The 530760-nt window shown below is 37.5% G+C and overlaps 10 protein-coding genes and 1 pseudogene across 32 annotated transcripts; 7 read left to right on the plus strand and 4 right to left on the minus strand.

The window, feature by feature from the left end:
* The first annotated feature begins 61522 nt into the window (after positions 1 to 61522).
* ank3b (ankyrin 3b) lies at positions 61523 to 196106 on the plus strand. 15 transcript variants are annotated; one of them, XM_073866709.1, is made up of 45 exons: positions 61523 to 61925; positions 97069 to 97170; positions 98831 to 98929; positions 100798 to 100896; positions 101618 to 101716; positions 109370 to 109555; positions 114433 to 114531; positions 118130 to 118228; positions 118656 to 118754; positions 120902 to 121099; positions 125103 to 125201; positions 126665 to 126763; positions 129464 to 129562; positions 130416 to 130613; positions 136568 to 136666; positions 138528 to 138626; positions 142996 to 143191; positions 143702 to 143802; positions 145477 to 145575; positions 145700 to 145798; positions 148309 to 148404; positions 148598 to 148670; positions 148777 to 148836; positions 153067 to 153190; positions 159488 to 159590; positions 160720 to 160826; positions 162730 to 162954; positions 166273 to 166427; positions 166533 to 166744; positions 169525 to 169732; positions 169827 to 169923; positions 170028 to 170256; positions 171704 to 171829; positions 172824 to 172946; positions 174046 to 174127; positions 182749 to 182823; positions 183136 to 183267; positions 183404 to 183547; positions 187519 to 188176; positions 188287 to 188482; positions 190789 to 190875; positions 191945 to 192028; positions 192128 to 192265; positions 192758 to 192842; positions 194995 to 196106. In XM_073866709.1, exons 1-44 carry the CDS (start codon positions 61803 to 61805, stop codon positions 192821 to 192823), a joined length of 5991 nt encoding a protein of 1996 aa, XP_073722810.1. In that variant the 5' UTR covers positions 61523 to 61802; the 3' UTR covers positions 192824 to 192842; positions 194995 to 196106. The 15 variants fall into 15 exon arrangements, with proteins under 15 accessions (XP_073722810.1, XP_073722795.1, XP_073722796.1 ...); XM_073866694.1 differs by lacking the exons at positions 61523 to 61925; positions 97069 to 97170; positions 98831 to 98929; ... (12 more) ...; positions 138528 to 138626; positions 142996 to 143191 and adding exons at positions 160295 to 160339; positions 173348 to 173374; positions 175188 to 180896 and having other exon boundaries at positions 143707 to 143802; XM_073866695.1 differs by lacking the exons at positions 61523 to 61925; positions 97069 to 97170; positions 98831 to 98929; ... (12 more) ...; positions 138528 to 138626; positions 142996 to 143191 and adding exons at positions 160295 to 160339; positions 173348 to 173374; positions 175188 to 180896 and having other exon boundaries at positions 143707 to 143802; positions 190792 to 190875.
* A 7038-nt stretch (positions 196107 to 203144) lies between these two features.
* On the plus strand, positions 203145 to 217659 carry ccdc6b (coiled-coil domain containing 6b). Its single transcript, XM_055176456.2, has 9 exons — positions 203145 to 203424; positions 204664 to 204813; positions 206269 to 206397; positions 206487 to 206590; positions 206746 to 206906; positions 209108 to 209264; positions 212692 to 212792; positions 216081 to 216202; positions 216960 to 217659. The coding sequence occupies exons 1-9, from the start codon at positions 203197 to 203199 to the stop codon at positions 217116 to 217118; spliced, it is 1311 nt and encodes a 436-aa protein (XP_055032431.1). The 5' UTR covers positions 203145 to 203196; the 3' UTR covers positions 217119 to 217659.
* A 16821-nt stretch (positions 217660 to 234480) lies between these two features.
* On the plus strand, positions 234481 to 244941 carry slc16a9b (solute carrier family 16 member 9b). 3 transcript variants are annotated; one of them, XM_055176641.2, is made up of 6 exons: positions 234481 to 234846; positions 235417 to 235766; positions 236237 to 236380; positions 236663 to 236758; positions 239246 to 240055; positions 243781 to 244941. In XM_055176641.2, exons 2-6 carry the CDS (start codon positions 235571 to 235573, stop codon positions 243963 to 243965), a joined length of 1431 nt encoding a protein of 476 aa, XP_055032616.2. In that variant the 5' UTR covers positions 234481 to 234846; positions 235417 to 235570; the 3' UTR covers positions 243966 to 244941. The 3 variants fall into 3 exon arrangements, with proteins under 3 accessions (XP_055032616.2, XP_073722811.1, XP_055032615.2); XM_073866710.1 differs by having other exon boundaries at positions 234481 to 234683; positions 235556 to 235766; XM_055176640.2 differs by having other exon boundaries at positions 234482 to 234846; positions 235556 to 235766.
* Positions 244942 to 254601: 9660 nt separating this feature from the next.
* fam13c (family with sequence similarity 13 member C) lies at positions 254602 to 268588 on the plus strand. 2 transcript variants are annotated; one of them, XM_055176152.2, is made up of 10 exons: positions 254602 to 255971; positions 260919 to 261111; positions 261865 to 262006; positions 263122 to 263203; positions 263339 to 263538; positions 263624 to 263707; positions 263794 to 263889; positions 264207 to 264391; positions 267556 to 267657; positions 267972 to 268588. In XM_055176152.2, the coding sequence occupies exons 1-10, from the start codon at positions 255803 to 255805 to the stop codon at positions 268084 to 268086; spliced, it is 1368 nt and encodes a 455-aa protein (XP_055032127.1). In that variant the 5' UTR covers positions 254602 to 255802; the 3' UTR covers positions 268087 to 268588. The 2 variants fall into 2 exon arrangements, with proteins under 2 accessions (XP_055032127.1, XP_055032128.1); XM_055176153.2 differs by having other exon boundaries at positions 255829 to 256026.
* Positions 268589 to 271135: 2547 nt separating this feature from the next.
* phyhiplb (phytanoyl-CoA 2-hydroxylase interacting protein-like b) lies at positions 271136 to 304848 on the minus strand. 5 transcript variants are annotated; one of them, XM_055176154.2, is made up of 5 exons: positions 304662 to 304848; positions 278163 to 278359; positions 277637 to 277811; positions 277350 to 277467; positions 271136 to 272203 (listed from the first exon to the last, which is right to left on the minus strand). In XM_055176154.2, the coding sequence occupies exons 1-5, from the start codon at positions 304768 to 304770 to the stop codon at positions 271666 to 271668; spliced, it is 1137 nt and encodes a 378-aa protein (XP_055032129.1). In that variant the 5' UTR covers positions 304771 to 304848; the 3' UTR covers positions 271136 to 271665. The 5 variants fall into 5 exon arrangements, with proteins under 5 accessions (XP_055032129.1, XP_055032133.1, XP_055032131.1 ...); XM_055176158.2 differs by lacking the exon at positions 304662 to 304848 and adding an exon at positions 289743 to 290016; XM_055176156.2 differs by lacking the exon at positions 304662 to 304848 and adding an exon at positions 289809 to 290015.
* An 11133-nt stretch (positions 304849 to 315981) lies between these two features.
* On the minus strand, positions 315982 to 437362 carry LOC129420420 (protein bicaudal C homolog 1-B). Of its 2 annotated transcripts, none has more exons than XM_055175319.2 (21): positions 437063 to 437362; positions 411122 to 411168; positions 389619 to 389688; positions 362748 to 362827; positions 361274 to 361432; positions 355993 to 356046; positions 352901 to 353089; positions 349972 to 350223; positions 341443 to 341574; positions 340354 to 340546; positions 337861 to 338019; positions 337377 to 337558; positions 333943 to 334075; positions 333099 to 333252; positions 330010 to 330166; positions 329626 to 329665; positions 326177 to 326331; positions 325915 to 326068; positions 325334 to 325491; positions 320452 to 320551; positions 315982 to 316728 (listed from the first exon to the last, which is right to left on the minus strand). In XM_055175319.2, exons 1-21 carry the CDS (start codon positions 437253 to 437255, stop codon positions 316598 to 316600), a joined length of 2892 nt encoding a protein of 963 aa, XP_055031294.2. In that variant the 5' UTR covers positions 437256 to 437362; the 3' UTR covers positions 315982 to 316597. The 2 variants fall into 2 exon arrangements, with proteins under 2 accessions (XP_055031294.2, XP_055031293.2); XM_055175318.2 differs by having other exon boundaries at positions 333943 to 334078.
* A 359-nt stretch (positions 437363 to 437721) lies between these two features.
* Positions 437722 to 442992, plus strand: LOC129420421 (DNA-directed RNA polymerase III subunit RPC4). Its single transcript, XM_073866714.1, has 10 exons — positions 437722 to 437854; positions 438165 to 438321; positions 438455 to 438501; positions 439130 to 439278; positions 439375 to 439499; positions 441033 to 441135; positions 441264 to 441499; position 441582; positions 441905 to 442056; positions 442555 to 442992. The coding sequence occupies exons 2-10, from the start codon at positions 438166 to 438168 to the stop codon at positions 442699 to 442701; spliced, it is 1116 nt and encodes a 371-aa protein (XP_073722815.1). The 5' UTR covers positions 437722 to 437854; position 438165; the 3' UTR covers positions 442702 to 442992.
* Positions 442993 to 443228: 236 nt separating this feature from the next.
* Positions 443229 to 447925, minus strand: tfam (transcription factor A, mitochondrial). Its single transcript, XM_073866713.1, has 7 exons — positions 447668 to 447925; positions 447194 to 447323; positions 447024 to 447092; positions 446790 to 446939; positions 446390 to 446485; positions 443631 to 443687; positions 443229 to 443533 (listed from the first exon to the last, which is right to left on the minus strand). The coding sequence occupies exons 1-7, from the start codon at positions 447748 to 447750 to the stop codon at positions 443285 to 443287; spliced, it is 834 nt and encodes a 277-aa protein (XP_073722814.1). The 5' UTR covers positions 447751 to 447925; the 3' UTR covers positions 443229 to 443284.
* Positions 447926 to 448715: 790 nt separating this feature from the next.
* On the plus strand, positions 448716 to 461218 carry ube2d1b (ubiquitin-conjugating enzyme E2D 1b). The gene is made up of 7 exons (XM_055175752.2): positions 448716 to 448917; positions 454761 to 454824; positions 454915 to 454946; positions 455101 to 455178; positions 455262 to 455367; positions 457578 to 457671; positions 460724 to 461218. Exons 1-7 carry the CDS (start codon positions 448894 to 448896, stop codon positions 460767 to 460769), a joined length of 444 nt encoding a protein of 147 aa, XP_055031727.1. The 5' UTR covers positions 448716 to 448893; the 3' UTR covers positions 460770 to 461218.
* A 1869-nt stretch (positions 461219 to 463087) lies between these two features.
* On the plus strand, positions 463088 to 484988 carry ipmkb (inositol polyphosphate multikinase b). The gene is made up of 6 exons (XM_055175751.2): positions 463088 to 463619; positions 466695 to 466780; positions 467675 to 467771; positions 470227 to 470399; positions 481541 to 481622; positions 481733 to 484988. The coding sequence occupies exons 1-6, from the start codon at positions 463463 to 463465 to the stop codon at positions 482251 to 482253; spliced, it is 1116 nt and encodes a 371-aa protein (XP_055031726.2). The 5' UTR covers positions 463088 to 463462; the 3' UTR covers positions 482254 to 484988.
* On the minus strand, positions 470059 to 470175 carry LOC129421598 (5S ribosomal RNA; annotated as a pseudogene).
* Positions 484989 to 530760: the final 45772 nt, after the last annotated feature.

A 530760-nucleotide genomic window follows, 5' to 3' on the forward strand; every position in this document is an offset into this window, starting at 1 on the left:
TTTCAGAAAAGCACAACAAAACATTAACAGATTTCCCTAACATTAGTTATTTGTAGTTAATAAATGAGTTTTAACTAAAATAATATGATAATGCATTTCAAAAAGAAACTTTTTTTGAAAGTTTCTTTTATTGTCTCGTGACCAACTTACCATGAACTCACTTAACCGTTGTTCTCTCTGCCCAACTCTGGCTGGATCAGCAGGTTGCAGGATGTGTGACGCGTTATACACGAGTGTTGCCAACAGGGAGGTTATAGAGTGCCCTTTGGTGGACAAACTATACAACAGCAACAATCATGTTTGGTCCGTTTTTAAAAAAAACATTCATTTATCGGCCATTATGAATGCCGATACCGATAGTTTGGAAAATGTCTAATATCGGCCTGCCGATATATCGGTTGGGCTCTAGATCAAACGTATGCTAATGTGTCATCTTGAGTAGCTTATTATATATAATAGGCTACTCGAGATGACACAGCAGCATACGTTTGATCTTTTTCACGTTTCTCCTCATCTTTCCCTTTTATAACATGGGCACCTGATGCCTTTAAGGCAGAGTGCACAATGTTTGAAATGTTGACATTTGAAATCACCTAAACAAACACGCCCCTACCCCCATAGTGTCTGGACCTTCTTTTGATAGACCTGCCCCACACATATGCAACCCTGGCAAGGATGTCGGTAAGTAGACATGCCCCTTACTGCTAATTGGCTACAAGTGTGTTTTGGTAGTCGGCCCGACTCTTTTCAAAAGCGTTTTTTCAAACATTTCAAACATGCCTTTAAGCCTATTTTTATCATCCTTAATGTACTTTGTGTTGCATTACATCTCCCGTTCTCCCTCCCTATATTGTGTCACCATTGGAAGCTGTGACTTCATGCGAACTAACACCGCACCTCCTTCTCATACTTCTGAGTGACAGCTCTTCTCTGGGAAACCCTCCAAAGTCCCGAACAGATTAATTGATCGCATGGTGACAATGATATGATTTGATGAAAGTACATATGAGCGATTAAAGTCCGCATTCAGTTTTCCTCGCCGTCCCGGAGAGCGCGGCTCACGGTTGCTTAGATATTTTGTCATTTTTTATGTAAAAACAATTGGCATTTACTTGTCTTGCCGTCATAAAACCCTGATTGAGAAATCTTGTTTTGGACATACAGTATTGCATGCTGAAACTAAAAATGCAAAGAATCTATAATAAATGTATTGTAGATTGATATTATTTAGTATAATTAAGGACATGTAAAGAAATAAGATTTACACTTTGACCTACACGTTTTGTAAAATCTTACAGTATCTGTTCTTAAATGGGTGATCTTGCGAAATGCATAAAGGAATGGTTTGTATGTCAGATATAACCTCAGTTTATAAGGGCTTGAGGAGTTGGCCGATTGCCACATATAACAAACAGACAAGTTTCATTTTAATTTAAAAGAAGTTTACCGTTTAGCACTGTACGTGTTAGAGTATGTGGAATGTATTTTTGGCTTTTAAAGTGTTCAGTCCTGCTCTTATCCTTCTATCTCACATGTCTTGTCATAGCCTGCTGTAAGGAATTATACTTGAAAACTGACACAGGTTTGATGAACACCTCTGCATGAGAAATGCTGTTGGTGTACCCCACGGCCGTGAACTGGTCCTTTTAAAGTTTGTATTTCAGAGTTTCTCACACTTGTTTTGGTTGTTTCATAGTTGAAATAGTCGTGTGAATATTAAAGAGTAATCAGTATTCCCAAACAGTAGGATGATGTATGTGTGTGGTTGTTTAGTGTGAGCTTTAGTCCTGCTGTAATAAGCTGTATGCATACACTTTTAGCAACGCAAGTTCGTCATTTCATTTTGAAATCTGTCAGTGAAGCGTATAACACACTGCAATGCATATTGAATTACTGGTGCTGGCACAAGAACAAGAGCATAAAATGCCTTCTTTCTGACAGTTTTAAGGGTGGTTGTTAAGTTTGAATTCAGTCTTAAATAGTTAAAGTTTAATGTTAGATGCCAATAAGGACCCTAAGGTCTGTCCTCATACACACTGTTTGTGTTATGAGTTAAAATCCTATTTAACTAATGCACTTATGTCAACTGGCCCTGATGTCTGTTGAGAAATCCCCTAACAGACCCACACACGCTCCTAAAGATGCTGAGGCCAACATTCATCAATTGTCAATGCCTGACTTGTCTGTCTGATCTCATTTTAGTCTCTTTAGCATATTATTCGTAGTGATCAGCTTTTCTGACAGCTCGGACAATTTGGCTTACACAAGAGGTTTGAGACGAGAGTAAATCTGACAGTCAATGTGTCTCTGATGAGATGGGTTCAGTCTAATACAGTCTGCTCATTTGGGTTAAAAATGGGCCTTGTAGCTCTCCGTGTTCTCAAACATGTCCTGATTCTGCTCATTTACAGGTATGACACTTATGGTGGGATACGAGATAAGACAATATCGTCTTTATCTGTATGGTCTGATATGACACCTTTGCAACAGAAGCTTTGCCAGAAATGTACACTGGTGTCAGATGTAAACTTTCCAACCAGCTTTTAAGTCTTCTTTACACAAGCTGTTGGCGTGAAATATTGTGTTGCCGACAAGTCTTTGTGCTATTTATGGCTCCTTCCTATCTATAGATGATATAAAGGTGTTGTTTAGTTGATTGCTGTATTGTATCCATGGTTGGGATTCCATCTGTGTGTATGAATTTCCCACATAAATCATGCACTGTGAGTTATAGCCCGTGCAAATAATTCAAATGTCAGGGATGAGAAATGCATTAAATAAATTCATCAACATAACTGCACTTTACCAAAACCCAACTGGATAAACAGATTAAAGACTGCCTCTGTAGAATCAGGAGTACAGATTGTTTTCAAGTCTTTATAAGACGTCTCAGTTTGTTATGGATTTCAATGTAATATTTGAGTATTAGCAGTGTAGAGATGTGTGTGCTGTTATGTAAGGGAATGTTGGGATAGACAGGTTTCGGCAGGTAGACTGCAGGTTTACTGGCACACCTGTATTAATGACACACATACACCTCACATTCCTGCTGTCACGTCAATTCATAACATTCATATCATTTATTACAAATGTGCTCTTAGGTTTGCATTGTGGATCATCATCAGTGTGCTTGAGGGCTTCAACAACTAATCGATAAAACCGATAATAATCGATAATTATCGGTTATGAAATTTGTTGTCAACAAATTAAGGTCAGGCGCTGTTTCAAAGTCACACTCTGCTGGACATTCAAAGTCAGGCACTTTTTTTATACAACGCGAGTTGCACTTTTATCAGGCGCTTCTTCTTGTCACCGCTTGACCAGTGGACCTGCCTTGCTTTTGGCGGAGTTCTGAATTGGGCAACTTTTTTGCAGGTTGATTTTTTTCTGCGGTTTTGAGATAAAAGGATTTGGTTCATTAGTTGTTGGTATTTGGGTTATGAATAGGACATTAGGATGCTTTTGGACTAATTTTAAATGGCCATTGGGCTGGTTTTGTTAAGCGGATCTGGCAACCCTGAAGGACAAGCAAAAGCGCAAAAGAATGCTGGTTAATAAAGGTTTGGTTTCGTCCTTTAATATAAGTGAGTTTGTAATTGTTTAATTGGGAAATCCAGGGTTTTATTACTGTAACAATGCAACAATGAAGGCTATATCACTTTTTTATATGGCTTATTTATTTTGTTTATAATGAATAATGTTAAAGGAAGGATAGGCAGGAATTATCTAAAAAACTTTTTTACAAATTTGTTTAAACTTCTTAGAAAAGCACTACGTTTTATTTTGTACCACCAAACTTGCTCGTATAACTACTCGTCTTAAATAGGAAAAACGTTGATGTGTTTGGTCACTTCTAACTTTATCTCTAAATGGTACCATTGAATGAATGGGGCTAAGCTAAATGCTATCGAAGTGTCGCAGCGCGCTCCAGCACTTACGTGCACGCACACAGATGATAGAAAGAATGTATCAACAATTCTTAGTTAAGGTAATAACATATTTTAATATTGAAAATGAGTAGACTATTCCTTTAATAATTAGTACTAAAAGCCATCCTATTTGTTTATATTCATAGTGATAAAGTTAGGTGTATTATTACATGTGATTGTGACATGATGTTAATACATGCACCGCGCTCCTTCCTCTCCGCTCATCTCAGGTAAATTCTTCTCCCAGCAGAGCCGGTCAGCTTCGCGCGTTCATGTGTTTTGGGGCGTGGCTGTAGAAGAAACCCAGAAGGGAGGGGGTGGAGTGAATGGAAAAATGAGCTGTGTTTAAAACAGTGGTGAGAGGTCTACAGACACTCGATTTTTATACTCTCTTTTTCAGAGTACTTACATTTTACTTACGTTTTGGTATATAAAGACAGTTTAAAAAAATTTGTAAAATTTTTTTTTTAGATAATTCCTGCCTATCCTGCCTTTAATTCTCATAGATTTTTTTGTTTTTGTTCATGAAACAATTTTAATTTTAATATTAATACACACAACACATTTTTAAAAGTTTTATGAATATATATTTCAAAAACTGCAAAAAAACCCTGTATGTTTTAATTGGCAATTCATACTGCTTACCAAAGTTTTGCATAATTTCTTTAAATGCTGTTTTTTCCACTGTATTAAATGGCTTTGCAATGTATCTGTCACGGTGATCCGTGTCATGTTTTGTTTGTGTCTCCGATTACGTCACCTGGACAATTCACGGACTGATTCATCACACCTGTTCCCTGTTAAGTGTTGTGTATTTATACTGCTGTCTGTTTCTCACCTGTCGCCGGATCATTGTCATTGTCGCCGTTCCTGTTGTTCTCTGTATTGGATGTTCCTGTGTTGCTGTTTTACTCCTCGTGTTTTATTTCTGTTCGTTTTATATTAAATGTTATTTATTTCATGTGAACCCTGCGAGTGCGTCCTGATTCTTGTTCCCAGTCGTGACAGAATGATCCGGCCAGACTGGACGCAGCGGGTTCACGGAGGGCGGCTCCCCCAGGAGTTTCGTCGAGGGGGAGTAGTGACATCAGGGTTCATTACCCATCAGCCCCGATGTCTCTTGGGGACCACCGTGAGCGATCGCTCGCTCCTGCGAGCATGCGGGAGGAGGATCGGCCCAGGCGTTCCCCCAACGGTTGAGTCGTCGTCGACGGTCCCTCGGAGGACCACCATCCTGCTCGCAGGGGGATCCGGAACGGACCACGCCCGATCATTTCCCCGGGGTGGCTACCGAGAGAGGGTCTCCGTTTCCGCGAGGGGATGGGAGATGACTTCCGGGGGCAGCTGATCGTCGGCGATTCCCAGGAGGGGGGTAATTCGTCTGCCTCGGTTCTCGGAGCGATCGCTCCGGTTCTCCTGGCGCAGTCCGGCCTACCGTTCCTGTTGGTCTCATCCCGGCGGCTGCCGGCTTCGCCAGGGTCCCCAAGCCCTCCACCCCTACCTTGGACTCTCGCTACCAGACTTTGTTTTTGTTTTTTGTTTATGTGAGTGTCTGGTAGCCACTCGTAGAGGGGAGGGTTATGTCACGGTGATCCGTGTCATGTTTTGTTTGTGTCTCCGATTACGTCACCTGGACTATTCACGGACTGATTCATCACACCTGTTCCCTGTTAAGTGTTGTGTATTTATACTGCTGTCTGTTTCTCACCTGTCGCCGGATCATTGTCATTGTCGCCGTTCCTGTTGTTCTCTGTATTGGATGTTCCTGTGTTGCTGTTTTACTCCTCGTGTTTTATTTCTGTTCGTTTTATATTAAATGTTATTTATTTCATGTGAACCCTGCGAGTGCGTCCTGATTCTTGTTCCCAGTCGTGACAGTATCTCGTTACACTGTCAGTTAAGGAGCACCATTAGATACTGTCTTGATTACACAGGCACTGCAGCTCCCCCTTGTGTTTTTTAGACAGAAATGCAATCATTGCGGTGATCTGAAATCATCGCAATGAGGTCAAACAATCGCAGTGAGATGATTATTTAATAATTGTGACAGCCCTATCTGTGGCTATAAATTTATTCACCAGCACATTCCTGAAGACTCAATTTGTTTTGTTTATTTATATTTTATATTTTATAATTTAAAGATGTTTAAAGGAACACGGCCACATTTTGGGAATTTAGCTTATTCACCGTATCCCCCAGAGTTAGATAAGTCCATACATACCTCTCTCATCTCCGTGCGTGCTGTAACTCTGTCTGACGCAGCCCCCGCTAGCTTAGCTTAGCACAAAGACTGGAAATGCATGGCTCCAGCTAGTATACTGCTCCCAATAAGTGACAAAATAACGCGATCATTTTCCTATTAATGTGTTGTGATTTGTATAGTCAAACCGTGTACAAATAACAAGGTGATATGAGACACAGCGATCTTTTAACAGTATACATACTGAGAACTATATTCTCTGAAGACGAAGCACTGCCGCATGGGCGGAGTGATCTGCTCGCAGCACACGAGAAGCCCCTGGTGAGGAGCAGAGAGTTCGGTCAGAGTTGTGCAAATCACTCCGCCCATGCGGCAGTGCTTCGTCTTCAGAGAATATAGTTCTCAGTATGTATACTGTTAAAAAATCGCTGTGTCTCATATCACCTTGTTATTTGTACACGGTTTGACTATACAAATCACAACACATAAATAGGAAAATGATCGCGTTATTTTGTCACTTATTGGGAGCAGTATACTAGCTGGAGCCATGCATTTCCAGTCTTTGTGCTAAGCTAAGCTAGCGGGGGCTGCGTCAGACAGAGTTACAGCACGCACGGAGATGAGAGAGGTATGTATGGACTTATCTAACTCTGGGGGATAAGGTGAATAAGCTAAATTCCCAAAATGTGGGCGTGTTCCTTTAACTATTTGAAAGCTGCACAAACATTTTTATTTAATGCTTAAAATATCAAAATCAAAAGATTATTTTAGATTATATTAGTAGAACTCTGTAGTAGTGTGTGTCTTTTACTTTTAAAAGTACACTTCTACACGTGAATACCCTAATTTAGTGCCATATATTTAGCTATAATAAGTGAAAAATCGAATTGCGTAAATACTTATAATTTCCTATTAGAGATTGTGCCATTTCTAAAGCTTTTGTAAGATCATTGTTTAATTTAAGATGCACACGAGAAATATGCACAATACAATAGAATTTTTAGCAAAATTCACATTGGACCCAAAGTTTATTTATTTTTCAAAAGTTTTGTGCTTGCTTGTGAGGTTTTTACACCATAAGCAGTTACACACAGTGACATCACCAGATTAACCAGGATGACATCATCAACCACATTTCAATGTTCTTTTGGTTGCTGTCACCACTGATGTCAGAGGTTACTGTACGCTATGATGTCACGTGCTAAGTAATGCTTGAATGTATGCTCTCAGTATCTCAATACAGTGTCACGTTTAATCTCTTATGTAATAGCTCATTGTGTGGTGTACACTTCAGTGCTGCTTCACACTTAAATATTTTCATTTAAGCTGTGTATTTTTTGATAATATCTGAATGTCACTCTGAATGCACTGTTAACAGATGATGTGTGACTGCTACGCAAGCAGTTTGTATGATCTATGATTCACTTTGACGCCAGACACTGAAATCAAATTATTTTTCCCTCCAGTTTTATCTGATTATATGAGACATGAAATGTCATTTTCTGCTTGTACTGCATACAATCAGACACAGTCTGGATTATAGAAAGATCAGTACAGGGTCATTAGACCGCCAGGTGTCTGCACAAACAGAGACCATGAGGCTAAAAAGGTAGACTATATAACACAAGCAGAGCACCAGAGGCCTTTAATGCACACAGTACATATGGGGCCCATGAGAGAGTCCAGTGCCAATTCTCATGTATTTTTAAGACATGGGAACAGACTCTTTCTCTCTCTTCTACCTTTTTCTCCTAAACCCTTCTGGCTGTCTTAAACACACCTTTAACTCTTGTTTTTTTTACAAACCTTTCATAAAGTTGGCAGGAGAAGTCATCGCCTAAAGATCAGGTGGAGATTCCACAGACCTGCACTGACATTAAACACAATGTAGTGAATATGAAATTCAAGTACATCCAGATCTGTGCAAGTAAATGCTGATGCAGTTTACTATTAATAATAATATACTGCATTTATACGTCCGTTTATAAAAGTTGCCAAAAATGACATACTAAACCCTAGAAATTTGTCAACCGATAGAGATTTTGGACTATAGTCTTTATCAAGGTTACGCGCCCACATGACGTTTCTGTGTGCATGGTCAAGAAAAGTTAACGCTTGTTTAAGCACCGTAGTTTTAAAACAAGTCGCTCTAAGGCAAGCCATTAAAACCAGGGATGCACCGATAGGATTTTTTTGGGCCGATACTGATACCGATTTAAATGGACAACTTCTGACCGATACCGATATTAAACACTTGTGTACAATACTATACAGTTGTTCTATTAGCTAGTTTATTTCTGCATCAAATTATTTTTACTGAACATGGATTGGATTAACATGGATTAACATTCAACTGACCATATAAATATTGCTACTTCAAAAAAAAGTTGGACTTCTTTTCCCCCACTGAAGTGCAGTTTGTTTCTTTTATTGTCCAAGACATTTGAGCCAGCTCACCAGAACATTACATCATTTTAATTGAACAACAGACATTCAACTCATTGCCTTTATGCGGTTAATTAATAAGCAATCGGTATCTGCCTTTCTCGTGCTATTGCCGATATGCCGATGGTTTTAAATTCATCAAAAATCGGCCGATAAATATCGGCGGCCGATACATCAGTGCATCACTAATTAAAACACAATCAACAGATCTAAATGTGCGCGCAGTTTTTGTGTGACAGGAGAGTGCAAGCCGCTCATGCGCTGTTCATGGAACTCGTGAGCGTTTTTGCAGCTTTATTGGCATTAAATACACATATGCGTCAATATTTGCGTCTTTGCAAGTATCCCCATAAACCCAACCATTTAGGTCTTAGAAGAAAGTAAACAGCTGAAAAAAAGGCATGTGTAACAGTATATTGGATGCGGACTTACTGTGCATTCACACTAGACGCAAATCGAATAATCAAGCTATTTGTGCGTAGTTGGGTACTTGAACATTTTGAGTTAACTTGCTTTTTTTGCTTGTGAAATTTGTGTAATTTGTGCGTGACCACTTCACTCACTTTCTTCCAATCAAGATCCCTTTTATTCCTGATTCTATAAAAGTATTAAGATGTGTCGTACAGCTCCGGATGTCCACACAGCAGTGATAATTTTGTCTTAATTTTTTTCCTATTTTCGTCAGCCTGCTACTTCACTACAAGAGCAAGCTTCTGATTGGTTAACGTGTTGCAAATATCTGCCAAAGTTCAGAAACGCTTCATTCGCGTCTGGTGTGAACCCACCATTAAAGTTTTGTCTTTTGTTAGAGATCAGATTCAGAACGATAATCAAAACATTCACAGAGTTTACAATGTTGTTGAATTAGTTGACGCTTCAGGTTTTTATACATTTGGTAAGAGCGCCATCTAGTGGATAATAGGGGAATTATAGATTGCTATAAAAACTTGTCAAGGAAGTGTCATTGGCAGGGAAACGTTTTCTCTTAATTGACGACGTAACTTGTCAGTGGCGGGGAAAGAGTTCAAAGAAAAAGAAAAAACACAGCGAAATAGACAGAAGACGAGCGTGCGTGTTTAGCACTGCAGGTGATATTGTCCATGCAAAACGCAGTGTTCTCTCTCCTGAAAATGTTGATCAGTTGATTCTTTTTAAGAAAAATCTCTCAAAAGAGACCACTGCAGCACTTGTTGATCAAATGCTTAAGCTTTATTTTATTTTATTTTATATAAAAAAAATTCTACAATGCCTCAGTGATTGTCACTATTGCACATTTTGGCACAAAATGACCGCTGCCATCATAACCTTGATTTTATTTGACATTTTGCCCCTCATTATTTTTTTTTTATTATTTAAAAAAGTTTATTTTTTGTTAGTTTGTTCCAATTGGGACAGAGATTGTGCCATTTTCAAAAAGTTTAATTAAACGTTCATGTTATATATTTTGGTTGCATTTGTAAGTGATTAAAAATGTAGCCGCTTAACTAGGCACGTAACACAAAATATCGATAAATTAATCGAACCGAACCATAATTGCATTGAAGAAGCGCTTGATGTATAGACATTTTCATCGGACGCACGTGATACACGTCTGGATCCGAACTTTACTTCCGGTTTCGTTTTTTTAATGGTCTGACTTGCTAAACTGATCTCTTGAACAAATGCCTTGATGAAAATAACAAATGTTTTGTTTTCCTAGGTAATCTATGTGTTGTTTTTTGCTTGTTGTATAAATAAACTACGTTTAAAGTACTTTTTTGTTATTTATTATTAGAAGAGTTTACCGGAAGTTACGTGCGGACCACGACAGCCGCTTGTTTATGTTGTTACTGCTGAAACCGTCTATTGGCAAATATTGCATCGTTAGCGGAGAAAATCGATATTGTATCGCATCGAAATGAAATGTCTGATTTACAGTTGAGAGACTGATTTACTTTGTGTTTTTATCAAAACAATCGCATTCTAATGAAGAAAGCATGCTCGGGCTCAGATCGAACGAAAGACAGTGTGAGTGCAAACTTGTTGGGACAGCAGTATTATAAACTAATTAAAGTTGAATATGTGAAAAGGCATTTAGGACACCTTTAAGGTTAAATATGCAAATATATGAAATATGATGTTTCATTTCAGTTTCATTTCTTACTATCACTTTTACAGTTATCTTCCAATCTGCAAGTCCTTACTAGTACAATGCTGTGTAATATTTGATTTTTTGGTTTTAGTTTCACATTTCTGTAATTTATTTTGTACACAAACTTGTTTAGTTTGTTTTTATGTCATTCTATAAATGCCTAACACAACCATTCAAGGTATAACTCTTCAGTAATCTTCAAAATTTAGACTGTTTTAAACTTTTGGACCAGGCATTGTAAAGGCATTTAAACTATGTGGTTCTGGAATGTGACCTCTCAGAAGCACACATGACTTGTCATGATTGCTATCACCTCTGGGCTGAATGTACACTATATACTATACATCAAAATGTATTAGGTGTGATAGAAAACACAAACAGCTAATAATAGATAGTGGAGACATGTTGACTTGTGCAGACAGGACATAATAGATTTGTTATTATGAATAATTGTGCAGTTTTTCTAGGATAAGGGTTTGTTGTTTAGTTATCTCACCCAAGCAGTTAATGTGATTATCATCACTGTTCATGACTTGATAAGGGCCCTGATGCCAAAAACATAATCGTAAGAATCCAGGCATAAAATCTGAATTTACTTTAAAGTTTGGAATGTCAAAGATTTTGTCAAACTTTGAATGAATCAATCAACATTAGGGCTAAAATCATTGTATATGGACAAACGTCAGCTGCTGTTTAAATATATAATCTTTGTCTCTAAATAAATGAATACTATGGTTAATTGAGCATGAACACTTTACACAATAGTTCTCAAAGTATGATAAAACCATAATAATTGTTGTTTAATAAATATAATCACATCCATGTTTTACTTTCTACCGTAAAGTTTTGCTATGCAAAGTTAGTCAGCGTGAGGCTTATTGTCGTTTTTATAGAGAAAAAATTTAATTATGTTTCCCAGGAAACCTTAGTGCAACCATATAACATAATAACTTATCTATTAACATTTTGTAACATTTTGTCCAGTGGCACCACAAAGGCCGCATTTACACTGCATGTTTGAAGTGACTCAATTCCGATTTTTCCCCCTCAAGTGGCACAGATCGGATATGACCTCATTCATATGGGGAAATAAATTGGATGTGAATCGGATACATGCATTAGCGCCCGCAATGTAAGTGTACGGATCAGATATTTCCATGTCAAGACTTGTTGTAAGTCATTAAAAATGTGCCGCTGGCAAATAACGTTTGTTTCTCAACATGCGTTCTTCAGCGTCCTTGTGTTCTCGCTCAACGTCATCATTAACCATCGAAGTTCAATTCCAATTCTCAAGAACACAAGTACAGAGGACGCATGAAAATACCCGGATGTGTTCTTGATTTTGAGGATGCATCGAGTGCAGACTTGTGTGGCTGAAATCGCGTTACGCCGGAGAAGTCATTGCGGCAAAACAATGGCGGAGGTCAGGTGACCAACAGGAAGATCGCACACATCTCAATTCTCACACAAAAGTGTGTTCTGTGTTCTCGCGACCTTCTGAGTTCATTCCATAGATATGTATAAAGGCTAGATGTGTTATGGCGGAGTCTCTAACGTCATCACCTGGTGGCCATCTTACCAAAGGCAGCTCGCTCACTCGTAGCATTGAGTTTTAGGGTACAGGTACTTTTAAATAACCATAACTTGCTCAATTTTCTACCAATTTTCAAACGGTTTGGTTTTTTACAAACGTTATTACATGGCTATATTTCTGGATGCTTTAACATGTTTCATGAATTTAGTTTTTTTAGTATAAGTATGCAGTGTCAAAGCTATATCTTTGACGTTAACAATAAACCAAACCGTTTGAAAATCTGTAAAAGTACCTGCACCATTAAACTCAATGCTACGAGTGAGCGAACTGCCTGTGGTAAGATGGCCGCCAAATGCGGACGTTCCACTCAATTGGCCAGCAGCGCGGGTGAGACATCTAGCCTTTATACATATCTATGGTTCGTTCTTCCAAGGTCGCCTGGCAAGACCGATTTTTTGCGTTTTTGGAATTGAGAAACAGCCAACGACAGGTGGACATCACCCGCGATCACATGACTCTTATTAACAGCACATCTTTGGGGCGACGGCTCCACTTAGTGAAGTAATGTTAAAGTTTTATGTCTTGTTACAGAAATAAAGCTCTATAATCTTGTAATCACTTTGCGTTTTATATTTTCTGTGGTTTAAGCTGTTCTGGGTCAGTATGTCTATCTTAAATTATTTCGCCAAGTGTTTAATGTAAATGCTGATATTGGATACGAGTCACTTTTAAAAGATGATGTAAACAGTTCAGGTCGTCAAAAAAATCAGATATAGTCAACAAATCGGAATCGGGCATCAAAATCTCCTGTGTAAATCCAGCCAAAATGTTGCAGGCTTAATGCTGCAACTTTTAAAATGGCAATGTTTTTTTTTTAATTGATTGTGCAGAGGTTTTTAGACATGAAAGTGTTCATTCATCCGTCTCATTACACCCTGGAGGTATATGTATCGAAATAACATATCCGCTGATATTAATACAGGGGATTATTGTAAGGCTTTTTAAAGTCATGGTGTGTGAGTGAAAAGAACTCTATAATGCTGTCGAGTGACTTTTATCGTCTTTGTTTGCACGATCAGTCAAATATTTTATTACTGCATGCTAGAAAAATGTAATACCTGGAAAATCAGTCAGAAAAGCTCTCAGTAAAAGTGCTGCATCATTAAGTTTCAGCTTTATTTATTGGATTTTATTTGCTAGTTTCTAGCTAATGAAATAAAACATGTTGCTGATTTAGGAACTGATGTAGTTCAGAATTGTTGACTGAATAGCAGTTTCAGTAATTTTTCTCATGTCAGATGTGAAAAGAAGAAGAAGAATCATGCTAAAATAACATTCCCATTTGGAAACAAATACGTTTTTTTTTGCATTTATTGTATTAGTGTGAATTAACCTACATTATAGATATCTGAATCACAGCTATGTGAGATATACAGACACATTTATCTTGTACATCACAAAAATACTTACTGTAGTTTTTTCACCTTGTGACATTCATTGCTCGCTGACACATAACTGTAATAACAATGTTACTGTATTTGTAATATCTACATTATGTGAGGTCAGGGTAACAGTGGGTATTGTTTATGTTATGCTACTCTTTGTCCAGCAGAGGACAGTTTAGAGTCTTGTCTTTGATGTACCTGTTTTTATTATACTGTAACCTGTACTGGAGACTACACTACAACAGTCCAGTCCAGTACTGATGATGTTTAGGAGCACAGAATGCAGGATTGATGTTATGGGAACACAGTAACTACAGATACTCAGACAGAATCAGTCCATTGTTATTTGTTGTGGTCTTGAATAGTAAATGGCATCGCTTTCACAGAGCCCAGACAGTGATGAGAAGGTAATGGTACAGCATGTGAAGATGATATAGGCATCAAGACCAAAATCGTATTACAGCATTATTAGTTTTGCTGAAACTTCAAAAATGACATATAAATCAGATAACAAGCAATTATGTATTTTTATAGATAAACATACAAAAAATTATACCAAAAGCAAAACAACAAGAGTAATTGAGATCTATTGTTCTTTAACAGCCTAGAGTTTGTTCAGTTGTGATGCTCTTGGAGTTCGTAAAAGTCTTGGTCTTCTTGTCTGTTGCCATTAAAGCATAATCTATTTCTCTGCATCTCTTTCTTTGTAACTTCTCATCACATGTTGTGCAGACTGGAAACACAGGATGTGATTCATAACATTCTTCATTGTGATTTTTCATTGTGCCACTTTTTAGTTTTGTTTTTAAAGCATTCAGAAATTATAGAAAATAGACTGCAGGACTTGCTTGATGTTAAAATAATTATTAAGAGAGATAAAGTTTGGGACCTGATCGATGTTAAACGAGTTATTAAGAGTGACAAGACTCAAAAGGGATGTTTCTGATGCTGACGTCTGAAGCGCATGCACACAAACAAGCGAGTGCGCGAGCCCGATATAGACATCTACACAAAATTACAGTTTTAAAAATATCTATTTTGACAAGAAGTCACGCAGGTATGACCTATAATTAGTTATATCTGAAGTGAATGTTTTGTTAACGGCTGAGGAAAAGTATCTGTTTTGTAACATTATTTTAAACATTTGCATTAGTATCTTAAAGGAGTCTGTCTCAATGTCAAAATTAGTAAAAATAAAAGAAAAACATATATTTAACAAATATTCATATTGTTTTTGCTTTGCGTAAACAGGTGTACTTCTGTCATGTTTTATCAGGTTCCAACAAATCATGCATTGTTTTGAAGTTTTTTAATAGAGAATGTTAAAATATAAATTAACTAATTTTTGAAAATGTGCACATTTTGAAATTTAAATTTAAAAAATTTAGGTAAATTTAGAACAGATAAAAATGTGAGATTAATTTGAGATTAATTGCGAGTTAACTCATGAAATCATGCCATTAATCAAGATTAAATATTTTAATCTATTGACAGCCCTAATAAATATGTATACTTTTTTTCTTGATAACAGTAATATAGTTTCAAAACACATTTTCAATATTACGATATACATTACAGCGTTCCGCAAACATTCACGTCACATCTAAAATCACGTTTTAAACACGGGTCAAGGATCAATGTGCTCCCGTGGCATCTTTCGTAGCTAAGCAACCATGAGTCGCGCTCTCTGGGACGGCGAGGAAAACGGAATTTCCTAATCGGATTTAAACCGTTTATCTGTACCTTGCGTCAAATGATATAATTGCGATCAATTAATCTGGTTGGGACTTTGTGGGCGTGTCTGCTGTCAGCCCTGAAATCACACTCAGTCCTGAGAAAGCTGCGCTCATTCTCAACTTTCTAATACCTCTACAACCTGAATGGATGCTTGGGATTGTGTTGGGGGAAGTGTGTCATCGACCCACCGATTTAGCCCCGCCCAAATAATCCTGAACAAAGAAATGTGAAAAAAGTGTTTCTCCACAATTCAGTGCTACTTTGTAATGTATTTCAGCATTAGGGGTGTGACGAGACACTTAATCTACGAGACGGGACACGAGATTGGGTTCACGAGAACGAGACGAGACGAAATTTTTACATTTTTTAAGAAATCCTCAATAATAATATAAATGAATGGGAAACTAAAATCACATTATTTTTTAAATGTTTTAACTAATCAAGGACTGTCCCTAGGACATTATTTTGCTAATTGATAATGAAGTATTTTGATATTTTTGGTAATAAAAATAGACCCAATTTAGCAATAACCTTTAAAATTACATAATAATGACGATGCAATAATCATTTGTTCAAATAAAGTATCAAAACAAGTAAACACACAGTAGTAGCCTTTGTAATAATCTCAAACAGAAAGCTGCTTCCTTGTTTGAGAAACGGCCAGCATTTCACCTCCCCAAGAAATCTCGTGACATAATTAATTTCGCGATCAGTGTTGGGGGTAACGCATTACAAGTAACAGGCATTACGTAATAATATTATTTTTCTAAAGTAACGATAATACGATAATTAAATGTTCACATTAATATTTGAGTTACTTTTTTAGTTTAATTAATTTGATTAATAAAAATTATGTACTGAATTAAACTAAACGTAGTCACATTATGCACTCTATGCATACACGCCTGTGTGGGAACAGTTTGAGTCAGAAACTGAGATGGCAGGCCAGAGTTCGACATTTTTGTGATGAAATATGCAATTTCTGAATGCAGAACTTTTCAGTCATAAAATACACCTGCAAGTCCTGAAAGAGATCAAGCCTCAGCCAAGAAAAAGTAACGCAAAAGTAACGTAAGCATTACTTTCCATGAAAAGTAACTAAGTAACGCAATTGGTTACTTTTTTTAGGGGTAGCTTAATATTGTAATGGATTACTTTTAAAAGTAACTTTCCCATACACTGTTCGCGATACATATTTAATCTCACAAGATCTCGTCACACGACTATCAGCAATACATTTCATTTCTAACATTTATAATGTGTTTAGGAACAATTCTCTAAATTGACTTTAATGTTTAATTTTACAATGGATACAGCATACGTTATAGACATTGATCAGCAATTTAATATACTAACAATGCCAGCGAAATTAGTTGGTGGTCCTCAGCGGACTCAGTCCAGCTAAAAAGTGTATGAAATGAAAATATCTGTGCTGAACAAAGCAAAATCAGTTCTTGCTCATAAATGACATAAAGCACATAAAGCCATTTCAGCTCAGATCAGATGGGGTGCTTTATAACTCTGTTTAGGAAATGAATGAGTAAAATACTGTCACCTCTGTTGTTTTATCTCTGTGATAAGCCGTGTAGAAAGTGTCTACTGACCACCAACTCCACCCCAACTTCCGTTTCTGGTGCGATCTGATGTTTTTTTGCTAATGGTCATGATCAGATGAGACGGGTGGGTGTGTTTCCCATCTGCAGGCCGTAATCATTAATGAAGCAATTCTTAAAGACTGTGATCAGTCTTATTTGCAGAGGGGGCCTTCACCATGACAATTGCTTTGTTTTCACTCGTTTTCCAGTACGTCACACTCTTAGTATTTCTCACTCCTAACCCCTCCCTCTCATCCTCTCTCTCTCTCTCTCTCTCTCTTTCTCTCTCAATGTTTGGTTGGTGTGGAGCGCATGTCTCCATCAGCACCATTTAGTCTGTAACTAGCATCAGTGAATCAGTAGACCCAACTCTGTTGATCAGGGAGAGAGAGGTGAGATGTTGGGTCAGAACCAGCACCACAGATCTCTCCAATGAAAGCTCCTCTGATCTCTCCTTTCTCTCTGTCTCTCCCGCCTGACGTTGACCTGTGGCGTGTGGAGGAGCTGCTGGGTCCAGACATCTAAAGTACTGTTTGGACTGAGTTCTGTAAGTGTGTGTTGATGCTCAAGAACAAGCGGAGCAGGTATTTGGGCGGCTTGCCGCTTCAGGACTTCTATTCACTTCCGAGCGCTCCTGTATAGGTCTCTAAATGTTGGATTAAAACACTAAAGGATCTTTTATACAAGATGAGCGAAGACGCCAAAGATAAAGGGACTAACAAGCAAGCACAGCGCAAGAAGAAAGGCAAAAAGGTAACGAGAAACCTGCTTTAACAATTGGATCTATTCATGTTTTAATGGTGTTGTTGTGGTTGTAATGAGGAAGAGCTCAAGACAGATGTATGGAGGGAGCTTCTCTTTTGTTCGGGAGCTGAGAAGAAGGGGTGTGTTCAGGCCGGCATGGTTTTGTTTTGAAGCTTATTGACGAAGCACTTTTTTAAGCAAAGAGCATTTCTGGATAGATACTGACTCCAGAACAGGTGCTTCTTTTTGTTTGGGGCGTAGTGTTCACCACATGATCCTTGAAGATGACTTTTGTTAATCTAATGTACTGTAGCTTTAGGTATGAAATTATGTTTAAATTTTTGATCAAATAATTTTTAGGTTACAGAATGTGACAACATAGTTTCATTTTTACTGTATATTATTATAGAGCGATGATTTAACTACTTATAATCTGGACAAAGACTGGTTTGTGTAATGCACATTATTTCAGCTTTTGTTTATTTATCGTGACAGAGATACTGCCGCTCTCTTTCTCTCTCTCTCTCTTTGTGTTTTATAAGTCTCTCTCTCTATTTCTCTCCACCCACTCCATCTATTCTCTACACGAGCAGTGTAATCTACTTAATTGCAGGCGTTTTAATGCATTGGCAGGATCGCTGTATCTGAGTCAGCATTGGGTGCCACTAGACACGAGTCGATTCAAGTGTTTGTTACAAATGATTTGGGGAATTTGAGGAATTCCCTTCGCTTTTGTAACAGAACCAGTGCTTCACATTGTGTTTCACAGGCGTGTGATTTGTTTCTGTGAATTGTAAGCATTAGTTGAATGCTTGTATGTTTATGTTGCGGTGACGGCACAGACTCTCTTAGTCGCTTTGTGACTCTCCAACCTGTTGCTACGCACACTGGCTACCTGTAGCAGCAACAGAGGAAACAAAAATGAATGAGATAATACAACATATTTAAAATATCTAAGATTTTTATTCTATTTTTTCTAAATGCAATAAGTAAAAAAATGATTTCCAATTTGATAGTTTAATTAGCATGCTTGATTTTTATTTTTTTCGAGAGGTTTCTAGGGTGTTGTTAGGTTAGGTGTTTGATCATTTCTATAGATAGACGGTTTCATTGGACGCATGCGTGTTGTCGCAGTTACACGTCTGGACGGAACTTAACTTCTGGTCTCTGTTTGTTTAAAGTGCACTTATTTCATTGCTAAAAACAATGTTATTTTGTGTGTTTGTGTGGTTTATAGTTAAAAAACACATTATTTTCCACATTCCGTACATTTTTGTAGCTCTAGATTTCACTCTCTTCCTGAAACGCACAGATTTGAAAAGCTCTGTGTCCCTGATTGGCCAGCTAATCTGTACATTGTGATTGGCCTGAATACCTCTGACTTCAGAAGGAAATGTGACGCCCCTTACCATGTTTGAAAGATTTGGTTGCTAACAGGAGTTAACTTAAGGGGATCGCACACCGGCCGCGCGGCTGTGCGCATACTTTTCTATGAGTATATGCACACCGGCACCGCCAGGTGGCGCCTGTCCGCGCCGCCCAGCTGTGACTCAGGAAGTTGCTCAAATCCCGGTCACGCCACACAGCGCCACTCACACAGTTTAAATAACAAATCATTAACGATTAACATTGGCTGCTAATGTATATTTTGCATTTTGAAGTAGACGCTATCTGACGAAGCTCGCGCTATTTGATGTGCACTTCCGGTTTACAATACCTCCGAGTTGTCCTAGATGCAACTCGACTAGGGCTGGGCAAAAAAAAAATGATTTTTCGATTAATCGTTTTTTAAAACCTGGTCGATTCAGAATCGATTCTCAAAGAGCAGAATCGATTTTTTCCCCATATTTTTTTCTACAAACACTGAACGTAAGATTAACGTTAATCAAATTACTAGTCTTCTTCACTAGATGTCACTCTCTTTTTTGCCTTGCGCGATGTTACCAAGGAGCCTGTCATTCTTTCATTCAGTGCTTAAAATGACGGTTTCAGGTGCTTCATCGACGTTGATGCCACCTTCACATAAAAAGTAAGAGGTATGGAAGCATTTTAGATTTTGCAAGCAAGACGACAAGGTTAGTGTTGTGGCTTTTAATTTCTTTTGATTAATTACCCACTTGTAAACTTCTGTTCACTGTTATTTTTTATTAATATAGTATTTGTATTAAATCTATATTCATTGAGTTGAATCAAGAATCGAGTATAAAAACAAACCCGAGAATAGAAATCGAAAATTTAATCGAGAATCGAATCGATTTGATAGCTTGTGAATCGAAATTGAATCGATCTGGAACATCTGAATCGATACCCAGCCCTAGACTCGACACGGCCGGTGTGCGACCCCCTTTACAGGCTTAGAGTCCGAAGCGGGAGGAATTATGATAATGTCGGTCTTGTTTACATCACCAATCCCAGGAAGTAAACTGTTGCCTACAGTGTTTGTTGTAGTCCAAAAAAAGAGATTTACGTTGGAGACGATAACTCGCGTCATCGTTTACTACTCTGAACCTTATGTATATCGTTAACATGTACTAACACACACTTATACCCCATTCACACAGACCTTAGGTCCCAGAAAATACCCGTAAAATTGCCAGACAAGCTTCTGTGTGAACGCAAACACCTCCCGTAAATCTTCTGAGATCATTGCCGGAAAGAGGACCTAGTAAGATACACAGAAAACCCTCTGTGTGAACAAGAAGCCGAAACAATTAATGGGCGTGTCGTAATGAGTACGTGCGCGTCATCACAACAAACGTTATGGTTCAGCTCCTTAAAACGAGAGATAACATGCATATTAAACATTCACAACGAGAAATGTCACAAACTAGATTGAAGCAGTTATCAGGAAATTATAGTCAAATATCCACTCTGAAGCGGAGATCATTCACCAGCATAGAACGGCATGTCATGTGCTCCTTTATAGTCTTATTATAAACAAAAATGCACGGGAGTGGTTTCTGGAGAGAGAAATAATAAATAATATGCAAATTTCAGACGCTGCGTAGAGGAGAGGGCAGGACTTTAAACAGGTCACGTGTCTTTCCGGGACCTTGCAGATGCTGGCAAATCATGGCAGTGTGAATGAACAAAAAATCAAATGCTCCCGGAAAATTCCAGGATGCATTTTTCGCGTATTTTCCGGAATGTCTGTGTGAAAAGGCTTTACAAATGAAATGTAAAAACGTGAATCGGACAATAGGTGCTTTTTAAACTATTTTAACTTGATTTTATAAGTTATGTCAACTATTCAAAATCCACAACTTAAAATAGTAGGTTGAATTGACTTGCAAAACCAGGTTGTTTGCTTTACAAGTTTTTTTTACAGTGATTTAACTTTTTTTAAATATTATAATTTTAATAGATTTTATCAACACCAAGCATTATCATTTTGCATATCACATTTTTAGCAAGTTATCACATATTGCATTTTCCTTTAATACCGTGCAGCCTGACCCTGCAAAGTGTATGATAACCTTTGCAAACAGCTAATCGCATGACACATGTAAAGAATCAGAATATCTTACATCTTATGAGAGAGTATTGACTTATATACTGAAAAGCAAACAGTAATAAAATCATCACAAAAATCTGGAGAGGACTACAATAATAGCTGAATATGATATAGCTGATATATCAAGGCTAAGTAAGCTTTGTTAACCTTTGAGAATAAAATTGATTAATTTATAATGTGAAAGCTTTTATGTTATTCTAAATTAAACAATTGAATTGGAACAGTACAGATATCAGAATTATATTCACAGCTGGTCAAATTTGCAATTTCTTACCCTAAATTAAACCTCCTTCTAACCAGGTTAGCTCTGTAGCTTAAGTTAAAATGGCAATAGACACCGCTAAAATTCAGTCTACGCTTTTAAACTCAAACTAAACTCATACTTAACCATTTTAGTTCAAGTCATATATCACTAAAATAACAGCGCACCCATCCCCATCATTCATCTCTGTGACACATTCGGTGCAGGATAAGCAGTACATTAAGTTACAGGAACACTCTGTGCCAAGCTGACACGCTCACCCAGAATTCGCTGCCAAAGATTGAATGGGTATTTAAGGATTAAATGGTCTTCAGAGTCATGACAGGGGACCCGAACCATTGCCGGATTTGTCTTTGTGTGATGGTTGTATTGTTAAAGCACAATAGGGCAGGAAATGCGGCATCATGTGGTGATTTGTCCAAGCTCATTTTCTGGATTGACCTGCACCTGTCAATGAGCATTTGTAACCACCAAGCACTTTCATTTGTTGGAACAAAAGCATGGCAGAAATCATTTTCCTATTCAGTAACTTTGTCCTGTTTGCCATCAAAGCTAAACAGTTTCATACTCGATAATGTATTGAATTATATTTTCTTTGCGTTTCCTTAAATGTAACAGAATTTGCAGAAGTGAAAATGCTAAATTTATCAGAAGTCATATAACTCAAACGTAGGCATATCATTTTTTCATAATTTCAAACAGTCAACATGGCTGGCGGCCCCTCCCCACATGTTGCTGAGGAGAAAATGGCTGTGTGGAGCTGATTCACATCTAATAACATGTGAGAGACAGAGATGGAGACCAAGAAACGGAGAGCGGCAGACGCGCTTCAGGAGTGTGTTAGATCAGATGTTGGTGAACGCTTGAAACAAGAGATGCTTTCATCAGATTGAGACTTTCAGAGCAAAGCTAATACAGGGTGTGATTTCTCATTCACTGCTTGCAAGCCAAGGAAACAGTCTGAGACAGTAAAGACGAGGGGTTTAGGGGTCAGCGGCTGTGAATAAGCATCTCAGAGAGAGAGAGAGAGAGAGAGAGAGAGAGAGAGAGAGAGAGAGAGAGAGAGAGAGAGAGAGAGAGAGAGAGAGAGAGAGACGTCTGGGCACCAGGGAACCTGAATCATCGGCAGGTGTGTGTAATGGGTGTCGCCATGGCAACCGTAGGCCTGCAGCAGAATGGAGGTAGCTGTGCTTGGGAATCCCTGCTGATAAAACAAGAAGCATCTGTTTCTTTTGTAATATATTTAGGGTTTCCGATGCAAATGTTTGAATAAGCTGCTGCCATTCTGTAAGATTAACAACACGTTTTACAGTAGATTTGCTCTTCAACCTGCCTACCATGCTGTCTGTTGCCTAAAAAACAGCTGCTTTATAAGGCCCTGTGTCCAACAAAGCATTTAAGCACATCTGATAGCGCCAGGCGCACTACTTTAACCTCTCGACGCGCAGTAGTTCATGGTCGGGATGATGTCAGTTTTATTAACGCTGCTAACAATATCTATGTAGCCTACTGTCTACAAACATTAATAATATTAACATTACTATACATGGTTTAAAAGGTCTACGTGTTTAGCATCAGTGTATGGTCTCTGTTTTGAGATACAGATGCTCTAGCATCATAAATGTAGTATTTTGTGACAGAAGTCCAGATGACAATATGCAAAATATGAACGTGACTTCTTACCTTTGTGTTGATATAACGATCGCAAATCGAATCCAGTCAGTTTCGGATGTGTGAATAACCCATGAAAACCGTCTAATATAATACATCCAATGACCATTTTTGTCCAGACATGAGTATAATCCGTGAAATATAGATATATATATATATAGTCTGTTGTTTACATCAGATTTCGCATGAACATCTTGTAATAGAATATAATATACATATCTGAGGACTATTTACATTGTAACACTTGTATATGAGATTACACTTTAGGTTCCGCTAAACACATAAATCAGCGGTCAAACTTTGTTTCTAAAAGTAGGTGGGAGTATAATACATAATGTCCAAACTGCGCTGTCAAATATCGTGACGTCATCTGACTCGTTCATTCCTACAATGACTTCATGGGAAAAAATGAAAGAACTAAACTTGTGGCCAATGAGATGACGAATCCAACGATCTTTGTGTGACATTTTATTTTCTGGTGTGGAAACGGCATTTTATACGCTAACATAAGGATAAATAATAATAAGAACGAACGAACGTGTATGCATGTAAACAAAAGACTTTTATTTTGGGGCTGACTGGCACTTAGAAAATGCACTAGTATTACCTTGCAAGAACCTCATTTTTGGGCTTATTAACCTCAAATGTGAAACATAACTTCTTTAGATTTGTGGCTTTGGGATCATTGCATTTCTAGGTTTCACACACATATTTATCATTTAGTTTTTTAGTAATAAAAAAGATGTTGTGCAAAAAAATGTTTTATTCCAGTACTTCAGCCTCTCTAACTTTTTAGACACCAAATGTTAAAACACCAAATCTAGTTTTTGACCTCATGATCACGTTCACCCTAAAGCATGGATGGGCAACTTTGGTCCTGGAAGTCTGATGTCCTGCAGAGTTTAGCTCCAACTTGCCTCAGCACACCTGCCTAAAAGTTTCTATTATGTCTAGTAAGACCTTAATTGGCTGCTTTAGGTGTGTTTAATTATGGTTGGAGCTAAACTCTGCAGGACACCGGCCCACCAGGACCGAAGTTGCCCATCCCTGCCCTAAAGCATGTGGGACATGTCCCCCGCACTTTTGAACTCGTCACCACCATTCCCGCCCATGTATTTTTGTTTGTTACTTAGATTTGAGTGAAGTAGCATTAACCCAAACAAAAGTGAGCAAAGCATCTTTCATGAACACGGGAACAGCGAGCCCAGAACTGACCCTTGCCCGATCAGGGGTGCGTTTTCCGAAAGCATCGTTAGCCAACTACTGTCGTAACTTTCGTTGTTACTGACAAAGTTAAATGATTTGGTGTTTCCCGAAACCATATTTCAAACGAACATTCGCAAGCTGCATCGGAAACTTGTGTGGTTTGAACGACAGCTCTTTACCTGTCGTTAGAAGCGTAGTTCCTTGTTATTATAATATGTAGACTTACGTTTATCATGCTTTTGAACAAAATAAGCAAAAAACACATAGTACAGTCTATATCCATCATTCTAAATATATTCAAATATTATTTTACGTCTTTAAGTTTGTAAACAGAATTAAAGGGCTGCATTTGAAAACTGCACATGTGCGCACAACTACGAGGTTTAAGACCCTGGGGAATCCCTGGGAGGAGTGACGTAAGAGGGAACCTGCGAGTTAATTAAATATCTTGAAAATAAACAACAGATAACTTAATCACGATAACAAAATCATTGTTATCAATATATTGTCTTGCGATGCAATATGTGTTATTTACAGCAGTAATCTGACATTAAATCAATTTGCACAGATTAATTAGTACTTCACCTCCCACGTGACATTATCAACTATGTTGTTAAACCAACATGGTATAATCCAAAAATGTGCGACAAAGTTACTATGCTTTCGGGGAAACAGTCGTGACAAGGTAGTTAGTTTCTCCAACTATGCATCGTACTATGGTGGTTCAGCAGCGAGTTACGACGTTGTTCGGGAAACGCACCCCAGGTCAGTGCTGTGTCATCACAAACAACTTTTTCACATTCTTTTAGGTATTGCCAATTAAAAAAATTAAGCACAAGAAAACACGAAACAGATTTCGTTACATGCTGTTTGAAAATGTTGTGTGTCAAAGTGGTGCCTGGAAACCCGCATCTTAAAGTTGCCATGAAACGGAAGTAGTGATTGTCTTATTTTCCTAGTGGTGACGTATATCTGAGTGAAACGGCTTCTGAAATGATAAAAGGTACGCTGGACTTGAATTCGTCTATCAAGAATTGATTGGAAAATTTGAGGTTGGGTCATGTTGCTAATTGCTAATCGCTGCATTCTTTCCCCGGACCCCGCCCACCTGCCATACCATATGACCGGGAGTAAAGAGAGATCGATTCGAAGAGGGGAAGAGATTTGCATTTTTGATTAAAGATTATGAGGACACATGCATTTTTAGAAAATAATGAAGTGCGAATATAAGGCATTTGTAAAAAAATACAACAAACTTTCAAAAGAAATGAAAGTTTATTATTTAAATTTCATTTTCGAATTTAAATGCTTTAGACGCAAACACTAAGTTCATGTTATCCTGCACATAACTCTTTCCCCGCCAGCGTTTTTTTAAAAAGTTGCCAGCCAGCGCCAGCGTTTTTCATGATTTTCACAAAAGTTTAATGCCTTCCAGAAAATTTTCTTCTTCAAATATACAAACATACAATACACCAAATGAAAGAACAGACCCTCTGCTTTCAAAAAAAAAAAAAAAAACGTTTCATCCTACCTTCAGTAGTTATTTTGTAATCAGCTTTTGAATATGGGTGGATTTCTGCAAGGGCGCCACATTTTGAGCAAAAAGCTGAGATGGTTCCATTTTTGTGACGGACTTTTCATGGAGATCCCATTCGGAGCGATCTTTAAAACAGACACGGACATGCAGCAGCTTGCCATAGGGCAATACTTCCGGATTTAAAAAGTTGCGGAATAATAGTGGATAATAGCGGAAAAAATAACCAAAGAGTTCAAGAGGTCAATATGGCTAGGAACTATACTCTCATATATATATACACCTTCAACATTTTTACTTGCATAACAAATTAATCTTGAATTAAAAAATAAACACGCTAAACCAGGTCAGTTCACAAAATATATTTTTTTATTTGTACTGGTAGACCACTGCATGAAGAATTTGTTGGGTCTAATATGTCACAGTTTACTTTATTTTGCTTTACTATATACATATACAAGTCCCTTTCCCCCTCACTTTTAAAATGCCGGCTACACCCCTGCCCTAAAGTCTTGTTGACAGACGCTCAAACTACCTGTGAATCTCAACATGACCTCATGTGAGGTTGACATTTACAGTGTAGTTAAAAGATAATCTTAATTATTCAGGAAGTGAGACTCAGCAGTGACAGAAGCACAAGAAGTGTTGAACTGCCATACATACCACACATAATTCACTCTTAACATTAAGATTTACCTAGTGGTAAAAACTCTAAATAGCTTCATGGTCGACTACCCGCTTATTTTCATAAAATTCTTGAAAAATTTCAGACTGGGTGATAGCTGTACACGTGATGACAAGTGGACCATGTGCTTTAAGAAAATGAGCGTCTTTATCTTGTGATGGTTTGAGCTGGATTGTGTCTTGCTCATCCTAGAGCTGATAAATCACATTTTAACACCTCAGAAAATAGGTTTCTTAGCTTCATGTTTGATCTGTGTGCCAGGGTTCCCATTTTTACACTGTTTCTTCTGTCTCAGGATGCAGTAGGACATTGATGTTTGGAGGATAACTCCACGTTCATAAAAAAATCCTGATAATCCAAAATGTTTATGTCTTTCTTTGTTCAGTTGAGAAGAAATTAAGTTTCTTGAGGAAAACATTCCATGCAGTTTAAAATTCCAGTTTCAGTTAAGCTTCAGTGCTCTAAATGATCCCAACCAAGGCATAAGGGTTTTATCTAGCAAAACGGTTGTCATTTTTGCAAAAATAACAGCATAACTTTTCTTCTTGCACAAGCCATGTCATGCGGCAGACAGTGCAACCTTACATTTAACCTAATCACTAGTGATGGTCATCTTATAACCCGCGGGCCCTGTGGGTAACCCTGCGAGTTGGGGTGAGGCGGGTAAATAAATTGTGACTATATTTGCAGGGCGGGTTGGGTCATTAAAAACAAAATGTATGCAATTCCCTATAGCTTATATAAAATATTTTGAAATATATATTTTTTATATTTTATTAGGTTCTTCAATAAGGTTAAAATACGTAGGCCTACGTAGCAACGTAAGTTGCGCAACCTAACTTGATGTCTCCAAACCTTTGGCCTCACGTCACGAAAGCGCCAAGCAGCTCGCACTGCCGGCCACAACAACGAATCAAACGGGAAAATAAAAGTGAAGATGAAAGACGAGGTGATAATTAGATAAACGCTGCTTTGTAAATGTTAAAAATGTTTATCATTATCCTATCTTGTTATTAATATGGCCATGCTGGTTTCTGTAATCCTAAAATGGTTTTCTAGAAAATTTATTTTCTTCTCAACTGAACAAAGAAAGACATAAAACCTCCAGAAACTTTGGTTACTTTTAATAAAACGACTCAGTGATCAGAAAGGTAAAATATAAATGTTGTTGATCATTTTATATCTGAGATGTACAGAAAACTACAAAGGCATTAAACTATATGAATATGTGACCTCAGATTAAAGGAACAGTATGTAGGATTGTGGCCACAACTGGAATTGCAATCACAAAACTTGTGGCTAAAACTGGTACTGCAATCACACAACTGGTGGCCAATACACAAAATGACAACATAAACATCAGTTGAGGGCTGCAACTCCACTTTTTAAATGACAATATCCTGGCCAGATCACTGTTTTCAGTGATATAAGTATTTGAAATGAAAATGATTTCTTAATGTCTAGTGACATATTAGGGCCATTTTATGATTAATTGATATACATTTCTTATATACTGTTCCTTTAATGTGTGTGCATGATAATTGACGTGCATGAGGTTTTTTTATTATTAGATTAAAGAGACTTTAACCTGAAATTTACAGTCAGGGTCACATATACTGTAGTAACATGTAAATGTAACAAATAAAATGTACAATAAAGAAGATGAAGAGAAGTTAATGTACCTGCTTGAGAATTTGGCCATTTTTATGGAGTAAATCTGGTGGTCTTTATCTCCAAATTTTTTTCTCTGAGTTTATTATTTTCACATTCATTGAAACAAATGTAAATTATACCCAACAAACAATGTTTTTCCAGATTTTAATCCTGTAATTCAAGTTGGAATGGTCAGCGGCACGCAAAACAAAACCTGGCTTCAGATATTTCCTTTCCCAGGCTCTCTGATGTCCATGAAACCTGATAGCTTCATCTCAGTCCAGAGATCAGTGAGGTCCAGTGTCTGGAGAAGTACTGCAGTGTTTGATGGACTCTGGGTTTCCCAGGCTTCTGAATATGCTGTTTTTATAGCAAAGGTGTAACAGGAGACCTGTAGAAGACCACCTGAGACCTTAAACAGATGTGAAACTGAAACCGCCCAAATCATATTCCCATAAAACTATCATCCCAAAAGTTTGAGACTATTTGATGTCAGTCTTTTAAGAGCAATGTGATTCTTGGATGGATGCTCATATAGTTAATCTAAAAAAGTGCTTAAATAGCAGGTGCAATATATTTATCTTCTGCATGGATTATAGTCACATTGTTCATTTTGTCAAAACATATTGGCTTGTGCTGATGCCAACAGTGTTCCTAATGCAGAATTTGGCCAAGGATCATGAGAACAGAACGGGTCTGCGGTATTTCTCTGGCCTGATCACTGAATTAATCAGCAGGTCCAAAATTCAGAAGAATTCTGCTATAACAGCAGACTTCATTGCCAAAAGACAGTGTTACTCAGATATTGTATAAAGTATTAAAAAATTCACCACATAGTACTTATTTTAAAGAGCTCACACGATGATCAAAACAGTTTAATAAGTTGGGTAAGAGTGCCACTTGGATAAAAAAACATAACACTAAAAGTGAAACAGTGCTGATGTATTACAAAAGTAATAAAACAACAGTACTGAACCATGAAAATAAATAATGCTCAGTGTTTCCCACAAGATTTTGAGAGACTGTTGCGGTGATGACATCACACGCCGATTAGAATATATGTAACGTCATTGCGTCATGTTTTACTCTTTGATCTGTCACATTATATTGCATATTAACATAACTGAATCCTATTTTAGACATATTATCTGTTCTGTTGTCTATAAAATAGTGACTAAACACGACCCAGTTATGACCCACGACCCAGTAACTCCTTGTTTAATCCAATCAGCTCTTTCTTTAAAGCAACACTATGCAGTTTTTTTACCTTTAAATAATGTCTCTAAAATTATTTCAGTGATAGAACAACTTTTAACTGGACGAATTGTACTGTTGCTGCAACCTGAGCAGCCTCCTAGCTGCTACAAGCACACACTGAAAGTGGCGGTGGAGGGTAGGAAACACAGCCCCGCCCCTCCCCCTGCCTGCAGAAGAGTGTCTGATACCAGGCACTGTTGCGCTTTTCAACCACATGGGGGAGCTGTAAGTCATTTTTACATGGAAACTACATAGTGTTGCTTTAACTGATGCTAAAAACGCGACATCGTCTGACAAAATCACCATACATTTACATTGAGGCATACTGATGTTGCTCTTCCCATGAGTGTTGTTGCGTTATGAATGCTTTTTTATTTTAAATACGTGTGATAGTTTTATTGTATATTGCGTATAGCGCAGACAATTCATAAATATGAGATAATACAATGTTGCTGTATAGAATTATAACTACAGAACCCGTGTGCATACTGTATCATAGGTAAGTTAGGGAGAGACACAGACTCACACCAAGAGAACGGGTGTGTGTAGGAAACACTACTGCTAACCTTTCGTGAAGTCATGATGAACTCGATCAGCCGTCTTCTCTGTCAGTAACATCCGTGACTGTTGACGTTTACGCGAAAAAGAAGGACATGGAGGAATGTGAAGTTGAAATACTTTTCACTGTTATGCTGCGTTCACACCAGCCGTGGTAGAGTCTAGCGTGAGTGATTTAAATGTTAAATCAATGTTAAGTCGTTGACGTGTGTCTGGAGGTCTCACGGCGTGAATGAGTCGTTAAGTGCGGCGCGGTACACGCGATTCCACCTCATTTGCGCGTCTACACTGTTAGACATTTTCAAGGATTTTTACAGTAACCTACTGGCAACTAGGGTTGGGTACCGAAACGCGGTGCCATTATGGCACCGAAGCCTATATGGGCGGTACCTACCGGACCGAATCAGAACACAGATTTCGGTGCCTCATTTCGGTGCCTCTTAATGCATGAACGGTTGACTGAAGTATTTTGCTCTCTGTAGCGCAAAAAGCATAATCACACAAGCACAGCACACTCGCTAGTTAAATTATACTGCACTCATATCTGGTGTAAATAATTTCCTCACTTACAAAATTCACGTGAATGGGAAAGTCGGAAAGATTTGATAATACAGAGGATTCAAGTTTGATTTCTTCGCTTATGTGAGTTTGTTCATATTTTACATTATTGTAGTTTTATATTGGTTTCCATTTTTTTATCAATCATTTGTTTTGAAAAATCTAAGGATCTTAGAAGTATTTATGTTATAGGGCGGATGAAATGTTTTCCGTCTATTCGTTTTTGTTAAACGTTTGGTTTAATATAAGCGAGTCATTTTACATTTTTATTGTTGTTCTGTTTTAATAAAAAAAAAGAACAAATAAGCATTCGTAGTAATGAAAATTATGTCAATTAAATCTTTCATTTATTTGTGTTTTAACGCAGATACCATCCCTCAAATTCGTTTTATTAATAAACAAGCAATATAAGCAAGTTTGTCATTGGAGCTACTATTTTATTGGAGTTGAGTTTTTCGTTAAGAGTAATAATGAACAAACATTTTAAAAATTAATTTGATTAATAAATGGAAATATTAAATAATCTAATGTTAAAGATTAAATAGCCAACTTTTAAACTTCTTTGCCAAATATATTTTCATTTAAAATATGCGCTGTGTTTAATAAGTTTAAAATGTGAAAAAATCCTCATCTGCACATCCCTAATAAAACAAATCGAACAAATTTTGTATGAATATATGTCCAGGTTATTTTTATATTCTGACTTAAAAGAACAATTCGGAAAATGAGATCCTCAGAGGAGCGCGTGAATGCCGCAATTGATCTGACGGCAGCTTATTTTATATTTTATATGGTTTATAAAAAAAGGGAATATCCCGCACATTATTAACTTGCATAAAGCATAATTTTGCAACTTAATAGTGTGCGGGATATTCCCTTTTTTATAAATGTTTGGTGGACTTCATTGTCTCTTCATCCAACGCACCTAACCGGAACTAACAGGTGTGCGACATTGTTCTTCTATTAAATATTTTATATGGTAACATTCCTTCAGAGAATTTGCTAAAACGTATTACCTCACTTATGTTTTTATTAGTATGTTTTTTTTTATTAGTATTACACGCATATAAGCTGATATTGGCCTGAGATGGCCCGCGGCAGTCACGAGTGTCAAGTTCATCGGAGACAAGCAGAAAGCGTCAAAACGTGAATGATTTTACAAGCCGAAAAGAAAATATTTTGGGTGAATTCCAAATGCCGTTTTGCGCCATTGAAGGGTACTTCACGAAGAGGATTTCGCATGAGCAGTCAATCCAAATAAAGAGAAAAAGACGCTGTATTTTATTGCTCTATTTGCCAAGTGTGTTTAATTAGCCACACTATGAGACACACAATTGCGCAACTTTCTCTAGAGTTCTCTAGCAGCTGCGCAGGCCTTAACCAATCATTGAACAGATTATTAACAACCAATCTTAGAACATTTTTCTGAGCTCAAAGTGGAGTGTTGAGAAGATTTTATTTAATTCACAAATCAAAAATTTCATAAAAAAGAAATCAAGAATGCAGGTCTTAAAAGATGATGGTGCTTTAGGCAAATCATTAATAAACAAATGACAAACAGAGAAGAATTTTCATTGTGTTTTATGCTGTACTTTCATCTACCATCTTTCTGTGACTCTTTTTTAAAAAGTACCGCTTTAGGCACCGTTTAGGCACCGGAACCGTTTTAAAAGTATCGATTTGGCACCGGTATCGAAAAAAACCCAAACAATACCCATCCCTACTGGCAACACTGTTGCCAGTAGGCTACTGTGAATAAGATTTACAGTACTAATTCCATTTTACAGTATCTAAATGCTACTGTAAATGTGTAATACAGTGTGCTACCGTAAAAACCCCAGGTTTACAGTATACTACTGTATACTATACTTCTATTATTTTTATTTTTTATACATTAATCTTATTATATTTAAATTAGCTATAATTTTTAGATAAAGTTAATTTTTAAATTTTAACCTACAGATACTGCTAAGATTTATTTCAAAGAGACAATTTCAAATATTGAAGCCTTTATTTAAAACAATACAAATACTTTGAGAAGTTGTGTGAAATTACATTTAAAACATACACATTTCAAATCATTTGCAGTAATACATTTAAAATAACACAAATTATAAACATACATACGTATAACACTGATTACAGTTTTAGTTAATCCAAAAATTATAATTTTATAATTTAAACAACGATTTTCTTTGGTTTTCCAGTTACAGTGGGAGTAGACTGTGACCGCATTATAACATGGCTCCACATTATACGTGCTATATATTTCAAGTGTCCTAAAGACATACAAAAAGGCGTAATGAAAATATTATCCATATAATCAATTTTGACCCGTCATTTCTCTAAATGAGTAATGCAAGTAAACAGCTGTACCTGATGGTTCAAGTTTACTGTCAGGTCTGCAACAACCAGGATATACCAACAAAATATACACATCAGGAAGAAAGTGTAAATGCAGTATTTGGAGAGTCTTTGGCATAGGACTTCACACGCAATCACGTCTGCCTTTAGACGACTTTAAATATATGTCAAGTTACATGGAGTTATGCTATAATGATTTGGTGTTATACATTTTGCATTCTACTTTTGAAGCTGGAGAGGTGATCATGATCCACTACCACTGTAACCAGAAAACCCATAACACCACAAAATCAGCATCATAATAGCAAAAAAAAAATTGTGTGACCCTTTTATTTAGTCTAGTTAAATTTTCTTAAAATAGTCCTGGTTTAAAATGAAACAATGACTGTCTGTCTTTACATTTATTTTTACATTTACAGAAAAAGACAAATATAACATAGTGCAATTCAAAGTATAAATTTTTTATCAGCATGTGCATTCCCTGTTCGAACCCATGACGTTTTATGATGCTAACACAATGCTCAACCACAGAGAAGAAACTTTCCTTGAAAGTTCCCAAAGTTCCCAATAACGTTATGAATGTTTTTGCTTGTAATGATAAAAAACATTACATTCTATTATTTAAAAACTGTTGTAAAACAGTTATGTTATGTTAAAATACTGCATATAAACATTCATAAAATATACTAAACAGGTGTTTTAAACATTGTGAGAACATTTAAACATGACATTGTCTGAAAATAAAATGTAACATTCCTCTAACATTCCCACAATCAAGAAACATTCCTAAACAATTTAAAAACTGGACACTTTTATGTTGGCTTAACATTATTGGGACCTTTGGGAACGTTGCTAGAACTTAGAACTAGAGGAGATATACTCTTTAGCCTTTACTTACAGTAAATACAGTAAATGTACTTACCAATTTATAGTACTGAATGCACAGCAAAATGAATTGTCATAAGAAATAATACAGTAGCTTCAAAAAATTCCATACTTCTGGTATAAAATAATCAGTCTTGGTATAAAATAATCCTGTGAGTCCTGTAAGCAAAAGAAAGATGGTCATAATTATTTTGAACCACAGTTTATTACAGTACTGTATGTTAGGTTTGTTACAGCTGTTAGTTAATCAGGGATACCTAACTAGGGATGGGCGATATGGCCTAAAATCCATATTGCGTTATACATTGCAGCCTCTTGCGATAGCGATATGTATTGCGATATAATAATTTAAATAGACTCATTTCAGAACAGGTTACATAGACCCTTAGAAAAGCCAAACTGCTAAAAAAAGTAAGTAAAAGAAAACCGTTATGGCCAGATTTGGTCTTGTTACCTCTCTTAGCTGGAACTTTTGGCTGACACACTCTACAGCAGGGGTGTCCAGACTTTTTTGTGTGGTGATCTACTTTTAAAATGATAATGCCGACAAGATCTATCTGCTAAAAAACACAGTTAATTATTTTTCTAATACTAAACACTTTAAATGCTTGTGAGGACTATACTGCATATATACTGCATGTTTTACAATTACTAGACCATAATGCCAATTTCGCGCGTGGAGCAGCAGTTAACTTATGTGCGATCTACCAGCAATGCCGTATTGGACACCCTCGCTCTACAGAGTATATTTTCCTGCTGCTTGTTGGACGGCTTAAATCCAAATAATAGATGTTGCATCAGTCTTTTTCACAAGCTCCTCTGTTTCGCTGACGCTTTCATCCATGTTTATTCGAATGCAGCTCGTGGCTCTAAAGTTCGCGGGTAGATTGCGTCATCAACACGCGTTATCGCGATAGTGCAATAGATTTAAAATCTCTATCGTATGCCAATTTTGTATCGTTTATATTGCATATCGTTTATATTGCCCATCCCTATACCTAACTAACCCATATATGCAGCATATACTGTATCTTATTGAAAAGTGTCTCACCTAATACAGGTTGTTTCACTCAAACTCTGTAAGGTGGTGAAGAAAGGATGGATATACTCTGTTGTCCTCTTCTTCCTCACTTGTCTCTCATTCCAGTTCTTGCAGAGTATTTTGTTACATCCTTCTTCATTTATCCTCCCAAAGAATTTTAGACGGCAGAATAAATGCAGGGAAAAAATGACACATTTAACACATTTAATACATGATGCTAAACACTCATATTTTTCAGTAAATATTGTTTTGAAATGATAACTAGAGTAGATGTACTGTACTCGAATCACGTGTGTTATGACAGTGGGACATGGTTTTCTGATCGAGGCTGAATATTTACTGTACAGCTACCTTGGCCTCAAAAGCAATTTAATACAAAACAAAAACACATTTTAAAACTTTATTTTATGCAAACGAGGTTTCAGCCTTTATGTTTAAACATATTCACATTTAAAATATAATGTTTTTCCGATTGGCCACCCCACACACATAACATACGCTCATACGTTGAAGTCGTTTGTAAAACTAAATGTAAAGCAAACTCTTATTATGTTCAGACGGGACTTTCTAAATGCTTAACGTAGTTAAACAAATTTGAAAGATAAAATTCAGTTATACATCTTATTAATAACGCATAATTTATGTAACAGGTAAAGCCAAGCGGATGAGAATATAAACACAACGTGGTAACTTACACGTTAAGAGTTTTCCTCCCAGCAACATGTAATTTAGGGTACTTTCTTAAATATGCTTTTATATTAATAAATTATTCTCTCAGGTAACGTTATATAATAAATCTGATCTTTTCATATCATTGACTTATACATTAGGCTACGTTAAGCATTTCTTCATAATAGTTTTATAAAAGGAAAACACTGTTAGCGTGTAATTTAACGCACCGCGCGTGCTCGTAGGCGTGCATACACATAGCATGATTTATTAATAAGGTTTTTACTGACTTTGGTAAACTAATATTACCGTTATAATACGTTAAGCAACGCGTCCGGTTAACAGTTTTAAAATGTCCCATTCGGGTAAACAACCTGACAACCGCGGGTCTGATAATAAATAACTTACATAGATTATTTACCTTGCTGGTCTTTTTTCATTCTCTCCTCTCGGGTATCTCCAACTGAAAAGCGCCGCTGTGCTGTCTCAGTGAAAGTCTTGTTTGAAAACTCTTCTGTTTATGTGCACACCTGAAATCCGTCCTCTGAACACCTGTGCTGCTACATGGTTCCTTAGCTAAAATAAGTCAACGCCTGACGCCTGTGTGTATGCAATTGTCAAATATGATGATTTTGAGAAAAATAAAAAAAGGATTTGTGTGAATAAGGAAAATACCGCCAAAAGACTGTTAGAAAATATACAGTAGCATACAGCAATTTTAAAAAATACAGTTAATTACTGTATATGATGTATGATGTCACAGAAAATTCCCAAAATGCAACGCGAATTAGTTATTTACTGTATAAATAGTTTACAGTATTATACTGGGTGATATACAGTAAATAACTGTAAAAATTACAGAAATGTCTAACAGTGTAGTTCGCGTGAATGGCGCAAATTGAGCATTGCCGCTGGAAACGGGCGAGTTGAAAAATTTGAACTTTGGCGTAAACGCGCTGCGTTAACCAATCAGGAGCTTGCTCTAGTAGTGCCGTGATTACAGGAAGCGAGCGGAGTCGCAGAAGCCCCTCCCATGATGCGAATTTCCACGTGAATGTCTCAATCACTAGAATTTCACGCGCGGCTTTCACATGCAAATGATGCGAGTAAACTCAAAATGTTCAAGCGGCAAACTAGAAGCGGTAGATGCGAATTTGACACCTCAAACGCATCTGGTGTGAACCCACAGTTATGCGAGAGAGGCACGCTGCATGCAACATGAGAGAGAGGGGGGGAGGGAGGCACGCTGAGCGGACGCTACAATAAATTAAGCTGTTTTAAATAGTAAAATAAAAATGGGAATTATGAAAAATCTATTTGTGGGCCGCCACAGATAAATCAATGTATGGGAAACATTGCTAAATGAAATAAATGAATAAATGTATAAAATTTGTATATATTAATATAAAGTATTAAAGTATATACTTTTGTGAAATTCTCCCATCGGAAAAAACGGAAATGACATAAATGTCTATTATATGTGTACTCTTGTACTTTTTTTGGTTTCTGTTTTAACATTTAATGATCATCTAATCAAAATAAGAAAAGATGTATTGCAGTGATGATAAAAAGAACTGAAATCAAATTTTGATTTGTTTGAAAAGTTAAGGTAGCCGACAGCTGCACGTAGTTCGCTTTCTCTCGTTATTATCTTAAAATATGGATAAATCATGGATAAAAGTAACCAGCTGAATATAAACTAATGCAAATAGATGGTTATCATCATGACATTAAACATTTGTGTTGGATTTATCTGCGTGTATTTCTATGTAACTGTTTGAAGTACTACTAATATTGGTCGTCCTGTCAGCCATGACGACAAACTTAGGTTCTTGCAGTTGTTTCTTTACTAATGCAACATCTAGTCAGCAAATGAATTACTTCATAATGATATGAAGCAACGGATGCACTTGGAAAAACATGGATTTTTTGCTGATAGCTGATTGTTCCACCAATAAACAATCAGTTCCGATTAATCGGCAAAACCGATTAATCAGTCTACCTCTACTTAATACTAAGTGTAAACACAGGGGCTTAGACAGTAACAGTTTTATCCTTCATCGAGGTTAAAATGTTAATTTGAGCACACGACTGAAGATGTCCTTCATGTCCTGTGATATACATCAACATTTTAATTTCAGGGCCAGGGGTTTGTTTAAATAAGCAACAACGGTCACTATTTTGTGGTTTTTGGTAAATACCATTATACATGGAGAACAAAATAAGACGGGTTCGCCATGTTGGTTCCTGGCGTCTCACATTTATAGGTTACGGTCTGGTGTAAATGTCAGGGGCTCCTGGAAAGATAAGTGGATACAACTAAATGCTATTTTGAAGACGCTGTCTTGAGAACACACAGTCATTCAGACTGTATCTGTAAGTGTGTAAAGACTAGACCTGTTTTCACCACACGTTTCCATGCAATGCTGTGTCTCTTGGCAGAAAATGAGATGTTTTATTTAGCACATGTGATAAATACAGTAAGCGTTTAATGAATCCAGTGGCAGTTAACAGAGCTTTTCTGCAAATGCTCTCTGGAGAAATGTTTCTTTGCTGACTTCAGGAATACTTAACAGTAGTTTCCCTTGTAAGCTTATGTTGTGTCAAACAAACGTTGAAAAATGTGTGAAATTGAACTTCTTGGGTCAGCAGCATTACTGAGACAAAATTGCCAGCTAAGATAAAGAACATACAAAGCCTTCTGTACCCTACAAAATAAATGGATTTGCACTAATCGACCGGCCAAAAATCAAAACCACTGGTCGAAAAACACACAACAGACATTGAAGCACCAGGGCAACAGAATTAGAAATCTATTTAAACTATTGAAGTCTGCAAATTATCCTTTAAATCAAGTGAATGCCAACTCTCTAGCATTCGTTCAGTGAGCTTTATATCCAGAATAAGATGTGAGAAACTACTTACAGTCTTTACAAGTGCGAGTCAGTGACAGAACGCTTCAATTTTAATCAATGTAGTGGTAGCACGCTGAAAGTCTAGACAGAGTTTATTTCCAGACCAGAGATCAGATTTTCTGTATGCATGATATAACGAAGAAATAATTCAAATGTCATATGCCAAAAAGAGCCTTATTTTGTGTATTTGGTGTAATGCAATGTGTTTACGTGGTTGAAGGTTAAAAACACATTATGTTCCACATACCATATATTATTGCTTTATTTAGGAATGATAGCATCCATCATAAACTTTAGTTTTAGGATTCCCTGCAGTGTGTTGAGATGGGACTGAGTGTCTGGGTGATGATGTATTTTCCACTTCCCTTTTCCCAGATCTGAGATAATGAAAGAGTCCGGATAAGAGCAGTAAGTGTTAGGGGAGATCATTTCAGACCTGAAGAGGTTGAAGTGCACAACTTATCAAATATTATATAATCCTTTTGGCCAGCAGTTGCATTTCAGTAATGTTTTTTTAATTACAATGGCCGAATAGCCAACCCATCCTCACCCCATGTCGTCAATATTTGACGACAGTTGACCATTCGTCAATATGTGACGGGGAGGGTATACCTTTCGCGTCATTTTTTGACGAACTGGGGACTTCAATACTATTACGTCCGTTGCATTCTCTTTCCTATTTTCTTACCCTTTTCGCGTCGGTTTAGGGTTAGATTTACATAATGACATCCCTACCCAAACCTAACTCTAACCCCAACGCCAGGTGACAACTGTTTCTAACCCCAACGCCAGGTGACAACTGTTTAATTTCGCGTACACTGTTTAATTTCGCGTACACTGTTGAATTTTGCGTAATCTAACCCTTAACCGACGCGAAAATGGTAAGAAAATAGGAAAGAGAATGCAACGGACGTAATAGTATTGAAGTCCCCAGTTCGTCAAAAAATGACGCGAAAGGTATACCCTCCCCGTCACATATTGACGAATGGTCAAGTGTCGTCAAATATTGACGACATGGGGTGAGGATGTGTTGGAATAGCCCCTTATGCCCTTAAAGGGGACATATAATGAAAATCTGACTTTTTAATGTTTAAGTGCTATAAATGGGTCCCCAGTGCTTTCTATCAACCTAGAAAATGTGAAAAAGAAAAACCCAGTAACTTAGTTTTAGTAAACCATTCTCTGCAAGCATGTGAAAAAATAGGTAATTGAAATTTGGCTCCCTGTGTGATGTCAGAAGGGGATAATACCACCTCTTAATCTGCATCATCCAACCACAGCGCTGCCATTTAGTGCAGAGATCAGCTCATTTGCATTTCAAAGGACACACCCAAAACGGCACATTTTTGCTCACACCTACAAAGTGGCAATTTTACAATATTGTTATAATAAATTATCTATATGGTATTTTGAGCTAAAACTTTGCATTGTTTTCAGTCATTTATTTGAGTGAACTCTTTTAGTAGACTAATGTAGGGAAGAGTGAATGAGGGTATAGGGAGCTATTCCGGAAATAGCAAATGTGTTTTACAGCAGTATTTGTTGATTTTAACGGCACGTTGAAAAATCTAAATAACAGTTTTGTTGTAAATGCTTCTACAAGGGAAGGGCCAGTGTGAAGTTTAGTTGGCATTGTTAAGACTGGGGCCAATTTTACTAAAAACTACATTGGCAACCATGTTTGGAGGTAGGAGTGATAATATTAGCGGGTTTTTACTAAAAAGAAGACAAATAAATAACATTAATTTACATATTTCCACAATGACCAACGCAGTCCATTAAGATCAGTGCAAATTAGTTCATGGTCGCAAATAAGCAGAGCTGATGGTCTTCAGGTGCAGGTGATCTACTAACGCCTGATGCGCTTGAGTTCAGCACCACGGACATCTCAGCTGAAAATTTGTGTTGTGAAATCCCAGCCAACAAAGCCAAAGTACACTGAAAAGAACTGGAGGACAAAAAGGAAAGTTTACAAGAAGTTTTTTTTAAAAACTTGGTATTGTGTCACGACTTCTGGCGACTCCTCTTTTATTTCCTCCAGCAAATAAAAAACATGGCTTGACAAACATGTTTGAATAATATGGCATTACAAATCAAATGTTATCTTCCTTGTACCACGCGCTCTCTGATCTCTGCGATGCCTCCTCTTATCAGCAACAATTGCAGCCGTTTCAAGCGCATAATGATTTAAGACATGCTTATTTCAGCGTTAAATAATGGCGCAAATACCATTAATATCACACATGCAAACATTAGTAAATAACGTTGCGTAAATCATTTAAATACTCTCCTCCCATAAATTTTGCATCCAAAAGGAAGTCCTAGAAATGCATATGCAATAAGGTCAGTCAAAAAATATATTTTCAGCGCTAATTATCCACTGATAATTATCCACAATTATCCACATCTTTAGTAAATCTGGCCCTTGATTTCAAGATTGAAAAATTTGAGACGTATTCATTTCAGAGTGTAAGAAGATCTGTAAGGGTTAATTAATCAAACAGTGTGATGTGTGTGTGTGTGTGTATGGGTGTGAGATGTGGGTCTCTCTCTCCTCTCCGGGCACTGTTATGAACATCTGTCTCTCTCCTCCCTGAAGTGTCAACATGTTGAGTTGCCATGACAGCAGAGTTGTCATTGGTGTAATTTACATATTCGTAGTGGTTAAACGATAAGTGATGTGAATCTGTGGAGGACATGTGATGTGTTTTGTACTGTAAATATCTTGTCATTTATTTTGCTTGTTATCAGAAATAAACTATTTTAAAAGGACTCTGTTGTTGATTCAATGCAGACGTCTACCAGAAGTTAAGTTTGGTCCACAAAGGCCGTGTGTTTATGTTGTTGCTGCTGAAACCGTCTATAAACCAGTTATATACACATGGACCCTGCAAAAGGTACAAATCCCAAATTATAAAACGTCTCGTTTTGGTTCTTGATTCTGATTGGTTGAAACGCGTTCTAAGCCGTGATAAAATACCCCGGTAAACCCACGGTTCAGACCGCATCACAAGTATCACTGCGCCACTGTTGCTGCGTACTGATTCATGAAAATAAACACCACATTCTTTAATAATTTTTTTATTTTTCTACCTTTGCACAATTATGGCGATATCCAGATAAATGTCAATAAAAATTGTTGAGTCATTTCGTCAATAAAGAGAAAACTTTCTCTCTGAGTTGTTTTTGTCTTATTGATATTTCCGCTATTATCCACTAGATGGCAATCTTACCCAACTTAAACACTGACGCATTCACTCGACACAACAGCGTTGTTGTGGATTTAGCGTGACGTGTAAGTTTCGATAGCTCTGAATCTGATCTCTTACAAAAGTTCTTCACAAAAATGTAATTATCTCCGCTTTTAGCTAAAAAATTTGAGAGGTGATAAGAGAACAAATGAAGGTAGGATGAAACGTTTTGTTGTTTTTGTTGGAAAGCGGATGGACTGTTCTTTCATTTGATATTTTATGTTTATTTAAAGAAGATAATTTTTCTGTAAGGCATTAAACTAAAACTGGGTGGCAACTTAAAAAAAAAACGCTGACGGGGCTTCGCGTCGTGCCTAACAACGCCCCTTAGCTGTTATAAAATGCACTGGTAACCCACTGCTTCTTGGGGTTTTTGCTTTAGTAAATGATGATGCGAGTAATCGTCCCCAACGTAAATCTCTTATCTTGGACTACAACAAACTCAGCCTATAAGTTAACTTCTGTCAGCATTGCATTGTGAGCGAATCTTTCAAAAATGGTAAGGAGCGTCACATTTCCGGCTGATGTCAGAGGTATTCAAACCAATCACAACGTACAGATTAGCTGGCCAATCAATGACACAGCACTTTTCAAATCGATAAGTACAAAATCAGTGCCTTTCAGGAAGATACGCAAAACTAGAGCTACAAAAATGTGGAAAATAATGTGTTTTTTAACCATAAACCTTGTGAACACATTGTATTATACCAAATACACAAAATAACATTGCTTTTTAGCAATGAAATAGGTGCACTTTAAATAAAAGTCACTGCATATGGATGCGCTGCCTCTGCCTGCCTCTGTCCACATTTGTTACAAAATGGGCCAATTTTTATAATTGATGTTTTTAAATCTCTAACCCTACATATGAGCAAAAGTGGTAGTGATGCTTGCTTTATAAAACACTGTAGCATTAATAACAGATATTAGCATTAAAATAGCATTAGGTCTCAGAACATTGACATCAGTGATTATTAGAGACACTGTGTTTCATGGTTTAAGTGTGTGTGTGTGTGTGTGTGTGTGTGTGTGTGTGTGTGCGCGCGTGCGCTGTTCTATTTGTGGCTGCTGTGTGCTCATGTCAGTTGCCTAGGAGATCTTTGGCGGAGTCCCAGCAGGGTAGTGAATCTGACCTCGCCCATGGAGGAGAGATGCAGAGAGAAGCAGGCACATCCAATTTAATGTGTGTGTATGTGTGCTTCCGACACATCCTTCCTCCTCACGGGAGATCCCGGTCTGTGACACACACACACACACACACACACACACACGCAGACGTCTGCTCTGCACAAAGATACAGGTGTGTGCTGACAGCGCCCCCTAGAAGTGTACTATTACAGTCTTAATGCTTGCTTAACTCCACGTTAAGTTGATGATCTTCTTACAGGAAGAGTGTGTCCTGATAATATGTTTAATATCGCTTCAGCTCTCTCTCTCTCTCTTTCTGTGGGTTGTAACTTCTCCTCACTAACCTCAAATGTGAACTGTACTATAATAGCAAACTCAGTTATGTAAACAGCTTGTGATAAGAGATGGTAAGTGTTTTGATATCAGCAGTGGTGGGTCCCGGCTGTGTTTGTGATTTGGATTTTTGTGTGGGATACAGAAATTAAACTGCTTACATCAAAATAACAGATACTTGTATGCACTTGTGTTATGATTCAAACAATACATCTGTTGTTAGTGTACATGCGATATTGCTAAGAAGGAAAGTTTGTTGTTTACTTTTTGGATGTTGATGTTAGTATTAGAGGAGTTCTGACAGCCATGGAAATCTGTGAATTTCAAGGTTAAGGAAAAGGAAGTTAAGGACGGGATGGAAATGCTATTTCACTCACTGTATATCAATGGTCTAGAAAATGCTATATTTTGTACATTCGTGTATAGATGAATGGAGGAGCTCAGATCTACAGGTGAACATTTATGCATTTGGCAGACACTTTAGTCCAAAGTGATTTAATGGCGCGTCATTTTCATGTAATATTTGGGTAATTTGTGTTTAAAATGTGTGTCACTTGTGCATAAGATTTGCGTCACTTGCACATAAAAATTGCGTTATTCACGTGTGAAATGTGCATCATTTGTGCGCAACATTTGCGTAATTTGTGTTTACAACGTGCGTCATTTGCGCGTAAAAATTTGCGTTATACGCGCGTGAAATTTGTGTCATTTGAGCATAAAATTTGCATCATTTGCATGTGAAATTTGCGTTATTTGCGTGGAAATTTTTTGTGCTTGAAATTTGCCTTATTCGCGTGTACATTTTGGGTCATTCTTGCGTGAAATGTGCATAATTTTTGCATGAAATTTGCGTCATTTGTGCGTAACATTTGCAGAATTTGTGCTTGAAATTTGCGTCATTGATGCGTAAAAATTTTGCCATTCTTGCTTGAAATTTGCATAGTTTGTGTTTGGCAATAGCATCATTTGCGCGTGACATGCGTCATTTACGCATAACATTTGCGTCATTTGCGCATAACATTTGCACCATTTGCGCATAACATTTGCGTCATTCACACGTAAAATTTGCGTTATACGCGTGTAAAATGTGTGTCACTTGTGCATAAGATTTGCGTCACTTGCACATAAAAATTGCGTTATTCACGTGTGAAATGTGCATCATTTGTGCGCAACATTTGCGTAATTTGTGTTTACAACGTGCGTCATTTGCGCGTAAAAATTTGCGTTATACGCGCGTGAAATTTGTGTCATTTGAGCATAAAATTTGCATCATTTGCATGTGAAATTTGCGTTATTTGCGTGGAAATTTTTTGTGCTTGAAATTTGCCTTATTCGCGTGTACATTTTGGGTCATTCTTGCGTGAAATGTGCATAATTTTTGCATGAAATTTGCGTCATTTGTGCGTAACATTTGCAGAATTTGTGCTTGAAATTTGCGTCATTGATGCGTAAAAATTTTGCCATTCTTGCTTGAAATTTGCATAGTTTGTGTTTGGCAATAGCATCATTTGCGCGTGACATGCGTCATTTGCGCATAACATTTGCGTCATTTGCGCATAACATTTGCACCATTTGCGCATAACATTTGCGTCATTCACACGTAAAATTTGCGTTATATGCGTGTAAAATTTGTGTCATATGCGCATGAAATTTGTATCATTTGAGCATAAAATTTGCGTCATTTGCATGTAAAATGTGCGTTATTTGCGTGGAACATTGGTGCTTGAAATTAGTTTTTTACAACTTACCAGATTGTCCGACCTCCTTACTCGCCTTCTTCCAAACAAGATCCTTTTTATTCCCGTTTCTATAAAAGTCGCATAGCTCCAGGTGTCCACATAAAACAACGATTATTTCGTCCTCCATTGCTATTTTTTATTTCTGCTTCAGCTTGTCTTAATCATTACACTACTAGAGCAAGCTCCTGATTGGTTAACGCTGCGCGAATATTCGCTGAAGTTCACCTTTTTAACTCATGCCAATCAATTTGTGCCGCAGGATGTCTATTGCGTCTTTGCATTGACTTAACATGTAACGCTTAACACTTCATAAGGTACTGTATGCATTTTATCTGTACTACAGTATGTGTGTTCCCTGGGGAACCTACAACTTTTGCAGTGCTAATGCTGTGCTATACCAATTGAGGTACAGGAACGGTGTAACATTTTTTGCAGAGTTTTTTCGTTTTGCTGTTGCTCATTTACATTAAGGCATTTATCAGACACTTTTATCCATACTAGTGACTTGTGGTGCATTCAAGCAATACATGTTTTATCAGTATGTTTGTTTCCTGGAAATCGAGTATGTGACCTTTGTACTGCTAACACAATGATCTACCGATTGAGCTACAGGAACTTGAACGAGGAAATAAGCACTTATTTCTGTCAAAGCAACACACAGATCCTTTAAATGAACACAAAAACTCATCATGTAATCCTTACTTGTGTTGCAGGAATATTTTAATACCACACTATTCAATAGCATGAATTTTTAATAAAAAGAGAAGATTATCAGTGAATAGTGACATATCTGTCAGTCAAGCTAAACCCATATATATGCCTTCTTCTAAACACATAATGGTTTAATGAATATGGATTAGTTGGATTCATTATATCGACAGTACATCATGACTCACTTTAATCCTTAATAGAGCACCTAAAAGTGCCAGCACACAATTGCATATCATTTTTTAAAAGCTTTGGAGGAAGCAGTTTTACCGTCTGATTTCTGGCAGTCACTTTTGCACAGGGTTTGGTCTGGCATGGGTTGGGTAAAAGTCTCCTTGGGTTCTTTAACAATGTATTTATTTATTTATTATAAAATGTTTATTCTGCAATTTCGTCACTGGTTGACAGCACAATTACATGCTGTTTGATGTTTTATGACATGCGCCCTGGGTTTCGGGATGTATTTGGCAGTGATGTATTTCGCGAGTGAGTGTTAATGGGACAGTAATGTATGCTATCTACGAGGTGTTTAAATAAGATATGAGATCAGAGATGACAGAGGAAAAGAAATTTTGAAAATGACATCATCATCATCATCTACTCTTCATAAGCTTCTTTATAAGATTTACGATCATTTCTTGCACTTAGATTCTGATGAGTTTTTTCTTTCGCTGGTTGTCAGGTCTAACTCAGCCAGATCAGCAGATTAACTGAGGACTTTAATTCATTTTGCTTTTAGCCAGTCTAGCTGTATGGAGTGTTAGCTCAGCACCAACGTGCAGTTCACATTTAATTGCATTACAGCTAGCAATATAAATCTTGGCCTGCGTGGCAGATATACTTTGTTAGCAAGAGCATATATACAGTATATCAACTAGTGTTTGTGAAAACCTGATACACTCTACTCTGTTAGCAAAGCTGCTTTGGTTTGTTTTTTATGTATCAGTTTGGTTTTCATACATAAAGACTACAAATACACGAGGCTGTGCCAATGCATATGCAATGCAGCTGCTTTGGACCGGAAAAATAGTTTCCGGTCCGATGCATTTGCATGCTGTAAAAATAATTTTGTTTAATCAACTCAGATTTACAAGTCAAATTTTCAACTTACTAATATTTTTCTTGATAAAAATATAAGTTGCTACAACTTATAAAATGAAGTTGACATATTTAAACTATATTTTATAGTTATAAATATTTATAGTTATAGTTATATTTTAAGTTATAACAACTCATATGTAGTCAAAATAAATATTAGTAAGTTGAAATTACTTTTTTAACTTCATTAACTTTTTAGTAGGTAGCACTGGCACTCCCCAATTTAAAAGTTAGGAGCACCAGAAAAAAATTCGAAGAATCCATTGAAAATTATAGGAGCACCACAACTTCATCATTCTGAAGTTTAAAAGTTTAAATCAAACTTTATCTTAAAATATTTGCCCCACACTTGACTTGTGCTTGGCCCATTTTTATGCATAAAATATGCTTAAAACATGTAGATTCATGGGACCCTATAAATACCATTTATTTTCAATTATTTATTTTAAATTAATTTTTTTATTTTCATAATTCCCATTTTTTCTGTTAAAATTTTCTGGATTCTGTATTTTTACTTTTCATTTTCTTAAATGATTAATTACATTTACCTTATCAAACAGCATGTTTCATAAATTGAATACATAACATGTAATAATTTATCTTTTTTAAAATAATCAAATAAAAAACTAATAAATTTTCATCAAAACTTTACATTTTTTTGTCAAAGTTCTGCATAACAAAACTATGTTTAAATTAAAAATGAAATTACAAATCTTTTGAGTGTGATTATATTATGGATAAAAATATAAAAATATATTATATTAAATATATTTAAAATAATTTAAAATCATTATTTGTATTATTTTAAAAGTAGATTTTACTATACAATAATAATATATTTCTGTCAACTTTATTACGTTTAACTGACTTTTATTTTGATAGCATTTTTGAATATGAACTTCATGTATTCGTGTCCTCGGATGCTAAAAACAGCACAAAACTGAGTCTTCTGTGTAAAGTCTCATTGGTCTCTATGAGATGTTCGCTCATAATTTCGTAAAGAAATTAAAACAGATCGCACCACAACAATCATTTGCATTTGCACAAATGCTCCAAAATACATTTTAAGGTCACACCAATTAAATTTCAGAAGCATATGCAATTTCAAGCCCTGATTATGACATTTTAAAAGCTTGTTTTTTCCAGTGTTTGAAAACTTTAATAACTTTAAACTGCGGACTGGCTACAAGTGTGTTTTGGCACTCAGCCCGACCCCCTTTTCCAAAGTGATTCTCAAAAATCGTGCACCCCTCCTTTAAATGTGTTAACTACTATAGCACACCGATTATTTATGAAATTCACTTTCTCTACGCCGTCAGTCTCAATAACTGCTTCAGATCTCCTCCGGCATAATTCTGGACATCTGACTCTTTCTTGTTGACAGTCTGGGCTTTAACTGCCTGACAGATAGCAGTTTGGATTTTGTTTTGTGAGGAAACAGGGTCACCTTTGTGAAGACACATCTTTGGAGGGCACATTGTTATGACAATAAATCTACAGCCATGATTTCCCAGCCTGTGTTTGTTTGTCATTGGCACCTTCATTTGTGCTGATGAAGTGAAGTCAGAGATGACAAGGCGCGTCTGAAAAATGAAACATTTTAAAGTGTTGCAGACATATGAAGTGACAGTGGTTATCTGAACAGAGCTGAAGGGGTTTCGCAGTGTCTCGCTGCCGTCTGACGGCTCTATAATAGACTGCTGTCATCAGATTCACAAGTAAATGCAATTTATCTTCTTCATATAGAGATTTTTTTTAATGACAGTGTATTTAGATTATTCATGCTAAACATAGGCAAAGTGTATTTCTGTGTCGAATGCACTTCGCCAAAGTTTTTTCGAACATGAAAGATTCATATGTAATAAATCTTGCTTTAATTCTTTTATGGGCAATTTTAGTGCAGAAAGTACAGTGGAAGTCCTTATATGGGCACTTTTATCGGAATAGTGCGCACACATATCAATTAAGAGCTCACATGAAATCAATGTCACCAGAAAAGTGTGTTGTTGTTTGTAAGGGAAATTTAAGCTTGTTCAGCTTTATGGAAACAATGGATATGGTTTGTTTATCCGGGGTAGCAGAGTTGTGCAAGTGTGTTTGTTTAACGCTGGATTTCGGTAAAATGAGGCGGTCCCAATCGTAAGTAAAACTGCATCAAATGTCTGTGTTTTGTTAGCAATCGTGCATATAATGCAAAGGACACGAACATGTAGTGAATCTCTTCGCCCGTTGTACATCATAAGTATCTTGTGTTTTTTCCAGAAACTATCATTAGGGCTGATTTGTCTTTTATAAATCTGATCAAATCTCTTCGGAGATATAAAGAATGTACGACTATTCTATAGGTACTCAAGACTAACATGATATAAGCAGAAACAGCATGTGTTATGTGACCTTTAACTGTTTACTAGAGCTGCACAATTATGACAAAAATCATAATTGCTGATTATTAACCTTGACATAGTAATTGCGATTACTATTGACAATTATTAGATTTTACATTGAAGTTTTGTAATGTTTTATAACTTTCTGTGAAGCAGCTGCATGGTAAATTCTAAACATCTTAAAATAAATAATATAATGTAAATAACAAATAATTATGGGAGTTATGTTGTTAGTAAAAATCCAAACGAATGGCTAAAAGACACGTCAACTTATCAATTTTAAAATCTCTGATTCACCTGTATTTGGTGCCCAAACATGCTGCAAACGCACAGAAATGAGCACAAATGGACAGCTGTAAGTGAGGCTTTTGGCGATTGTGTAATTCTTTCACCCGTAATTGTAATCATCAATCAATTAATTGTGCAGCCCTACTATTCACAATATTTTAGTAACATTGCTCTAAAACTTTAAAACTCTAACATTTGGTTAATTATTATTCTTGATTAAGTGAACAGAGTCAATGTTGATGTCTTGTTGCCAGCTCTCAAACTGGCACAAACCCAGGGCTGACAATCTACACAACAGCGCACACACACACAATTGGTTTAATGGGCCGGAGGCTTTAAAGAGTCTTTTCTTGCAGGCTGTGCCCTGGTGTTTTCCTTTATTGTGCCAGAATAAAATCCAGTGGATAACTATAATATCGAGGTTAAATTCTGTTATTATTCATAACAACAGCTTTGAAAGTTAAATACTTGACGTTTTGACAACCATTTGTTTGATTTTTGTGCTGTGATAGGATGTTTGCTGCTTTTGACGTTATTTAACATTATTCAGATTATAAAGAGTTAATCGACATCATACTCAGTTTATAGATGCACAGAAGCAAACACTAACCTTTGTTCTGAATAATGCACGTAAAGACATATAATCCCATAAAGATAAGAATCTAAAGCTCCAGTGGTATTTGAACAAGATAACAACAACATAACAGCTTGACACACCTCTTTAACTACACTACATTCAGAAATCACCATTTCTTTAGTGAGTAACCGGATCAGGACTGTTTGGTTCTTCATATTTGCCTTTAAACACAGAAATCCAGAGTTTGCTTTAATAAACAGGGCATATTATCAAGATGTAAAAGGAATATAAAGTAGCCTCAGTTAGTCATACAGTGCTTGTTATTGAGAAATGAAGAACCATGTGACTGTTTCAAGTCATTGAGGACAAACATACAACCATCTAGCAATATTTTAATTTCTCTTTAAAGAAACATCATTTTACATTGAGAAAATGCTTACTTTTGGCCACACTATGCTTAAATCCACTTTATCTTTAATATTTGTCCACTTTTTTTTTCACAATAAAAGTGACACAGCCACTCTAATTCTTGAGAATCAAGCGAGGGTTTATACTGCTGAGACACTTCACATGTTCATGATTAACAGACAAACACAACGCGCCTCACATCGTGTCCTTACTAGACGTGCGGCATCTATTAAAGTTTTGTCCTTATCACTCATGACGCAATACAGCGACATTTCAATTTTAGAAACGATTTCTATTTCTGCATCATCGCGGCTGACAGCTCCGCCTATATAGAATGAAATATTAATCATCAATCATGGACGAGGAGACTCATTAAATGTTTAAAAGCAGAAATATATTACAAATCCCTCAAGTTTCACCATAAAAAGTGGAGGGATGCATCTGTGTGTGCATGCGATCCTTAGCTGCATAGCGAGAGAGCAAATAAAAAAAAACAGAACGCAAATAGAAACAAAATTGTTCTGACTGGCTGTGTTTTGTGATTGACAGCATTTCACCTTTAAAGAAATCTTGTGACGTTTTAGTATCATGCACGAGATCACAGATACAATCACGCTGTTGTATTTAAAGAGGGTGGGACAGATTGATGATATACTCAGTGTGTAAACAACAAGATAAAGGAGTTTCTTTAGAATTGTAGTTTAACACTTTACATTATGGGGCTGTTGAATGCTTTATTTTGATTTGTTGAGAAATGTTTTGTGTGTATGCATTATTTTTCGATAAACGCATACCTGACCTGTCAAACGTTTTAAAATAAAATATTATTATTGACTTCAGTCCTTTGAATTGTTTGAAAATAAATATTTCTTGACTTCGCGTCGTGCCGCATTACCACCTTGGGTGTGCAATATTTTCGAATAACGTCCCGTCGTCAATAATTCCTTACTTGTTGTATCATTTATTATAATATTTATTTCTTTATGTTGGTGTGTGTGGCAGCAAAACATCTGGTTGTAGACTTGACAATGTTCAATCTTAGGGCTGGGAAAAAATAGATTTTTCGATTAATCGTTGTTGTTTTTTACGTGGTCGATTCATTATTGATTCTCAAAGGCCACGAATCGATTTTTTTTATATGTATGTTCGCAAACATCGAATGTAAGATTTACGTTAATCTAATTACTAGTCTTCTCCACTCAACTGTTCTGACTTTTTCAGCATACTTTTTTCATCTTGCATCAAAATTGTATTGTATTTAACATAATTGTATGCATTTGAAAATTAGAGATGGGTTCTGTTTTAATGTACCCAAGTGTACCTAAAATACAAGAGTTTAATATACAGGTTTGTGGCTCTTAAAGGTATAGCGGAAGATTTACGTTTTTTGGGTGGATCACCTATATTGTTGGTCATCCCAGATGTCAATCATTCTGATGATATGTTGACGTATAACCGTCGTACGTGCTCGTCCCTAGGTTCACTTTCTGCACATGCGCACTTTCACGTGTATGTGTGTTGTGCTACGGTTTCAACCATTCATTGAAGCGCGCGTTCTCGCTGTGTTTTTTTTTTCAAAATGTCTGAGGGTCGCAAGAGAAAAAGTGTCTATGAATTGTATGACAAGAAGAGAAAGGACTAAGAAGAAAGAAACAAGACCAGAGTGTTTATGAGAGACTATTTCACACGCTGGCCGGTGGCGTGAGCTAAAAGTACAGGTTGGGCTTCCCACGCGAAGTTTTTACTGGAAAGGTACATTTTGTCATGCTATTTGGAGAAATCCATTTAAAAGCACTGCTAGTAAAAGTTGATGTAAGCTATGATTAGCGATGCTAGCCCTGGCACAAGTCACGAACCGCACAGACACGGTAAACATGCCGACAGCAACTTGTAAACAGAGCAAAGAGAAGAAAGAGAGAGAACCTGCATGCTCTCTCTCTCTCTCTCTCTCTCTGTCTCGTGTACGCGTTTAACAGGCGTTCCCTCTCGGGAGGAGGCAGAGTGTTGCGCGTGTGCATTTTATAAAAAATGTGGAGGGGCAGTTCTTTTAAATAATTCGGGAAAATCTTCCGCTATACCTTTAATTTCTTTTTTGTAAACTTATGTTCACTGTTCTTTTTTTATAAATATAGTATTTGTATTAAGTCTATATTCATTGAGTTGAATCGAGTATAAAAATCTATTTGAGAATTAGAATCAAAAATCGAATCGAGAATCGAAATCGATTTGATAGCTTGCGAATCAAAATTGAATTGATACCCAGCCCTATTCAATCTTCAAGGAACACACCCAGATTTTGGGAATTTAGCTTATTCACCTGAGTTAGATAAGTCCATACATACCTTTCTCATCTCCGTGCGTGCTGCAACTCTGTCTGATGCAGCTCCCGCTAGCTTAGCTTAGCACAAAGACTGGAAGTAAATGGCTCCAGCTAGCAAACTGCGATCTTTTAACAGTATACATACTGGGAACTATATTCTCTGAAGACGAAGCACTGCTACTTGGGCGGAGTGATTTGCTCAAATCACTCCGCCCATGTAGCAGTGCTTCATCTTCAGAGAATATAGTTCCCAGTGAGTGATTTGCTCAAATCACTCCGCCCATGTAGCAGTGCTTCATCTTCAGAGAATATAGTTCCCAGTATGTATACTGTTAAAAGATCACTGTGTCTCATATCACCTTGTTATTTGTACACGGTGTGACTATACAAATCGCAACACGTTAGTGGGAGGATGTTTGCGTTGTTTTGTCGCTTGTTGGGAGCGGATTGCTGGCTGGAGCCATTCGCTTCCGGTCTTTGTGCTGGGCTGGGCTGGCGGGAGCTGCGTCGGACGGAGTTGCAGCGCGCGCGGAGATGAGAAGGGTATGTATGGACTTATCTAACTGGGGGATACGCTGAATAAGCTAAATTCCCAAAATCTGGGCGTGTTCCTTTAACAAGTGCTGATAAACTTTCACCTCTGTGCCCTTTGAAGGAGGCATTTTCCTATAAGTGTATTAATAGTAAAAAAAGTCTTAAATGATGAATGCTCTTTATTGGCTTTACTTACAAATTCCTCTTCCTTAACAATCCTGTTAGTAGTTTTTAGTACTTTTGTAAGTTGATAAACCAGATAAAAACTTTTACTATTTTTGATAACATAACGTTTTAAACTTAAGTATGTGATTTGTAGAAATCTAGCCTTATACTATCATGTATGAGCAGTCATTAAAGTACAGTTTTCAGATTAGCAGTAATGGACACCACATAGTGCTTACTGGTTTAAAAAAAAGATCAAGTGCTGATTGATGGTCCTGTCTGAGATGTCTGTGGTCAAAGCAGCTAATTTGACTTACGTTGATTTAATCCATCCAGATTGAAGCACCAGACATCTAATAGCTGTCAGAATCTGACATGGGCTCATTCATCAAGCATTTCTTTCCATTGCTCTCTGATATATTTAAGACAACAGACCTTATTATCTGAGTATCTCTGTAAACACATCAAAGCCCAACATCCTCTTCATCTTCCTCAGAATTACTGCAGGTGGTGGACACAGATTGGGTTTTGTTTTCTTCCGTTTTGTCTATTTTAAGCCCCTTATTGGCTCTACCTCAGCTCAACGATGACCCCTATTGGTGAAATAGTGCAAGTGCATGTAGTTGTTGTGCGTACACAGCATTATAATGGAAATAATATTTGAAATAAATAAGTTTAGCTGGAACTCTGCAATGAATTGAATGAAAGTTTCTCAGTCAATACTGTTCCTTCTTTGATGAAAGTGTCCACTAAATGTATGCAAATTAAATATGCATTTCCAGACATCCCCTCTTTTAAGAAACTAAACTAAATATGTGTGACTTGAGTAGTTAAATTGTGCGTTTTAATGCTTACAACTGAATATGAATTTGTTGTGTGGTTTTTATTATCATCATTCACAGCATATATAGGCCAAAAATATCTTGTATAAACGTAAGGACCTGTGCAGTATTTAATGGCTATTGTTCGTCGTGTAATGATGTAGTTCTGGAGTTGTCCAAAAGAGGGACCCAGAGATACAGATGAGGTAATGTCTTTGTCTCTGCCTTTATTGTTTTCACCTCAAAACCAGACGATTGTAGAAAGTGTCTATTGAGCAATGCTTATAATGTTTTATAGGTCATACTAGCATCACTTGTGTCTATGCAGAAAAAAGAGAGACAAACGCAGTGTCATTTAAACCATGTGTGCCATCCCTGTATAATTACATCACTCAAAAACGACTGGGCGGAGCTTATGGTGTTATGATGATGTCATCATCATCAGAACGTCTGTTCTCTGATTTCACTGCACACTTTACCATACACAGAGGATTTTATAAAATCATTTTTGGGTATAGGTCAGGTTAGTTTATTTCCACCGAGGCTCAATTACCAGGACACTGTCCCATATAAATTTAACACATGGGGTTTGTGATAATAAGGATGTTAATGCTGTCTTGTATTTTCTATCTGATGGTCTTTTATCAGGTCTGTGTAATGTTATGCAGAAATACTAAAAACTTATTGATGAAGTCAATTTTGCTTTAATGTACAGGATTGGTATAAAAGTACCCACAGCAGTATAAGAATCAAACGTGCTGATGTTTGTGAATGTTAAGTGTTTTGTGTCTGTTACAGTTGTGTCTTTGTTGTATTTGATTTGGCTGATTCAGCAGTCTCTAACATTCACAATAGCAACCAAATAATCAATTTCCAATCAAATTGATGGCTCAATCGGATTGAAAAGCCTTCATGTAAACACCTTAATCAATGCACATTTCATTTGTATTAAAATGGGTGGTGTAGTCCAATCATCAGGAACAAAGTACTCATGTAAATGTGTCAATCTTAGTATTTTCTCAATCGGATGCAAAAATACCTTGTGCACATCCACAGAAGAATTGTGCTTAAGTTCACTAGGTTCACTCTTATATTTACCTCATATTTACGTTTCACATGATTCACAGAGAACATGCAATAGGTAGGCAATGGCAACACACGTTATTATTAAGGTAATGGGGTCACACACTGTACATTCTGCAGCGTTAATGTCTTTCATAACATTACATAAAGCAATAAAATAGTGTTATGCCTTTCGAAAGGTGTGTTTTCTTTGCATATATATGTACATGAAAACTTCTTGCAACTTTATCCAACTCAACTCCAGAGATAAAGTGTGAACTCGTCAAGAGGTGGTGTGCGCAGCGCGGGGTTGCCAAATCTTCTCCTTGGCGAAGTTCAGATTTGGGAAACTTTTAAACTTGTTTCCGCAAGTTTTTTCTTCTGCGTGTTAAATATTGAAGGATTTTGTTCGTAATTTATTCATATTTGGGCTGTGAATAGTCATTGGGATGCTTTTGGGTTAGTTTTGAATGTCCATTGGACTGGTTTTGATTCGTAAATCTGCCAACCTTTGCACAGACTTCTGGATTGAATTATATAGAATGTGCAATGTTTAGGGTGCATGTAAAATGTATTGTCATAACCTGCAATCGGATTAAATTTAGTCGGATTGACAAGATGTTATGCATGTAAACATAGCCAATGTGTGGTTGTAGCAGGTGTGTTTGTGTGTGTAGCAGGTGTTGGATGTGGTGTCATACTGTACTATGAGCAAGAGTGATGGTGAGATTATTTTCAATTTGTGTTGTCATACATGTTTCAGCACTTAGTTGATCTGCTATCAGAGACTTTTGATCGATATTTCATTATGAATTATTGAAACTCTTCAGGTCAACTTTCGAAGACCTTTTGCTACATATATCTAATAACGTTACAGTTACAGTGGATTGAGAGATCTTCTCCTGCAGATTTCAAGTTTTGTCCTTATTTTACTTAGCTCATGTCTTTCCAAATTTGCACAAAGTTGTTTTCTTCAGAACGACACAGAAGCAGATGATTATTCAGTTCATTCACATAATATCTCACTGCTGACGAAAATGTTCATCATCTTTCATTTTGAATTTGCTGTGATTCAAACGTTTACAAATCTGAGTGAGATTTGATAGGAAGATTTGTAGGGCTGCAACAAACGATTATTTTCAGAATCAATTAATCGGACGATTATTTTGTTTTAATTGACTAATCGGATAAAACCATTAATATTTACTCAACTACATTTTTTCACTTATTATAGCCAAATAAGGCACTAAATAAGGGTATTCACGTGTAGAAATTTTCTTTTAAAAGTGTAAAAGCCACACACTACTACAGAGTTTTACTAATATAATCTTTTTGTGCACTGAAAAAAAAAGGATTAATTGAATTTAATACATTTTTTGAGGTAAATGGTTGCAATCAATTTATTTATGCTACATTTAAACAAAAAAGATTAGTAACGTAAAATAAAATATAAAACTTTTGTTTAAATGTAGCTTAAATAAATTGATTGCAACCACTTACCTTAAAAAAATTGTTAAATTCAATTAATCATTTTTTTTCAGTGTGTGCAGTTTTTAAATAGTAAAAAATCTTTCAATGTCAAAATAATAATAAACTAAACGAATTGAGTCAACAAGTATTTGCTGGTGGATCATTTTAGCCACAGAATAATGAACTCGTTTTAATTTTCAACTTTAGACTTTCACAATATTCGTTATTAACAAAATAAATAATCCATAAGATATGAAAGTATACATGCGTTGTTGCGTTGTTACAGTAATAAAACCCTGGATTTCCCCCTTACTTTTAAACAGATAATTACTTTGTGGTTCATTACTATTTTTATGAAAACCCAATAACAATTAAACAAATACAAACTCACTTATATTAAATTACGAAATGAAACCTTTATAAACCAGTGTTCTTTTGCGCCTTTGCTTCCGTTATTCTTCTTTTAGGGTTGCCAGATCCCCATAACAAACCATCCCAATGGTCATTTAAAGAGCACTTATTGTCCGATTCACATTTTTACATTTCCTTTGGTGTGTAAGTGTGTATTAGTACATGTTAACGATATGCAAAAGGTACGAACCCTAAAGTAAACGATCACACGAGTCATCGTCTCCATCATAAATCTTTTTTCTTGGACTACAACAAACTCACGGATTGTAGGCAACAGTTTACTTTTTGGGATTGGTGATGTAGACATGACCGACATTATCATAATTCCTCCCGCTTTGTCTCACAGCCTGTAGTTAACTCCTGTTAGCATTGCATTGTGAGCGAATCTTTCAAACATGGTAGGAAGCGTCACATTTCCTGCTGACGTCAGAGGTATTCAGGCCAATCACAACGTACAGATTAGCTGGCCAATCAGTGACACAGAGCTTTTCAAATCCGTGCGTTTCAGGAAGAGAGTAAAATCTAAGAGAGTAAAAATGTACGGTATGTGGAAAATAATGTGTTTTTAACCATAAACCACGCACACACAATGTATAAATACACAAATACACAAAATAACTTTTTTAGAAATGAAATAGGTGCACTTTAAAATTAGTCCTGACTTAAAATTATAAAGGCACAGCTGGCGCTGTATATAATGTTACGTCACAGACCAACTAATTGATAAAAAAATTCAACAACGAATTTCATTATCAAATAGTTGTTGCAGCCCTAAAGTTTTTTTATTTTATTTCTTACCATAAAGTTATGTTGTGGCTTTAGAAGACTTTGATTATAGTGCAGGAAATATAAATACTTGATAAAGACTATGATGTTTTGTATTTGTTTGGTCCCGTTTTAGGTCTTGATAGCTGTAGTAACTATGAACTGTCAATGCAAATAACATTAATAGAATACCTTCCTTTGTGTTTATAGATAACAGAAAGTCATATAGGTATTCAGAGTTTGTTTGTGACCGCAAATAGACTTAATATCATGATCAATATTATACCATGTTTGGTTTAATATGAATAACTACAGTCTACATGACTTATGGACAGACAGAAACATTTTCTCTGACTGTGAAGTCTACAAACATTTTCTCACAAAAAATGTTTCCTGCACAAGCACACAGCACAGTATTATGAAATATTTTGGTATGAAGTGTGATTGACTGCTGTAAATGTCATTTAGATGCCGGTAGGATGCTGTGGAGTGAACTTGACTTTATGCTTTCTGAAGTATGACTATCTGCTCCAGTTAAAGCATATAAAACCAAGTAACTCCTAACCAGAATTAACCAAACAAACAATTTTTTCTCTGAAAACATGTAAATATGCTTGATAAGATTTATTTAGGAATTTACTATTTTATAACACAATTGCATGTGATCTGAATTGAATCTCTATTTGCTAAGACGCTGTCTGTTATAAGTCTCTCTCTTGATGGAGAAAAATGTGACAAAGATGTCATTTGCCCAGCAACAAACTGGAATTATGCTCTTAAATTTCAAAGGGGTTGAGATAAGAGTCTACTGGTGCATTTCACATCTCTTTCCTCCTCCGTGTTCTCATCGGCCAATGGCAATGCGACTCTTACATATTCATCCAATGAGAATCCTACATCCCACCGTCTGTCACTTCATTAATATTCAGCGACTGCAGTCCCCCATCATGAGCTCAGGTGGTGCACAAAACAGAACAGGAACACGCGAACGGTGACAAAACATAACACACGATGCTATTGTTCATATAAAATCAGCGAGGATTCGATATCACTGAAACTCTGGATAGTGTGTTTCTCCATAAATCTTTTAATGGCACAGTTTCTGTTTTATCTTTGCCTTGTTTCTTCTCATCTCCAACAAGACAAATTTACAACAGAAACAAGACCGCAAGATACAAAGAGAGTATATCTTGAGATAGAGTTGTTTACTGAGCCCATTGGCAAATAGTTTTTCTTGTTGTAAGTGTAAATGTAAGAGAAATGAGTCGGATAGGACCTGGTGATCAATATCTGGGTCAGGATTTATGTTCATATTAAACCGTTATAATTTACTGTGTTATAATTTACGGTGACATTTTCTTTTCTTTTTTGGCTTTACAGTAAATATAGTAAAGACATTTTTTCCTGTCCTGTTTTACACCCTATGTCTGATTGGGTTTAGCATGAATATCAATTGCTTGCTTCCCCATACAGCAAAAAAATATTTTTCACCAATTTTTTTTGTATTTTTTGAAATATATTTGAAAAATAAATATATAAATTTTAACACATTCACATCGCATTTGGAAAAGAAACTTTGTATGTTACAAACATGCAAACATTACAGGTTTGAAAAGATTACATTTAAATATATTTTCAAATGCAAAAATATACTTATAATTTTATATTTTATACATACGTATTAGTGCTGGGCATAGATTAATCTAGGTTAATCTCATACAAAATAAAAGTATTTTTTTGCATAATATATGAGTTTGTGCTGTGTGTAATTAAAAAAATGTATTATAATGTATTAATGTATTATATATATATATATATATATATATATATATATATATTAATAATACATTAATACAATATAATACATTTTTTAAATTACACACAGCACAAACTCATATATTATGCAAAAAATTACTTTTATTTTATATATATATATATATATATATATATATATATATATATATATATATATATATATATATATATATATATATATATATATATATATATATATATATATATATATAAGGGATAATGTAGAGGCAGCCGGTAGTTATCGGGAAATAAGCCCCGACAGTGTGATCAGGACCCGAAGCGGAGGGTCTTGTTTCACACTGAAGGGGCTTATTTCGCGATAACTACCGGCTGCCTCTACATTAACCCGCTTATTACACGGCTACTTGCCACATAAGAAAAAAACTGCACATGAATATGAATTTGAAACATTTTATTGGGATATTTGTTTTAAATTAAAATTTTTATCCTTCCGCGAAACTTTGCACAGATGCATAAAATGATCGTAATACCTTATAAAGATCCTCTGCTTCATACTTGTCTATCTCCATTTTTTTCTCTTTTAGCCAGTCTTTGAGAAGTTTTAATGCCCATTCTGTATTTTTGAGTGTGTTGGCTTCGTAGCTGTCATGCTCTATTTTGTCAAGTTCAGTCTCAGTAAGCTCTCTGTGTCTTGTCGTTGTTCGTTCTTCTATCCACTGTTTAAATGTTTTGTTTTTTTCGTACATGTTAAAATTAATGTCAAAATTTTCCATTGTTAATTGTGGTTGTTCAGTGTTTGTCACAAGATGGCGCCAAACAGTAATCTTTATTGGCGTGGAGCGATTTTAATCGTACAAGTAGTACCGGCTATGCATTATTACTTTGGAGCGGTTATTATTTGAAAAGAACGAACCTGCAAATGTCTCAACTGACCAATCAGAATCAAGCATTCCCGAGAGCCGTGTAATAAATATATATAATGTATTAATATATTATTAATATATCATATTTTTATTTATATATAATATAGAAATTATACAAATATAAATAAATGTATATACACATGTAAATAGTTTCTTAATAATAATAATAATAATTACACACAACACAAACTCATATATTATTCCAAAAAAATATTGTATTTTTTATGAGATTAATCTATGTCCAGGTATACATTTTAGACTTGTACTGTATATTACATTTTATATATATTTTGGCCAGGAAAAATATATTTCTTGCCATATGGGTTACATTTGGAATATATTCTCATATAATAATGGTTAAAAGTACATATATTTTCAAATAAAAAAATATTTAATTAATCGTTACTTAGCATATATTTTAAATATATTTGTGGCTAGAGAAATTATTATTTAATTTTTTTTGCCGTGTGGGTCATGCAACATCCTGAATATCTAAATATCTCAAAATCTAACCTAAGGTTACTTTTTATAATGGTTTGGTTTTCATTTAAAAGTGACTGATTAGGAAAATTATAATTTGCAGTGGCATTGTTAGGACAGAGATCATTTCCAAATGCAACTATTTGCTCTCCACCCTATGAAGACTGTAGATGGTTTAATACAGACGGCTCTCCCCATCCATATACATGTGTGTGTGTGTGTAAGGGTGTGTTAATCCACACACAGAACCCCCCCATTCTTCCTCTTACATAGACACTTCCAGCTGGTGCTTGAAGGATACGCAAGCGAGATCCTCCATCCCTGCCGCCCCCCCTCTCATTTGCTCTCATCCATCCCTCTCTCGTCTGTTCTCCATCCACGGATGGGATGGGTTCAGGTTGGGCTAGGAGATCCTGGAGTAAAGCAGCAATGAAATCACCTTCTCCTTGAGACGTCTGTCCATCTGCTCTCACGCAAATGCAGTTTCCCAGCCTCGGCTCTTCGCAGGAACACAGAGATCCTCCAGAGGGTGAAAGAGAGACTGTTTCTTTGTGAGGAGGCTGCTCAATCTGTCTCGGTCGGGAGACTCTTTACTTTATAAAAGGAGATCTCAATAGAGCTTTGCGTCATGGCACACGCCGCGTCCCAGCTGAAGAAAAAAGCGGATATAGACCTTACAATTGCCGAGGAGGAGAAAGAACAAGAAAGGAAGAGAAAGAGCAGAAAAAGGACCCAGGCGCCGAAGAAAAAGGTACCTGTGGGTCAGACCTCTGGTGTTTTTGTGAAGCTGACACGCACACACGCATGAGCGGGCTGTCTGAAGGATCTGAAGGGTCTGGGGTGGTCCACACACTTTTGTCTGAGGGTCATTGAGGGTTTTTTGCTTACAGTGAAGGTTAAAGGTATTGTTTAGGAAATAATGGAATTGAAGGGGGAGTTTTGTAGTGTGCGGATTGGAAATGATTTTATATAGGACGAACATGTGCCTGATAAAAATGCAAAACACAAACAGGATTTTATCCAGGATAGTTTTACTTGAAATACAGAAGAACATAATGCCATTAAAATCTCATAGTTGTTCAATAACTTGTCAGATAGCGCTCCTGTATTTGTACAGATAAGAATACGAGGTCTTTGTAGATGATGGTGGTGTTGTTTTGAGATGCGTGCGGGGTGTCTGTTTTTGTCTTTGATCCATTCGTTTTCCACATTGATGCGTGACTGTTGTCATTTTTATCGCTGGCTATGGTGCATTCAGACGCCCGGGGGATCGTGATCGCTATCCCGTGGGCTTTCTAAAAGATAACCCCCACCCCCGTCCCAGCCTCAATCCCATTACAGACCCACATCAAATCATCTCATTAGTCACAGCTCAGCATCTCTTCAGCTATCTACATATACGTCTGCTTCTCTCACACACCATGAAGATTAAAATGGACGGATCCAAACCTTTGTCCTGTTCCACCTCGATCCAAGTGTTCTGTTGAACGTTATGGATTTTTTCTTCTCGTTTCATTTATGGCCGTCTTTGATAGATTTGTGAGTGCAGCTGAGACTTTCAGAAGCGCACACGAGTTTGATCGTGCAGATATTAATTGTGGACACGTTCTTGCTTGATTCATGCACATGCTTATTGAGTTGCATTGCATGTAAGGGTTACGTTCATTTTTACGTTTATCCATATGTGTGTTCCCTGGGAATCGAATCTATGACCTTGGCATTTTTGGCACCACTTGAATTGCAAAAGCATGCAGATGCTCTACACATAAACTAATGTGTCATATAATAAACAGAAATATCATGCAAATTGTGACAGATGGCTTGAGTATTATAAGATTACTGGGACTTTATACATGTAGGTATGGGTGGACAAGAGCATGTGCACTTATTTTAAACAAGTACGATTTATTCTGTTCCACACGGGACATGATTGAAAACCTCTCTACATCCTTTTCATTGGTAGTACAGTCTGTGTGTCATTGATGTGTGTGTGTGGCTGTGACCACACGCGAGGACTTTACTCGAATCATTGACTCAGCAGGTCTGATTCACATACTAATGGCTTACAGAGCACATCGACTGCTTCGCTGGGCCATAATGATAACACTTCAAATAATGAAACTGTAATTGTTGTGATCATGTGACATTAACTGTTGAGAACATGCAAGATTCTTAGATTATGCTGATCAACACAGGTTTTGCAAAGACGATTTCTGCTCGAGTTTATGAAAGTAAAAAAGAAATGATCCTACATTTAATCCATTTAAGCTATCTGTACGTTTTCTGGTTACATAAACAGGGTTCAAGACTCTCTCCTTATATTGTGATTTAATATGTTAAGTATAAAAATGAAATATTATTTTTGTTAATAGTAAGTGGGGAAAAGTCATGAAAATCTGACTTTTTCCCTGTTTAAGTGCTATAATTGGGTCCCTAGTGCTTCTATCAACATATACAATGTGAAAAAGATCAACCCAGTAACTTAGTTTTGTGTTAACTATTCTCTGCAAGCAGAATAGGTCATTGAAATGTGGCTCCCCTTGTGATGTCAAAAGGGGACGCTGCAGAGAGAGAGAGAGAGAGAGAGAGAGAGAGAGAGAGAATAATTGAGACAGGGCTCAAAATGAACTTTTTTTTTTTCAGCAAAAATTTAGGCGCTTCCATGAAAAAATTTAAAAGCACCACAACTACAATGTAAATGTTAATAGATTTATTTTATTAAAAATAAAACACCACCGGGCTTTACACGTCCTATGGCCAGCATTTAAAAGTTGGTCTTCTATTTTATTTTATTTTATTTTATTTTTTGCTGCATACATTCCTAAATGAATACCCAAATGCTGTTGAAATAGTATAGCAGCAATAATAATTTAACAATTACAGGTAACATGATTAAGATTACATAGAAAATCTAGCAAACATGTAAAACACTGATTAATTGTGACATTACAAAAGTGACCCTAATATAGAAGGCTAATATATATTGGTATTGATAACTGCATTACCAGGATGCTTTTACTACTAAATAGGCAATGTTTTAAAAAATACAACAAAAATATACCATCAGCATTGTCGTATTCCACAGCAACATGGACCACAAGGATGTTTGTCGGATGTCCATTCACCAGCGCATGCGCACATACACCATCAAACACACTTTGACAGACAGCTCAGTGTCTCCATCAATAATAAACACATTTGTCATGACACGTCTTGTATTTTTGGCACTTTCGCCATGTTTAAGCAAGGTACGTCTGGCACTTAAAATGTTTTGATTCCGCCATTAACGCCGTTTTACAGGATTTACAGTAAACACAGTAAGTTACATTTTCATAGCGGAGACACTCGAAATCTTTAAGCCACTCTCTCTGAAAGGTTTAACGTCAACTTGTATTTTCCGGTGGTGGAGTTACATTTGAATCCGGATCGTCGTCAAAAAATACAGTAATAACCTTGGCTGTAATCGGCTCGCTCTCGTCATGCTCGCGACGCATTCGTCTTTTCACATTTCCGCGCTTCACGGCAACAAGGAATGACTGACGCTCATATTAGCCAATCTGCGGTCTTCATTAAACGCAAGAACTTAATGGTGAAATTTGATTGGGTATGTATCGTTGGAGAGAACACTGAACCTGGGACAGCGCCAGCACGCAGGATCACAATCAACTCGCGTCACAACAAAATGGGCAGTCGCACAAATGCTCCCAAATATATTTTAAGGTCGCACAGATTAAATTTCGGTCGCATATGCGACCAAAATGGTCGCAATTTCGAGCCCTGTTGACAGCACAATTGAGTTTCAATTTCAACAAACCACTATTATGGTGATCGGTGTTTGCATTTCATCAGCTTATTTGCATTTAAAATGACACACGTACAAGTGGCAGTTTTAACATGTTATAATAAATTATCTATATGGTATTTTGAGCTAAAATTTCACAAACGTACTCTGGGGAAACCAAAAATTTATTTTACATCTTAAACAAGTATTGTGAAATGTCCCCTTTAAATCATATTCTAATAAAATGCTGGGTTGTTTCAACATGTGTTTTGGTCAAATACACTTTAAGAAAGGATGTGTACATTTTTTAAACTTTTTTGTGTTATGTTTTTAACGCATTATATGTAATTTTAACACATTATGTGTAATTTTGTGTTGATTTTGTGTTAAAATAAAAGTAACACAAATTGTGTTGTTTCAATAACACAGAGATGTGTGGATGTAGTGTGTTGTCCCTAAACTAACACTGGTTAGACTTTTTGGTAATTTAAGCCAACGGTTGAGTTTGACCATATTTTACCCAACCATATGTTAAAACAATATGTTAAGTTTTTTTAACTCTTCCACCGCCATTGACGAGATATCTCGTCAATCAAGAGAAAACGCTTCCCCGCCAATGACGAGTATTTCCGTCTTTCCGCAATACCGCTATTATCCACTAGGTGACGAAAAGTTGTGGTTTAAAAGTGCATATTTTTTATTTTTCTTGTCAAAAATGACAATCGTTTTGCTAGATAAGACACTTATGCCTCGTGTGGGATTGTTTATAGTCCTTTGAAACTCTGCTGAAAAAAACTGTTAAGTGTTGAGTTAAGTATTAAATGTTGGGCTCTATTAAAGTCCATTAAAATGAGAAAAATACTGCAATGTTTTCCTCAAAAAACATAATTTCTTCTCGACTGAACAAAGAAAGACATCAACATTTTGGATGACATGGTGGTGAGTAAATAATCTGGATTTTTCTTTTAAGAAAATGGAATATTGCTTTAATGTAAAGCTGCTTTGAAACAATTAAACAATTGTGAAAAGCGCTATATAAATAAAATTGAATTGAATTTTTTGAGTGAAAAATGTATGAGTCACGGCTGGCAGGTTGCGACTGAGATGCCCTTGAGCAAGACACCTGTCCCACATTGCCGCTCCTACATCACTTTCACTAAAAGATTCATACTATTTCAGACTGATCTCAGTTTTCATATGTGTTCTTCTTTCATTGGCGTTTACATGTATTTGCTAGTCATGATAGTATTTGGCACAGCAGTATTGAACTTACCTGTTTGTGGTCACGCAACACAAAAACGGTCTGAAACATGATGCTGATGGTGAGCGTTCACTCAGGCCGTTATTACTTCAGAAGCTCCCAGTATAGCTGAGGTCATGGAGAGATTCTGCTGCGCTATTGATTGTGTCCTGATGTGTGAGTCTGAAGCACTAATAAACCACTGGACTTGTGCATCTGTGTCAAGAAACAGCTTCATCTGCCATCAGAAACATTGATTCTTATGGAAACCTAGCCTTCATTTACCAGTTACATACAGATTTTATAGACATTACTGTGCATCACAATGTAAAGGGGTTACAGGTGGATACCATTGCTTTGTGTTTGCTATGTGGTTACAGATTCCCACGGGTCCTTGAAATGCTTGAAAGTTTTGAATCTGGGGGAAAAATTCAAGGCCCTGGGAAGTTTTTGAAAATATACATACATAGATACAGATCATTGAGAGTGCTTGAATCTATTTTATGCAAGAAGTTTTCTGGGGAAAAAAAATCAATATTATTCCTTGTGTAGTGTTGGATAATATCATAAAAAAATTGAGACTTTTTTAAGCACACGTGCTAAACTGTTTGCTTTAAATGCTTCTGTATGCGAATGTTGATTCATACCAAAATGTTTTTTTGCAAAGTTGTGTTTAACACATGAAAACGTTACGTATGTAACTGTTGTTCCCTGAGAAGGGAACGAGACGCTGCGTCTCCCTTGCCATACTTCCTGCTTCCCTGAAACTCCGTCTTTGGCAATATTTCAGATAGCGATATACCTTCTGACTCCCGCGTCACCCTGTCTTTGTCATTAAGCCTCATCATTGGTTGAATTTGATATACACATTCAGACACACTTACCCCTGGAGGCGTCCCCAAAGTGTCACAGCAGTGATGCAGCGCGAGTTCCCTCAAAAGGAACAATGTATCTTAAAAGGTAACACAATCTTGCTCTCACTTGAAATATGTCCCCACATTGAATCCTTGAATTTGAGGGTATTGGACCTGGAAAGTCATTGAAAGGTCCTTGAATTTGAAGTTAACTAAGGGGTGGGAACCCTGTGGTTAGTAGGGTTTTATGAGTAGTTGCTAGGCTGTTCTGGGTAGTTGCTGGGTGGTAGAGCCAACCTTCTAGTGTGCTCCAGAACTTTAGATTGGCATCTGTCTTTCTTTCAATGTCATTGGGAGTATGTTGTATCCGTAATATACTGTAAGCAGTACACAGTGTCCTTATACCCAGTTCAGACTGACGTGGGTCAGGTTATGATGACGTTTTATGCCGGTATTTTTCTGGCAGCGTATCGGGTTGTCCTGCTCAACACAGAACAGAAGCATGCGGTCACTTAAAAGAAGGAAAAATCTATATTTCAGTCTGCTACTTCTGGCCATTGGCAGCACTTCGCTTTAGTGCTTGGCTTAAACAAAGCAAAACAAACACTAAGGCCGCTGGATGACTGCCCGTTTATGTGACATAGACAGTTTGATCCAATCGTTTCCCGTTGTGCTTTTATTATTAGAGGGTGTACGAAGCCCCTAGAAGAACCGATGAGAACCACGTCTCCCTTCAGACAAGCCGACAGTACATTTTGTGTGTTTGTTTGTCCGACAAACATTTCTGTAGGTTTATAAATCATGTTTTGTTCGCAGTTTGGCAGGTGCATGGTAAAACATTATGTAAATGTGTTAAAATTATGAATTTCTCAGTGATGAAAGGTTCAGGGTTCAGTTTAGTGAACGCTTTAGTGACTCCACAGACTACCATTGTAAGTGAAGGTTTTTTATGTACAACAAAATGATTCGATTTTCACAAAGAAAGTCTTTTTAATAGAATGATGCAGTTGAATTGATTGCTGTTAATGAATTTTAATGGGTGTGTCCGATAGGTCTGTCCCACCTCCCCTTGACCTTTCTCTCTTTTTTAATGTTGGTGGGTTGAGTGCAGTATTGTCTCCTGCCATGCGTTACTAAATGCATTTAAAAGGGGGATGGGACGCAAACCCCAAATATACACACACATGCTGCCACCAGCATCATTACCCCCCCCCCCCCCTGTTTTTAAGCAAATATGTGAAGCTGGTACATTTATCCCCCATCACTTATTTAACAACAACCTCATTTTTCACAGTCTTCACCTCTCTCTCTCTCTCTCTCTCTCTCTCTCTCTCTCTCTCTCTCTATTGTTTGAGGAGCGAGGAGTGGTGTCCCTCAGGACCTCTTCCCCCCTTTTCTTTCCTCCGGGGCTGATGGGACACTTTGTCACCAAATACAGATTCTTTCTCAAATACAGATTTCTGTCTCTTTCACCCCTACATTTATTCTGTTACTGGAGATGAAATGATCATTATAGAGAATCTATATCCTCGTGTTTTTAGCATCACATGACTTTTTCACCTGTGCTCTATATTAAATATCTTCTTAAAGGAATATTCAATTTTCTTAAAAGAAAAATACAGATAATTTACTCACCAGAATGTCATCCAAAATGTTGATGTCTTTCTTTGTTCAGTCGAGAAGAAATTATGTTTTTTGAGGAAAACATTGCAGGATTTTTCTCATTTTTATGAACTTTAATAGACACCAACAATTAACACTTAACTTAACAATTAACAGTTTTTTTCAACGGAGTTTCAAAGGACTATAAACAATTCCAAACGAGGCATAAGGGTCTTATCTAGCAAAACGATTGTCATTTTTGACAAGAAAAATAACAAATATACACTTTTAAAGCACAACTTCTCGTCCAGATCTGGTCGTGATGCGTCAGCGTGACCCCACACAATACGCCATGACGTCAAGAGGTCACAGAAGACGAACGCGAAACTCCGCCCCAGTGTTTACAAGTGTGTTGAAAGAGGACCGTTCCTACATTGTTGTATGTCAACTGATACTAATTAATGTCTTTGTGGCAGTTTATTGTTTAAAATGGTCCGCAAATGTGCGTTTTATATATGTAACACGTGACCTCCCTACGTCACTACGCATTTACGTTAGGTCGCGCTGGACCGGACCTAGAAGAAAAGTTGTGGTTTAAAAGAGCATATTTTTTATTTTTCTTGTCAAAAATGTCAATCGTTTCGCTAGATAAGACCCTTATGCCTCGTTTGGGATCGTTTATAGTCATTTGAAACTCCGTTGAAAAAAACTGTTACGTGTTGAGTTAAGTGTTAATTGTTGGTGTCTATTAAAGTCCATTAAAATGAGAAAAATCCTGCAATGTTTTCCTCAAAAAACATAATTTCTTCTTGACTGAACAAAGAAAGACATCAACATTTTGGATGACATGGTGGTGAGTAAATTATCTGGATTTTTCTTTTAAGAAAATTGAATATTCCTTTAAGTTATATGGTGGCTTTGTGTGATTAACAGACTGAAATGTAAGTCCTTTTTCATTTGCAGAAGCAAGTTTAATTAAAAAAAGTCGAAATGAAATTTTTTTGTGGCTGTACTAAATGAAATATACTAAATATACTAAACGACATCGGTTCTCACATATCCTTTAACCGAGGAGGGGATGATTTTTAGTGAATTATGACCAAAATGGCACTTTTATGCTCAGCAAAACCCTCATAAGGCTTTAGATGATATGGTGTAATGACTTTTGAAATGTAAGTGGGTGAAAAATGACTTTATTATATGTTATTATAATAAATTTCTATAATAAATTTCTTTACTTTCTTTGGCCAAGATAAAAATTTTAAGATGAACCATCTTACCAACTCCCTGCTGCTCTGGAGTTTATAAACATGAGATATTTGTTACATAACACATTATATTATACACATTTAACTCCATTTGCTGGATGACACAATAATAAAAATTTCCAACTGAGAATCTCACTTCCTTATGTAAAAGACATAAAGGAAAACACCACTGTTTTTCAAAATCTTACTGTGTTTTTACCTCAACTTAGACGAATTAATACATACCTATTTTTTTTCAATAGATGCACTTAATCTTTGTACAGCGCGTCGTGAATGTGTTAGCATTTAGCCTAGCCCCATTCATCCCTTAGGATCCAAACATGAATGAATTTAGAAGCCACCAAACAATTCCATGTTTTCCCTGTTTAAAGCCTGTTACATGAGTAAGTATGGTGTCATAAAACACCTTGGGTGCATTAATATTGACGGAAGTTTTAGCGAGAGGGGGAGTAGTCTGGAGTGATGATGTACTGCGCTACTACTAAGTGCACTTCCGCCATAAAATATAGTTCTAATTTTTATCTGCTACGTTTTATTTTGTGCCACCATACTTACTCGTGTAACTACTCATGTTACAGTCTTTAAATAGGGACAACATGGAAGTGTTTGGTGGCTTCTAAATTTATCCCTGTTTGGATCCTAAGGAATGAATGGGGCTAGGCTAAATGCTAACACATTTACGACGCGCTGTACAAAGATGAAGTGTACGCATTGAAAAAAGATAGGGATGTATTCATTTGTCTAAGTTGAGGTAAGAACATAGTAAAATATTGAAAAACTGTGATGTTATCCTTTAAGCTGAGTTTAAACTATACTGGGATAAAATACCTGAAAAGAGAGAGAGAGATCTGTTAGCATTCCTATTCATGTAAATTGCTTTTGGTTGCTGAATTTAGAACCTGAGCTATACAGTAAATGACATGTGATTAATTACTGTAAAATCACAGGAAATGATGTCATGACAACACTGATTGGATGCTGACACCATAAGTGAATGCACATGGTCTGAACCAATTTACCAATGACTGAACTCTGACATCAAAGCAACAGTCAGGAAAATCTATTGAAAATCTATTTTAATGATTTTAAGAGCTGTCCAAAACTGGCCTGCAGGTTTAACCTCTACTGTTCCATAATAAAATACATGATACATATACCTATGATATATGAATCAGTACCTATGAATGTAAAAAGATGCTTTTCGAAGATTCTAATAATGATGAAGTTACAACATTTACCAGCAGAGGCTTACTGAGACATCTTCATCAGGTGAACTTTGACCCCTGCTTTAAATGAATGAAATGAAGGGAGAGGCAGAAAAGAAAAAGAGGGCTAATCCTGAAATGGACTTTAGATTTAAGAGGAGATTATTAAACAGAGAGAGAGAGAGAGAGAGAGAGATAGAGAGAGAGAGAGAGAGAGAGAGACTTGCTCCATACTTAAATCATGAAGGAGATAAAGGGAGAGCGAGCTGATGCAGCATAAAACTCAAACACAACAGTAAATCAAACACACAAACACAAAAGGTCAGTGTGTACTCGCAGGTGTTTGTCTATGGAAGTGTTACTGTTGTGTGTTGATGTACACAGTGATGAGGTTTCAAAATGTTATCTGTCTGATTTGACTCATTCTTTCAGTTTCATACACCAGTTTCATATTTTTTAAAAAGTACTGCTGCTCAATTAATCGCATCGCAATCGTGATGTCAGCCTGTGCGATTATATGACAGCAAAATGTTGCAATTATATTAAATAAATAAATGTGTGGACTTGTTAACACAAACTTTCTGATAACAGTTTGATGATTTTCCTTGCTGTTTAAAAAAAGAAAGAAAAACGAACAAAAAAGGCAGTGCACGTGTGGTGTGCGTCGTCACTTATACCAGAGCGAAGATGGATGCAGAGGAGGTTGACAGTGATCTGGTAGCTAAAAAAAACCTCTGTCTGTTGTATGGCGGTATTTTGGATTTAGGATTACTGACACTGAGCAGTTGCTACATCACGTGGCAATACGAAAACATTTCTAGTTTTACAAATACACATTTCAGCTAAACTGTGTGTGGATTTTCCTTAAAACCCATCAAGTTGACTCATGATACCATTTAGTATAATCGCAATCGCACATCGCAATATTAGCATCAATAACCGCAATGGGAAAAATTACCCAAATCGTGCAGCCCTATTTAAAACCCTTTTCTGTAATGTACAGTACGGTGAGGATCTCATTTCAACATACAAAAAAGTCTTTGTAACTGTAACGGTATATTCACACGGGGCTTCAGCATTAACGCTTGACGGAGGTCGTGTTTAAAGCTTGGCCAACAGCCAATCACAGTGGCCGCAACACATGCTCGTCTGTTCTTTGGTCAGAGTAGACAGCACATGCTACATGTGAGACCCCCTTCTCCCTTGCTTTGAAAGGAAGGCAAACACAGGGAAAAAAATGTGTGACAGATCGATCACAAAATTTATAGTGAAAGGGCTGCATGCATTTCCTGTTGTTGTGTCTCCATTTAAAAATCATTTTGAGCTAGCATAGCCATGTTTGTTTAAAAGTTTTGCTGCTCTTTTTTGTGTTCAGTTGTAAGTAATGGCACAAAATAAATATTTTTGATCACATAAGGCTTGAATTTTATTGCGTTTAACTCCATTGGAATCGGAACCAAGAATCATTAGGAATCGGATCCGAAAAGCGAATCGAATTTGGAACTGAAATCGATCAATTTGAAATGATGCCCATCCCCAGTAATAATAGGTGACTATTTTGAAGAAGGTAAAATGAAGAGTTTGGTTCCAAAATGCAAAAAATCTATTTTGACTAATTTAGGTAAAAACGTGTTTTCTATAACAAGAAAAGTGTATATATTTATAGTCTATAAATCTATTGAATCATTATATAAATGTGCATTCATCTTTGCCATGTTATATTCATTTAGTTGACTAGTGCTTTACACTGATTAAAAAATAAACATTAATGGCATTAATCAAAACACTTACTTTGTCATATTAAGTACACTGTCATTGCTGTTTTATCCTTGGGACGTTGTCACTGAACTGTTTTGACAGTGATCAGCTGTAAAATGTTTTGGTCCTGCTCGATTTTCGTTGGCTTTTAGTAAAATAATGGAAAGTTTTTCATAAGATCCTCTGGGGTCAATGTGTTAGCATGAGAAACTTGATGCTGTCGTGTGAGAACAAGCAGCAGCCGGCATTTTTCTGTTTCCCGAGTGCCTCTCGTGTAAATTATAAGATGTTGATGGCTTACGTTTCTTTCCCGTTACAGAAAACCACCAAAGCCATCAAAGTATTATTTTGTTTTTGTTTGTTTGTTGATTACAAAGTACAAGATGAGTAAAACTAGGAGGCTGTTTACACTTGGCATTAACATGCGTTTTCGTCGATCGGATCACAAGTGGACGACGTTAATGCCAGGTGTAAACGGTGTTCAAAACGTTTCGAGCTCGTCACTTTCGACCACTTTCAACCACATTCAGAGGTAGTCGAAACCACTTTCGATCGGATCGCTTTGGATTTGCGGAACGCACATGTGGTTGAATGTGTTCAAACAGCCACACGCGACTGCCTTCTCTCCGCCCATTTATCTAATCTGAGGTATTAAACACAAGTTTTACGTCTTTTTTTACTTCTGGCGTGAACAGCGCTATTTTAAGCCTTTCATTGATACAACTAAAGCGGCTGATCTCCGTAGTTTCATTTTGAAAGCGTGTGAAAGTTGCGCGATTCTATTTCATCAACTGCGCTGAAAATTCAGAGAAAGCTCTTACATACACACGTACAAAACTCGGTGCAGCATGTTTACTTGCTAAACAAGCAGCGGACTCCAACATAATATTAGTTTGCATCCATATAAACTCATAATTACTCCCGCTCGGGTTTGAATGACAGCAGAGAGACTCGCCCACCGTCTCGACAGACCACCCCCTCACAGTATTCAGCACAGAAACGGTCGAAAGTGGACAAAAGAGACGGATTTAAATACCATGTGTAAACGTAATGTGTCTCTCTCGTCCACTTGTGATCCGATCGATGAAAACACATCTTAAGTGTAAACAGCCCCTAGGATTCTGTGTGTATTCAACACACCGCCATTGTTGTTTACAACACGTGGAATGGTGCGCTGTGATTTGTTGAGCGGATTTATTGCATTCTGCAGAATAGAAGGAGTGGCGTTTATTGCGTTTTAGGATAAAGGGAGAAAAGATATATACAGAATAACAGGGCAGATATTGTATTTTGCGTAAAATTAAGAATTTACTTTTAAATACTGACCTGATAAAATACTGATTTTGGCGGCAACTCGTTTTTTTCAAAATGCCGTTTATCGCGTTTTGGAACCAAACGCTTCAAATATAAGTAGTTTGGTGAAAACAGTACATAAGAGGCTGTTTACTTCTGGTATTAAGATGCGTTTTTGTCTATCAGATTACAAATGGATGATGCTAAATACAGGGCAAAATGGGGTGTGAAAAGTTTTGAGGTCATCCACTTTCGACCACATTCAGAGGTAGTTGAAAACGCATTCGACCGGATTGCTTTTGTGGTTTAGACGCACATGTATTCGATACGGTATAAATCCGATAACGGAAAGCCTTGGGATAAACTGCAACGAATCTCTACACCTACAAACTTTTTGTAGGCTATGTAACGTACTAACAGCTTGCAGATGAGCATGATTCAGTATTCAGAAACAATGGCAGTTGTAAATGTGCTTTTAATGTTTGTGATATGAAATCCTAATCCGGTCAGATCATACAGTAGTTTGTTACTAAAGATCATTGTGGTTTTCTGCATGTCTCCAGGGCTCTTGAGATCATCAGTCCACATATTGCTGAGCTTAGACAGTGGGAGAACAAGAGAGATTGGCCTGTTTTATCTTCATCAGCTGACCGGCTATTGGGACCTCCTGAGATATCTTTATCATCTATTTATGACACTTCTCACACTGTACTGACTACTGAGGTTTAACTCTACAGTGTTGCATTACATTAGTGTTTGTTTTTATGTAATGGCTGGCATTATTTTTGTATGCAAATCTTAAAACCATTCTTAAAGCTCAGCCCTGATTGGATCAGGTGGTTTTTCTGTGTGCATGTTCGCGTGGGTTTACTCGGGGTACTCCGGTTTCCTACCAGTCCCAAAACATGCAGTTTAGGTAAATTGGAGATTTATCAATTTGCCCCAACGTGTGTATCGATCAACTTGTGTATGGATTACCCCATAAATATAACCAAAGATGTGGGAATTGTGTTAATAATAAACAAACATCTTTGGACTGGTCTACTGTAATGATGCGTGTACAGTATGGTGTCAGTTTGTCAGGTTGCTTAAAGGGGACATTTCACAAGACTTTTTTAAGATGTCAAATAAATCTTTGGTGTCTCCAGAGTATGTACGTGAAGTTTTAGCTCAAAATACCTTATATATAATTTAGTATAACGTTAATATTTCCACTTTGTAGGTGTGAGCCAACATGTCGTTTTTGGGTGTGTCCTTTAAAATGCAAATAAGCTGATCTTTGCACTAAATGGCAGTGCCGTGGTTGGATAGTGCAGATTAAAGGGTGGTATTATCCCTGTCTGACATCACAAGGGGAGCTAAATTTCAATTACCAATTTTTTTCACCAAAACTTAAGTTACTGAGTTGTTCTTTTTCATATTTTTTAGGTTGATAGAAGCACTGGGGACCCAATTATAGCCCTTAAACATGGAAAAATCAGATTTTCATGATAGGTCCCCGTTAAATTCTATTGTTGAGTGGATTATTTTAGCATTTTAAAACAGAACCATTGTGTTTCCTTGTAAACACATACTTTTTGTTTTCAATTAGTGGAAAGAGGAATTCCCTCTGGAATACTGTAGAGTTCCCAAGAGAAGGAATTATTTTTGGAGAGACACCAGTGGCTGTTCTGGCTCATCTGGTACCCTCAGTACCAAGAAGAAAAGAATCGTCTTGTTTTGGCTGTGAAATGTGTTAGTAATTATTTATTTTTTTATTAAAGTGATGTTTGGGTGGTTTGATGAATTTAAGTTTAAACAAATGATTTGTTAAAGAGAATATGTGACCCGTGCTGGCAAATTGAGTTGGAATGAGCAAATGTAAAAAAAGTAGTTATTTATATTTTGACATTCACTATTAAAAAACTTCAAAATGATGTATGATTTATTGGAATCTAATAAAAAATGACAGAGCTACATCTGTTTGAAGTAGTCAGCAAAGTCAATTTCAAGAAACACAGAGTTTAAGATTTTTGAAGGTTCAAAAACAAAATCACTGCATCCATACCTTAAAATCACTGGTAAAACTAATAGATTTAGTGAACATAAAGTCCAAAACAATATCTATAGGAAAAATATATGTAAAACTTTTTTTATTGTTTGATTGACATTGAGACAGACAGCTTTAAAATCTACTGTAAAGCAAGGATTTAATACATGTTACACATCAGGTATTTATCCCAAAAATGTATTAAACATAACAGATTATATCTGCATCAATTCCTGTCAAAACAGATATTTTTAAAAACTGTAATTGTGTATATATCGGGGTTATGCGCTTGCACGCATCAGATCTGTCAGTAAGCTTGAGAAAGATTTTTTTCATGTCTTATCTCTCTTTAGCATCAAGCGAGTCCTGAACTCTATTTTCTAATTCCTGCATGTTTTCAAACCGAAACCAAAATGTCATGCGCATGTGGATAGAGACGCATCTTTCCATTAGAATTAGCATTTAGGACGGCACACCTCTCAGAAAATGTACAAATAAAGATTTATAGTTTTTGACTTTAAAGGGCACTGGGATTGCTTGATAAAGGCTTAATGTACTTATTTTTATGAAAACCAAAATCAAAATTTTTTGCTTTCTTTTGCTTCTAGCTCAAAATAAGACGGTGTGCGTTGCGACTCATTTTGCCAGCATAGACGTAACATATACACACTTGTGAATAGCTAATGTCTGCTGCAGCATTTTAGACAAACACTTTTTTAAACTTATTTATTTCAACATGATATCAACATGTTCAGGAGAGAGGACAATATTGTGCTAAACAACACACACGCTCGTCTTCTGTCTATTTTGATGTGATTTCGCTGCTACAATGCTTTGTTGCTGCATCACATTCACTTGCTAAATCTAGCAGATGAAAATAAACAAAAATGCGCGCTGTGGCGGAAATACATACGTAGATGGACGTTATGTCAAGGAATGAAGACATGGAGAGTATCAAAATAAAGGTACCTCAAATAGATTTTTATGTGTGGCATCAATGCATCGGATCATTAGAAATAAAATCAATGTATTGATCCATATTGATGTATTGTTACCCTCAGTATAAATAATGTAATAATTTTGTAATGTGTTAGGGTCTCATGGACGACTCTTATGAGCTTACAGCTGTAGCCTAATGGTTAGGAGTTGCTGGTTCGAGTCTCACAACCAGCGGGTTGCAACTGTGGTACACTTGAACAAGGCATCTTACCCCAATTGCTCCCGGGGCACTGGGATAGCTGCCCACTGCTTTGGGTTTGTGTGTGTTCACTACTCACTGGTGAAGGTTAAAAGCAGAGGTCACATTTCGAGTATGCGTTGCATACTTGACAAGCACTTCACTTTTTACTTTCAAGTGTGTCATAAGTTTATCACATGACTGTAGTCATGCAGTATTATGACTTTATTCCTTTACAAAGACTGTATGGTAATCCTGAGCAGTTGGTTTTTTGTCTCATTTTTCATATAGGTATAAGTGTTACTGTTCATTTTAACACCGCTATGGGAAGTGTTGGTTTAATTGAAGAAAACCGTCAGAGATGAATGTATTTGTGTTTAGTTACCGCAGCAATTTTGTATAGTCAGAGTTTTTCTGTGTGTGTTTGTGTGTTTGTTGCAGTTCTCTGGAGATCTGTGAGAGCTTTATTCCGGATGTATATCTGTGTATGCAGACCACACATCTCACACGATCACAGGAGTTTGTGTAGCACAGCTTTAGACATTCACGATGGCCCAACATAACACAAAGACACTAAAGTTGTTTTCCGAAACATGCATGTGTTTGCGTATGCTGTTTAACATGTTTTTATATTGTATTTATAAGAATCATGTCATTTAATCTTATATGAAGTCTCCTAACTTGTACGCTATTACAGAAATCACACAGAAAATCTCTTTAGGCTATAACACAAGAGAAACTTACAGCTTTGACCCCTATCTTGCAGATTCACTAAATGTTTGTGTCACTGTGTGTGTCAGCTGTATTTCTCGGGGTCACTGTGACTAACAGTCTGAGAGTCCTCATCATTTATTCAAACTGATACAAACCTTCTTTCTTAATATTGACTGTTAATTGTCCTAATGGAGAAAATACAGAGAGTGAAAGAGTCCTGGCATGAAACTTTACAGATTGGCAGAGAGCGGGAAAACACTCTTAGCAAATCCCAGAGGAACTTTTATTGCTGTTTCATAGCTCAGCTTTATTGAATTCTCAGCTGTTTCTCATTTAAGTATCAACTCGATGCTTTGCCATAAACATAGACAGAAATTAGTCTATGTTGTTTACATACGGTAAGAGTGTAGAGCTAACGTACACTCACCTAAAGGATTATTAGGAACACCATACTAATACTGTGTTTGACCCCCTTTCGCCTTCAGAACTGCCTTGGCATTGATTCAACAAGTTTCTGAAAGCATTCTTTAGAAATGTTGGCCTATATTGATAGGATAGCATCTTGCAGTTGATGGAGATTTGTGGGATGCACATCCAGGGCACGAAGCTCCCGTTCCACCACATCCTAAAGATGCTCTGTTGGGTTGAGATCTGGTGACTGTGGGGGCCATTTTAGTACAGTGAACTCATTGTCATGTTCAAGAAACCAATTTGAAATGATTCAAGCTTTGTGACATGGTGCATTATCCTGCTGGAAGTAGCCGTCAGAGGATCAGTACATGGTGGTCATAAAGGGATAGACATGGTCAGAAACAATGCTCAGGTAGGATGTGGCATTTAAACGATGCCCAATTGGCACTAAGGGGCCTAAAGTGTGCCAAGAAAACATCCCCCACATTACTACACCACCACCACCAGCCTGTGCAGTGGTAACAAGGCATGATAGAACAATGTTCTCATTCTGTTTACACCAAATTCTGATTCTACCGTCTGAATGTCTCAACAGAAATCGAGACTCATCTGACCAGGCAACATTTTTCCATTTTTCAAATGTCCAATTTTGGTGAGCTCGTGCAAATTATAGCCTCTTTTTCCTATTTGTAGTGGAGATGAGAGGTACCGGGTGGGGTCTTCTGCTGTTGTAGCCCATCCGCCTCAAGGTTGTGCGTGTTGTGGCTTCACAAATGCTTTGCTGCATACCTCGGTTGTAACGAGTGGTTATTTCAGTCAAAGTTGCTCTTCTATCAGCTTGAATCAGTCAGCTCATTCTTCTTTGACCTCTAGCATCAACAAGGCATTTTCGCCCACAGGACTGCCACATACTGGATGTTTCTCCCTTTTCACACCATTCTTTGTAAACCCTAGAAATGGTTGTGCGTGAAAATCCCGGTAACTGAGCAGATTGTGAAATACTCAAACCGGCCCATCTGGCACCAACAACCATGCCGCGCTCAAAATTGCTTAAATCACATTTCTTTCCCATTCTGACATTCAGTTTGGAGTTCAGGAGATTGTCTTGACAGAACCACACCTCTAAATGCATTGAAGCAACTGCCATGTGATTGGTTGATTAGATAATTGCATTAATGAGAAATTGAACAGGTGTTCCTAATAATTCTTTAGGTGAGTGTAGATCAGGTAATTTAGTCTTTAATGTGAAATATTTAGGTTCATATTTAAATATGTGACATTTGATGCAGTCTGGTCTTTCATTATGTTTAACAAGTTTACCTTTAAAGACTATGGTGGAAATTCTAATTACCACAAAGTCTTTAAATAGACACTATAAAACTTAATAAGTACATGCATATACAATATATCTGTAGACAGATTACAGTGATAAGGATTATATGATAATTTCTGTGATGGGTCACAACACCGCATCATGTTGTGGTTATGGGAACTCCATTTCATGCTTGTGATTCCCTCTGCAATAAGAGATGGGTTGCTATGGCAACACAGCATCACCGAGCAGAAGGTGAATGTAGAAATTTTTAATTTGTAACCAGCTGTTTATTTATTCACATGTTTTTAGGTCAATAAACAGAAAATGTATAAGCACATAAGAATTTAGATATGGAGGTATTTGCTTTGTACACTATTGACCAGTCAGAACAAATCCATAGTATCACTTACATTTTTTCTTCTTTAGTGTTTTCAGACTACATGACTTTAAAACTATAGATAAGCAGATTTGTTTAATTGTTGGTAAGGTCTTTATTGAAGTTTCATGAATCTTTAACAGTAAGCCATTATTGAATGGTTTGGTGGTGGTATCAACAGATGGCATTGCTATAGTACATTATTACACTGATAATAAATGTTATGCATGTTTACATACTATGGTATTTACATGGTACATACTTTATTGTATGTAGGTGATTTAAGCAGATGTATCAGGGATTCTGGGATACAGATCTAGGGTTTTAGATCTCATGGTCACTTCAGACTGCTTAAAGAACAAGTTCGGTATTTTACACTTAAAGCCCTGTTTTCAGATTGTTTATGATGAAATAGAACGGTTTTGACTGAAATTTGGACATATGATGCTGGCCCGAGAATTTTCGGGTGTTTCTTGTATCACCTCCAATCCTCTATAATGGGTTTATACACAGGAACAATCCTTCCTAAAATGCATTAAACTTTCTTTTACAAAGACGTGAAACTCACCGAGTGGTCAGGGGCGTTCACCGACACGCTCACACAAAAATCGCTGCAAAAGACGCATTCCAACAGGTTTTATCGTAGTTTTGTCCAACTTCATTGACTTGTATTAGATGTGCTGTGAGATACGGTATTACTCCGCGCTGGGAACTTTGTTTCTATTCTTGCAATTGGCAAAGGTGGATTATCGCCACCAACTGGGCTGGAGTGTCTATTATTTAAGCTCTCAACGGATAATACGGGTGTGAGGCGTTTGGAAAAATAGGTCCACAAGTTTACAACGAATGCTAAAACACCTGTTGGAAAGCATCTTTTGCAGCGATTTTTGTGTGAGCATATCAGTGAACACCCCTGACCACTCGCTGAGTTTCACGTCTTTGTAAACGAAAGTTTAATGCATTTTAGGAAGGATTGTTCCTGTGCACCTATACAGCCATTATAGAGGTGGGAGGTGATCAACACTCGAAAATTGTCGGGGCAACCACATATGTCGAATTTTAATCAAAACCGTTCTATTTCACCATAAACAATCTGAAAACAGGGCTTTAAGTGTAAAATACCGAACTTATCCTTTAACTGTTCAATGAAAGTCAATTTCATATGATAGAAATATGAAGAAGTGAGCTGAAGATGATTAGGTATTTTTGCTAAAGGACACCTATTATGCATACATGTGTTGGCAGTGTGATGAACACAACTACCCAACAATTAAAATATCTTCCATGTCCTTCTATTTTAATTCCCATTAAACCAGTCTCATTAGACATGCTGTTTTGATTCTCTTGTTAATGTGAAGTCACACTGATAAAGTCCCGCCCATGGACACTCATTGACAGTCCTGCATTAACATAGTTTCTGCCCTTAGCGAGTTGTTTCGCCTGTTCGCCATATTTGTCTCAGACTTAGGGCTGTCACGATCCTGAAATTTGGTTATCCTGGCGGTTAATTGTCTCATAAATTGACATTTAATTCTCATAATTTTTGGTTTGTTCATGAAATAATTTCAAACTTTGTCGTGATTATTTAAATTAAATCTTTTGCAAGGTTTACCTGGCAGTAAATATATAAATAAACATATTTAAAAGTAATAATTTAATGAATATATCTTTCAAAACTGAAAAATCTTAAAGGCACACCGCAGAACTTTTTGGCCACTAGAGGCCACAAGCGCCGCAGCACTGTCGCAAAGGAAAAGAACTGGCCAACCTTAAAACTAAACTAAAAACTAAACCTTTAAAACGCTAAACGATCAACATTTTGAGGCATCAGGGAGAAACGCAGTCATGTTACTACTTTCTGATGAGGAACTCGTGGCAGAAGCCATGTCTCAATCTGAAGCTTGCATCCTCCGGATGTCGTATTTCTAAGCTGCATACGTCATCAAGACTGTCTTATTTCAGAATATTAACAATTATTATTATATATATTAGCACTTAGCTGTGAAATGACCGAAAGGTTACTAAGCACTTTGTTACTAAGCACTTTTTTTATTCTGAATGTATGGTATTTTGTTTACTATTTGTACTGTCATGGCAGTGATGGTGCTGTCAGTTTACCTTGTTGTTGCATCTTCAAAAGTGCAGAATAAAATGTGACACTGAATTTGAAACATCACATTTGTAATTTCTGCATCTATTATTAAAGTATTTATTAGTAATACAGTGGAAATTAGTAGATTTGGTTAGATGATGTTGATTTACATTGTGCGCCCCTAAATTTTCTGGTTGTGCCCCTAAAATTTTCAATTGGGGGCTACTGTGCTCCTAGTGAAAAAAGTAAGTCTGGAGCCCTGAATGACCCAGACAGATCCACAATTCAGTTCGGCAACGCATGACGTCACCCATTCAAAGTAAATGAGAAGCGTTAACGGTTATGCCCCGTGTGAATGTACCATTACAGACACATTCTGGGCACACCTGAGACTTATATTACATCTTGTAAAATTAGGCATAATAGGTTCTTTTTAAAATGCTGTCTAAACTTTGTTATCTATTTACCTATCCCTGAAAGTTGAAATATAAACATTGTTATTTTTGATTGGTTGTCCGACCTGCACTGTCAAAAATAAAGGTACGAAGCTGTCACTGGGGCAGTACCCTTTAAAAAAGGTCCTAATATGTACCATTTAGGTACAAATATGTTCCTTTAAAGGTACATTTTGGCAGTTCAAAGTACTAATATGCACTCTTTGGGTACAAAGGTGTACCTTTTTGAAAGGGTACTTAAGACCGGGTGCCAACTCATGGAGTGCATGCTGCCATCAAAAACATCTCAGATTTTTTTAAATATAATGTTTATATTTAATTTTTCACATTTCTGGACACTTTATAGTTTTAAACATTTAGATAATTTATAATCACTTTGAGTGGATGAGGCCATTTTAAAATCTACCATAGCATTGATTTCATTAATGAGATTGGTGACTGGAAGGGCATGAGGTTGAGAATGTGTGTGTGTGATGGATTTTGGGTTCGCTGGTGCCGGTGGTGTAATGTTGCTGATGCGGGCAGAGACTGCTGCACCTCCCAGAGTGAGCAAGCAAAGAGAGAGAGAGAGAAACTAGTCCAATCTAGTCCTGAGGCTCTGAGGTGCCGATTGTCAGAGCCCGGATCAGGGCAACACCGCGACCGCTGATAATACCTGGGGAAATGCCCCTAAATCCCCCTTAAGCCGGGCTGCTGTACTCCAGCATGGCTGACTGGCTCCTAACAGTAGCGGCACACTGAGTTGTGCTGAATCTGGCGGTCAGTGCCGGGTTATTTTTGCGGCGGGAGGGGGCATGTAAAAAGAGCTGATAAGCAGGATGACAATAAGACTTGCGCAGGACGGATTTCAGTCAGGGAGGCCTGCAGCACAGAGGGGCCCGCTGCTATTTTGGACCATCAGATCATGATTACACTGAGTGAAGGGAGAGACCGTTGGTGCCTACAAATATGGTAAGTCAAAGTCATCCCATCGGTCAAGTATGCAGAGCTGGTTGTAGTGGAGACAGCTGGTAAGGAGAGCAGGCTAACAGTGCTAACGTCCTGTACCGGTACTGATGATAAAAGACTTCTGTGCACAGGTGGACTACAGCTAAATTGTGTCTGGGAGCGTATGTCTATTTCTGTCGTCATTGTTGTAGCTTTTGTAGCTTTACCGTAATGCGCCTCTGAAGTTTCCAAGCCAAAGTGTAACTCATTGATTCCCGGGATCATTCAGGACTGCAAAAATGACCATGGAAGACAACGTCAATGTGGAATCAGTAAGTGGTTTTTTAGAGTCTGTTGGGGTTATTGTTGTTCGGGGTTGATCAGAAGGAAGTTTAAATGAGAGCCGGGTATTGTGTGGTTTATATACACAGGGCATGGCTCAACTGTAGTGGTGCATTGCTAGAGAGAGCTCCGGTTTCAGCCAACAGAGTAAAGGGGGAGGCAGTTGACCGGATAACATTGCTTTACAATTTTGACAGAAATCTAAGTTTCATGCTTATAAGTGTAAATCAGATTTAAAGCTGTGTGATGTTGTTATTTAAAGTGATAGTTCACCCAGAAATGAAATTTCTGTCGTCATTTGCTCACCTTCAAGTTGTTACAAACCTATACAAGTTGTTTTGTTGAACTCAAAGGAAGATATTTCTAATTAAGCAGGAAACAGGAGCACCATCGACTTTCGTAGTAGGAAAGAAACATACTATGGAAGTCAATGGTGCCCAAAAACGTTTTGGTTACAAACATTGCTGTAAATGGGTGATTCTCACGAAAACTTGGTTGTAAAAATGTCAAGCATGAAAATGTAAAAATTGCTTAAATTCACCCTTTTTTCCACCAGACATTGAAAAACAAAGTCTGGAGTAAATGGGAACATTTATTTAAAAACTTTTACTTATCATTTAACACTTTTTGTAACATAATTTTAAAAAATTGTCCTAAAAAATCTCATTACCGCAACAGTCAGAAAACATCAACACTGACATATTTTCAAAATGACATGACAAACCTGAAAGAACATAATTTGGAGATTCTGCACATGCATTTAAAATCAAAGTATTATGCTTCTATTAATTAAATTAACATTTAATAAGCATCTGTTGCGGTAATGATAATCAACATGTCGTGTAAGCATTCTGACAAGACAATATTTCAAATGAACTGTAAAAAAAGGATCTTACCTAGTAGCCATCTTGAAGTAACTGGTCCATGTGCTTGGTCACTCAAAATCAAACTTTATTAAAATTCTGTATGTGTGCTTAAACTGTTCTCAAAAAGTGTTGCGGAGGATGAGAACATCAGGCATGGACACATCATTTTCCTAATTTTTCTTCATTATTATTATACATGAATATTCAGTAAATATTTTTTCTGTCATCTAAAGTAGTCTAGCAAAACATCCATTTATTTTTTTTCTTAATATTTTTGTGTTAATTTGATTAAATTACAACATAACGCATGTTCAAACACAGCCGGACACATTTCGGTAATGAGAATTTCAGCAGAAAATGAGATAAAATTTACAATTATAAATTCTTATGTTGAAATCACACATTGTGCAAGGTAGAACACAGTATTGTGTTAATTCTGATGCTTTTTAATGTTACTATATTACACATTTTAAAGCTAAAATCATTAGTGCCGTGGTGTTTCAATGGTTTCGTGAGATTCACCCAAATATCTTCCTGTGTGTTCAAGAAGGTTTCAAACAACATGAAGGTGATGAATAAGTTCAGGTTAATGAATAAGTCCTGCTGTTGCACGTTGTTTATCTGTGTTGTACGGTAGTCAACATATACTCTGTGGTCTGCATAGTTTGGCTCAGTGACAACTTCCACAAAGCATTTCCAGTATGGTTTTGGTCAAGATGAACTATAATAGATCTCCTGCATCTGAAAGTTCTTTCATTGTTCTACCATCATGCCTTCACATACAGTAAAATAACAGCTTACAGTTATCGAAAGTGTGTAAACCCTAGAATAGACAAAATCAGTTGAATGAATGATGAATGATAGGAACAGATTCAGATTTTTTTAAAGGTGCCGTAGAATGTAAAACTGTACATGGTAATGACATATTGTGAGCCTCAAACATGATTGTTTCCTCCTTCGTATGTAAACCTCATGCATGCAAAAGACCGCTGGAAAACAGACCAATCTCAACATAACACAGACTTGGACGTTACAGTCGCGATCTACGTCCCAAAATTAAATTACATTAATTACAAGGTTGTTCCAATGCTAAAAACAAAGTTGTGATGCTAGTTAATGCTATATGCTAGCATTTAGGATAAAGTTCTACTATTGACATTACAGTTAAATTTTGCAGGTCCATACTAAAAAAAAACACAAACTGACCACTCCAAAACGTTCATTTACAATCTCTAAACAATTGATTATTCCTCAAATTCTGTATCTTAATCTGATACAGACTGAAACATAAGATCTGTTTACACTCACAGAGCTACTGAAATGAGCCCCTCCGAGAAACAGCCAATCAGAGCAGAGCTTAACATTATTATTCATGATCTTTTCAAATAAGGTAATAACTAGGGCTGTCAATAGATTAAAAAAATTAATCTAGATTAATCGCATGATTTCATGAGTTAACTCGCGATTAATCGCAAATTAATCGCACATTTTATGTGTTCTTAATTTACCCTATAACACTTTTCAGGTTTTTAATACTCTAATCATATATACATATATAGATGCTTTATGCAAATTATGTTAACAACAGCCTGTTTACATTTTTAACAGACCCATTAAGCCATTGTTTTGTATATGAATTTTCCTTTCAGAAGAATTTTCTTTTTCCATTTTTTGTTTGCTGCTGCATCATTTGTGACCTGTGCTGGCAAGTTGAGTTGGAATTAGCAAATTTTCAAAAAATAGTTGTTCATATTTTGACATTCTCTATTAAAACATAGAACAATGCATGATTTGTTGAAATATAACAAAATATGACAGAACTACACCTGTTTGAAGTTGAAAGAGTCAGCAAAGTTAAATTACCACAAAAATTACCACATCCATACATTAAAATCACTGGTAAAACTAATAGATTTAGCACACACAAAGGAAAAACATCATCAATATATGTTAAACGTTTTTCTTTTGTTTGATTGACATTAAGACAGACTGCTTAAAATCCAAGTAATCTAATATAATGTTACACATCAGATATTTTTACCCAACAGTTAACCAAACATTTACTTAATACATAACAGATTATAGATCCTACCTGCCTGAACTCTTATCAAAACAGATATTTTCAAAACTAAGTTTGTGTAGATGTCTATATATCCGGGTCGCGCACTGGCGCGTCTGTGTGCACGCGCTTCAGATGTCAGTCAGTCAGCGTGAGGGGATCGCTTTTGAGTCTTGTCGCTCTTAATAACTCTTTAACATTAATCAGGTAGCGAACTTTATCTCTCTTAATGACTCTTTTAACATCAAGCAAGTCCTGCAGTCTATTTTCTAAGTCATGCATAAAAGCGAAACCAAAATGAATTGAGACGCATCTTTGTAGATTAAGCATTAGGAGGACGGTAACGTTACACCTCTCAGACGTATAAATAAAGATCATTTCAGATGTCCAACGAGCATTTAGAGCATTGGATTTGCTAGACGATTTGCTTAGTGTTCTTATTTCTATGAAAACCTTTGAATTATTTAAACAATGTCATATTTGTCTGCGTCTCTGTTCATTCAACTATGGGCTGTACCAAGGGTCAAACAGAAATTAGCGGCGTTAAAATGAATTTGCGTTAACGCGTTATTAACGCGTCAATTTTGTAATAACAGACCATTTCATTATAAAGGCAAATCCTAGGGTTGTAAATGGACATGTAAAACAGTCTCTTCATTGCATTCTTTGGCACCTTTAACAAATCCAGGATGTCATGCAATGATGATCTGTCCTCCCAACATAGTTAAAACACTTTCATGTTTACGATACAGATTGGTCTATGGAGTGGATTATCTGAAAATGACAATTTCAGATCTCATTATGCCACAACACAGTTGAAATGCTGCCAATCTCACGCCTCCTCTTTCCTACAAGTTTCGGAAAGTTTTTTTTCCGAACATGGGTACCCGTTATGTATCATTGACCCCATATTCCTTTTATGGGCACTTCCCCCAGCAAAGCACACCCACACGTCAATCACAGTGAGAGCGAGAATGACGAGGATGCTCATTAGCGTTGTTCCTTTGAGTAGAAGTCACAGGCATCACTGCACGCCACAGCTTTGTTTTATATCAAGACATAACAATGGCACGAAAAAAGAAGTGTGTTTTTGGATGTCTTGTTCAGTTAAGCCAGCCTTATGGAAAGAATGGATATAGTTTGTTTATCCAGGGTTGCAGCAGAGTTTTTCATGTGTGTTTGTTTAACGCTAGATTTCGTTGAAATGGGGCGGTCCCAATCGGGTCAAAAGTCGCAGGCAGTAAGTAAAACTGCATCAATGTCTGTTTTGTTGGCAATCGGCGCTTAAGTGCATATAATGGAAACGACACAAACATGAATTGCTTGCTTGTGATTCGCTCTTTCCTCTGGACATTTAAAGCTGATTTGTCTTTAATAAATCTGATAAAACTAAAGACTCTTCGGAGATATGAAGGATGTAATACTACTCTATAGGTACTTAAGATAAACATGAGATGAGCTGAGTCAAGAATAGTCAAGAATACTTCTACTCCACTGTTTGCAACAGGGACTTTTAATTGTGCGTGGTGGGGATAAATAAATGATTGTAAAAAAATATTTATGTGTCATTTAATTATCAGCATAGTAATAGCAGGCTGGGTGCCAAGTAGATACTTTATTATACTTTATAGTGTAGTATGTAGTATGTGATGTACACTTTCTTAACTCTTTCCCCGCCATTGATGAGTTAACTCGTCAATTAAGAGAAAACGCTTCCCTGCCAATGGCGGGTTTTTCAGACAATACTTATTTCCGCTATTATCCACCCGGTGTATAAAACCCGAAGCAACCCCTAAGGGGCAAATAGTTGAAACTCTGTGTATGTTTTGAGGATCGCTCTGAATCTGATCTCTATCAAAAGTCCTTCACCAAAATTTTGTATATCTGAGGAAACCTACCCATATTTGAGAGGTGATAAAAGAGAACAAATAAAGGTAGGATAAAATATTTTTGTTTGTGTGTGTGTGAAAGCAGAGGGTATTTCATTTAATATATTGTATTTTCATATATTTAAAGAAAAATATTTTCTGGAAGGCATTAAACTTTTGTGAAAATCATAAAAAGTGCTGGTGCTGGCAACTTAAAAAAAAAACGCTGGTGGGGAAAGAGTTAAAAATACAACTCATTAAATATAATATAATATAATATAATATAATATAATATAATATAAATTATTTATTTTACTTCCTTCCCTTAAAACACTACATTTTTGGCTGATGTCACCAACCAATCAAATATTATAAAGCTGCAGTCCGTAAATGTTGCCTCTCTATCGCCATCTCTGTTTGAAACATTACATTGCAGGTTACTTTTATGTGCTTAACTTAACGTGTATTGAAAAATAGCTGACATTTCTTGCGAAATCCATCTCGACAGCTTAACTCACTATTACCCAGTAGCGGAGTGGCAATCGGGAGAGTCGGGACTTTTCCCGGTGGGCCGGTAGTGTTTTGAGGGCCGGTCTCACGCAGAAAAACTATTAATCATATTTAATATGCCGCAGCGCCCAAAATTTATCTGGCCGCATCGCTCTATCAAGAAGCCGTCTCCCCTGAGCGGAGTTCCAGTCGAGAGTGCAGCTTAACAGCCAATCAAAAAGAAAGAAAGAGGCTACACGATAGCCAATCAGAAAATAGCACTGTTGTATCTGGGTACATTTTAACGCAACAACCAATAAAAAAGCTTATCCTCGTTCACCCACAGAGAAGACAAAACTCCAGAAATCAACAGGCTATAATGATGCTCATTAAATATAATTTTAAATATTTTTAGTAGAACATATCTGAACATTGGTACATCACTAATAGGGATAATTTACACGTGTGTTCGACTTTATGCTATAACATAGGAACCAACAGGCAGATGACATCAACGTGCCGCGAGAGCGGTTCGAAAGCAAACTCTTCCGATGATCTCTCGACTCACCCTCGCGGTACTTTGATGTCATCAGCCTGTCGTTCCTGCAGCGCAGCTTGAAGTTGAACAGTGGGGTTCCCAAACCTTTCCCTGCAGGAGGTCTCATGATGACCGCTGCTGTTGTAATCTTTATTTTCGCAAGTAAATTCCTTTTTTGTTTTAAAATTCAAACAGACTCGGTTCTCCCCCACACTCGCGCCATGCATATTGCATACATTATTCCAGAAGTAATATGATTTGTTCTCTGTGAATAAATATACATGTTCTCTTTCACCGGGAAATTGTAGCGAAGTCGAAGTGAATTGTATTATTTGCGCGCATTTTTGAATATGGCCACTTGTGGAATGAAAACTGCACGACTACAAAAGGTAAGACTTGTTTTTGCATTTAGCCCTGTTTTACTTACTAGTGTTATAGTTTTAGTTGGTTAACTACGTGTGCTTTATCACATCATTTTAAAGTCTTTATTGTGTGTTTATAAGTGTTTATTGGCGGTTGCAATGACAAGATTTGTGAAGAGATGTCACAGTATGTTTTGTTTTGATATTATCTTGTTTTAGTTTATCTGTAGCTGGAGTTGCACTTAGTTAAGAATTACAACATTTGAAAAGCATTTTAAACAACCATGATTTCTATTTTTGTTTTTCATTTGTATTGCTTCCGTATTGTTGTCAGTAAGTGTACATCCGTGCAGTCAGTATGATTTTGTACAGGTTGATGGAGTACACATATAATGTGGTTTCATAGATTTGTTATTTGAGAATGGCCTTCTTGTACGAAGAATTTTTGCCATAACCTAGGTTTTCGTGAAAACGTTTTTGTTACAGAGTGTCTGCAACTTAGCCAGCATACAGCCTGTTCACTGACAACATGCTCAGAACAAGTAGTCTAGGCCTCGTTATATTTTCGTTATCACACGATGACTGACATTTTGTTACATTAAACATCCCTCTCTCCTAATAGGCTTAATCATTTTATAAGCAACTGCTTGGCAACCAAATTAAACTTTAGCTTACGTAAAACTAGGGACTGTTGTTGACTTAAAGATCTTTTAAAAATAATAATTATTATAACACTTGGTATTTCATGTTGTGCAGTCATTTCCTTCTTTTTTTTCTACCATGGAGGGCTGGTGGTCTACGAAATGTCCCGGTAGATATTTTGGTCCCACTCCGCCCCTGCTATTACCTAATGTTAAACTGTACATAGTGCATTATTGCATAGCATTACTTAAATATGTTTAGTTAGTGCAAATGCAGTTTTAGGCCCTGAGCAGATGGATCAGATTATTGACATGATTTTGGTGAGAAATTCGAGTTCCTCATCATACTGTATGACAGGACACTGTTATATACTGCAGTCACTTCACATTGAGGAGTGTAAGGAATGAGGGCAGATACATCACACACTCAGATCTCATCATACACACACTGTTATCTGCTGTCAGTGTGTGTGTGGGTTTATTTTACTATATGCTGATTTATGTGAATGCAGGGTCACGCATTTTATCAAAGAGAGGAAAGAACAAATAACTTCATTGAACTCTCCTTAACCCCTTTCACACAGAGCACTGATCCCAGAAAATTGCCATCAAATTTCCAGAGTGCCTTTTGTGTGAGCCCAAACCTGTCCTGCAAAAGTGCACGATTACAAATACATGTCAGACGTCCTTACGTGAGCTTTAAGGGATGTGCTTGCACAGTTTGCAGAAAATCACCTGCAGTTTTAATGAGCCAAAATCAAACGATCCCGGGAACAAATCCCGTATGATTATCAGTGTATTTTTTGGAATCTCAGTGAAAAGAGCTCTTGTGTTTAGAGTTTAAAATAATACAGTACATATGTATTTTTAATACAGTATAATGCAACCCTGTATCACGAAATTATAGTCACTAAAATTTTGATTCTTTTATGCGACACTGTCACGTTTTCCGCATTTTTATGTGACCGTATCATGCATTTCTGACGTGTCAATGTCACGTATTGGTTACTTAACTGCTTTTTTCTATTTTCAAACCATTGTTGCTTCGGTTTAGGGTTAGATTTGGTGTTTGCGTTAGGATGCCACTTTAAGTATTGGTTTATACAATTTTTTCGGATTCATTTTTTTATATTTTCAGATTTTTAAACCATCGCTTGGCGTTAGGGTTAGAGTTTGGTGTGGGTGAGGATGTCATTTAATGTAAATCTAACCCTAAACCGAAGCGACAATGGTAAGAAAATAGGACAAAACAGTTGAGTAACGAATTCATGACAATGACACGTAAACAGAAATGCGTGATACGGTCACGTAAAAACGTAAAAAAGAATCAAAAGTGTACGTGACTGACTATAGCTACGTAATTTCGTGATACTGGGTTTGTATAATAACATATTGTCTGAGCTTTTATTATTTCAGGCCATTCAGAAATACTGCTTTGTTGGCAGAATCCGTCAAACGCCACATCGATTTTTCAGCAAAGTCCTTTAAGTGCATGAAAGATTAATTGGGTGAACAACGGCATGTGAAACGACTCTGGATCACATTCAAACACCTTTGTAAATATAACCTGAATGTCACATTGATCACAGTGACCCGTTATGTTCTTCATTTTTTTCATTTTTACATTCTGATTTTTATTATTTGCAATATTTCTAGTTGCATGTTTAATGATTAAGCCTGATGATCAAAAAATGCTCATTTACAAGAAAACATGTCAGATACACAGATAGTTTTGCATCTGAACTCTTCATATATTTATAACCGGCTGCCTGTGTACATTATCCATTAATAGCACACTGCTCCTCAACAAAGTTTATTTCATCAAGGTACTGTAGGGGTTTGTTTGAGGAATTGAAATAGCAATGCATGTCTTACCACTAATTAATTATATTTAAATGCATAAACATAAATACATACATGCAGTAAATTATAGTTTTGAATGACAGTATGTGCATGTTATATTTGTGAATGTGTTTTAAAGAGTGACTGCGTGTGTGTTTGTGTTTCGGGCTGAGCTTCTGTTAATGTTGGCTGATGATGATCATGAGAGATAAACTCACATCCATTAAGCAGTGGACTGTGAGATCGGGACATTACCTCACCATGATCTGTCTGTTATCCATCACCTCTGTGACATCAAAGAGAGGGCTGTGTTTCAGCTTCTGACCCCATAGTCCTGTGAATTTCACATTTCAATCTTATGTAAATCTCGGTGATGTCTTCAAAAGATTGTGGCCTAGCTTCGATCGTGTTTCACATTCTCTGGCCATATCTGTCAGACAGAGAGTTATGTAATTTTTTGCTATTGTATAGACAACAAATGCTATATGACACCCAAGGTAAATCAATGGCCATTGGCTGTGTTTGTCAAGGTTGTTTGGAGGGGTAAACTATGTTTTGAGGAAAGAAAAGAAGCAAAACACTAAAGGTGTGCAGGTCCCTTCACTTAATCCTGAAAGTGAGCGAGAGAGAGAGAGAGAGAGAGAGAGAGAGAGAGAGAGAGAGAGAGAGAGAGATTAAAGGAAACTCCCACACACTGCAGAGGTTGAGCTCGCTCGCTCGCTCTGCATGAAATGAAAAAGACATTTCCATCATGATGATAGGAGTCAAAATGATTCCTGCAGGAGGAGGAGTGTGGAGTGATTCACTTGAGTGAAATATTACACCACAATCATTCATTTGTTTTTGCGCATTTCATGTCCTGTCTCCAAAGACAGTGTTTTAATTAAAAGGTAAAGTTTGTGTGTTTTATAAAACCTGAATTAAAATAAGAAAATATTGGCTTGTTATTTAAACAAAAACCCTTACTTACAATTTCTAATATTAAAAACGATTTACATTGAATACAGAAATTAATCACTTATTACAAAAATTTTATATAATTTCTATTATTCTGTCCACAATCCATTGTGGCCCTGAGAGCCTAAAACAACTGCATCAGAGATTATGCTTCTTCAGAGCAATGTATGCTTTGACTTAACAGTAAATTTCAACTAATTTAAATATGTGTTTTACAGTAAACAAACAAATGATGGGGAAAATATTAAGACTTTTAATCTGATGCCATATTGAGCACTGCAATGCATCTGTAAAAGAGACACTGTACAGCATCTTATAATGTGTTTTTGTTTATTTAGCAAATTGTACAAACTGTTCTTAACATAAAGAATTACCGAATTAAAGAAATAACCGATAGTTTAAATATAAGCATGACATTTTGAGAAATAATCTGCTTTTATAGTTATGTTAAACATTGACCTTCTTTTATGTATCTAAAAGTGAAGGGTGTGAATGCTTGGGAATGCAGATAGCATGTGCTCTGTGTGTGTGTGTGTTTGTGTGTGTTTGTGTGTGTCCATGTGTGTGTTACGGTTTCTTCGGACTACAGCACTGCAGTAACAGTGGACACACCCAGTCTCTCTCTCTCTCTCTCTCTCTCTCTCTCTCTCTCTCTCTCTCTCGCTCTCTCTCTCACTGTCTGTCTGTCTATACTCTGTCTATATAATGTATTACATATATGTACACAGGCAATCAGTCAGTTTGACTAAAGCATGTATGACAGTGACACGTAAGGCACTTATTCAAAGCAACTTACATTGAAGGTGTAAATTATACCATGCTTTGCTTGGAAATCTTACCCATGCATGACTAGGGATGGTACAGCTGGTATGAGAGGTATAACCCCTTATGAAAATTATAGCAGTGATTCTCAAAGTGTGGGGCAGGACACATTACAAGTGAGGCGGGGAGGAAATTTGGTAATTTTTGTGCCCATTTCCATTAATTCGTTTATTTATTGACCATACACTAAAAAATTTAAATATAAGCTTAATTTAAAACTATATCAGACTGTGAAGAAAATGTCACGCAGAACCATAGCATACAAGAATAAATTAATGTCAGAATGTTAAATGAAGCGGAACAAAAAGTTTAATGTGCAGAGGCGGTATAGGCGGTAGCGGGTATAAAAGTTAAAGGAACAGTATGTAAGAAATGTATATCAATTAATCATAAAATGGCCTGATATGTCACTAGACATTAAGAAATCATTTTCATTTCAAATACTTATATTACTGACAACAGTGGTCCGGCCAGGATATTGTCATTTAAAAAGTGGAGTTGCAGCCCTCAACTGATGTTTATGTTGTCATTTTGTGTATTGGCCGCCAGTTGTGTGATTGCAGTACCAGTTTTAGCCACAAGTTTTGTGATTGCAATACCAGTTTTGGCCACAATCCTACTTACTGTTCCTTTAACAACGGATAAATTGTGATACAGAATGAAAAGAAAACTGGAGTTTGGCACCAGCAAAGTAAACCAAGACAGACAGTGAACCTAATCAACCAAAAAGCCAGCCGAAAAAGAAAGTACTGTATGATGACAAAATGCAAATACAGTTGCATTGGGGACGTGTGGGGATTAGAACCCTTCCCTACCTCCAAAGTGGGGAATTACAGAATAGGTTTGAGAAACACTGACTGAGGTATAGTAAGCATTGGTTTTATTTTTAATAAAACAATAGTAACCACAACTGTACTATGGTCTCATTACAGAAACCATAGTTTAAAGGATTAGTCAATTTTCTTAAAAAATCCAGATAATTTACTCACCACCATGTCATCCAGGATGTTGATGTCTTTCTTTGTTCGGTCCAGAGGAAGTTATGTTTTTTGAGGAAAACATTTCAGGATTTTTCTCATGGACTTTAATGGACCCCAACACGTAACAGTTTTAATGCAGTTTAAACTTGCAGTTTCAACAGAGTTTCAAAGGACTCTAAACGATCCCAAACGAGGCATAAGGATCTTATCTTGTGAAACGATTGTCATTTTAAATATGCACTTTTAAACCAGCTTCTCGTCTATCTCCGGTTCTGTGACATGCCAGCACGACCTCATGTGATTGCGTAATGCGGTTAAAAGGTCATGTGTTACATATATGAAACGCACATTTGCGGATCATTTTAAACAATAAACTGACACAAACACATTAATTAGTATCATTCCACGTACAACAACATCGGAACGGTCCTCTTTCTCCACACTTGTAAACACTGGGACATAGTTTCGCATTCGTCATCCGTGACCTCTTGACGTGATGACGTATTGCACGCTGGTGCGTCACAGGACCGGAGGAAGATGAGAAGTTGTGGTTTAAAAGTGCACATTTTTTATTTTTCTTGTCAAAAATGACAAATGTTACGCTAGATAAGACCCTAATGCCTCATTTGGGATCGTTTAGAGTCCTTTGAAACTGAATTTTAAACTGAATTAAAACTGTTACGTGTTGGGGTCCATTAAAGTCCATTAAAATGAGAAAAATCCTGAAATGTTTTCCTCAAAAAACATAATTTCTTCTCGACTGAACAAAGAAAGACATCAACATTTTGGATGACAGGGTGGTGATTAAATTATCTGGATTTTTTTTTAAAGAAAATGGACTAATCCTTTAACCATTTGTGATATACAATTTGTCAAAAATTCATTCAGTTTATAAACTTTTATAATAAACTTATTGATACTTTTCCTGTGGTCTGTCATTACTTAAAGGGTTCACAACTGTTGTTAATCGCATTTCACGCTCATAGTGACTAAACATAAAACATGTTTTGGGTGAACTCTCATAAGCGACTGTACCTGGCCAAAACACTTGCGTGCATGTTTTTGGTCTTAGGCATTTCAGTTCCTCAGGTCCTGTTTTACATAACTAAAGCCAGTTTACTGTATATCCATGTGCCTGCTATTACAAATGTCAGCCTGCCCATTATCAGACACAGAAGATGCCAGAAAGACCCCTGACAATAATTTGAGTTTGCACTTCAGTTCTGTATCATAAAGCAATATTTACATATTTAAAATAAAGATGTTGCATGTCCATGCAAAATATGCTGATGCTAGAGTCTTGTGTTCGGTTGCTAAGGTGTTTCTGTGGTGCTGCTAAGATGCTCCGAGTACTACTGTATGTATTAGCAGGTTGTTGTACAGTATATGGTTGTTAACTGGTTATTGGGGTATTGTTTTAAGGTGGCTACTTAGAAGGTTTCCACAATTTAGGTGTCTGCTTCCATTGCTTCATACAGTGGGAAAAATGACAAGTTTACATTGTTTAAAAAGCAATATTGCACATCTTAACAAGCTGCATATAATCTTGATCATATGATCTTTTGGATTTATTTAGTTTATTAGGGGTTTTAAAGATGAAGATCTGATTCTTGTTTTGTTCTCTCTTGCAGACTGACACCAATGCCAGTTACCTCAGAGCGGCCCGAGCTGGAAATCTAGAAAAAGCCCTCGATTACATAAAGTCTGGTGTGGACATCAACATCTGCAACCAGGTCTGTACTCTCTCTTAAAGGGACAGTGCACCCCAAAATGAAACCCCATATTTTACTCACCCTCAAATACATCGTAGACTTTCTTCTTTCAGCCAAACACAGTCAGTGTTAAGGGCCGTTCACATTATAACGATAACTATAAAAAATATAGTTTAAAAAAATTATATTAAAGAGAATAGCAGAATTCACACCACTACTATAACGATAAAGATACCATGAACGATATTGTTGGGATCACTTTCTGAACGATTTTTTTCCAACTGATGAACTATAAACCATTGACAGCCAATCAAATCTATTTGAACTTTAAGTGCACGTGCATTTGAAAAGATAGATGACTCAGTGGAGAAGCTCATTGCTGAGATCCATAACATAAAATGACCTCAGATATCCAGCGCTGATGCAGTTAATGTGAAATTCACTACGTAATGCTTTTTATTCTACTACATTGACTACGCTAGGGATGCACAATATAACGGCCAACATGTCGTTATCGGCCGATAACTGCTTATTTGTAATATTATCGGTTATCAGTCTGATAGCAAAATTAGGCCGATAAATGAAAGCCGATAAATGATGGATTATTTTGGTTTGTTGAATCACTTCACTTGCTCATTGCTGGCCATGTGGAGTTTTGATTGGTGCTTTCTGTGATATAGCACGAAGATGACACGTGTTGCGGCCTTAAGAAGAGTATGCCAGTCTAACGCAAAGACAAGATGTCCGCGGTCTGGGAGTTTTTCATTGTGAAAATAATATGAATATCTATCGGCCTATATATATATATATATATATATATATATATATATATATATATATATATATATATATATATATATATATATATATATATATATATATATATATATATATATATATATATATATATATATATATATATATATATATATATATATATATATATCGGTTATTGGCCCCCAAATATAAAGAGTTATTGGTTATCGGTATCGGCCAAAATTTCCATATCGGTGCATCCCTAGACTACGCCAAAAGGTAAGATATTAGATTACACAAACTACTAGATTTACTGTTGAGAGATATGCAAACGCAGTGTGTTAAGGACATCTGCTGTTTATAACTGCTGTGTAAATGAAACAAGAACAGCATATTTATATATTTAATGACATGTGAACAATTAGAAGTGTTTTTATGAAAGAAAATATGCAATATTAGTTGATGGCATTGAAGGTAAATGATTTGCGCGTGTATTGGCCTCGCGAGCGAATTAGCATCAAGTTATTGTTATCGTCCTGTGGTGTGGCCACTAATATATTTATCGTTACAATGTGAACAACCCTTTAAACTAAATAACATCCTGGCTCTTCACAACTTTATAAGGGCATTGGATAGTGCCCCATTTTTAAAGCTCAAAAGCGCACATCCATCCATCAAAAACGAATTCATACAGTTAATAAATGTTGACGTGAAGGAAACATTTATATTTCAGACTTTACAAATTACGGTCGTATGCATGTTCACAAGACCGACCTTTGACCCAACATTACAAAAACCCATCTCTTCACCCTTAAAAGATACTTAATAATTTTATGGATTCGTTTTTGATGGATGTGATTTTTATACACTGAAGAATATTTATTCTCTGTTAATAAAGAGATTTGTATTGTTTTCTCTGACACAGAATGGGTTAAATGCTCTACATTTAGCATCTAAAGAAGGTCATGTGGAGGTGGTGGCTGAACTGATTAAACTTGGTGCAACTGTGGACTCCTCAACAAAGGTGAGTGCATCTGAATCTGCATCAGGTGATGATCAAAGACCTGCTGAAGTATATGTGACCCTGTCTGATGAGATTTTGATATTGATTGGGTCATATTGATTTCAGTCATTGGCATGATCTTACTCAGGCAATATTAAATATGAAAATCTGACTTTTTCCATGTTTAAATACTATAATTGGGTCCCCGGTGCTTCTATCAACCTAGAAAATGTGAATAAGAACAACCCAGTAACTTAGTTTTGGTAAACCATTCTCTGCAAATGTGAAAAAATAGGTCATTGAAATTTGTCTCCTCTTGTGATGTCAGAAGGGGATAATTCTGCCCTTTAATCTGCACTAGGGCTGTCACTTTTTATTCGATATTCTAATACGCATTCGAACATGACGTGAACTATCCGTATTCGAACTATAAATAAACCATACGGTTTTTAAAATGCCATGTTTTAACTGTAACACCTCGTAATAGGAAAGAGGCTGAAAGTGACCAATGACGGCAACAGTGCGCAATAGAGGGAAGACGTGGCTTGGGCTTCTGCAGACTTTTTTTTCCTTTTCTGTGAAAATTGTTTGGAAGATTCTGCGGAATGATTTTAAATGTTTTAAAAAATATATTAGAGAATTTAAGCTGTAAATATTACAAAATCGCATCTAAAATAATTATTTTCTTATAATGAAAATTAATACACCAAACCAATGAGTCCTGTGAATCAAATTTGACCAACATGAACCTAATGTGCATGTCAAGATAGAATTATAGTTTGTATATAATTAAGCAATATCGCTCGAGTAGGAGTTTGATATTTGGAGATTTTCTGCCGAAATCTGCGGGCGCGGATTCCGTTTGGTCTTGGTTATATGCCTTACTCCTGCTGCTGTTTAAGTTGTCACGTTATTGTTTGTACCTGTTTTGAATCTGGATTTTTTTCATAAGTTGTTAACCTGCTGTTTCAAACATTAAGTAAAAAAATGTAGTCCAGACAGTCCTGTTTATGACGGTCACTGTTTATAAATTTGTGATTGAATCTCCATTACTGTGTTTTTTTATGTGTGCGGGGGGGACCTAGATATTCGAATATATTCGAATACATTGCATAGATATCCGTTTGAATTAAATTTTTCTCAAAAGTGACAGCCCTAATTTGCACTATCCAACCACGGCACTGCGATTTAGTGCAGAGATCAGCTCATTTGCATTTAAAAGGACACACCCAAAACGGCACATTCTTGCTTAAACCCACAAAGTGGCAATTTTAACATGCTATAATAAATTATCTAGATGATATTTTGAGCTTAAACTTCACATATGTACTCTGGCGACTCCAAAGATTTGTTTGACCTCTTTAAAAAAAGTATTGTGAAATGTCCCCTTTAAGTACATCAAGGATTTACTTTCACAGAATGTTTTTTACATCATGTACAAAAAAAGTAAATCAAAAATAAATGACTTTAGCTGTGCTGCGTTCTGTATATGCAGAAGTGTAGAAGACATGAATTAAAGATAACACATGTCACAACACTGCACATGACTTTATAGACAACTGCAAATCCTCAAAGTCACCGGCACAGTGACGCCTAATGTTACATTTTGACTCTATATGTCTTCCAAGAGGTCAGATCTCATTCATATGAAGAATATTCAAGATTAAGATTTGCGTAAAGGTTTTAGAAATGTTTACCATATTAAAATAGCTTTTTTCTAAATTTGATATTTAATGCTCTATCACATTCTTATGTTTACACATTTGGCAGACGCTTTTATCCAAAGTAGCTTGTGCATTTTAATCTATATGGTTTATCAGTATTTGTTTCCTTTTGGATTGAACCCATGACCTTTTGCAACACTAAGCCAATGCTTTTTCTGTTGGCAGAAAGGAAACACTGCTCTACACATAGCATCACTCGCTGGACAGACAGACGTGGTCAAAGAACTAGTGAACAATGGAGCAAATATCAATGCCCAGTCTCAGGTATGGTCAACAGCTACACTTACAATCACATTCATGGATTTGGCAGACAGTTTTATCCAAAACGACTTGCATTTAAAATATTGATTTTTTATCATTACGTGTGTCCTTTTTGAGCAGTGTGTTTATGCCTTGTCACTGAAACTTAACAGTGGTTCCCAAACTTTTTCAGCGTGTGGCCCCCCTTGTGTATGGTGCATTCCTTCGCGGCCCCCCAAAGAAAATTTGTGACAAAAAACTGTTCTAAAACTCAACATTTTAATAAAAAAAAACATTAAATTAAGCAAATAACTAGTGCTTTTGGTTAGTAGTGTAATTTTTAGGTTTAATTACACAGAATTCATGATAAATTAATGTATTTCATAAAATGTCATAAAACTGGGGCCCCCTGGCACCATCTCGCGGCCCCCAGTTTGAAAACCACTGTGAAACTACATTTAGGGAGTCCAAAATTAAACACGAGAGAGAGAGAGAGAGAGAGAGAGTGAGAGAGAGAGAGAGAGTGTGTGTGTTTTATCTTTAGAGCTTATCAGCCTGGTTCTGCTGTGCTTAAAATAGAGACTCAGACACTTGTACTCGTCAGATAACTTTTATCTCCCTTAAAAGCATGCAATATATTAAAATACCAAAAAATAACAAGTGATTGTCTGCTAGCTTGATATATTGAAAGAGGACCTGAATGAAACATGTTTATATACAGTATGTGCTGTTGTTATACCTACAGAATGGCTTCACGCCCCTCTACATGGCTGCTCAGGAGAACCATCTGGACGTTGTCAAATTCCTCTTGGACAACGGATCCAGCCAGAGCATCGCCACAGAGGTGAGCAACATAACCTTCTGTTTCTATTCATCCATCATATCTATTCCTACAGCATGCCGAATAAAGAAACATCCTTCTAGCAATGTTGTTACTGTCTTTAAATCTGTAGCAGACCTGTAGTGTCTCTAAAACAGTGAATATAAACACCAGATGCTCTGTATTTGATAATGCACATCAATGATGCCTGTTTGTGAGAATGAAAGTCGAAAATTCAGAGCTCAACCATAAGAAAGAATTATGAATGACAGCATTTTGTGATGTAAAGTTGTGCAAATACATAATAATAAATTAAATTTAAATATAAACTTTTTTTTTTTTTTAGATTTATTTTAGTTTTTTTCCTCATTTATGCTAGCTTAATTTTCTTATTGCAACCAATTTGAAAATTCAATTCTTATGTATATGGTTTCCATTTAGTTTGATTCAGTATTTATTAGTTATCAATATTTCATAGAAAATTTTTATATAAATGCTGGTTTTTAAACATTCTCTTTATTGGTTTTTTTGCATTGGCACAAAGAAAAATTTCAACAATATTCACTTTGCAGATACAGTATACAATACTGTTCTTTCATATGTAAGTAAATTATATTTGAGTACAGGTGATAATATAGAGGAAAAAGAAAGAGAGAAGGGAAGAGAAAAAAAAAAAATTGGGATCATGGGATCAGGGTTCAATTATTGCTGTCTTATTAAAGTAATTAATAAATGGTTCCCATACTGCATAAAAGTTATCAGTCTTGTTTTTTAAAGAAAATCTAATCTTTTCGAGCTGAAGGTGGTACATAATATCTTTAACCAGGACAGAGCAACGAGGTGGATTTTTCTGTTTCCAATTAAGCAAAATCAGTCTGCGTGCTAGGAGTGTAATAACACCAAGCACAATACACTGACTTTTAGAGAGCTCCATACTGTCACTACTAGTACCAAAGATAGCCAGAATCGGGTCTGGGTCTATCGGTCTTTCCAACACCTTTGATAGCAATTGAAAAACCGAAATCCAATAATTCTGAATACTAGGGCAATTCCAGAACATATGTCCTAGTGTGGCTGGTGTTTGACAGCATCTGTCGCATAATGGGTCCACCGAAGCGAACATCTTTGAGAGCTTTAGTTTAGATAGATGAAGTCTGTGTAAGATCTTGAACTGTATTAAACCATGCCTGATGCACAAAGAAGAAGAGTGAACCCGTTCTTGGGCTGCTTCCCATTGCCAGTCGGTGATATCTATTCTAAGATCTTCTTGCCAAGCTGCTCTTAAATTTTCTAATGAGACATCGCATTCCAACCGTGATAATTTATTATATATGGTGGATATTCCTCCTTTAATAAATGGATCCGACAAAAACATTGAATCCATCTGAGAAATGAACGGTTCATTAGGGAACGACGGGAAATTCTTTTGAGCAAAACTGCGAGCTTGCAAATATTTAAAAAAGTGTGAATTAGGTAGTTGAAATATTTGTTGTAGCTGCTGAAATGTCGGAAATTTTTTGTTAATAAATAAATTTTGAAAGGAATGAATTCCTTTTTTGAACCAGGTCTGAAATATTGAATCCATTTGGGATGGGGGAAATGTGTGATTGGCAGTTAAAGGACTTAAAATAGAGCCTGTGTGCCATTTAAAATGTCTTCTTATCTGGTTCCAAATTTTGAGTGAGTTGGAAACCACCGGATTGCTTATTCGCGTTAAAGTGGGGGCAGACAAAGCTGAATAAATTAAAGCTGGCCAAGAGGAAGGTGAGCATGCCTCATTTTCCATCTCACACCACTCTATTTGTCTTTCTCGTAGGCCAAACGAAAGTGCTCTTATATTACACGCCCAGTAGTACAACTGGAAATGAGGCAGACCCATCCCGCCCTTTGATTTAATCCTCTGTAAATATACCTTCTTGAGTCTGGGGGTCTTGTTATTCCAAATAAATTGGGTGATCATTTTATCCAGATTTTTAAAAAACGCTTTAGTAATGTAAACTGGGATACACTGAAAGACAAATAAATATTTGGGCAAGATACTCATTTTCACCATATTAATACGACCTGCTAAAGAAATGAAAAGTTTGGACCATTTCTTAAAAGTCTGTTCTGTGTATTCATGTAACTTCAGAATATTTTCTTTATAGAGTTTAGAAAAGCATTTAGTTATGGTAATACCTAGGTATTTAAACGAGTTTACTATTTTAAAAGGAAGGTGGGATAGTGTTTCAAGTTGGTCCTTAGGGTTGATTGGAAATACAACACTTTTTGAAAAATTAATCTTGTACCCTGAGATTTTGCCGAATTTATCTAAGATTGACATAATGATTGGCACTGATTGTGAGGGGTTGGAGATATAGACTAACAGGTCATCAGCATATAATGAAACTTTGTGTTCTTTTCCCCCTCTCATTATTCCACTATAGGCTGTTGATGCACGTAAAGAAATTGCTAAGGGTTCTATTGCTAAAGCAAATAGCAGGGGTGAAAGAGGACAACCCTGTCTTGTGGAGCGATTTAATTGAAAGTAGCTAGAATTATTATTGTTTGTTTGTATAGAAGCTTGAGGGCGAACATATAACAATTTAATAAGTGAGATAAAAGTAGGACCAAATCCAAATTTTTCCAGAGTGGCAAAGAGGTAATCCCACTCAACCCTATCAAACGCTTTTTCAGCATCCATAGATATGAGTACTTCAGGTTGGGTTGGATTGGGTTTAGATGTGTATATTATATTTAGTAATCTTCTAATGTTAAAAAATAGGAGGCGATTTCTGATGAATCCTGTTTGATCTGTGGAGATCACTGTTGGAAGAGCTTTATCGAGACGGGTGGCTAAAACCTTGGCCAGTATTTTGTTGTCCACATCAAGAAGACTAATAGGTCTATATGAACCAGGGTCTAAAGGGTCTTTATCTACCTTGTGTATTAAAGAAATATTTGCCTGATAAAATGTTGGTGGTAAACAGCCTTTCTCAAGTGATTCATTAAAGACCTCTAAAAGTAATGGAGAGATTTGATCACTGAAAGATTTATAAAATTCGACTGTAAAACCGTCCGGACCTGGGGCTTTTGAACTTTGCATATTGGATATCGCTTGTTTTATTTCCATAATAGTTAGTGATTGTTCCAAGATATCCCTGTCTTCCATACTTAAAGATGGAATGTCAAGTGGTTCAAAAAACTGTTCTATACATTTTGGGTCTTTAATAGATTCTGAGGAGTATAGTTTGACATAAAATTTCTTAAAAATATTATTTATTTCCTGTGGGTCAAATGTACTTTGTCCTGTATCTTTCCTAATTTCCGTTATCAGTCTTGATGCAGCAGTTTCTTTAATTTGCCGAGCCAGAAGTTTACCTGCTCTTTCTCCATGCTCATAATATGTGGCTTTCGCCCGTATCAGTCGATCAGTGGTCTCTGAGGTGGAAAGTAACTGAAATTCTGACTGGAGAGAGAGCCTCTTCTTATACAATTCTGGGGAGGGGGAAGTTGCATACTCGTGATCTATTTCTAGTATACTGTCCATTAATTTCTTTTTTTTTTTTCTTTACGCTGCTTCTTGATTAGGATGTTATAAGAAATAATTTGTCCGCGCATATATGCTTTAAATGCCTCCCAGATTGTGGATTTGGAAACATCAGTCGTATTATTTGTCTCTAAATACAGTCCAATTTGGGCTTTGATTTGTTCTACAAATACCTTGTCTGCCAATAAACTATTATCAAACCTCCATTTAAATGTGTCATATTTGGTTTCAAATAATATCTGAAGACTTAGGGGGCTATGGTCTGATAATACCATTGCTTCGTAGTCACAGTTTGAGACCGCTGACAAAAGCTTATAATCAATTAAAAAAAAATCTATCCTAGAATAGGAGTGGTGGACGGGTGAGAAAAAAGAATATTTTCGTCGGTTTGGGAAGGTAAATCTCCATGGATCAATAATTTTAAAGTTTTTCATAAATGTTTGTAGTAGTTTGGCTGATTTAGATAGGGGTATTGTTCTTTTTGAAGATCTGTCCAAGAATGGGTCTAAAACTAAATTAAAGTCACCTCCCATTATCAGTTTATGTGTATCTAGGTTGGGCAAAATGTTTAAAATAGATGATATAAATTGTTCATCGTCTATATTAGGGGCATAGATATTAACTAACAATACTAGTGTGTTGTAGAGTTTTCCTGCTATTATAACATAACGCCCACTGGAGTCAGAAATAACTTTTGTTGCAGTGAATTGAGTGTTTTTCTTTATGAGTATTGCTGTACCTCTAGACTTGAAATTAAAGTTTGAATGAAAGATTTGTCCCACCCACCTTCCTTTTAATCGGCCATGGTCTTGGTTCCTTAAATGCGTTTCTTGTAAAAACGCGATATCTGCCCCCAGTCTTCCAAGGTGAGATAATACATTACCTCGTTTAATAGCCCCGTTAAGCCCCTTACAATTCCAAGAGACAAATTGAACTGAATTTTTCTTGGCAGCATTTACTTTCATTTCAGGCTAAGAGACTCGAAAAGTATTATAAAGAGTTGCTTTTGTAAAGAGGGGATGTGGAAAAAAGAAGAAAAAAAAGGGAAAAAAAAAGTAAAAAAAAAGTGCCAATTCGTTTTCTTTAACAACTTCGAACAACATGAACATTTTGAACAGTAGCTCCTTTCACTTTTCTCTGATTGAGAGTTATACAAAAACGAATAGAGCAGGTTTAGAAATCCCTTTTTAACCATCATTCCAACAAAAAGGTTAGCAATCACACTGACTTACCACTTAGCTCCTTTCTGAAAATAATAAAGAAAAAAAAATGCTCTATAGACCTATTAACACTTGTAATTCTTACACTTTAACATTTGTCAGGTTAAATTACAGTTCTTTTCCTGGTAGATTTGACTATAGATTTAGTCACCATAAGAGTCCAAAGATATGTTTAAATAATATGAGTCTTTGCTTGCGTGCTGTAGTGTAAATGTTAACAAATGCGGTACCTCAGCCTATCATATAGGCTACAGTTCGGCTATCAGGTTTGAAATTTCTTCTCGACAAATTTCTCAGCTTCTCGAGGGTGTTCGAAGGTGTACCTGATTCCTTCCACGATGATTGCCAATTTGGCTGGGTAGAACAGACTATAGTTTATCCCGGCGTTGCGTAGTTTGGCTTTCACTGGATTGAATGCGGCGCGTAGTTTGCCAACCTCTGGACACACATCTGGGAAGATGTGTACCGGGGATCCCTTATAGTAAAGACGGCCTTTATTCCTGGACAGCTTCAGAATTTTTTCCTTGTCAGAATAGTAGTGAAAACGGGCGATTATTGCTCGGGGCCTCTCTCCCGGTTTCGGCTTCGGCGCGAGCGTCCTGTGCGCACGGTCCACAGTCATACTGGAATCCCCCAAGTCATCGGCTCCGAATAGCTCCATCAGCAAGTCTTTAGTGAAACGAATTGGATTTCCCGCCTCCGCTCCTTCTGGAACCCCAACGAATCTTAAATTCTGTCGCCGACTTCGATTCTCCAAATCCATGCATTTTTCACGTATTCTCTTATGTTCTTTGGTCATGACTTCATGGGACTGTTCTATTGCGGTCACCCTGTCCATCGTTTCACTCAGTGCTTTCCCTATCTCCGTGCACTCACTCACCGATTCGGCCTGCGCTTTGTGTAAGGCAGCCAGCTCCTGAAAGATTTCCTCTCGCAGCGCGCGCATGTCTGCTTTCATCTCTTCTCGATTCTTTTGCATTTCCAGATGTAGGTTTTCAATTTGTGATTTAATGTCCTTAATCACAGCTTCTCTGTGTGTGTGCAGTTCTGCTCTAAGTGCACTTAGTGAAATAGGAGAATCATCGTGTTGCACATGTTCGTCCATTTTTCTTTCGCCACTTTCCACCTTCGTATTACGCTGATTCGTCGATGTAACTTTTTTGCACGAACTCGGTTTCATGTCAAAATATACGTAGCAAAGACTCCTTAACAAGACTGATAAAGGTTTGCACGACTGATTAGTCTATTGAGCAATTATTACTTATTTATTTGAGGAGCTCCCTTTCTCTGCTGCTCACTCCATGCGGGCGGAAGCGGAAGTCCTATAAATGCTGGTAACTGAATTCCTCCCAGTTAGCTGTAAAAAAAATCCGTAGAAATTGCAGCTGGGTTGCCAGTAACTTACTGTAGATTTAAATGTATGTTTTTTACTGGCAACATTTTGTTCAAAGTTAAATGAACATTGAACATTTACAAGTCTTTGTCTTTACAGAGTAAAACTAAAAAAACAGCATCAAGCAAAACATTTTGGAAAACAAAATCTGAAGCAAAAACAGAAAAAGGTTGATTATGATTTCTGGTTCCCAGAATGCTTTGCATGAGGCTGTTATTGTATGGTTTTATTCTGTAAAGATAAAGACTTGTTAATATTTAAAATTAATTTAACTTTGAACAAACTCTTGCCAGTAAATAACATACATTTAAATCTGCGGTGGATTACCGGCAACCCCCAGCTGCAATAACATTGTAGTTTCTACTGATTTTTTTACAGTGTATATCACTGAAAAATACCCTATATGGCAAAAAAATAAATATCATAATATTCAAAATATACAAAAAATTGCCCAACAATATATTTTGGATTTTTGTTTGTATATTTTTAAATATATTTTCAATGTAAATAAATTGTAAAGCATTAACAAATATATTTAGCCCACATTTCAATCCGAGGAAATATATTCATGTCATATTGTAAGGAAAAACTTTGTTTATGTTATGAAACTGTTAACATAAGAGTTTTGAAAAGGTTAAAATTAAATATATTTTCAACTTTAAAAATACAGTTTATAAAATTAACTTGTATTTAGCATATATTTAAAATATATATAAATAAATTTTTGCCGGATGGACTGTAAATGTATTTGCTTCTCCTTGAAATACATTTTGAAATATATGTTAACATATGAAGGCTACAACTAAATATATTTCAAAATTCAAAAATATATTCAATTGAGCATTACTTTTTTTACAAAATGTATTTAGCATATATTAATATATATTTCTGGCCAGATAAATTAATTTTTTTGCAGTATGGGACACATTTACATTAACAATAGGCCCACACAATTGTTCAATTACAGTTCACTTTTCCTTTGAGCAACTAACATTGATGATCAAACTGAACAATGCACACACATTGTAATATTGAAAAACAAAAACATTGTAAATGCACGACAATAAAATACATGAACAACTTAAAACAACAGGAACGTTTTGCATTGGACATTGCAGATGCAAAAAAAATCAGGTGGATGCTGCACATTTTAAACACATTAAGTCCTGCAGAAAAATGCTATATAAATGTAACAGATTAATATTATTGTTATCATTGGATTTGAACATGAAATACTTTCACTCATCACATTTTATTTTGTGGGTGAAGACTTCACTTGACCTTTCGGCGTGATCCTCTTCTTTTTTTTTTTTTTTTAAAGTGGAGCAACTAAAAAAAGATGATATACGACATACAAAAAATACAAAGTTTTTTATCCTCTAAAGTTAAACACACATTAGGAAGCAATTGAGGGATTTCCCGAATCAATATTGTTTTGTTCATTTTAAGATGGATTAAAGTCGGAGAATTAGTATTTTTTACACAAACTATATATTTGTAATCCTCATTGATTATTGTCGTGTGTGTGTTTGTAGGATGGTTTTACTCCTCTGGCCGTAGCTCTTCAGCAGGGTCATGATCAGGTTGTGTCTCTGCTCCTTGAGAATGACACTAAGGGTAAGGTACGGTTACCTGCCCTCCACATCGCCGCGCGCAAGGACGACACCAAAGCGGCAGCGCTACTCCTGCAGAACGATCACAATGCAGACATCGAATCCAAGGTACTGTCAGATCTTTCAGCAGACTTTCTATTGGTTTGTGTTCAGAACTCGATGGTGCTTGATGGTGCAGATTTCCACTTAACACACAATCTATGATAATACAGGTCAAATATGGTGGATTTAATTAATTTATCTGAATTTCTTTGTAAATTTTAGTACATTTACACTACACAAAGCGTCGTTCTGTCACATTCGTTGACAAACCACAGAAATATTAACAGTCCACTTTAGATCTCTGGCAGGTGCACCATCCAGTTAAGGCCTTAGTGTCATGTGATTTGTTATTTGGTGTTGCTCTTCACCGCGTGGTCAGCTTGATGCTCCCATTGTGACTTTGTGAACACTAATAAGATCATTCTCTCTCCTGCTCTGATGGTCTCTCTAGATGATGGTGAATAGAACAACAGAGGTATACACAAACAAAACACTGCACACCTGTCACTGCTGCTCCGCCCCCTCCTGCCCCGCCCCGCCCCTGTCTGTTGCTTTTTTATGCCTCAGTAGAATGATGCTTCTGTCACTAACGGGCAGCAGAAAACTAGCATGAAGTGAAAAGACCGGTGGAGGTCTGCAGCTGAGAGAGTTCTAACTTTACCATAATAACAATCAAACCCCACATGTTGTTTAGATGCACTGTTAAAGCGTTGCCTGACTGCTGCACTTTTTGTGCTTATCCAACATATGTCCACATGTCAGATATATGAAGCTCCTCAGCTGCAGAGTGTTGAGCTCATTCTGTCTCTTGCATGACTTTCCCCCCTTCACAGCAGGTGCCAGAAGAAACAGCTACTGATCTTCTCCTTTCATCTTTACTCTGATCATCCTTTTGTGTCTTCTAATCTTGTCTCCGCTGTTTGGTTCTCCTTATAGCTCTCACCTTTGTGTCCAATCTCATCACATCTCTTCTTTTCTTGTCTCCTCTCATCTCAGCCCTTATGTTCTTACCTCGTCTCATCTCAGCTCTTTTGGTCTCTTTACAGCTCTCATCTTTGTGTCTCATCTCATCTCGGCTCTTATGTTCTTACCGCTTAATGTCTCATCTCAGCTCGTTTGGTCTCCTTACAGCTCTCATCTTTGTGTCTCATCACATCTCTTCTTGTCTCATCTCATCTAGGCTCTTATGTTTTACCTCTTATCGTCTCATCTGAGCTCTTTTGGTCTCCTTATAGATCTCATATTTATGTCCCATCTCATCTCATCTAATCTCATCTCATCTCATCTTGGCTCTTATGTTCTTACCGCTTATTGTCTCATCTCAGCTCTTTTTGGTCTCCTTACAGCTCTCATCTTTGTGTCTCATCACATCTCTTCTTGTCTCATCTCATCTAGGCTCTTATGTTTTACCTCTTATCGTCTCATCTGAGCTCTTTTGGTGTCCTTATAGATCTCATATTTATGTCCCATCTCATCTCATCTAATCTCATCTCATCTCATCTTGGCTCTTATGTTCTTACCGCTTATTGTCTCATCTCAGCTCTTTTTGGTCTCCTTACAGCTCTCATCTTTGTGTCTCATCTCATTACATCTAATCTCTTCTTGTCTCATCTCATCTCATCTTGGCTCTTACCTCTTATTGTCTCATCTCATTTCTTTTGGTCTCATTACAGCTCTCATCTTTGTGTCTCATCTCATTACATCTAATCTCTTCTTGTCTCATCTCATCTAATCTCATCTTGGCTCTTATGTTCTTAACTCTTATTGTCTCATCTCAGCTCTTTTGATTTCCTTACAGCTCTCATCTTTGTGTCTCATCTCATCACATCACATCTAGTCTCTTCTTGTCTCATCTCATCTAGGCTCTTATGTTTAAACCTCTTATCATTTCATCATAGCTCTTTTGGTCTCCTTATAGATCTCATCTTTATGTCCCATCTAATCTCTTCTTGTCTTGTCTTATCTCATCTCATCTTGACTCTTATGTTCTTACCGCTTATTGTCTCATCTCAGCTCTTTTTGGTCTCCTTACAGCTCTCATCTTTGTGTCTCATCTCATTACATCTAATCTCTTCTTGTCTTGTCTTATCTCATCTCATCTTGGCTCTTATGTTCTTACCGCTTATTGTCTCATCTCAGCTCTTTTTGGTCTCCTTACAGCTCTCATCTTTGTGTCTCATCTCATTACATCTAATCTCTTGTCTCATCCCATCTCATCTTGGCTCTTACCTCTTATTGTCTCATCTCATTTCTTTTGGTCTCATTACAGCTTTCATCTTTGTGTCTCATCTCATTACATCTAATCTCTTCTTGTCTCATCTCATCTAATCTCATTTTGGCTCTTATGTCTTAACTCTTATTGTCTCATCTCAGCTCTTTTGATTTCCTTACAGCTCTCATCTTTGTGTCTCATCTCATCACATCACATCTAATCTCTTCTTGTCTCATCTCATCTAGGCTCTTATGTTTAAACCTCTTATCATTTCATCATAGCTCTTTTGGTCTCCTTATAGATCTCATCTTTATGTCCCATCTAATCTCTTCTTGTCTTGTCTTATCTCTTCTCATCTTGGCTCTTATATTCTTACCTCTTATTGTCTCAGCTCTTTTAATCTCCTTACAGCTCTCATCTTTTTGTCTCGTCTCATCACATCCAATCTCTTCTCATCTCATCTAGGTTGTTATGTTTTTACCTCTTATTGTCTCATCAAAGCTCTTTTGGTCTCCTTATAGATCTCATCTTTATGTTCCATCTCATCTCTTCTTGTCTTATCTCTTCTCATCTAGGTTCTTATGTTCTTACCTCTTATTGTCTCATCTCAGCTCTTTTGGTCTCCTTACAGCTCTCATCTTCTGTGTCTCATCTCATCTCATCTCATCACATCTAATCTCTTCTTGTCTCATCTCGGCTCTCTTTTTACCTCATAGCATCTCATCATAGCTCTTTTGGTCACCTTACAGCTCTCATCTTTGTGTCGCATCTCATCACATCTCTTCTTGTCTCATCTCATCTCATCTCATCTTGGCTCTTATATTCTTACCTCTTATTGTCTCAGCTCTTTTAATCTCCTTACAACTCTCATCTTTTTGTCTCGTCTCATCACATCGAATCTCTTCTCATCTCATCTAGGTTCTTACGTTTTTACCTCCTTTTTGTCTCATCTCAGCTCTTTTGGTCTCCTTACAGCTCTCCTCTTTGTGTCTCATCTCATCACATCTAATCTCTTCTGGTCTCATCTCGGCTCTTATATTTTTACCTCATAGCATCTCATCATAGCTCTTTTTGTCTCCTTACAGCTCTCATCTTTGTGTCTCATCACATCTCATCTCATCTCATCTCATCTTGGCTCTTATGTTCTTACCTCTTAGTGTCTCAGCTCTTTTAATCTCCTTACAGCTCTCATCTTTTTGTCTCATCTCATCACATCTCTTCTTGTCTCATCTCATCTAGGTTCTTATGTTTTTACCTCTTATTGTCTTATCATAGCTCTTTTGGTCTCCTTATAGATCTCATCTTTGTGTCTCATCTCATCTTTTCTCATCTCATCTAGGCTCTTATGTTTTTACCTCTTATCGTCTCATCTCAGCTCTTTTGGTCTCCTTATAGATCTCATCTTTATGTCTCTTCTTGTCACATCTCTTGTCATCTTGGCTCTTATGTTCTTACCTTTTATCGTCTCATCTCAGCTCTTTTGATCTCCTTACAGCTCTCATCTTTGTGTCTCATCTCATCGCGGATCTTTTGTTTTACCTCTTATCATCTCAGCTCTTTTGGTCTCCTTATATATCTCATCTTAATGTCCCATCTCATCTCATCTTGGCTCTTATGTTCTCCATAATCTGTCTTCTCTTGCTGGCTTTTATATTCTTATTTTGGCTCTCATCTTACTGTTGCCTCTGTTTTGTATTGTTCTCTTCTCAACTCTTCTGATCTCTTCTCATCTGATCTCTTCTCTTTGCCATTTCATCTTGTCTCATCTCAGCTGATTTGGTCTCATTATAGCTATCATCTTTGTGTCTCCTCTCATCACAAATCTTCTGCATTCGTCTTATCTACTTTTTGTTTATTTCTTCTCTCTTTTGGCTCTCATGACAGGTCTTCTCTCATTGTCTTTTCTTCTTATTTTCGCTCTTGTCTCATCATTTTATATTTTATTATCTTTCATTTCTTCTCTTCACATCTGATCTCTCCTCTTGTCATTTCTTTCTCATCTCTTCTCACAGTCCGCATGGCTGCCAGAATTGTTCCAGCTGTCCTGTAACTTGTTAACAGCTCAGATTTGCACTGCATGACATATATCGAGTATTAACCACTGACAGTCTTTAGGCAATAACAGAGTCTGACTTTAATCAAAAGCTAAAACTGGACTCTCAAAACCCCTGAGGTCTGTTTACTTCTGTTAAGATGTGTGTAATATGTAGCTCAATAATATGTACTGACCTTTACTTTTAAATATAAGAAATATTAGAACACTCATTCTAATGATATGGATAAAACTGCACATGCAGTGCATTGTATGCATGTTTGCACAACTGGAATCATGGGTCCATCTAAAGCTTTCTGTCTTTCTGTATGTTAATTCACATTTGCTGAGGGTTTCGGAGGCTATAGGCTTCATTCATCTGAGGAAAGCACATCCTTCCTATAGCTTCATGGCACCATATAAACTAATTGGTTTAACATAATAACATAATGGTTAACATGACATGAAACCCTGAATTGGCTTGATTGGGTTTGGTGCAAAGGATGAAATCAGCTGAAGGATGTGTGCTCCCAACTGTATCTGTGCAGATCTCTCATGATTTACTTCACCACACCTGACCTGATCTCCTATGTTGAGGATGAGGTCAGGTCAGGTGATCAGAGGTCAAGACCCTCAGAGTTCAGCATGTGACATGTTGACCCCTGTGCTTTATTTCTCTTTATCTCTCTCTCTCTTTAGAGTGGTTTTACTCCTCTACACATAGCAGCTCACTATGGAAACATCAATGTAGCGACGCTGCTCCTGAACCGTGGGGCGGCTGTAGATTTCAAAGCACGGGTAAGAAAAGCCAGCTGATGCTCAGTAAAGGAATATGAGGACTTCATGTATGTAGCAGCGATAGTAGAGTCAGGGCACGACTGTTGAAAACACCTCATATGTTTAATCATGGACTGAATTTGATGCCAAGAAGCTTAGTTGTATAAGCTTTGATTTCTGATCATTTTGATGTTTTATCATCATACCATGCTCGTCCCACACATACACATAAATGGGAAATCCATTTTATAAAAAAAAAATTGAAATATATCACAATGTTTTTTTCAAAAATGTAAGCTCAGATATTGACTAAACTCATGTCGTAACAGTACAGATTTAAAGCTAATTAAGCCCTATTATTTTCACTCTGTTGCATGAAATTTTTTGAGGAGCTCCAATGCAATGTTTCTTGTTGCATCCATGGGCGTCGAAAGTCCAAAACATTTACTGGAGTAGATGCTATTTTCCTATATCCTGGTGCCTTTTAATTAAACAATTGCTTTTATAGCCTAAAAGGTTTGTTTCGCGGGTGTTTAAATTATATGGACTCTAAATGAGCAAAGTGGAATGGATTTAAGGAGGCAGCAGTGTGGAAGTCAAGGCTGTAGATAAAATGCGGAACTAAATTTAATATATTAGGGGATTTTGCAATTGTTGTCCAAAGAAGTGGATTTTTTTTCAAAATGAAAGTTTTATGCCACAAAAGCTTGTGTTCACTTAGAAGGTTTTGCAGCAAAAACATGCAAATTTGATGGGGTAAAAGCTTTGTTGTGCACACACCCCTTACAAACTAGTGACATTTTTGTTGCTGTTAAAATGAAATTGCTAAACCTAAACATAAGAGCCTAATTCGGCAAAAACATGTCAGCAATTAGAGGGTTTTGAAACCTTTTATTTTGTAACAGAGCTGAATACACGATTACAATGTAGGATCCATTAGACCAAGGGTGTCAAACTCAAGGCCCGCGGGCCAAATCCGGCCCGCCCCCTCATTTCATCTGGCCCGCGAGAGTTTACAAATTATGTTAATTATGTGGCCAGCGAGAGCTTACAGAACATTTTATTGTTTTATTTTTTGCAGGTTATTTCCTACTTTGAATTTTTTTAGCAGCCACCAAAACAAATTTTTGTCCCACCAAAGTATTTTTGTAATTTAATTATAGTGTTAATGTTGATGATTGCGTGAGAAAGAACGAGCAGTGCTCCGCACGCGCGCACTGCTAGAGTGGCCGTGTCTTAATGAGAAGGCTGCAGTGTCTGGAAGTCGCATTTCCAGGCTGCATACGTCATCAAGACTCAGAATATTAACAATTATAAAGTTAAATATTATTCTTCGTTTATAGTAAATAGTTGTAATATGCGTATGACTTGCTAATGTAATGGTCAGTTAACTTAAATAAACCAGGCTTGATGACGCTGCATATGCGACCTCCGCAGGCTGCAGCCTTTGAATTTAGAAACATACAGTATCTGCTCGTTCTTTCTCTCCCTCTCTCGCGCACGCTCACGCGCATCCAGCGAGAGAATGTTTTCCATCTCGTTTACAGAAATGTTTCGCGATGTCCAGCTGGGATTAGTTTACAACGCGTATTCCGCTAAATACACGAACTATGACTCATCTGAACCAATAACTTTTAATAAACGATTGAAACGATCTCCTACAACACTGAACTCATGAGACGTCAGTCAATCAGACACTTAAAGCCAGGTAAAAAATCACAGCATATTGTGATGGAGATTGTAAAACTCTTTATCTAAAAATGCCTCTCATTTTCTTACCTGCACAATGAAGGATAACAGAACATTTTGAGTGTACTAACATACTGTATACAACATGTGTTTTTGTCACCACAATTATTTTTAAAAATAATCTGTAGAATAGTTGTACTCTATACACTTTGTCATTATTTGCCTGGGCTTCTACTTCAAAGCTAGGTATTAATTTAGTTATTAACAAAACCAATAGTAACCATACTTGTTTGAGGAGTCAAATACGCATCTTCCATGTCTAGTTTGCCGCTTGAACATTTTGAGTTTACTCGCTTCATTCGCGCGAAAAAGTCAGTGTGAAATTCTAGTCATCGAGACATTAATGCGGAAAATTGCGTCATGGGAGGGGCTTCTGCGATTCCACTAGCATCCTGTAATCACGTCACTATTAGAGCAAGCTCCTGATTGGTTAACGCGGCACGTTTTTCCGCCAAAGTTTAAATTTTTCAACTCGCGCGTTTGCTGCGGCAACGCTCAATTTGTGCAACACGCCTCATTCGCGCTGCAAGACCTCCTGACGTGCGTCAACGTGTCTTCACATTGACTTAACATTGAAATCACCCACTCTTGCAGCATTAGAGAGTAGAGGTCTTCTCGGGTCCAAAGAAATGTACCCGACTCGAAATTACCCGAATGCATAAATATATATTTTTAAAGAAAGACCCGACACGAGGCAAACCCGAGAAAAAAATTAGACCTGAGTCCGGCCCGACCCAGTGGCAATTTTTTTAACCCGACTTGACCTAATTGTAAATGGCACCGATGTGTGTGCAGTATATAGCCCAACATGTCATGCACCACCAAAGGACTTGATGCACACACGCGAGGTGTCCATTCGGCAAAAGACATTCATTTTAAAATAAAGGTGAAACCTTTAAAATCCGTGAAACTTTTAGACCCGAACCGGGTCAGGTCTTGGGTCGGACCTCAGGTTTTTGGATCTAAGTGGACCCGTTAAGCCCTTTAATAGAGAATGAGAGGGCACATACAGAGAGAACATGTCTTCATGTGGATGTGTGTTTCTCCACAGCTGTTAGTGTCCCTCCATTATAACACACACACGTAAACATACTGTACTCATAGGCTGTAACTGTACTCCTCCTTGACTCTCAGTCCAAGTGAAATCTAAATCCTCAGATCTGAACTTGTGACTTCATGTTGTGAATAATATACTGTACAAGAATCATTAGGCTACATGCATTAGTGTGCACTGCATCCATCCTGTAAACATAAACACTGGATGATTCAGTAAAAACTCTCCCACCATCGTCCACCAAATTCACTTCAACTGTCCCGAACAGTTGTGGTTCCTCACAACACCTGTTAGGTCATATCTGTCAGATTGTATGGACAATGAATGTGTCCTAGAATAAATAAAAGCTTTGAACACTTTTGCTTTATTGTTTTTACCTCACCACCAGAGGATCACAATTTTGCAACATTAGCCTTCGGGTGGGTACCGATATTAAAAAAAAATGCTAAGCAGTGGTTTACTGTACAGTATGCTGTCTGGTTAAGACTTATGTGAGCTGTCACTAGAGGGCGCTTTAGTTCAGTATGCATATATTAGATCTGTGCTTATGCAGCTCAAATGTGCAACATCATTCAAATAATAAAGGTGGAAAATGTATCACTTAACCATTACCTGATAATATGCTTATATTTAATCAGCAACAAATACAGACACAATAAGACCCAATAAAAAAAGCAGTATGCAATTGAGAAGATATTAGTAACATAACTATTGAACACAGATAAGTACAGTAAAGTAGGCAAAGATCAACTTTGCCAAAATAAAATGAATAAAATAAAAGTTCATGACTTTAGTGTCATTATTTTATTTTTGCAGAATGACATCACACCTCTTCATGTGGCATCGAAACGAGGAAACGCCAACATGGTCAGACTCCTGCTCGAGAGAGGATCCCGAATCGATGCCAGAACCAAGGTCAGTGCACAGTAAATGGTCCGAACACGTGAACTTGTTCTGTTCTAGCTCTATATTTATGTAATCAGAGGAAGTGAGCACATGTTTCCTCACTACTACTATTGCACAATATACTGTGGACATTGTATATAAAAGACCTGCATATCACATTTGATAAGAAAAGCATTACGTTGTTGCTCACAGGATGTATTTTGTAATGTATGTGGAATGTATTGGCAAAAATACGGCAGGGAAACATTGACGTTTGATTTTAATAAATGATAACAGCCGCAGAGCTCATGTTTTGTGTTTGGCACGGGTGTTGAAGAGGAATCAGATGCAGATGTTTTAGTTCATTCAGTTTTGTTCTAGTAGTCTCTTTAGAGTTAAAAAACAACGTGAATGTGAGCTGATGATTTACCATCGTGTGTTTGTCTTTCACCTGCAGGATGGACTGACACCTTTACACTGTGGAGCGAGGAGCGGTCATGAACAAGTAGTTGAGATGTTGCTCGATCGTGGAGCCCCCATCCTTTCCAAGACAAAGGTACTACCATCCCCAACCGGCCTTAAAGGAAAACACCACCTTTTTTCAATATTTTACTATGTTCACACCTCAATTTAGATGAATTAATACATTCCTGTCTTTATTCAATGCGTGCAGTTCATCTTTGCACAGCGCGTCGTGAATGTGTTAGCATTTAGCCTAGCCCCATTCATTCCTTAGGATCTATACAGGGATGAATTTAGAAGCCACCAAACAATTCCATATTTTCCCTATTTAAAGACTGTTGTACACGAGTAAGTATGGTGGCACAAAATAAAACGTAGCGATATTTCAAGCGGATAAAAAAATGCGAACTATATTGTATGGCGGAAGAGCACTTAATTGACCTTTCGCCGGCCCCTCCCCCAAAACGGCCATTGTCCAATCACACATCACAGCAACCGTTACTATGCGAGCACCTCCGACAACCATTCACGCCTGCAGCGTTTGTAAGCGGTGCATTCAATGGATAAAACATTGTGGACTGCCCCATTCAGTTTAATGTTACGAACATTTACGAAGCATAAATACGTCTGCACAAAGGTGAGGCTTATAGCTAACTAGTTACAGTGTGGTCTAGATCTACTAACTAGAGGCAAGAACACAAATTGGACCAAAGTTATGATTTCCATGAATATAATTGCCAGAATGTTAACCTACTCTCTATGCTAAATTAAGTTATTTTGCCAACATTAGTTAACATGTTAGCTAACGCTAGCTACATTAGCTGCTGTTGTGTTGGGACTTTCAGCTCCCCAACTTTATTTTTCGTCAGTTTACGACAAAGTCGAACATATCGCCCTTAACAATCAACTTTAAAAAATTTGTTTTTATCTTTCATGTAGCATTTTATGAACGGAAAACCTACCCCTGAGTTTCCCAATCCCGTAAATGCTGTGCAATTTTATTATATTATACGTTTTATTTATTATATTATCTGTCCTGCAACTTTAAAGACAAAACAATTTCCTATTTGTGAAATCTATCACCATAAATAAAACATTATGATTCTCAAAACGGCTATCCTCAAAACAACAGACAGAGAAATGTTAGTTAACTGTTAGCTTTGAATGGCTTTGAAACACACGTAGGTTTAGCTAGCCAACATACCCTTTTATTTTAACAAAATAGCTACTCGCAATAGACATTAATAGATACCATATGAAAGATAACTTACTCGGCAGTGCAAGAGCATGACTGGTCCACAAGGCTGTGCTGGTTGCATTTGAGTTACCGGTCATGTGGTTTCTCATTTCTTGCGTGAGACCGGTAAGCATAAGCCTCGATAGTAGTCGTGTCTCCTTCATTGCATATTTTTATATTTTGAATATATCCCTCCACTGCATACTGTAACCCCTTTTGCCTCGATCTGGAGGAAATCGCGGCGGTATTGCTCCAAAAAATGTCACTGACACGCACGGGTATATCGCTTTCCGTCATGGCAATCTGTCACGCTGGTCATTTGTTTGTCGGAAGTAGCAACAGTAACTAAGGGGGGCTGGGCTCGGCGAAAGGCTAATTTGCAGCACTTCGACCTCGGCACAGTAATATTGATTAAAGTGCTGCAAACCTAGTGCTCTTCCACCATACAATATAGTTTTATAAATTTTATTAAATTAATAAATTATTTTATTTAGTGCCACCATACTTACTCATGTAACTACTCATGTAACAGTCTTTAAATAGGGAAAACATGGAAGCGTTTGGTGGCTTCTAAATTCATCCCTGTTTGGATCCTAAGGAACAAATGGGGCCAGGCCAAATGCCAACACATCCACGATGCGCTGTACAAAGATTAAGTGCACAGATTAAAAAAAGATATGTATGTATTAATTCGTCTAAGTTGGGGTAAAAACATAGTAAAATATTGAAAAACTGTGGTGTGTTCCTTTAAGTACAAATTCACTTATACTTGATATTTTGGTCTAAAAACTAGACTTATTTTCTTAGATCATTTTGCTCATCAAGAAAATACATCTTAAATTAAGATTTTTTTTTAATTTGTACTGTAAACAAGACAAAAATACCAAGTAAGAAAGGCATTTTGCAGTGTCTATATGATGCAAAGTAAAAATGAAGAAGTGAAAGTTATTCAGACCTAAAGATTTCAACACAACCTAAATCTGTGCATGTTTTTGTTTCAACAGAACGGTCTCTCGCCGCTACACATGGCAACACAAGGAGATCACTTAAACTGTGTTCAGCTCTTGCTCCATCATGACGTGCCCGTGGATGATGTCACCAACGATTATCTGACCGCGCTGCACGTCGCTGCCCACTGTGGACACTACAAAGTTGCCAAGGTCCTTGTGGACAAGAAGGCCAATCCCAACGCCAAAGCACTGGTAAGTGTACGGTTAGATTTAACGCACTTGAACTGTAGGGCAGTATAATGCACCCAGAGCTTTATGTGTTTTCTCAGCATCAGGTCTCACAGCTAGACTGGAACACATACTCAGGCTTAGATTTAATGTGTTATTGTGTTCTTGTTGAGCCTAATTCAAACTGATCTGACAAACACTAACAAACGCCAACAAGCTGGTGGGAGCAGCATGAAACCCCTGTTGCCATTTGTTGCAGTTGGTTTTAAACAGAACAGAACATTGATGCTATTTGTTGGGTGGTCTATGAGTACAGTTTTTAAGTCTACAGTTCTGAATGTTTATTTCAAAATACCCAGACGTGACAGGTGTGCATTGAATCTTGGGATAGCCAAGACTGTGAAGAATCCATCTATGGAGACTTGGAATTGGCACAACCTTCGTCTTGGCTCGGTGACGTCATTGGCCTTTAAATAAGGCCTTCGAAGGATGCAGCCCCTGAATTGGGATGATCATGCACCCTGCCGGCCTATTTCTCCATGTTCCTAGTTCTCATGGACTTAATCTCCCAGAATCCTCCACACTCCCTCACCTGTTCTTTGTCTGTAATCATCCTCACCTGTCAGCCATCTCCCTCATCTATTATTTAAGGTCACTCCGTTTGCCCCTTTGGTGTTCAGTAAACACTGACGCATTCACTCAACACTAAAAACACAGTCATGGCTCTGAATCTGATCTCTTACAAAAGTTCTTCACAAAAATTGAATTAACTCAGCGTTTAGCTGAAAGTTTGAGAGGTGATAAGAGAACAAATGAAGGTAGGATGAAACAGGTTTTTTTTTAAAGCGGAGCATCTTTCATTTGATATATTATGTTTATTTAAAGATCATTTTTCTGTAAGGCATTAAACTAAAACTGGGTGGCAACTTTAAAAGAAATTATTTGTTCCACACTTCAACAGTTGCACAATATAAATGTTAATGTATAAATTAGATGAATGTTGATTTATGAAAATAAACACCACAGTCTTAAATCAATTTCATTGTGTCTTTGCTGCATCTGTGTTGGTTGGGAACTGCGCTCTGTTTTTAGCCACACTTGATTCTGAGGAACTACTTTGTTTGGCGGAAGAGTAATATTTGTACTAATATAATTACATCTTATTTGTGTTTTATTTTATGAAATCCTGCTATGCATATGAAGTACCTGTTTAAAGACACACTATGCAGTTATTTTACCTTAATATAACAGCTTCAAAGTTATTTCAGTCGTAAACAAAGTAATAGTAGGGCGAATCATCCTCCTGTTGAAGCTCGGGGAGGACGCCACTAACAAAACCACCAATGCAAGCTTGAGAGAACCGCCCCTGACAAATCTCGCGAGAATCACGACTTGCTTTACGGCAACAACGTCACACACGTTATGCTTGTTAGACTTCGTGTGGCGCTGCAAGAACCGACCGCCGGATGACGTCAAAGTACCGCGAGAATGATCCGAGACGGCACTTTGAAGTCATCCGGCTGTCGGTTCTTGCAGCGCTGCATGAAGTCGATCAAGCCTATAACAACAACGGCACATGCGAATTTGAGACGTGAGGCTAAACGACTTAAAAGTTAAGAAAGCGTGTCAGAAGTGAGTAGGAAAAGAGAATCTGACCGCGTTAGAAACCGGACAAGAGTCCCACTCGGTCAGGCTTTTACTTGTTGGCGTGAGCTAAAAGACAGCACTGGATGGGATGCTGATCTGTCGATCTTGTTGATGGACTAGTAAGTAAATCTCTCATTTGTAAACTTGTTTGCGGTCTATGTTGTATGTTGTTGCGCTTGCTTGTAGTATGTCATGCGATTATCATGACAACCGTTGTCAATATCTCACATAATTATCAGGACATAAATAAGCCTAGAGGTTGTAAATAGTGTAAACATGCACAATTTGCAAACTATTATGATAAATAGCAATAATCATGTATAGTGACATTATAACGAACAACGTTATGAAATAATGCATTGTACATAATTACCTTTGTCATGGCATTTTGTAATGTTTACTTGTGATTTAGCTGCAATCATGTAAAAATGTTATAAGCTAACAAACGCGGTACTTTATTATTATATGCCTACTCTACACTTGGAATAAACTTCTTATATGGCTATTACCATCATCTGTAGTTTAGTAGACTACGCAGTAGCCTAATATTTGTATGAAATTGTGAAACATTACGTGGTCATTATCTTCGGAGTACTAGAGTGGGAAATTACGACAGTTGCAAGTATTCTCTAGCGACTCTAGGGGTCGCTGTTTGACAAAAACGCCGTAAATGCATAGAGCGGCTTTAATAAAAACAATAAGCCCCGCGAAGCATTGGTGTTAGTGCATTTTATAACAGCCTAAAACTGCTTTAGCTGTTCTAAAATGCACTGGTAACCCACTGCTTCTTGGGGCTTATTGCTTTATTAACTCTTTCCCCGCCATTGAAGAATTATCTCGTCCATAAAGAGAAAACATTTCCCTGCCAATGACGCTTTCCTGACGAATTTTTACGGTAATCTGTATTCTGTTATTATCCACTAGATACCGCTAGACAATTTATAAAAAACTGAAGCAAAAAGTATTTTACAAATTTTAAACTCTGTGTATGTTTGATAATCATTCTGAATCCGATCTATAACAAAATTCCTTTTTGAGCTTTTTGCTCAAAATTTTGTATTTTTGAAGAAACCTACCCATATGTAAGAGGTTATAAAAAAAGAATAAATAAAATGTTTTTTCCTGTTTTTTTAAGCAGAGTGTCTGTTCTTTTATTTGATATATTTGTATGTTTATATATTTTTAGAAGAAGGCATTTTGTGAAACTTTTGTTTAAATCACAAAAAAATGCTGACAGGCAAATAAAAAACAAGGCTGGCGTGGAATGGGTTAAAGGGATAGTTGAAAATTTACACACCCTCAAGTTGTTATAGATCTGTATACATTTCTGTGTCCTGCTGAACACAAATGAAGATATTTTAAGTAATGTTTGTAGCCAAACTGTTTTAAGCACCATTAACTTCCATAGTATTTTTCTTTCCTACTATAGAAGTCAATGGTGCTCCTGTTTTTTGCTTGATTACATATATCCGCATTTGTGTCCAGCAGAATAAAGAAATGTATACAAGTTTGTAACAGTAAGTAAATAATAACAGATTTTTCATTAATGGTAAACTATCCCTATAATTTATTGGAGCGGTTTCCCTGACAGGGATTAGACTAGTGCAAGACTAAAATAAATGTAAGAGCTGTCCAAGCTGAAAACAACTTGCACTGACATATCTTAACATACATAAATGTCTTTTGTTTTGCATCAGCATGAACATAAGTAATGTTTTAAGTAAGGCAAGTTTGTTAAAACTAGTTATATTTTCTAATTAAACTAAAGCCTAGTCCTGGTCTAAGATAATCCCTGTCCAGAAACAACCCTATTATGTTTCTGTAGAGTGTCTAGGCTAATGGGTTAAAAAAGTCACTTAACTTAATCGTCACCATTCTCTACCCCTAAAAACCTAAACATAAAATCCTATTGTTACTTCAGGGCCAGCAAAGATGTTCAACCAAAAACATATTCTGTCCTAATGGATCTGTCCTAAAATTCTTCATTTTTTTCTTTTGCATCCAGCATAGATGATCCAATATTGGTTTTATATGTAAAACATTTGGAGTTGTGTATGAGAAACACATTTTCTTTCTGCACAGCACTGTGGTGATCTGTTAAAAAAAGTCTTTTGGCAAAGTGTGCAGTGCATACTGTCATACTCTGAAGTAATGGTTACAGACCGGGCGTGTCGCTGCAGTTTAGGAGGAAAAAAACGGAAGGAGGAGAGAAAGCTGTAGAAACTTGCCAAGCATTGAGCAGCAACAGCCACGTGTGTTCAAACAAAGCTTTGTTCATTCGCTTAACTTTATGTCGTCAGGTTATGGGGAAAGCCAACTGGATTCTTGTTAGATGAAGTTAAAGACACTTAAATCTTTCATTTTTTCTTTTGCTGTGTAGAATGGTTTCACTCCGCTTCACATCGCTTGCAAGAAGAACAGAATTAAAGTGATGGAGCTTCTGTTGAAACACGGAGCGTCCATACAGGCTGTAACTGAGGTAAGAGAGACATTTCTTTATCTTTATTTTTGTCTTGTTTTCCAGTACAATCAAGTAGATACATTTAGATGCATCTAGGCTAGACATTACTTTTAGGAATGGTAGGAAACTATTTCATATAAAAATGATATATAGTGCAATGCAATATTTGCCTTTGTTATTCGATTTTCTTCTCAATAACAAATCTCTTGTTTTTAGGATGTTTAAAAAAAGTTTGCAGAAGTTAATATCTAATATGTAGGCAATTATCTTTGTCAAATGAGTACATCTGCAGAACAAAAGTGTGTGAGGTTCCAATCAGACACATATACCTGCTAATCAGACTATGCAAGCATGACATCATCTAATTAATATTCATGAGTCAGTGAATGGTGTTTTAAGATACATCCCCTACACTGCAAAAAATGAATGTCTTACCAAGTATTTTTGTCTTAAATATCTAAGAATTCTTAAATTGATATACAGTTTCTTGAAAAGCAAAGTGCCTTAAGATTTTAAGTCTTGTTTACTGAAAAAAATTATGAAATTTTTAAAGGGTTAAAGGAATAGTCTACACATTTTCAATATTAAACTATGTTATTACCTTAACTAAGAAGAGTTGATACATCCCTCTATCATCTGTGTGCGTGCACGTAAGCGCTGGAGCGCGCTGCGACGCTTCGATAGCATTTAGCTTAGCCCCATTCATTCAATGGTACCATTTAGAGATAAAGTTAGAAGTGACCAAACACATCAACGTTTTTCCTATTTAAGACGAGTAGTTATACGAGCAAGTTTGGTGGTACAAAATAAAACGTAGCGCTTTTCTAAGCGGATTTAAAAGAGGAACTATATTTTATGGCGTAATAGCACTTTTGGGAGTACTTCGACTCGGCGCAGTATGACCCTCCCTCTCCCATTATGAGAGGGAGAAGGGGTGCGGACTTTTCAGGCGAGTCGAAGTACTCCCAAAAGTGCTATATAGTTCCTCTTTTAAATCCGCTTAGAAAAGCGCTACGTTTTATTTTGTACCACCAAACTTGCTCGTATAACTACTCGTCTTAAATAGGAAAAACGTTGAAGTGTTTGGTCACTTCTAACTTTATCTCTGATTGGTACCATTGAATGAATGGGGCTAAACTAAATGCTATCAAAGCGTCGCAGCGCGCTCCAGCGCTTACGTGCACGCACACAGATGATAGAGGGATGTATCAACAATTCTTAGTTAAGGTAATAACATAGTTTAATATTGAAAATGAGTAGACTATTCCTTTAAGGCTTAAAACAAGTAAAAATATCCGCCAAAGTAGTCTAAAAATAGTCCACTTATCACATTGTTCCCGAACTCTTGATGCAACCACTTATTGAATGAGATTTTAGTTTTGAGATGCACAGAAAGTGTTTTAATCAAATTCAGGATGTTGTGTTGAAGACAAGCTTGTGTGCTTTTGGAAATGAGGTCATATTTGCTGTTTCTCCGGCAGTCTGGACTTACGCCCATTCATGTGGCTGCTTTTATGGGCCATGAAAACATTGTGACTCAGTTGACGAATCACGGAGCGTCTTCAAACGCCATGAATGTGGTGAGTACAGACGTCCAGCCCTCAGCAGAACCACACAGACGTTCATGAGGTTTCTTTGCGTCCACAACCATTTTTCTCATTCGTTTTCTCTATAGGGAAAGAAAAAAGTTTAAACCTTGTGCAAAATTCCAACAGTTTGGTGCTGTAGAATGTAAAAGTGTATTTATCTAGGCATAGATGAATAATAAGAGCTCTGTACTGTACATGGTAATGACATATTATGAGCCTCAAACGCAATTGTGTTCTCATTCTTATGTAAACTTTGTGCACGCAAAAGACCGCTGGAAAACAGACCAATCTTAACATAACACCGACTGTAAAGTAACAGTCAAGATAAATTATGTACAATGTTGTTGCAATGCTAAAAACAAAGTTGTAACTGCCGAGTTAGCACTATATGCTAGTTAATGCTATTTGCTAGCGTTTAGGCTGAAGTTCTACTATTGACATTACAGTTATTGTAAACTACTTTTTATTCTTCAAAATCTGTATCTTCATCTGATACAGACCCAAAACATAAGATCTGTTTACGAACACACAGAGCTACTGAAGGAGCTGCTCTGTAAAAGAGCCAATCAGAGCACAGCTCAACATTATTATTCATGACCCTTACAAATAAGGTAATAATAGACAGGCTTGTGCACAATTCAGAATTTAAGAATTGGAATTTGAATTGAGTTTACTCTGCCCTACAGGAAGTTGAATTGTAATTGGAATGACAGGAAGTGGAATTAAATTCATGGCAATTCAAAGAAATTCCACAGTCACACAACAAAAAGAATCTCACATTAGGGATCTGCATCGATGCTTCGCGCTCCCATTAAAAAGACCTGTTTAAAATCGATTCGTGAATCGTTAGGCTCCGATACAGTGTTTCATGCACAGCTTGTGCATGTACTACGGCTCCGTGGTCAGTAGGAAGCCCTTATCAATCTAAAATCACTACAAGTTTGGCTCGTTTATAACTTTTTAAAAAAGCAACACTCGTCAAACACAATCGTTTAAAATATTCTTTATTATCATGAAAATACCTGAAACAATCTGAAGAACAGCGATATAAATATTCCTTTAGACATTTCCTGGAATAGTGTTTGGTATGCTACTTCTTCTGTGGCACAAATGGTGATTCTAAGCGAGAGCGCCCCCTGGGTTTGGGATGTGGCTGCATTTCATTGTAATTCATTCAAATTCATTCATTGAGAAAACGCGCATTTGCCCGATTAATTGTCACAACCCTATCTCACATACATTCAGTGTTAGGAAAGTAACTTTGGAAAATGTTTAACTATTTTAAATACTTGGATAAAGTAAAGCATTCTGGGAAATAAAGTCATGTTCAATAGTGCTCCATAAAATTACAATTATAAAAATGTAACTTAATTTCTTGTTGTAACTAGAGTTTTTATACGGAGCCCCTAAGGGGACATGGAGCAAAAATTAAATAGTTTAGTTTTGCGTGCGGACGTGAAACTATCACGTTTAGTTTTGCGTGCGCATGTGAAACTAAACATGTAAAGGAAAAGTTTCATGTACGCACGCGAAAGTTTCACGTACGCACGCGAAAGTTTCACGTGCGCATGCGATAGTTTCACGTGCGCACGCAATAGTTTCACATGCACAAGCAAAACTTTTTCTTTAAAAAAAATTCTGCACATGAAGGTTTCGTGTGAGCATGCGAAAGTTTCACGTGAGCACAGGAAAGTTTTACGTGAGCACATGAAACTAAACTTTTGATTTTTTTACTCCAGTGTCACCTTAGGGGCTCTGTATTTTTAACATTAATTGCTGGGGGAAAACATTTCCTGTTAATGTAATCTGTACAAGTAGTTCAAACTAATATAATTTATAGAATATGTAATGCAATCATATCTGACATATAATACTGAAAGCTTCATTTTTAACACTTCATTTACTGTATAATATGTATATGAATTTCTTTGAATTCCTATTGAATTGCAATTCTGCTTCCTTTAATTCAAATTCGAATTTTTTTTTTTTTAATTTAAATTCAAGAATTAAATTGGAATTCAGGAGTCATTCTTAATTCAATTCTGAATTGTGCACAAGCCTGATAATAGACACTTTCATTCTAAAGGCAAATCCTACGGTTGTAAATGCACATGTAAAACCATTTCTGGATAATTATTTGCACTTAATAAAGCCACATGATATGTAGATATCAGAGAACAATGTAACATATGGCATTCTTTGGCACCTTTAATGTTGTCTATGTGACAAACTTCAAATCACATGAACCATTTCTAAAGTTCACATTGATCAGACTGAAATCCTATACAGATTTATTCATGGAAAAACCCAACTGTTGCGATTGTTAATGGAGATAAGGAGTGAAACATTTAAACAAAGCTCCAGATGTCGGCTATGTTTTGATCTGGATTGTGTCATTGTCTCTTACATTGCTTTTGGTCTCCATCCTTTTGGAGTAATAACAGACTAAAACATGCGACTAGAGCTTCTCACACTACTGTAATTACAGTAAAGCCAGACTGTAATCTGCTGTTTCCTATCGGAGCACAGCGAGCCGTTGTCACCATAGAAACATGCAACTCATCCCAGCAGTCAAAACAAAGACAGCGGGACGGTTTGGGCCGAGCCTGATGAAGCAAAGACTTACTGTCTAAACTCAGTCGTACGTTTTTCCAGAAGTTTCATTTGTGTGTGTGCCTGCGTGTGTTTTAGAGGGGAGAGACGGCGCTCCACATGGCTGCCAGGGCAGGACAGACAACCGTGGTGAAATTCCTGGTGGCGAATGGAGCAGATGTGGACGCAAAGGCCAAGGTGAGAACTACATGCTGCTTTAATAATACAGTACTGTTAGTTAAACATCACTATTACTGAGGTTAAATAACCACACAGCAGTCGTACAGTCGATCCCTGAACGCTTACACGGTCCGTTTTTTCACGATTCTAAGAATTGACCGCATTATATGAAAAGTAGCATCTGTCATATAAGTTTGTGGTTTTCATTTAAAAATACTTTACAAGCACAGACAGTGCAATGAAAGTCCTGTATGGTTTCTACGGCTGGAGTTTAATCTGAAGTGTAACAGCTGTGGAATGTGATGAAGTCAATTCATACTAATAGGAAACATTTGTTTTCATTTACTGTCAAAAGTGTACCGAATGCTCAAAAGTTACCCTGGACCACAAAACCAGTCATAAGGGTCTTTTTTATATTGAGAATAAATTTATATGAATAAATACGCTTTACATTGTTGTATGGTTTGTTACAGTATTTGGCTGAGATACAACTTTTGGAAATCTGTAATCTGAGGGTGCAAAAAAATCTAAATATTGAAAAAAAATCGCCTTTAAAGTTGGCAAATGAAGTACTTAGCAACACATATTACTTATGATAAAACATTTTATATATTTACAGTAGGAAATGTACAAAAATATCTTCATTGAACATGATCTTTACTTTATATCCTAATGATTTTTGGCATTAAAAATTTATAATTTTGACCCATGCAATGTATTGTTGGCTATTGCTTCAATTATACCCGTGTGACTCGTGACTGGTTTTGTGGTCCACAGATAATTTAGGATAAAAGATTTTGAGAGAATTTTAATTTGCTGGCATATAACTGATCTCTATAAGGGAAGATTCACAAGGTGTTTGTGTGTGTAGGACGATCAAACACCGCTTCATATCGCCAGTCGTCTGGGTAAACCAGATATAGTCCAGCAGTTGCTGCAACACGGAGCATCACCGGACGCCACCACCTCATCCGGATACACGCCGCTCCATCTGGCTGCACGTGAAGGCCACAAAGACATCGCATCTATCCTGCTGGACAGCGGAGCCTCTCTTAGTATCACCACCAAGGTCAGTCACTAAAACAAACCTCCAAAAAATACAACAGAAACCATCACGGAAATTCTAATAGATTTAATACAAATAAATACCATTAAAAATCATCAGCTGTTTACCATTAAATCCATTCAAACCAAGCGTGCCGCACAAGCCCTGAAAAGTGAAGCCAAAACGTCTCAATCGCCTTCCAGAGACTGGTCCCAGTATAGGTCACAAACTCCGCCTCCCCATGTTATTCAATGGGACTTGAGACCAACTAAACAATTTAATTACACTTCAATTATCTTTTTTCCGAAGCTGGTTCCTGTCATTTACTGTAGTTTTTATCACGCTTATGTAAATAAAAATGTTTGTTTTTAAAATAAGTTTGTGTTTAGTTAGTTATTTAATGATATAAAAATGGTGGCGTCACGTCATGATTGACAGCTGGATATCGTGTGATATGCACATTCAGCGGGGTCTTGATTTCGCGGCTTTACTTCCTGCTCACTACTGCGCAGGACTGGTCCCGAAATCACTACTGCACAGAGGACCCAAGGACCCAAGATGTCAGTGACACTGCCGGCTTCACTTTTCACTAGGGGTGTGACGAGATCTCGTGCGACGAGATCTCGCGAGATTAAATATGCATCGCGAGATTAAATATGTATCGCGAGATTAAGTGTGTCTCGCGAGATTTCTTGTGTAGGTGAAATTCTGGCCGTTTCTCAAATAAAAGACTGCATCCTTCGGAGGTTGCATTTTTAAACTGCATTTACTTCATAAAGACTGTCTTATTAGAGACTACTAACAATTATAAAGTTTACTAATAATTTAGTTAACCGCAAATTGTTGTAATATGCTCACGACTTGCGAATGTAATGCTCAGTTAATGATCTGAAATAAACCTTAATGACGTATGCAGCCTGCATATGCGACCTCTGGAGGATGCAGCTTTCTGTTTGACCCTTTTAGGCGCCAGTTATACACCAAAAGCGTTTATGGCAGTTGCAGGCGCCTTTTTTAAATGATATTCTATGGGCATGGAGCGTTTGCGCGCTGAGCGCCTTGCGGTTTTTTCCGGCGACCGCAGCATGCGCCTTTTGAAGGAATGCTGAGAGCGGAGAAGCGCACAACGTCATTCGCGTCTTTCCATTGTCCACTCGAATGAGGGGAGAGGCGGGCCTTACGTTGTGGTGAGGGAAGTTTACAGTTGCTTTGAAGAACCGGACTCCACTCGCTCACTCTCTCCTGCGTGTTTGTGCACCTCTCACCCTCAAACAAGGTCAGAGCAAGCGTCATCTTTTTAAAGTTTCTGCTAATATGAAAGTTAACAGCAAAAGAGCGCACGCTTCAATATTTGATTGACAAGACAGCTGACTAGGTGGTTGCCTAGCAATATTAAAAGCCGGGTCGACTCGCACTGCTCTTTTTAAAAAAAGGCAGTGTGTCGCGCCTTGCGTTTCCAAGCGTTTAAAGCGTGGTTGGTGTAATTAGCCTCTTACAGTGCATGCATTATATTCTGTCTTTTACTGCATTTGCTTTTTTGTTTGGGTTTCCAATAATGTTCGTTTGGGAGCTCGTATGAAGTCTGAGACGTGTTGTGTTTGTCTGTTGATCAGTGTCAGAGTTGAAGTCTCAGCAGATTAAACCATCACAGAGTTTACATGATTTAATGTCTGCATGTTCATTTCTATTGTAAAGAAATGGACGTACATTAAATATTCAAATGGATTTAAACATTGTTTGGCTAAAAATTAAGCGTTTCTCTCCGTCTAAAGTGAAAGTGAAGATAGCGTCCGCGAGACGAGTCAACTATCTCCCCCTGCAGGCATTTGTTATAATATAGATACATAATGCTTTTTATTTATAGACCACAAATGTAATGTGTTTGTTAATGTAATGTTGTTTAATGTAACTCGGTTTTAATACTTTATTTGAACCAATTATTATTATTGCATCTTCGTTATTATGTAATTTTAAAGGCTACTGCTCACTTGGGTCTATTTTTATTACCCAAAAATAACAAATTACTTCATTATCAGTTAGTAAAATAATTGTTAGGGCCAGTTCTTGATTAGTTAAAACAATTAAAAATAACATGATTTCAGTTTCTTATTCATTTATTTTATCATTGAGGATTTCTTAAAAAGTGTAAAAATATCGTCTTGTCTCGTTCTCGTGAACCCAATCTCGTGTCTCGTCTTGTCTCATGGATTAAGTGTCTCGTCACACCCCTACTTTTCACCAATGGAAGAGAGCGAACAGGCGTCGTCCATCTTTTTTTACAGTCTATCATTCAAACATTCCTCTGTGTAGTGTGTTTTGGGTTAGATTCCAGTAGGATTTAATGTTGTTCCCATCCTCCACACTGATAAAATCCAACACATTACCAGTAGAGAGACCATTATACGGTACTACAATATAATTCCCATTATAACCATTAAATCCATAAGAATATCTGTGATGGTTTTAATTGGTGGCGTAGAATGTAAACTGAATTTATCTAGGCATAGAGTTCTGTGCATGGTAATGACATATCATGAGCTTCAAACACGATTGTTTCCTCATTTTATGTAAACCTTGTGCATGCAAAAGACAGCTGGAAAACAGACCAATCCCAACGTAACACCGACTGTGACGTTACAGTCGAGATGAACACCCCCAACATTAATTTACACATTGAATTATTTACAATGTGTTACAATGATAAAAACAAAGTTGTGACTGCTAAGATAGCGCTATGCTAGTTAATGCTATATGCTAGCGTTTAGGCTAAAGTTCTACTATTGACGTTACTGTTACGTTTTGCAGGTTCATACTGAAAAAACAAACTTACCACTCAGAAATGTCCATTAACAATCTCAGTATAATTGATTATGCCTCAAAATCTGTATCTTTATCTGATACAGGCTCGAACATATAAGGTCTGTTTACATACACACAGAGCTAAACTACACTGCAAAAATTGACTTTCTTACTTAGTATTTTTGTCTTGTTTTCAGTACAAATATCTAACAATTCAGGATGTATTTTCTTGATGAGCAAAATGACCCAAGAAAATAAGTTTAGTTTTTAGACAAAAAAATATAAAATTTAAGTGAATCTGTGCTTAAAACAAGCAAAAATATCTGCCAATGGGGTAAAAAAAAATCTAAAAATAAGTTTACGTTTTTCTTAAACGCTTAAAGGAACACACCCAGATTTTGGGAGTTTAGCTTATTCACCGTATCCCCCAGAGTTAGATAAGTCCATACATACCTTTCTCATCTCTGTGCATGCTGTAACTCTGTCTGACGCAGCCCCCGCTAGCTTAGCTTAGCACAAAGACTGGAAGTGAATGGCTTCAGCTAGCATACTGCTCCCAATAAGTGACAAAATAACGCGAACATTTTCCTAACTGTTTATTCTCATTTTTATTGTTTTTATCCTGTAGCACTTTGAGATCTGTGATGTAAAGTGCATTATAAATAAAATGTATTATTATTTATTATTATTAATACTGCTACTTGTGGGGAGTGATTTGCTCACAGCACCCGAGAAGCGCCTGATGAGGAGCAGAGAGTTCGGTCAGAGTTGTGCAAATCGCATGCAGAGTTACACAGATTGTATGGCTGCACTCGCTGTTGTCTGTGGTTCAAGTTAAATTGTTTGATGTTCCTCATTGTATACTGTGTGCTGTTTGGCTTCTTCCACTGTCTTACATCTGTTTAGTTTAATGAAGCAAACAAACTCATGAAACTGAATGAATCAAGAAATAAATGTAATTCTGGATCAGTTGAGCGTGTAAGTGGTGGTCTGATGATAAAGTGAACTGTTACATCACTGAGATCCTAACGCAAAAGATTTATTACATTTATTATCAGATACGACAGATCACTTTATGCACACGGTTTCAATTTGATACAATTTACAACAAAACCAAGGTTAAGGTTACCCATGTGAAAATTTATTTTATATGCAACATTGTAACATGACAGCTCCTCATTTTTACAAGTTGCAAAAGTGATGCAACATGTCACAAGTAATATCTGTTATTTTCTACTACCAAATTCCTGATAACAAAATATCTGTCAGAAACCAAACGGTTATGCTGTATACACACCAAATGTGAATTCAACCATTTGTGCGAGTACTGTAGATTACATACACTCACCTAAAGGATTATTAGGAACACTATACTAATACTGTGTTTGACCCCCTTTCACCTTCAGAACTGCTTTAATTCTACATGGCATTGATTCAACAAGGTGCTGAAAGCATTCTTTAGAAATGTTGGCCCATATTGATAGGATAGCATCTTGCAGTCGATGGAGATTTGTGGGATGCACATCCAGGGCACGAAGCTCCCGTTCCACCACATCCCAAAGATGCTCTATTGGGTTAAGATCTTTTAGTACAGTGAACTCATTGTCATGTTCAAGAAACCAATTTGAAATGATTCAAGCTTTGTGACATGGTACATTATCCTGCTGGAAGTAGCCATCAGATGATGAGTACATGGTGGTCATAAAGAGATGGCCATGGTCAGAAACAATGCTCAGGTAGGCCGTGGCATTTAAACGATGCCCAATTGGCACTAAGGGGCCTAAAATGTGCCAAAAAAAACATCCCCCACACCTTTACACCACCACCACCAGCCTGCACAGTGGTAACAAGGCATGATGAATCCATGTTCTCATTCAGTTTATGCCAAATTCTGACTCTACCATCTGAATGTCTCAAAAGAAATCGAGACTCATCAGACCACGCAACTTTTTTCAAGTCTTCAAGTGTCCAATTTTGGTGAACTCGTGCAAATTGTAGCCTCTTTTTCCTATTTGTAGTGGAGATGAGTGGTACCCGGTGGGGTCTACTGATGTTGTAGCCCATCCGCCTCAAGGTTGTGCGTGTTGTGGCTTCACAAATGCTTTGCTGCATACCTCTGTTGTAACGAGTGGTTATGTCAGTCAAAGTAGCTCTTCTATCAGCTTGAATCAGTCGGCCCATTCTCCTCTGACCTCTAGCATCAACAAGCCATTTTCGGCCACAGGACTGCCAGAAACTGGATGTTTTTCCCTTTTAACACCATTCTTTGTAAACCCTAAAAATGATTGTGCGTGAAAATCCCAGTAACTGAGCAGATTGTGTCTGCCACCAACAACCATGCCACGCTCAAAATTGCTTAAATCACCTTTCTTTCCCATTCTGACATTCAGTTTGAAGTTCAGGAGATTGTCCTGACCAGGACCACCCCCCTAAATGCATTGAAGCAACTGCCATGTGATTGGTTGATTAGATAATTGCAGTAATGAGAAATTGAACAAGTGTTCCTAATAATCCTTTAGGTGAGTGTACAATGCAAAGATGCAAATAGATGCGAACTTGTGCAGTGGGATACGAATGACACAAATTAGGCGGCACAATTCAAACGCGTCTTCGCGCAAGTTGAAAATATTCAACTTGAGCCAAAAATTAGCATGACACGAAGTTAAATTCCACAAGTAGTCTAGAAAGAGGAACACGATGGTTCACGTTTGGTGTGTACGCAACACTACACTGATACATTATGATCAGTTGATGATGATCATCGTGTGATTGGACATTGAAACCTGTAGTGTTACAGAACAGGAATGTGCTAAAGAAGGAAAATGTATTCATGGTTTTCCACAATACTTATCTGATACAAAAGCTGAATCAATAAGCACTGTCCTACTAAACTGAAACCTTTCACATATCCTGAAATAGAGATTATTACACATTACAGTAAATAACTGATTGCATGTGACAAACGTTGTCTTTGTGTCTTGTGTAAAAGCTGATGACAGCTTACATAAGTTTCCTTTCTACGGTTGTACAGTTAGAGTTCACTGAAGGACATTTCAAAGTTTTTGCCCAATTTCTGTCGTTCTGTTGCAATTTTTTAACCCCACCCTAAACTGACTGACTGGTTATATTTCACTTTCACTGGATGCAACTTCATTTTTTCATTTGTTTGTCTTTTGCAGAAGGGATTTACACCTCTACATGTCGCAGCCAAATATGGAAAGATCGAAGTGGCCAACCTGCTGCTGCAGAAGAGAGCACCACCTGACGCCGCTGGAAAGGTAAAAACGCTGGTAGCACCTGTAAAATGTTACTGTATCTGCAGTAGGAGACACAACGTTCATTATTACAACATACATGATAAAGAAGTCATTTAATAGATGCATTAGTTTACCATACACCATATGTGACAAAAATCACTTTAATTTTAGTCATGTGTTTTTTTTATGAGATACATTAATATGATATGCAACCCAGCCAGTAATAAAACACAGCTAAAGTATTTTTTTGTGTGTGCATAAAATGTAAAGAACATTCTGTAAATATAACCTTGAAGTCTGTGTAAAGTCTGATATTAAATGTGTTCTCAAATTATCACACCATAGAAAAATGTGATATTAATCACCCAGACAAATTTGATTGATGAAAAAAACACCAAGTAAATAAAATAATTTTGGAAAAATAAGCAGGATTCTCTTCTTTCAAATGCTGGGGGCGTGTCGTTGTATGAAAACCACGCCCACTTGTGGGAAAGCTGCTGTCTCTCTTAACTTTTAAATATCGCTACAACCTGAATGGACTATAGACTGTAAAAAAAGATGGACGACGCCCGTTCTTTCTTCCATTGGTGAAGCCGCCAGTGTCCTGCCAATCATGCCAATTATGACGTCACACCACCGTTTTTATAGATAACTAACTAAAAACAAACTTATTTTAAAAACAAACCTTTGAATTTACATCAGCGTGATTAAAACTACAGTGAATTACAGAAACCAGCTTCGGAAAAAGATATTTAAAGTGTAATTAAATTGTTTAGTTGGTCTCAAGTCCCATTGAATAACATGGGGGAGGCGGGGTTTATTACCTATACTAGGACCAGTCACTGGGGGTCGATCAAGACGTTTTGGCTTCACTTTTCAGAGCTTGTGCGGCACGCTTGGAATGGACGTTCGCGATTGTGTTGGGGCAGGGCCATGCACGTTGGATGACCCAATGTCTCATCGAGTAATGATTTTAGCTCCGCCCAAATAATCCTTAACTCAGAAATGGAGAAAAACTCCACAAGGGTGTAATGCCACAGTTCAGTACTACTAAAACATCTTTGTAATGTGTTTTAGCAATACATCTCTAACATTTATAATGTGTTTACAAACAGTTCTCTGAATTTACTTTACTCAGACTCTAATATTGACTAAAATTAATCCAGAAAATAGTCCCTTTGGTAACTTTCAATAGCAGGGGACTATTTTCAGGTGCTGCGTAATATCATTGCCCCTGCTGCAGCCATGGTACGGTAGCAAAGTCCTTGATTATTAGGCCAGAATGAGAGTATAGTTCCTAGCCATATACTGTTGCCCTAGAAAATCGCAACTTTTAATTTTCCGTCGGTCTTAGTACACGATGTAACTACAGAAGAGTCAAGTTTTAAATAGGAAAAATATCAAAACTCTTTGGTTATTTTTGAGTGCTATGCTAATGGTCTAATCAGAGTCAATGGATTATGCTAAGCTATGCTAAAAGTGCTAGCGCCAGACCCAGAGATCAGTTGAATGGATTCCAAAACGGTAAAAATCAAATGTTTAACTCTACGGTAGCTGGAAAATGAGCATATTTTCAAAAAAAGTGGAGTGTCCCTCTAAAATCAACCAACAAAGAAAGTTTGAGATCTTTTACATGAAAAATCACATACTGTATGAACTAGATGTCTCATTGACATGTGTGCACACATGTTCATAGTTACAAACCAGTTTATATAGTCACCAGTTGTAAACATAGACTTCATGGACACTAATACTGTGTATGGCTGCTAAATTTAGCCTGTCCCAATGTTCCAGAAGTATTCCTTTAAAACTGACTGATTTATTATGTCACCTGTTTAACACACCCAACCTTCGACTCTGTGTGTATGTGTATGTGTTTTAGAGTGGACTAACACCACTGCATGTTGCTGCACACTATGATAATCAGAAAGTGGCTCTTCTGCTTCTGGACCAGGGAGCGTCTCCACACGCAGCTGCAAAGGTATCAGGAAACACATATTACATATCTGATGACACACACATCTCTTACAGACACACACACACACACACACACACATAATCTCTCTCACACACACTGTACTAGATGTTCTAGACCAATGGTCTCCAACATGATGCCAGCGGGCACCAGGTTGCCGCACAGAGTCTTTGAGTTGCCCGTCAAAGCACATTCTATTAATAGCCTCAATTTTAATATTTATTTATTGTAATATTTTGTCTTGCTTCCAAAAAGGAGACCCCTGATCTAGACCAAAGGCCTGCACACGTGCTTATACACCTCATATTCTTGCTCAGTTTTGTCATTTTAATTCTCACTCCTGACCTTTATAAAGTTACACAGAGCTTGTACACATTTTTATCACTCTGGATGAGTGAGGTTCCTGAACACTGATGTCATTGCTGACCCATTTTCACTGATAATTTCTCCTCTCAGTATATTTAAATATCAAGTCCTGTCAAATTAGACTTCAAACTCAATTTAATACAGCAAGCTCAGAAGTGCAAATAAGATTTGCGATCTACAGCTGAGGGGGAAGAGTAATATTGAGTGAATTTGGGTGATCCTGTTTCTGTCCGCATGGTGGTCTGGGGTTTTTCACTCTATTTCTCTCTGATCTGAGATCCGAGTTATTATCTTGAAAGGAAATGACTGCAAATTCAAAACATGCTTCAGTGACAAGTTTTATATAGCATTATTTATAATGAAAACAAGGTTTATATCAAAAAGCTTGAGCGACAGCAGAACGTTTCTTTAGCCTTTATCAGCTGGAATAAAAACATGTAGCTCTGTAAAGTTTCATGTTAGCTTGTTACTAATAGCAAAATAGTGCAAGTATAAAAATACCCACAATCACTCACACAAACACTTTTTAAGTAAATAATCAATCTTTGGTAACACTTCACTTGAAGGGGTGTTCATAGGACTGACATGACACCTTTATAATCATAACATGACACGTGCCATGAACATGAATGAGATTTTATGCACATTTATTACAACTGTCAATAAGTGTCATTTGTTCAATTATGTAATTTTTAATGCAAATATGACATTGTTTGAGATGTCTTTGTTATGATAACTTGACATAAACGAATACATCATAACTTGTCATAAATCTGTCATAAACATGACAGATTATCAAACTTAAGAAACTACCTAGCTTTATGGGTTAACATTACATTAAACTGTCATTTACATGGCATTAATTGTTAATACTGTCAAATAGTTTTATAACAGCATCATAAATATTTTTCTTGACCTTAACTGCAGTGGTACAAATTGAACTTGTAATTAAAATGTCAATAAGTGTTAAAACTATGTCAAATAAATTTAAATACCTTAAAGTGCAACAAACACGTCAAAAGATTATACTTAACTCTTTCCCCGCCATTGACGAGATTACCCGTCAATTAAGAAAAAACACTTCCCTGCCAATGACGAGAATTTTCGGCTTTCCGCAATACCTCTATTATCCACCGCAACTTATACAACCCGGAAGTAGCGCCTCACATGAAAGAGAAAGAACTCTGTGTATGTTTTAAAGATCGCTCTGCATCAAAATCCTTCGCAAAAATGGAATTATCTCAGCTTTTTGCTCAAAATTTGGTGTTTTTGAAGAAACCTACCCATATTTGAGAGGTGATAAAAAGAGAACTAATGAAGGTATATATTAGTATATATTAGGTATATATTATATATTTAAAGATGAACATTTTCTGGAAGGCATTAAACTTTTGTGAAAATCATGAAAAATGCTGGCGCTGGCTGGAAACCTTTTTAAAAACGCTGACGAGGAAAGAGTTAACTTTATGCGATAATGCAATAAAATATATTTTTCAATTTTAATTATTATTATTGGATTTTACACCTGGAGGAAACAAAAAAAAAACATTCTGAACTGAAGAATAATTATGATGATGTTGTAAAACTATTTGACAGAGTATTAACACTTAATGACATTTTAATAAAATTATATTTGTACCAGCTGTAGTTGAGGTCAAGAAAAATATTCATGACGCTGTTGTAAAACTATATGACAGAGTATTAACAGTTAATGACATTTTAATAAAATTTTATTTGTATCACTGAAGTTGAGGTCAAGAAAAATATTCATGATGCTGTTGTAAAACTATATGACAGAGTATTAACAGTTAATGACATTTTAATAAAATTTTATTTGTATCACTGAAGTTGAGGTCAAGAAAAATATTCATGATGCTGTTGTAAAACTATATGACAGAGTATTAACACTTAATGACATTTTAATGATAAATTATATTTGTACCACTGTAGTTGAGGTCAAGAAAAATATTCATGACGCTGTTATAAAACTATATGACAGAGTATTAACACTTAATGACATTTTAATGATAAATTATAATTGTATTACTGTAGTTGAGGTCAAGAAAAATATCCATGACGCTGTTATAAAACGATTTGACAGAGTATTAACACTTAATGACATTTTAAAATTTGTATCATTGGTAAAAAGTGGTCAGTTACGTTGTCTTTGTTATGTCAAGTTTTAATGACAAGCTATGACGTATTGGTTAATGTCAAGTTGTCATAACAAAGACATCACAAACAATATCATCTTTGCATTAAAAATGACATAATTAAACGAATGAGACTTAATAACAGTTGTCATAAATGTGCATAAAATCTCCTTCATGTTCATGACACATGTCATGTCATGATAATAAAGGTGTCATGTCAGTCTTATGAACACCCCTTTAAGTAAAGTGTTACCCAATCTTCTACTACTTTATCCACAGTTATATATTTATGTGATTACTGACTTTAACATTATATATCCTATAATCCTGGGACTTCCTTTTCAGTGTAGGGTACCTGCAATGGTACTTCAAAGTGTACTTTTAAAAAGACAAGTTGTCAGCATAGTAATGTTTTAGTAATGTTTTAAAGGAATAGTCTACTCATTTTCAATATTGGACTATGTTATTACCTTAGCTGGGAAGAGTTGATGCATCCCTCTGTCGTCTGTGTGCGTGCACGTGGGCGCTGGGGCGCGCTGCGACACTTCGATGGCATTTGGCTTGGCCCCATTCATTCAGTGGTGCCATTTAGAGATGAGGTTGGAAGTGACCAGACACATCAACGTTTTTCCTGTTTAAGACGAGTAGTTATACGAGCAAGTTTGGTGGTACAAAATAAAACGTAACGCTTTTTTAAGCGGATTTAAAAGAGGAACTATATTGTATGGCGTAATAGCACTTTTGGGAGTACTTCAACTCGCCTGAAAAGTCCGCTCCCCTTCTCCCTCTCATAATGGGAGAGGGAGGGTGTTACTGCGCCGAGTCGAAGTACTCCCATAAGTGCTATTACGCCATAAAATATAGTTCCTCTTTTTAATCCGCTTAGAAAAGCGCTACGTTTTATTTTGTACCACCAAACTTGCTCGTATAACTACTCGTCTTAAATAGGAAAAACGTTGATGTGTTTGGTCACTTCTAACTTTATCTCTAAGTGGTACCATTGAATGAATGGGGCTAAGCTAAATGCTATCTAAGTGTCGCAGCGTGCCCCAGCGCTTACGTGCACGCACACAGATGATAGAGGGATGTATCAACTCTTCTTAGTTAAGGTAATAACATATTTTAATATTGAAAATGAGTAGACTATTCCTTTAAGGTGTCACATCCTTTCCATCAGATCACAATATTTTGGGACAGAGAGTTGAAGATCTGGAATCAGTGCTGTTATCCTCTGATTTTGCCGATTCAAAAAGTCCATTATTGATTGAATCTCTCATCTGTTTTTTAGCCAGCTTTTTGTTTGACATTGAATAGAGAGCCCTGTGTTTGCACTTTAAAAATATTTGTGCCGTTTTGTCCGCCCTGAAAGGTCTGAATGTAAATGCTAAACAAATACAGCGACCCTGATCCTGTCTTTGTTCACACACGATGAATAACAAACAGATCTGTCATGTAGAGGTCAATGACGGCCGTGTGGTTTGGACGCGAGCTGTCTGCCCTCAGCAACATCACTTATTTACTACATCCTAAAAAAGGTTTCCTAGTTTCCCTAACTGCTTTTGTCTCCATTCATCCATCATTCTCATGAGGCTAGAAACAGCGTGCTGTTGTCAACAGGTTTCTGTTTTGGAAAAGTCATAAATCTAAAGTTTTATGTGACATCTCACAATGCTGTGAAGGACAGGCCATAAAGACTCCAATTTTGATCTATAGTAATCTCCACCCTGTTTTATATATTTTTCACATAGTTTTGTTCATAGAAGATCATCCATTCAGCACAATCTCGTGTGCTGTGTTATATACAGTAAATTTATATAGATGCATTTTGTTCTCATTTACTTGTTTTGTTTTGTTAGAATGGTTACACTCCACTTCACATAGCTGCCAAGAAGAACCAGATGGAGATAGCGACCACACTGCTGGAGTATGGAGCAGATACCAACGCAACAACACGTCAGGGCATCAGTCCTCTGCACCTGGCAGCTCAGGAGGGCAACGTCGATATGGTCACCCTCCTGCTCGCTCGGGAAGCAGATGTTAATTTAGGAAACAAGAGTGAAACTTAATTATTATGATTAACATTTGACACAGAATATCTTCAGCGCTGTTATAAAGTTTCATAACTTTGCTACTGAGAAGCAGCTGTTTAGACTTGGGCTGTTGTTTTAAATAATACCAAGTGCTTAAAATCTCACCAAATAGTTAATGTAGTAATGTATTACTGTTAATCGCCAATGTAATAATGGAAATAATCACAAATAGGGATGACTTTGCAAACTAATTGTTATTGTTGGAATACATTCAGATACTTTTGAGGGTAAACGTGATCTTCAGCATCCATGTTCTGGTCCATAAAGCTTCAACAGTGGATGTCTGCGGAGTTTCTGTAAAATACATAATAAACATTGATGAGTTTAGGGTCATCACGTGAATGTGAATAGATGGCCAGTATAATCTGTTTTAGTGAGAGTGTGACCTCATCTTAAAGTTTTACCGGCAGATTAGATGACATTGATTGATGATGTCACATGTGTTTATGATCAATGAATGAATGTCTCTGACAGAGTGGACTGACGCCACTGCATTTAGCCGCCCAAGAGGACAAAGTCAATGTGTCAGAGGTGCTGGTTAATCACGGAGCCACGGTCGACCCAGAAACCAAGGTACAAGAACTGAACATTTTCTATTCAGCACATGACCGGTTGGGCAAAATCCGAGATTGTTCCCCTTTCAATTCAAGTTGGAATTTAAATTTTATGACAGAAACAAGAAATTAATCAGATGTTCTTGGCGCATATTATACGTTCATCAAATACTTAAAATCTGCTTAATCCCGGGCTCAGGTCATTCATAAATACTGTTAACGTCAATGATGAGAATGACTCAATGACTCTCCTACATACAATCTGATGTGAACACAGAAAAAATATATCAAAACTTTGGATATTTATTACTCTGAATCCTTTGAATTTTTATAGTGCTATAGACGGTTTCAGCAGTAACAACATAAACAAGCAGCTGTCGCGTCCCGCACGTAACTTCTGGTAAACTCCGCTAAGAATAAATAACAACAAAGTTCTTTAAACGTAGTTTATTTATATAACAAGCAAAAAAACAACACATAGATTACCTAGGAAACCAAAACATTTGTTTTTTTCGACGAGGCATTTGTTCAAGAGATTAGTTTAGCAACTAGTCAGACCATTAAAAAACGAAACCGGTAGTAAGGTTTGGATACAGACGTGTATCACGTGCGTCCGATGAAACCGTCTATATATACAGTATGTGAAGATTAATAGAATACACACATAAAACACATAAGACCAATTTTTATGGATCAGTTGGCTCATGAAAGCTTTTGTAAGATTATGAAAAATGTTAAAAAATGTAAAAAGTTTGAAAAATAAGAAAGTAATCTATGTAAAGGAATCTGTAACAATAAAATAGTAACTATTATTATGACTGTTTGATTATGACTATATTAAAATGTAATGTAATTTGACTGTTAAATTAAATTAAATTAAATTAAATTAAATTAAATTAAATTAAATTAAATTAAATTAAATTAAATTAAATTAAATTAAATTAAATTAAATTAAATAATAAAAGACAAATTGTTGCCATTATATTATATGAATATGCAATTAAATTAATAAAAACATTACATTTTAATTATGCTTTTTAAAAAGCAGTTTTAAAACTGTGTCTGGTCAGTCCCCTCACTGGCCTCTCATGTGTAAACATCGATCGACCCGTCTCAAGGTCATACAGTGAGACTCACAGAGAGCGAGAGATAGCAACACACAGATCAATTCAGTACAATGAGCTATCGAGAACATTTTAAAATATCTCTCTCGTAGTAAAAAAAGACAAATATTGATCAAAACTTTGTTCCTGTAAATGCTCTCTGAAATGAGAATGTGGTATTTGAATATAACAGCAAGGTAATGAGTCAAAGATAACCAATCAAAACAACTTCTCAATGCTTGCCCAATGAAATATTCATGTGTAGAAACATCTGAATGATCTGCTTTTGCATTAGACATCAAATAAAATGAGCAATAGTTAATAGAATGACAACAAATATACATGTACTGAAGTGACAGTCCATGACTTGAGTCGGTTCAGCATTGGTTACCCCATTAAACATTTCAACAAAAGTGAAATCTCGAAACCTAGAACAAGCTGATGTTAACACAAGATTAGAAAACACACTGTGTGTGTGTGTGTGTGTGTTTAGAAATGTAAGAGCATGGTGTGTATAAAAAATAAATGAGCTTGAACATGCGCTGTCCATCTGATGCTTAATGTGTGTATGTGTGTGCATTTTGGTTCAGATGGGATACACTCCACTACATGTGGCCTGTCACTATGGTAACGTGAAGATGGTACACTTCCTGTTGAAGAACCAGGCCAAAGTCAATGCCAAAACAAGGGTACAGTATATGCTCGATTTCTTCAGAAGTTTTTGTAAGATGTCCCTCACTGTCTGTATGTAGTTTCTGACTCCTTTCTAATTACTGGTGATGTAAATAAAGTTTGAATTTCTCTCACTTACAGAATGGATACACACCTCTTCACCAGGCTGCTCAGCAGGGTCACACACACATTATTAATCTTCTGCTAAAACATGGAGCTTCACCTAATGAGTTAACTGTGGTAAGTATGTGTCACATCATCTCAGATTTGTAATACTGCACCTGTGTTACATAGAATAATACCAAAGTCCTTTTAGGAGAGTCGTGCCAATAGGCGGTCATCTTTGCAACGCCTCCGGGCGATTATTTCAGTCATGCAAGACTGAAGTCCTATCTCCTTGAATGAGGATAGAGAGATATCTCTAAAATCACAGTTAAACAACATATTTCTGACCAACAATTAAACCTGACATATACTGTACCACAACTTTTGTTTCTTAAAGGTGCAGTGCGTAATTTTTAGAAGGATCTCTTGACAGAAATGCTAAATAATATACAAAACTATATTATCAGGGGTGTATAAAGACCTTTCATAATGAACCATTATGTGCTTATTACCTTAAAATTAGACATTTTTATCTACATACACCGAGGGTCCCCTTTAAGTGGAAGTCGCCATTTTGTGCCGCCACGTTTTTACAGAAGCTCTTAACGGAAAAACTTTTTTACTAAGTTGTCTTTGGCGATGACGTAGCTTATCTATGTGTTTCAAAAGCAAGAGGTGAGCAGTGGACTGAGCCCTTGGTTGCAATTTGCAACCTCACCACTAGATGCCGCTAAAATTTACACACTGCACCTTTAAGCTTAAATTGCACTATAAACACCTTTTATTGAGGTTATTATAACTACTGCGCATACAACTAGTGCCCTGTTTCTACCTGGCATGCGTTTTGGTCGATTGGATCACAAGTGGACTAGAAAGATACATTCACGTTTACCCCTGGTGTTTTGACTACCACTGAATGTGGTCGAAAGTGGACGAGCTCAAAATGTTTCACACCCTGTTTACACCTGTGTTTAGCGTCATCCACTTGTGATCCAATCGACCGAAATGCATCTTAATGCATTTCTGTTTAACTAGGTGTAAACAGCCTCTAGGTTGATAAGCGCATCACATGACTATTTATAGAGCCCCTCCCCCAGAGAATCATCAGTCTTTATCGATTGATGATTGGTTCTTTTATTTTAAAACACATCTTTGAGCATCAAATCAACATATGTAAAAGTTTTTCCTGTGATGATAATTTCTTTGTTCTTGAATGTAGCTCTACACACTTGCCTCATTTAATATACACAGATCTATGCATATGCAAATTAGCCTGCACTTATTTGCACTAGCTTAGACCATAGATATACATGTACAGATGCTACATTCGGCAGTTCCAGACACTGATGATTTCATAATGCATCCGAGTCTAAATGTGCGTGTGCAGCACGTGTTTTCATGCACACTGCACGTGTGAGCATTGTATGCTCACGTCGCAGAAGTACAGCTAAAGCAGCGGTGCTGTGATTGGTTCATGGCAGAGTCTATAGAGACAGAGCGCAGTTATGCAAACTTGAAAACGACGCCCACCGGGGGGGAACGCAATCCAACCGTCTCCATTGACTTTGTATTGCGAGAAGCCGCCTCCTTGTCATTTCTGGCTTATAACAAAAAACAGAATAATGCCTAAAAGCTGCTGTGTGACAATATGTACAGCTAACAAGCCAAAGAACCCAGAAATTAGTTTTTATAAGCTGTCGAGCCGTAAAACCCAGCCTGTAAGGAGAATAAAGTGGATCGCCAACTACGTTTCCCCCTAGTGGTCGCAGTTCTACTAGTGGAAGTACTATGAAAAGTTGCCTGTATCAATTTTTGTGTCTTTAAACGCTGGTTTTTTGGGGTCGACAGCTTATAAAAACGTATTTCTGGGTTCTTTGGCTTGTTAGCTGTACATATTGTCACAAAGCAGCTTTTAGGCATTATTCAGTTTTTTGTTATAAGCCAGAAATGACAAGGAGGCGTCCTCTCGCAATACAAAGTCAGGTAATTTCAAACAGCGATTTTAAGAAACTCCAATATTATGGAGAAAATACTCGGCAATGGTGTTGAATGATAAATGTGCACATGGCTTGTCCTAAAACATATTAAAAACATCACACAGACATATAAACATCAACAAAATTTGACTTTTAGCACATAGAACTGTAAAGTTGTCAGTTATTTATTTATTTATTTATTATTGTTATATATTTAAAGGGGACATTTCAGAAGGCTTTTTTAAGACGTCAAATAAATCTTTGGTGTCCCCAGAGTACATACCGTTATGTAAAATTCTAGCTCAAAATACCATATAGATAATTTATTATAGCATGTTAAAATTGCCACTTTGTAGGTGGGAGCAAAAATGAGCTGATCTCTGCACTAAATGGCAGTGCCATATTTGGATTAAGGGGCAGTATTATCCCCTTCTGACATCACAAGGGGAGCAAAAATTCAATGACCGATTTTTTTCACATGCTTTACCAAAACAAAGTTACTTGGTTGTTCTTTTCTAAGTTTTCTAAGTTGATAGAAGCACTGTGGACCCAATTATAGCACTTAAACATGGAAAAAGTTTGATTTTCGCGATATGTCCCCTTTAAGGTTTTTAATTGATTTCACTTTGCTTTATTTCAGAAATATTTATTGTTTTTTCTATTCTACAGAATGGAAATACAGCATTATCCATCGCCCAACGTCTGGGTTACATCTCTGTTGTTGACACTCTCAAAATCGTGACCGAGGAGATTCAAACTACTGTGGTGAGGGAAAGATTACTGAATATATAAACACATATATTCTGCATTACAAGGCAGTACACCAGTATGTTAATTGTGTCACAGTAAAATATAACATCACACTATAATACACTATACAACACACTAATGTACTGTATACTGTCTCATAACACACAATAATGTTGATTAAATATCTGTTCTTCATCGTTATTTGCAGACGGTGACCGAGAAACATAAAATGAATGTTCCAGAAACAATGAATGAAGTTCTGGATATGTCCGATGATGAAGGTAAATATTTGTGCCACAATATAAAGTTTTGTTGGTGTCTCCACTTTATTTAATTATTTTTTATTTACATTTTCTTTCTAATATTTATTTTATTTAAATCGAACAGTTCGTAGAGCCAATGTGCCTGAAATGCTCAATGAGGACTATATTTCAGATGTTGAAGAAGGTATCTGTGTTTTGTGTTTTTTATCTCTCTTGCCTTGCAATCTTTGTTTTTTTTTTCAACGATTTCCAACTAATCACTTGTTCTTCGGTCTTTATGTTGTTATAAACCTCTTCTGTCTCTGTGAGATATGGCTTTGTGTTTACTGATGGACAGTCACTTTATTAAATCTACTGTAAGCTTTCTGTGCTAATCTTTAGATGGGATTGCAGTTGTTTTATTTAGGAGAAGAGCTCTTGGCTTTTTGAGTAAAAGCTACAGACATTCAACACTGCGTTGAATGAATTGCTATTGCAAGGATAGCAATTTGGTGAATTGGTTTATTTGGTTCTCATTCCATGATTCTCAATGCATTTAAATCCCTACTACTGTGCCTTTAACTAAGTCTTTGACAATTTTTTATGTAAGGTTTTCATGCATGATTGCTTTTCATGCATGTGATTTTTCACATATTTTACAATTATTGCAGCACTTCTCTTCCCAGTCTGTTTTAACGCTGTGTTATGTCTCCTGTCTCTTTAAATCCAAGACGTATAAAAGTAAAAATAAGTGAGCATGCAGCTAAATACTAAACAGTGGCTGTGTCATATAGCTGTGTCGAATTAAAGGATTTTTATTAGAAATTTTCAGTTTCCATCACTTGTTTCTTATGCGATACTTAAAATGTGCATAAAATCAGGATGAAATGTGGATCAGGATTGTAGGTTTGTTTGGACTTTGTCAGTTTAGGGACTCATTTGTACTGGGGGCTGAGTTCAGGTAACAGGCGATCTTTTTTCTGGCTCTTTCTCTCTTGTTTGCTCTGTCGCCTGCGGATGGGCTCTTTTGTTGCCCCTCTGTTTGGTTACAGAGAGCACCAGCACAGATTACCATAGAAATACATCCAGTTTCATTGTGTTTCACCCCTGCTGGGGCTCGAGGAATGCCAAGATCCAATCACTAAAGTATTACCTCGCTCCTGCGATGACCTCACAAGGATCAGACTCGCTCCACCCTCTCGTTGTCCTGTCAGACTGTGACGGTGGCGGGAGAGTCTGTCAGGGGGTGTGTGGACACCGAGAGAGAGATCAGATTGTGAGCGAGCGAGAGACTCTGTGTTCATGTGGAAGTAATCGTACAGTGTGGATTTTGTCGGATTGAGGAAGTTTGACTTCTGGAGGCAGAGAAGACCTGTAGATATTTTTAAATCGGTGGGCTGCTGTGAAGATGAACGATGGACCCAACTGCTCAGATGTGTAAGGGATCTTGTTCAGAAAGAGTGCCAGTTTCTGATGTTGATATGATCATACTGTCCAGAGCTCTGTAACATGTTTAAACAGTGTTGAAATTACAAGAAAATCAAAGGTTGAAAAAACTAAGATCTGAATGTGTGTGAGGGGTGTTCTTAACTATACTTTGGGACTAGTTGAATCCCAAAGTATATACTTAAAAATGCTATCCTTAAAAATGCAAATGGAAATAAATATCCAAAAATGTTTTCATATAGAAGACGGGTTGGGTATGGATTTGTCTTTAGTGTTAATAATTATTTTTATAGAATAGTGTCAATGTTTTTTAAGTTTGTTTATTTAACTATGTTTATATAATGTTTAGAAGTAAGTTGTGTGTGTTGAGGAGTCCTCATAAATGATCTAATCTAACACTAATCTCACATAACACAGCGGTGAATAATGTTTATTAATCAAAAACATTTTGCTGACCTCTTTTCTTAACTCACAGTATTGTTCAGCTAGTGAATGTTATTATATTGTGTAAGAGAGAGAACAGAATTCAATTTGGGAAATTTCACAATTGTGTGTGTGTTTGTGTGTGTGTGTGTGTGTGTGTGTGTGTGTGTGTATGCGAGAGAGAGAGAGAGAGAGAGAAAGTTGCAGTTTTCGGGAGGGGGGTTCTGTTTTGGGGGAGGGGTTGGGTTACCATGACGATGAGCAGCAGAGATGGGTGGGTACGGGGTGATGGGGGTTTTGTTTGTTGGAATGCTGTTCCTCTCAAACTCTATTTAAACTGACAATATAACATGGATATAGGCAATCAATCTCATACTTCAACCTTATTAAAGGAAAACATCACAGTTTTTTAATATTTTACTATTTTCCTACCTTAACTTAGACAAATAAATACATCACTATCTTTTTTCAATGTGTGTACTTAATCATTGTACAGCGCGTCGTGAATGTGTTAGCATTTAGCCTAGCCCCATTTATTCCTTAGGATCCAAACGGGGATGAATTTATAAGTCACCAAACAATTCCATGTTTTCTCTATTTAAAGGCACTAAATAAAATGTGGTGATTTTTTTAAGGGGATAAAAAATGAGAACTATACTGTATGGGGGAAGAGCACTTCGTTTGCAGCTTTTTGACTTTGGGCACAGTAATATTGATGTAAGTTTGGGGAGTATTTAGGAGTGATGATGTTACTGCGTGCAAAGGTCGAAGTGATGCAAACAAAGTGCTCTTCCGCCATACAATATAGTTTTAATTTTTATCTGCTTAAAAAAACGCCACATTTTATTTTGTGCCACCATACTTACTCGTGTAATTACTCATGTAACGATCTTTAAATAGGAAAAACATGGAAGTGTTTGGTGGCTTCTAAATTCATCCCTGTTTGGATCCTAAGGAATGAATGGGGCTAGGCTAAATGCTAACACATTCACAACGCGCTGTACAATGATTGAGTGCACGCATGGAAAAAAGAAAAACTCTTTCCCCACCAGCGTTTAAAAAAAAGTCGCCAGCAAGTGGCAGCATTTTTTTAAAGCAACACTATGTAGTTTCCATGTAAAAATGACTTACAGCTCCCCCATGTGGTTGAAAAGCGCAACAGTGCCTGGTATCAGACACTCTTCTGTGGGCAGGGGGAGGGGCGAGGCTGTGTGCTCTACCCTCCACCGCCACTTTCAGAGTGTGCTTGTAGCAGCTAGGAGGCTGCTCAGGTTGCAACAACAGTACAATTTGTCCAGTTAAAAGTTGTTCTATCACTGAAATAATTTTAGAGACATTATTTAAAGTTAAAAAAACTACATAGTGTTGCTTTAAAATAATTTTCACAAAAGTTTAATGCCTTCTAGAAAGTTTTCTTCTTTAAATACATAAACAATTTCATCCTATCTTCATTTGTTCTCTTTTTATCACCTCCCAAATATGGGTAGAGTTCTTCAAAAATACCAACTTTTAACCAAAAGGCTGAGATAATTGCATTTTTGTAAAAGAATTTTGTTAGAGATCAGATTTAGAGTGATGATTAAAACAATGATTGGGCACCCTGCTTTAGTGGGCAGGTACACCAAAGTGTTTAAATGCGACTAAAAATGGATGCCGACTGTGGGCGCTTGCCAGTGTTTTTTTTAGCTAAGCGCTTTGGTTGGTATGATATTTCTGCTTTGTCGTTGAAAGATGCGCCGGTTGGTTGTTTTGATATTTGTCCCGCCCCTCTATCACTGTGAGGGTTTCACACAAAGTTGAAAATGTTTTAACTCTGGGCGCTTAGCACGAAATAAAGCCAGTTACTTTGAAAACTTTTTTGAAACAATTGAAAACGTAAACGCCTTGGTGTACACGCCCCCTTAGTGTCTTATAGGTTGGGTAAGAGCACCACCTAGTGGATAATAGCAGAAATATGGATTGCCGTAAACTTCCATTTGCAGGGAACCATTTTCTCTTAATTGACGAGATAACTCGTCAATGGCGGAAAAAGAGTTAAGAATCCTCCCAACTTTCTGGTAAGGGGTTTCTTCTAAACCTCTAATCTTTAAAGGGATAGTTGATTCAAACCTGAATACATTTCTTTGTTCTGCTGAACACAAATTAAGATAACTTTATAATAAAATATGGCATCATAAAAAATTATGCCATGAAACTTGTCAATGTTTTGATGAAAAGTTGTGTTTTACAGATTTCGTGTTTCAAGTTCTTGCTTACACATGCACTACTAAAGCTGTTTCAGTGATCAATGTATAGTGTCCATTAACAACAAATGCACTGTTTCAGATTTGTGTGAATCTTTTCAAACAGATTGATGGACATCATGAGAAATCCTGGACACATGGTCATGAGGATGTTCTCTGAAGTGTCTTGCCTAAACAATACTAAAGAATATGATTGTCCCGTCCTAAGTTTTCTCATTGGCTTTTGTGCTTGCAGTTATGCCACAATACGTAACTAAAATGTGTTTCATGTCGACTCTCTCTGTAATTCAGAATACTAAAGCAATTCTCTGTGTTTCTGATAGGTGAGGATGCTATGACACAAGGGACAGATAAGTACCTGGGGCCACAGGACCTGCGGGAGCTGGGAGATGATTCGCTGCCTCAGGAGGGATACATGGGCTTTAGCGTCGGAGGCCGTACGGCGAGGTAACGTACCTTCCTCACAAAGACCACGATGAAAGGTCGCAGTTTTAATCCTTACCAGGGCTAAGGATTCATGAGTCATTGCACTACTTGATCGTGACACTTCACCTCAGGTTGGTCATGTAAAGGATGTAGGATTATAAAAAGGTGCATTTGAATGAGCATTGCTCAGTAGCCGTTTGTTCCTCATTCCTGTCTTATCTCACGTCTGTACTTTTTATGTACGTTGTGTGCGACCGCCTGCTGTCATCTTTTGATTCAGCACTGTGTACTGTTGAGAGAGAAGGTCGTAGCTAATGTTTAACCGGCATGTGACTCGCTACAGGGGTTTTTCCCCCACAACAAAAAGTTTGACAGTGTTGAATAATATGGACTGGTTGAGTGAGATTTTAAACTACACATCTGCCACAGTACATGTGTGCTCAATAACATTGCCTCAAGCGTTGGTCACAGATAGACGCCTTTATTCTATAATGACTTGACATTAAACATTTAAACATTTAAAGATACAGTAAGCCATTTCAGTGAAACACCAAAATTTACACCAAAACAAACTATTTTGTCTGTTTTGTGTGTGCACTGACCTTAAAATAATGTGTATGCCGTTTAAATAAGAAAAAAACTAAGTGGCTTAGCCTAACACCACAACAGTCTCTTAGCCAATCAGAAATAGGGAGTGTAAATGCTCATGACAGAAGAGAAGAGAGATCGAGCAAGCAGGACGTTTGAGATTGGTCGCTAATGCACCAAAAGGTGGGAGTTAGGACTCATGTAAACACATTCAATACGTGAGTAACATTGGTTTTGCTGTTTCACAGAAGCAAGAATTGTTATTGTTGTGATCGTAGTCTTGCTTATACATACGGTTGTGTGATCTTTACTTGTTTGTTCAGTTGTATTATTATTGTGTTTGGCCTGAGCTACTGTATGATAAAGAAACATCTCATGTTTTCATGCTTTATTAGCTCAGTAGGTCTAAAGTTGCGTGAGCTTTCTGATGGATCATCTGCTGTTTGAGACTGAGAAATCAAGCAAGGGGTGTGTTTCTTCTGGTTACACATGTGTTTTTGTTTGGCCCCAAAATTGCTTAGTGTAGCTTTAAAGGGATGGTTCGGCCAAAAATGATGTTGGACCGGTGGTTTGCTCACCGCGGGGCCGGCCGAGGTGCACGTGTCCATCATTTTTCAGACAAACACATTTTCAGTTATTTTAGAAAATGTCTTTCAGCTGCTAAACAGTGAAGTTACAGGGTCCACATCCAAGAGATGTGCATATATTCTTCCCCAAAGAAATCCAATCGGCTCCAGGATGATAAATAAAGGTCTTGTGAGGGTAATCCGTGCGGTGTTGTTGTAGAAATAACCATATTTAAAACTTTATAAACGAAAAGAACTACTTTCTGGTAGTGCCGCCATCTTCGACTCCTCAGTATTCAGCGTAGTGTACACACTTTTCTTAGTGACGTATGACAAAATCGGAGGGCGGGGGCACAGAGCACCAGCAGAGTAACCTCCGTACGCTGCGTAAAGATGAATGCGGACGCGACTAAGATGGCGGCATTACCGGAAGCGAGTTGTTTTCGTTTATTACATGGCTCTCTGGAATGCTTGATTCTGATTGGTCAGTTGAGACATTTGCAGGTTCGTTCTTTTCAAATAATAACCGCTCCAAAGTAATAACGCATAGCCGGTACTACTGGTACGATTAAAATCGCTCCGTGCCAATAAAGACCAATAAAGATAGCTGTTTGGCGCCATCTTGTGACAAACACCTGACAACCACAATTAAGAATGGAAAATTTTGACATTAATTTTAACATGTACGGAAAAAACAAAACATTTAAACAGTGGATAGAAGAACGAACAACGACAAGACACAAAGAGCTTACTGAGACTGAACTTGACAAAATAGAGCATGACAGCTACGAAGCCAACACACAAAAAAATACAGAATGGGCATTTAAATTTCTCAAAGACTGGCTAAAAAGAAAAAAATGGAGACAGACAAGTATGAAGCAGAGGATCTTAAGAAGGTATTACGATCATTTTATGCATCTGTGCAAAGTTTCGCGGAAGGATAAAAATGTTAATTTAAAACAAATATGCCAATAAAATGTTTCAAATTCATATTCATGTCCGTTTTTTTTCTTATGTGACAAGTAGCCGTGTAATAAGCTTCGCGTTGGGTCATGATCAAACTGTCGGGGCTTATTTCCCGATAACTACCGTCTGCCTCTACATTATCCCTTACTTATAAAGTTTTAAATGTGGATATTTCTACAACAACACCGCATAGATTACCCTCAGAAGGATTTATTTTGTGAGGGATAGATGCACATTTTTTGGACTTGAAGGACGTGGACCCTATAACTTCGCATTTGAAAGATCTAAAACATTTTCTAAAATAGCTGAAAAATGGTGGACATGTGCATCTCGGGCGGCTTCGGGGTGGGTGCACCATGGGTTTGATATCATTTTTGGCCGAACTATCCCTTTAAAGGATTACTCCACTATCATAAAAAAATCCTGATAATTTACTCTTGTTCATGCCATCCAGGATGTTTGTGTCTTTCTTTGTTCGGTCGAGAAGATTTTTTGTTTTTTTGAGGAGAACATTTTTATAGTGGACAGTTTGCAGTTTCGGTGCGGCTTCGGAGGGCTCTAAACGGTCCCAACCGATTTTCATTTTCAACAATAAAAATAAAAATACGTACTTTTAAGCCAGAACTTCTCGTCTTGCACTAGACGTGTGATGCATTAATGAAGCTGCATTAAAACTGTAAACTGTTGAGGTCCACTATATGCAGAAAACTCCTCGAATGTTTTCCTCATAAAACTTAATTTCTTTTTGACTGAACAAAGAAAGAAATAAACATCTTGGATGACATGGGGGTGAGTAAATTAACAGTATATTTTTTTATGAAAGTGTTTGGAAAGGTAATGTTTAGAAAACAGATGTTGTTTCAATATTGGGAAGAATATTGTTTGTAAATTGACAGTCGAAATACTGTTAAAGGATTGCACTCCATCCTGAAAGGTGATGAGGTTAATTATTTTCGTGTAATGTTAAAAGTATTTATTATCAAGTAATATCATATCTTTGCTTTATATAAACAGTCAGATGTAAATATTTGTAAACTTATTTTCCTGAAAAGTTGAAACACTGTGGCTGTGGTCTTATCAAAACATTTTTCCCAACACTGCAACTTTGGTTTGTAAGTTTGTGGTGGGTTTATCTGCTTATTTAACCAATGGCAGATGGGGGGGTTTTGGCAGTCATGTACTGTTAGATCTAGTGAGAAATGACACTCTTAACCTTTAAAGATGATGTGTAATATTGATCTAAATGACAGAAGATGCTTTCAGAGGTGAACTCGATCAAACGTCCATGTGGACATTCATCACATAACAAATAAAATGCTTAGAAGAAATGCTAGAAATGAAAAAAGTTATTCTGTTTAATTCCCATAATCATCAGTTAGTTAAGCATTTCTCCAGAGATGCTTTCTGTTGAAAGTCTGATGTCTTGCTTTCAATTTCCTCTGTTCTTCCTCTTTCTCCACCCCATTCCAAACATCATAGTCCTAAAGTCAGGTAAGAGGGCATGATGCTTCTGACCCCTCCCACATTATATCCTCAGTCATTATGACATGAAGCATTGTCGTCACACGAAGAATTTACGTTGTTGTTGTTGTTGTTTGTGGGCTATAGTTTAATTTCAGTTTTTGTGCTGACAGTTTGATTTATTTATATTCAGGTTTCACAGAAAAATCCTTAATGTAGCTTCCAGGGATTTATAAATCATCAGTAAAATCCAGTCAGGTTCTTGTTGTCATATAGGTTCAGAAACAGGTTCTCCTCTTGCAGCAAGCCGTGCCAGATCATGCTGTGAGAACCGAATCTGATTTGTGATCAGACAGAGAGTAGCACATGCACACATCATGCATTTATTCATTACCAATATTTACTAACCTATCATTTAAGACTCACGTCTGTGAATGTGTCCATTTCTATCAAATCTTTGTAAAGTTCTGAATTATTAACACATCAAAATGTATTCAGTGAGTTTTAACCTTGTGTCAAGTCGGCGTTTCACTAGCCAATTTTTAAATAAGATTTTTATTCGTAAGCGGCATTTACATGATCAGAGCAGGTTTGTGCACACGATCACATTAAAAGTTTTGAAGATTTGAGAGTCATGTGACCTCGGCAGTGACCAATGAGATCTGCTCAGAAACATCAAAGTCCGAAACACAGATATGGTTTCCATGGTAATTATATTAAACTACAGATTTTTCTAAAAAAAAAAAAGGAAAAAACTTTCAGTATTTAAGGGCTGCATTCACAAAGCAACATTTTGTATATAACAATCACATACAGATTTAGAAAATGTCCTGTTTAAACAACAGATTACAGTCAAAGCTTTAATACCGTCTGTATGAACAAACAACCATCGGTACAAGCCTGTATTTTTCTCGCACATGTCATCGTAACCAAATTGATGAGCGTTGAAGGTATAATGTGGGTTTTTTAGCGGTGAGATAGTGAATGCCAACTAACGGCTCACCCCTCAATTTCGAAACGCATAGTAAAGCTACGGTAGCCGCCACAGGATAAACATGTCATTGCCTGATGCTGCGTTTACACCAGCCGCGTTTGAGGCCTCAAAATCACGTCTACCCCATCTAGTTTGCCGCTTGAACATTTTGAATGCATTCGTGCGTCTAGAGCGAAGTAGATGCCCGAAAAAAGCAAGCATTTGACGCGCGTCAGAGGCAAAATCCGCTTCTTGTGGGAGGGGCAAGTGCTATGCGGTTGTCTGTTGGCTGAAAGATGGCTGATGTTGATCGTACATTCATCGAGAGAGTTACCGGCTTGTATTTGGTATCTTTACTATAGGGGGAAAATAGTAAAAAAAACGGCGGGAATGCTGCGGGTCGATAAACGTCACGCGACTCAAAAGTGAAATGTGTATTTACAACTTACCAGGTTGTATTCCTGTCTCTATAGAAATAAGAACTTGTGTCGTATAGCTCCGGGTGACTGCTCACGGACAATATCAAGCATTCCTCCGTGTTGAATGAGTGACTCCGGGCGGGGCTGCTGCCACAGCAGCAAGCAGGCTCCTGATTGGTTAATGCGGTGCGAAAATCTGGCAAAGTTCACATTTTTCAACTCGGGTGTCAGCCGCAAATTCACGTCAAACGCAAAATGCACAAAAATCACCATTTGCGCGTACCGCGCCAGACGCTCAATTCGTGGCATTCGCGCGAACTAGATGCTTAAATTGGTGGAATTGTGTCTACCGCGCAGCGCTAAATGCCTCATTCACTCTGCGAGACCTCTAGACGCGCGTAAACTCGTCTTCGCATTGACTTAACATTGAAATCACTCGCGCTTGACACCTCTACCGCGGCTCGTGTAAACGCAGCATGAGACAACGTAGGGACGAAACACAGTCTATAGAGCAGTGTGTCCGTTTAGGGCTCCTGTAAAAACATGCCGCCAACTTCCATGTAAGAGGATAAAAACATCTCATTCTAAGGAATACAGTTCATTATGCAAGGTCTTTATATACCACTGTTAATATAATTATGTAGATTATATTGCATTTTGTCTAGACATCCTTCTAAAAGTTACACAGTGCACCTTTAATTTCAAAAATGTATTTTAACATTGGACTTAATGTAGCATCAACAAGGCTTGATCCAATCGTTGAACAAAATATCAAAAGCGACACACGGATGCCTGTGGCATTTTTACATTGGAGGGCCAGCGTTGGGCTGTGGTGTTCATGAATGCTTATAAAAGAAGATCTTAATGCACTCAACACAGTGACATATAGTGATGGGTGATAACTTATTGTCCAGTACGATTCCGTTCTACGTAAATGCGGTTTTGAGTCGGGAAAATGTACTGTCACTCCCTTAAATAACCAAATTGCTTGTGAACACAACCATATTAAGGACTCAAATACAGGAGTGCAAATCGTATTTCTGGTGCTGTGTGAATGCAGCCATACTGTTCAAAAACACATACTCCATACAGTCATTTATTAAATATATTGACGAGACATCAGATAAATGTCAGGTGCCTTTGTTTAACTTATCCTGTGGCACCGCAGACCAATATTGCGATTTTGGCTTGTGGGACGCCGCCTTTAGCTATTGTGCATCACTTTCCCTGGAAGTTACATGCAGTAATGAGTGTTTTTGTTGTTTGTGTCTATGTGGGTGTGTGTTTTGTGTGTATTTCATTGTCACTCCCCCGCACTGTATGGTATTACTGTAAATGCCAACAGCCTGCGCTCCTTTAGTTCGGATAGGTCCAACACCCTCAACCGAAGCTCCTTCAACCGAGACAGCATGATGATCGACGAGATCCTGGCACCCACAAAGGACACGGTATGCCCACTTTCATAAGATTATGTCTTGTTATTGTCGTCAGTTGAGTTATTTATGTGTTAGAATTTGTGGCGTTCAGCCATAAATAAATACATTTTAAAGCTACAGGACCATAACAATCATGGTTTTCAAGTTCTTTGGAATACCATGTACATACCATAATATATTAATATGGTACTAGCAGAAGTGTTGTGATGACCCCAATTTTTTTTAGAAGTGGTTATACTCCATACCATCAAATAAAGAAGTGGTTATACTCTGTATACCTGCATTTACCCACCACTACACCACTGGGTACTAGTTTAGTACTATAGTAAATATAAGCGGTATGTACACTCCAAAAAAAAGGTACGTGAAGGTAGAAAAGTTGTCACTGGGGCGGTACCTTATCAAAAAATATACTTTTGTAACTAAAAGGTACATATTGGTACAGTACCTCTTAGGTACATGCTGGTAACTCATAGGTACATATCTGTACCTAAATGGTACATATTAGTACTATAAAAGGTACCACCCCAGTGACCAAAAGGTACAACTTTTCGACCTTTTATTCTGAGAGTGTGACAGGTTTCCATCTGATACCATCACACAAGAATACAATAATGGTTGGAGATAAATCCCTGTAGGTTAACCACTGATGAAGTTTGGTTTGTCAGTGCATTTGTAGTGATTTGATGAATGTCTCTTCTCTTCAAACGCTTCAGGGGGTTTGTAAAGAAATGCCCACCCTTGTTGACCCCCATTATAAGGTATTAAATGCACAGGAATTCGGCATTGTTTCCCAATCCACAACCCAAAGCAAGGCTCTTCTAGTTGCATTCGCTGTGGCTCCTGTATGTTTTGGTTCTTCCTGCGTTCTCATCCATCATCTATCCATATGATTTTTACAGCTTATCACATTGTTTTGGCTGTCTTTGATTTTTTTTTTCTTTTGTTCTCCTCCACCTCTTCAGTATTATTTTCTAGCATGTGGTTTTGTCATTGTCACCCGCAGGGTGAGGAGATCATATCAAGTTTGAGATGTTAATTGAAGTTTGAGCAGATTTTGCTTTCATACAAGTGCGTTGAGCTTGTACTGCAGTTTATGACAGTGAATAGAAATATGACTTTTTGGTTTCCTCTCTCGTAGCATCTGACTTTAGCCAAAGAGTACAACACTGATTCACTGAGACGCTACAGCTGGACTCCAGACTCACTGGACAACGTCAACATGGTGTCCAGCCCCGTTCATTCAGGGTAAGAGATGAGGGGATGCTGTGTCCATCAATCATCTCAACAATCTTTATACTTCTTTTCTTATAAAGTCCATCAGTGAACAATAAAAATATCAGAGATCTATACAATAAAAGCACACCGATTGTTTGATACAAATTTTACAGGCTTTAACTGTTTTGTCCTGCTTCATATTTCTATGTTTCTTTGCAGCTTTTCTTCTCCATTAATTCATTATGACAACAGGTGACGATTAATCCCAGTGATCACAGTTTCCTTTCTGTGTTTGATTTTCACTTAACTGTGCAGTCGAAGAGCAAACAGATGATGTGATGTTTCACTTAATCTTTATCAGTAACAAAACACTTTCTGTAAAAACAGCACATGATTTACTTCTGTACTTGAACAACTGACCCTATTGATATCTATAGGACAGAGGCCTATAGCAGATAATATATGACACGTGCTGGCAAAATGAGTTGAAATGAGCAAATTTTCAAAAATAAGTTATTTATATTTTTTACATTCTTTATTAAAGGGGACATATTATAAAAATCAGCCTTTTTCCATGTTTAATGCAGGGTTCACACCAGACGCAGTAGAGGTGGTAAGCGCGATTGATTTACATGTTAAAGGCGGAGTCCACGATGTTTGAAAGCCAATGTTGATATTTGAAATCACCTAAACAAACACGCCCCTACCCCAATAGAATCTGGACCTTCGGTTGATAGACCCGCCCCACACATACGCAACCCAGGCAACGATGACGGTTAGTAGACACGCTCCTTACTGCTGATTGGCTATAAGTGTGTTTTGGGAGTCAGCCCGTCTCCTTTTCCAAAGCGTTTTTCAAACATCGTGGACTTTAAGTCAATGAAAAGATGCGATTAGGCATCCAGTGGCGCGGTACGTGTTAACCAGTCAGGACTTTGCTGTAGTAGTGACGTAATTACAGGAAGCGAGCGGAGTCTCAGTGGAGTCGCAGAAGCCCCTCCCATGACGCAAATTTCTGCGTGAATGTCTGGAATGACTAGAATTTCACATGCGGCTTTCACGCACGAATCATGCGAGTAAACTCAAAATTTCAAGCGTCAAACTATGCACGTTTTTGCCGCCTCTACCGCGGCTGGTGTGAATGCACCATTAGTGCTATAATTGGGTCCCCTGTGCTTCTGTCAATTTAGAAAATGTGAAAAAGATCAACCTAGTAACTTAGTTTTAGTAAACCATTCCCTGCAAGCATGTGAAAAAATAAGTCATTGAAATGTGGCTCCCCCTTTGATGTCAGAAGGGGATAATACCGCCCCTTAATCTGCACTATCCAACCATGACACTGCCATTTAGTGCAAAGAGCAGCTCATTTGCATTTTAAAGGACACACCCAAAAATGGCACATTTTTGCTCACACCTATAAAGTGTCAGTTTTAACATGTTATAACATCCATATGGCATTTAGAGCTGAAACTTATGCACTCTGGGGACACCAAAGATTTATTTCACATCTTTAAAAAATCTTGTGAAATGTCCCCTTTAAAAAAAATTGAAAACAATGTATAATTTGTTGGAATCTGACACAAAATGACATAGCTACACATGTTTGAAGTTGATAGAGTCAGCAAAGTTAATTTTGAGAAAAAAATCGAAAAGTCACCGCATCCATATCTTAAAATAACTGGTAAAACTAATATATTTGGCATTATATATCTATGTGATTTGAATTGTGTGATGTGGTTGTATTATAATCTAACTTAAATATTAAAACCATCTGACCATCATTCTTACATCTCACCGGATTTTGATGAAGCACGGAATGACCCCAAATAATCTGTTTCTTAAGTCCGACAGCATGGGACGACTCACCTCTCAAATCCATTAACATGCCGAGCGTTTCTTCATCTTCTCTTATCGGATCGTCTTTATCCTGCAGGTTTTTGGTGAGCTTCATGGTGGACGCCCGTGGCGGTTCCATGCGAGGAAGTCGGCACAACGGCATGCGGATCATCATCCCGCCGCGCAAGTGTACGGCACCCACACGCATCACGTGTCGTTTAGTCAAGCGACATAAGCTGGCGTCACTGCCGCCCATGGTGGAGGGAGAGGGTCTGGCGAGCAGACTTGTGGAAGTGGGCCCGGCCGGGGCTCAGTTTCTAGGGTAGGTTCTGTACTCCCATCTTTGTTTATTCCTTATGACGACTTTTGCTTTTCCTGATCATTTCCATGAAAGCCATCTGTGTGTGACGGTGAACTGTTTCAGTAGTGAGACACCCCCAATGCCTACAGCACCGTAATTTTTTAACCCTTCATTTAGTTGTACAGTTTTCTTACTATGGCATCCTGCAGGTCACTTTAAAAAAGTCCAGTGTGTAGAGTTTTAGCTGCATTTAGTGGTGAAATTATGAATTGCAACCAGTCGCTCAGTTCACCGCTCACCTTTCCCTTTCGAAACGCATAGAGAAGCAATGGTAGCCGCTACAGGACAAACACATCATCGTCTGAGACAACGTAGTGCCAAAATGAGCTCTGTAGAGCATTTTGTCTGTTTAGGGCTACTGTAGAAACATGGTGGCGCAAAATGGTGACTTCCATGTGAGGGGACCCACGGTTTATGTAGATAAAAAGGCTCATTCTACGGTAATAAAACAATACAGTTCATTTTGTAAGGCCTTTATACACCACTGATAATATAGTTATGTAGATTATATTGCATTTCTGACAAAAGATTTTTCTAAAAGTTACACAGTGCACCTTTAATTTTAACTCTTGAGGATTGCTAAAAGAGCTTTACCATGTTAGTAATAAAGGAATTATATGACAGCAGTCAGCGAGGCAGTTCAAATTAGATAAGTGAAGCTCTAAGATAGTGTCCTATCCCGCAGGAATCTTAAAATCTTCCTCCTTTTTGTTCCTCTGAATGCTGCATGGATATAATTCAGTAAACTGCATCTCCCCCGAAACCGCCCCTCTCTTAGCGAGGGCGAGAGCTACGTTACCCGAATCTTGCAGCTCGGCCCACGAGGAACAAAATTTACTGGGTAGGAGTGTATGTGCTTAAAGAAGTCATTGCACTTCTTGTCGAATTTGAATGATGCCGTGGCTGATTTCCTTTTCTTCATCTACATCTCTTTCTTTGGGCTTTCAGTGAGCGTGTAGATCACTGAAAGTCAATCATATCCGCTCTATGGGCTGGTTATTTTGTGCTTAGTGAGCATGTCTGTCTGCAGCCATTGCTGTTTTCTAAGCCCCGTGTTTTTATGCTATAGGAGAGAGATCCTGTATGATTTTTAGTTATAGAGAAGGTATCAGTGTTTTTAAAGGACAGGGTCCCTCTTACATTACTCTTGCAGCCTGTATTGTATTTATATTACTCCATTTAGCATCTAATGTGTCTGGCTAGTTTAAATCAGAATTACAGAGGTTTGAAGTGTGGGGACTTTTTTGTGGTACCTTCTCTGTTAAATATTTTTGTCCATCTTTCATGATTCTAATATTATGGTTTTCATCCATTGTGTTTGAGAATTTATTGTGCTAGACATTATCTGGTTTGGATATATGCAAGCCCAAATGTTGTACTTTAAATGCTCATTATCAGAATAGTAGTTTTTATTTGTGAGGTGGTGACTTTTAATTTGTATTAATTTCAGAAACATTCTGCATCGATCAGAATGCCAAAAAAATGCCCTCTTGAAACTAGCAAAATACACTTAGTTTAATATAGCAATAATTCTGCAAATGGGCTGAGCAAAAACTTTTATTAATATAAGAATAAATTCTCTATTCATGATTTTATACAAAAATCTTAAATACATTTTTACCCCATTGAGATTTTTACTCATCTTCAGAACACAAATTAAGATTTTTATGATGAAATACAAGAGCTGTCTAAATATATATACATTTAATGTTTTAATAGTTAATTTTATTGAAATTTTTGTTGATTAAGAATGTCAGGTTGTACATCTTACTTTGCAGATAAGTTTTGATGCGCTAGATGTGTCATGCTAAATATTTGTTTATTTGATAGTTGCATTTGAAATTATAATCCTAAAAATAGTTTGAAAGTCTAAATCAACTTTACCATAAAACTAACCATTGAAAAATTATATATTTAGGAACATTTAGGAAAATTCTTAGCTTATTAAAATGACTTAGCTTAATGTTATTTGTTTTATAGTGGTGTCATGAGCAATTCGGTCCTCCCTGCAATTCGGTCTCCCCTAGGACCCAGATTGGTACCTAGCACTAATGCCTGGTCAAAAATTGTCATTGCAATATCTCGTCTGCGTTAGCGGTCTATCAAGCTAATTACGTTGTACATACACATTTTTTTTTTTTTTTTTAGAAAAGTTAACCAAAAATAATATAAAAAACTAATATTCATGTTTCAGACACGTCAGTACTTTTGTGTCATCATCTGCTTTACAAAAGCAATACTTTTATTTTTGTAAATTATTAACATACTTTAAGAAATTTATTTTTTTAATAGTAAAAGTGTAGTAATCATGGCTTATAAATTATAATTTTAATGTGTGATTCAGCTATGTAGAAATAATGTTTTGTATAAGTAATTTATTAACTTTACACAGTACAAAAGTGGAAATGGTACAGTATAATAATCTAAATAATAAAATGACACAAGAAATGTGTAGATCTCCCACCTATAGCCTCATTTATATACTACTATATGAAACATATCATTTAAAAGACATCAATTGTAATTTTAACAACGTTTTAACTACGTAAATCATAACGCGATTTTATAGGAATTGTAATAAGTCGCTAAGAAAACTACCCATGAGGAGTTTTTAGCCAATGGAATCACGTGGGGGTCCTAAGGGGGCAGAATTGCCAGGGGGGACCGAATTGCTCATGACAGCGGAATTCATAACAGTTGCACCCATTGACTTTCTGGTTGCACCACCTGACCTCTGCAATGAATTTACATTTAAAACTTCCGCTTGGATGCTGGTATAAGCTTTTGCCTGAGATATCAAATTCATAAGTATACTTTTGATATACGATTAAAATGTGTTTGATAAAATAGCATTTTTTCTAGTTTTACACTGGTTGTACCACCTGACACAGAAAGTGTACCGGTCTACCCATTACATTAAATTAGTAAGTTTTAGAAATACAAGACAAAGATACATTAAGAACATTAATTTTGCAGTCCATCTTTATTTTGCATCTTACTTGGTTTGAAACTTTTGGATTTAATTTTAAAGCATGAAGCAGTGACGCTTGGTAAAAGAGAAAGTGTTGTACTAAACTATCACATTGTTTAAGTAACATCTCTGCATCTGTCCCCTTGAGTTCAGCAGTGGTCTTCAGTATCTCAATGCATTTGCCAAGTGCCCCTCTTTTGCCCCGATGTAACATGAATGTGTTTTATCATCTCATCAGCCTCTCCTGCCGATCTGTGTTTATTATTGCGAATGTTGCCAGTCTTAAAGGCCTGTGGTGTGTCTTACAGCCCTGTGATTGTTGAGATCCCTCATTTCGGATCCATGAGGGGGGATGAGCGCGAGCTCATCATGCTGAGGAGTGAGAACGGAGAGACCTGGAAGGAGCATCATTATGATTGCAAGACTCAAGATCTTCATGAGCTCCTTAATGGCATGGATGAAGGTAAAAGTTTCACTTAGCAACCAGCCAGCAATGCCCTAGCAACCGCGTAGCAAATCTTTTGCAATTAAACACCTGTTGTATACATCATTGTGATGTTTTTGACAGAGCTGGACAGTTCAGCAGATCTGGAGAAGAAGCGTATCTGCAGGATTATTACCAAAGATTTTCCACAATACTTTGCGGTGGTGTCACGGATCAAACAGGAGACCAATCAGATGGGTCCAGAGGGAGGACTTCTGTCCAGTAAGACTGTAAATCTGGTCCAGGCCTCTTTCCCTGAGGGTGCACTTACCAAAAAGATCAAAGTTGGATTGCAGGTACTTCAAAATATCTCCATATCTTTCAACTGTAGATTAAAGGTTTACTTACATAAGATAACATTTTAATAATACATTACTAACTTCAAGAATTGCAGCGATTCATTGTTCTTTAAACCTTGTTTTGCTCCGGGCCAAAGTTATTCTGCTGTCAGGTCCACTTGATCGCAGAAGTGTAGAAAAGGAGGGCAGATGTTATAAAACTCTTTTAACTTCCCTTTGATAGCAAATGTCAGTTTTTCCATAACAAGGTTAGAGGACATTTCCTTGATCCATTGGTTAGAAGAGCATCTTTGAATCTCCTTTTTCATTTAAGTGCAATAGCACACTTAGCCTGTAGACTAAAATCTATTAATGACATCATCTTTACTACACAACCCTTGACAGAGCTGATAAATATTGCATTATTTTGTCATCTTTTCTGATTCAGAAAGCTGTTTTCAATCATGATAAGTAAATTCCTAAAGCGGTAATTTTTTTCTAATAACTTCTTGTTTTATGTGTTACAGTACTGATCACTCTACAGGTTATTTAATGCTCTAACACATCCTGAAGTTAGACTTTTCAGAGTTTTTTAAAATAAAAGTTAATCGAGTTTAAATGTAGGCTTAACCGCGAATAATCGTTTGCAATATAAACGTTTTTGTTTACATTACATTATAGGTGTACTGTGTATAATAATTATGCATACACCCACATGCATGTAAATATTTAATAAATATTTACATGTGCATATACATATTTATATATAATTAATATTATATATAAATACCTAACATATAAATATATATTTTTCTTAAAATTATACATAAATGTGTGTGTATTTATATATGCATAATTATTATACACAATACACACGTGTATAATGTAAACAAAAACTTTTATACTGCAAACGATTATCCGCGATTACTGGTTATGCAGCCCAATTTAAATCTCAGGAATTCCTGTCGGGATGAAAGTAATACTTGTAACTTTTATCCTGCTACTAATACATTTAAATTATTCCAATTTGATTTAATTTAATTTTATAGTGTTCATACTGTTGAAAAAACAGTAATTCTCATCTCAACAATTCAAGTTTGTAGGTTGCTTTTGAAACATTTGATGAAACTGAAATTTAAAATGAAAATGTCATTTAATTATTTTTTGCAAAGATAAACGACAAAATATGTTTGCAGTTATATATTAACAAGGTCATAGTCATGTATATTTACTCGAAAAATATATCTTGTTCTGTTGTGTTACTTTTCACCCACCTGTGTGTTACTTTTATCCCAGCGGAAAGGGTCAAAAGTAACAATGTGCTGCTTATGTTCAAAGTGAAATTATACTGAAGTCGTTTTACATTTGTTCAAAATTTCACCTTGTATTAATAGACCACACTTGTGAGTTATTGATCACCACAAAAATATATCTCTGTCTAAAACATTGGGCTCTATCTTACGCCCGGCGCAATGCAGCGCAATGAGCGACACAAGTGTCTTTCGCTAATTTCCACCCTGTGCAATTATAATTTTCATGTTTAGCGCCACGTTGTTTAAATAGCAAATGCATTTGCCCCCCTTTTTGCGCCCATGGGCGTTCTGTTCTAAAAACGTGGTGTGTTCAGGCGCATTGTTGGCGCATTGCTATTTTGAGGCAACTAAAATAGACTACGCCATTGACCAACAAAAACCTGCTCTAAAGTCAATGCCGCAATATTCTTTTTGTTATTTAAAGAGCGCGTTAGTAATATGCGCCTATAAATGGGAGGACAGCGCGGGTTTGCTTATCACATAGTGCATGAATGCGCAGCAGCACAAAAACGCTTTTAAATATGAAAGATTAAAGGATTGAATGTAAAAGATTATTATTGAGTCTCTTGGACATAAATGAGGACTAATTATGAGATGTTAGAAGGCACAAAGTAGGCACCTGTAGCCTGGTAAGTAAATAAATGCTTTGCTTTAAACAAATGCATCTGTTTTTAAATGTTTTTAAATGCTACCTCACGGATTTGTATATGATGACTCTATACCTGCGGATATAGTGAGATGAGAAACATTTTTAAGTAATGCTTAAAAAACTCTTTGCTTAAAAAAAACGCTGTCCAAGTGTTGAAACATGCAGAGAGCCGTTTGTAAATTCTTTATCTCCTGTTTGTTACAAATAAAGTATTTTTAGAGTACAAACCTTATCTTACATACTTGTAAATTATTAATAATTAATTAATTTTTGATGATATTGGATAGCCATACATTTAAAGCAATTAAAAGACTTTTTTACTTCCATGACTAAAAGAAAACGATTTTTAAAGGTTTTAATAAAAAAAAAAAACAATTTCAATACAAGTGAAAAACATCACAATTATTTAACATTAATCTTAAACTGGGGATCTTCTTTCTCCGCTTAGTTTTTCAGTTTACAAAGTCCGTCATCTAAATAGGGATTAGACATAGCGCCAGGGCAACAGGCTTTTAAAGGGGATGAGAGCTGAGACTGTCATTGGTTTATTGCACGTTACGCCCAAAATACTCCCATTACTCATTAAAAAAAGGACCTACCCTTTTCGACCACAAACCATTTTTCCTGTCGTTAAATTAGCAAAAGTGGATTCGGACACGCCCATTTAGACAATGCGCTTAGATCGTTAAAATAGGGCCCATTATTTTTTAAAATGAAGTTTTTCTGAAAATGGTACTTTCGCCCCCGCTCTCCCTAACACAGTTTACACACTTCATCTTTGATAAAGTAAATTGAACTAATTGTAACTTAAAAATTTTGTCGATCTTTTCCCAAAGGCTCAGCCTGTGCCAACTGAAGCTGTGAAGAATATTATAGGGAATCGTGCAACCTTCAGCCCCATCGTGACGGTTGAGCCTCGCAGGAGAAAGTTTCACAAGCCCATCACCATGACCATTCCTGTACCTCCTCTATCTGGAGAGGGTGTGCTCAACGGCTACAAAGGAGATACAACACCCAGTCTCCGTCTCCTCTGCAGTATAACCGGTAAGATCAGCGTAGAGTCTGGTGTATAATAATGAAACTCCACTCACACAACTTACAGTATAAATCGAGTTATTTGTACTTGACGCCGTTGCAGGTGGCACATCACCGGCTCAATGGGAGGACATCACTGGTACAACACCACTCACATTCATGAATGACTGTGTGTCCTTCACCACAAACGTTTCTGCCAGGTACTGAAAAAGAAACCTCTGATCTTTTCTCTTTTAAAGTCTTTCTCTCACCTGCTCTATATCCATTTTTAGAGCGCACATGATGAGCTTTGTCTTGTCTCCAGGTTTTGGCTGGCAGACTGCCATCAGATACCAGAGACTGTGGGTTTGGCCACTCAGCTCTACAGAGAGCTCATTTGCGTGCCCTATATGGCCAAGTTTGTGGTGTTTGCCAAAATGAACGATCCGGTGGAGTCCAGCCTGCGATGCTTCTGTATGACGGATGACAAAGTGGACAAAACTCTGGAGCAGCAGGAGAACTTCGAGGAAGTGGCCAGAAGCAAAGACATTGAGGTGCATGATCTTGTTATTACTGTATATTTTAAATATGTATGCTAATTATTTTTATTATTTGAGAAATATTCATATTTAGAATATTTCAGAGAATAGTTTATAAACACATTTCCACATTTCTGTGTTAAGGGTTATTTGTGCAGGGCTAAAATGGTGGTTCGAAAACTCACTAGAGCTAGAGGTCTTCTCAGGTCCAAAGAAATGTACCTGACCCGAAATGGCCCAAATCACTTTTTACCCGAACCTGATGTGCATAAATAATTTTTTTTTAAAGAAAGACCCGACCCGAGACAAACCCAGAGAAAATTAGACCCGAGTCTGACCCGCACCAGTAGCAATTTTTTTAACCCGACTGGACCCGAATGTAAATGGCACCGTCATGTGTGCAGTCAGACAGAAAGAAATCCTGTTGGCCTGGCATCCAATTTGGCCCGCTGCTCTATTTATTTTTCCTTATTATCTGACGACGACACCAAGGTAACCGCTAAAATGTACATTTAAAATCTTAACGAAAAGTAACCTACCGCCAGCCACACAATGTCGCAAGGGCTCTTGGCAAGCAGAGGAGTGGTTAAAAAAGGACTTGATGCATACACGCGAGACAGTCCGGGTCTTCTCGGGTCTATTCGGCAAAAACACATTCATTTTAAAAAACCTGAGACCCGATGGCGCTAATATTATACCCGACTGATGTCTAATGCTGCGTTCACACCAGCCACGGTAGAGGCGTCAAGCGCGAGTGATTTCAATGTTGAGTCAATGTAAAGACGCGTTGATGCGTTAGCCAATCAAGAGCTTGCTCTAATAGTGACGTGATTACAGGAAGCGAGTCGCAGAAGTGGAGCCCCTCCCAAGACACGAATTTCCGCATGAATTTCTCGATGACTAGAATTTCACATGTGGCTTTAACTCGCGAATGAAGCGAGTACACTCAAAATGTTCAAGGTTCTAACTACGCGCCTAGACGAAAATTTGACACCTCAAACGCGTCTAGTGTGAACCCACAGTAAGGCACACTTGAAACTTTTAGACTCAAACCCTCTCGTGCCAGACCTCAGGTTTTCCAATCTAAGTGGACCCGTGAAGACCTCTAACTAAAGCTACCAAGCATGGCCCCGCCCCTAACACAATCGCGAGCATCTATTCAGGTTGTAGCGTTATTTAAAGGTTGAGCAAGACGGCAGATTCCCCCGAGTGGGTGTGGCTTCAACGCCTCCAGCAGACACGCCTCCACCATTTGAAAGCAGATAATCTTCTTGTTTTTTCAAGATTTTGATAACTTTGAATTACTTGCCGTTTTTGATTTATTATCATTTGGCTGGGTGGGTGGTTAATAACACATGTTTCTGTGGTGTGACTAAGAACACATTTAATATCGGATTTCACACTGACTTTAAGGTTGCATGTAAATGTTTTATTTAACAATGTACTCCTGGCTGTTTTAAAGGTACTAGAAGGAAAACCCATTCATGTGGACTGCTACGGCAATTTGGTACCACTGACCAAATCTGGACAGCAGCTGGTTTTTAACTTCTACGCATTCAAGGAAAACAGACTGCCATTCTGTGTGAAGGTACCTGCTCTCCAGTGGATACATCAAGAAAATTATCAATATAACAACTACTAATAATATTAAAGAAGTACATTTAAAGGTGCCGTAGAATGTAAAACTGTATTTACTTAGGCATAGTAATAAACAGAGTTCTGTACATGGTAATGACATATTGTGAGCCTCAAACGCGATTGTTTCCTTCTTCTTATGTAAACCTCGTGCATGCAAAAGATTGCTGGAAAACAGACCAATCTCAACATAACACCGACTGTGATGTTACAGTCATGATGTACGCCCCAATGTTGTTACAATTCTAAAAATAGTTGTTGTGACTGCTGAGTTGGCACTATATGCTAGTTAATGCTATATGCTAGCATTTAGGTTGAAGTTCTACTATTGTCAAACTTACCACTCAGAAACCGCCAATCTCCGAATAATTGTTTATATCTTAAAATATGTATCTCCATGTTTGATACAGACTCAAACATAAGGTATGTTTACACACAGAGCTACTGAAAAGAGCTGCTCTGAGAAACAGCCAATCAGAGCAGAGCTCAAAATAATTATTCATGACTCTTTCAAATAAGGTAATAATAGACCATTTCATTATAAAGGAAAAACCTAGGGTTGTAAATGGGCATGTAAAAATGTTTCTGGATCATTTTTGCACTTAATAAACCACAGACCTTCTATGTAGAACAATTTAACAGATTATTTCAATGCATTCTTTGCACCTTTAACATTTTCATAATACAGTAATGAATATCTTTATATCAAAATACAATAGTTTTTCTTTTTTATCAGAATTCAAATGCATTATATTAATGACAATGGGATATTTAAAGCAAAATTTACTTTTTTAAATTTAATGATTTGATCCATTATCCTTTTTGTTGTATGAAGTCTGCTTTGTGTAGCGTTAATGTCCGAAACTGAGATTCATCCCAAGCATTTCATTGGCCAGCGTACACTGTGTGTAACCTAAGCAAATAACACCTACACTTGTCCTCTGAAGGTCCGGGACAGCAGCCAGGAGCCATGTGGTCGCCTGTCCTTCCTGAGAGAGGTCAAAACTTCTAAGGGTCCCGTTCAGACCCCTATCTGTAATTTAAACATCACACTGCCAGGACTCAAGAAGGTAAGACACTGAACTGTGGTCATCTGCGTCATATCATGCCACCTTCATACTCAGGAAAGTTAGAGCAGTGTTGTAGGCACTAAGGGTTAAATTTGGCTCAGACTGCCTGAGTGTGTCTTTTATCTGTTTTAAGCTTCTGTCAGGTTGATGTTGTGGTTGTGATCAACCCAAATCACATGTTCGATTTGGATCACGCTTTGGCCAAAGGTGCACAAGCTTCTGTGGTTGCCGCTCTGTGCTTTTTTGTCTTTTTTTCACCCCTTTACGTTTGTCGCTGTGGCTTTGCGGTAACTTGATCTCAGTATGCTTTCAGTCACCTTTTTCACATCCTGATGTTTCTTTCCCCTGCTCTACATTATGTTATCCCCTCTGTTTCTGCAATGCATCTTGGGAACCGAAAGGATGCGGAATCGGACCCGGAAGAAGAGGTAATGGCGCTGTCCCCTCATTTCCATGTGGTGTGCTAGTTGCTTTTGCTTTGGGTTACTTGCTCTGTGAATACTTGATTTGGACGGCTTGGTCTAAGCAGTGTACTGTACATTTGGTGCACTGTAAATGTACTGCATGTGCTGCAATATTCTGCAGGCTTATTCATTCATACTTTAGGTGTTGTTGCCTAGACTGTTTGAGATCTAAGCAGTCCAACTTCATTTTAATCATGAAACACAAGCTAAACAAATCATTCATAAATAGTTTTACAGAAATTGAATGTTTACAATTGACATTTTCTTGGTTTTTTGTAAATATGACCCATTATTTGTTTGTTCTGTAACAGCATACTTTAGATCGGCACCCATGAGCACATTGTCGATCATAGTTATTCTTCCTCTTTCATAATCTTAATAATGAACGGAAATCACAGAATTTCCTTAAAATGTTCGACTCTATAGTCTGACCAGTCTCAGTATTTTAAATACAACTAATTATAATCTCATAGTAATTTTGAAACCGGTAACATTAGATACCAACCGTAAAATAATTGTTTTAGAACATAATTCAAGAATATCTTTGTTGAAAAGCTGTGATTATGTCATTGTTAGGAAAGCCGACCTGTTAATGGAGGAACTGATTGGAGGATTTATTGTTGTTGTTGTTACAGAATGAAAAACCAGAGCGACGTCATACCTTTGCATCTCTAGCCTTACGTAAGCGCTACAGCTATCTGACCGAGCCTGGAACGAGTGAGTGTGATGTTTTCACTAATATTTGAACTTGTTTGATTAAAGCTAACATGTTTCTTACTGTGACTCACATAAACTATGATATAAACATGATTGTTTGATCTGCACATTCTTATCATACATAAAACAGAGTTCACGTGCTTGTTTATTGGTTTTGTTTGCATGTCAGACATTGGTATTTTATTTGGTGTGCTGTGCTTGCATCGTGCTTGTGATATTATAATTTTATCTGTTCATCCCCCCACTGACAAGAATAATCATATATTGCAACATATTTACCATTTCACTTATGAGTTTGACTGACTTATTAATGTGAACTGCAGTATGGCATCAAAATAAAAACCATCTTGTTTTCTTTGATACCAGTCTTGCTCCTTTTGGCTTTGTGATTGTGCAACATTTTTTTCTTGGTTTATTTTTTATGGAAATGCATGAAGAGCTGCAGGTAGATTGTCTCTGGGGCTCTCACAGTTTGCACTGAATTGCCTGTCACCGAAGTTAATCAGACCTGCATGAAGCACAGAGATACTGTGAACTTTAAACTGTAGCAATTTAGGCTGCATTTGCCGTAATATGTTTTGCTGTAGTACAGGAACAAGGATGGGGTTTTTAGTTTGTTTGTTTGTTTGTTTTGGAGTCTTCTGTTTTGTTAAAATACCCGATTTGGGCAAAAACCTGTTTTGGATCAAACAGATAAAAGGCACTGTAGCAACTGAGGTTAGTCAGTAGTAGGAGAATTTAGCACATCGAAAGTCAAAAGTGAAATTGTTTTACTGTAATCCTGTGCATTTGTCTTGCCATTTTACGTTTTGTCATCGTTTTGCCTTTGTGCTTTGTTGGGCTTTCAGTTTTGTTTTGTGAACCCTTTGTGAACCATGGGTTTCTGTGGATTATCTTTATTTTGGCACCATCCTCATCTTCAGTTCCATTTCACGTCATAAACTGCTGTTCTACCTCCTTGTAAGACAATCCAAGCCACTGACCAATTTTTTCCTTCTGGTCTCTCTGTTTTTTCACCTTTTTGTTGAATTTCTGTTGGATTTCATTTGTCTGTTTAAAGAAACAGTTGAACGAAGCACAACAAGAACACTGCCTGCTGGTTACGCTCACAAACCTGTCTTTTCAACAAGATCTTACCAGGCATGGTCGTCTGCTCCTATTACCGTCCCTGGGCAAACAAAATGTGGACTGGGTTCCCTCTCCAGTTCACCTACCGTCACGCCATCTGCTTCGCCATTAAAATCTGTGTGGTCCGTTACGTCTACTTCTCCAATCAAGTCTACTTTGGGACCTTCAAATGTTTCCCCTACAAAGTCAGTTAGCGAAATAGCATCACCCATTAGAACATACAGGTCTATGTCATCTTCCATCAAGACTGTGGTTCAGCAATCCCAGAACCAAGTTCCAATTTCGTCCGGTGTCCTGTCGTCTCCGGGTAAAACTGGAACAGATCCCGTGTCCATTAAGGGGCTTGCTGCGTCACTTTCCTCAAGAGCTTACTTAAATTCATCATCTGCATCACTGCTAGAGAGAACTTTTCCTACAGTAACCCAGTCAGATTCTGTAAAGTCGACCCCAAATACATACGCATCTTTATCATTCAAATCAGCCCTGACCCCCACAAGTACAGCAGTGTCCTCAACCGCTCGAAATCTATCGAGCTTTATGTCTATTACACCTACCACAGACACAGCTAGGGAAACGATTCTGTCATCTCTTTCGTCAGCAGCAAAGCCTTCGATATCCAGTACAGAAACCACCCTGTTGAACGGATCCATTTCACCAGTAAAATATCCCTCCTCCACTGCATCTTCCCGTCTGTTTTCAGGAGGGACTAATAGTTTGCAGGAGCGAATACAAGCCACAACACAAGCAGCTACAGCCAGTGTTGGTGCAGCATTCACTGAGGCTGAGAAAACACTTGCCGGTTCTATGTTAAACTATAGCACTCTCAGATCTTCACCTTTTAGATCCAATTTGTCAAGTTCTGTTTATGAATCTCTTAGATCACCAGCCACCACCAACACATCAATATCATCCACTTCCATGACCGTGCCAGTATTTTCTGTGGTCAGCGTAATCCCTGAAGCCCAGAACAAGAAGGTAGCAGACAATATAGCAGTCACACCTCAGACACACACTCAAACACAGTCATCTAGACAGAAACCCTCAAAGCCATCACTGTTCATTTCCCCCGCAGCCCTAAGAGAAGCTGCGGCACCCACACTGACATCCAGTCAAGAGATTCTTAAAGATGTGGCAGATATGAAGGAAGATTTGATAAGAATGACTGCAATCTTACAAACTGACCCCACTTCAACTGCAACTAAAAGCTTCCAGTCATGTGTTTCTAAAGAGCCTAAGATGGAGGATGAGGAAACGTTCAGTTTGGTGGAGAAGGTTAAAGAAGACCTTGTCAAAGTAAGTGAAATTCTCACAAAGGACGTCCTGAATGAGGCCAAAACCTCAAGTAAAGACAGAGCCTCGGAAGATGAATGGGAAGAGTTCTCCAAAGATGAAATTGAGGAGGCACGGCAAAGTGCCCTTCGAACTTCGAATGATCTTGATTTTGCTAAAGTGGTCGATTATTTAATGAATGATCTAGGTGCTAGTTCCATCTCCAAAATAGCTGATGTAAAAAGCAGATACGATGAAATTAAAAAAGAAGGAGAGGAAAAACAAAAGCGCACCATAAAACCCGAGCACAAGCTCAAAATGCCCCCCACAGGTATGCGAACATCTCCCTCAGAGAAAGACCTGAGTAAATTAGCTGACACCTATAGTGGTACAGATGCTATCCTGGAATCCCCTGATGACTTTTCCCATGAACAAGACAAGAGTCCACTCTCAGATAGTGGTTTCGAAACCAGAAGCGAAAAGACCCCATCAGCACCTCAAAGTGCAGAGAGCACCGGACCAAAACCCCCTTTCACAGATGTGCCTATTCCCCCAGTCGTAACAGAAACCAGAACTGAAGTTGTTCACGTAATCAGAAGCTTTGAACATCCTGAAGAGCCCTGTGAAACACTAATGGACGAGGGAGCAACTTACAAGCCTCCTGCATGCCCTGAACCTGAGGCAACAGTTAGCTCGGTCAAAGATAAGGTTAAGGCCTTGCAAATTAAAAAAGTCAACTCTGAAGAGCTGGCATGCGTCAAAGAAGAAACCCATATTACCACGACAACTCGAATGGTCTACCACAAACCTGGCTTGGAAAGGAGTGAAGAACCAAAAATGACCTACCGAGACATAATGAAAGCTTTTCAGTCCGGAAGAGACCCTTCCAAAGAACTAGCTGGTTTATTTGAGCACAAACCTGGCCAAGATTCCATTAAAGGAGATGAATTGTCCCCGCGCTTTCTAGAAAAAGACAAAAAACCCAAAGTTGAACGAATAATTGAGGTACACATAGAGAAGGGCAGCACATCTGACCCAACTGAGGTCATAATCAGAGAGACTAAAAAGCATCCAGAGTTTATATGTAAAGGTGACCGAGGTCTTAAGGAGATTGTTGATAAGATTGAGGGTGATTATGAGGCTCTTCAGGATGAGGATGAGCTTATTGCCGAAGAATCACTGCCTTCATTTTTAGACACATCCAGAGTGAATACACCCGTCTCTCAAGATGAAGAGAGTCGTCCCAGTTCTGCTCAGCTTATTGCTGATGAATCATACAAAGCTTTAAAGCTTCTGAGCCAGCATTCTATTGAGTATCATGACGATGAGCTCTCAGAGCTAAGGGGCGAGTCATACAGGTTTGCAGAGAAAATGTTGCTCTCAGAAAAATTTGACATATCACATTCTGACACAGAGGACTCAGCTGCAGACCAGTCTCAGGTACAAGGGACAGAAGGCTTTTATGGAGAAAGAGTAGCTGGCCCCAGAAAGGAGTCCAAGTACAGGTCAGCAAGGGATTCGTCAGACAAATTAGGTAAATTTCCCCCACAAGATGAGCAGTATGACAAAGTTACAGTATTACATTACACCACAGAACCAGGTAGCCCCAAACATGCTGTCTGGATGCGTTTTACTCAAGATAGACAGGACAGGAATAGAGAGAAACTCATTTATGAAGACAGAGTAGATCGAACTATTAAAGAGGCAGAGGAGAAACTGAGCGAAGTCTCACAGTTTTTCAGAGACAAGACAGAAAAGCTTAATGATGAGCTGCAATCCCCTGAGAAAAAGAAACCAGTAAAACTTTCACAGGAGACGAGGTCAGGGCCTAGCTCTGTGTGCAGCAGCCCTGAGAAAAAGCAAAAGAGTCCAGAATGGGACAAAAGCAGGCAAAAGCTCTTTGGCAGTACAAACGAAAGAAAAGGCTCCAGTCTGCCAAACAGTCCCGAGAGACAAATGTTGTCACGCTTCAGTGAGGACAAATCAAAACAGGACGATGCTCCTCAGCAGTCAAAGACAGGTATTGCAGGCCCTCCGGTTCCAGTGAAGACTTCTAAAGTGAGCTCATTTAGACAAAAGCTTGAAACAGAAGCACAGAAACAAGATAAAAATGTGCCTACAGCACAATTAAAACAACAGGGCAAAACATTACCAGAAAGTAAATTACCTGTATATCAGTTTTCTGCTAGTTCAAAAACTTCAAAGGCTGAATTTGCCAATGAAGTACAGACGCCTTATAGAAAATCAGCAGAAAACGACAAAAGTACAGTAGCCATCGAGAGTAGCAAAGCTCAAGAATGGTTGTCTCAAAAGCAGCCAGGTGAAAAATCATTATCTGAAATCTTGACCAAATCAGATACCTTTACGACCAGACCCTCTGTAATGGAACATAAGAGCGAGAAAAAGGTTGAGAGAACCCAAGTTCACTCTAATGGCCTTAAAGATGGATCTATAACCAAAAGTCATAATGTAACAGATCATGACAAAGGGCAGCAGGTTTTTAAAAGTGATGCTAAAAATGAGATCAGTAAAACAAGTGTTTCCTTACCTAAAGATAATCTCAGTAGGAACGACTCTGAAATAAAGACCTTTAAGAAAAAGATTGAATCTCATATTCCTGTTAGAACATTATCTGGTTCAAATAAAGTGAATCAAGACACATTACCTAAACAATCTGAAAAGAGCCAATCACACATACCTACCTTGACCAAACCAAGGATTCAGGGCCGTGTAGAGTTACAGAGAGAGGAAGCTGTGACAAAGAAGTCTCAAGATATCTCTGCAGAAGGTAAATCAACAAGCGGTTTACATGACACTAGCTCATTGGAAAAAGTATCAACTAGAGAAAGTTTCAAAGGGTTGAAATCTTTACCAGTCTATGTAAGCATGCAAGTTGGAAAACAGTCTGAGAAAGATACACCTGGAGCAATTAATAGTACAGTCAAAAAGATGGTTAGCTCAGAAACTAGAACGATTTACACAGTTAAACAGAAACAGCCCACATCACCTCAAGGCAGCCCTGATGATGACACTTTAGAGCAGTTCTCTTTTATTGATAGCTCAGGCAAAAGTCCAATGACTCCAGATACCCCAAGCTCTGAAGAGGTCAGCTATGATCTTACCTCAAGAACCCCTGACTCTTTTATTGCATTTGTGCCAGGTATTGCTAGCCCAATAGCAGAAGTTTCAGAGGAGTCAGATAATAGTGAGCAAGGCAAACGTTTTTCTTTTAGAGAACCAGAGAAAACAGCCAATGGAAAACATGAAACTGGCAATGTGACAAAAGACAAACGAGTTGCGTATATTGAGTTTCCTCCTCCACCTCCATTGGATTCTGATTCGTCACAGACTGAGAAGAAGGGGTCGACACCGTCCTCGGAGGCTGAGACTGAGATGATGGAAGTAAATCTCCAGGAGCGGTATGATAAACGTCGACTTGCTGAACCCATAATAAGAGTCCAGCCACCATCTCCTGTGCCCCCAGGAGCTAATGACAGCGATTCAGATGAGGATGAATCAATCTTTAAACCAGTTCCAGTAAAGAAATATACCTTTAAGATTGATGAGGAGAAAATTGAAAAGGAAAGCCAATCAAAAGAACATGACAAGAATGGAAACCATAAAGAACCAGAGGGAAATGATAATGGAAAAGCAAATGATAATGATTATGAACCAAATGGCAATGATCAGTCCATCACAGATTGCTCTATAGCGACAACTGCTGAGTTCTCGCATGACACAGACGCTACAGAGATCGACTCTCTGGATGGATATGAACTTCAGGATGAGGATGACGGTCTAAGTGAAAATGTTACTAAATCATTTGGTTTTCCCAATGACAACAGAATAGATATTTGGTCGTCAGATAATATGACTAGGCCAAGTGACCGCTGCCAAAGCAAACTTGAAGTCATTGAAGAAGAATCACCAGCTGAGGAGTGCAGAAAGACCAAAGAGAACATTGATCCCTCAAACAAAAGAAATGGAAAAGACGGTGGAAAACAATCAGATCAGGGTTTGTCGGATACGTACTTCAGCTACAAGCTAGATGAGGAGTTTAATACTCCTTTCAAAACTGTTGCAACAAAGGGTTTTGATCCTTGGTCAACCAAAGGAGGGGAAGATGAAGTTGTGGATGCTAGAATTAAAGATGACGAGCCCAAGCCCTTTGGGTTAGTGGTAGATGACAAGTCTACAGCGACAACCCCTGACACGACTCCTGCGAGAACCCCGACTGATGAAAGCACACCAACTAGCGAGCCCAACCCTTTCCCGTTCCACGAAGGGAAGATGTTTGAGATGACCCGCAGTGGTGCGATTGACATGAGCAAACGGGATTTTGTTGAAGAGAGGCTTCAATTTTTTCAGATTGGTGAGCATACATTGGGAGGGAGGATAGGGGATGGGGTCAGAAAATCAAATGTAGTCACCTCAAATCCACAGATAGTCGAAAGAGCACAGGTTGTTAAGCTGGAGGACAACACGGTTATACCGTACAATATAATTCAGATATGCACTCAACCCCCAGACAAATCTCAGGACATGGAGCCTCCTCCATATTCAGAAGTCAGCTCTAATTTATGTTCTTCTTTTAAAGTAGGACTCAGGTCTTCCAGTGTTGAGAGGAACTATCTTGTTTGTGTAGACAGTTGTAAAGGCCAAACGCCAGGACCAGAAACATGTATAGAAAGCCAGAACAATCAAAACTCAGACACGTCAGGGGCAATGCTGCAAACATGCATCCAGAAAGACTGTGATGATTCCAGAAACTACAATAATGTTGAGGCTTTAAATGTTGGAACTCAGTGCTTGCAACACAGCAGTGTAGAAAGCAATAAGCTGTCAATGTTTGGTACATGTCAAGATGTTAACCCATGTAACAATTCGCTCAAAATAGACACTTTTAGAAATTATAGTATTCAGAAAAATACAGCAATGATTTCCCAGTGCAAGGATATTAAAAGCAAGCCAAGAAAGTCCAGATTGCCAGTGAGAGCACCGCATAAACCATTGGATTGTAAAAATCATAGCATCACATCGAATAAGAAGCTCAGACCAGTAGCCAGGAATCGATTAGATCCATTCCCAGACGTAAAGCCTAAATCTAGAATTCCAATGATGAAGTTGAAAAATGTTAGCTCTTTAGCTGTAGGTAAATGTAGGACTACAACACTGGCCAATCAGAAGGGTAATGCACAGCCAACCAAAGTTATAGCTAACAAAAACATTTCAAAAACAGGCCAGATTAGTAGATCAGGCAGTAAATGTGGACAGAAGCCTTTACGTGAAGTTTCCAAAAGCACTAGTAGCGACTCAAAGCATAGTGGCACAGTGAAGCTTCTGGACCGCCTGTCCAGCGACGAGAAAAAGATGCAGGCATATGATAAAGATGATGAAAGCAGCACATCAAGGAACACGTCTTTATCAGAACCATCACAACCCTCCGGTACATCCAGGTGCGCTAGAGACGTGAGGTCACAGGTTGAGCAGTCCGGCAGAGACAGGAGGAGAAGGAGGAGTAAGAGGACTGATGGAGGTGAAGGCAGTCAGGGTGCTGGGCCTCAAGTGGCCTCCGGCGTGGAGATCGAGCCTAGTTTGTAAAATTTTCCACTTGTACTGTATGATCTTAGTTGCATGAGCCGTTGTGATTGCCTGTGATGTGATCTGACTGTAAATGTCATCTTTGTCATGTCGTCATCTCTCTCTCTCTTATGTACTTGTGTACTGGTCTCTTGTTTCCAGATCTTTCTACTGATTAGTCAGTTTTACTGTAGCATGCCAGTGTTAGTAGGCCGCTGGCCGTTCTCATTGGTTTCTAGTCTTTGTGAGGTGCTTAGGAAATTTCTAGATGTTATGAGCCCACGCAGTCACACAGTCCTAGTACAGCACCGAATCTACCCGCATGATACTCTGAATCTACAATGTGCTGTATATTTCATTTGTGATTTGTTATGGTAAGATTTTAATCTTAAATTAGATTGGTATGCATTTAAATTTAACTCTTTTAAAACCACTGACAAGCTAACCAGGCAAGATCCAAAGTGTTTTGGAAACTCTTATCTGATCAGTACGTCACACTTGACATAAAACATATTCTTCTCCAACCTATTGATTGTCTGTGCTTGATCAGAAAAGTGTAGTTTAATTTATATTACTTTTTAACCTCCTCTTTAACATGAAAAGGTTTTATAAGGTGTTTATTATTTTCCGTCTTCTCCTCTCAGGCCCTCAGAGTCCCTGTGAAAGGACAGATCTGCGTATGGCAATTGTGGCGGATCATCTTGGCTTGAGCTGGACCGGTAAGATCTTGCAAAAGACTGAGAAAGGACACCACCTAGAGGACAAAGTGCCTCAACCTCTCTTGCACAAAAATGCAATATATTTTTAATTTTTGATTAAAATGTCCTTGTGATAATATATGCTGGCTTTATATAATTTTTTCTCTGTATAATACTGTTGTATAAGTTCAGTATTGTGTTGTTTTTACTCAGCGTGGTTGTTGCTGTGATCAGTAGGGTGTGTCATCTGCAGTCACTGCAGTACTCTGCACATGTGTACAGGGGCGAGGCACAGACCGACGAGATTGTTAATCTATTTTTAATGTGTTGCAGAAATGGCCAGGGAAATGGAATTTTCGGTGGATGAGATCAATCAGATCCGTGTGGAAAACCCCAATTCATTGACAGCTCAGAGTTTCATGCTGTTAAAGAAATGGGTTAGCCGAGATGGTAAAAACGCTACGAGTAAGTCTACGTTTTATAAATGAGGGTATGGAGAGATGTTTATGGGACCTGGTTGAGTATAGGATTTATGTGATTATTGTTCATCATATGTGAGTCATTCTTTTTTCTCTCTCTCTCTCTCTCTCTCTCATTTCAGCGGATGCCTTATCTGCAGTCCTGACTAAGATCAATCGGTTGGATATTGTGACATTGCTGGAAGGGCCGATATTTGACTATGGTAACATATCAGGCACAAGATGTTTTGCAGATGATAGCGCAGTTTCCCAGGAGCAGGCTGATGGTAAAGTTTAGCCCCATCTACCTGAACTCTATTTCTCTATTTCTCTCACAAATCTGTAGATTCATAGAAACATCATGGCAAAACATTTACTGCTCTAAATTTAAACCCGGTATAAACTTAAACTCAAGTTTAAGTTTAAATCTCAATTTATTAGATTCCCCACAAAATAAACACTGTATTCCAGGCTGGTATTTCACCGGTCAGGGATGGGTGTGGTCTTATTTATTGCGTTCGATTTGTATGTTTGTATGAAAGCGTTAAGCATGCAGCTACTGTATACGTTACATAAGCCGATGCTGAATCGAAACTTAATCCCATCGTAATAATAAACAGTGGAAACTACAAGAAGTTTTAAGTGGAATATTTGTGAAAGCCTCACAACCACAATCGACACGAAGCTCAGCACATATCCCAAAAATTTAAAATGCATCCTTATTAAACCTTAGTTTTACTTTCCGTATTAGTGCAGCCTCACAATTAGTCGCGGCTAATCGTTTGCAGAATAAAAGTTTTTGTTTACATAATATATGTGTGTGTACTGTGTATAATAATTATGTTTATATAAATACACACACATACATGTATAATTATATATGTATAATTATATATATATATATATATATATATATATATATATATATATATATAGATAGATAGATAGATAGATAGATAGATAGATAGATATAGATATAGATATAGATATAGATATATATATATATATATATATATATATATATATATAGATATATATATAGATATATATATAGATATATAGATATAGATATAGATATAGATTATATATACATTTAAACATGTATATACACATGCTAATGTTTCTTAGTTATATACATGAGTGTCTGTGTGTGTATTTATACATAATTGTTGTACACAGTACACACACATATATTGTGTGGGCAGGGACTTTTGTTCTGCAGGCGATTGGTTGCGACTAATCGTGAGGCAGCACTATTCCGTATTAAAGATTTTGGTAAAAATATTTAAAAATACTTGCAGACCCTGCTGAAGGATCTAGCTAGGACCAGCATAAGGTGGTGAGCTGGTTTTGGCTGGTCTCCCAGCTTGGTTTTAGCTGGTTATGCTGTTGTAGGAAGCTGGTTTTGCTGGTGTAGCAAGCTTTTGGTCACTTTGGTCAGGCTGGAAGACCAGCTGGCCCACCAGCATGACCAGCTTTGTCAGGCTGGGAGGACCAGCGTAAACCACCTTAAACCAGCTAAAACCAGCTACCACCTTATGCTGGTCTTGGCTGGATTTTTCAGTAGGGGAACTCTGCAAAATTACTGCAAAAAGTAAGAAAATAATTTGATGTAATTTCCATTTGCATGTGCTTTGATGGGGTTTAAGAAGAGGTTCATGCTAATGCGATAAATACAAAATTATGTTTATGTGTATATAAACTACAGTAAACTCCCTGGAACACAATAGCAACAATAACACTTTCTCTATACTTTAGATTTTTCTCTGAGATATATTAAAAATACATGAAAACATAATTCTAGTATCTAACCTGCTTTAACAGCATGATTGCCTTCATGTTTCTCTTTGTGTATTGTTAACAGCAATACAGTAGTATAATAAGTATAAGCTACAGTATATCAATAGCATGGCTCTGGCTATTTAATGGAATGTCTGCTTGCTGTCGAGCTGCCTGATCCTCCAGTATCCCAGAATCCTCTGAACCTTCCTGATATAGCGCTTCTGCTGCCAATCCAGACCTACTGCTCTTCCACTGCAAATCAACTTTTTGCATAGCAACACATTTATCTCTGATCGCTGTGGGACAACGCTGTCCAGCACAGTGACTCCTTCTCTTCTCTGTAGTGCATCGAAACCTGCACTATGCACTATGCTTTCTATACACCTGCTGTCATAAATCACATCGCATCCTCATCTTTATATTACCTATATAAGCCAGCAACACCTTTCTAATAAAACTAATTTTTTTTCTTACAAACCCCACCCCATATTTCTGCACTCTGGTGTCTGTGATAGTTCCTGCTGCATATAGTTTATCTACTTTATTTCCTGGATCTGAAATATTGAGAGATCCACAATCTCACTCTGTTTCCTCTTGTCCATCGTCACTCATCTTCCTCCGTTTACGCCAAGACCCCTCTGTTCCTGAACTTTATATTTAGTGTTGTCATTGTAGGCCTTTGAAAATTACATGGTAAACTATGGTATAAAATAGCTATAACTATACTTATGACTAGGGCTGTCAAAAGATTAATCGTGATTAATCTGTATTAATTGCATACAAAAGAAAAGTTTGTTTTTGCAATATATGTGTATATGTGTATATATATATATTCAGATTTTTATATATTGTATTATATATATAAATAATATATATACTGTATATATATACAGTGTATATGTATATGTATATACATAAAAACATGTATGTGTGTATTTATATATAAATAATAATTATTTTATTTTGTATCACTGTAAAAAAATGCCGCACGAAGTTGTAACAACTTGGTTTTGCAAGTCAATTCAACCTACTATTTTATGTTTTGGCTTTAAAAAAGTTACATAACTTATATATTCAAGTTGAAATTGTTTAACTTAATTTTTTAAGTTAAAATAACATAAAATATGTGTTGATTCGACAAAAAACGGCAAATTTTTTACAGTGTATGATTAATTGGGATTAATAGCCCTACTAATGACACTATATGTTGCTTACATTAATGCTTGACCTGTAATAGAATATTCTGGGTTGCTTTCGGCCATTCGCGGCGGACTGTTGACTACCACTGAAAACAATTAAAGGGACCTTTTACCCAAAAATGGAAATTCTTGTTGTTCTAAGCCTGTATGAGTTTTTTTATATTAAACACAAAAGAAAATATTTCGATGAACGATGGTAACGACACAGTCAATGGCACCCATTGCCACTGTATGATTGTTTATACAATTTACCATATTAGAGCTATGTAGTATAAAGCCTCGTTCAGACCACCAGCGACTTTCTTGCTGTGTGTCACATCTCCTTCAATAAGGTGTTTTTAAATCTGGTTGTCAAGTACCGTAAGTCAAGTACCAATTCAGTAACTGACGGGAGAAGGATGACGTTAACTCCACTGTTTCCGAAAATCGCTCATCATTTGCATAAAGTTAAACTTTTCTTAACTTTCTCGCATCGCTGGACACGCCCATCTGGTCGCCAGGGGTCACTTTCGCTCGTGTCGCCATAAGTCACCAAGCTTCTTTCCGAATATACTGCACGTTTCTGTATTTGTTCATGTTGTGAGAATTTGCAACGCGTTTCTGTATTTGTATGTGTTGTGAGAATTTGCAACACATTTTTGTATTTGTTTGTGCTGCGAGTATCTGCAGCACAATGGGCCTCATTGTGCTAAACACGCACAGGGAGCTACGTAAATTAATGCAGTATATATTTTTAAGCTTGAACGGCTTTTTAAAGCTATTGAAAGTTGTTAACGCTTTAAAGGGCAAACTATAGTAATTGCTATAAGTAGTAAATATTAAATATTTTTTTTCTGTGGGTAAAACATACATCTTAACACCTACTCAAAACTTGCGTACACGAGGTGAAACCTGACGTAAGATTTGATCGTAGTCACCGCTCACATCTATATTGATAAATGACACATTTTGCTTGGAAACAACCGTACGCACAGTTTTCTGCCATAGGATCGTTTCATAAATGAGGCCCATTGATATCCATAGTATAAGAAAACAAAGTGGGTGCCGTCAACTGTGTGGTGTCATTTATCAAAATATCTTCTTTTGCATTCAACAGTTATCACATTTTGTTACCACAAGTAACCAAGAATATTCCTTTAAACTTGAGAAAGATGGGGCTTGGTACATTCTGTATACCTGTAACATCTCCATGAGATTTTCAAAGGCCGTTATCATTGCATCTGTGTTGTTGTGGCGTTTTGGTGTTTGCCTCCATCTCCCTGTGTTGTATCACTCAGGTTACCAGAACATTGAGCTGGAGCTCAAGAGTCCCTCAGTCCTGTCTTACGAGCCCCCTACCCCTCTACGTCAGGATGATTACTTTAGTGAGGACGGTAGGCTAAACTTCCCAGCTAGTGCCCCTGTTAGACCCAGTGAACTTAACCTGCAAACCACTAGCGGCCCGGTGTCTGCCGATGCCAAGCCTCCTACTGTCATGCAGGAGGACACCTCAATTGGAGGTCGAGAATCCTTGGGCCAAGAGGACGACAACCTCGGTGTCGGCCGAGAACCTGTGGTGTCTTATTCTGAACGCGAGGTAATGTCAAAAGAACTGGACGTCTTTCCAAGCAGCCCGGTGAGAGAGCAGAAGGAAGCCCAACCCGAAGCCACTGTTTGTTCCTCAGCTGTAGAGAGCAGCAAGTCGGGTTTTGACGAGGAAGATGTGACCCAAGAAAAGATCAAGTCTCTCTTGGAAAACATTAAATTGGAGGAAGGCTCAGAGGATGTGGAGATGACTGAGGAGAGGCTTCAGGAGATCCTCTCACAAGTGCAGCTGGCAGAAAACGATTTGTCTTCAATTTCAGGTTTGCAGGGTGAGACGTCTGGCGCAAAGGCGACGGTAACATCTTCAGCCAGAGGACCGGGTACTGATACGCAAGGGCAAAGAGAGTCCAGGTAAGAACCATTACCTTAATCGATCCTGATATCCACCTGTGATGGTCTTATTCCACAAAGTCAGCAGGTTAGGTGTTGAGTAATGTACTTTAAACTTTGATGCCACACAGCCAACAGCCGCTGCCCACAACTGCTGGAGTGCAAGGTGAGAAGCAAAACGGAGAACATCCAGAGCACCACGAGCTTCTGTCGAAGGGCAAAGCAGAGAAAGAATCTGGATGGGAGGAGGTGAGCAGTGAGGTTCTGGAGGACAGAGGAACAGGATCAATCAATGAGAAGGATGGCGTACCTTTTTCTGAAGTCCAGGTACAGTGCTTTTTCAAAAACCTTGAAAAGCTGAAAACAAAGGCCAAAGCCGCCTTTCCACTGTACATGAAAGTAATTAGTTCCCTGTGGAGTGTCGCAAAGGTGCTTTGTGGGGTGCCAACCATCTGCGGATGCGTAATTTTTGGATACAATTTGAGCTTTTAGATGCGTTAATTTGTAATAAATTATTCATTTGATATGTTCTCTCCAAAAATATAGCTGTCTTTGTCATATATGCATAGCTTTTATTATGAATTTTAATTACTTGCATTCATTTATTTATTCCACTATGGTGAATATTCGTAGATTGAAGGCTATTGCGCTGGAATGAGCTTCTCTACCATGTTGGCACCGAGGGGCAACCTTCTGATCTCTCTGATGAAGCCAATATGGAAGTGACTTAAACTGCAATTCATCGACTGGCCGCTAGAGCCAGGCTCCAAAAGGGGGTCAATTCCCATATACCCCCATTTTAAAATGTCCAACTTTACAGTAGAAAGTAATATGTTTACAGCCTGGTTCAAATTTTTTTGTAACTCCTCCGTTTAAATTATATTAAGCTTTAATGTTCTGCATAATTAAGGGCGTGGCCACTTGAGTGAGGGGTGAACAGCCACTGCGGTCACTAGAATCGCGCTAGGCGGGCGTGGGTTCAGCAACCAGACACCTCAGCTTCACACACGTCCCACCTCGTTACCCAATTTCGGATATCCGCGAGTTATGGCGGCCAAGATGGCGACGGCAGGCAGCGCCTACTTTAGGCTTCAAAAACGATCTTCAGAAACCAATGGGTGACGTCACGGACACTACGTCCATCTTTTTTTACAGTCTATGGTTGGCACACATTTAAGATGAAGCTGAAATTTCATTATGACTGCCACTAGGAGTTGAACTCCAACAGTCGTGTCCGAATGTAGTGTACAGTGGAAAAGCAGCATAATAGTGTATCTCACTCTGTTTTCTAGTTTATTACACTGTAAATCAGACATTTTTATTGCTGCAGTGCATTTTCTACAAATTTCTATAAGACAATGTAAAATGACTTCAGATGTTTACCAAATACACTATTTAGGGCCAGATTTACTAAGAGCTTGCCCCAGCACAAACCATAATTTTGGCATTAAATAGCGATTGTCAGGATTTACTAAAGACACCCAGTGGATAATTAGGGCTGAAAAGGTGTGGTCACAGTTACGTCACCGCAAGCTGCGCGCGCAATGTGGTGGCAGAAAAACAGTGAAAAAAGAATCGAGAGCACGTGGTACAAGGCAGAGGATTTTTTCTAAAATGTTACAGTTCATTTGGAATGCCAGAGGAAAATATTATTCAAAAATATTGTTTGCCAAGCCATTTTATTTTTTATTTACTTAAAGGGACACTTCACCCATTTGCATTTAGCTTTGTATAGTTAGAACCCCAGTCATGTTTTTGAATGATCATGCATCATTTTCTCAGTTGTCGCCGAAACAGGAGAAATACAGACTTCAGTGTTGCACTTCCTTCTTTCAATGATGTAAAAAGCATCATTTTGCATCATTGAAAGAAGGAAGTGCAATATCTTTGTTGAGGGAGTGAGACTAAAAACACCCCTTTTCTCAGTCAAATAGGCACCAAATTCTAAATGTATGTTACATTTCGACTACAAATATGACACACATTTAATAAAGATTAATGTTTCTACGGGTGAAATGCTCCTTTAAGGAAATAAAAAAGAGTCACTAGAAATCGTCACACAATAGCAGGTGTTTCAAAACGTCTTCATTTTTTGTCCTCCAGTTGTTTTTAGTGTACTATGGCTTTGTTAGCTGGGATTTCACACCCCAAATTTTCCGCAGTGATGTCCGTGGTGCTGAACTGAAGCACCTCAGGTGTTAGTAGATCACCCGCACCTCATCAGCTCTGCTTATTTGTGCTGCTCTTAGTAGATTGTGTTGGTCATTATGGAAATTAGCTGTTGCGCCTGTGTTATTTAATTTGCGGCTTTTTAGTAAAAAACCTTACCACTCCTATCTCCCCTTGTTGGATTTGTGCTCTCACGCTAATTTCCCCCGTTTAGTAAATCTGGCCCTTAATGTGCAATCGTGATAGTTAATGGTAAATAGCTTATCAGTGTCCCAGTGTATAGTGGATTTAGACTCTTGTTAGTGCTTTAATGGCTTATGGCTTCAAAAGGAATTTCTACATAGATTATCCAATATTAACCTTTACTAATAAATGAATTTCCAAGCATTGGGAGGATTTGTAACTTAAGTTAAAGGGGTAAAACATGGTGGCAGATGCACTGTAATGTGCTGACGTGACTCTAGCAGGGAGCTTGTAAGGATAATGAATCCAGCTCTGATGAAGAAGAGACCATCACCACCAGAGTTTATCGACGGAGAGTGATCCTCAAGGTACTGCGTGGGGTACTGCTGCAGATGTTTTGTGTTCATCTGTGTGCCGTGGATTTGCTGTGTGCTTTACCAGAGCCTGTGTATATGTATGGTAACTGCCAACATATTTGTTTATTATGAAACAAAAATTGGTTTTGAAACAAATGACATGCAAATAAAGCAGCCCTGTGATGGTTGATAAGTTTACTTTTATTGTAAAATGTGTAAAAAATAAAAATAAGTTCATGACATTAAAGGGATAGTTCACCCCAAAATGAAAATTTGGTGTTTATTCACTCACCCTCAGGCCATGCGATATGTTTGTGACATTATTTCTTCAATGGAACAATAAAGAAAATATTTTGATAATTCAAGTAAACGACTTCCGGCCCTTTGAGTGTTTAAAAGACAAATATATCCAATACAAAAGTACACATTGATATCTTGTGAAACCAGTCGATTGGTTTTTGCAAGAAATTGAAGGTTATTTACAACATTATTAGCGTTAATTCCTCTGCCAAACATGAGGACGATCTTCTTCTTGTGGATTTTGGTGGCGGTTGGCAAACCAGCCTCTCAGTGCCACCTATAGAGCGGGAGGGTAAAGCGCACTTCTTAGATATACATACACAGGAAGGAAGAAGCGCGCTTTACCCTATTGGTCTATTATATGGTTGTTGTCTGTTACTGTGCTTACAGTACGTTTGTTGGTGTTTGTTGGTGCAGTGTGAGCACGATTCCCAACATTAGTATTTGGATCAGAACAAATTTCAAATTCAGTCATGAAGCTCAACATGAGGATTGTCAAACTTAAGGCCCAAGAGTTGTTTATGTATGTATACAGTATACAAAATAAATGTATGTAATGTCTCCATGACAGTTTGCTGGCTTGCGCTTTGTGCCTAATCTCCAGCTTTGTTGAAGTGAACAATTTGTAGTAGGTTCTGTAGACTGTGTACTGTGATAAATGAGAGCGATGCTTTTTTGTTATCTGCGTTATAGACTCTGCACGGAGCTTGTGTGTGTTTGTGTCAAAGCTAAAAACGAAGTGATAGATTTGTGATTCTCATCATTCGTCCTACGTCTGTAGGGTGATCAGGCCAGAAACATTCCTGGCGAGACCGTGACAGAGGAGCAGTACATAGATGATGATGGAAACATGGTCACCAGAAAAGTAATGCCAATGCCCACCTTGTGCAGTCACTATTACCTCCACCCCAAACCCCCCTCATAAATCAGTACTACCAGGCATGACTTTACCCGCTTCTTTTAGGTCATTCGAAAAGTGGTGCGTCGTACAGCTGCTGTGGAGGAGCAAGGAAAGAGAAAGCGTGGGAAGCGCTCCCGACAGGCCGGTAGGGCCGGGGGGGACGAAGAGCAGGGCTCCGGGCCCCAAACAGTGCACAATGAGGTTGGGCTTGTGTGCGGTGTTAGTGTGAATTCACTGTATAACAAATCTAACTCGGGTGTTCTTCTGTGGGCTTGATGTGACTTTATTAACGGAGGACTGAGTAAATTGAACAGCTATTAGAATAGACATAGATGCAACGCTGCAGTACTTTACACTATTAAGTACGAACTGTCAGCTGTTAATTGTGCACCTCTTATTTTTGGACAGTGTTGCACTGGTTTTCTTACTAACTGATTTTATTTCAGCTCCTGTTGATGAAACTGCAGTGATAATGTTAAGGCTGTAGCCACATCTTGAACATTGGGGCGGACCAAAACATTCAGGCTATATGTATACAGAGTAAAAAAGTCTCATTATTGGGGGGCTTGTCCCCCTCAATGTCTGTGTGGTTACAGCCCTGGATAATGTCTGGTGTAATGCATCACAGCTCTCGAACAGCTCACTTATCATCTCTCTCTTTCTTTCTCTCGAACGTTGTCTCTTATTTTGCAGGCTGGTGAAAGAGCGAATGGCAAAAAGAAAGAAGAGAGACAAAGAGAGAAAAAGTGTCAATCGTAACAGTTGTGTGCACTTTCGGGTAAGCACTAAAAATATGAATGCTAAAAGATATAAATGCAGAGCTAAGTGAAATCAGACTGTAATCTGTGTAAAGCCATCAACACAACATTCAAGAGAAATGTGCTGTATAACAGTGAGTGCGTTTACATGCACATTCTTATTATGCTTAATAAACTGATAACACGTGAGGTCATGTAAATGCATAAAATGGTTTTCTTTTATCGGGGAAAGCCCATAAACAGCGTAAGCAAAAACGGATTGGCACAGGTAGTTTTTTGCTCCTTTCCCCGATTTCGCATGGCATGTAAACACCTTAACTGGCTTATCACGCTTTTGTCCATGTGCGCATGTCTCCGCGTGTGATGTTTTTATACACACTGAAATGTATAATATCGACGTTTTGACAGGACTAATATGTTAATTACGTATTTACAGACAGTGTTGGGGAAAGTTACTTTTAAAAGTATTGCATTACAATATTAAGTTAATCCCCCAAAACGTAAATACCGTAATTGTGTTACTTAGTTACTTTTTATGGAAAGTAATACTGACGTTACTTTAAAGTTTCTTTTGCGTTACTTTTTCTTACTTGGCTGAGGCTTGATCTCGTTCAGGCCTTGCGGGTGTTTTTTATGATCGCAAAAATGTCAAGCTCTGGCCTGCCATCTTCGTTTTTGACTCAAACTGTTCATACTCAGGCACACAAAGTGCGTAATTCTACGTTAATATGTTCAGTTTAATTCAGTACATTATTTTTAAATTGAATTAATTAAACTGAAAAGTAACTCACATTACTTTTTTTAAAAAAGTAACTCAAATATTAATGTGTACATTTATAAAATAATGCATTACTTTACTTGTTACTTCAGAAAAGTAATATTATTACGTAATTCGCGTTACTTTTAATGCGTTACCCCCAACACTGTTTACAGATGTACAAATTTGTACGTATTCCTATTTATAAATATTAAAATTGCTGGCATTGGCGTTTCTTACTCCTATAACTGGCATGTTTTCAGTCGTATTTTCTGAGTTATTTATTTTAGACAGTTTATTCATTTATCTAATTAAATGTTCATGCAGACTTTCAGAGAATTACACAATATTAAACAAGACTACACTTTAAAACCTTGAAATGAATAACATTTCTGTATTTACTTAACCATTTTGTAATATTTTGTTTGTTTGCCATGACACACAAAAGGCGTTTTCTCTCATAATTACACCAAAAAACAACATAAATTCACAAAAGATGTTCATTCGCTGTTTAAAATGTCATACGATTGCGAGGAACAGATCCAAATTCAACCCTTTATCTATCGATCTTAATCCCACTTTTTATTATACAGCAATCATTATGGTATAAAATGTTTCACGTTTTGTGGCTGTAAAAATGTAATAATGCTACGATTAAATGTTGCAAATACATCTACATTATACTATTTAAATGGACAATAAAGTGTTAATGTTACGTATAAACAGTGAGACCTGCCTGGTATTTAATTTTTTATATATTTCGCTGTGCTACTTTGTATTTACTACAGTGCTACAAAGCAAAATTGTGAAAGTTAATACATTTTAATTAAATCTAATTGAATTTATTGTATAAACGTTTTCTTTGGATGCACGCACGTTGTTGCGGTTACGCGCCTGAACCAAAGTGAACTTCCGCTCTGTATTTATATATCGGTCTGGCTAGAGACTAAACTTATCTCTGAAACAAATACTTTATCAAAAAATAAAATGTTTTGGTTTGCTAAGACGAGGAGCATGGATCACAACTGTGCGGAGAGTCAGGCAAGAATTCAAGGATCTGTAGCTAACATTGTATACATTCATTTTACACACTAACATTAGCTTAGTGTAATAGTTAATACGCGTTATATGATATATGAACGAAGGTAATTTACTTGTCATTTATTTCTCTGTTGTTTTTTATTCTATGTGGAAGTCTAATGGAAGTTGCATTTAGTCCACAAAAGCTGTTTGTTTATGTTGTTACTGCTGAAACCATCTATACCATAGGAGAAGAAAATAAGCATAAATCAAATGTTAAATGCAAATTTGAATAAAAGCATCTGCTTAATAGTAATGTAATTAGGATTGGTGGTGCACTTCTGCAGAAAATAGAGACTTTACGTGATTGATTTATTTGTGTATCTTGCTTGCAGATTTAACGTTGTTTTAAAATCATTTTCCTGGGAGGAAGATCACTGGAAACTCGCAGGAGGTCAGAGCAGGAAGATCTACACCTTCACAAAAACCAATGGATTTCAGCCAGAGGACATTTGATTTCGCATGAGCATGATAAACTTGTTTCTGTCAATAACACAGAGAGCGGCTAACAGTCACTGAGTGTCGAGAGGACATTGATGGTGCGAGTGTCTGAAATAAGCGCAACACTTCTAACACTTAAGTGACCAAAGAGGCCACAAAATCCTTTGATGATTGACAGAAATGGATGGGCACGTTTGAATCACTTTTACACTCGCCTTATTTTTTATTATTTTTTTGGACTCATAATGTCTGGGTGTATAATGCTGTTTAATGGAGCTTACGATGTACATAAATGACACTGTATAAATTCTAATGTGGCTCACGATATTGATAATGCACTGGCAAGCGTGTAGGAATGAACTACCAATTCTGATTCCGGTTTTAAGGGAACGCTCGAGTGTATAATTATTAGCAGGAGAAATGTTTGTAAATGAAACAATAACAAGAATAGACGTTTCTTTTAAACCTGCGGTTCTCAGCGGTACTGAACCTGGAGCAGCTGTGGACATCTTCAGATTACTAATATTTTCATGCATGTAATACACTTTATTTTCCTTCTTTTTTTTAAACTGCATAACACACACGAGAAAAAGAGAGAATGTTGTGGATGTCCACTCACAGCCTTGTCATTGTATGTTTTTTAGTATGATGATAATATCACTCATTGATGTGAGCTTCCTCTGCACTTAAAGATTCATCAGATTGTTGTGTCACGTCAGCTGACGCGACGCAGATTTTTAACTGTTCCCATGTGTTTTGGCTGTAAGATGTACAAGTCTTTCTGTCAGCCTGTCATTTGTAATCATTTTAGCAGAGTATTATTACTTTTCAAGGCTGCTGTGGTTTTGGGGAAATTTTATTTTGATTTTGGTGCATTATTGACTGCAAATCACTCTTCAGCATTCATGGATGACAGATCTGGTTACAAACATATGTATGGAAATAAACATACACTGGATGATCAAGTTAATTATTTAAGCTTATAATAAATTGTGTTCAAACCCTTGATGTGTTTTCTTTTTATTTATTATTACACAGTGATCTAGCATTAAAACTTTAAGTATTTTTTCATGTATACTTGCATCTCATTAAGAAAATATAGAAGAACTTTTTTGTGTGAATATAATATCAACTTAATCACAATTTTACATTGTGACGATTTCATGACAGCTGACAAGCACATTTCCTCCTCAAATTCTCATGACTGTAATAATGCAAAAAACATTTAGTACAACAAATAATACCAGCATGTTCTGAAAATTGTACAGGGGACATTTCATAAGACTTTTTAAGATGTAAAATAAGTCATTGGTGTCCCCAGAGTATGTATGTGACGTTTTAGCTCAAAAGATCCTGTAGATCATTTATTGTAGCTAAATTGCCACTTTGTAGGTGTGAGCAAAAATTAGCCATTTTTGGGTGTCATTTTAACACTTTTAACGATTTTTAATGTAACTTAGGCAAAATGCTTACCCGCCAATGAAGCTTCTCTGATGAGTTTTTATGATAATCTATAATTCTGCTATTATCAACTTACCCAATTTATAAAAAAACTGAAGCATCAACTAATTTAAAAACAGTTCAAAGTCTGTGGATGTTTTGATCATCGCTCTGAATCTCATAACAAAAGTTATTTACAAAAATGCAATTATTTCAACTTTTTGCTCAAAATTTGGTATTTTTGAAGAAATTTACCCATATTGGGAAGGTGATAAAAGAGAAAAAAAAAATGTATTTGTTTGTTTGAAAGCAGAGGGTCTGTTCTTTTATTTAATATATTGTATGTTTATATATTTATAGAAGAGAACTTACTGGAAGGCAATTTGTGAAAATCACAAAAAATGCTGGCAGGCAATGTTTTTAAAAAATAATGGTGGTTTGTTGAAATTGAAACTCGGGCTGCGTCCAAATACCCACACTTGCGTTTTTGGCCACCCGAGAATTTTGGGGTGTTTGTTGTATTACCCCCCACCTCTACAATGGCTGCATAGGTGCACTAGAACAATCCTTCCTAAAATGCATTAAACTTTCGTTTACAAAGACGTGAAACTCACCGAGTGGTCAGGGGTGTTCGCTGATATGCTCATACAAAAACCGCTGCAAAAGATGCTTTCCAACAGGTCTTATCATAGTTTTTGTCTTGTATTAGATGTGCTGTGAGGTACGGTATTATTCTGCGCCAGGAACTTTGTTTGTATTCTTGCAATTTGCAAAGGTGGATTATCGCCACCAACTGGGCTGGAGTGTCTATTATTCAAGCTCTCAACGGAAGAATATACGGGTGTGAGGCGTTTGGAAAAATAGGTCAACAAGTTTACAGCGAATGCTAAAACAGCTGTTGGAAAGCATCTTTTGCAATGATTTTTGTGTGAGCATATCAGTGAACAACCCTGACAACTTGGTGAGTTTCACGTCTTTGTAAACGAAAGTTTAATGCATTTTAGGAAGGATTGTTCCAGTGCACCTCTGCAGCCATTGTAGAGATAGTTGGTGACACAACAAACACCCGAAAACTCTCGGGCCAGCATCACACGTCCAAATTTCAGCCAAAACCGCTCCACCTCATCACAAACAATCTGAAAACAGGGCACCAAGTGTAAAATACCGAACTTGTCCTTTAAATAATGGATATTACATATTTAGGTAAAACAGAAAGTTTTGCACATTTCATTGGTGCAAACATTGTTATGTATTTTCTAAAACAACTGCAACTGCTTTTATCACATAATTCGAAACAACATTAATTGTGTCTTTTATTCAGGGACTATTGAATAAACAATAAACTTTAATAAAGCTGCATGCACAAAATTTATAGCTTTTTACAGGTGCAAAGAATTCCGCTTTTGAAAGTTTCATATAAGTGTAGATAATAATCTTTAAGTTCAGCAAATGTTCATTTGTGTTGTGTATTCATTTTATTTAACGTAAAACAACTACAAAATATATATTTTTACTAGCCTAATTAAAAAAAGAATACGCTTTGGAGCAAATTGCTGCCTATATTGACATTTTTAAACTTGCTAAGTGTGTCCCATCACGTGAATATTCCTACATGCACGCTTGGGATCTTCACACCCACTTGAACACTTGGGTCAAAATACAGGAAATACATCATTTAAGTAGTCAAATGGTCAAGTGAAGACCGCAAGTGTGGGTATTTGGACGCAGCCTCTCTTGTGCTGTCAATTATTCTCTCTCTCTCTCTCTCTCTCTCTCTCTGTATAATTGTAAGACTCACTTTCTACATCGCAACAGGAGTGAAATTTGAATGACCTAATTTTTTACATGCTTGCAGAAAGTAGTTTACCAAAACTAAAGTACAGGGTTGTTCTTTATCACGTTTTCTAGGTTGATACAAGCACTGGTGACCCAATTATAGCAGGTCAGATTTACATGATATCTCCCCTTTATATTTATTAATTTATTGGTGTGTTTGTTTAGAGCTAGAGTAGTGTACAGACAGTTGGCTCCAGTTTATTTTTGCAAAATATGTAGTTTTTCTTTTGATTTTAAGGTAAAATAAGACAAAAGGTATTGTAAACTTGACCATTTATTAGTGTCTATTGAAACAAATCATTCATTCATTCTTCATTCACTATATCATAGCACATTGCATAGCCTTGGTGGTAAAGTAATCTACCTTCAATATCAGACTTAAAAACGTTATGGTCAGTAATAAAGAAAAAGTTATGTGGAAGACTAGTCATAAAGTCATAAAAAAAGAATAATGTGTAAGCTGATTATGCAGCCAAAATAGCTTTTATTACAGAAAAATCATACTCAGAGCGTAGATTGTATCTATAAAATGGAAAGTTTCTTTTATATTACCCCTGGTCCAAAATCCAGCACGTGTAATATTCATTATGTTCATGTTTTAATAAATTAGCATAATATAAACTCTGTAGTTGTTTCAGAGCTTAACATAAAAAGTAACAATTTTTGTCAGTTAACTCATAAAAAGAGTCTGGATGTCAAAGGCTCATTCGGTAAATTAGATAAACAACACATACTATCTATATTATTATGGAGCATTCACAACAATATGTGACTCATAATCAATCATATAATATTCAGTCATTTTTGATCAATAGAGGGGTTGCAAGTTTACAAACATTGCAGGGTGCGCGCGCATCCAGGGGGCAGAAAGCCCGATTGGTGAGCTGATCTGCTACTGCAACAACCTTAATTATTGAAGCGTTCTTTATTGTTTGTATATAAATAAGACTTGATTTTAGTTGGATCTGTTTTTCTGTCTTTATTTTTGCAGTTTTACTGTGATACATGTATGAATTATAATTTTATAATTATAATGCTAGTAACGTAATAGTCGCATCTACCGGTATGTTAACATCAGGCACCCAGCACTGACTCTGTTGGTACTATTTTCCACGCAACAATTCCTTGGCATTTTGACTTACAGACACCGCTACGAGCAAGGCCGCGTTATCCTAATGGGCAACATGGGCTGCAGCCCAGGGCCCCGAACACTAGGGGGCCTCCGAGACAATTCTATTTTGAGTTTTTAAAAACATTTTGATTGACGTATGCGTAAGTGCTACCTAGAGCAGAGGCCCCCAACCACTGGGTCGCAAGAATGTTTTGAAAAAAAATTGTATAGCTACGTAATAGCTTATGGGATATTTTGTCCTTTAAGAGCCGACTTCAAATAACATCGATCACATTCACATCGCCGCGGTCTCTCTCTCTCTCTCCTCTCTCAGCGCATCGGCAATCACATTGATGTCTTTAGAGTTTGAGTATACAGTACTTCTAAAATACAGAGGTATTATTTATGAATCGTTTGCAAATGTACCTCGCAAATCATGTATACGTGAAGAAGACGTTCAACCTTGTAACATCGCAAATGACTGAAAAGCAATTTCAGAATTATCCAGATCAAACCATGATCAAAATAAACTCTTTAACTGCAGTAATAATATTTTAATGGGTACACTTTTAACGTAGCTTTAGGAACCTAAACAGTCCTGTGTCAATCATCATTAAAATCATATCGTAAACGGGAGTCTCTGTGGCTCCTCGCAGCCGCAATTCTTCTGGCATTCTCCTCATTATCTCCTTCTTCACTTAAACTTGGGGCTCGAACGCGACCTAAGGTCGAGCTGCCTTCATAAACAGCAAGCCAAGTTCGTTTACTGTTAATTATTATGACTAAATAGGCAGGGAATCTCGTGAAACAATGAAAGTAAAACAATCCGCCAAAATATGATTTAACTTGATTTTGATGATTTAGTCGAGGAATTCTCTTTAAAGAAGAGCAGAAAGAAGCACTTTAAGTTGCTTAATAAATGTTATTTTCTGTGCTGTTCTGATTGTAAAATTATTACTTGATAATATTGTTTAATTTGTTTAAATAATTTTAGCCTACTTTTTAGAGCCCTGCATTTCAGCCCGAGCCCGACGGGGCCCGACCTGTTTACGCCCTTCGGGTTTCGGGACAATTTTAACGTCACAGCAGATACGCGGGCCGGACCTCGGTCTTATTTAGGCTTATCCATCTTTTTATATTTTTCCATTTAATTAAAGAACCTTTTGACAGACATTGATGATTGCAAAACAAACATAGGAAGACGTTTGACCTATCGCATGAATCCGCTACGCACAGCAACACATTTACAATGCAGCATGCGTATTTAACAGCAGGACCTTCAGCGCACCAGGAAAAATTATAAATGGAGTACTAGATTAAAACCTTGGATACTGTACATAATCTATGCAGACAGCATCCAATACATAATCTTTTAAAGACTTCTCCCTGTATTAATTTCGTGTAAGAAGGCTGCGTCTTTATTTCTTGTTTGTGTATGGATCGACTTTTTTCTTAGTTTAACTGTTTGATGGATACATGAATAGCCATCTTCTGTGTTAAGTCCTTACATTAAAAAAATGTATATGCAAAAGTGAAGTTGTACGATAAGGCAACATGCATGTTTATTCTGTTTCATGTTTATTTCGTTTCGATTTGTATAGCCCTTTTTATTTTTTTATTTCTGCACCCGTTGCAGCTGCGAGCAGCAGAGCAACCTGCCTTCGCTTTTTAAAAATTGTATGTGTTGATAATAAACGTTTAAACTAACATTGTGATATGCTGAAAATATTTATTTTAAATAGTTGTTATTATAGGCAAGTGAAGTGTTGATTTGAGAGGCTCAATTCATCAAACATGTCGTCAACTTGCTGTTGGCCGCTAACCTTGGTTATCATAAAAAACTTTAACAAACAAAAACTGCTCTAAAATGTAAATAAAAAAGAAATATAACTATTTTGCAATTTAAAACAAAAAAGAACTGCTTTAATTGCTGCAAGAGTACAGCTGTACAAGCTAATGTGTAAGCAGTTATTTTTTGCTATTTCTGCGGATTTCTTTTGCAAAATCTATGGGGAATTTTGCAGAATGATTTAAAATGTTTTAAAACGATCCGAGAGAATGTGCACTGTGAATATTACAAAAAAATAAAATATTTTATAACATGTTATACGTTTTATTAAAGGATTACCCTGAATTAAACTAGACCAACATGAACCAACAGATAATGGATAATGTTCTGTCACGACCATAGAGTTTTATATAATATACATATATTACTGTCTACAGTGTAAGAGTAAAAAGAAAAGGCTTCTCATAATGAATGTAGCGCAAGATAATTTCATCAGTTTAACAACACAATGTATATATATTTATCTTGTAAACGGATTTGAAATAATAAATAATTGTCGCGTCACGTAGCAAGAGAGACGATAGAGATCTCATTAACTTCTCCGTAGTAAGTTTTATTTCAAATTCAAGTTTTACATATTAAATAGACTATTAAAAAGTTTGTGCTGCTCTCATAAAAACCTCACAGCAGACAGCACAGACTTCTACTCACAAACATACGCGATGCAGTAACTATCTGTAGTAAATATCTAGTAAATATCTGCGGAAACAGATTCCTAATGGGGAGAATTAAAAAGTTCGGACTCGGGCTGAGAATTCTGGGCTCTACTACTTTTGCTTCAACTTTATTTTAATAATTTAATTGAGGAATTAAAGAAGAACAGACAGAAGCACTTTTAGTTGTGAGTTGCATTTAATAAATGTTATTTTCTGGGCTTTTTCTGATTGTAAAATTATTACTTGATAATATTGTTTAATTTATTTAAATAATTTCAGCCTACTTTTGCGTCCACTTGATTTTAATAATTTAATTGAGGAATTATATTTAAAGAAGAACAGACAGAAGCACTTTTAGTTGTGAGTTGCATTTAATAAATGTTATTTTCTGGGCTGTTTCCGATTGTAAAATTATTACTTGTTAATATTGTTTAATTTATTTAAATAATTTTAGCCTACTTTTGCGTCAACTTGATTTAAATGATTTAATTGAAGAATTCTCTTCAAAAAAGAGCAGAAAGAAGCACTTTTTGTTGTAAGTTTTATTAAATAAATGTTATTTTCTGGGCTATTTCTGATTGTAAAATTATTTGATAATATTGTTACATTTATTTAAATAATTTTAGCCATTTAATGTTGCACATGCGCTGTAAAAAAACACTGGATTTACTAAAAAATATAGACAGTGCATCGTTTTTGCATCCCCTTTTTTTAGTAAGTTTTACTGAAGAAATGTACGCAATGGGGCACTTAGTAAATCCAGCCTTTATTTTTTTCAGTGTATATGGGGGGGGGGGCCCTCAAACCAGCGTTAGCCCAGGGCCTCACAAAGGCTTAACCCGGCACTGGCTACGAGCATACAACACAATGCACTTCTCTTCTTTCTGCCCCTCGGTTGCGCGCGCAACCAGTTAGTGACGTCGCCGTGCAACCCGTCTATAATAAAACCATTACGTTTGAAAATACACAACGAAAAATATCTACGAAAATAATCCGTCTAATTAATAAAACAAATATATATATATATTTTTTAATATTTATTATTAAGACTCATGACCTGATCTATTACAATATTTACCAAGCGCCACCCTTTTCAGGGCGAACCGTTTATACGAACCGATTCGCTAAAATGAATCGGATCAGTAGCGGGTCGCTGCAGTCGGTCTATTCTTCATTCTCTCTCTCGTTGACTCACTGATGCTCAATGATGGCGGATAGCGCAAGCGAGAGCGATACGGACGGAGCCACCCCTCAGTGCTCAACATCCACCTCAATTCTCATCTCTTCCTTCCGCCTGGAGGAGCTGACGAACCGCCTAGCCTCCTTACAGCAGGAGAACAAAGTCTTAAAGATCGAGCTCGAGACATTTAAACTGAAGTGTAAAGCACTGCAGGAGGAGAACCGAGACCTGCGCAGAGCCAGTGTCACTATAGTGAGTCACTTCACAAGGCGATGCGCAGACCGTACGGCGAATGACGTTAACGTATCGCGAGAGCGAGCCGAGAGTTTAGCTCTAAAATCGCTCTCGCTGTACTTCAACGTCACACGCCGATCGGTTTGCGCATCCCACGTGTAGTCAAACACGCATTTTATTTAACTCTTCTTACGATTCTTTCTTAACTTAGTGAGTATTTACAAATAAATACAGCTGTAATGATGTTTTAGATATTATTTTGTGACCATTTCTGTCACAATTTACTGAAACGATGAGATTAATAACAGATGCGATTCATTCGAGGAGGCTAACGTGCTACAGCTTAGCACTTCCTGTCAGTTATTTTGTAAATTAATATTAATGTATTAGTGTCTTTTCAGTGAATGTGTTAAAGCTTCAGTTGTGTTTTAAGTCTAGTAAACTGACAATAAAAATTAAAGAATTAACATAAGCAGGCCATTCATAGCGAAGTTTATTTTTTAAAATATAACGTTAAACAGATTCTGCGCGTTTAAATAACTGTATAACGTTATTCAGTAATAAATGACTTGCTATATAATATGAATATCTTATGAAAATTATAAGTGGTCAGAGCACAGTTATCCAACATGAAACTTTATCATCATATAATATTGCTGCGTTTAAAGGTGACTCATCTATGATGTGGTTGGTTGCCAAAATTGAATCAGTGCAATAATAATCTGAATGATAGTTGACCTGTTTACAAGTGTTAACTTGCTCAAGTGAAAATTTAATGAACATCAAACATTTTTTCTTGTTTACAGTAACTATTAGACTTTTTTGCTTTCAGTTCCTTGTATGTCACACTTTGGTTAAGGATAAAATGCAAACATAGCATTAATGTGCTTACTCAGTATCTTTTACACCACATATAATTCTTAAATTATTTGCCTTAATTTTTTGCTCTTAAATGTTACAGACCATTGTGCAAACAACAGTCAGCATGAGGCCTGCTTGTCTTTAGATAAACTCAGTTATATTCAAAAATAATTTCTATTGCTTTGCAATAAGCATTTAGAGAGGACACTTTTATAATATAAAGTTGATATGCTTATAATATGTTGAATAGTTGAGCTGTTTGCCCAGACAGCAGATGGACTACAGGCCGAATCCGCGGCGAAGTCGGCAGCTCTGGTGCGGATCCGGCCTGAAGTCGTATGCTGTTTGGGTGAAAATAAACATTAAACAAAATAACATTGCTGTTTTTGGATTTAGCAAGCGAGAGCAGAACAAGAAGAGGAGTTCATCAGTAACACATTATTCAAGAAGATTCAAGCCCTGCAGAAAGAGAAAGAAACGTTAGCAGTTAACTATGAGAAGGAGGAAGAATTTCTTACCAATGAACTCTCACGAAAACTTATGCAGGTAAGTGCAGTACTGCTTTTTTATTGAATACTGGGTTGCCACTTATAATGATGGGAGATTCAACTGAACCAATTGCTTTGAAAAATGATTCACGCCTAGCGGCACCTGCTGGTGACAACATTGTGAAAGCAACAAGATCTCGGTCCAAACATTTTAGGGCTCTTTCACATCTGTAGTTCGGTTCATTTGGTCCGGTCCAAAGGCATAAAATTATACTTTTGGTTCCCTTTCACACCACACTGATTGCTCTGGTCCAAACCAGGGGCATGTTCAAAGTCAAACCGGTGCGCAACGTTTTGCTACTGTTTCCGGATTGAACGACATGTTTCCTGGAAACAGTTTCCAACAGGGTTTGAGATACGTTTTCTCTTGTTTACCGTACTTTCCGGACTATAAGCCGCAGCGGAGTATAAGCCGCATCATTAAAAATGCGTTATTAAGACGAAATAACATATATAAGTCACAGTGGACTATATGTCGCGTTTATTTAGAAAATGGGACTTCATAGGACAAGGAAGACATCAGACCGTTTTTAGGACAGTGAAAACAGCGCTATACAGATAAGTCAATTGTGTGAAAAAAAACTAGTTTTTTACAAGTGAAATATGAACATGTTATATTGCGCACTGTAAACACAATCAAAGCTTCAAAAACACAGAAAGAATGGGACCTTTAAATATTACCAAAAACTGCTAATCCAATAATTTAAAGATCAACGGATTGAAGTAATATATATATTATATATATTTCAAAAACATAGTGTTCAATCAACATGTGAGCAACAGAAATAGCCCAATTTAAACCCAGAAAGTGATGCCTAATCTTAAACATTATTATGTGAGTGTTTTATATAACATCCGAAAGACTTAACTTACTTTGCAGGCTTGACAATAAGCATAGCCCGATGCTCGGGCCAGCTAACAGAACAGACAGAAGACACTTTCCTAACGCCTTTTATAAGGTTTGTGAGCGTACTTTAAAAGGTGCCGTTTTCCTGTGTTTTTGAAGCTATGATTGTGTTTATGGTGCGCAATGTAACATGTTTTCATGTTTTGTGGGTAAAAAACGCAGTATTTTTCACACATTTTAATTATCTCTATACCACTGTTTTCGCTGTCCTAAAACCGGGCTGGTGATCAAAACGTACACAGTTTTCTTTGTTGTTGAATAAGTTGATGCTTCAGTGTTTTATAAATTGAGTAAGAGCGCCACCTAGTGGATAATAGCAGAATTATAGATTACCGTAAAAACTTGTTAGGGAAGCGTCATTGGCAGGTAAGCGTTTTGTCTTAAAGGGGCTGTACGTAAGTTCAGAAATTTCTAACCGTTACTGACACCAGTGGCCGTTATAGAAACTGCAGCCAGTCTCACAATTGAAGTGTGAAACACAATTTTTCTTGATTCTATTTAAATGCACTTACGGTCTAACCATTGATTTTTATATTCGATTGTTAGCTACAACACGAGAAAGCCGAGCTGGAGCAGCACTTGGAACAAGAGCAAGAGTTTCAGGTGAACAAACTGATGAAGAAGATCAAGAAACTGGAGAACGACACCATCACCAAACAGCTGACTCTAGAACAGGTTAACTACAGTGCATTAAATGTTATCGTTTCAGCACATTCAGTAGATTCAGGTTTTTTGCATATATATGAATGCCGATGTCCTTTCAGCTCAGACATGAGAAGATCGACCTGGAAAACACTTTAGAGCAGGAACAAGAGGCTCTGGTGAACCGACTGTGGAAGCGCATGGACAAACTGGAGGCAGAGAAAAGGCCAGTGCTTATCTGTGTTTGCTAGTTGTGTGTTCGGGTTAACGCAGACATATTTCTGATGCCACATTTAAGTGCCCTGCATTTACAGATGAAATGTATTACAGAGCAGGTTTTCAGGAGTGTTAAATCTAAAAGATGACTATCCTCTCCTGTAGGACTCTTCAAGAGAAGCTCGACCAACCTGTCTCAGCCCCGCCGTCTCCCAGGGACATCTCGATGGAGATCGACTCGCCTGAGAACATGATGAGACACATAAGGTGCCTCAAGAGTGAGGTGGAGCGTCTGAAGAAGAGCCTGCGCTCGGCAGAACTTCAACGTAAGATGTCTTCTGTGTCCTTTAATGTTTAAAATCAAACTCAAGTCAAAATGTTTACTTTCCTCATTCATGCTTCAGGTCTTTTTGTGCACAACTGCATCCCGCACAAAGTAAAAAGATCTTTTAAAAGGATCTCTTGACAGAAATCCTATACAGTTTTCATAACTATATTATCAGTGGTGTATAAAGACCTTACATAATGAACTGTATTGTTTTTATTACCTTGGAATGAGTTGTTATTATTTCATACACCGCAGGTCCCCTTACATGAACGTCACCGTCATGTTTCTACAGTAACCCTAAACGGATTAACTGCTCTAAAGAGTGCGTTTCGTCAATACGCTGTCTTAGACGATGACATGTTTGTCCTGTGGCAGCTACCCTAGCTTTTCTATGCATTTCGAAAGGGGGGGTGAGGTGTGGACTGAGCCTTTAGTTGCAAAGTCTTACAGCTAGATGCTGCTAAAAATCTACAAAGTGGACCTTAAAATAAAATGTTCATTAAAATGTAATAATTCAAAACCTTCCAGTAAAAAAAAAACTAATTATAAAGAATAATGATTCAGAGGAGCTCTGTAATGTGTTTTTCAGGCCAATTTTGGGGTTAAGTAACAAATTATGGTATAGTTAAAGGTGCAGTGTGTAAATTTTAGCGCTATCTAGTGGTGAGGTTGCAAATTGCAACCAACAGCTCAGTCCACTGCTCACCCCTCGCTTTTGAAACGCATAGAGAAGCTACCGGATAAACATGTTAATCGTCGGAGACAGCTTAGTAAAAAAAGTTTGTACGTTAAGGGGTTTTGTAGAAACATAGTGGCACAAAATGGCAACTTCCATGTAAGGGGATCCTCTGTGTATGTAGATAAAAAGGTCTCATTCTAAGGTAATAAACACATAACGGTTCATTGTGAAAGGTCTTTATACACCCCTAGTAATATAGTTTTGTATATGATTTAGCATTTCTGTCAAGAGATCCTTCTAAGAAATTACACACTGCACCTTTAATGTCAGGTTAAATTGTTGTTTAGAAAGACATGGTTTTATTTTGCCCGTAGCGCATTAACAATTTTAGAGATATCAGTCTTACCCATTCAAGTAGATGTGGACTTTGATATTATTTTTAATTGGTTGTGTAGTGTTTCTTTAAGTGGCCACAAGATGGCAGTATGTACATTAACTTCAAGATCTTCCTGTCATTCTGATTAAATATATAAAGTACATAAAGTCAACAACACTGCTGTAGACGTGTCAGCTGTTAATGTGACATGATGTTAGTGACGTATAGGGCACAGTGGTTTTAATAATATAAACAGACATTTAAGGCAAATGCAGATATTTATAAAAAGTGTTGTTTTGGTTACTATGGGAGTAGATGGTGACCGTCTCTTCAAGCTTCAAAACAAATAACTCCACTCGTGCCGGATATTTTAAGTGTCCTGAAAGCATACAAAAAAGTTTGGTGAAAAACTAAAATATAATCCATTATTTAATGTAAATCTTGCTTTGTTCTTCTCTTTCAGTGCACATTCTCTGTGTCTGGACTGTTGTTAAGGCACTTTTAAATAATGTGTAAGAAGAAAAAAAGAGTAAATATGACACAAGTTGAGTAGAGTTAATTATTACACCCCTTTGAGGACCTTTTGAAGCTTGAAGGGTTTTCTTGGTACGTTAGGAGTGGATGGTGCCCGAGATGGTCACCATCCACTCCCATAGTAATCAGAAAACCCAAAACAACACTTTCTAAAAACAAATCAGTGTTTGCGTTGTGAAGAACAAATACTGACATTTGAATGTTCAAACAACATGAGGGAGGGTAAGATTTTATTTTTGGTTGAACTATCCCTTCAATGTGTCCTTTGTTTTGGTCACATGGTGGTTTGTGTCACATTGACATCACATTAGGACTGTGTAATTTTTGCACATTTCGATTGAAAAACAAGATAATTAAGGTAATTCGGTTAATGTGCCGCATTCAGTTTCTGTTATTTCGTTTAGTGTTATAAATCCAACGTGTCATGGGCACCTCTCTCTCTCTCTCTCTCTCTCTCTCTCTCTCTCTTTTAAATAACTTGGATTATGATTTTTCCCAAAATAGAGCAGCCCTACATCACATGCATATGACAATGTGATGTTACAGTTCCAATATGACTTTATTATACAGATAAGCTGTACTGATGATTCTGTGTGTGTATTGGATATAGACACAGAGAACAGGGCTCAGTACATAGAAGAAGAGCGGCACATGCGAGAGGAGAACATCCGTCTGCAGAGGAAACTCCAGCGAGAGGTGGAGCGCAGAGAAGCTTTGTGTCGACAGCTTTCAGAGAGTGAATCCAGCTTGGAGATGGACGATGAGAGGTACCACAGCCCCTAAACTCCTTTTACCATCACTTACACATCTACGACTTATAAAGCATTTTATCCACACGTTGTTGGTAGAGTTGGTCTTCTGTGCAGTTGTGTCCATTTCTAGAGGTCAAGCTATACGTCAAGCAAAACTGAAGAGCAGATGGGAGTATATATAATTTCAAATAGTTTCAGGCAAAATGGTGTAGTGTGACCTGAGTTTCCATCAGAGGTGGGACAAAGTCATTGTTATGCAAGTCACAAGTAAGTCTCAAGTCTTTGCTTTCGAGTCCCGAGTCAAGTCGAGTCAAAGATGTAGCAAGTCCCGAGTCGAGTCACAAGTCAAAGCCAACAAGTCTCCCCTATACTGCATTGCATTCGCAAAAGATCAAATTGGCCAAAAGCCGGTCAGTCATTTGTGCGCAATAGGGACGCAGAATGATGCCACCATGGTTGAAAACTCGCTCCACTGGAGAACTAGAAGCAGGCACTGCCAAGACTCGGATGGCTACTTGAAAGAGTGAAGGAAGAGTCTTACTGTTCAGTGCCCAGAACAAAAGGGCATACTGTCCTTCTGCCATGTCAATGTAGTGACTTAAGCTGGGCGTACACGGTGCGAATTCTGACGGTCGGAACGTCGTGAGCTCTCGCACACGACACGAGTGAGTTTATGCGAAAATAATTCGTACGCAGTCACACACGACAAGATTTTACTGTAGGACTTGAGGAATTCTGACGTAAGCAATTTCGCACCTGTGAGTGGCAGAATGTACAAAAAATAAAACAAGAAGAATACGGCAAAGATATTGGCTTTTGTGCAGAAAACTGTTTCTGTTTTTTTGTATTTCTGTTTATGCATTCCGAAATTGCAATATAGGTCTAGTGCTGTGGCGGTGAAGGAATTTCTCTGGCAGTGGTTTTTCTTGCTAGCGCATATGCGGTTTTATCTTCTTAATATATCATGATTATAGTGCCAAGTAAATATCTATATTGGTATTATTAATGTTACATATATTGTTGCTTTTTTATAAATATGACGTTTAAAAACAAATTCAGTTGGCATATTTATTTATTTGTAAATGCAGAATGAGGAGCAATTGAGGTAAAACGCAAGGTAAGATAACGTGACACGTCTTTCCCTTTATGATTAAATTATTTAGACAATACATCTACAGCCAAATATTAATTTGTAAAACGAAAATCATTTAATGTAATATTAAGCACATTATCTAGGCTTGTTTGCATTGTCTAGTGCAAATGTACGCGGACCCTCGGTCAATGCGGGGTCTTGAAGTAAAAGTGACCACGCAGACGCAGCATTTGTGCTCATGTAAATGTACAAAATAAATGCCATACAGAAGGCATTGCATATTAATATATGGCATTTTCTCAGTAGGCCTATGTAAATTAATACATAGCAATACCAATATAGTATGAAAACAAATTAATCATTATTTAAATAAAGTTTCAGAGATAGCCTACATTTTTAGTCATTTAAATATTCTCATCATTTCAGAACAAGCTTAGGCTACCATAACAACGTACATTGGGCTATATCATGTGTTCCTTTGGTCGAAAATATGTAAAAAATATATATATGGGTAAAAAACACCGAACAAAAACGTTTAAGCTCTTGTTAGAGCAGAAGCTCCATAATAATCTGGAAAACGTCGTCTCCGCGTATGATCATCATGTTTAATATAGTCTCTTGTTCATTGACAATTTATTTTGCATTTATTATGAGTAAAAAGTGTAAAACAATAAATGCATATCTTATAGCCTATTAAACATGGACATTCCGTTGCTTTTTATTCTCTGTCACGCCAGCCCTTTTAATATCCATTCATTTATGAAACTGTACTACAGCGACTTTGGCACAGCTTGGATTACACAAAATTGCGACATTCTTTGTCCATCCTATACTGTTTAAACCAGTGGTCTCTGCACGGAGTCTAATAATTTTTATATTTATTTATTACATATTTTAGTTGGCTTATTTAATGTTTAGATTGTAAATAATGATAAACATATTAACAAGTAAAGAAAAATCAACAGTATTACAAAGTAAAACAAAAAAAGTTTTAATATCAAAAAGTAACCCTCGTTTTATAGCTTAATCTACACTCTCTCCTGTTTGCGCACACATCCAAAGCTGTGACCGGACATCACAAAAACACGTATGACAGGTTTTTCAGGCAAAGAAGCTGATCAAGAGGTCGTCACTGAAAGGACCTGTCATATTTGTCATGATGTTCGGTCACCGGAGTGTGTGTGTGCGCGAAACATATAGCCAGCTATAGAGTTGTCGTCCAGATTTGAGGTAGCAGTGCCACATTTGTCTTTCTTCTTCTGTGTTTTGTACATTCTGATTGGTCAACTTCAAGTGCTTTGCCAGATCGTCTCGTTCACCCGCACCAACACTACGAATTTATACCGACAGCTCCCGAACTTTTTTGACATGTTTAAAAATTATCGGGAGGTCGTAAGGTGCTCGTAACCTGCTCGGCTCGGCTCGTAATTCCTCTCACACGGTGCGAGCCGCGACCATACGAGCATGAACGATTTGGTCCCGAGAAAAAAAATCGCATGCGAGCTCCTACGACAACAAAAATCGCACCGTGTACGCCCGCCTTTAGCTGCAGTGGTGTAGTCTAGATTTTTGTAGTGAGTATACTGTGATTTTTCCCTCTCACCCTTATGCTCACTCGTCCCAGCGCGACACCCCATAAGCACCATCACACTTGCAGATGTATACAGTATTGATCTCCATGTAACTGAGAGCATTCTGAAAGTGTACTAATAAACACATAAACTGAATGTTTTATCAACATGTCAGTTCATTATAAGAAAAAAAGACTTTAACAGCCAATGGGTTTACAGCTGGGGAAACTGGACTGATTTTTAGACTAGTTTAGTGTTAATCAACATCTAACTCATGGCCAAAAGTTACTCAACTGTTAATTAGATTGTCGTGCAGGCAGCGCGCGTGCTCTCTGCATGCAGGTTGTGCACATTTTTTTCACAGATGCAGATACAATGAGAGCGGCGCGGCGGTGTGAAAAATTTTTCCCCAGGTTTTTGTGTGAAGTAGCAAGTCTTCTCGAGTCAAAAGGCGCAAGTCCAAGTGAAGTCACGAGTCATTGATGTTAAAGTCCAAGTCGAGTTGCAAGTCTTTGTACATTTTGTCGAGTCGAGTCTGAAGTCATCAAATTCATGACTTGAGTCCGACTCGAGTCCAAGTCACATGACTCGAGTCCACACCTCTGGTTTCCATCTACTTTAACATGCAAAAATTTAGTTCGTTTTTATCTCACTCGGGCTAAAATGTAAAATATACTAATGTAAAACAAAGCATATGTAAACAATATGACCTGTTAACATATCTTAATTTGTGTTACAGTGTTTCATGAATGTTTAAACTGCATCTCTTGCATTGCAGGTACTTTAATGAGATGTCTGCCCAGGGTCTGCGTCCTCGTACCGTATCCAGCCCCATTCCATACAGCCCATCCCCGAGCTCCAGCAGACCCATCTCACCAGGTGCACATTACTACAGTTCCTCCATTGCCCCCTTTCTACCATGGCTGTGACCGGAGCTCAAACCTATTCTTGAACCGCACTGTGCTTTTCCACACAAAACGCTCTGTGCCCTGATCCTGGTTCAAAATCTGCCCTAAAATCTTGCTGGACTTAAACCACGGAACCCAAGATGTCTTTCACTACAGATTGCAGTTTGAAAAGCACCAATTTTTAAAGCATCTTAAACAGTGTTTTATCCCAAATGACAATATTGTTGCATAACTAGCACAAATTGCAGAGAAATATGAACGTGTCATTGAAGCATGGCCATCCAATGTGTTTGTACTAAGATTAAATCATGGTAAAACATTTCAAAGCACACCTGCCAGTGATCAGTCAATAAAATAAATGTTAAATAACAGCTAAAGGAACACTTTAGAGGGCTGTTTCCCGGACAGGGATTAGACTAGTCCTAGACTAAAATAAATGTAAGAGCTGTCCAAACTGAAAACATCTTGTACTGACATATCTTAAAATACATCAGTGCACTTTGTTTTGCCTCAAAATGCTCACAAGTAATGTTTTTAGTGAGGCATGTTTGATAAAACTAGTTATATTTCCTAATAATCTAGTCCTGGCTTAAACTAATCCCTGTCCGGGAAACCACCCCTAGAAGTATAAATATGTTGAAAAATAGCAATTGCATGATGGTTTATTTGCATGCCATGTATTTGTATATATTACGCTGATGTTGCAAAGATGTTTTACAAAAACAAAGTACAAAACAGAAAATACAGGACAAATTGATTCTTATTGAAACACATTACAGTATAAAGTAACGCAAAGTAAAATAACACGTTACAGTATAAAGTAACGCAAAGTAAAATAACACGTTACAGTATAAAGTAACGAAAAGTAAAATAACATGTTACATTATAAAGTAACGCAAAGTAAAGTAACAAATTACATTATAAAGTAACGCAAAGTAAAATAACACGTTACAGTATAAAATAACATGTTACAGTATAAAGTAATGCTAAGTAAAATAACATGTTACCATATAAAGTAACGCAAAGTAATATAACACGTAACGCAAAGTAAAATAACATGTTAAGTATAAAGTAATGTGAATTAAAATAACACATAACGCAAAGTAAAATAACAGTATAAAGTAACGCAAAGTAAAATTAAACATAACAGTATACAGTAACGCAAAGTAAAATAAAAAACGTTACAGTACAAAGTAACGCAAAGTAAAATAACACATGTTACAGTATAAAGTAATGCAAAGTAAAATAAAACGTTACATTATAAAGTAACACAAAGTAAAATAAAACGTAAAGTATAAAATAACATGTTACAGTATAAAGTAATGTGAAGTAAAATAACACATTACATTATAAAGTATGGTGCCACAAAATAAATGTGATTTTTAAGTGAATAAAAAATGAGAACTATATTGTATAGCGGAAGAGCACTTAGTTTGCAGCACTTCAACCTCTGGCACAGTAACATCATCACTCCTGTGAAGATGTTACTGCGCGCTGAGGTCGAAATGCTGCAAACTAAGTGTTCTTCCTCCATGCATTGAAAATAGATAGTTATGTATTAATTTGTCTAAGTTGAGGTAAGAACATAGTAAAATATTAAAAAATGATGGTCAAAAGTGTAGGCCTATTTGTCAGCGTTCCACACTCTGTCTCAGTCGTGCAACATGCAAGTGCAACTGCAACGTGCAACTGCCTGCCAACATGCAAGTGTGAATTTGAATTTCCTTTCGCGACAGTTATAATAACACAAATCACATCACACCCAATAACTCAATCGCTCTTGCTTTTTTCCCCACTCCAACATTTCAATTGTTGCCCACAAAAAGCTGCACAGATATATTTGCTTACCTGAACTCTGAACTAGTTGATGTTAAAAATAACACATTACATTATAAAGTAACGCAAAGTAAAATAAAACGTTACAGTATAAAGTAACGCAAAGTAAAATAAAACGTTACAGAATAAAGTTACACAAAGTAAAATAAAACGTTACAGTATAAAGTAATGCAAAGTAAAATAACACGTAACAATAAAAAGTAAGGCTGTTTGAAGATGTAGGCTGCCTTATGTGTCTTCATGAATAAAATCTAAATCAGCAATTTATTTATCTTAAAAAGCTGTGACACACAAAACCAACATCAAAGAACTTGCGTCAATGAAAGCAGACTGTGGTGTCAAGTGTGTAACTGTCAAGAGTTTCTGCCCTGTGTTCAATATCCAGATTTGAAACCTGAGATTTGGCACTGTAAAAAACTTAAAATAAAACACCTGCAAAAATGAAAATAAAATGCAAAGAAAGCACTTTGGTTTCCTTTTTAGTATTAAAAACACATGGATCCAGATCACAGTAAGAATTGTGGCAGCCACTGTGTTTATAAAAGAAATAAATATTAAGAAGACATTCTTGGTAGGCCTTGTTTTCCTTAAACCTATCTGAATTGTGATTCTGTGTAGCTCTTTGTAGTCCTTATGTCTTTGGCTTACCCCTTCACATTTTCTTACTGTGGCATCAATTTTTACGAGTGTGGCTATCAGTAAATGAACATCTATACCAGTATCCGTGTATATGTAAGGGATAATGTAGAGGCAGCCGGTAGTTATTGGGAAATAAGCCCCGACAGTGTGATCAGGACCCGATGCGAAGCGGAGGGTCTTGTATCACACTGAAGGGGCTTATTTCCCAATAACTACCGGCTGCCTCTACATTATCCCGCTTATTACACGGCTACTTGCCACATAAGAAAAAAAACTGGACATGAATATGAATTTGAACATTTTATTGGCATATTTGTTTTAAATTAACATTGTTATCCTTCCGCGAAACTTTGCACAGATGCATAAAATGATCGTAATAAGATCCGCTGCTTTATACTTGTCTGTCTCCATTTTTTCTCTTTTAGCCAGTCTTTGAGAAGTTTTAATCCCCATTCTGTATTTTTGTGTGTGTTGGCTTCGTAGCTGTCATGCTCTATTTTGTCAAGTTCAGTCTCAGTAAGCTGTCTGTGTCTTGTCGTGATTGTCCAGTGTTTGTCACAAGATGGCGCCAAACAGACAGTAATCTTTATTGATCTTTATTGGCGCGGAGCGATTTTACTCGTGTAAGTAGTCCGGCTATGCGTTATTAATTTGGAGCGGTTATTATTTGAAAAGAACGAACCTGCAAATGTCTCAACTGACCAATCAGAATCAAGCATTCCAGAGAGCCGTGTAATAAGTACTACTACCACACTGACCGTGGTGTGTCTGTTATGTTCTGCAGGGTTGTCATATGCAGGTCACACAATGGGCTTCACCCCTCCATCGACGTTGACTCGAGCAGGAATGTCTTATTACAACACACCCGGCCTGCACATCCACGTGGGAGCTTCGCACGGCATCACAGTGAGTTTCCTTGACCTCTCTTCTCTCTCCACAAACTCACAAACACCTCTTCTGTCAACACTAATGTCATGGCTTTGACTTTCAGTGATAATGCATGCTGATAAATGTACACCTCATGTGTGCTGAATGTTGTAATCAGAGTTGTATAGTACTTAAGTATGTTTACTTTCTACAAAAAGTTAATTTTCAATTATTCGTATTTCTTTGGAAAACAAACATTCCAAAACATATCATAATTTTTACTCCACTACATTTCATAATTTCAAGTTTTAGGTTTATATTTAATATTAAGTACATTAAACATCTAGTAATTTTTTTTACTTTTACTTAAGTAAAAAAAAATTTCCGTACTTTTACTCAAGAAAGTAAAAGTACACAATTTTTATGTAATTAGGCATTAAATCAATTTTAATATGCAATATATAATGAATACACAGTATGATTCCATGCTTTAGAATGTAGTGAAAATTTTTTAGTAAAGAAATGTAAATTTTTTCCCAAGACAAACACTCTGATAAAGCACAGATGCTTGGAAAATGTAACTAAAATACTTAAGTGTTATACACCTCTGGTTGTAATGCACAACCCAGCATAAACACTATACGTCCTAAACATACAGTGACAATATGGAGTGAAATCAAATCTGCAGAAAGCGCTGAAGATGTAACACTCATACATTTAACACAATAGCACCTTATCTTTACTTTATCAGATTATAAATGCTACAGTGTTTATATCTCCGCACTTGCTCACACAGAGACCTTCACCAAGAAGAAGCAACAGTCCGGACAAATTCAAGCGCCCCACACCCCCACCTTCCCCCAACACGCAGGCTGGTGTGCAGCCGCCGCCTCCCCCACCACCACCGGTGCATCCAGCATCATCGCAGGCAGCTGCGCAGTCCTCGCAGCCGTAGAGTTAAAAACTCACACCTGAGAGATCATAAAGTTTTGTGTCATCTTCATATAGTTTTGTGTTTGGATGCATTGATTGGCCTCCATTTGATGTGATGCAACTCTGAGGAACTGAACATCTTCAGTATATCATTTCTGAATTTAGCAAGTGCTTTTCAATTGCATGGACATCTGTTTGTGTCAAGTGTAAAATCTATAGTGAATGCTTGGTCATAAACGGACAAAAGATGCAATGGCGGACCACAGTGCCACATAGGACTTGTGTGACATTACAAAAAAGCCACAGATAAGCTTCAGTTCAGAGCAGCTCGTAGATAAAGAGAAACTTTTCAGTGCCACAAGGTTTAAAAGAGAAACCTTTTTCAATCGGACAGCCTTATTATACTGCAATATACATGATTATAGTTACATGTCTGAATCATAAACAGCTATTCAGAGAGATAGATGGCAACTGCAATGCTTAAAGGATTGGTCCGTTTTCTTAAAAAAAATCCAGATGGTTTGCTCACCACCATGTCATCCAGGGTGTTGATGTCTTTCTTTGTTCGGTCGAGAAGAAATTGTGTTTTTTGAGGAAAAACATTCCAGGATTTTTATCGTTTTAATGGACGTTAATGGACCCCAACACTTATTCGTTTTAATGCAGTTTGAGATTGCGGTTTCAAAGGACTCAGGCGAGGCATAGGGGTCTTATCTGGCGAGGAGATTGTCATTTTTGGCGGGAATAGTGGAAAATGTGTACTTTTAAACCACAACTTCTTGTCTTCCACCGGACAGCACAACCTCACGCAATACATCATCACGTCAAGAGGTCGCGGATGACGTATGCGAAACTACGCCCCAGTGTTTACGAGTGTGGAGAAAGAGGACCGTTACGACGTTGTTGTATGTCCAATGATACTAATTAATGTCTTTTTGTCATTTAATTGTGTAAAATGGTCTGCAAATGTGCGTTTCATATATCTGTAACACGTGACCTTTCCACGGCATTGCGCAATTACGTGAGGTCGCGCTGGGGCGTCACATCAACGGAGATAGACGAGAAGTTGTGGTTTAAAAGTGCATATTTTTTCTTTTTCTTGCCAAAAATGACAATCGCTTCGCTAGATGAGACCCTTATGCCTCGTTTGGGATCGTTTAGAGTCCTTGGAACAACAATTTTAAACTGCATTGGGACTGTTAAAGGTTGGGGTCCATTAAAGTCCATTAAAATCAGAAAAGTCCTGGAACATTTTCCTCAAAAAACATAATTTCTTCTCGACTGAAAAAAGAAAGAGATCAACACTTTGGGTGACATGGTGGTGAGTAAATTATCTGGTTTTTTTTTTTAGTAAATGGACTAATCCTTTAACATTAGAGGAGAAATCTTATTAAAAATGCAGGTCATATTTCACCTCAAATATTGAGTGACAAATAAAAGAAAAAAAAATCCTTAAAGTAAGCTCTGTTTCCTTAAAAGATGTTTTCCTTTGATGTTGGGATAAAATATGACATGCCATGTTTGAGGTTCGACTTTAACCCTAGTATGCCTGTCAGTGGTATGAGACTTCTCTAAGGTCCTCCTGATGGCTCCTAAAATGCTTTTGTATTTCAGCAAACAATTTAGACATCATGAAAAAAAGAGTATATTCAAATAAAACATGCAGTTGCTGTTTTTGTACAGCGAGGTTCTTTTTAAGTATTTCAAAGCGTTTCCACCACTATGTATTTGTGGTTTTCTTTAAGACCTGTGTGTCATTGATGACTGCAGTTTTCAATCATTTTGGGATTCGCTTCAGGTTACCAAGTATATCTTTGCAAGAAGCACTTATTGTATATTAGTTAAATAATTTATTGCAAATCAGTTTAGATCAAAGTTAACCCATTGTGTATTTTTGTTACTAAGCAGTAGTGTGGCACAGTTTGGATCATGTTGGCCGCTGTTAGTGTATGTAGGCCATGTTTATAACAACCAGCATAAAGGGCTGACATTTATACTACAGGGTGTGTCTGTAAAAAAGTATTTTATTTTCTTTACAGTGTGCTTTTCAAGAGCATAAATCATTGTTTATTCACTTGAGAATGAGGAATATTTTGAATGTTTACCCGTTTGCTTGGCACTGTAAATATGTGTTTGATTGATTACCTTTGCCATTATTTGTTCCAGTATTTGTTGCTTTGTTCAGAGCCGCACCTGACTGCTGACAAATGAATGTAATGTGCTGTCATTTTAAAGCCATCAGACACATTTAAGCCTTAATTCACTGTTGCATTGCTTAATGTGAACGTTATGTAGCAGCTTATCCTCACATCAGACTATTAAAAGCCTTAAAGTTTCACGTTATCACAATCGACTCCATTACATGTGTTAGTGCACTTTGCTAGTTTTGTGATGAACACAGTTTATCCGTGCAAATCATCTTTAATTAAAATCTGATAATGTATTTTTTGCTCTGAAGCTGTGCTTTTTATCTGATGAAATCTGTTTTTGACGGTTTGGATCAGTTAACACCTCCCCTTAAACTGTCAATCTGATGCCAGCTACACAGAGGCGGACAGAGTACACAGCTTCAGTACTTGAGTAAGAGTACAGTTACCCCTTGCTAAATTTTACTCAAGTAAAAGTAAAAGTACTACAGTCAGATGTCTACTTAAGTAAAAGTACAAAAGTACTTGTTTTTAAAAGTACTTGAGTATCAAGAGTACAAGAGTACATTTTCTAAATGTTGCATTACTACTGCCACAGTGCACGTTGAACCATGTGAGATGATTGACAGCTGTACAGCAAATGATAGAGCTCTGAGGTCAAATCTGACACAAATCAGGAAGAGGAGACACAAATCGCTCCATTCACTGTTTGAGCTCTTCAGATCGCATAATTCAGTGGAAAATTAATAGAAATGTTATTCTGTAAGACTAAATATTTTACTAACATGTGATAATTAATCATTATTTCCCCAAATATGCTCACCATTGTACTAATAGCCCTGGCGGATTCTGTATATTTTATCTATTTGAACACAAATAAACCGGAGAAGACGAGAATAAATGTTTTACGGATGATGATTTCTATTCAAAATAACGAGCGTTACAGATTCATTATTATGGACTCCTGGCATAAATTAAGAAATTAATGTTACTGCAAACCAGTTTAATCATAAACAGTGGTCAAATGTCGAAGCTGGAGTCTTAAACCTGTCTTGTGATGCTGAGTTTGTCCAGATCAAGTAAGAGTGTGATGTTTTGACGAGTAATTCATTTTGAACAACAATAATCCGGGCTCACCAGTGATTCCTGCCGCTGAAGTTTTGTTTTGGTAAACACAGCAAACACTTGAAAAGAAAACTATCATTAACTTGTTCAGAAAATTTTAAATAGTCTGGCGAGGTGGGGCCACGGGTTGACACATTCCCAAAATGGACCTGCTGTGTCTTCATCCATTGTTTCGTGAGTGGTTTCGTCTCTTATCTAAATCTGACCATGGTGACTTTGGCGGAAAGCTGAAGGTGATTGCTGATAGGCTGTCCAAATCAGTTGCGCCGGCACAATCCAATCACATTTAAGAGAGGGAAACAACAAATTGAGGGTTTCTGAGATTTTTATTTTTTCCTTTTTTAAGAAAAAGTAACAGGTACTTACGGTTATGGATAGAAATGTAGTGGAGTAAAGAGTAAAATATTTGCCTCACGAATGTACTTGAGTAAAGTCATGAGCAGTGTTGGGGCTAGTTACTCAAAAAAGTAATATATTACGTATTACATATTACTCTCAAAAATAGTAATGCCTTACTTTACTTTATTATCCCTGGAGAAAGTAACTAGTTACATTACTGGTTATATTACTAGTTACATTTTTTTTTCTGGACAAGAATGTTTATTTGGGCAACCACGGCCAAGAAAATCAGTAGCGCCTCACTGCAGAACACGACATCCAGGGGGCGGGGTTGGATTCAGATCCAGGGGCGGAGCTGGATCCAGATCCAGAGATCCCATTGGACGACAGTTTTACCACAAGACACGTCATACACGTGTTGCTGCGTTACCATTTCCGCATTAACTCGTAACGTAATTAAGTTATTCTTTTGACATTAAAACGAACTTTACTTATGACTACAATAAAAGTAGTGCCTTTAGGGTGAAATGTAATTTTTTTGTTATAATGTTTTGGATTAAAACATTTCGGGTAAGCCTACTACGAGTAATCTTACCACATGCAGTTTAAGACCTATGAATGGATACAGTATAAATATGCATAATTATTAAAATATATAGGCTATGGCATGTTATTTAGAAATTAATAAATTGAATGTTTATCGTTTATAGACGTTTTAACGCGTCTTTGCTTACAGCCAATAGGAAACAGGTTTCCCTCATAGATGGTTTACTTTTTTATTTGCTAATAAAAGATCTCAAATGCATTTGTTTTTATATTTACTCGTATAGGAATAGCTTTGTAATAAGTTGGATAATGTACAAATAAATCCCTTCAGTGATTTCACATTGTCAGGAACGTGTCCTTCCCGTTACACCTAACTGTGATACTTTCTAAATTATGAATCTTTCTTGACTATATTATTAATCAAACGTACACTTAAACTGATAAGAGCAAACGTTGGCGACCACAGGTTGCAACTTATTGCGGGCTGCAACAACGCAAATATACTGGTTCATTTGGCGGAACAAAGTATATAAAGTGGGAGGAGTTGGATCTAGATCCAACCCCGCCCCCTGGATGTTGTGTTCCGCAGTGAGAACCATCTCAAGAAAATGCTGGCTTCCTTACCCGCTACCGGACGCGGGGCACAGCGTTCGGAGACACATTAAAGAGTGTGCACTTCACCGTCAAGTTATTTTCCTTCCGTTGAACATAATAAAATATTACTGAATCTCCACCTGTCGAAACTAGCTTTCTGTTGCTGGGAACCTTCCTCTGAAAAAGAGCTTGCCATTGTTGACGCTTCCATTTTCCCGAAATGTCTTTGAGTGTGCCGCTGCCGCTCTGTGCTGCTGGCTGCCGGGTGTCGACCAATCGGTGATGGTAAATGATACCTTGTGCCAAACTTAGACCAATCACTGTTCCATTCACGCCCTCCTCCCCTTCCCTTTTGTTCTCTGTGTTTTGTGCCTTGTGTGATGAAGGTCCTACTGGCGAATGTAACTCAAGTAACTAGCTCGGGAAAACTGTAATAATATTACCATTTTCAGACGGGTAATGCCTTACACTACTAGTTACTGAAAAAAGTAATATTATTACAGTAACTAGTTACTTTGTAACTAGTTACACCCAACACTGGTCATGAGTACTCCAAAAAAATGATACTCGAGTAAAGTACAGATCCCTCAAAATTGTACTTAAGTACTGTACTCAAGTAAATGTACTCCGTTACTGTCCGGCTCTGCAGCTACATAAATAAAACTCATACTTTTCTAGTTAGTGTCATATTTGGAAATACACGAGAGTACTTAAGTAAAGTCAATCAAAAGTTCTGGTTTAAAATCACAGAGTAACTGAATTAAATACCTATTGCTATATAGTATGTCGGAATCCAGTATGAATACATACTCGATCCCCCATGTTTTCATTGTCATGTGGCCTGTATGTTATTTAACCTGAGCTCCTAAGCTCACGTGCATGGCTTTTTGAGATCGTGTAGTCGGGTCTGTCTGATGCATACTGAGATATCTCACCAGATGCATGAGGCCATCCGGGTATTTCGGACATACTGATTTTCACCCATTAAAGTAGATTTTATTTTAAATTTTACATTTTGTAAACATAGTACTTAGATTTACGGTTGTTTTGCAAAACACTGTAAAAAAGTTTTGTCAAATCAGCATTCAGTATATTTTTATGCTACTTAAAAAAATTAAGTTAAACATGTTCAACTTGTTTTTATAAGTTATGTCAACAAAACTTAAAAAAGTATGTATAATTAACTTGCAAAACTAAGTTTTAACTTCAGTGCAGTGTAGTCTGTAATATAAAGACCTGCACAGCCTAAAAAATCTACATGGTGTTTCTGCTTGGTACAAGTTGTGCAACGTATGCATTGCAGGATCTGAATGTGTACATAGCTGGGAAATCCAAGTATTGTTAACTGAAACTACATAGGTAAACATTGATGAAACAACAATGGTCAGGCATAAGGCATGCTAAAATTAACATGTAGGAGATGGCTACAACGTTCAGGGGAACTGTACTGTATATATGCATAGAGTTTCTGTATAGACTGACTCGGCTTTGTATCTCTGATAATAAAGTTTGTCTTTTAGCAACATAACCCACTGCTTTGAGAATTATTCTTCATAGTCACTGCAAAAACCACAACATGTGGGACCACCAGGCTTGGGAACACTTGGTCGGATGTAACCATGGCTGGTATGGTCAGTGGTGAGACCAGCTTCATTACCATACAAGCTTGGGGTGTATAGGTGCACCCAATAAGGTTTAGTTTGATTGACATCGTACTGAAAAGTTGGCATATTATCCACAATCAGTCTGAGAGTCCTGTTGTAGCACCAGTGAAAGTGGCTAGAAATAGGCCACTTTTGGTTAATAATCTAAAAAATTCATCAAATAAAGCTTTCTTTTATTATTTTATATATGGAATCATGTTATGTTTTGTTCCAAAAATGCAGCATTTTTGTGAAATCAACATTTATTGTAGCCTGGCTAACACCAGACCAATATAGAATAAGACGTGGTCTGGGAACCACATGCTCATTTTCTCATATTTGAGGCGTGGTTTACGAATGCCCAGAGCCGTTTATTGGGCGCCACGAATGTTTATCAAATCCGACTGTACGTAGCTCATAGCCAATTGTTTCAATTATACCAGATGACGTATGTAGAGCGACATCAATTCAAGCGTCAAGAACTTTTATCGGGTACGTGTGCACACAGCTGAAAGCTATGCAACTAAACCGGTAGCTGTATATTGATATTGAAAAGCAACACAACTTAGTGGCACTGTGACGACCACAGTACAGGCATAATGACAATATGATATTAATAAATACCACTTACCATTTATAAGTTAAATGTACTTCGTCGATGATGATGCCTAGCAGGTTGGTCCTATAAAACTACTTCGAACACTATCTAAGGCTGTATGGAAAAGTAACTTTGGGTCTGCTGCCGTGTTGGATAAACAAAACTGCTTTGGTGTGTCGCATAGACGTCATCATCTTCTTGCTGCCCCTCCCCATTCTGTATTTGGTTCCCTATTTCAGGGGAAAAATTGGTCCATGGTTTCCATGCTAGACTTGCAGCGTGAATACATTTGCGCGCAAGGCAGCATGGGGAAACCAAGGCTAAATTTATTGTGTATTTTTATGTTACTTGAACTTAACAAATTAGGTTAAACATTTTAAACTTGTTTTTATAAGTTATGTCAACTTCAAAACTTTAGCACAGTTCAAAATTTAAAATAGTAGCTTGAATTGACTTCCAAAACCAAGTTATTTTAGCTTCATGCGGAATTTTTGTACAGTGTAGCAATAGCAAGTAAAAAAGTTAACAATAAATCTGTGCAGAGATCACATTTCGAGTATGCGATGCCTATTTGACAAGCGTTTCACTTTCACTTTCTTTTATAAATATTTTAGGTTCTACACTTTCAGAAGAAAATTTTCACAAGCTGTCAGTAGGGCGGTACCCTTTCAAATAGTAGCTATAGAGTGCATTTTAGTACATTATATAGTTGTATCAAATGTATACATACAGTGGTGTTGAAATAAATAGCAATGTACTAAAATGTGAATAAAGTGCAAAAATGTTATAGAGTTTATTTCCTTATTTCAAATGTATTGAAAACATTACACTTTCAATTCCAAATCAAAGCATTAAAGGAGCGGTGAATCAAAAACTCAATTTTAACTTGATAATTTGTTATATAAGAGGTCATCATACTTAAATGAACATCCTGCAAGTTTCAGAACTGAAAACGTCCCTGCTACTGAAATATAACCGTCTTTGGCACCAAGCCAGCTAAAAACTCCAGTCTAAAATTCGGAAATCTATGACGTCAAAGTAGAATTGAAACACCTCCCCATAACCAAAAGGACAAGTCTACTTTTGTAGCCCCGCCCACAGCTTCGCGTGACACGTGTGTCTCAGTAAGTAAACATGTCTTTAAAAATTGACAAATTTAACCAAAATGACTTTTTAAATACATTTTTTCTGAGAGACTTTTATTTTGACGCGGTGATCTGTTATGATACCATGGAAACGCTTTTTCGGTTTTGAAAGAACCGCGTGGGAACAACCATGGGAACAACACAGAAGCTAAATACTTCAATTCGGAGGCTTGGAACTTAACATTAGCAATATGCTTGGATAAAGTTTGCTTTTGAAGAAGTTCCAGCTCGTGTGGGGAGCGTTTGTTAACGTTGTGGACATGGATTCATTTGTAAAGAAGTCGATGCTGGATTTGCAGAGAGACTCAGTCAGAAACACCACTTATATTGGATCTGACAACAATGACACAGCAGTATAATTCACAGTAAGACATTTTACTTTATTTAAGTTACTGCGTTTCACTATTGCTTTGTTAAAAGAGATTGCTTGATGTGTCCTGTTGTAACATCCGTGTCTAAATACGTTTGTTGACTGTTTTAATTTACTAAAAACATTAAACGATTAATAAAGGTACAACACTTAACAATACGACTGTAATTTAAAGGTAGAAATATACAAAGTTAGTTATAAGGAAGGATTTATCAACCGCAGTTTAGATTCTGATGCCCGTTTACTGTGTTGTATACGGTAACTTAGGCAAGTTGCGTTTGAAAGGTCAAACACTCAACAAAGCTTATTTTTTTATCATATAACTGTGTTATTTAACATTACGTGAATGTAAAAGCAACCTCACAAGCACAATAGAAATATACAAAGTTATTGATAAGGATTTATTAGCCGCAGTTTAGATTCGGATGCACGCTTACTGTGTTTTATACGGTAATTTAGTCACGTCGAGTTTTGTTTCTACTTTAATATACGTATTGTCATTTATGTGTATCATGTTTAGCACCCAGAATCTTTTGTGTCTCAAACATATTTGTGTTCGGCTGCTATTTTTATCACATTAATGTTTTAAAAACATTTCCCTACATGTAATGACGGGGAATGAAGCTGTCCAATCATAGCAGTGGGTGTTTACGTTCAGGTCTTCAATGCGGCCCGCCCCTTCAAACGAACCATTTCTCAAGACAGCCACTAATCCATGTTACAAAATAGCGTATTACTTATTGCTTTTGATGTTTTTGAATGTAAAAACAACGCGAAATGCATAAGTAGACATCAATCAACGTCATAAAGCAATAAAATCGACCAATTCACGGCCCCTTTAACAAAATTGATCAAGTTTGTCTTGTTCTAGGGAAGCAAAACAATAAGAATAGCTGTTCAAAAACTTTAAAGTATTAAATGACTAATATTTAGTTGCATAACCACTGTAGTTGATAACTGCTGCACATCTTTGTCAAATCAAGTCAGCCAACTTAGAAACCGATATTTCAGCCCAGGATCCACAGTTCCTGTCAATTTTTAGGTTTTGCATCAGAAACCACATTTTTAATGTCACCCCACAATTTCTCAATGGGGTAGAGATCAGGGGATCAAACTGACCACTCCATAACCTTAATAATTTTAGTCTGAAACCAAGACTTTGACCTCTTGCTTGTGTGTTTGGGGTTGTTGTCTTGTTGGAACACCCATTTTAGGCACATTTTTTTCTTCTGGAAAGGGCAACATAATCTCTTCAAGAATTCTGATGTATTCAAACTGATCCATGTTCCCTTGTGTACGATAAATAGGCCCAATACAGTAGTATGAAAAACATCCCAGTACCATGACTTTTGCATCACCGTGTTTAACGGTCTTTACAGTGTACTGTGGATTGAATTCATTACTCGGGGGTCGCTTGAGGTTCGATGGATACCCACTAGACCCAAAAGAACAATTTTACTCTCATCAGGCCACAAAATGTTACGTCATTTTTCTTTGGGACACTTGATGTTTTGATGTGATCTGCACATGACTTTTTTTCAAACAATGGTGCTTTAGGGGAGCTTCTTGCAAACAGCTTGGCTTCAATCAGGCATCTTCTGACTGACACAGTATTACAGATAAGATCATCTTTGATCTTTCTAAAGGTGACGAATGGCTAAATATTTGCCATCCAGACTATTCCTCAATCTGTTTTAACAGTACTTACTTGTTTTCTTTAATGTGTTTTGGGTTTTTGTTGCCATTAAAGCATTTTAGATCAGTTTAGCTGAGCATCCTAAACTTTGCTGCATTTCTATAAACATTTGTTTATGATTTTATTTGACATGCACAACATGTTGAGTATATTGAGAATTGAGAATTGGACCTTAAAAAGTGTCACCAGAAAAACTGATGTACTTTTATATGATTTATTTGAGGCTTCAAGCCTATCTTTGTATAATTTACTAATTAGGATTTAGAAAGTAATAATTAATTAAATACTTTTTGGAGAGAGTAATTTGTACGGTAATCTAATAACACGATTGAAGATGTAATTACTAACTAGTAATCAATTACTTTTTGTGAGTGCCACCCCTCTCCACACACACACACACACACACACACACACACACACACACACACACACACACACACACACACACACACAGTCTGGTATTGTTTGGACTTACCTCATGTTCTCCGGTGTTTCACTACACACCAGATCTCCCCGCTGTCTTCATCTCCAGTCTGTTCAGTGCAAACATTACTACAATAATAAGTGAGTAGCATTTTTAGGTAAATGATTTTAATGCATGGTTAGTAAAAAATATAAAAATGTTTTTTGAAAGTTGCTGAAATAAGGCCAGGGAAAGCATTCACAATATTTGTTCACAAGACTTTTTAGTACTGGACCTGGTAAAGTTGAGAATTTGCTACAGAAAGATGTAAAACCAATTTAACCCCTCTAAAACACATTAAACAATATATTGATTGAACTTTTTTTAAGACACTTTTTGTTGTGAAAAGGCCATATGCAAGTGAGTGAGTGTCAATGGTCATGAATATTGATTTGATTAACATGATCACATGCCTGTCAAAGTCTTTTACCTGGAAATGCTAAGAATCTGAAACTTTGAGTGATACACAACAAAGCCCTGCTCTTAAGCTGTTACATAAACTTTATGGGGTGGTTTCTCGCACAGGGATTAGCTTAAGCCACGACTAGGCATTAGTTTTATTGGGTAATTTAACTAGTTTTAACAAACATGCCTTACTAAAAACATTACTTGTGTGCATTTTGAGGTAAAACAAGGGGTACTGATGTATTTTAAGATATGTCAGTGCAAGTAGTTTTTAGTTTGGACAGCCCTTACATTTATTTTAGTCTAGAACTAGTATAATCCCTGTCCGGGTAACGGCCCCTATGTGGCTCATGTTACTATATACCAGAAAAAAGTGAATATATATTTCTACTTCATGGTTTCATTGATGTGCAGTGTAGTACAGTAGCAGGTGAGAGTGATGCAGACACATTCCTGTAAGAAAGTTATTACAATTGTCAGTGTTGGGGAAAGTTACTTTTAAAAGTCATGCATTACAATATTAAGTTTCTTCCAAAAAAGTGACTAATTGCGTTACTTAGTTACTTTTCATGGAAAGTAGTGCTTACATTACAGAAATTGCATATTTCATCACAAAAATGTCGAGCTCTGGCCTGCCATCTCAGTTTTTGACTCAAACTGTTCCCACACAGGTGTGTACGCATAATGTGATACGTTTAGTTTAATTCAGTAAATGATTTTTTTTATCAAATTAATTAAACTAAAAAAGTAACTTGTGTTACTTTTTTGAAAAAGTAACTCAAGTATTAACGTGTACATTTAAAAAGTAATGCATTACTTTAATCGTTACTTCAGAAAAGTAATATTATTACGTAATGCATTTTATTTATAATGCGTTACCCAGAAGTAAAATTTATCCATTGACCATACAAGAACAGGAAGCTATGGAGGAATACAATAAAGAAAGTACTAAAGCAAGGATGTATTTGACCATCCACTTCCCCTGCTGTTCCTTCTTTGTGTCTAAAAAAGATGGACCTTGTAATATCGCTCTCTCAACAAGTTTACAGTTAAGTTCCGTTACCCCCTTCCTCTCGTCTCAGCAGCTTTAGAGCAATTACAAGGGGCCTGCATCTTTACAAAGCAGGACCTCCACAGTGCCTACATTTGATTTGGATATGTGAGGAGGAAGAATGGAAGACTGCTTTTGTGACCCCTACTGGCCACTTTGAATATTGCGCGATACCTTATGGTCTACTCAATGCCCCCTCCGTGTTCCAAGACTTCATTCACCGTTTCATCTTTGACTAAATCAATTACATCCGGATCTACTCCAACAACCTGAGTGAAAACCAGTAGGAAATTTCACCTGTTCCTCAAAGCTGAAAAATGCCAGTTTCACTAATCAGAGATTCAGTTTCTGGGTTACGTGGTCAATGAAGACAGCATAGCTATGAATGAGAGGAAGGTTGAGACAATCCTGTCCCACTCCTAACACAATAAAAGAATTATAGAGTTTTCTGGGTTTTTCAAATTTTTTAATAGCTTCATCTGTAACTAAAGCTCTATTGTCCATCCAGTTGTGTCTCTACACCGTGGAAAAACTAAAACCCTGTCATGGACCTACTGCTAAACAAGCCGTTCAGAAACTCAAGACAGCTTTTTGCTCTGCTCCACTACTCACTCATCCCGATCTGAACTTACCCTTCCTTGTTTAGGTAAATGCTCCACAAACCGGAATAGGAGCAGTGCTTTCGCAACAACAAGGGAAATCTCCAAAACTTCATCTGTGAGAATATTTCTCATGGAAGTTCAACTCGGCTTGCAACTACGATATCGGTAATTGTACACTACTTGCCATCAAGCTGGCTTTGATGGAGTGGAGACACTGGTTAGAGGTAGCAAGACACCCCTTTACAGTGCTGACTGATTAGAAGAACCTCCAATATCTTTGTGAAGCTAAATGTCTGAACCCTTGACAGGCTCACTGGGCTCTGTTCTTCACACGGTTTGACCTTACCATTTCCTATTGTCCCATTTTCTATAACTGTAAGGCTGATACTCTCTCCCATCTCCACTCCCAAATCAATCTTAGACTCCTTAGTTTTTGTCAGTCCCATCCAATGGAGTGATGAGGATACCTTCCAAGTTCCACCCGAGTACTTTGCTGGGTTGCCCTCCAAACTACCTGTTTATCCCTCCTGACTGTCGCATCCCTCTCATAACAAAAGCACATACCTCTGTTAGAACTTGTCACACTGGGGCTAATCAAATCCTCTCACTACTCGTGTGTTTCTTGTGACCCAGCATGGCCAATGACATCAAAAGGTTCTTGAGCAGATGCCAAAAATGTGCCATCTCCAAAAGTCCTCGTCATCTACCATCTGGCAAACTTCTCCCTCTGCCGTTCCAAATCATCTGTGGTCACATCTAGAAGTGGATTGTCACAGATCACCCCACATCCAGAGGTAATACCTGTATATTGGATGTTGTGGATCATTTCTCTGAATCATGTCGCCTTATTCTTTTCAAGGCATTATCTACTGCCATGGATACAGCTGAACTGCACTACACTTAGGTCTTCAGATACTTCAGGATCCCAAGTACATAGTTTCGGACAGAGGACCCCAGATCATATCATGTATATGGAAAGCTTTCTCCTAGATGTGACCAGTGTTGGGGAAAGTTACTTTTAAAAGTAATGCATTACAATATTAAGTCACTCCCCAAAAAAGTAACTATTTGCGTTACTTAGTTACTTTTCATGGAAAGTAATGCTTACATTACTTTTAAGTTACTTTTGCGTTACTTTTTCTTACTTGGCTGAGGCTCGATCTCTTTCAGGTGTTTTTTTATGATCGCAAAAATGTCAAGCTCTGGCCTGCCATCTCCGTTTCTGACTCAAACTGTTCCTGCTCAGGCGCATAGAGTGCGTAATTCTACGTTAATATTTTCAGTTTAATTCAGTACATTATTTTATTTTTAAATTGAATTTATTAAAATGAAAAGTAACTTGCATTACCTTTTGAAAAAAAGTAACTCAAATATTTATGTGTACATTTATAAAGTAATGCGTCACTTTACTCGTTACTTCAAAAAAGTAATATTATTACGTAATGTGCATTACTGGATGTGAACATATTATTTTCTTTGTGGTAGTGGTATGAACCCTTTGCAATTACTTTTTTTTACAATAACTGGCGAAAAATTTGATGATGCAATTATGATAACAGACGTCTTATTTTTATTAATGACTATACACCAACACAATGTGCTTGAGCTAAAACATGCAAACAATTATCTTTCATGTCTTTATTGAAAACATCCCATTAAATATTCACAGTGGTGTGGAAAAGTAAGTGAACTTTCTAAATGACTACCTTTTTTATGTTCGGTGATAGTTGTTCATGAGTCTCTTGTTTGATCTTAAATGGGATTTGCTCTGTTTGAGTATTGTTGACATTATGGCACATTGTTGCATTACAACGAATTGTTCACTAAAGAGATAAAAGTATTATAAGTATGTATTGTTAGCTTAAGCACATTGTATTTTGTCTATACTTGATACTTTTATGATATTCAGATAACATTTTATAACAAATTAATTAAGACAAACCAATAATAGTGATGATATTCTGTGTGGCTCATGTAGGACAGATGGACAAGAGTATGTTTGTGGAGCTGAACCATAAAACAATAAAACTACATTCTGTGCTTGTTCCCGAGAGATGGTGTTGTCTCTCTCCACAGGGGTCACTGATACCCAGGAATTGAACTCTATTTCTTCTCTTCTCTCTTAAGGTTCTGCTTATATACTTAACACATGTAACCTGTATATGTATAACATGTTTGATATCATTTTAAAGGTCATGGTGCGATGGGTAAACATTTCTGTAAGTCTAAGATAAAGTATATTGAAGATTTAACTCCAGGGCATGTTAGGGTGGCCATTCGTGCCAGTTCCGCCGGACACGACCCGAACATGTTTTCGGGTTCGTTCTCCGGAAGTCGCGTTGGTCGACCGCATACGTCATCAAGGTTTAATATTTCGGGTTTAATTTCAAACTTTAGTTATGCTGAGTTATCTCGTCAATTTAGAGAAAACATTTTTCTGCCAATGATGCTCTCCTGAAGAGTTTTTACGGTAATCTATATATTTGCTATTATCCACTAGGTGGCGCTCTTGTCCAATTTACAAAAAACTGAAGCATCAACCAATTCAACAACACTGGCTGCATCCGAAACCGCCCATTTCCATACTATATAGTGAGCGAAAAGCAGTAGGTGAGGCGAGTAGTATGTCCAAATTCATAGCATTTCAAAAACAGTAGGCGAAAAGTACCCGGATGACCTACTACCTCCGGCAAGATCCCGAAGTGTTCATTCGATGGACACTTTGCTATCCTGTGAGCCCTTGGGAAAGGAGTTATCCGACGAAGACGACAACGAAGGGCTGTTGTTTTATTCAAAAATGTCCAAAAGCGGTAATTCAAATGCAAATACATATATTGAACAGCTGTCCCTTGTGTTTAAATTGCGCTAGTTTAACGTCATTCCAGACTAACTTGTTGCACTTTTCCATTGCATAGTACCCCACATTTGGTTTGGGTCGGGAAACCTTGCTTATGGGGGCTTTTCCACTGGGTGAGGCATGTAGTACCCGATACTTTTTTTAGTACCACCTCGGTTAGGGTTCCAAGCGAGCTGAGCTGATACCAAACATGATGCGAAAACAGTGCAGATCACTGATTGGTCTGAGAGAATCGTCACTACCAGCGTTATCGCTATAATGTAAAGAGTAGAGTAGAATCAGGGACATCAAACAAGTTTCTTTTCAGACTTGCAGTTTGTGGCGGCACATTTACGACGCGCACGTACGCATATATACTTAAATGCAATTTAAATGAAGCTCAGCGGAGCGCGTCGACTGAGTTTTGTAAAGAAACTCATATGAGACAAAGTGATAAACGCGATGTATAAACATCTATTTGTGGAAACCAATTTTAAATTTGTGGCAGACTGAGAAATAACGTTAGATGAATGTATAGGGGTTGTATTCCAACAACGCTCTCCCTTGTATGTCGTCACAGCAGTAGGCAGCACAAATATAACGACACACCTATAATCCCTCCCACTTCGAAGTGTTACTAAACTCGATGGAAAAGCTAACCAAGCCAAACTGAGGTGAGCTAAGCCGACCTGACCCAAACCGTGGGGTACTATGCAATGGAAAAGCGCCACAAACTGCAAGTCTGAAAAGAAACTTGTATGGTGTCCCTGATTCTACTCTACTCTTTACATTATAGCGATAACGCTGGTAGTGACGATTCTCTCAGACCAATCAGTGATCTGCACTGTTTTCGCATCATGTTTGGTTTTTACGACAACGTATGTCCACGTGATGTTTCAACATGAATGTAGTACGTCCGAATTCATTCATACTATCCATATGCATACTATATAGAACATACTGTTTTAACGGTTGATGAGTAGGTACTTCATCTACTTTAATACCTACTGTCACAGTATGCGATTTGGGACGCAGCCATTGTAAACTCTGTGTAAGTTTTGATCATCGTTTTGAATCGGATCTCTAACAAAAGTCCTTTACAAAACTGCAATTATTTCAGCTTTTTGCTAAAAATTTGGTATTTTTGAAGAAACCTACCCATGTTTGAGAGGTTATAAAAAAGCAAAAATGAAGATAGGATTAAAAAATATCTGTTTTGTTTGTTTGTTTAAAAGCAGAAGGTCTGTTCTTTCATTTAATATATTTTATGTTTTTATATTTATAGAATATTTTTTTTCTGGAAGGCATTTTGTGAAACTCACAAAAAATGCTGGGGGGAAACTTTAAAAAAAAAATGGCTGGCGGGAATGAGTTAATAGTATTTGTAACATAAAAATTTGAATGTATATGCATCACAATACCATCATGCACCTTATAATGCTTTATAAAACTCATTACCATTCTTTAAACTTATAACCTGTGGCCCTTTGTGTCTAGTGTGGTTGGATATCCACTGAAGTTTGTCAGGTTAAAACTCCAAAAATGTATTTTTAAAAGTGCTTTAACCTATTAATAAACTATAAAGGAGATTGTAGATAAGACATCTGTTCTTTTGCTTTGTAAGATTTTTTAGAAAGAAAGACAATTCCTTAACTGTTACAATTCATTATTTTTAACAACTCTCTCCATCATAAATGAACGTTTGACACACAAACAGAATCGCATCATCCACGACACACAAACATGCACAATTGTGAAGCAGGAAACACACAGACTAGACTTACAACCACAAAAGCAACTTTACAAAAAATACGTCATAAAATCTCTTGAATAACCTTATTCACTGGTATAATGTTATAGCAGATCATCTGCGTTAATTGTCTCTGAAAAAAGGAAGTTGAATCATCGAAATGTGAAGGAGGACCAGCGCGAACAGCTTTAAACCGGTTTAAACACCCGACAACAAAAGCCGGTGTGAGCTGCAGCGGATCAGAGCACCAACACTGGTGATGATGAAGAGATCACCGGTATGTGCTTTCACATCAGCACCCACAATCATTCATTTAGATCAGTGACCGTCTTAAAAATTCACAAATATGATATGAGAATTACGGTTAAAGCGCTGTAAAGAGCCACATCAACATCCGGAACAGAATTTAAAACGGAAAACACCAGTATCCGCTCGGAGAGGTAAGACACAGTCACAGTTTACATTGTTTTCATGACGTGTCGTGTTATTTTTATTGAGTATACTGTAGATGTGACGTCATGGATCGCTCGCGCTACATCAAACATCGGTATTGGTAACATTTCTGTTCGCTATATTGATCAGATTAGTTCACGGATGACTTTAACAGCAGAATCAAGTGTGGGTTGGACTGTCAGTGTAAAATGAAAAGTTGATCTGATAATAAAACACAGCTTTTGCAGTGAGGTTTACAGTAAGTGCGTTTTTACGCGGCTGCAGTGCGCGCCTCTTCTGCGTGTGCGCGCTGTGTTTACTCTGCCTTTTGTGTTTGACTTAAAGTGATCGTTCATGCAGTAATGCAAAATTGCCTTTAATTTACTACAATACAAGATGTGACATTGTTTCTTCAGTAGAACAGTAAAGATGATTTATAACGGAATGCGTATTTGGTGAGATTCATAAAATGCAAGTGGTATGGCTCCTACGCACAATCCTGACGAGTCATATTAAGTGATATGTTTATGATTATTTGCATCAGACAAATTTGATTTGCATTTTGTTTACTTTTGAAGCCAGGAGCGCAGTGATGAAGATGATGAAGACCTGTCTCCATATCACCTTTTTAATGTTGTTCTGCATTTGTCATTTACCCATTGTCTTGAAAGGTTTACAATGACATGACTGTGAGTTTTCATTTCTTCAACGTGGCAGGATACCTTTGAAGAAATGAGTTCTCAGAAAGCTCCAGATGGTGGATGGGGTTGGGCCATTGTGGTTGCCTCTTTCATGGGTCAGCTCCTGGCCTACGGCTCACCCCAGTCTGTCGGGGTGCTTTACCCGGAGTGGTTAAACACCTTTCACGACAGCAAAGGCATGACGGCGTGGGTCGGATCTCTGGTATCTGGTGTCGGACTCATCGCTAGTAAGTACAGACCACTCGAGTTTACTCTGACCGGTTCCACTTTGAGCAGGATTGGACCTGATGACCAAACCGATATGGCAGTTGATAAAGATGTAGGGCTGTGCAAAAACGAATCCCATGACCTTTGTGTCACTAGCACTATTCTCTAGCAGTTAAGCTACAGAAACTTTTTACAATGAACAAAACAAACAAAAAAAGTTGCAGTGCAACATCCCTCCCTGTTTTCCACAGAGAAACACTAAGTCTGGTGAAGCTAGACGAAATATTACACATGTTCTAACTTAAGTGTTATGAAACATTTTTAGGATTATGAATTCAAAAGTTGCAAATCAATAGCACTACATTTCTAAATAAAGATTTTCTGTTGTGCCACTGGGCCACAGATGTTTTTGATGTCAGTGTTTTTTCTCTATATGTGTTATATGTCAGTCAGTATATACTGTAATGCTTCGTTTTTTTTTTTGGCACAGGTCCCATCTGCAGTGCCTGTGTTGTGAATTTTGGGGCCAGACCTGTGACCATCTTCAGTGGGGTCATGGTCTCTGGAGGGCTTATGCTTAGTGCGTTTGCACCCAACGTTCAGTTTCTCATATTCTCTTATGGAATAGTTGTTGGTAAGTTGTCGGCGAGTGTATTGGGAGTGAAATGGGATTTTCATTAGCTAGCATCAACACAAAAATAAGTGAGATGTACACAAAATATGTTTTGAACAACTTTAACAAACTGTCAGTAGATTTTGGAATTGTTTCACAACAATCGTCAGATTAGGCTAATTTATATGGATTAATACAGATAAAACTAGATGAATATATATACTGTTGAATATCTATTAGCTTGATTATTTAATCAAAATAAAAAAACTATATATTTATATTTTTTAACCTTGAACTACACAGGACTGGGCTGTGGACTTGTTTATGCTGCTACTGTAACCATCACATGCCAGTATTTCGACAAGAGACGTGGTCTTGCTCTTGGCATTGTTACAACAGGTAAATGTTTTAATCATAATTTATTGCAAAGTAAAATATAACAGGGATGCAACATTAACATTATTTAAAGTGACACTTCACTTTTTTGAAAATATGCTCATTTTCCAGCTCCTCTAGAGTAAAATTTTTTATTTTTACAGTTTTGGAATCCATTCAGTTGATCTCCAGGTCTTTTAGCATAGCTTAGCATAATCCATTGAATCTGATTAGACCATTAGCATCGCGGTAAAAAAAATAACCAAAGCGCTTCGATATTTTTCCTATTTAAAACTTGACTCTTCTGTAGTTACATCGTGTTCAGTGGTGGCTAGTGACTGCTCTTCCGAGAGGCGCAAATTTAAATTAAGTGTTCGGAGTGTTATGTTTTTTGCTTGTGTTTTTACATACTGTTTTTACATACTTTGTTTGTTTTGTTTTTGCCCCCGCCCCCAAGGGAAATGGGGATAGTTCACCCAAAAATTAAAATAATGTCATTAATGACTCACCCTTATGTCGTTCTAAACTCGACGTGACCTCCGTTCATCTTCGGAACACAGTTTAAGATGTTTTAACGTTAGATTTAGTCCGAGAGCTTTCTGTCCCTCCATTGAAAATCTATGTATGGTTTCCATGTCCAGAAAGCACAAAAACAAAGCTGGGGCGCAACAGATAAAGGGCTCGTTATAGTTGTGCGTAGATCCTACGGCGTAGCCACGACGGCGTAGGTTCCGCGTTGGTTTTCATTTATACTTTTGCGTCGTCTTCTGCGTCAACGTGCACACGCGCGCAGACCACTGGTAGGCAGTATCCATGCGTGTAACCACAGTGGCAGCTCAACCGTCAAAGAAGAAGAAGGTTGGCAAGTTAACCCACAAACGAAGAAGAAACAGCAACTTGTTGTGTATGATTTTAGAAGACCAGCAATGATGGAAGTAAACAAACAGCGACTTTTGTTGCAGTTTGAGTTAAATCACTCCTCAACTTGGCCATTCTTTGTTTTCACCGTCGCAAACGGAATACCTATGACGCAGTTTTTTTACCTGATGGTAGGGGTTCTGGTGGACCAATCACAGCGCTTGCGGTACGCGTAGAACTGACGTGCTGTTAAAATTTTTGCGAGGTGCACGTCAGGCTACGCAGAGCTATGCACAGGCTATGGATAGCCTACGGCGTAGAACTTACGCACGACTATAAATCGGGCTTAACAGTCAGCCGCGTCACTGCAGTCACGTGACTTCAGTGTCTCGTGCATTGTGAGCGAGCGCCTTGTGGTATGATGGCCGTCAAATGCAGTATTATTAAAAGTTCTTTATTTTCTACATTTTTAGGAAACTTTCTTTTAACATTAAAACAAATTACTTTTTTTATAAGACGCTAAGAGACATTTATTTATATAATACCTGTTTGTAAACTTTTTTTTTCTTTGATGGCACATTTTTCAGACCTTTTTGACCTAAGCCATACACCCTGTAAAGCTCCCCACTGTAAAGCTGTAAAGCACAGGGGGACAGGGGGTAGGCTTATCTAAATGAGATGTAAATGAGCCCTATTGTCACTCCCAGCAGCAGACAAAGGTGAAAACGGCACAAACTTTTAAAGGTCATTTTCTCCACGTTAAGCTTTTTTTGTGCTTACCTTCAAATGGCCACAACATCTCCAAATATTATCAGTTTGCCATGTGTTACACATCGTTGGAAAGCTTGGATAATACACTTTCAGAACCTGTGAATAACTCAAAATGCCCCAGATTCGACTTGTGTCGCTACTTTCCGTAACTGGTCAAATATGTGTTTGTTGCGTCATTGGAACCATGTGCATTATGTGTTTTGTCAAAATAAGTGCCTGCTGCACATGTGTCAACCGTTCATAATAATAAAAAGAGACACTCACATTCGCAAAATACACACAAGACACTCTCTTAACAGTAAACTCTGATTACGCATGAGAGTATGCGAGTATCTGGCAACCGCAAGCGTCTCTTTTATCATAAACCCTTTAGACGCGTCTGCAGCAGGCACTTATTTTGACATGACACGTGATGCACATACGCTCACTCAACACGCAGAACACATATTTTGAAAAAAGGAACCACACACATGACGGGCTATATACATGTTATGATGAACTTCGCATCGAGCGCCCTCGGAAAAAGAAGTCACCGGCCACCACTGATTGTGTACTTAGACCGACGGAAAATTAAATGTTGCGATTTTCTAGGCAGATATGGCTAGGAACTATACTCTCCTTCGGGTGTAATAATCAAGGAGTTTGCTGCTGTAACATGGCTGCAGGAGGCGCAATGATATCACGCAGCACCCGAAAATAGTCCCCTTAGTTACTTTCAATAGCAGGGGACTATTTTCAGGCACTTTGCAGTGTCTCAGCCACAGTTATTTTACTGTTTCTGCGTTCTCATCCTTACTTCATAATAATAGTTACTTTGTGTACATATTTGATAATCTAAACAAACATAAATCATAACCGACAGCATTGCTTTAATGTTCACAGGTACGAGTATTGGCGGTTTCCTATATGCCACTTTGCAGAATGAGTTCATTGTGCTCTTTGGACTCGACGGCTGCCTTTTGCTAATCGGTGGTTTTGCACTAAACATCATCGCCTGTGCTGGATTCATGAGGCCTCTGCACCTGCCAGCCTACTACCTCAAACAGAGAAAAGCACTGAGCGAGAAGGCCGAAGACCCCGTGGCGGAGGATCCGGTCGAGATACATCGCTCTGTCACAAAAGTGCTCATCACAGGGGAGACTAAAGACACGAAAAACCGCCTGAGGTATGCGATGCTGGTACAGATAATAAAGAGCAAACATAAGATGTACTGTGAATACTTGCACTCGGCTGGAGAGCTGCTTCAGAATCGGGTTTTCCTGGCCATGTGCGTGTCTTTATTCATGAGTTGCCTCGGATTGTACCCCCCTCTCCTTTTTCTGGAGGATTTAGCTCAGGGCGAGGGTCTGATTGAGGGCATCAGCACCATTCCTCTGGTCTCCATCATTTCCATCTCCGCTGGGGTGGGAAAGCTGCTGTTGGGCATCGTCATGGACATTCGGTGGATGAACAGCATCTTCCTCTACGTCTTTACTTTGCTGGGCACCGGTTTGGCACTCCTCGTAATCCCCGTCACCAAAAACTATGCTGGGCTGCAGGTCATCTCTGCTGTGCTGGGCTTTTGTTCCGGGAACTGGTCCGTCATACCCTACATGACCACTAAGGTTGTGGGAATGGATCGTCTGACTGAGGCGTACGGGATCTTGATGTTTTTCAGCGGATTTAGCATCATGCTCGGACCACCCATTGCAGGTAATGTTTTTGGAACCTGTTGTCATGATGTCATAAATACTTTACAGGTAAATGAGTACAGAATAATCATTGAATTAGAATTGAGTTACAAATTAAGCGTTTTTTTCCCTAAATCATAAGTCCAATACAAAATATTTAAACATCAATTTTGACTGATACTCACATTGAATGCCACATTATGACTTACTGCAGTAGAATACAAAATGAAAAATGTAGATTAATGTTCAATTTTATCTGTACATTTACTAAAGGTTTCGTCCCTGAAAAAGAGACAAAATCACTATAAAAGCTTTAAATATGCACTGCAATATGACTCGATATGAAACCATACAGAGCTTTGTGTGAGGAACAGACTGAAATTGAAATTTCTCAGTTTGTTTCATAAACAAATCTCTTTCAGTTTGTTTCTGTCAATCAATTCTTTGAAATACATTATGAGAAAATTTTTTGTTAAGTTTATAAACTGGACAAATGTGGACTGTAATGTGACCAAAAGATAAAGCAGCACATCTTTCAGATTGACGATCGACATTTGCATCCGATTGAACTCAATCGTATTGATTAAGGTGTTCACATAAAGGCTTTTCAATCCAATTGAGCCACCAAAACGATTACAAGCTAATTATTTGGTTACTTGTAAACTTATTTATATCTAACTTATGGGACCATAAAGACTTTAGGGCCGTTCACATTACAATAATAACTATATTAGCGTCCACACCACCGGACAATAACGATAATTTTTTGCTATTTCGAGTGCGAGGTGCATAAAGTGCGCAAATCAGCGCTATTCTCTTAAAATAAACTGATTTTTAAAACTATATTTTTTATAGTTATAGTTATAATGTGAACGGCCCATTTTCCACATAACGTACACTGTAAAAAAATTCAGTAGAAATTACAGTGTTACTTGCGGCTTGTTGCCGGTAACTTACCGTGGATTTGAATTTGTGTTATTTACTGGCAAGAGTTTGTTCAAAGTTAAATAAATTTTAAATATTAACAAGTCTTTATCTTTACAGAATAAAACTATACAATAACAGCCTCATGCAAAGCATTCTGGGAATCAGAAATCATCATCAACCTTTTTCTGTTTTTTGCTTCCAGAATGTTTTGCTTGATGCTGTTATTTTAGATTTACTCTGTAAAGACAAAGACTTGTAAATGTTTAATGTTCATTTAACTTTGAACAAAATGTTGCCAGTAAATAACATAAATTTAAATCTACGGTAAGTTACAGGCAAACAGCTGCAAGTAACACTGTAATTTCTATGAATTTTTTTTACAGTTATTGTTGCTCCTCTGTGCTGTGCCTTTCTAAAACACATCAATTTCTACAAAGCTTATCGTTCTGAAAAACGCGATGTGCTCCGATTGGCCAGCTGACCAGTGTGTTGTGATTGACCGAATACCTTTCGTGTTACAAAAATGTGACGCTCCTTACCATACTTGGAAGATCAGCTCCCAACAGGAATTAATATCGTCTTAACTACCTTATCAATATGAGCCGAATCTGATCCAGAAAATGCAGATGACCAAGCTGATTGATCAACGTTGCTAGCGCGGCTTGAGCAAAACGTAACAGATTGGTAAGGTAAAAAAACATGTTTGCATTTACGCAGTGCTTTAAGTGGCCCAAAAGAGGTGCCGGTACTCAGTTTTTTTTATTTTTTATTTTTTTGCTGACTCGACTCCTATAGCTCGTTTCAGCAGTAACAACATAAACAAGCGGCTGTCACGGTCCGCACGAACTTCCGGTAAACTCCGCTAAGAATAAATAACAACAAAGTTCTTTAAACCTAGTTTATTTATATAACAAGCAAAAAAAACAACACCACATAGATTACCTAGGAAAGCAAAACATTTGTTATTTTCGACGAGGCATTTGTTCAAGAGGTCAGTTTAGCAACTAGTCAGACCATTAAAAAAACAAACCCGGAAGTAAAGTTCGGATCCAAACGTGTATCACGTGCGTCCGATGAAACGGTCTATATTGAAGGGGTTTTATATTCAGCAGTCAACAGACGACCTTGTAAAAAAATAATAAATCCTTTTATAAGTTTGTGGATTTGAGCTACAAATAGCTACTGAACATAAATAAAATGTGCAAAAGGATTTTGAAAAAATACCATTAGAAAGAGCTACTGTAGAAAGAGCTTTTGAACATAAATAAAATGTGCAAAAGGTAGATATGTGAGTAAAATTTTCAGCATGTTTGAATGCTAAAACTAGTTTTTCAGATAGAAAGAGCTTGAAAAAAAATTTAAAATGACACAAAGACCATGATCTATGGGTTAGGGTGGCCATTCGTGCCAGGTTCGCCGGACACGTCCCGAACATGTTTTCGGGTGCGTTCTCCGGAAGTCGCATTGCTCGGCCGCATACGTCATCGAGGTTCTCACATTTAAGTTAAAATACATTAGAAAATTAAGATTTATTTATTTTAAGACATACAATCATTGTAGTTTCATTCTTACCCTTAAATGTAACGGTTGCTTTTCTGAAATTAAACCCGAAATATTAAACCTTGATGACGTATGCGGTCGACCAACTTCTGGAGAACGAGCCCGAAAACGGAACTGGCACGAATGGCCACCCTACTATGGGTTAAAGAATAACAAAATACTGGCCATTTGAAACTAGAAAGTCATTTATTTTGTCCCATTGTTTTCCATTTTGCAGGTGTCAAAACTACTGTGCACGTCGTTCAAATTCTTTGAAATTTCGTTCACTTGTAGTTTCGCAATTAAACTAAATGTATATTACAATTTCAATAATGTTTTCTTCACATCGCCTGAGGAAATCCGAAGTTGCGTCGAGGGGAACCAAACTGACAGCCGCGACAGCGGAGATTATCACGTACCTTCAAAAGGGTATTGAATAAGGCTTGCGTCTGACCTGCAGCTATCATTCTGGCTTGGTGGGATGTCAGCCAGCGAGTCCTCTGATTCTGACCTTGTTCTTTTACTACTCAGAGTCTAAAACAAGGAGGGCATATTAAGTGTTCATTGTATTTTAATTTTAACCGAGCAGCTATGGTTGCGCGTTTCACACACAAACACACACCTCTCCAGACCAGAGCACGTTGACACTGACTGACCGACGCATGCGCTTTTAACTTGTAAACGCAAGGGTGTATGGGTAATGTAGTCTCTGCGTACATTAAGGGCGCTCTGAAAAGCCGCAACGCAGCCAAAGGATTAAATTAAACCTCTGATTTTTGAACAGATGTGCAAATAAGCGTTCCGGTACGCTAAAAGCACGTTCTGGGCGCACGGAGAGGTGGTGGTACACTCAAGAGCTATTTTTGGAAGTGGCGGTACTGAGTACCGGGGCGTTCCGGCCCACTTAAAGCACTGCATTTACGATCATAAAAACAAGAAGCGCTACTCTACACTGCTCAAAACCTGCGTTTGAATCATGGTTTGAATAGTCACTGGTAAATTCTTTAAAAGCGGGTGGAGTTATCATAATGTAAACTTTAGGAAGTAAACTGTTGCCTACAATCCTTGCGTTCATTGTAGTCCAAGAAAGGACATTTAGGTTGGAAACCATAACTCGGGTCATCGTATACTTTAGGTTTTGTAACTTTGCAGATTGTTAACATGTACTAACACACACTTACACAACAAAAGAAATGTAAAATCATGAAACAGAAAATATGGGCTCTTTAAATAATTTGAATAAAACCCAATCCTATAACTTGTGTTTTTCGGTTTCTCCAGGCTGGATTTATGACTGGATGCACTCGTACAACCTGGCGTTCTTCTGCAGTGGAGGTTTGGTGTTGTTGGGTGGAGCTGCGCTTTTCATTTCTGCTTTGTCTTGCTGGAACGAGAACCAAGATGAAGCCAACACATCAGAGATCGAAAACAATTCAGAATGCGATACGGTGGCTACTGTGGCCTGAGTTTTTAACACGAGATCAACCACTTGTTTATGCATTCTCTCTGTCAACTCTTCAATTTTAGTGAGCGTGTTATGCTAAAAACTCCAGCAAATCAAACAGGATCGTCCTGTGTTTATCTGGCCTTGTTTTAAGAGGCTCTGGACTGACATACGAAATCATTTTCAGTTTTACAATTGTCTTTTGCTTATTGTTAACATAAAACAATCGCACAATTTATCATTTGTTGTTTCGTTTTAATATGGTCTGAGACTTGATCTGTTTACACATTTAGGTTTTGTTGTATGGCCACTATTTTTAATTATAAATAAATTTCATTTTTTATAGCTTTTTCTGCAACCGTCCTGAATTATTATTATTATTATTTTTTGCAGTATTGGGAGTACCAAAGCTTTTGTGTTGATGATGTATTTATTTGTCTTTTGTTTATGTAATATGCTGTACTTGCTGGCACAGACGGGTCACACACAACCACAGCGTCATAAAGCCACTATGTATGTTTTCGCCTTGTTTTAAAACGTTGAATTTTCTATGTCATACAAACTGTAGTAGATGCTCAATATTTACACATTATGAAGCAATATGTTTTTCTAGATATGCTGACAGTCAGGTTGATGTTTTTATAGCCGTTTACGTATGTCGCTTTAATTTCTTTATTAGTTTTGTATACTTTTGTAAATAACTGTTTTTATACACTTTGCATAAGATTGTGTACGGTTGTATTTGTAATGCTTAATGTTTGTTTTTGCTTTTCACGTTAAATTGACACATGAAATATTATTTTGGTTTTAGTATTTAAGGAACAGGTCTTTAGGAAGGAAAAAGTAAAGTTAAAATGTTTCATTTTTTTCATGAACAAATGTGTCCATTGAAGGAAACTTTTACATGTGGTGGACTGTACAACACGTCAACTTTTATTTATCTTGTACTGTTGTTTTATTTGTGTTTTTTGTTAATAAAGTATCGATGATTGAAAACATTTATTTGTCTTTAACAAATTTTTATAAAATAAGACCCCAAGATTTTTATGATGGCTTGTTTATGCAGAATGCAAACAAAGCAAGGCCTCTTTGCAACAGGTTTTATTAGACTGCCATTATGGGGTAGTAGCTGTGTGGTCTCTATGGTTACAGTAACCATGGTGAGTGCAATAAGATCTTCACTGATGCAGTCAGTAGGATTGGTTTACCTGCAGGTTTCTGTGAAGTGTGACTAGGAACACCTCTAATGCTATTAAACCATTAAAAAAAACATCTAATAGCTTTCTTACTTTTTAATTGTTTATTTATTTGTATACAGTACAGTATGTATCTATCCATAATATGTGCAGAAACCACACAACTGACATATGCATTTTTTGATCTCATTTAAGAAAAGCTACTCGTGATCCCTAAAAAAATCCAGTACTGCAGTATAATGCTTAAACATTCATGCAACAGCACTAATTTGAAATATAAACAGCAAGATTCAAAAACATCAAATCATTGATTTAGCCAACAGCTACTGTAATAACTTTAATAAATATCATATACCATATTGTTTATGTTTTTAACTGTCTTATTTGCAAAGTGATCATCAAATCTGTCACGTGACAACAAAGTAAACATACCTGCAGTCAGCAGAGGGCGACAGTGCATCATCTGACCTGCAGTTATGAACTGATTGATCATCCAATATTTCATATATATCTTAATATGGATGTTAAATAACCAATATATTATTTGTGTTACATATGCATAGTAAACTTCATAAGATAAAATGAACAGCAGATTAAAAAAAATAAATAAACAAAATGATTAAAGTTCAACATAAGAAACAGTGAAATATAATTATTGTTTTATGTGTCTGCAAAGGTAAACTGTGTATCCGAGTGAGTTGGCAGTGTGTTACCATGGTAACGTCTCTGAGACTGATGCTGGGGATGACCACTGGTGTGCTCTCCAGATTGCCATCTGTGATTCACTTCGTATAAATAACTCAGTCCTCTCTCTATATGATTGTATAAAAATCACTGAACTCTTGTCTCAGGCATCCGATTAATACTGTAACTCCATTAGTTATAGATGTATTAAGTCTTGGTCCTGATCACCTGGGTAATTTGGCTAAAATGACCAACTGACTATTCCTGTTACAACTTAGGTCATAATTGTGATTATTTGTGAGGTTTTGTGTGTGTCCGTCTAGTCAAGTCAAATGTATTTATATAGCACTTTTTTACAATGTTGCATTGTTTCAAAGCAGCTTTACATGAAAGAAGAAGAAACCACAGAAAGTTGGGAAATTATTAAATTTATTAGTATCAGAACAATGGATGTGTTAGTTCAGTTCTAGTCAAGATAACTATTGTGGCATATATATTTTTGTATATGTTTAATTAAAGTTGAGTATTCTTGTGATTATTGTAGCCAGCATTAGGAATGGGCAGTAGGCTATTTCAGATCTAATTAAACGTATTTGAAATACAAAATAAAATTATGTGTCTGTATTTGAAATGCTTTTGAAAAATTTTAAATGTAAATTGTATTTTAAATATGTTAATACGTTAAATTTAAGATGAGTTTTTGTATTTCAAAATACATAAATACTTAATCAACCTCTTTATCAGAAACATTTGCCCCTCCAATCCCAACACTCATGCCGATGAGATGCAACTGTACAACTCATAATTGGATCAGTTACTTTTCTGGCATGTCATTGTCAATTTCACATGTATTTTGTGTATTTATCATAAAGCCAATACAGAAGTGAATTAAACTGCAATTCATCGACTGGCCGCTAGAGGCAGGCTCCAAAAGGGAGTCAATCCCCATACAGCCTGGTACAAAAAGTGGTTTCTGGTCAATACAGGCAATGTTGCCCTTCCTGACAAGTGTGAGGAAGGTGATTTTTTTTTATAACTCATCCGTAAATTATACACTAAATACCAAATTTATGTGAATTTATGATAAAAAAAAAAATATTCCAATGGGGTAAGCAATTTTTTAAGTAAGTGTTTTAAAAACACCATTCTTACCCCATTGGCAGATATTTTTGTTTGTTTTAAGCACAAATTCACTTAAATTGTATATTTTTTGTCTACAAACTACACTTATTTTCTTAGGTCATTTTGCTCATCAAGATAATGCATCTTGATTTAAGAATTTTTAGATATTTGTACTTAAAACAAGACAAACATACTAAATAAGAAAGTCATTTTTTGCAGTGTATTAAGCCTTAAATTTCTGCATAATAAATAAGGGCGTGGCCATTTGAGTGATGGGTGAACTGCCACTGATGTCACTGTTGCGTGGTTTCAGCCCTAAGGCTTGTTCGACTTTATATGCGGCGCCACAAGAACCGACAGCTAGATGAAGCGAGGGCGATATAAAAGCAAACTCCTCGTATGATTTTGCAAATTGCTCTCGCGGTACTTTGACATCATCCGGCTGTCGATTCTTGCGGCGCCAGATGAAGTCAAACACGTCACAGGTGGTTCTCACTGCGCATGTCGGGGTCAAAAAATCATTAGAGCAGGTTGAGTTGCGTATTATTCGGTATCGTCAAAAATGCCTATACTTGCATCGTGGGCTTTAAAAATTGCATCAGGTCTGCCGTTAAGTTTTTCGGGATTCCTGCAGAATCTCAAAAATAAAAAAATACAACATCTGTGGCTGCAAGCAATTAAATGTGCAGACTGGGACAATGCAAAGATCAAAGAGGCTTGTGTTTATGCTCACTCCATTTCAGGTAAGTCAACATTTTTCAGCTCTGTTAGATTAAACTGGAAATGAAAACTTATATAAACTTAAAGCCCTGTTTTCAGATTGTTTATGATGAAATAGAACGGTTTCGACTGAAATTTCGACATATGCGGCTGCCCCGAGAATTTTCGGGTGTTTGTGTTTCACCTCACACCTCTACAATAGGTTTAATGGTGCACTGGAACAATCCTTCCTAAAATGCATTAAACTTTCGTTTACAAAGACGTGAAACTCACCGAGTGGTCAGGGGTGTTCACTGATATGCTCACACAAAAATCGCTGCAAATTACGAATTCCAACAGGTTTTATCGTAGTTTTTGCCAACTCCATTGACTTGTATTAGATGTGCTGTGAGGAACGGTATTACTCCGCGCCGGGAACGTTGTTTGTATTCTTGCAATTGGCAAAGGTGGATTAGCGCCACCAGCTGGGCTGGAGTGTCTATTATTCAAAGCTCTAAGCGGAAGAATGTACGGGTGTGAGGCGTTTGGGAAAAAAGGCCCACAAGTTAACAACGAATGCTAAAACACTTGTTGGAAAGCATCTTTTGCAGCGATTTTTGTGTGAGCATATCAGTGAACACCCCTGACCACTCGCTGAGTTTCACGTCTTTGTAAATGAAAGTTTAATGCATTGTAGGAAGGATTGTTCCAGTGCACCATTAAACCTATTGTAGAGGTGTGAGGTGAAACACAAACACCCGAAAATTCTCGGGGCAGCCGCATATGTCGAAATTTCAGTCGAAACCGTTCTATTTCATCATAAACAATCTGAAAACAGGGCTTTAAGTGTAAAATACCAAACTTGTCCTTTAATGCAGTGACTTGCACTGGTCTTGACTTAGTCTCGGCCTATCTTGGTCATGGTCTTGACTTGGTCTGGACCCTTTAAAGTCTTGGTCTTGTCTCGGTCTCGGCATGTCTTGGTCATGCCTTGGTCTCGGTTTAGGTGGTCTTGACTACAACACTACTTGGCTCCAAACTGACGTTTTTACTAACATGGTGGCGACCATGGTCGGACAGTTTTGGTTTAAATTCAATTCAATGGAGGGAGGCGACGTAGTGTCGTCCATCTTTTTTACAGTCTATGCGTTAGAGACTCCGCCGTAACACATCTAGCCTTTATTATACATATCTATGGTTTCAGCAACCACCCACTTTAGCTTCACCCACGTCCCGCCTCTTTACCCATTTTCGGGGATCCGCGAGTGATGCGCGACGACGCCAAGATGGCGACAGCAAGCCCCGCCAACTATTGGCTTCAAAAAAGCTCTTTACCAACCTATGGGTGACGTCACGGACACTAACTCAAACATGCTTTTGTAAAAACCTCACAATAGACTGTCACACATTAAGGGATGCAGAATAGGAAGAAGCCCATTTTTGTAACCCTTCTTTTTGATGATATTGGAAGTTGGTGAAGAGTCATTTCGATGAGGATGTGGGGTTGTTGATGTGCCGTTGGTTCCATCAATGTAAAGATCTTGTGAGTCATATAAGGACAGTCTACGCCATTCAGCTTCACAACAAATTAAAACAAGAGCCTTATCCGCCTCAGACCAGCTTTAAAGACATTTCTATTTCCTGTGTTCTGCTAGTGACAAAACATCCGTTTCATGAGTCACTCTTTAAGTCCAAATGGAGTGTAACCAACATTACATTATTGTGTCCTGTATATTAAAATGAATATGGCATCTATTTAAACATTGAATTTATCTCTGTTGCCTTTTAATTTCTTGAAAGCCCAGACGAGCTTCTCAAGTATCAAGCATTTAATTCTTTCTCTGGCTTTATCTATCTCTTGGTAATAAAAATGGATGCCTTGTGCAAGATCTTTTGACATTAAATGGATGCAATGCATCAGTGTCTAATAATAACGCAACTATTTATTCAGATCAATCATTAGCCCTGTAAACTACAATGTAAAATGCACTTTTACAGCATGGGTTCCTAAAATAATCCAAATTTAAGCTGTATTACAATTTTACAAAACATGAATAAAAACAGGTCAACATTTAAGATAAAATGTAAAAACATGATTGTATATGTAGCCTATTTGTCTTTCATTCTGGGGCAAATTTATAACCTACATATGTGTTTTTGGAGGGGCAGTAAAAATAAACATTCACTGTGTTTCTTTCTGTGGCATTATTTTGTTTTGGCCTGCCAGCTGTTTTGGTGTGACCTCATTCTTTTGTGCAGGCGAAACTTTCCTGACTTCTTTCTAATCAGGTCTCTCTCTCTCTCTCTCTCTCTCTCTCTCTCTCTCTCTCTCTCTCTCCAGCCATGCATTATTAATGTGTTATGTCCACTTGGCAGGACAAATATGATGACTGTACATTAGCGTGTTTCTTCTGTTAGGGTATGAAAGACATTTGTGAAAAGCTTTGAGTACCTATAGAGTTGTACTGCATACTTCATATCTCCAAAGAGTCTTTAGTTTTATTAGATTTATAAAAGACAGATCAGCTCTAATGATCGTTTCCAGAAAACCCTGACCCCATCAAGGCGTAACGCGGAAGGAAGGTCACAAGCAAGCAACACACACAAAATATTATCCCACTATCTCTGGATAACTTATGATTTACTACATGTTTGTGTAATTTAAAAGTATTTTCTTGTTAAAAATGACGATCGTTTTGGTAGTTAAGACCCTTATGCCTCATTTAGTATTGTTTAGAGCCATTTTAAGCTGCATTGAAACTGTAAACTCTTGAGGTCCACTAAAGTCCACTATATGGGGAAAAATCCTGGAACGTTTCCCTCAAGAAATTAATAAAAAGATATAAACATCTTGGATGACATGGGGGTGAGTAAATTATCAGAATTTTATTATAAAAGTGGAGTAATCCTTAAAGCAAAATGGCACACTAACCAACAAATACGTTTATGAAAAAATACACAACTTGACAAAAACTTTGTGCATTTCATATCATTATGAAGGCCCACTGCACCAGATATGTCAGAAGTCATTACATGTCTACCTCTCTCCTTCTCTCTCCCACTCATGAGGAGTTTTTTTAGATGTTATTTACATATAAAGCCTCAGATATAAGCACTATGAAAACAAGAGCTTTCTATGTGAATTTCACAAAAACTATTTACAGGAGATGTTCTGGAGCTCAGATGTTTTGTGTAGCCTTAATATATTTGTCTCTGAATTTTTTTTCCTTCACTTTCTAAACAATTTTGTAGACATGCAGTTATACAGATACACAGTGTCTCTTACACTAATTTCAGAATATTGTTGCATTAGTAAACAAAATATCAAACCTCTCCAACCTCAAAATTGTAAAAATAACATTTCACAAGACCTTTTTAGGATGTAAAATACATCTTTGGTGTCCCCAATGCATGAGTGCAAATGTGAAGTTTCTGCTCAAAATACCATATAGATAATTTATTATAACATGTTCAAATTGCCACTTTGTAGGTGTGAGCAAAAATGTGCCATTTTTGGGTGTGTCCTTAAAAATGCTAATGAGTTGATCTCTGCACTAAATGGCAGTGCCATGGTTGGATAGTGCAGATTAAGGAGCTGTATTATCCCCTTCTGACATCACATTTTCTAGGTTGATAGAAGCACTGGGAACCCAATTATAGCACTTAAACATGGAAAAAGTCAGATTTTCAAGAAAAAACACATGAGATAACTGTAGTCTATGTCTAAATAAAGAATACGTTAACAAGAAGAAACAACATTTGTGTTTGTTCCCATTGATAAACATCAAAGAAAATAGCAAATGCAAATTTAATAATAAAATAACAGTAGCCTATGGTAATTTTTTGTTTGTGTAGTGATCATAAGGCAACCCATTATGGAAGTTAAGCTTTTAATATTTTGTTCAGAGTTTATTAGTTGTATTAATAATCAGATGAATTATTCATGATCTCTTGTGATTATTATGCGAGTTTCTGGGGTGTAAAAGAGCAGGATTCTCCATCGACAGGCTGTTTGCGTTTTTCTCACACATGGACAGCTTTTACTTGAATCATGAAACTCTGCTTTCTAAACAGACTTTTGTTTTAGTATTGTAATGTGTAGGATGATACTATATGTCAACATAATCAGTCAAGACGATTACACAAACAATATGTGTTTATGAATATCGAAGAGATGAGCAGACATTGTGTGTTTTATGTGAGACGGAGACGTTTGTGTATGAGGAACAAGATCCAGGGTCACACAGGTTTGTGAGGTCAGTGTGTGCTGATTGGAGGAACAATTTCTGTGTCACCACACACAATGAAACTCTTACGAAACAAAACATAAATGTTACAACAAGGCTTAGATTCACTCTACATCAATCTAAATATAGTCACAGTGATGAAAGGTAATAACAAATATGGAACATTTTGAGTTTCGCTTTCATCTGAATTTAAGTTTCCATAAACTATTATGTTAATTATGTATGATTTAGAAAAGGAATTTATAACTATTTAAAAAAAAAAGCCATAGTAGTGTTGTGTTTTTCAAAAACGGCAGCAGCTAGAGGGTTTTGTTTTGCGCTCATCAATAGTCCTTTTCACACATACAGTCTTTACTGGTAATTACTGGTAAATTGCAGTTAACAGGTCATGTGTGAACAGAACCTTTCCGGTAAAACAGTGCTGCCAATTTACCAGTAAGAGAGGTTGTAAGATTACCAGTAATTTACTGGTAAGCGCTATGTGTGAATAAAAAAATATAGATTACCGGCATTTAGAAAGGACAACGTCAGAGCGCGCTGACAGCTTTGGACCAATCATAACATTTTAATACAGAAGAGGCTAATGTCACTTCTCACTCGCCCATTCAATCACAGTGGAGGAGAGGCGGGCAAATATTACAACAACCAACCGGCACATCGTTCAATGACTGATAAACAAAGCAGAAGTATCATAGCAACCAAAAAAGTTGGCAAGTGCCTAAAGTCAGAGTCAACCTGGTATTTCAGCCGCTTTTAAATGCTTTGATGTGCACGCTACCACGTTTAAGGCGTCAAAATCGCGTCTACCGCGCGTATTTTGCTGCTTGAACAGTTTGAGTGTACTCGCTTCATACGCGCGTGAAATTCTAGTTATCGAGACATTCACGCTGAGATTCGCGTCATGGGAGGGGCTTCTGCAACTCCACACGCTTTCTGTAATCACGTCACTACGCTCCTGATTGGTTAACGTGGCAAGTTTTTCCGCCAAAGTTCACATTTTTCAACTTGCGCGTTTGCCTCGGCAACGCTCAATTCGCGCCATTTGAGCGAACTTGACGCACAAATGAGGCGAAATCGTGTCTACCGCGGCACGCTAAACGCCTCATTCGCGCTGCGAGACCTCCAGAAGCGTGCGAACGCGTCTTCACATTGACTTTTAACATTGAAATCATTCGCGCTTGACGCCTCTACCGCGGCTGGTGTAAACGCAGCATTAGAGTTGAAAAATGTTTAACTTTGGGTGAAACGCTAGTGAATCACTTCTCATTCGGCCGTCCAATCACAGCGAAGAAGCAGCGGGACAAATATCACAACAACCAACCGACGCGTCGTTCAACAGCCATGTTTAAACGCTTTGGTGTGCACGCTACCACGTTTAAGGCGTCAAAATCGCGTCTACCGCGCGTATTTTGCTGCTTGAACAGTTTGAGTGTACTCGCTTCATACGCGCGTGAAATTCTAGTTATCGAGACATTCACGCTGAGATTCGCGTCATGGGAGGGGCTTCTGCAACTCCACACGCTTTCTGTAATCACGTCACTACGCTCCTGATTGGTTAACGTGGCAAGTTTTTCCGCCAAAGTTCAAATTTTTCAACTTGCGCGTTTGCCTCGGCAACGGTCAATTCGCGCCATTTGAGCGAACTTGACGCACGAATGAGGCGAAATCGTGTCTACCGCGGCACGCTAAACGCCTCATTCGCGCTGCGAGACCTCCAGAAGCGCGCAAACGCGTCTTCACATTGACTTTTAACATTGAAATCATTCGCGCTTGACGCCTCTACCGCGGCTGGTGTAAACGCAGCATTAGAGTTGAAAAATGTTTAACTTTGGGTGAAACGCTAGTGAATCACTTCTCATTCGGCCGTCCAATCACAGCGAAGAAGCAGCGGGACAAATATCACAACAACCAACCGACGCGTCGTTCAACAGCCATGTTTAAACGCTTTGGTGTGCACGCTACCACGTTTAAGGCGTCAAAATCGCGTCTACCGCGCGTATTTTGCTGCTTGAACAGTTTGAGTGTACTCGCTTCATACGCGCGTGAAATTCTAGTTATCGAGACATTCACGCTGAGATTCGCGTCATGGGAGGGGCTTCTGCAACTCCACACGCTTTCTGTAATCACGTCACTACGCTCCTGATTGGTTAACGTGGCAAGTTTTTCCGCCAAAGTTCAAATTTTTCAACTTGCGCGTTTGCCTCGGCAACGCTCAATTCGCGCCATTTGAGCGAACTTGACGCACGAATGAGGCGAAATCGTGTCTACCGCGGCACGCTAAACGCCTCATTCGCGCTGCGAGACCTCCAGAAGCGCGCGAACGCGTCTTCACATTGACTTTTAACATTGAAATCATTCGCGCTTGACGCCTCTACCGCGGCTGGTGTAAACGCAGCATTAGAGTTGAAAAATGTTTAACTTTGGGTGAAACGCTAGTGAATCACTTCTCATTCGGCCGTCCAATCACAGCGAAGAAGCAGCGGGACAAATATCACAACAACCAACCGACGCGTCGTTCAACAGCCATGTTTAAACGCTTTGGTGTAAACGCTCCCTGAGAAGTCACTGTTACCATAGAAACAAAAGTGCACAGCAATTACTGTCTACTCCTGTCAAGTATTTCACAAAAATATAATCCAGTTGGTCTTCCTACACTAACAATAAATTTTATCTGAATATTTAAATAATTTATTTGGAACACGTGGTACTACATAATCATTTACGTAAAGTTTAGCTAATGGAGCCATTCACACTCCATCACGGCATTCTGTCATAAAAACACTTGTTTTAATTTTTTTTTACTTCGAATGTAATGTTTGAATTTAATGAGAGAAAATCGTTTGGTTAATGGTTCACAACTTACTGAATCATTAACATAATTTTGGAGGAGAAACACATTTACGCAACCAAGCAAGGCTCCTGACCGTATAGGGTGATGCTCTCCAAAGGTTTATGAATGAGATCCTACACACGCACACGCATCAACTGTGTGTTTGATGAGCTTCACATCAGTAGAGTTTGCAGGGATGTCAGCCTTACCACCCACCCCTGTGATCGGTTTCCCCTGTAGAGAGGATGAGTCACCCTGAGAACATCACAGCATCGATGTCTGAAGCCTCACATCAGCATCACACTGACAACCTGTGAGAAATTAATAGAAATCTACTACATTCAGAGCTGATATAAACTGTTCTGTGATCGTGACTACATTACAGTGATAATGACACCAACGATGTCTACATTTTTATAATTTAAAATAAATTACATAATCATAGCTAGCTAGACATGTTTAGAAACGAAATATATACATCTATAATAAACCCCCCAGGTGGTGAATATTAGAATATGGAGAATATTAGCAGCAAATGACTGCTGTACTTCACATAATTCTGTTACGACTTGTTTACCGCCTTCAGCAGCTGTTCTCTGTTTTATGAATGAATTTTGGGAGTGGCCGTGATGTCAATGCACTCGTCGAAAACCTCCCACCCTCAGACGCTGGAAAAGCCTTCATAACCTCCACGTATCCCACGCACTTGCGCATCAATTCGCATCCCCGCACCTGCTCTCCTGTCAGAAGAACCAGATCCAGCCAGTCTGCTGAGGGGCTTGATGACGTCAGGAGACCTCCCCACCTCCCCGGCTCTCGCTTTTTTCTTTTGACTTAAAGAGTGGCATGAATAATCCATTGCACATAAAGAACTGCAGCAGTAAGAGACGTAAGCAGAGGCTCGCTCGTGCACGCACGCACACCCTCAGACGCACGCTCGCGTGTATCGCGTGCAGGACTTATGGGAGCAGAACCGAGGGGCGTGTGAGACTGCAGTGCATTTTTATTCTCGTGCATCTCTCGACGTGTGAAGAACCATCGCGGTTTCTCTTCTCAACACGATCTAAAAGCTCAAGTCGTCATGTTTTGCTTTTGCCTGCAGGGCTCTCTGTTGAAGCTCCAGGCTCTGGAAGGAGACTCCAGTCCTTCATCAGAGCCATCACCAGAAGATAATCCACTAACCCTCGGATTCAAAGAGGAGATCCAGATTCCTTCGTGCAACGGTGTTGGAGAACAGAAAAGTCCTGTAGGTAAGAGAACCAGGGGTCGGACTGAAGATCTGAATTTGGATGGTGTGTACAGTAGGTAAATGTGAATGGTCATCTTCTGTTTTTGAATGAATGAAGCTGCTGAGTGACTAACGTGACTGATGATAATTTCTGGATTAAGAGGGATGGGTTTATTGTGTTTATTATAGGTTGATGGAGAAGATGGTTCTTGTTTTTGGGCACATGTGAGTCAGTTGGCTTCATGTTAGGATCTATTAATAACGCAGGGTGATAGAGAGACACTGAGATCACAGCACGACTCTCTTACATGCACGCATGCATCTTGGCACAATCCACTTGGCTTCATCATTTTTATCTATGTGTGTTTTGAGTTTGTTAGATGTTTAATGTGGTAATTTTCCTTCAGGGTCATACAGGTGTTTAAGCAGAGTAAGCACAGGTGTTGAAGTGTATTTGTATGTTCACCTGATCTGACAGTCACTTAATGTGTGTCCTGTATTTAGACAATTTATCCATTACTTGCTCATTTTAAATATAGAGTAGGAAAATTTTTATTTAAAATGCATCCGCTTTAATTGTGGTTGTATTATCTGTTTTTAATAAGTACCACTTGGTGTGATATTTTATCTAAGGTAGGCTAATGCAATTCATACGTTACTGTGAAGGCTATTTTCTGTTTGTCTATTCATTCTCACTGTCTTGAGTATTTTCAGCAGTGGGTCAATGAGTTTATGTGACTTAGAGCTGAACATGTGTTTATGTGTAATTTGTATCTTAGGGTTTTTTAGTCCTAGATTTTTTCTGCTCATTTATGTCTGCCTTACTTAAGTATTTTTCCTCTAAAGTATGCAGTGCTGAGGTTTTATTCAGTCAGTATGATAGATTAACCAAGCACCAGAATAGCTGTGTTTTGTTTTTGTTAAAAACACGAATGTGTGGAAAATAGTAATGAATCAAGAAGTATTTTCTCATGAGGGCAAAAAAGCAATATCAGCATTTTGCACAAACAGCCTTATATTTTACTGTTTTACTAGAAATGAAAGTGTAAAGAAATATTGGTGAGATCTCCTATAGCATGTAGTTTTCACTTAATTTTACCAACAAAAAATTTTATGCCATGAAAACAGCATATATATACACAAATGGGATATGTTCTAGAAAATATTATTATAAATGTTGTAAGGTAAAGGAATTTACTGTAGCTCACTTATGCTAAGTTTGAAAATTATGACACTAGCCCTTTATAAATGAATTATTAAACGTGCCTGTTAAGCATGAATAATAATTTTGGTCTCATGAAGTGTTAATGTACAAAGACCTTATACATCCCTAGCAATGATCCAAAAGCACCCTGGCAAAAACAGCAATGTGCCAAAACACTTAAAACATCATAGCAACTGTCTTGAAACACCCAGAACACCATAGCAATAATCTAGAAACACCCAGAACACTGTAGCAACAGTCTTAAAACACCCAGAACACTGTAGATGGTGTAGAAACACACAGAACATTGTAGCAACGCTCTAGAAATACCAAGAACACCATAGCGACCAGAAACTTTATAGCGTCACCCAAAACACCATAGCGAGTGTTTAGAAACGTCCAGAACACCTTTATGATGGTCTAGAAACACCCAGAACATTGGAGCAACAGTCTAGAAACACCCAGAACACCATAGTAACTGTCTAGAAACACCCAAAACAGCGTAGCAATGGTGTAGGAACACCCAGAACAATGTCCCAAGACACCAAAAACTCCATAGCAACTGTCTAGAGCAGGAGCGCCCAAACTCCATCTTGGAGAGCCACCCTATAGACAATCAGAGCACCATAGTGACTCCCTAGAAACACCAGAACACCATTATGATGGTCTGAAAACAGAGCACTGTAGCAACTGTCTAGGAACACACAGAACACCATAACGCCTGTCTAGAAACTCCCAAAACAGCGTAGCGACCGCCCCAAGACATCCAAAACTCCATAGTGACTCTCTAGAGCAGGAGTGCCCAAACTCATCCTGGAGAGCCACGCTTGAGACACCCAAAGCACCATAGCGACTCTTTAGAAACACTCAGAATACGTGACCATGGTCTAGAAACACATAGGGCACTGTAACAGCTGTCTAAGAACATGCAGAACTGCAGAACACCTTAGCGAGGGTGTAGAATCACCCAGAACACCATAATGCCTGTCTAGAAACAACCACATCACCAAAGCGATTATCTAGAAGCACCCAGAACACTGTTATGATGTTCTAGAAACACCCAGAACACCATAATGACGGTGTAGAAACTCTTAGAACACCATAGCGTCAGCTTAGAAACACCCAGAACACCATAACGCCTGCCTAGAACACCCAGATCACCAAAGCAACTGTCTAGAAACACCCAGAACATCGTTAAGGCATTCTAGAAACACTCAGAACACCTTAGTGATGGTGTAGAAACACCAAGAACACCACAGTGACTGTCTAGAAACACCCAAAACACCATAACACCTGCCTAGAAACACCCAGAACACCATAGCAACTGCTTAGAAACACCCAGAACACCATAGGGACTGTCTGGAAACACCTAGAACACCATAACGCCTGCCTAGAAAGACACAGAACACCATAACACCTGCCTAGAAACACTCAGAACACCAAAGCAACTGTCTAGAAACACCCAGAACACTGTTAAGGCATTCTAGAAACACTCAGAACACCTTAGTGACAGTGTAGAAACACCAAGAACACCACAGTGACTGTCTAGAAACACTCAGAACACCATAACACCTGCCTAGAAACACACAGAAAACAATATAAACTGCTTAGAAACACACAGAACACCATAGTGACTGTCTAGAAACACCCAGAACACCATAACGCCTACCTAGAAATACTCAGACCACCATAATGCCTCCCTAGAAGCACCCAAAACACCATAACGCCTGCCTAGAAACACTCAGAACACCATAATGCCTACCTAGAAACACCCACAACACCATAATGTCTGCCTAGAAACACATAGAACACCATATGACCTGCCTAGAAACACACAGAACACCATAATGCCTCCCTAGAAGCACCCAAAACACCATAACGCCTGCCTAGAAACACCCAGAACACCATAATGCCTGCCTAGAAACACCCAAAACACCATAACGCCTGCCTAGAAACACTCAGAACACCATAATGCCTGCCTAGAAACACCCAAAACACCATAATGCCTGCCTGGAAACACAAAGAACACAATAACGCCTGCCTAGAAACACACAGAACACCATAGCAACTGCTTAGAAACACCCAGAACACCATAGTGACTGTCTAGAAACACCCAGAACACCATTATGATGGTCTAGAAACAGGGCACTATAGCAACTGTCTAGGAACACCCAGAACACCACAACGCCTGTCTAGAAACTCCCAAAACAGCGTAGCGACCGTCCCAAGACACCCAAAACTCCATAGAGACTCTCTAGAGCAGGAGTGCCCAAACTCCATCCTGGAGAGCCGCGCTTGAGACACCCAAAGCACCATAGCGACTCTCTAGAAACACCCAGAATACGTTACCACGGTCTAGAAACACATAGGGCACTGTAACAGCTGTCTAAGAACATGCAGAACACCTTAGCGACGGTGTAGAATCACCCAGAACACCATAATGCCTGTCTAGAAACAACCACATCACCAAAGCGACTATCTAGAAACACCCAGAACACTGTTATGACGTTCTAGAAACACCCAGAACACCATAATGACGGTGTAGAAACTCTTAGAACACCATAGTGACAGCTTAGAAACACCCAGAACATCATAACACCTGCCTAGAACACCCAGATCACCAAAGCAACTGTCTAGAAACACCCAGAACACTGTTAAGGCATTCTAGAAACACTCAGAACACCTTAGTGACAGTGTAGAAACACCAAGAACACCACAGTGACTGTCTAGAAACACTCAGAACACCATAACATCTGCCTAGAAACACACAGAACACCATAGCAACTGCTTAGAAACACACAGAACACCATAGTGACTGTCTGGAAACACCCAGAACACCATAACGCCTGCCTAGAAAGACACAGAACACCATAACACCTGTCTAGAAACACTCAGAACACCAAAGCAACTGTCTAGAAACACCCAAAACACTGTTAAGGCATTCTAGAAACATTCAGGACACCTTAGTGACAGTGTAGAAACACCAAGAACACCACAGTGACTGTCTAGAAACACTCAGAACACCGTAACACCTGCCTAGAAACACAGAAAACAATATAAACTGCTTAGAAACACCCAGAACACCATAGTGACTGTCTAGAAACACCCAGAAAACCATAACGCCTGCCTAGAAAGACACCGAACACCCTAACGCCTGCCTAGAAACACTCAGAACACCATAATGCCTGCCTAGAAACACCCAAAACACCATAATGCCTGCCTAGAAACACACATAACACAATAACGCCTGCCTAGAAACACACAGAACACCATAGCAACTGCTTAGAAACACCCAGAACACCACCGTGACTCTCTGGAAACACCCAGAACACCATAACACCTACCTAGAAAGACACAGAACACCATAACGTCTGCCTAGAAACACCCAGAACACCATAGTGACTCTCTGGAAACACCCAAAACACCATAATGCCTGCCTAGAAACACTCAGAACACCATTGCAACTGCTTAGAAACACCCAGAACACCATAGTGACTGTCTGGAAACACCTAGAGCACCATAATGCCTGCATAGAAACACACAGAACACCATAACGCCTGCGTAGAAACACCCAGAACATGCATGTACAGGAACCACCAATGCTTTCTTTAAAAAACAGTAAGTGTTGTTGATAAATGTATATTTCAAACATCAAACTCAGTTAAGAGAAAATCTTTGTCTTTTCCAGATGAAGAGCTCAGTCTGAAGTCTACTGTTGTGTTCTTAGTGTTATGCTCTGATCTGATCTGATGTGTGTGTGTTTAGGGTTCAGATTGGCAGAGGTTGACTGTAGCAGTGATCTTCAGCAGAGCCCAGGACCAAGTCGACTCATTCAATACATCACAGATGATAACAGTCCACTGCCCTCACCACGCTGCTCCAGCCTCACTCAGAGTCAACGCTTTAACACAGATCCTGAATCTGCACCTTCTCCACCCTGTGCACAGCATCTCATCATGTATGAACACATGCACATGGCTGTTCTGTCAAATAATAAAAACTTCAGTTTTGCATTACCAGATCAGCTGCTCGTGACACACGGACCTATTTGTACATCACATGTTTGTTTAGTCATTATTAAGATTTCACAAGAGTTTCCTTGTTGCTAATGATGTGGTGATTTGTGATGTACTGAATTCAGATTCCTATGTCTGGTCCATGAGATCAAACTGAGTTTAGGAATAATAAGCCATTTATTATTTCAAAATATACTTTATTCAGTGGATTTAAAAATCAAGTCACTTGATTGCTTGTCAAATAAATAGACAAAATTTGAGTTATTAGTGTCAGGAACGAGAAGACTGTTGACTCGGAGGAAACAAACAAAACTATACATTTCAAATAGTCACAAAAGAACAGGCAGACAGGCAGTGAACACACAATAATTAAGACTAAATATAACAGAAAACGGGCAACACTGAGTGCGTTTACATGCACAGTCTTATGCCGATTACGCTTAATGCTAATATTTTACTGATAATGCTAACATTGCGGACACGAATGCATGTATCTGATTTATTTCCAAATATGAAAAAGGCCTTAAACCAATCAGAGAATATAGGAATCTATGTGCTTTTTTCATGCTTGCACATTCGTGAGTCATATCTGATCTGTTACGAAAAAAATCGTAACTGAGTCACTTCACACAAACAGTGTAAATGTGGCCTGAGTGTATGAGTGAGTGTTTATGTCTGTGATTGTCTCTGTTTAGGGCTCGTGGTGTTGTTAGAACGGAAACCCCAGGTGATGTTAAGGAAGCAACGTCCATCACATTGCTCACAAAACACATCCAAACACTTAAGAGGAAATTGCGCAAATTTGAAGAGCGCTTTGAGCAAGAGATGAACTATAAGGTGAGAATAAAACTCTTTTAAAGATATGTCATCAAGTTTCTTGAGTATAACTATACTGTAATGTTAGGGTAGGCTTTGTTCAGTTGTGTAGTGTACAGCTTCATCTTCTGGTGAGGATTGGTACTGCATTTCTCTCCTGTGTGACTCGGAGCTGATAACTGATGCAATAATATGATATACACCTTGGGTCTTCAAATATTCTTCTTCGAGGGCCAGATTTTAAAAATGTAAATTTGATGCAGGCCAAACTTTTATCCATATTTTTAACTTTTATATAATTTTCACATTTACCTATAAATTATACATTTATTATATTATTATTATAATTTATGTTATAACTTATGTTGTTTTTGTTACTTTTTGTTTTTGTTATAGGTCATTTAAAAAAAGATGCACATCTTGTATCTTGTATTTTGCCTTTTAATTACTGCAATAAATATATTTTTATTATTTTTATTATTATTGCAGTTTAACATTGCAAGAGCACTAGTTCAACTAGTGTAAAAGTGTAAATAATCAACACATGTATTTTTGTATAGCACTAACTGTAAGGCAGAGCTCTTAAACTCCTTTTGTTTGTTTATTGTTGTTTAACTTTCATAAATTGTTACATTTCAATTATTCACAACATATAGTCATTCTTCTCCAAATGACTTAAACTGCACTTCATGTTTTCTTTTTTAATATTTTAAAGATATATAGGTTAAACCGCATTACCATTGTACACTACATTCGGACACGACTGTTGGAGTTCGCCCCCTAGTGGCAGTCGTAATAAAATTTCAGTTTAATACTAAATCCATGTCAACATAGGAGAGAAGTTTATTTTTTATGCATACAAAGCTCAAATTGGATACGAAAATTACTAGACTACAAAAAACTAGACCGCACAGTTTATTGGCTGTCATTTTTATGTACGGTGGAAAGGCGGCTTTAAAGTAACCACGGTGTTTTAAATCAGACAAACATGACCGGCGGGCCAGATAAAAATGATTGGAGGGCCGCATTTGGCCCGTGGGCCACTAGTTGACTAGCCTCGATATACATGATCATGATACAGATTGACTTTAGCTCAGCAGTTAAAACCCATGAATCGTCTTGTTTCTTTCTCACAGCCTTCACACAATGATAAAACAGCAAATCCAGAGATTTTCAAACTCATGAGTGAACTGGCCAGATCACGCAAGCAACTCAAAGGTAAGAGAGCCATTTACATCATAACCGGACTGACATTTTTACCAGACTGAGAAGTCTGTCCATCTTAAAATGAATCAGCACAAAACAATATCTGATCACCCGACTCAGTCTCAGTTTATCCCGCTCTCCTCTCAGATTTAAAGCTGAAACAGTCATATGAAGAAACACAGAGACAAGACCACAGTGAGACCACAGATATCTGCAGGTACACAAACGGCCATCAGGATCCGTCAGATCAGCAGCAGCACAAACCCATTCTGGAGGAGACGGTGGAGGTGCTCCTGAAACGCCTGCGTGAGAAACGTCAGTCGCTCGGCCTGCCAGACAACATGAAGGTAAGACCATCTGCTTTGATTCCCTTTCACCGTATATCCGTCGTCTATCCAGAGAGTTAATGTGATTTGACTCGTGTGTCTGCAGGAGATGACCCAAAGACAGATGGCTTTAGAGAAGATCACACTGCAGAAATGTTTGCTGTATTTCGAGAGCTTACACGGTCGTCCTGTAAGCGGTTTTCTTATATTGAAATGCAGAAATTCTTAAGTTTGATTTATATTTAAAGCTTTATTTTGATATGACTGTGACTGCAGGGTACAAAACAAGAAAGAAACCTAGTGAAACCTCTTTACGACAGATATCAGATGGTGAAGCATCTCCTGTGTGCCACGCCCACCATCACCACCATTGTAAGTATATACATACTGTATATAAACTGAGGCCCACAGGTGTCATGTCGTATTGTATTGTTGTTAACCTTTAAGTCTCAAGTATAGTCTAAAAAAGCATCAATTTTTAAAACAAGGTGCAAAACAAATCAAATCAAACTTGATTTATATCTCAAGACAATCTGATTCCTCCTGCTGTTCAAGTTAAACTACTACTTTTATTGTAGGACTTTATAAGACAATATAAAGCAAATTAATAAATACCAGTGTTGCATTACTTATTGATTGGTCTTCAAATAAAAGTATTCAGGCCATGTTTGTTGCAAAATGTTTCACAGGAAGAAGAGGAGGGTTCAGATGATGATTCGGTCCGGTACACACCGCCTCCAATTTTTCTGACAGACAGGACGTGCTGTGGGGGAGAGGATGGAGACAGCGACACAGCATTCGTCTCTCCGATGGATGAGATCAAGACAGTCAGACAATCTTCTGTAACCATGTCTAACCTTCACGAGGCCTCCAGGTATACATGTCGAGTGCGACTAGTAAATATTTCATAATACATGTCTTTAAGAATATTCACGGTTTAAAAAAAGAAGAAGAATAAAGAGTGCAAAATGTAAATTCTCTTCCACTGAGGTTACCCTGAAGAACATTCATATATCATAGCAGAATATACAGTGTCATTCTGTTTATACTATACAAGTAAATAGAGACTTTGGGGAGGTTAAGCCATAAGAAATCAAGTACTATGAAATTATCCATTTGAAGCATTATGTTCTTCTAAAGATATAGTAAACTGTAGGGTAACACTTTATTTTTTGGTGTCTGTTACACTTGTTACATGTAATTACTATAGTAATAACAGTGAATTATGCATAATTACATGCAAATAACCCTTAACCTAAGTAAGTACCTAGTCATTGTTACCCGGTTCTTTAAAAATTTTATTACACTGTAACAAGGACACAGTAAAACAATTATTTAAGCAATATCGCTCGAGTAGGAGTGTGATATAGCTCTATATCATCACGGCTGTGATTAGGCCAGAGGCACGAGGCCGTAAGCAATCACAGCCGTGATGATATAGAGCTATATCACACGACTCCGAGAGCGATATTGCTTTTATACAACAGTTCGACGCACACTTTTGAAAAAAGAAAACATGAAAACAACAACAGAGTTATTTTAAAAGCCTCTTTGTTTGAGAACTACTTCTTCCGCCACGGATTTGAGGTTGGCCAGAATGACAGGTAACACTTTTGGCTGCTTTGAATCTCATAATAACTCAATGGATGGAGTAGCCGTTTCTTTATATTAACGTTTCTTGGTCACAAAGTGTAGTTTTAAGATTAGTTCAGTCGAGAATATATATTTATTATATTTAAATCTACAGTCGATTAGTAAAGATATCGCCTGTTTGAACGTTTGCTTAGTGAGATTCGGTACGTATGAGAACCAAAGCATGAGCGGACGTCAGTGTTCACTCGCCCCGCTGACCACCGCCCTCTCTGGGCTACATCTCTGACAGGGATTCCCTGGCTCTCATGTTGGCCTTGTTTGTTTTTGATGGTCAAAATGAGATAAAATCTGCAGTATTTGGTGTCATAATAAAACTATTACTTGTTTTTTATTCATATTTAGTTTCTTTTGTGTTGTTATTGTTTTGGGGCGAGGTAAAAGCTAATAAAACTATACTTATATAAATGTTACTATTGGTTTACCATTTACTCTTAACGCGATACGAGAACTCGATTATTAGAAGACTTCGTTCTTGTCAGTACTATATAAAACTGTTTTTTATAAGTGTCAGAGAGATGTTTTTGCATGCTGCTTATAAATATACCAGTGGCGATATCTCATAACATGTTTTAATAGTCACGTCGCAATTTAATTAAATGATCAATGTCCACATTTAAAAGCTGCGGTGCTTACCTGCAGTTCCACGGTGTTTTCGCGTTCTGATAAGAGATATAGCTCCAGAAAAAAATGAGTGTTTACATTCCTCTTTCCAAGTGTTAATCGTCCACACGATGTGACAAGACATTACTCCCATTAACTTTAACGTAACATCCAAGAGCGCTGATCTTTGACGGAAGAATAACTTCCGATTGGGGATTCACAGACTGATTTACGAGCTAGTGAACTAATGAGACACACAGAGCGTGATTCAAAACAACGCGGTTGTGTGTGCCCGTGTGTGCCTGCAGTTTTTCCATTCAGAGATGAGCCTGTTTAGAGGACCTCCATTCACTAGGTGGCGGAATGATACGAAAGGTGAAGCGGTTACTGTGCCGTTATCAGTAGAATATTGCACACCTCTTAGCCAATCAGATTCGAGAACCAGAAAGAACTGTTGTATAAAACAATATATATACAGTTATATACTGCAGTTTATTATTGTAATTATGCTATAGCATAGTGTAATTACTATAGTATACTACAGTGATATTAAACTATAATAAATGAAAACATAAAACTGTAGTAAATGCTCATTAACTGTAATAATAACTGTAGTAAGATTCAAAGACACTACACTGCAAAAATATTTTTTACTTTGTATTTTTGTCTTGTTTTTAGTTAAAATATCTAAAAATTCTTAAATTAAGATGTACTTTCTTGTATTTACAAAATGACCTAAGAAAATAAGTCCAAAAATATCAAATGTAAGTGAATTTGTGCTTAAAACATTTGTGCTTGGGGTAAGAATATTTTCTTGAAATTTCTTCAATTAAGTGTTTAAGAAAAAAGTTGAAGATTTTTTTCATTACACATTGGCAGATATTTTGCTTGTTTTAAGCACAAATTCACTTAAACTGTATATTGTTTTGTATAAACTAGACATATTTTCTTATGTCATTTTGCTCATCAAGAAAATGCATCTTAATTTAAGAATTTTTAGATATTTTTACGTAAATCAAGACAAAAATATACTAAGAAAAAAAGTAATTTTGCAGTGTAGACTATCTAGGAATTTTACTACAGTATTATAGTATACTATTATTTTATGTGAAGCTGCGTCAACCACTAGATACTAGACAAATTACATCATGCAATATCTTTAAAGTAATTTGTAATAATTTCTAGAAATTTGTGAACATGTGCAGATGTAGTATACGCTACAAAAAATGACGTTCTTTATATTTTTGTCTTGTTTTCAGTACAAATATCTAAAAATTCTTAAATTAAGATGTATTTTCTTGATGGGCAAAATGACCTAAGAAAATAAGTCTAGTTTTTAGACCAAAAATATACAATTTAAGTGAAATTGTGCTTAAAGCAAGCAAATGTTTTAATCATGCCAATGGGGTGAGAAAATTGTTTAAGAAAAAGTAAACTTATTTTAAGATTTTTTTCTCACCCCATTGGCAGATATTTTTGATTGTTTTAAGCACAAATCCACTTTAACTGTATATTTTTGTCTAAAAATTAGACTTATTTTCTTAGGTGATTTTGCTCATCAAGAAAATGCATCTTTAATTTAAGGACTTTTAGATATTTTTACTAAAAAACTAAGTAAGAAAGTCATTTTTTGCAGTGTAGCTATCATTATGAGCTACTTTAGAGGCAGTTTTTCATTGTTTATTGAGTTCACCATTTCTGCATGAGAAAGCGTTGTAAATGATGTCTGAATTTCCAGTTTAAGATGTACTGTCCCTTTAAAAACTACGTCTAATTGAATCACAGGTCTGAATTGCTGGAGTGTTTGCGTGAGACCCGAGCCGAGAAGAGAAGACGACGTAAAGCCATCCGAGAGTTTGAGGAGCAGTTTTACAGACAGATGGGAAGGTAAAACACTGAAACGTTTCTGTAGCATTTACACATTTTAATGTTAGGTTTGTCTTTTTTGTACACGGACGGCAAGGAAAAAGGAAAATAAAGAATAGAAACAGTTCAGCATAGTTAGCATAATGAACATCCAATCAATAATTATTACACAAAATAAATCCACCAGGAAAAGAAATGCATTTCTGTACACAATATATGCATATCTGTTGAAAATAAAATACATTTCCAGTCATTAAGGCAACTCAAGGGTTAATTCATGCTCATCTGTTTTATGTCGATTCTGTTTCTCTTTCCTCTCCACCAAAATAATGAAGGAGCGCACAAAAAGATGACCGAATCCCCATGGCCGAGGAATACCAGGAGTACAAAAGTCTCAAAGCCAAATTACGCTTACTGGAAGTGTTGCTCAGCAAACAAGAAACCACATAGAGTCTCCGCCTTTCCGTATTAAACCCGGTGTTCGGACCAAATTGAGTTTGTACATCATGTTTGTGCCATAATGACGCTGAAATGCACTTTAATGTTATTTATGTGTTGATCCGACCACACTGAAAGTCTGTGGGTCGGGCCGAACCAAGCAAGGCCTTTTGATGCCTTCCATAACATACAGTGTGCAATCCTGTACAGATCAAGATGGATCAATACAGACCTCATGAAGATTTTAAAGGGCAAGAAGAAATATAAGAGTATTCGTCTGTGTTTTTGAAACATGGCACTTTATTTTTGGAGGAAAAGAGATCCTTTTTTAACCAAAGTCTAAATCGTATGCAATTTTCACAGTTTCTTGCTCTTGTGTGAAGCTAGTTTATGATTCTAATTAGAAATGTGGTGACTAATGCACACTTATAAGAAAGCCTGTCAAATAATGCAATGCTCTCCATCTGCTTGTTAAGTCTGATGTCACATGGCACCGCTTCCGGGTCCAAGCTTTCTATCAAATGCAACAAAAAAGAATACTAATATTCACTCACGCTGTACTTTAAAACTATGGAAAAAGCACAATCCTAACCTCTATCTCCATACTGAAATCCCAGATGATCAGACAGCGGTTCATCTTTTATGCATCTGTAAAATGTTGAAATCCAGGATGCCGGAGCATTTTTTCTTCCACTGGGGAGGGTGACCATACGTGCCATTTTCCCCAGACACTCACCTTTCAGTTTTTAACCCGACTGGACCCGAATGTAAACGAAACAGACGTGTATGCAGTCTTCACCCGCACCAAAAACCCTGATGGCCTCGCATCCAATTTGGACCGCTGCTCCATTTATTTTCATTTGTTATCTGATAACAACACCAAGGTAACCAATTAAATGTGCATTCAAAATCGATTGACAGGCCTGGCTCAATGAAAATTAACCTACCGCCAACCACACAATGTCACAAGCACTCTTGGCAAACAGAGGAGGGGCTGGAAAAGGACTTGATGCACACATGCGAGATAGTTTGGGTCATCTCGGGTCCGTTCGGCATAAACACATTCATTTTAAATTACCCGAGACCCCAGGCCACTTATATTATATCCGACCCGTGTCCGAGGCACACGTGAAACTTTTAGACCTCTGGCTTTTGTATCTAAGTGGACCCGTTAAAGGAAAACAGCACCTTTTTTCCAATATTTTACTATGTTCCCACCTCAACCCAGACAAATAAACACATACCTATCTTTATTCAATGAGTGGATTTAATCTTTGTACAGTGCGTTGTGAATGTGTTAACATTTAGTAGCCCCATTCATTCCTTAGGATCCAAACAGGGATGAATTTAGAAGCCACCAAACACTTCCATGTTTTCCCTATTTAAAGACTGTTACATGAGTAGTTACACGAGTAAGTATGGTGGCACAAAATAAAACGTGGGGATTTTTTAAGCAAATAAAAAATGAGAACTATATTGTATGGCGAAGGAGCACTTAGTTTGCAGCACTTCCACCTTGGCTTCTAAATTAATCTAAATTTATCTGCTTAAAAAATCGGCATGTTTTATTTTGTCCCACACATGTAGCATTTGTCCACAACATTGGCTGCGTCCGAAAACTCAAGGCAGTTGCCTCGCTGCCTCATTAGGAAATGACTTCGGAGGCATGAAGGCAGCTCAGAGAAAGGCTTTCCGACGCACTTCAAAGGCAGCGTGTTTGAAATATAAACAGAGAGCGCCTTTGTGATAACTAATCACATATTTGAAAACTACAATACTAATTTCTTGCTAGAAATGCAATTAAAATGTGTAAAAATACGTTTATTTACACTAAATTTGTGCTCCAGTCGCTTCTTTGGCCGCCATTTTATTTTTTCGAACTCGACCACTGTTGTCATGTGGTTTTTACGTCAGTAAAGGTGGTGACAAAGGGTCACATGGATATTAACGTCATTGACAGGAGACTGCACTGCCCCGTGTCAATGTTTTGAATGGCAATTTTCTCACAGTTTACAAGTAGTTGAAAACATTACAGATATTGATAGTAATCAGCTGGACAAAATATATAACACTGGCCTAGTGGTTTTTGGACATTTTACTGCAAATATCTCACCTTTAAGTGCACGTATTGAAAAAAGATAGGTATGTATTAATTTGACCAAGTTGAGGCAAGAACACAGCAAAACATTGAAAAACTGTGATGTTTTCCTTTAAGACCTCTATTAAACGGTGCACAAAACGGCTGTTGGGATTTTAGGCTTGGAACTTGAAACGGTACTCCTTACATTGTGACTTAACAAGCAGATAGAAACCAACATTAAGCACTTACTGTAATTAATTACTGTATGCAAGTTTCAGTGGTTTCCCAAACATATAAATACAGTAACCAACAGTGATGTTTGCAGTGTATGAACTAACACAGGTTCATTGCATGTACTGCATCTGAAAAAGTTGTACCTATAGCATAAAAAAGGCTGATAGGATTAAAAGATAAGGATAGCAAAGATATAAAGCTAAGGATTTTATTTTTCAAAAGATATCTATAGTATATGAGACGAATATTGTCTTTAAAGTACGCTACAGAGGAAAACAAATAGTGACATTACACCAGTTCAAACACTGTCCAATCACGTTACGGTTAAAAAACAATACTGAAGCCCAAAGCAGATAGGAGATATGTTCATAAAGAAGCGGATATGCGCTTTAAGTGCAATTCTGCTCAAGTAGCTACTCTCATTTAAATCTAAACAATTCAATGTCTTTCTTTCTACGACGGCTCTACTGCAATGAACTATTACAATCTCTGTGTGGTGTCTTTGCATGCCAACCAGCGTACTGTAAAACTGTTGAATTGTGCTACAATCAGGTGTGGTTATTCTGTGTCATGTTTACCATCTCAGATGCTTTATTTGCCGTTCACGTCCACAATGACAAATGTAGCTTTCGAATGTTAGCTCTAGTGCATGTAAATCTACATGGGTTTATATAGTAAATATATATCTACATGTATGTATATATATATATATTTGCTTTTCTGTCAACCTGTTCTTTTCCACCAATACCACCACCACCACCAGTCTTTTGTATTGTGCACTTCTGGTTCTGTTCATTTTTTTCTATTCACCAGTTAAAAAATAAATATTTTTCTATCTACACGTCTACGCGTTTCTTATATCACAGTATACTGAACGGGTCGGAATAAATAACATGAAACACTGCTTGAAGAACAGTCGTGTGCTAATGTTGAGGTTTTTGCAATCGTGCTACAGATGCTGCGTCCAATCTCAGTTTTAGAGATATCCGAGGATCGAACATTCATAATGCCTCGTAAAATCGCTCGCCTTGACTATGTGACTGCTGTGACGTCATTTGTGTTAAATTTTTGGTAAACTCTTACAATGCTGCTATTTAATCATTAGCCGATAGTGTTAAACAAGCACTATGATTGACAGGGGTGAATGAATAAGTTAACGTCCCAACACAGATAGAAAAAAGGAAAATGAATTTGCTTTCAGACACATGCTATGGAGAAGTGCATTATGGGTAAGGAGGAACGGCTAAAGGTCTGTGCTGTTCATGGCAGCAGAGCATTTAGCGTCCCACGCTGATGTTGCAGGTCTTGCAGCTGGGATCTTTCTTGGCGTTGACCGTGGAGAGACTCATGAGCTGGTGGCCGCGGATCTCGGCTACCGTACCCAGGCTCAGATCCACAGGATCGGTGTAGATGACCTCCAGGATCAGATCCTGAGCGTGATGAAACAGCAGATGCCCGTCTTCATCCCGCACGCAGGTCAAAAAACGGTTGTTGGTGATGTCCAGCGCAGGGAGGCGCTGCTTGCAGAACTCGTCCCCCGGAGAGCCTTCCGGAGTGATCACTAAGATCACGTAATGGTAGGCGGTGTACATGCAGTAGAAGTCTGCGAAATACAGGTTTGTGTTGGGATTGAAGAGCTCTTCGGCCGGCACCTGGAAACGGAGGCGGCCGTACGGCGAGTCCTGTGGGGGTTTGCCTGTGTTAAATTCGGTGTTACAGCTGAAAAAGATTCCCTCCAGTTTCCCGCTGATGGGTGAACCGTGACTCCCACTGTTATCCTTCACTGACGGCAACATTTTGTTGTTCTGCGTCTCCCTGTAAAAAACAAACTTGACTGTAAATGACAAATACAATTGTGGAGTTGTTATTCAGAGATGCTGAACAAACTATTTTGTCGTGCCCTTGTGTAACTGTACTAGTTATTGAACTCACTGAATGAGCTGCAATCTGCTCTTTCAATCATTCATATATAAAAAGTTCTCATGAAACAAACAGGGGCGGATTTAGTGATTTGGGGGCCCAAGGCAAAACCATGTGTGTCGGGGCCCTAACTATGCACCCTTTACTGTATTTTCTATCTCTTTCTCATCGCTATCTCTATCTCTTTTTTTCTCGAGGTTACCTAAGTTCCAGCCCCCATTGAGGTTGAAACTTGTTGATTTGAGCTACGCGCACATATGCGGTAATGCATGGAATGATCCACTCTAAACTATAATGGGGGCGGATTCGTGCATATGTAATAATAACGTTCAAACCTTTTATGGGAATATACTGAAAAACATAAAAGATGTTTTAATAGAATTCCTAGTTAAACAAAATTATGATAGTCTTCTGGGAATTTTGATGATAACCAGGGGCAAAAAGTGGCAGCTCATCAAGTACACCCCTGCGTTTTGGGGCCCCTTGGTAACGCGGGGCCCAAGGCAATTGCCGACCTTTGCCTAATTGGTAAGTCCGCCCCTGGAAACAAAAATGTGAATCGGATTAATAATTTTATTACTCATATGATATTACAATCTGTGATAAACAAGCAGATGTTAGCACAACTTTCATGCTGTGCTCCTTCCATGCTGCTGTGAAGGACAGGATCCATAAAACTATCACTTAAGTATTTGCTTTAACATCCTCTCAAATCTCTTTTGCTCACATTTAAACCTGTGTAACATTAAAATTTCAATATGTGAACATAAATGATACATACAAAGCTGCCATATGAGTTGTAAGACTTGCACATGAATACAACACACAAGTCACATGGACTGTAATTGGATTTTACAACCTATCCTCCAACCTGTACGATTGTTTTGGTCATTTGTTCATTCCCCCATACGACCAAGAGATGCATTTTCTATAGAGCCCTGAATTTCAGCCCAAGCCCGACGGGACCCGACCTTTTTATGCCCCTCGGTTGGGTTTCGGGCACATTTTAAGCGAGTTGGACCTCAGGCTTTTTTAGCCTTCTCCATCTTTTTCAATTTAATTAAAATAACCTTTTGATGGACATTTATGATTGTAAAATATAAAAATGTATATATATATATATATTTATCTTGTAAATGGATTTAAAATAATAAATAAATGTCGCGTCACGTAGCAACAGAGACGATAGAGATCTCATTAACTTCTCCCCGGTAAGTTTTATTTCAAGTTCTACATATCAAATCAAATGGTTTGCTCTCATAAAAAACGTCACAGCAAACAGCACATGCAGTGACTACTATCTGTGGTCACAGATTTCTAATGGGGAGGATTCAAAATTCCGGACTCGGGTCGGACTCGGGCTAAGAATTCTGATAACCTGTCGGACAAGGGCTGGGCTAGGGCTTAAGCGGGCCAGGGCCAGGGCCGGGCCAGGGCCTAGATTTAAGGCCCGTGCAGGGCTCTAGTTTACTAAATTAGCACCTCTACTGGCAGCAGGTGAAACTTAATATATCAGGGTATAAAATTATACATTGGGATATAATTTTGCTATGATCAGATGCATTGGGATTGATTGTGAAATAGCATTGGCTCTTGTGTGTCTCATGACCAATTGCATTATTACGTTAGTTAAAGCCGCAGTGACACTACATTCGTTCTATTGACTTCCATTCATATGCATAAGACGCAAGCTTGTGCAACGATATATTACGCAGGTCGCTGTGTAACAAAGTTTAAGTATCGTGTGGGGAGTCATTTATAAAAACGCCCTAAATTTGATCTTACAATCATTTCTCAAAAGCATGCATAGAAAACGCACACACGCCTCACTTTTAGACGTAATATGTATAATTTCGCAAATGAGCTTGAAATATTGCGCAGATAAACAGTTTCAGATCTCCGCCTTTAAGCGATGCCTAATTAATGTCATAGATATATAAAAAAGAGCACCTGTCAATGTTTAAATTCTTTTCGAACAGCAAGAATGGCTTATATTTCAAAAACCCTGCATCTGCAATCGGAAAAAGGAAAGTGCGTACGTCTGCTCAGACCCTGACTTTGACATAGATTTTTGCGTACGTACACTTTACAATCAAATCTGTTGATAAATGATGCCCAATGAGCGTCATGACCAGCACAAAACCAGTATGTCAATGTGTGACCTTTCTCTCTATTGAAAAGCACAAATGGACAAAGCCAAAGATTATATTGACAAACCCCTCTCGCCTACTCACCACAACAAAGCTCCACAAACGTCAGTTCATCAATATGATCTTTGGCTTCATCCATTTGTGCTAATCCTTTACACGTACCTTGATGTCTAAGGTTGTTATTTTTTGAGGATAGTCTCTGATTTTATGATGCTTTTTGTCATTTTTGACATGTATGGTTTTGCTAAACATGGTTTGTTTGTTTGAGAGTCATGCAGGTTTGACATTAAGATAATTAGTTGATGACTCTCGATTAACTTTTCCAGTTTGTTTTCTTTGAGTTTCTCATTATTCTTACCTGTGGGTCAATTAAAAACATACGATTGAAACATATGATTGAATGAATGAATGAAATAATTACACTACCAGGATAGTTTTAATAAACATATAGTGGTGGTTTCCCGGACAGGGCTTTTCCTAGTCCAAGACTTAAATGCATGTTTGAGCTGTCTTAATTTAAAGGGACACTCCACTTTTTTGAAAATCTGCTCATTTTCCAGCTCCCCTAGAGTTAAACATTTGATTCTTACAGTTTTGAAATCCATTCAGCTGATCTCCAGGTCTGGTGCTAACACTTTTAGCATAGCTTAGCATAATCTATTGAATCTGATTAGATTATTAGCATCGCTTTAAAAAATAACCAAAGAGTTCAATATTTTTCCTAAGGGTCAAGTTTTAAATAGGAAAAATATTGAAACTCTTTGGTTATATTTTAGCGTGATGCTGCTTATGGTCTAATCAGATTGGATTGTGCTAAGCTATGCTAAAAGTGCTAGCGCCAGACCTGGAGATCAGCTGAATAGATTCCAAAACGGTAAGAATCAAATGTTTAACTCTAGGGAAGCTGGAAAATGAGCATTTTTCAAAAAAAGTGGAATGTCCCTTTAAAAACATCTTGCACTGACATATTTTAACATATATCCGTTACATTGTTTTGTCACAAGATGCACACCAGTGTTGTTAACTGAACTTGAACATAAGAGCCTGAGTAAGGGACCGTTCACATGTCACGCCTAAAAATGAATGGAAACGCTAGGCACCTAGGTTCTTGTCACATGACCTGCGGTGCCCTTGCGACATTCTGAAAAGTTGAGATGTTTTTAACTCTATGCGGTGCGGATGCACCTGGAAAAAGTGCGCAAACGATGCGATATGTGAACGGCCCCTAAAAATACTAATTTACAAGAAAACATGTCGGACATACTTAGAGGGTTTTGCATCTAAACTCTTAATATATCTTTTATATACAGATTAAAATAAGACATTTAATATCTTCACTGTGAGTTGCTTTGGATAAAAGCATCTGCCACACAAACAACCCAGATCATCATTCAGTGTAGGTCAAATGCAGCACTGATAGATAGAATGAGATGAATACAGTATGATATTGATTGAAAGATGAAACTTTACAGTGATACGAATGATTTCGAATCTCTTTCTTTTCTAATGGATTCAATTCAGTGGTGCCTTTTAATGAATGTTTTATGTTATTTTATTCTGGAGAAAGCAGATTTAATGAAGCATCTTAGTCAAATACATTCACTTTAACAGAACAAACTTCTGTAAAGACAGAACGGCTGACGTCTGCGTTCATAAAATTGTTAAAGTCAGATTAATGTAAGTCACTTAAACCTAATTGCGTATTGTGACCCAAGAACTTTTAATTTAAATACAGCTACAGATCCTCACTAAATCATTATTTTAATTCAATATTGCTTCTAATAAAAGTCTAAATCAGCACAGAATGTTACTGAGCCAAAACAGGAGACGGGCAAATAAATTCAACAGGGAAGAAAGATGATCTGTAATATAAAAAGCTACATCAGACATTTTAATTTAAGTCGCTGTGGGATTTAAAGGGTGTGTTCTAATACAGCGTGTTCTTATCTGAATCACTGTAACGTCTAGAAATGCTTACAGTTTATTAAAGAGCACCTATTTCATTGTGTATTTGGTATAATACAATCTGCTCGCGTGATTTATGTTTAAAAATGCATTATTTTCCACATACCGTACATTTTTGTAGCTCCAGATTTTACTCTCTTTCTGAAACGCACGGATTTGAAAAGCGCTGTGTGCCTGATTGGCCAGCTAATCTGTACGTTGTGATTGGTCTGAATACCTCTGACGTCAGCAGGAAATGTGACGCTCCTTAGTATGTTTGAAAGATTCGCTCACAATGCAATGCAGGAGTTAACTTACAGCCTGAGTTCGAAGCGGGAGGAATTATGATTATGTCGGTCTTGTCTACATCAACAATCCCAGGAATTAAACTGTTGCCTACATTCCGTGGGTTTGTTGTAGTCCAAGAAAAAAGATTTATATTGGAGACGATAAATCGCGTCATCGTTTACTTTGGGGTTTGTACCTTCTGCATATCGTTAAAGCAACACCAAAGATTTTTTTTACCTTAAAATAACGCTTCCAAAACAGTTTCAGTCGTTCATCCACTCGAAACAGGGTAAACGGCACTTTCACATTCGCTTTGCAGCCCTCTATCGGCCCAAAACCGCACTAAAGAAGTTAACAACTGTCGGATAGCGGTCCTGTAGTTCGAGTGAAAACTACAAAAACTTGTTTTACTGCAGACCTACAATCCAATCAGAGCCAGCTATGCCTCAGTATTTATGACAGTGGGTAATGGACAATTATGCTTCTAACCTGTAGGGGGAGCAAAGAGCAAAAACTCTTTGGTGTTGCTTTAACATGTACAAATACACACTTACACAAAGGAAATTTTAAAAAGTGAATCGGACAATAATAATAATAGTTAATTTTTAGGGAAATTGTCACTTTAATGTTGGGTTAGTTAGCAGTGGGTAAGCACACACCTGGCATGGTCAAAGTACTCCTGATTCTGGTTTCTGTAGAAGACGGAGAAGCGCAGCATTCTGCCGGCGATGACTTCAGCTTTCTCCAACAACTGTGTGAGATGAGCAGTAGAGTAATCTGTGGACGATAAAGAAATGAAGAGGAGAGATAATAACAGCCAATAAATGACCTAACCATGGAAACCATAGCAACAATACATCCTTAAAAAAAGATTATATCACTTCATCTAGAAATAAATGCTTGTTCAGGTTGAAGTCGAATTAGAAAGCATTGAAATGCATCTCACCGGCTGTACAGAATTCAATGATCTCACTCCATTCGGAAACAGCGTAGTCTCCATCACCCTGTTTGGATGCGGTCTGAACAGCAACAGTGTATTCAGTTCGTGGACTTAGAAACCAATGTCCTCTTACTGTCATGGGCAGAGGAACCGCTTTAGCTACCAGCTTAGTAGGAACGTCCTGTAGAGAACAGATCCTGAATCAGATTCTCTAGACATTGAATTTTAATTTTGCTTCATAAACAACTTTATTTTCCTGTACAAACCATGTCTATCAAAAAATGTATTTACCTTAAAACAATCTACTGTACCACAGTGACAATCAAATGTAGGGTAAAAATATTCAGCCCAGTCATCTTAATGCCAAAAAAGTGGCATAATGTACATGAACTTATATGCATTTTAAACAATAATGATTAAGCAGATCTAATAGTAATAACACAAGCAGGCTTTATTCAAACATGTGAAACATGGTAATGTTATTAAGCAGGTCTGCTGTAAAGAGAGTAAAATTGAAGGTAAGACCACGCACCTTGTGTTTGAACTTGTTGGCGTTTTTGTTTTCTTTCTTGTTGAGATCGATGAAGTAGTGTGTGATTCGCTCTCTGACCTTTGAGTCCATGTCCCAGCAGATCTTGAAGGAGTCACATGTGATGTTACTGATTTTAATGTTCTGGGGAACAGGAAGTTCCTCCATCTCTGCGATGCCGCTGTCCAGGGATTTATTTCCTAAGAGACGATTGAGAAAACAAACAGGACAGTCTGAGAAAATGCTTGTTTGTCTTACTTGAAGCAGAACATCAGGACTTCGAACAAATTCTCAATTTAAAATAAAAATGTATCTTAGCAATGCGATCAGAATTTTGAAAAATATGCTCTCTTGCTTTCATAGGAAAACCAAAAGAGAAAACAAAAAGATGACTCATTTTACACTGAGGGGCGTCTGTCCAGAAATGCTGACTAGATGAAATGAAAATGTACTTTCTTTATTAACACCTAACAAGCAATAGCTGGTAACAAATCATGCTGAGCCATTTAATACTTCTCAAAAACGTCCACAGGAAGAGCAAATGTGTTATGAACTCTGTCTGTGTACCCTGTCTTGTACTCTTATTTTGAAGTCATGTCTGTGTTATCCATGTCTGTAGTTCTTTGTAGTTCTTTTGTTCATTGGTCTGTGTGATGATTGTTCCCCAGGTGTGTCTTGTTTTCCCTGATTACTCTGTGTATTTAAGCCTAGTGTTTCCAGTGTCTGAGGTCGATCGTTGCTCAATGTTATGGTGTTTTTCCGTGTTCCTGTCTTCTTGGATTACCTGCTATGTTTTTGTTTGTTTATTGTCATTTTTTAATAAAACCACACTGCATTTGGATCCGCTCCTGTCTTACCTGGATTTACCCGTAACAGAACGATCGACCATTAAGGATCCAGCAGCAATTCCTCGCTCCCCTGTGTGTTTCCCCTCGTGCTTCCAAGGTTTCCCTGTGTTTTGTCCGACCCCGCTCACAAGATGACTTCCGCCGTGTCTGAGCCGGTGCACAAGTCACCAGGTTATCCGGTTCATCCCGTGAAAGCCCGGGTCGGCTGCTTAATCTCCAGTGTGTTGGATTACCCGCTGATCACTGTCCGAGCGACCAGAATCCCTGGACCGCTCGTTCTCTCGAGTGAATCTTCGCCGAGTGAATCCCCGAGTGAATCCCCGAGTGAATCCCCGAGTGAGTCCTCGAGTTTGTCTTCGAGTGCGTCCTCGAGTGAATCCCCGAGTGAATCCCCGAGTGAATCCCCGAGTGAATCCCCGAGTGAGTCTTTCCCGAGTGAATCTTTCCCAAGTGAATCTCCGAGTGAATCTTTCCTGAGTGAATCTTCCCTGTGTAAATCTCTGAGTGAGTTTTCCCTGTGTAAATCTCTGAGTGAATCTTCCCTGAGTCAATCTCCGAGTGAATCGTCCCCGAGCAGATCCCCAAGTGAATCATCGGCCAGCAGGTGTGTTACATCACATGAGACAGCTACAGAGCTCTTGAAACTGTTTGTGCCCATTGATTTACTGAAGGCCTCGGAGCTCCTAGAACTTTTTAATCTTTGTGAATCATCCCTGTTAGCACTGGCATTGTGCTATGTTTTTTCAGTGTGTGGCTCACCAGTTCAACGGCAGATCAACCAGACTCATGAACACGAGTCCTCTGAGCCGAGTGAATCTCCCGAGTCCTCTGAGCCGAGTGAATCTCCCGAGTCCTCTGAGCCGAGTGAATCTCCCGAGTCCTCTGAGCCGAGTGACTCTCCCGAGTCCTCTGAGCCGAGTGAATCTCCCGAGTCCTCTGAGCCGAGTGAATCTCCCGAGTCCTCTGAGCCGAGTGAATCTCCCGAGTCCTCTGAGCCGAGTGAATCTCCCGAGTCCTCTGAGCCGAGTGAATCTCCCGAGTCCTCTGAGCCGAGTGAGTCTTCCGATTCCCCTGAGCCGAGTGAGTCTTCCGATTCCCCTGAGCCGAGTGAGTCTTCTGATTCCCCTGAGCCGAGTGAGTCTTCTGATTCCCCTGAGCCGAGTGAGTCATCTGAGCCGAGTGAGTCATCTGATTCCCCTGAGCCGAGTGAGTCATCTGATTCCCCTGAGCCGAGTGAGTCATCTGATTCCCCTGAGCCGAGTGAGTCATCTGATTCCCCTGAGCCGAGTGAGTCATCTGATTCCCCTGAGCCGAGTGAGTCATCTGATTCCCCTGAGCCGAGTGAGTCATCTGATTCCCCTGAGCCGAGTGAGTCTTCTGATTCCCCTGAGCCGAGTGAGTCTTCTGATTCCCCTGAGCCGAGTGAGTCTTCTGATTCCCCTGAGCTGAGTGAGTCATCTGAGCCGAGTGAGTCATCTGATTCACCTGAGCCGAGTGAGTCATCTGATTCCCCTGAGCCGAGTGAGTCATCTGATTCCCCTGAGACGTGTGAGTCATCTGATTCCACTGAGCCGAGTGAGACGTCTGATACCCCTGAGCCGAGTGAGTCATCTGATTCCCCTGAGCCGAGTGAGTCATCTGATTCCCCTGAGCCGAGTGAGTCATCTGATTCCCCTGAGCCGAGTGAGTCATCTGATTCCCCTGAGCCGAGTGAGTCATCTGATTCCCCTGAGCCGAGTGAGTCATCTGATTCCCCTGAGCCGAGTGAGTCATCTGATTCCCCTGAGCCGAGTGAGTCATCTGATTCCCCTGAGCCGAGTGAGTCATCTGATTCCCCTGAGCCGAGTGAGTCCTCAGAGTCCCCAGAGCCGAGTGAGTCCTCTGATTCCCCTGAGCCGAGTGAGTCTACTGATTCCCCTGAGCCGAGTGTGTCCTCTGAGCCGAGTGAGTCATCTGAGCCGAGTGAGTCATCTGAGCCGAGTGAGTCATCTGAGCCGGGTGAGTCATCTGAGCCGGGTGAGTCATCTGAGCCGGGTGAGTCATCTGAGCCGGGTGAGTCATCTGAGCCGGGTGAGTCATCTGAGCCGGGTGAGTCATCTGAGCCGGGTGAGTCATCTGAGCCGGGTGAGTCATCTGAGCCGAGTGAGTCATCTGAGCCCCATTGGTCAGCTAGTGTGGTCACCGCGATGCCCCAGAGACTCTTTGTCGTCACCAAGACTATGGCCAGTGCTGAACTCTCTGCATGTCCTAAGAAGACTGTTCCCAAGCTCTTTGCCCTCACTGTCTGGTCTGAGATGTCAATATGTGAACTCACTGCCCTGTCTAACCAGGCCCAGAGGGCCTCTCTCTGTTCTCTTCTACTCAGGTTCATGATACCACCAGCACCACCCTGGTATCCAGTCCATCTCTGGTCTCCGGCTCCGCCCTGGCTTCCCGCCCTGCCGGCTCCGCCCTGGCTTCCCGCCCTGCCGGCTCCGCCCTGGCTTCCCGCCCTGCCGGCTCCGCCCTGGCTTCCCGCCCTGCCGGCTCCGCCCTGGCTTCCCGCCCTGCCGGCTCCGCCCTGGCTTCCCGCCCTGCCGGCTCCGCCCTGGCTTCCCGCTCTGCCGGCTCCGCCCTGGGTTCCCGCTCTGCCGGCTCCGCCCTGGGTTCCCGCTCTGCCGGCTCCGCCCTGGTTGCCAGTTCTGCCGGCTCCTCCTTGGTCCCTGTCTCCGCCTGCGGCTCCTCCTTGGTCCCTGTCTCCGCCTGCGGCTCCTCCTTGGTCCCTGTCTCCGCCTGCGGCTCCGCCTTGGTCCCTGTCGCCGCCTGCGGCTCCGCCTTGGTCCCTGTCGCCGCCTGCTGCTCCGCCTTGGTCCCTGTCCCCGCCCGCGGCGCCGCCTTGGTTCCTGTCTCCGCCCGCGGCTCCGCCCTGGCTCCAGCCTCCGCCCGCGGCTCCGCCCTGGCTCCAGCCTCCGCCCGCGGCTCCGCCCTGGCTCCAGCCTCCGCCCGCGGCTCCGCCCTGGCTCCAGCCTCCGCCCGCGGCTCCGCCTTGGTCCCTGTCTTTGCCTACGGCTCCGCCCTGGCCCTTGGACTTTCATGGCCTTGGCCCCCCCACCCGCCCCCCGGTCCACCTCCATGCCACCCCCCGCCGAGACTGTTTTACATTGGGGTTTTCTGGGGGGCGTCTGGAAGCCGCCCTTTGAGGGGGGGCTATGTTATGAACTCTGTCTGTGTACCCTGTCTTGTACTCTTATTTTGAAGTCATGTCTGTGTCATCCATGTCTGTAGTTCTTTGTAGTTCTTTTGTTCATTGGTCTGTGTGATGATTGTTCCCCAGGTGTGTCTTGTTTTCCCTGATTTCTCTGTGTATTTAAGCCTAGTGTTTCCAGTGTCTGAGGTCGATCGTTGTTCAATGTTATGGTGTTTTTCCGTGTTCCTGTCTTCTTGGATTACCTGCTATGTTTTTGTTTGTTTATTGTCATTTTTTAATAAAACCACACTGCATTTGGATCCGCTCCTGTCTTACCTGGATTTACCCGTAACAAAATGAACCTTTTATTTATTTTGGAAGATCCGTTTTCATATTAGATTAAACTGTGCGACTTTATCACTTCAGTTTTACTGTAAAAAATTTGGAAACACTTGACTCAAATGTTTCCCATGATCTTAAAAATATTTTAATCTGAAGTTGTATTTTTTAATGTTTAAAATGACTTTGGAGACAAAAATACAGTTTGCCAAACATATTAATTTCTTTCTTTAAAAAACTTAATTCCAATAGTTAGATTTTGGCACATGTCAGATTGTGTCAGCTCACGTTAGGTGTGTTCGACTTCATGCGGCGCTGCGCAGACCGATCGGCGGCTGACTTGTAGCAGTGCATTCCGGTTAGTAATTTTGTCCGACTTAAGCTGGCGCTGCAGGCACGTGACTGTGTCATATGGTTTTTAAGTACCGCGAGAGCGGTTCGAGATCAGCCGCCTGAGTTAGCCAGCGCAGTTCGCGAAGAGGAGCTGCACTGGCTGTAATGACGACACAGCTGTTTCACGATTGGTCGGATTCACCAGATGACAAAAATCACGTGTATTTCGTGTTTATTTTTACGCCCTCAGTTCCACAAATGCTCACAAATCTGTATTTTTATAACAGTTAAAGCTATTTTCATGTAGTCGCGATGTTATATTGTGTCATCTTCATCAAAATAAAATTGATAAAAAACATAGACCCCACTACATTGGTATTTAAATAAAATATGCTTATGTTGAACTTTATTCTTGTAAAAACAGATGCTGTAAGCCTCTTTAGTTCCACTCATGCTCATACACGGACATTCAAAACAGTATAATTCACTTTTTATGTAGTTTACATCTTACAAATCATGTTTAATGCGATTAAGCAAGCAAACGGCACGTGATCAGCCATGCCTGACGTAAATGCAGCAAACTACGGGAACCACAGTGCGTCCGACTTCACGTCGCCGTTTTCAGCTCCTCCCCGCCTGCACGCGGCTAATCTCGCCGATCGGTTACATCCAGCCACAGCCGATGTCGAACACACCTTTTAGTTTGGCTCAGTTAGCTTTTCCATTGAGTTTAGTATCACTTCAGAGTAGAAGGGACTATAGGCGTGTCGTTATATTTGCACTGCATGCCTACTGCTGTGACATCATACAAAAAGTGGGAGGGATCATCATTGGAATGCAGTGTTTCCCACACATTCATTTATTTCTCAGTCCGCCACAAAATCAAAATTGACCACCACAAATAGATGTTTGCACATTGCGTTTATCATCGCATGGTGTCAGTCGACGCCTTCCGCTGAGCCTCATTTAAGTTGCAAAAATGCCATGCATACATGCGGATGTGGGCGATGTGGACGTACCGCCAAAAACAGCAAGTCTGGAAAACACTGGTATAGTGTTCCTGATCCTCAGCCTGTGGATGTTTCTCCACAACTAAAAGTTTGGAAGTTTAGGAACTTACAACAAAGCACAGACGACAACAGTTTTGCTCGAGAAAGCACATGCTTTATGGTATATGCTTTACGAAATTAAAGCTACTTGCATTATCTTGCAGTGATCTACAGTGTTTTCACGTCACGTTTTCATATCAGCTCAGCTCACTTTGAACCTCAAAATGGTACTAAAAGTATCGGGTACTAGTACGTACTGTACCCAGTAGAAAAGTCCCCGGAAGTGAGCTGACCCGACCCGACCCGTGGGGTACTATGAAATGGACAGCGACATAGTTTTTATGTGTTCAGTATCATTTATTCTGTCATGTGGAAAAGTATAAGTAAAACTGGCATTTAACCTGCAAAAGAGTTTATCAACACAAACTACACAATCACACAACGTCAACATCTGAAGTAAAACAGCACTCCTTATTTAGCGATACAGCTTGAATCCTCTTTAGCACAGTCTACAGCATGACAACCTTTAAATAACAAACACCAGCTATTCAAACAAACCCTTCTGTACTGGTGCCAAGGTGGCCTTGTGTATTGAGCCGAGACACTCTAAAGGGAAATACGACTGAATTAACTTGAGAGATAAGGCGAGAAAAGCCAGTAAATGCCTAGAGCTGCATTACCTGTCCAGTCATCGAGAAATAAAAAGAGGTTTGGTCAGAAGAGAAACCCCACCCACCAACCTCACGAATCTGAAGGTTAGCAGATGCTTTCAGAGAAGAGCTGAACGTGTGATCTGTAGTTACCAGCGCTGAATCATCTCTTTATCTTTAGCCTGCAGTATGCATTCTTACAACGAAAACTCAAGAGATTCACCGCCTACAGTGGGGAGGAGACCTAACGTCTCAATGATGAGAATTACTGTCTGCAACTATTTTTAATGGTAAAATAAAAGAGCAAAAACAATAGTACTTGAGAGGATGAAAGAAAAAAGAGATTTTAGTTCTGCTATGTTATTATAAAAGATGATGCTCTCTTAACTATAGAAGAATAAATTAAGATGTGATGAATAACACAGCCCGCAGTCTCTCAATTCACACCCACATAACTAAAACACACGACCAAACATATTAAAATTAAAGAGTTAATACAAACATTTCCATTATGTATAAATTCTTGAATTTGGCTGCACTGAAAAAACTTTTTGGTGTAGTAAAATATATTACATTAACCCTCATAATTTTTACATAGTAATAATAACATTTAATGACAACTATATTTTCCTAAGTAAAATTATGATAAATACACAATTAATTCATGTACAAAATGAACTGTGTGGTAATAGTAAGTGTATTATATATTTTCTTGTATTATCTAACTGTTTTATAGTCACTGTACATAGTCCTAAAATAATTAAGTAAATTTTAATCAAAAACTTTAGCAGATTCAAGTAAAAAATCTTAGTTCATTTTACTCAAAAAAAACATTAAATCCATTAAACTAAAAAATCTAAGTAAAATTTACTTACATTTATTTGCACATGTTGTAAGGAATACCCACAATTCTTTGCGCCTGAATATTTTTATTTTTTAAGCTTTATCACAGAATAAGAACTGATAAGAACTTTAACTACTTAAATATTTGTTAGCAAAATGTCATAAAGGTTTAAGCTCTTATATTATTGATGTTGTTTTGTTGTAAATAATAATTTTGTGAAGTCACCGTTCAGGTGATCAGTGTTTCTTTACATGAACCCTGTTCAGAACATTGTATTGTAATTCTCTCAACAGTGCTGATAATGCATCTCAGAAACACAGTTTGTGTGCGATTCTGTTCCGAATCAAGTTTGTTCAATGACTGACTTGTTGTCAGTCATGAATTTTGTGTTATAATGCCATTTATAACACTAAAAATAACTTGGTCCATAGGAATATGTTAAAGAAAATAACAAACAGAAAATACGATTTATTTAATATTAGGACAGCAATGCTTCAAATTTTAAAAAAAACCTAATAGACTTTACCTAAACGATTAAAATAAATCTAACTTCTAAATAAAATAATTAAGTAACATTTAATTAATTATTTAACATATGTTTTATCATGCAATTTTAAGTAAATTTTATTTGATTTTAGTAGGTAAGTTTATAAAAAAGCAGTAAATTTTACTTAAAAAAAGTTCGTGCAAATTGTTACGAGGATTTTTTAAAGTAAATTTTACAAGTTGTTTTTTTCAGTGTGATTTAAAGAATAATTTACCAAAAATTTTATTTTACTCACCCTGATGCCATCAGATGTATTTGACTTCCTTTGTAAATAAAAATAAAATGTCGTCATTTTATCCTCAAAATGTTAAAGCTCAAAAAAGGACACACACATCCATCATTAATGTAACCCATGACTCCAGTAGGTGTATAAATATGAAGTCATGTGATGTTTTATCATGTGAGACACACAAGAACAAATGAGATGTTAAGTTACTGATGTTGTGCCTACATATTTAGTGCTGCTATGTCACAAACCTACCGTTTCATTTCTCTTCAGTGATTTAACATATATGGAAATTTTTTTTTTTTTAACATATATGGAGTCATTTGTATAACTTTAATGATGGATGGGTGTGCTTTTGGATGCTTTAACATGTTGACTCCCATATAAGAAGATAGCATGACTGCATTTCAATATAAAATTATGAGTAAATTGTCATTTTATGTGAACTATTCCTTTAAAAGGCACATATTATGGCCATTTTACAAGATGTAATATAAGTCTTAGATGTGCCTAGAATGTGTCTGTGAAGTTGCAGCTCAAAATACCTTGCAGATCTTTTAGCATGTCCAAAATGCATGTTTCATCTTTAAATGAAAATGAGCTACAATAGACAATAAGTGCTTTCGGTTAAATAGCTCTGATTCCTAGGAATACAGTCTGAGACAATAGTATATTTAATTGCATTAACCTACAATGTGCTAACAAACACATTAAGAAAAGCTTTTGAGTAAAATTAACCAGTCAGTCAGTAGCCGTGGGTGTGGCTTTGTTTGTGTGACATCACATTAACAAGAGAATCAAAATTGCCTAATGAGCTAGTGAGACTGGGGTTAAAAAGAAGGAGTTGGGTGGATTTTTTACATTTTAGGGTTGTTGTGTTCACACACTGCCAATTTATGTCCACTTATTTTCAGGATTTTGCATAATATGTGCCTTTTATTAGTCATAAAGTAAAGTTTTATATATACTAGTCAAAAGATACTCATTTATATTTTTGGGCAAATGTAAGCGATTATTAACACTTTCTCCGCCATTAACGAGTTATCTCGTCAATTAAAAGAAAACGCTTCCCTGTCGAGTGACGTGTTTTTATGGCAATCCATATTTTCGCTATTATTCACTAGGTGTCACTCTTGCCCAACTTATAAAACACAGAAGCATCCACTGATCTAAAAACAGTAAAAACTCTGTGTATGTTTTGATCTTCATTTTAAATCTGATCACGAGATTCAAACGAGAACAAATTAAGATAGGATGAAACGTTTTTTGTTGTTGTTGTTGTTTGAAAGCAGAGGGTCTTTTCTTTCTTTTGATATATTGTATGTTTATATATTTATAAAATACATTTTTGTGGAAGGCATTCAACTTTTGTGAAAATCATAAAAAAATGCTGGCGCTAACTGGCAACATTTTTTTAAAACACTAGCGGGACGGAGACTTACTCAATAATCTGTCAACACAGTGCTTTGTGCAGCTTGTATATTTCTAAAGCTATTTTATTGTACTGTCTGTCACTAATTCTACCATTACAGATGTCACCTGGTTATGAGATCTGTTATGTAGAGGTCCTTAAAAGCACACAGCAAACCCATCAGTGATTCAGAGAGATTTCATGCAAAGACTGAAATTACACTAAGAGGCTCAAAATGCCAAACTGCATGTTTTAGATTTGACAGTCCATTTGAAGTAAATAATCTCAGGCTTAATGGACAAATCACAATAATTACATCAGATCTTTCTAAGTGGACCAAATGTCTGATGTGTGTACAAGAACATATAAAATACTGTCTGTAATATCTTTAGTATCAGCTGATCTCTGCACAGTCTACAGCAGTGGTCTCCAACATGGTGCCCAGCAGGTTGCCCGCACGAAGTCTGTGATATGCCCCCCAAAGCACATTCTACTAATAGCCTCAATTTTAATATTTATTTATTTATTACATATTTTTATATTAGCTTGATAAAACATACCAACAAGTAAAATAAAATATAATCAACAAGTAAAAAAAGTAGCCCTTCAGATTAGGTCTTAGTCTGCACAACGATAAAATAAGTAAACTTAAAGAAATTATGTTAAAGGGACAGTATGTAAGATTGTGGCCAAAACTGATATTGCAATCACAAAACTTGTGGCTAAAACTGGTACTGCAATCACACAACTGGTGGCCAATACACAACATGACAACATAAACATCAGTTGCAACTTCACTTTTTAAATGACAATATCCTGGCCAGACCACTGTTGTCAGTGATATAAGTATTTGTGTCTGGTGACATATCAGGGCCGTTTTATTATTAATTTATATACATTTCTTACATACTGTTCCTTTAATTTCCCACACAGGTTGTGGCCTGTTTAGGTCACAACTCCATTTTAAACGATCTTAATAAATGTCCTTTTGCTGTATTATGTTAATTAACAATAACACATATTAATATGCCAATAATGAATACATGTGACAAACAGGATGAGCAAGTAAGATGAAACTGGTATCAACACTGACATTGTTATTACTCCACCCATCTGACAATCTAGCCACACGCAAAACTCTTCTTGATGATAGTAACCTCCACAAAACTCAAAAACACTAACTCGTCTACATCTTCAAGTCGAATGAACATTAAATACTTGCAAGTTTACTTTACTTGACCCTTGAAATGCAGCTGCATGCTGGGAACTCAATCCTCTGCATAGTTTCAGTAAATCAACAAAAACCAGTGATGTTGTCCTAACACAAATAGATTGAGTAAATTCCCAACTCATCTTAAGTAAACTGAGCAAGCACTAAGTATAAAATATCTGCAGTTACAAGCTACTTAACTGAAATGAGTACTTAAGTACTCAAAAAGGAAAGATTAAGTTAAAGAGTTCCCTGTTTATGTCAGTATTGCGCATTGAAATTGTGTTTAAACAATGCAACGCAGTGTTTGAACAAGAAAACAAAACGAATGCGTAACATCAGCTACTGTACGGACACAATGCAAAAGCATGCAGTCTAATTTAGTCTGTTCTCCTTGTAAGGACATTTAAATGTGGTGATGGGGAAGCTGGATAAGTGCATGGGTTTTAAAAATCTCCACGAGTGATCACTGGTTGGAAAGATGTCTATAAATCCACTTGTGAAACATTTCTTATGAGGACTGCTGATGTCTGTGAAGCACTGAAGTGTAATATCAATCCATTAGCATCAAAAACACTATCAATCCATTTCTACATTAATATTTATCAGATACAACACTGCAACGAAATAAGGCAAAAAGCAAAACTATTTTGACTTGAAAAGCAAATGTAAAATTGAAAAAAATATTTTATCTTGCATAAAGATTTAGCATAAACCTCACAGAAATTTTGTTGGATTTTTTTAATAAAACAAACAAAATATTGCCAATAAGTTAAGAAAAAAAACTATTCAAGATTCTTTGTAAAGGCTTAACATCGTACACATTTCTGATTTCTAAGTATTATTTCTGATTTAAGTCTTATTTTTTATCTTACTAAGAATGTTTGGATATGTTTACTGTCTGATATTTTTTCCAGAGTCTCTTACATTCACAAACAGCTAATATTTGCTTAACAACACCATGCAAAAGAGCTGATGATGCAAAAGCTGCAGATCACAGCCAATATGAAAAACAACAGCACCTACTGTACCAGCCGGACAAACATCGTCTTCTCACGGTCTCTTGACACAGGATCAGAATGACTTAGTGTATCTCAGGGTACGAGACATGATCGTCTGTCCAGACTGAACATACTGACCCGTCCGGTGTGCACCATGGGCACCAGCCACACGCTATTGGCTCAGAGGAGCTTTTGCTTTTGCTCAGGAAGCTTAGCATTCTCCTATAGGAGGAGCACAGATGATGTCATCTGCCACCGCTGTGGACTCAGGTCAGCGCTGGACTGACATTACAGAGCAAAGAGAGAGAGAGAAAACAAACTAAGATGTTCTGGTCACTAAATCCAAAACACAGCTGTCATTAGAAAAGGGGGACAATTTGGTCCCTTTTTAAAATTCTGCCCACCCAAGTTGTCTGCAATGTTTGTTATACTTATGAGAGGTGACATCATTGCTGTACTCCTTAATGGTGTTAGAAGCATTTAAAGCATATTAGTATAGTTTGGTACAGTATATATACAGTATATGCTTAACAGTTCAGAGGTTATATGTGCCTATGTCGTTTAAAGATAGCTTCTCAATGTATATGGGACTCTACACACAACGATGCCATCCATTGGTTTCCTCACATGACCAGACAACAATAAAGAGAGTGAATGTATGAGAGGACAGACAATGGTTATCTTTATGCTGAGCATTCTCTGTTGGGTCACTCCACAGGCCCTACAACACCCTCATTGATCTGAAAAACACCCTCAGCAGCTCTGAAGCATGAGAAACAGAGGCAATGCTTTGTTTCAATCCTAATGAATAATAAACGGGAAACACGATGCAGGAATTAAAGCCCTTCGTGAGATACTCTTGCATGAATTTCCACTTGTATGAGTTCACTGAAATGTGACTTATATATGGAAAGCAGTTAAAAGAAAAGTTCATTAAAAGCATTAACGTTGACTTACACTCATCCTGGACATATATGACTTCCAGTCAGTTTTATCTTAAAATGCTATTATGTTCCTATATGGGACTTAAAGCGCACCTATTTTGTCCATTTTTACACAATGTAATATACATGTCATGTGTTGCCAAAATGGTTCAGATGTCAGATAGCCCCGTGGTTAGTGTGCCCGACATGTAGCGCCAATGCACTCATGATGACCCAAGTTCGATTCCCATCTCTGTGGTTCTTTGCCGCTCCCCTATCTCCACCCAACACTTTCCTATCAACTCTCTACTACTATTCTATCCAAATAAAGGTATAAAAGCACCTAAAATATATATAAAAAAGATAACCCACATGGTTTTTATGTCTGTACCTTTAAATGCAAATGAGCTACTTCATCTCACTCCAAAAATAGACAGTGAGTGCTTTCAGTTTAAAAAGATCTGATTCCTGTGAATACAGTTTGAATAGTATATCATTATTGAGATATGACGGACAGCGTACAACTCCCTGAGTGTAGAAACTATTGTAATGCAGGACTGTCAGTCAGTGGAGGTGTGTGGGGCTTTATCAGTGTGATGTCACATTAACAAGAGAATAAAAACAGCATGTCCAATAAGATGGCTTTGGTTTAGTGGGGATTTAAAAGGAAAAGGGTGGATATTTTTCATTCTAGGGTGGTTGTGTTTACACACTGCCATCACACATTTATATCCAAACACCTTTTAAAAGTGGATTTTGCATAATAGGTGCCGTTTGATAAAGCAAATCTATCAACGAATGTAAAATATAAAAAACAGACAAGGTGCATTAATGAATTACATAGCTATGGATAACCTGAACAACTAGTTGCATGTAAAGATGTAACGATTACTGGTTAAATAAAAAATATCTAACGGTTAGTATTACTGCATAATTTTTTTATTACTTTAAGCGTGCCATTGTCATGGCTCAAAAACCCTTGTCCCGCATCAACCAATTTAACTATTTCCCCACCACTGACGAGTTATCTCGTAAATTAAGAAAGAAATGCTTTCCTGCCAATGACGAGTTTTTACGCCAATCCATATTTCCGCTATTATCCACCAGGTGGCGTTCTTACCCAACTTATAAAAGAGGAGAGGTGATGAAAAGAGAACAAATAAAGAAAGGATAAAACTTTTTGTTTGAAAGCAGAGGGTCTGTTGTTTCAATTGATATATTTTATGTTTATATACTTCTGGAAGGCATTACACTGTGATTTGTGAAAATCATATAAAATGCTGGCGCTGGCTGGCAACTTTTTTTAAAAAAATGCTGGCGGAGAACGATTTAAGCTATAAATTGCACTAGTCCTTTTTTACATTTCTAGAAATCCATGATAATATTTACTAACCGTGGGGATTTTGGTCACTATAACTGTGATGTAAAATATTCGTACCGTTTCATCTGTAAATGCATGATTTTACAAAGCTATTTCTCTTTATTTTTCTGACTGACATGTAATATCATAATAATAACTAAAGTCTGTATTTACTGCAGACTATAATAATAAAAATAACAAATATCACAATAATAAATCACAAAAAGATCTTCCTCACAACTCAGTAGCTGTGTATGTTTATATGACCTCTCCTCCTTGATTTTCCCTGCAGGTGAAGATGATGGGTTTAATATCTCCAGGGTGAGCGTGTTACTGAACCACTCTTGGTTCTGAGGCAGCACATTAAAGATGCATCAGTTCTTGTTCCCAAGACTATAAATAGACCAGCATTTCACTCTTTAATGTGTTGAATCAGAAGAAAGGCTGAGAGTCTCACAGCTTTCTTTCTAACAATTCTGATCTTCAGACTGACCAAAGAGCACCAAGATCATGTCAGCAACACCCTGAAAACCTGTCAGAGACCCAGCATCATAGTTTCAGGTTTACACAGACAAATGGACATCACTATGCTTTTATTTAACCCAATATATTTTTATAATTGAATAATATTACACATGCTTTGAGCTTGAAGATAATATAATCTACTGTATTATACTGTAGATATTTGAATAAATGCTGTTCCTCTGAGAAGCAGAAACCTTAATTTCACAAAAAATTTGGTCGGTCTACCTTTGAGTTTAGCCACATCATCCGAACGCTGCTCAGTATCTGAATATCTAAAGCAATGGTGATTTACTCAATCACTGAATGATAGAGAGCTGTAAGATCTCCTGAATATTATTAGTATTGATCTGGGAGAAATAAATCATCCTGATTGAATATCTCACACATTGTGCATTCAAAACAAACATAAATCATGATTGAGCTGATGAGGAGCGTTTAATGATACATCTATCTGATGTTTAATGAAGCCAATAAATTATCCAATGCTTTTGTAGTTACTGTACGTCTGCTGTAAGGCCATTGATCAGAACTGTAATATAATCACACTGGTCCGTGTTTCAGGATATTTATAGATTAACATTTAGTCATTTATCAGATGCTTTTGTCCAGTGTGACTTACAAATGAGGTTACAATAGAAGCAATTAGAGAAACACAAGAACCGCAATACACAAGTGCACTATGTCTAACACAGCATACATAGCTAAGTTTTTTTTTTGACATGTATGATTTGACAGATTTGATATTAAGCTCTGTATTAGTAAGCGAGGTGAAGAACACCTCCATCATGTTTTTCCTGCATTCCTGCATCATGTCTTACAAGGCAATGTAAATATAACTTTATAATAAACGTAACAGGAGCATTCGTCTTGCAAACGGATTTGAAATGATCAATCGCTAAGTGCTGACCTTCGCATCACATAGATGACAAGTGTCAAGTGAGATCTCCTTAACTCCGGTAAGATTTATTCATCTTAAAAAATTCAAATGGTTCATGCTTTCCATCATTAAAAATTGTCACAGCAAACCGCTTGCACAAGGTTTATAGCGGGGAAAATACGTTTTGACACATCAGCATTTTTATCAGTAAGGGGATTTCTAAGTGGGCTATTGAGACAAAATTTCCACCAGATGTAGCCATCAAGCCAAATATTGAATTCATACAAAGAAATCAGAACATTTAAGTATACAAGTTGAGTCATAGTGAATGGAGTGAAATGACACAGGGAATATTGAACACATGAAGAGAACAAGGTGCAAAATAGCATATCAAAGCCAGGAGATCACCTGAAATCTGTCAGTATTGAGAGAGAAACCCTGCCCCCATCAGTACTAATTGATATCAGCTGCTTTAGTCCTAATTTATGGCCTATAAAGGCTTCTCATTACCCAAGAGACACACAGGAAAGACTTCATGATGGGTAAAAGCCAAGAATTCTCTCAAGATCTTTGTAATCTTCTTGTTGAAAAGCATTTTGATGATGATGTTATATGTTCCTGTGAACACTGTGGGGGCCATTATCCGGAAACGGAAAGAGCATCACTTCACCATAAACCGGCCGCGATCAGGTGCTCAACGTAAGATCCCTGTCCAAGGAGTCCAAAGAATAATCAGGAGAGTTTTCCAAGAGCCAAGAACCACTCGGGCAGAACTTCAGGAAGACCTTGCATGAGCAGGTACTGTTGTTTCAAAGAAACTATAAACAGTGCACTGAACCGCCATGGCATCCATACACGCTCACCAGGCAAGAGTCATTGACAAACAAAAAGCATGTTGAGGCTCAGTTAATGTTTGCGAAAGAGCATTCATACAAAGCCTGTGGATTATTGGGAGACTATAGTATGGTCAGATGAAAGCGAAATTGAACTTTTTGGCAGTCATTCTACACCATGTTTGGAAAAGAAATGGCACTGCCCACCACCCCAAGAACTCCATACCAACAGTTACGTTTGGAGCTGGAAGCATCATGGTTGAGGCTGCTTTTCAGCAAGACAATGATCTCAAACACAAAGCCAAGGAAACAATGAAGTGGTCAGTCAATCACCTGACCTAAATCCCATAGAAAATCTATGGAGAGAACTGAAGATCAAAGTTCCTAAAAGAGGCCCAAGGAACCTTCAAGATTTAAAGACAATTTGTGTAGAAGAATGGGCCAGAATCACTCCTGAGCAATGCAGACAACTGGTCTCTCCATACAAGAGGCGTCTAGAAGCTGTAATCACCAACAAAGGCTTTTCTACAAAGTTTAAAATAAAGTGTGTTCAATACTTATTCCCCGTGTCATATCACTTTATTTATTATGACTCAACTTGTATATTTAAATGTTCTGATTTCTTTGTATGAATAAAATATTTGGCTTGATGGCTACATCTGGTGGAAATTTTGTTTCTATAGCCCACTTACAAATCCCCTTACTGATAAAAATGCTGATATGTCAAATACTTATTTTCCCCGCTGTATGTACTGCTTGTCAATGACGGCTCACAAACATGCCTGGAATATGAGTGCTTGTCATTTACAGGCATTAAATCCACATAATTCTGCGGAAATCCAGATTCCGTTTGGGCCGGCCTATAACTTAAAGCATTGATTAAGACTGTGTTGCCATGATGGGCTGGCTGATAGGCTATGACGTTTCGAAAATGTCAAATGTGTCACAAAATATCTCAAAACTCATAAACATCTTCCCACTAAATAATCTGACATGACTTGATGGGAAACAAGCCTGTGTTGTTAGCAGGGATTGAGATATTGTAGGCTCTGGCAGATCTACAGTGAAGAGGATGACAGCATTAGGAGCATATGGCCTTCACAGCGGTCAAACTGCTCTGTTGAGAAGCACACTGTATGCACACATACATGAACATTCAAGTATTCTCACAGTGTGTCTTTACAGCAGACTCTTTTTGACCAAATTCGGACACTTCGAGTTGCATGGAGTCGTTTTGTGAAGCTTTTGAAGCTTGAGAAATTACCAAATTCATTTTGGTTCAGAAACAATGAAAGCTTTGAATGGAGAGGATGGAGAGGGATGTGTCATTGAGAAGAATGTAAATGCTAACAGACATCTCTCTCCAGACATCTGAACACTGATCAGCACAAAAATCGTCTTCACAGGGATATTTTAGTCTTGGTCAGGCCGGCATGTATATCGAGAAACATAAAACCGTTTTAAATGTACTGTTGACCTGGCCGTGATCATGTTTATGTTCAAGGTTACACCTGGTATTAGTTTCTACAGAGTGATACTTCATATGCTTTATAATGTTACTTTATATGCAGTTACATAAAAAAATGCAGGGTTATTTTCAACCCAGTGTTGGGTCAAAGAAGGACGAACTCCACCATTAGGTTAAATTAACTTAGAAAATGTTTCTATTTGATGCAGCACTGGGTTAAAACAACTTAGTATTTTGTGTTCAAACAACCCAGCATAAGTTAAGTTACAACCCAATGTTTTTTTGTACTTTGTGCCTCATTTATAAAATACTGCGTAGAAACCTACGTTTAAGATTACGATAATTTATCAAATATGCATCCGTGAGATTTTAAAACCGAACGTACACGTAGAAAATGTGCGTATCCCTTTCTTTCGGAAGTGAAATCTATGAATTGCAAATGATCTTGAACTTGTGCGCAGCTGACCAGTGTCAGATCTCCGCCTTGGCTAATTAATGTCATAGACATATAAAAGAGTGCTTGTCAATGTTTAAACCCTTTTCGAACAGCAATAATGGCTTATATTTCCAAAACATGCAGCAAACAGACAAGCAAAAGTGCGTACGTCTGCTCAGATCCTGACGTGGTGCTAAGCACTTTTCTACGTCAAAGACAGTTTTTTTAAATATGGACTTTGCTGTAGATTTTTGCACACTTTATGATGAAATCTGTGCATATGCACGCTTTATAAATGAGGCCCCTGTTATTTCACCTACACTTGTATTTAATTATGAATTTACGAGTTCACCTGCCGATCCAGTCTTGTTAGAAATATTGACAAAATGGCTTGATGTCTTTGCAGAAGGTCTTGATTTGATAATAGCATAGTTGTCAACATTGGGATTTGAAAATAAAGGAAATTTCCCGAACACCGTCTGAGTTAAGCAGAAAAGCACAAACAGCAGTGTTTCACAAAACACAAAGTTATAAAAAATGTATGCGAGGTGTGGGCGGACATGTGTGCTGAGTGCGGGTGGCGGTTGTAGTTTGCGCTCAGCTTGTCATCCTTCACACTTCTTCGGGAACCTTTTCTTCTTACGCTACTTCTTCTTCTTCTTCTTGTTTTATTGGCGGGTGTCGTTTGAGTAATATGTTACAGATATACTGCCGCCTGCTAGCCTGGCTAACACCAGATCAGTGTCATAGAAAATGAGACGTAGTCTGGGAACCATATGCTCATTTTCTTGTATTTGAGGCGTGTTTTACGAATGCCCAGAGCCGTTTATTGGGTGCTACGAATGTCTATCAAATCCGTCTGTAGGTAGCTCATAGTCAATCGTTTCAATTATACCAGATGACGTATGTAGAGCGACATCAATTCAAACGTAAATGACTTTTATCGGTTCGTGTGCACACAGCAGTGAAAGCTATGCAACTAAACCGGTAGCTGTATATTGTATTGAAAAGCAAGACAATTTAGTGGCAAACACAGTACAGGCATAATGACAATATGATATTAATAAATACCACTTACCATTTATAAGTTAAATGTACTTCGTCGACGACGATGCCTAGCAGGTTGGTCCTATAAAACTCTGTGGTTATCATGTCTTGCCTTATCCAAACATCCTTCTTGGATATGAAATAGTTTAAAGCCAAAAGTTGCTCTTTTTTAAATAAACTTGCGTTCAAAACTACTTCGAACACTATCTAAGGCTGCATTGAAAAGTAACTTCGCGTCTGTTATAAAAAATAACAAAACTGCTTCGGTGTGTCGCATAGACGTCGTCATCGTCTTGCTGCCCCCTCCCCGTTCTGTGATTGGTTCCCTATTTCAGGGGCAAAAAAGGACCATAGTTTCCATGCTAGACTTGCAGCGTGAATACATTTCAGCATGGGGAAACCCAGGCTAGCCGCCTGCTTTACCGGAGGTGAATGTAGCAAACACCAAATACGGCCAGTGGGATATTTTAATGAAAGATTAAAAATACAGGAGAAAAACGAAATTTTTTAAACGGGATGGTGGCGGTATAGAATGCTAAAATACCAGAGTATCACGGGAAAAACAGGAGCGTTGATCTTGCAAACAGTACACAAAATGGCAAGTACTGTCCTGCCTTTATCACAGACGCGAGACTGCAGCTCATGTTTTTATATTGAGAATAGCAGCCGCTGCTGTGTGTTTGAGATACAGATTTATTCAATGCATCACTGTCAGGCCAGTGGTTTTGTATATTAGTGAATAGATTTGTTCATTGGTTATGATATGAGTTTGATCTGCTGTAATATCTATAATTATGTCCCCTAATAGAGAGTAGCAACATAGAATCTAACACAAACACAAACTGTGAAAGCGAGATGGCAGTGATATAACACCAAGAGATGAAATGTGATGATCTGAGAAAAGCTGCATGTCTGTCTGTTTCTTTTACTGTGATATTTGTGCTGGAGGTGTCAGAAAAACATACAAATGTGAAGTGGAGAGACACTCACAGTCCATGTCAGTGGCTCTGAGCCTATTTATATGAGCCTAAATGTTTTGCAGATATACACCTTTAAACATTCAACAAAACATGTTTCTGACAAAAATTACCAAAAATAAGTAGCGGCTGGTGACTGCTCTTCCGAGGAGCGAAATTCAAAATAAGTGTTCGGAGTGTCATGTGTGGGGCTCGTCGTGTAAAAATATGTGTTTGTGGCGTGAACCATGTGCATCACGTGTTTTGTCAAAATAAGTGCCTGTTGCGTCAAAATCGTTTATGATAAAAGAGACGCTCACGTTCACGAAATACACGCAAGACACTCCCTTAACGCTAAACTCTGATTACGCATGAGATTATGCGAGTATCTGGCAAAGGCGAGCGTCTCTTTTATCATAAACCCTTTGGGCGCATCTGCAGCAGGCACTTATTTTGACAGGACACGTGATACACATATCACTCAACACGCAGAACATATATTCTGAAATTACGAACCACACACATGACGGGCTACATACATGTTGTGACTAACTTCGCATCGTGCCCCAAAAATTTGTAAGCAGGGAAAAGCGCATACATTGAAAAAAATTATTCATTGATTATTATCAAAATAAATTATTCAAAATTATTCATTGGTTGCAATCTATTTATTTAAGCCACATTTAAACAAAAGTTTTATATTTTATTTTACTTTACTAATCTTTTTTGTTTAAATGTAGCTTAAATGGGTTGATTGCAACCACTTACCTTTGAGAAAGATGGATTAAATTCAATGAATCATTTTTTTCAGTGTAGATTCCGATTATTCCGATATTCTCCAAACGGTTTGAGGCCTCATTTATATCTGGAGATAAATCGGATATGAATAGGATACATGCATTCACATCCGCAATATAAGCAGCGGATATTCCCATGTCAAGACATATCGTGCATCATTGAAAATGCGATGATGGCAAATTACTTCAATTCAGGTGGACATCACCCATGATCACATGACTCTTCTTAGCAGCGCAGGGGAGGACGACAGCTCCACTTAGTGAAGTAATGTTGAAGTTTTATTTCTTGTTACAGAAATAAAGCTCTATAATCTTATATATAATCATTTTGTCTGTGTCCATTTCATATCGATATTTTACTTTCTCTGTGGTTTAAGCTGTTCCAGGTCAGCATGTCTACCTTGAATTGATTTACATTTACATTACCATTTATGCATTTGGCATACGCTTTTATCTAAAACGACTTACAGATAATTTTACATGACAACTTAGATGTATGTTTTCATGAGTATTAAAGTCACATAAACTTTTAACATTTAATTATCCTCAGGTAAAAGACAACTTTTGTAGACATTTAGTTAATGTTTTGTAGACATTCTGTTCCCCCTTGAAATTCACTCCACAGACTCTGTCCCCCCGCGTACCCTTATTTCCAGCCCTGGTTAATTCACAATGCACTAACATAAACAAAGATTAATAAATACTGAAAAAGTTCAAAATGTACAAATACAACCTCATTGCAAAACACTTGACTATCAAAAAATAAAAACAAAAAATCTTTACTCTTGTCACTTAAACAGAAATGATAGTTTTACATAAAATTAATGTACTAAACTATGTACATGTTCAGCTCAGAATGGGCTAATAATCATGAATTAACTCCATTATTTCTGTCTGATCCACGTCTGTTTTGTTGTTTTTTTTGCTGTGCACAGTGGATACAATTAGCAAATTGATGGCCGTACTAAATCGTTTCTTTCATTTACCAGGCAGTCTTGGCAGATGGTGTCTGCTGCTCACACACACATGCATGCGCGCGCACACGCACACACACACACACACACACACACACACACACACACACACACACACACACACACACACACACAGCTGTATATTTCTCACACAAAAGAGGAACCCATCTGAGGCCTTCACCAGACACACCCCCTTTACTGAATGCTTATCTATCAGTTACACGGCACAGGGGCGGCCCGCCCAATTTTTACAAATGCATGTTTGTCCTGCGAATATTCAATGTTTTAGATGCAAAAAACTTCCCTTGAGTGCATCCTCTGTTACACAAAGATTACATGATAGAAATATCGTTCTGATTTCATTTATACTAAATCGTATTTCAGCACTTATCGTATATTGTCATGAAGCATTCACAACAAGGACATACATTAATTTATACCCCTGCATGAACACCTGGGACATTATTATGAAACCCCATGTGTGTGTCCTCATGATTTATTACTGATTAATAACACAATACTGAACCTAATTTTATATAACAGATCTGAATCTGTTTAGTGTCTAATGCCAAAATAGAAAATATATATATTAAAATAAATATTAAAATATCTAATTGTTATTAGATAGTATTGAGAACACGGTTTCTGTTGTTTTTTACTCTTTCTTTATGTAAAGAAAATACACAATGTGTTTGGTTAGGTTTGGGTTGGAAACAAAAGATAACTTTTGGTATTTGCAAGGCTGTAACTACATGTAGGTGTGACACGGTACATATTTTTGACCCTGGGTGACAAAACTAGAGGTCAATTGACTTTTGATGAAATTGATGTATTCATCATCTGAAAGCTTAAATAAGCTTTATGTTGATGTATGGTTTGTAAGGATTGGACAATATTTGGCCGAGATCACCGCAAAAAATAATATTCAAGAACAAATGAAGAGTTTGGTTCCAAAACGCGATAAACGCCATTTTTGAAAAAAATGAGTTACTGCCAAAATCAGTATTATATCAGGTCAGTAGTTAAAAGTAAATTCTTAATTTTACGCAAAATCCAATATCCGCCGTGTTATTCTGTCATCTTTTCTCCCTTTTTTCCCAAAATGCGATAAACGCCACTGCTCCTTTTTTACAGAACGCAATAAATCCATTTCTGATATTACAGCCCACCAGTCACGCAATGTAAACAAACAATGGCGGACGCGCTGAGTCCACGGAGTCCTAGTTTTCCTCATCTACTTTACTTCGTGATCAACAAACAAAACAAAATAATACTTTAATTGCATCGCTAAACCTGTGATGGTTTTCTGTGATGGGAAAGAAACGTAAGCCATCAACATCTAATAATTTCCCTGAGAGGCACTCGGGAGACGGGTGCTTGTTCTCCCGACAGCATCAAGCTTCTCATGCTAAAACATTGACACCAGAGGATCTAATGAAAAACTTTCCATAATTTTACTCAAAGTCAACGAAAATCGAGCAGGACCAAAAACATTTTACAGCTGATCGCTGTGAAAGACGTTAAGCGAGGACGTCAAGTAACCGCAATGACAGTGATCTTAATATGACAAAGTAAGTGTTTTGATTAATGACATTAATGTTTATATTTTTAATTAGTGTGTACAACTAGTCAACTAAATGAATATAACATGGCAAAGATGAATGCACATTTATATAGGCTATTGATTCAATAGATTTATAGCATTTTGAATAAAAACTTGTCATGGATTTATTGCATTTTGTGGAAAAAATTATCCGTTTTTATAATAAATCTTTGAAAATCAACTTATGGATTTGAATTTTTTATGTTTTATAACCTAAAGATGCTATGTGAAAGTTTGTAACAGAAAATAGTTGTTTTCATCTTGTCACTTTCTTGGTATAGAAAACACGTTTTTACCAAAATTTGTCAAAATGGATTTATTGCGTTTTGGAACCAAACTCTTCAAATTTTCTTAGTATTTTTGTCTTGTTTTCAGTAAAAATATCTAAAAATTCTTAAACTAAGATGCTTTTTCTTGATGAGCAAAACTACCAAAGAAAATAAGTCTATAGTAGAAAAAAAATATCCAATTTAAGTGATTTTGTGCATAAAACAAGCAAAAAATCTGCCAATGAGGTAAAAAAAAAATCTTGAACATTTTTCTTAAACACTAAATTCAAGAAAAAAAAATCACAAAATCACTTAAATTTGATATTCTTGGTCCAAAAACTAGACTTATTTTTTTTGGTTTCTTTGGAAAAAACATCTTCATTTAAGATTTTTTTGATATCTTTACTGAAAACAAGACAAAAATACTACGAAAATTTGTTCTTGAAAATCATTTTTTGCAGTGATTCTGCAAAATCTGGAAGGGTGCAAAAATCTAAATATTGAGAAAATCTCCTTTAAAGTTGTCCAAATGAAGTCCTTAGCAACACATTACAAATGCTAAATACATTTTTCATATATTTACCGTAGGAAATGTACAAAATATCTTCATGGAATATGATCTTATTAACTTACTGATTTTTGGCACAAAAGAAAAATCTATAATTTTAACCCATACAATGTATTGTTGATTACTACAAATATAACTGTGCCACTTATGACTGGGTTTGAGGTCCAGGGTCACATTTGTTGACTTATCTTAATATTGAGGGCTTCCCCATGTCTGTCACCTTAAAAAAAATGGGTTTGTTGCAATTTTTTAAACGATCAACTTTTGTACAATTTATGTGCGTTTTTATGGTGACTCATGTAAGGTTGGAATCATTTCATGAATAATTAAGAAATGATGAATCTTTCAAACAGATGGGTCTGAACAGACTGTGCCATGGTGACTCAGTCATGTTTATCATATTATCGCCATCTCATCTGGTCCAGATCTGAACTGTCATCAGTGCAAAGTTATTGTTTCATGATCCATTAACCAACCAGATTAGATTCTGTGTGGTGACCTGAAGTCTCAATATGTCCTGCCACTCAATGTTCTTATTAAGAGAGAGAAAAAACATTATATATGCCAAATAAAGGTTGTTTTTTCAACACAACTATTTAAATATTTAAATGAACAAATCTAATTGTGTATGTTTTGTACTATAACTACATAAGAAAAGAGTGTGGTAGTACAGTATGTATGCAATGATAGGAGCTCTTTCTTTCTGGTGAAAGCACGCCCGAAGGGACATGAAGTTCCTCTACACAGTGCTGGTACAGAATACAAAACATAGCTCTAACACAAAGCATGTCCTATTATACTTCACTTATGCATTGAGATGTCCACAGAAATTATTACCGATTCTTCTTTCAGTAATACTGATGACTAGCTTATATATTGTGCCATTTTTTAATGGAGGAAAAACTGAAAATATATTTGTGCTAAAAGGCTTTGTTACCTTATACAGGTAGTGACCCTGGACCCCAAAACCAGTCATAAGTGACACGGGTATATTTAAATTGAACAATATTTAAATTGTATGGGTCAAAATTATTATTTATTTATGCCAACAATCATTAGGATATTAAGTAAAGATCGTGTTCAATGAGGATATTTTGTAAATTTTCTACAGTACATAAATCAAAATTGAATTTATCATTAGTAATATGTGTTGCCAAGGACTTAGACATTTTTTGCATTAATACTGTAACAAACCATACATCAATGGAAAGCTCATTTATTTAGATTTCAGATGTGTAACCCTTTTTTATTGACACTTATTATGGTTTTGTGATCCAGGGTCACATATGAGGTATGGTCTTATATTTATGGTCTTTAATAGAAATTATTAAAGTGCATTACAGTCTCCACACACACATTCAACAAACTGCTAGCTTAGCACAGGCTAAAACAGCTCATTACGATTGCTTAGGAAAATCAATAACTAAATAAGCCTAGAAATGCTGGAGATACACCCATTTAAACCATGTCTATCAATATTTATGATGAGAAAATCACTTCTAGACTGCACGCGCATTAGACATCAGAGTGAATGTCACTCACATATGAATCAGCAAATGCTGAGTGTGAATCTGTTCGACATTTTGCTGTTTCATTACGATCTGACCGAGTGAATTGTATACGAGCTGTATAGCTTCAGATGGATGCATCTGCAACCTGGTATTGTTTCAGTATAATGCGCGCGCGCGCAATGACCGTGTCCATGGTGCTGAACATCATCCTTCACTTACAGGAGATAGAGTAAAGACTAAGATCATGTGCATCACTGTGTAAATATCTGTGACTTAACAATACACGTGATTGACAGGAAACAGGTTATTCAGTCACCAAACCTCTTATTTCGAAACGAAACGGTGCACGTGCGTCCTAGGCTTGCTTTTGCATCCGCTGAAATATCATTTAGATGTTAGCTTAAACACAATGATGAGAATGAAAATCTATAAATGCATTTGATTACAATCATCATAAGCGTCGTTTTAAATAAACAAAAGCAACTGAAAGGGTTTTGCATGTATTGAAATAACAATTCCTTGACCAGATAGCCTATATGCATTGACACCAGCACCTTTCAGCAGTGTGAACTAAGCGATCTAACGCGCAAATAAAATAAAAAGCACGAATCGTTTGTTAAATGCATGCGTAATTGGTAGTCGACCGGTAAGCTTCATGCGTAATGGCACTGACTGAACACCAGCACGTTCAGCTGTCTGTGGAATAACTGAGCGAATTCAATCTCTTTTACCTTCTCTCTCACAAAGCTGAATGGCATCCAGACTGAGATTTTTCATCATGTCCTCACACGGGCTCGTGGGGCTGCTGACACTGTGTCCCACGCGTGGAACCTCCATCATTGAGCGCGTAATATTCCGACAGTGAGTGTGACTGCAGTGCCGCAGATCTTCAGCTCTTCTGATGCTCTCTCACGGGTTTCCACAATGTGGTGGTGGTGCTGATGATGATGATGGCCACGTCAGCACATCGTCATGCACGCGCGCTCCATCCAGAGCTGATCTTCCCCTGCGACACCACAGTCAAGGGCAAAGTCCAGTGATGCTTTCATGTTTTATATAAAAACTATAATATCCCGTATAGAAATATTTACTGTAAATGCTCACACTTACACTTTTTAAGACATAAAATAAATATTTGGTGTCCCCAGAGTACATATGTGAAGTTTTAGCTCAAAATACCATACGGATAATTTATTATAGCATGTTAAAATTGCCACTTTGTAGGTCCACTAGCAAATGTGTCATTTTTGGGTGTGTCCTTATAAATGCAAATAAACTGATGAAATGCAAACACTGATCACCATAATGGTGGTTTGTTGAAATTGAAACTCAATTGTGCTGCCAATTATTTTCTCTCTCTCGCTCTCGCTCTCTCTCTCTCTCTCTCTCTCTCTCTCTCTCTCTCTCTCTCTCTCTCTCTGTGTGTGTACTAAACTGCACGCAGTGCCATGGCTGGATAGTGCAGATTAAGGGGTGTTATTATTATAATAAGATCCCCTTCTGACATCACAAAAGGAGGCAAATTTCAATGACCTATTTTTTCACATGCTTGCAGAGAATGGTTTACCAAAACTAAGTTACTAGGTTGTTCTTTTACACATTTTCTAGGTTGATACAAGCACTGGGGAGCAAATCATAGCACTTAAACATGGCAAAGTCAGTCATTTTCATGATATGTCCCCTTTAAAGGCACGAAGTGTAGATTTTTACCACTAGTGGTCGCTATTACACAATAACAAAGGCGAAGCTTAATTTAGTTATGAAGGAGAGTGGAATGATTGGATATGTTTTCACCATCCAGAGACGTATGAAATTCATTAACCATGATCATGGATCAGGTAATGAATTACTGTTTTTTACCTGTAATTTTGATCACATTATTTTATGCCATCATAATGAATTGGCTGCAGGGCACAACAGCTGGCTGCATGTTAGATGCTGTATAACCACCACTTTTGCGTTTGTCCACTCGTGTTGCCATAGTTTCTACAATCGGAATCTGAGGATAGTACGAATATTTAGTCACTAAAAGGGCAAAAATAACAAGGGAGACAAGAAATTAACCATTATTTAAAACAGGAATTTCTCTCGATTTACAGGTCGACTCCAGTGATAGCAATGGCTGTTCAACCGTCACTCAAGTGGCCACGCCCTTAATTATGCAGAACTTTAAGGCTTAATATAATTAAACGGATGAATTCCAAAAAAATTCACCCCCCTCACAGTTGTCATGAAGGGAAAAATTAGCTATATATATATTCCTGAACATAGACATTATATACGTAGACGCCTCATGATGTGCTGGAACATAATCCAGCATTGCTGCCATATTGGTTGGGTCTCCTCACTCTACGCTAGTACTAGAGTCAATCGGAGTCAACGGAGAGCGAGCAAATGCCCGTATTTTGTACAGCTTACAGTGCAATAACCGGCAAAGTACTGATACCAGATCGCATGGGATTACCTTTAACAAGTAAGATTGAACAATAATTTTAGTTATTTTACCAATTATAATATTATGTCATCGTATGAGGCGTCTACGTATAAAATGTCTATGTTTCTGAAGACATTGAGTAGCTTGCTCAGATGTGCTAAACTCTGCAGGAAAGTGAATCTCCAGGGCTAGGGTCTAAACTCATGGTTTCAGATGAGGTAACCATGCATGTTTTATAGATGTGACAAAAAATAACACACGTTTTTGTGAGGCAACATTATTTGTAGGTATTTAGTGAAGTAAAAGGTACAAAAAGGAAGCAATAATACACAACAAATGCTCTTCAAAGAACATTTTATATTTTATGTATTTTATAATACAGTCATTTTACTCTTTCTTTTTATAAGGAATTTGAAATTTGTGAGGAAGAAAATAATAAATTTTTGCTTACATTTTAAGCTTATTTAGCAAAACTGAAAACTAAGCAATTGCATGAGTGTTTTTTATGTATCGCATCACGAATTTCCGTGGCATAGTCATGGAATTTTGTGCTAATTTTTCCGTGGCATTCTCACGGATCTCCGCATTTTTCCGTGGCCCTGCTACGTACTGTCTTTTTCCGTGGCATTCTCACGGATTGGTTACTCAACTGTTTTGTCTTATTTTCTTACCATTGTCGCTTCGGTTTAGGGTTAGATTTACATGAAATGACATCTCTACCCAAACCCAACTCTAACCCCAACGCCAGGCAACAATTGTTTAAAGTTTAGAAAATATAAAAGAATAAATCAGAAAAAATAGTATAAACCAATACTTAAAGTGACATACTAACGCAAACACCAAATCCAACCCCAAACCGAAGCGGAAATGGCTTGAAAATAGGAAAAAGCAGTCCAGCAACCAATCCGCGAGAACGCCACGGAAAAAGACAGTCCGTAGCAGGGCCACGGAAAAATGCGGAGATCCGTGAGAATGCCACGGAAAAATGAGCACAAAATTCTGTGACTATCCCACGGAACTTTGTGAGATCATGTTGATCGCATTGTTAATCTTACATGACAACTAGTCAAAAGACACACAAGAACCAATGAGATTTTAATTTAATCTTTTAAGGTGTATGTATGGAGAATCATCGACAATATAATGTTGTAATGTTAAAGGAATAGTCTACTCATTTTCAATAATAAAAAATATGTTATTACCTTAACTAAGAATTGTTGATACAATTTTTGGGAGTACTTCGACTCGACGCAGTAAGACCCTCCCTCTCCCATTATGAGAGGGAGAAGGGGAGCGGACTTTTCAGGCGAGTCGAAGTACTCCCAAAAGTGCTATTACGCCATAAAATATAGTTCCTCTTTTAAATCCGCTTAGAAAAGCGTTACGTTTTATTTTGTACCACCAAACTTGCTCGTATAACTACTCGTCTTAAATAGGAAAAACGTTGATGTGTTTGGGCACTTCTAACTTTATCTCTAAATGGTACCATTGAATGAATGGGGCTAAGCTAAATGCTATCGAAGCGTCGCAGCGCGCTCCAGCGCTTACGTGCACGCACAAAGATGATAGAGGGATGTATCAACAATCCTTAGTTAAGGTAATAACATATTTTAATATTGAAAATGAGTAGACTATTCCTTATATATAATATAACGTGTTATGTACTGTAAACTGTTTATTCTGCCGCAGGGCACACAGAGAACACAGAAGAGATTAACAGTGAATGAAGGGTGAATTAAATCTTTTCTTACATAACTAGATTACAACCTACTTGCCTGCTTGTTTTCCTATTTGTATTCTGGTGCTATTTGTCAACCAAATTAGTTTGACTCTGGTAAAGGGGGTAAACTGCCAAATCTCTCTCTTTCTCTTTCTGTCTCACATCTCCAGTCAGTTAAAGTCATTTTTACTTTGTGTCCATCTTAAATCTTTCCAGTTTGTCTGTTCTGAGTGCAGTTGTGAACATCATATCCATTCTGATTCATTATACATGCAGCTTTATGAGCAGTTCAATCACTTGTTTATCTTTTGAGTTGCAGATACATTTGAGTATTAGAAATGTATTTATATGAATATAACTGTGACCAAAAAGCATTCACATGGTGAACTACAGCAGTTCAATAGACTGTGTAATATCATGTCAGGTCTAAACAAGGTCACATGGTTGAATAGTGCAAACACTGCATGCACTTTCGATTCAAATAAAACAGTGAAGAGATTTTAACCTGATCCTGGAACAGCGTGTAGTGGTGTTCATCCGCTGGATTACGCCCCCCAGGGTAAAGTGAGAGGGCAAATACTCTTCACCCTACTGCTGATTATTAATCTGCCGACGGGATGCTCCTCCCTCAGTGTTGTCTATGAACACAGCCCCCATTTCATTCATATCTCTGCATATCTCCTGTTAAGGTTAAATATCACCTATATTATAGTTTCATATAGTGTGTCACAGTGCTGTTGTTTTTTATCTATTGGTAGCGGATGATGGTACTGTAGGGTGGCAGATGGTAAGACTTCATTATGAGGAGAACAGAAACCAGCGCAGATACAGTAATAAAGAAAGCTGAATGTGTTACAGAGATGAACAGAGAAGCAATATGAGACAAACGTAGAGTGAATATGATGAAGAGGAGAGATTATAGTGTAGAGCTCTCTAATGGTGATCTCTACTGCGGATGGGGAGGGTTCTGTCCTGCACGCAAACAACTCATCCCCCCATCATATACACGCGCACGCACACACACAAATTAAAATTCTGCCTTTGTGACAACTAGCCCCGGTCTCCCCAGCAATTACAAAAGTTCATGAATGAGTCTTTGATCACTCACATTCTGTTTAAAATGTTACAGCTCAGATGATGTAAAGTAACTACAAATTATATGTAGTTTTTCCGACTACATTTTGCTTCCTCAACACAAAGGCTTTTGAATGTAAATGAGGTGCAAGAGTTTATACAGAATGCAAAGCAGAGTCAAACAAAGTCATGATGATAATACACAGAGGAGACAGGTGATGGATTAGCCCCAGGTCTCAGACATTATCATGATATATTGTCATAACCGGCAACATTCACAGTATTAAACAAATAAGAATTTCATTCACCCAGTATTTGGCATTCACAGTATGATGTAAAAATATATAATCACTCTTGTTTCCACTTGCTTAATGTGAAAGTATTTCATAAAGATTTAGGTCATGTTAGTGTTGTATGAGGTAAAGTGGTAGTGTAGCTCCTCAGCTGATACATCACAAATGTCATCGTCCTTAAACGTGATGCCCAGCCGACAACTGACCACTGGCGGAACCAGTTTAATCCGCTTACCCATTTACATACCCCGATAGTATTTATATACGTATATAAATATATATGTATCTCTCTCAGGGGTTTTTCTCCCCCTAGGGTTTTTTTCATCCAATGGAGAGTCCGCCACCATTAGCTTAACTTAATACTTTATACGTTACATTATTACTACGCTCGCTTTTCTATGCTTTTCCTACATCTATTAATGTAAAGCGCCTTTGAAACAATTAACAATTGTGAAAAGCGCTATATAAATAAAATTGAATTGAATTAATATTACTGTACTATATATATTAGGACATTTAATTTAAACATACCTCACAAAAAACAAAACTGATGTGCATATTGAGACAAAACAATGGCACTGATATGTGTTAAAGGGACACTCCACTTTTTTTTGAATTTTTTTTATTGTTTTGGAATCCATTCAGCCGATCTCCGGGTCTGGCGCTAGCACTTTTAGCATAGATAGCACAATCCATTGAATCTGATTAGACCATTAGCATCACGCTAAAAAATAACCAAAACGTTTTGATATTTTTCCTATTTAAAACTTGACTCTTCTGTAGTTACATTGTGTACTACACTGTCAAAAATAAAGGTACAAAACTGTCACTGGGGCAGTACCCTTAAAAAAAGGTCCTAATATGTACCATTTAGGTACAAATGTATCTTTGAACTATATGTACATTTGAAGTACTAATATGGACTCTTTGGGTACGAAGGTGCACCTTTTTGAAAGAATACTGTCCCAGTGACAACTTGTGTACCTTTATTTCTGAGAGTGTAAGACCGACGGAAAATTAAAAGTTGCGATTTTCCAGGCAGATATGGCTAGGACTATACTCTCATTCTGGCATAAAAATCAAGGACTTTGCTGTCGTACCATGGCTGCAGGAGGCGAAATGGTATTACGCAGTGCCCGAAAATAGTCCCCTGCTGTTGAAAGTTACCAGGGGGACTATTTTCGGCTGCTGCTTAACATCATTACGCCTCCTGCACCCATGTTACGGCAGCAAAATATCATTAACACTAGGGGAGCATGAGAAATGAGCATATTTTCAAAAAAAGTGTCCCTTTAAGACAGTGCTACCCAATCCTGGTCCTCGAGGAAAAAAGTTTTAAATGTCTCCTCATTTAACACACCTGATTTAACTCATCAGCTTTTTAGGGAGACATGTTTACCATTTTGGAAGAAGGCTGATTAGTGGACTCAGGTATTTTAAATTAGGAAACATTTAAAACTTTTTGGAAGGGGGTCCTTGGGGACCAGGATTGGGAAGCACTGCGTGAAGATATGTCAGTACAAGATGTTTTTAAATTAAAGCAACTCAAACTTGCATTTTAGTCTGGGTCTAGAATAAGACATGTCTGGGACACCGCCCCGTTGTGTATATACATTTAAACCAGTCTATTGTCTACATGTGTGCACCATGTGTATTTGTACTGTCTAATGTTGCTAATGCACCTCAATATCCCATGTGGGATCAAATAAAGTATTTGATCCTCATGTTTGATTTCAGGCTTTATTAAACATTAAATTAATCTTTGTAAAAACAACACTGATATGAGTTATGTAACTCATGTAAAATCTGATCTGAACACTTCATTATAAATGAAAGATTTTCTTTGTGATTGCACAACAAGTAAAACACACTGACATATATAGCTGCTCCAGCATTTCTGTTTTATAAATGCAATGTGGATGAATTCTAAACTAATATTAATCTTGTAATAAATGTCATGTAATTCGGTGGTTGGCGCATTATATTAATAAACAAGGAACAATGATTGTGTAAGGGTCAGACATGAGTTTAATTAATGCATTAGCGCCCCCTATTGGAGAAGACAAACATTTACTGCTTAACACAAATATATAGTAAAACCTCAAATTAAATGTATATTTAATAATAAATCATATAATTACGTGTTATATAAACAATGTTGACTGGATCGAATATCAATATGGTTTTCTATAAGGATGTAAAAAATGTCATATTCTGAGATGTCCTAACTGATACACTGTTATGCAATTGGTAAAACATAAAAAACTTTTCACTTTGGGAAAATGTAAGTTGATTTTTTTTATATTTCAGGTGTTACCAATTAAAGTACTTTTTTTCACCTTTCAAGTGAGAAAATGTAACTTTATAAAAAAAATGTAGATGTTACCAAATTAAGTTTTTTAAGTAGAGAAGCTTTCACTTTTTACAGTACAATTAATTCATTAACAATTAAAGTGGCAGTAGTTTTGCAAATCTGACAAATCATTAATCTGTGTTTGTGTCATTAAGTTCATTCTTCAGTGATCTGTTGTTGTGGTGGTGAAGTAAACACGCAGTTCATCCTTCCATCTAACTCTGGACTCTCTCTCCACATTATATCCACAACCGAGAAAATGTGGTGGGATTCAAAAGCTGGAATTTATGCCTGCCAGAGAGAAATGAGAATTTTCCCCCTGTTCCTGCCACAAGCTGTCCTGTTTCATTTAGAAGAAATTTGGCAAATACAGACCTGATTTAAAGCACGCTCCGAGATAATCCAGAGAAAACACAATCTAACGAAATATAAAAACAGTTACACCCACTTTATAGACCATACTGCTTTATTCTAAGATTCATAAATGACTTTGACATGAAAACAGTGTGTGTTTGTGTGTGCGCGCGCACAATATTGTTGAGATCACTGGCATATTTGTGACATCCTGTAATCAGTTGGTTTCATAAGGATCCTACGCACTAGGTGTGGTTTCACTCAAAAACACATTTTACAGCAGTTAATCTACTTCAGTCACATATTTACAGATTCCACCTAAACAGAATAAATGAAATTGTTATGCAAGATAAACATTGTTGCATTCATGCATATTTAAATACGCAAACAGTAAATGCTACTTGAAGTCATAATGAGACTCACTGCATCATAAAAAATTCAACAGTACTAAAAGTTTGTATATGCTTTATTCTTTTGTAACAACACTTTCAACTTATAAAGAACATTCAGCGATACCACATTATGGTAATTATACAAATGTATGACCAAAAGAACACTACAATGGAGTATATTACAAAATACTGAGCCAAGCTCACAGATATCTAGTTGTTCCCAAGGCACTGGCCAACTAAGTTGTGTACAAGATAGGACATTTGGCAGGACAACACAGATTCATGTGCTTTGATATGCTTTACAATCACTGATCTATACATTTGTGCATGTTGTGTATGTAACCCCATAACCCATAGGTTACACATTTAACTTTGGCCAAAGATACTCAAAAATGTGCTGACCCTTGTCAAAAGGCCATGTCAGATTATTAAGACAAATTCTTCCCTTATTTTCCTCTTTTACTGAGAGAACCAAACAACTCTGCTAATGGATTACTGTCGGTCTCTCGCTAAAATAACATTTGATTCATACAAAGGCACAGATGTTGGGATATATCAAGATAGCAATACACTGAAATAAAGCACAAAACTATGAAAATAAAGCGGAAAAAAAAACATTTAAACCTAAAACGGCAAAGTGACTCTTTGCATAGTCTGTCACATTATTATTACTATTATTTTAGGAAACAAAGAGAGATATTTGTTTCACTTATATGTCAGTCTCAATTCAATTTGGACAAAAACGAAACGAAATCAAACCTACACTAACTGATCGACTGCTATTGTCTATAAAATATCAAGCAAACTACTACAAAAATAAAACAAACTGCATTGAGGCAATATACATAATATAAATTTAAATAGTACCTCTGTCACATACTGTATAAGGTACATATTCAACATCCTCAAGAGTTAAACAGGAGCATTGTATAAACCAAATAGCATACACATAAAGCGGTACACAGCGAAATGACTCTGTAAGAGGTACATACATCATAGTAAAACATCTGTACCGTCCAGAGATTAATAGTCTTCAGTTACTTTGGGAAAACTGTGAGTGCAAAACAAAAAGGCACTTTGTGGTTTGAATCCTTCAGAGATCATCTGGCAACATTCACAGCTTTAGATAAAGTCAGTTTAAACTGAAATACTTGCTTTATCTGAAAAACACTGAAGAGGAAGTGCGGAGAGATAGCGTAAAAACAACGCTCAGGGAAGATTACCACCACAAACAAACACCGCTTAAGACGGTGGAGGAGATCTGTCCTCCTACAAAAACAAGACAAGACTTTGGTGGCAGGCAGAAACAAAGAGGTAGTTTGGAGAAAAGCTGTGGATTGAGCCATGATCCAGCCAAAAAGTAAAATCTCAAAGCGTTCTGTCGGGGGAATGTGGTGGATGAGGTTGTGTTTTTAGGACTTGTGGTTTGTGGCACTGAGGATAGTGGTTGAAACAGAGCTGTTGTAATTTGCACTTCTGTCAGTGGATGACACAAAGAGGCACTATTGAGAGAAAGCTACTGCTGACAGTGTGAGCTGTTAAACTACACAATCAGTAAGTTCAGACATGACATGAAGGAGGAACATTGATAATATACAACGTCCCGGAGTCAAGGAGAGATGTGCAATGGCTTCCACTGTCGTGTACATTTATGAAATACGCATTTTAATAAACTTGTGGAAATGTTGTTATCACTGGATTCTGAAGGACTTTGATAAAAATGTTTGCCAACTCACAGGTGCATTTGATCATAAAACAGCATCAATTTATATCAAAAATGTCCTGTCTTGGATAAGTCGGGTTGCACGCCAGCCAGCTCCAGGTCCAACATGAACTAGAGGTCTTCTCGGGTCCAAAGAAATATACCTGACCCGAAATTACCCAAATCACTTTTTAACCTGTACTAGACGTGCATAAATATTTTTTTAAAGAAAGACCCGGAGACAAACCCGAGAAAATTAAACCCGGCAATTATTTTTAACTCATGAATGTAAACCCAGTCTGCCTTCCCGCATGCACCAGTCAGACAGAAACAAACCCTGTTGCCCTCGCATCCAATCTGGCCCACTGCTCCATTTAATTACCTTTGTTATCTGACAACAACAACAAGGTAACCACTAAAATGTGCATTTAAAATTGATTGACTGTCTCAATGAAAATTAACCCACATCCAGCCACACAATGTCGCAAGCGCTCTTGGCCAAGGTGGGGTTGGAAAAGGACTTGATGCACACACGCAAGATAGTTCGGGTTGTCTCTGGTCCATTCGGCATTAACTAGGGCTGTGATGGATCACAAAACTCACGGTTCGGATCACATTTTTGAGGCACGGATCGGATAGTTTTTTGGATCAGAAAAAAGGGTGGGAAAAATCATTTATAAACATTTAATTTATAAAAAATGAAAAAATTTGCACAGTAAGTAAGGTCTAAAATTAGTACATTTTATATATTAAATGAATAATAACACTGTCTTTATTGTACAAATTAAATATAATTATTGTTTTTAGAGCCACAGAAGTGATTTTCTCTTTGTTTTTATGTGCTTTTCACTGCTTCTATTAATGTAAAGCTGCGTTGAAACAATGAACTATTGTGAAAAGCGCTATATAAATAAAATTGAATTGAATTGAAAAATTGTCTTGGGTTGTTTGATTAACATTAATGACACAGACTTAATTAAGTTAATAGAGGTTACTGTCTCTTTAAGACCAAATAAGCACAGACTGGTTTCTTAAGATATACATGTTTTATTAGAAAAAGAATATTGTGAGATTATTTTGTGTGTACGTGCCCTGTCAAAAACAGAAAGATTTTATGTTGGCTTACTTTTTGAAACGCGTCTCTCTGTATATGCACTGCTGAGGGCACTTAAACGCGTGCACACACACAGGCGGAGGGCGAATTCCAAACAGCGCTTCCAGGAAGAAGATGCAGCATAAACAATTGCTTCACATAAAAACGTTACGTTGTTTTTCATTGCTCTTTTCAGCAAATGTATGTTAATGGACTACAGTATGAAACACAGTAGCGCAACTCTCTCTATAGTTTACACATGAGGAGTTCTGATCTATGAAGGGATGATTATGCCTTCCTGGAGCTGAACCAGACACATTTAACCGCATATGCGTACAGAAATCTGCTCACTTTAGCGCCTTTTTGTGGTTAAATTGTTTTAAATCACTTGAAGGTTAACATTTGCAAGCCTTAGAAACACGTGCAAATGATAAACTTTCCCTATTTAAATTTGTTAATCCGTGAATCGCATGCGAGCCGAACCGTGGGTTGTGATCCGTACGGATCACAGATCAACTGCGATCCGTCACAGCACGAGCATTAACACATTCATTTTAATTTACCCGAGACCACTATTATTATACCCCACCTGTGTCCAAGGCGCACATCAAAGTTTTAGACCCAAACTCGCTCGGGTCGGACCTCAGGTTTTCTGATCTAAGTGGACCCGTGAAGACCTCTAACATGAACCACTTGGTTGTGTCCCTCCTCAGGAAATGAAATTAAAACTGAAATTCCAGCTGGCTGTTTGAAATGACTGTAGTCTACTGTCTCTCATAGAGCTTTATATTAAATTAAACATGGCGTCTAAGCTAAGACTAAAATCTGTACGCCATAGCAACACTGCTTTAGATTTCCTTCTTGATATTTTATGAACTGTTTCTCTACAGCATCTTCATGCAGAACATTTGACTTTGGCTTGATATCCATTTAAGTGCTTTAAGTGAGATCCAAGCGCATCTAGTCGGGCGGATCTGTCCATAGACAAAGTACTTAATATTCTTAAAGTGCAAAGAATTAGTATGACAAAGCCTAAGACATGCATATAAATAATACTCCATTCATAAGCACAGTGCAGGAGTGAGATTGATCCTTTAGTACCATACTGTATAATATACCACACACTTAACATGAACACACTTTATCAATCCTCACCCTGTATTTAATCATCTACTGTACATCAGGTTGAAGTTGAGAATGTAAATGTGTGCAGTTTGGGCTTCTCTGTACTCAGTCTGACATTGGGATGTTTTTACCAGCACCCGCTCACACTGGCAATGTCTGTGTGAAACTGGCGTGGCAGGCGACCGCTGGCGCCCCCTTCCAGGAACGAGGAGCGGATGTTGGGCGGTTCAAAAAGCTTTCTTCCATTCTTGTTCAGCTCTGTCAAGACAAAGAGAAGGGTTCATACATATTCAGCATTTATACTGCATACATGCATGTTAACATTACCACACGTCTTGCAAAACACTCCCTTAAAACAAACGTGAATGTTTCTCTTCTCTGTGGTATGGCATATTACGCACAGAAGCCATTGGCACATGCCACTATGTTTAGTGGCAAATACAGTGTCCCGTGGCTCATAGGCATAGCAACAGATTTGTGGCCCACCCAACCAGAAAGCAATTTTCTGGACAGAATTAGGTAATACAACAATAAATAATAACACTACAAATAAACGTCATATGAAATAACTTCTATCTATTCACAATTTTGTTTCCACTCTCAATTTTTTGCAGTTTCGACTTACTTTGCGCTTGTCAAAATGAAACGTTAAAGGGGGGGTTCAATGGTATTTCAAGCATTCTGACTTATTAACACAGTTATAGAGTTGTTTCCTCATGCTAAATGTAGGCAAAGTGTCAAAACAGCAGTTGGCCGTGTTACAGAGTATTTCTGTGCCGAATGCACTTTGCCAGGGTTCGTAAAAGTTTCGGAAAGTTTTTTTCGATTACAGTTCCAACTGACGTTTCAGGGGTTTTCTATACGTATCATTTCTTTAAATGGGCACTTCCCTCGAAAAATCCCCGCCCACCCGTCAATCAGCGGGAGACGCTAGAACTTGCAAACAGCTTATTACGCCACTCAGCTTTGTTTAATTTCAAAAGTCAACAATGGCACGAAAGATGAAGTGTGTTTTTGGATGTAAGGAGAAGACATCCAGCCTTATGAAAACGATGGATATAGTTTATTATCCGGATTAGCAGCGGAGTTTTGCGTGTTTGTTTGATGCTGTGGATTTTCCCAACCGGGTCATGACGAGTTGCACGCGGTAAGTAAGACTTCTGTCTTATGTTGGAAATAGTCGCGTGCATATTATATAAATGACACGAACATGTAGTGAATCATAAGTTATAAGTGTTGTTGTATAGTGTTGCATGACTCGTACTCGCTCCTCCTGCAGTATAACTCCTCCTTCTTCATTTTTTCGTACGTTATCGGAAAGATTCGGTAAAGCTAATCTTTCTTTTATAAATGTGATTAAACTAAAGACTCTTTGGAGATATAAAGGATGTCATACAACTCTATAGGTACTCCAGATTAACATCAGAAATGCAGAAACTGCGTGTGTTACGTGAGCTTTAAATATGATTCTCCAGAGTTTGTTCTGCATTGAGTAAGACATCTTTTCATAGGTTAAAAAATGTGTGTTGAAAAACTGTTCTCCACAATAAATAAATCGGATATAAAAATGTTCGTTCTTTGATGATTACTGAGCGTCTGAGCGTTTTATCTCTTGCACTCCTTTGCGCGAAGTTCTGCGAACTGACAGATACGCTTGATTATGATCAAAGATAAAGGACTTTGTTATGATCTTCAACCAGGTGCCCCAGCTTTTTATATAACTAATTACTCCAGATGTTTATCTGAGATGTTCTGAATTTAGTTTATGTACATGATAGTTTATCTGAATGTAGTGCTATCAGTCATATTTACCCATCAGTTATGTATGTAGGCTTACGTGTTATTTCTCTGGACAATTTATGCTAACAGCTGTTTAGTCTGCATTCCTCTCATCAGTACAAAACTATGAAGTGAAAAACATATTCACACTTTTTGGACATAAAGTTATATGGTAACATGAGCCATATGAGCAGCTCTGTTGTTTATCAGTTTCTTAGTTTATACAAGTTACGTTTTTGAATAGGGTTTGTTTCCAAATTCCAAATATTATATCAGTGACTTAAAAATTTTGCTTTTTTGAAAACCACGCATAAACATTATTTTCTCAAAAAATACAAACATGTACATATATGTAGCTCATATAATATTGTAGCCCAGTTTGTGCTGAACGCAGTGTTATGAGACCCTTGACATTAATATGTTTAAAGCAACTGAAAAAAACCAGATGTAAGAGCATGTCAGAACCTCTGCCAGTGTCCCAAAATTGTCGGACCCCAAAATGGGCGACCCAAAATGGTGACTTCCATGTAAGGAGACCGTTGTGTATATAGATAAAACGGCTCATTCTTAGGTAATAAAAACATAACGGTTCATTATGTAAGGTCTTTATACACCACTGAAAACATAGTTATGTATATTATATTGCATTTTTTGGTCGGCAGATCCTCAAAAATGTACTTATCGCAGCTTTAAATCTTTAATAAAAAAACATAATCAAATATTTAAAAAATAACAAACTTTTAAGAACATATCTGTATATATTGTACACTGATGTATTGAATGAATTAATTTTTTTCACAGCATATTTATAATCTGTTTTTTGTGCACTATCCATGCTTGTCCGAGCTTTGTCCACTATCTTGGATGGATTTTACTTTTTTTGCAATGCATTTTTGGATTTCACTCTCTATGAAAGATGTGATATTGCTATAGGTTTTTGCCAAAAAATATGTAAGACAACATAATTATATCTTCTAAAATGGTTTTGGAACAGCATTTGCACGATGCCTCAATTTGCTTACTAGTTTTTGGAACAAAGCCTTTGTGCTATGTTTTTTTAGATGACAGATCTCATTTACGGTAAATGTAGTTGACAATGCCAAAGTTCTGGGATTTTGCTGTTTTTGTTGTAGAGAAAGCATTTTTCTTCCTAAGCCCAAACTTGCCTGAATCCAGATTACAGAAGATTTGTGTTTGGCGTCTGATCTCAATAAGAGAAATAAACAATCGCCTGCATTTAATTACTGTCTGTTTCCCAACTCTTGGGAATGTCAACCATGCCATCATTTCACTTTTAAAAGTGCCGCCTCGACCTCAGGCGTTGTTTTAATCCCAAACCACCACCAGGATGATAAAACAGTAAATAGTAAATATGATTTCCATACTGCAGGAAATGATTCTGGTGATGTTGTTGTGGGTGATAAAACACATCACAGCTGCTCTGCATGTCTAACGCTCATGCTCTTGTCACTGTCATGCTGGAAAGTGGACAGTCAGTCAGGCGTCCGTCAGACGTTATGTAATTGCAAAGCCAAATCCAGTTTCAGTCCTGACACCTCAATAAATCATAGTAATGAAACTTTGCAGCTGTCTGAGTTATTCAAACTAATAAAAGATGAGTCTTACATGACACGAGAGTCTATTTACTAACATTCCCTCATGGTTATTCACTATTGCTGCTTTAAAGATGCCAAAATTATACCAGAATAAAAAATCAGCCAACTCAGTTTGTTATCTGTGTGCTGTCAGAAGAGCTGAATTTAATGTTGTGTCACACAATGACCACATTTACATGCACCCTCATAATGGGATTTTGGCAATACTGCGATTATACTTTACCTCATGTTAACACAATGCTTCCATAAAAACAATGCAATTAAGCTCAGAATGGCAGCAAGCATAATCATATCAAAACAGGTGGCGTATGCTGTTTTTATTCGCAGTATACGTCCATAAAAACACAGAGGTTGAGTCCAACAAAAGTCACATTTATGGGCCATTGCGGTCTCATTTAAGCAACTGATATTTAAGCAAAATACACTAGTGGGTAAATTGCCAGTGGGCAAAATAACACAGACCAAAACAAAAAAGACCAGAACGAACATTCAAAGAGAAAATAAGCATTGTTTTTGACAGCTCCTTTAACTAGTATTGTTGTAGACCAAAATTTGTATATTCCTAGTATTTTAAAATTCCACTGACCTGAGATGGCAAGCAACATTTTCCTGCGGGCTCCGAATGTGGTGATACCCAGTTCCTTCAGGTCCTGATCGGTCAACGTGAGAAACGTCTGGAGGTCAATCTGAAAACAGACAGAAGTTACTGTATTTTTGTTTACACATTTTGTCACACCAATATAATCTGTGGTTAGATGACAGGGAGTGGGATTATAACATTCAGAACGGAGTTGAAATTGCAATTTTAATATTCATTTTCAGAATTTGGAAAAACCCAGTAAATCAGACTGAATGTAAGAATGAGGCTGTTTACACTTGGTATTAAGATGTGTTTTCGTCGATCGGATCACATGGACAACGTTAAAGACAAGTGTAAACTGTGTTTAAAACGTTTTGAGCTCGTCCACTTTCGACCACTTTCAACCACATTCAGAGGGAGTTGAAAACCCTTTCGATTGGATTTCTTTTGTAGTGTAAACGCGCATGTGGTTGAATGTGTTCCATACGAGACAGCCTTAACCAAGTTAACTCGTCAATTAAGAAAAAAACGCTTCCTTGCCAATGATGAGTATTTCCGGCTTTCCGCAATACTGCTGTTATCCACCAGGTGGCTCTTCCGCAACTTATAAAACCCAGAAGTATCGCCCTAGGGAAAACAGCTGTATGTCCGTGTAAGTTTTGAGGATCGCTGTGAATCTGATCACTATCAAAAGTCCTTCACAAAAAAAAGAATGATCTCAGCTTTTTGCTCAAAATTTGGTGTTTTTGAAGAAACTAACCCATATTTGAGAGGTGATAAAAAGAGAACTAATGAAGGTAGGATAAAACAGTTTTTTCGTTTGAAAGCAAAGTGTCTGGTTTTTCATTAGATTGTATGTTTATGAATTTAAAGAAGAACATTTTCTGGAAGGCATTACATTTTTGTGAAAATCATGAAAAATACTAGCACTGGTCAGCAACATTTTTAAAAACGCTGGCAGGGAAACAGTTAAACACACACTGTAAAAAATACTTTGCTGCCTTAAAATTTTTTGTTAAATCAAGTCATGTCAACAGAGATGAGTTGTCACAACTTATAAAATATAGTTGAGAAAAGTCAACTTAATTTTACAAGTTATAACAACTCACCTGTAGTAATAACAACTCATCTCTAGTCAAGATAAATAATAGTAAGTTGAAATGACTTGTAAATCCGAGTTGATTCAACAAAAAATTTTAAGGCAGCAAAGTATTTTTACAGTGCATGACAGATGAAATAAATGGTGCTGGTCAGGATTTTCAGATTGGTCTAACAGTACTGTACTTTACATGTACCAATATTTAATTGAAAGTAATCAAGTGTAATGTAATACTGCATTATTCTCAATGTATAAATTCGATTTACATTAAAAACAGACAATAGCAGATTAATGAATTAATTGCCTGCTGTCATTTTAACACAAATCCTGTTACACATGCAATTTATTTCTGAACTGTTCACATTCACTTAAGACATAACTGACTATGTGTAACCAATATTTTTGTAAATATGTCTGTTCTAGTGCAAGAAAACATGAACCCAGTTAGTATATGTGTGGTTTCTAAAGATTTTTTGAAAAAGCCATCAAAATCAGACAAACAGACCAATGCTACTCGCTTAATATAACCTGTTAATAAACACTCTCATTTACAGAATTAATAAACCATGTCTGACTGGTGTCCATTTCTTTACTATAATAAAGTATAGAAATGCATATTCAATTTAACATATACATATATACAGTGGATATAAAAAGTCCACACACCCCTGTCCAAATTGCACGTTTCCGCGATTCATAAAATGAAACCAAGATGAATCATTCTGGAACCTGCTCCAACTTAATTCCCTACTTGAAACCTATATATTAAAGTAATTAACATTAAGAATAATTTTGTGGTGAAAAAATGGCAAGTAAGGTTGTGCGGTAGCCAGGTTGCATAAGTGTGAACACCCTTTTACAATAGTGATTGTGGCAGTGTTCAAAAGCAACCAATCACATTTAGACTTAAGTTAAATATGAAGTAGTACATACCTCTCATCAATTAAAATTACTTTTTAACTATTAATGAAGTGTGCCTGGCCCTAAAGGATTTTTTCTGAGTATCATCCCACTGAAAAAGCCATTGTCTGTGTAGAGCTTACTCAGCAGGTACATGATCACATTGTTGAAAAATATCAATCAACAGAGGGTTAAAAACATTTCCAAGACACTGAATATACCATGGAGTACTGTAAAAACAATAATCCACAAGTGGAGAAAATATGGCACAACATTGATATTACTAAGACCAGGCATCCACCTAAAATTTATGAGAAAACCAGGAAAAAATGGTAAGGAAGGCTGCCGAGAGGCCTACAGCAACATTAAAAGAATTGTAACAATATCTGGCAAGTACTTTTTGCTCCCTACATGTGACAAAAATCTCCTGAATTCTTCATGTTTGGGCTATTAGCATTTTTAATCAAAAATATCATTAAGTCCATCTAAAGTTTGTAAAAACAAATATTTCTATATCCCAAATCCATGTGGAATAATGTATTATAGTCAATTGAGACCAAAGTTGAACTTGGGCCGTTATACCATATATATTTGTTGCAATAAAACCCACATCACTAAATGAACACCATGCCCACAGTAAAGCATGAAGGTGACAGCATCATACTTTGTGGCTGCTTTTCTTTGGCTGGAACTGGGGTTTTTAATTAGGGTAGATAGAATAATGAATAGCTCCAAATACCTGTCAATTTTGGCCCAAAACCTAAAGGCTTCTGCCAAAACACTTAAGATGAAGAGAAATTTCACCTAACAGCATGACAATGACAGAAAGCACACCTCTAATCAACAAAGGAATTACTTCACCAAAACAAGATCAATGTTTTGGAATGGCCCAGCAAGAGTCCGGATCTAAATCCCATCCAAAATCTATGGGGTGATCTGAAGAGGGCTGTGCACAGGAGAAACCCAACCAATTTGACCGATTTAAAATGCTTTTGCAAGGAGAAATGGCAAAATATTGCAAATTCAAAAAGTGTAAAATTGATTAACACATACCCATTAAGATTGAATGCTGTGATTCAATTTAAAGGTGCTTAAACTAAGTCTTAGTTTAAGGGTGTGCACACCTATGCAACCTGGTTGTTGTGCAACTTTACTTGCCATTTTTTCAACACAAAAGTTTTCTTGTTGTTGTTAACTTTGGTGTATGGGTTGGAAGTGTGGAGTCGGGTTGGAACAGGTTCCAGGGTGGTTCGTCTTGTTTTCATTTTTTAAATCACAAAAACCTGCAATTTTAACAGGGGTGTGTAGACTTTTTATATCCACTGTATATATATATATATATATATATATATATATATACACACACACACACACACACACACACACACATACATACCTACATACAAATATATCAAATGAAAGAACAGATCCTCTGCGTTCAAACAAACAAACAAAACGGGAAAAAAAGTTTCATCCTATGCTCATTTGATCTCTTTTTATAACCTCTCAAATATGGGTACATTTCTTTAAAAATATAACATTTTGAGCAAAAAGCTAAAGATAACTGCATTTTGTAAAGGACTTTAAGAGATCAGATTCAAAACGATAATCGAAACATACACAGAGTTTACAATGTTGTTGAATTAGTTGATGCTTCAGATAGAGTTAATACATCCTGCAAGTTTCATAGCTTAAATACCCCTCCTTTTCAATATCAAAATATCTGATGTAATACTTCTCTGGAAAAAAATTATAATAAAAAAGGCTGTGAACGGAAGTGAATAGATACATTTTCACATAACCTGCCCCCAAGAGAACTTTTTGCAACTAGTAACGACCCGCTCATCCATGAGTTTTGAATTACATCGCGTAAGAAGGAAGCGGAAGATCTGATAATAATATATGGAGCGTTTCCCGGACAGGATTTAGATTAATCCAGTACTAAGCCTTAATAGTTATATTAGGACATTTAAGTAGTTTATAAACAAAACTTACAAAAAAAACAATATTGGTGTGCAGCTTGTGACAAAACAATGGCACTGATACAGTATATGCTCCCTGGTGATTTTTTAATGACTTTTATTGTTGTGTCTGCGAGATTGTTTGGGTATCTGCGACACGAATAAACACACAATGCTTAAAAAGGCAGTTTGGGAGTTCTATACATAAACTGGAGTTTTAGCTGCAGCATTTAAGCTGTCAATCACAGAAGTGGGCGGGACAGCGACCCAGGCCGAGCGCTCTTAAAGGGAAAGCACACAAATCAGACTTTTTCAATAAAAGGATTATACAAAGGGTGGAAAATAGTCACAAAGTATTTAAATTTGTTATGTTTTTTGGCAAAAACCTTTTGTAATATTATAACTACACCTCATGGAACATAATAAAATAATAAAAAAACACATCACGACCCCTTTAAATGAGTCATTAATAAATGTACTGTGTTGAACTCAGTAGATTCCTGTCATTTCAATTTAACATCTTTAATTTAAACTCAAACTCACAAATGAAAAGGGAACTCAATACTGCATTGTACATTTTGCCGGGCTGTGGTGAACACTGTAACGTGTCAGGACAACAAGACCCTGATGTGTTTACAAGATGACAACCAGAACCAGATTTTGGACTCTCTTGCATCTAGGAATGCAGAGCTCGGCATGTTGCGTGAATCGGATAAATATTTCTTTGGCTATTCCATGGACTATTTTGGCTCTGTGGCAGAAGTTGCATCGTTGTAGCTTTAGTCACCAACACGAGACATGTGCAGTGTATTAATAACGTCACATCCCATGTGAGCAGCATAACCCATTTATACTGAACCTCTGAATGTCAGACATTATGAACAAACATATTTACATGCATTTACATGATCTGGAGTCCCATCATTACCTCCTGCTGTTGAAACACATCTGTGTACTTTCCAAGGCCGAGTTTACTGAAAAGCTCAGGTAGATCGGATCCTTTGAGTGATGTGTTGAGATTACAGCCATTTGTTCCCGTCATTGAAGAGATGCAATCCATGTAGTTACTGCTGCTCAGGTAGTGCTCTAGCCCAAAATACAATTCAAACGGTTAACTTCAGCCAAGTAAGCATTGCAGTCCATCAATTTTGAGGATTTTAAGGCTCTCAATGGCAACAGAGACATCTTTCTGGCCCAATTGTATTTACACTACAGTTTGTGGCAGCTATTTGTTTTTGAGAGCTTGCGATTTAAGAATGCATTTGAGTCCGATAGCATACGATTGCAAATTCAGGCTGACAACGACAGTAAAGCATCGACTGACTCATGATACAGATGGATGCTGAAATAAAAATGAATGCACACTGGCAACCAACAGAAAAAAAATTCCACTACAGTGGCAGATGCTTAGAGAAATGCTTATGATTTCATGCTAATGCTAATTTATGTTCATAAATGAAACTTGAAACATTTGATTGCACAAAACAATCACTAATGTAAAGATCTCACCAGTTTTATTTTGTTTTCTTTTGGGGCTGATGGGCAAGGAGAAGTCACCGTGTACTGGGAGCCCGCTCCCATTTCGCTCCCTCCAGTTATCAGAGTCGCTGCCACTCGCCACTCCCTCTCTGCTGCTGGAGCGGGACAGAGCCAGAGTCGACCCCTAAAAAATACATCACAGCATCATTACAAACCTGAATTAAGGCCTGTGAGAATGCTACAATTAGCATGACCTGAGTTTAGGTGCATCTGCTGGGGAAGTTCATCTCACCTCATATGTAGTGGACATGGTGGGTTTATAAGACACATGGTTCGCTCTGCGCAACTCCTTAATGGTCTCTGCAGGCATGGACTTTGAAAAGCCAAGACCGCTCCATGTGTTAGTTGGGGTGCGGACCTCTGTTACCACTGGCTTCTTCAACATTGCTAATTAAACACAGAAGAAAGCGTTTTTAAATAACTGGTTGACCGGTACGGTTCTTCAAATTTGAAAAAGCAATAAGGCTGATATAATTCAAATGTAGTAACAATTATGTAGTTTATTTATAAGTTATTTTGTATAAACAAAATTAAGTTTTGCACTTTCTCTAGTTATTATACTCAAAAACAGATGTTTTCTTAAATTAAGTCAAAGTATAGGATATTGTTTGATCAATAAAGATTGTCAGGTTTCTTTGTAAAAGTAATAAAGCTACTGCTGGACTGCGGATCTGACATCTCACAATACTGTTTAAATATGATGTACCAATGTAAAAAAAAGAATGATAATTGGTCTGACAGACTCTGGCTTTACTTCTGAGTAGTGTTTCTTAAAAAGCACCTATTATCCGATTCACGATTTTACATTTCCTTTGGTGTGTAAGTGTGTAGTACATGTTAATGATATGCAAAAGGTACAAATCCCAAAGTAAACGATGACGTGAGTTACCGTCTCCAACGCAAATCTCTTTTCTTGGACTACAACAAACACACAAATTGTTTACTTCCTGTTAACGTGGACATAATGGTCATTATCATAATTCACCCGCTTCTGACTCACAGCCTGTAAGTAGTCGACGTTTTCATATTTAATGAATTTACTACTGACTAAACCATGATTCAAACACAAGTTTTGTGCAGTGTAGAGTAGCGCTTGTTGTTTGTGGTTTCTACAATCACAAATGCAGACATGGTTTTAATGTTTTAATATCTTGTTACGTTCTGCTCAAGCCACGCTGGAAAAGCTGATCGATCACCTTGGTCATCTGCATTTTCTGGATCAGATTTGGCTCGTATTGATAAGGTAGTAAAGACGAAATTAACTTCTGTCAGGATTGCATTGGTAGCTGATCTTCCAAATACTGTACAGTAAGGAGCGTCACATGTCTGTCTGACGACAGAGATATTCAGGCCAATCACAAAGGTCTTGTCAGCTGGCCAATCGGAGGACTGCGCTTTTCAGATCAATGAAGAAAATGAAGCTTTTATTCATTTGGATTTAATTACAGCTAAGCACATTTCTCTATGAATTGTCATTACATTACATAACATTTAGTCTTTCGCTTTTGTCCAAAGCGACTTATACATGAGGTAACAATAGAAGCAATTAGAGCAACACAAGAACAGCAATACATAAGTGCACTAGAACTAGTCTCATCAAATCTAAAATAGTACACACTCACCTAAAGGATTATTAGGAAGACCTGTTCAATTTCTCATTAATGCAATTATCTAATCAAGCAATCACATGGCAGTTGCTTCAATGTATTAAGGGGTGTGGTCCTGGTCAAGACAACCTCCTGAACCTCCTGAAAGAAATGTGATTTAAGCAATTTTGAGCATGGCATGGTTGTTGGTACCAGACAGGCCGGCCTGAGTATTTCACAATCTGCTCAGTTACTGGGATTTTCATGCACAACCATTTCTAGAGTTTACAAAGAATGGTGTGAATAAAGAAAAACATCCAGTATGCGGCAGTCCTGTGGGCGAAAATGCCTTGTTGATGCTAGAGGTCAGAGGAGAATGAGCCGACTGATTCAAGCTGATAGAAGAGCAACTTTGACTAAAATAACCACTCGTTACAACCGAGGTATGCAGTAAAGCATTTGTGAATCCACAACACGCACAACCTTGAGGTGGATGGGCTACAACAGCAGAAGACCCCACTGGGTACCACTCATCGCCACTACAAATAGGAAACAGAGGCTACAATTTGCACAAGCTCACCAAAATTGGACAGTTGAAGACTGAAAAAATGTTGCCTGGTCTGATGAGTCTCGATTTCTGTTGAGACATTCAGATGGTAGAGTCAGAATTTGGTGTAAACAGAATGAAAACATGGATCCATCATGCCTTGTTACCACTGTGCAGGCTGCTGGTGGTGGTGTAATGGTGTGGGGAATGTTTTCTTGGCACACTTTAAGCCCCTTAGTGCCAATTGGGGATCGTTTAAATGCCACAGCCTACCTGAGCATTGTTTCTGACCATGTCCATCCCTTTATGACCACCATGTACCCATCCTCTGATGGCTACTTCCAGCAGGATAACGCACCATGTCACAAAGCTTGAATTATTTTAAATTTGTTTCTTGAACATGACAATGAGTTCACTATACTAAAATGGCCCCCACAGTCACCAGATCTCAACCCAATAGAGCATCTTTGGGATGTGGTGGAACGGGATCTTTATGCCCTGGATGTGCATCCCACAAATCTCCACCAACTGCAAGATGCTATCCTATCAATATGGGCCAAGATTTCTAAAGAAAACCTTGTTGAATCAATGCCATGTAGAATTAAGGCAGTTCTGAAGGCGAAATGGGATCAAACACATATTGGTGATCCTAATAATCATTTAGGTGAGTGTACATAGCCAAGGTAGATGACGTCAATATTCTGAATTTTTGACTAACTTCCGCCTACAGGAATACGTCAAAAAGGAACGTGGCCTTGTTGTGCATCCACGAAGAAGACGAAGAGTTGCGTTAGTAGAGTGTTTGACGCTGTTATTGTCATCCCGGAGTCTAATCCCCTTCCTCAATCTGGTGTGACCTTTCGAAAAAACGTTCGCTAAGCTACTTTTAAATTCGCTACGTATTTGTGAAGGAGGGACTTCATAGAAAAAGGAAGACACCAGCCCGATTTTAGGACAGGAAGTAAATTGTGTAGAAAATACAGAGTTTATTTATCCACGTTATATTGTGCACTGTAATCATTTCATTCAATTTTCAGTGATTTTGTTTTTGCAGTTTGATGATATTTCTTGACATTGTGTCACACCCATGTAGACGTCAGAAATAAGAACTTAATAGGAATTTCATGCAAGATCTCTCAGCATTGTCCTAAATCAACCAAAGCCCAGCGTTTTATAACACAACTGTGCCACATTACAATAAAGTTTCAACATAAATCATTAACAATGAAGTGTTTAGAGATTGAGCACATTCCTCTTTCTCAGGCCAACAGTTTTATAGTATGAACACTGGACACAGGACATGAGGTACAACAAGGATCTTTTATTTACTGTGAATGTGAAACACTGCTTGCTCTCGCTGCCAGACATTCAGTGTGTGAATACACTCCAGTTCTGGCTTTGTTCTTTGCTGGCATGCTAGACTAAACATATCCAGTGTCCAGTTTCTCCAAACCGCCTCCCAACTGAATTGTTAACAGTATAGATGGGTGGGAGACACCGTGCTGGGTGTATTAAGTTAAACTGCGATTTGATTGGTCGATCACATACCTTTGGTCGCCAATAACTTCTTTTGCTCGTAGTCAAAAGCCTGTGGAGGAGAAAGAGAGAAACCCAATTATGTTAAAGCTTCTGGAAAGTATTTAAGAGTTATGTCCCTCATTTCTCCTGTCAGTTCGGTTTACGGTACAAGGAGGGTGAATGGTAAACACTCCCTCAGTCTGTCATAACCCATTATCAGACTGTGCTGAACCGAATGCTGTTGACTCTCAGTGTGTTCAGAAACATGAGAACGTGTGTGAGATCACAGAGATTATTTCCATATATGTTAAAATGAATCTAAATGTGATGAAATCCCTGCTTGCAATAATGTGATAACTGTTATGGGAACTGAATGAAAGCCTTTGATGTGATGCCGTTTGAGTTTATCATCACCTGCATGTTGGTGAAGGAGGATTGGGACGGTAGACGGATTCTGTCCGAGTTCTGCTGAGCTGCCCGTTCTGCTGCTCGTTCACTTCCTGGTGCGCGTTTATCAGTCACGGGACTTTCAGAAGCGCTGGAGTCTGAGTCTGACAACAAAGAGTCTGAGCTGGAGAAACAGACAGTAAACATAGGTAACAGATCATATAACTTCTCTTTCAACAGACTACACAGACTACAGCCCTATTCGGATGGTAATTGTTCCTCATAAGGATGTCTGTAAAAATACATTTGCATGCCTCTTCTACAATAAAACTAATTCGGATGAAGATTAAATGTATGTGTGTGTTTCTAATTCAAAAAACCTGGAAATGCGCTGCACGTGTGGTTAATTACATGGTCATTCAAATGACCCGGACCCTTTCGAATAAGGTAATAAATAATAGACCATTTCATTCATGTCTTTGCCTATTTGCGTTTAGAATGAAAATGGTCTATTATTAATTATTTGATAAGGTCATGAATAATAATGTTGAGCTCTGCTCTAATTGGCTGTCAGTCAGTTGCTGGTCAGTCACTCAGCTGGTATACTCAAAGTAAACATACCTTATATGTTTAAGAATGTATCAGACAAAGATACAGATTTTGAGGAATAAACCATTGCTTGAAGATTGCTAATGGATGTTTCTGTGTGGTAAGTTTATTTGTGTTTTTTTAGTATGGACCTACAAAAGTCTCAGTTAACGTCAATATTAAAACTTCAGTCTAAAAGCTAACTCAGCAGACACAACTTTGTTTTTAGCATTGTAATAGCATTGTAATTAATTTAATGTGTAATTTAATGTTGGGGCGTACATCTCGACTGCTGTGGCGACTGGTCCATAGGGGGCGCCGCCCCCCATAGTTGGCCAGAGAAGAAAGCTACCTTAAAGGACAAGTTCGGTACTTCACACTCAAAGCCCTGTTTTCAGATTGTTTATGATGAAATAGAACAGTTTTGACTGAAATTTGGACATAATATGATGCTGGCCCGAGAATTTCGGGTGTTTCTTGTATCACCTCCCACCACTACAATGGCTGTATAGGTGCACTAGAACAATCCTTCCTAAAATGCATTAAACTTTCGTTAACAAAGACCTGAAACTCACCGAGTGGTCAGGGGTGTTCACTGATACGCTCACACAAAAATTGCTGCAAAAGATGCTTTCCAACTGGTTTTATTGTAGTTTTGTCCAACTCCATTGACTTGTATTAGACGTGCTGTGAGGTACGGTATTACTCCGCCAACGGGAACGTTGTTTGTATTCTTGCAATTGGCAAAGGCGGATTATCGCCACCAACTGGGCTGAAGTGTCTATTATTCAAGCTCTCAGCGGAAGAATACAGGTGTGAGGCGTTTGGAAAAATAGGTCCACAAGTTTACAACGAATGCTAAAACGCCTGTTGGAAAGCGTCTTTTGCAGGGATTTTTGTGTGAGCATATCAGTGAACACCCCTGACCACACGGTGAGTTTCACGTCTTTGTAAACAAAAGGAAGGATTGTTCCAGTGCACCTATAGACCCATTGTGGAGGTGGGGGCTGATACAAGAAACACCCGAAAATTCTCGGGGCAGCCGCGTATGTCAAATTTTCAGTCAAAACCGTTCTATTTCATCATAAACAATCTGAAAACAGGGCTTTAAGTGTAAAATACCGAACTTGTCCTTTAACATGTTACCAAAAGGTTAAATACATAGTGCAAATTAATACAAAATCAAATTATTTAGTTGTACTATTACACTGTTAGTCATGTTATTATTTATTTAAAAAAAGTCAAAACCGAGTTCTTGTGTATGTGTCATGTTTGTGTGTCTGTGGCGCACCCCAAACGAGTGTGTATGTAGGTCAGTAAAAATGGTAAAAACATGTGACCTGAGGCTGAGCTCCAATTGTCTGGTTTCAGATCCGCCTTGGGGCGCAGGACTGTGCGCCCCAAAGCCTCGCACTTATGTTGTAAGCAAATCAATAATGTGATTGGATGGTTCTCAGAGTCTCACAACCGCGTTTCAGATTGCCATGTAACTTCTAGCTACAGTACTGATCAGAGAAAGCAAGTAAAATATCTTGAGATAAAAGAAATATGATTATGCTTACAAAGTTGAAGAATAAATAAAGGATTAAGGAGCTTGGAGCAGATTGAGCAGCAGGAAATTATCATGGTAGAGTTTACACTGTGTGCTTTTCCAGGACTTATGACAAATGGAGTTGGCTAACGTTAGCAGCGTTAGCTACAGAATGTACTGGTCTGTGATTAGGCAACTTTGTGTGTGTGGTGTGTGTGTCAGATCGAGTTAACTGAAGTGTAATAGAAGAGTGCGAGATCAATCTCCAGAACAAAAGTAAAACTGTAACAAGACGTCGTCTATCTGAGGTAATCTAATGACAAGAGTCTGCATTAATCTGCCTGCGTTTATTACACAAGATGGTTTCAGATACAGTTTCATCAGTTTAATTCAATTCAGATTTTTACACATTTGTTGCTATTTTAATCGCAATCGTATTTTGTGATTTGATCATATTTGCCTGTTCAGCGCAAAGTTTGCTTGTTTTATCGCCTCAGCTCACTGCGAGATCATTCATTCATCTGCTGCATGTGATTTTAAACATGTAAAATGATGCACGGTCTCTGTTCATCTGTTCTCTTCACAAATAAATAAACAAACATATTTTAACTTGTATGCTCGTCTTGTAAGTTCATGATTAGAAATCAATATGTGAATGAAAACAATTACTATGATTAAAATCATGAAATGGCGGATAATAATTGATGGCAGACTTTTTACATGTGAAAAAGTCTAACGCAACCTCTGGTGTGTGTGTGTGTGTGTGTGTGTGTAATTGATTACATTGATTAGTTCATTACTGATAATAAACCCACATTATACACAAATAAACAGATTAATAATGCATTTATTTCTTGCTTTAACAGTTGACTTCAACTGTAACATTTTCAGCATTTTAGCTAAGCAGTATGATATTCATCACATGATCAGTGATTTAGAGATTGTATGGTTCATCTGTGTATGAAATGATTGTAAGTGTTCATGTGTGTGTTCATACTGTAGGATTGAGTTCTTGGTGCCCTGTAACAGCTCAAGGGTTTGTCTCTTTCCTGAGGTCGTCTTACATGACGCCAGCATCTGCTTCAGGTCATTACTGTTTCCAGAATGAGACGGACTGCGGGGCATGCCCACTTCCACAAATGTATCTGAACCTGAACACACACAAACACAAAACACAATCTTATTCTGTCCTCCCGTTCCCATATTGAATGTTGTGGTTGAATAGTATAAGACTGTATTCCTGCACCACCGCATCAAAGAATCAAACAGACCATTTACCTTCATTACTTCTAAAGAATAACTTTAATGTAACTGACTTTAAATCACATGGAAAGTAAAAACACACACACACGTATATCGTGAACATACAGCCAACTTAAACAGACTTTACCACAACAATGGCTTTGCATGGAAAACCTATTTCCATAAACGCCACTTCAAAAGGACAGGAAAAGAAGAGTTTAACCATATGAAACCGAGCTTATATTTGTCCATAATTAGACCGTGCAAAGTCAATAAAATTTTATTTTCAATCTACAGAAGGTCAAGAAGTGATTGGAAGTCAAATGTTGACATAACTTAAAAGTGAATGCCACTGGTTGCGTTAGCCTGGAATTAAAGGGAACACAATATACCTTCAATTAATCTGACCTCGGAAAGTGCCAGGTATGAAATGTTAATTGGTGGCATATGCTGCAGTATAAACAAATCTTACTGGCATTTACCAGAGTCAATTACTCACTCCTGCCATATGCCAGAGATTAGTTTAGTGAAATATGCCATCATGGATTGACTGTAATAGATTCTTTGACGGCTGCTCTGTAATAAGGAAATATGTGAACCTTGGTCTTGGCTGGATTTGCTGGACAGCGGTTCAGAAGCACAGTGAGCGTTGGCTTCCTGCACAGAGTCATGAGAACCATTCAGAACCTTGTCGGCCAAAGATGCTGCAGATATCCCGTACATTGAGCTGGACTGCTACACAACACACAAACACACAATGTGGCAAATATAAAACAAACTATGTTCAATATTTGTGACTACTTTTCACACAGCCCCCAACAAAGTTTAAACACTTGTGTCACTGTTAAAAATGTAAGAATGGCATTGCATTATGACAAAATATGAAAGGATTACTCCACTGTCATAAAAAATCCCAATAATTTATTTACCCCATGTCATCCAAGATGTTGATGTCTTTCTTTGTTCAGTCAAGAAGAAATTAAGGTTCTTGAGGAAACTATTCCAGGATATTTCTTCATATAGTGGACCTCAACAGTTTACAGTTTCAATGCAGGGCTCTAAACGATTACACCCGAGGCATAAGGGTCCCACCCAGCCAAACAACTGTCATTTTCGCCAAAAATTAAAAATATGTACCTTTCAAAATCCAGTTCTCGTCTTTGCAGTAGCCGTGTGATGCACCAGCGCGACCTTACGTATTACGCAAGCACATCCAAAGGTCACACATAACCTATGCAAAACTACCGTTCAATTGTTTACAAGTGTGGAGAAGGAGGACCGTTCTGATGTTGTTGTATGTAAAATGATACTTATTAATGTTGTTGTGTCAGTTTATTGTTTAAAATGGTCCACAAGTGTGCGGTTTACATATGTAACACTGGTGCATCACACGGCTAGTGCAAGAAGAGAAGTTGTGGTTTAAAAGTACTTTTTTTAGGTGAAAATGAGGATGGTTTGGCTAGATAAGACCCGTATGCCTCGGTTAAGATCATTTAAAGCCCTTTGAAGCCTCATTGAAACTGTAAACTTGAGGTCCAATAAAGTCCACTATATGGAAAAAAAACCAGGAACGTTTTTCCTCAAAAAACTTAATTTTTTATCGACTGAACAAAGAAAGACATTAACATCTTGGATGACAGGGGGATAAGTAACTAATTGGGATTTTTTACGAAAGTAATTTTTTTCATCTTAAAGAGCCCTATCATATACCTGGCACAAGTGTTTTTTTTGCTAGTTTCAGCCCGGCGCAGTTACAGTATTACTTTCACCTCCAGCGTCACGTTGTTTAAAAAGCTAATACATTTGAGCATGTTTATGAACTAAAATAGACTACGCCATTGACCAACTAAAAATTGGTCTAAAGTCAATGGGCCCTATTTTAACGATCCAACCGCACCGCCCAAAGTGCACAGCATGGTCTAAACGGGCGTGTCCGATGCCACCCTTGCCAATCTAACAACAGTAAAAAATGTTTGTCCGTCAAGCGCACAGCCTAAAAGGGTTGTTCCTATTCCCCTAATGAGTAATGGGTGTGTTTTGGGCATAACTTGCAATAAACCAATGAGAGTCTCAGCTCTCATCCCCTTTAAAAGCCAGTTGCGCTGGTGCCATGCCCTATTTAAATGGTGGATTTGTAAACTGAACAACTAAGCGAAGGAGGAAGACCACCAGTTTAAGATTCATATTAAAAAATGTGTTGTTTTCACTTGTATTAAAACCTTTAAAAGTTGTTTTCTTTCAGTCATGGAAGTAGAATTAACAGGCTTTTAATTGCTGTAAATGAATGGATAGTCTACATCCGGTCTATTCAAATCTTACCCTGGAGGGCCGGAGCACTACAGAGTTTAGTTTCCAACCCTAATCAAACTTAACCACCTGTGATTGTCTAGTGATCATGAAGACCTTGTTTAGCTTGCTCAGGTGTGTTTGATCAGGGTTGGAGCTAAACTCTGCAGTGCTCCGGCCCTCCAGGGTAAGATTTGAATAGCCCTGGCCTACTGATCTGTGTTATCTCAAAAAAATAATTAACAAATATATAAAGAAAAGGTTTGTACTCTAAAAATACTTGTATAATATTTGTAACAAACAGGAGACAAAGAACCTACAAACGTGCGGAGAGCCGAAGCGTTTCAGCACCCGGACAGGGCCGTGAGGGTTTTGAAAAGCATTGCTTAAAAAAGGTTCTCATATCATCATATCCACAGGTGCAAAGTCATCATGTACAATAAATCCGTGGGGTAGCATTAAAAAAACATTTTAAAATATATGCAATATTTGAATTTGTTTAAAGCAAAACATTTCATTCCTTACCAGGCTACAGGTGAAGCTGCTCTTTACGCCTTCTAAAGTCCTGTAAACTGTCTTTATTTATGTCCAAGACTCAATAATACTCTTTTACATTTTAATCCTTTGATTTTTCATATTTTAAAGCGTTTATGTGCTGCTGCGCATCCATCTGATAAGCAAACGCGTGTTGTCGTCCCGTTTATAGGCACATATTACTAACGCGCTCATTAAATAACAAAAACAATATTGCAAACAAAGCAAAACATTTAATTCCTTACCAGGCTACAGGTGAAGCTGCTCTTTACGCCTTCTAAAGTCCTGTAAACTGTCTTTATTTATGTCCAAGACTCAATAATACTCTTTTACATTTTAATCTTTTGATTTTTCATATTTTAAAGCGTTTATGTGCTGCTGCCCCAACCATCTGATAAGCAAACGCGTGTTGTCGTCCCGTTTATAGGCACATATTACTAACGCGCTCATTAAATAACAAAAACAATATTGCGGCATTGACTTTAGACTAGGTTTTTTGTAGTCTGTTTAGTTGCCTCAAAATAGCAAAACGCCAACAATGCACCTGAACACACCTCGTTTTCAGACCAGAATGCCCATGTGCGCAAAATTGGGCGCAAATGCATTTGCTTTTTAAACAACATGGCGCTAAACATAAAAGTGATAATTGCGCAGTGTTGAAACTAGCAAAAGACACAAATTTGCATCGCACATTTCGCTGCATTGTGCCGGGTGTATGATAAAGACCAATGCGGCAATATTGTTTTTGTTATTTAAAGAGCACGTTAGTAATATGCGCCTATAAACAGGGTGACAACACGCATTTGTTTATTACACACAATGGATGCGCAGCAAATCAAAACACTCACATCGCTGTCCCAGCGCTGAAACAGCTCTCCACACGTTTGCACACTATTCCTCTCCCGTTTGCTACAAACACACCCATTACTCACCACGAAAACATGAACAACCCCTCCAGACTGCGCGCCAGGCGCAAAGACCACCCCTCCTGCCGCCAAACCAGCAAAAGTGGATTCAGACACACCTTAAATGCACTTGTGCCATGCACCCCAGACCATGCGCCTAGATCGCCAAAATAGGGCCCCTAGAATCATAAAGTTTGATATTTTGCTATCTAATGTATTAAAATCCATACCTTTATAATTGTGTATCAAGTGTCCAAAAGTGTCTAAATTATTTTTGGGTTATTTGTAATAAAGCAAAACTTGCTCACTTTGCCACTGAGGGGTGACATGGCCTTACTGCAGTCTGCGACTCCCGTGACTTGGGTGTCTATAGGGGCAAGACCGGGCGGTGGGGACGGGGTGTTCTGTGTGTAGCCCGGCACTCCAGACAGCAGCATGCTGGTTAATGTGGCCTGTGCGGCTGGGAGAATCATCAGGGGTGAAGAGAAACCTAAAGACATAACAAATACAACACTGAATCTGACTAGTTTATTTCTTAATAGACTTGAATTATTCGAAAATATTGCACACCCAAGGTGGTATTGAGGCACGACGCGAAGCGTTATACCGCAGGCAAACATAACAAATGTTTAGCATATTACTGTAACAGTACAGATTACATTTCATACTTGCAATTAAACCAACTGAACTGAAGTCATAAAACTGGATTACAATTCATATCTGTACCTGTATAAAATGCTTATACTATATAAACTGTCTATGTGTGCTTGTGGAGGGTGATCCGGTCTTTACCTGGAGTACTGGTTGGACTGGCCAGTGAATTGGACCAGAAACTTGGGCTGGGTGTTCCAGTAGTGGGTGTCTGTAACGGACTGATGGAGTTGTTGAGGGCATTGAGAAGAGAGTTGCTGGACGGTCCGCTCATGGAGGCTACTGTAGGCCCCAGAAGACCTAACGGTACATAGACACAGATATAAACCATACACACACAGTCAAAACATACTACATACAGAACAATTAATACATATAGCAAAACACTACTTGAGTGTTTGACAAGTACAGGTACAGTTTGATGATTGGTTTGTTTACAATAAAAAAACAACAACACCAAATTTCCTGTTTAAGTTGAGCGTCTCAGTGCTGTTATGAGTGATTTTAACACTCATATGTGATGATCGCTTGGATTTGTAAACAGTCAAATGCCTGCTTTGATGATGAATTAAACAGTTGAATTAAACTCTTTCCCATGCCATTGACTTCGAGTAAAATAATGGAAAGTTTTTAATTAGATCCTCTGGGGTCAATGTGTTATCATGACAGAAACTTGATGCTGTCGTGTGAGAACAAGCAACAGCCGGCATTTTCTGTCTCCCGAGTGCCTCTCGCATAAATTATTCAATTTTTATGGCTTATATTTTTCCCCACCACAGAAAACCACCACAGGTTTATCAATGCCATCAAAATTACTATTTTGTTTTTGTTTGTTTGTTGATCACGAAGTACAAAGTAGATGAAAAAAACTAGGATTCTGTGTGTATTCAAAGTGCCGACATTATTGTTTCCAATGTGTGGAATGGTGCACTGTGATTTGTTGAGCGGATTTATTGCATTCTGCAGAGAAGGAGGACTGGCGTTTGTCGCGGTTTGGAAAAAAAGGGAGAAAGAATGACAGAATAACACAACGGATATCGGATTTTACGTAAAATTAAGAATTTACTTTTTAATACTGACCTGATACAATACTGATTTTGGTAGTAACTATTTAAAAAAAAAAAATCTGTTTATTGCATTTTGGAACCAAATTCTTGACAATAGTCAATTGTAGGGGTGTAACGGTACGCAAAAAGACGGTTCGGTGCATACCTCGGTTTTGAGGCCACGGTTCGGTTCATTTCGGTACAGTAGGGGGGGAAAGGCATACATTAAACTGCAAGTTGTTTATTATTATAAACTTTTTTAACTATATATATATATATATATATATATATATATATATATATATATATATATATATATATATATATATATATATATATATATATATATATATATATATATATATATATATATATATAAAATAAAAAAGAATAATAAATAAAATACTGCTGCAAAGTTCTCCACTAAATAACATACTTTTTTACATTATTTTATAACAGTAGGTAAATCTTTTCTTAACCTTCTCTTAAACTTTTTCTACTAAAACCTTGCACTAAACTAACAAATTCAATTCCTAAATACATTTATGAACTATTAGCCTACATTTTTGCCACCAAAAATGTTTCTGTTTTGATTTATTTTGGATTTTTTTAAGTCACAGTATTGAATTGTTTATGTACCATCTCTGCATAAAAATAATATTACTGCTCTACGTGTGACTGCATAGCAAGCAACATGATGATATACTTATTATACACTCATATTGAGATGAGTGAGTTGCATACATAGCCATCTTTGATCTTTTGCACGTTTCTCCTAATCTAAGCTGTGACTTAAAATAACGAACCCCTCCGCAGCTGAGTGACAGCTGAGTAAGCCCGGGTTACAGCTCTTCTCTGTTCCGACTAACTGATCGCAATGTGACAATGATATGATTGACGTGAGGTGCAGATCAAAAATCTGATCACACATTCCTTATTCTTGCTGTCCTAGAAAGCGCGACTAATGATTGCGTAGCAACAAAAGACGCGAAACCTCTCACGCACTTTTGAAAGAACAAAACACACACATTTAACACGCGCGTTTAGACATGACACGCAAATGTTTACATCAATAATCAAACGAATATACAAGTAAATAAAAATCTTTCTGCGGGGCCGAATAATGTTATATGTTTGACAGAAGACTTGCGCTGAACGCGGAGACTTCCGCCACTTCGTGTGGAAACACGAAAATTGACCTATGTTTCGCACACAAAAGATTGCATTCGGCCATTCGGAGCACATGTGGACTGTGCCGAAAGCCCTGTACCGAAATGTTCCGGTACAAATACATGTACCATTACACCCCTAGTCAATTGAATTGGGGGCACCAAGGGGCCCAAAATAATATTCTGCTTAGGGCCCTATAAAGGCTTGGGCTGGCCCTGTTTAAATACATTTATTTATCAAAATCTTTTGACCAAATTGCATATCGGTTTTAGCCTACTGTAACTATTGCAATGTTTAACCCAATTGCAGTGAACAGAAAGTCATTTTTACTGACTATGAAAGCAGATGTATTTCTCTAACTCTTGTTGATGTAGAGTAAACAAACAGTAACTAAATATAAATTTACGTGATGTCCTACCCAGGCTGGTGAGTCCGAGACTAGCGGATGTCAGTATGTCGAGTCCCACAGGACAGCTGAGAGTTGGAGCAGATAGATGAGGATTACTGCAGCCGCCGGTCACCGTTACTCCACTGCTGTCTAAACCCAGCAAACAACGCCTGGCTTCATACATGTTCAGAGCGTTCCTCTCCACACTCTTCACTATCACAGACTGATAAACCACAGACACACACAAACATATTAAATGACCTTGTTACAAATAAATATAGTTTTGGATCATTCAGAAAGAAATGCAGAGCAACAGGTGCCAGTAACAGCAGAAAGGTTTTACAAACTTCTTTTACTTTTATCATTGGTTACTTTGATGGACATTCATCAAATGCTTTTTCTGGAATGGGAGAAGAAGGTTTTGAGTTCTGAAAGTTACAGTATATTTTAATAGTACAATGTACCCGTTGAAAATTGGATCTGTCTTTATATATTTTTGTACAATCTTCACGTCTTAAGGAGTCGTCTATTAGCGGAGACGTCTTAACTGTATGTTTGACATTGGAGGTTTCCTAACTATGTAATTCTACATGTCTTCAATTTTCTAATATGTATTTCTTTAGCACATGTATATATCAGTATCGAGCACTGGTTAAAGCGAACGTTTATAAGTGTGAAAGAAGAGAAGAAGGTTTACACAGAGGCTCCAACAGACAAATCCCTAAACTTGAAAAATAAAGCTCAGAGTTAAGACCGATCATTTAGAGCGTCGCCATTCGGCGTAAAACACAGGATAGGATTTCACCCTTTTGACCAAGGACGTGAACATGAACGCTGTTTCCACATCTCAGCAGTAAAGCCACACACAAATCCAATTCGTGGCATACGTTATTTTTACGAGACAGATGTCTCGTATTGAGTATTCAAGATGTCTTGCATGCAGACGCAGAAAGAAACATACATCTAAATTTAAGTGAATAGCAGAATTTTAATGAAAAACATACAGAAAAACAAACATTTTCCAAGCTGATGAATGATTAAAAATTGACAGCCAATCAAACATGCAGTAAAGTGATGTAAAATACTTTAGGTAAAGTCAATCTTTGTGCGTTTACAAACCTTGCTTGGCTGTTTGGGTTTTGGTTTGATGCTGATGAACACATCAAGTTGCTCCATCAGAGATGTTATGCATTGTGGTTCCACTTCAATGTCTTCTTTGATATCAAACATCAACACCAGCGGCAGACAACCCTGAAGAAACACAAAAAGTTTTTTTTTACCTGGTTTTAAATCATTCGGTCAAAACTTGAGTGTTTCAAGGACTTCGCTGGCTTCGGTCCTAAAGCAGCAAACTTGAGTTATTCAACAGTGATCCATCACCTCCGTCTCATGTTGAAAAGAAAAACAGCAGCGGGTCCTCCATGCGTAAAGCTTTCATTAACTGGGCCTTGACCTGCTTTTTTCTTCCCTCGACAGAGCTAACTCAGCAGACAGCATGGAAACGACTAAACATGCAAAAGTTCTGGAGGGCAGATCGTGCGGTGAGAAGCCTGAAATGACAGACGCTAAAAATGTCCCTAATGGATCTAAATCGAGCCAAAACGTTTGTGTGAATAAATTATTTTAAGCCTCTAAGTTGAATACCGTCTCCTCCCTCGCCCCCAACTGTGGGTACTCTTAAATTAGGAACGGCCTGTCGTGTGGGACATCTATGTTTCATAGATGACCGCAGAACTGTCGACGGCTTATTATGTTGCTTTCTTTTAGTAAGGATAAGCTTTCGACTTGTGTGTTCTTGATTTTAAACTACATTTTGTCTCCCTGTCCTTCACAACTTTATATTCCTCTCTGTGTTGTTTGGGACCATTCATGTACAGATCACCAGATGATAAGCTCATTTGTGACCCATGCTGGCAAAATGAGTCACAATGCTAATTTTGAGCTAGAGGCAAAAGAAAGAATAAATGTCGATTTTGGTCGAAATTGAGGTTTTCATAAAAATAAGAACATTAAGCCCTCTTCAGCGATCTCAATGCTCTAAATAGTCATTAAACATCTAAAATCATCTTTATTTGTATGTTTTCTGAGAGGTGTAGCGTCCTAAATGCATAATCTAATACAAAGATGTGTCTTCATTCACATTTGCGTCTGACATTTTGGTTTCGGTTTTAAAACATGTAGGAATTAGAAAATAGAGCGCAGGACTGCTTATGTTAAAATAGTTATTAAGAGCAATAAGACATGAAAACGATCTCCCTTGAAATATCTAAAGCATGGACAGACGCGCGAGTGCTCGAACCCGATATATAGACATTTACACAGAATTACAGTTTTTAAAATATCTGTTTTAAGAAGAATTCACGCAGATATAATCTGTTATGTCTTAAGTGAATGTTTGGTTAACTGTTGGGATAAATATCTAATGTGTAACATTATATTAGATCCTTGTATTACAGTAGATCTTAAAGCTCTCTGTCTCAATGTCAATCAAACTATAAAAGAAAAAAAGTTGAACATTTGAATTTTTTTCCTATAGATATTGTTTTTTTGACTTTATGTTCACTAAATCTATTAGTTTTACCAGTGATTTTAAGGTATGGATGCGATCATTTTGCTTTCGAACTCTCAAAAATCTTTAACTCGATTTTTATCACACTTGACTTAGCTGACTCTATCAACTTCAAACACGTGTAGCTCTGTCATTTTTTATAGTTGTTTAATAGAGAATGTCAAAATATAAATAACTCATTTTTGAAAATTTGCTTATTCCGACTCAATTTGCCAGCACGGGTCACAATTTATAAAGCTTGCTTATGCACAAAATGGGCATTGAAATGTGTGTAATTTACCTCCCAACCTCCTAACCCCCCCAAGCCCCCTATCACTATACAGTAGGGTCAAAGTAAGATGTGATCCTGGTTCAACATATTTTGTTGGTCCTGCACTATAAAAAATACTTTGCTGCCTTTTGTTAAATCAACTCAGATTTACAAGTATCAACAGAGATGAGTTGTCACAACTTATAAAATATAGTTGAGAAAAGTCAACTAATTTTTATAAGTTATAACAACTCACCTGTATTTATAACAACTCATCTCAAGTCAAGATAAATAATAGTAAGTTGAAATGACTTATAAATCCGAGTTGATTCAACAAAAAATTTTAAGGCAACAAAGTATTTTTTACAGTGTGGATCAATGTAATTAAAGAAACCTCCAAATTACCCTTAACTCAATCCCTAACCCTTTTGACTCCTCAATTAGTGTGAAATAATAATTTGAGAAGAATTTTATAAAGCCCCTAACGCTTAGGAGTACTAAAATAAATAACTAAAGATAATAACTAAAGATTCTTACAAGCAACAAGGTGAAAATGATACCAACAACTCGTCCGTCAATTCTTTCAGAAAACAGTGTGAGGCGCACTTAAGAGTTTAAATTTATTTCAGACAGAAATCTTTTGGATTAGTTTATTGCAAAATTGAGATGAATAATGCACAGTATCGCTTTGTGGCAGCACAGCACAATAATGTTAAATTCATGTAGTATTTTAATTTGAATAAAATCCAGGGGCTTTATAAAGGGTCCCTCAATGCTTATAGGAGGTCCGGGACCACCCAAGCCTCAGTAAACTCTTTCCCCGCCATTGACGACGAGTCATCTCGTCAATTAAAGTGACACTTTGTAGTTTTTCAACCTTGATAATATATTTTCAAGACACTTGTGATGGTACATCGACTTAAAATAGGTGGAATGACATGTCTACCGTAGCCTGATGGGGTCTGTATCGCTTTTACTCGTACTTTTAAACTTGGGGTTTCGGGTAGTAACCCGAGCACAAAACAAAAAACTACAAAAATCGGCTTTATGGCATACGTCACTTTCTCCACTTCCTCAAACTCGGACGTGAGAGCGCAACTATTTATTTTCTGACTGTTTTGTCATGGCCGACAAGGTTTTGTCGGAGGAGACCAGAAAGAGAAAACAGGAGAGTGAAAGAATAAAAAGAAGGACGAGGATCAATTATATTGGGCCAGCGTTCGCTCGCTGGTGTGAACTTAAGAAGGAGGAGGGGTTTCTGACCGATGCTGACTTGGCCCTCATGCTTTTGTACTAGTAAGTAATGTTATATTGCGTGCATATATAAGTCCTGTCTGGCGCCCGAACACTCTATTTTTTACGTGAATTTTACTGGAAGCTACTTGGAGAGTTTAGAGAGAGACTTATATCACGAGACATTGTGGTGCCGTGGTGGCGTCATGGACCTACGACATGGGTGATCCGGGTTCGATTCCCCTTTAGGGAAATATTTTTAAAAATATATAAACTATAACCAAGCGACCACCGTTACAACTGGCTTGTAAACGTGAACTACGCGATGTTTTTGGCGTTTGATAAAAATAAAACCCATGAAATTATTTTATATGACATATGACATGCTGGAAGGCACACTTTGTGACCTAAAGAGTTGTCTTCTTTTCGTTTGCGACAATGCTGCGAAGCTTGTGGCCTATAGGGGGGACGTGAAAAATACATGTCTAGCACCCCCTAGTGGCCAACAAGTTCCATGATGTGCCTTTAAGAGAAAACATTTGCATAAAAAAGTGTTCCTGATGAGGTTGCGGTTATTCACTAGATGGCGCACTTACCTAAATTATAATAAAGTGAAGCACAAAAATTATTTACCAAATTTCAACTCTGTATATGTTTTGATAATCATTCTGAATCTGATCTCTTACAAAATCCCTTCACATAAATGCAATTATTTCAGCTTTTTGGTAAAAAATAGTATTTTTTTAAGAAAATACCTATATTTAAAGGGAAACTTCACCCATTTGCATTAAGCTTTGTACCGTTAGAACCCCAGTCATGTTTTTGAATGGTCGTGCACCATTCCCTCAGTTTCCCCTGAGAGGGGAGAAATACTGATTTCAGTGAGGGACTTCCTTCTTTCAATGATGTAAAAATCGTCATTTTGCGTCATTGAAAGAAGGAAATCCTGTATCTCTATTGAGTGTGAAAGACTACAGACACTCATTCCTCATTTTTCCAAGGTGGGGGCTATGGGTGGGACCCACTCGCGCTTCAGACCAATTACAGATAAGTGGGTGGGACTTACGAAAATTTACGAACACAGACCGAACAAAAACGATCAGCCGCCATCTTTATGCTAAGCTAAGCTAAACAGAAGTTGTGGAGCGAGCCGAATTCATGTTACAATAACAGTGGAAGTTAATCAATATTACATGGAAGAGGGTGATTTTACAAGCGTGATGCTCTAATCCGCTGTACATTGCACCTTTATGAGCCACAATACTGCAAAGAGCTGAGGCAGATGTAGGAACAGAAGCCCGAGGAGAAGCCGGAGCCTGGGCGTCGGCTGGGTAGAGGAGCCCGGTGAAGACGCAGAAACCATCGGCCTCTGCTGCGTAGAGAAGCTTGGACAGACTACTGCCTGTATTCTCGCTGTGTGCTTGCTTTATTACATTTCTGCATCAGATAAGGGTATGGGCGTTTGTTTGGTGAAGGTTTCTATGCAAGAGAGGAACTTTGCGCGCGTTTGGAACGTTTATTTCACGGACATGTTTCGGTTTACGAGGAGACGCGCTGCGGAGTATATAAGCTTGGACGGACTCGCGCCGTTTGCTTTCGGTTTAACATTTCTGGATCAGATAAGCATATGAACGTTTGTTTTGTGAATGTTTCTGGTCGCGTGCTTATTTCAAAGACGTGTTTCGGTTTACGAGCACAAGCTCCAAGAGCTGAGGCAGCGCGTATGTGGAGATATTATGCAGGGGACGCGTTTGTGTGGAGGAGGATGGAGGGATAAACGGACGTCTGACTAAAGTGAGTGTTTATATTTTCTTTGTTATACTAACGTGGCATTTATGTACACAATAGCATATCTGAGCAGTGTTTTATATGTCTATATTGTGAGAGCAGTGAGGCCAATAATAACACAAATGTAATTACAGTAAACAAGAGACAAAAAGAAAATTGGTAAAACTAAATAAACATTTAAAATGCATACCCTTTTTTAACTAATTGAAAAGACATTTGTACTGCGGATCTGAAACCGCACGTTACTGTTTGAATAAGACTTTGCTACACACCAGGCCAGAGTGTTATTGTGTGTACCACAATGTAACATCACGTTTAAAAGTAAATCATGATTGGTGTCAGTCAGACACAGTGGTGGTGGCTATTTTCTTTGTTTTACTAACGTGGCATTTATGTACATAATAGCATGTCTGAGCCGTGTTCCGATTAATGGGAGTGGCTTGCAGAGCTGTGCATTGTGGTGCATAGTGGCAGTTGTAGTTTTTCATACAAATGTGCTTTAAAGTCACATTTTGTCTTTTCTCTGTCAAATAGGCACAAAATTCTACATTTATGTTACATTTTGACTACAAATATGACTCACTTTCCATAAAGATTAATGTTCCTATCGGTGAAATGGCCCTTTAAGAGTTATAAGCAGAGAAAAAAATATAGATAGGATGAAAAGTATTTTTAAAAGAAAATCTTCCTGAAAGGCATTTTGTGAAACTTTTGTGAAAGTCACCAAAAATGCTGGCGGAAAACTTTTCAAAAAATGGCTGGCGGGAAATGAGTTTAAAGACTGGGCGTAAATAAGTGCGCAGAGTAGAGGTCTTCACGGGTCCACTTAGATCCGAAAACCCGAGGTCTGACCCGAGTCCCGATCGGGTTCGGGTCTAAAAGTTTCACGTGTGCCTCGGAAACAGGTCGGGCATAATATTAGCGGCATCGGGTCTCTGGAAATTTAAAATGAATGTGTTTTTTGCCGAACGGACCCGAAAACCCGAACTCTCTCGTGTGTGTGTCCGTTTCAAACCTCTCCTCTGTTTGCCAAGAGCGCTTGCGACATTGTGTGGGTGGCGGTAGGTTAATTTTCATTGAGACAGACATGTCAGTCAATTTTAAATTTATACATTATAGTGGTTACCTTGGTGTCATCTTCAGATAACAAAGTAAAACAAATGGAGCACCTCGCCAAATTGGTTGCGAGCAGGGCCGCATTAATGCATGGGCTTACCTGGGCTTAAGCCCAGGGCCTCGGGCTGGGATGGGCCCCGAGATGCCGGAAAAAAGTAACAACCGCATTTTATAAAAAGTTGATACTCCCTTTAAAATTATGCTTAATCGCTTTGCTTTGAATGTCCGTGCGTGAATGCAGTTCCTGCGCAAGAAAATAACTCACTTACTGTAGGTTACCCAGCAATCATTAGTGAGCTTTTTAAAATTTCTGTCTGAAATATCCATTATTGCATTTCTGAAGGCAACACAGACAGCTTTCTGATAAAGTGACCACAAGTGCCTTTCAAGTGATGAACAAAGACTAAACTGAGGACGCGTTTTTATCTTAATATGAAAGACGTGTATAAAAGTTCATTAAATGATTCCTCATAACATTTTAAAGCCAAGATATACAGAACAGCACACAAAGATTTTACACAAAACATTTTTGATAACTAAATCTAATAAATAACAAATTAGATTCTTCCTCGGAAGCCACGGCTAAGTTCAGCGATCTTATTTCATTTTGAGATTTAGCTTGGCAAGGAAATAAAAGACGAGAAATTACATAGCTATAATTTGTTACTGTAAATTATAAAAAACAAGCTTTATATACAATTCCTTAAACGGTTCATTTATAAACACTGAAATTAATGATTTTATAGACACTATATATGCTTTATTATTTTGCACAGAAATATCTGATTGCTTACTTTCACTTTGATCATCTCTGTATTCACTTGAAACACCTGATGATTCTTATAACATTTGTTTCAGGAATCTCTTTTCTATCATTTGAAAGTTAACACCGACCATAGTATTAAATCACAAGAGAGACAATTGTGTCAGATTCGGTAGAGATATTTTTGGTGTCATCACCAAAAAAAAAAAACGGCTTACCTGTTTTGTAGTTCAACTTCTGAAAAGTTGAGCAACCTTTTTAAATACATTTTAAAACTTATACTTGTCGAAAAAATCCGTTTTTTGATGTTCAGTTTGATGAACGCCTAAATATGATCACGCAGAGCACCTAGCGCGTTCGGCTAAATTGAATGTGACAGCATGCAACACCGCAACATCGACACAACGGAAAGCAATCCAAAACTTACAGAACTTAAATTAGATCAGAATTTACCTTTATAATTAATAAAAAATAAAAACAAAATGAAGTCAATAAGGTGCAAAACATGGGTGCAAAATGCCTAAATGCGCAGGGGAATAAAACATAAACCACAAATAGTTTAATCAGATAACACTGAATAATCTATCAATTAAATAAAAACAAGGAAATATTCAAATTAATTTTAAAATAACGAAAGTATAGAATTGCCTGTTTTGTCTTTTTAATTGCAGAAACAAAGAGACTTTGCAATGGTTTCTGGATATGGGCGTGCAGCCCTGTCACGGGATTTAGGCTATTAACAGACTTTAAAAATATTTATTGAAAGCTACTTTTTCACATATTATTTACTTAGTATTACCATAATAGGATGTATATTTTTTATATTGGGAGAAAGCTGTTAAATGTGAAATCAGATAATGTGCACTCTTATACAGCCAAAATTAAAGGTGCAGTGTGTAATTTTTAGAAGGATCTCTTGAAAGAAATGCAAAATAATATACAAAACTATATTATCAGTGGTGTATAAAGACCTTTTAAAATGAAACATTATGTTTTTATTACCTTAGAATGAGACGTTTTTATCTACTAACACAGAGGGTCCACTTAAATGAAAGTCGCCATTTTGTGCTGCCATGTTTCTACAGAAGCCCTTAACGGACAAACTTTTGTACTAAGTTGTCTCCAACGATAAAATGTTTGTCCAGTGGTGGCTATTGTAGCTTCTTAATGCATTTCAAAAGCAAGGGTTGGGCAGTGGACTGAGCAATTCGCAACCTCACCACTAGATGCTGCTAAAATTTACACACTGCACCTTTAAATGATCCTCATTTTATGATCAACACATCTGCGACGATTGACTGTGCAGTAGTCGTATCAGGCTTCTCCTGTCAAAGCATTGAATCTTAGACTATTCGGGTCACCTCTAGCTAGGACTATGTGCATATGTTATGCAGTGATATTTGTGTATATTGTGGGCAGTCTGATATGGTTTTAATATTTTGTTATTCCATTTATTCAAGCAAAATAAAAGCCTGACAACTTGCACTTAGTGGTTATAAAGATTGTGTGAATGTAGGCTGCAATTCTGGTGGATGAAGGGCCACACAAAAGGGTAAAGCCCAGGGGCCCCTTGCAGTGTTAATGCGGCCCTGGTTGCGAGACCAGCGAGGTTTATGTCTGACTGCTGCATGCAGGGCTGCAGACTGCACACACGTCGGTCGGTGCCATTTACATTCGAGTCCAGTCGGGTTCAAAAAAATTGCCACTGGTTCGGGTCAGACTCGAGTCTAATTTTCTCGGGTTTGTCTCGGGTCTTTCTTTAAAAAAAAATTATGCACGTCGGGTTCAGGTATAATGTGAATCGAGTCATTTAGGGTCGGGTACATTTATTTGGACCCGAGAAGACGTCTAGCGCAGAGTACAGACATTTTAGACCGCAATAAAGAGAGGGTGATCCACTAAAACTCAGGCCAATATCAAACATCTTACCATTAGGTACTGACGGGCCAGGCACACCGAGTCAATGGTTCCCTGCACATAGACTGTGGATTTCTTCTGCGGACAGTTGGGATCTGGAAAGTGAACTTGAGCGCCGGTGCGCTGCATGATGTGTTTGATGTTGCTGCCGTTACGTCCCATCATGAAGAGGTGATGTTGCGGTGCGATGTCCAGCTGTGTGCTGACCGTGATGGCGCTGGCCAGGCTTCCCGCGAGGTGTTCCAGTAACACCGCCGTGCCTCTCTGTAACAAAACCACAGACACCTCACTGACTCCTTCTGCATACTCGCATCACTCAAAACCACACTGTTTTGGTAAACAAGAACTTCATTTTTGTGTTTTTCATTCTGGCATACACAAGAACGGACTAGATCCGAGGCTTTTAGCACACTGTAAAACAAGGGCAAGAGAGAAACGGATGAGGGTTCATTTGGGGCTCCGTTCTGGCTGCATCTGGCTGTAGGTGGTTTTGGCACGAGACTTTACACCCCGGCTCTCAGAGCATACCAGGCATAGCCGAAGGGCCGCAGGACAACTATAACACTAGACCCTTCCTCAAGGCCAATGATGGAAGAGGATTCACATTGAGAATATTTCCACATGACAGTCTATGTCTGAACCACAGCGCCAGCAGCACAGTGAGCTCAAAGACACAGAGATCAAAGGTGTGGAAGTGTGTGCTGAGGGATTTACTGTGATCTATTCATCTGAAGTATGTCTAATGAGGATGTGCTTCAAAGGTGAGGAAATGTTTGAAAAAATGCTTTTGTTCCACAAAAAACATAAATCATATGCCCTTCACACAAAGATAACGGAAATACACAGAAAATGCATCCAGGATTTGTCATTTCATTTACACCACCAATGATTTTCCGGAATCTGTGCGTGTATTTACACACATGCATTGTAAAAATGTTTATGTGCCTTGGTAGATTTAACAAAATAAAAAATGAGTAAACTCTATTTAAAAAAATATTCTTGTTTTTTAAAGAGCACCGATTATCCGATTCATGGTTTTACACTTCCTTTGGTGTGTAAGTGTGTATTAGTTCATGTTAACGATATGCAAAAGGTACAAATCCCAAAGTAAACATTTACGCAAGTTATCGTCTCCTATGTAAATCTCTTTTTTCTTGTACTACAACAAACACATGGATTGTAGACAACAGTTCACTTCCTGGGCCGGTTGACATGCACAAGACAAAATAGGTGCTCTTTAACCAAAATAAGTAAAAAAATAACATAAAAATTTGAGTAATTTTTAGTAATTCTAAATGAACACATTTGAGTAAAATTCAACTTCGTTGTATCATGTACAATCTACTTAAATTAGTAAGAAAGAAATTAACTTAAAGGAATATTCCATTTTCTTAAAAAAAATCCAGATAATTTACTCACCACCATGTCATCCAAAATGTTGAAGTCTTTCTTTGTTCAGTCAAGAAGAAATTATATTTTTTTTTGAGGAAAACATTCCAGGATTTTAATGGACCCCAAAACGTAACAGTTTTAATGCGGTTTAAAATTGCAGTTTCAACAGAGTTTCAAAGCTTATCTAGCAAAACGATTGTCACTTTTGACAAGAAAAAATATGCACTTCCAAACCACAACCTCTCGTCCATCTCCGGCCCCGCGATGTGCCAGTGCGACCTCACGTAATACGTTATCACGTCAAGAGGTCACGGATGACGAATGCGAAACTACGCCCCAGTGTTTTCAAGTGTGGAGAAAGAGGACCGTTCCGACGTTGTTGTATGTTAAATGATACTAATTAATGTCTTTGTGTCAGTTTATTGTTTAAAATGGTGCGCAAATGTGCGTTTCATTTAACACGTGACCTTTCCACAGCATTACGCAATTATGTGAGGTCATGCTGGCGTGTCACAGGACAGGAGATAGATGAGAAGTTGTGGTTTAAAGTGTATTTTTATTTTTATTGTAAATTTTTTTTTTTCAATAAATAAGACCCTTATGCCTCGTTTGGGGTCGTTTAGAGTCCTTTGAAAGTGCAAGTTTAAACTGCATTAAATCTGTTAAGTGTTGGGGTCCCATAAAACGAGAAAAATCATGAAATTTTTTCCTCAAAAAACATAATTTCTTCTCGACTGAACAAAGAAAGACATCAACATTTTGGATGACATGGTGGTGAGTAAATTATCTGGATTTTTTTAAAGAAAATGGACTAATCCTTTAATCATTTTGTGTTGAAACTACTTAAATGATTTTGGTAGACATAACTAACTAAGCAGTGAACTTGTAGTTCCCAGCATGCTTTACATGGGACTGCATTTGAAGAGTAAAATTTGAAATTAAATACTATTTTATGTGTTTTTAACTAAAATGAAAGACTTGTTAATGTTTAATGTTCATTTATCGTTGAGATTTAGAAGAGTTCTTCTTGGAGTTTTGTAGTTACCATTGTTCAGAAGAGTGGTGCTTTTGTTTAGGCTGTAGGTGACACACTGAAAATCATTTGATAATTATCCGTGCATTTCTTTCGAGAGAAACCATATGTGTGTGTTTTTGTTTATAACAAGATCATAAGGAGCGCATGATGCACTGATCTCTGCTTCAGTCCAGTAAGTTTGCAGACATTTCTCGTTGTGAATGTTGATCCGAGTTTAAATCCCTGTGTCAAAAAGCTGAACCATAACTTCTTGATGTGATGACACACGCGTCCTCACTATGGCACACCCCTTACGGCATTGTTTCTGCTTCTTGCTCACACAGGATGTGTTCCGGAAATGTAAGAACAATGTTACTCGGTCCTCTTTACCCGAGCGATCCCAGAGCATTTACGGAACGCATTTGTTTTCACACAGAAGCCCCTCTGCCAGTTTTACAGACATTTTTTTACAACCAAAGTGATGTGTTAATGGGTTTATAGATGTTCATGTTAATTTTTTACGTTTTGTCTTACTTTGACAGCAGCTACATTATTCTGTGATCCCCGCACGACTCCCATCGCTCCGTAGAGTCTGGACCTCTGCTTGAAAGCCACAGAGATGTTGTACGTCTGTGAGATGTGCTGGATCGCAGGAGAGCTGGGGTCAGGGTTCATCTGCACTATGACCGGCAGCTCAAACATCAACACCAGGGGAAGTAACTCCTGAAAGATGAGGACATCAAATATTTTATAAAAGATCAAAATGACTCGCTGTAACGTCACATCTCACATTCTTCCACAAGAGGTCCAACACACTCAGACAATGTGAATTTAGGAGGGCTGACACACTACACAACAATCTCTGACATTTCTGTCTGACAAACAAGCACATTAAGAGGCAGGTTTACTAAACGGGGCAAATTAAGAGCAACACAAATTAGGTCCAATTAGGGTCGCAAATAAGCAGAGCTAATGAGGTGCGGGTGATCTACTAACGCCTGATGCGCTTGAGTGCAGCACTACATATAAATTTTGCATTTGAAAGGGAAACTCCTAGAAAAGCATAAGGTCAGTCGCAAAAATAACTTGACCACAGATTTACTAAATGGGGCAAATTAAGAGCAGCACAAATTAGGTCAAATTAGGGTCGCAAATAAGCAGAGCTAATGAGGTGCGTGTGATCTACTAACGCCTGATGCGCTTGAGTTCAGCACTACATATAAATTTTGCATTTGAAAGGGAAACTCCTAGAAAAGCATAAGGTCAGTCACAAAAATAACTTGACCACGCCTTTTCAGCGCTAATTATCCACTGCACGTCTTTAGTCAATCACAACAATTGTTATTTAACGCCAAAATGATAGTTTGCTTGGGGGACGTTGTTAGTAAATCTGGCCCTAAGCAGTAGCAAATCCTAACTAGAAGTTGCTTGAATTTACTATAATGGCCTTTCATTTGAAGAAGAATTTTATTGAAAACAACTTCATGCATTCTGCTGTAATTTTAGGGTTGTCAGGGGTCTAGCACCGAGTCCCACCAAAGTGAATTGGTAAACAGAAGAAATGGCCAACTTTAAAAAATGCAGCTCTGATCAGTCCCATATGTCGTAGGGGTTCAGTTCACCCTAGTTGCTTTGTACCGGGGGCCGAAATGAAAGACATTCCCCTCTCTTTACATGTGGTCAGGACAGTCACTCTGCCTTTGGACAAGGAAACTTTTATTGGGTTCAACTTGGACTGGGAGTTGGGCATCAAAACGCTCTGGAATTCCAATCATTCATCTTTGCTAATGGTTCTCCTCATTCCTGAAGGAATCATAACCACAACCATGGTTATTTTTAACCAATGCCTTATGAACAGAACTTTTAAAACAAATGCCTGCTGTGCTTTTGATATGATTATTATTAATATAAATTTGGAGGAGAATGCTGTATTGTGATATTGTACAAATAAGTGGACTGCATGGATGGCTTTTCTTGACCTTTTGTACTATCAATAACTTCTGTATTTGCTCGCATTGTGATTTCACAGACCCAAAGAGTCAAGATGTTTGGTATCTCATTGCACAGGAATGAACTCGACCCCTTCTGAGAATGTAAGGCTAATCTTTAAACAAGCTAATGTCATCAACAACACACACTTTATCCAGCTCATGACCAAACACGAATTACAAACTGTTTTGCTTCTACAACATAACATTTCAATTGGCCAGAAAAGAGATCGAAATATCTTGAAGACAAGGAGAATGTACAGCAGTTCTGGTCAATGAGGAGAAATGAAAAGCTGACCCACTAAACTTTATTTCATCCACAGAACTGCTGCCTACGTTGTATACTTTGGACTTAAAATGGAGCGGCCTGGGTTTTTCGACAGTGCTCGTTTTGTACAAATTGCTTTGTGAAAGTGTGAGGGTTTATGGTGAAGTTAATTGGGGCTTGGTAGTTGTGCAAACACTGAGGAAGTCCGCTGCGCTCGAATGCTTGGGCTTGTTTGTCTTGGTTCTCTCTGAGGAGGAAGCACGTGTGAGGAGTCCTGAAACCCGAGCACTGAGTTTGGACGGAGCTGTAACACACGCAGCCAAACGCTCAAGAAATCACTAAAGCTACAGCTTTACATTGTTTCAGGCCAGTCGACTCATTGTCAACTCACACTACGGGCCCTATTTTAACGATCTAAGCACATGGTCTGCAGTGCATTGCGCAGGTGCACATAGGGCATGGCCGAATCCCCTTTTGCTATAGTTTTAACGATGGAAAAATGGTCGGCGTGCCAGGCGCATGATCCAAAAGGGTTGTAGGCTACCTATTCTCTTAGGTGTGTTTTGGGCGTAACGTGCAATAAACCTCATCTCATGGAGTCTCATCTCCCACCCTTTAAAAGCCAGATGCGCTTGCACCATGGCGGATTCGTATTTACAAGAGCAAAGACTGAGCGCTTCTCCAGAGAGGAAACGGATCTGCATTCGTCATTACTGCAAATATGCAATACTGATATATACACTACTACCTATTATGACATGTCAGTCTGGTCTCACTGGTAATATGTAGCATTTATACACAAACTTACTTTTGTGTGTGTTTAAAAAAATGCTGAAGCGTACAATGTAGACGTATTTGCAACATTTGATCATAGCATTATTACGCTTAATAGCTGTAAAACGTGCCGTAATAATGCTATGAACAAACACTTGTGTTGTGCCTGGCGGCGCATTGCACCGGGTAAGATAGGGTCCCATGCATCTATAGGTCAGAGGTTCTTATCTCCACACAAACCTTTACATTAGACATGAGATTTAAAACTGTTGACTGGATACACAACCAATGAACCAGAAACTAAACATGAGAGTTATTTGTCCTTTTAAAATATATTTATGTTGCATAATTTGTGTGAGAGATGAATGTGGAAGATGAGCTGCAGTGATTGTGAGACACCAAAAGGTGGCAGCAGTTTTAATATGAGCTCAAGTGAGAGAGTGGAATGCCGCTTGTTACTGGCACGACCACTGAGATGTTAAGGAATGTCTGTATCTCACCCCCCAAAAATCATCTGTGTTCACACTCCCTGTCCCATCTGAAGATAAATAACAGCCTCCCACCTTCTGTCAATCAAGTTAGGAGTGTTTATTTACCCGAATTCTGGCTCTGGCGGCTTCGACTCCTCCCGGCTGTCCAGCTATAGAAACCTGCAGGAAATATAAATGAACGTCACAGGTCGATGACAAACGTGAAGTGAAGAGCTGTGATAGAGCTGGGTTTCTGTATCAGTAGACTTAAAGGGTCTGGTTACTTGCAATCAATGGTTAAACCATTAACCTTCATGATGCTCTAAACCTGTTGTGTCAGAGATTTTCAAACATTACGGCAGAAATATATATAATTTTAAAAAATATTTCAAAATATACAAAAAATTGCCAAAAAAATATATGTACTGAAATATATTGTTGGCCATTTTTAAAGCATTTTATAAATATATTTTAAAGCATTTATATTCACATTACATTGAAAGAAAAACTTTTATGTTACAAACCTGTAAACATAACATGCTTGAAAACATTAAAATTAAATATCTTTAACTGCAAAAATATACTTCTAATTTTAAATGTACTTTTTACCCCTGAAATACATTATGAATATATGTTAATATATAAAGGTAACACTAAATATATTTACAAATTCAAAAATATATTTATAAAGCTTTACTTTCTACGGAGACCCTAAAAGAACATGAAGCAAAAATAAAACAAAAGTTTAGTTGTGCGTGCGCACGTGAAACTATGTCATGATCACGTGAAACTTTCAAGTACGCACATGAAATCTATCGCGTGTGCACCTGAAACTTTCGCGATAGTTTCACATGCGCGCGCGATAGTTTCACGTGAGCATGCGAAACTAAACTTTAAAAAAAATCGGCACATGAAGGCTTCGCGTAAGCACATGTAACTAAACTTTTGATTTTTTTACTCCAATGTCACCTTAGGGGCTCGGTAACTTTCTACAAAATGTATTTGGGATATATTTAAAACATATTTTTGGCCCAATTTTATTTATTTTTTTGCAGCAGAATTATTGATTTTTCTTTTATGCTAAAAATCATTAGGATGTTAAGATCATGTTCCATGAAGATATTTTGTAAATTTTCTAACATAAATATATCAAAACTTACATTTTTGTGGGTGAATACAGTTTTATTAGACTTCATTTGGAAAACTTTCAAGGCGATTTTCTCAAAGTTTAGTTTTTTTTTGCACCCTCAGAATCAAGATTTTCATCGGATTCTGGCCAAATCTTGTCCAAATATTGGAGATGGTCCTTACTGCAGAACACAACAACCAGGGCGCGAGGTTGGATCCAGATCTAACTCCTCCCACTTTATATACTTTGCTCCACCAAATGAACCAGCATATTTGCGATGATGCAGCACGCAATTACAGTAGTTGCCACACGTGGTCGCCAACGTTTACTCTTATCAAGTCTATGTTTAATAAAAAATATAGCCGAGATAGATTTATAATTTAGTAAGCAATGATCACATTTAGGTAAGGAGAGGTTTTAATTTGCCATAACAACCCGGTTGGCTGTACATTATCTCATACCGCTAGTTGCTATACAAATAAATATATAGACATAACATTTTTATTTGATATCTTTATTAGCTCATTTGCAGTGGCGGCCGGTGACTTCTCTTCTGAGGGGCGCAAATTCAAAATGTGTGTTCGGAGTGTCATGTGTGTTGCTTGTGTTTTTAAAATATGTGTTCGTTGCGTCATGTGAACCATGTGCTTCATGCATTTGGTCAAAATACATGCCTGCTGCACACGTGTCGAAACTGTTTATGATCACGTTCACAAAAGACTCGCAAGACACTTACTTAACCCTAAACTCTGATTAAATAAGATGAAGTGAGTATCTGGCAAATGCGAGTGTCATAAACCCATTTGATGCGTCTGCAGCATGATGCGCTTTAGTTTACATGTTGCGCCGAACACATTTTGAAATGACAAGCCACACACATGATGGTCTACATTATGATTTTACATTTTAACACGAAGTAAAATTAGACATTTGTCTTTTTCCAAACATAAAGCTCCGTGATCAGCTATGGTTTAATGTTTTATAAACATCTATCATGTTCCACAGGAGGATGCTTTTGGTTTGGACTGACATGATGGTGAATAAATTATTTATGTGTGAATAAACATGAAAAATGATGTGTGTCAGATAAGAAGAGATTATGTGCTGTGTTATTTCTTCATTTGCTCAGATTGGCTCTCATTCATGGGTCTGTAAGTACCAGCCTCTCTAAACTCATGAGACCACCACAAATATTACTCAACTTTCACATTCCCCACATCAGCACGTCTCAGAATATATCTCATATCAACCTCCCCTATACAGACAGCAGACGGTTCAGCCAGACACATAGCCGGGACAGATCTGTACAATCTGATGATCTCATAAAACCACTAAATAGTGTGTTTATGTCATGCGTAACCCCAAATTAAAAGATTAGTCCACTTTAATAAGACAATTTCCTGATAATTTACTCACCCCCGTGTCATGCAAGATGTTTATGTCTTTCTTAGTTCAGTCGAAAAGAAATTACATTTTTTTCTCCATAGAGTGGACTTCAATTGAACCAAGCGGTTCATGTTGCAGTTCCAGCGCAGCTTCAAGGGGCTCTAAACGATCCCAACTGAGGCATAAGGGTCTTATCTTTTCATTTTCACAAAAAAAAATCCTTTTAACCACAACTTCTCGTCTTGCACTAGCCCTGGGATGCGCGTCCGCGACCTTGTATAACATAATCACGTCGAAAGCTCACCCATGATGTATGCAAAACAGATACAGACCCCTTTAAAATCATTCTCCAGCCAAATATCAAAATTACGCTATGATTTGCTCCCTCTAAAGCAATCCAAGATAAATATGTCCATCATCTTTCAGACAAACACATTTGGAGTTATTTTAATAAATGTCTTTGCTTTTCCAAGCTTATAATGGAAGAAAACAGGGATCAGGAAACAACTGTAAATCACAAAAAGGACATTTATCCTTCACAGAGGTAATCCTCACGGCTCCAATGGGTTAATATAGGTCTTTTGTGGGTAATCGATGTGATATTGTAAGAAAAATATCCATATTTTATACTCTATAATAATCTATATTAACTAGTTTCTAATAACAATCCAATCTTGGACTCACGCAATTCACAAGAGTCACTGTGCAACGTACCCATGGCAAGAACGCTCACTAATCTAAAACTCTCACGTAGAAAGCTACATTATAGTTTATAAAGTTTAAAATATGGATATTTTTCATACAAAATCATATTAACTACCCACAGAAGACCTTTATTAAACCGTTGGAGACACGTGGATAACTTCTGTGAAGGATGAATGCACTCTTTTTGGGTTTGTTTTCCAATTTCCCCAAAAAAATATTTTTGATTCAAGAAAGCCATAAATATCTTGGATGACAGAGGTAAAGTCAAAAAAATTTCTTATGAAAGTAATCTTTTAAAACAGATGTTAATTAAAAATATATCTGGCTTATGTTATTTTGTTACACATTTGGCAGACACTTTAATCCAAAGTATCAGTATGGGTGTGTTTACTGGGAATTAAACCCATGACCATTGTACTGCCAAAACAATGCGATATCAACCATTTTCCTAATTCAGGAACTTTAAGAGATAAAAGTCTTATTGTTATTGATGTTTAAATGAATATAAATTGGTAACATTAGTTAATGAATTAGCTAACATGAACTAACAATGAACAATATAGTTTTTCAGCATTTGCTGATCTTTGTTAGTTAAAGTGATAGTTCACACAAAAATCAAAATCCTGTCTTAATTTCCTCTCCCTCATGTTGTTTTTAATCTGTATGGATTTCTTTATTCTGTTGAACACAAAAGATTATATTATGATAAATGATGGTTACCACACTACTGACGGTACCCACTGACTTCAATAGTAGGAAAAACGGTAACATTTTACAATAAGGTTCATTAGTTAACTACATTAGTTAAACATGAACTAATAATGAACTGAACTTATACAGCATTTATTAATATTTTTAATGTTAATTTCAGCCATTACCAATACTTTATTTAAATCTTGTTAACATTAATGAATGCACTGTGAACTAACATGAACAAACAATGAACAGCTTTATTTCTATTAACTAACAAAGATTAATAAATACTGTAACAAATGTATTGCTCATGGTTTGTTCATGTTAACAAATGTTAACTAATGAACCTTATTGTAAAGTGTTACCGGAAAAACAAATACTATGGAAGTCAAATTTTGATGAATTTATTTGTGTTTCCGCTGTTTTTCGTGTCTCTGGAGACTAATGTCTTTTTCGTCTTTCTCAGCATTCATTTCTATCAATGGCTGTTTGTGTCTGTGGCACGACTTTCTTTATCGTGTATTTTTTTCTCATCGTTCTTTTCTATTTTTAAATCATTGTCGCTTGGGTTTAGGGTTAAATTCGGGGTTTTCGTTAGGATGTAATTTTATGCATTAGTTTCTACATGTTTTTGTCTGCTTTTAAAACTATTCCCTGGAGTTGGGGTTTGGGTAAGGAAGTCGCAGAAAGTGATTCTAACCCAAACCCCAAGCAACAATGGTCAAAAAATAGAAAACAACTATGAGAAAACAAAATATAAAATGACACGATAAAGAAAGTCGTGCCACAGACACGAACAGCCATTAATAGAAATTCATGCTGGGAAAAACGAAAAAGACATTCGTTTCCAGAGACACAAAAAACACCGGAAATTCGCGTCCGCAAACACAAATAAATTAATCAAAATTTTGGTTACTAAAACACGCCTTGGCATGAGATTGTTGATGAGTACCATCATTTATCAAAATATCTTCTTTTGTGTACAACAGAATAAACTCATACAGGTTTTGAACAACATGAAGGCGAGTAAATGATGATAGGATTTTCATTTTTTGGTGAATCGTCCCTTTAATGTTAGGTAATGCCAATAAAAGTGTTGTTCATGACATGTTAAAGTGTTTTAAATAAAGCATTCCTGTAGCTCAACTGAGTATTGCAAAAGGGAACAAACATACTGATAAAATGTATAGCATAAATTCACTGTATTTTGTTTGTGACAAAGCATCGGCCAAGTCCATAAATGTAGTTCATTAATTTTATGTTAACAGTTTTTTTGTCAATTTTGATGTTAAAATGTATTAGTAAATGATCAAATTGACATGAACTAAGATTCATAAATGCAAGTATTGTTAGCTCATGTTAGCTAGTTTTAAAGTTTTATCAAAAAAGCTTATATTCTTAAAAAGAAAGTCAACATATTTATGCAAGTGAGCAGCAGTAGTAATATTGAAGTCAGATGATGAAACGCTGTGGAGACTAAAGCCAGATTCACACCTGGTTGCTCTTCTCAGCCTGGTTGTTGCGGTTTGAATCAGGGAAGTGGATGTGACAGCCCGTGTCTTCCATCACCTTCTTGATGTTGTTTCCTCCTTTGCCGATGACGTGTGAATGCTCCGTGTGCGAGACGTCCATCTTTAGGGTCACACGATTACTCTACCCAAAACAAAAGAGAGGGTTTTATTGCATTAAGAGTGGTACATCAAACACTTGTGGTACATCAAATCAGCACGATTAAACTTGCCAAGCTTCTTCTTTTTTGACGGGCGCGCTGCTATTGTGGATACTGCCTACCAGCGGTCTGCGCGCGTGTTTGCACGTCGACGCGGACGACGACGCAAAAGCATGAATGAAAACCGACGCAGAACCTACGCCGTAGGACCTACGCATAACTATAATGAGCCCTTTATGCTGCGTACGCACCAAACGCAAAGCATCGCGTTCCTCGCTCTAGATTACTTGCGGGATTTAACTTCGTGTCATGCTAATTTTTCGCTTAAATTTTATATTTTTAACATGTGCGAAAACGCGTTTGAGGCAAATGCGCGTTTTCTTGTCATTCGCAATGCCCAGTTTGTGTCGTTCGCATCACCCTGCTTAAGATTGCGTTAATTTGCGTCTTTGCATTGACTTTGTATGTAATCTACTCGCGCAAATCATGATTTCGCGTTTGGTGTGTACATCTTGTAACACTAGTCAATGTTTCTGAGATGGGATGCTCAAACAAACACCGCAATGTGTTTATAGTATCACAGTGTTTGTGAAAACCAATCTATCAGATGCTGCATATTAAGGTGTGATTAAAGAGAGTAGTTCAACATCAAAAAGATGACATCATCTTTTACATCATGGAGGAAAACAGACCCTGCCCCTCTGAACTACTTAATTCAAGTTATGACTTATTGAATTAGATTTATGACCAACATTCAAATAATTTTTCCATTACATCAAATCTACAGAGAGCTGTTTGCACACATCAGTTCTTCAGTTGATGTTCTGTGTTATGTCTGGCAGTAATAACAGCAAAAAAAAAAAAACATGTACTGTCATCTGGGATCAGTAGTACTGTTTCTTTAACAATCCCACAAAAAAAAAAACGAATTCTCAGCTCACACTGACATCCAGTGACCTCAAAAGCGAACAGAGCAAAATAAATCTATCAAATAAATTGAATTTATTTTTAATCAAATTAATAGAGAAACAACTAATTTAATAATGCATCCCGATCTGTTCCTCAATTCCGTAATAGGACATTTTCTTGCTAAATGCAAAGCATATTCTTGTGCATTTGGCCTACTTAACCCAGTGTCACCAAACCTGAGACAGACGGCACAGAATAAAGAGACATTAAAAATATACAACATAAGAATAATCTTTGTGTGTGTGCTTTTCTCAGTTAATAAAGTGTGCAATGCATAACATTTTGATATTGCACTTTTTCGACAGTATTGCATCATTTGTCTTGACTCACCTTTGTATCCAGGACAGACATGATCTTCTCTTTGGCCTCCTTCACATTTTCCCTCTTACCGCTAACTTTGATGTGAGGATCTGAAAGAGGAAGATTGTGCATGTGTAGTAAGGTTCTGTTTATTTCAGTTAATTTTTACAAATATCAACGATGTTGCTGGGGTATCAGATGTGCATTGGTGTAACACAGACATGAATGAAACGTTGAATAGTGTGGTTAGTGTAGGAGTATGTGCTGTTACTTTTCTTGCCTGTGCATTAGTGCAGGAATCTTGGCAACATATAGTAAACAGAACAACATAGATTTACTTTGGGATCTCTTTTGACAGATAAGCAACCAATAGACCCTTTTACAGCACACGTGGTTAAATAGTTGCGCACGCATTTTGGCAACAGAAGTGGTGTTGTTCCCCAGTGGTTCTAACATGTTAGCAACTCAGAAAGTTCATCAAAACGGTTTCCCAGCATCAAAATGTCTGGTTATTGCGTTTATGGTTGCACTAATATTTGTATATTTTTATTGTATGTTTTATATTTATATTATATATTTGGCCATCTGCTAATGTCTTCTATCCACTCCACTATATAGTACATGGATCTGGTAGCCCGATACCATTTGATAAAGACAACTTTTAAAAATAACTTTCTGTGTCTGTCTTGCTTAATCCGCTCGCGTAGCTTGACACGCTGCTGATTTTTCCCATATTTTTGTTGCCAAAATGCGTGCGCATATACGTTGCTATGTGATCATTGTGTACAAACAGTAAAAGGGTCTATAAAAACGTAGCAACTAACGATTATTTTCATAATTTAATTATTCAGGCGTTTATTCTTTTTTTTCGATTAATTGAGTAATTGGATAAAAACATAAATATTACTCAATTAATCTAAATAATGCACTAAATTAGGGTATTCATGTGTAAAAGTGTAGGGGAGAACCGGGACTATTCCCAAATACCAACAACAAAGAAACCAAATTTTTTATCTCTAACCCGCAGAAAAACATCAACCTGCAGAAACAGTTTAAAAGTAGCCCAATTCAAAACTCTGGTGGGTCCGGAAAATGGTGCCTTGCTTTTAACTCATTCCCTGCCATTGACGAGTTATCTCGTCAATTAAGAAAAAACATTTGCATGAAAAAACTTGTTTTACTAGATGACGCTCTTGACAATTAATAAAAAAGCAGGCTGACTCGTGGATTAACGTTATGTGCACCTGTAAAACTGTATTACAGTACAGTACTGTAAAACCAAAATACAGTATTGTACTGGCAACCGTGCTGGTTGGCATTTTCTGAAAGGCATTTTCTGAAAATCACAAAAATGCTGGCGGGCAACTAAAAAAAGGTTGGCAGGGAATGAGTTAAACAAGCTGGTTACGCGGTGAGAAGAAGCGCATGATAAATGTGCAGCTCGCATTGTGAAGAAAACATGCCTGACTTTGAGCATGCAGCTCGGCCTGTATAAAGAAACAGCGCCTGACCTTAATTATAAGCGCACAGTCTCCGAGCTTCTAACAAATTTCAATTTTTTGCGATTTTATCAATTAATTGTTGCAGACCTAGTGATTATTTTACCCCAGGCCCTGTGTATTTTAGTGACAACCTAAGTAATACCCTAATCAATCAGCAATGTCCTAGAAACCATCCTGAACTCTTAACAACACATATCCTCACTATAAAAACCATCAAAACATCTCAACCATGTACAACACAATGGCAACCAACACAAAATTGTGTCAATGAACTTTCTTAATAAAATCAACCAGTCATCCTTTTCATCATACAACTGAACATAATCATGCACAAAACACTGTGCGGTAATATTGTACATAAATATAATGTACAGCAACTATAGCATTGATAATGATTTGGTGTCGTTGGCAGGAAAACTCCCTGCGTTAAGGAAAAAATTAATTCAGACAACATCTGTATCATACCAACACTTACTCTTTCTCTCATTCACGTCCGCACAATAACACAGCAAACATCTCCAGATCCTCTTACACTAATCCTTTTCCCAGGATCCATGCCAACATGTATAGACAGAGCTTTAGAATAGACTAGTTTTGATTAATGGCATAGAAGACTAATATCTTGTTTTTACACATTATTTAGGGGCAGGTTACAGTTTTTCTCAGTCACAGAAAATACATTTTTCAAAACACTTTGTTCAACTTAAAATGTACTTTTGAGAGAACAAGTTACACACTTTTGCAGGACATCTATGATGTTGTGCAGTTTGTACAAGTTGTTCTCATTATTTTGCACATTTTAAGAATGATTCAAGAAATGCTCCAAAGCGACTGAACAAAACTGTAAAAAGAAACAAGCTGTAACTGTCTGCAAATTGTATAAAATTGCTTTTTTGGAAGCTGTGTTAAACAATCCAATTAATTTAAAGTATTCAATAGTTTTCTGTGCAATATGCATTATAGAGTTTGTGACAGGACCATGAGGGTCATCTGACATTGACAGTGACTTCTACAGACATCTTTCTAATACATTATTAGTAAGCTATGGCAAAATTAAACTTTGAAATATCGCCTTCACATACTGTAAGCTTGCATGTAATCGGTGCAGGGGCCCTGGGTTAAAGGGATTCAGTTGCCCATTTTGGTCAGGAACTACCATTCCAGTAGAGTCCCATTGCCGCAGCGTCCTTCAAGGGCACAAAAATGTTGTTTGTAATTTGTCTATGTACTCGTACGCTTTTTAAGAGCGAACCCGTTTGAGAATGTGAAGGAACCCACAAAACACGTCAAGCCATACATTTCACTCGCCACAAAGAATGAAGACAAACACAAGGCTCCAGATCGAATGCTAAATGTCTGCCGGTTCGTGCTATGCCTGCCGCTCTGGAGCGTCGAGAAAACTCATGATGAGCGCTTTCGATGCCAGAAGGAACGAGCGAAAATCCACAATAAACCGCTGTCCCACGTGGAAGCGGATTCTTCCACCACAAAATCCTGCGAAACCGGCGATTCGAGAGACGTTGCTAGAGGAGTCTGGCTCCGATGGCATTCCACGCACAAAGCATTTACAGTTAGCCACAACGGTAAGACTGACCTTGGTCAAAAATGCATGTAATGTGACCAATTTCTGTGGTCGACAAAAGCCTCACTAGAGGATTTACAGCAGCGTTAGGGGAAAAAACATGAATGTTATCCATACAAAGTGGCTTATTTCATGAACAGGGCCAATGGAGTGTGGTTTAACAGTTTTGGGATTATTTTAATGATAAGATCTCTCAGATACACTGGAGAGATTCTTGTCCACTTTACCGATTTTAAGTGTAAGGGCTTTTCTTGGCTTTGGTGATGACATGATAACTTTCAAATGTGTGCATGAGAAGCAAATATTGTTTGGAAAATGTTTCATATCATGTTTCCTATTTAAACACAGCAAGGGTAACTTTATGGAAAGCATTTCATTAATACAATGTAAAAAATGCACTGTTATTTTTAACCCAGCCTCTGTCACGGTAGGAAATCCTCTGTTTCCTCCGTGTCATGTGTGTGTGTGTTTGTTTGTTCACTCACCTCTGCCATGTGCTCGTTTGATTAAGTGTTGTCACCTGTGTATGATTGCCTCGCTCCAGCTGGTCCTCATTACCCATCTGCTACATATACTCACTCAGTTCTCTTCCTGTTGTCAGATCCTCATTTCATGTTCCAGCAGTACCACTTGGATTATCGTCTCTCGTCTTCGTGTGCATTGGATCAGTGTTCGTGTTTGTCGTCTCCGTGTGAGTGTTGGGTCCGTTCCTGGTTTCGTCCATTGGCCATTATCACACTCACCACCGACTTCACGTTTCCTCACTCTTCAGCCACCGTAGACCTTCGATCACCATCGCCAACATCCTAGACTCTGTCACATGTTCTGTTGTTTCTCTGTTCTTTCCATCATTTACAATAAATCTGTGTTGATCGCCTGCGCTTGCTTCCTCCACTTTATTGTGTCGTTACAGTAGGATCTGACCATCATGGAAGCAGCAGGCGATCGCTCCCCATCTCATCTGGAGGAATTTTTACAACGCACTGTGGGTCGTATGGATCGTCAAGAGAAAGCGATAGATGAGATGGGTCGAGCTTTCCAAGCGATGGTGACGAAGGTTTCCGAGCTCGCTCTCCAGGCTCAACAACATCATCCATCGCCGCCCACTGCGCCCCCCACGCCACCCACACCGCCGATCACCACTGGGGGTTCTCCCCAGTCCGAGCCACGCCTCCCCATTCCTGAGAAGTATGCGGGTGAGCCTAAATTTTGTCGATCATTTCTTTCACATTGTTCTCTGCACTTCGCCTTGCAGCCCCGTACGTTCACCACCGAGGAGATGAAGGTGGCGTTCGTTCTCTCCCTTCTCACGGGGAGGGCTGCCCTCTGGGGGACGGCGGTGTGGGAGAACCAAGATCGCTGCTGTGCTTCGTTCCACACCCTTTCGGAGGAGATGAGACGGGTCTTCGACCGCTCCGTCGCCGGGAGAGAGGCGGCCAGACTTCTAGCGGACCTACGGCAGGAGGATAGGTCCATATCAGATTATTCCATCGAGTTCCGCACCCTGGTGGCGGAGTGTAAGTGGAACGAAGAGGCGCAGTGGGATCATTTCCTGCATGGGTTGGCTGACCGCATCCAACAGGAGATTCGAGCCGTGGAACTTCCCTCCTCACTCAACGGTTTAATAGATCTCACTATCCGGATTGACAACCGGCTAGATCAAGCAGCCAGACGGAGGGGGAGGACCACTCGCACCACCAGTCCAGAGGTTCAGCATCGGCGGCCAGAGGTTGCGGTCAGCCCACCTGGAGATCTGGAACCCATGCAGGTGGGGCGAGCTCGGCTCTCCCGGGAGGAGAGGATCAGGCGGAGATCCCTTGGACTGTGTTTATACTGTGGCAGCTCGCAACATCACATCCAGCGCTGCCCAGTAAAAGATCAAGCCCGATAGTAAATCTGAGGCTACTATCGGGTGGGATCTCTGCCAGGAAGACCTCATCAACATCGACACTCCTTCCGGTGAGACTACGGTGGTCCACACATACACTGGATCAGCATGCTTTGGTGGATTCTGGGGCCGAGGGGAGTTTCATGGATTTCAACTTCGCACGTAAGATCAACATTCCTCTCACCTCCCTCAAACACCCCATTGCACCTTTTGCACTTGATGGACACAAGCTTCCAGTCATCACTCAGACCACCGTTCCTGTTTCACTCATCACATCTGGTAATCATACGGAGAACATTTCATTCCTCATCACAGACTCACCTCAGAGTCCCATTGTTCTCGGTCACACTTGGCTCCATCAACACAACCCCAGGATTGATTGGCGTCTCGGATCTGTGGTTAGCTGGAGCGAGGAGTGTCATTTGTCTTGTCTTTTGTCTGCTGGTGTTAATGTTTCTGAGTCTGTGTTTCAGGGGGAAGCAGTGGATATGACTAACGTGCCCGCGGAGTACCACGACCTGAAGGAGGTGTTCAGTAAGTCGCGGGCTGATTCTCTTCCTCCTCATCGTCCCTATGACTGTGCGATAGAGTTATTGCCAGGTACCTCTCCGCCTAAGGGCAAGTTATATTCCTTGTCTATTCCAGAGACGGCGGCCATGGAGAAATATATATCCAGTTCTCTAGCAACGGGGTTCATTCGCCCTTCCTCTTCTCCAGCGGGGGCGGGGTTCTTTTTTGTGGGAAAGAAGGACGGATCCTTGCGACCTTGTATTGATTACCGAGGGCTGAACAACATAACGGTAAAGAATACTTATCCTTTGCCGCTTATGTCTTCAGCTTTTGAGAGGTTGCAGGGAGCGGCCGTTTTCACTAAATTGGACTTACGTAACGCTTATCATTTGGTCCGCATCAGGGAGGGGGACGAATGGAAGACTGCGTTTAACACCCCTCGTGGCCATTTTGAGTACTGCGTGATGCCTTTCGGGCTATCTAACTCGCCGGCAGTCTTCCAAGCACTCGTTAATGACGTGTTGCGAGACATGGTCGATCAGTTCATATATGTTTACCTGGATGACATATTGATTTTTTCTTCGTCTCTCCAGGAACACGTGCAACACGTACGACGAGTGCTTCTGCGGTTGCTAGAGAATGGATTGTTTGTCAAGGCGGAGAAATGCGTTTTTCATGCACAGTCTGTTTCTTTTCTAGGACACATCATTTCGACTGAGGGTGTTCGCATGGATCCTGAGAAGGTTAAGGCTGTGGTAGATTGGCCATCCCCAGAGTCTCGCAAGGCCCTGCAGAGATTTCTGGGGTTCGCCAATTTTTATCGGCGTTTCATTCGCAATTTCAGCCAGCTAGCCGCACCTCTGACCGCTTTGACCTCCCCTAGTTTGACGTTCAGGTGGTCAGACGCAGCTGAGGCTGCGTTTGCCAAACTGAAAAGCTGCTTTGTTTCAGCTCCAATTCTTGTCACCCCTGATCGCTCACGTCAATTCATAGTGGAGGTCGACGCGTCAGAGGTGGGGGTAGGAGCAGTGTTATCCCAGCGCGCATCCTCAGACGGAAAGGTTCATCCTTGCGCGTATTATTCTCATCGTTTATCCCCTGCGGAGGTTAACTATGACATTGGCAATCGGGAGTTGTTGGCCGTCAAATTGGCACTGGAGGAATGGCGTCACTGGCTTGAAGGGTCGGGTGTACCTTTCATTGTATGGACGGACCATAAGAATCTCGAATACATTAGAACTGCTAAAAGACTTAACTCCAGGCAGGCTCGGTGGGCATTGTTTTTCGGTCGTTTCGATTTTACACTTTCTTACCGACCGGGTTCCAAAAACATCAAACCCGATGCTTTATCCCGTCTTTTTGAGCGTTCCGATCGTACTGCTACTCCCGAGCCCATTTTACCGGAGACCATCATTATCTCCGCGCTCAGATGGGAGGTCGAATCGAAGGTTTTGACTGCCTTAGAAGGGGTAACGCCCCCGGCTCATTGCCCACCGAACCGTTTATTTGTGCCGGAGGGGTTACGGTCAGACGTTCTCCAGTGGGGTCATTGTTCCAGTGTTGCTTGTCACCCAGGGGTTAGTAGAACTAAATTTCTAGTCAAGCAACGATTTTGGTGGCCTGGTATGGCTCGTGATGTCCACGATTTCGTCTTGGCTTGCTTGGTTTGTGCTGTTGGTAAGACTTCCAATCGACCTCCAGATGGGTTACTCTTACCGCTGTCTGTCCCTTTGAGACCCTGGTCCCACATCTCGCTAGATTTCATTACCGCCCTCCCACCCTCTAAGGGTAATACGGTGATTTTAACCGTAGTGGACCGGTTCTCGAAGGCGGCTCATTTCATTCCCTTGCCCAAATTGCCATCAGCCAAGGAAACAGCGGTAACTGTCATTGACCACGTCTTCCGTATACATGGCCTTCCGACAGACGTGGTTTCTGACAGGGGTCCCCAATTTGTGTCCAAATTTTGGTGAGAATTTTGTAAATCGTTAGGGGCGACTGTTAGTCTTTCATCCGGGTTCCATCCCCAGAGCAATGGTCAAACCGAGCGAGCCAATCAGGATGTCGAAAGGGCATTGCGGTGTTTGGTTTCCAACAATCCTTCGTCCTGGTGTCAACAACTCTCAATTGTGGAGTACGCACACAATTCTCTGCCGGTGTCATCTACGGGCATGTCTCCATTTAAGTGTAGTTTAGGGTACCAACCACCTAATTTTGTCAGTACTGAATCCGAGGTGTCGGTCCCCTCCGCAAACGCACTAGTCCAGAGGTGTCACCGCACCTGGACCAGAGCTCGTAGAGCTTTGCTCCAGGCAAGGTCGCGCACCAAGGCTAAGGCCGATCGCCACCGGTCGAAGCCTCCCCGATACGTCGTCGGTCAAAGAGTGTGGCTTTCAACCCAGAACATTCCGATGCGTTCCGTTTCGACTAAGCTTGCTCCCAAATTTATTGGCCCGTTTTCTGTTACCAAAATCATTAATCCGGTAACAGTGCGTCTTAGCCTTCCACCGGCGTACAGGAGGGTTCATCCCGTCTTTCATGTGTCCAAATTAAACCGGTGATTTTTTCCCGTCTTAATCCGCCTGCCCCGGTTCCCCCACCGCCTCGTATCGTTAATGGGGAGACCACAAATTCGGTTAATCGTATTCTGGACCCTAGACGGAGGGGACGCGGTTTTCAGTACTTGGTGGATTGGGAAGGAGGAGAGGAGGTGGGTTCCTGCTCGGGACATACTGGATCACCGCCTTATTGATGATTACAATCTTCAGGTAAAGCAGGCTGGGAACGCCAAGGGGCGTTCCTAGGGGAGGGGGTACTGTCACGGTAGGAAATCCTCTGTTTCCTCCGTGTCATGTGTGTGTGTGTTTGTTTGTTCACTCACCTCTGCCATGTGCTCGTTTGATTAAGTGTTGTCACCTGTGTATGATTGCCTCGCTCCAGCTGGTCCTCATTACCCATCTGCTACATATACTCACTCAGTTCTCTTCCTGTTGTCAGATCCTCATTTCATGTTCCAGCAGTACCACTTGGATTATCGTCTCTCGTCTTCGTGTGCATTGGATCAGTGTTCGTGTTTGTCGTCTCCGTGTGAGTGTTGGGTCCGTTCCTGGTTTCGTCCATTGGCCATTATCACACTTACCACCGACTTCACGTTTCATCACTCTTCAGCCACCGTAGACCTTCGATCACCATCGCCAACATCCTGGACTCTGTCACATGTTCTGTTGTTTCTCTGTTCTTTCCATCATTTACAATAAATCTGTGTTGATCGCCTGCGCTTGCTTCCTCCACTTTATTGTGTCGTTACAGCCTCGGGTCAAAAAGGGACAAACCCAGTCGTTTGGTTAAATGTTTCTATTTGACCCAACAATGCGACTCTTTATTTTGGGTTGAAACAACCCAGCATAGGTTAAATTATACAACCCAAACGGTGGCGTTTGTCCCTTTATGACAAAACACAGCATTTTTCATGATTTCAGATTTTGAGATGATTTGTATGAAATCTGCTCTCGGTTTGTGAGTCAAGGCATTTATGTGCCAATCACCTGGGCTTAAAGTGTCACATGACTAATGATGCAAATGTCGAAGGCCGAAGAAGAATAAACATAAACATCTTGGATGACATGGGGGCAGTGTTGGGCAAGTTACTGAAAATTAGTAATTAGTTACAGTTACTTCTTTTAAAAGTAATTGAGTTACTCTACCAGTATATATCAAAAGTAATTAGTTACTAGGGAAAGTAACTTTTAAGTTACTTTTATGTCTTACTTTTATGGGTTATTTTAGACGTAAGACTCTAATATATCACATACTGTAGGAGCCAATTTGGCTTTAGATTCAGCCGTTGAATATTTTTGTTAGAAATTATCTTAATATGTAAGCTTAGATTATTTATGTATATCATTTAGATAATTTAGACAAATATTCTGTATGTTTACATTGAAAATATGTGTGTTAAAATCGTGTATTGTCTCTTTAAGAATTTGGAGACAATTGTGTCAACATGTCATATTTTCTAAAATAATTTTTCTGATTCCATATTTATTTTAATGAGCCAGAAACGTCTCTGATGTGTCCTGCTGACAGGCGCGGTGTGCGCGTGCAGCAGCTGACGCAAATTATGGGTCCTCCCAAGGTTAGACCGTCTCATTTCAGTTCTCTTCGCGAACTTCTGAGGCTTCCACCTTGAAAGACCGAGTGCTCACCTTTTTAGGTCGCATGCTTAGCAGGGTGTGGCCATGGAATTGGGACACAGCTTGTGAAGCTTGCGGCGGTAGTGCGCTCTTTGGTCAAATATTGTTTGTATATGTTTTATGTTTGATTTAAATGATACACAAGATTGAAAGAAGATATTTAATCAGAAAACAGAGTATGTGGATTGTTTTGTCGGACGGACACAGAGCGAGTAGATTGCTTTGTTGGATATGGAGCAAGTGAAACTGAAACTAAATGCGCACTCACACATACTATGGAGTTTTAACACGTTTTAACAGTTGTACAGCGCAGTGTGAATATTTTACTGGAAACAACAATCGCGGATCGTTCTCTTCCATAAAGGCCGATGTAAACATCTTAGATATATATTAACATTTTTCAGATTTATTGCTTTTGTGGACTACAAATGCAGGTTAATGTCATACTGGGATTGCTTGGCAAAGATAATTTACAAACATGAGACCGGATGGATTATTACTTGCGCACAATTTTTAAACAAACGTATGTTGTCCCGTTTAGATTTTCACGTTCATTCTATATGCACTGTCAGCTATGATGAAGTTTAATGATTCATTGCGCCGCCCACCACGGTCATGCGACGTTAAATCAGAAATGTCTTTTCTGTAAGTGTTATTTTTTTTACAAAATAGAGTAACGCGAATAACGAACTCATTTAAATTTCAGTAATTGTAATTGCGTAACTTGATAAAAAAAACTTCGTTACATACTCGTTACTGATAAAAGTAGTGGAATTACAGTAACTCCCATCACTGCATATGGGTGTGTAAAAATGTATTACATTTTCATTTTGGGGGTGAACTAATCCTTTAAATGTTTTGGCATAGTGGCATAGTATTCACGAAAATGATGTTTTCAATTTCATGTTTTAAAATTATAAAATAGCTATTAAATGCAACTCAATTTAGGATGTTTAACTCGACTCAAACACCTTCTGTCACGACCGACTTTGAGAAACTCTGTACTGGGAAACATCTGTTAAAACAAACTTTTCTGACAGATAAAATTAGTTCACTTTCAACATGTGAAGCAGGGCGCAATAAGGCAAGCCGACGGGTTGAATATATACCCAATCATTTCATTACAATTATGATTCATTATTCTGAATCATGTGGAAAGAATCTGATTCACTGCTACTTGTCAGACAACAGGACCAATAGGTCTGCTGCTCAAGGAAAGATTAAAGTTGTTTGATCAATGCTTTATTTTTTTAAATGATAAAGGGTTAATATAGATGCGGATGTTGATCTCTAAGAGAATTGTTTTTGTAGAGAGAGTTTTATTTATCGACACAGGGGGTTTGTGTGAACTAAATGGAGTATGATGTTTTGATGGCCGTAGTGTTTTACAGGCTCTCGACTGGGCTGTTTGGAAATGTTCACAGTGGATTATGTCATGTGTAGAGGAATGAGAAGATTCCTGCAGATCTGCCACTGCGTGACTAAACGTCCAATTTACTTAATCTACACATAAAGCTTCAAATGCTGTTAACTAAACTCAATGTTTACTAGTCTCTTTAGTATTTTTTGTTACACAGTACACATAAAACAAATAATTTTGACTTATGAAAGTCAAACTAATCTGAGCAAGTAAGAATATACTGATCTCAGTACTGTCAAAAACACTCGATGCAAAACTCGTCATGGCCACTGGCTAACCTAACATAGTCGAAGAACAAACACCACACTTCTGCACAATAGTAACACTTTAAGCCCAGACAAGTTAATTCAACTTAAAAAAACATAAGGTAACTCGCTGCCCTAAACATTTAAATTTTGCCCTGTTAAACAAACAAGAAATTTTAAGTTAAATCTACTTAAAATTGCTGAACAGGCAATTTCAATTTTTCAACAAAAGACAAACAACAGCAAATCAACACTCCAGCATGCATAAATTAGCAGTTAATTTATGGATGATGCAATGCATGATGGGTAACATTTTCAAATCTAAAGATTTAAATAAGCTAAAATAAATTGATTTAATTCAAAATTTCTTGTTAAATGAAAGAAATTATGCAATTCGTGCATTAAACTTAAACACTTGCAAAATGGAGGAAATTTTTTTAGGGTTTAGCTGAAATGTCCTTATTTATTTGAACACAGCCTTCAAATTGCGACAGCTGGGTTGGCTGAGTCCGAAATTGCATTACCATCAACTATTCAAAGAGTAGGTATTATGTAATATGAATATGGATAGTATGAATGAATTCAGACGTACTACATTCTCCATGTTGAAACATCACGTAATATATGTCATCATAACAACAAGTTAGTCGTTAACTGGAATAGTGTTAAATTGGTGCAATTCGCGTCAAACGCAAGATGCACAAAAGGCATCATTCGCGCGTATCGAGCCATACGCTCTATTCGCGCCATTCACGTGAACTAGACGCACATATGAGTTGGAATCGTGCCGCGTTAAATGGCTCATTCGTGCCGCGAGACCTCCAGACGTGCGTCAACGCATCTTCACATTGACTTAGCATTGAAATCACTCACGCTTACGCCTCTACCGCGGCTGGTGTGAACGCAGCATTAGTCCTATGGCGGCTATCATATGTGTTTGAAATTAAGGAGTGAAATGCAATCTCACCACTAGATGCCGCTAAAATTTACACACATCACCTTTAAGTCCACGCGACTTTATCTATTCAATTACTTTGAGCATTCAGGTTTACAGAGAGCGATGAAGAAAAATGAAGTTATCTAAAAAGACAAAACCTTAGCTGTTTATGGCTGTCAAGCAACGTCACAACTTAGAGCATTAAAATGAAGTGCAGTGTCATTTCAATATATATCAATAGCATCGTGAATGTCTTCCCTCGCATTATAATCATTTGCTATAATAGAATTTTTTTGGTGTTGAAATTTCTCATAAAGTGATGTTTGCGTCATACTGTCCATAATTTATAACAACATCCAGGTTGGATGTCCAACCTGAAAGCAGAGCGTCTCTGCTGTATACAGTACATATCAGTTTAATGGAGATGGCCACTAGGTGGCCTTCTGTTCTCTCGGATGCCTTACAGAAGATCTTTGAGAGGTTTGAGGAGAAAAGATTCTTTGCAAATATGTTCACCAACAATTCTTCCCAGAACTTCAGAAAGATAATCTCCTCGAGACAACGTTTTCCAGGAATTGGCAAAATATAGGTGCAATATATCTTTTCCTTTCCTTACTCTTAAGATCCACATTCTCGTGCACTTCATAAGTTACAAGGTTTTGGCACATCTGGACTCACGACATCTTGCACAACAAACAAAAATCCGCGACTCTGTGTGTGACCAAACAGATGTTAGCCAGCTAACATAAACACAACACAGTCACGCACACAGGCCCAATACACAACCAACAAGGCAAAAAATGACCTAGGACATTTATTATGGACGCTAGCGCAATTAATTCCACATAAAAAGAGGGATTTTTTTGTGTGTTGGATGAGGAAGCTGCTCTGTTTTTCCACTACATACTTCAGATTTCTGCTCCAGCGTGAACAGTCAGACGTAGCGGCGGTGACTTTGGAAAACATGCAGAGATGGAGTCCATGATGCGGATGTGATAACATCTCCATGTGTGAGGGCTGCAACCAAAGACGTCTTGATAATGTTTGAGATTTTAATGGAGAGATGCTTTCCTGTGCTCCAGCCGTCTTCAAACTTTATCTCAGGGGACTCATTTTTACAAAGTCATACGCTTCACTTATTTAATAGAACCGAGCAAAGCCGTGCACATATGAAACAGATGCTTTAATTATATAGTAGAAGTGCTTTACATTTGTGGACAGTTATAATTGTTATATAAATGTTTTTTTGTTAGATCAAATAATCATAAGGCATATATGTTTTACTGTATTAAGTGTCATCTGTTGCAGTAAGTGTTAAGACTTAAGATATCCATTTACCGTAATTGTTTAAAACCATAAAGTCCCGTGGGAGTCTAAGCAATAGCATTCCAGCGTCCCTTAAATCTGTTGTCATGGCAACCACATCTCATCTTCTCCTCACACTGTAACAAATTCATTCAGTGGAGAAATTTATGTTTGTGGGATCAAGAGGTGAAGTCCATTATCTTCACAATCTGCTGACAAAAGAGCCTAAGGTGTTTATTTAAAGAGAAAAGCTTTAAATCCCCTCTTCGTTAGATTAGCCGTTCACCCTGGAAGTATTTTGGCCAGCAGACGCCAGCAACCTAGCAGCTCTCCATGGTGACGTTTGTCCCGTCTGTTGTACCCGAGCGGTGGGCAGAGAGAGAAACAGGGAATTTGGACTGTTTTCACAGCTGTTCCCCCCAGTTCAATTCCTCTGTCCTCCCATAAATCTCTCCATACAGCAGCCCAAGATTCATCCAGAGCTCCACGCTGGATGTGCCAAGACAGGCAAGGAGTGAGGGCTTCTCAGAAAGGTCACCAATCTGGATCTTGATCTTTGGATGTGAGGAGGGGATATGGCCCAAGTGGGGGGGGGGGCATTTTCATACTGAGTAAGTTTGGGTTTAAGAGAAGAATTGTACAAGTACTTGGTCACTTCATGTGTTTTCTCAGTTTGGATAGCATAAATTCATCTTGGCGAAATGGATATCAATCTGATCTTCTACTCCCGTGCAAAATGCAAATGCACTATTCATTACTCCACCTCAAGACGACGCTTATGCGCATTGCTCGGCATGAGCTGAAGTGCACAGTATAGCCGGCGTGACAACGACATACCTGTTAATCCTCCCATTTTTCCCGGGATTCTACCATATTTTACCATTCTATCCCGCTATCATCCCGTTTAAATAATTTCCCGTATTTCTCCTGTATGTTTAGTATTTCTATAAAAAATACCACTGGCTGTGTTTGATGTTTGCTACATTAACCTCCGGCAAAGCAGGCGGCAGTGTATCTGTAACATATCACTGAAACAACACATGCAAATAAAACAAAGAAGAAGAAAAGCTTCCCGAGAATGGGTGGAGTATGACGATGAGCCACGCACATTAGCGAACACGTCCGCCCATGTTGACACATTCGCACATTTGATGTGCGGGCTGATGCTTGTGGCGGTGCATTTTTTATAACTTTGCGTGTATGAAAACACTGCTGTTTATGCTTTACTACTTAACTCAGGAGGTGTTATGGAAAGCATACAAACAATGATACAAGAAGCATTGCAAAATATTCTTTCTTAGTATTTTTGTCTTGTTATTATACACAAAATAACATTTAGCAATGGAATAGGTGCCCTTTAAAGGCAGGATAAGCAGGAATTATCTAAACAACTTTTTTACAAATTTGTTTAAACTGTCTTTATATACCAATACTTAATTAAAATGTAAGTACTCTGAAAAAGAGAGTATTAAACTTGAGTGTCTGTAGACCTTTCACGACTGTTTTAAACACAGCTAATTATTTCCATTCGGGACGAAACTGTTGCCCGACAATCACTCTCTCTCGCGACCATGGCACCACCCCTGTTGCTACGGGATCTGCCCACACATGCGCACACCCGATTGATTTGAACGTGCAAGAGGCACTCTAGGAAGAGCAAAAGTACGGCAGAGAAAGAGCATTCAGAACTCACAGTACCTGCATATACAGCGAAGGCAAGCAAGGCAAAAAAAAGGAATAAACGAAGAAATTAAATGAGAGTAAATAGCAAAAAAAAAGGAATAAACGAAGAAATTAAATGAGAGTAAATATTGCGTGGCTTTTCCTAGAGTCGATAATGCGGTAGCGGTATATTGTCTCTGGAGTGTAGTCCTCATCAGAGTCAACAATGCTTTCATAACGGAAACTCTTCCATGCAAAACACCTTATATGTTATGAATCTTCCACGAAATTCACCTTCATCACAGTGTAACTGATGGTAATAAAAAAACTTGTATCAATGCAACCTGTTTTTAGCTTTGTCTTATAAATATAACTAGCTCATTTGTTACTGAATCAAACAAAATATATTTTAAACTTTACCAGTATCGATATGCTGGCTTAATAGTGAGTACTTAAAGCTATCGTATTTGTTTACATTCATAGTGATAAAGTTAGGTGTATTATTACATGTGATTGTGACATGATGTTACTACATGCACCGCGCCCCTTCCTCTCCGCTTCTCTGAGGTAAATTCTTCTCCCAGCAGAGCCAGTCGGCATCGCGCGTTCATGTGTTTTGGGGGCGTGGCTTTAGAAGAAACCCAGAAGGGAGGGGGTGGAGTGAATGGAAAAATGAGCTGTGTTTAAAACAGTCGTGAGAGGTCTACAGACCCTCGATTTTTATACTCTCATTTTCAGAGTACTTACATTTTACTTATGCATTGGTATATAAAGACAGTTCAAAAAAATTTGGAAAAAAGTGTTTTAGACTTTTTTTAGACTTAAACCTGCCTACTCTGCCTTTAAGTGAAATTCAAAAGCAAAAAATCTGCTAATGGGGTAAGAAACTTTTTGTTGAATTAAGTGTATAAGAAAAAAGTGAACTTATTTTAAGATTTTTTTCTTACCCTATGGCAGATTTTTTGCTTGTTTTAAGCATAAATTCACTTAAATGTAATATGTCTGTTAGGGTTCAGGAAATTTCTTTTATTTTCAAATCCCAATGTCGACAGGTATGTAACTGAGAGGAGCATGACAGGGAAAAGCACTTCACAAAATCTCTCTCTCAATGTTTTATTTCTTTGTTTAATAGTGTCGAGTTTTGGCATTGGACTATTTTATTGGTTCTAGAAATGTTTTTACACACTGTCGTCACTCCATAAAGCAACGAGTGTGCCGTCTTTGTTTGTTTGCCTCTCTCCCAGCTAACTTGTGAGTGACGTACTTACGTTTGGGAGGAGTAAAGCGCTGACATATGTGATTAGATGTATTTACACTTGTCCAGTTTCGTCTGAAATACGTCCCAGACCATCTCCTGAAGTAGTCTGAGCGATCGGATTTAAATCCATCTCGAAAACGTTTTGGAGGGAATTTGCACCTGGTCTTTTTACAATCGGATAGTTATCCAATCAGAGAAAATGCATGAAGTGACCATGTGTAAAAAGGCCCTAAGGCATTTCTTAAAGGGACCCTCCACTTTTTTTTGAAAATATGCTCATTTAACAATGGTAAACATTTTATTTTTACAGTTTTGGAATCCATTCAGTTGATCTCCGTGCCTGGCGCTAGCACTTTTAGCATAGCTTAGCATAATCCATTGAATCTGATTAGACCATTAGCATTGCGCTAAAAAATAACCAAAGATTTTCTTTATTTTTCCTATTTAAAACTTGACTCTTTTGTTGTTACATCGTGTACTATTAATGGTATAGTTGCCATTTTCTGGGCAGATGTGTCTAGGAACTATACTCTCATTCTGGCGTAATAATCAAGGACTTTGCTGCTGTGACATGGCTGCAGGAGGCCCAATGATATTACGCAGCAGCCGAAAATAGTAGCTTTCAATGGCAGGGGACTATTTTAGGGCAGTGCGTAATATCACTACGCTTGCTGCAGTCATTTTACAGCAGCAAGGTCCTTCTTCTGTTGATCTTAGTACACGATGTAACTACAGAAGAGTCAAGTTTTAAATAGGAAAAATATCAAAACTCTTTGGTTATTTTTTTAGCACAGTGCTAATGGTCTAATCAGATTCAATAGATTGTGCTAAGCTATGCTAAAAGTCGTACCGCCAAACACGGAGATCAGCTGAATGGGCTCCACAACAGTAAAAATCAAATGTTTAACTAGGGAAGCTGGAAAATGAGTATATTTTCAAAAAAAGTGTCCCTTTAACAATTATTAAGAATTAATTGATATCAATGTTGAATGCTATAAAGAGTTGAGCTGAAAAATCTTGATCAATGGTGTTGTTTTATATGTCGCAGGTGTTTCATCTGGGGTGGGAAAATGATATTTTAATGTTTTGCAGCTGCAATATATTATCTTCAGATACTTTATTTATAACCTCAAATCAAGAATTAATCTTTTTAGGATTGTTTATACTGTGAGATTAAAAAGGTTAAATAAATGTTTTCTATTAGACCAAACATTCAAACTCAGAAAAAGCAAAGAATTACACAAACACTGCAGACCAAAGCAGAGAATATACAAGAAACAAGTGATATTTGATTAACTATATTCCTTTAAATAAATAATGTCAATATTTATATATTATATTGTGTCCAGGATAACAGCCCTACACAGTAAAACTGTACAGAATTCACCTATTTTTATCTTTATAAATTTCATATTTACTTTATTATTACACTTAGTTTCAGAATAGTTAGAGAACGTTTTGTTGTCATATTCTTGACAACAGATGATGTGCACATGGTTCCAAGTATTAAGAAATGTTGGAATTATGAAGTTGTAGTTGAATGTGGAAAACCATTTAACAATGAACAGTTCACAATAAAAAAAAGATCAGATGATCTTAACAGAAGAAAAATATTGAGAACAAATGAAAGAGATATCTTTAAAGAACATAAGAACAGCTCTTTCTGTATAGAGAGAGAGAGAGAGAGAGAGAGAGAGAGAGAGAGAAAGAGAGAGAGAGAGAGAGAGAGAGAGAGAGAGAGAGAGAGAGAGAGAGAGAAAGAGAGAGAGAGATGGAATGTGTTCTCATGAGTCACATAAATATCCAGCATGCTGCATTTCCACTCTTAACACACACATACAGTGCAGACTCGGGCCAACTTCAGTTATTTGCATTCCAGTTGAAGAGTCATCAGAAGACAATATTGACTACATTATATTTGATGAATCTTCAGTCAGAAGAGGCGAGAGATAATAACACAGATCTGTGCCTGTTGGTTCTGTCCCAGAGGTGATTCAAGGCTGTGGAGACTTTTAGGAGCCTTTAAATATGTATGCAATGCATTTCTTATTAGTCCTCATTATTCCCTGGAATACTCAATCATGTGGGATCAGTTTCAGTAGTGTGTGGTCAAATATTTATGTCTGTTCAACTTTATTTTTGAACATTGTTAAACAATCTATTGACCATAGTCGATAATCCACTAGCATATTGTCATAACAGTGGTACATTGCTGCTGGGAAGCTCATATACGAATACATTACTGAGAAGATGACTAGTTAGAGACAAAAAGTGGTGAATGAAAAAGTAACTTACATTCTAACATTCATAGCCGAAAACGGCCACTAGATTACAAAAATGATTTCACCCATGAAACTCAGATTTTACTTAAGTATATTAGTAAACAGTGTTCGAATTACTGTATGTGAAAGATTATGGAGGGTCCCCTAGATAAGGTCGAATGGAGTTGTTTAACCCTTTTAGACCCTTTTGAAGCTTAAAAAAATGATGGGCACCATCCACTCTCATAGCACCGGAATACCCCAAAACACAAAATCTGCATTTGGGTTGTGAAGAACAAAGAAAGACATTGGGAGTTCAAATGGCATGAGGATCAGTAAATAAATGACAACTTTTTCGTTTTAACTAGCCCTTTAACTTTACACCACACACCACTTTTTCCTTTAAGATAAGCTAACAGAACTAGATTTGTTTATGGTCAAAACATAAAAAGAAAAGAGAGGCTGACATCTCTGTTCATCAGCGATCATGATCTCACACGCCCAGTGTATCACTTTCACTATGTAGCTAATGAAAGTGGATTCAAAGTCAAGGCTTTCGGCTCAATCTCATGCTGTGTTATCGAGCTGACCGTAGCGGTTTGTTCCAGAAATGTGGCGCAGAGGTCAACACTTCTTCCCTGTTGTAATATACCACAGACCGACTGCAGGAAACACAGTGTCCCTCAAGACCACATGGGCTGAGCCAGGCCCGCTGTCGTCCACATGTCAAAACCTCGCATGTGTTTTCTCTCATTAATTAGTTGGGATGATTGCTGTATGCCGTCACCAGATAAGCAAAAATGATTATGTAAGATGTCCGTCATAGCAGGCAGTGCACCCAGATGTCTGCCAACATAAAGTATGTGCAGGAATTTAAACGACCTTTGACCCCCGCCACGGCTCTCCAAACACATCACCGACACGTTCGAAGATGGACGAGTGGCGTAATTTTAAAACAGATCTGATGGTTATGTTGCTGTCATTGTTTGCATTCCATCCTCTGGATTGGAGATTTATTACATGATAGAAACCCTCCACAAGCTGCTTAAGCTTTTTTAGAGAAATGAAACAGTTGGTCTTTGTAAATGTGCACCAAATGTTTCTGATGGTTGTTGTCATTATGGTGTCACGAGTATCAAATATAAAACTCAGTCAGTAAGCAAATGTATTAAAGTCGAAAACATCTGCTGAAGGTCATTTAAAATGCCAGGGTTTCCAAAGAGTTTGCCAGGGGAATGTGAGTGGTTTCTAGGATGTTGTGAGTAGTTGTCAGAGGTGTTATAAGAGGTTGCCAGGGTGGTTGCCAGGGTCAGGGCTCCAGACTAACTTTTTTCACAAGGAGCACAGTGGCTCCCAACTGAAAATTTTAGGGGCACAACCAGAAAATTTAGGGGCACACACCGTAAATCAACATGCTAACCAAATATTCACATTTCTACTAATTTCCACAGTATTACTAATAAGTACTTTAATGATGGATGCAGAAAGTACAATGTGCTGTTTCAAATTCAGTGTCACATCACAAAAAATGTCAAATTTACTGGTCGCACATGTGCGACTGGATGTAAAATTCAGTAGCACACTCTCAAATTTTGGTGGCAAAATGCCATCATTTTGTGCCAGTCTGGACCCCTGAGGGTGATTGCCATATGTTGTGAGTGGATGTCAGGGTGTTATAAGAGGTTGCCAGGGTGGTTGCCAGGATGTTGTGAGTGGATGCCAGGGTGTTATAAGAGGTTGCCAGGGTGGTTGCCAGGATGTTGTGAGTGGATGCCAGGGTGTTATAAGAGGTTGCCAGGGTGGTTGCCAGGGTGATGGAGTGGATGTCAGGGTTGTTGTCAGGGTGTTATAAGAGGTTGCCAGGGTCAGGGCTCCAGACTAACTTTTTTCACTAGGAGTACAGTGGCTCCCAACTGAAAATATTAGGGGCGCAACCAGAAAATTTAGGTGCACACACCGTAAATCAACATGCTTACCAAATATTCACATTTCTACTATTTTTAAAAAAAGTAATGCTTGTTACTTTTTAGTTTCATTCATTTGATTAAAAAAAAACTATGTACTGAATTAAACTGAACGTATTCACATTATGCACTCTATGCCATACCTGTCAAGTTTTGGATTTGAAAATAAGGGAAATTTTCCGGCGCCCTCCACGAACAGTCCCACCACCAACCCAAACAAGCTCCAGTATTCCTTACATTTTAAGACTGGTGAGGGACGGATAATATTTTTTAAACCTTAGTGCTGATAATTGTGTTAAAATTAACTAAACAAACTAATTCATTAGCATGAAAACTAGTGAAACACACAGCTATGTGAAAACTACATTTCATAAGTCACACTCAAACTGTACATACTATACACACAAATTTGCATCTGTACAAAACCCAATGGCCTTAGGTTGAAAAGCCTTATTTTAACTTCTTTTGCATTATACCTTAATGCCAAAATTATTTATAAACCATTCACTTTTCTTTGTAATGAGAACAGTCATTTAGAAAATGAAAATGCTAGATGCTGTTTTTTTCATCAGGGAAGTGTGCCAACAACAGCAAATTTAGTGTTTATGTTAACTTAGATCTGACCGGGAACATTTAATTAATTAGACAAGCATTGTAACGATAATAATGTGGATATTTTGATGCAGTTTGCTTGCTAACTTGTTAGCACTTTTAGAACACCGACAGCAAATCATTAACCGAAGAAATACATAAACAAACTCCAAATTAGTAATTCTGTGGTTTAACAACTGATATAATGTAATAAATCTACCTGTTAATGCAACAAACTTCAGACAGAAACTGTCGTCTTCGCTCTCCAGGCAGAGAGTGCACACACACACACAGATGCTGCGGAGCGGGTGGGAAAACACGAAGTGGATTAGCGGAATCAGTGGACCTTTAGCGATCTGGGATTGGGAATGTTTTTTTATTTCTCCGCCCGGGCATTATTATTTTTGTAATAACGCAGGTTAAAATACGGGAGATTTACGGGAAAATACTAATACGGGAGGACGGCGGGAAAGAAGGGTAAAATACGGGAATTTCCCGGCCAAAACGGGATACTTGACAGGTATGCTCTATGCGTACACGCCTGTGTTTGAGTCAGAAACTGAGATGGCAGGCCAGAGCTCAATATTTTTGATAAAATATGCAATTTCTGTATGGAGAACTTTTCAGTCATTAAAACACCTGCAAGGCCTGAAAGAGATCAAGCCTCAAAAGAAAAAGTAACGCAAAAGTAACTAAAAAGTAACGTTCATTTTCCATGAAAAGTAACTTAGTAACGCAATTAGTTACTTTTTTTGGAAGTAACTTTATATTGTAATGCATTACTTTTAAAAGTAACTTTCCCCAACACTGGTTGTAAGTGTATGCCAGGGTGTTATAAGAGGTTGCCAGGATATTGTGAGTAGTTGTCAGGGTTGTTGCCAGTTTGTTATAAGTGATTGCCAGGGTGTTGTGAGTGGTTGCCAGGATGTTGTGAGTACTTGTCAGAGTGGTTGCCATGATGTTGTGGGTAGTTTCCAGGGTGTTGTAAGTCATTGCCAAGGTGTTGTGAGTGAATGTCAGGGTTGTTGTCAGGGTGGTCTAAGTGGTTGTCAGAATGGTTACCAGGATGTCATGTTGTAGTTGCTAAAGGGTTCTGGATGTTTTTTATGGGTTTGTATGTTAGTTCTGGCATGTTCTTGATAGTTGCTAACTGGCCCAAGTAAACAGAGGGCATTGTCCCAACCATCTGTGATATTCTGCTCTGTAAATATTACTACAATTTCTCTTCCACTTTAAGCCTATGGGATTCTTTCACTCATTATTTTATTGACTGGTGAAAGTAAAATCACATCTCTCCTAAACAAGCCATTTGATCTGAGAATCATTCACGTGTGTAGCGGTACAGTATATTGCAGTATATATAATTGTGTGCACACATGTTGGCATATGTGGTTTACGGGGACAATTCCAAAGACGCAATGGTTTTTATAATGTACAAACTGTATATTCTTTTCCCCTAACCTACCCCAGTCCCTAACCCCAACCATCACAAAAAACCTTTTAAATCTTTTTAAAGTCTTTTAAATTTATAAAAAGTACCATTTAGTATTTTTTAAGCAATTCAGTTTACGGGGAAACCATGTTTATTGCATTATAAACATGTCATTTCCAAAAAATGTAAAATTTACTGGTCGCACATGTGCGACTGGATGTAAAATTCAGTAGCACACTCTCAAATTTTGGTGGCAAAATGCCATCATTTTGTGCCAGTCTGGACCCCTGAGGGTGATTGCCATATGTTGTGAGTGGATGTCAGGGTGTTATAAGAGGTTGCCAGGGTGGTTGCCAGGATGTTGTGAGTGGATGCCAGGGTGTTATAAGAGGTTGCCAGGGTGGTTGCCAGGATGTTGTGAGTGGATGCCAGGGTGTTATAAGAGGTTGCCAGGGTGGTTGCCAGGGTGTTGTGAGTGGATGTCAGGGTCTTATAAGAGGTTGCCAGGATGTTGTGAGTGGATGTCAGGGTTGTTGTCAGGGTGTTATAAGAGGTTGCCAGGGTCAGGGCTCCAGACTAACTTTTTTCACTAGGAGCACAGTGGCTCCCAACTGAAAATGTTAGGGGCGCAACCAGAAAATTTAAGTGCACACACCGTAAATCAACATGCTTACCAAATATTCACATTTCTACTAATTTCCATTGTTTTACTAATAAGTACTTTAATGATAGATGCAGCTGTTTCAAATTCAGTGTCACATCACATCATGTGCGACTGGATGTAAAATTCAGTGGCACACTCTCAAATTTTGGTGGGAAAATGCCATCATTTGGTGCCAGTCTGGACCCCTGAGGGTGGTTGCCATATGCTGTGAGTGGATGTCAGGGTGTTATAAGAGGTTGCCAGGGTGGTTGCCAGGATGTTGTGAGTGGATGCCAGGGTGTTATAAGAGGTTGCCAGGGTGGTTGCCATATGTTGTGAGTAGGGATGTCCCGATCCAATATGCTGGATCAGTATTGGGGCCGATCCAGGCTTTTTGGCTGGATCGGACATCAGATCGAGGACCTACAACAAGACCGATCCAATTACGATATGTGCGTTAGCGTGGTTGTTACTGACAAGCTATTTTAAGGACAAAGTATTATAAAATCACCATAAACGTTTTATGCACTATATTCAAAGTCTTTTAATACACTCAATAGCTTCATGTAAAGGAACAAACGCACATTTAAAGATATTTAAGATCACAGAAACACTGTAACTTACTCGCAAACTGGTTAATCCACTGGTGAAGTGGACAGATGAAATGCGTCATTCACACACGCACAGACAAGATAACTGTAGGCTATTCTAAAGATCTGATTTTATATAGTCTCAGTAAGCTGTTGGATGGATGCAATTCACTTTGTGCTGAGTCCACAATGCATCTATTCTCTTTGTGTTTTAACAGTTATGAACTTTCCATTGCGGTGCGAGGATTCCCATGAGAGGATGCATCAATTCTACACCCAGAAACCCCATAAACGTAGCATGTATATGATTTAGGCGCATCAATTCTGCACCCGGAATGTGGATAAAAAGTCTGGTCAAGCGCATAATTCCCAAAATAACCATCTGCACACTAAAGCTTTTTTACTATGACAGTTTTACGCAGTTAAGGAAAAAAATATTTAGCATACTTAACTGATCAAACATACCTATTATGTTCTTCTAAACACTGTCATGATTAATGATTACTAATGTTTCCTGTAACTTGCAAATCATTTTAAATTATTGATTTTAACATTTAAAATGATACTAGATGTAGCAGAAAGCACTATACACATTTAATTACAATAGTATCGGGCAGATATCGGAATCAGCTGATATTTGGAATTCTGGTATCGGATCGTAAATAAAAAAGTGGGATTGAGACATCCCTATAGTTGTGAGTGGATATCAAGGTGTTTTAAGGGGTTGCCAGGGTGGTTGCCAGGATGTTGTGAGTGGGTGTCAGGGTGTTATAAGAGGTTGCCAGGGTGGTTGCCATATGTTGTGAGCAGTGTTGGGGGTAACGCATTACAGGTAACGTGCATTACGTAATAATATTACTTTTCTGAAGTAACAAGTAAAGTAACGCATTACCGTATTTTTTGGTCTATAAGACGCGTTTTTTTCATAACTTGGCTGGTGCGGCATCTTATAGTCAGGTGCGCCTTGTAAGTCAGTATGAATTAATTTTAACATTTATGAGGCAAGAGACAACATTACCGTCTACAGCCATGAGAGTCTGCTATATGCTGCTTCTGTATTTATGTAATTCGATGGATTCAGTAACATGGAATGACAAGTATGCAAACCTCAAGCTAGTTGGCTTGTTCGGTTAATTTAGCCTATTCAACCTTCCAGGTAAGTTCTGTATGCTATGATTTATCATTTAAATAATTGATAATATTACTTTAGTGTACAGACATCTATTCAGCCTGCTGTTCTGTCTGCTATTGTTTAGTTGAATAACTTGCCTTTCCAGATTAAATGTCTGTTCTTCGGCTTGGATTTTGTGAAATAATTTTCTAAATAAACGCGACATATAGTCCACTGTGACTGACTTATATATGTTATTTCGTCTTAATGACGCATTTTTGAATGATTCGACTTATACTCCGCTGCGGCTTATAGTCCAGAAAGTACGATACTTTTTAAATGTACACATTGATATTTGAGTTACTTTTTTAAAAAAAGTAATGCTTGTTACTTTTTAGTTTTATTCATTTGATTAAAAAATATATGTACTGAATGAAACTGAACGTATTCACATTATGCAATCTATGCGTACACGCCTGTGTTTAAGTCAGAAACTGAGATGGCAGGCCAGAGCTCAATATTTTTGATAAAATTTGCAATTTCTGTATGGAGAACTTTTCAGTCATAAAAACACCTGCAAGGCCTGAAAGAGATCAAGCCTCAAAAGAAAAAGTAACTAAAAAGTAACTTAAGCATTACTTTCCATGAAAAGTAACTTAGTAACGCAATTAGTTACTTTTTTTGGAAGTAACTTTATATTGTAATGCATTACTTTTAAAAGTAACTTTCCCCAACACTGGTTGTAAGTGGATGCCAGGGTGTTATAAGAGGTTGCCAGGATATTGTGAGTAGTTGTCAGGGTGATGTGTGTATAGTTGTCAGGGTATTATGAGTGATTGCTAGGTTGTTTTGAGTGTTTGCCAGAATGTTGTGAGTAGTTGTCAGGGTTGTTGCCAGTTTGTTATAAGTGATTGCCAGGGTGTTGTGAAAGGTTGTCAGGGTGTTGTAAATTGGTTGACACAGTAGTGAGTGGTTGCCAGGATGTTGTGTGTAGTTGTCAGGGTGGTTGCCATGATGTTGTGGGTAGTTTCCAGGGGGTTGTAAGTCATTGCCAAGGTGTTGTGAGTGGATGTCAGGGTTGTTGTCAGGGTGGTCTAAGAGGTGGCCAAGGTGGTTGCCAGGATGTTGTAAGTAGTGGATTTGGATGTTGTGAGTGGTTGTCAGAATGGTTGCCAGGATGTCATGTTGTAGTTGCTAAAGGGTTCTGAATGTTTTTTATGGGTTTGTATGTTAGTTCTGGCATGTTCTTGATAGTTGCTAACTGGCCCAAGTAAACAGAGGGCATTGTCCGAACCATCTGTGATATTCTGCTCTGTAAATATTACTACAATTTCTCGTCCACTTGAAGCCTATGGGATTCTTTCGCTCATTATTTTATTGACTAGTGAAAGTAAAATCACATCTCTCCTCAACAAGCCATTTGATCTGAGAATCATTCACGTGTGTAGCGGTACAGTATATTGCAGTACCGGTATATATAATTGTGTGCACACATGTTGGCATATGTGGTTTACGGGGACAATTCCAAAGACGCAATGGTTTTTATAATGTACAAACTGTATATTCTTTTCCCCTAACCTACCCCAGTCCCTAACCCCAACCATCACAAAAACCTGTTGGCAGTCTTTTACTTATAAAAAGTACCAGTTAGTATTTTTTAAGCAATTCAGTTTACGGGGAAACCATGTTTATTGCATTATAAACATGTCATTACACACTACTTATGTTTTCGTAAACCACATGTACCAACCCACCCCACACACACACTTCAAGCTCAGCAGGTTTCAAATAAGACACAAGCTCTTACCTTTCTTTGATTTAGCACCAATCTTCAGTTTGGAAGGCCATGCAATCTGGGTATTTGTCTCCTCCATGACCTGTGGGGGAAATCAGATAAATTACATTACTATAAAAAAGTTCACTTACAATGTTAGTGAAGGGCTCCTAAACCAAAAATACTGAAATTAGATTTACAATCATTGTTCATACTCTCCATAACCCATTTAGAATTGAACAGACCAGTTTTGACACTGGTTTAACTCAAGTCTTGATGGTCACCAGCTGACCCAACATCTTTATAACTGACATCCTAACCAGGGGTAAATCAATTATAATATACTAGTTTAGGATAAACCTTTACATGTGCATCACTTTTGTTTGAGTTTACTGTGGTAACATCCACAAACCACTTAATACAATGTTAGAAATGTGATTAATAATAAACCAATAATTACTTAAAACATCAACCTGAGGCCAAGAGAGAAAAAACGACTTTACTCTGAAAATGGAAATAAGTGCAACAATCCACACAAACCAAATAAAGTTCATTTATTTACAATACAAAAAATTTTGCCTGGAAACTCAACATAAAATTTCTTTAAAAAAATATTTGTCATTTTTAAATGCAGTACAGACCACAGTCTAAAGTCTGTACTGAATTCACTGCCGATTTGTATAATTTAGTGTTTAATGTTGGATCAAATCTGACAAGTGGTGAATACATGAGGAAAATCAATCCAGTCCTGGCATTTTAGGAAAATCAGCATACAAACAAACTCATGAACAAAGTTATGCTTTCTCCAAATAACCTCAAATCCTATTTTTGCATACCAGATTATTAAAAATGACCCATGTTATAGATCTGTATCAGGCAGTAACATATATTCTGTTGTAAAAGAATCACAATACCACCAGAAATAAAATATCTTAAAGTAACTCAAGCAATAAGTCAAACATCTTGGATGAATTGAGTTCTATAAATAGAATATATAATGAAAGACAGAAGATTTTCAGCATTGCAAATTCAGGAAAGCCGACAAGCATCAGGAGAGAGATATGATGTGATTAGGCTGTGAAGTAGAGGTCTTCTCGGGTAAAATGAAATGTAACCGATGACCCGAATCACTATTTACCCGAACCTGAGATGCATAAATATATATTTTTTAAAAGACCCAACACTCTACAAACGGCTGGGTTATTTTTGACCCATAATAGGTAAATATTGGACAGAACACATGCTAGGTTAAAAATTGACCCAATGCTAGGTTATTTTAACCCAACTGCTGGGTTATTATACCCCATGGTTGTATAACAACAACCCAACATTTGGGTAATTTTTAACCCAGCACGTGTTCTGTCCAATATTTACCCATTATGAGTCAAAATAACCCAGCCATTTATAGAGTGAAGACAAACTCGAGAAAATTAGATACGAGTACAACCTGACCCAGTTGCGTTTTTTTAAATCCGGCTGGACCCAAATGTAAACGGCACCGAGGTGTGTGCAGTCTTCAGCACCGAACGCACCAGTCAGACAGAAAGAAACCCCGGTCAGTTTATTGTTTAAAATGGTCCGCAAATGTGCGTTTCATATATGTAACACTGAAATGCCTTTTCACGGCATTACGCAATTACATAAGGTCGTGCTGGCGCGTCACAGGACCGGAGATAGACGAGAAGTTGTGGTTTAAAAGTGCATATTTTTTATTTTTCTTGTCAAAAATGACAATCGTTTCACTAGATAAGACCCGAGAGACCCTTATGCCTCGTTTGGGATTGTGTAGAGTCCTTTGAAAATCCGCTGAAACTGCAATTTTAAACTGCATTAAAACTGTTACGTGTTGGTGTCCATTAAAATGAGAAAAATCCTGAAATGTTTTTCTCAAAAAACATTATTTCTTGTCGACTTAAAAAAAAGACATCAACATTTTGGATGAAATGGTGGTGAGTAAATTATATGGATTTTTTTAAAGAAAATGGACTAATCCTTTAACCAGCTGCTCCAACAAGGTATGTGCATTCAAAATTGATTAACAGGTCTGTCTCAACGAAAATTACTCTACCGCTAGCCACACGATGTCACAAGTGCTCTTGGCAAACAGAGGAGGGGTTGGAAAAGGACTCGATGCACACACGTAAGATAGTTTAGGTCTTCTCGGGTCATTCGGCAAAAACACATATTTATTTTATATTACCAGATGGCTTATAGTATATACGAGTAACCCGACCCATGTCCGAGGCACACATGAAACTTTTAGAGGACCTGTGAAGTGGACCCGTGAAGACCTCTACTGTGAAGAGCACTAAAGCAATTATCTATCCTACTTTTACGGCTCAGTAGATTATTTACTCAAACTATTAATGTCTTCATAACTACAGAAGCCTGGAGACTGAATAAAAACACTGAAGTGACAACAAACAGACAAATAATTTCTGGGCAGTAAGCACTTCCTTACCAACACCAACAGGCATCACATGCACACTTTGCCACCACAAAAAAAAACATTGTTTCAAAAGAAAGGTTAGATTGCATATATCCCTCAAAGAAAAGGCAACCACAAAATGCTTTGTGAAAAAGATAAAGCGAGATTTGGATGAGACCGTGAGTATGATAGTAACTGATGTAGATAGTAAAAGACAGCTCACTAGTGTTTTGAACTGTTGTGTGTCTGTTTGTATGGTTCATTATCAATTATGACTGTGAAGAAGTCTGTTTACTCCATGACAGATTGACTCATGAAACTCTGGCGAGTGTCCTACTCTCTAACAATGACCCGTGTGAATGCTTCTGTGAATGTTGGCTTTGGCAAAGCCGTGCTCGTTTAAAAGACGTTCTCAAACAGGCCACACACAACTCCTGAAAACGCACATAGCCAATGCATTTTACAGTGTCATAAGACGTCTTCCCTATGGGTCCACTATACTTTTAAACTTAACAGGCCCATTAATAATGTTCGACCCGGTTCACCCACACACGCTCTCAGGAATATCACAGATGCTGTGGATATTGGAGTGAAAATTTCAGACATACTCTATGAATTTATAAGACGGGATGTATACTTTTGACAATACAGCAATGAAAAAAACACACAACTAAAGCAGCAAGAAAAAGAAAAAAATCTATGCTGTAAATACAGATTATTGTCAAAATATGTCTCGTAAAGAAAAGAAAAGAGATTGTTATTAATTCGTATGAACATTTGTGCATTTTATTAGGATTAGATACTGCCCCTATGATGTTGAGGCTAGGGGCAGCGTTTCATTATTGTTGTTTTTATGATAATCTTAGCAAACACATAACGTTCTCATAACGTTAGTTTTTGGTTATCTTTTGGGTATTTTTATAAGAACCAAAAAAATAACGTTCTAGTAACATTTATCTAATATTTCTTTAGAGAATTATCGAATAGAAGTAAAAGAATAATTGAATTATTAAAAATATTTTTATGAATTATATTGTTTTAATCCTCCTTATTACATGGAAATGTGTTTCACTTATTTTAAATAGATATGATAGATAAAAACAACATGGAATGTTCTAATATACGTGCAGTTGTGCTCATTCCAGGATAAAGTTAGGGGAACTTTGGTTTATTTGCGTTTAGTCAGGAAAGTTTTCTGTATGAAAATAGAATGTTTCTTGTTTATTTTAGGTTACGTTCTCCTAACTTTAGAATAACGTTTCCCTAACATTAAGTGTTATTCTAACATTAAGCAAACATTATTCTTACATTAGGGGAACTTTAACTCTTTCCCCGTCATTGAGGAGTTAACTCATCAACTAAGAGAAAGTGCTTCTCTGCCAATGACGAGTTTTTCCGGGAATCCTTAATACTGCTATTATCTATGTGCTCCTTCGCAACTTATAAAACCTGGAAGTATCGCCCTAGGGCAAACAAGAAACCTACCCATATTTGAGAGGTGATAAAAGAGACCAAATAAAGGTAGCATGAAACAGTTTTTTGTTTTAAGGCAGAGGGTCTGTTCTTTCATTTAATATATTGTATGTTTATATATTTGTGACCCGTCACGGAAACCAGTGACACAAGTCGGCAGCACAAGTTTCAAGAAAATGAGAAACAAAGTTTTTTTTTTTATTTGTGATTTTCGTTTTATGGCAGAATCTGTTTGTTGAGATCACGAAGAAGCCTCTCCATGTTTGAGATAGCAGTTAAAAGCGTACATTTTGCGGTTGAAATCGGCTTGTTTTTCCGGAGATTCTAGCGTGCAGTGGGGGGCGTCATTGTCTGTGTGTATTTACATACTGTATAAGTGGCTTGTGTTTTCGCCCCCGCCCCCAAAGGAACAGCGTGACTACTAAATAAGGATAGTAAAGAAAAACATTTTCTGGAAGGCATTAAACTTTTGTGAAAATTATGAAAAATGCTGGCGGGCAACTTTATTTAAAAAGCGCTTGGCGGGGAAAGAGTTAAACCAACCTAAAAATAACGTTCTATTTTCGTAAAGAAAACTTTTCTGGCTAACTGAAAACAAACCTTGGAAAATAACATTCTGGAAACCAAAAACTAACGTAAGGGGAACCTTTGGGACCAAAAATTGTCACCTGGTATTGTGTTTTCATATAGCCAACTCCTAAAATACATACAAATTCTTGTGAGATCAGGCTGCACAGCCACAGGTTACTAGTAAAAATGACATGGGATGTAATTTGTAACATTTTTGGTTTTTGGATATTTTATAACAAACATCTTACATATTGTAGCTTTGAAGTGCCCTTATTATGCATTACATATAGGTTAATATGTGCTTTTAAGTGTCTCCAACAACAGGTTTACAATACGTTTGTTTTATAATACATATTAAGTTTTTCTTATTTCTCATCAACTTGACTCAAAGGGACTACACTACAGTGTCCAGTGCTTGCGTCTTTCTCATTTTATATAATAATGATATAATAATGTTATACACTGTTATAAAAATAAAGCCTCAAAAAAGAAAAAGTGACATAAAGAGCCCCAATGGTCTGCTTCACCAATTGACATTTCCTTTGGTGTGTAAGTGTGTATTTGTACATGTTAACTAGTGCAAAAGGTAAAAAAAACAAAGTAAACGATGACGTGACTTATCGTTTCCAACGTAAATCTCTTTTCTTGGACTACAACAAACATAAGGATTGTAGGCAACAGTTTACTTCCTGGGATTGGTGATGACAAGACCGACATTATCAAAATTCCTCCTGCTTCGGACTAACAGCCTGTAAGTTAACTCCTAGCATTGCATTGTGAGCGAATCTTTCAAACATGGTAAGAAGCGTCACATTTCCGGCTGACGTCTGAGGTATTCAGACCAATCACAATGTACAGATTAGCTGGCCAATCAGACACACAGCGCTTTTCAAATCCTTGGGTTTCAGGAAGAGAGTGAAATCTGAAGCTACAAAAATGTACGGTATGTGGAAAATAATGTGTTTTTTAACTATAAACCACATGAACACATTGTATTATACCAAATACTCAAAATAACATTGTTTTTAGCAATAAAATAGGTGCACTTTAACACTTACGTTAGCGACCCAGGCCCACAGCTTGGTAGTTAACACCCAAACAATAATGTTGTATGCGTCAGCCAAACAGATAAAGCACTGCTGTTTTCTTTCATCGTGACTCCAAGTAATAAGAACATTTGTAGATGATAGTAGGCTGAGAGCAGATTAAAGCTCAAGTAACACACTGCATTTCTGATATTAATCTGGAGTACCTATAGAGTAGTATGACATCCTTTATATCTCTGAAGAGTCTTTAGTTTAATCAGATTTATAAAAGAAAGATTAGCTTTACCGAATCTTTCCGATAACGTACGAAAAAATGAAGGAGGAGGAGTTATAACACGGGAGGAGCGAGTATGAGTCATGCAACACTATACAACACTGTTTTAACTTATGATTCACTACATGTTCGTGTCATTTATATAATATACACGCGCCTATTTCCAACATAAGACAGAAGTCTTACTTACCACGTGTAACTCGTCATGACCCGGTTCTGAAAATCCACAGCATCAAACACACACGCAAAACTCCGCTGCTAATCCGGATAATAAACTATATCCATTGTTTCCATAAGGCTGGATGTCTTCTCCTTACATCAAAAAACACACTTCTTGTTGTGCCATTGTTGACTTTTGAAATTAAACAAAGCTGAGTGGCGTGATAAGCTGTTAGCAGCTCTAGCGTCTCCCGCTGACTGACGGCTGGGCGGGGTTTTCCGGGGGAAGTTTTCCGGCGGAAGCCCATATAAAGAAGTGATACGTATCGAAAACCCCTGAAACGTCAGTTAGAACCATAATCGAAAAAAACTAGCCGAAACTTGTACGAACCCTGCCGAAGTGCATTCGGCACAGAAATACTCTGAAACACGCCCAACTGCTGTTTTGACACTTTGCCTACGTTTAGCATGAGGAAACAACTCTATAACTGTTTTAATAAGTCAGAATGCTTGAAATACCATTAAACCCCCCCTTTAATACAACAATAAACATGAGTTAGCTGCTCAGCTTGAGGCTTAGTTAGCCAGTGCACACAACACAACGTATAAAACTACATATGTAGCATGCTTAACAGAACCTAAAAGCAACAATTAATAATTATACAGGTTGTGATTTGGAGGAGCAATCTAGTCTAAGTAAACTAGGCACTAACCCATTCATCATGGCTAACCCGGTTTACAGATTAGAGAAAAAGTCATCAGTGACAGTTTTCTTAGTTAAATAAACTTCATTTAATTTTCGTAAGTTCGGGAGGAGCATGGTCATGTGATCCATCTAATCCGCGGGAAGAAGTGCCTATAAATAGCAGTCCCCCTGTCTGTCCCGTGACAGTTTCACAGCATCCCTCCTCCACCCCATCACCTCACTCACTTATCTAGTTTCATTTATCCCAGTTAAAAAGGGGGGAATACTCTGGGTTCGGGCTAAAATCCGAGTCTTCTCCTCGGACAGCAGGCCAAATATGCTCATCTCATTTTACCTATCGACTACATGTTAATGCGAACTCGTTAACCATGGTTTTACTACATAAAACAAAAACAAAAAACATGGTTACTGTAGTAAACGATTACCACAAAATAACCATGGTTTTGCAAAAACCATAGTTAAACCATGGTTACTGTAGTAAAACCATGGTAGTAATCTATAAAAAAAACATTTACCACAAAACACATTTACCACAAAATTTTCGTAGGTAAATTTTTAGTAGGGTTGTGGTATCGTAGATGAATTTTCCCTGCGGAAAAAAAACAATTAAACCACCATTACAGAAAATTCTAATGGTTTAATTGGGATTTTTATTGGTTCTAATGGAATATTGCCCAAAACACACTACAGTGTAGTGGTTTTAATGGTAAAAGCTAATGGTTCCTATTGGTATTTTAATGGAAACCATTAGAATTTTCTGTAATGGTTTTATTGTTTTTTCAGCAGGGTTAACTATTGACTGTTCAAAGTTTCCACTTTTGGAGGTGAAAATGAACCAAATTCGCCTTTACAGTGCAAAGAAAGAGCACAGCTTCTTCTTGATGTGATGTTATCCACAGGGTTTGTGTATTCGAGAGACTACGTAGAACGCATTACAAGGAGTGACATACCAACTTTATATACGACTCGTTCCAGCGTCTCCGAATCGACTTTTTCTTTTGAAAGCCAAAAACTTGATTTACTTTCAGCTTTGCAGCTTTTGTTTTCACAATAGTATAATACATGCTCTTTAATAATAATATATCTCCATGGATGTACTGTACCGTTTAGTATAATATGCAGGTGGTGTTGTGATTTTATCAGCCCAGTCTCACGAAGTTGCGTATAAATAGCACGAAATGTAAAAATCGTGCAATATGTATGCCAAATTTCACTTTGGCGTGCATATATGATACGCCAGTCCTTCCCATTCACTTAAACGGTGCATCTTTTTTTGTCGTTTTATTTATTGGTTTCTCAATTTTCTTGCCATTTTTACCACCTTGGGTTTAGAACAACTTTTTGTTATATAAAAATGACATCATAACCCAAACTCCAACTCTAACCCCAACTCCAAGCGACCATGGCTTAAATATGGACAAAACATTGAGAAACCTGTATATTAAATAACCTCATTAAGCAAATCTCAAATCTAACCCTAAACCCAAGCGAAAATGGTATAAAAACTGAAAAAAATTGAGAAACTAATAAATAAAACGACAAAAAAAGATGCACCGTTTAAGTGAATGGGAAGGACTGGCATATCATATGCACGCCAGGGTGGAGTTTGGCGTATGTATTGCACGATTTTTACACTTCTTATACGCATCTACGTGAGACTGGGTAGGATTTTATTTGTCTGCAGCCAACAAAAAGCAAACATTCTCAAAATATGAGTAAAATGGGAAATTCTCACTTGTTTAACAGTCTGCTGGATTTTATTAAATAAAATATGTGAAAGTGTTTTAAATGAACGCCATTAAAACTGTGTGTGTGTTTTCGGGCACTGTGAATTTAACCCTGGTCTCCCCTGAGTAAAATGTTTACACCATCTGGCAGTCTATTAAGATGTTTTGCCTTATGGACTGAGTCACATGATGATGTTTCGAATGTGAGTGTGAATATTTCCTGCTGTTCTCCATTGTGAGAATGTGTTAGAAATCATGCAAGTTTGTGTTCAGCACCTGTTTTCTGTCCCTCTTTCCCGTGTGCTGTCACAGGTGTTCAACAATGAATTGTGGGCCGTATGAGCAGACTCAGTTCGGGCCTTAGTTCACATAAACAGCGTTAAGTGTCATTATGAAACCGAAGGGCCTTTTATTGATTCAGCTGAGGCTCTGAAATGTGTTTGGCCCGCTGGGTTGGGTCGACATTGTTACTGGTTTTTATCAAGGTTTGGGTACACGAGGCACACAAAGTCAAAGACCTACAGAGACCCGCAGTATTCGGCTCAGCATCGCATGAGAAGTTTAACGAGCTTAACCTGCTTAGATTAGGAAAAAACGTTTCTCCAGAATCACAAGGAATAAGAGGAAACGCCTCAAACTGTTTCTTCAACAGACAACAGATCTGTGTAATCTTACCCCGTTTCTCCTGGTCTCCCCAAAAATTGATATCTTACGAAGAATCTCTTAAAAAAATAGAACGGATCGGGGAGTTCATAAACAAACCAGTGTGCTCTATTACTGCACAATAAAAATACAAACTCAGTGCACTGTTCATACAAACAATCTGCTGTTCTATAAACGAGAATGTCACGGTAAAATATTATATAACAGCCATGAATCTCAATATAGACATTTTGGTAACACTTTACAATAAGGTTCATTAGTTAACATTAGTTAACTACATTAGTTAACATATAATGAACTGCACTTACACTGCATTTATTAATCTTTGTTAATGTTAATTTCAACAATTACTAATACTTAATTAAAATCTTGTTAATGGACTGTGAACTAACATGAACAAACAATTATAAGCTTTATTTCTATTTACTAACATTAACAAAGATTTATAAATACTGTAACAAATGTATTGCTCATGGTTTGTTCATGTTAGTTAATAAATTAACTAATGTTAACTAATGAACCTTATTGTAAAGTGTTACCGACATTTTTGCTGTAAAGTTAAAGACGGTTCATACAAAAAACCTGCTGTTGCTGCCTATTAATGAATAATGCATTAAATTACAAGGAATAAATACATTTTGTGTTCAAGCACAGAAACACAACAGTTAATTTGTTTAAATAAAGTAAAGGACAAAAATAATTTTCTTACTTATTTTGGTCTATCACTGCAAAAAAAGATTTTCAAGAAAAACTTTTAGTATTTTTGTCTTGTTTTCAGTAAAAATATATCAAAAAATTCTTAAATTAAAAAGCTTTTTCTTGAGGAGCAAAACGACCCAAGAAAATAAGTCTAGTTTTAGACCAAAAATATCAAATGTAAGTGATTTTGTGTATAACACAAGCAAAAAATTAAAAATAAAATCTGCCATTCGGGAAAGAATACAAATCTTGAAAATGTTTCTTAAACACTAAATTCAAGAAAAAAAAACATTGGCAGATTTTTTTTTGCTTGTTTTATGCACAAAATCACTTAAATTTGATATTTTTGTTCTAAAGACTAGACTTATTTTCTTGGGTTATGCTCATCAAGAAAAAACATCTTAATTTAAGAATTTTTAGATATTTTTACTGAAAACAAGACAAAAATATCTGCTAATGTGGTGAGAAAAAAATCTTAAAATAAAAATCACTTAATTTAAGAAAAAAAAATTCTCACCCCATTGGCAGATATTTTTGCTTGTTTTGAGCAAAAATTTGACTTAAAATTGTATATTTTTGGTATAATTTTTTTTTGCTTAGGTAATTTCGCTCATCAGGAAAATACTTCTTGACTTAAGATTTTTTAGAGATTTCTACTGAAAACAAGACAACAATACTAAACAATAAATATTTTTTGCAGTGAGCAATGTACAGTCAACGAACCCAGGATTTCTAGTTATATAACCGCAAATAATGTCTTTCTTACTTAGTATTTTTGTCTTGTTTTTAGTACAAATATCTAAAAATTCTTAAATAAAGATGCATTTTCTTGATGAGCAAAAACACTTAAAAAGTTTTTGACAAAAAATACCAAATTTATGTGAATTTGTGCTTAAAACAAGTAAAAAAATTATTAATTAGTAATTAGTAAAATTATTAATTAGAAAAAGCACATTTTTCTTTAAGTGTTTAAGAATTTATTTTCTTATCCCATTGGCAGATTTTTTGCTTGTTGCACTGCAAAATTTTCTTAGTATTTTTATCTTGTTTTCAGTAAAAATATCTAAAAATTCTTAAATTTAGATGTTTTTTCTTGATAAGCAAAACGACCCAAGTAAATAAGTCTAGTTTTTAGACCAAAAATATCAAATTCATCTGCCAATGGGTTAAACAAAAGATCTTGAACATTTTTCTTAGGCACAAAAATTCAAGAAAAATTTGCTTACCCCATTGGTAGATTTTTTGTTTTATGTACAATCACTTAAATTTGATATTTGTTATCTAAAAACTAGACTTATTTTCTTGGGTCGTTTTGCTCATCAAGAAAAAGCATCTTAATTTAAGAATTTTATATATTTTTACTGAAAAAGACAAAAATACTAAGATTTTTTTTTCTTGAAAATCATTTTTTGCAGTGCATGCACAAATTCCCCTAAATTGTATATTTGTTTTGTGTTAAAACTAGACTTATTTTCTTGGGTCATTTTGCTCATCAAGAAAATACACCTTGATTTAAGAATCAATTCTACTTAAAACAAGACAAAAATACTAAGTAAGAAGGTCATTTTTTTGCAGTGTATTAATGAACTTTGCAACCACAAATTTGTTTTGATGAACATCATCCAAACTTCTGCAAAGATGTTTCTCGTTTTTAGCTGCTTGAACGTCCAAACAAACCAAACAGAAACTTACGCTATAAATTTTGTATGAAATTATTAGTCGCTTATAAACTTAGGCAGATTGGGGGAACAGTGCCCTTCCTTTCCATGATCAAAAAGCACACGGCTGGATGTAGTGAGATCTGTCATTAGCATTAATGACGAACACATTTCTAAATGTCATAATGGACACCAGGACATCTGGAATAAAAAGCCTTAACCTCCAGGATATATTATGATAGTCAATATGCTAACCAATTCATTCTAGCATCAGGGAATCACTTCAAACGTCCTTTTAGAAATCCACAAGGAAGTGATGTCAGGTTGTTTAGTATTCAGTGGCACACAGTATGTCCATTTTTAATTTTAACTACTTGTTTTTTAATCAATCATCTTCACGTATATTTACATTGATCTACACCCTGTTCCAAATTTCCCCAGTTAGATGCACGGCATGAAAGCAAAGCCATTTATCATCGGCCAAAACGTGTCACGATGGAAAAGTTTACAACAAAGTTTCTATTAGAAGGACCGAGCCTCAACCGTAACTCATCAAAGATGTGCTTTCAGCTTCTTTGAAAGGATACGGCCTGTGGTTCGTCCAACAAAAGGAAATGTACTATCACATTCAAAACAACTCTCCCTCTCCCGATCTGAGTTAATAAGCACTTATAAATAATACTCCGACCTCACACACACCCTGGTCCGGGGCTTGGGAAAATCCCGCGCCTTTTATTTTGGAAGAGAAAGGCACGTTAGAAAGGTCAAAAACAAATCCAGCCAACCAGAACACTTCATTACGCTGCTCGACGGAAATCAGGCAGACAGACGGTGAGCGAGACAGAGTCGGGTCATCTATCACAGATGTTCAAACACTATTACAAACTCACTCAATATGATCAGTCACAAACAGATTTTTTACCATGGTTGTAAACACCTGTCAAAAGGCTCAGGAGTTTGATACGTTACCTCGCAGCTCTGTGTCACAGACAAAAAAATGGGATTATGGGTGGAGGGATTGAAAACAGGCCAGCTCAGTTTCCATGAATGCACAGCTTTGACATACTGTGTGAGATGTGTGCGTGGTTCAGATTGGCATCTTCCTCAACCGATGAATCATGTTTATTATTACTGATGACATCTTAATTAAAGAAGACATGTATAAAACTTAATCCCACCTGAGACGTAGGCCAAATGGTTTTGAAGCAAAAAAAAAAGAAATCATCAGACACTGTTTCCACTTCCTGATAAAAGTGTGTTGTCATTTGATTTTACCAGTTCTTTTGAAAGCTACAGAAGTGATTTTCCCTTTGTCTTTGTTCTTCAATTAATGTAATGACAAAAACAAAAGCAGATTTCTTGAGGGCACTTAGGCACTGACACTTTAAAGGTGCAGTGTGTAATTTTTAGAGGGATCTCTTGACAGAAATGCAAAATAATATACAAAACTATATTATCCGGGGTGTATAAAGACCTTTTTATAATGAACCATTATGTTTTTATTACCTTAGAATGGTACGCTTTTACCGACATACACTGCGGGTCCCCTTACGTGGAAGTCGCCATTTTGTGCCGCCATGTTTCTACAGAAGCCCTTAATGGACAAACTTGTCTCCGTTGAAGACATGTTTTTCCTGTGGCGGCTACCATAGTTTCTCTATGCGTTTCAAAAGCGAGGGGTGAGCAGTGCACTGAACCGTTGGTTGCAATTCGCAACCTCACCACTAGATGACGCTAAACTTTACACACTGCACCTTTAATGCTGCGTTTACACCAGCCGCGGTAAAGGCGTCAAGCGCAAGTGATTTCAATGTTAAGTCAATGTGAAGACGCGTTGATGCGTGTCTGGAGGTCTCGCGGCGTGAATGAGGCGTTTGGCCCGAAAGACGCGATTCCGCCTCATTCGCGCATCTAGTAATTGAGCGCCTGGTTCACTAGCAAACCAGCACTAAAACACAACATATGCTGGTCTTGCTGGTATGCTGTCTATGAGTGTTTGTCTATTTGAGTATGTGCAGTATGTGCCTCTGTGCCATGGTCTGTGTGCAGAAAAAACTGTTCTTTAACATCTTCTTGCGATAAAATAGTTTAAAATCGCCTAATGTTAACACTTGCAAGGTTTAGAAACACATGCAAATGATAAACTTTCTATAAATAGTTACTTATTTCTGAATGATTCAATTATTTATTATCATCATTCATGCATGATTACTTTTGCTTTCCCAATAGATATTTTGTGTCTCTTCGGACAGTCGAGTGGGTAGCCTCGTCACTGGTGTGAAATTTTTTTTTCCTTAAAGATTATTATTGATTCTTGCCATAAACAAGGTGAAAATAATCCACACACAGAGACGTTAAGGGGGCGTGCACACCAAAGCTTTTACGCCCGCGGCCAGCGCATGTTTTCAATCGTTTCCAATGGAAGCTCTGCGTTGTTCAAATAAGCCAGCAGCTAGTGGTTTTCTTCCGCGCTGAAAACCGGCGCACAACGTTTTTTCCGCGTTCAGCACTGAGCGCCGAGTTGAAAAATATTCAACTTTGAGTGAAAAGCTCCGCTCGTCAATGTCAGTTCTCACACGGCCGTCCAATCACAGTGGAGAAGGGGCGGGACAAGCATCACAGGAACCAACCGTCTCACAGCTGACGTATCTGAGCTACAAAAGCGCTTAGCTGAAGAAAGCTGGCACTCAGCATTGTCCAGGCGTTTTCAGCAGCGTTTAAAAGTTTTGGTGTGCACAACCCCTAACTCATCTGTCAATTCCGCCAGAAAACAGCTGTTGAGTGATTTTTTCATTAATGTATAAAATAGCAATAAAATCATTCATAAACGCTTCTTTTTTGTCTGTATAGTCTATAAGAATATGCCGTATAAAAGGTTGATTGACGTTTAAAATTATAATTACAGTATAAATGATGTACACACTGTGCCCCCTTTGATGCATGACACCCCTGGTTGATTGACAGAGAAGTTGGCGATCCTTCGCTCTCATCATGAACGCATTAGGACAACAAATGAACTGCATGTGTTTTTGACAACATAAAACTTTTGAACCCTGTTTACATCTGGGCTTTGTACCTTGAAGATGGCTTAAACAAACTCAGGGTCACAGGATAAAATTTCGAGTTGACAAAACCAAACCAATGCAGAGTTGTCAATACACTCCAAACCAAAGCAAGGAGTGAACAACATCGTTCAATCATATTGACAAGATATTGGATATAAGAAGAGGGTCTGTTCTTTCATCTGATATATTTGTATGTTTACATAATTTTAGAAGAAAATTATCTTTGAAGGCATTTTGAGAAAATGACCAAAAATGCTGCTGGGAAACTTTTCAAAAAATGGCTGGCGGGGAATGAGTTAATATCAGGTGAAAACAGGGTCAATAAGAACTGAAAGTAAGTGCAGATTTGATAAACATTTAAAATCTGTATTGATTAAAATATGACAGGCACACATTCCAATTCCTTCTCTGCACTGCCATGTTTACTTCAATCCTTCTTCCTCTGACATGTCATAACCGATCGGTTGCTTGTAAGGAGTTGGTAAGCAAACAGAAACCTGCTTTTTATTTTTCTTACAAAATACGCAATCAGTGTGTTGACAAATATTTTTACAAGTCATCTTCACTCAGTAAACAACCAAGACCTGATGGAGGGCTAAGCAGAGAAGAGCTTTTAAAGTGTCTAAGGATGATGATAATCAATCACAGACAAGACAAAAAAAAGACTTATGATCATTGATTTAACATTATTATTATTTGACATGATCAAAGTTTTTGAAACCAGAATGACTGGTGTGATGGACATTAAGCTGGTATGTTGTTCAGGTCTGTATCAGCAGCTGTGTTCATCATTTCTATCCAAACACTGATTAAACACTAACCTGTACTTTATTTATTTTTATAGTATACAAGAATTTGATGTAGCTTTCCACATCTCTTCAGATAATGTCTTTCTAAGAGTTGTCAGGGTGGTTGCTATGTAGCTTTGTGTGTGTAAGGTATTTCAGCACGTTACTGTGGTGTTGTCAGGGTGTTGTGGGTGGTTGCTATGCAGCTGTGTGTCTGTAAGGTGTTTTAGCACGTTACCGTGGAGTTGTCGGGGTGTTGCGGGTGGTTTCCATGCAGCTGCGTGTGTGTAAGGTGTTTCAGCACATTACTGTGGTGTTGTCAGGGTGTTGTAGGTGGTTGCTATGCAGCTTTGTGTCTGTAAGGTGTTTTTCAGCCTGTTAAAGTCTAGTTGTCATGGTGTTGTGGGTGGTTGTTATGCAGCTGTATGTGTGTGTAAGGCGTTTAAGCACATTTAAGGTGTTTCAGCATGTTACTGTGGTGTTTTCAGGGTGTTGTGGGTGGTTGCTTTGTGTGTATGTATGGTGTTTCAGCTTTTTATTGTGGAGTTGTCAGGGTGTTGCGGGTGTTGCTATGCAGCTGTGTGTATTTAAGGTTTTTCAGCATTTTACTTTGGAGTTGTCAGGGTGTTGTGTGCTATGGAGCTGTATGTGTTTGTAATGTGTTTAAGCACATTAAAGGTGTTTCAGCATGTTACTGTGGAGTTGTCAGGGTGTTGTGGGTGGTTGCTATGCAGCTGTGTGTGTGTAAGGTGTTTCAGCACGTTACTGTGGAGTTGTCAGGGTGTTGCGGGTGTGCTATGCAGCTGTGTGTGTTTAAGGTGTTTCAGCACGTTACTGTGGAGATGTCAAGGTGTTGTAGGTGGTTGCTATGCAGCTGTGTGTGTGTGTGTGTGTGTGTGTGTGTGTGTTTAAGGTGTTTCAGCACATTACTGTGGAGTTGTCAGGGTGTTGTGGGTGGTTGCTATGCAGCTGTGTGTGTTTAAGGTGTTTCAGCATGTTACTGTGGAGTTGTTAGGGTGTTGTGGGTGGTTGCTATGCAGCTGTGTGTGTAAGGTGTTTCAGCACGTTACTGTGGAGTTGTCAGGGTATTGTGGGTGGTTGCTATGCAGCTGTGTGTGTGTTCAAGGTGTTTCAGCACGTTACTGTGGAGTTGTCAGAGTGTTGTGGGTGGTTGCTATGCAGCTGTGTGTGTGTGTGTGTGTGTGTGTGTGTGTGTGTGTGTGTGTGTGTGTGTGTGTGTTTAAGGTGTTTCAGCACATTACTGTGGAGTTGTCAGGGTGTTGTGGGTGGTTGCTATGCAGCTGTGTGTGTTTAAGGTGTTTCAGCACGTTACTGTGGAGTTGTCGGGGTGTTGCGGGTGGTTTCCATGCAGCTGCGTGTGTGTAAGGTGTTTCAGCACATTACTGTGGTGTTGTCAGGGTGTTGTAGGTGGTTGCTATGCAGCTTTGTTTCTGTAAGGTGTTTTTCAGCCTGTTAAAGTCTAGTTGTCATGGTGTTGTGGGTGGTTGCTATGCAGCTGTGTGTGTAAGGTGTTTCAGCACGTTACTGTGGAGTTGTTAGGGTATTGTGGGTGGTTGCTATGCAGCTGTGTGTGTGTTCAAGGTGTTTCAGCACGTTACTGTGGAGTTGTCAGAGTGTTGTGGGTGGTTGCTATGCAGCTGTGTGTGTGTGTGTGTGTGTGTGTGTGTGTGTGTGTGTGTGTTTAAGGTGTTTCAGCACATTACTGTGGAGTTGTCAGGGTGTTGTGGGTGGTTGCTATGCAGCTGTGTGTGTGTTTAAGGTGTTTCAGCACGTTACTGTGGAGTTGTCAGGGTGTTGTGGGTGGTTGCTATGCAACAGTGTGTGTAAGGTGTTTCAGCACGTTACTGTGGAGTTGTCAGGGTGTTGCTATGCAGCTGTGTGTGTTTAAGGTTTATCAGCATGTTACTGTGGAGTTGTCAGGTTGTTGCGGGTGGTTTCCATGCAGCTGTGTGTGTGGGTTTCAGCACATTACTGTGGTGTTGTCAGGGTTTTGTGTGTTGTTGCTATGCAGCTTTGTGTCTGTAAGGTGTTTTAGCATGTTAAAGTCTAGTTGTCATGGTGTTGTGGATGGTTGTTATGCAGCTGTATGTGTATGTGTAAGGGGTTTAAGCACATTAAAGGTGTTTCAGTATGTTACTGTGGTGTTTTCACTGTTGCGGGTGGTTTCTATGCAGCTGCATATGTGTAAGGTGTTTCAGCACATTTCTGTTGTGTTTTTTAGGGTGTTGTGGGTGGTTGCTATGCAGCTCTCTGTGTGTGTAATGTGTTTCAGCTTGTTACTGATGAGCTGTCAGGGTGTTGTGGGTGGTTGCTATACAGCTGTGTGTGTTTATAACGTGTTTCAGCACATTACTGTGGTGTTTTTAGGGTGTTGTGGGTGGTTGCTACACTCTAAAAAATATGGGGTTGTTTTAACCCAACTGCTGGGTTGTTTTAACATGGTTGATTACCCAGCACTTGGGTTAAAACAACCCATTATTTGGGCCATTTTAACCAAGAAATGTGTTCTGTCTTAGTTACCCAGTTGCCCTGGGTTAAATATTTTTTAGAGTGTATAAAGCTGTGTGTGTGTATGGTGTTCCAGCTTGTTACTGTGGAGTTGTCAGGGTGTTGTGGGTGTATGCTATGCAGCTGTGTGTGTGTGTAAGCTGTTTCAGCACATTACTGTGGAGTTGTAAGGGTGTTGTGGGTGATTGCTATGCAGCTGTTTGTGTGTAAGATGTTTAAGCACATTCAAGTAGAGTTTGCAGGGTGTTAAGGGTGGTTGTTATGTAGCTCTGTGTGTGTGTGTGTGTGTAAGGTGTTTCAGCTTGTTACTGTGGAGTTGTCGGGTGTTGCAGGTTGTTGCTATACAGCTCTGTGTGTGTAAGGTGTCTCAGCATGTTACTGTGGAGTTGTCAGGGTGTTGTGAGTGGTTGCTATACAGCTCTTTGTGTGTGTAAGATGTTTCAGTATGTTACTGTGAAGTTGTCGGGTATTGCAGGTGGTTGCTATGCAGCTGTGTGTGTTTAAGGTGTTTCAGCATGTTACTGTAGAGTTGTCAGGGTGTTGTAGGTGGTGCTATGCAGCTGTGTTTGTTAAAGGTGTTTCAGCATGTTACTGTGGAGTTGTCAGGGTGTTGTGGGTGGTTGCTATACAGCTCTGTGTGTGTAAGGTGTCTCAGCATGTTACTGTGGAGTTGTCAGTGTGTTGTGGGTGGTTGCTATGCAGCTTTGTGTGTGTGTAAGGTGTTTCAGTACGTTATTGTGAAGTTGTCGGGTATTGCAGGTGGTTTCTATGCAGCTGTGTGTGTGTTTAAGGTGTTTCAGCATGTTACTGTGGAGTTGTCAGGGTGTTGTGGGTGGTTGCTATGCAGCTGTGTTTGTTTAAGGTGTCTCAGCATGTTACTGTGGAGTTGTTAGGGTGTTGTGGGTGCTTGCTATGCAGCTGTGTGTGTCTAAGGTGTTTCAGCACTTTATTCGGGAGTTGTCAAGATGTTGCAGGTGATTCTTATGCAGCTGTGTACGGGTGTTAGTTGTTTCTGCACATTACTGTGAGTCAGGGTGTTGCGGGTGGTTGGACACAATATAATTTATATCCCTCAACATGCGCTAATTCAGTAGAGATACATAACAGATCCTTCGTGAGATGCTAGATTGGGTTTATTTGAAAAGCACAGATTGGAATTCCTGAAACTCGTCAGCTGTGTCTACGCAAATCAATAGCAGCTTAAAGCTTACAGTGCAGCCAGCAGTAACCACCAGAAGAGCCTACTTTAGGCTCTCTTAAATCGCTATGATTATTTACCCACACCTTTCAGGTTAAATAAAACGTAACAGTTTTGACATGCCTGAATTTCTTTCCCAGTATCCAGATACGACATGGTTGCAAGTGTTTATTTTGAAGGCAATGCTCTGTTTTGCCTGAGCGCTCTTGATTTTCAAACAGGAACTGAGTTCCCAGCATGCACTGCGGTCAAGTGCTGAGTCTCAAGGCTGTCCCAAGCCATCTGACTGTTCATATCCTGTCTGCATGTGCTCGCCCTGAAATATTACAACCATTCTCATCCCACCAAATCTAAACATGTAAAGTACACTTGTTTGACCAAGCCAAAAACAAACAGAAGAACACTGTTCTGAGTGTCCTTTAGGGTTAGGGAACAGTGGTTACTGTACAGACATTTGCAGTTGGCAATCATTTTGACTTTAATTCTTTCTTTCTACATTACCAAGAGTAATATTAATAATAACAATAAATGTGCATCATCACATTAATCAGATATTGATCATCAGTGATTAGATTTGTATATTAGCTATTTTACAATCGATCCAATCACAATAAACAACTGAACAATGAACAACGTTGGCTTTACTTTCTCAAATCTTCAGATTCAAGTCTTACACAATTTGAAAATGTTTGCCTTGATGCCAGATATCAGATATCTTTTTATTTATTATCGTTTAATCTTATCTTTTTCATCCACTGAGTTATAAAAAATTGAAAATTCAATCAGACTAAGGGTGTGTTCATTCTTGACATGTTTGGTTCGATTAAAACAAACTCTGGTGCGATTGCTCGGTTGGTGCGGTAAATATAAATGGTGCAACCTGAACTTTGGTGCGCACTAAACAAGTGAGCCAAGACCTCTAAAAGGTAGGGCCTCGGTCCACATGGCAATGAACTCTGATGCTGTTTGACTGATATGTGAACGCACATGGACCAAAGACCAAAAACAGGATGTAATATCACAAGACGAGACCCTGATTTTACAGCGGGATGAGTGGTGTATGCAAAAGCAAATGAGCAGAGGGCAAACATGAAGCAACGGAGAGGTAAAGAGCCTCAAAGGGGACATTTCACAAGACTTTTTTAAGATGTCTAATAAAACTTTGGTGCCCCTAGAGTATTTGAAGTTTTAGCTCATATAGAATACCATATAGATAATTTATTATAGCATGTTAAAATTGCCACTTTGTAGGGGTGAGCAAAAATGTGCCGTTTTTGGATATGTCTTTTTAAATGCAAATGAGCTGCCCTAAATGGCAGTGCAGTGGTTGGATAGTGCAGATTAAGGGGCGGTGTTACCCCCTTCTGACATCACAAGGGGAGCCAAATTTAAATGAGCTATTTTTTCACATGCAGATAATGGTTTACCAAAACTAAGTTACTGGGTTGTTCCTTTTCACATTTTCTAGGTTGATAGAAGCACTGGGGACCCAATTATAACATTTAAACATGGAAAAAGTCAGATTTTCATGATATGTCCCCTTTTAACATTTGGTCTATCAAGCATATGCTGAAAAACCACACAAAATGCTTGCGTTTTTCAAATGTTTAGTGACAGAAAAATCCTTCATAAGCTCTGAGCTGTTAATAATACCTCTATATAAAGAATAAAAAATAAGCATGTTTACTCTAGCATGCAAACTTGTTGCTGTTAAAACTTTACAGATCAGACCTCTGTCGCATAAAATTCGACATCAAAGCCAACCAATCGTATGTTGACCTTATCCTTACGCATTAAGGTTCGTTATCTTTAGGTTTGCTGATAAAATGCTTTTGTGAATGCTTAACAAACAAGGACTTAATAAATTGTTTTAGAGCAAAAAAAAAAAAAAAACCCTACCTACAAGTACAAACACACCCTGTGCTTTTCATTTATTAATAAAAAATATACATTCTTAAATATAAACTGTTCTTAATTTAATTCCCAGTAAAATCCTTTATTGTATTTTATACTAAATTTTTTTTATATTTTGATTATATAGCCCTCTCCCTATTATATATTATTTTTGTAATAATAATAATAAGGGGTGAAGTGATGAAGTGAGCTAACATTGGATTATTTTTATTTTCCAGAGCAAATATTAATATCATCCATTTAGCAGTACACTCTTTAAAATCTCAAGGTTGGGTCTAAAAGGGTCGAGCCCAGCCCACTAGGTTATAATTTAACCTATGCTGGGTTGTTTCAACCCCAAATCCTGGCTTCCAATCCATTGTTGGGTCAAATATAAACATTTTCTGGGTTAATTTAACCCAGCTCAACCCTTTTTGACTCAACCCAACGCTGGGTTAAAAATAACCCTGTATTTTTTGAGAGTGTAGTTATGATCACTACCATGTGTGGTAAACCAAAGATACTGACAGTGTTTCGAGGCACAGATGCCGTGGCATTACCGCGGTACTGTGTCCTGTGCGACACACATTACCATTATATCATTACTCACTAATGTCACACGCAGTGAGATGTGAACTGACTGTATGTGTCTTTTCTTACCCTCTGAAAGAAGTCTTCGCCTCCATTGACCCGACCCTCAGTGGCTGCTGTGGAAAAGAATGGGACATTTAAGAGAAACTATAACATCAGGGATCACTTATGTTTGAAAAATCAGCAATTCATATCAACATATTTTTCCACATGGCCTCGAGCGGAACAAATCTGCCATTTAAGCTTATTTTCCGGCACATTCACGTCTGTGTTGAAAAATCAATGCATCCTAAAAGTTTTGTAAGGAATTCTGTAAAAAAAAGTGTGTTACTACATTCGCAAGGTTTAAATTAACTATTTTTTTCTTTTTCCACAAACAGGAGTTGAGGAGGACAAGTAATAAATTTGATAATATGATACATACAGTTAAGTTTTCAAATGAACATATGATTTAGATTTAAACAAACTCTTTTTACGAATCATTCACAATTTGGATGTGGTTTCAAGACATCACAAGTCAAAATCAAACATTAACCAACACAGCAACCAACAGACAACAAAAATAACATAGTTGAAATATTTTTAGACTAAGAACGTGAGCCACATAGAAAGATGCAATCTTAGTCTCATCCAAGCTTTACAATTTGGCTCTGCTGTATTCCAGACAAATGTAACGTGTTTATTTATATCCAATGAATTACAGGGGAATGGCTGAACATTTCTAAAACCACAGACTGAATCAGACCGACTGTAATGTGAACATACCAACCAAAAGAAGAGTGGCGTATTTCTGACTAACTATACACAGTTAACAACATTCTGTGAGAAAACTACAGAGTTACTTTTCTGTAATTGGCCAAGAAACAAACCCAAACAGGATCTAATGGATTTATGAGATGGTGGAAAGCTCTCAGGAAACTTTTTATAAACATCATGCTCTCTAAAGATAATGAACAGACTTTAAGCAGCTCTGTGTTGTTCTGAGCCATATATCTGAAACAATCATCTTGATATTTGCCAGCCATTAGATAATGCTCAATATATATATCTTGATTTTTGATGGGTTTTTTGTCAGAGAAACCATCTTTTGATGGTGTGTAGCTGGTGGTAAACTAGAGCATTGCATTAGCAATGCAAAGGTCATTGGGTTCAAACCCAGGGAACACATATAATGATAAAATAAAAGCGTTCAAATGCATAAATGTAAATTAATTCAGAGTTAAAAAAGTATTGTGATAATCCAACGTGATCTCATGAGAATACATGTGCATGTGTGGTTGTACATTTAATTGTATATTTAATTAAATGTTTATATACATTGAAACATATAATATCAACATATTGACAGGACTAATACGTTAATTATTTACATATTAACAGTTTTACAGATGTACAAAAATAATAGCGGGCATTGGCGTTTCTAACTTATTTTAATGACATGTTTTCAGTTGTATTTTCTGACTTATTTATAATCAATTTGAGACAGTTTACTCATTTACCTAATAAAATGTTCATGACTTTCAGAGAATTACACAACATTAACTCATCCCATGCCAACCATTTTTTTTTAAGTTGCCGCCCAGGATATTTTTGTGATTTTCACAAAAGTTTCACAAAATGCCTGAAATATAAACAAACAAATATATCAAATGAAAGAACAGACCCTCTGCTTTCAAACAAACAAACAAATTGGGAAAAAAGTTTCATACTTTCAAAGTTTTTTCTCTGCTTATAACCACTTAAATATGGGTATTTTTCTTTAAAAATATATTTTTTAGCAAAAAGCTGAAAGAATTGCTTCAGTTTTTTCATAAATTGGGTAAGTGTAACCAGGGGTGCTGTAAAGGGGGGGTAAACAATGACGATTCTCGGGGCCCACGAGTAAGAGGGGGCCCAGAGAAGCCCCCAAAATTGTGGTGCTAAAAATATATTTAATAGTAAAAATTATTAACTTTAAATTATTCTATTTGCTGTTTCCTGGTATCAAAAATGTATTTGTTTAGGAAACACAAACGTCTGTGGGCCCCTTTCCCCCCTCTCAAAGGTCATAAAATGGTTCAGTCCGCCCAAACTGTATAATCCAGGCAACACAGCTTGACTTCACTTATAGTGCCGGCAGAATATCAACTTGACTGACAAGGAAGTGAAAATGCCTAAAAAATCTGGAAGTCAAAAACGGAAAGAGAAAAAAATAAGAAGTGAAAGAGGCAAAGGGTCGACATTATGTTACCAAGATGGGTTTGTAAGTAGGCCTAAATTGTTAGTGGACCGCCCGTCCGTGACAATGTTCGTAGCCTACGGCACTTTTCTGTGCTAACGCACAGGCTTTGTACACGAGGCCCCAGGTCTCTACAGTAGCATTTTCCAACAAGTAAGCACGTTTATTTATGCACGTGATTTATTTAGACAAAGTTATTGACTATGCAAATTTCAAACGGTCAAAATTACGCCTTGTTTGTTCTAGTGTTAAAGATAATTACCACACTGCAAAAAATGATTTTCAAGAAAAAATTCGTAGTATTTTTGTCTTGTTTTAGGTAAAAATATCAAACATTTCTTAAATAAAGATGCTTTTTCATGATGAGCAAAACAACCCAAGAAAATAAGTCTAGTTTTTTTTAGCAAAAAAATCTTGAAAATTTTTCTTAAACACTAAATTCAAGAAAAATTTGCTTACCCCATTGGCAGACTTTTTTGCTTGTTTTATGCACAAAATCCCTTAAATGTAATATTTTTGGTCTAAAAACTAGACTTACTTTCTTGGGTCGTTTTGCTCATCACGAAAAAGCATCTTAATTTAAGAATTTTTAGATATTTTTACTGAAAACAAGAAAAAAATACTATAAATTTTTTTCTTGAAAATCATTTTTTGCAATGCATACGTTTAAATGTTGCGGTTAAAATCACTACTGGTGGCCGCTCTAGTGTTAAAAGTGCATGATAAGGGAACTCAATTTTCTCCCCATGTTAGGTCAAAACGCTGGAAAAAATTACAATACACAGTTTTAGTTAAACACTGCAAAAAATGACTTTCTTACTTAGTATTTTTGTCTTGTTTTCAGTAGAAATATCTAAAAATTCTTAAATTAAGATGCTTTTTCTTGATGAGCAAAATTACCTTAGTAAATGAGTCTAGTTTTAAGACAAATTAATATACAATTTAAGTGAAATCGTCCTTAAAACGAGCAAAATGATCTGCCAATGGGGTGAGAAAAAAATTGTGAAATAAGATTTATTTTTTCTTAAACACTTAATTCAAGTAAAATTTTCTCACCCCCAAAAGTCTCAGCTGTGGTGGGGGCCCTGTCAAGATTCTTTTCATGGGGCCCAAAATTCTTAGCAGCGCCCCTGAGTGTAACCGCAGTATTGCAGATTAAATAAAAAATCATCAGGAAAACTTTTTTATGCCAATTTTTTTCTTAACTGACTCAAGAGATAACTCGTCAATGGCAGGGAAACAGTTAAACAAGACTACACTTAAAACCTTAAAATTTCTGTAATCATTTAACCATTTTGTAATATTTCGTTTGTTTGCCATGACAAAATGCATTTTCTACTATGCAACAATATTTACACCAAAACACAACATAAATTCACAAAAGATGTTAAGTTTATTAATTCCCTGTAATCCATATCTTTAAAATTCATAAGATTGCGAGGAACAGATACAAATTCAGCCCTCTATCCAGCGATCTTGATTCCAGGTCTCTTCAGCGACCATAAAAGTCAAATCTCACGTTTGTTATGAATTTGAATTTAAATATTGCATCTCAAGAAGCTTTACAACACATTTCTTTACAGCAGTGATATCAAATGCTTATTGGCTCTTGCGTGCTACGTCACAGATTTGCGTCATTGTCGTCTTTCAGTCGATGTACTTTTGAAATTGGAAATGTGCGCCATGACAGAGAGAAGCTGGATTAACCTTCATGTGGATTAATACCTTTAATATTTCTCATACACTCCAGAGAGGACTGCAACTGAAGCACATCATCGTTTTAATAGTTTACATCTTAAAAAGAGTTTAAAACTTTTGGTGCTGCTTTTGAAATTTCGCAATAAATAAGTTATTGTGATTACACTTGTTATGCTTTCTATTTCCAACAGTACATGACTTTTATAAACTGTTTTGGGTAGGCTGTATTAGTGGCTTAAAATATCTTTTAAATGCTATATTGTTGTTACTAAACTTTTCTACATATTTCTGTCCATTACGTTGCATAATATAAAAAAGAATTACGTATTTTTTTAAAGGCACACCGCAGAACTTTTTGGCCACTAGGGGGCGCTAGACATGTATTTTTCACGTCTAGAGGTCACAAGCACCGCAGCACTGTCGCAAAAGAAGACAACTTTTTTAGGTCACACCAGTCCAGGCCTATACCAGCATGTCATATGAATATAATTTAATGAGTTTTATTTTGTAAAACGCCAAATGATTGCGTAGCTCACATTTACAAGCCAGTTGTAACGGTGGTCGCTTGGTTAAAGTTTATATATAAAAAATTGCCTTAAAGAGGAATCATACCTGGGTTGCCCGTGTCGTAGGTCTGTGAACTACGACGCTAAAGAGTTACATGATACAAATCACTCTCTATACTCCCCAAGTAGCCTCATACAAAATTTGCGTTGAAAAAAAATTTAGTGTCGAGCCCCAGACAGGACTTATATATGCAAGCAATATAACACTACTTACTAGACCAAAAGCATGACGGCCAAGTCAGCATCGGTCAGGAACCCCTCCTCGTCCTTTAGTTCACGCCAACAAGCGATCGCTGGCCCAATATTGATCCTCGTCCTTTCTTTTATTCTGTCACTCTCCCGTTTTCTCTTTCTGGTCTCCTTCGACAAAACCATAGGTTTCTTTTTTTAGTTGCTGCTCCAGCCATGACAAAAACATCAGGAAAATAAACGGTTGCGCTCTCACGTCTGAATTTGAGAAAGTGACGTATGCCGTAAAGCAGTCGAAGTTTAAAAGTACCCCAAGTTTAAAAGTACGAGTAAAAGCGATACAGACCCCGTCAGGCTACGGTAGACATGTCATTCAACCTATTTTAAGTCGATGTACCATCACAAGAGTCTTGAAAATATATTATGAAGGTTGAAAAACTACAAAGTGTCACTTTAAAGTAAAGTTTGGGTTTAGGGTGGTAACATTCATGGGCGTAGATTTTGGGTGGGACGCTAGGGACATGTCCCTAGCAATATTCAGGAAAGACTGAATTGTCCCTAGCAATAATTTTGACCAAACAATTAATCTGTATTTATATATAACCACTGATGTCCGTATTATTCTTGTGTTTTCTATTTTTTACTTATTATATTTTTTCAGGAATCATTTAAATGAGATTAGAAATCTTTCGGAATCCCGTTCTGTAAAAATGACGCTCTATGTGGTACACAAACGGTTAACAGCTTTCGTTCTCTGCAATGCCCGCCTCCGTAACTCACATCGCTAATATGATTGGCTTTGCATTTCTTTAGTCCCGCCTCTCTACTCACATTGCTAATATGATTGGATTAGCATTTCTTGAGTCCCGCCGCTCTAACTCACATCACTTTATGTCTTTACTCGCTACGTGATAGGATGGTTTCACTTTGTACAACGCGCCAAAGTTCACTCAACAAGACGCGCGTGATTCGGGCTACAGGTAAGTGAGGAAGAAAGTATTATTATACCCACTGTAAGTGTTTCATGCACAAGGACAGTGTTTTCACCAATACACGACAATCCCATGTTAACCTGAGGAGTTGCAAACTTTTGTCAACCTTATATTAATGGGGTGGCAAGGTTATTTAGGGGGTCCTTAATCCATGAAAGAAAATAACCTCAACATGGTAAAAACATGAATTCATGTCATGATTGCTGAATACTTTACATTACTGCACTGTGGTCATTACTTGCACAGATGTAGACATAATGTAAGGTTACATTTAAACTTAAAACTATTTTTTCACACTGATTAACTGTCTGTTAATGAAAAGAAGATTTAATGTGAACTACAGAAACGTTAATAAACGTTGTTCAGGAAACAGCATGATATACATACCAACTTCAACACTGGGATTTTTTTGGCAAACTTAAATTAAGAATTAAATATTAATTGCATATTCTTCATTGTTATACAGTAAATATGAATTCATATATGTTGTGATTTTCTTTTTTTTGACAAAGACTTTAACAGTTACTGTTTATTAGGCTCTAGGACATAACGAATTGTTTATTATGTAAGGAATAATTGACGACGGGCCATTGAATTATTTGAAAATAATGCACACCCAAGGTGGTAATGCGGCACGACGCGAAGCCGCAAGTGTGCATTATTTTCAAATAATTCGGGGGACCGGAGTCAATTGTTCCGCTTATACCACAGTTACCACAAACATTGCTCTGGTGCCTTTGAAAAGTTGGGTGTGCGGTTTACAGAAAAATAATCAACACCCATAGAACATTTCTCAGCCAATCAGAATGCAGCATTCAACAGACCCGTGGTATAAAGTACATTCAATTTGGGATGGCACCGAGGGGTGGCAAGTCAGATGTCACTGAGTAAAGTGCATACTGAGTTGTCTGTTGTTTATTTCAAGTAAACGGTGATAAACAGTTTTTGCAATGCGACCATTTTATTTATGTCCCCACCAATGCCAGAATCAAACCTACGCCCTTGGTAACATTATCAATAAAATGGTTTAAGGCAAATTATACAGCTATCTTATGGTATAAAAGATTTGTAATTTTTTACATTTTGTAGCTGTAAAAACTTAACAATGCCACAATTAAACATTGCAAATATGTCTACATTAAAGGCTTAGCATCTATTTAAGCGTATAAGTATGTTTTGTGTTTTTGAAAGTTACATATTAATACTACATATTAACAGTGAGGCCAGGCTGGATAATCTAGTACTAAAGGAGCTGATGAATGCAACCTGGTAACCGTGAACAAACATAGTTAGATGTTTAGTTAATAATAAAGTACATTTTCAAAATCATTATTATTAATCATTTAAATGTAAATTACTATCTAATGTCATATTTTTGTTTTATGTTTTTGTTTGTTTAGCACATCAGCTGTGTTTGCTATTTTTAAATGTGCTACATAAATCAAATAAAAGAAACAAAAAATATTTCTATTGCTGCTGTTTTATAAAAAAACTAATTCACTCGAGGCTGCATGATTTTAACAGTTGAACACAGTGCTAAACTCTCATTGTTGCCCATGACATTTTTTACTATTCATGTGAGGATAAAAAGCTGTGGTTGTTCATCATTGTATTCGGTCCAAACATTATATAGTGCTTAAAAGACATATAGCTCTCTGTAGCTCTCAGCACATAGCCAGCCAATAAGCCACATCCATAATGAACACAAGAATAAATCAACAAATACTCAGGACAATGTCACTTATCACATACAGTGAAGAAAAACTACATTTCTAAAATACTGGCACATGTAATGCACTCACGCTTATCCAAGATATCAGGGAAATGTTTTCAAAAGCAGATTAATGGTTCAGAAGTCATCTTTCTCATAGATTTCTTCCATTGAGAGAAAAATGCTGTAAGCAAAGAAAGCCTCTTATAAACCTGGTTAAGTTACATCAAGACTAGCTATAGAGAGCTCAAATAGATGCTATCCACCTAAATATCAGGATTTATGTGGATACGTTAAGCAGAGTATATCATATGTTAAGCAGTGTACATCTCGGTTTGTGTTATATAAGATGATTCTTTCTGGTGACAGTCTATCCACACTGAACAAGAAGATTACACAATATAAACATTTTCAACGAAAATGTCATTAGATTATAAACAATTTATGACCAGTGCAAGATAATACCAGGATTGTTTGGAGAGTGTATTTTGTCTTTGGCACTGTGCAAGAAGTTTTAAGGTTGACATGATTGGTTTCTTGACTTTTGTAAGAAAAATAATCTGATTTGTGACTGGCTGAAATAAATGTGTTAAAGGCATAGTTCACCCAAAACCAAAAAAAAATGCCAATTTTTACTCACCCTCAGGACATTTGATCTCCCAATGTCTTTCTGTTTTCTTCAAAACCCAAATACAGATTTTTAAAGGTGGAGTCCATGATGTTTGAAAGCCAATGTTGATATTTGAAATCACCTAAACAAACACGCCCCTACCCCAATAGAATCTGGACCTTCTGTTGATAGACCCGCCCCACACATACGCAACCCGGCATTTGATTTGATTGGCTATAAGTGTGTTTTGGTAGTGGCCCGTCTCCTTTTCCAAACCGTTTTTCAAACATCGTGGACTCCGCCTTCAACTCTTTCCCCGCCATTGACGAGTTATCTTATCAATTAAGAAAAAACTAGGGCCGACAAAAGATTAATTGTGATTAATCGCATACAAAAATAAAAGTTATTTGCATAATTTATTGGTGTGTACTGTGTGTAATTATTTTATATATTTAAATACACACACATCAATGTTTGTGTTTAAGAAACATTTACATATATTTATATATATATTGATATATTTTATATTATAAATAAATAAAAAATAAAAATTTTCTTAAATTCATATTCATTTTCATGTATGTGTGCATTTATATATACATAACATATACACACAGTACACACACACATATATTATGCAAACACAAACTTTTATTTTGTATGTGATTAATCACAATTAATCTTTTGACAGCCGCTTCTCTGCCAATTACGAGTTTTAATGGCAATCCATATTTCCGCTATTATCCACTAGGTGGCGCTCATACACAACTAAAAAACACAGGAGCATCCACTGATCCAAAAACAGTAATACTCTGTATATGTTTTCATTATGGATCTGAATCTGATCTCTAACAAAAGTCCTTCACAAACATGCAATTACGTCAGCTTTTGCTTAAAATTTGGTATTTTTTTAAGTAACCTACTCATATTTGAGAGGTGATAAAAGATAAGAAATTATTTTGACAGCAGAGGGTATGTTCTTTCATTTGATATATTGTATGTTTATATATTTAAAGAAGATCATAAAAAGGCCTGCGGCTGGCAAAATAGCTAAAAATTGTTGTTTTGGGTTTTTTGGTTACTATGATTGGATGGTGCCCCTTGGTTACTCCCACAGTAACCAGAAAACCCTTCAAGCTTTAAAGGTGGTGTGTGTACATTTTAGCGGCATCTAGTAGTGAAATTGGGAATTGCAACCAACAGATCATCCTTCAATTTCAAAACGCATATGGTAGCCGCTACAGGACAAACATGTCGACAAACATGTTGGCACGATTCCCAAAACGTTTGTACGCTAAGAATATCTTCTGTAAGTCACACTTTCGTAAGGTTGGTCTGGACCATTCGTAAGCTCTCTCTTAGCGTTGTTTGAGCGCAAAGCGCTATTGCCGCCACTGTGCAGCAGTTTTTAGAAATCAGTGCAGCGCAGTACAAGTCAAACTATGGTATGTTGACAATGATTTTATGCTATGGACATTTTAAGACTTTTATACTACCATTAGTATAAAAGTGTATTAAATAATTTGTAAAAGTCGTTAAACCCACGTCAAGAAGCGGCACAAGTTGCACAATGGGATAAGGAGGGTGGATGATTAGCGAGGGATACCCGGTTCCTCTACCCGTATTACTGACAATTTGATAATTGAATTAATAGTCTATATTTTACGGATAACTTAAACTATTTTAAAATAAATGTTACTGGAATAATTTGAGTAATGTTCCATTTGTATAGAACGTGTTGTCTTTCCTTTACGCCATAATGCACCTTCGCGTGAAGTGGAAAATCGATCCCTGAGCGATCGATCGCAAATAATTCAGCACCTTCACTTGGGACAGCGCCATTATTGCGTCAAACTTAGAGGCAGCGTGTTAAGAAGCTTCCTAAGGGACACTTCGGGAAACACACTTAGGAACATAAACAACTTTGGTAAAATATATCTTTTTGAGTCTTCTTAGCGCACTAAGAGTGACCGTTATCGGGGAACCGGGCACTGTTTATTATGTAAGGTCTTTATACACAACTGATAATAGTTATGTAGATTATATTGCATTTCTGTCAAGAGGTCATCCTAAAATGTACACAATGAACCTTTAAAAGGTGCCAAAATGTGTTAAATAAATAACTCCACTTGACTTGTGTCATATTTTTTTATAAGTGTCATATAAGTGTCCTGAAGACATTTAGTCCTCTACTTTCTTGTTGTTTATATCGCTGTTGTTTTAGTTGTTACAAATCATTTTAAAGTAAACATCCTAAAACTGACTAAACAACAGTTCAGACACCGAGACATGCACTGAAAGAGACTGAAAGAGATTAGTTTTTCACCAAACCCTTTTGTAGGCCTTCAGGCACAAGTCGAGTTGAGGTATTTATTTAAAACTTTTGACCAGAAAACCTAAAACCACATTTAAAAACAAATCTGTGTCATTGGAGACATTGGAGATTCAAGCAACACGATATGAGTACACAATTACAATGTTTTCGTTTTGGGGTGAACTGTCCCATTAATAAAGATGTTTTCAGCAAACTTCTGGGGCATTTAGATGAAACCTGACAGATGTGATCCTGTCTGTGAAATCCATCTTAAAATCTGATCATCTAATGATGAGATTTGGAGCATCAAAGTTTGATTTCAATCTCTGACATGATCTTACTGAGTCAATATTAAAGATATCAGGATTATATTTTCACAGAATGGTCTCTACATTATGCTGTATACTTTTATGTAGAAAATAGTAAATCACAAAAAAGCTGGGTTTACACAGGCAGGGTCTCATCTGTTAGATTAGTTTGCAACTTCTCTGATCTGGAGATAATCATGAAGTTTAAAAACATCTCAACACAAGTGCTCCTCTGAGATCATACTAAATTATTAATGCAATTATATGGTATTATATTAACTATTGACATTGCTGATGACAGTGAAATTGTAATGATCAGGGCTTTGGACTGCTAAAGGTGAACCACAGGTGGAGTTTCATATGAACTGAAGAGTTTTGAGATTTCTTTCAGTCCAGGCTTTCCCCAGAGATCTGTATCTTTTATTGTGCACTTTTTCCTGCTTATGATGGAAAATGTGTCTATTAAACATGTCATTACACTGTAAAAAGTGTTTCTTTGCCTTAGTAGATTTTTAAAAAATAAATTGAGTAAACTGTATTAAAAAAAATGTAATTCTTGTTTTTTTAATCAAAATATGAGTTAAAATAAAATAAAAATTGGAATAAATTGATTAATTCTAAATGAGCACATTATTGAGTAAATTCAACTTAATTTTATTATCTTTAATCGATTTCAATTTGTAAGAAAGAAATTTATACTTATTAATTTTGTGTCAAAACTACATGAATTATTTGAGTAAACACAACTAACTAGGCAGTGGACTTGCAGTTCCCAGCATGCTTTGCATGGGACTGCATTTGGAGGGTGAAATTTGAATTGAAACTTTTTTTGTTTTGTTTTTAACTAAAAAGAAAGACTTGTTAGTGTTTAATGTTCATTTATCTTCGATATTTGGAAGAGTTTCTGTTTCTTCTTTGAGTTTTGTAGTTACCATTGTTCAGAAGACTGGTGCTTGTGCGTAGACTGCATACTGAAGTATGTCGCGCTTTACAGCTGCCCAAAATGAAACTGAGTGGGTGTGTTGTTTGAATAAACGTTTCTAGCCCTCATCTGACGGCATAAAAAACAACAACTAACCATAAATATGCTACCTGTACCAAGAAAAGAAGGTTTATCTAACTGAGTAATACTAGCACAATTGGTTAACTCAACTCAATTTTATTGCATTCATATTAAGTAATGTTAGTGTGTTCAATATACTTAAAAAAGGTTGAAAGTTGACTCAACCTAAAACTTCCCATGCAGTCACTTGCCTCACTTTTTATAAGTTAGATCTAGGTATTACTTTTTACAGTGTACACTGGTTGAATGGATCTTTGCGGGAACAACAGCCTGGTGTTGCCTGGACACCAGCAAACAACCGCACAGATGTGTGATGCCGTGGATCCGAGCTTTCATTTAGATGTGCTGACCTCATAACTGTTGGCCTCTGTATCATGAGCCGTCTCATTGATGTCATGGAAATGTTGCATAATGCATAAAGCGCGAAGACAAGGTCTGATGGCTCCTGAATGCATGAACATGGCATCACCAGTGTAATACAAACTGCAAACATTTAAAAACAAATAAAGCCGTATTTTAAAGATTTTGCATTACAGTTCATTAGGGATCATAAGCTCATAAGGTGTGTGTGGCGTTTAATATGGTAAGTCACATAATTTGTACAATGATTTAGTGATATTTGTGACACTCGCTGAAACAATCTGTGTACTGTAATCAACATGGAGGAAGCCATTTTGTTGTCATGTGACAAATGAACAAATGACATCACAGACAAAATTCCTGTACATTGAAAAAAAATAACTTGTAAAATTTACTTAAAGGTGCAGTGTGTAAATTTTAGCGGCATCTAGTGGTGAGGTTGCGAATTGCAACCAATGGCTCAGTCCACTGCTCACCCCTCACTTTTGAAACGCATAGAGAAGCTACGGTAGCCGCCACCGGAAAAACATGTCATCGTCGGAGACAACTTTGTAAAAAAAGTTTGTCCATTAAGGGCTTCTGTAGAAACATGGCGGCACAAAATGGCGACTTTCACGTAAGGGGACCCTCTGTGTATGTATATAAAAAAGTCTCATTCTAAGGTAATAAAAAAACATAATGGTTCATATTAAAAAGGTCTTTATACACCCCTAATTATTTAGTTTTGTATATTATTTTGCATTTCTGTCAAGAGATCCTTCTAAAAATTACACACTACACATTAAAGAAACTCCTCGTAACAATTTGCACAAACTCTTTATAGGTAAAGTTTCCTGCTTTCATTTCAAATACACACTCTAAAAACAAACGGTGCTAAATAGCACTAAAAGTGGTTCACTGGCTTGTAATTATAGAGGAACCATTTTAAGTGCCATATAGTACCTGTGTAGCACCTGTGTAGAACCATATTGTGCTATATAGAACCATATGTGGTGCTATAGTGGTGCTATATGTCACCCCATTTGTTGAATAATTAAGTAAATGTCACTTAATTATTTTATTTTAGAAGATTTATTTTAATCATTTAGGTAAAGTCTATATTTTATTTAAATACTGAAGCATTGCTGTCCTAAAAATATTAAATAAATCTTATTTACTGTTGTAGGGTCGAAAAATTAAGTATTGTGAACTAAAACAAAAGTACATTTAAGTTGATTTACCTTGAAATAATTAGTAATATCAATTGGCCTGTCCAACATCTCTATTTAGTTCAACGAGTTACTCTTACTGTGAGTTCACACCAGATGCGATTTCAATGATTTGCGCGAGTAGATTACATACAAAGTCAATGCAAAGACGCGATCAGACGCAGAAAACACGTGCTATTCGGCTCAAACGTGTCTTTGCCCAATATTCGCGAAAAATTCGCAAGACACGAAGTTAAATCCCCCGAGTAATCTAGAGCGAGTAACGCGATGACCCGCGTTTGGTGTGTATGTAGCATAACTGTGGGTTTGTTTAAAGGCGTCAAATTCCCGTCTACCGCGCATAGTTGGACACATTTTGAGTGTACTCGCTTCAGTCGCGAGCAAAATTCTAGTCATTGAGACATTTGCACGTAAATTCGCGTCATGGGAGGGGCTTCTGCGACTCCGCTCGCTTCCTAATCACATCACTACTAGAGCAAGCTCCTGATTGGTTAACGCAATGCGTTTTTCCGCCAAAGTTCAGATTTTTCAACTTGCGCATTTCCCATGGCAACACTCAATTCAGAATTGCGTCTGCCATGCTAAACGCCTCATTCCGTCGCGAGACCTCCAGACGCTTGTAAACGTGTCTTTACATTGACTTAACATTGACATCACTCGCGCTTGACGCCTCTACCACGGCTGGTGTGAACACAGCATAAGTGTTATAAATGGCATAATAACACAAAATTTATGACTAACTATAAGTCAGGCATTGAATAAACTTGATTTTATTAACAAATATTTAAGTAGTTAAAGTTCTTATCAGTTCTTATTCTGTGAAAAAGCTTAAATAAACATTATATTCAAGCAAAAGTGATTATGGGTATTCCTTATGAACAGGTGCTAATAATTTTAAGTTGATTTTACTTGAATGTTTTAGTTTAATTGATTTTATACGTTTAAAAGTTAAATGAACTAAGATTTTTTAAGCAGACTTAACATGCTTTTAATTAAAATTTTTAGGACTATGTGCAGTGATTATAAAACAGAAAATATATATAATACGACTTACTATTACCACACAGTTCATTTTGTACATTAATTAATTGGATATTTATTTATAATTTTACTTAGGAAAATCTAGTTCTCAATAAATGTTAATATTACTAGAAATTATGAGGGTTAATCTAATATACTGTATTTTACTAAACCAAAAATTTCGTTTTTTTTTCAGTGAAGATCTGCATCTTTTTATGACATTCCGTAGTTAGACGTAGTTAGACCTGAAAATTTGACCTCTTAAGGTGATATTAAAAACAATGAATTAATGAATTAGACATTTATACGTAACATAATACACATATTTGTTGACATTTTGGAGTTGTATATATATATTTAAAAGTTTCCTCCTTTTTATCATCTCAGACGTCTTTATTTTAATACTCATACTGAGTATGTTTTTACAAAAGTCATTACAATCGACAAACAAAGACTTTAGTTTGTCTGCAGATTTCTGCACATGGTTCACTTGTCCTATCTAAATAAGTCAGTTTAGAAGAATGTTAGCGTTCTCTAGCTAGATTATCTATATGGATGAAGGTACAAACCATCCACACTCTCCATCAGTGACTGCTATTGAGAAACCAGCATCAACAGATGGCTTTTCTGGCTCAGCATACTGAGTTATGTTCCTTCAACAAAAGTTTGCAATTTTAAGAGTTTCCCATCTAAAAACAGACATAGACGATTTGCTTTTAAGGTCAGTCATAAATTCATGATGGATTCTCTGTGATCTTATTTCCTTTTAATGGTTTATTAGTCACATGACAACAAAATAGCTTCCTGCATGTTGGTCACACCACAATTACTTTACTTTGGCAGGCCAAGGTTTTTCAGATATTAGTAATAATGTAAAATAAAAAATACTTCATTTCTAAAGAAATAATACAGGCAGTTACACCACCTACACATTTTGTATTTTAAGCCCTACATACAAACAAACAACAAAAAGAAATTCATTTTGAAACTGAAAACTTAATTTAATCGGTAAAAAATATATGTTTAATGTATAGACAAACTAGCATCACATCAGTAGCTGCGTTTCCATTACCCTTCAAACTGCGCAAATTGAAATAGTGAATTGAAAATGCACCCAATGGAAACACAACGATTTTGCAGAAACTTCCATATCGCATATATCGTTTTCCGCAATGGTGAGGTGGTTTTTCAGGCAATTTGAAAAAATAATATATTGCAAAACTGCAATGCAATTTTCTGCATTTACAGGTCACCTGATGTGTGTAAAAGTCACATGATTATTCTTTAAATATGGTGATACATGTTTGGTTAGAGAACTAGACAGAAGAGGTGTGTTCACCTTAATGTCGCATCACAAGAACCAACCAGCACATGACATCAAAATACCTCGAGTGTGTTCCTATACAGCAAAAAAAAAAAAAAATTCTGGCCAAAAATATGTTTTAAATATATGCTAAATACATTTTGTAGAAAGTAAAGCTTAATTAAATAATTTTTTTAAATTAGAGAATATACTTAGTTTTAACCTTCATATATTAACATATATTTCAAAATGTATTTCAGGGGCAACAAATACATTTCTAATTTTACAACCTTTATGGCAAAAGATATATTTTTCCTTGCCAAAATATAAAAGTTTTTACAAAATGTATAAGTATAAAATGTATAAATATGTATAAAATATATATTATATATATTATAAATATATTTTTGCAGTTGAGCAGTTTGAATTTAATTTGTTATTTTTCAAACATATTTGTAACATACAGGGGCGGTTTCCCGGACAGGGATTAACTAAATGTAAAAGCTGTCCAAACTGCAAACAACTTGCACTGACATATCTTAAAATACATCAGTGCCCTTTTATTTGCCTCAAAATGCACACAGTTAATGTTTTTAGTAAGGCGTGTTTGTTAAAACAAGTTATATTTTCCTAATTAAACTAAGACCTATAAACATAGCTGTGACATTAAGAATGCGTCTTAAGAATGATTCTGAGTAACTAGCAATTAGTTAGGGCTAATCAGTCTTGTTATTTGGATTTAAATCAGACCAATCTACCTTTCTAGATAACATACTTAAAACAGTTATGATCAGTCTTGAAGAAAAAAATTCATGACTAACTTTTAAGACTAGTCTTAAAGTTTTATGCAACCGGCCACTGGAGTAAGCTAAGCCCTGTCCGGGAAACCGGCCCACAAAGTTTTTCTTCCAATGCTTTAAAATATAAATTTCAAAATATGGCCAAAAATATAGGGGTGAAAAATACATTTTTTTGTAAACATATTTAACAATATATTTCAGTACATATATTTTTTGTATATTTTTAAATATATTTTAAAATTAGATTAGATTTTTTTTCGAGAGTCGACTGCTCTGCAAAAATCTTGTGATATTTTAATGTCATCTACCGGTCGGTCTGCGCGACACCAGATGAAGTCAAACATCGGCAAAACCCATCGGCATGGTTTTTGGACTTAAGTCCAATTTTAGTGGTGCATAAGGTCTATGCCGTAGCTACGCCATAGATATCCCTAGCCTCACGTGCACCTCAGCAAATTTTTAACAGCGCGTTAGTTCTTCGTGGACCGCAAGCGCTGTGACTGGTCAACTAGAACCCCTCCCATCATGTAAAAAAACTCTCATGGGTATTTCTGTCTGCAATGATGAGAACAAAGATGGGCCAAGTTGAGGAGTGATTTAGCTAAAACTGCGACAAAAGTCCCTGTTTATTTTTTCCATCACTGCTGGTCTTCTCAAAACATACACAACAAGCTGCGATGAGACGTTTATACTCGACACGCTAGCTGTTGCACGTTTCATTGAAACAACAGGGGGCGAGTAATCGAGTCCAAAGCCAATACAAAGTAAAGTCGTTCACCAGAACAACCCTTGCACTTGTAAAATTAGAGCTAGAAATATAAGTATGAAGAAACAAAACAAATGTTAATATGCCTTCATTAAACATGATCATATTATTAAAGTTTTTACTAACAATACAGAAGTTTACATTTAAATTTTCATCTAGCAGTACATTCAATACAAATAGAAGCAAATCATTTTGAATCCTATATGAATGAATTTTTGTTTTAACTGGTAAACTTTCCATACTTTACAAGTGTAAGATAAGAAGCTTTGTTTCACTCAGATTGATAATGGAGATCATTTTCAGATACATAGCCATGTGCAAATGCCGTTCACAATGCCACACGAAATGGGATCTTACGTAATGTTATTTTCGCTGAACGCAAAAGTATAAACAAGGCTTCTAGATTCACATGAATTTCAAATGCAGCTATTACATTGAGATGTTTACTAAAATCAGGCAACAATAGAACAATGTAATTACACTTTTTCATCTGTAAAATATAGAAGAAGCTTGTATGGCCATATGGTCTAATCGCTTGAAAACAACCATTTTGTTTGTGACTCAGATAGTTGAGGTGGTAGCTGCAGTGTAATGGCTCGTTCTTTTCCTTGTCATAACAAAGTCTCGGGTCCGAGCCAGCATTTTTTAAAACAGAGACTCTGAACAGCTGCTGTGAATTATGTGCTGTAAGCTCTGGGACTCTTCCACCCACCACCTCTCAAGGGTCCTTCATACCCTAACAACACAAGCCAGGGTTTCCTGAATGCTCCCAGCATACATGCATACCATCTTTAACAGACTCATTTCCATGCTTTTCAACATTTCCTGGCCTACACGCCGTGGTTTTCTATAGCCTTGCTGAGATGGTATAAGATCTTTTCCTGAAGGATCGACCGCTATGCCAAAAACGCCAGGCCAAATGACTCCTGGTTTTGTTATGAACTCAAGCAGCAGTGGCGATTGGTCTCAGCAGTAGTTCTTGGGGAGAATGCCACGTTTACCCGCTGAAAGTGTTTCACTAGGACTCAATCCAGAGGACAGTTGGCCCCAAGCACATTCTTCACCAGACTCGCTTCCTGTTCGTATACTTTCATCCCACAGACAACAAAAAGATGAACTTTTTAACCAGGGCTTGGCCACGCACACACAAATAACCAGAACACAGTTAGCCAAAGTACACTTAACACATTTCACAATGAACTCTTTACAGTATATTCCCATAAATACAACCGGGACCAGTTCTGTATCTTAGGTTAGGACCAATGAAATTAAAACGTTGTGGTCCACGTGTGTTAGCTCTGAAGTCATCTGTATGCTAGTGTATGCCTAAACGCATTGGAGTGTCCACTTGAGGCGCTCGTTTTTTTCTCCGTTTCGATGCAGGTTCATTCAGAGTTACAAAGCAGTGAATACTTAACATTATTGGAGTATATTCTTCAGTTTATGTTTGTTTGACTGTGGTAGATAAACGTCTTGATGTCTTGACTATCAGGATTGATCGTGTTCAGCCCAGGTACTTCAAGATCTTGTTGTTTACAGGAAGCATAGTGACGACTTACAAAACGGACAGTAATGAATGATCAAAATACATCTGTAATGTTTTAGTCAGCTGTGTTTTATTAAAGGAATATTCAAATTGCATAAAAAACCTCACCAGTTTACAGTTCAATGCAATGTAAAATTGCAGTTTCAATGCAGCTTCAAAGGGCTCTAAACGATCCCAACCGAGGCATAAGGGTCTTATCTAGCAAAACGATTACCTTGTTTTTAAATAGGGCACGATATTGAAAAAATATGCGATTTTCGAGAAATGCTATTTTTATTAGCTATTCTTTAAAATCATTTAGGTATGCAATTATCATACTGAAATAAACAGATAATAAATTCTTCTGAATGTACTTAAATCTAATTCAGGCAAAAAAAATATTTCAGATGTATCGTTCTTTTTAGGCACAAGTTGTCTTCTGTCGTTTTCCTCACTCGTCTATAATCCTGCCATATGAATTTTCTGCTTTATGCTTTGAGCCGTTAGGTTCACCTTGTGCCTGCGGTCTAGCCAAGAGTATAACAGTACAATACCTATTGCCATGTATTTAGTAAGGCCCCTTCTGATTGCTCTAATTTGGAACCAAGCATGCAACACAAAAATGATAGACACGTAAAATAAATGTAAGTTATCGCAAACTCTCTGGGACTCGCATATACAGTTATTAGTTAATTGTAATTTTCGATATATTGTGCAGCCCTATTTTTAAAGCACAACTTCTCGTCTTGCACTAGCCGCGTGTCGCGCCAGTATTTTAAACTGAAACACACACATTATTACGTATCATTCCACATAAACAACGTCAGAATGGTCCTCTTTCTTTACACTTGTATACAATGGAGCATAGGTCTGTTACTTTTCGTTCGAAAATCTATTGCACAATCGATCGGACCAACCAAAAAAAGTTTGGAAAACGAAAATAGGTAATCGCTTTTAACCAAATATGTACACTATTAATTTTAAAAGAATGAAACAATTAAAAATATAGATGTAACAAAACTCACAAACAAGCAGAAAAAAATAAAGAATTCCGAAAGTGCAGTAGGCGTTGCGAAAGCTAGACAGAAAATACCCAGCAATTTTACGCACCTATAGTTTCACGCTTTCAATCGCTGCATCTAGTGTTTTGCGAAGTAAATGGAGGACAACATCAATAAACCTGTGCAACACGAGAGAGCGTCGAAATTGTGACCTTACAGGAGATGATGAGTTATGACAAGGAGCCACCATTGCGAGCTGACAGCGACCCGCTTTTGTGATGGAAGATTGGCAGTACGAAATACCCCCACCTCAATGAGCACTAACTGTGTTAATGCCTGTTCGGAGATCAGTCTCTTCTCACATGCTCATCCAAAGTATCATATGTTATTATTACTAGCATGCTAACATGTGCTTATGCTAATTAGTATGATATAAAAACATTTTATACAAAATAACAGAATTGAGTTATTCAGACTACACTACATTGAGTTATTCAAACTACGCTAAATCGAGTTATTCAGACTACACTAAATTGAGTTAAGGGAAACTAATTGAGTATTGCCATTTACTTTAAATTGAGTTGGACTAACTCAATATATTTTAATTATGTAAGGAAGTTTTTTATGAGTTAGGGGTACACATTCATATTGGATGGAAATCCTGCCCACAATTTTACTGAGTTAATCCAATGAATAATTTTTTTGAGTGGCCCTAGCCTTTTCAGCGCATTTCATTATGCCTGCCTAGTGCCGCCTAAGTGCCGGTTACGTTTAATAAAAAAACACACAGCATGTTCTCAACTTCAAGTAAGTCTATTTAAAGTTTCATTTTTGAACAGTTGTTTGAAATGGATCGAATCATTATTTAAAATAATTTTTGAATGGCTTAAATCATAAAAGCAGTACTTGAAGCCTGCAGTAATGTTTTTCATTTATGGCAGCAGTCCACTCTGCATATTTTTTTCGATAATGTTGCACTACCGCTGCTGTTTGTTATTCTGCACGAAACTTAATGACAATAAATATATAGAATATTGCTGACTTGTGCGTTTCCAGCGCTCTCTTTACGTTTGTCTGTTGTTTGGCGTTGAAAATGGACACGTCTTTTTAGACATGGAAAATCGATTTTACAATCGATTCAATGAACACGAGATTTCCTGTGTTCACAGTCAAGATTCTTGTTGAAAATCTGTTCGTGTGTGGTGTGCTGTCTTTGACACATCATGGCACACCACACACTATAGGTGCAAAACTGTTAAATCTAGGATTTTTTTATCCTCATGTTTGTGGTCTATCACATTTTGAAAATCTTATAAGATGTAAAAAATCTTTTGGTGTGTACCCAGCATAAGTCGCTTATGCATGCAACATGTTTACGCACCTATGACTATAAATGAGAACCAAGGGGTCCAAAAAAGACAGAAACCAAATGCCTCTAGTGGACATTCCATCAAAAGATGTAAAGATATCTACCAGGAGCAATGTATTTTAAGTTATGTTTGAATGTAGTCAGAGGTACAGTATGTATGGCGAGAGTAAGCATGTGTTGCTTTTAGCAGTCATATTTTTCTTTTTAGTAAAAACTAACCTGACTCGTATTGCACTACACAGATTTTGCTTCAATCAAATACTCTCTAGTCTAGAATGTAAATGTGCCTTAACTTAATTTCACCTGAAAGCAGTCAAATTAAAGTTCATGGGTTCAAGGCTGTGATGTAAAGCACACCTTTCAGGCTCTATGTTTTTAAAAGAGCCCCGCTACACATCAAACTTTCAATAGGTTTTATTTCAGTAGGAAATAAGCCAAACATAGTAAAAAAGAAAACTGCATTCATCAAGTGATTTTAAGGAGCCTGGTAATCATTACTTTGCAAACCAGTTACCTTTAAATATAAACACAAAATGCTTGTAAGGCAGAAGAAGCTTCATTAGAATTCCTCATGTCACATTAAAAGCAAAGAATTTTATGAAATCGTCTGTGACAGATTTAAGACTAAGTGATCAAGTGTGTTTTGTTATGCTTGTCAAACAAGCCATTTCATTTACATCTTTGACAGTCAGCTGCTGGACTGTAGTTTTTCTCTGTGTGTCTGAGATTAAAGATGTTGACTCGATCAGCTGTACTATAAGCTTGCGTGGTCATCACATGCAAACGGCAAAAACATAAGACTAGAGAGGTAGAGAGTGTTACTCCTTGCAAATATCAAACATGAGAGACACTTCTTTTCATAATCACAAATAAAAACTATTAAAATACAACTGGAACAGAAAATAACTGCATGCATTCTTTATGTGATTCATTATCGATTCTAGAAAATTCCAGGATTGTATACTACTTGCCAGATAAAATAGTTATAAAAGAAATGATTAATGTATGTAATGTTCCCATCCAGGCAGAACATTGCTTCACTTTTCTCATTATATCTGATGGACTAAGTGCTTTTGGAACACACCTGTGATGTTAACATTTCTCAAAACGTGCAAAAAAGAGCCAATTTTCTCCACTCGCCGCTATTAAATGGGAAGACTGAACCTGGAACTTAAAACATGTATGACAGCAGAAAAAAAATATGATGCTCTCTCTCAACATTCTTCAAGTTCCTCTTCGACATAATGATGTTATTTCCTATAACAGTTTATTATTAAAGAGCCATTATGCAAAATCCACTTTTACAAGGTGTAAAAATCGACCCGCTCATTGTTTTTTAATCCCCTTTAAACCAAAGCAGTCTCATTAGACATACCGTTTTTATTCCCTTATCAATGTGAGGTCACACTGATAAAGCCCGCCCACTTACAGTCCTGCATTACCATAGTTTCCACCCTCAGCGAGTTGTACTCTTTCCACTAGATACTAGACTGTATTAATCAGATCGTTTTTAATTGAAAGCACTCACAGCCTGTTTGTAAGGAAGTGAGGAGTTGTAGCTCATTTGCATTTAAAGGTACAGACATTTAAAGAGTGCGTTTTTGCTCCCACCCAAATTTTGAACATGCTATATAATAAATGATCTGTGGGGTATTGTGCCTTCTGGGCACACATGAGACTTATATTACACCTTGTAAAAAGGCCACATAGGTGCCCTTTAATGTGAATCAAACATGTTCACAAACTGGCATTTTCTTAAAATGCTGGAATGTCAACTCAAGGCTAAACACAACAAACTTTTTTCCTCAAGTAATGTGTTTTTTCGATGGATCTTTGAGTAATTGTCTTGGATATGTATGACACATTATGTTTGTTCTCTATGATGACTGATCTAATGACAAATAAATCTACGGGGGTTACGAAACCCACGGCATCTGACTTGTTGCCCCGCTGCCTCATTAGGCAATGACTTTAGCGGCATGAAGGCAGCCCCGGGAAAGGCATTCGGACAGCCTTCATAGGCAGCGTAATTGAAATCTGTTTGAAATATAAACATAGAGCACCTTTGTGATAACTAATCTCATATTTGAAAACTACAATACTAATTCCTCGCTAGAAATGCAATCAAAAGGTGTAATAGTGCAATAACCTTATTTACACTAAATTTGTACATAGAATTCATAGAATTGTGGGACAAGACGATAAGGGTATCTAGGGAGACAGGAAGTAAACCAAAGATTCGGATGTGCCTTGATACCTTCCTGCCTCCGAAGGCAGCATTTTAGAGATTTCGGATGCAGCCATAAACTCCTTTGTAGATCTTCCAAAAAAAATCCTAAGCTGCAAGCGGGATATATCGAATATAGTCTAAAAAACCCCTTGAAAGGATGCTGAATGATCTCAACAGGAAAGATTGCTGTGGTTGACTGAAGCAAGTGACTTTGTCTGCACTCTTGTCCCTTTCCAAACTCACTCAAACCCATGAGGAAATAACCCAAACAAACTATTACAAAAGAGAGCATCACCATCCCGTCCACAAAAAAAATCACTGCTTGATAAATCCACACAAGTCTAAATTGATCAGGATCAAAACAGCAACAGATGTTTAAAAAGGACGATAAAGCTTTGTCAAAAATTTGTTGAAATCACAAATAGGTGAATATTTCTTGTCTAAAACAATTTGAATGTAAATACCTCACTTATTTTATTTGTAATATATGAATATTAGAGATGCAGCAAAAGGAAAATTCTTTGCCGAAGCCGAATAAAATGAAACACTCAGTTGAAGGCCAAATACCAAACAATTTTTGTTTTTCATTTTCCTAATTATTTTGCCAATTTTCTCATCATTGCACACGTTACATTTTCAGAATGTCTTTATTTATTTTACATTATTTAACAATTAATTTTTTTAACATTCAAGCAGTTATTATAGGCCTTTTTACACCAGGGCCCCTATAAAGAATCTTAATGCAAAGAGTAGCTCCTAGTGACGCAATTTTAAGAAAATTCTTAGAAATGTGGGCGTTTACTCTTAAAATTAAAGAAACAATCCTAGTAAAGAAAAAAGTAATTCAGAAAGCATCTTAACCCTTAAAAGGGGTCTTAAGGTCAAAATTGTTAGGAGCACAGACAAGGACTTTTAAGAGGCTTAAGAGTTAGCAACCGGGAAAGTGGACAAAACACAAAGAGGGGGACAAAAAATGTTGCACACAATGCATGACAGTAAGTTAATAACATGAAACACATTAGATTGTGCAGGAATCATGTTTGTGACCGAAAAACCTATTCATTACTCTGTGTGCACGGTCAAGCATGAGCAAAAGAGAGTGAGACTGCAGCAAGACTGCAGGAGCTTGACAAATATATTTGTCAAATCAACATATATTTTTATGTCACTTTAACCTTAAACATTAAGTTAAACAATTTCAACTTGTTTTCAAGTTATGTCAACTTATCACAGAGCAAAACTTAAAATAGTAGCATGAATTGACTTGCAAAACCAGGTTGCTTTTACTTCATGCTGCATTTTTTTACAGTGATGCATATTTTCTGCACAGTGAATTTGTATGATGTATTAATTTACATAATTGGACGAAATGAAGTAAAGAGCAGAAATTGACCTTCCATTTTCAGTACAACACATGAGCTGTAACCAATTATAGATATTATTTTTGGTGATGAACTGATCCATTTTCCACCATTCATAATGCACACTTACAATTATCATAAAGACCAGTGAAACGTTCACTACTAGTGGTTCTCAAACTGGGGGCTGCAAGAAGGTGCCAAAATACATTAATTTATCATATACTCTGTGTAATTAAACTTCAGAAATATAAGGCTACTAACCAACAGCACTACAATATATAATTTAATATGTTTTGTTTAATTCCAATTCCAAGTTTTAGAATGTTTTATGTCATGAATTTTCTGTGGAGGGGGGTCACAGGGATGCACCATACATAAGAGGGGCCGCATGCCGCACAAGTTTAAGAATCCCTACATTAGACTTATATAGCTAGTTAAACTACTGAAGCATGAGAGAAAACAACTCCTGTGTACATGTGCAGGACAAAGATAAATGTCCAAAAAGAAATAAATGTCCTAAACGTCACGCTTTTGTAAATAAAGTACGCAGCTGTAATTTCCGTGTGGATATTTATTCCTTGTCTTCCACAACAAAAGATTAACTTCAATTTTCTCCTCAATCTTTGCTGAAACCCATTGTTCTGAAATGACAGTGTAGGACTTAAACAAATAAAGAGAAACTCAATGAATTCAGCCTAATGTCAAAAGCAGAGCTGCTTTAACACTGCCCCCTATTGGCTGAGTTATTCACTGTACACACGCACGCGCGCACACAATATACAACATACAGTACATAAAACTCATCATCATCACTGTGACTCTTTTAAGATGTCAAAGACAAAGCATGCGTGAGTATATAAACAACACTTGTTGCAAGATGTGTCTTAATCGAATGGAAAAATGTGTGTCATAAACTTATGAAATTGTTAAAAAAGTTAAATAACTAAACCTTCATTGACACACGTACAGTTTTCACTGTATCTCTCATACAGTTATCTGGACCGGTAGATTATTTTATCATACTGTTTATTTTACTGTTTAAGTTTAATGTCACTTTCATTCCAAAGCAGCTTTCACTAACGTTAAACTGACTGCAAAATGAGTTTGAAAACAAAGACTTAAGAGCCTGGATGTGAAAATAAACTGAAGGATTATAAGAACATACAACAAAGAAAAGAGAAACACAGCGTTACGCTGAGACAGTCAATGCAGTATATCACATAACTAGTCGAGATTTTGTTTAACTAAACAAGGCAATTATTAACTATAACTGTGGTTGTTTCGTAGGTCACTTTTCGCGTTTTAAACACTTTTTACAAGAGAGTTTTCCTTCTTTCCTTCTCTTTATTCTTTCTTAAACTAAATTGAATAGTGATAAAAATACAGTAAGTGCTTTACCTAATAACATGATCTCCAGTTTTTTGCGGTCTACTCGAAACCTCTCCTCGGTCCACTCGGGGTCCAGAGGTGCCGAAGGTCCAGCGGTGTCATCCTCGGACACGGGCAGCGGGGAATCAGTGCTGCGCTCGCTGTTCGAGCCCGGGTCAGACTGCTGTAAGTATCCGCTCAAGGGTTCACACTGACCGGCCATGACTTCCACAGAGCACCGCTAAGTCTCCGCAGCTCTCAGATCATCCTGACCGCGGTCTCTCCGTTACTCACACTGACCGGAGGAGTTGAAACGCCGCCCTTACTTTAACATCTGCCAGAGGATGGGGTTTTGAGGAGTCACAAAATTTTAGTCAGCTGTCTACCTAGACAACATTCCGAGCTTATGATGCCTATAGGCTGCACCACGAAATGGTAGTGAAGTGAGCAGCTTACAAACTTTTGAGACAGAGCCAGTGTCTATCATTCTGATTTTATTTTTTACTATTTTATTAATTTACATAGATTTGTTATTAATGTAAAAACTTGTATTTCTGTCAGTTAACAGTTAGTTATTAATTATAAAACATATTTTACAAGTCATGGAATTTAAGAATTTTATTACACACATACACTTTTTTTATTAGAGTAATTAACTGTATGTGTGTTATAACACAACTTGTTCTAAAAGGTTTGCTTAAAACTTTACAGTCTTGACGGCGAAGCGCAGTCACGTGACTCGCGGATATTGAGGAGGAAGGATGTAGCAGTTAGCTCGGCTAACATTTCAGAGATGTCTTAAGGCGTTTACGCGAAGTTCAAGTACGTATTTATTTTTCTCTTATATGTATAGCATACAATCACACTGTTATTATTTTATGCATTTCTAAATCCGACCATGCATTGAGTTGCAACGCTTTGTTAGCTGATGCAGTAAACAAAATGGATGCGCGCGCAGTGTTTATGCTCTCGACTTGTACATCTTTCTATGTAATCTGTTGTTTGTGCATCGTTAATCGTGTTAATCGTGTATGAATAATGCAGAGGGCTGTGCAAAACTAAGCTGTGGTGTTTAAATGACGCACCTCGATTATAGTGATAGTTTTTAACACGTGTTTTTGTTGTTTGTAAGGATGTCTGGTTGTGGAGATGGGGATCCAGAGGCGAGTTTCAGATCATCATTTGCTGTGGGAAAAGGTCTGCCGGGCCGGGTGTCACTGAATCCCCCTCCGCCGGGCAGACTGAGCTCCTTGCGCTCCAGAGATCTCACCCTGGGTGGATTTAAGAAGGTTAAGCCTCTTTATGTCTTTTTGGAAAAATTTTACAGCCTGTCATCACTTCATATCGCGTTAGGTTTGTGGGATAAAACATACTTAACACCAAAATGGCATTTTTATTGACTGTCCAATTCTTTCTCTTCAGAAAACCTTCGTGCCAAATGTTAACTCTGTGCGCAAATCTAAAGATGAGTAAGTAAAGTATAATCTAAAACATTCAATATTATATAATTTTTATGTACCAAAATAACAATACTTTGTTTTTTTACATGTATTTTACCTGAAATATATATTTTTAGAGCTGCATAACAACTAATCGTTTGCAGAATAAAAGTTTTTTGTTTACATCATATATGTGTGTGTACTGTGTATGATAATTATGTATTTATAAACACACACACATGCATGTATTTATTTAAGAAATATTTACATGTGTATATAATTTTTTTTATTTATATGTAATTTATATTATATATAAATATGAATATTTAATATGTACAAATGTTTTTAATTATACATGCCACATAATTATTATACACAATACACACACATATGATGTAAACAAAGACTTTTATTCTGCAAATGATTAGTCACGATTAGTTGTATACAAGTATGTTACTTATATATTTTTTTTAAATGATGCAAGTGAATCAAAGTTTAGATTTTATAAATTGTAACTTCCACAATATTTCAAATTGAAATTTAAATATAAGACAACATAAAAACAACTTTGTTTTAACACTCTTATAGTCATTAATGTGAGTCACCAAATATAAAGTGTAGAATATATGCATCATGTAGGACTCTTTATTTTCTGAAGGCTACAGGGGGAGACCCACACTGCCCCAAAGAAAGAAAGAAGAGACAGAGAGGACAGACACAGAGAGAGACGCCGGCGAGAGAAACCACAGACGATTCAGTCTCACTCGATATTTGAACAGGGCCCCGCAGATTCCTACAGGAAAATGGGTTCAGTTACACAATACTGACTCATAGTGAAACCATCAGAAACTTTTGCTGTTCAATTTGACCGAAGTTTTAAGATACTGTTTTTTCCACCTGCAGGTAACTGGGGAGGATCAAACCTGAGAGATTGTGATCCTGCACTAATCACAAAGTCCATTAAAAAGGAGAAGATCACTACTCAGGATGATGCTGAAGAAATTTTACAAAAACTCCAACGAGATGATGTAAGTCTACACAATGACCCTGATGTGCTTAAAAGAATCACATTTCAACTTTTGTCTATTACCACCTTAAAGTTGACAAAACTAACTCACCCAAGTAAACAGTCCAAAAACGAAATATTCAAGATTAACGAGAAGGTTCCTTCTGATGTTTGCTGATTATCAGTAGCTGCGTTTCCATTGCAGATTTGCGCAAAAATGTAGCATTATTTTCTAAATGTCGACAAAACACTATTGCGAAATGATGGCGTTTCCATTAAAGCCGGGGTGCACAATCTCTGAAAGTCATTTTGACATTTAAAATCACCTAAACAAACATGCCCCTACCCCAATAGAATCTGGACCTTCTTTTGATAGACCCGCCCGCACATACACAAACCAGGCAACGATGTCGATTAGTAGACACGCCCCTTACTGCTGATTGACTACAATTTTGTTTTGGTACTCGGCCCGCCTTCCTTTTCCAAAGTGTTGCTTAAAAATCATGCATCCCGCCTTTAATCTATTATATGCGAGTAAATTTTCAAATTTTTCTAAGTCATTTCAAACATCAAGTCATCTGATGTTGGTAGGTTTACGGTACATTTACACAGGGCGAAAGCGTTAACGCTTGACGGAAGGCTTGCCTGAAGCGTGGCCAACCGCCAATCACAGTGGCCGCAACACATGCTCCGGTCTACCATAAACGTAATTGGCTGGCTCTGCCTAGGTTATTTGCATAGGCGCGATCTGATTGGCTGATGCACTCGTTGCCGCTTGAAAAGTTGAGAAATGTTCAACTTCTGCCGTGAGCAACGGCACTGACGAGGGCGGCAACGGATCCACAATTCAGTTCGGGAAAGCATGAGGTCTCCCATTAAAAGTGAATGGGAAGCGTCAACGCTTACGCCCTGTGTGAATGTACCGTTACTAATATCATATCCAAAAAAGCCTCTTATACTTGGGAGCAGACACGTATTGAGGTTTTTCTCAGAGGTTTTTAGTTTATACCGCGTTATCTTCAAATAATAATTGTGTGACTTTCTTGCATCAGGTGACCTGAAAAACAATGTTTCCATTGCAGTTTTGCGAAATACACCTTTTCTGCCTTAGAAACCACCTCATGCAAGCGTATAAACATTTTTTGCGATATATGGGTGTTTTCGCGAAATTGACGTGTTTCCATTGGCCATATTTTTAATTCGCAATGTCAGTAATTGAAACGCAGCACATGGAAAGTAGCCAAACATCTCAGAAGTGACATAACTTAAAAGTCCCCCTGTAGTCTGACAGTGTCTTTCATTTTATAGAGAAAATACTCCGCAATGGTTATGAATATTCAATTTACAAATTGCAATTGTTTTAAAGCATATTAAAAACTCCACATAGATGTATAAACAACAATAAACACCTGATTTTCACCACAGGGGGACTTAAACTAAGAGAATTGGCTGTTGAAATGAGCCTTTAAATATGTTTCAATAGGAAATTTAGCATCATAGAAAAGAAATACATCTTGTTTAATTGTGTAGCATTTCACTTTTCTTATTGAAATAGTTTTTAGATGATCCTGGATTAAAAAACGATCCAATGCAAAGACCAATAAGACTTCCACTCCATCAGGCATGCAGCTTTTTGTCAACAGAGGCAGCTAATACATGTAAGTTATAGTTTATGCCTACATTAGTTTCATGTGTTTGTTTATGCAGTATATTTGCTGGTTATAGCAGCTTTCATGCTACAGTTTCTAACTGAGAAACTAATTTGAAGACATTGTCATGTTTGCAGTTAAAGAAGAGACGACATCTGATGCAGTGAAATCGTCCAGAGGTGCGTCTGTGTCCCCGCAGCATCCAACGGTTGGAGAATTATTTGAGCAGCTGAGTGTTTCTGAGAGGGAAGAACTGCTTTTTATTCAGCTTCCTGATGCTATACCAGGTCAGCCTAAACGGATCAGTCCAGAGAAGAGAAGAAAAGAAGACCCCAAACCTGCAGACAAACACTTGCCGCATGTTAAAGCACAAGTAAGGTCCTATTTCAAACTTGTATAAATAATGAGGTCCAGCAGTGCTCAATCTAAAGCTAGAAGTATAGTTCATACGCGAGGGTCCAAGACGCACATCAGAATGCCAGATTTTTGTAACCATGCATACTTTGTATGCGTAGATTGCACATGCGTGTACAGAAGAATGTAGTATGTAGCCCAGGAGAAGCATTGCATCAAAATACATACTGTACGTAAAATAGCCATGTTACAATTAACCCTGCGTTAGTTTGTGCCCTGCTCATAGTGCCACATAAAATATTGTTCTTGTGATATGACCTCATGAAGTAAGGGCACATTCACATTTAATCTCAATAATTTGATATCATTTTTAGTGTTCTGTATCAGGTTTTAATGCTGTGACATTACCTGATCATTTCTCAAGATCAGACTGATAAGACCACTACACCTGTACTGTCTGACTTCTCTGAGGGTCTAATAGGAAAACTACAGATAAGAAAGTCTGGTAAAGTTCAGATGCTCATGGGAAATGTGACATTGGATATTTCAGAGGGATCAGCCTTCTCTTTCCTCCAGGTAAGTGTCTAATCTTAAAGGTGCGGTGTGTAAATTTTAGCGGTTGTGAATTGCAACCAACGGCTCAGTCCACTGCTCACCCCTCGCTTTTGAAACGCATAGATAGTTGCCACCGGAAAAACGTCATCGTCGGAAACAACTTAAAGTAAATAATTAAGTTTGTCCGTTAAAGGCTTTTGTAGAAATATGGCGGCACAAAATGGGGACTTCCACATAAGGGGACCCTAAGTGTATGTAGATAAAAACATCTTATTCTAAGGTAATAAAAACATAACGGTTCATTAAGAAAGGTCTTTATACACCCCTGATAATATTGTATATTATTTTGCATTTCTATCAAGAGATTCTTCTAAAAATTACACACTGCACCTGTAACAGCATTTATTTCATCTAAAAATAATCACTTTGTTTTCCCTCACTTTTTTAAGTTGCTCAGGTTTTTTTTTTTTTGATAAATGCATATCACAAGAGTAAAATGAATAATATTTGTAATTGCAGCAGCTGGTGTGTGTGCGCCTGTCTGACGGACTCACTGGTGATATGTGCGTATTGGGAAACGTCAAACACAAGCTGGTGTGCTCACCTGATTTTCGCACTTTATTGCAAGAGGTCAAACTGCCACCTGATTCCCACTCAAAGTCGTGATTTTATTCCCAGTTTTTACATAATGTAAATTATTTAATGTTTTAAATGTAAATATTTTAAATATGAAGGTTTGTTGTCCTAAGCTAGCGAGTAGCATGATTTGTTGCTTTGATTTAAAAGTTAGCCCACATGCTTTAGTCTGACCTAAACTTACTGTTTCAAAAAAAAATGTAAGCACTCATCAAACAATTTCATGGTCTCTTTATAAGTTTAGTATGTTGTTGTAAATACTTCTTGTTTTTATATAAAATGTAAAGGTTTATTTTGTAAGTAAAGATATACAAAACATGGTGTCGTGATGTACAACTCAATGTAAGAAGCAAAAAGCAAAACTGATGTCAGTATTATGGTTCATGTCATGTTGAGAAATAGACTTCAGTATAACACTACATGAGCCGTCACAGTTACTCAGGATCAAAATTATCCTGAACAAAATACAATGCATTAAAGCTTTTTAAAAAAAGGATTTGTTGAAAATATGGGGACCTCCTAAAACCTTCATGCTTGGAACACTATAAACACTGTAATAGAAAGCAGAGTCTTTATTCAGGACGGTACTGGCCTTTATACAGCAAACATCATCTCACTTCTTACTGCTCTTCACAGTCTTTTTCACAGCTGTTTCTGAATCAGAGGCTTTCTTTTTTATGGCTTTTTTCTTTAACACTGTGACTTTGGATTTCTTTGCGTCCTTCGCGGCTGTCGCCTTCACGGATCTCCTCTCTTTTCGCCGAACGAGATCTTCTCTTCCAATCTCCGTCATGTGCTCTTCCCATGATTTGATTTCGTTTTTGTAACGGACTTTATCATCTTCTGCCAACTGTGTGTAAATCTGCAGTGAAGTGAGATGATATACATACAATGAGGTGAAACACTGAGATCTGATGCTCGTCTGAAAGAAGTACGAGGGTTATTTAGGTGAAACTCACTTGTTTTTGTGTGACACTGAGCCTCTGCCAGTCATCTGTCAGTGATTTCAACTTCGCCTGGAGAGATAAATGACATTTAACACACTCGTTGAGCCAAAACGCATAAAAGCTTCTTACTTTTTGACCAATACATAATCATTACTTTTACAGTCATTTGTGATTACTGGATAAGAGAAGATAAGAATTATTTCACTGAGGTTTTTGTCATACAAAGAATATATTCTAGCTGATATTTTAGAGCTGATAATTTCTTTAAAAAAAAAAGCAATTGTCAATGACTCAGGGTTCCCACACCTTAGTTAACTTAAAATTCAAGGACCTTTCAAGGACTTTCCATGTCCAATACCCTTAAATTCAAGAACTAAATGTGGTGACACATTTCAAGTGAGAGCAAGGTTACATCGTGTTACCTTTAAAGATACATTGTAACAGTTCCCCTTCGAGGAAACTCATGCTGTGTCACTGCAGTGACATTTTGGGGACATCTCCAGGGGTAAGTGCTTCTGAATGTGTATATCAAATTCAACCAATGGTGAGGCTTAACGACAAAGACAGGGTGACGCGGGAGCCAGGAAGTATATTGCTATCTGAAATATTGCCAAAAATGGCGTTACAGGGACGCAGGGTCTCGTTCCCTTCTCAGGGAACAACAGTTACATACGTAACCCAAGACAATTTCATGTGTCAAACACAACTATACAAAAAGCATTTTGGTATGAATCATCATTCGCATACAGAAGATATAAGCATTTAAAGCGAAAAGTTTAGCACGTGTGCTTAAAGTCTAGAATTTATGATATTATCCTACACTACACAGGGAATAATATGGATTTTTTTCCAGAAAACTTCTTTCATAGATTCAAGCACTTTTAATGATCTGTATCTATGTATGTATATTTTCAAAAACTTCCCAGGGCCTTGAATCCCCCCCCCCCAGATTCACAAACTTTCAAGGATTTCAAGGACCCGTGAGACTTTTCCAGGTCTGGAGAGGACCCAAGCACTGTTTCCTGCCGTTGGTCAGATGCCAAAACAGTCGCGAGTTAGCATTTTTGCAATAGTCAATTGTATTTTTGAATGAGGTTTTGGTTAAACCATAGACTGTAAAAAAAATATGGACGTTGTGTCTGTGACATCACCCATAGGTTTGTAAAGAGCTTTTTTAAGCCAATAGTTGGCGGAACCTGCCGTCGCCATCTTGGCAGCGCGTCACTTGCGAATAACAGAAAATGGGTAGAGACGGGACGTGGGTGAAGCTGAGGTGGCTGGTTGCTGAAACCACGCCCGCCTAGCTCGACAGCAGTGGCAGTTCAAGTGGCCACACCCTTAATTTGCAAAACTTTAAGGCTTAAAGGAATAGTCTACTCATTTTCAATATTAAAATATGTTATTACCTTAACTAAGAATTGTTGATACATCCCTCTATCATCTGTGTGCGTGCACGTAAGCGCTGGAGCGCGCTGCGACGCTTCGATAGCATTTAGTTTAGCCCCATTCATTCAATGGTACCATTTAGAGATAAAGTTAGAAGTGACCAAACACATCAACGTTTTTCCTATTTAAGACGAGTAGTTATACAAGCAAGTTTGGTGGTACAAAATAAAACGTAGCGCTTTTCTAAGCGGATTTAAAAGAGGAACTATATTGTATGGTGTAATAGCACTTATGGGAGTACTTCGACTCGGCGCAGTAACACCCTCCCTCTCCCATTATGAGAGGGAGAAGGGGAGCGGACTTTTCAGGCGAGTCGAAGTACTCCCAAAAGTGCTATTACGCCATACAATATAGTTCCTCTTTTAAATCCGCTTAGAAAAGCGCTACGTTTTATTTTGTACCACCAAACTTGCTCGTATAACTACTCGTCTTAAATAGGAAAAACGTTGATGTGTTTGGTCACTTCTAACTTTATCTCTAAATGGTACCATTGAATGAATGGGGCTAAGCTAAATGCTATCGAAGCGTCGCAGCGCGCTCCAGCGCTTACGTGCACGCACACAGATAGAGGGATGTATCAACAATTCTTAAGGCCAATTTATACTTTTGCGTTAGGTGCACGTTATAGGTACGCCGTAACACACGCATAGACGCGAACCCTGTCGCCGTACCCTTCGCAGTACCTGACGTGCACCTCCTCAAAAATGTAACTACACGTCGAAACGACGCGGACCGCAAGATCTGTAATTGGTCGGCGTGAATGCATTATGTTTCCTCCTACGCATTTCGGCGGTGTAACTGCAGAGCAACACAAACGCAGAAGTATAAATGCTCATGACGGCGTTGCCTACGTGCGTAGCGTCTGGCGTACCCTCCGGCGTAACCCCGACGCAAAAGTATAAATTGGCCTTTAGTTAAGGTAATAACATATTTTAATATTGAAAATGAGTAGACTATTCCTTTAATATAATTTAAACAGGTTAGTTACAAAAAAATCCACCTCCCTCACAGTTGTCACAAAGGGCAAAATTAGCTATATAGACCAAAAAACTTTTTGTACCAGGCAGCTCAAACATGTTTTAGTGTAGGACTAGCCTTAACCCTTGTCTGTGAAACCGGACGGATAGTGTTTTGGGAGATGTCTCTTGTATTTTTGTTTAACACAGCCAACAGGTGCATCAACTGCACCATAACTATTGTTTCTTATGTTCAAATTGCACTAAAAACATGTTTCAGCTACTGTGTTTGGTTTAAGTGTTTTAAGCTTGCAGTGCGAAAGAAATGTGATGTCATTTTTAAATCACTTTTAGTGACTTTATCTTCGCCTGAGTATTATCTCCTCGTGCTTCCTCAAAGTGCTCCGCCATGAAGATGTTGAACGCACTCCTGGGTCGTTTGGGTTTGCCCAAAGTATTGAGCTCCTGTGGTTACAACACAATATTTTTTACAATAAAGCAGCTATTCTTACAAGACTCATATGCTTCATGTTCGATTTCGCTGTGCACACGACTGTCAGGAACTGCATGTAAATAATCCCTCATTTTTCTCCATACAAGAGATAAGATACTGACACCACTTGGTGGTCCATCATCTACTAGAATACAATATCAAATTATTTCTTTAACCTGATACAGACACAAGGCTATGCTAACCAAACAAGAAATGCAATAAGGATGTAAATAAATTCTAGTATAAAACTGGTAGATGGATGAATGTGAAACTCGCCTTCTTTTTCCTGATGGCTTTCCTTTTGGCGAGCTTCTGTTTTTTCTCCTCTGCAATAGCAGCAGATTGTGCAGGACTGAGCTGAGCTTTGTATTTCTCCAGATCAAGTTTGTATTGCTCTCTAGCTACCAAAGACGCATCCTGAAACGGCTGCGGGAACATCACATCGATTACTCAATGTGTTCAGAAATGAACATTAAACTCTTATTAAATATACATGCCATGCGTACATACCTGCTTCTGTTCAGGAGTGAGAGCTCGCCACTGCTGCGCTATCTTTCGGACGATATCCACATTTTTTACTCCTGAATAAAAGAAGGACTGTTTATTGTTAAAGTTAAATAGGTTTGACATTTTGTAAGGTAACTTTGTGAAGCACAGTAGGTTAAGTGATAGAGATAATTTCCTGGGTGTTGTTTGACGATGATGGGCTGCGTCTCTTGTACATATTTCATGTAAGCTGTGAGGGGTCTTTTGGGTGCAACTCCGGTCGAAGTGCTAAAACTTTTTATTACTGGAACGGCACACGAACACCTACAATAACAAAATTACAAGACTGATATTCATAAATGTCATTTAAACTATTAAGTGTACAAAAGGCATCTTACAGAAAGGCACTGAGGCTGTAAACTTTTTATTAAAATTAATTCATTTCAAAAAGTCATCTCTTTAACACTGACACACGCCTTTACTATGGTAAATAAAAAGATGGTATGAACATAAAAACGTGACATGATTTGACAGTGCAAGAAATTGCTAAAGCTTACTTAAATTATTGATTTAAGTTTATGACGTGTGCAGTCTTATTATGAATGCAATAATTTCTGATGCATAAAGCAATAGGCCAAGCATGAATATTAGAGTCGAAGCGCGCTCACCTCACAACAGATGCATACGAGAAAAGACCAACAGACTTTAGCAAAACATTAGCACCGACTGACATTAAACTGAATGGAGCCATTATACACCTCTTTACACAGTCCCAAAAATATGAATGGAATATATAGGTCTCGTACACGATAAAAACAGGGTAAGTTTTGATTAAATAAAAATGTATGTTTGAAGATTATCGCAGCTCGTCCAGTAAAGGCGCCATTCAACGCTAAACTTGAAGGGCTGACCGAGGGGTATTATGGGAAAAATATTTTTCTAAAATTCAGAGACGTACTTTCACTAAACTAAGATTTGAATAAATTGCAGCGCTGTAGATTAACAAAATGTTTTATGTATTAGTATTATTATTTACAAAAGGTTTTATGATAATTACTGTTCAGTTAATAATAAATGTTTGCAATAGTTGATTTCAATTAATTGTATTACGCCATATCTTAAGGTTAATATATAAAAATGTTATGTGATATTATAAACATAATCTATGTTTTGATGCTCTACTCGATGTCTTGCATACCTTTTTTATATTTATTATATGTATTTTATTGTGTATATTTGCAAGCAACCAGAAAAGCACAGATAAAGACACAATAATTATAAAACGCAAAATTATTTAAAATGTATATTATAATCTTTGTTAATAGCTAAATTCTTGCATACATTTGTCACACGAATCTGTGACACTAAATTAAGCTGCCCTAGTCTGAGGAATATCAAAAGGCAGTACTTTTGACTTTACAAAAAAAATCGTACCCTAACTATGAACATAGACTAAAACAATGCATATATTGTTTAAATACAGATAAAATAAATTAAAACAAAAACATGGGCATCAGTCAGATATATAAGATATGACACTCATAAGGCCTTTCCGGACATTGGGTCGTAAACAGAAATTGAGACAATAAAGAAATGATCGTTACAAAACTGACAACATCTTTGTCCACATGAAATTTTTCTGTCACTTTGTGATCGCCACGCAAACATTTATTTGTTTTTCCGATTGCGGCTGCGATACATAAGGACTTTTGTTTTGTCTTCAGCTCCGCACCGGAAGTGAGAGGTCGCTGCGCTACAGCTGTCTCTCTCTTTCTCGCAGTTCACATTCGGTTTTAAACTCAGGGAAACAGTATTGCTGAGGTTTTTCGTAGCAATAATATCGCACAGATAGTAACATTGATTAAATCTGGGGCACCATACACAGTAAGGCATCATGGCATTAAAGAGAATACAGAAGGTAAGAGCTTTGTTTTCAAATCGCCGAAGGATTTCCTTTAGCCTGACAACGTTAGCCAAGTTTTTGTTAACCTGCTAACCCTTTTTATCTCGCTGATCAAGTTGCAAACTAACATCTGTTACCAACTAGTAATGCTATTATTGGTATATGTGTTTTTGTTATTGTGTGTCACGTTTGAGTGTTTCGAAATAATGCGGAGACCTGAATATTTCGACGATATAAATTAAATGTAGCATACACCGGCTAACTACCAGTATTTCTCCACCGTAACCGCTTAGCCACTCTTTATTGTTTACTGGTGACAATTTGAATACACCCTTTAAATTTAGTTTCGTTTACAGTCTGTAATGTTCAGATCAGTCGTCGCCCGGCCATTGTCAATCGTGATGTTGTGTTTTGTGCGATAGCATCTATACACTTGTATGTTTATATAACAAACTATAAAACGCGTAATTTGGTATTATCAGAACTCTTAAATCGACCATTTATACTGGCAAATGTGCAGCGTTATCTAATAATAGATGTGCTGTCGGGTCTTTCCATCTGTATAATACAGGGTTCGAGAAGGCCCAGTGTTAAACAAAGACCCTTGCCCGAGCTTCAGTAACCACAGCAAATCATTTCATCCACTTTAACAAACCACTTTTGTGTTTTTTGTTTAAACGTCACAGTTGATGTGACATAACGAGTTACCTGGCCTACAGGTGACTTGGCATATTTTATACTGAATATTGTCATTTAGCGGTGTCGTTCCTGTTGTGTGTTTGACACAAAGCAATATAACCAGAATGTCAGAAGCTCCAGTATGACGCGATCAGTCTGGCAGTTTCTGTTTCGCAATACTGATGCCTGTCGCACTTTGACAGTGTTATTAAACTTCTTTTACTACCCGAAAGTTCTTGCTCCAGGGCATACAGTATAATCACAATTTGTGCATCTATTAAAATGAGCTCTTTAAGACTATTAATGAATTATCTGATTTTAATGATGAATATAATTAATTTTATTTTTATTTTACTTTAATATATGTTAAATGTTTTAATGTTTTTCTGAAGTGGGTGGTTTTTTTATTACTTGGTATAGCTCAAACTCACTGAAACGTATTGTATATAGAGTGGCAGTAAAGTGTATTTGGTTGCCACCACCACAAAAATATATTTGCTGTCAGAGCCTGAATGTTTGATCGTCTTTGCAATAAATAATAAAACATGAGCAAGTGATATTAAAGCAAAATGGTACAAGGAAAATGTATCACAAAGTTTGTTTTAAATGATTAATCAATAAATACACTGTTAAATATGAAGTATTTGGAAACTTGCTAAATGACCTTGGGACCAGTTAACTGCAAAATGTCTCAAAGTTAGGTTCTATAAACAGCTGTACAATTATTTATTGCCTAGTGCCACTACATTTTTTATTTATTTTATTTGATTCATTTTAATGTGTGGCTTACACTATTGGTCAAATGTTAACAAAGATATTAAAGAAATGAATTAGACTGAATATTGAAGATAAATCAGCCAATAAGAGTCAAGATTAAATATGAACTCCTTCAGTATTCTTTCAAATTCATCCTCAGGCGAATCTTCTAGAAGCTTCATGATAAAGTGACACAAGTATGGTTTTGCTATTTAAAAACTAGTTTTGAAACACTCACTTGCTCTTTATTTACATTTTCCCCATAATAATAGTAATACAATCATACAAACAATGGCATAACACAAATGTAACTGTGGGAATTATGTTGTGACTGAAAGCATCCAAAATGTTTAAAGGGACAATAAGTAGGATTTTCCTCCATCTAGTGGTGAAATTGTATTTTGCATTCAAACGAATAGTGCTCTCTAGCGCCTCGTTTTTCCAAATGCGTGTTGCAACTACGGTAGCCGTTATGTACTCACCGATCTCCTTGTCCGTTTCAGCTGGTTCACATGTTCTGAATGGAAACGCGTTGCAGAAACGAGTTGCGGTAGTCTAGTGTTTTTGTTGCTCTCTGCTTCTATAGTTTTTCAATATGGCGGAACGACATGGAAGCCTCCTTGGACTCACCCATTCAGGTTAAATAAAAAGAAAAAAATTCTAAGCTTACAAAGTCAGATCATTGCCAGAAGTCATTTGACACCAATGAAGACATATTTTTGAATCAAGGCATTGATTTTATCTAATAAAGTACTTTAAAAAAAATTATACATTGTCCATTTAAAGAATACTGAGGAAGTTCACATTTAATCTGGGCTCTTATTTGCTGCTTTTTCTTTAATCTTCAGTTGAATTGGTTTATTTAAATAATTTTAAAAACTTTTAGTTTTCTAATAACAGAAATTAATCTGCAGTAGGGGTGTAACGGTACGCAAAAATCACGGTTCGGTGCGAACCCCGGTTTTGAAGCCACGGTTCGGTTAATTTTCGGTACAGTAAGGGAAAAATGCAAACATTAAACTGCAGGTTGTTTATTACTATACATTTTTTTTTACAATTTGTTTACACTTTTTTTAAACACTTTTTATTAAAATATAACACATAAAATATATATAAAATGAAAAAATAATAAATAAAATACTACTGCAAAGTTCTTTTTTACATTATTTTATAACAGAAGGTAACTCTTTTCTTAATCTTCTCTTAAACTTTTTTCTACTAAAACCTTGAACTAACAAATTCAATTCCTGAATACATTTATGAACTATTAGCCTACATTTTTGCCACCAAAAATTTTCTGTTTTGATTTATTTTGGATTGTTTACCTCACAGTATTGAATTGGCTATGTACCATCTCTGTATAAAAATAATATTACTGCTCTATGTGTAACTGCATAGCAAGCAACATGATGATATACTTATTATACACTCATTTTGAGATTAGTGAGGTGCATACATAGCCATCTTTGATCTTTTGCATGTTTCTCCTAATCTTTGCTTGTGTCGTCAATGTAAGCTGCCTGTGACTTTACTAACGAACCCCTCCGCAGCTGAGTAACAGTTAAGTAAACCCGGGTTACAGCTCTTCTCTGTCCCGACCAGCTGATCGCATTGTGACAATGATATGATTGACGTGATGTGCAGATGAAAAATCTGATCACGCATTCCTTATTCTCGCTGTCACAGAAATCGCGTCTCATGATTGCGTAGCAACGAAAGACGCGCATCCTCTCACGGACTTTTGAAAGAACAAAGCAGCGCGTTGACACGCATTGAACATGCGCTTTTAGATACGACACGTAAACGTTTACATCAATAATCAAACGGATATACAACTAAGTAAATACAAATCTTTCTGCGGGCCGAATTATGTTATATGTTTGACAGAAGACTTGCGCTGAACACGGAGACTTCCGCCACTTAATATGTTCGTGCGGAAACGCACGTATTATGTTCCGCACAGGCACACACAAAATGCATTCGGCCTTTCGGTGCACGTGTGCACCGTGCCGAAAGCCCTGAACCGAAACGGTCCGGTTCGAATACACGTACCGTTACACCCCTAATCTGCAGGGCTCCAGACTGCCACCAAATGGAAGCATTTTGCCACCAAAATTTGAGAGTGTGCCACTGAATTTTACATCCACTCGCACATGTGCGACCAGTAAATTTGACCTTTTTTTGTGATGTGACACTGAATTTGATTACAGCACGTTGTACTTTCTGCATCTATCATTAAAGTATTTATTAGTAATACAGTGGAAATTAGTAGAAATGTGAATATTTGGTTAGCTTGTTGAATTACGGTGTGTGCCCCTAAATTTTCTGGGTGCGCCCCTAAAATTTTCAGTTGGGGGCTATTGTGCTCCTAGTAAAAAAGGTTGGTCTGGAGCCCCGATCTGTTTGACACAGGTATAATTATAATTTTGTCTACGAAAGTAATTTCAACCCTTAAACCATACACTATGGGGCGGTTTCCCGGACCAGGATTAGCTTAATCCAGGACTAGGCCTTAGTATAATTAGGAAATATAACTAGTTTTAACAAACATGCCTTACTAAAAACATTACCTGTGTGCATTTTGAGGTAAAACAAAGGGCCCTGATGTATTTTAAGATAATCAGTGCAAGTTGTTTTCAGTTTAGAGAGCTCTTAAAAGTGTTTAAGTCTAGGACCAGTCTAATCCCTGTCCGGGAAACTGCCCCTATATGTTTAAGATAATTATTAACATTTCAGTCAAGTGTTTAAAACTTTTGACCAATAGTGTACATATATGTGTGACACATTGAAAGTGATTTCAGGGGTCGTTTGCACGACATTGTTTTCAAACTAAACCAGTTTTTATGTGTTTTTGCTGCTCGTTTACAAAACAATGAATGGCGTTTTGGAGTCCTGAAAATACAAACATTTGAAGACACCTTGTCATTTCTGTAATAAACCTACTAGAGGTCTACAGATTTTACCGATGACTAGGCTGGTCCGTACTTGCTGATTAATCGACCAATAGTTTTAAAATGGATTCTGGGTATAAATACAAACATAACACTCAGAGTGAAACAGTGCTAAAACAAAATCCAAAAGTAATAGTACTGAACCATGAAAATGTGGAAAATAAATACATTTATAAATAAAATAAATAAATTAATTATATTAATAAGTATTGAAGTAAATGCTTCACACTGGTTACCTTTTAAATGACATAAATGTATATTATAGTCTTGCATTTTATTTGCTTCTGTTTTAATACTTAATGATTGTCTAATCAAAATTACAAAAGATGTATTGCAGTGATGATAAAGAACTGAAATAAATTTTTTATTGTTGGATATGGTAATATAGCCGGCAGCTGCATATAGTTTGCTTTCTTTCATTATTAACTTTAAATATACAGCTTAGCCGACTACATCAAGGATAAACCAGCTGGATATAAACTAATGCAAATATATGGTAGTAATCATGACATTTGAGTTGAATTTATCTGTAAACATTTTTGTGTAACTGTTTGAGGTACTACTAATCAGTGTTGGGGAAAGTTACTTTTAAAAGTAATGCATTACAATATTAAGTTACTCCCAAAAAAAGTAACTAATTGCATTACTTAGTTACTTTTCATGGAAAGTAATGCTTACGTTACTTTTAGTTACTTTTGCGTTACTTTTTCTTGGCTAAAGCTTGATCTCTTTCAGGCCTTGCAGGTGTTTTTATGACTAAAAAGTTCTGCATTCAGAAATTGCACATTTCATCACAAAAATGTTGAGCTCCCGCCTGCCATCTCAGTTTCTGACTCAAACTGTTTCCACACAGGCACAGAGAGTGCATACGTTTAGTTTAATTCAGTACATATTTTTTAATCAAATTAATTAAACTAAAAAAGTAACTTGAGTTACCTTTTTGAAAAAGTAACTCACATATTAATGTGTACATTTAAAAAGTAATGCGTTACTTTACTCGTTACTTCAGAAAAGTAATATTATTACGTAACTAAAGTTACTTGTAATGCGTTACCCCCAACACTGCTACTAATATTAGCGTCCTGTCAGTCTTGAAGACAAACTTAGGTTCTTGTTGTTGTTTCTCTGTTAATGCAGTATCTAGGAATTACTTTATATAATGTTATTAAGCAAAGGATGCAACTCTATGCATGGATTTTTGCCGGTAGCCCATTGTTCCACCAATGAACTATCGGTGCCGATTAATCTGCAAAACCGATTAATCGTCTACTTCTAAAACCTACCTCATCGTTCACCCAACCAAAACTTTTTTGACTATTATTTGCGTTTATCGCTTTGTGGGCAGAATTGTAATTGCCTTAATACTTTTTGTGCTACTGTATACTATGTAGGCAATGGCATGTGTAAACATAACTTGTTCAACATGCCGTGACTTAACGAATTGTATTTCAATGTAGTTATTATTGATTTCAGGAGCTTCAGGATCTGCAGAGGGATCCTCCCGCCCAGTGCTCTGCTGGACCTGTCGGCGATGACCGTAAGTTACCCTTCAGTCTGTTTCACATGACAACAGATGATATCTGACTCATTAGAATTTCAATAAACCTCTTCTTTCCTTTATTTGTAGTGTTTCACTGGCAGGCAACAATAATGGGACCTGTAAGTATTTACATCATTGCCCTTTAGCAGTTTGTTTTGACTAATAATACTTTTGAATGGGGATGTTTTCACAATGCTTTTGGGAATCATTTGAAAAACAAGAAACCAGTCTGAGGAATGAAATTGTTCTGCCTTATATTTTTTGCATTTTTAGAGTGACAGCCCATACCAAGGGGGGGTCTTCTTTCTCACAATTCACTTTCCTACAGACTATCCCTTCAAGCCACCAAAGGTAATGATAGTAACACCCCACCCCCATTATATTACTTATAATGTTTTCATAATAGCATTTTGACGCCCTTCACCTTTTAACAGGTAGCGTTTACAACAAAAATCTACCATCCCAACATTAACAGTAATGGAAGTATTTGCCTGGACATCCTGAGGTCACAGTGGTCTCCAGCACTAACAGTTTCAAAAGGTACAGCACTACAGTAAAACATTTTTCTGGTACTATTTAGTTAGGACTGGGTGATTTTACCTTCTTTTTTTTCCATGAATTCGAATTTCGGATGTGATTTTATTTCAATCGGGGAATCGAGATTTTGAATGGAAGTTCGTTACCGTCAAAGTGAAACTTACAACAGTGTTATACTGCATTGAAAATGCAACGGTCCGAGCAAACAATACATTAAATAACCTATACAAAAAGTTTCTTTGTCAAATGTTCTTAAAAAAAATCTAGATTTATTTTTTGGCCATATCGCCCAGCCGTATATTTAGTGTTGCTTGGGCATGTTGCGATAGTCCATGTTACCATTGCTACACAGTGGTCAGCCTCTCAACTGTTACATCACTTGCCCACCGCAAAACCATCCTTTAGATTTTTTTTAATAGTAATTAAATCATTTAGTTTAGTCAAGCTGCATTTAGACCAGGGTTCCCGCGGGGTCTTAAAAAGTCTTAAAAAGTCTGAAATTTAGAAAGTTAAATTTAAGGCCATAAAAAGTCTTAAAAATGGCCAGATTTTCACCCTAGGTCTTAAATTTAATTAACCCAAGTCTTAAATTTCTTACCTCCATTTATTCCCGAAAAGGTTGTCCGAAAAAAAATAAAATGGTAAATTAAAATGCCTCAGTGATGGAGGAAGAATGTATTTGATGGGTGGGCCTCTAAAAAGAAAAGTTCTGCACTTTGCGTGTCACTGAATGTCTCTTCAATCCAGTTTTAAATCATTATTTTTTAAAGAGAATACAAATGTAGGCTATTATAATCCACGCAATTCATGCCATAAGCTATATTTCAGATGTTGTGATCCGACTGTACACTAGGTTTGGCGAGAAAAATCTTTTCTGTGTTACTTTAACCAACTAGCCCGTGGCTTACCAGAGCATTTGCAAGGTTCTGAAACAGAGGACCCAGAAGCGAAAAAATCAACACTGCTTTATTAAAAATCAACTTAAACAGTCAGGCCGTCAATTCCCGCGCCATCAACAATGAGTCAACTTTAGTGTTACACAGTTTTCATATGCAGCCTACAAATGCGACCTCTGGAGGCTACAGCCTTCGGATTTAGAAACGGCATTGTTTGCAACACACAACAAACCACGAACAGCCTTTTAATAGTAAATTTCCTTTTCATTTCATTATTGTGTAATTAGAGAGGGGAATAAATGCGATGGCGGTATAGTCCATATTTATGCACATAACGTATGGGTGGAGAAAGTGTAAAACATGTTAACAAGCCACATATCAGCAGCTGACCATACTGATCTTCCCATATTAGTGGATTTTATTTGTCAAAAAAAAAATAAAAAAAATAAACAAAGATATAATAAAAATATAATGTTTTGAGAATTTCTGAGATCATTGTGCCGCTTTGGTCTTAAATTTTCTTAAATTTTCTTAAAAAGGTCTTAAAAAGTCTTAAATTTGACTTGATGAAACCTGCAGGAACCCTGTAGACTAGCAGCGACTAGCAGTAGCAGAGCGACGCGATCTCATTGATTTCAATGAAAGATTGGCGACTTCCGACGACACGAGCGAGAGTGACCGTTGGCAACTGGATGAGAAAAGTTGAGAAATGTTAACTTTATGCAAATTTTGAGCGACTTTTGGGGAGACTACCAATGAGAACGAAACAGTGGAGTTCACGTCATTCGTCTCTTGTCAGTTACTGGAGTGGACGGTACTCATTTGTTTATGACAACCAGATTGAGAAACGCCTCTTTTGAAAGAGATCACATTTTATTTATCATTTAATGAGAGTGAGGCGCCGCCAGCTGACTGACATTTGGATACTTATTCATTTTGTTAACATAGTTTTATGTTTAATGTTAGCAAGTTCATTTTTTTGTTGTCCCGATGTTCAGTCCAAAATGCACTCCTAAAGTTTGGGACGTGCGGGCAACATGTCAGAATTACCATCACGCACCGGCTCACTTCAAGCACTTAAATAAGTGCATTGCTATTAATTTAAAAGGCTAATGGCTGCACACGCATTTATAAGCGATTTAACAAGCAAGCACCTCATACAAAAAATCTATTTCTTTCTTTTTTTAAATGATGACCGGGTTTGTCACACACCGAGTGGTGAAATTTCCTCAACATCACATTCCTAGTGGTGCTGTATATTTTGTTTCCTAATGTGAGATGTAATGTTTGTAATCTTTGTTTTCATCTCTTTCGCAGTTCTTTTGTCCATATGTTCTTTGCTTTGTGATCCAAATCCTGATGACCCCTTAGTCCCAGACATAGCACACATCTACAAATCAGACAAAGAAAAGTAAGTACATGCATTGAGAAAAAGGTTTGCCTGCTGTATTTATTTATTTATTTATTTGCCCTCACAACAACATCAGCATTAACATATTTGTCTGGCTTTTTATTGGTAAGCACAACAACATTAACATTGCATAAAACAATGCAATAAAAACATATAATAAATAATGCAGTAGGGCACATGTAAACATGATGCCAGTCAAACAAAACAAGGCAGAGGGAAAAATAAAGGTATCATGGAAAACCAATAAAACCAAACAATCTCGCAGCCCAAGGTACAGAAGAGTACAGATCTTTAGTTAATTATTTGAGTATTTATTTATGTATAAGAGGTTATAAAATTATAAAGCTCACCTGACTTGGAATTCATGAACATAAACAGTAGATTTAATTGCTCTAAGGCAGTGATTCTCAAACTGGGGGCCAGGGCCCACTGGGGGGTCGCGAGACGGTGCCAGGGGGCCCCAGTTTTTTGACATTTTATAAAATAAATAAATTCATCATGAATTCTGTGCAATTAAACCCAAAAAAATAAGGCTACTAACCAACAGCACTACTTTGTATCATTCAATATGTTTTGTTTAATTAAAAGTTGAGTTTAAGAACAGTTTTTTGTCATACATTTTCTTTGGGGGGCGGCGAAGGAATGCGCCATACAAGGGGGGGGGGGGGCGCACGCACGCTGAAAAAGTTTAAAAAACACTGCTCTAAGGTGTCTGTCTAAAGCTAGCGGATTTAGGGGCTGATCACACCAAACGCGTTTTAAACGCTTGGAAATGCAAGGTGCAACACACTGCCTTTTTTTGGTCACTTTAAACAAGAGCAGTGTTCTGTGGCTTTTTATGTTGCTAGGCAACCACTGTATCGCCTATAGTACGAGCGTTTGTGAAATTTAGTACGAACACGCAGGAGACAGTGATTGAATGCAGTCTCGGGTTGTTCCAAGCAAACTTCTGTCACCACAACAGAATGCCCACCTGTCCCCTCATTTGATTGGACAATAGAAGAACACAATGACGTCAGGCGCTTTTCCTCTCAGAGCACTCCTTCAAAACCACATGGCGCGGAAGGGGCGGCCAAAACGCAAGCGGTTCGGTGCGGATAAACAGTGCGCATAATGCTTACTGCCCATAGAAAACCTTTTAAAAAAGGCACTTGCCTCTGCCATAAACGCGTTCTGTGTGACCGGCCCCTTAAAATGTATCTGGCTAGATTTGTGGGATTTCTCAGACTTATAATTTCAACAATGGTGTGAAGATCATATGATTTGTGAGGCATATTTCTTCAATGCCAAAGTTGGTGTTGAATCAGAGTAGGTGTTTCTCAATGTCAAGGATACTTGGTCTTTCCAAGTCACCTTCAGAGGCTAGGCGAGGCTCCTCTTTAGCAAGTGCGCGTCATTAAGTCAGTAAAAAGCTGTGCTTTCGGCGCTGCTCGCATAGGATTGTGGGTGATTTGAGAGCGTAAAGAACACAAAGGATACTCGTATGCATCCTTTGCTGTATATGGGATTTTTTTTTTTCGAACGAAGGACTCGTTCCTTGGTTGAAACTCCGAGGATCCTCGATATTGGAACAGTCCTCCGACGGATGTCGATGACATAGCATCCTCGAAATTCTGGCTTCCGAGGATCCTTTCTTGACATTGAGAAACACCTAGTGTCTGAAGTCGCTGAAGTTACCCTTTAAATTGCGCAAATTAAAATTGCGAATTAAAAATATATGTTAAATGGAAACCCGTCAATATCGCAAATATTTTTATGTTTGCATTAGGCGGTAAAGGTCACATGATCATTCTTGAAACCTGTGAAATTACAAGGGCCGGGACTCGATTAAAAAAATTAATCTAATTAATTAGAGGCTTTGTAATTAATTAATCGAAATTAATCACATTTTAATCACATATAAATATTTGACCTGAGAACATTGAGAAATTATTTTTTCACATGGATTTTTAGTATACTATGAATAATGACTGAATACATAAGCTTAAGCAACAAAATATTGTTTATTTTTGTTCAACCAAGTCGTTGTACTCGGAGTCGGGCTAACGTCCACGCTAGCTGCTATATGTTTTGCATTGAGATGATACTTGAGGCTCGATGTGCTGCGGTGATATGCGAATTCCTTGTTGCATAGCTTACACACAACCATTCTCTTATCGACGCTTCCATCCGCACAATTTCCCATCCACGGGGCCAACCAAAGCGATCTCATCAGCTTCTTCGTTCATGTTCACTGTGGTTTGTTGTTGTCTGAAGTCATGAACGCTAGTTGGTGCTCCAGTATAATCGGTCCGCCGAAACTCATCCAATGAGAAATGTTCCGCGGTGCAAAAATAAGTGCGATTAAAATGCGTTAAAAATGTTTAAAGTTAAAGTCCCGGCCCTAGAAATTATGTACTATAACTTCCTAGAAACACCTCATACGTGGCCCATTCAAAGTATAAGGGGCTTTCCTTGCCATAACATTTCTGCATTTCCTTCGATTAAAAAGTAATGACTAATGCGGTGGCGTGATTATACATAAACTTACCAATGTCTGGCTCAATGATTTCTGGAATGACTCATCACAAGTGGAAAAAATATGGTTTAGTTGCATAAGATTGGTTAATGGAAATGCCATCACTTTGCAATAGTTTTTAGAAAATATTGCCAAAGGTTTGGGCAAATCTGTAATGGAAACTAGGCTTGTGTATGTTCTGAATAGGATTAATAACCACTGCGGCTCACTGCTGACTCAAAGATTTAAACATATTTGAAAATTATTATTTATGATAGTTGCACTCTCATCTGATCCAAATGCTTTGCTTCACTTTTTTGCACACTTCACATTTGTGTTTGCGTGTATTTTTCAAAGCAATTTGCATTTAAAGTTAGACATTTTCTAGGTATATGGGTTTCTGAGAATTGATCATACAACCTTGGCGATCCAAGTGCCTTGCTGTACCAGTTACACCAACTGCCAATATACAACCAAACATACATACACAGGCTAAAGTCAGTTTTCAAAACAAACCAAGACTGTTAATCTCATGATTTATTTGTTTTTACACAGGTACAACAGACTAGCAAGAGAATGGACCCAGAAGTATGCAATGTGAAGACTTAATGGACACTTTTTTTAAGTCATAAATCACTGTAAATTCTAGCATCTAAAAACTAAGATTAGGTTATATTATTAAACACATACTGTACTGTTAACATTTACCATCTGAAATGACCAATAATAATAGCTGAACTAGTGTTTTGAAGGGGACTGTGCGCTGCACAAAAGACATGAAGCTTTTTATTAAGTTTTTGCATTTTGGTCACCCCCGCAGTGGTGTTGGGCACTTTGTTTTCTTGTTTCATAAATCCTATTTAAGATTGGCATGATGTTATACAGCTGCGGTTACCCCACAAGAGGGCAATTAAGAAATTGAAAACAGTTTTATTGTATCTCTCATTCAACTGATTATGTTTTCTTTTAGATATTTTTATTGTATAGTCAAGAGCTACTATACTGGATCTATTTTTTTTTATTTTGCATTAAAATTTGTTTAAAAGTCTGCATCTCTTTCATTTCTTTCTCGGGATTTTCTTTAAACGTGCCTTCATAAGTAGCTTAAAGGTTCTTTTACTTATCTATTACACTATATAGCAGGGGTGGGCTTTTCTGGTCCTGGAGGGCCACAGTCCTGCAGAGTTTCGCTCCAACCCTAATAAAACACCTGAAAAATCAAATAAAAGTCTTTAGTTTTACTTGCAAATGACGTTCAGGTGTGTTTGATTAGGGTTGGAGCTAAACTCTCCAGGACTGTGGCCCTCCTTGACCAGGAATGTCCACCCCTGTTGTCCAATGTTGTTCCTGGAGGGCACCATAATTTTAGTTTCAACCCTACTCCAAACACACCTGCCTCTGTTTTAACTAGCCCTGAACAACTTGATTAGCAGGTTCCGTTGTGTTTGATTGGGGTTGTGAAATCTGCAGGACAGGTGCCCTTTCAGGAACAAGGTTTTCTGGACAGGGCTTATCTTAGTCCCAGAATAAAATTGCATGTGTAAGCTGCCTTAATTTAAAAACATCTTGTACAGACATATCTTAACATATATCAGTGTCATTGTTTTGTCTCATGATGCACACCAGTATTGTTTTTTTATAAGAAATGTTTATACAAACTACTTAAATGTCCTAATATAATTTAGGCCTAGTCCTGGATTAATCTAAACCATGTCTGGGAAACCACCCCATAATGTTTTTAAACTCAAAATATCTGCATGGAAGCAGATGTTTATGTGAACTAAATAATTAAGAGATTTATATTTATCATGTTGGTCACTGAGGAAAAGCACTTGTTTAAATGGAGGTAACATTCTGTGTGGACATTTTAATGCTTGTGGAGATTTTTGAATAAATCAGATGCTAATTATGTATTCACATATGTATTAAGTCAGTGGTTCTCAAACTTTTTCGGCATGCCCCCCTCCCTTGTGTACCGTGCATCTCTTCATGGCCCCTCAAAGAAAATTTATGTCACAAAACATATTAAATTATACAATGTGTTTTTGCTTAAGTGCTTTAGTTTTCTGAGGTTTAATTACACAGACTTTATGATAAATGAATGTATTTTATAAATTGTCATTAAACTGGGGCCCCCGGAACCATCTAGGCCCCCCCTGGCCCCCAGTTTGAGAACATACTCACACTACTACGGGTGTGTAAACAGTTCCTGAAATATTCATAATTACCACAACATTCCCAAAAGGATTTGATAAATTATTCCGCGTGGATTTCTAAATTCCATGTACAATACAAATCAGATCATTATGCAATTTTTTCTATCTTAATGTAAATGCCTAGTAAAGTTTTATCTGTAATTTCCTTAGTCCCACAATAACTTAACATTCAGCCCTATAAACAGACTTTTATTATGTTTAATGAGCAGGGTTCCCAAGGGATGGAATATCATGGAATTTTAAAAGGTCTATTCCAGATATTGAAAGTCAGGGAATTTTATACTTTTTAAATTTATATTTGTCCAAGTCATGTAATATCAGGGATTTTGTTTGGCGCTTTAAATTTTAGTTTGCATGATCAAAACGTAATCCGTTTGTTAAATTGTGACGTAAGGAATGCCGTTTCCGGCCCGATCCACTGATTTCAAGTGAGACTAAAATCTAAAGTTTTTTATTCTTTATACGCATTTAAGCTTAATTTTATAAACTTAGTCAAGGAAAAGTCAGGAAATTTGACATTTGCTAGTGGAAACGTATTTTAAACCCGGAAGTGTGTAAAATTACCTCACAAAATACGTTTAAAAATTATTTGTGAGCGCGTGTTTTTCTTTTAACAGCTTCACATTTTCCGAACTGACACATAATTCAAAGTTAATTTAAAAACATAATATGTATAAATGTCTTCCGCTATCGGTGCGTCGTGACGTCACGCGTGCATCTCTCGGGGACGCGCGTTTGTGTGCGTGGGGCGGAAACAAACATCACTACGTTCGCAGAATTGCGTGTTCATGTGCGACCCCACGAGTTGCTATGAGTGACACCGTCGGGATATCGTGTCGATCTTTGTCTCATTCCGTATCTATCATCTCGCGCCCATTACCGAGGGTGGAGTGTAAACATCTCTGAAGAGAGGAAGTGGGATGTAAAACGCTCGTTATATGGTCGCACGCGTGGGCGCCGTGACTGATGGCACGGGATCGGTGTCGTTGTACTGGATGACGCGTCAAGGGTGTGCGATCAGTATGTGAGTGTTTCTGGAGAAGGTGGTCTGTGAAATAAGGAGCCATCGCTTCAGATAATGGACTCTTCCGTGGCGCTCGCGAGGCTGGAGATCGCGCGCCCCGTAACGACCCGCGGCGCGTGTTTACCGGAGGGCGAGCAGAGCGCGCACCTGAACGGCTGCGTGCCGCTCTCTCATCAGGTGGCCGGGCACAAGTACGGCGTGGACAAAGTGGGTCAGTACATATTTATTGTTATTTTTACTGATATGAGCCGTGATCCGGGTCTGAGCTCTTTTTACCATAGTTACTTTTATTTTATTGTATTTATTAATTTGTTTTCTATAAACTCAATTTCTAGCCACATGACAACTTCATACACCAAGTATTCTCTATTAAAAGCCACATAACATTTTGTGACAGCGTACAGTACATGGGCTATGTTGTCAATGGAAACCTGTTATTAAAGTTTTCAGCAAACAGTACACTGTTAGAAAATATGTAGTCAGGTAGCTTTTTGCCAGTAACTTACTGTAGATTTTAATGGATGTTATTTACTGAAAAAAGTTTGTTTAAATGGACATCAAACATTAACAAGTCTTTGTCCTAACAGAATAAAACTATAAAATAACAGCCCCATGCAAAGCATTCTGGGAACCATACATTTTGGTTACCAGAATGCTTTGCATAAGGCTATTATTTTAGTTTTGACTGATTGTTGCCAGTTATACTTGTGTTTCCTTTAGTTCCCTTATTTTAATAATAATAAAAGCTTATACAATTTAATTTTCCAGATATAATTCACATAAAAGATCGTAATTGATTGTAAAACACACATAGAGAAAACACAATTTGTTGAAATTACCTAATAGTTTATTGTTACTAAAAATGAAGTGCTCATGACAGCTGCCCCAGACTCATTTGAAACTTCATAAAATGTGATATTTCTGCTCCACTTGTAATGTCATGGAAAAGCATGAATGGCTTCAGTGTACTCATGAAGTGCTGCTGACTAAACTAACGTGTGACACTGACACAACTGAATGAATTACCACAACAAAAGTGGATCATTGTGCAGATTTCACATGCATGTATGTGATTCATTTCTGCTGCTGATGCTCTTTCAAATATGATAACTCATATTTAACCCAAAATAAAATAGTTAATGGCGGTTTGTTAAGCAATGCAATATTGTATCATTTCTCTCTGGTCGCGTGACTGCAAATAAGGAAATTATTTAAAGTATTTGTACTATGTATGCACTACCATCTTTATGATGAATGATGCTTGATGATAGTATTTGTTTACACCTTTTTTGTTATTTACAGTTATTATTATTATTATTATTAGATAAAATGGTGCAAAAGCTATCACTGTGGCGGTACTCTTTTAAAAAGTACACATTTGGACTTCTAAAAGGTGCCTGTTAATACCTCAAAGGTACATATTGGTACATCAAAACACAGAAATACCTAAATGGTTCATGCCTATTAGGACCTTTTAAAAGGGTATAGTCCCAGTAACAGCTTTTGTACCCTTTTTTCTGACAGTGCAATAATAAGGGATGCATAACGATTAATCGCGATTAATCTAGAGCAGAATAAAAGTTTTTGTTTACATCATGTATGTGTGTGAACTGTGTATAAAAATTGTGTATATATTAGGGGTGGGCGATAAATCGGTAGACATGATTAACCGGTAGAAATTTGTCAACCGGTAGAGATTTTGGACTATCATCTCTATCGAGGTTACGCGCCCACGTCACGCTCCTGTGCGCGTGGTCACGGAAACATAACGTATTTAAGCACCGCAGTTTTAAAACAAGTTATTTTAAGTAATTGAAACACAAATAAAAGATCTATATGCGTGCGCTCTTTCTGTGTGTGAGGAGCGCGCAAGTCGCTGTACATTACGCTCGTAAGCATTTTTCCCACTTTATTGGCGTTAAATACATATATGCGTCAAAATTCCCATCTTTGCAAGTATCCTCATAAACACGACCATTTAGGGCTTAAGAGAAAGTGAACAGCTAAAAGAGAAAACGCATGTGTAACATGTCCGGACTTTGGTCTTAAAGGGGAAGTTACCTAATTTTGCTCCTGTCGGTCACTCATGTTTATGAAACAGCATTAAGGGAAAATCTCTCACTGCTCTTGACCAAATCACTTATCTACCTTAAATAAAACCCGGGATGGAACCACAATCGCCATCCCCGTGCAACAGGGCCACACCGGGCAGCACGTCAGATGACACAGAGATGCATTTTCCTTCCTTTCCAAGTATCAACAAGGACGTGTTTCCGACCGTTCGCAAATGGCGGATGGCGAAGTATGATTGTATTGGTCAGATCAATCAAGCTCCCTGTGAGGGGTCCTGCAGTGTACCTCAGTCGCCATCGCGCTACAGTGGTATTGTGAAAAGAACATCTCCAGATCGGATGATCTGGGTATGTATTATTGCTTGTGTCTATCGATAAAAGAATCACAATCTCGATTCATACCCTGTATTCAGATGCTGCATTCACGTATTTACATAAAAACAATCCAGAAGTTATGTTGTCAAACTTGCTTACACTCACACAGTGTAAAACCAAACCCTGTTCATTCACCAATCAGACCCGATCGTTTCGCTCCTCTCTTCTCCTCATTTGCGATGTTTGGCTGTCACTCGCGTGACACGAAACAAAGCGGCCAACATATACACGTCGGTTTACTTGGTGGATTTGGAGCGGCAATTTTCACAGAAACGAGAGGAAAAACAAGCGCCTGAGAGATTTATGTATAATATAAATTATACATAAATATACAAATATATATCTTGTGTGTGTATATAAATATATATATTGTAATATCAATAGCTTTTTCAGACTGCATAAATATAAATGTAACTTTGTATTTGTTTTATAAAAATTAGGGTTAGTAATGTGTGGTATGGGGAAGCAATTTCATCCTGGTTGATCACATACTTCTCATTAATATCTTTTGTTTATCTTTGTTGTGTAAATTGTTTTTAATAGCTCTTCTTTTTTGGAACGGTGGTGGGCCTGACCTAAATCCTGAGTCCCTCCTGTTCAGTCACCGTCTACGACTGTAATCTCTAAGACCCATCAGTCACTTCTCATCAGTATATAGGGCAGACTGTGTTGTCATGTACACGTAGATGGTTATAATTCCTTTGAGCTCCTGAGAGGGAAAACAGAGAAGTTTTCATCTGAAAGCATTTGTACTAAAATACAATAGATTCTGTGTTTGTGTGTTGTTTTTGACATGATCTTTTATAACTGCAGACTACAGGATGTTATTTGTATTGCAGGTATTTTACAACATCCGGACGGTACCGTCTTAAAACAATTACAGCCCCCTCCAAGAGGACCGCGAGAGATGCAGTTTTACAGTATGGTAGGTTCAACACTGTTTTGGGTTTAATGCAGGTTAACTCAGACTTGTAAAAACAGGTTATAGTTATGTTTAGGGCCCCTGTGTAAACCGGAGCAGTTGAATACAACATGCTTTATACCACATGGCTGTTTAATGCTTTATTTAGATTGGTTGAGTTTGTTTCACGGGTGTTGATGATTTTCCTGTTAAACTTACACCTAACCTGTCAAATGTCTTAAAATAACCACCAGAACGGTGTTTGTGGCCTGCTGTTTGACGGCACTCAGCTTTACGTCGTGCTGCATTACCACCTTGGGTGTTCATTATTTTTTAATAATTCAACCAACGGCCCATCGTCAATTACTTCTTACTCATCTTTTATCATCACCATGTAAAGAATAAACTATTTCTACCTGCAACTGTTGTAAAAACAATAAGCCAGGGTTTCCCGAATTGCAGGGCGTTCGTGAGTCGATGAAAAATAATTATAAATGAATCTTAAAATGTAAACAAATAATGGAAACAAATAAATAAAACTATAAACAAAACTAACAAAATATATATTTTACTTGTTTAATCTGCATGTCATGTGACCTTTACACAACTCTACAATATATCAGAAAAGTGAGAATCATGCAAAATGGACAGATACATTTAATGTACCAATAAAAGAAAATGATCTGATGAAGGTACAAAACAGGTAATAAATGACAATAACTATGTGAAATGCTAATTTTAAAATGATTGGATAAATGTTTTGGAAGTTAAACATGCAAATGTGCTATATATTTACTACAAATCTCAGGGGGTACCTCAAGTAAATAATGCAAGTCAAGGGGGTTAGGCTGACAAAAAAGTTAGCTTTTTAGAAAACAATATTTATTAACTACTTTTACCACTTTTATTTTTCACCAGGTGTATGCTGAAGATTGCTGTGACCGATGTCTCATAGACCTTCGAGAGCATCTGCCAAAGTACTACGGCACGTGGTCTTCACCCGACTCTCCCACAGGTGCTGTGATGGATCTGAATAGATTGCTGGATCAGTGATGTTATATAGTTAAGACAAATGACTCTTATTCAAATGAGTAAAAAGTAACTGGAAAGTGTTAGGTATAGTGCACTTTACAACATACATTGGCTGAACAAACCTGAGATATTTTGAGAGTAAGAAACAAAGTTTATGATGCGGTTCAATGTCTGATTTTATTGCTGATAATTGAAAGGTTATTATTAGAGAGCTTTTCTGAGGTTAAAGGGTTAAGGAGCTGTACTTGCATGACTTGCGATGAAAGTGTCATTCGCTGAGTCCGAAACAGTTCATACTGTATTAGATGAAGTACTGCTTTTATCATTAAAACAGTATGTTCTGTGCAGTATGTGTGGGTACAGTATGAATACTTTTTGGACATACAGTCATGTGACCCTTGTCATTCCACCTACGACATAATCAGAACAACCTTGAGCATTATTTACAAAAGCTTTATTTAAACATTACAATGAAAGCATGAGGAGAACATTTCTTGGTACCTAAATCCCTTAAAGATCCGCTCGGTTTGTAGATGTTTGATATTTTAATTATATTAATTTATTTTTTGTGTTCATCGAATGCACACTTAAACATCTAGCTGGAAGTAGTAGGTCATCCTGATACTTTTCACGTATTGTTTTTTTTTTTTTTTAGGGCTGCAAGTAACAATTTTTTCCGATTAATCGACTAATCGGATGAAACCATAAGTATTTATACTCAATTATTTTTTTCATTTATAGCTAAATAAGGCACTAAATTATAGTGATGGGAGAAACAAAGGTTTTCGAAGCTTCGAATCAATTGAACCAATTGCTTTGCAAATTGATTCAGTTTTTCGAAGCGGTCGAAACACCATACACGCTGGCGACACCTGCTGGTCAAAATAGTGTAAAAGCAGCAAGATCTGTCCAAACATTTTACACAAAATAATAGCAAGATTGTTCTAAAAATATGTTTTTAAGAGAAATAAATTATTTAATTTAATTAAGACATAATTAAAAGTGTATTCTGTGATTTAAGCTTTATTTATGGCAAACCAATCATTAACACAAACTCCCGTTTTAATTATGCACATTTTTGTCATTAAATTGGTTTATAAACAAAAAGTAGACAAAATGGTAGTGTTATTAATCAGGAGGATGAATATTTTATAATAAAACTGACCTGAGTTCACCTACACAGGTTATTTGTGATTAAACTCCCCCTAGTGGTAAATCATCGGATTTTCGAAACGTTTCGACGTTATGACGTAATGAAGCCTTGTTTGCTAAAATCACATGACTTTGCCTAGTTTGAATCAAGCTCCGAACCAATGATTCAAAACAAAAGATTCGTAAATGTTTTGAAGCTTCGAAATCGCCCATCACTACTAAATTAGGATATTCACGTCTAGAAATGTACTTTCAAAAGTTACCAAAGCCACCCACTACAGAGTTTAACTAATATAATCTTTTTGAGTTTGATATTTTAAGCCTTAAATAAAAAAAAGTTTATGCAGCTTTTAAATAGTAAAACATTTTAAAATGTCAAAATATAAGTAAACTGAATGTATTGAGTCTTCAGGAATGTCCTGAGGAAATTAAGCAACAGATTAATAAACTCAAGAAATTGATAAGAATTAACATTATTAGTTATTAACAAAATAAACAAGCCATAATGATATGAAAGTGATGTGCATGCACGATTTCCCCTTTACTTTAAAACAGATGCTTAGTTTGTGGTTCATTACTATTTTTATGAAAACCCAATAACAATTAAACAAATACAAACTCACTTATATTAAAGGAAATTAAAACTTTATTAACCAGCGTTCATTTGCGATTTTGCTTTCGTCAGTGTTGCCAAATCCGCGTAACAAAACCCGTGCAAAGGTCATTCAAAATTGACAACGAATGTCACATCGATTTTTATCGAATTAGTTGTTGCAGCCATGTATTAGGACATACTACTAGCCTCACATTGGTTTTCACCTACCACACACCAGCTTATTAGTGGAGAGGAGACAGAGTGATATAGCCGATTGGTATGGGGGGGATGATTAGGAGGCCAACGGGCAAGTTTGGCCAGGATGCCGGGGTACACCCCTACTCTTTTCGAAAGACATCCTGGGATTTTTAATGACCACAGACAGTCAGGACCTCGGTTTTAACATCTCATCCGAAGGACGGTGTTTTTTGACAGTATAGTGTCCCCGTCACTATACTGGGGTGTTAGGACCCCCACAGACCACAGGTCTGTGCGCACCCCCTGCTGGTCTCACTAACACCTCTACCAGCAGCAACCTGGTTTTCCCAGGTGGTCTCCCATCCAAGTACTGACCAGGCTCAGCCCTGCTTAGCTTTAGTGGGCAAGCTGTCTTGGGCTTCAGGGAGATATGGCTGCTGGCATTTGGATTTCCACTGTGTGTTTACTAAAATTTGTCTGCTGTCCATCACAGACCTGTACCTGAAGCTGGAGGACGTGACGCGCAGGTTTCAGAAGCCGTGTATCATGGATGTCAAAATCGGCCAGAAGAGCTACGATCCCTTTGCTTCACAGGAAAAACGCGATCAGCAGGTTAAGAAGTATCCACTGATGGAGGAGATCGGCTTTTTGCTGCTGGGAATGAGGGTATGTGTAACCCAGACTGATGGTCACTCAGGGTCCTGACATTCAGGTTATGGCAACTCACTGTTTTCTATAGATGTTATCAGTGCTTACCAGTGGATTGCTTGAAGATTGCTTGTTAGGCAGCTTTGCAACAATGCCGTTTTACTGGCTGTTGAAGTAAAGGTGCTAAATGAGGGGTGGTACACTCGTGCCGCACACCAGTGGTTATCTTTCCACCCTGTCCAAAAACCTTAACATTTCTGATCTTACTACAGGCAAACTCGCACTATGTGACTTTTAGCTGGATTTTGCAGGATTGTTGCTTGACGATCAAGATCAGTGCTTGTTAAGTATGAGCAGACCAGCGAGTGGATTTGAACTCATGCAGTCGTAGACGCTGCAACAATTTAAAACCTGTTTAATATTATCACTACGTGATCTTGAAATGTGTGGCATTCAATGACAATGTGGATGTGAAACCTGTGGATCACAGACCTGTTTTTAACATGTTTTGCTTTAAATCTAATAATGTCATCAGGTTTAGCAAGTTTTATGCTTGTTGGGCTGGGTGGTAAATCGATTTTTGGTAACATAGCAGTCATTTTCTTAAGCGGTATGAGACGATACCATCTATACGGACGTCCAGAGCGTGCACTTTAAACCTATTGTTTTGTATCAGGATGCTGGTCATTCAGCCATATAAAATACATAATTTACAATTTTCCACAAGACAAAGAACCTCAGACTCATGGATTGTTAAAATGAGAAGGGACATATATGACCTAACTTTGAGATAAGAGCAGCACAATGTGTACATAAAATCTGTTTTGGGTATTAGCTTGTTGGCTAATCGCTAATTTCTCATGTTGTAAGCATGTTTACTTTTCTTTGAAATACAATACAATATTTTATGACAACAACTAAGTATTACGGATGTCAATTTATGCAATTTCCCATATTCGATGATCGTTTAAATTAACGATCAAGCAATCGAATAATTGTTATCGAATAAAAGTGCAATAAGCCTTTACTGCAGTGTCATATAGATAAAGACATAAATGTGTGCGTAAAAACGACAACTTTCTCACGCGAATTAAAAGATTTTTTTTGTCTAAATAACATTCTAGTGGGTTGTAAAACGAGTCAATAGCCTCTTTCACACAGTAATTCTGGTAAATTACCATGAATTTACCAGAATGAATTTACCAGTAAATACAAAAATGTGCTGTTCACACACGCAGTGGCGTTCCGTTATTTTACCAGTAAGACATCATTCACACATCAGTATCAAAATACCGGTAAATTCGTTGAGAAAGCGGAAGTACCTGTAGCACGCGGCGAGCTCAGTGTTGTATTTGTAAACAATCCACGCCGTTCATATCCACGGTCCGTATTTTGTTGTTTTCACGTCTGTGGTAAACAGTCGCGAAGTTGCTCATGACCAAACAACATTGAATGAACGTCAAACCGAAAATGCGTTTTTAACAACAGTACTGTTTGCACTTTAGGCTTCACAGAGGGCGTGCTAAGGACGTCGGCAATTCGGCGGTCAGCTGTTTTTAACAACTTTGATGAAGAAATGTGGACGTAAACTGCAGGTGTGCTCAACTTTCAAGCAGCATGTGTGTGGAAACGTCAGTAAACAGTGCGGGGGTAAACGCATCATCTGTATTAAAACGCTATGATTGGCCCGAAGCTGTCAGCACGGTCTGACGTCGTCCGTTCTAAATGCCGGTAATCCTATAATTTTCGTTCACACACAGCGCTTACCGGTAAATTACTGGTAATCTTACAACCTGTCTTACTGGTAAATTGGGAGCACTGATTTACCGGAAAGGTTCTGTTCACACATGATCTGTTAACTGCAATTTACCAGTAAATTACCAGTAAAGACTGTATGTGAGAAAGGGACTAATGCAGTTTGTGTTTTGATAAAACATCAATTTATCTCATAATGAAACATAATGACTAATGCTGCGTTCAGACCAGCCGCGATAGAGGCGTCAAGTGTGAGTGATTTCAATGTTAAGTCAATGTGAAGACGCACTGACTTGTGTCTGGGGGTCTCGTGGCGTAAATGAGGGGGTTTAGCACGGCGTGGTAGACGCGATTCCGCCTCATTCGCGCGTCTAGTTTGCGCAAATGGAGCGTTGCCGCGCAACTTGAAAAATTTGAACTTTGACGAAAAATGCGCCGCGTTAACAATCAGGAGCTTGCAGAAGCCCCTCCCATGAAGCAAATTTCGCGTGAATTTCTCGATGACTAGAATTTCACACGCGAATGACACAAGTTAACTCAAAATGTTCAAGCAGCAAACTAGACGCGGTTTTGACGCCTCAAACGCGGCTGGTGTAAACCCAGGGTAACAGTGTTTTTCACCCGCCTCACATGGGCATGCAACAGTCGCATGTAAGTCCATGCATCCATGACATGTCAAAATAAAAGTTTTATCATCATCGAAGATCGATTAATTGTTAACATCCCTACTAAGTATACATCTCCAGTTTGTACAGATCATTAAAGTATGTCCCATGTATTTTCTCCGTTATGTTTTTTCAAGACATGAACATTGACTTAATAAGACAATCGCTACTTCGTGGCCACTTAAATTAATGTGACGTCTCACATGAGGCTTTGACTTGCATGTAAACATTTATTAGTTAGTAGAAAATACAGAGATGTTTATTGTAAATCACCAATCCATCCTAAAAACGCATGATTTAGTCTAAATGGATATCTGGAGTAATGTAGTAGAGTTGTGTATGTGTGTGAGTGATGACTGTATCTGTGTCATCATACAGGATGAGTTTATCAGACAGTGTGGCATCCTCTCAGGGATTTTCCTCCTCTTTGAGAATCATGGGTGGACTGCTAATGTCTTTATCAGCTCATGATGTTTACCCCATCTCAATTTAGTTTGATTACCTTACAGGAAATGTGCACTTGTGTGTTTGAAATGTTAAATGTATTTCTTTTTTGTACTAACATTAGTATCCTGTTGGGAAAACCACATTTCTAGGACCTTGTTTTACTTATTAGTTGTTTATCGTCTCATTTTAATCAACATCATCCATGCTCATATATAATCAACTGTATCAGTTTCTTCTTACCCAAAACATAACTTGAATAAAAAAATGTATTATCCAGACGACTATCCCCTACAGTTTAAGAAAATTATCATCCGACCTTTACTTTGTTAAAAGTATTGATTTTTATGCTTTAGGGGTAGCGGATGTCCAACACTGGGCACAGAAAGAGCAGAGAGGTTTCAGTGAAATATTAATGTGGACAGACGATATGTAAATCTGAGTTTCTGTCTGTCCCAGAGGTTTAAATCTTTGCCAGTCTGCATGGAAAAACAGATGGATGAAGAAACGGCCAAATAAACACCACCATTACTCATAATTATGCTGTTGATTTGGGTGATACTGAAAGAATCATAATACCCCACTAAACATACACACAGACATTAAACAATACAATAACACATTAGTTTAACTTCATTTCCTCAATAGGTACGTTTACATGCAACCAAATAATCAGGTTGTGATCATATTGATGGCGCAATTGGATAAAAAGCCTTCATGGTCTGTCGGATGCAAATTTCCATCGTATTAAAAGGGGTTGTGTAGTCCGAACTGTGATCCGATTATCAGAAAAAAATAGTATGCATGTAAACGCTTTAATCGTAGTATTTTCTCAATCGGATGCAAAATGTGCACATGCGCAGAAGAATAATTTAATTCCTTATATTTACCTCTTATTTACACATCACATTATTTACGTCACAGAAACATGCAATAGCAACACACATTATTATTAAGATAATGGGGTCACGCGCTGTACATTCTGCAGCGTTCCTGTCTTTCATAACATTGCATAAAGCAATAAAATAGCGTTGTGCCTTTCGTAAATTGTGTTTACATTGTCTATACATGAAAACTTCTTAAGAACAACTTTCTTAGAATTTTCTAAATTTATTCAGAGATAAAGCGTGAACTTGATGAGAGATGCTGTGTGCTGCGTAGCCAAGTTCTCAGCTTTTTTGTGGCCTTTAGATTTGGGCTACTTTTAAACTGTTTTAGCGTGTTGAGTTTTTTTTCTGCGGGTTAAAGGTGAAGGGATTTCATTGATTTAGTTATTGGTATTTGGGATGTGATTCAGGATGCTTTTGGGCTGGTTTTGATACACAAATCTGGCAACCCTGGCTGTGCACTTGCACAGGCGTTTAGTTCTGATTATATAGAATGTACATGTAAACGAACATTTTAATCAGATTGCAATGTTTAGAGTACATGTAAACCCTATTGTCGTAATCTACAATCGGATTAAATTCAGTTTTTTTGCATGTAAACATAGCCAATGAAACTGATTGTAATTAGGTCAGTGACAAAAATGGTTTGGCAAGATGAGAAATTTAAAAATCTTTTTTTTAAATCTTAATTTGTTAATTTTATGCAATAAAAATTACATTTGCACTTTTTTTATAAAAGTTTTATGAAGACTGAATGGACCTGAAAATGTCAAATGGTGTAACCGCCAATTGCGGCAAAGAATGAGAAATATTAAATATTTTATCCACATTGATGGCATGTAGTTGAGGAGATTCCCCCGTTCATATGTAAAGTGCTTTGAGTACTGAGAAAAGCGCTATATAAATGTAAGGAATTATTATTATTATTATGTAATCATTAAAAAAAAAAAATATCATTTTATTAGTTATTTCTAAATGTAAATTTTAATGCATTTTTGTAATATTTGTCCTGACATATGCTAAAAACAGCTCTGTTTTATAAATAATCTTTGACAAATAATGTAAAAAATGTATGTAAAAAAATCATATTAAACTAAACTAAGATGATTATATTTCATTCCACATTTTTTATGAATATATTTATAATTTTATTTAAAATTAAAACTGCAAGCAGTGATGGAAGGGCCCTCGCACTCATGTGCACCGCCACTCTATGGCCTTAGTAAAGCAATAAAACAGGGGGATTGAAATTTCCGTGGATAAATATAGGTGGATATTCAAAGGAACTTTGAAGTGCCACTACTCCTTTATGCAGCAGGTGGCGCTATGATTGTAATTGATTGTTGTAACATTGATGTGTTGAGGCCAGGACCCTTGTCAAACGTATGATGTCTGTGACAGGTCGGACATTGCATGTCTGAGTTACAACAGCTTTCACATGGCGAAAAATCTAACTTTGACAGGCCACAACGGACACGCCCCTTTAACGAAATGTCAAGATCTTCACAATTTATCATTGTGAAGTCCCTAAGTTCAGACTGACCAAATATGATGATGATCTGAATACATTTCAATGAGCAGTAAATCACAGTGTAAAACATGTAATTTCCTGCTTCCAGCAGGTGGCGCTATAACTTTTACTGAATATTGCCATATTGATGTGTTCAGGACATGATACTTATCAAACTTGTGAAGCGTGGGTCAGATTGGACATTTTAAACCTGAGTTAGAACAACTTCCTGTTTCATTGAGAAACACAGAAATTTGGCAAGCCGCCACATACACACCCTCCATTGAAATGTCAAGATCTCCGCAATTTAGCATTGCAAAGCCCTTTAGATGACACTCACCAAATATGATGATTATCTGATTTAATTTATAGGAGGAGTTTGTTAAAATACGAAGGCCAGAAATGGCAAAATTTGCACTCAAATTACAGAGAAAATTAAAAATGGCTGACTTCCTGTGGGGTTTAGAGCTTTGCTCCAAGAGACTTTTTTGTAGGTCTTGGGGTGATACATGATCCTACCACATTTCGTATCTGTGCGATTAACGTAGCGGGGGGGCTGCTCTATTGAATTTTTGTAGGTGGCGCTATAGAGCCATTTTAACACCCCAAGTTCTGAAGCCTATATCACATGAAAATATTTGCCACTTTTGACACGTGTGCAATGTTTCATGACTTTTTGAGCTCGTTTAGGCTGTCAAAAAGGGGATTCATTTAGCGATACTTTGCGAGGCCGCAACGGACATGCCCTTTAACGAAAAATCAAGGTCGATGCTATTTATCATCACACAAGGTCTTGAGATTAGACTGATGAAATATGATGTTGATATGGTTAAATCTCTAAGAGCAGTAAGTCACAGCATAAAAGGTGGTATTTCCTGCTGCCTCTAGGTGGCGCTATGACTTATACTGAATTATGCCATGTTGATGTGTTCAGGCCAGGGCCCTTATGAAACGTGTGAAGTTGGGGGCAGATCGGACTATGTATGTCTGAATTACAACAGCTTCCTGTTTCATGGCGAAATATCACACTTTGCCAGGCTGCCACGGACACGCCCTTCAACGAAAAGTCAAGATCTTCGCAATTTATCACGGCAAAGGGCTTAACATCAGTCAGACCAAATATGATGATGATTTGATTAAATCTCTAAGAGCAGTAAATCACAGCGTAAAACATGGCATTTCCTCCTACCTCTAGGTGGCGCTATGAGTGAAGTTGAATATTGGCATTGAAATGTGTTCAGGCCAAGACACTTATCAAACATATGAAGCGTGGGGCAGATTGGACATTTTATGCCTGAGTTAGAGCCACTTCCTGTTTCATGGCGAAAATGCAGAAATTTGTCAGGCCGCCACGGACACACCCTCTGACGAAAAGTCAAGATCTCCGCAATTTAACATCGCAAAGGCCTTTAGATGAGATTGACCAAATATGACGATGATCGGATTAAATCTGTAGGAGGAGTTCGTTAAAGTATGAAGCCTGGAAATGACCAAATTTGCACAAAAATCAAGGCAAAAATTCAAAATGGCGGACTTCCTGTTGGGTTTAGAGCTTCGCTCCAAGAGACTTTTTTGTAGGTCTTGGGGTGATAGATGATCCTACCAAATTTCGTATCTGTACGTTTTTCGTAGCGGGGGGGCTGTTCTCTTGAAATTCTGCAGGTGGCGCTATCGAGCCATTTCTACACGCCCACTTCTGGCGCCTATACCACATGTAAATTTTCGCCACTTCTGACATGTGTGCAAAATTTCATGAGTTTTCGAGCATGTTTCGCCCCTCAAAAATGCGATTCACTTTGGAGAAGAAGAAGAATAAATAATAAATATAGCTGCAAGCAGCGATGGCGGGCCCTCGCACGTTTGTTTACCGCTACACGGTGCCTCCGAGAAAACGATGCACGGTGGGCAAGTGCATCAAGTGGGTAAATATCATGCTGCTACTGACCCATTTAGGTACTGTAGGTAAAAGAAACCCCACATTTTAGACAAACGGGGGCGCTAGTGAGCCACTAAATAGACACGCCTTTATCTGACGTTTTTGTCAACACTTAACAGCCGACAAATCTGATGAAGGCCAAATTTAAAGTTAATCTAAGCACACCAAGAGCCTTAAATATGCCTGACATAAAAGTAAAGTTTGACACGTTGCCATGGGAACAGCGTTAGAGATGTCAAAAATTCCTTCGCAATTTAGCGTCTACAATGTCTCAGCATCATGTTGACAACTTCTGGTGTGAATTGCATTATTTCCCTAGAAGGAGTATTAAAAAGAACATTGCATGCGACTGTCAGGCTTAAATAAGCCTTTAAAATGAAAGTAAAAAGTTTGACGCGTTGCCATGGGAACAGCGTTTGAGATATCAAAAATCCCTTCACTTTTTTATCATCTCCAATGTCTCGGCATCATGTTGACCACGTTTGGTGTCAATCGCATGAATATCCTAGAAGGAGTATTGAAAAGTTCACTGCATGGGCTTAAATATGCCTTTAAAATGAAAGTAAAGTTTGACGCGTTGTCATGGGAACAACGTTTGAGATATCAAAAATCCCTTCGCAATTTATCATCTACTATGTCTTGGCATCATGTTGACCACTTTTGGTGTCAATCGCATAAACATTCTAGGACGAGTATTTAAAAGAACATCACATGGAACTGTCAAAAAAATCAACCTTTGTGACTGCAACACTTCCTGGCGCCTGGTGGTGGCGCTATACCCGAGACTTACAATAGGCACATCGATGCGATCAGAATCTTCAGACGAACAAACACCCCGCGTGTCATCACTATAAGACATTTTTTGCCTTAGATATTAGACACTTCCTGTTTCTCTGATTTCACCATGACTTTGCCGCTTCGCCATGGCAACACCGTTCGAGATATCAAAAATCCCTTCGCAATTTAGCAAGTCCAATGTCTTGACATCATGATCACCACATTTGGTGTCATTTGCATGAATCCCCTAGGAGGAGTATTCAAAAGTTCACCGCATGCATTTTTTAAACAATCCAAAATGGCGGACTTCCTGTTGGGCGGAGCTAAAATGTTAGAGGGCGAAAGTTGTTCGGGTCGATGAGATCTATATGCGTACCAACTTTCGTAAATATGCGTACATGTTTGCCCGATCTGTGCACTCCTGTTTGTTTTTGCATTACAGGGGGCGCTACAGAGCCCCCGTGCCACGCCCGTGTTCCAGCCTTTGGCTTTCGGCGATCACGGACGACTTTGATGTCTGTGCCAAATTTCAAGAGTTTTCGAGTATGTTAAGGCCCCCAAAATGTCCAAAAGTGTTGAAATGTGCACCGCCACTCTATGGCCTTAGTAAAGCAATAAAACAGGGGGATTGAAATTTCAGTGGGTAAATATAGGTGGATATTCAAAGGAACTTTGAAGTGCCACTACTCCTTTATGCAGCAGGTGGCGCTATGATTGTAATTGATTGTTGTAACATTGATGTGTTGAGGCCAGGACCCTTGTCAAACGTTTGATGTCTGTGACAGGTCGGACACTGCATGTCTGAGTAACAACAGCTTTCTCATGGCGAAAAATCTAACTTTGACAGACCACAACGGACACGCCCCTTTAACGAAATGTCAAGATCTTCACAATTTATCATTGTGAAGTCCCTAAGTTCAGACTGACCAAATATGATGATGATCTGAATACATTTCAATGAGCAGTAAATCCCAGTGTAAAACATGTCATTTCCTGCTTCCAGCAGGTGGCGCTATAACTTTTACTGAATATTGCCATGTTGATGTGTTCAGGACAGGACAATTATCAAACTTGTGAAGCGTGGGTCAGATTGGACATTTTAAACCTGAGTTAGAACAACTTCCTGTTTCATTGAGAAACACAGAAATTTGGCAAGCCGCCACATACACACCCTCCATTGAAACGTCAAGATCTCCGCAATTTAGCATTGCAAAGCGCTTTAGATGACACTCACCAAATATGATGATTATCTGATTAAATTTATAGGAGGAGTTTGTTAAAATACGAAGGCCAGAAATGGCAAAATTTGCACTCAAATTACAGAGAAAATTAAAAATGGCTGACTTCCTGTGGGGTTTAGAGCTTTGCTCCAAGAGACTTTTTTGTAGGTCTTGGGGTGATACATGATCCTACCACATTTCGTATCTGTGCGATTAACGTAGCGGGGGGGCTGCTCTATTGAATTTTTGTAGGTGGCGCTATAGAGCCATTTTAACACCCCAAGTTCTGAAGCCTATATCACATGAAAATATTCGCCACTTTTGACACGTGTGCAATGTTTCATGACTTTTTGAGCTTGTTTAGGCTGTCAAAAAGGGCATTCATTTAGCGATACTTTGCGAGGCCGCAACGGACACGCCCTTTAACGAAAAATCAAGGTCGATGCTATTTATCATCACACAAGGTCTTGAGATTAGACTGATGAAATATGATGTTGATATGGTTAAATCTCTAAGAGCAGTAAGTCACAGCATAAAAGGTGGTATTTCCTGCTGCCTCTAGGTGGCGCTATGACTGATACTGAATTATGCCATGTTGATGTGTTCAGGCCGCGACCCTTATGAAACGTGTGAAGTTGGGGGCAGATCGGACTATGTATGTCTGAATTACAACAGCTTCCTGTTTCATGGCGAAATATCACACTTTGCCAGGCTGCCACGGACACGCCCTTCAACGAAAAGTCAAGATCTTCGCAATTTATCACGGCAAAGGGCTTAACATCAGTCTGACCAAATATGATGATGATTTGATTAAATCTCTAAGAGCAGTAAATCACAGTGTAAAACATGGTATTTCCTCCTACCTCTAGGTGGCGCTATGAGTGAAGTTGAATATTGGCATTGAAATGTGTTCAGGCCAAGACACTTATCAAACGTATGAAGCGTGGGGCAGATTGGACATTGTATGCCTGAGTTAGAGCCACTTCCTGTTTCATGGCGAAAATGCAGAAATTTGTCAGGCCGCCACGGACACACCCTCTGATGAAAAGTCAAGATCTCCGCAATTTAACATCGCAAAGGCCTTCAGATGAGATTGACCAAATATGACGATGATCGGATTAAATCTGTAGGAGGAGTTCGTTAAAGTATGAAGCCTGGAAATGACCAAATTTGCACAAAAATCAAGGCAAAAATTCAAAATGGCGGACTTCCTGTTGGGTTTAGAGCTCCGCTCCAAGAGACTTTTTTGTAGGTCTTGGGGTGATAGATGATCCTACCAAATTTCGTATCTGTACGTTTTTCGTAGCGGGGGGCTGTTCTCTTGAAATTTTGCAGGTGGCGCTATCGAGCCATTTCTACACGCCCACTTTTAGCGCCTATACCACATGTAAATTTTCGCCACTTCTGACATGTGTGCAAAATTTCATGAGTTTTCGAGCATGTTTCGCCCCTCAAAAATGCGATTCACTTTGGAGAAGAAGAAGAATAAATAATAATAATAATAATAATAATAATAATAATAATAATAATAATAAACCGAGCAAAAACAATAGGGTCCTCGCACCCCGGTGTGCTCGGGCCCTAATAATAATAATAAACCGAGCAAAAACAATAGGGTCCTCGCACCCCGGTGTGCTCGGGCCCTAATTAATACTTGTTAACACAGACCGGTTACACCACATTGACATTTTTGCAATTATGCCCAAAATATTCTTTCAAAATGAAATAAAACTAGACATTTTAGACTTGGTCCTCAAAAACGAGAATGTATGCAAGTAATGTGCAAATTTACATTTTAATTGAAACCCTTTTACATTTAATTGAACCATACAGACACAAAATAATTAACGTCACGTCATTTACCCAATTATTGTAATGTCCTCTCAAGACTTCTGATCAGACTTCTCATGTTTAACTCAACTTTAAAATGATTCACGCTCAAATTGTCTGTATTTTGTTTGATAGGTGTATAAAATGGGCACAGACAGCTTTGAAACGTACGACCAGCATTATGGAAGAGGTCTCGTAAAGGACACTGTCAGAGAAGGTAAGACAGTCTTTGTCTTGCACTGACCGCAGGTCAGCAGAATTTGTTTTCACACATTCATATACACATAAATACCGCAGGTCACAAACAACATCATCTCTGTTCCGCAGGTTTATCCAAGTTCTTCTACAACGGCGACATTCTCCGCAAAGATGCCATCACTGCCAGCATCCTCCGAGTCCAGAAGATCTTGGAGTGGTTCGAAGGCCAGAGTCAGCTCAGCTTTTACGCCAGCTCTTTGCTCTTTGTGTACGAGGGCATCGGTCCGCCCGCCTTCGTCTCACGGGGCCCACGAGAGAGCCACCTCGCGCCCAGGGCCTGCGAGCAGAACAACAACATCTCTCAGAGTCTCTCCACAATGTTCTCTTTGCACAAGAAAGCCTGCTACCAAGCCAAACAGGATAACGGCGTGTGGACCTCCGCGCGGCAGCCCAACGGCAACCGCGGCCTGCTGAGCGTAAAAGAGGAAGGGGAGGAGCTAAAGAGTCATATGGGACAGGAAACGAGTGGAGATGTGGAGGTTAAGATGATTGACTTTGCACATGTATTCCAAAGTGACGTCCACGACCACGGTTACATCTACGGTCTGAAAAACCTTTTGAAAGTCTTACAGCAGATTCTAGAGGAGTGAATGGGGTCTTGTGGTTGGAGGTATGAATTTCGTGACTGCAGATAACCCTTCCTCTAATCTGCACTACCTACACTATTAGTTGAGTAACATGTTTGTAATCCCTCGTCTAATATATGTGCTTTAGTGTTTTGTTATGAAATCTTACTCAGGTAAATGAATCCATTAATGCTCCCGGTCATTCATGAAACGGAAGTTTCGGATATCACGTATGAGTTCCTATTTCTGTCCAGTTTTATAATCGCTTTTTTATCCAACCAGATTAAAAAATAGGAATTTCATGCAATGATGAGTGAAGATAAGGTAAAAAATATTCAGTGTTTATTTTTCCCTAGATGCTGCCAAAATGAGCCGCCTGTTTTTCAGACCTGTTTAATTCTCAGTTTTATCGTTGATTTTTTTTTTAACGGCTCCTTTCAAACGAATTAAATCTTTGTACGAATATTCATGGTTTGTGATAACTGATGCAATATGAATGAAATGATTCTTATATGAATATTTAAGACTCTTACAGTAAATCTACATTGCCAACGTTTCTATCAACAAATTATTTTAAGGAATGGTCATCATTTTATTTTTCTGTGGGAGCAAAAGTAAATGTCTTTGGTTAGCTCGATGACAGTTCATATGGACTTCTGGTCTCTGTTTTCATTCAGAATTGAAACATTTTTTGGTTTCTACACCTACATCCACCCAAAGCTTAATTCCAGCTTCGCTTCACTTTAGATCAGTGTTGATTTTTTTCATGAACTGTTGTTTTATAAAGAGCTATATGAATTTTCCACAGAAGTAAAACAGGTTTGAAACAACCGAAAGTAAATGAACTGGGAACAGTTTCTTGTTCAGATCTATGTCATTGATACATTGACTGTGTTTATTTCCAAGTGTTTCATTTTTTATTTTAAAACATTCATTTGGTGAGTGCATAGGACAGAGGAGTAGCTTGCACAAATTTGAATTTCATAATAAAAGCCATATCATATGAGAGGAGAAATATTACTCTTAAAACCTTTTTAATCAAAAAAAATATTGTTTTGCTTTTTGTGTCCATCTAATTTTTTTATAATCTATTTTAATTTATTATTTGATTTGTCAGTAGCCATTTAACATTGTGTGTGTAGATTCTGTTTAATAGTAATAAAGTTTTTCTTTTATTTAACCAAGGTATTTTTCACCAATACAGGGTTTCACTGAATTGTCATTGTTAGGGCTGAAAATGAAAAATGAAACCTTAAATTACAGAAATGAAATCGTGTATGTATATTTAATAATCAGCTAGAAATTCCTAATTGTGAGTTTATTTTTTGTGTTATGATGTTCCTACAGAATTCCTTATAGTCCGGTAATCAGGAATGACTGGAAAAATCATGCACAACTAGTGAATAGTTGTAGCAACCCTGACTATCTTTTGTAAATTCTCAGGCATTTATTATTAATATAAATGATCATATAAACATGAAATATGCTTACATGTATAACAATCATCAGTACTGTTGTGTTAAAACCATATATATTTTTTATTTTTCATGTATTTCTGTTCTTTTACTATCCCAGTTGTGATCGATGTTGACAGACCACCTAGCGACAAGTGTACGAAACCCAATATAACATTCTTAAATAGCACAAAACTGTGAAAACTTGCTTTCTGTTTGTATCCATAAAGACAAAATTTCATGTATAAGCTCCAAAGTGAAATGAAAAGAGATGTTGAAATTGCCTCTGTGCCTATAAAAGAATAGTGTTAGTCTGCGTTTCGTCTAGGATATTGTTGTAAACCTCACAAAATGCACAAGCTGCAAACAGGATCTGGGGTACTAAAGTAAATTTGCTTATACTTACAGTCAATGACCAGATGCATCTTGTTTACATTCTACTTATATGGTTGCCTGGAAGAGACACGCATTGATATATATATAAAAATATATATATATATAAAGTTGTATACATGTGCGTAACTTGGTTATATCTTTTCATCTTTATTTATGCACTGAAAATAAGTGGAAATACTATGAGATGTGTACATTTCTGCTATTACTTTCTAAAATGTATTTCTCATTGTATGATTTAATTGTTTTGCAATACGGCACTCGATTGATAACTACTGTGTGTTAGTGTGTAAAGCACTATTGTGAATGTGTGTCATGACTGGAGTTTTTACCCATTGAACACTTTAACTCTTTCGTGTTCTCGACAGATGAAGTGTGAGCGCTCCATTACAACTTTGTACACTGAGTAGATCTTTGTGGAATGCCAGGAAATGTTTTGTGACGTTCCCTTTCTCACATCTGAGGTCTGTTAAAGGTGAATGTCTGTCTCCTTAGTGTCTGTATCCTTGCTGTTTAATATACTGAAATATACAAGCCTAGTTCAGTGCTGTCTCAATATATACCCGGTTTTAAAACTTGTTTTTTGTTATGAGCAGAGCTTAAAGATTTAACACAAAAATGATAGAATTCAGTAATTACTGTTAAAATTACATACAGAAGGTTTTATAAAATAAATAATATATTCTAAATGTCAATTGTTTCCTGGGCAGGTAGATTTGCTTTTGAATTGTTTTTTTTGAAGAAAGTATGTTCATGGAAATGAAAAGATTGATTGATTCAGCAGATCTAATACTTACTGATGTGTGTCTATTTAACCTTATTACTCCAATGAATTACCACTTTTGACTTTTACTTGGATGATTTGGGGTGCATATTTGGCAAATTTTCATGAATAAAAATCTATAACAATGAGTTTTTGTTTGCTTGTGGTTATTTTATGCATTGTAAAACAACAACAACATGAAGTTAAAACAACTTGGTTTTTTAAGTAAATTCAACATACTATTTTAAGTTTTGACCTGTGAATAGTTGACATAACTTATAAAAACTAGTTAAAGTTGTTTAACTTATTTTAAGTTAAAGTAGCATAAAAATATGTGTTGATTTGACAAAAATGCTGCATTTTTTTGCACGAAATACATTTATCTAAATTCAGATATATTTTTTAAGTTGGTTGTACTTATATGTTTTAAGTAATTTCAGATTAATTATATTCAAAATATTAGCTAAACTATTTTAGTAGTAGAATTTTTAAAAATTAATTATTAAATTAATTATGTGCAACCAGCTCAATATAATGGTTTAATTTCTACATACTAAAATTCAGTTTAATCCAATAGTTTTTTAATCTCTTATTTTGTCTTAACTTTCAATAATATTCAGAAAATTAAAGCAAACCCAATATTTTCAACTCTTACTTTATTAAAGATGCAATTTGTATTATCTGCGCGCTAGATGGCACCAGATCAAATCAATAACAATGGCGTTGTTTAATGACGCTCTGAAGCAGCGTGGAATTGTGGGATTTGTAGTCTTTAACTCAACCGCTGATGGCCACCAATCAGACGCGAACGAGAAATCACGTTGACGGATAAGGTAATCAAGTCTTATAAATGTTGCGTTTGATGACATTGTTTATTTCATTATGTAAGTTAATATGTGACATTCAAAACGAAATTGTTAGTCATAGATTAGTCCAAAGTCCACAGTATTAGTCCAATTCGATGGTTAACACAGCACAGAATTAAGTTTTCAACTTACAATCTACAATGATTTTTCACATAATGTATTGACAGTACAAATCTTACTGTGAAGTTTCTTAAAATGACCATTTATATTGCTGTACAATACCTCTTGATGTGCATATCGTCCGCGGGAAGACGCGCTGATTACAATCGACACACTAATGTTGTGATCAATATAATAGCATACGTTTTTTGAAGGGTTACGAATCAAAATCACCCATCGCGTAAAACACAAGCAGGATCAGAATCTCTGTCTAGTTAAATGTTGTCGCGAAGCTCTCTCCATCCAGATGCAACACCAAGTTGATCCTCATTCTTTCTCTCGTTTTGTTCCAAACTCTTCTTGGGTCGTTTGGTTGGCCCGTACGCTTACAGGAGCTGACACAACAAGCGGCAGAGGGTAAAGAGTTATCCATAAGTTCATAAGCAAGCGCGCCGCGTAGCTCGACAGGCGCTATCGCATAGTTCCGCATTTGTCCACGACACTGGCTGCGTCCGAAAACTCAAGGCTTGTTGCCTCGCTGCCTCATGAGGCAATGACTTCGGAGACATGAAGGCAGCTCAGAGAAAGGCTTTTGGCGCACTTCAAAGGCAGCGTGTTTGAAATATAAACAGAGAGCGCCTTTGTGATAACTAATCACATATTTGAAAATTACAATACTAATTTCTCGCTAGAAATGCATTAAAATGTGTAAAAATACGTTTATTTACACTAAATTGGTGCTCCAGCCGCTTCCTTGGCCGCCATTTTATTTTTTCGAACTCGACCACTGTTGTCATGTGGTTTTTACATCAGTAAAGGCGGTGACAAAGGGTCACATGGATATTAACGTCATTGATAGGAGACTGCACTGCCCCGTATCAATGTTTTGAATGGAAATTTTCTCACGATTTACAAGTAGTTGAAAACATTACAGATATTGATAGTAATCAACTGGACAAAATATATAACACTGGCCTAGTGGTTTTTGGACATTTTACTGCAAATATCATACAAATTGCACCTTTAAGAGATTTTTTCTCTCCCAACAAGAGTGACAGTAATGTAACTCACCATTTGTAACAAAAACAAATGAACCTGAGTAGCTGGAAGACAGCAATTATTGTCTATACACAAGCACCACTCTTCTGAATGATGGTAACCACAAAACTCACAACAAAAACAGAAAATCTGAAAGATAATTGAACATTAAACATGTCTTTCTTTTTTTTGTAAAAACACATAAAATAGTGTTTAATTTCAAATTTTACTCTCCAAATGCAGTCTCGTGCAAAGCATGCTGGGAAGTACAAGTCCACTGCCTAGTTAGTTATATTTAATTAAATAATTCAAGTGGCTTCAACACAAAATTATTAAGTTAATTTCCTTCTTACAAATTTGGGTGGATTTTACATGATAAAATTAATTAAACTTTACTCAATAATGTGTTTATTTATAATTATTACATTTTTTGTGTTATTTTTACTTTGTATAATATTTTTTTAATAGAATTTACTAAGGCACATAATCATTATAATCACATAATCATAATAATTTTTCAGTGAGTTGGGCAGATTTTCTAAAAAGTTAGTACTTTTTGATTTAGCTCTCACAATTTTTAGCACTTTAACATCAAGGATATACTTATAAATGTAACTCATTATGACCTTGTTCACACTTTCAGTCCAAATCCAATTTGACAGACTCACTGTCCACATTCTGTATCACAACTGTTCGCAAATGTTTCTATGGCAATGACGTTGCGTTGGCACGACAATCTGTGGCCCTGTCCTAAATGGCACACTCTGGACTTTTGGATTTCCTCAGAGTCCACACTTTGATGACATCATGTAGTGCAGACCCTAGGGACCCTTGACTTGAGTCCAAGAGGGCGTCATATTTTGAGACAGGCTTGAGCGTCACGCCGGAAATAGAAAGAAAAGTTGCCCATCAGTGTAAACTCCTCCCTTCCATCGTCTGATTGGTCTGATTGATCTTTCGCAAGGACTTCTGGGTTGGTAAAGTGTGCGAAGCCTGCATCAATGTAAAAATGACAGACGGGACACCCTACTGACTCGTAGACTAAGCGAGCACGTGCAATTTAAAGCCTCGAGAACGAAAGTCCTCATGAAGTGCGCCATTTGGGACAGGGCCTGCCTCGACATCTGACATGTTAACGTTTTATGTGACGTGACAGCATGATGTAATATGAAAAGCTTCACAAATGCGATCAGGGCATTCCGACTATTTCAAACCACCTCTGGATGTAGCCTGAAACGGTTTAGAAAAAAACTTATTTCATGTGGTTTTGGCGGTTCACACGTTCTAAATGTGATGGATTCCAATCAGATTAGCACCAAAATCAGTTTTAGACACAAGGGGCCCTATCTTGCACCCAGCGCAATTGACTTTGTCAGTGACGCATGTATCATTCGTATTTTGCACTGGCGCACAGCGGGTTTTTCCCTCCACAGACGCACGTCGGCAAACTAGGGAATGAATTGCGCTCCCTGGGCGGTTCAGCGCAAAAAAGGAGGCGTGTTCAGGCGCAAACCATCCCTGATGCTATTTTGCAGTTTCAAAAAACAATTGCGCCACTGACCAGAAAAAAATAGTCTAAAGTCAGTGGCGCGTTGCGCGTGGTTCATTATGCTATTTTAAGGGCGCATGCTTGACCATAATGTATAGCGTGCACGACGCGCACACACTTTGCTTATCTAATCTACACAGATGCAACAGTTATTTTTGCAAATCATAAATTGTTACACTGAAAAATATTAGTGGTGAGCATTGTGTTGATAGTTTTTATTTATTGTGTGGCTGCGTTAAAAATTCTCATGCAAATAACGATTAAAATATTTTCATAAGTTTGTTGTGTGGCTGTATTACGTTTATTTTATGTAAATAATAATTCAAATGTTTTCATAAGAAACCTTAATGTATATGAACTTGATTTGTAAGTGTACTTTGGGGTTGGACTGCTTGCGTTTCTTGGCTTTCAACGGTGAGGGTGGACGCAGCGATGTCCTCTGCTGGCGTCAGGTCATGTGTAGAGGCAGAATGTGCCTGGTAAATTCGTCATAATAATAGCAACCCGCCATGGAACTTGCGCACTTGCGTTTAAAGGGAATGTTGGATGACGTTCTGATTGGTTTATTTGACGTTACGCCCAAACCACACCTATGAATAATAAACCTACTTCAGACCAACCCCTTATTGATTTGCGCCTGGCGCAAGAGTTATTTATCCCGCCGGGAAAATAGCAACAGCGCCCAAGATCCGCCCACAAAGTCACTTGCGCTTTGCGCTTCGCACCTGCGTTTCAGATCGTTAAAATAGGGCCCAAGGTCTTTGAGGCAGTTTCCCAGACAGGGTTTAGCTAATGGGTCTCCAACCCTGTTCCTGGAGGCCATCTGTCCTGTAGATTTCAGATACAACCCCAATTAAACACACCTGAACCTGCTAATCAAGTTGTTCAGGGCTATCTAAAATATATGAGGCAGGTGTGTTGGAGTAGGGTTGGAACTAAAATATGCAGGACAGGTGCCCTCCAGGAACAAAGTTGGAGACCCATGGGCTGCGTATCAATCAGCTCCCTTGTTCAGGGCACGGATCAGGGAGTCTCAATCGCAAAATCCTTCCAGTGCACTGGAACGTTAGTTTCCTAAAAAGTCCCACAATGCAAAGCAAAAACCAATGAGCATTGACAGTCCCTATGTTCTCTCCCAGAAATCATGTGACCTTTATTAAAGCTCTCCATCCAAAATCAATAAACTTCATGAAACGGAACAGAACTTTTATAAAAACAAATGTTGACCTACTCCTACTGCCATCATCTAATAAGGGTTACAGTCAACATTTTGTTATAAAATATAGGTTATGTATGCCTATACATATATTGTCATACTAAGATTAATTCCATAGCTATGATGTTGTGTATCATAAATATACAAAAACAAATACATTTTCATTGTTATCAACTACACTATTACTGTGGCAAAATTAGTAGTTGGTTTTACTCTTCTTTAAATGATCATAATGGCCACCTACTGCTTACAACTGAAGAAAAAAGAATAAAAAGTCTGACAACTAGCCCACCGGGGTAGTGACTTTGTCCATCTCTCACAGTGAAACCAGAACTGTTGAGCAATTGTCATAAAATCCTCTTGGTGGCGCCAAACACCTTCACTAATGTCAAGATCCTCCTTTAAATGAATAAATACAGTGCACTTCCAGATGTTATACAGAGTCTTAATGACAAATGTAGCCTCAGATTCCCCAGTAGGCTGAATATTTCACCAGAAGATTTGTCTATTGAAAACATTATGAGTAATTAACAGAAATGTGCTGTGTGATCGTGCCCATGTGAATGGGTGGGGTGAGGTGAGGGGTGTGCACGACTCTTGACTTTAAGAGCCCTTATGTTACGTTTATATTCCCTTGTACTTTTTGAACTACACTAGAATCCCCCACATCAACCCCGCTGTAAAAAAAGTAACTCTGTAAATATTACTTTTAGTTAAGTTAAAATTACAATCCTTGCGTTCATTGTAGTCCAAGAAAAAAAGATTTCAGTTGGAGACGAATTTTGCAGTTTGGGATTTGTAACTTTGCATATACAAACACTTACACACCAAAGGAAATGTAAAATCATGATTCGGATAATAGGTGCTCTTTATTAACTGAAGAAGATCACTCACTTACTCACTGTTACCCTTGTGAAAACTTGAACAACTGCTGCTTATTCAATTTTGGGATCCCAGACTGTGGAGTCCTCTGTCATGACTGTGTTCAGGCTATAAGAGCTCACTTGAATACAGAAGAGCTGTGCAGAAATGTCAGAAGTGTCTCATGGTCTCTGGCTGTCAAAGACTTTTGGGCTTTTGGACTGAGAGAATAAACGCTAGCCAGTAATATTCCTAAAACATTCCCTCAAAATGTATCAAAACATTCCCATAAGAAAACTTAAAGACTCCCTTATCGACGTCATAGCACATGCATAATCATATTATTATTTGATTTAAATTATACTGAATAACATTTACACTGGATATCAACTTTCTCTCAGGGTGTTTTCAGACCTGTAGATCGATTGCTTTGTTCTGAAACTGAGGGTTAAATGGCTACAATGTTGCAATTTCATCTAGGTTCGGTTCGCATTTATAAGGCAATCTTACAAACGGACCAGAAAATCTTATCCAGAAAATGCAGATGATCAAGCTGATCGATCAACTTTGCCAGCACAGCTTGAGCAAAACGTAACATTGGTAAGGTAAGTATACTAAAACCATGTCTGCATTTATAGAAACGACAAACAATAAAGCGCTTTTCTGCACTGCAAAAAATGAGTGTTTGAGTCATGGTTTAAATAGTCAGTAAATTCTTTAAATATGAAAACATAGGCGACTTACAGGCTGTGAGTCAGAAGCTGGCACAATTATGATAATGACCCTCGTGTATACGTTAACCAGTGCTGCCAGACGTACGATAATTATCGTAATTGTACCATAATTTTGACCTCTGTACGAAATCCCATAATGTACAATAATTTCCACATTTTGACTGAAATGGTGGTTGCAATCATAGGGCTTGTAAACTCATAATTGTGAGGAGAACGCGAATGCGTATAACGCATGTCTTCTATCTCTTGGTTTTGGCTAGAAGGGATACAGCTACGGTCTAAATCTTGCGAGATTTTGGGCATACCTGCAATCTCACAAGAGTTGAAAAAGGTGACAAGGTTCAGAATAAAATCTTTGTATGGGGGTTTGGGGGCCCATCCTCCCTCAAAAGAAAATGTGAAAATTTAACATGTAAGTAAAGCATTCTGGTGCACTCTGACAAGAAAATAAAGGGAAAAGACAACATTTATACTTCAAGTGAAAAAAGCACATTAAATACTACTTTTAACAAAAAAAAATTTAAACACCAGCCAACATGTTTTAATTCTATAAATACAAAAAATGCTTTGAGCAATATTTAAATAAAATAAACAAACAAACACGGTTTAATCAATATAAATGAACAATTTACATTTGGTCTGTGTAACACTTTACAATTCACTTTTCAGACCATTCAATTCAAATGCAAAAATGAAAAAGTCTAAAGTCATAATTTAGCAATTGTAAAATTGAAAAAAGGGGAAAACAGAATTGTTAAGTGTGACACGCACCTATGTTGATTCAGAGCCGGCCCTAGACCTTTGGGGGCCCTAAGCAAAATTTGGTCGGGGGCCCCTTTGACCGTTTTAAGTAAGGCCTAAAGAAAAGCAATGACTACCTTATGACTATACTGCACATATTATATCTACTATGTTATTTTTTTTAAATGTGTCTAATAAATTATGTTTTAATTATTCTATGTATACTGTATGTTAAAGGGATACTTCACCGATTTAGCATTCAGCTTTGTATCTGTAGAAACCCGGCAGTATTACTGAATGACCATGTTTCCCTCCATCATTTCCCCCTGAGAGGAGAGATATCTGCATTTTGGTTCTGCAAAAAAGTCCTCCGATGATGCAAAAATCGTCATATTACATATTCACTGACCATCAAAGAAACATTTTTAATTGACACCAGAGTTTAAGAGGCACAAACAACAGCCTATATATATAATTTAAATGAAATAGAGTAAATAGAATAACATTTAAATAAAATATTATATAAAATAATGAATATAACACTTAAATGTTTACATTTTTCAAATAAACAAAATTAACAATAATATCTAAAACACCACAAACAAGGTTAATAGTACCTAACATTCGCTATAACAATATATTATCCCTTACTTAACTAGCATAACAAAAGTTAATAGGCTTGTTTGAGATGAGCTAAATCTGACAGAAACATAGGTTTGTGGATAATAATAACTAACTTGCAAATAATATTAATAATTGAAGATTAACAATTAACATTGCATTCATAACATTAATCTAACAAAGCTGGCTACTGTATGTCATATGCATTGCTATAGTTTAAATATTAAACACTGAACAGTGACATTATACACTTTTGCAAAGGCTAGCAGGTGGTTTAACAACGGTGCGCTGTCTGGACATGTACCACGCATATACGCATGAGTTTGTTTACTCTTACACATAAAACACTTTAAATTCAGACGTTTAACAATATAATTACACTAATGACATAAATATGTAGAAATGACAATGGCATACGTGAAATATAAGCGTAAAAGAAGTAATTAACACTTTAAACCGTTCAAATATTAATTATTAAGCTTAATAAACCAATTCACGTTATGATGGCAAATATAAGAAAGAGAAGTCAAACAGACCACAGTTTGGTCATTACCGAAGTCAAATAAGATCCACTTACTTCGCATTTACGCACAAACACATATAACATTAAAGCCCCGCTGTGTAGGATCTACTCCCATCTAGCGGTAGAAATCTATATGACAACCAACTGATTAATACGCTCTAGCCCCCACCATTCGGAACGCGTTTTAACTAGTACGGTGGCCCTGTCATGTCAAGGTTAACATGGCTTCCAGTAGCTAAAGCAATGAAAAAAATGAACAATTTGCAATCGTGTGATCCGTCAAAGCACACAGATTTATGTTAAACATGTAAAAAGTCTGATTGTCATGATATGTCCGCTTAAAATCACATACAAAAACAACCATAAACGTAGCTTAGACACTCCTTTTTCATCCACGCGAGGAAAAATATCACAGGGGCTGTTAAACTTGGTACTTAGATGTGTTTTCGTCGATCAGATCACAAGTGGACGAGAGAGAGACATTACGTTTACACTTGGTGTTTAAATCCGTCTCTTTTTGTCCATTTTCGACCGCTTCTTTCCATATTACTGATGAGATGGTCTGTGGACGAGACCCTCTCCTGTCATTAAATCATGAGCTAGAGTAATGACGGGTTTAAATGGACGCAAAACTAATATGTCAGAGTCCAATGCTTATGTTTTAAGTAAACGTTACATGTCCGTGTATATGTAAGAGCTTTCTCTGATATTGGTGAAATAAGATTGCACAACTTTCGCACGCTTGTAAAATGAAACGAACGACGCGCAGATCAGCGGCGTTTTATTAATGAAAGGCTAAAAATAGCGCTGTACACCGTGTGTTTGTGCTAGAGGTTAGAAAATATGAAAAACATTTATCTCAGTACCTCAGATTACATAAATGGGCGGAGAGACGGCGTGTGGCTGTTCCAGCACACAAAACCACATGCGTGTTTACACTAACTGCATAATATGCTATAGTTAGCAAAGGAACTATAAAACTTCAAGTTTACAACATAGACTGTATAGATGTAAACGAATATGCTGAATTACATGTGGTGAAGATATAAAATAACTTAGCAACTTCAGTGTCCATTGAGGCTCATCTTGGAAAACTAACTCCAATATTGACTTTGGTCTTGATGTTTTTCCTGTCGCGTTGTTGTTTAAAATCCCCGTTTCGCTTCCTTGGCGACTTGTTTTAATGTCCTCGAGAATATGTCTTCAACAGGCTTTCAAATCAAAGCTTTAGATCGCAGGTTTATGACGGCGTGCTGCCGAAGGATTCAGTCTACGCAGTCTTGATGACGTATACCGCCTACGCATGCAACCTCCGTGCAACCAGCGTTTACGTGTAGTCTGAAAGCGCGAAAGGCGGAGCTTGAATTTCAGGAATGTCCCTCGTCGGCGAATGTATTTCAAAGATGGAGGCACAACATGGATTCAGCCAGAGAGCGATACGGCGGTATGTATTTTAAATAGCAGATTCTACACTTACGCGAATACTTTGATTAGTGGGGTGGAAGTAATTACACATGAATGATGAGCACATACTTTTGAAAGAAAACATGGGTTTTTGCTAAGAATTAACTAAAAAAAGTACACACTGGAGCTTTAAAGAAATTGTGCTTAAAGCAACAGCAAAAGTTCGCGTCTGTATCAGAGATCCGGCTCAACTCAACTTTGCGTTCTGTGGGCGGGATTTTCGCCTGCACATAGATCGCGGGCACTGATTGGCTGCTGCGCTGTTTGCTGTGTGTCAATCAATCTCGGCAAGAAAGAGATCTTATTAGCGAACTTTCATAATAACTATAATAACAAGTAACAGCCTTTTTAACATTGCCATAATAATAAATAATGAATATTTATATTTATTTTATGTTACTTTTGATGAATGATTTTTTTTCAACCACTAGCTAAGTGACTTTAGGGGGCCCTCTGCTGGCCACGAGGCCCTTTGCAATTGCAAAGTTCGTTTAGTGGGTGGGCCGGCTCTGTGTTGATTATACTTTGTTTGATTTAATTTAACTTGGTTGTCATGTAGGGATCGGCTGGGAACTATAGCTGCCTTGTCGTCTGTATAGGTCATTGAGGTGGTATCATTTGAGAAAGTAACTGTTAAAGGGATAATTCATCCAAAAATAAAAATTCTGTCATCATTTACCCTCATATGTTAAAAACCTGTATAAATTTCTTTGTTCTGCCGAACACAATGGAAGATATTTTGAGAAATGTTTCTAACAAACCGTTCGTTGACCCCAATTTAGTCCCTCCAGAAAAATGCGATCGTGCGATCGCGCGATATATTGCATAATCAGCCAAAGTCCGCATATTTATGCGGGGCTGCATTTTTTCCAAATATGACGCACTTTCGCCGCATTAATTACATATTTCCGTGCACAAAATATGCGGGGCTTGCATGATTTCGTAATCTCCGCATTTTCGTAGCAAAAAGTCACACATATATTAGCAGAAAGTTGAAAAATGTTGCATTTACTTCCCAAAAGCGCAGCCGTGTCCTTTATTGCCATGGGAACGTTATGAAGTGACGTGATTATGTTACGTGAACATCATTGCAGCTTTTGCAAGTTTCCGCAGTTTTTGCAAGTTCAGCAATTTTCACAAATTCCCGCAATTCCATCGCATAAATTGCATAAATATCCCGCATATTCCATTTTTTAAGAAAACGTGCCGCAAAATCGAGGATTTTTGCCCGCAACAATCACAAAAAAACTCCACGTTTTTCTGGAAGGACTGCCATTTACTTCCACAGTATTCTTTTTTCCTACTATGGAAGTGAATGGGGTTCATGAACGGTTTGGTTTCAAACATTTCTTAAAATAGCTTCCTTTGTGTTTATCAAAACAAAGATATTTATGTGCGTTTGTAACAATATGAGGGTGGGTAAATGATGACAGAATTTTAATTTTTGGGTGAACTATCCCTTTAAATTGCAAAGAAAGAAAGGAATGACAGTATTTTACACACCAGGAGGAACAAGTCATTTTTATTATGGTTACTTTTCTTAAATAAGACATCCTTGATGGCGTGTGCAGCCTTAAAATGCGTCCTCCTGGCTGAAGTTAGTATAACATCATAAATGGAAATGCTATTTCCTGACTGACTTTTAAATGTTTTAAAATGAATACTTCTAGTTTAATATGTTCCTGCGAGCCTTATTTATAGACACTGCAGTCTGTACGAGGCCCTTGCCTGCCATTTCTGTTGCCCACCCCTACCTTGCATGCTAACATGCAAAAGTTTGATGCGCTAACGTTAGGAAAAAAATTTATCATGACAAACTTACTTGACTTACTAACAGACTACACTTGATTTGACAAACTTAAGCAAGTTATAAGTCAATTTAAAAGCATAACATTGTTAGAAACAAATTTACCTCAGAATTGCTGATGTACCGCGAAAAGTTGTCCATGAAAAATAAAGCCCTTTATTTTGGATTATGGAAAGTACACGGAAATGCATCCGGGATTTGCATCCGGGACATGTGACATGTTTAAAGTCCTGCACTTTGTAGTTTTTTTCGACGTCGGATGCTTCTCCGCTTTCAGTGCTCCTTCAAATGCGCGTGCTGCGGCTGATGGCAAAAACCGCAAGACGCTCGGCATGCATAAACAGTGCGCAAACGCTCCCTGTCCATAGAAAATAATAAAAAAAGGCGCCTGCAACTGCCATAAATGCTTTTGGTGTGATCAGCCCCTAAAGGAACGTGTGACGCACTGTTGTAGCTGGTGAATGATCTCAGCTTAACTTCATGTTGCCATGACACATGCGTCCTCACTACGCCATGCCCCTTACGGTACTGTTTCTGCATCTCATTCACACAGAGGGCTTTCCGGGTATCTTACGCTAATGTTACTATGACCTCTTTCCGAGAGCAATCCCAGAACATTTACGGCAGTGGTTTACAACCTTTTTCACTTCAAGGCCCCCTAGTTGTCCACAACAATATTTGAAAGCCCCCCATTAACTATTTTTTCCAAATGAAATTAACTAGAGCTTGGAATGACTAGACAGATATTCGCTATTAAAATGGCCAAAAAAATAAGAAACATCTTATTGGAAATCTCACAAGAGCCACGGCCACTTCTCTGGCAGGACACATGGTGCATTTGGAAATGGTGCACTTGGAAATCTGCTGAGGCCCCCCTGTGGGCCCTGACCCCCTGGTTGGGAAATACTGATTAACGGGACGTGCTTGGGTTCACACAGAAGCCTGTCTCCCAATTTTATGGGTATTTTCTGGGACCAAAGTGCTGTGTGAATGAGGCTTATGAGGATGACCTTATCTTGCTTATGAATGCTGATTGGTCAAAATACGCAGGCATGATTGAGATGTGGGGTGTCAGATTGAAAGATGGTCTTATTTTAGTCTATGATCTTACAATTTCTGACTGACCGACTGACTCTTCAGATCTACACGATTCACATAAATGACATATTTAGATTTAAAGCGTTGAATTTTGCCGAAAAGCTACTAATTTGCAGGTATAGTTGGGTTTAGAGTTAGGTTTGGGCGTAGGACTAGGATGAAAACAGCGGCCCTGGCTAGATGGAATACAGCTACCACATAAATACTGTGAAATGTTGGGTTTAGGGTTAGGCTTGGGGATAAACACCAGCGCTCATTCGGCGAGATTTCACATGATTTTGGCGTTGCTCTTTCCCTTTAAGCCACAACTCCATCTCTTCTTACGCTATGTCTTCTCGGCCAATCATCATTGAGAATGATTCCCTCTTTCACGAGTTACCGTTCCTGCCACACTGCTTAGATCAGCTTCTTGTCAGTTGTTTTGACCCTCCCACTAAGGTAAACCTAGTTATTTATCTCCTAGGAAAATTGGCAGGCTATCAAAGGTTGTTTGGCTAGATAAATAGCTGTATTCTGCACATCTGACTTGATCATTTTCTTCCAAATACCATAATTTTGAGCTTCTGGAACGATCCTTGGACATTTTCAATCTGGCAACACTGACGTGAACCAGCTGCAGAAGTAAAAAATCCTTATAGTCCAAGAAAAGAGATTTCAGTGACTCGCGTCATTGTAGACTTTAGGATTTGTAACATTGCAACTTTGTTAACATGTACTTAAAATCTTGAAAAGGAAAATAGGGGTGCTTGATGTCTTTTTTTCAAGAGACCAAACCGAGAAGCAAGACACTTCAGATTTTCATTGATAAATTATTAGATGCCATTTCCTTTGTTATGGGCAGTTCCAGTTAAACAGTTTTATATCTATTTTGACTTACTTTCAAAGTATTTAGACGATCTTCATCACACAGCCTTACTGGTGTTTATCTGAAGCCCTGAAGCCTTCAGAGATGTTGCCCATTACAGTTTGTTTAGAAAAACACCAAAGACATTTCCTGATTGTACAATTTCTCTGCCAATGTTACTAGTAGATAACATGAGGAAAGTATTCCCTTGAGATAATTTGTACCCAACGCTGTTTAAGTTTGAAATTTTTTACATTGCGTCCCGTCATTGTGAGTGACGTGATTATCAGCATTACTTTGAAAGTCTATATTAGAGACATTTTCCCAAGAAAAATGGCGAAAACTGTCAGCGTACAACCATTGCTTCATGTCAATGCACAATATCAGTGTTGTTTTTTTCAGTAAATACCTGTAGTTCTTCTTCTTTTTGATTGATTATTATCTCCATACTCATTTTTAGAAAGTTTCAATCTGATCATAAAGTAATGACTCTTACATATTCAATAAAAATGTAAATTCAAGAGTCTGATACTTTAGTTTTTGTCATTAAATTTGAATGTGGGATATTTCTAGACAAAGAAGAAATAAAGAGTGAGAGTTGTAAAGAGAAATAATACAGAAACACAACACATGTCCAACAATTCAGCGACTTAAAACCCTTTCATCAGATCCAACTATACAGACTATGACAGATGTTATTTGATTATACTGCAGTTTGGACAAAACTAAAGAAGTTATGTTTTATGCCATTCAGGTGAAACGTTTTGTCCAAATTCATTAACCACTTGGAAAAGAGATTTTTTTTATGTAGTATTGAATCATATTTCTGCTCTCACTTCATTTGAGCTCCCAAAGGCTTCTGCTCCATTATTCAAACCCTGCCACAATCGACACTTTCATCAAATATGAATGAGAGAAAGCAGGCCACTGAAAAGTTACTGGGCCGACTGCTGTCGCACATCTAGTTTTCAAGAAGAAATGACATTATGAATGAGCACTTTACAAATTAAAGGCCAGTGTTTATTTGAAGTGACGCCAGGATATACTGTAAAAAGTAAAAGTTGGATTAACTAAAAAAATTACTTCAATTAGTATTTTTTACTTACATTTTCTCATTTTAGGTGAAACATTTTAAAATGTTTGAATATTTTAGGTGTTACCAATTAAAGAAAGTTGTTTGTACAGTGAGTGATTGGAATGTAAAATACTCCATTATATGATTAGCAATGTTTTTTTCAGAAGTACAAACAAAATGCCATCCCAGACATCAGTCAGAAAAACTTAGATTCATCAGCAATAAAATTCTGAATTAATCTTTTAACCATTGGATTGAGGTTGCCGGGTCATTGTGCATCCAGAGAAATTCAGAAATGATATTTGCTTCTATAGCTGAAGATTATTTATTAGCCATGAAGTAAATTTAACTAATAAATCCATCAACAAAAAAGTCCTTAAATATTTTATTGAGCTGTTTCTGTGTTGAATTATTGTTTGTGAGATATCCCTGTTATACCCCATTCACACAGCACTTTGGTCCCAGAAAATTTCTGTAAAATTGGCAGAAAGGCTTCTGTGAACACAAACACGTCCTGTAAATGTTCTGGGATCATTCTCATAAAGAGAACCTAGTAACATTGCTGTGGCATTCACGGAAAGCATTCTGTGTAAACGAGAGGCAGAAATAATGCCGTAAGGGGCGTGTTGTAGTGAGGACGAAGTTATGGTTCAGCTCTTTGACACAGGGATTTAAACGCAGATCAACATGCATGACGAGAAATGTCGGCAAACTGGACTAAAGCAGAGATCAGGGATAGTTCGGCCAAAATGATATTAAACCCATGATTTACTCACCCCCAAGCCATCCGAGATGCATATGTCCATCATTTTTCAGACAAACACATTTTCAGTTATTTTAGAAAATGTTTTAGATCTTTCAGTTAATCAAATGTGAAGTTATGGGGTCCACGTCTTTCAAGTCCAAAAAAATTGCATTTATCCTTCCCTTAATAAATCCAAACGGCTCCAGGATGATAAATAAAGGTCTTCTGAGGGTAATCCGCGTGGTGTTGTTGTAGAAATATCCATATTTAAAACTTTATAAATGAAAATAACTAGCTTCCGATAAGGCCGCCATCTTAGTCGCGTCTGCATTCAAGATAAGAGCTCCAGGATGATAAACGGAGGTTACGGAGTTTACGGAGGTTACTCTGCTGCTGCTCTGTACCCCCGCCCTTTGAATTTGTCATATGTCACTAAGAAAAGTGCGTACACTACGCTAATACTCTCTCCTGAATACAGAGGAGTCTAAGATGGCGGCACTACCGGAAGGTTGCTATTTTGGTTAATAAAGTTTTAAATGTGAATTTCTACAACAACACCGCACGGATTACCCTCTGAAGACCTTTATTTATCATCCTGGAGCTGTTTGGATTTATTTTGTGAAGGATGGATGCACATTTTTTGGATTTGAAGGACGTGGACCCCGTAACTTAACATTTGATTAACTGAAAGATCTAAAACATTTTCTAAAATAACTTAAAATGTGTTTGTCTGATGGACAAAAATGATGGACATATGCATCTCCGATGGCTTGGGAGTGAGTAAATCACGGGTTTAATATAATTTTTGGCCGAACTATCCCTTTAAGCCAGTGTTTCTCAAACTTTTTCTGCCATTCCCCATTTTGGAGGTGGGGAAGGGTTTCAAGCCCCACCTGTCCCAAACGCCCCAACAAAATCGTAATCAGCTAGGCTTTAAGTTACCGCGTGACATTTTCTACAGTCTGGTTTATTTAAGTTTTAAGCTAGGTTTATGTTTAAATGTGCCGTTTTGAGTGTATGGTCAATAAATAATTGAATTAATAGATTTTCTCCCATTTGTCACGCCCCACTTGTAATGTTCCTATTCCCCACCAGTGGGGCCCGCCCCACACTTTGAGAAACACTGCTTTAAGCCAAGATCATTCCCCAGCATGACAGAACAGAGCTCCTTATGATCTCTTCATAAACAAAATTTACGCGTGTGGTTTCTCGAAAGAGAAATCACAGATAATTAGCAAACTTCAGACACTGTGGAAAAAGGACTTTAAATATGTCATGTGCCTTTAAAGCAGTGCTTCTCAAAAAGTGGGGCGGGACCCCCAGGGGGGGCTCGAAGCGCACCAGGGGGGCACGCGAGACCGCGGGGAAAATACTTTTTCAGGAAGTGATTTTTTTGCACTGTCACTTAAAGACATTACACCCCAATCACGCTGATAAGCCTTTTCTTACATAAAGTTGATCGATATTTCTATTTTTGTGTTTTCTTTAATGTTAATAAGGATACAACGTTTTGCAGATGTGTCATTTTATAGACAAATTATACTATTTACAGTCGCGGCGGACAGTTGGGGGGCGCGAAATGTTTACTTCTTCCCAAGGGGGGGGGGGGGGCGTGCCAGAAAATTATTGAGAAGCACTGCTTTAAAGCAACACTAAAGAGCTTTTTTTACCTTAAAATAACTTTTCAAAAAAAGTTTCAGTCGTTCATCCACTTGAAACAGGGTGAACAGCACTTTCACATTCGCTTTGCAGCCCTCTATCGGCCAAAACCGCACTAAAGATGTTTCCAACCGTTGGGTCACGGTCCTGTAGTTTGAGTGAAAACTACAAAAACTTGCTTTACGGCAGACCTACAATCCAATCAGAGGATTGCTGCAGTAGGCTAAATTATTTACGACAGTGGTAATGGACAAATCCGCTTCTCCAACCTGTAGGGGAACCAAAGAGCAAAAACTCTTTATTGTTGCTTTAAAGGGTCTTTACGGTATGTGTGTGAATGCACGCACAGATTCCGGAAAATCATTGACAGTGTGAATGAGCCAAAAATCATACGATCCCGGACAAATCCTGGACGCATTTTCTGTGTATTTTCCATAATCTCTGTCTCGAAAGGGCTTTAGAGACATGTAATACTGCAGGGGGATGCAGCAATGAATAAAAAGTTAAAATTCAATCTGGGATTTCATAGCAAGTTTAAATGCACAATGTGTCCTGCCAGAGAAGTGACCGTGGCTCTTGTGAGACCTTTATACAAGCTCTATACTGAAATACAGTATAATACAAAGGAGAGCTGTTTACTGATTTCACTACGGTCTGTAATGTCTGAAGCATCCTATGAGAGAATTATCTATGTGCATCTCTGGCAAATGTACTGAAATGCTGTAAAGATTATTGTGGGTTTCATGACAATGTCACTGTTTGTGTTTCATAAAACTGTTTGTAGCACTTTGATTGATTGTCTCTATATGAGCTGTAAATTCTATACATTTTTAATAAAATATTTGACATGTATTTCCTCTATGGTTTCCACTTCAGCTGTGATTTGATATTTTATTATTTATGGTATTTCATAAAGAGCAGATGAAAACACTTACGTACATTATTTTCCTGTGTTGAGGTATCACAAGAACATGATGTGATTCTTACAAATGCATGTGGGAAGTAGGTACCTTTAGGGGGAAAGACTTTCTTGATTTTATTGAAGAAAGTGGTTTGGTATGTTTTCCTTGAAGTAAGAGTCTGTTATGCACATATTTGTTAAAAATATTTTTTTTATGTATAGTTTATTGGTTTCAAAGCTAACAGACATTTACCTAAAGCCACTAAATCTGATCTCATGATGTTTTAAAATGTTGGTTACATCCACTAAAGGGTCTGAAACAAATCAAATTAATTCAACCTGCTTTTTAAAGTTTTGACTTGTCATAAATTAAAGGATTAGTCCATTTTCTTAAAAGAAAAATCCAGATAATTTACTCACCACCATGTCATCAAAAATGTTGATGTCTTTCTTTGTCAGTCGAGAAGAAATTATGTATTTTGAGGAAAACATTGCAGGATTTTTCTCATTTTAATGGACTTTAATAGACACCAACAATTAATACTTAAAGGCGGAGTCCACGATGTTTGAAAAACGCGTTGGAAAAGGAGACGGGCCGACTACCAAAACACACTTATAGCCAATCAAATCAAATCAAATGCCAGGTTGCGTATGTGTGGGGCGGGTCTTTCAACAGAAGGTCCAGATTCTATTGGGGTAGGGGCGTGTTTGTTTAGGTGATTTCAAATATCAACATTGGTTTTCAAACATCATGGACTCCGCCTTTAACTCAACACCTAACAGCCTCCTTCAACGGAGTTTCAAAGGACCACAAACAATCCCAAACGAGGCACAAGGGTCTTATCTAGCGAAACGATTGTCATTTTTGACAATAAAAATTACAAATATACACTTTTAAAGTACAACTTCTCATCTAGATCCGGTCGTGATGCGCCAGCGTGACCCCACGCAATATGTCAAGAGGTCACAGAGAACGAACGCGAAACTCCGCCCCAGTGTTTACAAATATGTTGAAAGAGGACCGTTCTGACGTTGTTGTATGTTAACTGATACTAATTAATGTCTTTGTGGCAGTTTATTGTTTAAAATGGTCCGCAAATGTGCGTTTTATATATGTAACACGTAACCTCCTTACGTCACTACGCATTTACGTTAGGTCGCGCTGGACCGGACCTAGACGAAAAGTTGTGGTTTAAAAGAGCATATTTGTTATTTTTATTGTCAAAAATCACAAACGTTTTGCTAGATAAGACACTTATGCCTCGTTTGGGATTGTTTATAGTCCTTTGAAACTCTGTTGAAAAAAACTGTTAAGTGTTGAGTTAAGTATTAATTGTTGGTGTCTATTAAAGTCCATTAAAATGAGAAAAATCCTGCAATGTTTTCCTCAAAAAACATAATTTCTTCTCGACTGAACAAAGAAAGACATCAACATTTTGGATGACATGGTGGTGAGTAAATTATCTGGATTTTTCTTTTAAGAAAATGGAATATTCCTTTAACTTAGAAAAAACAGTTAAAATTGTTTAACTTAATTTATTAGGTTAAAGTAACATAAACATTTACAATGCAGAAAGATTTTATTCCCTCAAGTAAAAAAATAAGAGCATGACATTTTCAAATAAATTGCATTTAAAATTTCCATTAATTCAACGCTGAATGTCATTGGGTGGCAATCAAAAATCAATAAGCCATTTTATATATGACACTCTATCTATTTTGAGCTGGAGAACAGCTGAAGAGCGACTTTAAAGTTCACTACACGTGTTCTTTCACAAGACAAACACATATTAAAGATGGGACTCCACAACATCAGCGATTCGCCCCTTGTGGTTGCTGGAGCAATGATAGCAATCTAAAATGAAAACGTTGATCTTGTGTAACGTGACACAGATCTATTTCGTGACCTTTAGTACTGTGCTATATAGATTCACAGTTGAAAATCATATTGTTATTGATGAATTTTCTGATGTGGCGGAGAGGTTTGTGAACTGCCTTAGTAATGATTCACGGCTCAAGGTTCGAATCAGGCAGGAGAAAAGAAAGCAGAATTTCCACCAATGAAAAACAGATCATGTCTAAGCTACTCTGCCTCATCTTTATCAAAGCTTGTAACAATGTGACAAAATCAGAACCTGACGCGAAGGTCTTGTATCACACTGGGGCTTATTTCGTGATAACAAATGACCGTCTGTACATTATCCCGCTTATTACACAGCTTAAGTAAGGTATAAATATTAAATATTGACTTCCGCGAGGGAAACCCATTTACTTTTGGTTTTAAAATAAGACAAGATGTTCAAATGTCATGAACACACTTTTTGGTTTAATTATTTGTAAATATAATATCATATATGTTATTAAAATACATATTTATATAAAAAATCTGTAAAAATGATTTGCAGTATCCAGGTAACTGTGTTCGAGCGGTTGTTATCTGAAAACAACAAACCTGCAAATGTCTTGACTGGCCAATCAGAACAAGCATTCCAGAGCTCTGTAATGTCTCTGTAAGACTTAATTAAAGGACTTTCTGATTTTATTTTATTTTATTTAATTGTATCAACCACAATGTCTTACACATAACCACAAAAGATATCAAATACAATCGAGGATAAAACACAATAAAACCAAAACCAAAGTGAAAATGGTAAGAAAACAGGACAAAACAGTTGAGTAACCAATACGTGACAATGACACACAAACAGAAATTTGTGAAAAAACATGGAAATTCATGATTCATGACAAAAAATAATCAATTCATCACAAAAAGAATCAAAAAATTACGTGACTATTGGTACGTAATTTCGTGTGACTGGGCTGGGTCAGCGGCATACAGAAATAGATCACATGAACAGGAATCTGCCATATCGTTAATATATGTTAAAAATAAGAATGGCCTAAGAATACTTCCTTGTGGTACGCCGCATTCTACTACACAAGTATCCGACAGTGTTCTCCCCAGGGTCACCAATTGTTCCCTCCCTGATAGGTTAGACCTAAACCACCTACAGGTTGAGTTGTCTGCTCCCAAGGCCTCAAGTTTAGCTATCAGTGTGTCATGATTTACTGTGTCCCAAAACAGATGATTAATAGTCAGAAGATGCAGGATGTATCAATGTCATTTCTAAATTTCTATAAAAAGTGTTAAAATATGTGGACAATTTTATAAGATATCTCTTTAACTTTATTTGTCAAGAAAACATTCTGAGAGAGTGACCATACGTATGTCCACTGAATCATCAAAGATATTGTTCCAATATGAAATGAATCTTTTTTGTTGTGACGGGTTAAAAACTTATCCTGTCATTCTGTTTCAGTTTATAATTCTACAAGGTTGTTGGACACAATCAGTTCAATTCAGGTTCCTTCAAATAAAATGGGAGTTCTTATGGTGTCATTTTTGCTTCGCTAGCATCACAAATTGAAAAACAATGACTGTTATTAAACTCATTTTTGAATACTCCGTTAATCCTGAATTGAGCATACTTTACTTCAAAGACCTACAGTGGATGATGAATTTACTGCTTCAGGGTTTCATTAATTCTTCTGTCACCATCAGGTCCATCAGAAGATGAGCTCTTAATCTGCAAATAATGTGTGGAGAAATAACTGATTGATGTTTCTCTTAAATGTACAGTTTTTATACAACCTAATACACAAGTTTGCAGTCAGACAAAGTCTTTTAGGTTTAACCTTAACATACTGGTGTATCTTCAAGTTGACTACCCTTCACGAAACAAGGCCACGCTTTCGTGTTATTACTACAGTATATTGATTTCATGGACAATATGTTTGGTGGCTAAAGGCGAGAATGAGATTGTCTGCTTGGCAGGTTCCTCTATATCTATATTGCTGATGGTCTCATCTCTTTCATCCCTGAGGAAAGAATGATGAAACTGAATTTGACAGTCTTTCAAAGCTCACCAGCAGCTGACTGTGTTATGAAATCTCAATCATGTGCCAAGAATGTGCAATACAATTTTTTCCTATTTATTTAAAGAATGCAAAAGTGAAATGGACTGCACCAAGGTGCGATTTGTGAAAAAATCCGAGCGGGGAGGGGTGTTTTAAAAATATTTCTATTTATGAAATATATTATGAACCAAGGGCTTAAATTGATTATTTAAAGTATAAAGCTATTTCTTGTTTTGAAATAAAATTTTAAGAAAAGATAAACAGTACACGCACCCACCCTGAGCAAGATTCAAACTACTCTGGGCTGGGTTTCCCGATAACGATTGAACTTAGCACTTAAGAGCGCTTTCTACGAGCTACTTAAGGAACATTCGTTGTTCATTTACATGTGTTTCCCAAACATGCACGTAAAACGATCGCTCGCAGCTGGGTTTTAAGTGCTACTTACAAGCCGCTATCCGTTTGTCAAGTGCTGAAATGTCACCAATAGAATGACTCGAATTTGTAGCAGTAGCTTGTCTAGGCTAATGATCTTCAGCCAATGTGTACTAATATTTTTTATACATTTTTTATTATTGTTCAATTACTTTTTAAATGTTTTAATAATTTGTGCATAATGAAATATTCTTTTCCGTATTTAGTTAGAACTCGTCCCATTGCGAAATGCCTTCTGCGTTTTATATTATAGTTTAGATTATTATTATTATTTGTTGTTTATTATCTATCCTTATTTATTTATTATTATGGATTATTGCATTGTACTGTAAATGCTCTCCTAGCTGCTCTCCATTAGGTACAGAAACTTAATAAAACAATTACTGAACCTAACCTGTAGATGACAGAATGCAAAAACACTTTTTATTTAATAGAAAAGAAATGCAACGCTCAATGTACCCTTAATAAAACATCAAATAAGCTACAGTATATGCCTACACTTAAAGACATCAGATTTAGAAAATAATCTATTTGATGATGGAATTTTGACCTTTCTTTTTCCTTTTTTTATGATTACTGTAGCAAACCATGATTAATTTGTGGAAACAGAGAGAGTTTGGTTCCAAAATGCAATAAATCCATTTAGACTAATTTCGGTAAAAACATGTTTTCCATACCAAGAAAGTGACGATGAAGATGAAAACTACTATTTTCTGTTACAAACTTACACATAGCATCTTTAGGTTATAATAACATTAAAAATTCAAGTAAATAATTTGATTTTCAAAGATGACAGAATGCAATAAATCCATGACAAGTTTTTTTATTATAAATCTATTAAATCAATATATAAATGTGCATTCATCTTTGCCATGTTATATTTATTTAGTTGACTAGTGGTATACACTGATTAAAAAATAAACATTAATGGTATTAACCAAAACACTTACTTTGTCATATTAATAACACTGTCATTACTGCTGTTATACTTGAGATGCGTCACTGAACTTTTTTGACAGCGATCAGTTGTAAAATATTTGGTCCTGCTTGATTTTTGTTGACTTTGAGTAAAATAATGGAAAGTTTTTCATAAGATCCCCTGGGGTCAGTGGGTTAGCATGACAGAAGCTTGATGCTGTCGGGAGAACAAGCAACAGCCGGCATTTTTCCGTCGCCTGAGTGGCTTACGTTTCTTCCCTGCCACAGAAAACCACCAAAGGTTTATCAAAGCCATCAAAAGTATTAATTTGTTTTTGTTTGTTTGTTGATCACGAAGTACAAAGTAGATGAGGAAAACTAGGATTCTGTGTGTATTCAAAGCACCACCCTTATTGTTTCCAATGTGTGGAATGGTGCGCTGTGATTTGTTGAGCGATTTATTGTATGCTGCAGAGAAGGAGGACGGGCATTTATTGCGTTTTGGGATGAAAATAAAGACGAAAATAAAGAGCAGAATAACATTTATCGCGTTTTGGGAAAAAGGGAGAAAAAAATTGCAAAATAACACATCTAATTTTGTGTTAAATTAAGAATTTACCTTTTAATACTGACCTGACACAATACTCATTTTTTGTATTCTGGTAACTCTTTTTTTATGCTGTTTATTGCGTTTTGGAACCTCTTCAGTTATTTAAATATAGTGAGCATGTTTGTTTTTGGTTTTATTTGTAGTCATTTTCATAGAGGCTACCAAAAGGGTCGCCTGAGTGGGACAAAACATACACGATAAAAAAACCCAGAATGCATCACGAAGTTAAAACAACTTGGTTTTGCAAGTCAATTTAACATACTATTTTAAGTTTTGGTTCAAAAAAGTTGACATAGCTTACAAATTCAAGTTGAAATTATTTTTTAAGTTAAAGTAACATAAAAATATGTGTTGATTTGACATAAATGCTGCAAATTTTACAGTGTATAAATATTCTGTGTGACTCCTCATCAAAATCTGTCTAGATAATGAGAGGATTCTTCACTCAGAAGGCCTTGAAAATTATTTTTAAGGGAGACCCACAAAACATCTATTTGCATAACCTAAAGTGTGTGTGAGTGTTGCATATGTACACTATGTCTGACTCTATGCCTGTGTGTGTGTGTGTGTGTGTGTGTGTGTGTGTGTGTGTGTGTGTGTGTGTGTGTGTGTGTGTGTGCGTGCGTGCGTGCGTGCGTGCGTGTGTGTGTGTGTGTAATAGTGAGAAATAGAGAAAGTACAATTTCTTATTGTACTAAGTATTTTCATCATTCTAGGTTGTGGCCAATAGCAACAAATTTCACTGCAATGTGTGTGGACATAAAATGCATATGCAACACACAGTAAAATCTGCTACTTCTGTATTGTGTAGGCTGGCATAAAGCGTTTATGTGTAGTGTGAATGATGTGTTATAATACAGCATCTGTTTAGTGGTGCTTGTGCTGTGTATACTGACACAAATGTGTTCAACTTCCAACTACGTTCAATGAATCAGTGAAGAAACATTTTTTTCATTTATATTTATTGAAGATAAACATGTTTTGTAACAATGTAAAAGTAAACATCTGTAAACAATATTACATAAATGTGTTGCATTAATAAAAAAAAACAATACTGCTTTGGGTCCACACTCTAAAAATCTTACATGCTGTTTCAATCAGAAGGCTTTTTTGTAAAAATGCTAAGACTTGTTGTCTTCTGCCATAGAGAAGACATATTATTTTAAGTCTACATAAATCTGTGTTTAAAACATTAAATGAATGGTTATTTTCAAATTCAGTCAACATTCAGAATGGCTATGTTGACTGAACTAATTAAGACAAATCTGGTCAAGATGTGGACTTATGACAGCTATGTTTCCTGACAACAAAATGCTCATAATATTACTGTTATTTGGTAACAAAATGTAATTTAAAGAGTTGTTCAGGCGTGAATGTATGTGCTTTAAGTTTAAATATGCGGTTGGTTAATAAAGATAGCGTCTATTTAAATATGTTCTCTGACACTTTCGGACGGTGAAGAGCTGCAGATGAGCTCCAGCAAATTACCGGACCTTAAGAGCTCACAACCCGCCAAGCGCAGCCTCGCCTCGGCAAGCCCATCAGAAATCAACTGCTGGCTCTGATATCTCTGTGGCGTTTAAACATGTGATTTAATTCATTTTAATTTCTTATACTTAATAATAAAAGGTTTACCGGTATGTTTTAAATCATATTTTAGGATTGCACTTAATTAATATCGCTGTTGAATGATATTTCATATCTTTCACATTTGTTATAACCGGACTGCGTCCTGCCTGCGAATTTGAACTTCAGAGCTGAAGGAGCGAGTGGAGAAATAGTCCCAATATCATAACAATCTTAAATAAAACTTCTAAATATACCGTGTGTGTACCCGTGTGCGTGCGTGTGACTGTTTTATGCCCTCTATTTAGAGAAGACTTAATTCTGTATGTTCAGTCTGTATGATAAGTGAATAAAAAGCTTTTGTTTTTATGTGACTGAAGTTAATTATTTTGTTAACAACACCAGCATAAATTATTTGATAAATAATTTAAAAATGTTATTAAAAATCCCAAATAATAAATATTAATTGAAGTAACACATCAAACATTGAGTGAATACTTACATTTTAATTGACAGAGTATTTGCTGTAAGTTTTTAAAAATTCAACTGATTAAAACATTTTAGTTGAATGAACTATAAAGCTAATTGAGCCAACATACTTTTTTATATTTGAGTCAAGTTTGGGCCAACTAAAAAACATCAATCCAGGTAACACTTTAGAGACAGAAATTGAGTGAACGTAAAATTTCTGTGGAACTAGTTACTAAAAAATAATTCATTGAGCCAACAATTTATTTTTTAGAGTGTATATATCTATGGTCTTCTGCAAGTGTTGTTAAATTAAAAAAGTGAGTGTTTTAAAGAGTGTTAAAAAAAGAGCGTTTTTAGTAGTTCTGTGTAAACGAGTATCTACGATTGAATCAAATTTAAAGCTTAATTTTTTTAATGATTATTCAACTTAATAACTTCTAAAATAACTTGATGCAAACTGTTGCATACATTTTTTGTTGTTGAGTCCAAGCAATATTTTTTAGTGCGCACCACACCTGCAAACATTGAGTAACAACACCACATGAGGGTTAAACTCAGAGACAGATTCAGGTTAAAGAACACAAATCATATTAACAATCTGTACTTAGATGAAATCTCTGTTGACAGATCCACTCATTTTATGGTAATTTCACATTTGACTCATTTAAGTGAAGTTTTAACTCCTTTGAACATTTGTGGCGTAATCCAGACGAATACACCAATGTCTTAATTCTGACAACAGGAGCTCAATAGGTTTCCTGTTGCGAGGTTGTTGCATCAGCAGCGAGCTGCACGCTTGCATCGCACTTCAGATAGATGAGACAAGATGTTGATCAAAAACATAAGAGTTTTTGAGTGAACCTGTGGCTCTTTCCGCAGAGATTCTATCATCTGACTTCATTAGACTCAGCATCCGCTCTCATGAATTCTTACAAAGGCAACACCAAGATCCGACCGTTTTCAAACCCTTACAGCAGGCTTACTTTGATATCTCAATTCACCGCAGACTACCGACCTGACCCAAGAAAACCACAGCAAATATTCACCTCAGCTTCGCACAGGAGTGCTGTTGTTTAAAAACGTGTGTTGAGTTAAAGCTTACTACCTGCTGCGCCAATTATTGCGGTGATGTTGCACTAAAGTCTGGGATTGTTTTGTGTGGGTTTAAGTCACTAATAAAAGCTTTTGCTTTCTGTCTGTTTCTTTAAGACATTTAGGGCTCACGGAAATTGAATTTTCCTTTGTAATGGAAAAGATCACTTGTGTCACATGTTAAAAGAAAATTGAAAATGCTGTCATGTCCCAAAGGTTACTTTGTAAAATGAGTGACTTTTCCACTTTTTAAATGTGATTTAATCAAAGACATTTCTGTAAAAACTTTAAATAATAAATCAGACAGAGGATGACTTTAAGTTATAAATTGCACCGTGACCTTAAATGATCTATAATAATATGTTGCGAAATTACTATTAAAAAGGACAGAAACGTATTATTCCTGCAGCTATCCACTTTTTTTAATAATTGAAGAGTTGCAAAACCCTTTAAGTGCATCTGACATATTTTCTTGTAAATAAGCATTTTTCTCAGACCCTTAAAGGTGCCAAAGAATGCATTGAAATAGTCTGTTAAATTATTCTCTGATATCTACATAGAAGGTATGTGGCTTTATTAAGTGCCAATATTATCCAGAGACGGTTTTACATGTCCATTTACAACCCTTGGATCTGCCTTTAGAATGAAATTGCCTATTATTACCTTATTTAAAAGAGTCATGAATAATAATGTTGAGCTCTGCTCTGATTGGCTGTTTTTCAGAGAAGCTCCTTTATTAGCTCTGTGTGTGTGTAAACAGATCTTATGTTTGAGGCTGTATCAGACCAAGATACAGAATTTGAGGAATAATCAACAGTTTAGAGATTGTTAATGGACATTTCTGAGTGGTAAGTTTGTGATTTTTTTTCAGTATGGACCTGCAAAACGTAACTGTAACATCAATAGTAGAACTTCAGCCTAAACGTTAGCATATAGCATTAACTAGCATATAGCACTAACTCAACTGTCACAACTTTGTATTTAGAATTTAACAACTTTGTACTTCATTTATTGTTGGGGCATACATCTCGACTGTAACGTCACAGTTGGTGTTATGTTGAGATTGGCCTATTTTCCAGCAGTCTTTTGCATGCACAATGGTTACATTAGAAGGAGGAAACAATCGCATTTGAGGCTCATGATATGTCATTATCATGTACAGAACTTTGTTTATGAATATATGCGTAAGTAAACACAGTTTTACATTCTACTGCACATTAATTGGTATTTCTAAATGACCTGAGGCCAGGATTAAGCGGATTTAAAGCGAAAGTATATATATATATATATATATATATATATATATATATATATATATATATATATATATATATATATATATATATATATAATACACGTCGAGAGCATTTGGTAATCCCATTTTTGACAGTTGTGGCATTTAGCGGCTTTTGCATCTCGTTTCCCATACAAACTTTTTAGATCAAATCATTGACGACAAAAAGCTCAACTGAGTGTTTATTAGACAGCAGGTGAAAACAGTCATTTTTTTAAATGGACATTTTCACAATTAATTGCAAATAATTACATTTGTTTATAGTGAAAATCATAGTTAAAATCTGAGATTTTTTTCTGTTTCTAAACAGAGAGCGCTGATGTGATTTGATTTGAATTGCACTGCACATGTGATACCAGAGGCGTCATGCGGGCCCCCTCAGTTTTTTTGAGCCAAATGGATTTTGCATGCAACCTCCAAATCAAACAAGCGTCCATTAATCTTTTACTTGTCTTTTTATCTGTTTAATATGCACAATATTATCAATTTTGTGCTGCATCCTTGTCACTTTTCGCCATTTTGATAGGGTTTTGATCGTGTTACATGATACTTTATTCAGGCAGCAGGCGCTGCAGACGCGACAGCATTAGATGTTGATGACGTCTCATTGCTGCTGCATTTTGCCCACTGAAGAATTAAAATGTCATCAGAAACCCTAATAACATTTACAAACCCCTGTATGGTAGGTAATGTGCAGTTAACCTCCGCTTTTTAGAAAATGTATGATTTATGTCTCGACGTTATATTAGTGGATTTTCATCTTGGTACAACGCCATAGTTCACAGGGGCATGGAATCACATGCTCACATGAGATAAAATTTTATGCAAAAATGCATTCTTCTAATAATTTTATATAAACATATTTTTTTTAAATTATATCTAACATTAGAATCAATCACGTGACTGTTGCTTATGTCATTTTCATTGTTTATATACTTCATGGATTCAAATGCATTAATCAAACAACAAAACATAAATAAACAAAAAATGCCATTTCACATTGTAAATATGATGTCAATATGTCATTATTCTGATTAAATTACCTGATATGTATTTGACATAAAAGTTAGTCAGCACATATATTTTGGTGGTTTTTGCATGAATGCAGGTGGCTCAGATTGTTAGAAATGTAAGTGGAGTGCCAAAGAAAAGACTGTGAAAGCTCTATAATATTTCCTTTAATGTCTGTGTATGCACACATTTCTGTGAACTGTGCACACTGTGCCCCCTTAAATAAAAAGGTCCACGATGCCCTGTATGATGCGCTCACCTTCTGTCAAGGAGAAATTCTTAAAAGGATTTAAAAATCTCCCCAAAAGAGATTAAAGCTGATCGACTGTGCGCTTTCACTGAAATTTGATAAGACTGCTTTGCAACGTTTAACTTTGAATGGCTTTGTAAAGCTCTGATAGTCTTAACTAAACTCCTGTAAGAGCAGACCTGCTGATACCAACCGGCCATTTCTTCACTTATATTTGACCTCGCAGTGCCACAGCATGAATCCGGCACTTGCCGAGCACTTTACAGTCAATAGAAGAAAACAATCCTAGAATTCAACACAGTCACAAGAGGATGAGCAGGTGAGACATCACGATTAAAGGTTTTACTTGCTCAAAAATAAACATCCTCTCATCTTTTGTGCCATTCAAACTTCTGAATATGCAAAATAAACTGATGATGCACATGTATTAACATAATTAAAGGATTAGACCATTTTCTTAAAAAAAATCCAGATAATTTACTCACCACTATGTCATCCAAAATGTTGATGTTTTTCTTTGTTCAGTCCAGAAGAAATTATGTTTTTTGTGGAAAACATTTCAGGATTTTTCTCATTTAAATGGACTTTAATAAACCCCAACACTTAACAGTTTTAATGCAGTTTAAAATCGCAGTTTCAAAGGAATCTAAATGATCCCCAACAAGGCATAAGGGTCTTATCTAGTGAAACGGTTGTAATTTTTGACAATAAAAATAACAAATATGCACTTTTAAACCACAACTTCTCGTCTTCCTGCGGTCCTGTGACGCACCAGCGCGACCTCACGCAATACGTCATCACGTCAAGGGGTCATGGATGACGTATCGAAACTACGCCCCAGTGTTTACAAGTGTGGAGAAAGAGGACCGTTCATACGTTGTTGTATGTGGAATGATACTAATTAATGTCTTTGTGTCAGTTTATTGTTTAAAATGCTCCGCAAATGTGCGTTTCATATATATAACACGTGACCTTTCCACAGCATTACGCAATTACGTGAGGTCGCGCTGGCGCGTCACAGGACCGGAGATAGACGAGAAGTTGTGGTTTAAAAGTAAAGCATTTTTTTTCTTGTCAAAAATGTCAGGCGTTTTGATAGATAAGACCCTTATGCCTCGTTTGAGATTGTTTAGAGTCCTTTGAAACTGCAATTTTAAACTGCATTAAAACTATTGCGTGTTGGGGTCCATCAAAGTAAAAAAATCCTGAAATGTTTTCCTCAAAAAACATAATTTCTTCTCGACTGAACGAAGGAAGACATCAACATTTTGAATGACATGGTGGTGAGTAAATTATCTGGATTTTTTTTGAAGAAAATTATCTGAAGAAAATCCTTTAAGTAAAATTTAAATGCACATTATTTCTATAGCTGTCAGGAATTCAAGGACAGAACCCAGGTGCAGACAACAGATGAACACAAAAGATTTTTATTTTACAAGACAAAGGGAAAAACAAAGCCCACGAGGGGGCAAACAACATAAAGCTTTGCAAACAAACACAAGACAGACTAGACGTAGGCAAGTTCAGTCCTACAGAGCCACAGCCCTCAAACAAGTTAAACAATGTCTTCAGGATTTAGACATCAGGTTAGATTATCAGGGTTTAGGCTAAACTCTGCAGGACCGTGGCTCTCTAGGACCAATCTACATACCCCTGGACTACACTAAACTAACAAAAAAATTAACAATCAACTTTGACTAAAGACTTGATTCACAAGATACAAATAGACTTGACTTTAAACAGGGATTATTAGAAAACAAACCAACACAGGACAGCAAATGCAAGGGCATTAAATAAGGGAGAACTAATGAGGGCAACAGGTTCCAATCATTCATGAAGAGACAAGAGGTCTGGAAATGAGACGGGCCGTTTCTCAATATGCGTTTTCTCAATTTTCACTTTTTGGTTCTTTGTTCTCCTAACAAACAGCAGAGCAGGTGTGAGACAAAAAAATAGATATGATCTTAAATGAAGCTTCTGGGTCTGCTGATGTTTCCCCTCAGAGATTCTTCATAGGAATGGTTGAGAAACATACAGCTCGCCTCAAGAGGAGACCAGCATCCGTAACTTCTGACACACAGACAGATTTGTTGAATGATTTATTGCTGGTGCTCGGAGGAATTCTGCATTTCTGAAATCCTCAGTCCGCTGTGAGCTGAGAAAGGTCACACTTAACAATGGATTGATCTCTTCCACTTCCGCTAACGGTTTGACGATTGATCATCCTTTATTCCCTGGCTTGCATGATAATGCAAACTAAACACGTGTCACGTGTTTAATAATTAAGATGGATCATTGATGGGCCATTAGAAAATGTCTGTGGAGAATAATCCATCAGCACTTCTCTTGACAATTTTCCTGCTGGTTTAGTTCTGACAAGTGAAACAGCCAAAATGGCTTGACTTAAATATGAGCTCATGGGTAGCACTTTATTTTCAAGCCCTGTTCTGTATGGATGCTGTGTGTCATTCAAAAAGATGATAGTATTTAGTTTGTAGAGGATTTACTTTAATTCTTTGAAGTAAATGAGGAATATCACAAAAGAACTGCTTTCCTTATAAGACATAGGCCTATCAGATGTCATAAATTAAATCTTATTACAAATCTAGATGGATTTTAATACAAAAAATACTAAATACAAAATAGAAGTAAACAACAAATAGCATTAATAAAAACTGTGAGAACATAAACAACATCATAGATTAATCCACAAACAACCAAGTAATAATCCTATAAAAGTAACCTGATAACTTATTCTTACTGGAATGCATGCTGGGAACTGCCAAACCGATAAAAAATCAGCAACATACAGTAGTTCAATATAAAAGTTATATGTTTAGACAGCACCTTGAAAAATATTGTTGGCATAAAATGTTTTTTAAATATCCGTGACAACAAATATCAGTACTACATAAAATCTGAATGGTTTTAATTTTTTTTTACAATACATTTCCTTTGTTCAGAATATGTTGGGTGTATTCAACGTTTTTGTTTTGAGTTTTTCTCAGTTTAATTCAACATGTTACACTTTTCAGAGTTTTCAATAAAGGTCTTATTCCTGCAAACTTATTTTATGCCCCATTCACATGATAACACACAACCCAATCTCAAGGCAAGACATGGAATAGTCACAAAATATTTGATTTATTTATTTGTGTTCATTGCTTTTTTCATGTCATTAAGCATTAATATCTTTTTTCGTGTCAGTCAGCACGAATTTCTATAAATAGTTTTTCATTTCCATAGCACAAACTTCTTTTTTTATGTCATTTTATGTATTGTTTTACTTTTTCCCATTTTCGCTTAAAATATATAAAAAAATAATGGAGGCCATGGAAAAAATATTAGATTTTTTAAAGGCTTTTTATAGGGTGTACTCGTAAACGTGTTATTTTTCGTATCCTCTTTTTGTTATTTTTTGTATCCTAAAGAGGGTAGGTGACCTTCAGTCTTATGTTAAGAAACATATATGTTTAATTCCAGTGATTTTTATTCCTGTTTTATTCTTTTTAACACAATTTAAACCGTTTTCTTTTTTTTTATTAAAAACACATTTATTTTCTTCGGTTAATTTATTGTATGTCTCTTATAAATTTGTATATATTGTTTTCTCATTTATAGACGGTTTCATCCGACGCACGTGCGATGACGCGATACGCGTACTTTTGGTTTCAGATTTTTAATGGTCTGACTAGTTGCTAAACTGAACTCTTGAACAAATACCTCGTCCAAAATAGCGTTTACTAAGTAATCTATGTGTTGTTTATTTTGCTTGTTATATAAATAAACTATGTTTAAAGTACTTTGTTGTTATTTATTCTTCGCGGAGTTTACGTGTTGACCATGAAAGCCGCTTGTTTATGTTGTTACTGCTGAAACCGTCTATATGTAAAGCACTTTGAATGACCTCGGTTTGGAAAACGTGCTATATAAATAAACTTGCCTTGCCTAATAAAACTGTTTTGTCAAAATGCAGCCAATTAGTCCATTAAATGGAGAAACATCTTTATTCTCAAACGGGGTGTACTTATTTATGCTGAGCACTGTAAAATACGCAGCAGGTTGTTATCGTGAAATAAGCCCCGACAGTGATCAGAGTCTTTGTATCAGACTGAAGGGGCTTATTTTGCGATAACAACCTGCTGCCTGTACATTATCCGGCTTATTACATGACCATTTACCTCATAAGTAAGGTAATGAACATTATTGATTTGAAATATTTGATTTGCTCATTTTAACAGACCTTCCACAAAGAAAACACGCTTACTTTCAGATTTCGGATCTATCTGACAAGACGTTCAAATTTATTGACACTATTTGGTTTAATCATTTGCAAATACAGTATAATATCATGTCACAATCCTGGATTCTTTGTTCATGATTTTTCTGATATGGTGTTTCTGATCGTGACAGTCCCACATGTTTTGTGTGGAAACATACGGACATTGTTCACTTTTAGTGTGCTGTGTGTTTCCTTGTCTTGTTTCCAGACCGTGCCCCCTTGTCTCCTCATTAATTGTCTTGTATTGGTTAATTCTCCTCACCTGTTGCCCTCTAAATTTGTTCTCTTATTTATTGCCTGTGTGTTTGCTGTCTTGTGCAGATTCGTTTTGTTACATGCCTCATGTCTAGTGTTGTCAAAGAGTGATATATAGATATATTAGTGATGGGCAGTCCGGCTCTTTCCATAGATTCGGCTCTTTCGGCTCAAACTCCGGCTCTACATTTTAGTGATGGCAGTCCGGCTCTTTTCGGCTCTTCTGGCTCGGCTCCCTTAGAAGAGCCGGCTCTTACGGTCCCACCCCTGCCTGCGCCTGAAGATTCGGCTCTGCTCGTTCGTTACAAAGAATCAGCTCTTAGAACGTCTTGTTCGCGAACGACCCATCACTAAGATATATAGAGTGAAGTTTTGTCAAGTTCTTTGTTTCATTAGTCTAGTTTATTGTCAGTGTTTAGTTTTGTGTTCACCTTGTTTTGCCCCCTCGTGGGTTTTTGTTTTCCCTGTTTGCAGAGGTGGAAAGTAACGAATTACATTTACTCACGTTACTGTAATTGAGTAGTTTTTTTGTGTATTTTTACTTTTTTAAAGAGTTTTTAAAATCTGTACTTTTACTTTTACTTAAGTATGTTTTGTTTAAAGTATTGTACTTCGCTACATTTTAAATCATATCCGTTACTGAGTAAAAAAATATTTTAAAAAGCAAGGTGATAAAGACGCGCAACGGATGTAAATGGGCGGGGCCCGGGGAACGCGCAAAAAGAACCATGGAGACAAACGAGACAGGCGCGCGCTAATGCAGACCCGCCTCAGTTCAAATCTTATGAAAGAAACCCCTGGTCATATTTAAGCGACCACTTTCCACTGACGCGAAGCGAGTGTTTCATTTCTATGAAAGGTAGGATTCATGCTCTTAAGTACGAATTTGCACTACGCGTTTTTAATACCATGCGCATTATCTTCCGAGGTCTAGCAGCTTCGCGTCAAGTCAAACACAACTTCAAACCGTCCTCGAGAATGCGCTGGTCATTAGACATTGCAGAGAGAGAGAGAGAGAGAGAGAGAGAGAAGAAAGCTCATCAGGTACCCAGGTCAGGGAAGTAAGAAGATAATAAACGTGTCAAATGTATATAGACATGGCACTCATCTCATTATATGCTCATTTAAACTAGATGTATAGTTTAATAAAATAATATGTTACCAGGAATACATCAATTACAACCTTACTATAGTGATTGTATTTACAAGCTGCTGACCACCTTCAAAAGTGCATAACTCACATGTAAAAATCATTAAACAATTACATAAATGTTTCTTACTTTAAAAAGCTTTTTATTTTATTAACTTTTTGTTATTGCACTTTAATTGTAAAGATGTTCCTACAATTAAAAACAACTAGTTTTAGATGTATATTCCCTTGTCGTTTTTGAACTAGAATCCTCCACCTCTTCCCGCCGTAAAAAAAAGTTACTTTTACTCTGAGTAAAGTTAAAATGACTTACTTTTTACTTTTACTTGAGTAGATTTTTAGACAAGTAACTTTACTTTTACTTAAGTAAAATATTATTAAAGTAACTTTACTTTTACTTGAGTACAATATTTTATTACTTTTTCCACCTCTGCCTGTTTGTTGGAATAAAAGTCTGTTTAGTGTTTATCAAAGTCTGCGTTTGGGTTCTTATCAAGCAAACCCTGACATGTCATATATGTTATTAAAAAACTTAGATTTAAAGATTTATATTTATTTTTTGTTAAATATTAAACTGTACCTGTCAAAATAATTAGCATTTTCCTTATTACCGTGTGTTATTGGTTTTAGGTGGTTGTTATTTAATAACAAAACTGCAAATGTCTCAACATTTGAAAACAAAATAACATATTTTAATAAATGATGATAAACACAATTGACAGTATCCATTGACTTCCATAGTTGTAGGAAAAATATTATGGCAGTGAATGGGTACCAGCAGTATACAGAGTTTCTTAAGAAGAAAACATTGCATCAATACAGTAGAGAGAGAAATGACATCAGTCTGTGTGTAATTGAATTTGAGTGCAATGACACAGATCTTGTTCACAGCAAGTTATTTGTTAGATTCCCAAAGAGATGAGATTTATTAATGACCCATGCGTTCTGTGCTTTACCAGCAGAGCCAAAAGAGTTGAAATAGGTTTTAACTATGACAAATGATGGAGAGAAATGAAGAGGCAATGAAGCTCATCTCATGTGATGATGTTTTAACTGTTTGTTTATAGCGTAATGTAGAATCAAGTAATCTGTGCAACAGTGTTTACAGTGACACATGACCAGTACAGATCTGATTCACATCAATTATGAATCTATAGCAGGCAAAATGCTTTTAGCACTTTTATGTCAAGCAATACAAAACAGTTCAGTGTGATCGGATGTAATTCAACAAAAACAAATGTTGATTTTTTAAAAGTTGAGCTCTTGCTCCTATGATATTTAACGTTTTTGTGCACACGTGTGTTTGAATGTTTATGTGTATGTGTATTCCAGTGTTGTGCCTGAACGAGTTCATTGAATGAAAGTTCATGAACTAGTTCATATTTTGGGCGAACGTGAACTGAACGTACTGTATTGCCTGATAAACGCGAACTCGTTCATTCTGGGGCTTGTGAACGGCACGTTCTCTCACTTTAACGTCATTCAGTAGGGTGCCAGATTTCTATAGAGTCTTCCAGGCGAAAACCCGTCTAAACCACACTGTAATCAGGCCTTAATGTGTAGCGGAAAAAAACACTCAATCTGGCAACACTGCCACCAGGCTGCATACGTCATCAAAACAACACTGACTGGACGCTGCTATCCATATCCCTGCCGCGCCACTCGCATAGTTTAACATTAAATAACATCATATTTGTCTTAAATCGTTAACGATTAACAAAGGCTGCTTACGCATATTCTGGATCTTGAAATAGACTTTGACTAAGCTCACGCTATTTAACGTGCACGTGCGGTGTGCAATACCTGCGAGTTGTCATACACGCAACGCCTCACAGCGCTTCTTGCCCGGAAAACCCCCTTGAAGCACCTGGCTAGCCTTTCAAGGTATGTGCAAGCAAATACAAAAATTAAAAGACAGTCAATGCTCGTAAACCCTGGTTGGATAAGGGTTTAAAGTTGGATATGAAGATGAAATATGGTGCATTTAGCTTCAGTGTTAAAACTGATAAAATAATTCCTGTCTGTGGTTCTATATGGGCTATAATGGCAATATTAAAAAAAAAAAAAAATGGGGAAAAAGAACCATAACGTTGTTCATTTTTGGAACTGTCAACTAGTTCATTTTAAAATTTGTGAACTGTGAACTGAAATAGTTCATGTAGAAAGTGAACTTTCCCAACACTGGTGTATTCTGTTTACAGTAAGACGTAATTTGTTGTTTCAACAACCATGACATAATATGATAGCTTTTACATATTTAATTTTTTTATTTACTTTGTTAATGCAAAACCAAAATAAAAATTACAAGGTAAACTCAAAAGTATGCAAACATTCAAGGGAAAAATCTTTGCTTAAACTACAGTTAAAATTCAGTAAACATAACATACATTTTAAATGCAATGAAACTTGGTTATTGGTTATGTCAACCCAGCATTGAGTTAAAAAGGCACAAACCCAATGCTTATTCTGGACACTGAGAGGGGACCAGCTGGCATGTGTCTTCATTTTTGACCACAACGCAACAACAATAAAACTTTACTTTTTACTACATTCATCATCCCAAAATACCCAATTGCTTATGGTCCAATCTTTACTTTCAAGGGTAAGAAGAACTGGGGAAAATTCTGTGGTACTTTCTTGTAAATGATGTACACCACTAAAAAAGAGAAGAACTGAAACAATAACAAAAATCTTCCAAAACTCCACAGTCTGAGGTCGCTTTTGTCCTCAGCTTTTAATGGATGTTCTCTGGAGTTTGGGAGTTTGTTTGATATTTCAAATATAATATGAATATTTCATCTTTTGGAAGCTGTGGAATTATTTAAACACTCGCTCAGGCCACAGGTCAGAATAGTGAAAGAGATTAGAGATCATGGAAAAAACTTCCTCATCTTGTCAACAAACTTTGACCTTTCTTCTCTCACCTGGGCTTCTCTTTATATTGATTTAACAAGAACATTCCAGATGAACTGCTCCCAATGCCAAGTTCCATCTAAACTCCACGTTTATCTTCATTCCTTAATATTTCAGTGAGGTCTTGATCCTCCAACCTTAGTACCATCTACAGTGATAAAGGCATCTATAATAAATACAGAAAGATTCATACTGTTACTTTTTCAATGTGGATCTAGACAATATTCTAAATCATTATTTGTAATGAAAAAAATAAATAAATGTAATACAAATTACTGAAAATTGTATTTTCAGTATGCATATTGTTTTGAAGCCATTTTACAGACGATCCATGTTTATGACAGAAAAACATTATAGTGTTTACAGTTGGTAAAATTATGTGTATATCATAGCAATGATAGTGTAAGTGTATTATACTGTAAATATGATATTTGATTTCTATGATAATTCAGATATGGTTATTGTAACCACCTTATAAGAGATCTATGTTAAGAAGCCCAAGCTTTAGAAACAGATTTGCTTATTCATTTAGTATTTTTTTGGTTTAATGATTATTTGGTTTAAAGGCACACCATGGAACTTTTTGGCCACTAGGGGGCGCTAGAGATGTATTTTTCAGGTCTAGCGCCCCTAGAGGTCACAAGCGCCGCAGAACTGTCGCAAAAGGAAAAGAAGACAACTCTTTAGGTCACAAAGTCCGCGGTGTGCCTTCCAGCATGTCACATGATAAACATGTCACATGCATGTCACATGATGTCACTCTCTACACTCCCCAAACAGCCTCCAGCAAAATTCACGTTCAGAAATAAAATAATTTGTGTTCGGGCGCCAGACAGGACATATATATGCAAGCAATATAACATTACTTACTAGTCCAAAAGCATGACGGCCAAGTCAGCATCACCCTCCTCCTCCTTTAGGTCACGTCAGCGAGCAAACGCTGGCCCAATATTGATCCTCGTCCTTCCTTTTATTCTGTAACTCTCCCATTTTCTCTTTCTGGTCTCCTTTGACAAAACTTTTTTTTTCTTAGTTGCTGCTTCGGCCATGACAAAAACATCAGGAAAATAAATAGTTGCTCCCTCACGCCTGAATTTGAGGAAGTGGAGGAAGTGACGTATGCCGTAAAGCAGTAAAATTTTGTAGTTCTTTTTGTGCTCGGGTTAATACCTGAAACCCCAAGTTTAAAAGTACGAGTAAAAGACCCCGTCAGGCTACGATAGACATGTCATTCAACCTATTTTAAGTCGATGTCACAAGAGTCTTGAAAATATATTATGAAGGTTGAAAAACTACAAAGTGTCACTTTTATCATGATTAGGGGCCTCACTTATAATCTTACAATCATTTCTAATAAGCACGCACGTGTGACTCTAAAACGAATGTACGCATAGAAAATGCGTGTATGCCTTACTTTCAGATGTGAAATCTATAAATTGCAAATGATCTTGTAATTGTGCACAGCTGAACTGTTGCAGATTTCTGCCTTTAAACAACGCCTTATTAGTGTCATTGACAAAATAAAAGGGAGCAGACTGTACCACTGGAATAAACATTACTACTATCAGACAGAGATACAAGCTGGTAAAATATCCAGAATAAGACAGCAGTACAAGATCAAATCAAGATCAGATCAAAACATTCACAAAAGGAGTTAAAGTTATGTACGCAATAGCAGATGATGTGGCAAAGCAAACCCCAAGAGCAAGTCTGGTGAGAAAGAGAAATAATTGTAAGAGGAAAAATAAAAGCACCAAAAACAATGAAACGGCTAAATAAATACATGAAATTACATAAAATTATACTAAAATCTGCACACTTTATAATAAGGTGACTTTTGGTAACAATAGTTAATGTTTTATAAGTAAATGAGATTGCTCAACCTGCCTGCTGTGAACTCGAACCAGCGACCTTCAGGTTACAAGCCTGACTCTCTAATAAACAAGAAAACAAGAAAACAAGCAATAATATTTAATAATACAACAAACACATATGAGAATATGATGTTTTATTATGTAAAAACTACCTGTAGCAAGAAGATACTATAATGAACTAATCCAAAGAACTATAGGTCCTACTACTTGGAAAAATGATGATTCATCTGCAGAAACCAATGTAAAGGATGTCTTCTGTATGTTGCTGACAAAAGACATCCAAAACGTGATCTCAACCATCAACAGAGATTGAGAGATTAATTTCATGGTATAAACATAGCACACGTCTTTCTTCCCCCTGGCTGAGTCACAGACAGATGATGAAGAGCTGAGGATTTTCCTGCTGTTTCTCCAGCACTTCTGCAGGTCAATGTCACGCTGGGTGAAGTCATGTTTACACCTGTCGCACAGATCGAAGAGGTGAGACTCTGTAAAAGAGTGACATTTAACTTTCATTCAAGTGACAGCTACAGTACATCGGGGAAGTATTCACAGCGCTTCATCTTTTCCACATTTTGTTATTCCAAAATGGATTAAATTCATTATTTTCCTCAAAATTCTACAAACAGTACCACATAAAAGTAGTTTGTTGGAAATATTTGCAAATTTATTAAAAGTAAAAAAAAGAAAAAGCACACGTATTTAAAAAGCTGGGATAGCTTATTTCTGCAATCCAACAAGAAATTTCTGTGACAAAGGTCCCATATGGCAAAAAGATTAAAATATTTTAAAATATAAAAAAGGACAAAAATGTGTGATGAAATATATTCTGAAATATGTTTACAAAAATGTATTTTTCACCAGTATATTTTTGGTTATTTTTTTGTATATTTTGAAATATATTTTAAAAATAAATATACTTTAAAGTATTAAAGAGCACCTATCTTCCGATTCACGATTTTACATTTCCTTTGGTGTGTAAGTGTGTATTAGTACATGTTAACAACATGCAAAAGCTACATACCCCAAAGTAAACGATGATGCGAGTTATCATCCCCAATGTAAATCTCTTTTCTTGGACTACAACAAACACATGGATTGTATGCAACAGTTTACTTCCTGGGATTGGTGATGTAGTAAAGACCAATATTATCATAATTCCTCCCGCTTCAGACTTACAGCCTGTAAGTTAACTGGTCGCCGTGATTTCACCAAGTAAGTTGTGATCCTGGATCAACATTTTTTGTTGATCCTGGATCAACGTTTTAATCAAAGATACCCAAACCTACCCTAAACTCAAACCCTAAACTCAAACCCTAAACTCAAACCCTAACCATTTTTGAAACCTTAAATTAGTGTGAAATAATAGTTTGAGGAGTATTTCTTAAAAGCCCCTAACCCAATTCTAAACCTAAATCTAACATACACACTAATCCTAATCCTGCAATCTGATTGGTTAATGAAAATGTTGATCCAGGACCAACAATGGTGTTGATCCAAGATCACATCTTACTTGGTAAAATCACGTTCACCAAGTTAACTCCTGTTAGCATTGCATTGTGCACAAATCTTTCAAACATGGTACGGAGTGTCACATTTCCTGCTGATGTCAGAGGCAGGGGCGGAGCCAGACTTTGTAGACATTGGGGTCTTAGCCCAAATCCAGAGGTTTCAAAGCTTGGTCCTCTGCTGATATTTTTTCTCCATTTACGGCAGCTTTATAAACAATTTTTTAATCTAAGTGTTCTCTGTATTGTCATTTTGAAACTGTAAAATAACAAATTTTGACAATGACACTTTAACTTCTCTTATCCAAAAATAGGCAAAATATGTTTGCTGTAGACTAATCCAGTAACTATAAAGCTACATAAGAAAGAAAAACAATTTTGACTTCATTGAGAGAACAATTTCTCACCAGCTTATGGAAGCGTTCTCTCTCTCTCTCTCTCTCTCTCTCTCTCTCTCTGTCTGTCTGATCTCTCTCTCCACCCTCCTCTTTTCCTATTTGCACTGACAGTTATCACACATAAGAATATTTTAATATGAGATATTGAGGATTTACATTTTATAACTGTTTATCAATGTATTTCTGAGGTAAAATCATTGCGAATTTTAGTGAAATGCATATTAACAAAACAAAAGCTGCCTAAGTAAGTAGGCTAACTATATACTTTCTCACCTTATTATTTCTGACGTCTTTAAAAAAAAATCGTATATCCATCTATAAAAAGGGATATATGCAACAATTTTCAAAGTTTTAATTGACTGTTATTAAATGTACTTTAAATACAATGTTACCAATGACAGTGTGCAGCAGAGGAGGCAGAATAGATCAGAACGGAAAAGTAAGTTAGACGTTAGCCATGCAGATAATATATATCAGTTGACGCTATTTAACAGTATTAAATCACATAACTATAAATAAACACTTACAGTAATAACGGAGGCACTGTAATAATAAACACTTTGAAAAATGTGTTTACTGTGGGGAGATTCAGCATATTTATTTGCCTTCAATTCGCATCTCTTATTCATTTTCAGTTTAGTGGGGGCCCGGAGAGTTAAAGCTGAATGCCGGCACCTAGCGTACTGGATGAATTCATTTTACAGATCTGAAAAGATTCGGGGCTTATGAAAAAACATTCGGGGCTTGAGCCCCATAAGCCACCCCCTCGCTCCGCCCCTGGTCAGAGGTATTCAGACCAATCACAGCGACAGATAAACTGGCCAATCAGGGACACAACACTTTTCAAATCGATGAGCTTTGTACAAAATTAGTGCGTTTCAGCAAGAGAGGGAAATCTGGAGCTATAAAAATGCATGATATGATAAAAAATAATGTGTTTTTTGAACCATAAAACACGCAAACACATTTTATTACACAAAATAACATTGTTTTTTAGCAATGAATTAGGTGCTTTAATATTTATCGCATTGGAATTTGGAAGAAAAACGCTGTAAACAAACATAATGTTTACAAACCTGTAAACATAACGGGTTTAAAAAGGTTCAAATTAAGTATATTTTCAAATGCAAAAGTTAACTTTTAGATTTTAATACATGCTTTACAAACATTTATGTTTTGGCCAAAAAAAATATATTTTTTTTGCCGTATGGGTTGTAAAATTTAAAAATTGATTTGTCGCCCATGAAATACATTTTAAAATATATGTTAATATATGAAGGTTAAAACTAAATATATTTTCACATTTTAAAAATATAATTAATTAACTTTCTACAAAATCTGTTTAGCATTTATTTAAAACATATTTTTTTCCAGAGAAATATATTTTCTTATATATTTATATATTTACTTTTTCAGTGTTGTCAGGGATGTAATAGCTCATATACAGATTTGCAAGACAATCGCCCTACACATTACAACCTCTTTATCTACAGTTACAAGTCAAACTGCTAATTATGGGGTCATTTCAGTAAAAAACCGGCAGAACAAGACAGAAAAATATTCATTGAAATGCACGGTAAGGTCTTGTGTATGATTCTCTGAATTTCTCAGGTTGCATTTCTTCTCTATGCCTGCGAGCTCTGTTGAAACAGACTCTACCCTAAAATCACAAGGCATCAACATCACTATTTAAAGGGATAAGCTGTATAAGGGATGTTGTGAGACAGACCTATAGACCCTAACACTTCTCAACACATGCAGACATCAGGTAATGTGTAACTTTAGTATGTTTATGTCACACAACTCTGCTTTGGAAAAATCTTTAAACTGCAAAGTAGCTGTAACAACGAGTTAAGTGATAGATACACTACAACACAATCCTTAAGAGATCTTATGATATAGATTTTGTGAAAACAACATATTACAACACAATACAAGATATCTGCTCAATTCTACATCCCACACACTTCTAATGCTGGTGTAAGGCTGAGAAAAACTGGGGAAACAGAAATGTATTGCTCTTTCACAACCTCTATCGACTGTCTTTCTTCTAAACTTTTTTTTTTTCTGTTCTCTATCCTATCAGGTAGTATCGGGTAAGAACTAAATCTGCATTACTAATAAGTCGCGACATTATAACAATGCAGGCTTGGTCTTTAAAAATACATTCATGGAAGTATACGACTAAGTAATTGATACTTATAAATCAGTGTATAATGTATTATGAGCATGCACATTGAAAAAGCAAAAGTATCGCGGTAGCACTTTATTTAACAGTACGTATACTTACCTTGTACATATATGGTAAATAAGTTGTACTTACCGATAAATGTGTGGTACTTACTTTTAGGTATCTACATGGTAATTAACTGGTATCATTACTGTACTTACCAGTGGTACATACTTGGTAGTTATTATGTAACTCTAGATAAGTACTGGGTAATAACAGATACATACTTAAAGTATAGGTATACTGTAACTAACGAGAAACATTACTGCACTTACAAATAAATGTACAATATAAGTATTTAGTATTTACAGGCAGGTTGGGGTTAATGACAGGTATTTATAGTGTACATATATGATAACTAATATCAAACACTACTGTACTTACAAATTGTATATACACAATAAGTGTTTACTAGTGAATGTACCCAGTAGTTAATGCGTATGATAGTCAATGGTTGGGTTTGCCTCACAGTGACATGTATATGATGCTATATCTTAGGTGGTAGGTCTTATGTAATAACTGTGTAAAAATCATCCCTTTATTTTACAGTCCTGTTTCCATGCAGTTACCATGGACATACTAGTGAATATACATAGTAGTTAATGCATACGGTTATTTAATGCTTGGTTTAAAGGACAAAGATACTGAGTCTGAGTACCAAAATAGCACAGCATTTGTTTGTTCTTAGTTATCATATACGTATGGTATAAGTAACCTACACTTGCCTGCAGGTACCACACACTTATCGTGTATATACAATTTGTAAGTACAGTAGTGTTTGATATTAGTTATCGTATATGTACACTATAAATACCTGTCATTTACCTTAACTTGCCTGTAAATACTAAATACTTATATTGTACATTTTATTATAAGTACAGTAATGTTTCTCGTTAGTATACCTACACTATAAGTATGTATCTGTTATTACCAGTACTTACCTAGAGTTACTAATAACTACCAAGTATGTACTACTGGTAAGTACAGTAATGATACCAGTTAATTACCATGTAGATACCTAAAAGTAAGTACCACACATTTGTCGGTAAGTACAACTTATTTACCATATATATTAACAAGGTAAGTACACGTACTGTAAAATAAAGTGCAACCAGTATGGCTTATAAGAAATAATACAAATATTATAAATGTAACTATATCTGTTCTTATAATGGGGTACAGGTGTTGTTATGTCTTTATAAATATATTTATAGAATAGTAATAATTACCTATGAACAGTTGTAAAGGGGGCTATAATTAATTATAAGCATGGGTTTTATAGAAAGTGTTACCAAACCATTTGTTAAAGCTGCTTTTAGACAAAAAAGGTTTTTCTATGGCATCGTGAAGCACCTTTATTTTTAAGAGTTTAATGCAACCATTTCTGAGTCTCTTCATTAGAAGTCATGAGATGAAACTATTGCATACTTCACAAGTAAAGAGTGATGTGTTATTATTTTGTACACGCGCTATATTGTCATTGTGAACACATAAAAGACACAAGAAATGTGTCAATTGAAAAGAAAAGTGATTTCAAACCTCATCCCGTAATCACTCCTAGTTTTCCTCATAATTTCTGTCAAATGCAGTATGATTTGAGAACAAGAGCAGATGTTCTTCTCTCATCAATCAGCATGGGAAGAGCATCGCATTGTCTCAACAGACGGCAGCTGTGATCTCTCGTGTCTGCTGTTGTTTTGAAGGCAGCGGGGTGACGTGTTGACAAGGAGCAGTCAAAGGAACGCTGGCTCGGTGTGACATCAGACGTGTAGGAGTCCAGAACACACTTCACCTCCGGCTCCCTACCTCACCGCCTCAGGCTCAACCTTGATTTTACCTGGGCGAGACCACAAAATCTTCATTTAGCGCCACTCAAGGCAGAGGCCATGCTGGGAGTCTAAAAAT

Source organism: Misgurnus anguillicaudatus, chromosome 4 (genome assembly GCF_027580225.2).
Source record: "Misgurnus anguillicaudatus chromosome 4, ASM2758022v2, whole genome shotgun sequence".
Taxonomy (NCBI): Eukaryota; Metazoa; Chordata; class Actinopteri; order Cypriniformes; family Cobitidae; genus Misgurnus; species Misgurnus anguillicaudatus.

Coding starts and splice junctions, on each gene's coding strand:
- ank3b (XM_073866694.1), top strand. CDS start 145,477: ATGGGATACACTCCACTACATGTGGCCTGTCACTATGGTAACGTGAAG. Junction 148,837..153,066: donor TATTTCAGATGTTGAAGAAG/GTATCTGTGTTT, acceptor TGTTTCTGATAG/GTGAGGATGCTATGACACAA. Junction 192,029..192,127: donor GAAACATGGTCACCAGAAAA/GTAATGCCAATG, acceptor CGCTTCTTTTAG/GTCATTCGAAAAGTGGTGCG.
- fam13c (XM_055176152.2), top strand. CDS start 255,803: ATGTTTTGCTTTTGCCTGCAGGGCTCTCTGTTGAAGCTCCAGGCTCTG. Junction 263,204..263,338: donor ATCACGCAAGCAACTCAAAG/GTAAGAGAGCCA, acceptor CTCTCCTCTCAG/ATTTAAAGCTGAAACAGTCA. Junction 263,708..263,793: donor AGAGCTTACACGGTCGTCCT/GTAAGCGGTTTT, acceptor CTGTGACTGCAG/GGTACAAAACAAGAAAGAAA.
- phyhiplb (XM_055176154.2), bottom strand. CDS start 304,770: ATGATGGAGGTTCCACGCGTGGGACACAGTGTCAGCAGCCCCACGAGC. Junction 277,468..277,636: donor CATTGAATTCTGTACAGCCG/GTGAGATGCATT, acceptor TATCGTCCACAG/ATTACTCTACTGCTCATCTC. Junction 272,204..277,349: donor GAGTACTTTGACCATGCCAG/GTGTGTGCTTAC, acceptor TGTTTTTTACAG/GGAGACGCAGAACAACAAAA.
- tfam (XM_073866713.1), bottom strand. CDS start 447,750: ATGGCTCCATTCAGTTTAATGTCAGTCGGTGCTAATGTTTTGCTAAAG. Junction 443,688..446,389: donor CACGAGGAGATAATACTCAG/GCGAAGATAAAG, acceptor TTATCTCTCCAG/GCGAAGTTGAAATCACTGAC. Junction 443,534..443,630: donor TCAGTGTCACACAAAAACAA/GTGAGTTTCACC, acceptor ACTTCACTGCAG/ATTTACACACAGTTGGCAGA.
- ube2d1b (XM_055175752.2), top strand. CDS start 448,894: ATGGCATTAAAGAGAATACAGAAG. Junction 448,918..454,760: donor CATTAAAGAGAATACAGAAG/GTAAGAGCTTTG, acceptor TATTGATTTCAG/GAGCTTCAGGATCTGCAGAG. Junction 454,947..455,100: donor AGGCAACAATAATGGGACCT/GTAAGTATTTAC, acceptor TTGCATTTTTAG/AGTGACAGCCCATACCAAGG.
- LOC129420420 (XM_055175318.2), bottom strand. CDS start 437,255: ATGGCCGGTCAGTGTGAACCCTTGAGCGGATACTTACAGCAGTCTGAC. Junction 334,079..337,376: donor TGTCACCCCTCAGTGGCAAA/GTGAGCAAGTTT, acceptor TGTGTTGTGTAG/CAGTCCAGCTCAATGTACGG. Junction 326,332..329,625: donor GAAGTTATTGGCGACCAAAG/GTATGTGATCGA, acceptor GTGTTTAATTAG/CAATGTTGAAGAAGCCAGTG.
- slc16a9b (XM_073866710.1), top strand. Junction 235,767..236,236: donor TGGTGTCGGACTCATCGCTA/GTAAGTACAGAC, acceptor TTTTTGGCACAG/GTCCCATCTGCAGTGCCTGT. Junction 236,381..236,662: donor CTCTTATGGAATAGTTGTTG/GTAAGTTGTCGG, acceptor TGAACTACACAG/GACTGGGCTGTGGACTTGTT.
- ccdc6b (XM_055176456.2), top strand. CDS start 203,197: ATGATGGCGGATAGCGCAAGCGAGAGCGATACGGACGGAGCCACCCCT. Junction 203,425..204,663: donor GCAGAGCCAGTGTCACTATA/GTGAGTCACTTC, acceptor TTTTGGATTTAG/CAAGCGAGAGCAGAACAAGA. Junction 216,203..216,959: donor GAGCTTCGCACGGCATCACA/GTGAGTTTCCTT, acceptor TTGCTCACACAG/AGACCTTCACCAAGAAGAAG.
- ipmkb (XM_055175751.2), top strand. CDS start 463,463: ATGGACTCTTCCGTGGCGCTCGCGAGGCTGGAGATCGCGCGCCCCGTA. Junction 463,620..466,694: donor GTACGGCGTGGACAAAGTGG/GTCAGTACATAT, acceptor TTTGTATTGCAG/GTATTTTACAACATCCGGAC. Junction 466,781..467,674: donor AGATGCAGTTTTACAGTATG/GTAGGTTCAACA, acceptor ATTTTTCACCAG/GTGTATGCTGAAGATTGCTG.
- LOC129420421 (XM_073866714.1), top strand. CDS start 438,166: ATGTCTGGTTGTGGAGATGGGGATCCAGAGGCGAGTTTCAGATCATCA. Junction 438,502..439,129: donor GTGCGCAAATCTAAAGATGA/GTAAGTAAAGTA, acceptor TATTTTCTGAAG/GCTACAGGGGGAGACCCACA. Junction 439,500..441,032: donor AAAAACTCCAACGAGATGAT/GTAAGTCTACAC, acceptor TTATTGAAATAG/TTTTTAGATGATCCTGGATT.